General features: G+C 48.5%; 1 protein-coding gene across 1 annotated transcript; it reads left to right on the forward strand.

The window, feature by feature from the left end:
* Window positions 1-39062: 39062 nt before the first annotated feature.
* On the forward strand, window positions 39063-483299 carry calcr (calcitonin receptor). Its single transcript, XM_038797577.1, is given in 17 exon segments — window positions 39063-39752; window positions 196329-196418; window positions 248981-249140; window positions 250472-250582; window positions 261826-261938; window positions 263697-263856; window positions 273569-273679; window positions 296360-296472; window positions 297764-297855; window positions 348761-348801; window positions 348804-348886; window positions 409586-409739; window positions 428082-428142; window positions 445622-445688; window positions 467903-468121; window positions 469136-469177; window positions 482944-483299. Coding segments are annotated over 16 exon segments (1800 nt in total). The 5' UTR covers window positions 39063-39752; window positions 196329-196367; the 3' UTR covers window positions 483166-483299.
* Window positions 483300-576716: the final 93417 nt, after the last annotated feature.

The raw sequence follows: 576716 nt of genomic DNA on the forward strand, positions 1-576716 counted from the left end.
AGATAAAAATATCTTACTTGTCGTCGAAAGGGTAACCAGATCAGAACACAATTCAGAAAATTCATTCTGAAAATGTCTGGGTACCTTAGCTCCATCCAGCAATGGCCTCATCTTCCCAAGCTTAAAGCAAATTAACTCCCTTGGCTGAAAACACATTAACTCCTCAGGGACTCCCCCTAGTTGAAACACCGTGCATTAGCCCAGTGTTTTTACTCTGGTCAATTTCACCTCCAGCTCCTAAAAGCTTCTGGTCTTGCAAAACAAGATTCTTTAAAAACATGACTACTGCACTCAAACACACTCTAACCCAGGTTTTTCACCCTTAAATTGCTAAATGTTAATAATTCAATGTGTCTAAAATACTGCATTCATCACAATTAAGCACATTAGAACTGTGCCTTACGACTCAGCATCAAACAATCTTGCCAAGACAACCATCCAAACTTTTAAATCTTGCCTGAAGAAATTGTCAGGAGAAACTTTGGAGACCAAAATCTCTCAACTCCTCCTTACCTACCGTACACTCCACACGCAACAACAGGAGGTTTCACCATTAGAACCGCTTCTGAAATGTTGTCTCAGAACAAGACTGAGCCTCATGTTTCCAAATTTGCCAGGAAGGTTTGAAGCCAGCCAAAGTAATCAGAAAGCAAATCATGATTCACATATTACAGCATGGTCATTTAAGATACGTGAGAAACTTTGGTAGTGGATCAAATTGGCTCCCCAGAATTAATGTCTCTAAGACCAGACCCCTTTCATACCAAGTGGACGTGGAGGGACAAAACATTTGTAAATGCATGGACACATGAGAAGTCGAGGGATTTTCCAGCAATCAGTGTGGCCATCAAGAAATGTTTTTGAACCAGTAAGCAACAAACTAGCTGATTGACTGTTATCAGCATAACAGATGTCTCCATGGAAGCAAATAGTGATGAACTGTCTGTGCCAGGAGGTACTTGTTATTGCACTTCCTGTTAAAGTTGATTCTGTGGAAGCATCTCAGATGACATGACTTACGCTGCTCTACAAGGAACAGAAAATCCCCTCAAAGACTCGATTAATAATTGTCCAACTCATATACATAATGTTTAGTTAATATTTAGGACTGAGTGAATTAGTTAATGACGATTGTATGAAGGACTTAGAGGGAGGGATGTGGTGATTGTCCCTTTAAGGGCAACACAGCAGAGTGAGGGTACTTAACCTGTGTGACCAATTGGGACTCAGGATGTGGAATCGCCCCATGGTGAGAGAGGGGCTCATAGCATAGACATTTTGGGATAAAGCTATAGCCATGAGGCTGCTGTACAATTCTTATTAATAAGTACCTTTTATGTACACGAATGAACCGCCTCTAGTTGTTTCCCACTCCTTTGCATTTACCACTTTCTTCCACAAACAACAGAAACACAGCTCTGTGAGTAGATCAGGTATTCCCCTAATGGATGTAGTACATTTGCCGAGGGTAAATGATGCATCACATTGCATAAATGCTTGGGTGAGTGGCAAAGGTGGATGGATAAATGAGGAGACGATTAATTGGATTGAAAGTGTAACTGGGGACTGAGGGAATGTGAGGAGTAATGTGACGGAGAATATTAACAATACAGAGAGGAATGAGGAAGAGCCATAATGTACAGGACATAGCTGATTCAACAAATGTACTCACTTTTCCTGACCTGGTTAGGTCATTAAATTGCTTCTTCTACTGCATCCAATTTTTAGGGAACAATGCTTAAGGTGCCCATCTGCTCAGATCCCTCCAACTATAATGTGGGAGGAAACCGGAGCACCCGAAGGAAACCCACGCACACACGGGGAGGACGTGCAGACTCCGCACAGACAGTGAACCAGCCGGGAATCGAACCTGGGACCCTGGAGCTGTGAAGCATTTATGCTAACCACCATGCTACCGTGCTGCCCTCTGAAATGTTGTCTCAGAACAAGACTGAGCCTCATGTTTCCAAATTTGCCAGGAAAGTTTGAAGCCAGCCAAAGTAATCAGAAAGCAAATCATGATTCACATATTACAGCATGGTCATTTACGTCACGTGAGAAACTTTGGTAGTGGATCAAATTGTCTCCCCAGAATTGATGTCTCTAAGACCAGACCCCTTTCATACCAAGTGGACGTGCACGTGCGGAGTCTGCACGTCCTCCCCGTGTGTGCGTGGATTTCCTCCGGGTGCTCCGGTTTCCTCCCACAGTCCAAAGATGTGCGGGTTAGGTGGATTGGCTATGCTAAATTGCCCTTAGTGTCCTAAAAAATAAGGTTAATGGGGGGGGGGGTTGTTGGGTTACTAGTATAGGGTGGATACGTTGACTTGAGTAGGGTGATCATTGCTCGGCACAACATCGAGGGCCGAAGGGCCTGTTCTGTGCTGTACTGTTCTATATCTATATCTATAACTTGCAGTTAAGAGCTGCAGCTTCCTTGCTCCTATTGTGGAAGAAAAGCATATTTCTCCTCTTGACTGAACCCAGCAGTGATTCCAGTAGAGCATCAATGAAGCTGGATGCTGCCCTGACTCTATGTGCTCCATCCATAAGAGAATCTCTAAATTCTATCTGCATTGTCAATTTAAATTCAGCCGAGAGTGCATCATGCAGGCACCATGTTGTCCAAAGCGCAGTTTGGAGGTGCATAATCCACAGGTCAAAACTGACTGGTCTAACTGAGATGCAATTGCAGTGTCCGACCAGCTAAATTGAATTCCGGGTATGAGGATCGCTTTCGCCGTTAGGGCAGCACGGTAGCATTGTGGATACCACAATGGCTTCACAGCTCCAGGGTCCCAGGTTCGATTCCGGCTTGAGTCACTGTCTGTGCGGAGTCTGCACATCCTCCCCGTGTGTGCGTGGGTTTCCTCCGGGTGCTCCGGTTTCCTCCCACAGTCCAAAGATGTGCAGGTTAGGTGGATTGGCCATGATAAATTGCCCTTAGTGTCCAAAATTGCCCTTAGTGTTGGGTGGGGTTACTGGGTTATTGGGATAGGGGTGGTGTTGATCTTGGGTAGGGTGCTCTTTCCAAGAGCCGGTGCAGACTCGATGGGCCGAATAGCCTCCTTCTGCACTGTAAATTCTATGATTATCTATGATAAGCCATCCTACCCAGGACCAATGGGCCAAAGGATTTGGGAAGAAGTATTTTAAAGTGCAGGCTACTTTCAAACTTTGGCAGGGAAGAAAATCTGGCAGAAAGAGATTGTCTGCCCACTATACAACCTATCCAAATCCCCTTTCCACTAACTTCAATGGGTGTAAATCCAATACCGTCAGTTTTCCATCACTGCCAACTCCCCACCTGTCTCCCAGTACCATTTGCCCACATATCATTTGCCCGATGGTTCAACTGTTAGCAAAATTCCTTTTCCCCATTTTTAAAACAATGTTATTAAATAAAGCCACAATGTAAAAGAACATTAATGCTATCATCCTAGTCTGGTAAATAAATGGGATCAGACAGCCAATATATTTACATTTGAATTCTGCTGTTGTGAATGCCTGCAGTTTGACCAGATGCTAACTGAGGTGGGCTAACATTCAACATGCATAGCAAATGGTTTAAAAAGATTTGCACAATTCATGAGTAAATCCCTTTTTGACAAAATCTGTTAGCTATTGTGAAACTCGGGGTCATAAATATAAGGTAACCACTTTATAAAGCAATAAAGGATTTGGAAGACATTGGGCGAAAATTTCTGGGCCTGTTTGTCGCAGGCGCAAATCCTGTTATGGCCGCTAACTTCTCGTGATACTGCAGCGAGATCACACTTAGAGATGTTATAAAATAGAGTAAAATCCCTACAGTGCAGAAGGAGGCCATTTGGTCCATCGGGTCTGCACTGACCCTCTGGAAGAGCTCCCTACCTAGGCCTACTCCCTACTCCTATCCCCTCAACCCTAGTTAACCTGCACATCTTTGGTCACTAAGGGGCAATTTTGGCATGGCCAATCCACCTAACCTGCACATCTTTGGTCACTAAGGGGCAATTTTGGCATGGCCAATCCACCTAACCTGTCCATCTTTGGACTGAGGGTGGAAACCAGAGCACCCAAAAGAAAGCCATGCAGACGCGGGGAGAATGTATAAACTCCACATAGTTACCCAAGGCCAGACGCAAACGCGGGTCCCTGGCGCGGTGTGCCAGCAGTGATAACTGTGCCATCATGCAGCTGCTTCACCCACTCCCTCGCTGGTGACTTAATCAGGTTCACACCCAGCAAGAGCGTGAACCTGATCACCATAAATTTAAATGTATTTAATATTTATAAAATTCTGCCAAAAATGGAAACCATTCAGAATGACCGCATTGGGGCTTGGAGGTGAGTATATCGCCTGGTTGGTGAGGGACAAGGCCAGTCAGTGCCCTGGCACAGGCCCCTGGCACCCTAGCACTGCAAGATTGGAAATGCCGAGGGGGGGGTGGGGGGGCAGAGGCAGGAAGTGGGGGTCACAGGCGGAGTCTTTTGGGAATCCCATAGGGGCAGTACACATTATGTGGGCGTGGTGGAGGGGGCGGGGTGATGGTGGAGTGGGGGGTGGTATTATGCCTTTATAGCGTTGGGTTTGGTGGTGGTAGACACTCAAAAAGTGCCTTGTGTCGCCGAGAATGAGGGGAGAGGGTCGGGTCAACTTGATGCGTGCATGTTGTTGGTGGGAGGGGGGATTGATGTGATCATTGAGTGGTGGGGCGGGGAATTGGCCCTCTGTGTTGGAGGTTACAGGTCTTCCCGTTGTCTGCCGGGTGGGGAGGTGTCTTAACTTCCCTTTGTGATCTGGGCACCCTGAATCTCAGCTTTGCTAGTGAGTTTATCCACGCTCCCCCCCCCCCCCCCCCCCCCCCCCCCGCCTCCCCCGACTCGAGCTGGCTGCGTGATCCTCATCAGCAACTTTAAAATTACACAGAATGCCGTTTGACCTGGCTAGAAAAGGTGGGCGGGATTCTCCCTTCTGACGGTAGAGTGTTGACGGCGTCAGTGGTGGACTGGCCAGGGTGTCATCTTGCCCAATGGCAAGTGGGCCCCTGATGAAGTGGGCCCCCTATATCAAATGAAAATGCAATAATGAAACAAACACAGACAACTGTTTTAGTAATAAAAATGAATAAGAAAAAAAGAGAACAGGACACAATAAGCAGTGCATGAAAAGGAACGAAGCAGGGGAGGTAGTGGAAGGATGTGGAATAGGCGGGCCCGGGTCGGGCATTATTAAGGAAATTCCATGTTTTCAGCAAGAGTGTGTGAATTTAAAGATAAAGTTACAATTCGTGATTTGAGATGGTCGGCAACTTCAAAGGATATCAAGCAGTAGTCTTGGTTCAGCCGGTACATCGGTCCGGGGCCCGGAGAAACAAGAAGGGGCCCGTGAATCTCTGAAGGGCCCTTAAAAATTATAATTAATTAGATAAATAAATCTCCAACTTCTTTCCTGAGATTTGTATTCTAACTTAATAAAATATAATTGTTTTTAAAAAGAGCAATACCAAATAAAAATGCAATAAAGAAACAAACAAATAATCACTCAGTGTATGAAGGAACGAAGCAGTGTTAAACGGATGTGAAAAGGAGAGGAGGAGGGGGGGGGGGTGGGGAGGGGCTGGTTCACCCGGGTCGGACATAGTTGGAAATCCACGTTTTCAGCAGGAGTGTGTGAATTTAAAGATAAAGTTACAGTTCGTGATTTGAGATGGTCGGCAACTTGAAAGGATATCAAGCAGTACATATGGTTGTGAGGTCACCGAAAAGGAGAAGCGGTACCTTTGACCGTGAATCATGAGGTCAAAGATATTGAAGTGATAAGCCATGATCGGTAAACTCAAAGGGTTGCAACTTGTAACAGTACACTGGTATCAAACTGGACATGTTAACTTTGGTCGTGGGGCCATTCTTAATGTCTTACTATAGTCGGACCAAACTTCTAAGTTTCAACAGTTGTCTCAGTTGCTTGCTGGTGTGAACACTGGACAGTGGATTGTCTCCTCTTCTGAAGCTGTATAGGCCACAGTAGTATTGACTAATGAACATAGCCTATTGAAGTGTAAGTAAGTTATTTTATATTTTTTTTATCAAGTAGGGGTTTATCTGGCGTTCCTTCAAGTTATTCTTGCAATCATCAATATTAATTTTTCCCAATGTGGGCTATTTTTAATTAAGTTTTTATTTCAGGAATATTACCCCTACCAGCATGGAAAAGACAAAGCATAAATCTGGGTCACTAAATCGCAAAGAGCAAAAAGAAGCAGAAAGGAAGGAATCAGTCAAGTGATGCAGGCCTATTACAGAGTTTATAATATCACAAGCACAATCCACATCAATATCCAGTTCTGCAACAAATAATCAAGAAGCAAGAAACAATGCTCATGGTGATGATGCAATGACATGCGAGTTACAAGAACAGAGAAGAGCTACTTTGAATGTAGAGACAAATACAAGTGCATCCATTACTAATCAACCCAGGCCCAATATTTCTTCTGGCTTCCTTGTTCCGGTATCTGTACTGCCTGTAGTTGCAACATCTGAACACATAGCTTCAACTAGTGACAGGGAATCAGATATTCCTTCAAGCATAAATGACTTGGTTTCTGAAGCACATTCTGTAAATGAACCTATGCAAGAAAATGAAAGATCAATTACTGGAATCTTCCAATATCCATCACAAGCAAAGCTAAAACAGTTTTTTGCTGAACATTCACTTCAGCCACTTGATGCTCGTTTGTATGAGAGGAAAATTATGAATGACTCAGTCCCAAGAAAATGGCTAACATATAACAAAGAAAATAGATGCTTATATTGTTCATACTGCTTAGCCTTTGAGTTTCCCAACACTTGTAATCCATCACCCTTTGTACGTGGCTTTAGTGACTACAGGCGTATTAGCCAGAGCTTGACTTTACATGAATCGACAACAACACATGTCAGAAATGCTCAGCAATATATCAGTGTGGTTAATGATGGTACCTTAGATAATTTTTTGCAGCATCACTAATTAAAAGGAAAGAAGAAGTATTGAAGCAGAGAAGTATTGTCATGACGATTATGGACATCATAAAGATGTTAGGCAAACAAGCACTTCCTTTTTGAGGTCACAGAAATGAATGAGCCTACACTCTAGATAATGAGGTTCTGAATCATGGCAATTTTTTAGCTACAGTGCAGTTGATGGAAAAATATGACCCCATTATGGCAGCTTTCTGCAGTGCAAAACAAGTCTAAACAAAGAATCGAACGATTAGAGCAACAAGGAAAGGCTCAAAGTAAAGGCCGTGGTGGACTTGTTACATACCTGAGTAAAACAACTATAAACATGTTAATCAAAATTATGAAGAATATGATACAAGAAAGAATTAGTCATGACGTTTCTCAAGCAAAATATTATTCTATTCAGGTTGATTCAACACAAGATAATTCATCCATCGATCAGTTTAGCATTATTATTCGGTATGTGCTTAAAGGTATTATCTGTGAGCAACTACTTTCAGTCGTGCCAAGTAATGATGGTACAGGACAGGGACTTTTTGATCTATTAATTGAAACATTATAGCATCTTAAAATTGACCCCCAAAAATGTTAATCTGATAGCACAGATGGCGCTGCAAGCTACCACGGCCAGTATAATGGTTTACAAAGTAAAATTGCTGATGAGGCTGATCAACATGTTCATATATGGTGCTATGCCCATGTCTTGAATTTGGTGATAACTGAAACAACAAAATGTTGTGTGCCTGCAGTTTCTTTTTTCAATTTGCTCCAGAATATAGCAACTTTTGTGAAAGCATCATACAAGAGAATGACTGTATGGATAGAAGTTGTTGGAAAACATCTAGGACAAGAAAAAATGAAACGATTAAAGCTAATTGGTGAGACCAGATGGTCAGGAAAATCCAATGCAGCAACAACTATATTTGGATGTTTTGATGATGCCGCTGCCAGTACTTTCGTAAATCTATTGACATGCTTATCAATGATACAAGATTCAGAAAAGTTTGATGCAAAAACAAAACATCAAGCAAATGTTTTACTTCAAAGTCTTCTAAAGCTTGAAACCATATTGACAGCATTTACTTACTTGTATATATTTGAAACTACAACCCCGTTATCAAGTTATCTACAGACAAGTGGTTTAGATATGTTTACTGCATGGAGTTTGGTAGAATCAGCTACAACAAAGTTGAAGGAACAGACAAGAACATTTGATAACGTTCACAGCAAGGCTTAGGAATTTGTAAATAAATGCAATGACAGAATATGGATGAAAATCAAACATTGGAAATTGATGCATTGGAAACAGCATTGCCAGTTAAGAGGCAGAGGAAGAAGAATAGAATGGCAGATGAGCTTATTGATGATGAAAGAAATTCCTCAGATTCTCTAGCTGATTTTCGAGTGTTTAACCTAATAATGGATCGCATTGTCCAGTCACTAGAATCACGCTTTGTACAACACAAACAGTTGTATAAAGATGTGTCCTGCTTGGACCCAGCAAAGTTTAAAACTATTGCAGAGAAGGGCCTTGAAGATGAAGCATTGGAAGGTATTATTAAGCTGTTTCCACAAATCAGCAAAGATTAAGTAATATTGGAATTGTTTTCTTTTGCTTCAAACTTTGATGTATTAAAGCTATTGCTTAATGATGGTGAGAATATGGATTCCAGTTGCAACAATTGTAAAATTTGCAGCACTTGCCCATCGTGTGTACTAAAAATTCTGGCATCCAACAGACTTCATGACAAGGCATATGATAACCTTTATGAACTTTATAAAGTCATCTGCACACTATCAGTTACTCAAGTCCAATGTGAGGACATTTTCAAAGCTAAAGATCATAAAGACAAGGTTAAGAAATTTGTTGTCTGAGGAGAATTTGGAATCATACATATTGCTATCCATTGAAAATGAATTGTTAGATGAATTGGATGCAGAAGCAATTATTGGCAGATTCGCACAATCATCTAGCGAACACAAACGATTGCTCTTAATATAGTGGACTGCATGCAATGCTCTATTGTGCTTTTGAACTATCTGTTAATGTGTAAATTGTGCAGTAAGCAATTTAAAAATATCAACCAATTACCTAAAATTTAAAAAAATAAATAAAAAATGCAATTATAACATTCTGTATTTACATTTGGTATCTACTGCCAGTAATATGTACAGTACATGTACACTGTAATTACTAAGAAATACACATTTTTTCCACAAAAATTTTAATTGTACCCTTTTTTCCATGTGTATTTTTTGAAAATTTTATTTATTCGTTATGAAAATTAAATGATAGCATTGTAGTTGTGGGTGGGCCCCCTTTGTCTCCTGGCAACCAATATTTTTAGACCCAGTCCGCTACTGGACGGCGTCATAAAAACCGGAGAGTTTAACGACGGCGTCATCGGGCCGCTAAGTGTAGCGATCCTCTGCCCTACAGGGGCCAGCACAGCATTGGAAAGACTCACGCCACTCCAGCTGCCGATACCGGCGTCAAACGTGCACCGTGGGTCTGCGCATGCACGCTGTGACCAGCGTGAATGCGCGCATGCGCGGTAGCTTCCTTTTCCGCGCCGGCCCTGATGCAACATGACGTAGGGCTACAGGGGACAGCGCAGAGTAAAAGAGGCCCCCACCAGGAGAGGTAGGCCCTGATCGTGGGCCAGGCCACGGTGGAGGCCCCCCCCCGGAGTCGGATCCCCCCTACCCTCCCCATCAGGCATGATGGACGCCGAGATCCCGCCGGGTAAGACCACATGTGAACGGCGCCGGTGGGACTCGGGCTTTTGTGGCGGCCACTTGACCCATCCAGGGTGGAGAATCGGCGGGGACGCGGCCCCCGACCGCGCCGGCAACTATAGCGCCAAGTCTCCGGTGACCGGAGAATCGGCGGACCAGCGTCAGGGTGGCGTCGTGCGAATCGCGCCCAGCCCGGCAATCCTCCGACCCGGCCCCAGGGTGAGAGAATCCCGCCCGGCATCTATGAATCCAACGAGTTTCACACTGCTTTTCTCACCTCCAGCACTCTGCAATATTTGGAAAATTCCGCCCATTGTTTTTAACCCTAAGGGATTAGAATGTAGAACTTGATAACATAGTGAGTAGTTGAGTCATGGCAGACTCAGCAGAGAAGGACAGAAGAAACACTTCAAGGACAGGCTGAAAGCCAGCAGGACGAATTGCAGCAAGGACACCGTGAAAATTCAGCAGGTTTACCGGCATCTATTCAAAGAGAAAAAGAGTTTACGTTTTGAGCCCTTTGACTCTTCGTCACAACACCAAAAATACAAAATTGACATTGACTTCTGAGAGCCTTGGACCGTACCAGATGGTGGCAGAGTCCGTGGGAAAGATCCCAGTATTGTGAGACCCGACAACACCAAAATGAAGTGGAAAATGAAAGTGGTGAAAAGAACACACTGTGGTAGTCACCACTAACTGTATTAGATGTTTATTAGATGTAGTACGGAAAACATAGAACATAGAACAGTACAGCACAGAACAGGCCCTTCGGCCCTCGATGTTGTGCCGAGCAATGATCACCCTAATCAAACCCACATATCCACCCTATACCCGTAACCCAACAACCCCCCCCCCTTAACCTTACTTTTTTGGACACTACGGGCAATTTAGCATGGCCAATCCACCTAACCCGCACATCTTTGGACTGTGGGAGGAAACCGGAGCACCCGGAGGAAACCCACGCACACACGGGGAGGACGTGCAGACTCCGCACAGACAGTGACCCAGCCGGGAACCGAAACTGGGACCCTGGAGCTGTGAAGCATTTATGCTAACCACCATGCTACCGTGCTGCCCCTGTAGACTGCCCCTGAAAGACTCCTGTATTAGAGGTACCTGGGTAAATCCCTGCCTGCTGGCTCTGCCCAGTGTGTGGCGTATAAATGTGTGTGCTCGCCGGGGCTGCTCCCATTCTGGTAGCAGCTACAGGAGGCCACACATCTTTGCTCAATAAAGCCTCGATTATTCACTACTCTCGTCTTTGTGGTAATTGATAGTGCATCAATTTATTGTGCAAAGATTTTAAAATGATGGAACTTTGCATCAAGCCTGATCGCCGGCAGCTGAGCCCTCAAGCAACCAAACGTAATGTCCGCTTTTGACCACTGGCTAGCCTGCTTCGAAAGCTACCTCCGAACATCTGCTGAGGAGCCCTCAGACGCACAGAAGCTCCAGGTCCTTTATTCACGCGTGAGCCCTGATATTTTCCCTCTCATCTGGGATATGCCCACTTACTCTGAAGCAATGAAGCTCCTAAAAGGACATAACGTTCAGCCAGTCAACAAACTATATGCCAGGCACCTCCTGTCCACGAGACAGCAACTCCCCGGTGACTCCCTAGATGATTTTGGGCGTGCCCTGCATGTCCTGGTGAGAAACTGTGACTGCCAGGCAGTTTCGGCAGTCCAGCATACAGAACTTAAGGACCACTGCTAGTCGGGAAGCTCGTCTGGCTGCTCATCGCCTGCCACCACCGCTGACCAGCCCGGGGCTTCCCAGCATCAGCCGCAGATCGCCTCAATCATCCTCGACCAGTCCCGGCCTCACAACCTCGCACCCACAACGACAACGGTTAAAATTGATGGGTACAAGAAGTCCTGCCTGTTTGACTCCAGGAGCATGGAGAGCTTCATCCACCCCGCTACGGTAAGGCGCTGCTCCATCCCCGAACACCCCGTTTCCCAGAAAATCTCCCTGGCCTCTGGATCCCATTCTGTGGAAATACGGGGGTACTGCGCCGCGTCCCTCACCAACTTCCGGCTCTACATCTCCCCACAACTGGGGAGAAACACAGGATGGTCATTGACTACAGTCAGACCATCAATCGGTACATAAAGCTCGCCGCATACCCCCTTCCACGCATATCTGATATGGCTAATCAGATTGTACAGTACCGGGTCTTTTCCACAGTGGACCTGAAGTCCGCCTACCACCAGCTCCCCATTCGCAAGGAGGACCACCAATACACTGCGTTCCAACAGATGGCCGCCTCTATCACTTCCTTAGGGTTCCCTTCGGCGTCACTAACAGGGTCTCGGTCATCCAACGTGAGATGGACTGAATGGTTGACCGATGTTATGTTACTGGAAAGAATGCTAGAAGTCGTCCAGTAGTTGAAGGAAGGTTTATTGTGCTACACAACTTAAATGATTGCATGAGCTCTTACTTACAGAACTGCACTTGTAAAGGTTATACTTCTCTAAGCTCTGCAACTAGGCCTGACCACACTAGCAGCCCTGAGCTCACTTCCGTCCCTGTTATCCTCACCGTCTGTTCAGCCAAAGTGAGGGGGAGGGCCTTCGGCATCACTCTTATATGTGCCCGTGCTGCCCCCTGGTGGTATTTCCATTTCCCATCAGCCCCTTCTGTACACACTCAAGTGAGGATCACTACAACCGGTACGGACTGCGGGCCACCTTCCCATACCTAAACAACGTCACCATCTGCGGCCACGATCGGCAGGACCAAAACGCCAAACTTCGCAAATTTCTCCACAACGCCAAACTCCTTAATCTCACGTACAATAAGGAGAAGTGCGTGTTCCGCACCAACCGCTTAGCCATCTTTGGCTATGTTGTGGAAAATGGAGTTCTAGGGCCCGACCACGACTGCATGCACCCCCTCATGGAACTCCTCCTCCCCCACTGCCCCAAGGCCCTGAAACGATGCCTGGGGTTCTTCTTCTATTATGCCCAGTGGGCCCCTAACTATGCAGACAAGGTCCGCCCACTCAATCAGTCCACAGTTTTTCCCCTGACGGCTGAGGCCCGACAGGCCTTTAACCACATCAAGGCAGACATCGCCAAGGCCACGATGCACGCGGTCGATCAGTCCCTCCATTTTCAAGTCGAGAGCGATGCATCGGACGTAGCTCTGGCCACCACCCTCAACCAGGCAGCTCCTGGACCCGTCCTTCGCAAACACGTGTGGACCCATAAGTCGGACCCGTTGGTCGAAAGGGTCCAACTACTGCACACAAACCTGCAATTCGCCTACATGGCGCACCCTGATGGGCGCCAGAACACAGTTCCCTCTGGGACCTGGCACCTGCTGGATCCCCACCCATGGCCCACCACCCGACACCCCCCCTACAGTTGCCCCAGCGCACTACACCACAGCCCCCGCCCCAGGAGGATCCGTCCTCCCACTGGTTCCACCCGGGGGCGATGAAGACGAGAACAACTCCCGGAGTCACAGGTGACGAAGTCCGCGCCCGCATCACCACCGGGACCGAGGCGATGACAGCGGAGGATCAAGACCCCCAACAGACTGAACTTGTAAATTTTTCCACCACCCCCGCCGGACTCTTTTTTAACAGGGGATGAATGTGGTCGTCACCACTAACTGTATTAGATGTATATTAAATGTAGTACAGTAAGACTCCTGTATTAGAGGTACATGGGTAAATCCCTGCCTGCTGGCTCCACCCAGTAGGCAGCGTATAAATGTGTGCGCTTGCCAGGGCTGCTCCCATTCTGTTAGCAGCTACAGGAGGCTATCTTTGCTCAATAAAGCCTCGATTATTCACTACTCTCGTCTTAGTAGCAAGTAATAGTGCATCACACACCATTACCCAAGCTCATAGGACACGATCAGAAATTCAGCACGGTAGCATAGTGGTTAGCACAATTGCTTCACAGCTCCAGGATCCCAAGTTCGATATCTGGCTTGCGTCACTGTCTGTGTGGAGTCTGCACGTTCTCCCCGTGTCTGCGTGGGTTTCCTCCAGGTGCTCCGGTTTCCTCCCACAGTCCAAAGATGTGCAGCCTAGGTGGATTGGCCATGCTAAGTTGCCCTTAGTGTCCAAAATTGCTCTTAGTGTTGGATGGGGTTACTGAGTTATGGGGATAGGGTGGAGATGTGGGCCTGGGTAGAGTGCTCTTTTCAAGACCCGATGCAGACTCGATGGGCTGAATGGCCTCCTTCTGCACTGTAAATTCTATGACCTATGAAACATTCCTCATGACAACAAATACCCAAAGTGCCATAAAGTCTGCAGATCCCGAAAAGGCCTCAGTTGTCATCTATGGACACACAGAAAACAATCATCCTCCATAGCAAGGGATAGCCAGCAACAACAATAATAACAGATACAGTTCAGAAAAAGGTACATAAACATACTATGAAGAAAGGAATAAAATAGGTCAATGATGCCAGATGAAGAATGGTGGGAGGAGACTCTTGTGGTTCATAAACTCCAGATTCAATCTGTGAGGCTAAAATTTCTGGTTCTGTGCTTTAAATACTTAGGGCGTGATTCTCCGCCCCCCACGACGGGTCGGAGAATAGCGGGAGGGCCTTCCAGACCTCCCGCTATTCTCCCCCCCCACGGCCGCCCCACGACACGAATCACTGCTTGCCGTTTTTTTACGGCGAACAGCGATTCTCCCCTATCCGATGGGCCGAGTTCCCAGGCCTTTACGGCCGTTTTCACGAACGCAAACACACCTGCTCTCACCGTTCGTGAAAACGGCCACAAAGTGCCGTCCCGGACAACCATGGCACCGATTGGCACGGCCACACCACGGCCGTGCCAAGGGTGGCATGGGCCCGCGATCGGTGGGCACCAATCGCGGGCAGCGGGTCCGAAACCCGCGCACTCTTTGTTCCTCCGCCGCCCCGCAGGATCAGTCTGCGGGGCGGCTGAGGAGCATGACGGCCCGCGCATGCGCGGGTTTGACGCAGATGACGGTCGCTAAGCCTGCGATGCCGTGGTTCACGGGGCCCCACTGCTTGCCCCGACCGGGTAGGAGAATCGGGTCCCGGGAGGGGGCGCGGAGGCTGCCGTGAAACACGGCCAGTTTCACGGCAGCCTTTACGACTCTCCGCATTTGAGGAGAATCGCGCCCTTAGTATTCTTCCAAATCTATTCAGATAGAAGCTACAAGCGGCTGGTTTGAAAATTCCCAATTAGCTATTCACAACGATACACATTGATGTTCCAAGTGCTCTGCGTCAGTCAAATACAAGTATCAGCTGTAAATACAGCTAGGAACGGTAAAACCAGTTTCAGCAGGATCACACCATAAAAGAGGCAGTTCCCCATAGGTCTCACAATACTTCTGGAGATAGAAACAATAGGAACATTTCAGATTGATGACCTTTAATTAACACTGGAACACTTTCAAGATCTAACAGGATTTTAGAGGCAAGGAATGTGGAGATTGTTGTTGAGAAGAAAAGGAACTAGAAAATGGAAGACATTAAATGACAAAAGGGATCATGGTGTGAGGCAATGGGTCACAGTAACAGAACAGAAGTAACAAAAAGTGGGCGTAGAGGAGGTGTAAATGGAAAGGCTGGATCATCAACAGCTGCTATCCAAAATCAACAGCAAAAAATGACGCCAGAAGCTATGAGTTGACATTTCTGAACTCTATATTGGGTCTGAAAGCTGTTAAAGTGCCCAGCCAAAAAGTGACCCCAAACTTACTTTGAGCTTCAGTGGAACAGAGTAGGAGGCTGAGGGCAGGAGGGCCGGATTAGCAGTCAGATGGACAATTAAAATGACAGGCAGCTCGGGATTGCATTTGCAGACTGAATGGAGGTGTTCAGCAACACTGCATTCAATCTGCAAGTGTGATCTTGTGCTTGGGTGGCACAGTATCAAAGTAAGTTTGGGGTCACGTATTGGCTGGGCACTTTAACAGCTTTCAGACCCAATATAGAGTTCAGAAATTTCAACTCATAGCTTCTGGCGTCATTTTTTGCTGTTGGTTTTGTTGGTATCACTGCCTGTTGCACGTCGGCACTGTTCCTTCACAACGCCAGGGTCCCAGGTTTGATACCCGGCTTGGGTCACTGTTTGTGTGGAGTCTGCACGTTCTTCCTGTGTCCGCCGTTTCCTCCAGGTGCTCCGGTTTCCTCACACAAGTCCCGAAAGACGAGCTGTTAGGTCATTTGGATAATCTGAATTTTCCCTCTGTGTACCCGAACAGGCACCAGAATGTGGCGACTAGGGGCTTTGCACAGTAACGTCATTGCTGTGTTAATGTAAGCCTACTTGTGGACTAATAAAAGATTATTATTATAAAGAACAGGAAGCGGGGGGGCAGAGTAAAGTGCTGCTGTGTTCCAGCACCTCCCCTGCGTGAGTCACCAGCACAGACCCCATCATCTTCTCCTCCCTCGGGGTGCCCCATGGCCGCTAGGCAACTCCATGGGATGGAGATATGAGAGGAGCTGTCCCTTGAGGCTTCCTCTCCACCTGGTGCTGCTAGTCCTAGAGGCCCTCTCTGGTCTCGACCAGGGTCTGCACACTCGCAGCCATGGAGCACAAGGAGTGGACCATCTCTGTCTGGGACTGCGCCACATCATCCATTGACTGTGCCACCACCTTCTGGCTTTATGTCACATCAGCCATTGACTGCACCAACTCCCTCTGGGACTGGGCCACTTCCCTCTGCCTGTTGTGCATCGGCCAGCGCCTGGGCAATGTCACCGACGTTCCGAGCCATAGCCTGTTGTGACTGGGCCATGCTTAAGTGCCGCTGTGAATTCCAGATTGCTCTGGCACATGGTTGCCTATGAGGCAGCAACCCTGTCCTGGGCCTCGGCCAGCGTCTGTACAGAATACCCCAGGCCTTGGACATGCTGATCAATAGCCAAAATCTTCGCCCCCAATACCTCCACCATAGATGGCATTAGTGCGGTGTTGGCCTAGGAGGCACGCATCGTTGGCATCCACGGGCGGGATGCATGCTGACAGGAAAAGTGAATCACAACGACCGGAGAATTCTGGCGGTTGTTTCAACACGGTTTGAACTATGTTTTCATTAATAATAATCTTTCTTAGTGTCACAAGTAAATTTACATTAACACCACAGTGAACTTACTGTGACAAGCCCCTAGTAGCCAGATGGACCCGCCCCATTTTTAGCAGGTCCTGTAAGACAAAAGACAAGGCGCATGACGATACCGTGAGGTGGTGGAGGTATGTGTGGGTGTGTGTGTGTGTGTGTGGGGGGGGGGGGGGGGGGGGGGGTGAGGGTGGGTGTGGTGTAGGGTGAGGATGGTGTGGGGGTGAGGATGGTGTGGGGATGGTGTTGATGGGGCGTGTCACAGGGAACCGCAATTAAGCACGGTCTCACTTCCTCGCCCATGGCCGATGTCCACCTTGGTGACAACCCTTTCCTCTGGGCGCCGACCACGTCCAGGGCCCTCGTCTCAGCCACAGTGAGGGGCCGCAGGTCCAGTGGTCCCCCTCCCGGTCCCGGTGGTTTGCGTGGCCTTCTCCTGCGGGGAGGGGGGGGAATAGAAAACACAGTTTTAGACAATCCGATGCATGCAGCGCAGTGGGTGGGTAGCTGGTGGCCTCAGTGGCCAGGGCACCCGGCCATAGTGGCCGGTACGGTTGCTGATATGTGGTGCAGGGTGGGGGCTTGCTGGGGGTAGGCGGAGGGTTATAGGTGTGTGCAATGGGGGTTGGCGCCAGGACACAGTGCTGCCTACTCACCCTGGCTTCCCCGAGGAGGTCGTGCAGTTTTTTATGGCACTGCTGGCCAGTTGGGACGACATTGCCCACGGCGCTGGCCACCTCTCTCACCGACGTCCAGGCACGGCGAACGGTGGTTGCTAGCATACTCCTTCCCGGGCCACAGTAAAGGGACATCCTCCACTCCTCCACGTCATCCAAAAGGGTATCGAGCTCTGCATCCGCAAACCTTGGGGGTGCTCTCCAGGAGGGTCTCCAGCTTGGCGCCTGTGAAGCTTGGATCTGCTCTCCTTGCTGCCATCTTGTTGGCTGAGATGGTGTGTGTGGAGAGTGAAGTGTGTATATGAGGCTGCAGCTTGTCAGCCTCCTGAGTGTCAATCGTGAAACCGGCGAATCCCGCACTGCTTCTCATGAGAATCAATAGCGTTCCAAGTTGCGTTGGTGCTAGCCCCTTAACAGTAGCAGAATCAGTCCAGGTTCGGCGCCAGTTTTGCTGTCATCGAAGTCCTTGAATTCTACATTGGCGTCAACACTTAGTTTCAGAATTGGAGAATTCTGCCCCTTTCATTCTCTCCCATTCTGCTTTTTTTTTTGCACTTGCTTAAAACTGGTTATGTCTCATGTCTTCTAATTCTGATGAAAGATCATCATCCTTGAATATTGGCTTCTTTACTCTCTCCATAGATGCCGCCAGCCCTACTGAGTACTTCCCTCATTTTCTGTTTTTATTTCAGGTTTCCAGCATTGGCATTATTTTGCTTTTGTAGCCCTGTCATGGTCAGGGATGGGTATATCAGTACTATGGGGTTGGAGAGTTTCCCACCAGCGTGCATTGAGCACGTTACAGTAACTAAAATGCTTATCAGTTGCACAGTGAGTCCCCTGCGATCTTTTGCAGCACAATTCATCATTCCCCGAGTACCCATATGAAACTGGTAGTGAAAAGGGGCCACTTTATCTTTGCTTGTTTGGTTTGCAATAGGTGGATGCTTATTGTGACATTGAATTTTGTACATTAGCGCTTATGCACTTTTCCCCAGTGTCTGCTGCTACATTTAGTAAAACTGGAGCAGAAAAGCAAGTTCTGGCGGAGGATGTTTAGTGTGTCTGTATCTACGGCATTTTGTGCCTACCAAAAAAATAGCTGAGGAATGAAGTTAACCTAATTCGATAAACAACTTCAGGATGGTCTAAGAGACTGTCATTCACTGTCCACACATGTACAGAGACTGAGTTATTACTCTGACTGAAGCTCGACCTGCTGACTCGATTCAGTGTAGGGATACCCCTGACCATTAGTATGGAAGTCACTGAACTGTTCTGTCACCTGGTCTTTTCAAGGTGTAACCAGTGTCATTTACCAGACGTTGACCCATTGCTGCATCAGAAAAGTGATCAAAATCTTTCTTGTCAGGTGCAACACGCATGTTTTGTCCCACGAGAAGGAACCAGTGACTTGATTCTCTTCCCACCATTCCCCAGCTGCTGACTGTTCCCTGTAAATACGCAGGGATGCGTCCATTAGTCCCACCGGATTGTCTGGAAAATTGATCCCCAGGAATGTATTGATTTATTTACTTTTATCAAATCATGACAGCAATAAATTTAAATACAATAAAATTCTGGAAGCCTATTGATTAGAGTAGAGACCTCACATGTTGATGAGGAGGGAGATGTTGGGTGGGATTCTCCGGTTCCCCAGCCGCATGTTTCGCGGCAGCGTGCCGTTCGCTGGTGGTGGGATTCTGTCTTCCCATGACTTGCCAATGGGATTTCCTATTATAACCATCCCATTCTGCGGGGGACCCCGTGGGTGGGGGTGTGCTGCCGACGGGAAAAGTGAATCACAACGACCGGAGAATTCTGGCTGTTGTTTCAACACGGTTTGAACTATGCTCTTAATAATAATAATCTTTCTTCGTGTCACAAGTAGGCTTACATTAACACCGCAATGAAGTTACTGTGAAAAGCCCCGAGTTGCTACACTCCGGCGCCAGTTGGGCTGCACTGAGGGAGAATTCAGATTGTCCAATTCACCCAACAAGCACGTCTTTCGGGACTTGTGGGAAGAAACCGAAGCACCCGGAGGAAACCCACGCAGACGCAGGGAGAACAGGCAGACTCCACACAGACAGTGACCCAAGCCGAGAATCAAACCTGGGATCCTGGCGCTGTGAAGCAACTGTGCTAACTACTGTGCTTCCGTGCCGCCCATTTTGGCTGGTGATAATATTCACAAATCTGTTAGATATCAAATCTGCCAGGTCACTTTCCATTAAAATAATAACAATTTTTCGTGACAAAGGACAAAATATGACAGTTCTTTGTCAAGTGATTGATCCTCTACAAATCTCAGGTGGTCAGCATGATTTGAGAAGGTGGCAATGTCATCTGCAACCATGTAAATCGCTTCGCTCAGCAAGCGATTCAAGATTAGGAAGGAGCTCCCTCTTGTGTCCAGTTATAAGAAAGACATCCAGCTCAAATACTGAGTGAAAATGCCTGGTCATGAAATTTGACAATCCCGAAAATGAGTGCAGGGGGCATTGCAATTTACAGTCAGTCTGCACCTCTTAAAGGGAAGGTGCATTATGGCAGAAGTAGGTGCCTGAGGCCAATAGATAACTGTTTCTGAGCTGGGAAAGATACAAGAATGGCATACTATGTGAGGCAGTGGGCTCCAATATTTTCAAACACTGCACTGGAGACCTTGATCAAAAAGGTGCAGAGGAGATTTGAGGTGTTTTATCCGCAGGGAGTCAGAAAGCTCTCCAAATAAACTCTCAGAAAGTAATGGGAGCAGATTACTGATTCAGTCAATGCAAGAAGACGCAAAAACATGGAGGCAGTGTCACAAAAAGTTCAATGATCTCACATGAATGGTAAAGATCAGTGATTAAATTTTCAAATGCCATGTCCCAACGATGTACAACTGAGCACTGTTCAATGATTCAAAAACCAAGCCTCCCCCCACTTCTCACTTACCTGTCAACAATTTCTATCAATCAAGATTCACATCTCATATTCATAGCTTCACCTTGCCCTCACACACACAGCTTTGTCTCAAATCTAATACCCACAACTCACAACTTGCACACACTGCCAGCTTTTCAACCATGACAGCGACACCACCCAAACAGATTGCACCATATTCAATAAAATAAAAGCAAATTACTGCGGTTGCTGGAATCTGAAACGAAAAAGAAAATGTCAGAAAATCTCAGCAGGTTTGGCAGCATCTGAAGGGAGAGAAAAAAGCTAATGTTTCGAGTCCAATGACTCTGTCAAAACTAAGAGACAGAGAAAGTCTGCACCATATTCAATGTTTCACCATACTCTTTCTTGCACAACAAGGTAGCAACTGCATTGTGTGTACTTTAGAAGACGGGTTAGAGATGGGATGTGCACATAAGATGAATGGCCTGCGCCCAGGATAAAGGGCAAGGGGGCAGTAGGTCACACATAGGACTGGTTCTGCTGCCCAGGACACCAATGAGCAATTTATTTGACAGTACCTTCCAAATCTGTGACCTCACCCACCTAGAGAACAAGGCAGACACAAATTCCCTCCAAACCACACAGCATCCTGACTTCACTCATTCACTGTCACTGGGTCAAAATCGTGGAAGCCACTTCCTAACAACACTGTGTGTGTACATACGCCACATGGACTGCAGCGTTTCAAGACGGCGACTTACCACCACCTTTTCAAGTCGAATTAGTGATGGAAAATAAACACTGCCATTGCCAGCTATGCCCAAATAAATCATTTTCAAAAATTCATTGGTGGTCCTGCCAGAAAGATACCATCTCGGAGCCGACCTCTGAAGTACACAGAGTGCAGTTGCTACCTTGTTCTGCAAGAGAGAGTATGGTGAGTCATTGAATATGGTGCAATGTTAGGGATCATGAAGGAGACCAGCTCCAGCTTTGCAAAGAGATGTGCATAGAGCTTGGAGACCATCCTTTCCAGCGATGAAATGACAGCTAACTCCGTTAGCACACTTGTAGATCCAATTATGATGCAGCATATGATGACCGATATATTAGCTCCCATTGCAGCATTAGTAGAAGCCAGCTAATCAATAGATTGATGGTGGAGAGGAAGTTCAATCACGCAAGGTCAGCTTTCTGCCTGGCAAATCAGATTGCTACCATCACGCTTGTGGATACCAATGTCCAAAAAGGCTTGCAGGGTGTTACTGCAATCCAGCAATCTTTCATCCACCAGATCATGAGGATTGGTGAGTTGACAACGGGGATTGGCAGTCATTCTATGCAACATGAACCTGCAGTTTTCTGTCAGGAAGGCAGCATTTGTTCTTTCACTCTTGCCACTGCACCAGTGCCCTTCCTGTTGTCCATTAGCCAGAATTCCCAGCCTGCTGCCATAGATAATAAGGTGGTGCAGTCCAAAACCAGGCCTTCTAAGGGCCAGAACTGCCCAAGGTCATCATGCAAGACCCCTCCACTGACTGTGAGCAACATATCAACAACAGTGTTGCAGCTACTGAGGTATCACTGTTGTAAAAACACATCAATAGCACAAGAGAGACGAGAACTAAAGGAATGCACAAAGGCAATTCAGTGATATTTGTGTGCATTATGGCATGATTTAATTTGTAAATTTGGTTAAACATGTTTATTTTGTACTGACTTTTTTTTAGCATTGTGGCCATGTTACACTATGATGCTCAGTAATGGGAGGAAAAGACGGTACAACACTATTGCTGAATAGGAAATTGGGGTTTCATTTACTGCTATAACATTCAACTGAGTTGTTAAATGACAGGCCAGCCAGAAAGGTGCTGTCTAGGTTGTCCCCTCCCTCCTCCTCCTCAGTTGGTTGGTGCAAGGGCTATGCTGTTATGATGCTTGAGGTTGTTCAGCATGCGGCAGATCACCACCAAGATCAACCAGATCAGCCGCATGCCAGCTGGATACTAAGGGACTGGAATCTTTTTAGGTTCCGGTGTAGGACAGGGTTGGCTAGCAGTGGCAGCACTGAGCGTGCAGTCAATGGCATTTGCACCCCGAGGAAGTCAGAATCCCTTGCTAAGCTCCATGTTTGATTGTCTGCTGCTCTCTGGCAAGAGAGAGTGAAATGTAATTGACGCTCATTGAGTTCAGAGCCTTAGTGACCTCCCTAACTGAATAGTTGAGTCCTGACTGCGAGTTGCAAATATCTCCAGTTCCATGCAACAGAATTTCATGGCCAGTCACCCTGACAACCACTGACAATACAGTCCGCGTGTGTCATGCTCTGACATTGCAGTTGTGAACGCAGCACGTGACAGATTTGTGAGCACATTCTTACTGAAGCAAAGGCCGATGTCACATTGTTCCTTGTTGAGGTTCACGCAGCAGAATTTCTCCCTCATCAACAGGAATCAGCAGAACACATTAGGCTGAATTGCAGAAATAATTCTGGGACCATGTGTTTTTAAGCATTGTAAAAGATATGTGCTTAAGAGCTGCTCCTGAGTTTGATTGTTGGACTAAGGTTGTTCAGTTGTGAGGAGAATAACATTTGAGCAGGAATTGGACTTTCCACATCGACGATCTGGCCAGCATTACCAACGTCAGCGACAGACAGTTAAAGATGTAATTAAAGTTTTCAACAATACAAACATCTGAAGACTAAACCATTATACTAATTACCAGCCATTTATCATTAACAGTAATTGGGTCAGATAGGTCCACAGAAAGGACACAATTGTGTGGAATAGAGTGGATAAACAACAGGCTGCAATGCTCAAAATTAGATATTGGCCTGAACTTTCTCTCAGCAGTGAAGGAACAGTGCTCACCATTCACTTTGTTGACAACTTGCCACAGATTTTACAGGAGTTTGTCAGATGGGGCATCCATTAATCTGAAGACTATTTCAATACAGCACCCTCCACAGGGCATTTGTGGACACTGCAAGCAACAACGGGCTCTTCAACCAGTCAGACCATAGCACGGCGAGAAACCAATCATCGCCGCTTAAACCCCATCTCCATACAATCAATGAGAGAGACCCCATATCCAATGGCCTCCTGCCATTCCAAGAGCAACCCTTGTCCCTGCCTGTCTGCCCCACCCATCTCCCATCACCTCACCGGCTGCTGAGGTCTCTGGCAGCACGGCTGAAGGCTAACGCTAATAGGGAATTGGCAATCGTGGATAAGTGAGCACTTCACGTATGCCAGGTGGATTCCTGTGTGTGGACGGACCATGTAGCATGTGGGAGTCATTGCCTCACACCTTGATGCCTGGACGCTGCGGGAGGCAATACCACACACGCAGCAGACAACATCCAAAACACCCAGGGGGTGGGACACAGCTCCAGGGACATGTCCACGGCCGGAAGCTAGGTGTGCGCCAAGGGGTGGCAGGTGTGGGGTGGGGGGGGGGGGGGGGGGGGGGGGGAGGGGGGGGAAGAATTGTGGAAATAAGTGACAGAGGCATCATAATGGTTGAGTAAAAGTTGTTTAATGTGCTGTACAATATCCCACTCCCGATAGTGCCACCCCCACACCCTACAATGCCTCCCCACCCCCTACCTACCCCACCCTCTACATACCCCACTCCACCTACCTCAATGCCCTCAGTGATCCTCAATGTGCATGGTCCTCCTAGTTCTACCACTACGTCTTGGTGTTTCCACAGGATGCATATCAGAGGTGGAGGCAGCCAGCTGCTTACCTCGTCCCATGGCCCTCGATGCCCCTGGCAGGGCCCTGGCTCACTTGTCGGCAGCACAGGCACAGTTGTGCCGCCCTGTCCCGTGTGTTGCCTGCGAAACGCGGCCTCATCAGAGGAGGAGCTGGTGGCCACAATCCCCACTCCATGGGGCGGGTCCGGGTTGGCACTCAGCACTCCTCCCGATTGGTATCCAAATGGCCCCAGGGCTCACCTTGGGACGAAGGAGAAGCTGGTTCGAGTCCCGGCCAGCCCTGGCAGTTCCACATGGTCCGCATCATTGTGTCGAAGCCCTCAGCAATGCTCCTCAGTGACTGGGACATGCTCTGCAGTGCCTCAGCCAGACCCATCTGAGAGTGGGACATGTCCCATAGAACCTCTTCAAGGTAAGCCAGGAACTGGGCGACACCTTGAACACCTTCACTCATGGTGCTGAATCTGTGCACCAGGCTCTCCACTGCGGTTGCCACCCTCGCAGTGTTGGCCTAGGTGCCACTCAGTGCCGGCGCCATCTACTGTGCCCGTATCCTCTGGCACTCCTCCAAGCGGCTATGGATATGCTGGAGTGATGCTGACAATTCTCCCTGAATGTCCCAGCCGCTCCCTGTCGTCTCCATCAGCACTGGGTAACCCACTTCCAGAGGCTATGCATCAGGCTGGGACCCAGCTGTGTCCTGGGATCAAGCAGATCTCCAACTGCTGCCTCGCCTGGGGGTTCCTGCCTCTATCTGACATGCATCAGCAGCTGTGTGCTGCTCCCCGGATTGTGCCACAGGAACCTGACCATGAACATGTCCCACCGAGATGTGTGTTTCCGCACTGGTGGGGGGTGGGGATGACAGCTGTGCCGCGGCCACATTGGCATCCTCAGAGCTCTCCTCCGAGGTGTTCTCCTCGCAGCCAGGAGAGGGAGCCGCCCGGAATGAGCCGGTGCAATCGGCTGGAGGACATGCAGGAGAATAGACATGTGGTCATTGGAAGGGTTGGGTCAGTCAGTAAGGCAATAACTCACTTTTGATAGGTCCTCCAGGTGGAGCCGGGTGGTTCCTCACCTTTGCGGCGTCCGCCAGCCTCTGTGTTGGTGACCAATGTGTCCTTGACCACCCCAGTCACCTCCGGGGCTCGCTCCTCGAAGGAGGTGAGGATTCTTATGTCCCGTACCCCTCCGCCAGTCTGAGCCCTCCCCGCCGATTGTGGGAAAGTTTTTCCTGAGGAGACACGGAGTGGGCATCATTAGCCACACATGTGGTTCAGTGGTGGGAGAGGGGGTTGGGTGACAAGGTGGAGGGAGGGCTGGTGGTCACTTGGAGAGTTGGGGGATGAATGTTCCCTTGGGGGGGGAAGGGCTGGGGGTGTTGATGTCCACTCACTCGTGCTGCCCAGTGTAGGTCGTTGCCCAGTCCTCTTGGTCATCCTGCTGGAACTAACAGCTGCCGCCACCTCGTCCCAGGCAGCACTGTGTGTGAGGATACACACATCTCGATGGGGCATGTTCATGGTCAGGCTCCTGTGGCACAATCCGGCTGCCTTGTGGCTCACCCTATGGGATCCTCAGGGGAACAGAACATCCCTCCTTGCCTCCAATGCGGCCAGGAGACTCCCCAGGTCAGCATTCCCGAATCTTGGGGCCGGTCTCCTCGGTGCTATTATTGCGAGATTGCTGGGGTTGGCTGAGCAAGTGCAGTTTAAGTGCTGTTCGACCTTGTTAGTGGGGGGCTGGCGAACGTGGTGCCGGCGAATCGGCTGGGGCGGCATTCTTTGTCGCGAGAAGCTCATGAGGCCTCGTTAAGTGGACCAATTAACGTTGAATTGCATTGCTGGTTTCACTGGGCCGAACGCCAGGAAATTTGCGGCAATTCCTGCTCGCGACAACGCTTGAAAATTTTCCAGGGAATCGCGCCGACTGTCTCTTAAGCTTGTGGAGCTGAGCAAACATTCAGCAACAAAAAGGACCCCCCACCAGTGTTAGTTAAAGTGATCATCAGCCACTTTCAGCTTGCTTGCTGCTGAGTTTGCAGAAGCATTTGGTGTTTTTTAATGTTGGTGAAGTCTATAAGGAGTGATGTGTCATGTGTTGAAGGCCTTGGTTTTCATATCAAGGATTCTGCTTTAACAACTGGCACTCAGTTGTGGTGGAGGTTTCAAACCTCCTTGCTCTGTAACAAAGACTAAAGCAGAAGGCACCTCACTGTTCACCATTCACTATTGTATAATGGAGGTAACTGATGCACTGTATGTAAACAGAGGGGAATACATTCTCTACAGTCTTTTGAGAGAAGTAGGTGAAACGAACACGTGTCTGAGCCACGGGCTTCCTCATGTAGGGGGGTATCATTGACTGGACACAGGTTGCTTTGCAGTGCTGCACCTAAATTCAAGGATATACCGTAAACAAATTGGGTTCCACTCTCTCAATGTCCCTCTGGTATGCAACCATATTCAATGCATCACCTTGTTCAGTACTTGGCGTCCTGACAACAGGTATGATTACATTATTCTGCACCAGTCCACTGTAACATCAACGTGTGAACCAGAGGGTGGCGACAGAGGGTGACATGAACAATCCACTGATCACATGGCTTACATCTCCAGTATACAACACAAAAACAGGTGGACAGTATGTATTTAATGAGAGTCATGTTGCCACAAGAAATTTTGTTTTCGTGGTGGTCTAGTGGTTAGGATTCGGCGCTCTCAATGCTGTGGCTCAGGTTCGATCTCTGGTCAGGAAATGACAATTTATCGTGGGCAGCACGGTAGCATGGTGGTTACCACAATTGCTTCACATCTCCAGAATCCCAGGTTCGATTCCCGGCTTGGGCCACTGTCTGTGCGGAATCTGCACGTTCTCCCCGTGTCTGCGTGGGTTTCCTCCGGATGCTCCGGTTTCCTCCCACAGTCCAAATATGTGCAGGTTAGGTGGATTGGCCATGATAAATTGCCCTTAGTGTGGGGTTACTGAGTTATAGGAATAGGGTGGGGGTGTGGGCTTGGGTAGGGTGCTCTTTCCAAGAGCTGATGCAGACTCGATGGGCCGAATGGCCTCCTTCTGCACTGTAAATTCTATGAAATGTCATCAAGCAGACCATTGGGGTGCTTAAACAATACTTCCACTGCCTCAACTACTCTGGAAACATTCTGTGTGGCCTCCTGTCCGTGATCAGTTCATCCCACTGTGGTTCCAGTGAAGGCAACACCTCATTCAACAACAGTCCCAAAACTTACCCTACCTCCATTATCAACTATCACAGTCTCTTCTTGGCCTCAATGCTTGAATAAAAACAGCAAACAAATAGTCCCAAACAACTTATGAGACAAAACAGCCAACATTGCACTTGAAAGTAAAATAATCATCCTATTTCATTCTCTTAGTATCTGTCTTCCCTTTTCCTTTCCCTGGTCTTCTGCTCCTATGAAATTCTACCCCAGTGACTGCAGCACGACTGTGTGGAGGGCTGCTGACTTTCAATGAGGGAGATCACAGAGGGTCTTGCAGGTCAACCTCGAGTGGTTTTATCCTTAGAAGACCCAGATTTGGATACATCATCTGAGCGTGGGCAGTAGCAACCTTGGCTGGCAGGTTGTCAGGCAACAGGAGGTGCACTGGGGGAATTGAATTTGTGGTGGAATGAATCCCAGCATCCTGAGAGAGGACAGTAGGTTGTGACCCATGGATTTATTGCTGCTCCCTTGAGAGAATACCTTGGCAATCATGGCAACCTACTGGAGCACAGATTGCTGGACTGATGTGGGACTGAATGCTGGTATCCGCTGACATAATGGACTTCCCCATGTTCCCTCACAGTGACCACAGGCTTTCTGGCAGATCTGCCAGTACAGCAAGCATCTCTATCTGGATGCCCATCAGTCATCTTCTGGAAGCCAGTATATCAAAGTCCTCACTTGAGTTTTCTGCAGCAGAACCTGTGTGCGACCTCACCCTTCCTGGTGAGCTGGGTTGCATGCAACTGTCAATTAAATTAGCAATTTGAATTTGTCTGCTGTCTGCAGTGGGAGGAATGCCCATGTCTCTCTTTCAGCATTACTTGGATTTGCCATTATAGATCCAAACCAAGTATGGCCAGGATATATGAATTAGGTTTCATTCATGCACAGAAAGTGAAATAAAGAAAGGGAAATACAAATGGGATTAAGAGAGACAGATAGAAGAAACAGATTGGCAAATTATAAAGGAAAATCATTTCAAATTTTTATTTTTGTTTGAAATCTCCAACACAAGTTTCTTCTCAAGGAACAAATTTCCATACTTGTAAACCTAATTTTTCAGTGTCAGGAAGGTTGTGTCAGCAGTAATGATCATTTATCATGTTGTTAAAACTCAGCCTTTATGTTTGAGGCCATTGCCATGCAGGAAAGGAGCACAAGCTCAGATGCTCATAGAATCATAGAATTTACAGTGCAGAAGGGGGCCATTCAGCCCACCGAGTCTGCAACGGCCCTTGGAAATAGCACCCAACTTAAGCCCACACCTCCACCTTAACCCCGTAACCCCACCTTGGGACACTAAGGGCAATTTAGCATGGCCAATCCACCTAAATTACACATCTTTGGACTGTGGGAGGAAACCGGGGCACCCGGAGGAAACCTACGCACACACGAGAAGAACGTGTGGACAGTAACCCAAGCTGGGAATTGAACCTGGGACCCTGGAGCTGTGAAGAAACAGTGCTGACCACTGTGCTACCGTGCCGCATCTGTTTTAATGCCGAGTCTGTCATTGAGAACTCCTACAGTGAACCTCATGGAGTTACAGGGTACCTCTGACAACAAATTCCGAATTTCAATGTTTAACTGCACATGTACTAACTCCAGTAGTTCCTGTCAGATTTTGTCCACTATAAGGATGAACACTGATTGGCTCTCCATTAATCGCATTGCAAATTATTTTTTTACTATTTTCCTCTGTAGTTAAAATTTCAAGAGGCTGATGTGCCAGTGAAGTTGTTGGGTGATGCATTTTCTTATAGGTTATTTGCAATTGTGAATGTTCAAATAATTTGATGGGTTCTTGAGTTACACAATTATTCGGTATAAAATTCCTGGTGTGTAGCTCAGCCATACAGACTACCAGGGTGCCATGTTCAATCTGTGGTCTTTGTCGAGTTAAACTGGTAGAATGGGATTGGGTTTTACAAATGACTGTAGCATTTCTGGGCTAGCAAATGGTTAAATCATCCAGTTTTTTCAATAGGTATCTAAAATCAGGCATGGATTTGATCCTACCTCCACAGCTGAATAGCTGTCAAGGTAACATAAGTAGGTGCAGGAGAAAGATTCCTGGAACATTTGGTGCGGTTTTGTGCCCAGAGATACCTGTTAAATAAGAGTTTGCATTTGAACAAAGTTGAGACTAATGTACTTATGGCCATGTTAATCACTGCAACGGTTTAAACACATTTGGCAGTGGATATTAAGGAACAAGATTCACAGTGGACGGGAGAGACAACATGAGGAACAATACAGAAATAGATGGGAATCATAGAAAATACAAACAAGAACAAGACAGAACGGCACTTGGGGGGGTCTCCCAGGCGATCTGAGACCCCCAGGATGGTTGGAACTTGGGCAGGGTGGCACCCTGACACTGCTGATGCCACCAGGGCATGTTGGCAGTTCCACCTGGGTTCCACCCTAAAACTGCCAGCGTGCCTAGGTAGCACTGCCAGGGTGCCAGGCTGGTAGTGCCAAAGTTCCATTCGGCCCATGCTGGGGATCAGGCCTGGTGTTGCCCTGCCCATAAGAGGTTGGGCGCGGGAGGGGCTCGGCCACTCCCCAAGAGGTGAGCTGGGACATTGGGAGGGGGGTCCAGGGTGCACGTGGGGGAGGGCAGGAGAGAGATCAGGGCGCCACGTGGAAATGCAATTGAGTGCGGCCTCAATGGGGCATTCTCTGCTGAGGCTTTAAAAAAATAACAGAGTGCCGTTTGACAGCGTACTTGTTCCCAAGGCTACAAGTACCGGAATGAACCTCGTTAATCCAGCCCATAACGGGACTCTTTTCTTTTCATTACATGGCCATTGTTCCATATTAGGATGGTGTGTGGCTTGGAAGAGAACTTACAGGTGGGGGTGTTCCCAAATGCGAGCTGTCCTTGTCATCCAGATGGTAGACGTGACATGTTTGCAGGGCAGCACGGTGGCACAGTGGTTAGCACAGCTGCCTCATGGCATTGAGGTCCCAGGTTCGATCCCGGCTCTGGGTCACTGTCCGCGTGAAGTTTGCAAAGTCTCCCTGTGTCTGCGTGGGTTTCGCCCCCCACAATTCAAAGAAGTGCAGGGTAGGTGGATTGACCGTACTAAATTGCCCCTTAATTGGAAGAAATTAATTGGGTACTCTAAATTTATTATTTTTTAAAAAGAGCATCTTGTATATAATACACACAGCTGCTACAATGTGAGTGAATGCTGAAGATGGTGGATGGGGTGAGATCAGGCAGGTTGTTTTATCTTAAATGGTGCTAAGCTGCTTGAGTGTTGTTGGAGCTGCACGTATCCAGGCAAGTGGACCATAGTCCATCATTCTCCTGACCTATGCCTTGTAGATGGTGGACAGGCTTTGGGGGGAGTCAGCAGGTGAGTTAGTCATCCCAGAATTCCCAGTCTCTGACCTGTTCTTGTTGCCACAGTATTTATATGGCTGGTCCAATTTTCTGGATGGTAATCCCCAGGATGTTGATAGTGGGGGAATTCAGCGATGACAATGCTGTTGAATGTCAAGGTGAGAAAATTGAAGGCTAATAGGGTTTAAAGTAAGTAATGAGAAATTGTTTTTCATGGGTGAAGGGTCGATAATCAGAGGGCATAGATTTACAGTGATTGCCAAAAGAACGAGTGGCAAGAGTGGGAAAAACATTTTTATGCAATGTATGCTTAGAATTTGGAATTTGGTATCTAATTGCATGGCAGATATTGATTCAATAGTTAGCTTCAAAAGGGAATTGGGCAAATATTTAAAAAGAAACAATATTGCAGGTTATGAGGAAAGAGCTGGAGAATGCCACTAACTGGATTGCTCTTTGAAAAAGCTACTATACACTTGATGGGCTGAATGTCCTCTTGCTGCACTATTATATGATTCTATGAAGAATTAATTTGGGTGAATCCAACCCAGGATATGAGAAAGCCCACAGGATTGGAGAAAAGCAAAAGAGAGCAAAGAATTCCTCTTTGCTCTCGTGACTTATTGCTCACAACTGTGGAACCTTCATGAGTATTATTGGCTGAAAAATAGGATAGAAAGTGGAACAATTAGAGGACTTTGACAATTAAAAAAGATGAAAAATCTGAGAAGATTATAGGGGCTAAGCTTGAACTTAAATGTGGCAGACAGAAGATTAAACAGTTGCAGTAGAAATACCTGAGATTCTTCTGTTTCTCATGAGCTGATTAGAAGCAGCCAATATACCTGAGTAACTGCACTAACTCCTTCCTTCACAAATACCTTTATGGTCCAGGGAACCCTGCAGCTATTAAAATTGTACCATTCAAATCAAATTTTAATTAATAACATGGACACTGAATACATTCCAGTTATTAGGAATCATTTCAAAGGTTTAAAGACATGCGGGAACCATGGAAATGAGGCTGTTTGTTAACAGAGTTCTGCTATCACTTGTGAACCTGGCATCTGCCAACATGTGTTGAATTATTTTAAACCACAGGAGCCACCACTCCATCAATGTGCAAGTGATGTGTGAGCATGCACAAACCATTGTATCAGTGAATGCCTCTATCCTTGCAGCAGCTTCAATGCCCACATTCTGAGGCAGTCTGCTTTTCCTGACGTGTCAGGCCTCCAAGAAGAAGCAAAGGTTGGCTGGGCGGAGACCAGTGATTCATCCATTACATCTGTTTCTCCCTTCCTCCGTCACCCAATTACCCAAGGACAACAGGCATATGATGTAAACCATGCAGCCACGAGACATAATATGGAACAGAACACCTCAAGCAACTGTTCTGCTGCCTGGACAACTCAAGGCAGCCCTGCAGTACTCGCTGGAGCATATCTCCATATTCATATCCATATTGTGAGGAAGGGCTGGAACATCTGAATACTAGGCCTGAATCCTGATTGTCAGGTACTGCTAACGGATGAGTGATGTGAGTGTGGGGCACTGAGAAGTGTGAGGGGTTGATACTGTGGTGGGTAAGGGAAGACATGTGAAGATTCATATTCTGACCTTGAGGTAATTGAACCTTTGACAGCGCTGCTGGCAAACCCTCAAGGCCCCTTGCATTGGCCGCCCGGGCTACCTTCTCCTATTTACTCAGAGGATGTTTGTTGATGGCTTCCTGACCCACCCTGCCCCACATATGAAAATGTAGCCTCGCTTCCCCTGCCGACCTCCTTCACCAATGCCTCAAATGCTACATCTGTGAACCTGGGAGTTTTCTCGCTTCCCTGGTGCTCCATTTTCAGACAATTACAGTGCTATCAGTCACTTGCAACTTACATTCAGTTAGTGCCGCTCACCGTTAAGAGGGGCAGGTTGGAGACCAGCTGGAATGTGCGAGGCTCATCTGTTGTTAGGTCACATGTTGAACAAGCAGCCAGCCAGCAGCGCTGGTCATGCTTGGCTGCATGCTGCAGTAAGACAAATGAGAAGGCAAGACAAATTCTGCATGCTGTCTGTTTCAATAGGACTAGACTGAATCATGACCCTTGCATCCGAAAACAGCTGCAAGTGATTTATTTTTAGTAATTTTTCCTTGTCCGTTATATCACATTTTTTAATTACCTTACCTTTAATACCTCTTATTCGGCTAGCAATCCATCTCCTCTTTTATAGACAGAAGAGCCTCAGCCTGCTCAATCTTTCCTGGTACGTATCACCTCTCAATTCTGGTATCACCTTGCTAAATCTTTTTTTAACCCTCTTCAGTGTTTTAATTTTACAATATGGAGACCAAAACTGGCCACAGCACTCCCAGATGTGTTTGAAATAAAGTTCTGTACAACTTGAAGATAACTTCTCCAATTACAACTCTATTTTTCTAGAAGTGACCTTGGTGCTTTATTTACTTTTTATAGTCTTAACCTGTATTGGTACTTTTAGTGCCACTACCCCACAGAGAGTCTTATTTCCAAGCTTTATGTTGCCTCCTTATAAGAGTATAAGAATATAAGAGATAGGTGCAGGAATAGGCCTTTCAGCCTGCCCCACCATTCAATTAAATCAGCACTGACATTCAATTTTCTAACTTATCTCTATATCCTGTGATTCCCTTAACCTTCAAATATCCCCATCAGCTGAGAATTCACAGCGCTCTGCAGAAAAGAATTGCAAAGGTTCACAGCCCATCTGAGTGAATACAGTTCTCATCTCAGTTTCAAATGGTTGACTGCTTATCCTGAGACACTGCTCATTAAATGAAAATCGCTTATTGTCACAAGTAGGCTTCAAATGAAGTTACTGTGAAAAGCCCCTAGTCACCACATTCCGGCGCCTGTTCGGGGAGGCTGGTACAGGAATTGAACCGAGCTGCTGGCCTGCCTTGGTCTGCTTTCAAAGCCAGTGATTTAACCCTGTGCCAGACTCCAGCCAGAGGAAAAAGTCTCTCAACAGTTACCCTCTCACAATTCTGCATGTTTCAATAAGATCACTTCCCATTCTTCTAAACGCCTGAAAATATAAACATATTCTACTCAATCACTCCTCAATTGATCCCCTTTCATTCAAGGAATCAATCCAATCAACTTTTGCCGCAACCACTCCAAGCCAAGTATATGCTTCCTTAGGTGTGATTTTATGAAAATATATAATTACAATATGACTTCCTGACTCTTATATTCTAAATTTATTTACCTTCCTAATTACTTATGCATGAACTTTCTTCCTACCAAATGCCCATTTTGCAAAGTGTATTTCATTGTAGTCCTCTTCTGGTTTAACTATAATATCCAATTTAGTGTCATTGCAAATATTGAAATTGTACTTCTGATTCATGAGTCCAAATCATTTATATTGATGGTGAATAGCAGTCCCAGCATGGATCTTTGTGGAACATAATGTCCTATACTCTTTGCCAAGCCGAGTAGCTAACTTTAACTCTTTGTTTTCTGTTTTGTAGTCAGCTTGTTATTCATTCTGCTCCTTATCGCCAGACTTGCATGTTTAGTTTAGTACATTATTAGCCAACACCATTTTAGCCACCTGCACAAATTTTGGTAGGAAGGGCCACACTACATGGATATTTACACCTCTATTCAGTGTGAAACTTTGTAGTCTCTCTTTTCCACCAAATTTAGATTCTGGCATGAATTAATCGTATCTTGGTGAGGGTTCTACGTTTTGTCCTTGAACTGTGACTTCTACTTCACCAGTGTAATTTCTGAGAACATTGTCTCACACAATGAGCTGTGCCAGGCTTCCCTTTATTTTCCATCCAGCCTGTGGTTGGATGTTGCTTGCCCTTTGCCATGAGGCATTTTTTTTTCCTGCTGCTTGTGATTGGATGCCTTTGCCTTCATTCTGTGGAAGGCTCCCCTGTCCATGCAAGATTGCTGGTGTTTCCATGGTGCTGATGTTCTGCAATTTTACCCAGATTACACACCATTAGCAGATAATCAATAAACAGTAACCTAGGAAGAAGAGCAAACACCAAGATTAGAAAGCATTGGCATAGTCTGTCTTTCGTTTTATTACTTTGTCAACAACACACAAAAAGGATTAACGTCAACATGCATAGCCTGCCCAACCGTGAAGACTGAGAATATATGTCCAAGAACAGTATCTATTACTCAGTTTTATTTACAAATCAAAGATGTAATTAATCACTCTGAATTCCTATTTACCTTATCTGCTAAGTGACAGTGTATTGGACAACACCGGTTTAGGAAAAGTACATTTACACTGGTCTTTACAGATAGGTGATGCTTTGAGGAGGGTGGTTCTGGTTGGTGACTTAGGCCAATTCACAAGTCACTGTGCCAATTCTTAGCAAATCAAATACATCACCCTAAATATTAATTACAGAAAAGCCGAGCTGTTGTTTTGTGGCACCGTAGAGTGTAACTACTGTGCTTCGTGTATGGCTCTTACTTATTGCAAGATTGCCTGCTCCCAACAATCATAAATAAACAAACAGGTCACTTAGTTTAATCAGATCTCCCCCCCCCCCCCTCATTGCAGTACATTACTGGGATGCTTGCCTTGTGGTTTACTGCTGACCTGACTGTGTTGCCTTTCAGTGCTATTTGAACTCAAGTAATCTGAAACAAAAGTCCGAGCAAATATCATGTTGCCGTTATTTTTTGTTTTATTTGTGTTATTTAGTACCATTTTCTGCCATGAATCATAAATCAATTTGGAATATTTTGCATTCCAAAAGAACCATTTGACTCTACCTTTAAACGCGTGGATAAAGTGATTTAAAAAAGACACACCCCTGGGAAAAGATTCTGCTCCAACTGCGGGTCTAAACCAGTTTCAATATGTTTGCCTGGTCATGAAATCCGAAAACTGCTGTCTTCTTGGGGCTCTGAACGTGCTGTGAAAATTTGTGCAGTTACTCCGGGCGTTGGTGCAGTCGTATCACTGCTTGTGCATTACTGCAGCGGGAAGAAATGGGCCTACTTCACACAGACCTTCCTCATAGATTTTCTTCTTCAACACCACAATGTGCAATTATTCCTCATGTAATTATTTATTGATGGGTGTGCATACACCTAAATCTAGAATTCAGTTGTTCCAAATTCTAGCAGAATGGGTGTACTGACTCACCCAAATAAATCCTTTTGACTTGATTTGCGTCCTGATATATAATAAATACTGGGTATGTGTATTCATAAACCTAAAGGTGTAGAAATCAGATAAAGATCTCACAGCGAGTAAAGCTGTCAAAATTTTAGATCTTATAACATACACTGTATATTTTGAAAGTATTTCAGAAATCAAGTAACTGTCGAAGTGGACGTAAGTTGCAATAAGATTTAGAATCTGAGTTGGAAGGGTCAGTATGTTTTCCTCATTCCAATATTCTTCAAAACAAAATGGTGGTGGGAGAGTTACTGAAAACCTAGAAAGATGGATTTGAAAAATGAGTGCGCTTTTAACAAACATTCCATTTTGAACGGATCCAGGACAGTCAGAAAAGTCCAACTCCATCATAAACATTGGCTGTTATTAAATAGCGAGGGGGCGAGGAATAGTCGTAACAGCAATTCTAACTCTTCCTGAGGCAGTCCCTCAGAATCCAGGATGACTGGCTTCCACTCCAATCCCATAGGTTCTGAGATGGCTGATCAGTCCAATGCATCACCTGCACACTCTGCCATACGTGGCACAGGAAGTGTTTGAAAGGATTGGACAGATGGGTTATTTGGAAGTTTGTGTACTCTCTCTGTCACCTGACCTTCCCCTCTGCACATTCCCAACCAACTCTCTTGATGTTCTGGGTGTCTTGCTGAATAAATCTTCTTCATTTTTAGTTGGTCAAACTAGGGCTCCCATGAATCATCAGGGATGCTTGACCTCTTCAAGGATGCTTTGTAGACATTCCAAAAGAGTTTCCACTATCTTGGGAACCTCCAGCCATGACTGAGTTCTGAATAGAGGAATTGTTTCAGGTGTCTAGAATCAGGCATGTGAATGACATATACCACTAGCAGAGCTGGTTTTGAGTGATTAGCACTTAGATGCAGGGCAAGTTGATTTTGGAGAGGACGCTGTTATTGGTCCATCTTTCTTGCCACTGGATTTGGGGGATCTCATGCGGGAACCACTGGGACATTTTCTTCAATTCTTTGAGGTTGTTCAAGTCTTGGAAGCATATCAGAGCATGGGGATCACTGTTGCCTGGCAAATCATGACCCTACTCTCAGGTTTGAGATCCTGATCCTCAGCTACCCTTTTCCTTAGTTGATTGAAGGCTGATCTTGTCATCAATGTCTGTCTATGTGAAGAGGCTCTCGGGATACAGAAAGTGGTCCGCACCCATATTTTTCTTGGAAATGACCGTTGATCTGAATTGATGGAGTGAGTTGTTTGCTGTGGGGGCTGATTGGAAGAGGAACCTTAGTGTTCTGGTTATTTATGGAAGACCAATTTTCTTCTATGTTTCAGAGAAGGAGTTGACAATTATCTGGAACCTGGTTTCTGAGTGAGTGCACACACATAAACATCATCTGCATATTGAATTTCTATGACTGAGGTTCGGGTATTTTTGGTTTTGGTTTGAAGATCGTATAGGTTGACTTGTCCTGTATATTATCTTCATGTCTGTGGGTAATTTTCTGGAGGTGATGTGTAGTATTGCAGAAAGGGAAATGGAAAAGAGACTTGGTGCAATGTTAGTGCATTGTTTGACCCCAGTTTTCACTGAGATAGGGATTGTGGCAGTTCTGTTGGTGAGGATCACGAGTTTCATGTCATCATGGAGTAGGCAGAGAGTGGCAACATGTTTCTGAGGGAAGCCAAATTTGAGGAGGAGAATCAATAAGGCCTCACAATTGAGTCAAAGGCTAAAGTGAGGGAAAATAAGGCCATTTACAATGGCTGGTTTTGTTCCTCGCAATGCTTGGATTTGTCACAGAGTGAAAATCATGTCTGTGCTCCCTCTCAATGGCTGAAAACCACATTGCAACTCTGGAGATCCTTGGCTGCTGGGGAGGTGGTTGAGGAGAATTCATGCAATGGTTCCCTGTGACAGGCCGCAGGAAGATTCCTCTGTAGTTACTGCAGTTGAACTTGCCTCCCTTCTTGAATTTAGTGATGATCACAGTGCCCCTGGAATACCTCAGCTTGCTGTCTTCTTCCCAGAGGTATATTAGGTTGTGTAGCTGTGCCAGGCATGTTCCTCTGCCATGTTTCAGAATTTGAGTTGGGATTCCATCTGGGTGAGCTTCCCTCCATGCTTGGCTGTCATTGGGGTGGGTTCTCGAGTGCTTGGGCTATTGATTGTTGTGATAGCACCAGAGAAACTGCTCTCTTGCAAGTTGTTGCATCTCGTGCACTTTCTCCATTCACCATAATCCCAACAAACCAAAGCTGCCATCTGATTATCGGGCCAGTAGCTGACCTGCATCTGAGAACCCACGGCGCAAGTAAAAGTGAAACACAAAGGCAGCTCTCCTCTTATATAGAATTTACAGAGGAGGCCATTCGGCCCATCGAGTCTGCGCCAGCTCTTGGAAAGAGCACCCTACCCAAGGTCAACACTTCCCCCTATCCCAATAACACAGTAACCCCACCCAACACTAAAGGCAATCTTGGACACTAAGGGCAATTTATCATAGCCAATCTACCTAACCTGCACATCCTTGGACTGTGGGAGGAAACCGGAGCACCCGGAGGAAACCCACGCACACATGGGGAGGATGTGCAGACTCCGCACAGACAGTGACCCAAGCCAGAATCGAACCTGGGACCCTGGAGCTGTGAAGCCATTGTGCTATCCACAATGCACATCTTGCACATCACCTGTGGAAAAGTAGGGGAAAAAATTCCTTCGAAATATCATCCAAATAGTGTTTTAGACAGTGTGAAGAATTGTGCTTTGATAGTAGACTTGGAGAGCTTGCCAGTTGTTCAGGTGTCAGTGAGGTACAGGAATTTAATTTGTTCAATGTAAGTCTGTGAAACATCCAGGGGGAATGGTGCCACGTTTAAATATCGCCAGGAACAAAATTAGGGCAGGATTGAAATATGTCTGGCCCTGATTTATACTGAATACACTTGTTTAAAATATGGCTTATATATTCACTAAAAACACATGTTTGGGTCCTGGTACTGATCGCTCCATTGAAGTCGAACTTTCTGAAACATACAACACTTGGTAACCATTGGAGTCTGCGACATCCATGAAGGGAGAGGATTTGCAGCGCACTCTTCCAGATAATCTATAAAGGCTCGATTAAGTTCTTCAAACTGCCCTAAGCTTCTCAATTGCACCGAATCTAAACCCGTGTCCCGAATAGCTAAACACCGACGCGATTCTTCGCCATCCTTTGAAAGTATTCGTGTAATTGGGTTCACATTTACAGATCAGCACGATTGTATTATGCGGATCCCAGCACTTGCAGCTCAGGAATGAAAATCTATATATTGGGCTCCAGTTTCCTTTCGAACAGCTCTGCATCGTTACTGGCTTAGCGGCCATTGCCAGAAAGCGGGAATTTCTCCAGGAGCAGTACTGGAGCCGGGCAGCAGCTGATGACAAGAGGAACCCCCCCCCCCCCCCATGTGAATGTAAAAGTGTTCCAGTTCTGGCTGGCGGGCTGGTGGGTGAGCGGATTGCAGTCAGACTGGGGAGAGGATCAGCCACATTCTGCAAGGAGCCGGGGGAAGCTCCAGTCACAGATCAGCCTCTTCACAGAGCGGGGCACCCAATTGGATGGAAGGTGGCGACCCTGAAACGAGAGGAAAGAGCATGAGGGGGAAGTAGCTAATATCGCTAATGCGATTGGAATTACAGGAATCACGGAACACCGACTTGCAGCCACCCCTTCTTATTCATTCCGCGAGGGAACATTCACATCATTTGGGATTTCTACCTCTGTGGGGAGAAGAAGGAGCGAGAGAAAGATGCAATCTCAATCATATAGCTTTCATTCCATTTGAAGAGCTGTCACAACTCGGAGCATCTTCACAGCAAGGATCCAATAGGTATTGAATCTCCGTTTCTTAAAAGTTTCTTCTTGTAATGATGTAAAGTGTTAATCAGTTGGGGGGGGGGGGGGGCAGGCACAGGCACAGAGGGAGATTCTGCTCAGTCCCGGTGAGATCGCGGTGCTTTCTGAGGTTTCTTTTCTCGAATGGGGCAGTGAGAGTGAAGCTGGAGTGGATTCGGGCCACACTGGTCGCTACAGCAGAGGATTGCCACGGGTTTTCTATACACTGGGGGGGAAACTCGGACCAGATCAGAAAACGAGTAAAAAGAAATAGCTGCTGTCTTTCAGGCAGGACAGGCAGAAATATAGCAGCGAGCAATGAAACTCGGGCAGTTACTGAAAGAGGTCAGTCAGTATCTGAGCGCACTGTGTACACTGCTGTCCTGCTCAAACCCGCAGATTCCCAACTCCTCCTGACCCAATACAAGCGGCTATTGAATTCGTTCACACCACATCTGAAGTGGGAGCCCTGTGCGTTTTGCCTGTGTGCAGGATGTCTGAACACTTTATCATCGGGAAGCAAATATGTACAATCACGGGGAGCAATGTGTGCCAGAAGTTTTCCTCCAGAAAAACAGAATGTCTGAACTGCATTTTTCTCCCAATAATACTTGTTACGATAACGAAATGTCCCCATTCATTGGCAGCCTGTGCCCCCCTTTAGATAGCATGCTCTTTATAAAGTCAGCTTTTTTCCAAGGATGTGGTCGAAATGCCGGGGAAGAATAAAAATAAATCTGATGGCGAGGGGACCGAATATTGAAGCCCGCGTTCAAATTGGAAACTTTGTCCATCGCAAAATAGGTTGGAAGTTAAACATGTATTTGCACCTTCCTTTATCTCGTCAAAGTCTGATCTCAGAGTTACACGGTTTGCATTGTAGGTGGGGTGGCAATGGTTTGTGTCTAGTCTGTGAGGACCTTTAGATTGAAAATGGACTCCAAGTGTGGACACTATTTCTACCCGGCAATGAGCTGATATTTGCCCTCTTGGTTTATTTGTCCGACTGATTCTGGATTCAGCGGTAAATCACAACCAAGCATCTGACAGGTTTCCAAACTTGTCCATGAACTTCCGCTGGTGCATATTGGGGAGGGGACGTGATTCCATATTGTAGAGCAAAGTGATTTATTTCCATTTAACCAGGTTGCAAAAACGCAGCAAGAAGCTTTATTTTTAAATCCACCCCAGGTAATTCCGAGTTGTTATAGCGCATGGAGGAAGTAAACTTATATTATTGCTGATATCTGGAGCAGTTCCGCGGACGAACCTTTCCACAGCCTGCCTATCAGGATAATAAGGTTAATTACTGATGCATCAAATTCTGGACGAATAACAAGACAGCTCTGGAAATGCAAACTGCAGATAAGGGGAGCGCTCACAGTGCAGATGGGGGTTTTGTTAACACATATTTCATGATATTGAAGTATGCAAACCACACCTATATTGCATATTAAGAGGCGATGTCTAACTCAACTAAAATTGCAACAGCTCTCGATGATTTCCCCAACATTAATGCAAAGAGAACGTTTGTAAATTAACTGATGCTATTTGCTGAAACTATGCTGCGCGGCCACCTATCTGGGTGCACAATGCCAATCTGAGATGATTAGATTTGCTATAAAGCCAGACGCCCATGCCGGAGGGAAATGAATCGAAGGCCTTCAGCAGTACCAAGCTCTGGGGAAACTGGGCTTTTTAGGTATTTCATGGCTGAATGCAAATATATTTACAAATGTTCACGTTTTATATGCAAAAAACAAACAAACCATGGTCCAAACTAGCGCCGTTCTGGGACTTCATAAAGTCTCAGCAAAGTCAGCCACACTGTTTGTGGCATAAGTTGTTTAATACATTGGAATTCCCCACGATTGTTCGTTTATCTTCATTCACCAGTTTAAAGCTGTGAATTTGATTTTATTGGGTTAATTATCACAGTTCCCGTTATTCTGATTTGGAGCATTGTCCATTTTCGTGATAACTCCTTCCAGAAGTCCACACATACTATGTAAACAATTATATCCTAACATCGAATCTATGTTGGAGATGACCATTGCCTTGTGTGACATGTACACTATTTGTCAGAGGAATTGTGAATGGTACTGTGATTATCAGCAAACATCCCCACTCCTGACCGTCATTTGGAGGGAAGCCCATTGATGGAACAATTGAAGATGGTCAGGCCTAGGCCACTAGCCTGTGGGGCCTCTGCAGTGATGTCCTCGGACTGAGATCATTGACTTCAAACAACCACAACATTTGTCCTTTTGTGCTAGGTTTGCTATTCTAAAGTTTTCTCCGGATTCCCATTGATTCCAGCTTTGCTAGGGCTCCTTGATGCCACTCTCGGTCAAATGCTATCTTGGTGTCAAGGGCAGTCACTCTTATTTCAGCTCTTGTCACATTTTTAGACCAATGCTGTAATGAGGTCAAGAGCTGTGTGATCTTCCTGGAATCCAAACTGAGCGTCAGAGAGTAAGCAAAATTGTTCTGAACGAGTGCCGCTTGATAACATTGTCCATGACACCGGCCAATGCTTTGCTGATGATTGAGACTGATGGAGTGGTAACCGGCTGGGTTGGGTTTGCGCTACTTTTTGTGAAAAGGACATACCTTGGAAATTTTCCACATGGTCAAGTAGATACCAGCATTGTAGCTGCAGCACCAATTCTGGAGTGCAGGTCTACAGTATTCCAGCCAAGATGTTTGTCAGGGCTGGTAGCACTATCGGTATCCAATGCCTTCAGCCATTGCTTGCTATCACATGGAGTGAATCAAATTGGCTGACACTGGTGAGAACTTGTGACTGTTGTACTTTGAAAGAAAGATAAGTTTGGGTTTAAGTTAGGGTTCTGTGATAGATTCAGCAATCGAACCAAGCAGGTCTGAAGTTTCGAAGGAATAGATTGTTAAATTTAGCTGTTTTGGGGATGCCTTCCAATTATTAACATATTCTCAGATGTCCTGTCCTAACATCCAACATATTGGGCTGAATTCTCCAATTTTGAGGCAATGTCTCCACGCTGACGTGGGAACGGTGGCGTTTTACAACCGGACATTTGGTGTAAAACGCCCACCGATCCTCCTTTTGGCTGGGGGCTAGCAGCTGAGCAGCATGGAGCACCCGACTCCAGCTGCCGATATGGCCCGGAGAATTGCTTGGTCCATGGCCGCGCATGCGCACGGTGCTGGCCTGCAGCGGCCGTGCCATGCAATATGGCGCCAGCTGATCGCGGACCCGGCCTGCAAAATAGTACCACCCCCCCCCCTTCGGCTGGATCGTGAGCACCGGACCACCCCCCAACCGTACCCCCAGCCCCTAACAAAGTCCCCCATGCCCACGGATTGGACCTCTCCCAACTGGTGGCGCTGGACTGAGTCCGCAACTGCCATGCCGAATTCCCGACGGATGATAACACACTCGACTGATGCTGTGGGGAACTCATCCGGTCAGGGGTGGAGCATTGGGGGGGCTCAGGCAATGTCCTGAGGCCGTCGGTATGGCGCGCGTTTGGAGGGGGCAGAGCTCTGCAAAAGCGGCGGCGCCCCCGATTTGGTCGGAAACGGGTATTCCGCGGCCAATGGCCGAACGCAGTTGCAGTGTCGGTGACCGGAGAATCCGGCCCGTTGTGTTAGCTAAATGAAGGAATATGATGCTGTCAGGCTGAAAATAACGTTTCATAGTGAGTGATACCAGAAATAACTGAAGAAAATCAACAAATCAGAAAAAATATTGGAATAGCATGACAGGTGGATAGAAATCTGTTGACTTGATGACTTTCAGACCCATATCCTCACTAAAGATGTTTCTTGTGCACTGTCTTCTGAATCTTTTATGTTTCATCTTATTTCTGTGACTGCTTGATCTAGAACCCTTAATGATTGGAAACAGTTTGCAGTGTTTTAGGCTCACCCCTTCTTTGTTTTTGAAAAACTTTTATTACAGGCTAGTTTGCCCTTCAGCCCCACACTCCTGCCTGATTTACGGGCACCCAGTGAGGAGGGGGAGGACAGGGAGGGAAGAGGACCTTCCTATGAACCTGTTCCTAGGCCTGGCCAAACTTGTCATCAGCATGCTCATACAGCGAAAGACGAAGGCAATCATCCGACCTGACTGTCTGCCCCTTTTCTGTGGCTACATTCGCGGCTGGGTGCCCCTGGAGAAAGAGAATTCAGTGTCCACTGGCACCATCGAGGCCTTTCATACCCGGTTGGTGCCGCAGGGTCTGGGGTACTTCAGTGACTCTTTTAATCACATTTTAGTTTGATATTTTAAGTTTCATTTGATCTTTGTTTTGTTTAAGGCCGTATCCCTTTAACGGGCTATTCCTTTTAATTTGTCCCTCAGTTTGTTTAATTTAGTTTAATTGTTTTCCATTAAAAAAGTTGGAAACCGTTAGCTCCTATTTCCCATTTTCCATCCTTTCATAATTTTTAACAATGGTATCATATCACCCTGCAATTAGCATTGTGTTAACAACAATAGCTCAATTTTCAAGTCTTCCTTTGTAATTCTATTTCTTCATCCCACATACTCCAGTGAATCTGCATTCTACTCTCTCGAGCCTCAATATCCTTCCTCATGCGCTGTGACCATTACTGCCCCAAGTACTCTAACTGAGATCTTATTATTCTATGCCTCTTGTGATCGAACCTGGGAAACCATCAGCTTGTATTTAGAGGCCATTAACCTGATTTGCTGCCTTTAATGTTCTGTGAACCTGTACCCCAAAATCTCTCAGTCCTTTTCTAGCGTGGAGTATATTTCCATTCTGAGTATAATAATTGCTGCTCTTATTTTGTCAAATACATCATTTTACATTGCTTTCCATTTGCCATTTAATAGCCGGTACCCCCAATTTATCATTTACCTTTGCAGTTTCTAAAGACTTAATTTTTTTTATTGCAACCATCCAAAAAATTCAACACCAGTCCCTCTATTACAGGCCTGCTGAAGCTTTTTGCGAGGTGGGGGGCTTTAATTTTTTCTCACCCATGGCGCTGATGAGCAGCTTCAGAAAGACGAGGCTTCACACATTAAACATTCAGTATTTTTAAATAGCTGACATATGAAAAGAAACAACTTGCTGAGCTAAGAAAATGTCAAAACAATAAATTGATAATTCAAAAAGGAGTAATAAATAAAGATGATCATTCTTGTGTAGAAGGGTGAAAGTGTGTGTGTCCAGCTCACTCCCAGTCTCGGTACTCATTCACTCACCATCACCAACTGTGTAAATGGGCGATAGTGTGTGGGAGTGAGGGTGAATGCAAACCCTGAGACTGAGAGTGAGCCAGACACACTCACATGTCCCTGCCTCTCAGCCCGCACACACTCACACCTCCCCAACTCACCCCCCCACTCACACACTCACCCTCCCACTCACACACACTCACCCCTCCCACTTACAAACTCACCACTCCCACTTACAAACTCACCTCTCCCACACACACTCACCCTCCCATGCAGCCACTCACCCTCCCATGCACACACTCACCCTCCCACGCACATACTCACCCTCCCACGCACATACTCACCCTCCCACGCACATACTCACCCCTCCCATTCACACACTTAACCTCCCATTCACACACTCACCCCCTCACACACACACACTCGCCCTTCACACACATGTACAAACTCACCTCTCTCTTACACATGCACACATACACACACTCACCCCTCAAACATCACACTCATCCTCCTCTATCTCACACACTCATCCCTCTCACACACAAACTCACCCTCTGTCACACATGCATTCTCACCCCTTTCACACACATACCACACACACTCACCCCTTCAGCCCATTCTCCCACACACACTCACACCTATCTTACACACTCACGTGCTCATTCCTCTGACACATGCAAACACAACTCTCTGTCTCTCACACACAGATACACACTTACCCCTCTCTTTCACACACACACATACACAGCCCTTTTTCCCTCGCACACACACTTACCCCTCTCTCATGCACACACGCACTCATCCCCTCTCCCACACACATAATCTTACCCCTCTCACACACTCCACCTCACACATACACACATTCACCCCTCTCACACACACATACATTCATCCCTTACACACACACGCTCATCCATCTCAAACACACACACATGCACCCTTCTCAGACACACATGCACACACTCAACCCTCACACACTCATCCACGTCTCTCACACATGTACACAAATACATTCTCACCCTTCTCTCTCACACACACACTCATCTCACACACACACACTCAACCCTCACGCACACTCATTCCTCTCACACACACATACACTTACATCTCTCTCACACATGTACACACATTCTCAACCCCCCCTCTCACACACAAACACTCATCTCACACACACACACTTTCTCACACACACACGTTCTCACACACACACACACTCAACCCTCACACCCACTCATCCCTCACACCCTCACACACACTTACATTTACATTCACATCTCTCACACACATGTACACACATACATTCTCATGCCTCTCTCACACACACACGCACACATACAGACTCATCTCTCACACACTCTCTCACACACACACACATATTCACTCGCTCACACATACACTCACCTCTTGTACACACACACATACATTCACCCTTCACACACTCACATACACACTCAGTCCTCACATACGCTCATCCCTCTCTCATACATACTCACCCCTAGAGGGCGGTACGGTGACACAATGGTTAGCACTGTTGCTTACGGCGGTGAGGAGCCGGTTCAAACCTGGCCTCGGGTCACTGCCCGTCTGGAGTTTGCAAATTCTCCTCGTGTCTGCATGGGTTTCACCCCCACAACCCAAAGATGTGCAGGTTGGGTGAATTGGCTAAGCTAAATTGCCTCTTAATTGGAAAAAATAATTGGGTACTCTAAATTTTTTAATAAACCACATACTCACCCCTCTCATGCACACACATACACTCAATCCTCTTGCACACATGCAGGTGCTCTCACCCCACTCATATTCATCCCTCACACACTCACCCCCAAGCAGACACACTCTCTCACACATGCAAACTCACCCCTCACACTCACTCACACTCTCATCCTTCTCTCTTTCCCCCCCTCACAGAGACACACACACTCACCTTTCTTACACACATTCACCCCTCTCTCTTTCTCCTTCATACATACACCTCTCACACACACTCACCTTCACTCTCTCACATGCACTCACTCACCCCTCACACACACACACTCCCATGTCTTACACACACATTCCCCCTCTCTCACACATTCACCTCCCTCTCACACACATTCACCTCTCTCTCTCTCTCACACACACTCACCTTTCTCTCTCACACACACACACATCACCTCTCTCTCACACACAAACATCACTTCCCTCTCACACACACTCACCTCACTCTCACACATGTACACTCACCTCTGTCTCTCACACTTTAAAAAAAATTTAGACTACCCAATTATTTTTTTCCAATTAAGGGGCAATTTAGTGTGGGCAATCCACCTACCTGGCACATTTTTGTGTTGTGGGGGCGAAACCCACGCAAACACGGGGAGAATGTGCAAACTCCACACGGACAGTGGCCCAGAGCCGGTATCGAACCTGGGACCTCGGCGCCTTGAGGCAGCAGGGCTTACAGTGCTGCCCTCTCTCTCTCTCACACACACACATCACCTCCCTCTTGACCACATTCACCTCTCTCTCACACACACATACATTCCCCTCTCTCTCATACACACTCAGCTCTCTCTCATCCACACTCACCCATCTCAAATACAGAAACTCAGGTCTCTCTCTCTATCTCAGATGCACGCTCACCCCTCTCACACACTCCCTCATCTCTCTCACACGCAGACAAACACACTCACCTTTCTCTCACATACACACAAACTCACCTCTCTCTCTCTATCTCACATGCACACTCACCTCTCTCTCTCTCACCCTCTCACACATATACTCACCTTTCTCTCATAAGCACACAGGCCTCTTTCTCACACACAGACTCATGTCTCTCACACGCACCCACTCACCTTCTCTCTCTCACACACATTCACTCACCTTCTCTCTCTCACACACCCACTCACCTTCTCTCTCTCTCACACCCACTCATCTCTCACATGTGCGCACACACTCACCCCCTCACATGCATGCTCACATTTCTCTCTCTCACTCATACACACACACTCACCCCTCTCTCACACAGACTCACATCTCTCTCACACACACTCACCTCTCTCACACACACACACTCATCCCATCACAAACATACTCACCTCTGTCTCTCTCTCTCTCGCAAAACACACACACACACATTCATCCCTCTCAGACAGATTTACAGTTCGCATTACAAGAAAGGCCAGTCCTGTGTTTGGATGGGTAATAACCATAGACATTAGGTCAGACAAGTATCTGATTTGGACGTTCACAGTGAAACTGATGTCAATTATCCATATGGATGGGTGTTCAATGTTCCAGTTCTACAAAGACAAACTGGATCATGATTCAGCAGGTGAAAATCAACCTTTTGCATGGTTCAAGGATACTGGGCTGGATTCTCCATTATTGGGACTATGTCCCCACGCCAGCGTCAAAACGGTAGAGTTTTACTCCTGAAAAACCTGGATCAAAGGAACACGAATTCCCAGCCCTGCAGGGTGCTAGCAGGGACCCAGAGTAAATCTCGTAGCTTTTTCTGCAGATATGGACCCCCGCACTTCCGGCTCTGAGGCTGCGCATGCGCAGGGCAACGGCCTCCAGCGACCGCGCCGTGCCATTGGCTGACTCGGACCGCAGAGCTAGACCCACAAAAGAGACACCCCGATCGGCCGCGCGCCCGACCCTCAATGCCTGTACAGGCATTCCCTGGCCGCCTATAAGGCACCCCCTGGCCTCTAATCCATCCACCCCCGACCAGGGCAGCCGCCACGCGAGTATCCCGGCCAGCTGGAGCACATTAGTTCCACGCCATTGCGACTTCGGCCAGTCGGGGGCAGGAATGTCTGAGCGGGCCTCTGGCAATGGCCCCAGGCAGGTTCCAGGCAGCGCAGCGTATTCCCCGAGTACGCTGCTTTTCGGGGCCCACAGAATCGGTGAACTGGCACCGATCCTGATTTCTTGCATCATGGATTCTCCACCCCTGCGCCGGCCGCGATTTCGGCGTGAAGGTGTAGAGAATCCAGCCTACACACCCACCCTCGCTTACCCACCCACAGCAACAGCCACACCAATACTCACACTCACCGATTCACCCTCACTCACAAAATCAGTGGGGAAGGAGGTGTGAGGCAAGGGGAAGGGAGACCTGGAGCAAGGTTTGAGGCCTGGTATTTGTCCACAGTTGGGTGCACTGCAAGGGTGTGGGAAAGCAATGGGAGTTGGGGAAATGCGGTGTGTTCCAGGGAAGCAGGGAGAGAGCATGGGAAAGTAGCACCAGCTCGAGGAAAAGGGAGAAAGCAGGGGAAATGTGGGGGGAGCTAGGGGATGTGCAGAGAGCCCGGAGAAAGGAGGGAGAAAGCCCAGGGGTAGCGGGTAAAAAGCCCAGCGAAAGTGGGGTGGGAGAGAGAGCTCAGGGGATAAATGAGGAGACAGCTCTGGGGATAAATAGGGAGAGAGCCCAAGGGGGAATCAGGGAGAGAGTCCACGGGGAAGTGGGGAGAGAGCCCAGGGTAGGGGAGGGGGAGAGCCCGGGGAGGGTGGGATGCGGGGAGAGAGAGTACGGAGGGGGGGGGGGGGGATGCAGGGAGAGAGCCCGGGGAGGGTGGGATGTGGGGAGAGAGAGTCTGGGGGAGAGCTCAGGGAGGGTGGGATGTGGGGAGAGAGAGTCCGGGGGAGAGCCCGGGGAGGGTGGGATGTGGGGAGAGAGCGTCCGGGGGAGAGCCCGGGGAGGGTGGGATGTGGGGAGAGAGCGTCCGGGGGAGAGCCCGGGGAGGGTGGGATGTGGGGATAGAGAGTCCGGGGGAGAGCCCGGGGAGGGTGGGATGCGGGGAGAGAATCTGGGAGAGGACAGGGGGAGAGCCCAGGTGAAAACGGGGTGAGCACAGGGGGGATGCAGGGAAAGAGCCCGGGGGGAGCCGGGAGAAACTCGGGGGGTGAGTGGGAGAGCCTGGTTTGAAGCAGAGAGGGAGCCCAGGAGGGAATGTGGGAAGAAATCCCATGGGAAATGGGGAGACAGCCCAGTGGGGAGGGGGGTGGGGGGGGGGGAAGTGGGACAGAGCAGGCCGTGGCACCCCATACCCCACAGTTTTCCTTTCTATCTCCACAAATACACAGCTGCTGGTGTTCTCTGATCCTCAATGATAGCCTGATCCTGCCCTGTGTTTGCTGCTGATAGGCTCACTACTCATCTACAGGCCCCAATCTGAATTTCACAGTGTTTGCTATGCAGAAGAATGAACTCAATTTGTTTTTGGCTTTTGCAATGATTCCATACCCATTTGGGATAAAAGAGTGAAAAGTGAATCGGGGAATTTCACATTTCTTTTCTTGGTAACATGAACTTTAATTTGGGGTTCTGAAGTATTGGAGAGTGCATTTGTATTACGATCTATGATCTTCAGTTTGAGTTTGAAATCTCTGTGTCAGATTGGATAACTAGATTTACCAGCTGCTCTTTACCCTGTTTACACACCCATCTTTAATGTCACTGGGAATTGGAGATTGATGTGAATGCAAAGCATTGCCATTCCAATACTACATTTTTGAAAAAGGTCACCTTTCCACAGCAGCTGCCTGTCCTGCTGCATATTTCCAGTATTTTGTGTTTTAATTGCAGATTTCCAAATACAAAATGTTTGCATTAGGGTGAGAGGAGGCTTGTGTGGAGGATACACATTGATCATAGACCAGTTTGTGCAAATATAATTTTCAGCACGGAAACAAGTTATGAGGTTAAAAATACATTTTCAAAAATATCCGTAAATTCTATATCATGAAAAATTGGGGAACTGAAATTAGGTTTTGTGTATTTGTTTCCAAGGCAAAATCTAAAGCAAGGTGCGAATAGAATTCATGAACAAAAGATCATACTTGAATTAAAATTCTTTTGAAGGCTATAAATAAAGTAGGATTAGAATTTGAGTCTGTGCTTAAATTAACATTATTTCCAGGATTAAAACAATGGCTGATACGCTTAACAGTTTTAGTGGGGTAACTTTCTGGCCAATTCCGGCTTGCACATAAACTCTTTAAGCTTACACAAGTCTGTACAGAGAGAGGGGCTGCATGCTCAGGCAAATGGAAATATGACTTGGGGACTTTGCTTTGATGAAAGGTTTGCACTACCAAAGATTAATATATTTGTTCTCTCCACAGTCGCTGTGTTGAGTGTTTCCACCATTTTGTTTTTGTTTCAGGTTTTCAGTGTCCATGTTTTACTTTTTGTCTCCACTGAGGCATTCCTCATTAGTTTGGTTTGGAGAGACGGAGGGAGGAAATGTTTGTCTGCCCACCGTCTCATTTAGCTTGAAAAACAGGTTGGTAAGCAGCCAAACATCTAAAAATAAATCTACTGCCTACTGGCTGCCTCAGCCAACGTGAATTGATTTTCCTCTAAATTGGTGACTAACACTAAAACCCAAAACAGGCAGGAACCTAGTCAAAATAGGAACCCAACTCAATTATCAGCTGGCAAAGTGCAGAGTGTGAGCCAAGGGCACTCTAATTGGTGGTATTTGATGTGGAGCAGCCTGATCCTCGAATGGTCACTCTGGGTTACTGCAAATATGACATTGCTTGTGGAGGAGGAGAAGTCTGAATCTTCTCGGCCACTGGCAGCCACTCCTTAACATTTGACTTCCTGCTCAACTCTGCAGAGGGCCGATCAGATATTCCATCCTTACCCTGGATGGACAAGTTGTCTGTAAGCATCATTGAGGACTGGCAGCCTGCGCAGCCAATGAAAATCAGCCACAGTCACTAACATTTATCAGGCCTCTAACTATTGCCAATAGGGAGGTGATGATTTTGCTTCATCACTGCCTGCCTGATGTGTGCTACATATTTATATAGCAGACTCGATGGGCTAAGTGGCCTACTTCAACTCCTATGCCTTATGGTTTTACCCTGATGCCAACGCACCTAATTAAAGACAATATATTACAACCCCAATAAGGCAGCTTGTGGAATTTAAATTAAATTAATAAACCTGGAATAAAAAGCTAGTCTCAGTAATGGGGACTATGAGCTGCCACCCATTGTTGTAAAAACCCATCTAGCTCACTGATGTTCTTTCGAGAAGAAAATCCACAATCCTTATTCAGTCTGGCTGACATATGGCTCCAGACCCACATCTTAAGTGCCCCCTGAAATGGCTGAGCAAGCCACTCAGTTCAAAGGCAATGAGGGATGGGCAACAAAAGCTGGGTTTGCCAATGACACCCAGATCCCATGAAAGACTAAATCGAAGTGGTGATTCTCATGCTGTGAATTTTACAATCGCTCCATTTCTTATAGTTTTGTCAAATTATTGCCACTGCACTACATGGACAAACAGCAATTATGCATTTTGAGTGAAAGAATATTGTAAAACTGAAAAGTGATATGGTGTTTTGCACCAATTAATGTATAATGATTATATGTAGCCCAGTTAATGTGGAGTAATTTAACATCTCAATATTCGTTTGCAAGGTGACAATCAGGGCTGGATTTATTGTGTCCCTTTTAAAAATAAATGGGTTTGTACTTGATTTGAAACTGACAAAATGATGCAGATACATTAAAGACTAGTTCTTGGTGAACCATCCATCTTCAATGATGCCACACATAAATGATGGTAAAAGTGCTCTGCACTGATATGGTACAAGGCCTGAAATGGTTCCAGAAAATGCGCTGGTTAAAGTCCGTACTTTTTCTTTTCAAAAAAAAAGAGAAAAATATATCGTTCCGACCGACGCATTTCTCTTTCGTTGGGTATCACAATGGAAGGTTCAGGAGGAGATGAGGTAAAAACAAAGCAGCAACAGCAATGCCAATCCACTCTTAAGAGCAAAGTTGAAGCTTTGAGAAAAGCAGGAGTGGCGATTGCCATTGAGATGGAACTCGAGCTGGACACCACGGTGGACCAAAAAGGGGCGGTGTACCACGGTGGACCAAAAGGGGGCGGTGTGGGCTTGTTCTCGCTGACTGTTCCCAGTGAGCTGTTTCCAGAGGGTGCAATTGATCAGATCTGCCTGATCGTCCAGCTCTTTCACTGCGACGTTTGTGCAGCAAATTTCAGGAACTGCCACGAGTCCGGCAGTTACAGCACTCTGGCTAACTCCAACCATGTACGTATGGGACGTTCATTTGGCGATTCTCCTACTGCAGGGACGCGGGGTGGCGAAGTTTCAATAATATTACCCAGGAAGGTTGTTGGCTTTTAACTGTCGATCTTGCACTCGAATTGGTCACAAAGATAGGAGTAGGAATTAATAAAACATATTGCATTATTTTGCTTTAGCCCAGACTTTGTGCGGTTGGCTTCCACTTGAACCTTGACCCAGTTTCACCGACTGTGATGTTACATTCTTGACTTTTTATTGCCTTTCTAAATTTGGGCTGCCCAGTACCAAATTGCCAATTCCCACTTGCCTTGAGAGTCCTCAAGTGCTTGACTCAGCCATACTGCAGGATCGGTGATATGTTCAGCAATACAATTAGAAAATGCTGTAGGCAGTAGGTCTGCCAGCATCTGTGGAGAGAGAAACAGAATTGACTTTTCCAATCGGTATGACTCTTCTACTGAAATGATCCAGTCAGGGTGGTGTGTAACTTGGAGGGAAACTTGGTGCTGATGGCTTGTCTTTCCAGGTGTTGGAGATTGCAGTTCTGGGAGTTTTGCCCAAGAAGCCTTGACAGCTTGCTGCATTGTATCTAAAATGTAGATAGATAGTGTAGCCATGGGACGCCAAGGAGGGGGGACGAGGAACTGATCAAGTGAATTGCTCTGTTCAGAAAGTTTATTTTGTTGCAGATGCCCCTATCCAGGTATATGGAGAATATCAAACCACACTCCTGACTTCTGCCTTTTATGTGGCAGAAAGGCCTCTTACTTGCTCTCGTAGCTGCAGCATTTATCTAGTTGGGCCATGTTGAGTTTCTGGTCAAATGTGACCCAAGGATGTAGGTGGTGGTGACTTCATGGTGGCAATGCCATTTAATGTAATAGGAGGTGGTTAGGCTGTCACGTAGTAGAGATGGTCATTGCCTAAAACGTGTCTGATGCAAATATTTTATCTGCCACTGAACCATTCAATTAGAACTCACGCTGAGTAATGAGTATCAAACTGCATAAAAATGACAAGTGAGTCCTGGAAAAATGAACTGTGTATGTCACTATGCATTAGGAGATTAACAATAATAACTTTCATATTAGATTAATTGAGTGGAAAGAGCGTTGCCTGCACTGATTTAGACATTCACTTTTAATTATGGGGAAGGAGGAATGTAGCATTAAAATTCATTCAAAACTAAAAATGTAACATGCTTATTTGTACAACATGGACTATTTATTCTGGTTTAGCTATTCCTAAGGTCTGCAGGACCAATACTAATGTCAAAAACCTATGGTATTCTCTGGAAATGCTGTATAGCCTTGACTCCAATCTCAGAGTAACAATCTTCTTTTGAAATTATTTTCACTGGGTGATGTTTAACATTGTATTTCAAATAGGGTTGTGTTGATGAGACAGGAATATGCTGTGATCCTTTGCTCAATGACAATTGCACTAACAGTTCAATTCAGTTTACATTTGACCTTCCATAGTTATGGTGAGAATTGTCAATCTGAATGTTGTGACTATAAATGTGGTTTGGAGTCACTTGGAGAATAATTGCTGTCGCAAAAATAACCTGCAAAATGTATTTTGTGCAAGTGCTCTCTTGGAGATACATGTCATTGATTTTTTTGTCCATCCATCATTCATTCCTCTCCAAAAGACAATTTCTGACTTAGGTATGCTGCTCAGGGCATTGTTTGCCCTTTGTTGACCTATCCAAGCAGTTATTCTGCATGGGGAAACCAAAATGTTGTGTAACAGTTACACCATGTCAAATGTGCTTTTGAAAATTGACATTTTTACCTTTTAAAAAAAGCTCTTTAAAGAACTGGTAAAGCCTCAACATTTCCGGCAATTTACTTTACCCATCGCCTGGAGGAATGACTGAAACTGATGAAAGAGTTGTTATATAGAGTGGAGGATGGGAATGTGAGCAGAATCTTACTGCTAATTGGTTGACTGTGTAGAATGGATGGTAATGAGCTTCTTAACTAAGGGTGGCCAGATGTCACAGATGCCTTGGGAGTTGCTGTGTTGGTGGATCCCACTGACACATCTTGTATGCCAGTGCACAATGGATGGGTGGATGGAGTAATTCTAGAGTTGAACCATGGATTTGGCAGTTATTAAGTTGAGGGTGTTTGATGAGAACTGACTAGTCCCATTCATTTGTATTTGAAACAGATTTGATGTTTCTTGGATTGGATTGGATTTGTTTATTGTCACGTGTACTGAGGTACAGTGAAAAGTATTTTTCTGTGAGCAGCTCAACAAATCTTTAAGTATATGGAATGTACAGGAAATAAAAGAAAATACATAATAGGGGAACAGAAGGTACACAATGTAACTACATAGGCACCGGCATTGGATGAAGCATACAGGGTGTAGTGTTAATGAGGTCAGTCCATAAGAGAGTCATTTAGGAGTCTGGTAACTGCAGGGAAGAAGCTGTTTTTGAGTCTGTTCGTGCGTGTTCTCAGACTTCTGTATCCCCAGCCCGATGGAAGAAGTTGGAAGAGTGAATAAGGCAGGTGTGAGGGGTCTTTGATTCTGCTGCCCGCTTTTCCCAGGCAGCGGGAGGTGTAGATGGAATCAATGGATGGGAGGCAGGTTCTTGTGATGGACTGGGCTGTGTTCATGACTCTCAAGTTTCTTGCGGTCCTGGGCCGAGCAGTTGCCATACCAGGCTGTGATGCAGCCCAATAAGATCCTTTCTATGGTGCATCTGTAAAAGTTGGTAAGAGTTAATGTGTACATACCGAATTTCCTTAGTTTCCTGAGGAAGTATAGGCGCTGTTGTGCTTTCTTGGTGGTAGCGTCGACGCTGGTGGACCAGGACAGATTTTGGTGATGTGCACCCCGAGGAGTTTGAAACTACTAACCATCTGCACCTCGGCCCCGTTGATGCTGACAGGAGTGTGTACAGTACTTTGCTTCCTGAAGTCAATGACCAGCTCTTTAGTTTTGCTGGCATTGAGGGAGAGATTGTTGTCACTGCACCACTCCACTAGGTTCTCTATCTCCCTCCTGTATTCTGACTCGGCGTTATTTGAGATCCGGCCACTATGGGCGTATCGTCAGCAAACTTGTAGATGGAGTTGGAACCACGTTTTGCCACGCAGTCGCGTGCGTATAGGGGGCTAAGTACGCAGCCTTGTGGGGCCCCGGTATTGAGGACTGTTGTGGAGGAGGTGGTTGTTGTTTATTCGTACTGATTATGGTCTGTGGGTCAGAAAGTCGAGGATCCTGTTGCAGAGTGAGGAGCCAAGTCCAAGCTTTAATGTGAGCTTGGCTGGGATTATAGTATTAAAGGCGGAGCTGTAGTCAATAAATAGGAATCTAATGTAGGCGTCCTTGTTGTCGAGATGCTCTGGGGATGAGTGTAGGGCCAGGCAAATGTCGTCTGCTGTGGACCGGTTGCGGCGGTATGTGAAGCGTAGTGGAGCAAGGCGTTCTGGGAGTATGGAGGTGATGTGCTTCATGACCAATCTCTCGAAGCACTTCATTACGACTGAAGTCAGGGCCACTGCACGGTAGTCATTGAGGCACGTTGCCTGGATCATCTTTGGTCTTCTTGAAGCAGGTGGGGACCTTGGAGTGGAGTAGGGACAGGTTAAAGATGTCCGCGAACACCTCTGCCAGCTGGTCTGCGCAGGCTCTGAGTGCATGATCGGGGATCCCGTCCAGGCCCGTCGCCTTCCGAGGGTTCACTTTCAGGAAGGCCGATCTGACTTCAGAACCTGTGACGGTGGGTATGGGTGAGTTATGGGCTGCTGGGGCACACGACAGCGGATTGTTGGTTTCCTGCTCGAACCGAGCATAGAATGCATTGAGTTCATCGGGGAGGGGTGCGCTGCTGCCGGAGATACTGCTCGGCTTCGCTTTGTAGCCCGTTATGTTGTTTAGTCCTTGTCACAACCGCCTAGAGTCTGTCTGTGACTCTAGCTTGGTTTGATATTCTCACGTGGCATCTCGGATGGTTTTGCGGAGGTCGTACCTGGATTTCTTATATAGGTCAGGGACGTCTGACTTGGATGCCTCAGACCTGTCCTTCAGTAAGGAGTCAATCTTGCGATTGAGCCATGGTTTCCGGTTGGGAAACATAAGTACTGCTTCTTTGGCACGCACTCGTCCACACGTTTGCTGATGAAGTCTGTGACGGTGATGGCATACTCATTTAAGTTGGTCGCCAAAAATCGAGAATGTTGACTGCAGTCTGTTTCTTCAATGTAGACAATCTACAATCACATGCTATGCTGTAAATTCCTGGTTTATTGTGAGATGGATTCTTGTCTTTGTGGCTATGAAGGCTGGAGTGGAGCTCCTTGTATCAGGCTTCTATATCTGCTGCAGTCTGTGAGGTGCAACTGGAGTATGGGAAGCTGACTCTGTTTAATTGGAAGTAATTGCAATGGAAAAAGTAGGTGCGTAATAATCTTTATTATTGTTACAAGTAGGCTTACATTAACACTGCAATGAAGTTACTGTGAAAAGCCCCTAGTCGCCACATTCTGGCGCCCATTCGGATACACAGAGGGAGAAATCAGAATGTCAAATTCACCTAACCTGCACATTTTTGGGACTTGCGGGAGGAAACTGGAGCAGCCGGAGGAAACCCACGCAGACACGGGGAGAACACACAGACTCTGCACAGACAGTGACCCAAGGAGGATTTGAACTTGAACTCTGGTGCTGTGAAGCAACAGTGGTAACCACTGTGCTACCGTGCCACCCTACTGTGCTATAATCTTTTGTGAAGGGAACTGATTGAGTTGAAGTGTAGACTTAGTTGTATTATTTAGTGATGCTATTATAGTATTTTGGTCAATAGTATAGTTTGAATATTAATTTTACTATAAAGATGGAACAACTTTCCATATTATATCCTAATGGGCTGATCGCTAAGTCTCATAATGATGCACCATTAGATCAGGTTTAGCGCAAATCCACTCACACTAAAGAACTGCTGATCTTTCCATCACTCCTCCACTTCAAATCTGATTCCAACACCCTCATTAGAAGAGTCTATTCCATCAGTGACAAGAAACATCTACAGCAGGAACTTTGCCATATTAAATATGTTACTGCTCTCTCCATGAAACCCTTCAAACAATATTTGTTGGAAGGGCAATTTACCCTGGTTTGCATCACAGCTGATTAAACCTGCACGAACCCAATGCCAATGTACATACATTAATTTTCAAATAAGGGGTCAAGAGTGAGAACTGCTGCATCTTTGACCTTGCCTAGCCCAGGAACATGGAAGTCAATGACAATTCCCCCATTGATAAGATGGCTCAGATCTGCTGAATAAGCACAGTTTGAGGATGTGATATAAAATTTTCTGATTTTAATAGCTTCGAACCAAACCAATTGCATTACCAAATATTGTTTGGTAAATTTACCAACTGAGTTACTGGAAGAACCAATGAACTTATATGTGGTCTGCATTATATTTCATTAGATTACAGTAGTTTATGCAGATGAATCTTGGGGAACCCACATCAAATCCCATTCACCCATCACGCTCCTGTGCCTGCTGACTTACATAGGCTCCGGGCGAAGCAATGGCTCAGTTATTCTCACTTCTTCCCTTCCTCCTATAATACATTCTATAAAACGTATCCTTGATCAAGCTTTTGATCATCAGCTTTAACATCTCTTTATTCGGCTCAGTGTTAACTGATGCATGGCAATGTTCTTGTGAACATCTTCGTATCTTTAATGTATTAAAAAAAAGATATTATGTAAATGCAAGTTGTTGTTGTAGTTGAAGGCACATTCCACTTTCTGTATAATTAACAAAAGTACATTTACACTGCAGCACAAACCTCTTGCAGGAGGTGGCCTCATGGCTTAGCTCAGTTGAGTACCAAGGTGTATTTATATACAGATTTAATGTCGGTATGAAGCAATTTTACTTGATACAAAATCTAAGCTTGCATTCTGCATTTGTAGTGTTAAGTATAGAAATGACTCTGGATCAAAGTGAAGAAGAGTGAGATTCCTTCCTCCGGGAAGTCTCATTCTATTTTGTTCTGATATCAACCATGGCCCTGATTTCAGATTTAGGCTGCTATTTAAATTATAGCTGCAGTGTTACTATTAAATGGAATCACTTTTCAATGTTTTGTAAAACAGTATGAAGAATACAGCCAGTTTACGGCTCTATTAGCCATGAGTATATGTGGTAGTGAGTTTGAATGCACCACCTGTATAAAATAATAGATATAGCTACAATATTATAGTTTATAATTAATGATTTATTGAGGGTAGATCATGATTGACTTTAGCATATTTAATTATATAAATATTTTGCTTCATTTATTCATATTTACCAGGAGGTTTGTCTGCAGCAGAAATAAAGCATGAGCTATTATATCAATTGCCCACTCGCCAATTTCCTTTTACAATCCTGCCAAAGTTGAAGGTTGTATCCTTATCCTTTATTTTTGGTGCTTTGTTTTGTAATACACATAATAGGTATTGTACAAATGTTCAATGGGGAACTGGATCTCTGGCTTTATTTCAATTGTAAAATTATCCTTCATAACTATGTCATCTACCAGGTATCCCTTACCCTGGACTAATATTCTAATTCTACAATTTACCATTCTCTCACTTGTATGGTAAGCTATTAGGAATTTGGGTTTGATGTCGGATGTGTCCGTGGGTTCAACAGCAGCGACCGCTTTGTTAAGTGATTTGAAGGCCTTACCTTGAAGGAAATTGACTTCCACTGTCCTATATCTGCCTGTATAAAGTGTGGCCCAGGGGACTGTAACAATGGAACTCCCTTGTTATAGAAGTATTTTTGCATATGTATTTCTTCAATTTCTCCAAAGGCAGACCAAACAAATGCTTGATTTGAAAGGTTTATTTTTAATTGAACATATCTACAGAACAATAGAACATAGAACAGTACAGCACAGAACAGGCCCTTCGGCCCTCGATGTTGTGCCGAGCAATGATCACCCTACCTACTCAAACCCATGTATCCACCCTATACCCATGACCCAACCACACCCCCCCCCCCCCCCAACCTTACTTTTGAGGACACTATGGGCAAATTTAGCATGGCCAATCCACCTAACCCGCACATTCTGGGAGGAAACCGGAGCACCCGGAGGAAACCCACGCACACACGGGGAGGACGTGCAGACTCCGCAGTTTATGATTGAATTCATTCATTTCCATCAATACAACACAGCTTTGAATAATAACATAAAAATAATTCATACACTATGCTACTCTACTTTGGCGGATTGTCTAGCTTGACTTGAAGCTGATTTCCCAAATCTCCTCAATTTTATTCTATCTTTCTCACAGCTTATGCTGCGCCCCCCCCAAACCAGTCTTGGTTTTTCTAAATATCTGCCTTGCAATGACCGCTGCTGGGTTCAAATCAATCACTTTGCAGCAGCACTTGGTGTCAATAATCACTTGAGTGCCAAACTATTTTGCATTTGTGGCAATATGTTGGTTCAGGCACAATATCTAAAATTTAATAAAAAAATTTTAGCCCAGCTGTCTAATGAAGTTGTCCTTGAGAGCTAATTTTAGTTGGGCAGCATGGTAGCACAGTGGTTTCACAGCTCCAGCATCCCAGGTTCGATTCACGGCTTGGGCCACTCTGAGTGGAGTCTGCACGTTCTCCCTGTGTCTGCGTTGGCTTCCTTCGCGTGCTCAGGTTTCCTCCCACAGTCCAAAGATGTGCAGGATAGGTGGATTGGCTGTGCTAAATTGCCCTTAGTGTCCAAAAAACGGTTAGGTGGGGTTACGGGGTGGAGGTATGGGCTTAAGTAGGGTGCTCTTTCCAAGGGCCTGTGCAGACTTCATGGGCTGAATGGCCTCCTTCTGTACTGTAAATTCTATAATTCTATGATTCTAGTTCAAAAAGAGCATTTACAATATATATTAAATCAAACCTCCTCCATAGTGGAATGGTTTGAAATCTTCCAAGAGCATATTTTTGAAATTGGGTGAGCCAATTTAATCTGCAGTTTAACATTGAAATTTAAACTGCATATATACTTGCTGAATATCTTGTGCTATAAAGAATGTCTTATTGACACACGATGCGCTCTTCCGGTGACGGCGGGTGGGAGGCAGCCACATGCTCGGGAATAGGAATTTTGGAGGTTTAACACCCGGTGCCGGGGGCAACGAAGGCTGAAAAGGCTGCAAGAAGGCACAGGGAGGAGAAATGTTCAAGTTTGGGAGAAAAACGGCTGTGAAAAAGGGGGTTAATGGATGTCCGCCAGGGAGTGAAGAAGTCAGCGCAGGAACTGTAAGGAAAGCAGAGGCTGGAGCACCAGGGGAAGCCGCATCGCTCACAGCAGAAGAAATGACCAAGGTGATGGCTGTGGAACTTGAAAAACAGTTCACAAAACACATGGAAGCGATGAAGAAGGAGATGAGGGTGGTATTGAAAGTGCTGGTGGAGGAGGCGACTGCCCCGATGAGGGCGTCGGTATCAAGCGCAGCGGCGGAGGTGTGGGAGCAGGGTGAGCACTGAAGGAAGTGGAAGAGGCATTATCGCAGCACAATGATCAACTCACCTCGATGGGGAAGGAATTGCAGAGGGTGATCGAGACCAACAAGGGTCTGCGAGCCAAAATGGAAGACCTGAAAAACAGATCCAGGTGACAGAATCTGAGGATTGTGGGTCTGAAGGGGTGGAAGGCCCGAGACTGACAGAGTATTTTGCCACAATGTTGGCAAAGCTATTGGGGAGGGGGATGATCCCTCCCGTTATGAACTGGATCGGGCTCATCGGTCGTGGAGGTCTATACCAAAGGCAAGTGAGCCGCCAAGAGCAGTAACTCTGTGCCTCCGTAGGTATAGCGTGAAGGAGAAAGTCCTGTGCTGGGCAAAGCAGAAGCGGGTGGGTTAGTGGGCTGGAACTGGTATACGCATATACCGGGACTTTACGATGGAGGTGGCGAGGAGGCGGTCTGCCTTCAGCTGGGTGAAGAAGGCACTGTACATCAGTAAGGTGGAGTGCGGCATAGTATATCCAGCTAAGTTGAGGGTGACCTACAAATCCAAGGACTTTTATTTTATTTTGGGACGGCGGAAGCAGCGGAGGAGTTTGCGAAGGCAGAAGGACTGTGGCTGAATTGAGAAATGGTCGTGTACCGATGTAGCCTCATGTAACTTTACTTTTTTCACTGCGTGTTGATGTATGTACTAAATGTGTCGACGCTGTATATATTTGGGCAAGGGAAGAGATGGGACTTTCATTTGCAATGATAGTTCTTTGGGGCTTGGGTGTGCATGCAGGGGTTGTGTGCTAAAGGAGATTTCTTGGTTTTCCTGGGACCGGGCAAGGGGAAGGAGACCTGGGTGGGGGCCTCCACGCTGGCTGATTTAAGCCGCCAGTGAACGGGAGTCAGGCGGGAGGAGGGGCTGCGGCCATCGGAGCCTGGTAGGACAGATTTTGGTGAGTCTAGCCAGGGTGAAATGTTGGGGGAAGGAACCGAGGTTCGGGGGAGGAATTTACAAGAGGAAGTGCAGAGGAGGAGTCTGGGAGGGGTGTCTACAATTCATGGGTGTCATTCACAGTACTCTTTTTGGGATTGGATGACATCGAATATTAGGGGGAGTGGGGGTTGGGGGTGGACTGTATATGTTAATGGTGACCATAGGCGATTCCTGATTCCTTTTTCCTTTTTTTTTCCACCTTGGGTGGGTTTGTTTTATTTGATGCTTATATTGTCAGGTGGGTCGTTGTTTGGGGGGTGGTGGGAGGATGGGATCGTTGTTGTTGATAAGGGGATTGACATTGTATTCGTTACTGTTTACTGTTTGTTGGTGGGGTGTAAATTCTGAAGAAAATGTGAAAATTGAGAATAAAAATATTTATATAAAAAAAATTGACACACGATGCGCAGCAAAATGGCAGCCTTTGAATTTCTAAGATGGTGTGAAGAAAATGGTACAGCACTGTTGGTGCTGCACATTTGTGATGCTAGAAGAATTGTAACTGGTGTAAAGCCAAGATTTTTAATTAATGTTTATAAAGAATTCAGGCAGTTTTCCAAACTACTTTCAAGTGTCTAATAAGAAAGAGCTGTGACTTCAAACAGGTCTGTCTACCACTATACGTTTCACAGGCAATGAAAGGGAAAAGAAACTTGGGTATACTGTAAATTAGTCTGCCGATTCACTATTGTCCATTTTGCCCCATCATTGAAGACTAGTTATACTCTACATGACTCCAATTGCTGGTTTTGAAAGCAGACCAAGGCAGGCCAGCAGCACGGTTCAATTCCCGTACCAGCCTCCCTGAACATCGCTGCAATGTGGCGACCTAGGGGCTTTTCACAGTAACTTCATTTGAAGCCTACTTGTGACAGTAAGCGATTTTCATTTCATTTCAAAAGCTCACTCAAAAAAGTAATTGTATGTCCATTAGGAAAACAGAAATGCCACACCGTTGCAGTTGCAGATGGGAGCACCATTTGCCAGGTGCAGAGGACATTTTGTTTTGCATTTAACTTGTATCAAGATGCTCTAAGAACTGCTTGATACGGATACTGTACACCAAAAGGACTTGGTTCCTTCCAACGTCATTGATGCACATCAACTTAATGAACAGAAAATTCACAAAAATAACAGAAAAATTCATTCTGAATATAAATTAAACCTAACACCTACTGCACCAAATGTATAAACTACTGAATTTTCTCTGCTGTCCATTTCGAGCTTAAATTCACATTATGTACATTATTTTTTCATTTTATCTTTTCCCTCACCTATATTTAGGTGCTCCAATCTCCAACTTATATTTTATTTCAACAACCCATGGGTTGCAGATATTTATTGAAAACATATTTTTATTCAACTTTTTTTTCACATTTTTTCATTCAGATTTACACCCACCAATAAGCAATTAATGGTAACAAATACAATGTCAGTCCCCTGGCCAACAATTCCTTCCTCCCACCAACCCTCAACATTTTAAATATAAACATCAAACCCTCCCCAACCCCAACCCCCACCCCCCCCCCCCCCCCCCCCCCCCACTAATGTTCGATGTCATCCAATTCTTGAAAGTGCATAATAAACAAAGTCCATGAATTATAGAACCCTTCCACCCTTCCTAACAGATCTCCCGCCACGCCAGGGCATAGGATGGAGAAGCTGACCTCCACCCCAACATGACACTCCTTCGGGCAGTCAATGAGGTGAAGGTTAAAGCATCTGTCTCCGCACCTGTACACACCACCTTCAACTGTATCAGCCCCAACCTCGCACACTAAGCATTCACCCTCCGGAGCACCTCACACCACAACCCCTCCTCCATGCCCTCTCCCAACTCTTCCTCCCATTTTGTCTTAACCCCCTCCGGTGGTGTTGATCTTCTCCCAGAATAGCCCCATAAATCGCCGACATCAGCCTCATCTCCACTCACCCTGTCGTAAGCACCTTCTCCAATAGTGTGGGGCCGGCTCCACCGGGAAGCTCTGTGTCTCCTTAGTGAAATCTTGGACCTGCATACCTAACCATTTCCCCTTGCCCCAACCCATATTTTGCCCCCAGCTCCTCCAGTCCCGCAAACCGGCCATGGTTTGCAGACATGGGACGGGATTCTCCGATCCTGCGGCCAAGTTCTGATGCCGGCGTCAAAAGCGGAGCGAGCCACTCCGGCATCAACGGGCCTCCAGGCCTAGTTATGTACCCCTTCCCAAGGGTCTAGTATGGCACCAGAGTGGTGTCCGCTGCTCCAGCCAGCATGCCACGGCCGGCATGGGTCCACGCATGCGCGCCCCGGTCTGCACGAGTTCACTCATGCACGTGGTTTCCCGTCTCCTCGCCGGCCCCCGGGCAATATGGCGGAGCCCTACAGGGGCACGGTGTGGAGGAACATACGCCCCTCACGGAAATAGCCTGCCCGCCGATCAGTAGGCCCCGATCGTGGGGCAGGCCACCGTGGATACCCCCGCCCCCCCACTAGGACGGCCCTGCAGCTAGAACTCCGAGGTCCCACCGGGTAGGACCATGCGTGACCTACGCCGGCGGGGCTCGGCTGAACTTGGCGGGCACACGCAGACTGGCGCGACGGCCATCCTGCAGGCACCCGGGAATCGGCGCCGGAGAATCGAAGGGCTGGCTCGGAGCGGCGTGGCGAGATTCTCGCGTCTCCCCGGCAATTCTCCGACCCGGCGGGGGATCGGAGGATCCCGGCCATGATTGCATTTATAACTGATTTTGTCAGAATCTGAGTTTAGAATTTCTAGCTGTATTCCAAGTTTTTAAAAAAAATACATTTTACACTTGGTTTTTAAGAACCACTTAAAGTTGGATTGATTTTGAATAGAGATCCTTTGGATATTTATAAAAGGAGTAGCAATTAGGAAAATAAAGAGTATGTCAGTAAGAGCTTTCAAATCAAATTACCCGATAATGCAAAAGGCTAATGGATTAATTTCTTGAATCATATAAGGGTTCCATTCTGTAAAATTCTATATATTGAATTTCTATCATAGTTCTGGATAGTGGTGAGGGGAAAGAAGAGGGTTCCAAAGAATCAAAAGCAAAATAACTTAAAGTACAAAGGTGCCCTGAAGTTACGTAAGGCTTCTCCCAATGTCCAAGTGTAACATTGGCGGGAGACTGGAGGAATGGCTGTTTTCACCCCAAATTATGGTGGCGGCTGAGAAGAACCCTTGACAGAATTTCAGGACTTGAGCTTTTAATTAATAAGAATGATAAGGTCTCAGTCTGGGCAGGATTTGGGATATTTAAAATTATTTAGAAGCTTTCCATGCCAGGGAGGAGAAAGTGTCAGCTAGGCTTCTTGGTTTTGATTGCAATCCAGTGGTTGTGCTGGAATATATATATCAGTTGAAGACATTGAGGTAAACATTCAGCTAGAAATTTCCCAATTATCCATAATAATATCAGCAGAAGATTTCTAGAAATCCTGGAGAGACAACATTAACAACCTTTTTAAAAAATCTTCCAGGGTTTCTCCTGATCTTCTGCTGAAGTTAGGGTAGAAGTTCGCGAGATGCCTCATGGAATTCCGGGCAAAGATCCGGTGATATCCTGTGTTGTTAAATAGCCTTCTGCTATTTATTGAGGACTGCTGGGCCCCATGGAGACTCTCCCAGCAAAATAAGATGAGTTCAAGGGAGAAGATAAATTTGGGAGAACTTTTTGAGGGGAATAAAATACATAGTAAAGAACAAGCAAGATAAGGAGTACAGAAAGAAAAAGAAATTGTCAGGGAAGAATAAATAAGAAAGCAACTTCTAATTACCTAATTTAAAAAGTATGCATAAACAGATTGCTTATCAGGTAAATCATGGGATTTGCAAAAGATTGGCACTTGGTTTAATACTTAGAAATATAACAAAACCTGAGTGGTAAAGCTTTCCCCTGTTATAAACTCTCTTATTAATTAATGTTTAATGAGATATAAATTACTTTGACAATCTGATTTACTTCAAAGAACAAACACTTCACAAATAGATTAAATTAGTAGCGGATGCATGGGTCCATGGGACCAGATCGTCCACATGACATGATTGTTCTTGCTTAATTATTTAAAGGAAGATCTTACTTTACTTTTAATAAAGTGTTCAGTTAACTCCATTTGAGAATTCTTCTATTTCTTCTTTCCAAAAAGATTTATCGTGACACACTACATATAAGGTTGGTTGAGATTTATTCATGTATTAATTTTTGAGTTAAATATATATGAGGAAAACTTAAGATCAACAAGGTAATTGAATATAAAGTGGGGAACACCAATTTATAATCATGTGATTAATTTGGATGAAGGGTTTTTCATCCAATCATCTCATCTTCCTATACCGTACTTTGTTCTTTATTAAATAAGTTCACAGTTGCTTCCCTTAAGCATCCTGAGAACTGCATCAACTTGCAATCTGCCCTTGAATTTTATGTTTTTACAAAATTAGTAAGGAGGATTTATTGTCCTCTTGTGCTTGAGTGAATAATTGAGTATTCACATTTATGTTTTTGATTTGACAAGGTGGTACACCAGTCTCAACATTTAGCAACCCCAGTTCAGTGTTACACAACTAAATTCAGAATGAAGCTTTCTTCACTTTGGCCTGAAAAGGCATGCTGTATCCCACATTCAACAGGAATATCGGTCTGTAGGACCCACACAGCTCCGGGTTCTTGTCCCGCTTCAGGATCAGCAAAATCATGGCTTGTGACATCATCGGGGGGAGCACCCCTCTGTCCCTTGCCTCATTGAATGTCCTCATCAACAATGGCCCCAATATCCCAGATAACTTTTTGTAGAACTCCACTGGGTACCTGTCTGGCCCCAGGGTTTTACCCAACTGCATGGCCCTCAGACCCTCCGCTATTTCTTCCATCCCGATCGGGGCCCCCAGCCCTTCCACCAGCTCTCCGTCCACATTCGGGAATTTCAGCCCCCCTAGGAAGTGCCTCATCCCCTCCGGCCCAGCTGGGGGTTCCGACCCATACAGCCTACTGTAGAAATCCTTAAATGCCTTATTCACTCCTGCTGAGTCTCCAACCAGGTTCCCATCTCCATCCTTTACTTTCCCTATCTCCCTGGCTGCCTCCCTCTTTCTAAGCTGCTGTGCAAGCATTCTGCTGGCCTTCTTTCCATACTCATAGATCGCCCCCCTCGCTTTTCTCAGCTGCTCCACCACCCTCCCTGTGGATAATAAACCAACCCCCTCCTGTAGCCTTCGTCGTTCCCTTAAAAGCCCTGCCTCTGGGGTCTCCACATACCTCCTATCGATCTGTAGTATCTCCTTAACCAGTCGGTCCGTCTCTGCCTGTCTACTTTCTCCCTATGGGCCCATATCGAGATTGGCGTCCCTCTAACAACCGCCTTCAATGCTTCCTAGACCACTGCTGCCGAAATTTCCCCGTGTTGTTGACTTCCAGGTAGTTCTGAATACATTTCCTCAGCCGCTCGCACACCCCTTCATCAGCCAAAGTCCACATCTAACCTCCAGTGCGGGCGCTGGTTACTGTCTTTACTAACCTGCAGGTCAACCCAGTGCGGAGCATGGTCTGAGATTGTGATCACCGAGTACCCAGTGCCCACCACGCCCGTCAGTAAGGCCCTGCTCAGAATAAAGAAATCGATCCGGGAGTACACTTTAGGCATGTGTGAGTAGAAGAAGAACTCCTTCATCCTCGGCTGCCCAAATCTCCATGGAGCCACCCCCCCATCTGCTTCATGAACCCTTTTTGTTCCTTTGCCATTGCTGGCACCCTGCCCGTTTTTGAGCTTGACCTGTCTAAACCAGGGTCAATAACTGTGTTGAAGTCCCCTCCCATGACCAATTTATGCAAATCCAGGTCTGGTATCTTCCCCAGCATCCTCTTTATAAACTCCACATCGTCCCAGTTTGGCGTATACACATTTACTAGGATCAGCTGCACCCTTCCAATTTCCCACTGACCATAATGTACCGGCCTCCCACATCCGAAACTATTCTTCCCGCCTCAGATACCACCCGCTTGTTGATCAGAATCGCAACCCCTCTAGTTTTCGAGTCTAGTCCCGAGTGAAAAATCTGTCCGACCCATCCTTTCCTTAATCTAATCTGGTCAGCTACTCTAATGTGCGTCTTCTGCACATCCGCCTTCAAGCCTCTCAAATGTGCGAACATGCGTGCCCTCTTGACCGACCCATTTAGCCCTCGTACATTCCAGGTAATCAGCCTAGTTGGGGGGCTCATCACCCCCCACCCCCACCTTTGCCGATCAGCCTTCACCGTTCTTGGCCCAGTCTCCTGCCCGCGCCCCACGCCTTCACCAGCCCGCCCCCAGGCAGCCTCCGCCCCCGACCTCCTTTCTGACCCTCAGCAACAGTCCCTCCCTTGTCAGCAGAACATTCCCCCCCCCCCCCCAGTAACAGCACAATGTAAATCGACCCCTTTGATAAGCCTAACATCTGCTCACCCCCCACTACGCTTCCGTGAGCTAGCCCGCCCAGCTACCTTGGTATTCCCTATCCCTGGCGTCAGACATTCTCCCACCTATTGTTCCCTCCCTACCTCCCCACCCCCCGCTCATACACACATGTTCAAATGATAAACAATCCCAACACAATTGCCCGACTGAAAAAAAAATGCTAAACAAAGAAAAGATCAAGCAAGAGATCCAGCATCGGAACAAATATACCTCCATCCCCCAACGGTGCAAATGTAAACTTTTACTCATTCAGCTCTGCAACTGGCCCCAAATCAATACAGAAGGCATTATAATTAGCGTCCACAAATGAAAAAAACGCACTGGTAATGTCCTCACAAAATTCCACTAAATTAGTTAGGCACGACCTGCCCTTTATGAACCCATGCTACGTCTGTCCAATGGGACAATTTCCATCCAGATGCCTCGCTATTTCTTCCTTGATAGATTCCAGCATCTTCCCTACTACCGAGGTTCAGCTAACTTGCCTATAATTACCTCCTTTTTTAAACACTGGTGTCACGTTTCCTAATTTCCAATCTGCCGTGACCACCCCAGAGTCTAGTGAATTTTGGTAAATTATCACTAGTGCATCTGCAATTTTCCTCGCCATCTCTTTTAGCACCCTGTGATGCATTCCATCAGGGCCAGGAGACTTGTCTACCTTTAGCCCCATTAGCTTGCCCATCACTACCTCTTTAGTCATAGCAATTATCTCAAGGCCCTCACCTGTCATAGTCTCATTTCTATCAGTCACTGGCATGTTATTTGTGTCTTCCACTGTGAAGACCGACCCAAAAAGCCTGTTCAGTTCCTCAGCCATTTCCTCATCTCCCATTATTAAATCTCCCTTCTCAACTTCTAAAGGACTAGTGCTAACCACCTTGCCACTGTGCTGCCCCTTCCCCTTTTAATTAATCCCTTGGTCTGCCTTTGCTGAATTTTAAACTGTTCTGAATCTTCAGGTATATTGTCTTTTCCAGCTAATTTGTATACCTCCTCTTTGAATCTTATATTATCCCTAATTTCCCTTGTAAGCCATGGTTTGGTCACAGTTCCCTTTCTACTCTTGCGCCAAATAGGATGAAACAACTTTTGAAGTTCACCTATTTGTTTCTTGAATGCCTGCCATTGCCTGTCCACTCTCCTTCCTTTCAGTAATGTTCCCCAGTCCGTCTTAGCCAGATCGTGCCTTATACCATTATCGTTACCTTTAGAACCCTGGCTAGGAATCAACTCCCTCACTATTCATCTTCAGAAAGAATTTTAACATATTATGCTCACTCTATTATGGTCACTCATCAAGAACAAAGAACAAAGAAAAGTACAGCACAGGAACAGGCCCTTCAGCCCTCCAAGCCCGTGCCGACCATGCTGCCCGACTAAACTACAATCTTCAACACTTCCTGGGTCCAGATCCCTTTATTCCCATCCTATTCATGTATTTAGCAAGATCCCCTTAAATGTCACTATCGTTCCTGTTTTCTCATAACTAGATTACCAACTAATCCTTTCTCATTGCACAACAACCAGTCCAACAATGGCCTGTTCCCTTGTTGGTTCCTCAACATATTGGTCCAGAACACCATCCCATTTACTCTCCAGAAATTCCTTCTCTATTGTGCTGTGACTAATTTGAGTCACCCAATCTATATGCAGATTAAAATCACCCATAAGCACAAATGTTCCTTTATCATTTGCATCTCTGATATCCTGTTTAATGGTATTCCCAACATTACCACTGCAGTGTGGTCTGAATATCACTCCTACTAATGCTTTTTGCCCCTTGATGTTTCTCACCTTGACCCAGACAGATTCCACATCACCTGTACTAATATCTTTCCTCAATCTTGTTTCAATACCTTATTTAATTAACAATGCAAGTCCACCACCTCTTCCTTTCTATCTGTCCTTTCTAAAAACTGAATAGCCCTCAATGTTTACTTCCCATCCATGGTCACCTTGGAGCCGTGTCTCCGTAATCCCAACTAAATCATATCCTTTTATATCTGTCTGTGCAACAAATTCATCCATTTTATTTTGAATGCTCCGCGCATTCAGGTACAAAACCATAAGGCTAGTCCTTCTTCCATTCTTTGTCCCGTTCCTACCATTTCTAACATTATCTGATGCAGGCCATTGATTTCTCTGCCTATCACTTTTCTTATTTTCCTTTCCACCTTTTTCTCTTCATCTTGATTTCCCCCGGCTCTGAATTCTTACATAGATTCCCATCCCCCTGCCATATTAGTTCCTCCCTGCGGCATGTTTCTCAGAAGCGGTAGGTTGCTGTCTGTTGACCGGCAACAGGTTCATTTGGTCCCGTCACTGTCAATGGGATTTCCCATTGATTGCCCCCCATGCCGCCGGGAAACCCTGCGGTGATGGGTGCGCCATTGGCATGAACAGCCGGAAGATCTCATCCCATGTGTAACAGGGTTTCTTTTACTCTACTACAAACAGGCTGCTATTGGGTGTCACAGATAACTGCGGGTGTCTCCGTCCTGCAGGTATTGAAACCACAACCTGGAAGTGTTGCACTGGGACAGCTTCACAAGAGAGAGGGAACAAGTCTCACTGTTTATACCTAAGCAGTGGGATTGTCCTTATGTCACACCAGTTACCCTGACTGCCACCTACGCCTGTGTGAGTCTCTCTCCTGTTGATGGTGAAATGTCACCCGGAAGCGCCCCACTAGTGCAACTTCACAAGAGAGAGAAAGAGGGACCACTGTTTATTCCTGACCAGTAGCCTCTGTTGAGTGAGCGTGTTCGAAGCGCTCAGATTCCTTTTGGGTCCTCGACTATGGAATTAGGTCCCGGCAATTATTGTTACTCAATCAGTGCAGACAGTGAAAGAAAAAAAGTGAGATCACAACAATGGTAGATTTAAAATTAAATAATTTATTCAAGAAAATGAGACCTTCCCCAACTCAAACTATCACACACAAACACCGGTTATAAAAGTACTATACTATAAAAACAAGAGACTGAACGGCATAACAAAAGTTCTTACTTTTACACAAATTTACTTCATCCTCAAACGTAAACATATATATTCACTCACCCACACCAAAAATCTCTACACTCTAAACTAATTGGGAGTTTCTGTAGGCTGAGAGAGCTTGCTCACCGTCCCCTGGGAGAAAAGTCCAGCTAATACCAATTGCTGTTCCCTGCTGCCACCTACAGGCAGCTTTCAGAAGTTTCACCTCTTTATCTGTTAGGAGTGCCTTTATCTGTGCCTTCACCTGAGGAAGGAGCTGCGCTCCGAAAGCTCATGTTTGAATCAAACCTGTTGGACTTTAACCTGGTGTTGTAAGACTTCTTACTTTATCTGTTAGGAGTGCCTCTCTCTGCTGCCAGCTACAGGCAGCATTCAGAAATGTTATCTTTATCTCCATTAGGAGTGTCGCTCACAGGTCCTTCTCTAGTTGGACAGTGTCCTCCAGCAGTTTGATTTCCTTCCCTGGTTGTTACAACCGTTTGCTGGAGATTTTTAGCTCTTCCCGGTTTCTTTGGTGTTAGTTGAATTAACTTTTGAATGTACTTTGCAGATTAATCAGTAAGGCATGCAAGATGCTCAATATGGTTGATGGACCATCAATAATAGACGAAGCGAGTTCTAGAACTAAATTGTGGCTCTAATACACTGAGATGTGTGCCTGATTGCTGCTGATCCCTCACTGGGGCAGGGCCACAGATCGGCCAACTATATACAAAACCCGAGGGGCGGAGCCACAGGCGGAGCCAACAGAAGCAACAACAACAACAGTACGTAACAATGGAACAAACAACAACAGTGACTATACAGCAGTGAGTAACAGTGGAACGTGGTTCATCACAATGGTGGTGCAAAATTCCTTTGATGCAAATACATTTTGACATCCTGCTTTAACTTGAAATACATTAGCACAAGGTTCCATTCTTGCAGCTGCTGGGGATGTTCTAGTGCATGACCGAGTAGCCATTATGATATGGGAATGGCGTTTAGTGTACAGGATGTTCCTGACTTATTTGCGGAAGGGTTTGTCGTTTACAGCAGTTTATTTCTGGCTGTTGAGGTTTCTTTGCAAGCTCTGGTTTTATGAGTTTGCTGCAACTTACACATGTTCAACTAACTGGGTTGAATTTTTGAAGAGGTAACAGAGAGAGCACTGTGGTGTATGTGGTCTTCCAAAACGCTTTTCATTAAATGCCAGGTAATAGACTTGTTAGTAAAATTAAATGGAATAAAAAGAATGGATATGAATAGGAAACAGAGTATTGTTGAATGGTTGTTTTCAGCCTGATGGAAGTTTATAATGGTGTTCTCGGGGTCACTGTTTATACCACTGCTTTTCTTAATATATATTAATGCCCTCAAATTGTGAATACAGGGCATAATTTCAAAATTGACAGTTGATAGAAAACTTGCAAGTATCATAAAACGTGAGGAAAATAGTGATAAATTGCGAGAGGACATGAACACATGTCAAATTAAATTCCTTGGAAAAAAATGAGAATTGATCTATTTTGGTAGGAAGAACAAGGAGAGACAATGGGTGCAATTCTCCCAAAGGGAGACAAACAGCAGACGCCGGAGTGAAACCCGGAGTGTTTCACTCTGGCGTTGGAGGCCATTCCTCGCCCCCTATTCCCCCCCCCCCCCCTTCCCGGGGGGCTAGGAGCGGCGGTGCATGAATTCCGCGCGCCGGGCCTTGACGCTTGCGTCAAAGCAGCGCGCCGGGAATGACGCGGCCGGCGGTGCGGAAGTGACGTCAGCCGCGCATGCGAGGTTGGCCGGCGCCAACCCGCGCATGCGCGGTTGCCGTCTTCCCCTCCGCTGCCCCGCAAGACATGGCGTCTTGATCTTGCGGGCAGCAGAGGGAAAAGAGTGCGTCTTTTAGAGACGCCGGCCCGACGATCGGTGGGCACCGATCACGGGCCAGACATCTGCTGAGCACGCCCGTGGTGCTCAATCCTCCCTCCGCCCCCCACAGGCCCCACACTCACCGGACGCACGCTGTTCACGGCGGCAGCGACCAGGTGTGGTTGGCGCCGGCGTGAACCGGTCGGGTTCGGCAGGCCGCTCGGCCCATCCAGGCCGGAGAATCGCCGGTCACAGTGCGAAACGGCAAACGGCGATTCTCCGAGCGGCCTGTCGCAAAACGCGACACACCATTTTGGGGGCAGTGGGCGAAATTGTGAGGGGTGCCAGGGCAGTGTGGCGTGATTCGCCCAGCCCTCCCGCGATTCTCCCACCCGGCGTGGGGGTCGGAGAATCGCGCATAATATAAAATAAAGGGTACAATTCAAAAGTGGATGCAGGAGCATAGAGACCTGGGCATATGTCCACAAATCATTGAAGGTGGCAGAACAGTTTGAGGGAGTGGTTAAAAAGCATACGAGATCCTGGGTTTTATATTGGGGCGTAGACTACAAAAGCACAGAAGATACAATGAATCTGTATGAAACATTGGTTCAATTTCAACTGGAATTGTGTGCCTAATTCTGGGCACCACAATTTGGGACAAAAGTGTGGTCAGTAGGGAGGGTGTAAAGGGGATCCACAAAAATTGTTCCAGGGATAAGGAACTTCTGTTACATAGATTGATTGGAGAAGCTGGGGGTGTTCACTTTGGAGATGAGAAAATAAAGAGGAGATTTTTTAGAGGTGTTCAAAATCGTGAGGAGTCTGGGCAGAGTAGAGAGGGAGAAACCCAATGGCGGAAGGGTTGAGAATAGGGGACACTTGAGCTAAGATGATATGACAAATAGCTTTCCCATACCGTGAGTGGTTAGCTTCTGGAATGCACTGCCTAAGAGTGTGGCAGAGGCAGGCTCAATTGATACTTCTAAAAGAAAATTGGATTATTATGTGAAGAGAGGCTTTTTTAGGGCTACAGGGGAGAGCGACTAGATGGGTTCGAGGGCTGCCGTCCGAGCTGTTGCCATCTTCACTGCTCGGCACTATGGCACTGGCTCTGTCTCTGGCTGTGGCACTGGCTGGGAACGGCGGACGCCAGATGGACCAGCCCCATCACCAGCCCCGGTGACTTCCCTTTCCTCTGGGCCGCTGACCATGTCCAGTGCCTCTGATCAGCCACAGTCACAGGCCGCAGTCCAGCGGTCCCTGTCCAGTTTTCTCCTGCTCCTGGCGGTTACAGGCGGCCTTCTCCTGGGGGTGGGGGGGGGGGGGGGGGGGTTAAACAGAAAACGAGTGTTAGACAGTCCGATGCATGCACCCAGGGGGTGGGTAGCTGGTTGCCTCAGTGGCCAGGGCACCCAGCCATGGCAGCCTGTATGGGTACTGGCATGTGGTGCAGGGTTGGGATTCGACCGCCCTCCGGATGGAGAGGGGGGGTGTTGAGTTACGGGAGTGGTGGTTGGAGTTAGTGCTGCCTACTCACCGTGGCCGCCCTGAGGAGATCGTGCAGTTTCTTCCAGCACTGCAGGTCAGTCTGGATGGTGTTGCTGGTGGCTCTGACTGCCTCTACCACCTGCACCCAGGCACGGTGAATGGGATGGCTGACAGTCTCCTTATCGGGCTAGGTCCAGAGCGGCCTGCCTCTCCTCCACTACGTCCCAGAGTGGTTCCAGCTCAGTGTCCGTGAAATGGAGTGCCGCTCTCCTTGCTGCCATCTTCTTGCCTGAGATGGTGTGTGTGGGGAGTGAAGTGTGTATATAAGGCTGCATCTTGTCAGCCTCTTGAATGTCAATTGTGATTCTGGCGAATCCCGCACTGTTTCTCATTGGAATTGATTATGTTCCACAAGGTGCCAGTGCTAACCTCTTGACAATTTCTGGATCAGTCCAGGTGCGGCGCCAGTTTTCCTGACTTTGAACTCCAGGAATCCTGCCCCGGCGTCAACACTTAGTCTCAGAAACGGAGATTCCCGCCCAGTATCTTTGAGAGTTCAGTGTGTGGAAAGATGGTACTTTATTTATATAGACTATTATGAAGTCTATGGTATTATTTAGTAGGAGGCTGCAGTTCATTCAAAAATGCCTACGCCATTAGTAACAGGAAACAAAGTATAATGGTCGATGGCTGTCCTTGCAATTGGAAAGTTGTTTCAAGTGGTGTTTCACAGGGATCAGTGTTGGGACCCTTACTGTTTGTGCAATATATTAACGATTTGGGCATGAATATGGGGAGCCCATTTGGGAAATTTCCAGACGACACAAAGATTGGCCGAGTGGTGGACAGTTTAAAGGATAGTTGTAAGCTCCAAAATAACAGAGATGAGTTGGTGGAGTGGGCGATAAATGGCAGATGGAATTTAACACGGAGAAATGTGAGGTTATGCATTTAGGGAGGTCAAATATTTATAGGGAGTACACAATAAATGGGAATATACAAAGAGGGATAGATGCAGTGAGAGATCTTGGTGTATAAGTCCACAGGTACCTAAAGACAGCAGTTCAAGTAGATAATGTTGTTCAGAAAGCATCTGGAATGCTCTCCTTATTTGGCAGAGGTATAGAATATAAAAGTAAGTATATAATCTTGGAATTGTATAAAATACTGGTGAGGCCACAACTGGAGTATTGTGTGCAGTTATGATCACCACATTACAGGAAGGACGTTATTGCTCTGGAGAGACTGCAGAGGAGGTTTACAAGAATGTTGCCAGGGCTGGAAAAGTGTAGCTACGAGGAGAGGCTGGATAGGTTGGGGTTATTTCCCTTGGAACAAAGAAGGCTGAGGGGTGACTTAATTGAGGTGTACAAAATTAGGAGGTGAAGAGATAGAGTCGACAGGATGACATTGTTTCCCTTGGTGGAGAATTCTACAACCAGGGGACATAGATACAAGAAAAGTGGCAAAAGGTGTAGAGGGGACATGAGGAAGACCTTTTTTGCGCAGAGGGTAGTGGGAGTCTGGAATTCGCTGCCTGAGTTGGTGGTGGAGGCAAAGACCCTGAACTCTTTTTTAAAAAAGTACTTGGATCCGCACATTAAGTGCTCGAAGCTACAGGGGTATGGATTGGGTGCAGGAAGATGGGATTAGAAAGGGCACCTGGGTGTCCTCGGGCTGGAATGAAAAAGACGGCCCAATGGTTTCCTGTGCTGTACATTTTCTTTGATTCTATTAGTGGAATTACTGTTTGTAAGTCAATAGTGTTCACAAATTATGCCGATCAACTCCCATAAACCAATGACCATGTCATATATTTTTGCAAGTAGCAGGCAGTTGCAACATTTTTGATCATATTTGGCAATTAGATTTGATTACTATATTTGAGAAGATATGGTTGTTTATTAACTTTTTATATTGACTCAGGTGGTTCTGCCAGTGTTACCCTGATGGTTATTCTAAAAGAGTTAGAAGGAACAAAAAACTTCTGACTCCATTGTTACTATTTAAGCACCCAGACTGTCACAAATCTGCTCAGCGACAGCAGTAAACGAATCATAATAGGATGCGAAATATCCAGCATCAGGTAGAAATCTGCCAAGAGACAGCAATAGACAGTATTCAAAAGGCCTCATTGATATACGACTCTCCCAATAACAAGATTAGAATGCCGCTTAGATAATAATCAGGTTTTGGTCCCCTTGCCGAAAGAAAGATATACTGGCACTGGAGGTAGTCCAGAGAAGGTTCACTAGGTTGATCCCAGGTATGGAGGGATTTTCGCATGAGGAGAGGTTGAGTAGATTGAAGTTTGTGACCTCATTGAGACACATAGGTTTGTTGAGGGGTTTGCCATGGTAGATGCTGAGAGGATGGACGGGATTCTCTGGTGCGGCACACCGACGGAATTCTCCGTTTCGCCAGCTGGTTAATGGGGTTTCCCATTGTGGGGCAGCCCCACGCCGTCGGGAAACCCCCGTGCTGCCGGCAAAATGGAGCATTCCGACGGCGGAGAATTCAGCCCGATGTTCTTCTTGTGGGAGAGTCTAGGATCAAAGGGATTGATCTCAGAGTAAGGGATCACCCACTTAAGACAGAGATGAGGAGGAATTTCTTCCCGAGGGAAGTGAATCAGTGGAATTCTTTACCGCAGAGCGCTGTAAAGGCTGGGTTGTTATGATGTTCAAGGCTGAGATAGACAGATTTTGAATCAGTGAGGGAATCACACAGAGAACATAATCAAAGAGGATCAAAGATAGAATTGACCAGTCTCTGAGCAGCAAGGGAGGCAGTTAACACGTAGCAGTCTCAGAAAGCAAACACGCCAGTTTACACCCACCAAGCCTAATGGCCAAAGTTTTTCAGCCAGCAGCCGAGAGGTCAAGTTTACCTGAAGCAAGCCTCTTAAGTCTCAGAGCCAAGGCAGTGCAGTAAATCGTTTAAACGGCAGTTTAAGTATCTTCACTGGACCAGGAAAAGATGTTTCCCAGACTTAATTATCGTCCCTGTATTGTGGTAACTATAAGCTGATTATTTAATTTGGATGTTTGGGTAAACTGGGAAGTCTTACGGAATTCCCATCCCCATCGGAGACCCCATCCCCATCGGAGAACCAATCCCCATCGGAGACCCAATCCCCATCAGAGACCCCATCCCCATCAGAGACCCCATCCCCATCAGAGACCCCATCCCCATCAGAGACCCCACCCCATCGGAGACCCCACCCCCATCGGAGACCCCATCCCCATCGGAGACCCAATCCCCATCAGAGACCCCAGCCCCATCAGAGATCCCATCCCCATCGGAGATCCCATCCCCATCGGAGACCCCATCCCCATCGGAGACCCCATCCCCATCGGAGACCCAATCCCCATCAGAGTCCGAATCCCCATCGGAGACCCAATCTCCATCAGAGACCCCAGCCCCATCAGAGATCCCATCCCCATCGGAGACCCCATCCCCATCAGAGACCCCATCCCCATCGGAGACCCCATCCCCATCGGAGACCCAATCCCCATCGGAGACCCAATCCCCATCGGAGACCCAATCCCCATCGGAGACCCAATCCCCATGAGAGACCCCATCCCCATTAGAGACCCCATCCCCATTAGAGACCCCATCCCCATTAGAGACCCCCATCCCCATTAGAGACCCCCATCCCCATCGGAGACCCTATCCCCATCAAAGATCCTATCCCCATCAGAGACCAGGGCCGGGATTTTCCCCTACCCGGCGGGGCGGGGGTCCCGGCATGTCGGAGTGGCGTGAACCACTCCGGCGTCGGGTCTCCCCAAAGGTGCAGAATTCTCCGCACCTTTAGGGGCCAAGCCCTCACATTGAAAGCTGAAAAAACACTGCATTGTTGCTCACCTTTCCCTAACATCTTTGACTCGGACAAAATGTTTAAAACAGCAACTTTTAAAAGTGTCAGAGGCTTCTTTGAAAGCTATGAACACTTTAAAGGACTTCAAATCCCTTGACAGCTTTTGAAATGCAAATCTTCCATTTAATTTCACACAGCAGTACATTGCATTAGCCAGTGATTGACAATTTGTTTTTAATCCAGATGCCAGTACTTGATGGATATTTCATCTACATTTCTCTTCACACTTGAATGCATCTCAAGTATCCTGCTTTGATGCTAACCATAATGTTTATAAACACTTGCTCTGATTGACAGTTCCTCAAAAGCAGCTAAGTGCTTGCACTTCTTTTTCACAGCAGATAGCATTTGGCTGACTAGCAGCCATAATTGGCTGGAGGAGCACTTAGGGCTAGATTCTCCGATTGCCGACGCCCTTTTGGCGGAGAATCTGTTTTTATGCTGAAATCGGGTGCGGTGCTGTTTTTCGGATGCCCCGCTCCCTCAAAAACGGCATCATCACTGAATACGCCGCATTCCATTGGGACGGCCTCAGGACATAATCTGAGGCCCTCCCCCCATGCTCCACCCTCGATGGACCGACTTCCTGACAGCATGGGGCGCTTGTGCTCATAGTTTTTTGGGACCTCGAGTGGCGGCTGCGGATTGTGTCCAGCGGCGCCTCAGTCGGGGTGAGGGGGGGGGGGGGGGGGGGGGAGGGTGGAGCCGTTCAGCTGGCACGGGGAACTTTGGCGGGGGCTGAGAGCTCTGGTAGGGGGTGGTCAGGCATGGCGAGGGGGTGTAACAGGGAGGGCACTTGCAGGCGGGGTCCGCGCAGCCGGCGCTATGTTGTGCGGTCGACCGCTGCAGGTCACGGCTGTGCGCATGCGCGGTCACGGACCCGCCAATTCTCCGTCCGTATCTGCAGGATGGTTTTACATGGCTCAGCTGCTAGCCCCCCACCGGGAGGAGTATCAGTGCGGGGACGGCTCCGGCTTTTTGGTCGTAAAACTGGACACAAATCTGGATCCACCAATGAATTGTGGGCAGCACGGTCGCACAAGTGATTCGCACTGTGGCTTCACACCGCCAGGGTCCCAGATTCGATTCCCCGCTGGGTCACTATCTGTGCGGAGTCTGCACGTTCTCCCCGTGTGTGCATGGGTTTCCTCCGGGCGCTCCGGTTTCCTCCCACAGTCCAAAGACATGCAGGTTGGGTGGATTGGCCATGATAAATTGCTTTTAGCGACCAAAAAGGTTGGGAGGGGTTATTCGGTTACGGGGATAGGGGGGAAGTGAGGGCTTAAGTGGGTTGGTGCAGACTCGATGGGCTGAATGGCCTCCTTCTGCACTGTATGTTCTATATACATGCTCCAGACATAGCCCCAAAATTGGTGAATCCAGCCCTTAATCTCCAGAATGGAGAATCCAACACTATAACTTGGATTTGCTGCTGGGTGGGATTCTCTGACCTCCCAGCCACGTGTTTCCCTGCGGCGAGAGGCAGCGAGCTGTTCGCTGACGGCGGGATTCTCTGCACCCGCTGCTGTCAATGGGAATTCACATTGAAGCAACCTCACACCGCCAGGAAACCCACAGGCGCAGACGTGCTGTCGGCAGGAACACAGAATCCTGCCGCCAGCCAACTGCAGGAGAATTTTTATGAAACTTTTTAAACTTCATAATGAAGCAGCTGATGTTTCATTTCCAGTTTTCATACCTCTGAACAAATAAATGAATAATTTGCCTAACTGAATTTAAGAAGTCAGCTTCAAAACAAAAGGGAAAATCCAAAGGCTGAAAATTCAAAAATGAAACCAGAAAAAGCTGTAAATACCGAGCAGCCCAATCGGTAGCAAAGAAATGGGACATGTCACGAGTATATTATAACTTACTTTTACTATTTACTGGCTGACCTGCTTTCTATTTCTGGCTTTCATTGGTTATACTTTCAAAGTCAATATTATTTGAGGCAACTGCAGTTTATACTTAAATGCCTTTCAGTAAAATGTATTTGAAGGTGATGATGCTTATAATAGTTATTACAGATGTGTAATCCTTGGAAGGAATCACTTTAAAAAGTACTTAAAAGGATACATTACAATTAATGTGGAGGAGGTCAATAAGCCAGCTGCCAGAAGCAAAGCAGATGAAAACTATTCGTGCTGTAACTACCCCAGCCATATAAATATATATTTTAAAACCATAAAATGTGTTAGATTGCCAGATGTTCTAAGAAAGTATTAAAGTGAGAAAACAAATTTGGGTCCACCAAGAATGGTAAGATAACCCTGAGCCATAAGACATAAGAGCAGAATTAGGCCATTCGGCCCTTCACAGCTGAAATGTTTCTTATCCCCATTCTCCTGCCCTCTCCCCATAACCCTTGATCCCCATATTAATCAAGGACATATCTGTCTCTGTCTTAAAGACACTCAAGATCGTTCCTTCAGTCTGAGACTGTGCCCTCGGGTTCTAGTTTCTCCTACTAGTGGAAACATCCTCTCCACGTTCACTCTATCTAGACCTCTCAGTATTCTGTAAGTTTCAATGAGACCCCCCCTCACCCTTCTAACCTTCATCAATACAGACTCAAGTGCTCCTTATATGACAGGTCCTTCATTCTGGAGATCATTCTTGTGAACCCCCTCTGGATCCTTTCCAAGGCCAGCACATCCTTCCTTTGATATGCGGCCCAAAACTGCTCACAATATTCCAAATGGGATCTGACAAGAGCCTTATACAGCCTCAACAATACATCCCTGTTCTTATATTCCAGCCCTCTCGACATGAATGCTAACATTGCATTTGCCTTCCTAACTGCCAACTGGACCTGCATCTTAACCTTAAGGGGATCCTGAACTAGATATCCTAAGTCCCTTTGTGCTCCTGATTTCCGAAGCCTTTTCCCATTTAGAAAATAGAATATCCTTCTATTCTTCCTACCGAAGTGCACGGCCTCACACTTTTCTACATTGTGTTCCATCTGCCACTTCGTTCCCCACTATCTGAGCCTGCTCAGGTCCTTCTACAGCCTCTCTGATTCCTGAACAGGATGTGATGAGCCATTTGTCAAGACGCCCCTTAAAAGTCACTATCGTATCTTCTTCTGGTACCCCCCCCGACAGCGAGTTCCATGCTCCAACCACCCACTGTGTAAAAAACCTTGTACATCTCTTTTAAGATTTGTCCCTTGCACCTTAAACCTATGCCCCCTCGTAATTGACTCTTCTACCCTGGGAAAAAGCTTCTGACTATCCACTCTGTCCATGTCCCTCATAATCTTGTAGACTACTATCAACTCGCCCCTCAACCTGCATTGGTCCAGTGAGAACAAACCAAGTTTCTCCCACTTCTCCTCATAGCTAATGCCCTCCATTCCAGGAAACATCTGAGTAACTCTTTTCTGTACCCTCTCCAAAGCTTCCATATCCTTCTGGTAGGGTGGCGATCAGAATTGAACACTATATTTCAAGTGCGGCGTAACTAAGTTTCTATAAAGCTGTAACATGGCTTGCTAATTTTTAAACTTTATTCCTGGGCCAATTAAGGCAAGCATGGGGTATGCCTTCTTGACTACTTTCTCCACCTGCGTTGCCACCTTCAGTGACCTGTGTACCTGCATGCCCAGATCTCTCTGCTTATCAATATTCTTCAGGGTTCTGCCATTTACAGTATATTTCCCATCTGTATTGGACCTTCCAAAATGCATTATGTCACATTTGTCCGGATTAAACTCCATCTGCCATCTCTCCGTCCACATCTCCAACCGATCTATATCCTACTTCTAATAGGTGCTCACTGTGCATTCATTAACACCTTTGCTAAATGGTCTCCAGTGCAACCCACAGCAGAACTCTGTGCAAGTTTGCAAATGAGATTTTGGATCTTGGAGGCCATTTTTAGTGCCCAGAAAGCGGACACTGTGGGCTAGACTTTTGTCTCCCAATGGAGGTATAAGTCAGGTCACAAAATGCTGGACTTCGATTTTTGTTTGTTTAAAAAATGATTTTTCTCTGCCATCCTGGCCCCTCATCATTTTTGCATGGCTTTCTGGAAGGTGGGGAAGGCCTTGGGTACACTCACGCAAACACCTCTTCCGAGATCTGGGTCCCATTATAAGGAGCACAAAAAATTGTATTTCCTCCCTCGCATATTTTTGTGTGTTGGTGTGGATTTTTGTAGCTCTAAAAAAATGGAACTATTTGGAGAGTTCATGACCACTGGGGGAAACCTGCTGAGGAGTTGGGAACATTCTGAAATGTAGGTGTAAAATGTTTTGACAACTTAAAATCTATCTATTGGATGCTGCATTGTAATGTAGATGTGTCTTTAATGCTGTGACTCATAGGAATCTGTCCTGCAAAGGTATGTTGATTATTACCAGTACTGTGTAATTTGTGTTATGCATTGAAGTACTTTTCAATTGTCAAAATTCCATAATGTATTAAATTGCTTTTTCAGAAGTCTTGTCAGCCTCTACTTGCCCTGTCTTGTGCTGTGATATAAATCAACAGACAGCTCTGTCTGTAAAAATAAAACCTGCTGGTAAAAGTGGACAAAATCTCTGTAACTGTTCCCCATCAATGATTGACAGACACTCTGCTTGGAATTGGAAATAGCACACCATTCTGTTCTGTCAGTTTCCGGTAATGTAACTGGAAGCTTTTGTTATGACCGACGTATATTTTATAAATGCTTGCCTGGATTTCAAAAACTAATAATTGTGTTGTTCCTCGTGTCTTAATAAAGCTCGCAGTCTCAAATGTGGAGAAGATGCTTTATTGTGAGTTCGTTCATTCTTCAGAGCTATACGTACGGCTACCTTCAGTGCTATCCTAGCTGCTGTGTGTCCAGCTATTAGCTCTGCCTGCTGTGTACTGATTCTCACTTCCTGTCCTGATCTATTTATATGGCTCTCCCGTGCTCCCTCTAGTGGTCGCTCAGTTGTGTTGCATCTGGTTAACTTGTGATCACCACATCCCCCTTTTTCTCTTAACATATTTTCTGAACATCGTTAAAGAAAATTGTACATCCTGTCCCAGTGTATTTATAGCTCTCCCGCTCGTGTTTGCTCTGTTGTTTTTGTATCTGGTCAATCTACGATCACCACATCCCCCTCTTTCTCATTACATAGTTTCTGTACGTCATTAAGGAAAATTATACAAAACAGTAACTTATGATATGCGTATCTATACAAGTGATGATGCTATTGCCTTAGTTAACAAAGCCAATGTATTTATATGTCCAAACTTAATAAACACATTTATGAGTCCAAACTTGATGAATTTGTTCAGAGTTTTTTTTTCTTTTTGTTGTTGATGACGTGGTGATATTGATATTGCAAGTCCGCTGTGAATGTTGTTGGTGTTCCTTGTTATCTTAAGTACCCAATGCGTCATCCCGAGGTGTTTGCATGGTCACATCACTGATGTTGACTGGCATGGACTTTTTTCTGTGCTTGTGGTGTTGATTTATTGTCTCATCCGCCTTGGATGCTGGTGTGCTTGCTTGTTCTGGAGCAGACGTGTGTTTATGCGATTCGTCGTCATCCCATGACATGTTTGTAGTCTTGTCATCGTTTTGCCATGCGCTGTGGCATTGTCCGTCATGTGCCAAGTAGTTCCATTGTGTACAAGTCGTTGTTTCATTGCTGTTGTTTCTGTCGTTCTTGTTTTTGTTGTTTTCGTTGCCGTACTTGTCGCTGTTTTTGTCGTTTCCGTCTTTGGTGTTGGCACTGTCGTTGTTCCTGACTTTGTTGTTCTCGTTGCCGGTCTTGGTGCTGTTTTTGTCGTTTCTATCTTTGGTGTTGTCGCTATCTTTGTTCCTGACTTTGTTGTGTTTGTTGCCATTCTTGTTGTTTCTGTCCCTGTCGTTGTCGCTATCTTTGTTGTTTTTGTTCTTGCTGTGTTTCTTTTGACTTTTGTTTTTCTTGTTATACTCTATGAGTGTCCCGAGTGGATAATTTGAGTCATTGAGCATTCCGTCTCGCGAGTGGTGCGAATGATCTGATGTTGCATCGGTGCAGGTGACATCAATCAGTTGTGGAGAATTGGATTCCGCATCTTTGCTTTCTTGGTGCTCGTCTTCTCGCGAGTGGTGCGAATGATCTGATGTTGCATCGGTGCAGGTGACATCAATCAGTTGTGGAGAATTGGATTCCGCATCTTTGCTTTCTTGGTGCTCGTCTTCCGGAGTCAAAGTCTTCTTGATTACATTTGACGCGGTGTCTGTGGACTCTCGGCGCTCCTCTTCTGGAGTCCAAATCTGCATGATTTCAGTTGACGTGGTTTCTCTAGACTCTTGGTGCTCCGCTTCTGGAGTTAAAATCTTCATGATTTCTGTTGATGTTATCTCACTGGACTCCAGGTGCTCCTCTTCTGGAGTCAAAATTTGCATGGTTTCTTTTTGTTTGATGTCTCTGGACTCCAGGTGCTCCTCTTCTGGAGTCAGAATCTGCATGGTTTCTTTCGGCATTGTCTCTGTGGACTCCAGGTGCTCCTCTTCTGGAGTCAAAATCTGCATGTTTTCTTTTGGCGTTGTCTCTCTGGGCTCCAGGTGCTCCTCTTCTGGAGTCAAAATCTGCATGTTTTCTTTCGGCATCGTCTCTCTGGACTGTTGGGTGGCCCGACTCTGTGCTTCTGTACAGACAAGCTGAGAACTGTCAGTCTCACTGTGATCCTGTACGTCGAGTGCGAGCACCTTGTCACTGTTTTCGCTCTGTGCTTCGGTACAGACAAGCTGAGAACTGTCAGTCTCACTGTGATCCTGTACGTCGAGTGCGAGCACCTTGTCACTGTCTTCGCATGCAGTGGGCAGAGGTGCATTGTTTTCTTCTTGTTCCTGTGAGCGTGTTGGACTTTCATAGTCCGCTCTTTCTTCTTCTTCCTGTGAGCGTGTTGGACTTTCATAGTCTGCTCTTTCTTCTTGTTCCTGTGAGCGTGTTGGACTTTCATAGTCTGTTTTTCTTCTTGTTCCTGTGAGCGTGTTGGACTTTCATAGTCCGCTCTTTCTTCTTGTTCCTGTGAGCTTGGTAGACTTTCATAGTCTGCTTGCGGTTGCTCAGGTACAGCGGGTTTACCTTCATGGTCTTGTTCATGCTTGGTGTCCGCCCGGGAGTGTTTGCTTGCATCCCTGTTGGCGTCTTTCATCACTCGCACTGTGGAGCCTGTCATCGCTCGCTCCGTGGAGTCTTCCTGTGCTCTCTGTGTGGCGTCGTCTTCGTCTTGGGTATTGCTGTCATCCAATGTATCGACGAGCTGCCATGGCACCATGGTGTTGGATTCATCTACCATGAGTAGATTCGTGTTGAGCTTTGCAACGGTGTCGCTGATGCTGTGATCAGCATGTCCAAATAACTCCTCCATGTCTGAGTAGTATTCTTTGAAAGCCATTTCATCTTGGTTGGCTTCTTCTACCACGAGTTGGTTCGTGTTGAACTTTGCGACCGTGTCGCCGATGCTGTGATTAGCATATCCGACTGACTCAGCTATGTCTGAGTAGTATTCTTCGAAAACCAAAGCATTTTGGTTGGATTCATCTACCACGAGTTGGTTCGTGTTGTACTTTGCGACCGTGTCGCTGATGCTGTGATAAGCATATCCGACTGACCCAGTCAGGTCTGAGAGGTAATCGTCGAAAAACAAATCATCTTTTGTTGTTTCGGAATTCTTTTTGTTCGCTTCACTGTGTGTGGTGAAGGCAGCTTTTTCCAAGGTTTTGTGCAAGTTGTTTTTCACTGTTGGTTTAAGTTCAGGCGTTTTTCTGTGTTCTGAGGCAAGAAAATTTGGTTTTACCACTTTAAGTGTCTTGTTTTCAATTTTCGGGCATTTCCCTTTTAAGTGGGCGTGGTCAGGATTCTCAGACGTCATGACGTCACGCGTAGGAACGACTTGCACATGCGCAAATCGGCTTTCTTTCCTTGTGCGGTTTGGTGTCCATTGCGCATGCGCGGCTTGCGCATGCGCATGACGGTCCGCGACGAAGACTTTTTTTTGACTGCGCATGCGCGGCTTGTGCATGCGCATAACGATCGGCACCGCGATCTTTTGTAAACTGCGCATGCGCGACTTCCGGTTCCGGCGCATGCGCAGACGCGATTTGTAGTTCTTTGCTTACCATAGACTGCAAAATGTGCTCCGACGCCATTTTATCGCGGATTTCAGCGTTTTTTCTTTCTAAAAGTTGTAAGTTACCTTTTCTTTCCGATCTGGACTGGATTTCAGCGTTTTGGCTTTGTGAAAAATTCATGTTTTTTCTTCTTTTTGATCTGTACTGTGCATTCGCGATTTCCTGATCTTTTTGTGATTTTTTAAGTCTTGCATCACTCAGTCTCTGTGCAGGTTGGACTGTGAGCATGCCTTGCTGTTCAAATTTCTCACAGTACTCTTCAAATTTGTTTAGTAACGTTTGTAAGCTGTTCCTGTCTTCACCTTTTGAGTATTTAAATCCATTATACACTTTCCTATTGACAGGCCCTTCGATGAGAATTGCTATTTTAATTTTGTCTGAGGCTTCTGCTACATCATTAGCTATGAGATAAAAATCGAACATTTGTTTAAACCTTTTCCAGACATTTCTTACATTACCAGTCGTGTCCAGCTGAGGTGGGTATCCATGCCACATCCTCGAATTAGCGATGTCTTCCCCAGTCAAATGTCCAGTAGGAGATTTCCATGCCATTTTGTGCTTTCTGTATCTGCAGCTGAGTTGTCCTGTAGTAAGCGTCTGAAATCACTGCTGGTACCATGTGTTGTTCCTCGTGTCTTAATAAAGCTCGCAGTCTCAAATGTGGAGAAGATGCTTTATTGTGAGTTCGTTCATTCTTCAGAGCTATACGTACGGCTACCTTCAGTGCTATCCTAGCTGCTGTGTGTCCAGCTATTAGCTCTGCCTGCTGTGTACTGATTCTCACTTCCTGTCCTGATCTATTTATATGGCTCTCCCGTGCTCCCTCTAGTGGTCGCTCAGTTGTGTTGCATCTGGTTAACTTGTGATCACCACAATAATGGCTTCAGTTTAGCAGGTCGTCCATTGATCCAAGAACAATTGAGACTGTTAAGAGGCTCTAATAACAGAGTTTACCTTTGATGTGTTTTTTTGTTTGTTGCCAAACCCAATTGTACTTAGAAATGGTGTAGTTTCACAGAATCCCTACAGTGCAGAACAAAGAACAATACAGCACTAGATTCGACCCTTCAGCCATCTAAGCCTGCACCGGTTATGATACCAACGTTTGCCAAAACCCTCAGCACTTCCTTGTGTCGTATCCCTCTCTACCCATCCTATCCGTGTATTTGTCAAGATGCCTTTTTCATGTCATTAATGTATCTGCTTCCACGATCGCCCCAGGCAAGCCGTTCCAGGCACTCACCACCCTTGGAGTAAAAAACCTGCCTCGCACATCTCTAAACCTTGCCCCACTGAACTTAATGCATTCTATGCTCGGTTCGAGCAGGTAACCAACAATCCGCTGTCGAGTGCCCCAGCAGCGCATAATTCACCCATACCCACCATCACAGCTTCCGAAGTCAGATCAGCCTTCCTGAACCCGCGGAAGGCGACGGGCCCGGACGGGATCCCTGGTCGTGCACTCAGAGCCTGCCCAGACCAGCTGGCAGAGGTATTCACAGACATCTTTAACCTGTCCCTACTCCACTCCGAGGTCCCCACCTGCTTCAAGAAGACCACCATCATATCGGTACCAAAGAAGAATCAGGCAACGTGCCTCAATGACTACCGCCCAGTGGCCCTGACGTCAGTTGTAATGAAGTGCTTCGAGAGGCTGATCATGAAGTGCATCACCTTCATACCTCCGGAACGCCTTGACCCACTGCAATTCGCATACCGTCGCAACCGGTCCACATCAGACGCCATTTCCCTGGCTCTACACTCATCCCTAGAGCATCTCGAAAACAAGGACTCCTACATCAGACTCCTATTTATTGACTACAGCTCCGCCTTCAACACCATAATCCCAGCCAAGCACAGATCAAAGCTCCAAAACCTAGGACTTGGCTCTCCACTCTGCAACTGGATCCTCGATTTTCTGACCAACAGACCACAATCAGTAAGAGTGAACACCAACACCTCCTCCACAATAGTCCTCAAAACTGGTGCCCCGCAAGGCTGCGTACTTAGCCCCCTACTCTACTCCCTGTACACACACGACTGCGTGGCAAAACTTGGTTCCAACTCCATCTACAAGTTTGCTGACGATATGACCATAGTGGGTCGGATCTTGAATAACGACGAGTCAGAATACAGGAGGGAGATAGAGAACCTGGTGGAGTGGTGTAATGACAACAATCTCTTCCTCAATGTCAGCAAAACTAAAGAGCTAGTCATTGACTTCAGGAAGCAAAGTACTGTACACACTCCTGTCAGCATCAACGGGGCCGAGGTGGAGATGGTTAGCAGTTTCAAATTCGTAGGGGGTGAAATCTGTCCTGGTCCACTCACGTCGATGCTATCACCAAGAAAGCACAACAGCGTCTATACTTCCTCAGGAAACTAAGGAAATTTGGCATGTCCACATTAACCCTTACCAACTTTTACAGATGCACCATAGAAAGCATCCTATCGGGCTGCATCACAGCCTGGTATGGCAACTGCTCGGCCCAGGACCGCAACGAACTTCAGAGAGTCGTGAATACAGCCCAGTCCATCACACGAACTTGCCTCCCATCCATGGATTCCATCTACACCTCCCGCTGTCTGGGGAAAGCAGGCAGCATAATCAAGGATCCCTCCCACCCGGTTTACTCACTTTTCAAACTTCTTCCATCGGGCAGGAGATACAGAAGTCTGAGAACACGCACGAACAGACTCAAAAACAGCTTCTTTCCGACTGTCACCAGACTCCTAAATGACCCTCTTATTGACTGACCTCATTAACACTACACCCTGTATGCTTCATCCGATCCCAATGCTTATGTAGTTACATTGTATACTATTATGTATTTTCTTGAATTTTGTTTAATTCCCTTTTCTTCCCATGTACTGAATGATCTGTTGAGCTGCTTGCAGAAAAATACTTTTCACTGTACCTCGGTACACGTGTCAATAAACAAATCCAATCCAATCCAATACAATTAAACCTATGCCCCCTGGTGACTGACCCCTGCACCCTGCCTGCCCACCAACTCTATCCATGCCCCTCATAATCTTGTGGACCTCTATCTGGTCACCCCTCAACCTCCGTCTTTCTAATGAAAACAGTCCAAGCCTATCTGGCCTCTACACATAGCTACACCCTCCAGACCAGGCAACATCCTGGTAAACCTCCTCTGCAACTGTACCCTCTCCCAAGCATCCACATCCTTCTGGTAGTGTGGCGACCAGATTGTGCGCAATATTCCAAGTGCGGCTTTACCAAGGTTCGACACAACTGTCGCATGATTTGCCAGTTTTTATACTCTATGCCCGGCCAATGAAGGCAAGCATTCCGTGTGCTTTCTTGACTACGTTGTCCACTAGGGTTGCCAGCATCAATGATCTGTGGACATGCACGCTCAGATCTCTCTGACTTTCCAAAGTATTTTGCCATTTTCGGTTTATTTCCCCTCTTACGTTCGACATACCAAAATGCATTAGCTGAAGGAAGACAGCTATTCGGCCCATTGAGTCTGCACCAACCTTCTGAAAGAGTGCTTCACCCAAGCCCCCTCCCTCACCCTATCCCAGTGACCCTTAACCTAACCGACACAACTTTGGATACTAAGGCACTATTTGACATGGCGAATCCACCTAACAAAGAACACATCTAACCTGCACATCTTTGGACTGTGGGAGGAATCGGGAGTACATGGAGGAAACCCACGCATAGGAAGAATGTGGAAACTGCACACAGACAGTCGCCCAAGGCTGGAATCAAACCTGGGTCCCTGGCTCTGTGAGGCAACAGTGGTAACCACTGTGCAATTGTGCCACCCTTTCATTGTTTTTCCAGTATTCATGAAAGTAAGTTTGAATTCAGGGTTTTATTTCATTGTTATGGGTAAAATCCCCCCCCCCCCCGCGCCAATAATTTTAAAATAATTCCCATCTGCTATTGTTTGACAGGTAAGGACTGAACATAATGCATGCTGGGTGAGTGGCTATAGAGAGGATGCATGGTGGTCATGGAGGTGGCATGCTGTGGCATTGGGAATGTGAGGGGGCATGTGTGAGTGGGGTGACCGAAGGGGCATAGAGCTGTTATGGGCAATCTGAAGAACATAGGGTGGCTTGGGCAATTTGAGGAGGCATGGTGTGACATTAGGAGTGGACGTGAGGTCAGGGGTGAGGTTTAGGGAGTCACTGAACTTAGCTGCTCTGTTGGAACTTTAAAGATGGGTCTTCTAAATGGGCTGAAGTAAAAACAGAAAATACTGGACCATTGCAGCTGCTATGACAGCGTCTGTGGAGTGAGAAGGGAGTTAACGTTTCAAGCCTGGATGACTCTTTGTCAAAGCTAGAGAAAACTGGCAATCGGGTCAGATTTATACATTATGAGGGGGCATGGAGCAATAGGGTTGGATAGGGGATCAGGATCATTGTGAAGCAGACTGTGAGGATATAAAGCTGATCAGGATCACAGTATAGTAGACCAAGAGGAGTGTGAAGCAGGTCAGGATCACTGTGAAGCAGATGGATGTAGTGATCTGTATATCTGCTGGTATGTAAAGGGTTAACAACTGCATCATAGTGTTCGACAACCACTAGATGGCAGCACTAGAGGTATGTACATCAATTGAACCTGGAGGATCTCCCCTCTCTTCGAACCAGGAGTGGCTAGACAGCAGAGTTTAGAGAGGTATAGCTAGTTGGCAGTTGTAGTTAAACATAGTTAATACTTCTGATTTACTTTATATCAATTATAGTTCTATTTAGTGAACAAACTCATTAATATTTATATTCATTATTCATGAAATGTTATTTGTTTTAAATTGAAGACTGATAGTTTCATTGAAATATAACCATCAGACCATTCTGTGAGTAAAGCAAAGAGTAACGACATATTACAATCAGGTAATATAACATAGTACCAGGTTTTGGCTTCAGAAAACTAGCTAGAGGGATTTAGTTAGATCAGAAACGGAAGAAAACCGGCACAGCTATTCACTGGAGAAACATCGCAGCAAATCAATCCTTCGAAGAAAACCACCTCGAAGGACCACACACAAGCTCCACATCACCTCAAGATTACTGGTAATTTGAATATAAATTGGAAACTGTTTAAACAACAATTTAAAATATATTTGGAAGCTACAGATTTCACTACCGCGACTGATGCTTGTAAAATTGCATTGCTCTTGACAATGGCAGGACAGCAGCAATCGAAATATATAACTCCTTTCAGTATTTAAAAAAGAAAAATCTTTTTATTGGCATTCCTCATATTTATAAACAATTGTGTACATATACATCACATTGTTCTTACCCATGTTAATTTACTTATTGGAAGCAAGGTATATTTTGTCTTTCTTTTAATTGACCATATATACATTTCTCTCTCCGCCCTCTGGATCGGTCTATGGTCCCTCTCCCATCCCGAGCCCCCACCCCACCCTGCCTTGGCTACAGCTGTGCTTTGCCTTTTATTTTTTAGGGGGGATTACACCCCTCCTTCCTCTTCTCTTTTAAGGTGGTTTCTCCACCTTCCTTCCGTCTCCCCCCCCCCCCCCCCCCCCCACATCCCTCCCAACTTCCTTCTCGTTGCTGCCTCAAAAAGGTTTTGGAACAGGCCGACAAACTGCCCCCAAGTATTTAGGAAACCTTCCTCTGATCCTCGGATGGCAGGTGGAGAAATTCTGAAAGGTCAGCAAGTCAGTCTGCAGGTGTTGGCGGTGCTGCTGATCGCCAGCCGAGCAGGATTCCCCGGCGTGCGATTAGGGAAGCAAAAGCGAGGCTGTTGGCCCCCTTCCCGTTGTGTAGTTCTGGCTGCCCCGATACCCCGAAGATTGCCACTATCGGGCATGGCTTCACCCTCAATCCCACAACCTTGGGCATTGCCTCAGAGAAGGTTGTCCAGAACCCAGCAAGTTTGGGACAAGCCCAGAATATGTGGGTGTGGTTGGCCAGGCCCCTCTGGCACCGTTCACATTTAACTTCCACCTCTGGGAAGAACCTGCTCATTCGGGTTGTGGTCAGGTGCGCTCTGTGCACAACCTTTGAGCTCCATTGCCCCCAAAACATGGGGAGGCTCCCAGGATCCCCCCTCAGTTTCCCTCTACCTGGGCAAAGTTGGCAGTGCCAAGGTGCACAGATGCCAGAAGGAGAGCTAGGGTGCCACTCTGCCCTGCCCTGTCCCCAACCACCCTAGCTCTTCAATGGCCTGGGAGACCTCCCCTGCTGCTGTTACATTTGGATGGACCAGTACTAAAGGGCACCCTGGCGAGGTGTCCCAGATGCAGCCGCCGAGTCCCGGGCGCCGGGTGAATCCAGCCAACGTATATTTAAATAAGTCGTGCGGTTCACTTATATATGCTGATCTGAGTCATGCCCAATGAGGCCTCTCGCGAGATTCACCGACCTCGCTCCTACACTAATTCGGGCACAACATGGCCGCTGAATCACGCCCATAGCCTCCCAAAAGGAGAATTCTGCCCGAGGTTTAATTAGTTCTCCGAGTAGAGTATGGAGTATGGAATAGCATCGAAATTACATCTGAAAGAAATTTGCATTCCCTGAATGAATAACTTGTCCAAAATCTACTTTGACTTTGTCATTTGTTGCTGGGAATTGTCACAAATAACTGTCACATTATATTCGAAAACATCATTAATATATATTTATTTTGATAAGTTAATATAACCAAATACTTGGGAATTTTAATGAAATAACATTGCTAGTACATCATTGTTATTTCTCATTAAAATGCAATAATTTGGGAGGCTTGATTTGCTGGTTGCTGGCAATAATGTTTGAGCTGCACTGATCAGTGTATTCTGGGAATACATATTGAGAAGCTTTTGGATTGAAGTGGTCCAATATGAATAATTCATCTATGCATAATAAAGGATTTTTTCTCAATACCAGGTGGTCTCGCTTTTGTCAATATGGTTTTCTTATATAAAACACAAACTTGGCACACCTTGTCAATGCAAGGTAGGCATGGAGGCAATTTTAACTGCCGATTATGTTGTAAAGTGGACAATACTGAACTGGTTGCCCATTGTACACCTTGCCACTGGTTTCTTTCATTGACTTGTTCAGATAAAGTCATGGCTAACTACACATATGTGTTGGATTTCTCCACATATGTAGCAAACCTTGTAATATTCTTGGCCTGAGTACCAATGATTGTAAATGATATTGCTCTGTTGGTGGCAAGAATTTAGAATTTCACTGCTTATCAGCTCAGAGTGGAAATGAACTCTCTTTCCAGTCAATTGGTTCTGCTCCAACTCCTTCCCACTGCTCTATGCTTCTCCTGGTATATTCAGCTCATACTACATCCATGTGGTGGGTATACCTTTTGCTTGATATGGATAGAACAAGTGATATTAAGTATTATGGAGTGTTGACTTCAGGGCTGGACTCGGCCAATAACTTCTGCGATACCTAGATAACAGATTTAGGTAAAAAATGAAATAAGGTGCTAGCCACAGCAAATTTGCAAGTCTGTTAAAATTACAGAAGGGAGTGGTATTCAAAAGCAAAATTATGTGATATAGATCCATCTTAAACTACTGTGGAGTAAGATCTCTACTGTCCAAACAAAAATACCATGGATGAGCAAAGAGCTAAAAGAAAGCCGAAACTAAAGAAGAAGAAATACAAAAATGCAAAAAGAAAAACATCCTGGCAAACTCCTGACCAGATAAGAATGATAAAAACATGGGGTGGGATTCTCTGGGCCCCAGTGCCGAAATCGCGCTTGGCGCGGGGGCAGAGAATGGGGACTCAGACCTGCGATCAGGTCCAATGTGGGATGCGATTCTCCGGCGACCGGAGAATCGGCGCCAGTCGTGCGCACAGTCAGGGGCCGTTGAAAGAGGCCCCCACAACGATTCTCCGCGATCGACCGGCCGAGTTCCGCCGGCGTGGTTCCAGTATGGTTTCACCCTGCGGGAGCTCTGACTCATGGCCGTCCGGATGGGGGGGCAGGGGGGCGGAAATCAGACTCCGGGGGGGGGGGGGGGGGGGGGGTGCCTCCATGATGGCCAGGCCCGCGATCGGGGGCTACCGGTCGGCGGGCGCGTGCATTCCGGAGGTGGGGCCTATCTTCTTCCGCGCTGATCCACTTTGTAGCTCCGCCATGTTGCGCGGGAGCCGGCGCAAAAACAGCCGACGGACGCATGCACAGACCTGCAGCCGACCGGAAGTGCAGGTCCCCGTATCGGCAGCAGGAGCTGTGTGGTGCATGCCGGGGCCCTGCTGTCCCTCTTGACATCGGAGAATCACTCCGGACTTTTTGAAAAAAGTGGAGTGATTCTCTCCCGTTTTCCAGCGGGCGTGGGGACGTAGCCCCATTTTCGGAGAATCCCAGGCAAGTACTGTGAACTACAGAAAGGGAGTGTGAAAAGAGAATTACAACTGTTATCAAAATCAATGCAAAAAGTGTTTCACAGATAAATTAAAGTAAGAGGGTGATCAAGAATAATATGGGCCCCTTGAAAACGAAAAACTGTAAAATTGTCAATGCAAGTAAGAAATTGGTGGACATGTTGAATTTTGGGTATATGGAGAGGCGATGGTGTAGTGGTATTGTCACTGGACTAGTAATCCAGAGACCCAGGGTAATGCTCCCAGGCTCCCAGGTTCAAATCCCACCATTGCAGATGGTGAAATTTGAATTCAATAAAAATTGGTATTAAAAGTCTTATGATGACCATGAAACCATTGTCGATTGTCATAAAAGCCCATCTGGTTCACTCATGTCCTTCAGGGAAGGAAATCAGCCATCCTCACCCAGTTTGGTCTATATGTGACTCCAGACTCACACAGCAATGTAGTTGTCTCTTAACTGTCCCCCACTGAAATGGGTAAGCAAGCCACTCGGTTCAAGAGCAATTGGGGTTGGGCAACCAGTGCTGGCCCAGCCATCGACGTCCACAAAGACAAGAACAAATAAAAATAAACTTTACAGTAGAGGAAAATATTGAATTCCAAAAGGTTGAATCAAGAAAAGGGCCTGGACTTTCACCATGGCAGAGAGTCTTGTTGTCAGGGGTTGTTTAGCACAGGGCTAAATCGCTGGCTTTGAAAGCAGACCAAGGCAAGGTTCGATTCCCGTAACAGCCTCCCCGAACAGGCGCCGGAATGTGGCGACTAGTGGCTTTTCACAGTAACTTAATTTGAAGCCTACTCGTGACAATAAGCGATTTTCATTTTTCATTACATTGTGAAAATTCCAGAAATGGCTGAAAATCCTAAGTCCCACATCGTAACCTGGCATTTCCCACCCTTGTGGGATTGGAGTCAGGCCAGGGTTTGCACATGTGCAAATTTTCAGGAAGTAGTTGAGAACATTGCACAAGTCCTAACTACTATTGCAAAATTCTCTCACTTTGGGAACCATTACTTTAGGTTGGAAAATCGTGCATGTCGCTATAATTCAAGAAAAGTGAGAGAGGGTATTTGGGAAACTACAGATCCTTTAGTCTAACATCTGTTATGAAATTACTATAATTAAGGACAGAGTGACTGAACACATTGAAAATTTTCAGCTGATCAGAGGAACCAGCATGGATTTGTAACAGGTCGGTCATGCCTGACTGGAACAGCTGACTAAAGTACCACAGATATTGGCGTATAAGTCGACCTTTGAAAGCTCGAAAAATCCCTCAAAAATGGGGGTGGAGTTATTAACTGACAACAAAAGTGAAACACTGGCGTGGGTGGTCACCATTTTGAAATGTAGATTTGTTTATTGTCCCGTGTACCGAGGTACAGTGAAAAGGATTTTTCTGGAAGCCGCTCAAACAGATCATTTAGTACATGAAAAGAAAATAAAAGACAAAGAAAATACATAATAGGGCAACACAAGGTACACAATGTAAATACATAGATACCAGCATCGGGTGAAGTATACAGGAGTGTGGTATTAATCGGGTCAGTCCATAAGAGGGTCGCTTAGGAATCTGGTAACAGCCACTATTATCCGCATCTGACACAAAGAATAGGTGTGCCTTAAGGTTCTGTGCATCTTCGCAACAACACGGCCCTGCTTAATCCCTTGCCTTGAATTATATTGAATGCATGTTTTATGTGAATAAAGCATGCATTCATGAGGTGAAAAATTGAGATTGACTACTAATGTGAATATAGCATGCCATTGCTGGAAGGAGGTGTCAATTTATATGCCAGCATATAAAAAGGCATTTTGCGGGATTCTCCATTGGTGGGATCCTCTATTTCGCCAGCAGCTCACCCATGCCTGCGGGTTTCCTGACACCGTGGGAGTGGCCACAATGGGAACGGAGAATCCTGCTGCTGGAAGGGCATGCCATGCCAGAAAACAGGGCTGGCGGGACGGAGAATCCCATCCATTATTTTTGGGGCTGGAATTATTTGGTCGTCTTGTGTACTGGGGTGACTTAGGTGCCACTATTTATGTTCATAGTCTGGAGAATGTCTACGGATGTAATTTATATGGACTTCCAAAGGATATTTAGCTAAATTGGCTGAAGTTGAAACTCATGGAATTGAAGGTAAATTATTGCCCTGGTTAGAAAATTGGCTAAATGGAAGTAGATAGGGATCATCAGCAGGTTCTGTAATGGGCATATATGACTTGTAGCACCCAACAAGGAGCACTATTGGGGTCTCAACTATTCACCACATTGTTCAATTACTTAGATGATGATATAGAAAACCAAATGATGTCACAAAGATAGTAAGCAGTGTAGGTAGAAGCATAAACATATAAATAAATATTAATAGCAAGTGCATGTGCAAAACTGCGGCAAATAAATTTCAATGTGAGGTCATGAACTTTATATTCTAAGAAAGGTATGTTTGTCAGTGTTGTTTTCCCCAATATATATATCAAAATAAACAGGTTGCCTTATGAGATGGGAAATTAAAACAACCAATTTGATTCATGTGGCATATTTTCCATGAGGTTATAGATGGTAAAAGTTATATTTCAGACCTTTCCTGAGGAAAGCTATATTCAGTTGGCCTCTGTTACATATAACATTTATGTGGAGCTGTACTCTGAAGTTATATTGCAGTGTTCGTGTCTGTACAAAATTAACTGGGGAGGTAAAAAAGTGCAACTGTGGAGTGGGGCCTCAATCTGACCCCTGGAGTGACCTCTGGTACAACACCCTGAGCTACAGTGTGGTCAATTCCAGCCCTACAGGCCCCCAGTCCCAACATAAGTGAATTAACCAATAATCCGTATAAAGTATCTGAGATCTTTGGCCCTTGACTGCTCCAATGACTTACAGGCACAATATTCAAAGTGAAACTTAACAACTGTTTATTTATAACAAAAATATAGAGATAAGACATTCAATAATTATAATAGAACAATGGCCAGCTAATCCACTACTCCTCTCCCCCCCTCCGCCCTTTTACCATCCCACCTTCTACCCCAACACATACAAGACAGACACACGCAGAGGGAGAGGACGGAGTAAAAATATTAAGGGGATTTATATGAAATGGAAGAGGAGTGTCCTTACTTCAGATACTGAAGTTGCAGCAGCAGGCTATCCTCGCAGGATGCAGAGTAAATGGAAGCACCAGTTGGATCGCTAACAAGGATCTCCTGGCAGTTGCATTCAGTCGGAAATCCAGCTGTAGGATTCCCTCACAGTCTCAGGCCTGTGCAATTCTTATTTGCTGGCAACTCCACCAGAATGACCATTAACCTTTCTGAGACAAGAACAGAGTTCCCACACGAGATTTTAAAAGGGTCTTTAAACTACTGACCCTGCTTTCAGCTGGTGACGTCTCTAGATTTCATTAAGATTTTCTCTGTCACCCCTCAAAACTACGAGAGCTGTCTCAGCCTGGGTTTTACTCTTATTTGGTTTCCAGTCTCACTGGAATGTTTTCCAGCAGTGCTGAGGAGAAACAGAGCTTCCAATCAGGTGTCTGAGAGAGATTTATCTTTTCGGGGGAGAGTGAAACTCAAAGGGCCTCCCTCAGCTCTGAGTTCAAAATGAAACTAAAAAATATAAACACTGTCTCACAGAGGAAGGAACGTTCCAGAATGATCACCACCAATCAGCATAGTTTATGAGCTCAGCTCCTGCAATTTGAAACCGCAGCGGATTGGCTGCCAGCCAAGTCCATCAAGATGTGTCACCACTGATGTCAAACCAAATAGCATATCCTGCTGGAGGTTCTTTTTTTAAATTAAAGGTGAAGTTCATCTTAATGGCTTAGGTCCCATTCAGTGTCCAAGTACAAAATATGAATTAGCAGAATAACAGAAATTAAAATGAAAAAAAACAAGGGACTGACAGGGATTAACAGGAGGATCCTTACACCTCCAATGGGAGGCAGTTTTACATCAGTCTGTTGGGCCTCTTGGACACCATATTAACTTAATGCTGATTATTTTCACGTGATGCTGCTGAGCTAAAATTACATCAGGATTTTAAATTTAGACTGGCATTGTGATTATTCTGGAAAATATATCAATTCAGCGGAAATATTCTGCATTCTTTGTGCCCACTTCATAGCTCGCTACAATTTACTGCATTTTATCCTGTTCCCATTTGGAAGACAAACTAATGGTTTTCATATTAAAGACGGGACTTACATAACCATTACTGATGCAAACTGGAAGAGGAGATTTGTTTTTATTGACAAGCTTATTTCATTAGAGTTGAATTTGAAGTCTGATCAATGAAATTTCTTTACAATATCGCGTCCACTAAAATTGAAAATATATTTGTGGTCAGGGAACAGGCATCAGAAATCTGCATATGTTTAGAAATTTAAATCAGCTAGTGGCTCACGTTTGGTTGTCGAGAGTTATAATGACATATTTCACAAAATAATATTAAATGTTCCATAGCTAGTTTTTGCACTTAATAGGAAAAGGATTAAATAAAAGTTCTCAGCTTCCCAGTCAGCTACAGAGTGTGATTTAACAACAGTAATGCACCTGGCATGGGTCTGGGTGCCGTTTAAATAATGAGACAGTCCAGATTCTGGACAGGCACGAATCAGTTTGATGTCTAACAGCTCGCTCCTGATGGCGAGTTCTGGATCTGCCCAACTACGGCGAGCATATCATTCACCCTCATTTGCATTAATTTTCAACTCATTAGCGAGATTGAAGTGTAATGCAGCGGCCTCCCGGGAATTAAGTGGCTCCCCAGCAGAAATCATGCGGGCATCATTTAGTATTCCTTTTTAAAACCATGAAGCTGGTGCAATGGCTGCTATGGGGAACATAAGAACTAGGAGCAGGAGTAGGCCATCTGGCCCCTCGAGCCTGCTCCGCCATTCAATGAGATCATGGCTGATCTTTTGTGGACTCAGCTCCACTTTCCGGCCCGAACACCATAACCCTTAATCCCTTTTTTCTTCAAAAAACTATCTATCTTTACCTTAAAAACATTTAATGAAGGAGCCTCAACTGCTTCACTGGGCAAGGAATTCCATAGATTCACAACCATTTGGGTGAAGACGTTCCTCCTAAACTCAGTCCTAAATCTACTTCCCCTTATTTTGAGGCTATGCCCCCTAGTTCTGCTTTCACCTGCCAGTGGAAACAACCTGCCCACATCTATCCTATCTATTCCCTTCATAATTTTATATGTTTCTATAAGATCCCCTATCATCCTTCTAAATTCCAACGAGTACAGTCCCAGTCTACTCAACCTCTCCTCGTAATCCAATCCCTTCAGCTCTGGGATTAACCTAATGAATCTCCTCTGCACACCCTCCAGTGCCAGTACGTCCTTTCTCAAGTAAGGAGACCAAAACTGAACACAATACTCCAGGTGTGGCCTCACTAACACCTTATACAATTGCAGCATAACCTCCCTCGTCTTAAACTCCATCCCTCTAGCAATGAAGGACAAAATTCCATTTGCCTTCTTAATCACCTGTTGCACCTGTAAACCAACTTTCTGTGACTCATGCACTAGCACACCCAGGTCTCTGCACAGCAGCATGCTTTAATATTTTATTGTTTAAATAATAATCCTGTTTGCTATTATTCCTACCAAAATGGATAACCTCACATTTGTCAACATTGTATTCCATCTGCCAGACCCCAGCCCATTCACTTAATCTATCCAAATCCCTCTGCAGACTTCCAGTATCCTCTGCACTTTCCGCTTTACCACTCATCTTAGTGTCATCTGCAAACTTGGACACATTGCCCTTGGTCCCCAACTCCAAATCATCTATGCAAATTGTGAACAATTGTGGGCCCAACACTGATCCTTGAGGGACACCACTAGCTACTGATTGCCAACCAGAGAAACGCCCACTCTTTGCTTTCTATTAATTAACCAATCCTCTATCCGTGCTACTACTTTACCCTTAATGCCATGCATCTTTATCTTATGCAGCAACCTTTTGTGTGGCACCTTGTCAAAGGCTTTCTGGAAATCCAGATATACCACATCCATTGGCTCCCCATTATCTACTGCATTGGTAATGTCCTCACTAAATTATACTAAATTAGTTAGGCATGACCTGCCCTTTACGAACCCATGCTGCGTCTGCCCAATGGAACAATTTCTATCCAGATGCCTCGCAATTTCTTCCTTGATGATAGATTCCAGCATCTTCCCTACTACCGAAGTTAAGCTCACTGGCCTATAACTTCCCGCTCTCTGCCTACCTCCTTTTTTAAACAGTGGTGTCACGTTTGCTAATTTCTAATCCACCAAGATGAGTAGCCATTTCCATTTTCGGGCATGCAGCTCAAAGGCACTGTAGCTGCTGCTCCAGTGCTCGGGATGGGGGTGGATGGAGACCACACAGGGGGGTTGGGCCTGGTCGGGGACAGGCTAAACCATTTCAGGTTGGGATTGCCCTTGGGCCAGGGAGGAGAAAGGGGCAGGGAGAGGGTTTTTTCGTCTATGAGGACTTCAAGCTATCTTTAAGTATTGTTGATACACGTAATAGGGACATCTACAGCTGCTACCTGTTTGTCCGACCAAAAACTTTTAGGACAGAGACCTGTTCTTGGTTATATACAGAAGATCGCTTTAAATCCCTCTGACTGTGAGCAGCTTCAAACTTCACAATGAAGGTAATTGCTGAAGAGGAATTGGGATTGTTAGTTGTTACAGCACTTCACAGCGGCAGGTTGTGTTTGCAACTTGCTCCACTGGTGGCTGCAAATGTCTGGAGGCTGCTGTTGCTGTTTCCTGCATTTTCTGGAGCCGGAAAGAAGGACCGTTTTTTCTAAGGTTCCTGGGTCCTGGATCACCAGACTCAGGGGGACCTATAAGTCCAGAAGGCAATCCGGTTCAAAGCAAGAAGACGTTGCGGGACCTGGTGTGCAACATTGATCCAAATGGGCCACCTGATGAGGCCGTTGAAATAATGCTTTCCCAGATTACTTTTGTCGCTGGTGTGGTGAGTGCTGCATGTAGCCGGCATGTCACCTTGGGATAAACATGCTGGATGTCGAGGATGTTCAACTGCACCTTGAGCACCAGTGGAATATGTGGATTCCAGGATTTGGTCCCGGTGAGATTGGGCCGTGTTGGAGGTCCTGAACAGTTGCAGCTCCTGTACAGAGAACGGCAATGATACGTGGAACAAGTAGCAAATTGATGGACAGATCATTTCTACGACAAAGTTCTGGACATGATAAACATTCTCAGGCTTATCCTCCCGTTTCTGTTGAGCAACCTGTGAGGAGCGATACCATGTGTTTTTTGGTGAACGTGAACTGATATAGCTTTGTATTGGTACTAATATGGAATGGTGTTTTCTTGTTGTTCAATGGTTGGTGTGATATGTGGAAAGTTACGTAGTTTATTTTCACATCTATGTTACTATTGACCATTTAATAAACAAAATATTCTCAAGTGGGTTCTCATGGGTACACTTGCCATGTCTCAGACAATAATTGTAGCATTGCATTTAAATCAAACATTGAAGCCTGAACAGTTTTTCTGAACTCTTGAAATGTCAGCCCCATTAGAGGCAGCAGTCAACCATCAAACATCCTGGGTTTCAGCACTGGGGATATCCTCGTGACCATAGGATAGGTGTGTGGACCAGGGGAGGGCACCTGAGCACAGTCTCCCGAAGGTTCCCGGGAGGATTCTGGGAGCTTGGGGATCCTGCTGTGGCCAGGGATGAGTAGGCAGAGTGAGGTTTTCCAGCACAACCGGCTGGGTGGATGGCTGTCTTGGAGAAGGCGGGAGCTGTAAGGGCGGGGGAGGTTTGCAGGATTTGTGGGTCCTGGGATAGAAGCCCCAACTGATTGCCAGTCTCTCTCCTTCTCCAATTTCTTATAGATATACAAAATATGGCTGGCTGTGTTGGTCCTTCGCGCCATGATGGCAGCCAGACTCAAGAGAAGGCAGCAGTGCCGACACAGGCTGGGGTTGGCACTTCATGTTCAGGGGCCCACCGCACCCTTAAGACATAAGAACATAAGAACTAGGAGCAGGAGTAGGCCATCTGGCCCCTCGAGCCTGCTCCGCCATTCAATGAGATCATGGCTGATCTTTTGTGGACTCAGCTCCACTTTCCGGCCCGAACACCATAACCCGTATCCCTTTTTTCTTCAAAATACTATCTATCTTTACCTTAAAAACATTTAATGAAGGAGCCTCAACTGCTTCACTGGGCAAGGAATTCCATAGATTCATAACATTTGGTTGAAGAAGTTCCTCCTAAACTCAGTCCTAAATCTACTTTCCCTTATTTTGAGGCTATGCCTCCTAGTTCTGCTTTCACCCGCCAGTGGAAATAACCTGCCTGCATCTATCCTATCTACTCCCTTCATAATTTTAAATGTTTCGATAAGATCCCCCCTCATCCTTCTAAATTCCAACGAGTACAGTACCAGTCTACTCAACCTCTCGCGTAATCCAACCCCTTCAGCTCTGGGATTAACCTCGTGAATCTCCTCTACACACCCTCCAGCGCCAGTACGTCCTTTCTCAAGTAGGACTCAAGTAAGACACAGCCATCCATCAGACCGAAGAGGAATCCCGAGGCGAGGTGTGCCAGTGACAGCCCAATGTGTCCAGGCATCGTTGGGCTTTCAAGGCGATGTGCCATAGGAGACTCCGTCTCAACAAAGAGATGGCGGGACCTGTGCCATGTCCTCACGGACCTGGCACCCCATGGTGGAGGAATGTACCCGTTCCCGATGGTCGTGAAGGTCACTGCAGCCTTGAACCTTTTTGCCACTGGTTCATTCCAGAGCTCGAGTGGGGACTTTTGCGACTGGTCCCAAGCTGCAGTCTACAAGTGTATCCGTGAAGCTCACTAAGATGCCCGGGCAGCAGGATTCTCCACCTTCGCCAGGATGCTCCAGGCCCAGGGGGCAATAGATGACACACATGTCACCCACCTAGCATCGGTGGGCATCAGGGAATGCCCTTTATTATAGTAAGGGTTCCACTCCCTAAATGTTCAACTCCTGTTCGACCACAGCCTCATGCGTGTGTGTACCTGCTTCCCTGGGAGTGTGCATTAGAGCTACGTCCTGGGACACTCCGAGATCTCCACATCTTCGCAGACCACCCCTGGATGATGGGTTGGCTCTTGGGGCATAAGGAGTGCCCACTTAGGTCCTTGCCGATGATGGAAGTGCAGAGGCCAGAGACTGATGCGGAGACCTGATATAATGAGGCCTATGTTGGCACTCATGCTGTCATTGAGCAGTGATGGCTCAAAATGTAGTTCCGATTCCTGGACCACTGTAGTGGTGCACTGCAGTACACCTCCCAGACAGTCTCCCACTTTGCGGAGTCTGCTGTGCCCTGCGACTTGTTGGAAGAGGAGGAGGGACATGCGGCCTCTTCTGAGGAGGAGCTGGACCAGGAGGGGCTGGAGGACGAGCCCAGGAAGGAGCCACGGGAGGTGCCAAAGAATGGAGGGCTTGCAGCGGCCAGCATCCGGCATGCCCGGAGGACCAGGGAGGCCCTCATCATCGCCCAATTCTCATAGGAGGAGGCGTTGTCTGTCGGCTCACCCCCCCCCCCCCCCCCGCACCTCTGATGACCCTGTTTCACCCACCAAGGGTCTGTGCAACATCACCCCAGGGTGATGGGCCTGTGTTGGGAGTGTCAGCAGACTGATGATAACTCGCTGTGAGGAAAGCTCTCGTGGCCCTCAGTTTATGCCAAAGTCTGACTCCTTTCTTTCTGCTGACAGCACACTGACACTCATCCTCTGAACGGAGCCTGCATCGGGGGGCATTTGATCTCGGATTACCAGGAGTGGTAAGGGGAAAAGAGGGCAAGAGGAGATGCGGGTATAGGTGGGCCTGCTGTGATGATGAACGTGACAGCGGCTTCATATGTATCAGGTGTAACATGTTTTAATTGTGAACATTTGACATTTTCATTCGTCCTAGCTACAGATAGTGCCCCCCAACAACTAGTGCTCATTCAGCAATCCTCAATTCTTGATCTTTTGTGTCTAGTGCTGCATCTAAGTGTGTCCCCAAGATGCACATCAGAGGTGGAGGCAGCCTGCTATTTTCTGTGCCCTGTGGCCTTTGATGCCCTGGGCAGACATTCTTTAGAGGGTCTGGAGCTGGAGGGCCCCAGCTGACTTCCCGGTGTCACTGGCATTGCCCAGTCACCCTGTTCTGCCCGCTGCCCTTGAATTGTGTCCGTGTCAAGAGGGGGGATTCAGAAGAACTGGAGATCACCATCATCTCCTTGGTAGCAGGCCCCAGGTTGGTCTCCAGTGCTTCCTCGTTCCTTTTTAAAAAAATTTAGAGTGCCCATTAATTTTTTCCAATTAGGGGGCAATTTAGCATGGCCAATCCACCTACCCTGCACATCTTTGGGTTGTGGGGCAAAACCCATGCAGAAACGGGGAGAATGTGCAAACTCAACACGGACAGTGACCCAGAGCCGGGATCAAACCTGGGACCTCGGCGCCGTGAGGCAACAAGGCTAACCCACTGCGCCACCATGCTGCCCTCGTTTCCTCCTTCCTGAGGATGCCCGCACGGCCATGGGGACCTCCATGGGATGGAGGGGCAGCTGGAATGAGCCACGCACTAGCACTATGTGCGGTGAATCACAGTAGCGTAATTCACACTGTATTACATATGTTGTACTATTTCTCTGTAAGCTCGGCACACGAGCAGTTGCGCTGCTCTGCCACTAGGGGGAGATGCCACTGGGAGTGTACGGGAGTTTGTACTGGGCTCCACCCTTGGCTCCACCCACGGTTCCTCCTCCTAACCGGGAAGTATAAAGGTTGATGCTGAGAGCCTGGCCTGCCAATTCATCTGGAGTTCATCTTGTCACAGGCAGGCTCTGTTGTAAGACGATAAAACCATTGTTCACTTCTAATCACGTGTCGCGTGATTGATGGTCTCATCAATTTAATCGTCTAAGAAATAGTAAGGAATGACCATGGAATCAGCCCTCAAGCCTAATCGACTGGAACTCGACCCGCAGGATGCAGAGTGCGAAATAAATCTTTTCGCATTGGCTCCGATGTTTTAAGCCTACCTGGCTGAAGCAAGCACCCCAGAAACGATGGAGGGAGCAGAAAACTCAGCCTCCTGCACGCAAGGGTGAGCCATCGTATATCTTACTCAGCTAAACTGTACCGGCTCATATACAGAGGCCCTAGCCCTACTCGATAGAATGTACATGAGGCCTATCAATGAGGTCTACGCGCGCCACGTTTTTACTACTCGCCGCCAGCGCCCTACAGAATCGCTAGGAAGAATTCCTCAGAGACTTAAAAGCCTTATCCGGGACTGTAATTATCAGCTGTAAACTGCTGCAGAACTAGAGAACTTGCTGTCCGCGATGTCTTTGTTGCAGACCTTAGATCGAATTATGTGCGCCAGCGACTGCTGGAGAGGGGGGCCCTAAATTTAGAAGATACTGTTGAACTCGCTACAACTATGGAGGTCTCATTTGTAGCCTCACCTCATTTCCTGCCGACTGCGCGACCCCGTCATGGGCCCCCGACCAGCGACTCCCCCAGACCTGCGCCGCGCGGCCACCCAGCCACCATGCTGCCCCAGCCTGCCACTTTTGTAGCCAGCCCCAGCACTCGCGGCAGCACTGCTCGGCCTGCAATGCGACCTGCAGCAGCTGCGGGTGAAAAGGCCACTACGCCAAAGTGTGCCTGGCAAGGAAGGCCCCAGCCCCTAAACCTCCAGCAGCACAAAGTAATCGCCCCCCGCACTCGCAGGCCCGCAGGACCCGGAACGCAGCAGCCTATGCCCCGACTCCGCCCCCACCCTCCACGTGCGATCCATGGGGGCCGCCATCTTGGCGGACCCCCACCACGCTGTCTACCATGGGCGACTCATGGGAGCCGCCATCTTGGACGCCATCTTCCTCGCCGCCCGCCACGTGCGATCCACGGGCCGGCCATCTTGGGCCCCATCATCTCCACACTCAGAAAACTCGATTGAAGACTGCGACCTCAGCGGGCACTCATCGGGGCCATCCCAGCGCAGCCGACCGAGCCGCCGATTACCCGCAACTCAACGCAGTCACACTGGACCAATCGTGCCCAAAGCATCTCCACAACTTGATGACGACGGTCCAAATCAACAGGTACAGTACACCGTGCTTTTTCGACTCCGGGAGCACTGAGAGCTTCATACACCCAGATCTGGTAAGACGCTGTTCACTCCCCGTCTTCCCTGCACGGCAAACTATCTCCCTCGCTTCAGGTTCCCACTCTGTCCATATCCAAGGGCGCACCGTCGCAACTCTAACAATCCAAGGCGCTAGCTACTCTAATTTCCAACTATACATCCTGCCCGAACTCTGCGCCCCACTCTTATTGGGACCCGACTTTCAATGCAATCTCAAGAGTCTCACCCTCAGGTTCGGCGGACCCCTACCCCCACTCACTATCTGCAGCCTAGCCACGCTGCGAATCTCCCCCCCCTCCTCTCTTTGCCAACCTCACTCTGGACTGTAAACCCATAGCCACTCGCAGCAGGCGGTACAGCCTACAGGACAGGGTGTTCATTCGATCCGAGTTCTGGAGGCTCTTATGTGAGAGGATCATAGAGGCCAGTAACAGTCCCTGGAGAGCTCATGTGGTGGTCGTCAAGACCAGGGAAAAATTCCGCATGGTCATAGACTATAGTCAGACTATTAATCGGTTTATGCTCCTCGATGCGTACCCCCTCCCCAGGATTGCAGATATGGTGAATCAGATCGGCAAGTATCGGATTTTTTCCACGGTGGATCTGAAGTCTGCAAACCACCAACTCCCAGTCCGCCCGGAGGACCGCCACTTCACGGCATTTGAGGCCGATGGCCGCCTCTTCCACTTCCTCTGGGTCCCCTTTGGCATTACGAATGGGGTTTCGGTGTTCCAACGAGCAATGGACCGAATGGTGGACCAGTACGGGCTGCGGGCCACGTTTCCGTACTTAGATAACGTCACCATCTGCGGCTATGACCAGCAGGACCACAACGCCAACCTCAACCGATTTCTCCAGACGGCCCAGAAGCTTAACCTCACATACAACAAGGAGAAATGCATTTTCCGCACAACCAGACTAGCTATCCTCGGCTATGTCGTGGAAAACGAAGTCCTGGGTCCCGACCCGGACCGTATGCTTAGAACTCCCTCTCCCTCATTGTCCCAAGGCCCTCAAACGGTGCTTGGGATTCTTTTCGTATTATGCCCAGTGGGTCCCTCAATATGCAGACAAAGCCCGCCCACTCTTTAAGGCCACACATTTTCCCCTGTCAGCTGAGGCTTCCCAGGCCTTCAACTGCATCAAGGAGGACATCGCCAGGCTGCCATGCAGGCGGTGGATGAATCCGTCCCTTTCCAGGTTGAAAGCGATGCCTCAGAGGTCGCTCTCGCAGCCACACTAAATCAGGCAGGGAGACCAGTCGCATTTTTCTCCCGAACCCTATCCGCTTCGGAACTTCGACACTCCTCAGTCGAAAAGGAAGCACAAGCCATTGTGGAGGCTATTTGTCACTGGAGGCACTACCTCGCAGGTAGAAGGTTCACCCTCATCACCGACCAAAGATCAGTTGCCTTCATGTTTGACAACTCGCAAAGGGGCAAAATTAAAAATGACAAAATTCTGAGGTGGAGGAGCGAACTCTCCACCTACAAATACGATATTATGTATCGACCGGGGAAGCCCCCAATGAGCCCCCAGATGCCCTGTCCCGCGGGACGTGTGCCAGCTCACAGAGTGACCGCTTAAAAGCCATCCACAATGACCTCTGCCACCCGGGGGTCACCCGGCTCGCCCACTACATTAAAGCCCGAAATCTGCCTTTCTCCACCGAGGAGGTAAAAGCCATCACCAGGGATTGCCCAATCTGCGCGGAGTGCAAACCGCACTTCTATACACCAGACAGGGTCCACCTGGTAAAGTCTTCTAGGCCCTTTGAACACCTCGCTATCAATTTCAAAGGGCCACTCCCCTCGACTAACAGGAATGTGTACTTCCTGAACGTCATAGACGAGTTCTCCCATTTTCCCTTTGCTATCCCGTGCCCCGATATGACCTCCCACACAGTCATTAGGGCCCTGCATAGTATCTTCACCCTGTTTGGTTTCCCCAGCTATGTACACAGCGACCGGGGTTCGTCCTTTATGAGCGACGAGCTGCATCAGTACCTGCTCGGCAAGGGCATCGCCTCGAGCGGGACTACCAGCTATAACCCCAGGGGGAACAGGCAGGTGGAGAGGGAGAACGCGACAGTCTGGAAGACCGTCCTACTGACCCACCGGTCCAGGAATCACCCGATCTCCTATTGGCAAGAAGTCTTCCCCGACGCGCTCCACGCTATTAGGTCCCTCTTATGTACCGCTACCAACCAGACGAGCAGCTCTTTATTTTCTCCAGGGGCACTACCACGGGGGTTTCGCTCCCGGCATGGTTGAAGACGCCGGGCCGAGTACTCCTCCGGAAGTACGTCAGGGCGCACAAAACAGACCCATTCGTAGAGAAAGTGCTCCTACTGCATTCGAACCCCCAATACGCCTTCGTAGAGTTCCCTGATGGCCGTCAGGACACTGTGGGCGCGATTCTCCGCTGCCCACGACGGGTCAGAGAATAGCGGGAGGGCGTCCCCGACATTTTTCACGCCCTCCCGCTATTCACCCCCCCCCACCACGGCCACCCCACGACACAAATCGCTGCTCGCCGTTTTTTACGGCGAACAGCGATTCTCCCCAGGCCGATGGGCCGGGTTCCCAGGCCTTTACGGCCATTTTTACGTAAACGACCGCAACATGCCCATTCTGAGCATCCAGGGCCCCGATTGGCACGGCAGTACCACGGCCGTGCCAAGAGGGGCATGGGCCCGCGATCGGTGGGGGCCCGCTGCTAGCCCCGCCCGGGGGGAGAATCGGGTCCCGGGAGGGGGCGCGGAGGCTGCCGTGAAACACGGCCAGTTTCACGGCAGCCTTTATGACTCGCCGCATTTGCGGAGAATCGCGCCCATCATCCCTCCGGGACCGAGCACCTGCTGGATCCAACCCCCCCACTACCACCGCCGAGGTACCCCTCACACTACATCCCGCCCCCCACGCCCCCGCACCTACCAGTTCGCTACATTTTTTTGCGCGCCCGCACCAGCTAGCTCCCAGCGGCCCCAGTCCCCAGTCGAACCAGACGGGTACGAAGTTCGGGTGTAATCGCCCCCAGAGTCCGCCATCGTACCCCAACCGACGTTGCTCATCCAGCCAGCAGAAGGGGCTGCAACGCCGGTGCTCCGCTGATCACAGTGGACAACACGGCCACCGGACAGACTCAATCTGTAAGCCACCACCCCCGCCGGACTTGATTTTTTTACAGGGGGTGAATGTGGTGAATCACAGTAGCGTAATTCACACTGTATTACACATGTTGTACTTTGTCTCTGTAAGCTCGACACACGAGCAGTTGCGCTGCTCTGCCACTAGGGGGAGATGCACTGGGAGTGTACGGGAGTTTGTACTGGGCTCCACCCTTGGCTCCACCCACGGCTCCTCCCCCTAACTGGAAGTATAAAGGTTGATGCTGAGAGCCTGCCTGGAGTTCATCTTGTCACAGGCAGGCTCTGTTGTAAGACGATTAAAGCCACTGTTCACTTCTAACCACGTGTCGCGTGAATTGATGGTCTCATCACTATGCACCTATGCACCAGCTAGAATGTCACTGATATGCCCTCATAGACTTATAGAATTTACAGTGCAGAAGGCGGCCATTTGGCCATTGAGTCTGCACCAGCCATTGGAAATAGCACCCCACTAAGCCCATGCATCTCTATCCCCGTAATCTAGTAACCTCACCTCACCTTTTTGGATACTACAAAGAAGCTGGTTTAGCTCAGTGGGCTAGACAGCTGGTTTGTGTTGCAGAACAAGGCCAGCAGCACGGGTTCAATTCCCGTACCAGCTTATCCGAACAGGCGCTGGAATGTGGCAGCTAGGGCCTTTTCACAGTAACTTCATACTTATGACAATAAACGATTATTATTATCAAGGGCAATTTGTCATGTCCAATCTACCTAACCTGCACATCTTTGGACTGTGGGAGGAAACCAGAAAACCTGGAGGAAACCCATGCGGACATGGGGAGAGCGTACAGACTCCGCACAGACAGTGACCCAAGCGGTAATCGAACCTGGGACCCTGGAGCTATGAAGCAACTTGCTAACCACTATGCCACTGTGCTGTCCCTCATGAATCTCACAGCAATATCCTATCGTCCAGATCAGATCTGGGATATTCTTGGCCAGAGGCATGACACCTGACTACAACTCAGCAACGTCCTGGGATCCAGCAGATCTCCGACTGCTGACTCCCTTGGATGTTCCGCTTCCTTCTGATCTGCATCAGCAACCGTGTGCTGCTTACCAGATTGTGCCCCAGAGCCTGTCCACTATGTCACCCACTAAGATGCGCATCTCTGCACTGGTGGGAGGTGGGTATGATAGCTATGGACGGGTTGTTGGTGGTCTCTTTGGAGATCTCCTTCAAGGTGGTCTCTTGGATGGCGGGGGCAAGGGGTTGGGGAGGGGGATGACTTTTCCTGGCCCCATCAGGTGGAGATCTGTGCGACAATGCAACGTGGTCACTGAGAGGGGAGGATCATTTTGTCTGACCATGAACAACTCACTGGAGACAGGTCAACTGGGTGAAGAGCCGTGGATCCTCACCTCTGCGGTACAGGCTATCCTTGCTGTCGTACACTGCTCTCTCCTTGGAACAACCCCGCAATTTAGAGGGCCCATTCTGAATCTCTGGTACTCCAGTGCCCTTTCCCACTTATTATGGGACTGCCGTCTGCTGTGGGGACAAAGACGAGAGCATTGCGAGGGTTGCTTGAGGAGTCTGGTGTACTAATCAGGTGGCATGTGTGGGCACCATACTTGGACATCAAGGGATTGTGCCGGTGGGTTCCAGTGGATTCTGAGGAGCAAGCACGAAGATCAGATGTGAGGAGGGTAAGAAGTGTCAGCCAGTGATTTGCAGGGGGTGTGGGGTGGGAAGTTGAGGGGTGGCAGGCAGAACTGATGCCAGGAGAGATGTGGTAACTTACATTTGCAGCTTGGTGGAGGTCATTGATCTTCTTCCTACATTGGACGGCAGCCCACCAGGTTATGCTTCCCGCACTGACAGCCACTGCCACTGCTTCCCTGGCGGCATTAATGACCCTGCTGCTGGTCCTCCGACCCCCCTACGGGCGAAACAGGATTTCCTGTCTCACATCCACAGCATCGAGAAACCTGGCCAGGTAGGCATCCCTAAAGCTTGGAGCAGTACTGCACTGCCATGCTTGTGTGTTGACTGGGAGTGTGTGCTGAGGGAGTGTTAACAGTGTGGACACTGAGGCAGCATGGTAGCACAGTGGTTAGCACAGTTGCTTCACAGCTGCAGGTCTCAGATTCCATTCCCGTCTTGGGTCGCTGTCTGTGCGGAGTCGGCACGTTCTCCACTGTCTGCGTGGGTTTCTTCCGGGTGTTCCGGTTTCCTCCCACAATCCAAGGTGCACAGGTTAGGTGGATTGGCCATGATAAAATTGTCCCTTAGTCTCCAAAAGATTAGGTGGGGTTACGGGGATAGGGGGGAGTGCTTAAGTTGGGTGCTTTTTCCAAGAGCTGGCGCAAACTCGATGGGCCGAATGGCCTCCTTCTGCACTGTAAATTCTATGATCCATGATAAGTCTGGCAAATCAGACGGTGAGACAGCCAGTAATGTCGAGAAGCTCTCGGGGATCATTTCCGGCATTAAGGGCCGTCAAAAACAGGCCACATTCTTGCCGAACGCGGCTGCCGAGAAACACCCATCAATCACGTCCCAAAATGACACATAGAAGTATTTCCGTTGATAGCACCCATAGAATACTCAGGAACAAAAATATCTTTGAAATATTGTGCAGTAGGCATATGACCAGGGGCAGTAACAGTGACAGTCAACAGATGTTGTTCTATCAGTTGCCAGCTGCTGCATTTTAAATTGCCAGTGGAGGCGGGAATGGGTGTGGAGTGGGATTTTGAAAATTGGGTTCCCAGGGCAGTATTTACATCCCATTCGCCTCTGTGGTAGTTTCAGATTTTTAAAGGGCCTGTGGGAGGAATGAGGATAAACCCACGCACCACAAATGAACCTCCTATTGTTCCTTAAGGAACATGTTCAGCAACGTGTCTGGAACAGAATGAAATTTTCAATCTTTATTCTGGACAAAGTTGAGGGGTTACTGATATCTATTTCCCCTTATTTTTTTGATTATCCATTTGCAGGGTGTGGGCATCCCTGGCTGGACCAGCATTTATTGCCCATCCCTATTTGCCCTTGCGATAGGTGGTGGTGAACCGCCTTCTTCAACTGTTGCTGTCTCTGAGGTGTCGGTACTCCAACAGTGCTGTGCAGGAGGGAATTCCAGGATTTGGACTCAGCAACTGTGAAGGAACGGCAGTATATTTCCAAGTCAGAATGGTGAGTGACTTGCAGGGGAACCTCCAGGTGGTGAGGTTCCCAAGTGTCTGCTGCTCTTGTCCATCTAAATGGTAGTGATCATGGGTTTGGAAGGTGCTGTCTGAGGAACCATGGGAGGTCCATCTTGAAGCTGGAACAAATGGCTGCCACTGTTTGTCAGTGTGGAGGATTAACTGTTTGTGGAAGGAGGAGCAATTAAGTGGCCTACTTTGTGTGGATGGTGTCGAGCTCCTTGAGTGTTGTTGGAACCGCATACATCCAGGCAAGTGGAGAGTATTCCATTTCACTCCTGACTTGTGCATTTGGGTGTGTGTGTGGGGGGGAGTCCGGAGGCGACTTACTCACCGCAGGATTTGACCTGCTGTGGTATCCATAGAATTTATATGGCTAAGGTCCAGTTCAGCTTCTGGTCAATAGTGATAGTCTGACCTTCTGATTGGAAGGAAGGTCATTGATGAAGCAGTTGAAGATGCTTGAGCCAAGGACACTACCTGAGGAACCCCTACAATTATGTCCTGGAGCTGAGATAATTGACTGCAACCCCCTCAACCATTTTCCTTTGTGCCAAGAATGACTCCAACCAGAGGAGAGTTCCCCCCGATTCCCATTGACGTCAGTTTTGTTCGGGCTCCTTGATGCCACACTCGGTCAAATGCTGCCTTTGATGTCAAGAGCTGTTATTCTCACTTCATCTCTGGCATCCAGCTCTTTTTTCATGGTTGAACCAAGGTTGTAATGAGATCAGGAGTTGAGAGACCGTGGCAGAACCCAAATTGGATGTCCATGAGCGGGTTATTGCTGAGTAAGTGCCGCTGGATAGCACTGTTGATGACCCTTTCCATCACTTTGCTGATGATCGAGAGGAGACTGATGGGATAATAAATTGGTCAGGTTGGATTTGTCACGTTTCTGTGTACAGTACATACCTGGGCAATGTTCCACATTACTGGGTAGATGTCAGTGTTGTAGTTGTATTGGAACAGCTTGGCTAGGGGTGCAGAACGTTCTGGAGCATAGTCTTCGGGACTATTGCCGGGGCGCATGGCCTTTGCAGTATCCAATGTCTTCAACAGTTTCTGATATCACGTATATTTTTGATATCGAATTTGGCATCTGTGATGCTGGGGATCTCTGGAGGAGACTGAAATAGATCGTCCACTGAGCATTTCTGGCTGAAGATTGTTGCGAATGCTTCAGCCTTAACTTTTACACGGATGTAGTGGGTTCCTCCATCATTGAGGATGGGGATAATTGTGGAGCCTCCTCCTCCAGTGAGTTGTTTAATTGTCCACCACCATTCACAGCTGGATGTGACATCTACATGCCTCAAACACTGGAAACAATCTTTTTCTAACTGCATTGTCCTATCCCTTCCTAGTTTTAAACACCTGTGCCAAATCATCCCTTATTATCCTCTGTTGTAACAAAAAGCACCAGTTGTTCTAAGTCTTTCTTTGTATTATTCCCTCCATCTAAGCAGCATCCTGGTAATTGTGCATTGTGCTCTATATTGGCTACATTGTGGAACTTGGAACTGGACACAGCTATGCAATTATGAAGTTTCTTTGTGTTTGCATAGATTTAACATGATCGCAAATTTTACAATTTTTACTTCTTGCAGCAAAACTTGGGCCCGATCTAACCAAATGGGTGCCATAGCGAGGTGCGTTTAACCCGTGATTCCCAGTGCTTGCAGAGCTGAGAAACACAGAGCTATCTCGCGCGACTCCTGTTAGACATGGAGCCTCTTCTGAAAATGCTGGCCAGAGGCCGCACTTAGGTTCGGTTTCCTGCCACTCAGGAGCATCACTCGCCGGAACTCCTCAGTGCAGGGTGATGGCATCCCGATTACTCGACTACCCAACGTGACCCCCAAACCCTCCCAAAGATCCAACTCGTCTGTAAGGGGGTCCTCAGGAACCCCGCAACCCACCTCACGTGCACATGGCACCCCTGGGCCTGATCCCTGTCAGTGCAAAAAAATGCCAGCTTGGCACTTTGATAGTGGCAGCCTGACACGTTAACAGTGACCCTGCCAGCTGGCAGTGCCACCTGGGAACCTTGGCATTGCCAGGCTGGCCCTAGGTGGCACTTCCAGGGTGCCAGGCTAGCACCGGCAGTACCAGGGTACCACTCTGTCCAGAGATCAAGCACCTGGGGGCCTCCAATTCCCTTGGTGACCCCCATGGGTACTGTTCTTCATCGTCCCCATTTGTGGGGACAAGTACTGAATGACTTCGCCCGAAGCCTCTGAGGGTAATGTGACATTTTTCATGGGAGTCCCCCCTTTAAGAAAGGTTTTGTCTTATCACATGGCTTCAGTGATGTCATTTTGAGGGTGGAGCTGATGTGGCTGTGAGGTTTGTTTTACATTCGCTTTCAGTTTTGACTGCTGTGGACTACAGACAGAGAAAATAAGTGTTTTGGCCTGTCTTTCTATTTTTATTTTAAATATCTGTTCCAGTAAAGAAGACATTGATTATAGCTACCTGCTTTGATAACTTAAAATATATAGTTTGCTTTCCGGAAGGGTTTAAACCTGCTGGTGAGATGGGGTCAGAATCTCAGGAACAGCCAGTCTTCTTGAAGTGAGAATGCAGAGTGCTGGGCCACGCCCGTGAAAAGGGTTTTTTGGTTTTGGGGAATTTGTTTTTGAATTGGAACAGTTAAGGAGGAATTAATTAAGTGTTATACATAGATTACTGTAGCTGTATGTGTCCTTATGTTTGTAATTGATTAAAATTCTTGCTGTTTGTTTATATCTATGTTAACTGAGTTCTTAGAATACATCTTATTTGTATTTAAGTGTCGACGAAGACTGTTGAATCACACCTGAAGGGAAGGCTCTTGTGCTCATCCTCGCCAAATTAAACATAAAGGCTGTAGGTCAGGAGGACTTCATAACATATTTTGGAGTTTCTAAGCTCTGGACTATTACACATTCTCATAAATGTAAAGAACTGCAAGGGTTAATGTAATGTCTAAACCAACCACTAGATGGAGGTACATGTACTATATAAGGCATTGATGCTAAGCCTTGTGGGGGAGAGGCTGAGGAGAAAGCAAGAGTACAGACTGAAGGAAAGATAGTGTGAGTGAGAGTAGATCATAGTTAATATAATAATGTAGAGATTAGTAGTAAATGAGTGTAGATTTTATGTTTATCAACTGTATTATATAGGAGTAAGTGTCAAATCCAATTAAGTAGTGTTAATAAATTTATAGCTTTGTTCAATTTAAAGCTATTTGTGGTCTTTGTGATCACTACGCCAACCAACCTGAATTTAGCAACACAATGAACACCACAGTGAAGGGGATAGATCCCAACACCTCAGTTACCTCAGGGAACTACATATTAGCGTGAGACTAGCTGTCTCAGTCTAATATTCAGATTTTCCAAAAAGTGGGCGGGATTCACATTGCGACGTCTACCGACATTTACTTGTCACGTTGCGCCGTGGCACGCTGACTTTCAGGCGCAACATGTCGGTAGATTGCACCTTCGATATTCCATCTATCATCTTTCTGGCAAGACCTACTTGAGGTGCTGTTTTCAATGTCTTGTGAAACTGAAATCAATCAAAACCTCTTAAGGTCTTCCACCTCAACCATCCATCCCCATTAAAAGTACAATATTACTCTTGTAATTGTCCTCCTCCGACAGTTAAAATCACCCAACCATGAGATTGAAAAAAACTTATAGAATTTTTAATTTTAGGATAGTGTGTCAATTTGTCTTATTTGAGGATTATCACATCAGATCAGTCATGATCCCATTGAATGGTGGTGCAGACCCGATGATTCGAATGGCCCACTTCTGACCCTATGCCTTGTGGTCTAAATCAAGGTCTGATTTTGCTGTGAGTTTGATACATTGCTCTGCTTCAGCGTAATGATAAATTCTCAAAAATAGATACAACTGCCTGCTTTAGCCTGCTAAATTAGTCTCTCTGCTATTTTCAGCATGGGCAGGAGTGCATATTAACACTTCAAATAAATCTCTGATGTTGAGCACTATGCTTGTTTTATTTTCTGGTACAGTAATCTAGATATGATTTTTATTACAATCTGGTTATCAAAACTGCTTTTTGTCCTGAACTTGAGCAAAGGATGTTGAGAGAAATGGTAGCAAACTTCAGCCAATGAAGGTGCTTCACTTAACAGATTCTGATTTGTGATTCATATGGTTTCTATTTTATACAACATTGGAGCTAATCAGCATACTTCATGTTTTATGGATATTTCCCATATCCTGGAGACATTAATCACAAACAATGGGCAGTTTTTCACATTGTGAATGGATGCAAAATGTGGTTTATAAGGATGAATTACACGTTTGATATAAACATTTTGTACTGTATAGATTTCTTTTCTGGCATTATGCGACCCAGATTGCCTCTATGATGGCTCCGGGGTAAAATAAACCTTTGTCAAGAGCTTTCTGCTCAGTGGGATAAAATTAAGACAAATGAATTTAATTACTTTGATGTGCTATTTGCAGTTGTTAAGGTTCTAGCATAAATATTCAGCTGTGTCATTGTCAGAAGCATTAATCTACTTACTTGAAATGTCAATTCTGCATTAAAATAGAAGCTTAAGCAAACTATTGATGTGCTCTCAAAATAGCACTGAAGGAGATAAACCCACAGGTAGATGAACTGGTTATTTTAAATATTTTGCGGAGCTGAATGATGCATACTGTGATGACAGCTGGTGAAAATGTCTACAGGGACCAGCCACATTATAAGTCAAGAGCACTGAAGCATAATAGATATGAAAGTACAATGCACTTGTCTGAATAATGCACACTGCAGCATAAATTGAAATGCAATGCTCACACCACTTCCGAAGTACCTGAATGATGCCACAATGCTGACAACGTCAAAACCGTTATTGCTTTGTTTTCTGTCATTGTATAAAACAATCTGCAATCTGAAACTCCTGCATTGCAGCTTTTCCATTATAATGTGGTGAGATGACTCAAGATTCAATCGATCTGACTGGAGTCAGGGTCTGCTTGATGGATTGCTGGCACTGTTTCTTGGAATTTCAAGAGATAAGCAATTAAAAGAACTGGGTTGAGACAAAAATCTGTGGAAGTTGGTCATAAAGCACTAAAATACAATTGTGATGGTATTTCTTTTTGCCCGCCTACTTCACAGTTTGTGCCTGAGGTGTAATAGAGGAAATAAAAGTAGGTTCTGCATTGATAAGTGGATGATTGTATTTGCAGCTGTGGAATTCCATTTATGATTTTGCAATATCATTTCGCATGCATGTACATTGCAAATTCAGAGCCAGTGGAAGATGATTTCGGCTTTGCACCAATACTGGGCTTGCAGTATTAATCCAAAATGAAGGCTTGGTGGTATGGCTCCACAGGAAGGCAGGCTTGGTGGTATGACTGCATAGGAAGGCTGGCTTGGTGGTATGACTGCATAGGAAGGCTGGCTTGGTGGTATGACTGCACAGGAAGGCAGGCTTGGTGGTATGACTGCACAGGAAGACAGGCTTGGTGATATGACTGCATAGGAAAGAAGGCTTGGTGGTATGACTGCACAGGAAGGAAGGCTTGGTGGTATGGCTGCACAGGAAGACAGGCTTGGTGATATGACTGCATAGGAAGGCTGGCTTGGTGGTATGACTGCATAGGAAGGCTGGCTTGGTGGTATGACTGCACAGGAAGGCAGGCTTGGTGGTATGACTGCACAGGAAGACAGGCTTGGTGATATGACTGCATAGGAAAGAAGGCTTGGTGGTATGGCTGCATAGGAAGGAAGGCTTGGTGGTATGGCTGCACAGGAAGACAGGCTTGGTGATATGACTGCATAGGAAGGCTGGCTTGGTGGTATGGCTGCATAGGAAGGCTGGCTTGGTGGTATGACTGCACAGGAAGACAGGCTTGGTGGTATGGCTGCACAAGAAAGCAGGCTTGGTGGTATGACTGCACAGGAAGGCAGGCTTGGTGGTATGACTGCACAGGAAAGCAGGCTTGGTGATATGACTGCATAGGAAGGCTGGCTTGGTGGTATGGCTGCATAGGAAGGCTGGCTTGGTGGTATGGCTGCACAAGAAAGCAGGCTTGGTGGTATGACTGCACAGGAAGACAGGCTTGGTGGTATGGCTGCACAAGAAAGCAGGCTTGGTGGTATGACTGCACAGGAAGACAGGCTTGGTGGTATGACTGCACAGGAAGACAGGCTTGGTGGTATGGCTGCACAGGAAGACAGGCTTAGTGGTATGGCTGCACAGGAAGACAGGCTTGGTGGTATGACTGCACAGGAAGGCAGGCTTGGTGGTATGACTGCACAGGAAGACAGGCTTAGTGGTATGGCTGCACAGGAAGACAGGCTTGGTGGTATGACTGCACAGGAAGGCAGGCTTGGTGGTATGACTGCACAGGAAGACAGGCTTGGTGATATGACTGCATAGGAAGGAAGGCTTGGTGGTATGACTGCATAGGAAGGAAGGCTTGGTGGTATGGCTGCATAGGAAGGAAGGCTTGGTGGTATGGCTGCACAGGAAAGCAGGCTTGGTGGCATGACTGCACAGGAAAGCAGGCTTGGTGGTATGGCTGCACAGGAAGGAAGGCTTGGTGGTATGACTGCACAGTAAAGCAGGCTTGGTGGTATGGCTGCACAGGAAGACAGGCTTGGTGGTATGACTGCACAGGAAGACAGGCTTGGTGGTATGGCTGCACAGGAAGGAAGGCTTGGTGGTATGACTGCACAGTAAAGCAGGCTTGGTGGTATGGCTGCACAGGAAAGCAGGACGAGTGACTCTGCCGGCAGTTATCGCGCGTGAATTTGGAATAACATTGAATGGAGTGTAAATTCAGTTTCAATTTTTCTGGGTACTTTTAAACTAGCCTAACCTTCAAGGGGCATTCAGTTTCTGGGAGTATTCTTCCATGTATCTACAGAATTCTGTCTCAGCATGTTGGAATTTGATCCAGATGTCAAACAACTAACCTGAAGATGGGGGTGAATGTTACAGCCCCATGCTGGGCATCAGGAGGCGTGGCGGGGGGGGGGGGGGGGGCGGTGTGTGGTTTGGAGGCGGTGGTTGGGATGGTTGCCCGTGGGCGCCGCCATCTTGCTGGACTCGCAATGCGTGCGGCCCGTGGGCGCCGCCATCTTGTTACCCCCAGGACCAATGGGCGCTGCCATCTTGTTTTTCCCACGACATATACGGACAGTGGGCGTCACCATTGACCCGACCTAGGACCCATGCCCCCCGAGCACCTCACCCAGCCGCTCGTCGCCTGCAACCGCCGATGACCAGCCGCGTCTCACCTCCATCACGATTGACCAGTCTCGTCTGCGCAACCTTGCAACTGCTTCAACCAAAGTGAAGGTCGATGGGCACGTGATCTCCTGCCTGCTGGACTCCAGGATCACCGAGAGCTTTATTCACCCTGATACGGTAAGGCGCTGCTCCCTCGTGGTACACCCCGCTAACCAGAGAATCTCCCTGGCCTCCGGATCCAACTCCGTGGCAATCCGGGGGTATTGCATCGCCACCCTCACTGTCCAAGGCGTGGTGTTCAGCGGCTTCTGCCTCCTCGTCCTTCTCAACCTCTGCGCTGCTCTGCTACTCGGCCTGGACTTCCAGTGCAACCTCCAGAGCCTAACACTGAAATTCGGCAGGCCCCTTCCACCCCTTACTGTGTGCGGCCTTGCGACCCTAAAGGTCGACCCACCTTCCTTGTTTGCAAACCTCACCCCGGATTGCAAATCCGTCGCCACCAGGAGCAGATGGTACAGCGCCCAGGACAGGGCCTTCATCAGGTTCGAAGTCCAGCAACTGCTTCGGGAAGACATCATCGAGGCTAGCAACAGTCCGAGGAGAGCCCGAGTGGTAGTTGTGAAAACTGGGGAGAAACACAGGATGGTCGTTGACTACAGTCAGATCATCAATCGGTACAGGCAGCTTGACGCGTACCCTCTCCCACGCATATGTGATATGGTCAATCAGATAGCATAGTACCGGGTCTTCTCAACTGTGGATCTGTAATCTGCCTACCACCAGATCCCCATCTGCAAGGCGGACCGCCCATACACTGCCTTCGAGGCAGATGGACACCTTTACCACTTTCTTAGGGTTCCCTTTGGCGTCACCAACGGGGTCTCGGTCTTCCAACGGGAGATGGACCGAATGATTGACCGGTACGGACTGCGGGCCACTCTCCCGTACCTGGACAATGTCACCATCTGCGGCCACGATCAGCAGGACCATGACGCCAATCTTGCCAAATTTCTCCACATCGCCACTCTCCTCAACCTGACCTACAACAAGAAGTGCGTGTTCAGCACGAACCGCTTAGCCATCCTCGGCTATGTGGTACAGAACGGAATTCTGGGGCCCGATCCCGACCGCATGCGCCCCCTCATGGAACCCCCTCTTCCCCACAGCTCCAAGGCCCTCAAACGATGCTTGGGGTTCGTTTCTTATTACGCACAGTGGGCCCCAAACTACGCGGACAAGGCCCGCCCACTCATTCAATCCACTTCTTTTCCCTAGACGGCCGAGGCTCACCAGGCCTTCAAACATATCAAGGCCAACATCTCCAAGGCTGCGATGCACGCGGTCGATGAGAAGTTACCATTCCAGGTGGAGAGCGATGAAGAGGATTTTGAAACGCTCACGGAGTCACCGAAGACCAAACCGACACCGGAATCGCCGCCAGAACTGGGGCGCTCTTAACGACAGATCAAGGCTTTGGACCGCCTGAATTTGTAATATTATCTGTACTTTAAAACACATCTTTCTGTATATAGTTCTCCACCAGACCCTGCCGGACTCAATTTTTTAACAGGGGGTGAATGTGGTCGTCACCACTGATGTATATATTGTATATAGAGGATGTCAATGTAGGTGCTTTATGGTAATGCCCTGTACTACAGGTACGGGGGTAATTCCCTGCCTTCTGGCTCCGCCCAGTAGACGGAGTATAAATATGTGTGCTCCCCGTATAGCAGCCATTTCGCCAGCTGCTGTAGGAGGCCACACATCTTAGTGTAATAAAGCCTCGATTACATCCAACTTTTGTCTTTGTGTAATTAATCGTGCAGTATTGACAGATACATACTTATCAAGGACATGAAGTAGCTGTTCCTTGAACGAGCTCCACGTTTCAATTGTGCCCATTCCCTGCAGTTTCCTTCCCCATCCTATGCATCCTAAGTCTTGCCTTATCGCATCATAATTGCCTTTCCCCCAGCTATAACTCTTGCCCTGCGGTATATACCTATCCTTTTCCATTGCTAAAGTAAATGTAACTGAATTGTGGTCACTGTCATCAAAGTGCTCACCTACGTCCAAATCTAGCACCTGTCCTGGTTCATTACCCAGTACCAAATCCAATGTGGCCTCGCCTCTTGTTGGCCTATCTACTGTGTCAGGAAACCCTCCTGCACACATTGGACAAAAACGGACCCATCTAAAGTACTCGATCTATAGCGTTTCCAGTCAACATTTGGAAAGTTAAAGTCCCCCATAACAACTACCCTGTTAGTTTCGCTCCTATCCAGAATCATCTTTGCAATCCTTTCCTCTACATCTCTGGAACTTTTCGGAGGCCTATAGAAAACTCCCAACAGGGTGACCTCTCCTTTCCTGTTTGTAACCTCAGCCCATAATACCTCAGTAGATGAGTCCTCATCAAACATCCTTTCTGCCACCGCAATACTGTCCTTGACTAACAATGCCACCCCTCCCCCTCTTTTACCACCTTCCCTGAGCTTACTGAAATATCTAAACCCCGCTCCATGTCTCCAAAATGGCCACAACATCGAAGTCCCAGGTACCAACCCATGTTGCAAGTTTACCCACCTTATGCTCATGGCGTTGAAGTAGACACACTTTAAACCACCTTCCTGCCTGCCAGTACACTCCTGCAACCTTGAAACCTTACTCATGACCTCACTACTCTCAACCTCCTGTATACTGGAGCTATAATTCAGGTTCCCAATCCCCTGCTGAACTAGTTTAAACCCTCCCGAGGAGCATGAGCAAATTTTCCCCTCAGGATATTGGTACCCCTCTGGTCCAGGTGTAGACCACCCCATTTGTAGAGGTCCCACCTACCCCAGAATGAGCCCCAATTATCCAGGTATCTGAAACCCTCCCTCCTGCACCATCCCTGTAGCCACATGTTCAACTGCTCTCTCTTCCTATTCCCCATCTCGCTAGCACGTGGCATGGGTAACACCCCAAAGGTAATAACTCTGTTCTAGCTCTAAGTTTCCACCCCAGCTCCCTGAATTCCTGCTTTACATCCCTATCCCTTTTCCTACCTATGTCGTTGGTGCCTATGTGGACCACGACTTGGGGCTGCTCTCTTTCCCCCTTATGTATCCCGAAAATAGGATCCGAGACATCACGGACCCTGGCACCTGGGAGGCAACACACCAACCGCAAGTCTCTCTCGTTCCCACAAAATTTCCTGTCTGTCCCCCTAACTTTGGAGTCTCCAATGACTAATGCTCGACTCCTCGCCCCCTTCCCTTCTGAGCAACAGGGACAGACTCTGTGTCAGAGACCTGTACCCCATGGCTTACCCCTGGTAAGTACCCCCCACCAGTATCCAAAGCGGTATACTTGTTACTAAGGGGAACAACCACAGGGGATCCCTGTACTGACTGCTTCCTTCCAGCCCCTCTCACCATCACCCATCTATCTTCATAGTCTATCGTCTTCCCACTCACACCTGACTTGGTCCCATTATACAGGGGTAGACTGGCTTGCCTGCCTCGAGGCACATTGGGGCCCTAAAGTGGCCAGTTATTGCTCACTTAATCCTTCTTTGATGCCATGATACGCAGGGTAGTGGTCACAAAGGATACCAGAAAAGAGAGTTAAAATGAAAGGTTTATTGCCAAAGTAAAGTATATAGAAGTAATGGTCCCAGTCCCAGCTGGGACTGCAGCTTGGCTTCTAACTGGGCCGATTTTTGAGGTCCTGAGTTAACTATCCCAATGATGGGCCTCTGCCCCTCAGCAGGGGAGCTCATACTCCAAGAGACTCACAGGGAGGTTAATTGGTTCTGTCATAACATATGTATGTAATGGAGTGCAGACAGGCAGTGATTGACACACAGGATGACCAGTAAGCACACAGATCAGAGCAGCCAATCACCAGACAGGACACGACCACTATAAAGCCAGAGGGCACTAGTTTTCCCGCTCTCTTGGGATCCAGCCTCTGAGACATTCAGAGCTCGTAAGCTAGCCAGTGCACACACCATGTGGTAGCTAGTAAGTCTGGTCAGGCAAGCATCAGGTCTCCAGTCAAGTCAGCATAGTGTCAACCCACAGTTGAACATGTATAATAGTTAGATATTAAATAAAATCGTGTTGCAACTCATCAAGTGTTGGAAGTCTGTCTCTCGCTACACTGCATCAAGCGCAGTCCACATTGGCCCAGCCTTCCCAACACATCAGGTTCATCCCCGTGGATCTCCTGGGGATTATAACAGAAGTGGAAGGTGGAATAAGAATGGGACGGCTGTTTGTCCATCCAAGTCAGTGAAAGGTGGAAAGAGCGTGAGGTACATCCTTTGGTTGTGCCCTGCATGCTGTATGCAGGAGGAGCACCCCCCCCCCCCCCCCCCCCCCCCCCCCGCCCTTAGTGCCTCCAGCTTGGCCTCCAAAATCTGCATCTCCCACACTCCTCACCGTTATCCCTCCCACCCATAAGGCTTGGCATCTGCCTGACTCTAGTGTCCATAGTACTTTTTGTGGGCCTCTTTTCAGTCCCAACAGTTCCCTTTACTGTGATTTGGTGCTGCTGGGACTACAGGGGCTTCTGACCAATCAGCTCCCGAGGGCAGTTCCCGAGGGCAGGATTTCTTAACACTGAGGGATGGAATTCTGACTGTGGGTTTGTTGACATATTATCCGGCCGAGCAGCTTTTCTAAAGTCAGTCAGTTTCCAACCGAGTTTTCTTCCTGCGGAGCCCTCCACCCTGCCCAGCTTCGGAGCATGTCGCAAATGTAAAATTCAGACCATAGTTTGCAAAAGAGTCACAATATTGTCATGCCATTACTGGTGTGATGCAATAATGTGAGCTGCCACAATCTGCTGTCTCTTTCAATCAGCACTGTGTTTAAGATAATTGTCTGCATTGCTCCTGACGCACATGTTCATTTCTGTTCAAAATTGCTCCTCAGAGATGAACATTGCTTCTTGTAGATAATTATTTTGTTTTGTAAATGCTGCCACATTTTGAAATGTCTTCGGAGTGAGCTGCCCTTGTCAATTTGCCAGTCTATTCTGGGCCCCTTAATAATGTGAAATAATTTTCATATCTTCAAATAGTTCTGGAATTTCCTGGTATTTGGTGAATACCTGGAGTCAGGCAGGTTTAAGCCTGATATCGAACAAAGATTTGACCTGACGATTAGTTTAGCAAATGGCTTTCATGATTTAATATCATGTAGTGTTTGTTTATTACATGACCTTGAAATTCCATGAGCTTTCAGCCAGACTTATAAACGGAGACTGGTAGACAGTTTAAAAAAATAAAGCTTCCCCTTGACTATTCAGCCTTTAAAGATAATGTCAACATTTGGCAACAACAACCTCACACACAGTGATCCATCCCAACCATGAGGAGCCTGGTCCCCCAAACTCGGTTTGTTGAGAGTGTGCTTACCATCACAGATATAAACAAAGAGCAGACTGACTCTTCCTATAATTTAGTGCAGCCAAGTTCAGACATTTTGGAGGGAGGTTTAATCCACAAAACAGGTGGGTTGTTTTTGGCAGCGGAGTGAGGTTGGTGGGGGGGGGGGGGGGCAGGGGATGTTAAGGTAAAGAATCCCCAAGGAGGCAGGCTGGCTGTTTAAATATTACAGTGTGTGCCTCATGTTAAAGCTGCATTATAAAGTGCATTCTCTGCCCAACAGGCAGCCAAGTTGTTAATCACATTGGCTTCTGAAATCTCTTGGAAAAAAAAAAGAGATGAATGGTGTGACATTCAAACTGCACAGGGCCCAGCCAAAACACTTCCACACTCTGCCTGCAGAATTCACCCCAGTAAATATCGGGTACTTTGGAAATGTTGGGAGCAGTATTGCCTCTGAGTCAGGAGGTGGTGTGTTCAAGCGCCACTCCCGAGGCGGGAGTGTAAATAGGCTGGCGCTATAGTTCATCAGAACTCGGAGCAGGAGTAGGCCATCTGGCCCCTCGAGCCTGTTCCGCCATTCAATGAGATCATGGCTGAACTTTTGTGGACTCAGCTCCACTTTCTCGCCCAAGCACCATAACCCTTAATCCCTTTATTCTTCAAAAAACTGTCTATCTTTATCTCAAAAACATTTAATGAAGGAGCCTCAACTGCTTCATTGGGCAAGGAATTCCATAGATTCACAACCATTTGGGTGAAGAAGTTCCTCCTAAACTCAGTCCTAAATCTACTTCCCCTTATTTTGAGGCTTTCACCCGCCAGTGGAAACAAAGTGCATCTATCCTATCTATTCCCTTCATAATTTTATATGTTTCTATAAGATCCCCCCTCATCCTTCTAAATACCAATGAGTACAGTCCCAGTCTACTCAACCGCTCCTCGTAATCCAACCCCTTCAGCTCTGGGATTAACCTAGTGAATCTCCTCTGCACACCCTCCAACGCCAGTACGTACTTTCTCAGTTAAGGAGACCAAAACTGAACACAATGCTCCAGGTGTGGCCTCACTAACACCTTATACAATTGCAGCATAACCTCCCTAGTCTTAAACTCCATCCCTCTAGCAATAAAGGACAAAATTCCATTTGCCTTCTTAATCACCTGTTGCACCTGTAAACCAACTTTTTGCGACTCATGCACTAGCACACCCAGGTCTCTGCACAGCAGCATGTTTTAATATTTTATCATTTAAATAATAATCCCTTTTGCTGTTATTCCTACCAAAATGGATAACCTCACATTTGTCAACATTGTATTCCATTTGCCAGACCCTAGCCCATTCACTTAACCTATCCAAATCCCTCTGCAGACTTCCGGTATCCTCTGCACATTTTGCTTTACCACTCATCTTAGTGTTATCTGCAAACTTGGACACATTGCCCTTGGTCCCCAACTCCAAATCATCTATGTAAATTGTGAACAATTGTGGGCCCAACACTGATCCCTGAGGGACACCATTAGCTACTGATTGCCAACCAGAGAAACACCCATTTATCCCCACTCTTTGCTTTCTATTAATTAACCAATCCTCTATCCGTGCTACTATTTTACCCTTAATACCATGCATCTTTATCTTATGGAGCAACCTTTTGTGTGGCACCTTGTCAACGGCTTTCCGGAAATCCAGATATACCACATCCATTGGCTCCCCGTTATCTACCGCACTGGTAATGCCCTCAAAAAATTCCATGAAATTAGTTAGGCACGACCTGCCCTTTATGAACCCATGCTGCGTCTGCCCAATGGGACAATTTCCATCCAGATGCCTCGCTATTTCTTCCTTAGTGATAGATTCCAGCATCTTCCCTACTACCGAGGTTAAGCTCACTGGCCTATAATTACCCGCTTTCTGCCTACCTCCTTTTTTAAACACTGGTGTCACGTTTGCTAATTTCCAATTCGCCAGGACCACCCCAGAGTCTAGTGAATTTTGGTAAATTATCACTAGTGCATTTGCAATTTCCCTAGCCATCTCTTTTAGCACTCTGGGATGCATTCCATCAGGGCCAGGAGACTTGTCTACCTTTAGCCCCATTAGCTTGCCCATCACTACCTCCTTAGTGATAACAATCATCTCAAGGTCCTCACCTATCATAGTCTCATTTCTATCAGTCACTGGCATGGTATTTGTGGCTTCCACTGTGAAGACCGACCCAAAAAACCTGTTCAGTTCCTCAGCCATTTCCTCATCTCCCATTATCAAATCTCCCTTCTCATCCTCTAAAGGACCAATATTTAACTTAGCCACTCTTTTTTATTTTATATATTTGTAGAAACTTTTACTATCTGTTTTTATATTCTGAGCAAGTTTACTCTGATAATCTATCTTACTCTTCTTTATAGCTTTTTTAGTAGCTTTGTGTTGCCCCCTAAAGATTTCCCAGTCCTCTGGTCTCCCACTAATCTTTGTCACTTTGTATGCTTTTTCCTTCAATTTGATATTCTCCCTTATTTCCTTAGATATCCACGGTCGGTTTTCCCTCTTTCTACCGTCCTTCCTTTTTGTTGGTATAAACCTTTGCTGAACACTGTGAAAAATTGCTTGAAAGGTTCTCCACTGTTCCTCAACTGTTTCACCATAAAATTCACTATTAAGCGAGTGCTGAAATGCTGGAGGTACTGGGCGGTATTCTCTGCTCCCGGGACTAAGTGCTCACGCCATCATGAACGCCGTTGCCTTTTTATGATGGCACGAACAAGTCTCGGGCACGACCTATTCTGGCCCCCACAGGGGGCCAGCACGGTGCTGGAGTGGTTCACGCCACTCCAGCGTCCCTATGCGGCACCAAATGGGCGCCGCGCCAACCCGCTCATGCGCAGTTGGGGGAGCTCTTTCCTGCGCATGCGCAGTTGGGCCGTGCCATCCTGCGCATGCGCGGGGAACTTCTTAGGCGCGCCGGCCCCACACCAACATGAGTTGCCGGTGTTCTGGTGTTCTGGGGTCGGCCGCGGAAAGAAGTAGGCGGCGCCCCGGCGATTCTCCCACCCGGCGTGGGGGGGGGGGGGGAGAATACCGCCCACTGTCTTTTGGAAGAGATGGTTTAATCAGTACTCCATTGGCCCAGCCCAGTTGAATTGTAAAATGCCAAGGCACTATTTTGAAGAAAAGCAGGGTAGTTCTCCACTGGGTGCTGACCCATACTTATCTGCCAACCAACATCACAACTCTTCAAAAATATTTAATTTGCTGGAAAGGGCTTTGGGATATCCCATACTCATGAAAAGTGGCATATCTATGTAAGTTCTTTCTTCCTTTCTATTCCCTCCTCCACACCAATAACAGTGGTACAGTATCACAGTGGTTAGCACTGTTGCTTCACAGCTCCAGGGTCCCAGGTGTGGTGATATGCATCACTGTAGATACACAATGGGTTAATGTAAGTACACGTAGACTAGCTAGACACTTGAGGGAGCTCCAGAGATATGACACACAGACACTCAACCAATAGGTTAGTAAGATAGGACACGACCAATAGTCATTCACGATACACACAGAGGTGACACTACCACAGGGGGGCATTACACCAACCCATATATAAAGGACACAGCACACATGAACTTCCTCTTTCCAGTGGGTACCCTCAGTGAGTACAGACACAGGGTTGATTCAACATCACACCCGCCACGTGGATTGTAGCAGACTGGTTCGTCAGTCTGAGTAGCTATAGAAGGATTAAAAGTAGTGGCGAATCAGAGTAGGAGAATGGTAAATAGTTTAATAAACATGTTGAAGTTATCGCCATGTCTGAACCTTCCTTTGTCAGAGTGTACACCAAGGAAGCAGCTTATGCTACACCAAGGGCATAACACCAGGTTTGATTTGCGGCTTGGGTCCCTGTCTGTGTGGAGTCTGCTCGTTCTCCCTGTGTCTGCGTGGGCTTCCTTAAGGTGCTCCGGTTTCCTCCCACAAGTCCCGAAAGGCATGCTGTTAGGTGAATTGGACATTCTTAATTCTCCCTCTGTGTACCCGAACAGGTGCCGGAATGTGGCAACCAGGGGCTTTTCACAGTAACCTCATTGCAATGTTAATATAAGCCTACTTGTGACAATAAAGATTATAAAGGAAGTTTTCACAGAAGCTGTTTGAACATGTTATAATAGAAGGCATAAAAACAAAAAGTACTGGAAAACTCAGCAGGTCTGGCAGCATCTGTGGAGAGACAAACAAAGGCCCGAATCTTCCCAAAAATGCAGAGAGACTCAGGTGCGAAAACTAATGTGAAGCTCGTAGGCTGCGCAGCCAGCTTTTCCTGGTGTATTGAACAGCACTCTGCGATTTCAAAGGCGAAGCGAGATTCACACAGTTTGCTGGAGCAGGGGGATGTAAGAAAACCAATAATGGCAGGAATCCCAAGATAGCTCGCCCCCAACTCACGAACCCAAAAACCCCCCTTGTATACAGGGAATCTCCTCCTGCCACGGAGGGCACGCCCACTTTCCCTGCGGTAAGGGTTCTTCTCCTTCACACCAGCCCCCACCCATGGATAAGGGGAATCCCCACAATGGAGGTTGCCAGAGGGCTCTCTGGCAGTAACCTCTGGGAGTACTTACCTGTGCCCCCGGCATCATAGTCTCGATTGGTTTTTGTTTTTGCACACCAGTGTGTCGTCGGTTACTGTCTGTGTGGAGTTTGCACATTCTCCCCGTGTCTGCGTGGGTTTCACCCCCACAACCCAAAGATGCGCAGGCTAGGTGGATTGGCCATGCTAAATTGCCCCTTAATTGGGAAAAATTAATTGGGTACTCTAACTTTTGAAAAAACTATTTAATGAGTACACATGAATAATGGGCTGGATACTTCGCCGGCGGGACGCTCCGAATATCCTGCAGCCTGTGGGTTTCCTGACGGCGTGGGACTGTCCCACAATGGGAAACCCCATTGACCAGCCGGCGTAATGGAGCATCCCACCAGCGGGATGTAACAGAAATGTGGCGTGGTGGGACGGAGAATCCAGCCCAATATCTTGGTGTAAATGTTTCAAAGATAAGCTGCTTTTTCGCTTTTCGGGTGCTGGTGGACCTGCATTGTATTTGCAGCATTTTCTGTTTCTGTTTCAGATTTTCAGCATTTACATTCTTCCGTGTTATTCATGATATTTAATTCACATCTAGTTTAAAAACTCATTTGTGCAAAGCCATCTTCAGAGAAAATGTGGGAACATGCCGAGTTCGATTCCTGGCTTGGGTCATTGTCTGTGTGGAGTCTGCACGTTTTCCCTATGTCTGCGTGGGTTTCCTCCGTGTGCTCTGGTTTCTTCCCACAAGTCCCGAAAGACGTGGGGCGGGATTCTTTGCGAACCAGCAGGGCGGGCCACTCCGGTGACAAGGAGTGTTTGACGCCCCGCCAGCCGGCACGGAAGGGCTTGGTGCCACGCCAACCGGCACTGAAGGGTCTCCACTGGCCGACGCGAGTTGGCGCATACGCGGGAGCGCCAGCGTGTGCTTGCGTCATCCCAGCGCATGCGCAAGGGGGTTCTTCTCCGCACCGGCCATGGCAGAGGTTGACAGCGGCCGGTGCGGAGGGAAAACGTGTCCCAAGTCACAGGCCTGCCCGCGGATCGGTGGGCCCAGATCGCGGGCTAGGCCACCGTAGGGGCACCCCCCCGGGGACAGATCCCCCCACGCTCTCCTGAGGACTCTGCAGGCCGCCCATGGAGTCAGGTCCCACCGGTAAGGACCTGTTGTGATTTACGCCGACGGGACCCGCTGAAAACAGGCGGCCACTCGGTCCACCGCGGGCATGAGAATCGCCGGGGGGGGGGGTGGGGTGGCACTGCCAGCAGCCGCCGACTGGCGCGCCGCGATTCCCGCACCCGCCAAAACCCCGGTGCCGGAGAATTCAGCAGCTGGTGGAGGGGGGAATTCACGCCGCCCCCCGGCGATTCTCTGACCTGCCGGGGGGTCGGAGAATCCCGCCCATGCTGTTAGGTAATTTGGGCATTCTTAATTCTCTCTGTGTACCCGAACAGGCGGCGTAATGTGGAGACTGGGGACTTTTCACAGTAACTTCATTGCAGTGTAAGCCTACTTGTGACAAGAAAGATTATTATACTTGGTAACTTGAATTTGGAAATTTGGGGCATGATTTTGGTTTTGGTTGGAAACCCAACATTGAGGTCAAAAGGGTGTCACAACTTCACACTCTATGGAAAACAGTCATCCAGCAGTGATTTTCCCCGAATTGGTCAACTAGTGGTTGATGCACGATCAATCACTACTGAAGCGAGATTGTGGTCCAATTGAAGGCTTTAATGAACAAGTAGTTACCCCAGCAGCTCCGGTACAGAATGACTGCTGTGGGTGAAAGACAGACGCTTTTTCTCCGCCTGCTGGGCAGAACCAGCAGGCAGGTTCTACCACTCATACTACAGTATAAGGTACATCCTACCTAAGTACTGTGATACCCCTAATATAGCCTACCACACTGGTTACCATCTCGGTAAGGATCTTTAATCTGGACTGACAACAGAAGGACCTCCAGCTCTTCAGAAGCAAAATGTTACCATTTCGGGTAAGAGTGAGGGAGAAAATGAAATGAAAAAATGAAATGAAAATCGCTTATTGTCACGTGTAGGCTTCAATGAAGTTACTGTGAAAAGCCCCTGGTCGCCACATTCCGGCGCCTGTCCGGGGAGGCTGGTACGGGAATCGAACCGTGCTGCTGGCCTGCTTGGTCTGCTTTAAAAGCCAGCGATTTAGCCCAGTGAGCTAAACCAGCCCCTCGGTAAAGGTATTCTCTCTTGAACTGTTCCAAATTTCCAATTTAAATGAAAAAAAATGCTTTCAGTAGCTGAGACATCGTTATTAAGGGGTAGTCGGAGGTGACCCTTGATATGGTCGCCTGAGGTTACGGTAGAAGCCAGGCACACAGGAAGGCCACAAAAGCCTTCCTAAAGTAGTGACCACCAGGTCTGCTGCAGGAAGGCTGCCCCTAGCCCCTGATACATAGGGGGGAGGGGAGGGTTCCCCCAGTTGCCCCCGACAGTATTGTTAAGTGGTCGTTTACTCAGCTTATTTGACTAGTCGCCGTTTGTGGTTGGATAGCCCTGCTTCTCACTTCTCGGAAGATGGCCAGGGAGGGATGATGGCGGCAAATTGGCGCACTGGCCTGCAGTACAAATATTTCTGCATCCCTCTGTGCTCAACCCCATGAGCAGCTAAAACCCGTGCTCATGAATTCAATTGGGAAAATAAAAGAAGAAACATGCTAATTTACACTTTTTTTTTGCTTTAATTGATTGATTTGGTTTTTCGTTATTTATTCTTTTTGGAGTGGATAAAATTGTCTTTTAATGGAAGTTGGTGAATACCTGCTTTCCTGAGATTAATAATCTATTAAAAAAATCGTGGGAAGCGTAGCTTTGGAACAAGCATTTTCTGTCAATGTGAATATTGTAAGTGGGTTGTTAATTATGGAAGAAAACAAGCAGCCTCTTGTATATTGTTAAGAGAAAATTACACCCCCCCCCCCCTTGGTTTGCCCCTTTCTTCTTCCACTTTATCACTGTTTTATTTTTCCTCTCCTGCCAAGATCAGAAATGTCTTTCTGTGCCTAATTGCAGTAATCTTCTTGCAGCAGCATCCCAACCTTATTAATATTTTGTCCTGCTGTGCTCTGGTTCTATTTTTCTCCCAGTCTGCTCCTCTTCTGAGGTTATTTTTACCTCTGGAATCCCACAGTTTTCTCTCAGTCAATTAATTATTTTGCTCAGAAATTTCAGAAGAATGACAATTTAAGGTTTACCGTCATCCACCGCGAACACTACTTCAATATCTGCCGTAAGAATTTTTTTGAGTAGCATGGATCTTGCACTTTTGTAAGTCTTTCAAATGGAATTATTATTTTTTATTAGTCCGTGGCCAGTATTGATTTGATTTCCCGCCACTATAATTGCCCTGGAGCAGATGCTGACGAACCGCTTTTAGGAACTACTGAAGTGCATGCGTGTTGGTACTGATGTGTTATGTACTCTGGGATAACACAGGCTGCAACTGGATGCAGCTTTAACCAAAAGATACTCCGGACCTTGAAGTTAGTTCAATCTGATTTATTGAACCAGTAGCACAGTTCTCTGAGTTCGACTCTCTGCTAACCTAAGTGTGGTTACTCTGGCTAACTGAACCAGACTAGCTCTTAGCCAGGTGCCGGAGGTGTGATACTGTACATACACCCTGACTCACTCTGTAGATGTTCATCAGTGGAAAGAGGCAGAGTGTGAGTGCCTCGTGCCTTTTATAGTGAGATACCACCACTGAGTGTCCTGTCTGCTCATTGGTCATGTCCTGTTCTCTGTGTTCATTGGCTGTCTGTCTGTGCCTGTCTGTATGTCATTATCTGCATGTCTGCATATCATGACATCTGCCCTTTTTTTATGTTTTGTTGGCACATGGGAACGTACTTACATGTGGTGGCATATATTAACATATTTACAAGCGGTGGCATATGTGAACGTATTTACATGTGAAGATAGCTGTCTAATGTGAGAAATCAGAACATAGCAAACAAAACAAATGTTCATATGTCCAGTCTCTGGGGCTTGCGTCTCATCCTTGTCGACCGCCGGAGAGGTTGGTGAGGATGACGGCGCCTTGACAGGCGGATGGAAGCCTGACTGGTGGCCTCGTAGTTCAAGGTAAATGTCGGAAGCAGAATCCGCGGCCTTGCAGATGAGCTGTTTCACAATGCGCACCCTGTTTTCAACCTTCCCATTGGACTGCAGATAGCTGGGCTGGAAGTGACACGTTTGAAATGGTATGACTTGGCAAACATAGACCACTCGTGGCTGTTGAAGCACGGGCCATTGTCACTCATGCCAGTGAGTGCAATACCACGCCTGGAGAACGTCTCCTTACAGGCCTTGATGACGGTCCGAAATGTGAGGTCTGAGAGCTTCACGACTTCAGGGTAATTGGAGAAATAGTCAATAATCCACACGTAGTCACGACCATTCGCATGAAAGAGGTCGATGCCAACCTTGGACCACGGGGAGGTCTCGATTTCATGCTGCTGGAGCGTCTCCTTGCTCTGCGCTGGCTGGAAGCATTGACAGGTCGCACAGTTGAGGACCATGTTCAAGATGTCCTTGCTAATACCGGCCAGTAGACAGCCTGCCTGGCTCTGCACGTCTCGCGCCCAGGTGTCCCTCATGGACTTGGCAGAGCACCGAGCTCTGGAGACTGAGTGGAATGACAATCCGGTCCAGCTTGAGGAGGATACCATCAATCACCGTCAGGTCGTCCTTTACATTGTAAAATTGAGGGCACTGCCCTTTCTGCCAGCCATTGGCACGGTGGTGCATGACACGCTGCAAAAGGGGTCGTTGGCTGTCTCCTTGCGGATACGAACCACCTTCTCATCATACGCTAAGTGGGTTCTAGCACACAGCTGCACCTGTAATTCAATCTGCCGGATGATTTCCAGCGGTTCACTAGGCAATGTGATGGAGTGGGACAATGCATCAGCGATGATGAGCTCCTTGCCAGGCGTGTACACTAAGTCAAATTCATACCTTCTGAGTTTGAGGAGGATGCGCTTCAACCGTGGCGTCATGTCGTTCAGGTCCTTGTGGATAATGTGGACCAGAGGCCTATGATCCGTCTCAACAGTGAATGTCGGCAGGCCGTAGACATAGTCGTGAAACTTGAGAATGCCAGTGAGAAGACCCAAGCATTCCTTCTCTATTTGCGCATACCTTGTTTCGGTGGGCATCATGGCCCTCGATGCATAGACTAACGGTGCCCAGGATGAAGTGTCATCACGTTGAAGCAGCACCGCACTGATGCCAACCTGGCTCGCATCTGTCGTGATCTTCGTCTCCCTGTCTGGGTCGAAAAATGCCAAGACGGGTACTGGTGAGCTTAGCTTTCAGTTCCAACCACACTGCCTGATGTGCTGCCTTCCACTCAAAGGCAGTAGACTTTTTCACCAGGTTCCGTAGGGCCTTGGTGTGTGATGCCAGGTTTGGGATGAATTTGCCCACAAAATTGACCATGCCCAGGAAGCCCAACACCGCCTTCTTGTCTTCAGGGATCTTCATGGCTTCGATGGCCTTGACCTTGTCTGTGTCCGGGCGCACGCCCTGCTGAGAAATCTGGTCACTAGGAACTTGAGTGTCGACATGCCAAAGCATTATTTGGACCTGTTCAGCTTCAGGCCATTGGCATGGACATGGCGGAATACCTGCTGGAGACGGGAAACATGCTCCGGGGTCGCGGACCGTATGATGATGTCGCCCACGTACACACGAACTCCTTCAATGCCCTCCATCATCTGCTCCTGATGCGATGGAAGATCTCCGATGCTGAGACAATGCCAAACGGCATGCGAACGGTGTGTTTAAGGTGCAGAGCTTTCTGCTGCCCTCATCCAGCTGGATTTGCCAAAATCCATGTGATGCATCTAACTTGGTGAAAAAACATGCGTGTGCCGTCTCACTGGTGTGTTCCTCCTGCTTCGGGATGGGGTAGTGTTCACGCATTATATTCTTATTGAGATCCTTGAGATCAATGCAGTTGCGCAGGTCTCCCGAAGGATTTCTAACACAGCTGACCCAGTCAGTCGGTTCGGTTACTTTGAAAATGATGCCTTGTTGCTAAAGATCCTTGAGCTGTGCCTTCAGGCGCTCCCTCAGCAGAGCCGGGACCCGGCGTGGTGCGTGGACCACTGGCTTGGCATCAGGTCGGAGCAGAATCTTGTATTGACATTGCAGCGTACCCATCCCGTCGAACACATCCGGATACTGAGTGAGGATGTCGTCAATGCCGGCCTGAAGATCCACATTGGAGGATGTTATTGTGTAAACCTACTGCACGAGGTTCAGCTGATTGCAGGCATGCGCGCCAAGTAGGGATGCCTTGTCTGTCTTGACAATTTCAAAACGTAGCTGTGCATGGTTGCTCCGGTTGGAGACGAGTAGATGGCAGGATCCCAGTGCCGTGATGGCATTTCCGTAGTCCAGGAGCCTGCAGGTTGCTGGAAGGACCTTGGGTGGCTTCTTGATGCTTTTGAAATCTACCTGTGAGAGGACATTGGCGGAAGCACCTGTGTCCAGCTTAAACTGGATGGAGCAGTGGTTGACCTGCATCACTGCACGCCATTCGTCCGCAGAATCCACAGCGAGGATGGATTGAATTTGTGATGAGTTGGATGTGGCATATTCACATTTAGTAATGATGCCCACACAGTAGGCAGAGTCCAGGGATTCTTTCTCTGAATCCGTTGTGCTGCCAGGATCAGAATCCTGTAATCGTTGTTGCACACTCCCTCCGAGCCGTCATCGGAATTGGGAGCGCTGGCCCCTGACTGGTGGTGCAGACCTGCACAAGGCTGCATAGTGTCCAGGCTTCCCGCAGTTTAAACTTCGCCTGCCTCTTGCAGGGCAGTGTTTCTTTAAGTGGGCGTTGCCGCAGTTCGAGCGGACGTCGGCGTCCTGACGCTCAGCACGTCGTCGCACATGCACAGTGCGGGTGTCAGCCTCTTTGTTATCCCGTTCACAACGTGCATGCGTGGGCCCCGGGAAAAGCGCACAAAATAGCCGGTTTATCAATGCTGAGGCGCTGCCTTCGGGAGATGGCCTGCACACTCACTGCCTCGTGGGAAGCAAGTTTCTCATTTTCAGCCGATTTGTACTGGGCATAGTGATTTTTGGTGTGCTCATGCACTGTGCATGTTTCAATCATGACTGGCAAGGTCATATGCTTGATTTTCAGTAACTGTTCTCTCAGAGGATCAGAGTGAACTCCAAAAATGATTTGGTCTCTGATCATGGAGTCAGCAATATCACCAAAGTTACAGGACAACGCTAGCAAACGGAGGTTAATTAAGAAGGAGTTGAAAGATTCATCTTTACCTTGTCGACGCTGTTTGAATATGTAGCGCTCGAAGATTTCATTGGTGTCCACTTCACAGTGACTGTCAATCTTTTCCAGGATGGTCTGAAACTTTGACTTGTCCTGGCCTTCGGTGAAGTGAAAAGTGATGAAGAATTCAATGGCTTGATCACCCGCTGTTGAGAGGAGAAGCGCAATCTTCCTTGCATCAGACCCACCCACGAGGTCTGAAGCTTCAATGTACAGCAGAAACATTTGCTTGAATGTCCGCCAGTTGGCACTGAGATTGCCGGCTGTCCTGAGCTGATGAGGAGCCTGAATCTTCTCCATGGTACCGAGATACATTCGCTGGTCATCACGGAACGGACTGAGGTAAACCACCTAGATTAAGCAGTCTCCTGGTAGGATGATGTGTTATGTACTCTGGGATAACACGGGCTGCAACTGGATGCAGCTTTAACCGAAAGATACTCCAGACCTTGAATTTAGTTCAATCTGATTTATTGAACCAGTAGCACAGTTAGCACAGTTCTCTATGCGTTCGACTCTCTGCTAACCTAAGTGTAGTTGCTCAGTCTTTCTGAACCAGACTAGCTCTTAGCCACGTGCAGGAGGTGTGATACTGTACATACAGCCTGACTCACTCTGTAGATGTACATCAGTGGAAAGAGGCGAAGTGTGAGTGCCTCGTGCCTTTTATAGTCAGATACCACCCCTTAGTGTCCTGCCTGCTCATTGGTCATGTCCTGTTCTCTGTGTTCATTAGCTGCCTGTCTATGCCTGTCTGCATACCATGACATGTACACCCACAGTGCTGTTTAGAAGAGCTTTCAAGGATTTTAATACAATGATAATGAAGGAACAGTGATATATTTCAAAGTTAGGATGCTGTGTTATTGGAGCATAAGTAGGCCATTCTGCCCATCGAGTCTGCTCCGTCATTCAATGAGATCACAACTGATCTGATATGATAATCCTCAACACCACTTTCCCACCTTTTCTCCATAACCCATGATTCCCAGACTGATTTTTAAAAATTGTCGATCTCAGCCTTGAACAAACTCACCGCCCTCTGAGAGAAGAAATTCTTCCTCATCTCTGTCTTAAGTGTGGAAACCCTTACTCTAAAATTATGGCATAGACTCTCCCACAAGGGGAAACAACTTCTTAGTATCTACCATGTGAGGCCCTGAGAATCCTATGTGTCTCAATAAGGTCACCTCTCATTCTTCTAAGAGAAAATGCTGGAACATCTCAGCAGGTCTGGCAGTATCTGTCGGGAGAGAAAAGAGCTAATGTCTTGAGTCCAGATGACCCTTTTTCAAAGCTTTCTCACCCAGATGCTGCCAGACCTGGTGAGATTTTCCAGCATTTTCTCTCAGAAGAATTCCAGCATCCGAAGTAATTTGCTTTTATCCCATTCTTCGAAACTCCAATGAGTGCAGATCTAGCCTACTCTACTACCCCTTACAAGAAAATCCCTCCAAATCTGGGATCAACCCGGTGAACCTTCTCTGGATTACCTCCAAAGCCTATACATCTTTCCTTAGATAAGGGCAGCACGGTAGCATGGTGGTTAGCATTAATGCTTCACAGCTCCAGGGTCCCAGGTTCGGTTCCCGGCTGGGTCACTGTCTGTGCGGAGTCTGCACGTCCTCCCCGTGTGTGCGTGGGTTTCCTCCGGGCGCTCCGGTTTCCTCCCACAGTCCAAAGATGTGTGGGTTAGGTGGATTGGCCATGCTAAATTGCCCGTAGTGTCCTTAAAAGTAAGGTTAAAGGTGGGGGGGGGGGGGTTGTTGGGTTACGGGTATAGGGTGGATACGTGGGTTTGAGTAGGGTGATCATTGCTCGGCACAACATCGAGGGCCGAAGGGCCTGTTCTGTGCTGTACTGTTCTATGTAAGGGGACCAAAACTGTTCACTATATTTCATGTGTGGACTAACTAGAGCCTGTATAGCTTCATCAGAACTTCTCTATTTTATTACTCCATTCCCTTTGAAATAAAAGCCAATATTGCATTTGTCTTCCCAATTACTTGCTGAATTTGCATGCTAGTTTTTTGTAATTTATGCATGAGAATCTCAAATCACCCTATGCTGCAGCTTTTTGCAGTTAGCTCCTTCATTCTTCCTTTACATTGCATAGCTTTACATTTTCCTACATTATATTCCATCCATCAAATTTTTGCTTGTTCACCTAACCTGTCTACATCCCTCTGTAGACTTGATCGAATGGCCTTGTCACGCTCGACTCGGTGACATGGTTATTAAATCTCTCAAGATTTGCGACGCTTGGAATGCCTCACTAAACCTATCAAGATGTCGCGATCTGAATGTTGCCCTCACTGGTTGAGATCCAGATTTACATATTTAAGTGAGTCATTAGGCTCATTTAAATATGTCACCGCCCGATTCTCCCGAGGCCCAGGAATGAACACCCATGCCTGGGAGACTTCACCATGGCACAATTTAGCACTGGTCCATGCAAATGTGGACTAGGCGTAACGGTATCTAGGGCTCTCCGAGGTCATTGGAGGCTCCTGTGTGGTAAGGCCCTGGTACCCAGACACCCCTGCCACCTGAGCACCCTGCCAGTGTCACCCTGGCACTACCAGGGTACCCAGGTGACACTGCTCGACAGGCAGTGCCACTGTCAGGGTACCAGACTGGCAATGCCAGGTGGACTGTGCCAAGAATTAGGCCCAGGGGCACCCTTCCCTTAAGAGCTGTGGTGAGGGGGCTGCTCGAGGACCCTCTAAGAGATAAATTGGGGCATTGGTGAATCTGCATGCCACGGTGGGGAGTCCGAGGGGAGGAAGTGAGGTCAGTGCGGCCTAGGCGGGACGTTACCGACGGAGGTCAAAAGTTCCATTTGATAGCGGGGTTGTTCTCGGTGCTTCGGGTGCCCAGAAACACCCCGGTACACACGCCCAAAACGAGACTCTGTTTTTGGACGTTAAATCGTGTCATTTGTGTCATCCTCACCACTTCCCTTCCCACCCATTTTTGTGTCATCCAAAAACTTGGAATTCATTTCCCTTATCCAAGTCATTAATATATATTGTAAATAATTGTGGCCCCTGTTTGATTATGTTATGTACTTCTAAATGTTCCACATTCTTTACAATGGACTCTTACATTTTCCCAATGACCTATGTTAAGCTAACTCACCTATAGTTACCTGTTTTCTGTCTCCCTCCCTTTTTGACTAAGAGTGTTACATTGGCAGTTTCCCAATCCTCTAGGTCTTTTCCAGAATTTAAGGATTCTTGGAAGATTACTACCAGTGCATCCACTATCTCTGTAGCTTCTTCCTTTAATATCCGAAGATACAGTCCATCAGGTCCAGGGAATGTATTGCCCTTTAGCCCCATTATTTTCCCATGTACTTTTTCTCCAGTGATATTTATTGTATTTATTCCCCCTCCCCCCAACACACACTCCTTTGCCCTTTGATTATTTAATCTTTTGAGAATTTTATTCGTGTCTTCCACTGTGAAGATTGTGCAAAGTATTTATTTAACTCCTCTCATCATGAACTTAAGTGCGTGAAGAGGTTGCTCAAACCTCCCATTACATTGGCATCATTTTTGTTCTGAATTAGGGTTTTAGAGGAACCATTCATGTGCTGTTTGCAAATCGCATTGAAATGTACATGGTGATTCGTAATACAAACCTGAACACCAGGTTGCAGACTGGTTTAAATAAGCTGTAGAAATAATTGTGGCAGACGGCTTTTAACGTAGCCAAGTGTGGTGTAATGCCTTTTGAGGTTTATCATTCCATGCTTGTTAACACCACTAAACATGACCTGTTTTAATACACGAAGAAGCAAACCTGGTAGGCATAGGAGATAACTAACTAAAAAAAGTGCAAAAACAGTGGGAGTTGGACATAGAAAAGATAATCAAGGGTTTAAACTGTCTGGCAAGGACCATAGGACAGAAAAGTTAAAAACAAATTTTGAAAACTTACGTTTTTGGACTTCTGGGGCGGGATTCTCCCATACCCACGGGGCGGGGGTCCCGGCGCCGGAGTAGTTTGCGCCCTGCCGGCTGACGTGGAAGGCCTTTGGCACCATGCCAGCCGGGGCCGAAGGGACTCCGCCGGCCGCCGCGGCTCCGCGCATGCGCGGGAGCGTCAGCGGCTGCTGACGTCATCCCCCCGACATGTAGGAAAAGAGTGCCTCCACAGCACAGGCCCGCCCACGGATCGGGCCCCGATTGCGGGCCAGGCCACCGTGGGGGCACCCCCTGGGGCCAGATCACCCTGCGCGCCCCCCCCCCCCTCCCCCCAGGACCCTGGAGCCCACCCACGCCACCATGTCCCACCGGTAAGGGACCTAGTCTGATCTATGCCGGCGGGAGTGGCAAAGAACCAGCGGGACTTCGGCCCATTGCGGGCCGGTGAATCGCCAGGGGGGCCGCTGTGAGCGGCCGCCGACCGATGCGGCGCGATTCCCGCCCCCGCCGAATCTCCAGTGCCGGCGAATTTGGCGGGGGCGGGATTCACGCCACCCCCCGGCGATTCGCCGGCCCGGCGGGGTGTCGGAGAATCTCGCCCCATGTCTTGATCATCTTGATGCTGTGTTGGTCTGGCAGGAAACTCACTGACACTTGCTGCTCAGGCAGCTGGAATTAAATTACAGCTAAATCCTGAAGGTGCCATCTGAACCCAATATAGATATCTTCAAAATGACCCCACTAGCTTTGTGTGCGGGTCTTTGACACCAGCTCTTTGGAGCAAGTTAAAATCTCAACCAGTCAGATCCAAGACCGGTAATTAATATGGACAAGTTTAACTGTCAACTCATCAAGTTTCAATCTAATGCCTGATGTCAATTACAATGAATGAAAATAATCAAATTGTATGTTTTTTTACCAAGTTCATTGTGATTAGAGTTAGTGGAGAAAAGTTCATCAAAAAGGCAGTGAGGTGTTGCAAAATAACGTTACTCAATCTCATAACAAGCTTAACCGTACATCATAGATAATCTGCAGCTTCTACTGATTCCTGAGCAACACCACTGAAAAGCTAATTGGGCCATCCTTTAGTGAGAGTACAAGTATCTTCACTGGCTACAGGAGAGAAAGATACAAACATAACAAAGAAGAGATGAGGATTTACTGTAATAATTTCACTTTTGACAGAAGATCCATTAGAGTGAATGTTGTGTCTCCCGGGGCTATGAGAACTCCGTAGAAGTCATAGAAAATCATTATACAATGTTGATTAGTTTATCGATTTTAGATGGGAATTCCTCTTTAAAACTACACATCATTAAACAAAGCTAACAGGAACAATGTTAAATACAAAGTTAGCTGTAAATCTACAGAATACAGAGTGTGCAAAGAGCCTTTGGTAACCAGGGGGGTGGTATAATTGTTCCACTTACAATTGATCTTTTTCCAGCACATTTAGAGACATGGTGCCAGATTTTTATCAAGTGAATGGCTACCTTGAGTGGAGTTTTCTGCAACTCTGCCACATTGCTTCCATCCTGTAGGAGTTTGCGTGCCCTAGTTTCATGTTGGGGAGGCAGACATGGGCTGGACGATGTCCCACTGCCATTATAAGTAGGCCCGAGGCGACAATGGATGATGAGGCCAGCAAGCTAGAAACCCACCTCCATTTACTAGGATATCAGTCTAATTGTATCCAGTACTATTTAGGCTCTCTAGCCATCTGGAAAAATAGGGGCGGGATTCTCAGAGCCTCCGTGGCAAACCCGCGATTGGCGTGCGGCAGAGAATGGGCGTCGACGCCGAAATCCGGCGCGTCGCCGCTCCTGTGATTCTCCGGTCCCCGGAGAATTGCCACGAATCCCGTGCGTGCAACCTATGCGCTGCGGGTAGGGGGCCATTGACAGAGGCCCCCGCGGCGATTCTCCAAGTGTAACTGGCCGAGTTCCCAACGGCATGGGTCTCTCATGGTCCCACCCATTGGGAACTTGGCATGGCAGCTGCTGACTCATTCCGCAGCCACCCTGGTGGGAGGCGGGGTTCCTTCACTGGGGGGGGGGGGGCCTCACAGACAGTCAGGCTATCAATCGGGGGCCACCAATCCGCAAGTGGGTGCGATCTCGGGGGGTGGAAAATTTAGAGTGATTCACTGCGTTTTCACGCTGGAGTGGGGACATAGCCCCATTATTGGAGAATCCCACAGCAGATCTCTGGCCATCTGCTCAACTTGCTTTGTTGCCAGAATGTTTCAGTGTAAATGCTTGCTGAGCTCCAAGAGTGGCAAAAAGATTTAACTCAGCAGGGATCTGTTTACACGGCATGAACGGATATGCTAGCTTTGTATGATTGACATTTTTATTACCTTGTAATAACCTGACCTTTCTTTGAAGAGTTTTTTCATTACCTGTGTGTTTATTTGGACATGATTAAGAGGATTGAAGGTTTCCTCAATTAAATTTTCACTGCCTATGATTAATATATGAAAAGGTAAGAAGGGCAATGCTTTTCAAAGAGAATGTTAAATGCCTTTTGTTTTAGTTCTGGGCTCAAAGATCAGGATTCAACTATGGTTCCTGACTCCTCTGAGGTGCCATATCCCGAGAACCACATTTCCTATAAAAATGGGCCCACCTCCATCAAACATGTGGGGGTTTTTAAATGCCGACTTCCTAATGAAGCTGGCAAAGATGGGAAACTATGTATGGACGGGCTACCTGCACCCTTATCCCATGCGAGCAAAAATTGCTGGAAATGTGAATGGGGTTAGGAATACTAGAATCCGGTCCTGCCCACCATTTTTAAAGCCCGGCAACTCAGCAAAATTCCATAAAAATCCAAACCATTGAATGGTTGAAGATATCTGTAGGAAGATCGGAGCAGCATTCTAGGGCAGCAATCTGGCTTGAAGAGACTGCTAGTAAAATAGCACACTATTTAAAATGCCTCATGCACTGTGATTGACATTGTCACCCAAGGCCAGAATTGAATTCGGGTCCCTGACACTGTGAGGCAGCAGTGCTAATCACTGTGTCACCATGCCCACCAGACCTGACTGAGGTCAAGTAAAATGCTGCATAAATGTAAGACCCTGGTGAGATTACACTTACTGAATCCTGCGTGGTGCAACCTTATTTGCAAAAATATTGGGGCCATGAGAAAAGCCCAATATTACGATAACACTGCAATATGATGTATATTTATGATGAAAGACTTGAAGAAAAGGACTGTATTTGCTGGAGCACAGAAGGTTAAGGAAGGTTTCAATCAAGTGTTTGAAGCTTTAAAAAGATTTGAGAGGCCGTGAAAGATTATCACCACTGATTGATGAATTGGTGACAGAGTAACATCAATTTAGGATTTATACTAAAGGTGTGTTTCGGTGGCAGTGTTGGTGGGGTGATTGTGGGAGGGAATGCGTCTATTCATGCGGCTATAAGAATATGGAAAGCTTTACCACAAGTAACCATTGCAGTCAGTAATCAATTTCAGAAGTTAGATAAACTTGCAGAAAAATATAATACAAGATGTAGTGAAATGGCAAAAAGATGGGGCAGCAGCAAACTACTGGTACGGAGCTAGCAGTGATGCAGCTTTCCAGCCAGTATCACCTCCTTCAGTACTTGAATATATGACTTGATGAACACATTAGGCATGTATGGCAGTTTATACAGCCTGGGTTTCAACCAAAAAAAAGTAGGAATTTAGGGTTAGAGCGGAAAAAAGGGAGGAAATATGTTGATCCAAGGAGAGATAATAATTTACTCCAAACCACCCAGGATAAATGGATAGAGGGGGTTCATTCCCCCTTCACCCTTGCTTTTATCTTTGTGATACTTCAGTCGGAAGCAGTAGCTTCTGCCATCCTGTGGGACTAAATTGACAACGGAGTAAAGGCAAGAATCTTTCACTCTGTAGAAAGATAAATTTGACACGTTTAATTAAGTTACTATTTCAAATTTTTAATAATAAGTCATAATCGAATTTAGTCCGATACATAATAAAAATAAAGTGACTATCTTATAGAATTAAGAAAATGATGATGACATTTCACAAAATATGAAAAATTTATGTATTTCAAGTTTAAGTGAAGATTGGTGAGAATGGAACATCATTATTGTGTAATGTATCAATTTGCATCTAGAATAATAACCTTTCAACATCACAGTCATACAGAACATCATATTATGGAAATATTGATTACAGTTTAGCACTATGAAAGTGAGATAATACTAGTCACAATTCCAGGATAAGTAGGGCATTACATGTACCTAGACAAAGCACTGGTTGGCAGGCAGGAAAAAAGAATAAGAATAAATGGCAGACAGTCTGGTGGGCTGCCGCAGGGATCAATGCTAGGATTCCAGCTATTCACAAAATATGTTAAGGATTTGGATGAGGAAATTAAATGCAATAATATCTCCAAATTTGCAGAAAACACAAAGCTGGGTGGGAGGGTGAACTGTGAGGAGGATTTAGAGATTCAGCACAGTGGTTAGCACTGTTGCTTCTCAGCGCCAGGGGCCCGGGTTCGATTCCCGGCTTGGGTCACTGTTCTCCCTGTGTCTGCGTGGGTTTCCTCCGGGTGCTCCGGTTTCCTCCCACAAGTCCCGAAAGACGTGCTGTTAGGTAATTTGGACATTCAGAATTCTCCCTCCGTGTACCCGAACAGGCGCCAGAATGTGGCGAAGAGAAGCTTTTCACAGTAACTTCATTGCAGTAATGTAACCCTACTTGTGACAATAAAGATTATTATTAATGTGATTTGGACAAGCTGAGTGAGCGGGAAAATGAATGGCGGATGCAGTATAATGTGAACAAATGTGAGGCTATCCACTTTGGGAATGCAGATTATTATCTGAATGGCTACAGATTGAGAGAGGGGAATATACAACTAGACCTGGGTGTCCTTGTACACCAGCCGCTCAAAGTAAGCATGCAGGTACAGCAGGCGGTAAAGAAGGCAAATGTTATGTTGGCCTTCATAGCAAGACGATTTAAGTACAGGAGCAGGGATGCCTTGCTGCAATTATACAGGACCATGGTAAGGTCACACCTAGAATATTGTGCAGTTTAGGTCTCTTTATCTGATGAAGGAAATTCTTGCTAGAGGGGGAGTTCAATGATGATTTACCAGACTGATTCCTGTGTTGGCAGGACTGACTTGATGGGGCCTTAACGTGGCATAATGTAGGGGGAAGACATGCACGAGGTGGCTCCCGCTAGAGTACTGTACGTTTTGCCCCTTTTTCTTAGTATCAGGCGGTGTTTTATTTTGAAATCCCACATAGTTAATGGAATAAGGATCTTGTATGACTGAAATGCCCAGTAAAGGCAGGGGAAAGAAGGTGGACAGCAGACATTCTGCAACAGAGTTGGAGGCCTCTCCGAGTTTGTCGGCAGGTAAAATGGCGGAGCCAGTCTCTGAGGCTCCGGCCACTCAACTAACAGCCGAGGTGCTTTGTAGTACCTTGGCCAAGGAAGTTGAAAATCACCAACAGATTGTGTCAGAGGACCACTGGAAAGCAATGAAAGAGGCCTTCGTCCCCATCTGAGCAGCTCTGGAGAAAACCAACAAAAACGTGGTAGCACGTGGAGCCATAATAAAAGATGTATGGAAATGGCTCTTTTGAGACATGAAGGTTCAAGGATAGATCTTTGGCGGACTCCGAAGGTAACTTTGTGGGGATGACATTGGTTATCTTTCAGTGAATATTTTCAGGCTGTGATCCGATATAGTGGCAATTGACAGTCAATTTGAATTCAGGGGCTTTACAGTCAAGATTGCTTTTTGTCCTCACCCAATACTTACAAACATGTGTTCTCATTATGGGTCACTAGAGAGCAGTCAAAGGCAGAAGCCTGGGTTGCCTTTTCCACTACGCCTGGAAGCACTTCAGGCAGTTACTGCTCCTTTTTGACTTCCCAAGCTGAGCTCAGCTAACTCAACACAGCCCTGAGGCCACCCACACTTATTTTCCTTGGTGGAACACCAAACAGCCCATTGCGGACTTCTCTGTCATCATAACCTTTATTCAAAATATCAGCTGATTTTCACTTCTGCTGGGTGGGAATGAGATCAGAAGTGTTTTGAAAACTGTGATCTTGAACTTACTGCCTAGTTCAACCTCCGGACTTGCCTGCAGACAGTTTCAACGTGACTTGGCATCGGGCTGTCAGAATTGTTTTCTGTTTAAAGCGGGTGCCTTTTTTAATGACAGAATTCCAATTTATTTTTATTAAGAAATGCACTGGCGTCTTAAACACCACACATTAGTGGCAGTGAGATGTTGAGCGATGCAACAGATGTATGCAGGAAATACTGTCGAGCACAACTTGGGAGGAAAGTCATATATGATCCCATTCTCAGTTTAGGAAGTGTTAAACTTGAAGAAGTGTTTTTTAAGAGCATTGCCCACATCCCTGGGCATTGTGTGCTGCACTAACGATGTGCCAGTAAGTTCACAATCTTTGATATGGTGTATTTTCTTGCTCCGATCTTCATTAACCTTACACAGCCTGACGTAATATTTCAAACAATGGTGCTAGCTCTTTCTCCAAACTGACAATCAACCCCATGTTGACACTGCTGTTGGCTATGAAGCAAACTACCAAAGACAACTGATTAAACTGCACAAGGTGGTACATACTGTTATAGCAAATGATGCTTTTGTTCTTTGAAAGTCCCAGCTTGTTTTCTTGATCTGTTGCTCGTACAAAGACAGAGGAATCCAGGCCTCAGTGCATGTTTTGTGCATTATCATTAGCAAGTTTAGTCACAGGCACTCCATCTCTGTCAAACTACAATAGCATGAAGTCTCTCGGCACTAGGCAACAGTTTGTTAAGGTATCTCTTCAAGTCATTTGCCATTTTCCTTTCAAATTTCACACCAGACAAAAAACAATTCTCAAGGGGAATCCGGTCTCCTCATTAAGGCATGCAAATTAATGCTACATAATGGATTCTACAGCAGCCTTCAAGTACCAATTGATGGAGAACACACCCCACATTTTTACTGGGCTGAGTTCCTCCTGTGGCCCAATGGCATTGGTCACTGAGCTGGTAAACCACAAACCTGGGGCAATGTTCTGAGGTTCCAGGCTAGAATCCCACCATGGTAGATGGTAAAATCATCCCGTGGCAGGCATGGGTGAACTGAAAGAATTTTTGTTCCTTGGTTTATTTGATTTATTTTAAGTGGTTATTTGATTCAGCTAAAATAGCTTAGTGAGTTCAGAGTAGCCTAATCAGTAATCTTTCATGGGACCAGTGCAGACTGCACTGAAAATCTCTCTTCCTTTCCCAATCAGCCGGTTGCCTGCTACTGCTGGTTACCGCTTGTAACAAATAAAGCCTAACTAGCAAAATGGATGTCGGCCTCCTAGCTGAGGACATATGGCATCTACCACCACTTGGTAATAATGAAAATTAGTCCTCAAAAATAAGTGGCTTTGTCTAATTTAATCTTTGAAGTAAAGCTCATCATTAGTAAAGTCCTGTTTCACGGCATCTGGCACTTCCTGATGATTAACAACAGAACTCAATTTCCACCCCATTATTCCTGATAATGAAGTGAGCAGCCATTCAATAGGTGGGCTCAATACACTTACAATTGAAAATCAATACTAATCCATGCTACGAACATGTTGTTGAAGGAATCGCAAGAAACACAAGCCCCCAAGTCCATTTCTCACCCGAATAGAAAATATATTTTGTACCAGTTACCTGACTTAATAAGATCTTGTGAAAATGTAACAAATCGCAATACAGACGTCCTTGAGCCAGTATATTGACAGGCGCACACGCAAAGAGAGACGTTTGCCAACATAATATCAGCCGTCGATCATTTGAAAAAAGCTCATTGTGTAGTATTCTCTGAAAAATGTGAGTATTATGATTGACCATTGATGTCAGGTCTATGGCGATGTAGCTACATTGCAAAGCCACTCTTTGAAATACATTCCTGTTCCAAAGGTATATAGCTCCACAGTGTCTATAGAACCACAATAAAAGAAATAAAAAATCCAATGCATAATAAAGCTGGGGCCAATGCAGCCTCTGCCATGGTGAGATTCATTCTTGTTGCGTGAAATAAAACAGAACTATTAACCAAATGGATTGTCAAGTTCACAGAATCACAGAATAATACAGGGCAGAAGAGGCCCTTTGGACCATAGAGTCTGCACTGATGCATGGAAGATACCTGATCTGCCGCCCCAATACCATTTGCCAGCACTTGGCCCATACCCTTGAAGGTTATTTTTTTTGTTTGTTTAAAATTTAGAGTACCCAATTATTTTTTTCCAATTAAGGGGCAACTTAGTGTGGCCTTTCCACCTATCCTGCACATCTTTAGGTTGTGGGGGTGAAACCCACGCAGACACGGGGAGAATGTGCAAACTCCACACCGACAATGATCCAGCGCTGGGATTCGACCCGGGTCCTCAGCACTGTAGGCTACAGTGCTAACCACTGTGCGACATGCTGCCTTTAGCCTTGAATGTTATGACATGCCAAATGCTCATCCAGGTCCCTTTTAAAGGATGTGAAGCAACCTGCCTCCACCACCCTCTCAAGTAGTTTCCAGACCGTAACCACCCTCTGGGTAAAAACGCTTTTCCTCAAATCCACAGAAAACCTCCTGCCCTCACCTTGAACTTGTGCCCTCTTGTAACTGACCCTTCAACTAAGGAGAACAGCTGCTCCCTCTCCACCCTGTCCATGCCCCTTATAATCTTGTACACCTCAATCAGGTCACCTCTCAGTCTTCTCTGCTCCAGTAAAAACAACTCAAGCCTCTCCAACCTCTCTTCATAACTTAGTAGTTCCATCCCAGGCAACATCCTCTGCACCCCCTACAGTGCCATCACATCCCTCCTATAATGTGGCGACTAGAATTACACACACTGCTCCTGCTGTGGCCTCATCAAAGTTCTATACAACTCCCGCTGGCACCCCGAGCACCTTGGTACTGCCAGCCTTGCACCCTGGCAATGCCACCCAGGCACTCTGGCAATGTGGCAAGGGCACTTCCAGGGTGCCAGACTGACAGTGCACAGGTGTCATGTTGGTCCCACTAGGGATCGTGCCAGGCCGGACCGGGCGGGGGAGCTTACTAGGTAGAGAAGGGGTTGAGGGGGATTTCCCAAGGGCCTCCCGAAGGTTGTAGGGATGAGGGTGTGTCAGAAATGTGGGGAGAGTTCCTGAAAAAGGCGGGTAAAGATTGGGACAGCCTTCCAAGATGGTGCCCTAATCTTCGAGGAGCCTTTCAGCTCGCCAGCAGGAAATCCCTCTAAGTGCGTCCTCAGCAGAGAGAATCTCACCGAGGCCAAAAAACACGACAAAGTGCCGTTGAATAGTGAGATGTTTCTTGGCGTTGCAGGCTCCAAGAAACACCCCGCTAAATGCCCTGCAAACTTTAACTCAAGACCACGGAATCGCACCCTTAATCTGCCTTGAACAAGGAGCGGGTATGACAAGGACAAAAAGAGGTCTGTGAGAGAGTGAAAGACAAGAGAGATTAAATGGCAGAAGGGAATGGTGATGGGGCAAGAAAAGAAACAGAGGTCAGAATTTTCTGCTATTTTTTTCTAAGTGTCGATCTCAGCGAGAAAATCAGAGAGAATCCAGCTGGCAGCAACGGTGAGAAAAAACGCCGTGCATTCAGCCACTTTCAAGATTTATTTTTCACGAGTTTCATGCTGTGCTCATGGCAGCTGGCCTCTGGTTTGCTCGCCGCTGTAAAACTTAATCTATGCACTCAGTGGGATGCTCCTTTTAAACTCCTCCCCGGCTCAGTTCCAAGTCTAGTCGGGGATGGCAGCACTACATTTCATGGAGGGAGCCCTCCTGAATCTTCTAGATTGGGTCAGCAGAGCCGTGACGTCCTCTACCCGTGATTGGGCAGATTTCCAGTAAGCAGGGTCACCAACCCCGGAATCCACCCAGATGTACTGGAATTGTGTGGAAGGCAAAGAAATAGTCACATAGCGTCACGGGTGCACTTCGGTACTAGTAGATATAAGTCACGAGTTTAGAACCATCCAATGTAAAAAAAATTGCATTAATCACCCACAAGTGCCTCTCCACTTTCATGTTATTGCCTTGGCAATCCCTGTGCAATGATGGTGCATCCTCCATCTGCCCTGACAGGATGGAAGCTCAGTAGTTCTCCCTCCTCCCACTGTGACAATGCTATAATGCCGAGCTGGTACTGGCAAAGGAAAACAAACCCTCAACAGCAAAAGGAGGGCAACCAAGAAAAGGTGCCCACAAACAGGAGCTCGAGACGGCAGAAGTGGTGGAAAGAGCCACGACCAGCAGGCAGACGAGACGGTGGACCCACGAGGCGAAGGGGCCCCAGCCACCCAAGAAAGAGGATGGCCAACGACCCGAGCATCAGGGAACACCCCCCCCCCCCCCCCCCCCCCCCCCCCCGACGACAAAATATCCGGATCGTGGGCCTGTCGGAAGGTATTGAGGTCAAAGACCCGACGGACTACATCGCCCAAATGCTGGGCAACCTAGTCAGGAGAGACAGTTTCCCCAAACCCCCAGAGCTCGACAGAGCACACAGGTCACTCAGATCGAAAGCTAAGGCCGGGGAGCAGCTGAGGATATTTATCGCAAAGCTCCACCGATATCAGAACTTTGAGAGGATCCTGTGGTGGGCGCGGCAGACGAGAGCGAGCACCTGGGAAGGTCACAAAATCAGAGTCTACCAGGACATTGGGGCAGATCTTGCAAAATGCAGGGCCGAGTTTAATCAGGCGAAATCGGCCCTGTACAAGAATGGGGTACGCTTCGGTATGCTGTTCCCAGCCAGGATCTGAGTCATGTGCCAAAAAAAGGAACATTATTTTAACTCTCTGTGGGAAGCAAATGAATTTGTTAGAACCAATGGTGGGGCAAGAGACAGGAATGGCAACGATGAGAGTTGTACAGGGAAAGACTCAGAAAGACAAAAAGACTCACGGGACAGTGAGCATGTTTGCATGGGACTGCGCTACCTCGTTCCTATTATAAAGGGAAGACTGGGTCATAGAAGCGAGGACAGGGGAAGGCAGGTGAAGGTTTAAACAGGAGAAACGGGCAGTCAAAGGGCACGATGGCACAGTGGTTAGCACTACTGCCTCATAGCTCCAGGGTCCCACGTTCAATTCCAGCCTCGAGTCACTGTCTGTGTGGAGTTTGCACTTTCCCGTGTCTGTGTGGATTTCCTCCAGGTATTCTGGTTTTATCCCACTATCCAAAGAAGTGCAGGTTAGGTGGATTGGCCATGCTAAACTTCCCTGAGTGTCCAAAAGGTTAGGTGGGGTTACGAGGATAGGGTGGAGGTGTAGGCTTAAGTAGGGTGCTCTTTTCAAGGGCCGGTGCAGACTCGATAGGCCGAATGGCCCCCTTCTGCACTGTAAATTCTATGATTTTAAGATAAGGAAGAGGCTAGACAAAGTTGCGAGGGAGGCCACACACTAGCAGAAATAGCAAGTGTGATGAATAGTATCGGTAACTGCTGTAACTGTACCTTGCCTTTAATACATTGGTCCCTTTAAGACCGGGCTTGGAACCCTGGGGGACTCCGCCTCTGGCTCCGCCCCCAGGAAACGGTATACAAGTTGATGCTCACTGGGCAGCATGCTGTGAGCACGCTTCTCGGCAGCTGTCCGGTTCTCTGGTAATTAAAACCTTTGAATTACCAATCTTCTCTCCTGTTTCGTAATTCAGGGTATCTCAGCTAACACGGGAAGACAGAAAGCAAAGGGGAACCACGGTGCACCTCCTGACAGAGAGGGAACGCCTGGTCGGGGGGGTGTTGAGGGCACAGGAATGGGGAAGGGGAAAGCACGGGGGATACAGGGAAAGGGCAATGCAGGGAAGGGGCTGAGATGGGGGACTGCGGGGGAAAGGAAGACAAAAGACAAAAGGAACAGAGCAGGAAAAATTAGTTGGGTTTCGTATGGGCTTCGGTAAGTGAGGAACAGGCTGAAGAAACAAGATGGCGTCGCAAGCAGACACTTTGGAGGGTCCCTGAACATGGGGAGACCCAGAGTGAAGGGGCATACCCATGTAGCCTACACACAGTTGCCGGCCATGTCGGGTGCCCCCTGGACAAAGGGAAACCCCCGAGCGCAGGGGCCTGGCCTCATGTTGAGAACGGCGACTGTGGCCATTTTGGACGACCCCCTAACAAAGGGAAACCCTGGAGTGCTGGGGCGTGTCCACCAGGTAAGTATGGTTGATCCCACATGAGCGGGGGGACAAAAGCCCCCCACCCTGATTATCACCTGGAATGTCAGGAGACTTAACAGCCCGGTGAAAAGATCTAGAGTCTTCACCCACCTAAGATGCCTGAAAGCTGGCATAGTCTTCCTGCAGGAAACATACCTGAGGGAGATGGATCGACTGGGTAACAAAGGAGAACCATTCATGCTGCGGGACGAGGGCTGGGAGAGCAGCCATATTAGAACATAGAACATAGAACAGTACAGCACAGAACAGGCCCTTCGGCCCTCAATGTTGTGCCGAGCCATGATCACCCTACTCAACCCACGTATCCACCCTATACCCGTAACCCAACAACCCCCCCCTTAACCTTACTTTTATTAGGACACCACGGGCAATTTAGCATGGCCAATCCACCTAACCCGCACATCTTTGGACTGTGGGAGGAAACCGGAGCACCCGGAGGAAACCCACGCACACAGGGGGAGGACGTGCAGACTCCACACAGACAGTGACCCAGCCGGGAATCGAACCTGGGACCCTGGAGCTGTGAAGCATTTATGCTAACCACCATGCTACCCTGCTGCCCCATATTGATTAGTAAGATTATATTGTGCATTGTGCGTATTGCCTGGTTGCACACAATCTGCATATTGTGGGAGTGGAATCCCTTACAGTTAATAGGGCCCCATGTCGCCATCGTGAGCATAGAGCAACGCGCGTGTATCTATAACACCCTGCACTTGGGGCAAGTCAACCATATGGGCAAAACTCATGGCTCTGGTGTCCTGGCTCACCTGGTCTGGATCAAAGTTGATGTACATGTGGACCCTTGCAAAAATCACATTGGCCACCTCCCTTATGCACTTGTGTTCGGCAGACTGGAGATTCTGCAAAGGTCACCCGTGCTGCCCTGAAATGAGCCGCTGGTGTAAAGGCTCAGTGCAGCTGTAACATTGAGGACAAGAGGTGACCTTCCAGTCCACGTGCCAACTCCTGTATCACCTGGCATAGGTGGCCCATCATTCCCCGCGTCAGGCACAATCATCTTCGGCACTGGAACTCTGACATCTGGAGGTATGATTCTGTCATCCAGTAGACCCATGGCCGGTAGTGTCTCATCCAAACCACCTTCATGTGTGGTCCTGCCCCCGGTTGATCAGCGAGCCTGCCACTCCTTCCTCTACATTGATGCCATTGCTGTTGCTCTACAATGATGAATAGCGCTGCCAGCTCGACTGGCTCCATCATCCCCTCAATCCAAAATCTGAAAGGAAACAATCCGAAAGGGGAGCAATGAGGAGTCCTGAGGCAACATTTGTGTCATCTGAATTTACATTCTAAGCATCAGAGTTTTATTCACGAGGAACACATATCAAGAATTTTGGAGGAGAGGTATTGGGCCCCATCAGTCTTCAGACCTCTGAATTCAAATTCCCATTATGCACTCTCTGCGGGTGAGGTTCTGTGCCAGAAGTAAAATCTGATCTAATAAACACCAATTGTCCAAACAAACCCAAATGTGTCTGAAGAACATTGCCTTCTCTGACATCCAAATATAACTTGTTATGTCTGCTTTAAGTATTTTGTTCAAACCACATGCTGGGAAAGTTGTTCTGATTAAAATCATATTTCTACATCCTAGTTCTACACTTAAATGTAAATCTACCCACAACATGGAAAGTAATGATTCAACCAACCACTGCACACAATGCTTCAGGATCTGTTACATTCAAATATAAGTACAACAACTCACCCTGGTCACCGTAGATGTTTTATGTCATGGATACCATGGGTCCAGTGATCACAGGCTCACTGGCATGCAGGGGGTCAAACACTGGTTACCACCCACAGCGTGAATGATTTGATCACTGGTGGACGGCACGGTGGTGTAGTGGTTAGCACTGCAACCTCATGGTACCGAGGACCCGGGTTTGATCCCAGCCCTGGGTCACTGTCCATGTGGAGTTTGCATATTCTCCCCATGTCTGCCACCCCCACAACTCAAAGATGTGCAGGGTAGGTGGATTGGCCACGCTTAATGGCTCTTAATTGGGAAAAAAAATTGGGTATTCTAAATTTATTTTGAAAAAAGTGATTAACTTGATCACAAAGGAAACAAAACACAAGGACCCTTCAGTAGTCGACCTACCATCTCTGTACATGGAGTGACTCAAAAGGATTGAAGGTTTCAAGAATGATGCACTATTGCATTTCCTAGCAGATGGTACACCATCCATCGATCCACTGTGTAAATGCAGCATTTACATCCAGACCAAGATGCAAGCTAGACTGGATAGAATGGGGAGAGATGGCATATTCCAGGAAGTCCTTCACCACACAGATTGGTGTAGCTCCATCATGAGTGTCATTATGAAAGATGGTTATCCGTATTTCTTCAAACCTAAGCCATCTGATTCAAGCTCTAAAACCATGTCCTCATAAAAATCCCATACTTGAGGTGCTGAACCCCAAGATGGCAAATGTCAAATGATTCTACAAACGCAATGCTAATATTGGCTATTGGTCGGTGCACTTGGAATAGGCATCACTTGAGCTAATTACATCCTGCACTTCTTTTGGAAGTTGCTGTTTCCAAAGGTTACTGTTTTGGATTTCTATATGCAAAGGTACTTTCTAACATATGGACAGGATCATGTGTAAAATTCCAGGATGTGTCTGCTTAGCAGATGACATTGCCATTGTTCGCACAACAAAATAGAAGCAAAGTTGAAATTTGCACCTCCTGATGGAAGCCATCATCTCCTGAGACTCTGGCTCCCCTTCTTGGAACCCCCTCAGCCACCCCCCCCCCCCCCCCCCAGATGTTCTCTACCCTCCCCTCCCTGGGATCCTTGTCTGTCCTCTGGGCCCCAGAACTTTGTTCCAGGCACCTCGCTGCAGTGCCTCTTCCAACCACTCAAACACTGTGCCTGGAGGGACTTGAAAGCTGTCGGCCAATAGCCAAGGTGGGATCTCCTCCTGAGGTGGGGTACAGGGGGGTGTGTTGGTCCTGTCTTCTGCCAATTAATACTCGTTGGAACGTTATATGGCATCAGGGTTTCTGAAGTCGGCAAGGATATGTTCCTCACTGTCTCTTTAGACGGTGGCTGTCAAGCTCTCGTAATCCTAAAAATTCATGCTGCTGTTATTTTGTGGTCATATAAATAGTTTGATTCTTTAAGGGTAAACTTCTAGTTTAGAAAAATGGGAAATATTGTTTTCTGATGTACTTGTACCTTTAAGGATGCATTTTTTAACCTGATGTCAGTGATTACCACCTGGACACAGGATGTGACATATTAGACCCGTGACTGTACCCAGCATACAGCAGCTGCAAAAGTGTCTCCTAGCCACCATGTGTATCTTGTCTTATTTTTCAATGAAATGCCCACATTATTGTTATTCCAATCCTTGTATGATTGGTATGTTTATGTCAAATAGAAGAACGTAAGACAGGGTGTGCAACATGCCGCCAAAGAATAACTCAGGCCCTCTCCCCTTCTCCACAGAAATTAACAATTGTCCTCCGTTTCCTTAAGTGGTAAGGAAACACGGTAACTAAACATGGGAAAAATGGTATGTTGAATGAAACAGTTCTATCCCGGTGGATGGGATATTCTGCAAAATAGCAGGGTTTTAACACAATTCTGAAAAGCACTCTGTTAAATTAGATTGTAAACCACTTCTACATTCTTCTGCAAAGGGAGCAGAATTCCGACCTTTGCAGTATTTTGCAAAGACGCAGGTTGACAAAAGACCATTTGGCATTTTGAAGTAAGTCTCAAGGTTAGTTTCTGTAGTCAGTTGTTTGGAACGCTGCCTCATGTGAAACCAAATTAAAGTAACACGATACTGCTATCTTTTCACATCTTTTAAATGAATGTTCTGGCAGGTGTATTGTGAGGCTAGTCATCTTTCATTCCTTTCCAATTCAGTATGGTGAGAGAATGATCAATACCTATATCAAAACTGAATAATTGGTTAAACAATGCAGGTCACTTTGTATAACTGTCTGAAGTTTATTTTATCCTTAATCTAAGGCATGTATCTCAGTGACACTCTGAAATATTTCTGAAGCTAAATGATACTATTGGTTGAAAATAAATAGCCCTAGAAATAGATGTTGGACACGAGACAATGGAAATATTTCAGTGTTATTTTGGGCGTGTTTGGCAGGGTGGTACTCGATGGCTGTGTTGGACAGACTGTCGCCCGTTTTCGACGCCACTTAGTGCAAAAATGAGCCCCCACGTGAATCTCGCAATTACTGGCTTCCTGAACATCCGACTCACCTGACCCACACCTCAGCTTCTCACCGATAACAAGGGAGAACTGCTTTTAAAGCTCCCTCGCTACACAAGCATGGCAGCATGTAGACCTGCTCCTCGCTTTGGGAATTCCCACCCAGGCTTCTCGACACTGGATGCGAGGCGGGCTACGCTGTTCACCTGAGGGTGAATGAAAAATGAATGAAAATGAAAATTGCTTATTGTCACAAGTAGGCTTCAAATGAAGTTATTGTGAAAAGCCCCTAGTCGCCACATTCCGGCGCCTGTTTGGGGAGGCTGGTACCCTCCCTTCGGGGAGGGTGTCGGGGGATTAGCGGCAGGATCAGCAATGCCACCTGGGAAGCAGTGGCAGTAGCTGTCAGTTCAGGCAGCATGACCAGGAGTTCAGATGTCCAATGTCTGAACAAGACCAACAAGCTCCACCGAACTGCAAGGATAAGTTACCAACTCTCTCCTGGAACCAGTTCCCCTGCCACTCCTCAAATTCCCAAACACTCCCACCACATAAATCAATGGCTGACATCTCACACCCTCCCCACATCTGATCTTCAAAATTGTTCCTCAAAACCTCTAGGCACCCACCAGCACAACTCCTTCATGTCCAGGTGCAATGCCCACAAATGTCACTTGCTATAGACCCCCCCTGACCCATCAAGTGTCCGACTCACAATGTCCTCTCTTTGTCCCCACAGAAGTTAGCCCATAATAAGCAGGAAAGTGCCAAGACGGGGAGGTGCAATACCAGATATCACAGTCCTCATCTCCTATGAGGAACAGGCCCTGGAAAATGTGGGGTTATCCAAGGAGAGAGCAGTCACCGATAACAAGGTAGGCCTGCACCACAGAGGTGAGGATCCACTGCCCCTTCACACAGATGACCTGTCTCAAGTGAGCTCATGTCAGACAAAAGAATCCTTCCATCTCACTGACCACATGTCCACTGTCTTGCAAAATCTCCATCTAATGTGGCCGAGGCATCTGGAGTTGCTCTCCGTCTCCGCCCCTGGATCCCAGGGCTCATCTGGGTCCCAATCAGATGTCGGGCCTCTGGACAAGATGCTCCCAGAGCTGCTGCAGATGATTGGCCAGAGCCATGACATTCAGGAGGGGGTCTCAGCAACATTCCAGTAATTGAAAAGATAATTGGAGGAGTCCGAAAGGCTTCAGATACAAGAGATATTGCCAACCAAGTATGGCACTGAGGCCAACATTACTAGGGTGGAGACCACAGTGGAAAGCCTGGAGCACGATGTCCGCACCTTCAGAGGTGGTGCCCAAGGCATGGCTCAGTCTGTGATACCTATGGCTGAGGGCGTCGACATCATGCCCGAGTCAATGAGGGACATGTCACTTACGCATGTGGACATTGCCGAGGCACTGCAGAGAAAGACCAAGTCACTGAGGAGCATCGCTGAGGGCGTCGACACCACGGTGCAGACAATGGGAAGCCTCCAGGACTGGCAGCGCCAGATGACTCGGAGACCTTGGTAGCTCACTCTAGCTGCCCCTCCATCACATGGAGACCCCCAGGGCCAAATGGGGACTTCAGGGAGGAAGAAGCACTGGAGCCCAACCCAGGGCCTGCCACAAAGGGGATTACTGCCGTCTTCAGTTCTTCTGAATCCCCCCTCCCAACATCGGTGCATCTGAAGAGCAGCGGGTAGATCATTGTGCCACGGCGATGCCTATGACACAGATAAGTTGTCCGGAGTCCTCCAGCTCCAGGTGCTCCAGAGGAGGTCCGCAAAGGACATCAAAGGCCATTGGCCCAAAAACAGCAGGCTGCCTTCGCCTCTGATGTGCATTCTGGGGATACACCTCGATGTAGCAGTAGACCACGAAAGGTAAAGGAGAGTGAGGAGCATTGAGTGGGCACTGGTGAGCTCACGATCTGGAAATCTGTCACATTAAAATGTTCACTATTAAAACATGTCACACCAGATACATGGGAAGCCTCTGTCATCTTAATCTTCACAGAGAACCTGCCTGCACCCACACTCCTTTTTGCCCGATTCTCCTCCCCACCGCCCCGCCCCTGCACAGTGGCACAAGATCAAAAGCTCCTGATTTAGACACCATCATGAGGATGGGTTTGAGAGCGTTCCCAGCAGAAAGACAGGAGTCAGACTTACCAGACTTATTCAGATCCCAAGGAGCACCAGAGCTTCCCTCACACTGCGTGGTAATCACTCCCCTGTCTTGTATCGGGACCCTGCTGACAGTGCCAACCTGGAGTGATGTTATACAGTCCCTTGGAGAGGGAACAGGGTGGTTGGGACAGGGGCAGTGTGATGGGGGGAGAAGGAGGGATGGGGTGAGGGGTTTGAGCTGATGGACACAGCCTCATCCCAGGAGAATCTGGTGATAATGAGGGCCTCCCTGGTCTTCCTGGTTTGTCGGATCCTCGCCACAGCTTGTCCTTCATCCTCCGGCTCCTCCCCGGCGTTTTTCTCCAGCCTCTCCTGATCCAGCTCCTCCTCCTCAGAAGAGACCTCATGTCCCTCCACTTCTTCCTCCTCCAGGATGTCGCTCAGTTTCTGCACTGTGGTGTGGAGAGCAGGAGACTCTCGGGGGCGGCACAGCCAGAGCGGTCCAGGTATTGGAGCTGGATGGAGCGGCCGATGGACCACTCAATGACAGCATGGGTGGCAACATGGGCCTCATTATATTGGGTCTCTGTCCGGTCTCAGGCCTCTGTACTGGTGTCATCAACCATATCCTCTGCAGGTATCCTTTGTCCCACACGAGCCAACCCATCATCCTGGGGTGGTCCTCGAAGATACCGGATGTAATGATATATATATTGACTGGGATATAATGAGTTAACAAGTTAATGATAATGCTTCCTACCATTAGACGGAACCACAGAACAGTCATATATATATATATATCATGTGACTTTCGGGATTCTGGGAGTTAGAAGTTAGTAGAAGATGGTGAGGCATAGGAGCAGTTGTATACTTGGGATTTCTGTGGTTAGAGATTGCATATTTTAATATAGTAACCTTCTACTTTAGGAATGTGGACGAATCATAGTTAGTAGTGCATTAAATTTATGTTTGTTAACAAAGCTTGGTGTTCTTCATTCAACACTATGCATTCAAGTCATCCAGGTAAAGCAAAGTAGAGAACGGAATATTGGGGATTTCCATGTAGCCCAGAATGTAGCTGTCATGATTCTTCCCAGGGTAGCGAGTACACACGTGCATGAGTCTGAAGCAGTGGTCGCACATGATCTGAACATTCAGGGAGTGGAACCTCTTCATATTCATGTAGGGCACTTCCTGATGTCCCGGTGCTTGCAGAACGACATAAATGCACTAAACCTGGGGCACCCGCCAATGACAACAACTCCCGCAGCGTGGACATCTTGGTGGGCCTGACCCAGGTCGAAGGTGATGTAGTCTGATGCCCAGAAACACAGAGCATCTGTCACTTCCTGGTTGCATCCCGTGGGTAGATGACTGCAAGATGCCACACAGGTCCCTGCTCAAACTCTGAAGGACCCAGTGTCACAGAAGTTTAGGGCAGCAGTGAACCTCACACCACCAGGGGCGGCTATCCTCCTCCTCCAAATGTTGATATGTCCGCGAGGAATGGCACAGGTGCTGCACTGTCTTTCTGTTGAGACGCAGTCTTCTGCAGCATATGTTGTCTGTTAACTCATGGGAAGACCAATGATGCCTATACACCATGGGCATCGCTGGCCCCCCTTTCTGGCCTCTTCCTCAGCCTGATGGGTCACTGGGTCTTCAGGGTGTGTGGCGGCCCCCTGCGTATGTGGTTCCACCTCCAGCCTGAGTTGTCATGGCTGTCATCTATGCCATCTGCCCATCTCAGTTGCCTCAGTAACAGCAAGGGCAGCTTCCATGGGATCCACACCAGCTAGCATTTCTCTATCTGGAAGGAATTGGAGAAAGAGAGAGACCAACAATCAGCTAGGGCTTCCATCCCAGGATCCTCAATTCCCCAAGCTTCCCACACCCTTACCATGACTGTCCGCCTTCTCTCAGAATGCCATCCAGTGAGCCAGTTGTGCTGGCAAACCTTGCTCTGCACCCTCATCCCTGGCTACATCAGGCCTCTGCCAGGTACATTAGGGAGACCACACTCTTCTGTCCTCCGCTCATCCACATACTGACCCTTTGGTCGCGAGAGGATCCCCAATGCTGAAGTCTTGCTTTTTAGTGTTTGATTGTTGGCAGCTGCCTCTATGGTGCTGATGCTCCTAGAGTTCAGGCACAGTGTTCAGGCTTCAAAGTTTATTGAACATGCAGTGCACTAATCATCCTTTGAGAATGGCACCTGTACCTTTGAGGAGGCACTTGAGAGTTGAGAATATTTTGTTTATTATACGGTCAACATTATCAAAGATTTGAAAATTAACTGCGTAACATTCCACATGTTACACTAACCATTAAACAACAAGGAAACGTCACTGTTCCGCATTAGCACTTCCACTTTCACAAAAAATAAACACATGGGCCGCGATTCTCCGCTCCCCAGGCCGGGTGGGAGACTCGCAGGAGGGCCGCTCTGGCACCCCCCGCGATTCTCCCACCCTCCCCAAAATGGCGTGTCGCGTTTTGCGACATGCCACTCAGAGAATCGCGGGTTTCCGTTCTTTACAGCGACCCGCGATTCTCCGGCCCGGATGGTCCGAGCGGCCTGACGTTCCCGACCTGTTCACGCCGGCGGCAACCACACCTGGTCGCTGCCGGTATGAACATTGCGCGAAAGGTAAGTTTGGGGCCTGTGGGGGGCGGAGAGGAGATCAAGCACCACGGCTGTGCTCGGGAGGGGACTGGCCCGCGATCGGTGCCCACCGATCGTCGGGCCAGCGTCTCTATGAGACGCACTCTTTCCCCTCCACTGCCCCGCAAGATCAAGCCGCCACATATTCCGGGGCAGCGGAGGGGAAGATGGCAACCGCGCATGCACGGGTTGGCGCCGGCCAACCTGCGCATGCGCGGCTGACGTCACTTAGGCGCGCCAGCCGCGTCATTATCGGCGCGCCGCCTTGACGCCAGCATCAAGGCCCGGCGGCCGAGTTCCCCGCAACGCCGCTCCTAGCCCCCTGGGGGGGAAGAATAGGGGGCGAGAAGCGGCCTCCGACGCCGCCTGAAACACTCCGGGTTTCACGCCAGCGTCGGCCGTTGCAGTGAATCGTGCCCATGGTATAACCCCTCGCAGGTTCCTGCTCAAACTTTGAAGGACCCAGTGGCATAGAAGTTTAGGGCAGCGGAGGATAAGCCTGAGAATGTGTTATCATGTCCAGAACTTTTTCGTAGAAATTATCTATTCATCAATGCGTGACCTGTTCCTCGTATCAGTGCCATTGTCTGTCGAGGAGCCACAGCTATGCAGGCATTCCTATATAGCCTAATTTCATCGGAACTAAAGCTTGATGTCCACATATTTACAGGTGTTCAAGGTTCAACAAAAGCACAGCAATTCTGCAACGCATATCTTTAATGTCATCGTCAAGTGGCTCATTTGGAACAATGTCGCACACCAGGTCCCACAGCGGCTTCTTGCTACAAACCAGATTTCTTTCTGGAACCATATATCCTCCTCAGCCCAGTGTTCCAGGACCCAGGTATCTTAGAAAAAATGTTCCTTCTTTCCAGCTACAGAAAAGAAAGGAAACAACAACAGCAGCCTCCAGGCATCTGCAACCACCAGCAGGACCAAGTAGCAAACACAACCTGCAGCTGTTAAGTGCTCTCACAACTAACAAGGCTAACTCTTTATTTGAAATAGCCTTTAGCTGTGAAGCTTGAAGCTGCTCACAGACAAAGGGAGTGAAATTGAATTTCATGGGAAAAGCCGTAGATAGCTCTGCCCTGAAAGAATTTGGTAGGACGGACAGGCTGCAGCTGTGGTTTCCTCTGTTATGGGTCCCCACAATATTTAAAGATGGCTTGAATACTTCACAGGCGCAAAGCCCCTCACCCCACCATCCCAGGGGTGACCCCCGACCTGAAACGCTCCAGCCCCCGAACAACCCTAACCACCTGAAGCTCCGGTACCTTGAGCTGCATGCAGGAAAGTGGAAATGGCTACTCACCTCCTCAGTTCCCCTCAGAAGCAATTGCATCAGCTTCACAATTTTCTAAAGGAGCCTGTATGACTTCCCATTGGAGAATTGGGAAATTCACGGGAGGCCGCCGCATTCAATTTCAATCTTGCTAATATTATTGAAATGAGTGCAAATTAAGATGAATGATATTTTTCTGGGCGCGGTCCAGAGCTCACCATTGGGAGCGGACTGGGTGAATCACAAAATGGTTCGCACCTGGAATGAATCTCAATTTTACCCACTCGCGCTAATCACCTGGTGTGCCTGAATCCACAGCAGGCACAACGTGGTCACTGAATCCTGCCCTTTTTGTACTATTGCCAGTTTAAAAGGCAGAAAGGCAACAAACGGAAATTGCATCGATTATCAAAGAATGTTGTTGAGATCTTGTCAAGTGCTAATTAATGGTCTTTTAAAATTGGAATGAAAAGAATAGCTCACAAAATTTCTCAACGTCGAATACAAAATAACATGCTTTTCTGAACATTCACTGTATTTTGCTTTCCTTTTCTTTTCTGAAATTTTTGTGATTCAGTTAAGTGAAGTAGCAATTTCTGGACATCAAAGGAAGTAAAATAGTTCTGTGACTTTATTATCTGTAAGTGGGGCTCCTTGCAAGACTGTATTTCAATGAAGGACAACATGCTTTCCTCAACGTACATTGGCATTGTCTATGTATGAGGGCTATTAACTATACTTCTCTTTGTGGTGATATGCATCACTGTAAATACACAAGGGGTTAATATAAATACACGTAGACTAGCTAGACACTAGAGGGAGCACCAAAGACATGACACACAGACATTCAACCAATAGGCCAGTAAGATAGGACACGACCAATGGGCATTCACGACACACACAGAGGTGACACTACCACAGGAGGGCATTACACCAACCCATATAAAAGGACACAGCACACATGATCTTCCTCTTTCCAGTGGAGACACTCAATGACTACACAGGGTTAATTTGAAACACATCACACCCACCAGGTGGATTGTAGCAGACTGGTTCGTCAGTCTGAGTAGCTATCGCAGGATTAACAGGAGAGTCGAATCCAAGTAGGAGAATCGTTCACAGTTTAATAAATGTATTAAAGCTATCTCCAAGTCTGAACCTTCTTTTGTCAGAGTGCACATCAAGGAAGCAGCTTATGCTACGTCAAGAGCATAACAAAACACTCTTCATTTTCTGTTTTCTTCAAATATTGTTGTGTATTAATTCAGGGTCGTTTTAGTCACATTCATTGCTTCCTGTATTAGCTTCTTTTTGTTATCATAGTGTGTGTAATGGAAGGAACATGATTATCCTCCTCAAGTCCTTGGAATCTATTTTGGATTTCCTTCTGAGACTTTAGAGTTGATTTTCCGTGTCCAGCTGCCCATTTCTCACCTAAAAACAGATGGGCAGCAATTGAAATTTGGGCGGCACGGTGGCATAGTGGTTAGCATTACTGCCTCACAGTGCCAGAGACCTGAAATCAAATCCGGCCTTGGGTGACTGTCTCTGTCACGTTTGCACGTTCTCTCCATGAGTGCGTGGGTTTCCTCCGGTTTCCTCCTACAGTCCAAAGATGTGCAGGTTAGGTGGACTGGCCATGCTAAATTACCCCTTGGTGTCCAGGGATCTGCAGGTTAGGCTATGAGTTTACAGATCTCGGGCAGGATGGAAAAGGGAGTTAAGTGGGTAGCTCATTCAGAGCGTCAGTGGAGAGATCGAAGAGAAAATCAATTGGGGCAGAATTAAGGAACAAGAGATAAGCTGTTATGGTAACAGATGTATGCTGTGGGCCACTGGACAGTGGGAAGGAGAGAGAGGAGGAAATGTGTAGATAATTTACAGCAAGATGTAAAGACTATTGAGTAGTAATAATGCGGCACTTCAATTATCCCTGTACAGGTTGGGACAACGCAAAGGGAAAGGAGAGAGAAATTCTTGAGATGTGAAACAGAGAGAACTTTCTTGATCAGTGTGTTTCCAACCCAATAAGGAAGGAAGTAGTTCTGGATTTAATTTGGGGAAATGGTACATATTTCAATTGAGTGGAGTGACTCTAATACCAGGTTTAAAATAATTATGAAAAAAGTTAAGGGATATTCACACATAAAAGTATTTAATTGGAGAAAGGCTACTTTCAAAGAGTTGAAAAGAGATAGGCCCCCCTCTCCAAGGGACAGCGCAGTGGTGCAGTGGTTAGCACTGCTGCCTCATGGTGCCAACATTCCAGGTTTGATTTCGGCTCTGGGTCACTGTTCGTGTGGAGCTTGCACATTCTTCCTGTGTTTGTGGGTTTCGCCCCCACAACCCAAAGATGTAGTTGGATTGGCGACGCTAAATTGTCCCTTAATTGGAAAAAAATGAATTGGGTACTCTAAAAATATTTAAAAAGAAAAAAAGAGATCAGGCCCAGGTTGATTAAGGTAGCCTAGTCATTAAACAATGCAGAACATTCTAAGTGTCGATGCTTTGAGTACAAATTATTAACGAGAGAAGGGCTCTGGATGTTGTCTACATGGACTTTAGTAAGGCATTTGACACGGTTCCTCATGGCAGGCTGGTGCAAAAGATTAAATCACACGGGGTCAGGGGTGAATTAGCTGGATGGATTCAGAACTGGCTTGGCCATAGAGGACAGAGGGTAGCATTTTTACGAATGGAGGTCTGTAACTAGTGGTGTTCCGCAGGGATCAGTACTGGGACCGTTGCTGTTTGTAATATATACAAGAAAACAGAGCTGGTTGGATTTGTAGGTTTGCGGATGATACTAAGATTGCTGGAGTTGCGGATAATAATAATCTTTATTGTCACAAGTAGGCTTACATTAACACTGCAATGAAGTTACTGTGAATAGGTGGCGAAGATTGTGAGGGAATACAGCAGGATATAGATTGGCTGCAAAATTGGGCGGAGAAATGGCAGATGGAATTTAATCCGGACAAATATGAGGCGATGCATTTTGATAGATCCAATTCAGGTGGGACTTATAAAATAAATGGCAGAACCATCAGGAGCATAGAGACACTGAGAGATCTGGGCGTACTGGTCCACAGATCCTTAAAAGTGGCAGCAGAGGTGGAAATGGTGGTGAAGAAAGCATGTAGCATGCTTACCTTCATTGGATGGGGTATCGAGTATAAAAGTTTTCAAATTTTGTTCTCTAGAACTTTGGTTAGGTATTTGCAATACTGTGTTCAATTCTGGTCACCACACTACCAGAAGGACGTGGAGACTTTGGAGCGAGTACAGAAAAGGTTTACCAGGATGTTGCCTGGTATGGAGGATATGAGGAGAGATTGGATAAATTGAGATTGTTCTCCCTATAAAGATGGAGGCTGAGGGGTGACCTGATTGAAGTTTATAAAATTATGAGGGTATTGGGTGAACAGTTGGAGGCTTTTTCTCAGGGCGGAAATGACAATTACAAGGGGCACAAGTTCAAGGTGAGGGGGGATAGATTCAGTGGAGATGTGCGTGGGGAGTTTTTTTACACAGAGGGTGGTGGCGACTTGGAATGCACTGCCAAATGAGGTGTTTGAGGCAGATATGTTAGTGATCTTTAAGACTTAACTGAATAGACACATGAACAGGCGGGGGATAGAAGGAAATAGGCAGTTGGTCTAGATAGGACACGTGATCGGCGCAGACTTGGAGAGCTGAAGGGCCTGTTCCCATGCTGTACTGTTCTTTGTACAATGTAGATACTATGACATGAAATAAAAATCGCTTATTGTCGCAAGTAGGCTTCAAATGACGTTACTGTCAAAAGCTCCTAGTCGCCACATTCTGGCGCCTGTTTGGGGAGGCTGATACGGGAATTGAACCGTGCTGCTGGCCTGCCTTGGTCTGCTTTAAAAGCCAGCTCTTATGCCCTGTGCTATACCAGCCACCCCACTCCCCCACCAAAGCTGAGACAGTTTTCCCACTGCTGGGAAATGGATGCGGAGACTCGCGTACATCAGCGCACTTTGCTGGGCTCCGTTTAAATTTAATCCAATTGCTCAGATTTTGTGGTGGCCTTGAGAGTGCAACTTTCTGCTTGCACTACCATTACTCCACTGAAGCTGACAGCAACTTTGAGAATCTGCACATGCAGAGACTAATGTGGAAACATAGAAGCTGGTGTCAGTGGTTTTGTAATTCCCCAGAGGGTGCATCATTGAGACACCCCATCAAAAGCAATTAATGGGAAATCATTGTATTGAGAAGAATTTCTACTCTTATTCTGTTCATCTCGCTGTCAAAACATTTGAAAACAATCCTTGTTGAATGAGGTGCAATTGGATTTTTAGCCTTGTACTAACTTCATAGTTACTTATAAACACCTTCCAGGCTCGGAAAAACCTTAATTTTATATTTGTGGTCCTTCAAATTCTGAAATTCTTATTTCAAAAATCCACTTTAAAAAAAACTTGTTTGTCTATATTTTAGCTTCGATTGTATTCCAATTAGAAATTAATTATGTCACACCGGCAGGGTTTACAACAGGTTTGGTCAGATGGAAGCAGTTGCTGGGGCCCCTCCGAGGGTGAAGACTTAATTATAGCTCCTGGGGAGAAGAGGGACATGCCTGGGCAGTGCCCTAGCATTGTCTGCTGGCACATATTGCCACTGCCAGATTAGAAAAATAAATAAAATCACAGCAGTAATTTCTAGGCCGATGTCTTTTATTAGTTTATAAGGATATGCTTTAATCCTTTTATTTAGGAAAGACTTTGCACTTCCAACGAATCATGTAAAATATTTTTTATTAAATCTAAAGTTCAGAATAATATCAAGACTTTGAAGATAATTTTCTGAAATAAAAAATATCAACATGGTACCAATAATATTAGCAGCTACAGCAGAACTGTTGATTTGGGGGTTGATTCTCCCCCGTGTTGCACATAGTGCACCTCCCGGTATTCCCGGATAATAGTGGGTGAACCCGTAAATGGGGTGGACACCAAATTGAGTGCGATGCTCCCAGCCTGCGGTAACGGATACAATCTGGTTCATGCCCAGAGCATATATTTCAATGAGTCTTTAAACTAATTTAAAAATGCACTCCTGAGTTTTAGCTCGAGTCTCCCAGCTCCCGGGATTCATCGCCTTCACTGGCATAGCGTGAGACTGGCGGGAATCACTACTGGTCTCCATCAATGGAGAGTAGGTGTGATGACCATGCTAGGAGCCTCACAGGTCACTGGAACCCCCAGGTGGTTGGGGACAGGATAGGGTAGTGCTCTGGCGCTTCCCCCGGCACCCTGAAAGTTCTCCCCTGGTAGTGCCAGGCCCCAGGTTGGTACTTTCAAAGTGCTGAGGGCACTGCCAGTGTGCCAGGAGGTACTGCCAGCATGCTAAGGGACACTGCCAAGGGGCAGGGCCTTAGACAGAGCCATGAAACAGGGGTGTTGAAGGGGGCTATGGAGGGTATGAAGAGGCAGCATGAAGTGGGGGGATCTGAAAGGGGGACATGGAGGGGGGAGCCTGATAGCAAGGGGCCTTCGATGACCCCATGGTGCGGTGTCATTCCTTTAGGGGGGGACAGCTGATACCAACGATGGAGGAGGGCCTGATATCTGCCAGTGCAGAGGGGTCTCCCAGATGAGTAGGAGAGGGAGGGGGAAGTGTTGTCGGGTTGTCTGGAGATCGGGGAACCTTTTAAAAAATGTTTCCCAATTCCCGAGGAACCGGCCTGGCTCATGTCTTTAGGTGCTGCACATTTCTTTCCAAGCGGGTATCTACCCAAGCCCCCAAAACATGACTAAGTGTGGAAGAATTGCGACAGGCATTACGCCGGGATAAGCAGTGGATTTTCCTGCCCAAAATGACACTTTGCCTTGGATTTTCTGGGGCCACCCCCCAGTGGAGAGCATACTGATGGCCCGCTGAATTGGAAATCGGGCCAAAAACTGGTTTATTTGAAGTGGTTTTTTCATAGTCAAACTTTTCAACACTTGGAAGCTCTCAACAACAAAGAGACAACCTTTGAAAAGCAACTACAGTTAGAAATCCAACTGTTCCTCTGAGTTAATGGATCCTTGCCGAGCTATATAAATAAACAACTTTAATCCTCCTTTTGAAACTGCCTGACCTGTCAATCAAAAAGCTCGTAAAAGGCAATAGTTCATGAAATTGATTGTAAACAATACAGTTCAAAGATTTTAGGTTTCTAGCTTGCAGAGAGGCTTCAATACGTCAAAGGGCAGTAGAGTTGATTGTGAAAATACCACTTCAAAGGTTTCCACCGCATTAAAGGGAATACTTTTACCTTCATCTCACAGATCTTTGAACTTGGCATGTCGACAGATTGTTTAAAGAATGTAGGGATACAGATGGGAAGTCCTTCACTTTATTATCACAGAATTGGGCTTTTGAGATACTGACAGACTGTTCAAAGGCGTTAAAGGTTGCTGATGGGAAGAGAAGCCACACAACCCCCATGTCAAGAAAGACCCTCAACCTGAGCCCCATCAGGCAAGCATGTCACATCCGGGTCGCTCCTAGAGCCAAAGGGAATCACTCCAGTTTTCCGGTTGATTGGAGCACTTAGTCAGCTTTCGGGAAAATCGCGCCTTTAATTATTTTCGGGAGAATTCTGCTGCTGGAGTATGTGTTACTGTGTAGATATCCATGAATTTCTTCCTTGCCACAGTGGAAATCTATCTGTTTCAGATAATCTGCCCCATCTCACACAGGATTCAAGCCTGGATCTTCAGAGATACAGATTTCTGCAGCTGAAACTGTGCCTTGCAATGGGCGGAATTCTCTGCAAGGCCCGACGCCGTCGTGAAACCCGGAGAGGTTCACAACGGCGTTGGAGGCCTCTCCTGGCCCCCTATTCTCCCCCCCCCCCGGGGGGGCTAGGAGGGCCGTGCCGTAAATCTCGGCTGTCGGGCCATGTCACTGGCGTCAAGGCCCGGCGCACCGAGAATGACGCGGCCGGCGCGCCTAATGACGTCAGCCACGCATGCACATGTTGGCCGGCGCCAACCCGCACATGCGTGGTTGCCATCTTCCCCTCCGCTGCCCCGCAAGACGTGGCGGCTTGATCTTGCGGGCAGGCAGAGAGGAAAGAGTGCGTCCCTTTGAGACACCGGCCCGACGATCAGTGGGCACCGATTGCGGGCCAGTCCCCTCCCGAGCACGGTCGTGGTACTCATTCCCCTCTCCGCCCCCCACAAGCCACAAACCAGGTATTGGCGCCATGTTCACACCGGCAGCGATCAGGTGTGGTTGCCGCCGGCGTGAACCCGTCGGGAACGGCAGGCCGCTCGACCCATCCGGGTTGGAGAATCGCGGGTCGCCGTGAAAAACGGCGGCCCGCGATTCTCCGAGTGGCGTGTCCCAAAACGCAACACGCCATTTTTGGGGGGTTGGGAAAATCGCAGGGGTTGCCGGAGCGGCCCTCCCATGATTCTCCCACCCGGCGTGGGAGCGGAGAATCGCGCCCAATATTTATTACAAAACTTTTAATACTTTCAAAATTTCAGTATTTACTCTTTTAGCAAATGACTTAAGGGGTTGGCAAATAGTTGCAATATAAGAATCATTTCTGCATATATTAGCAGTGGTTGAAGACATTATCTGCAGCTGCAAAAAAAATCAAACGTGGCTATCACAGCTACTTTGGATTCACACTACTGAATTACATGAGATTGTTTTGAGTATGAATAACCTTTTCTGTGATACATTAAGTTTTTGTTTGCTCAGTTAAAAATGGCTATCAGGAACACAAGCGTTAAAATGCATTATTCTGTTAACGTGCTGACATCAACATACACCTCGCACAGACAGCTTCACATAGAAAGTTGGGCATTTGGAACAAAGAGAGAAACTTTAACCCACCCGGTGGATGGGCGAATTGGGGAAAGGTGGGAAAGTAATTTTTTTTTAAATTCTCCACCTTGACCTCAACCTGCTTTCAACCCACCTATTGCCAATTTTAACAGAGGTTAGCCGGGCAGGTACCAATCTAGTCTCGAGGCTGGACCACAAAAACCATTTAAGGAGGCTGCAAGCTTGTATTTTAACTGAATTTTTATTTTTTTTTTATTTTTAATAGAATTTCTTTCGGATTCCAGGTCTCACAAATGAATCCCCCACAAGTTAAAGGAGGCTAGAAGGGCTGGATTCATATGATTAATGCCTTTGTCGCATTGCTTGTGGGTTAGGAGGAGCAGCCGCCTTTAGCCCAACAGATTTCCCTTCACACGATCAGTCCTTTGCAATTGGCTTACTTCATTTCTTGTGGGCGCGATTCTCCGCTACCCATGCCGGGTGGGAGAAGAGAATTGCAGGAGGGCCCCCCAACTAATTTCACGACCCCCTGGCGCCTCCCGCGAATCTCCCACCCCCGCTCGGAAGAATCGCCGCTCGCCGTTTTTCACACCTGGTCGCTGCCGTCGTGAAATCGCCGTGAGATGCCCGTTTTGGGGCTTGTAGGGGGCCTGGTGGGGAATGAGCACCACGACTGTGCTCGGGAGGGGACAGGCCAGCGATCGGTGCCCACCGTCGTTGGGCCAGCAGCTCAATCGGACGCACTATTTCCCCTCCGCGGCCCCGCAAGATCAAGCCGCCATGTCTTGCGGGGCGGCTGTGGGGAAAGACGGCCACCGTGCATGCGCGGGTTCGAGCTGTCAGCCGTCGTGACATCAGCCGCGCATGCGCGGGTTGGAGCCGGCCAACCTGCGCATGCGAGGCTGACGTCACAAAGGCGCCGCCGTCGCGTCACTCTCGGCGTGCCGCCCGGCGGCCCGCCGGGAGGGGAGAATAGGGGGCGAGGAGCGGCCTCCGAGGCCGTTGGGAAACTCGGCCGAGTTCTCAAAGGCCCTCCCGATTTTTCCCAGGAGCGGAGAATTCCGCCCTGTGAATGTGACTCCCCCCATGATCTCTGATTCACTCCTGTGATGTTTAACTCATCCTATCATAAATAAATAAATAAATAATCTTTATTGTCACAAGTAGGCTTACATTAACACTGCAAATCATGATGTCTGTCCCCCATCCACTTAGTGACTGATTTCCTCCCTATCCATGGAAAGTCCAGATCACCTCCACCCCCTCTATTCACCCATCAATGTTCAGTTTTATCTCTCGCAAAGTTATGTTGGCCTGACATCTGCTCGATCCACAGCTGCTTTCCTGTCCAATAGGCAGTCTGCCTGTTAATTTGGCTGATAGTTCGGCAGAAAACACATAGAAAATATTTTAAAAGTCATCCTGCAGTTAATTTTTACTGTGTTTCCAGTCTGAAAACCCTCTCCATCACTCCCTTCCTAGCCTCAAGTACATTTCAGGGCCAGAGAGCATTTCCGCTTGTTTGATCGGCACAATTACACAAAAAAGGCTAATTATCTTCTATCCCTCAGGAATTCTTCATGAAGTAAAAATATCTTGGCATAGATTTGTGCTGTTTTGGAATTCGGACATATTCCTGATATGACTGACTTCTGCTCATAGCACAGATACACTCCCTCACTGGGATTTTCCGCCTTGGGTCTAATTCTGGTGCCAGGAGGAGGAAGTCAAATCATGCACTATTAACCTAATTAATTATGTAGTCAGGAGGATTAGTTCACATCACGCCGCGGGGCCATCAGCTCCAGCCTCTGAGACCACTAAAGGTACATGTGCCTCCCAGACCCAAAGAGGCTTCCAGGCGTCGGTGCACCAGAACACACTCAACAAAAACACTAGAGGCTAGAGGGCATAGTAGCCAGGCAGAGTGCCTCCACCTCTGCTGAAGATGTCATGAAAACACCAAGGTGTAGTGATGGTACGAAGTGTTAAGTTTTCACTGGTGCATGGTTGACAATCAGTGTAAATCGCCATTGCAGCTTTTAAAATATATTAATCATTGCACGTCATGGTGATCCCCTGGGTTTTCTTACTGCTGCTGGTGTATTACCTGTTCACACTCCCCGCACCCGTTCTTCCAGTGGGGCTCAAGGCTGATCTCGTCCGTGGATTGTGACTACATATGGTTCATCGCTCTTTGCAAAGGTCCTTGCGAGCCATGTGCAAGAGGCCTTCCAATCACACACAGTCCCTCCACTGCTCTAGACAGAGGGCATAGTCTTGTCAGGGTGAATTTCATCAGGGTTCTCATTCAATTGTCCAGTAGTGTTGGACTTCAACTCCGCCCACCCGATGGTCCTTTCACCCAGCATTTTATTTTCTGTCAGACATTGAGCATGTTGACACGCTGAAAGGACTGAAATGACACATGGATCATCTCCGGAGTTGGGTGGGACAGGTACCCAAGGATGAACACGGATCCCGAGCCTGGTGGTGCCCCACCCTCCGAAGCACTAGCCAGTGGTACGCAACAAGACAACCGGACCTTGTGACTCTGAAATGCGGTAGATTGACCAGTCTGACCAGGAGTCAGACATGGGATTTTTTGCCCACGGACATTGATGCAGGCCCAGGGGTGTCCGCTGAACAAAAGGCTGAGGAACCACCCAGGCATTCGACCAGGAAGCTACACTCCCCTGTCCATTACACCCCCAGGCCCAGAGTGGTGAGTGCAGGATAATCAGCCGTTGGCAAAGAGGATAGGATTTCCCCTCTTCCGTCGAAATGGACAACCTATTGGACTTTGGGGGAGGGGGGATGTAGAGGGGTGTTATAACCCTAAGTCGGTCCAGGGATCTGCAACATCAGAGTTCCTGTGGCCTCACCTGAATATGATCTATCCAGATGTGGAGGTGGGGCTAACCCCCCTTTTCCTAGGGTTGCTGGGATATAAATACCCTGGCCTGGGTGTGGGTCAGGGTGGGAGACCGGTCGGGGAGAAGGAGGATTAAAAAAAAAAGTTTCTACAGACATCGCTTCCTAGTAGTTGCCTGCCTAAGACTTTACATGAAGGGAGATTTACCAAAATACGGCAGCTAGTGCTGAAAAAAGGAGAAAGGTGTAACTCCCACACGTTACCAACCCCCCCCCGCCCCCACCGCGCCCTCCACCCCACCCCCGCAACCAACGATGATTCTGCCCTACAAATGAGGTCTGAAAGTACAAGTACACCCTGCATTTATTGGCCACTTAAAGGCCACTTCCCATGCAGCCTCATCTTTGACATTTGCAGAAGGAGTTCAGGTGCGGTGAGGGAAGCCCTGCAGGTCACCATGCTCAGGCCTTGGGTGGGAAATGCCTTCGTCAAGGGCCTGCTTTGCCATGGGTAGTCCCAGCAAAGGTCCGCCTCCTGCCTGTACTCCCTCCTTAGGATCTGGGTATTGTTTATAGTTCCCATGGCCACTGTCACCACTGGTGCTGCTGGAACTACAGACATGGCAGCTAATCAGATTGGCTCATGGCTCTCTGAGGCGGGACTTCCACCAGAGTGAAGGATGGAAGTCCCAACTCTAGACATTTAATACTCATTCGAGCAATAAATGGCTGCGGGGCTGCAGCAATTGGTGGAAATGTGTTCCCTCACAACTCTTCTGGTGACTGGGTGGGAAAACGCGCAATCCAAAAAATGCTGACCATTGTTTTTTATAACAGCCAAAGAACATGACCCGATCAGTTAAGCAGGTACACCATTGTTTTGAGGGGGAGAAATGTGTTCTAACTAAACTGATGTAGCTGTGCTAAACCAGTGAAATGGTGAGGCTGAGGCATTTTGAAAGCTTTTTAATTTATTTTGTTATACGTTCTCTTCCATTCATAATAATTAAGTTTGATCACTCAATTGTTTGTCTATGTTAGCCTCATGGTTGTGATGAGTGAGGGTTAAAATAGTTCAATAAAAATGAAGCAAAAAAGATTTGTATGCAATTATCGAATCTCATTCAGCCCTGAGTTGCATGGAATTTGTACATTTATGATTATTTTACAACTCATGGGTGTTGCTGGCTTAGCCAGCATTTGTTGCCCACCTTTATTTGCATTTTACAAAGTGGTGGGTACTTATTTAAGTAAAATAATAAAAGAAAGAAGTACATTGATACATTATCCTACAAATCCCTCAGAAATAAGTATACGTGAGTCATCTTGTACGAAGATCTATCCCACAATCCGATGGATCTGTATTGTTTTGATGGCATATTAAACTAGACACTTGGAGAACTCTGATTTTCTTTAGACAGGATTGTTATAATGTAACTAAAATGGCCTTCAATAATGCAGTGTTGCCACTACTATGTCACGGTGTCAGGCTACGTTTTGTGAGCTAGAGTGCAGCTTGAACTCCTGAGTCAGAGGCAACTGTGTCAAGCTGAGACACATCTGTTGAAAGTCCCATAATTTTTTATCTCTCCTGTCAGCTCTTCTCATTCTGTGACAAAGCAACAACAACAGGTTACATTAATATAGCTCCGTTAACACGGTAAAATGTCCCATGCCTCTTTCAAAGAACGTCATAAAATAACTAAGCTAATAAGGAGATATTTGGGCAAATAACCGAAACCGTGGATAAACCGTTAGGGTTTAAGGAGTATTTTAAAGGACGAGAGTGAGGTGGAGATATTTTGGGGAGGGAATTCAAGGGGCTGGACCCCATGCAGCCAGTGGTGGAGTGATTAAAATAAGGGATGCACAAGAATCCAGAATTGGAGAAGCAGATGAATCTTGTTAGGGTTAAATGGCTGCTATTTTACCTGTTTTCAGATTCCGGGTCATGTAGAGCTGGAATTGACCGTGCACTAACTCAGGATGTGGCAATGGTTTGATAAATCTAGCACACTTGGAATGATACTGAGGTCGCTTTTCCAGGATGTGAAGCAGATGACAGGAGTCACACAGTGCAATCCATTGCCTTCATATGTGGCTACATCAGGGAAACATTTTCTTCATTGCAGACGTTAATGGAGTCTGCAGACAGCTTCGCTACAGTCTGGTCTGTGACCCAGCCCCCTTTCCCCTTTGGAAAATGGATGCATTGATTATTTTCAAAAGCACAGACAGAAGCACTTGAGGCCCTCCTGAAGCATTGATATAATGCCTTTAATATGATATGTTTACTTGTGTTAAATTTAACAAAGCAGGTAATAGTAATTATAATTAAATAGGCAAAAAAATACAACTGACTATCCATTACCTGATTACTACCCCCCCCCCCCCTCTTTCTAACTACCCACCTCCCTCTATATATACACACACACACACACACACACACACACAGACAACACAGAAGGGAAAGGGGGATGGAAGGGGAAGAGAAATATTAATAAAATAAAAGAATAAGGATCTTTGATTCAGGTGGATGTCTTCTAGTTAGTTTCTTTCTCAAGGCCTTCAGTTGGGCATTTTCCTTTCCTTCAGCTTGTATATCTTCACTCACAGAGACAGCAGGCAACCGGCAGCAGAGAGGAGAATAAACAGCTCGTCTTCCCTTGAGGGTGTAGTGGCTTCTGACAGGTTCTCTCTGAAAAATCCACCTGGCAGGAATCAATCACTGACTGTTGTTAGGTAGAACACTGTCCCTGGCCAACCCACAGTTTGCCAGTTAGCCCATGTAACCAACTTCCTCCAAAGCTGGTCACTAAGATACACTCGGCGCTGATGAGCCTAGTTTCTCCTTCCCAAAATACAAAACCTAGGAACACTCTCACAGAATCACAGAATAATACAGTGCAGAAGAGGCTCTTCGGCCTATTGAGTCTGCACCGACACATGAAACGTGCCAAGTATTCATTCAGGTACTTTTTAAAAGGATATGAGGCAACCCGCCTCTACTATCTTCGCAGTGAGTGCATTCCAGACTGCCACCACCCTCTGGGTTAAATGTTTTTCCTCAAACCCCCCCTAAAGCTCCTTCCCCTCACCTTGAACTCATAACTGAACCTTCAACTAAGGGGAACAGCTGCTCCCTATTTACTCTGTCCATGCCTCTCATAATCTTGTACACCTCGATCAGGTTGCCCATCAATCTTCCCTGCTCCAGCGAAAACAATCCAAGCCAATCCAAACTCTCTTCAGAACTTATATATGTTCCATCCTCGGCAACATCCTGGTAAATCGCCCATGCACCCCCTCCAGTGAAATTACATCCTTCTTATAATATGGCGACCAGAATTGCATATAATACTCCAGCTGTGGCCTCACCAAAGTTCTATACAGCTCCATCATGACTTCCCTGCTTTTGTAACCTATGCCTCAATTGATAATGGCAAGTGTCCCAAATGCCTTTTCACCACCCTATTAACCTGCCATTCTGACTTCAGCGATCTATGGACAAACACGCCAAGGTTCCTTGGAACTTCCCAATATCAGGCCATTCAATGAATGCTTCCTCGTCACATTACTCCTTCCAAAGTGTATCACCTCACACCTTTCGGGGTGAAATTCCATTTGCCACTTTTCTGCCCATTTGACCACCCCGTCTATATCTTCCTGTAACCCAAGACACTCCACCTCATTGTTAACTAGCCGGCCAATCTTTGTGTCATCTGCAAACTTACTGACCCTACTCCCCACATAGTCATCTAAGTAATTTATAAATGTCCTGGCAGGCACTCTTCTGCTTCAAAATATATTCCAATTCTGGAAATTATTTTCCATGGACCAAAAATAATAAAATAAAAACAATGGGAACAAAAGAAGTAAACAGCAAGGACTCTTGCGAAATTCTCTTCTGTCCACAGCAGGGCCCATGAAATCTAGCTCCGCTCTCAGAGATGCCTCGATAGAGTGGATGTGGAGAGGATGTTTCCTCTAGTAGGAGTGACTAGAACCCAAGACAGCCTCAGACTGAAGGGGCGATCCTTTGAAACAGAGATGAGGAGGAATTTCTTCAGCCACGGGTGGTGAATCTGTGGAACTCTTTGCTGCAGAAGTGTGTGGAGGCCAAGTCACTGAGCGTCTTTAAGATAGAGATGTACAGGTTCTTGATTAATAAGGGGATCAGAGGTCATGGGAAGGCAGGAGAATGGGGATGAGAAACATAACAGCCATGATTGAGTGACGGAGCAGACCCGATGGGCTGAATGGCCTAATTCTGCTCCTATATCTTATGGGGGCGGCACAATTGCACAGTGGTTAGCACTGATGCCTCACAGCTCCAGGGTCCCAGGTTCAATTCTGGCTTCGGGTGACTGTGTCGGGTTTGCACTTTCTCCTCATGTCTGCAGGGGGTTTCCTCCGGGTGCTCCGGTTTCCTCTCACAGTCCAAAGATATGCAGGTTAGGTGGATTGGCCATGCTAATTGCCCCTTGGTGTCCAAAGGGTTAGGTTGGGTGACAGAGTTACGGGGATAGGGTGGAGGCGTGGGCATAGGTAGGGTGCTCTTTCCAAGGGTCAACTCGATGGGCCGAATGGCCTCCTTCCGCATTGTAAATTCTATGATAATATGGTGTTATATAAACACCCCGGTCCACACCCAGCTGCTAGGAAAAATGAGGTTGTTTCGCGCCCCTCATCTGGGTAAGTCGTACTCGGGGATGGGGGGGCACAGGGACTCAGAGGCTGCAGATTCCTCGGCCTCTTGGAAGGTTATAACACCTGACAAACTGTCACATTATTGTAAAGGTTAAATCAATTTGTTCAGCCTTAACAGATAAGCAAGGACATATACTTACTTTGCAGTCTTCAAACTACATGATGTATTTCTGTTTCTTTCTATATCTTCACATCTTGTAGTTTCGAGGTGTAGGCAACAGCTCATTCACACGTTCGTTGTATTTCAATCTGTAAGAAAATAGATTTCAATTAAATTGACCTGAAATTGAAGTTTTAACTGAACATATTTGCTCTAAAATTGAAGTTCTTCAAATAAATGAACTCATTTAGAAAATCTTTGCACTTTCAAACAGCGGTCGCAGCTGCAGCAGTAACTGATGCTGTTCGCTGCTGATTGTGCAATATTCCAGGCTCACAGGCGTCAAAACCTGGACAACAGACACGCTCAGACTGAATAGCCAGTAACATTCAGACCACACAAGTACAGCAACCATCATCTCCATGGCTCCGTTTTTGTCCAATGTGTGCAGGAGAGTTTCCTGACACAGTATGTAGATAGGATTTGGTACTGGGTAATGAACCAGGACAGGTGCTAGATTTGGAGGTAGGTGAGCACTTTGGTGATAGTGATCACAATTCAGTTACGTTTACTTTAATGATGGAAAGGGATAGGTATATACCGCAGGGCAAGAGTAATAGCTGGTGGAAAGGCAATTATGATGTTATGAGGCAAGACTTAGGACGCATTGGATGGGGAAGGAAACTGCAGGGGATGGGCACAATGGAAATGTGGAGCTTGTTCAAGGAACAGCTACTGCGTGTCCTTGTTAAGTATGTACCTATCAGGCAGGGAGGAAGTGGTCGAGCGAGGGAACCGTGGTTTACTAAAGCAGTTGAAACACTTGTCAAGAGGAAGAAGTACGCTTATGTAAAGATGAGACGTGAAGGTTCAGTTAGGGCTCTCGAGAGTTACAAGTTAGCGAGGAAGGACCTAAAGAAAGAGCTAAGAAGAGCCAGGAGGGGACATGAGAAGTCTTTGGCAGGTAGGATCAAGGATAACGCTAAAGCTTTCTATAGGTATGTCAGAAATAAAAGAATGACTAGGGTAAGAATAGGGACAGTCAAGGACAGTAGTGGGAAGTTGTGCGTGGAGTCCGAGGAGATAGGAGAGGTGATAAATTAATATTTTTGTCAGTATTCACGCAGGAAAAAGACAATGTTGTCGAGGAGACTACTGAGATACAGGCTACTAGACTAGAAGGGCTAGAGGTTCATAAGGAGGAGGTGGTAGCAATTATGGAAAGTGTGAAAATAGGTAAGTCCCCTGGGCTGGATGGTATTTATCCTAGGATTCTCTAGGAAGCTAGGGAGGAGATTCCTGAGCCTTTGGCTTTGATCTTTATGTCGTCGTTGTGTACAGGAATAGTGCCAGAAGACTGGAGGATAGCAAATGATGTCCCCTTGTTCAAGAAGGGGAGTAGAGACAACCCCGGTAGCTATAGACCAGTGAGCCTTACTTCTGTTGTGGGCAACGTCTTGGAAAGGTTTATAAGAGATAGGAATAATTTGATTAGGGATAGTCAACACAGTTTTGTGAAGGGTAGGTCGCGCCTCAAAAACCTTATTGATTTCTTTGAGAAGGTGACCAAACAGGTGGACGAGGGCAAAACAGTTGATGTGGTGTATATGGATTTCAGTAAAACGTTTGACAAGGTTCCCCATGGTAAGGGATTGCAGAAAATATGGAGGCATGGGATTCAGGGTGATTTATCATTTTGGATCAGAAATTGGCTCGCTGTAAGAAGACAAAGGGTGGTGGTTGATGGGAAATGTTCAGCCTGGAGTTCAGTTACTAGTGGTGTACCACAAGGATCTGTTTTGGGGCCACTGCTGTTTGTCATTTTTATAAATGACCTGGAGGAGGGCGTAGATGGATGGGTGAGTAAATTTGCAGATGACACTAAAGTCGGTGGAGTTGTGGACAGCGCGGAAGTATGTTGCAGGTTACAGAGGGACATAGATATGCTGCAGAGCTGGGCTGAGAGGTGGAAAATGGAGTTTAATGCAGAAAAGTGTGACGTGAGTGACAGGAAGACAGAGTACTGGGCTAATGGTAAGATTCTTGGTAGTGTGGATGAGCAGAGAGATTTTGGTGTCCGTGTACATAGATCCCTGAAAGTTGACACCAAGGTTGATAGGGTTGTTAAGAAGGCGTACGGTGTGTTAGCTTTCATTGGTAGAGGGATTGAGTTTTGGAGCCATGAGGTCATGTTGCAGCTTTACAAAACTCTGGTGCGGCCGCATTTGGAGTTTTGCGTGCAGTTCTGGTTGCCACATTATAGGAAGGATGTGGAAGCATTGGAAAGGGTGCAGAGGAGATTTACCAGAATGTTGCCTGGTATGGAGGGAAGATCTTATGAGGAAAGGCTGAGGGACTTGAGGCTGTTTTCATTAGCGAGAAGAAGGTTAAGAGGTGACTTAATTGAGGCACACAAGATGATCAGAGGATTAGATAGGGTGGACATAGCTTTAAATTGAGGGGAGATAGATATAGGACAGAAGTCAGAGGTAGGTTCATTACTCAGAGAGTAGTAAGGGCGTGGATTGCCCTGCCTGCAACAGTAGTGGACTCGCCAACATTAAGGGCATTTAAATGGTCATTAGATAAACATAGGGATGATAATGGAATAGTGTAGATCAGTGTCCTTCAAACTTTTTTTCCGGGGACCCATTTTTACCAACCGGCCAACCTTCGGGACCCAACCCGGCTGACCTTCGTGATCCACGCTGGCTGACCTGTGCGACCCACCATTTTCTCTTACCTTGTTTGCTGCTGACAAAAATAGAGGAAATGGTTTTGGGTCCCTTTGGCCCTCGTACACGCTCCTCCAATGGAGCCTGTTGAATGAAGGTGAAGCCTTCCGGTGTCGTAAAGTATGGAGTCTCCATCTGTCCAAAGTTCTGAATTTTTCCTCTAACATTTTATCAAATATCACAACCCCCCCCCCCCCGAACTTGTAAAAAAAATAAAATGCATTTAAAAAAATGGAAAAAAATTTAATGAATTAAATAAATGAATAAAAACCACTGCAGAACTTGCAAAACAAAAAGCTGCAACTGTTTAAGAAAATAACGGCCGCACTGAGCATCCGTGCCCGATTACGGCGCGCATGCGCAATGTGGCCGAAATTTTTAACATGTTCGAAGAATGCGCATGCGCACCAATCATCGTGTGCACATGCGCATTCCGTGAACATGTTAAAAAATATTCGTCCGCATTGCGCATGCGTGCATGATGATTGTGCGTATGCGCAATGTGGACAAATTTTTTTTTAACATGTTTGCGGCCGCTTGTAGCCGGCGTTATGAAAAGCCGGCTGCAGCGCGGGGATTTGCGCGTTTGGGAGCGCCGCAGACAACGGCTCCGCTACCCTCCCGACACCCGCCCACGACCCACCCGCAGGTCGCACCCCTGACTTTGAAGAACACTGGTGTAGATGGGCTTTAGAGACGTTTCACAGGTCGGCGCAACATCGAGGGCCGAAGGGCCTGTACTGCACTGTAATGATCGATGTTCCATGTTCTCCAACAAGAGAGAGCCTAACCATTTTTCCTTGCCACTGGCATTAGCATCAATGAGACCCCAAAAGTATTGTTACTGTTTTAATGTAAGGAGTATAGTGGCCAATTAAACATGAGGCACTTCACATGAGCACTGTAAAACACTAGGCCACGGAAGGAGATATTAGATCATACAACCTAATGCTTGGGCAAAGAGGTAGGTTTTCAGCAATATCTGAAAGGAGGAAAACAAGGTAGGGAAGTAGACAGTGTAGGGTGGGTATTCCAGAACTTGGAACCAAAGAAACTAAAGGCATGGCTACATTCCCCATCCCTCATAATCCCTCCCCCCGTCATTGCACCCAACCGCCCCCATACCCTCAGTTCCCCTCCTCCCCCTGCTGCTCAGTAATCCTTGACCTGCTTAGCCTTCCGTGCTCTACCTCTGCGTCTAGGTATGTCCCCAAGATGCACATTAGAGGTGGAGTCAGCCTGCTGCCTATTATCTCCTGTGGCCTTCGATACTTCTTGCCGGCATCCTCTGGGTGCCCTGAGGCTGAAGGGCCCTGGCCCACTTGCCGGCAGCACATGCCTTGCCCGTGCCACCCTGGTGCTTTCACCAAGATGCACCATTGCCAGAGATGTGGGTCTCGGGAGAACTGGTGGCTGCCATCACCATTCATCAGGGTGACTCCGGCTTGGCACCCAGCGTTCTTTCCTCCTGGTCGGTGACCATAGGGCCCTGGGGTTCACGTCAGGACGGAGCGACAGCTGGATTGAGCTCTGGCTGCCTTGTGTCATCTGGCTCTGCCAGGCCTGGAGACTCCCCAATGTCTGCAGCATGGTGTTGACGCCCTCTGCGATGTTCCTCAGTGACTGGGACTCGCTCTGGAGCGCCAAGGCAATGCCCATCTGAGACTGTGACATGTCCCGCAGTACATCAACAAGGTCAGCCTGGTACTGGGTCATGTCCCCCAGCGAGGCAGACAGCCTGCCGAATTTCTCAGCCATGGCCATCACTGACTGAGCCACGCCTTGGACACCTCCACTCATGCTGCAGATGTCGTGCAGTTGCCAGCCTCGCTGTGTTGGTATATGTGCTACACGTTGCTGGCGCCATCTCCTGCACACATTGCCTCTGGGACTCCTCTAATTAGCTATGGACCTGTTGGAGTGTTGCTGACAGCCCCCTCTGAATCTCACAGTTGCACCCGATCGACTGCATCAGCTCCGGGTATCCTGGTCCAAAGGCTCAGCAGCTGACTGGGTCCTGGAATCCAGCAGACCTCCGACTGCTGTCTCACTTGGGCATTCCTGCCTCCAGCTGATGTGTATTGGCAACTGTACGGTGCTCACCAGAATGTGCCCCAGAAGCCTATCAACTACTGTCGCCCACCGAGGTGTGTCTCTCTGTAGAGGGTGGAGATGATAGCAGCACTGCAAATATGGTGGTTTCCTTGGAGCTCCCCTCCGAGGGGTTCTCATGGGAGGCGGGGGGTGGGGGGGGGGGAACCACGCCAGATGGTCCGACACTGTCGGATGAGGATCCTGCGGGAGAATGGACATGTGGTCAGTGGGTGGGATTGGTCATTCTGTAAGACATGAACTATTCACATGTGACAGGTCATCTGGGAGCAGGTGGAATCTCATCTCTCCACCGTACCCCAATCTACATCGGTGTCAGATCTGTCATCTACCACCCCCATGACCTCCAGGGCCCATTCCTTGTAGGGGTGAAGACTCTTGTGTCCGGCAGCCTGCTGCCCATCTGGGCCCTCCCCCTTCTGTTGAGGGCAAACTTCTCCTGTGGGGACACAGAGAGGACATTGTGAGCTGCACATGTCGTTCATCACTGGTCTTGGAGGGGGTTTTGTTGGGGGGAAGATGTGGCGTATGGGAGAGATGGGGATTATGGGGGCGGAGGGGGTGTATGGGCAGGGGGGATGAGGAGTATTGAGTGGGGGGGGGGGTGGCTTGGGCTGCATTGCTGGACCTGGGTAGGCTGGGTCACGGAATGGTGCTGGGCGGGGGCAGTGGCAGGCGCATGCATGTGGAACGGGGTCGAGGATGGCCTGGGCAGTGCGAGTGGGCCAGTGCAAACCCACCCATGTGGAGATCATTGACCTTCTTACAGCACTGGGTCCAGTCCTCCTGATGACGATCCCCGAGCAGACGGCTGCTGCCACTTCTTCCCAGGCAGCATTGACCGCCCTGTGGCTGACCATCCGAGACCCTCGGGGAAACAGGACACCAAATCTGATTTTGACCGTGTCCAATAGTCTGCCCAGGTTGGCATTCCCAAATCATGAGACTGGTCTGCTCAATGCCATGTGGGGTGGGCTATGCAGGATCGGTCTAAGTGCTGCTCTCCCTTGTTAGCCGGGGAGAAGGGGGGTTGCTGGCGAGCACGGTCCCACGAATAAACTGGCGGGACAGTCATATGTGATGTGAAGCCCATTGGGCCTCGTTATCTGGTCCAATTAAAGTTTTATAGCGATGGCGGCCTCGCTGGGAGCTTATGGCAGTTTCCGTTCACAATCACATTTCAAAATGTTTCCATTAAATCACACCCTTAGTCACTGTTTTGGGTCCTGGGTCATTTCTCACTGGTTTAACCCATACTTGGAATAATTTTAATCACTGAGGATTGGACTAACAGATTGGGCTGCTATTTTAAAAGAGTGCCCCAATCTCTAAGTGAACTCATGTGTCCCCCACACCCCACATCCCCACCCATGGGCAATGCCGCCACCCACACACATGGGCTTTACCCCACTCTCCCTCCAAGGTGAGGACACCCCGCTACGGAGTCCCTGGGAGCCCCCTCTACAGGTCCCCCCATGCCCTCTTATAGGCCTCCCCTTCCAGGACCCCCAACCATCACCCTACCCAATCCCCCAAAGGCCCCTACTCACCTGCCCTGCACTCCCCCACCCTTTATACACCCCTCCATCTTCCTTTCATGGGCATGGCCCCGCTCAGGCCCTGACTCTTGGCAGTGCCACCCCAGCACCTGGGTACCCTTGCACTGGTACCCTGGCAGTGCTCCTGCCAGCTTGGCAGTGTCAAGATGTCAGCTGGGCAGTGCCAAGGTGCCCACTTTCCAGAGGGGCAGGGGACCACCGTGCATGATCCCTGACCACCGAGGGACCTCTGATGGCCTGGGAGGTGCCCCAGATACCGTTCCCATTGGTCTTCATTTGTGTGGACCAGTACTGAACGACACCTGGCTGCGGCATTCCTGGGGAGGCAGGTAAATCTCGGCAAGCTGGTAGATACAAGGTAAACCCATCTAAGTATGGTTAAAACCTACTCAGGTAAAAAAAAAACTACTCAGGTGCGCACTGTTTGGTCACACCTATTTTGGGCAGGAATCTGATTCCAATTCCTTGCGAGATCTGCGTAGTTCTTGTGAGGCATAAAGGCTGCCAAGAAGCCTGTGGGAGGCCTCTACCAGGATCTACCGGCAGTGCTGCTCTCTCGCTCGAGTGCAACATGGCCTGTAGATCATGGAATTATTAGTTTTATTGGAGAATTGTACCAAATAGACAATAATTTTGCCTTATTAAAAATTATGCTAGTTGATGTGTTGTCTCCTTGATGAGATGCAGATATTTGAATGCCAATCACTCAGGAACACCTTGCCCATGTGACCATTATTCATGTGTGAGCTTGGCAGTTAGTGCCAGTGGTTACCTTCCCTTCAACATCTACACAGATGTCAGGAGCAGGAAAACCAGTTGTTTTGTTTGCCTCCCTTCCTCACAGGCATTGTTGCTACTTGCACCATCCTTCTGCTGAGATGACCCACAGACTAGGAATCAAACCAGGCACCTTCATAGAACATAGAACAATATAGCACAGTACAGGCCCTTCGGCCTACCATGTTGTGCCGATCACTTATCCTAATCTAAGATCAGCCTAACCTACACCCCTTCAATTTACTGTTTTCCATGTGCCTGTCCAAGAGTCGCTTAAATGTCCCTATTGACTCTGACTCCACCACCTCCGCTGGCAGGGCATTCCACACACCCACCACTCTCTGTGTAAAGAACTGTTTGGATTAAAACTAGCATCGAAATTTGGTGGCGGTGTGTTACAGTTCACTCGGAGTCCCAGGTTGCTGTGACAACATGCACTTTTACATGCGTGCTGCAGTCTGGAACTAGTCATGGACAGCGATGGTAGACGATCCCACTTTCTTACCATCTTCCCAGGAATCTCTCTCATTCCCAATGCCGTGTGTTGAAAGGGTTTACAGGTTGACAATCAACCTCCTGTTTGACTATGTTATGAAGGCGTTACTTACATAGACTTACATAGAATTTACAGTGCAGAAGGAGGCCATTTGGCCCATCGAGTCTGCACCGGCTCTTGGAAAGAGCACCCTACCCCCTATCCAAGGTCAACACCTCCACCCTATCCCCATTACCCAGTAACCCCACCCAACACTAAGGGCAATTTTGGATACTAAGGGCAATTTATCATGGCCAATCCACCTAACCCGCACATCTTTGGACTGTGGGAGGAAACCGGAGCACCCGGAGGAAACCCATGCACACACGGGGAGGATGTGCAGACTCCGCACAGACAGTGACCCAAGCCGGAATCGAACCTGGGACCCTGGAGCTATGAAGCGATTGTGCTATCCACAAGGCTACCGTGCTGCTGTTACCTTGGCCATCAAGTCCTGGGGTGGGACTCTAACTCAGTGCTTCAGGTTCAGAGGCAGGGACACAACGCACTGTGCCACAAGACCTCCCCACATCAATATTTAGGTGAAGACTAATCAATTGAGTGATCAGCAAAGCTACCACAATCAATATACATAAAATTATATTGAATTTTCAGCAGAGAAACAGGCCATTCAACCTAAATGATTCGTGCCGGTGCACAGGTTACACACAAGTCCCCTCACATTCTATTAGCATAATCGCCTATTCCTTTCTTGTGTCTTTTCAGCTACCCATTAAATACATCGAGCTGTACACGTCAACTACCTCTTACATTAGTGACTTCCACGTTCTAATCACTTTCGGAGTAAAGGGGTTTCTGCTAAATTCCTCATGGGTATTATTCATGGTTTTATTACATTAATGATCCATAGTGAACCTTCTCTAACAAGTGAAACATCTTCTCTAACTATGTCTATCTCATCAAACCACTTCATTACTTTAAAGATCTCTTATTGATTCAGCCCTCAAACCTTTGTTTTATGGAGTAAAGTGTTCCAACCTGTTGAATCTTTCCTGATGGTTATAACCTCTCAATTGTGGTATCATCCTTGTAAATCTTTACATTTGTATCTTTTTCGCTACCTCTGTATCCTTCTTATAATTTGGAGACCAGCTGTATGTCTAGTGCTCAAAGGAAGGGAAGTCACCCCTGAAACAAATGTAAGGTGTAGAATGTAGAATGGGAATGTAGAAAATTAATTAATTTTCTGGATCAAACAGTACTGCTGCAGCTTGCGCAAGAGTCATATTATCTGGAGCCACTGCTTCAGAAAGAGTTTTTTAACATTGTTTTCAACTGTGAGATAAATGTTTCATTTTGTTCCCATTTGAAGAAGTGGAACTGGGCAGGGGATGTATTCATGTTTGAACAAAAACTGGAAGACAAAGCATGTTGGTAGATTCAAATTATATCAGATATGGGTCAAAACATAATCGCCTATTCATACATATGGATACATTGATACACATGGGCTAAACTTCACAAATAAACATTTAGTAGTACAATTGCATCTGTTTTACCACCATTCTTTACATGTATTTGCCCATTCCGTTAGTAAGCAAATCCAATCTGGATTGGCAGTCAGAGGCCAATCTGGCTTCAGGCTTCAGGCAGAAGTTACCTGGAGCAGGGAGTCTTGCTCCATTTAATTCTGGAATCCATTCAGGCCCCGGCACTCAACCAGATTTAGAATCGGAGCAAAGCTAAAACAACTTTGACTCAACACTAATCTTTCAGGTGGAAATGTGCCTAAAAAAAAATCTCAACACGAGAACAAGGAAATGCATTGTGAAGGCAAGGTATTTTGAAACATGTGTAATGCTGCAATGACAAGTCATTGGCCACATAACAGGTCTGCATACCTGGAACTCAACAGCTACAAGGCTGCAAAGGAAAATCTGCACCCTTAAGAACAAGTTTGTAAGATTAAACAAAAAACTTTTTAAAAAATCCACAAAGCCCATCATCTACAAAATTGGAAACATATGCTCTATTTAGACCCGCTCCTCTTTATCTGCACTTCGACCCCATACTAATGTCACTGACTCCTATCCAAGTGACTCTGCTAGACAATTGGCCCAGAATGTTTCCAAACATTAAATCTACATTTAACAAGGGGGAGACCCTTTCATCTCTCTCTCCCTCCCAGAGTTCTGCAAGCTCAACAGGGATCCACCAATAAGAAAATCAAGTCATCACAACAAGAAAATCAAGTCTTTAGCTCCTTTTGTATGAACTTTTACTCACTGGAGTGCACTCTGGAAGATGATGGATCCAGCGACTTGAGCATATAATTTCCACTGACACTTCTGTGCACTACTAATAGTCTGCTGCACTCTCGGAGGTGCCTTTTCTAGTACACCATTAAACCAAGGCTCTGTCAACCTTGTCAGTTGGGACCCAGACGATTTCCCACAGTGTCCCAGCCAACGTTCATCCCTCAATCAACACCCAAAACTGATTATCTGGCGACTTATCACATTGCTGTTATTGGACCTGGTTATCGTCTTTTTCTACATTACAAAAGTACGCTTCAAATGTATGTCATTGAATGTAATAGCTGATCTACTTGAAGGGTAAATCGTTGCTGTTTGTCATTTTTATAAATGACCTAGAGGAGGGCGCAGAAGGATGGGTGAGTAAATTTGCAGACGACACTAAAGTCGGTGGAGTTGTAGACAGTGCGGAAGGATGTTGCAGGTTACAGAGGGACATAGATAAGCTGCAGAGCTGGGCTGAGAGGTGGCAAATGGAGTTTAATGTGGAGAAGTGTGAGGTAGAACATAGAACATAGAACAGTACAGCACAGAACAGGCCCTTCAGCCCTCGATGTTGTGCCGAACAATGATCACCCTACTTAAACCCACGTAACCCGTATACCCATAACCCAACAATTAACCTTACACTACGGGCAATTTAGCATGGCCAATCCACCTAACCCGCACATCTTTGGACTGTGGGAGGAAACCGGAGCACCCGGAGGAAACCCACGCACACACGGGGAGGACGTGCAGACTCCACACAGACAGTGACCCAGCCGGGAATCGAACCTGGGACCCTGGAGCTGTGAAGCATTGATGCTAACCACCATGCTACCGTGAGGCCCCCTGAGGTGATTCGCTTTGGAAAGAATAACAGGAATGCGGAATATTTGGCTAATGGTAAAATTCTTGGTAGTGTGGATGAGCAGAAGGATCTCGGTGTCCATGTACATAGATCCCTGAAAGTTGCCACCCAGGTTGATAGGGTTGTGAAGAAGGCCTATGGTGTGTTGGCCTTTATTGGTAGAGGGATTGAGTTCCGGAGCCATGAGGTCATGTTGCAGTTGTACAAAACTCTAGTACGGCCGCATTTGGAGTATTGCGTACAGTTCTGGTCGCCTCATTATAGGAAGGACGTGGAAGCTTTGGAACGGGTGCAGAGGAGATTTACCAGGATGTTGCCTGGTATGGAGGGAAAATCTTATGAGGAAAGGCTGATGGACTTGAGGTTGTTTTCGTTAGAGAGAAGAAGGTTACGAGGTGACTTAATAGAGGCATACAAAATGATCAGAGGGTTAGATAGGGTGGACAGCGAGAGCCTTCTCCCGCGGATGGGGGTGGCTAGCACGAGTGGACATAGCCTTAAATTGAGGGGTAATAGATATAGGACAGAGGTCAGAGGTGGGTTTTTTATGCAAAGAGTGGTGAGGCCGTGGAATGCCCTACCTGCAACAGTAGTGAACTCGCCAACATTGAGGGCATTTAAAAGTTTATTGGATAAGCATATGGATGATAAGGGCATAGTGTAGGTTAGATGGCCTTTAGTTTTTTTCCATGTCGGTGCAACATCGAGGGCCGAAGGGCCTGTACTGCGCTGTATCGTTCTATGTTCTATGTTCTAAACTCACTGAGCAATCAGGCAGCTTAGCCTTTATCATTGATACATACCCTGCAGCTGGCATGTAAATCCATGTTCCTATTCATTTACATCCATCTCAAATATCTGATGCCAACGGATTTTCATGTTCTATTAAAGCATTTATCAACAAATTGGACTCTAGTACTATAACTAGGATTGCATTTCGCAAAACTTCAACAGCTATGAAAAATTTGAAAATAGGATTGATATTCTTGGGATTTGACAGCCAGATTGCCAGGACTTGGGGGCAGAAGGTTGAAAACCTCTGTGTAACCGCCATGGTATAATGAATATCTGGTCCAGAAACCAGTTGAGGCCAGATAATGCCATAAACCATTCTGTATTCTGTGGGGATGGAGAATGTTTTATCTGTGTAAGTAAATTGTAAATCTGTAAAGAATGAAATCTTCCACCTTGCTCCCATTTCTACAATGTGCTAAAATTTTCTTTATTGAAGCTGTTGCGGTCCCAGTTGATAACCGGACTGAAAGATCCGAGAATGGAACTTTGGATCACAAAACCATAACTTTTACTTTTCTTTAATCAAAGGTGGAAGAACAGAGTCACCGAACCGCTAATTAGTTTTACAGTCAAGGGAAATACATTTATTAAACCTGAAAAAAATGTCGTATAATGCAGTTTTCTTTTCATCTCCTCTTAGCTTAACCAATACAGTCGGGTTTTAAGATTACTACGGATGACAAAGTACATTTAAAGCTACAATGGTCCCATTAACAAAAATAGTCCCTTTGTCGCATGCAAGGTCCTATGGTCAGATATGCACTCCATCCTGTAATGCCAAGTGAAAGTCTTTGGTTGCCTCCTCAGAATCCCCCAGAAGATGATCACATAAGAGTTTCCAAACTCTAATCCCCAAAACATACTTTAAAATCTTCTGTCATGATCATGCTTTCCATTTATGGTTTGCATTCCGAAATCCAGTCCAAGTTTTCCAAAAGACTTTTATTGTTGGCTGTGGGAAGAGCTTCCACTCCACGTTTACCAGTGAATCCACGCCAGGATTTTACACCAACCTTTTTCAGGATTCCTTTGTCTCGACTGACTTCGCCTGTTACACATACCCGGATATCCAGTCAAAATTGCCTTTCCAATTACTTAAAAATTTGTTTCACAGACTGTGTTAAAACATTCCAAACTTTAGGATTACTTTAGAAACCATTAGAAACCTAGTTTGTCTACATTAAATTCCTTCTCAACTTTGTCTGTGGTGCCTTGAACACCATTCTGTTCTATTTCCAGGTTTCTAGAACCAACTGTCCTTTAATTTCTCTGGAGCTTGCTTCCTTGCACATTATTCCAGTGTACAACTTTTCTTGCTTCGAGCAGAGCTATGGAGTTTTCCTCTTCAGCTGTGTATCTGCAACAGCTCTGACATTTTAGTTAAAAAAACAAAGGAAAGTTTTCCCCTCTGGAAATAGGCCTTCTGTTGCTAAGCAATACATCCTGATTATGTTCTTTTTATTTATTTTTCACAGTTTAGCCCTCTCCAACAACAACAGCAACCCAGTTGGAATTGAAACCAACCTGCACACATACAAATACCTTTGTCCAGTATAAATCTAGCTAAAGATCCCTTCCAGGTGCAGAGACATTAAATTAATAATAATAATAATCCTTATTAGTGTCACAAGTAGGCTTACATTACACTGCAATGAAGTTACTGTGAAAAACCCCTAGTTGCCACACTATGGTGCCTGTTCGGACACACTGAGGGAGACTTCAGAATGTCCAATTCACCTAACAAGCACATCTTTGGGACTTGTGGGAGGAAACCGGAGCACCCAGATGAAACGCACGCAGACAAGGATCAAACTTGAACTAGAACCTTGAACTTGAACGTTAAATGTTTAAAAAGCAGTTAGACAGGTACATGGGCAGGGTGGGTATAGAGGGATATGGGCCAAATGCGGGCAAGTGGGACTACCTTCGTGATAGAAACTGGGTGACATGGACAAGCTGAGCCGAAGGGCCTGTTTCCATGCTGTAAAAATCTATGACTCTATAACGTGCAAACTCCTCACAGACAGTGACCCAAGCCGGGAATCAAACCCGGGTCCCTGGCACTGTGAAGCAACAGTGCTAACCACTGTGCTACTAACCCACCTAAAACTATACCTTTTTTTAAATGTTTACCCACAAACATATAAATCCCTTACAAGGACTTTTGGTTTCCTAATAAAGTGATGGAGATTTTTAAAGAAAGTGGTTTGTCTTTTCTTGAAAGTTTGCAGAATGATGGTGTAAATAATAAATTTTTATAATAATATATTAACTCAATCAGATCAATAATATGGAATGGTCAGAATATGTGGAGCTGGACAAGTCGCAGAATGGACAACTAGCAGCTATTGAATAGAATATAGAAAGTAAGGATTAAGGGGCGCTACTGAGACTAGCAAACTGTGAGAAGGATGTTTTGTAAGCATTGGTGCCGGCTCCAGTGTTGTTCACCATTTACATAAAGGATTTGGACTCAAGAATCAGAAATCCAATTGCAAAATTTGTGGACACAACTAAATTGGTGTGTGCAGTTAATACTGAGGACTGCAACAAAATACGAGAAATAAACTTGTAATACGGGCACGTAGTTGGTAAATGAATGTCAATAGAGATAAGCATAAGGTGGTACATTTTATTAGGAAGAATTAGGAAGCCACATGCTCCTTGAAAAATAAGAGCCTTAATAGGCTGCATAATCAAAGGAATCCAGGGTACAGATGCACAAACCACTAAAGGTAGTGGTTTAATAAGGCCAGAACAAAGGCAAACACATCATTGGGATTTATTTCTGGAAGATAGAAGTTAAACTTGCATTGAACTTTATTTAGATCACACATAAAGTACTGTGTATGGTTCTGGTTTCCATATCACATAAAGGATAAAAAGCAACTGGAGAAGATCCAAAGAAAGGATTTAGCAGGATGACACCAGAACCAAGAGGGCATACATATCAGGAAAAACTAAACAACAATATTTAAGTTCTATACTACAGAGGGAAATAAGTGCATGTGCTTATATCAAAACGGGTGGAATTAAAAGACAGAGAAGTTATACTGAACATTGAACCTTAATTAGACCACTATGTGCAGTTAGGTCAGCATATTATTAAAATACATAGCCACACTGAAGAGGATGCTAAAAAGGTTCATAACGATGGTATCAAAACTGCACAGTTATATCTATAGATGAACAGCCTGGATCGCGTTTCCTTTGATATCAAATATTGAGAGGTGAATTAGTAGCAGTCGTATGAAAGATTATTTGTCAGTAAACACAAATAGTCCACTTGTGGGGAAGAGAAAAACTACTTCTTCAGCTGTGTTCATCCAGGGAAGTATATAGCTCCCCTCATGCCTTTTTCACAAGGGATTTCTGTCATACACCGAGAAGACATGGGGCTGGATCCCACAATGGGAAATCCCATTGGCCAGCTGGTGGGATGGAGAAACCCGCTGCCAGCAGGGGCGCTCCGTACCAGAAATCTCGCCCATGTTGTCACCAATGACTGATCTGGAATCCCTTTTACTCTTACTGCCTGACATGGTCAAATTGGGACAAATTCATTACCAACCTGCTTGGTTATGTCATGAATGCTCTTTCCATGGCCAACAAGTACTGGAGTGCAACTTGAACCTAGAGCTCATGTCTCACAGGCAGAGGCACTACACATTAGCCACAAAACCTCCTCAGAGACTATCAATATAAGGTCATGACCAAGAAATCAAACAGGGAATTTAGCTGAATCGTCTTTACCCAGGAAGTGGTGAGAGTATGGAACTCATTATTACAGGATTATGAAACAAATATCATAGGTACATACAAGGAAAGTTTGATAAGGGAATAGAGGGTTATGCTGATACATTAGTTAAAATGGGGAGAGGCCGTAGTGGAGTGCAAACGCCAGCATGAACCACATCAGCCAAATGACCCCTTTCTGTGCTGTATATCCCATGTAATTCTGTATGTTCATCTTTTACTTAATCATATTTGCAGGTTTTCCCACTGATCAACGCAAAATCTGGCGAATCGACTATGACAAAACTACTTTTGCGCAGCTTCATGTTATCGGTGGCATTTACTTTGGTAAGTCAAGCAATGCTTATCTATAAAGGTACCTTGTTATCAAAAGCACAGCATGTTTACACGGGAACATTATCATCCAAAGCAGAAGAGTTGTTTATCTTTGTTCATCTTTGCTTTGCATTTTTGTATCAAATCCTTACTACTTGTTGTGTTTCATAGATATGCACCTCAAGCCCATTCTCACTTGAAGTGGCAAACAAACCAAGCAAATAATAGTTTAGTATCCCATTGAAAATAATTAAAATCTCAGCGTTATCGATTATTCCATTTTATGGATATTAAAAAAGCCAGAGTTTGGCCCAGATCATCCAGCCGCAGTATGTTGTACACTGGAGGTACCCCGATGGTGCGCTGGGAGACTTTTTGGAAGTCCCCATGCACAAGCCACACAAGAGTTGACTGAGATGTTTTGACTTCCGTTGGGCAATTATCTGCATCCAGGAGGCAAATGCAATCGGACGGTCATGGCCGTACCCATTCTATATGACTGGACAGCCACTATGCCATATGGCGAGGTGTCACATGTCATGTTACAAGAGAATTGTTGAGTTGAAATGAGTCAGCACCCCGAAGAGGATAGTCGTCATTTTACCATCTTAAGGGCTGTCAACTGAGACAGACGCCAAACCCAGTGCTGGTGCTTCTTCAAAGGCAAATAGAGGTGGGCCAGGATGGTAGCCAGGTTCTGAATGAACCGCCCATCGTAATTTATCAGCCCCAAAAAGGAACGGAGATTCCGTGGCATCGCGTGGGACAGAGGTCATCTTTATCACCTACACCTTATATGCTACCTAGTGTAGCCCCTCCTGATTCAGCCCAAATACATGACCTCCTTCACAGGAAGACATATTTCTTCCTGCGCAGGTAGACTCCATATTCGACAAACCTTTGCTGCACCACCTCAAGGTTCCGCAGATACTCCTCCTCCATGGCCCCATGATAAGAACATCATCTAAATAACCAACAACGCATGACAAGCCAGGCAAGGTGGGCAGCATGGTAGCATTGTGGGCAGCATGGTAGCATTGTGGATAGCACAATTGCTTCACAGCTCCAGGGTCCCAGGTTCGATTCCGGCTTGGGCCACTGTCTGTGCGGAGTCTGCACATCATCCCCGTGTGTGCGTGGGTTTCCTCTGGGTGCTCCGGTTTCCTCCCACAGTCCAAAGATGTGCAGATTAGGTGAATTGGCCATGATAAATTGCCCTTAGTGTCCAAAATTGCCCTTTGTGTTGGGTGGGGTTACTGGGTTATGGGGATAGGGTGAAGGTGTTGACCTTGGGTAGGGTGCTCTTTCCAAGAGCCAGTGCAGATTCGATGGGCCGAATGGCCTCCTTCTGCACTGTAAATTCTATGATAAGATGCCTTCCGTCATGCACTGAAACACTGCACACACTGAGGAAACACCATACAGAAGCCAGGCGTACTTGTACATACCCTTGTGCATGTTGATATATATTTTAATGAGGCCTTATCCAAACGAAGCTGCAAATAAGCATTGTTCATGTCTAGCTTACTGAACTTATACCCAACAGCCAGGTTTTCTGTCCAGATCGTCTGACACTGTTGAAGGAAATCAGGAGGTGCAGTTTCTGCTGTCACCCTGGTGGGAGGGTGTCTTATAGAGCCAGCAAGCCAGGATACACAGAGACTGGGACCTCATCTTTAAAGGGAGCTCCAATATGTGAGAAAAACCAACTCTCTCCTGTTATGTTCTGTGTTGTGGCTGTAGTATAGATACACAAAGAACATCTAGCTCTTTGACGAGTAAGATAATTTATCAACAAGATTAACACATGGGAAGATAACTAACAAATTGTGATACAGACAGTAATGAATAAATGAATTCAGTGAATTCTCCTGCAGCTACTTCTAATGCGACTATCCTCGTGTATGTCTTACAACCAACTGCAAATGGCGGGTGTCTCAAGTCACATGTTAGATCTCTATCGCCACCAGATGGTTGGAGGTTGTATCGCGAACCACATACAGAACTGTGCAGAGGTGTACCACCACACTTCCCAACCCCAAGGCTACGGAGGATCCCCCCCTACATACTTCAGGGTTTTCCCCACCCATAGAAGTATCAGGGGGCGCTCTCCATCCCCCTTCCTTGCCCCCCCACAGGTTCGCTGTCGCACAGCCCTCTTCTCCCTCACCACACATAAGGGGAAGCCCCTTCACCCATTGAACTCTCTTTCAGTGCAAAGAACTGTGAGGGGGCAATTCAGCGGCTGCAGCAAATCCTGCCAATTCGAGAGAATTACCGGAAACCCCCGAAACGGGATGTGCACCGGGCGCAATAACAGTTGCCCATTCTTCCAGCCCATCCCACAAAGGGCAAGAGACTGATCACTTTTTAAAAATTAATTTTTGCAGGATGTGAGTGTTGCTGGTTAGGCCAGCATTTGTTGCCCATCCCTAATTGCCCTTGAGGAGGTGGTGGTGACCTGCCTTCTTGAAACTTCTGCAGTCCATGATGCAGGTACACCCACAGTGCTGTTAGGGAAGGAGTTCCAGGATTTTGACCCAGTAACAGTGAAGGAATGGCGATATATTTCCAAGTTAGGATGGTGAGTGACTTGGAGGGGAATCGCCAGGTGGTGGGGGTCCCAGATATCTGCTGCTCTTGTCTTTCTAGATGGTAGTAGTTGTGGGTTTTGGAAGGTGCTGTCGAAGGAACCTTGGTGAGTTCCTGCAGGTGCATCTTGTAGATGGTACACACGGCTGCCACTGTGTGTAAGTGGTGGAGAGTTTGATTGTTTGTGCAAGGAGGAGCAGTCTAGCGGGCTGCTTTGTCCTAGATGGTGTTGAGCTTCTTGAGTGTTGTTGGAGTGGCACTAATCCAGACAAGTGGAGAGTATTCCATTCCACTCCTGATTTGTACCTTGTAGGTGGTGGACAGACTTTGGGGAGTCAGTTACCCACCACAGCATTCCTTGCCTCTGACCTGCTCTTGTAGCCACAGTGTATATACGGCTCATCCATTCAGTTTCTGGTCAATGGTAACCTCCAGGATGTTAATACTGGGAGATTCAATGATAGTAATGTCATTGAATGTTGAGGGGAGATGGTATGATTCTCCCGTATTGGAGAGGTCATTGCCTGGCACTTGTGTGGTGCGAATGTAACTTGCCAATTGTCAGCCCAAGCCTGGATATTGGTCTTGCTGCATTTGCATGTGGGCTGCTTCAGTGCCTGAAGAGTTGTGAATGGCATTGAACATTGTGCAATCCTCAGCGAACATCCCCCCATCTGACCTTACGTTGGAAGGAAGGTCATTGATGAAGCAGTTGAAAATGGTTGGGCTGAGAACACCACCCTGAGGAACTTCTGCGCTGATGTTTCAGTACTGATGTGACTGAAATCCAACAACCACAACCACTTTCCTATGATTCCAACCATTAGAGAGCTTTCCCTCTGCTTCCCATTGACTCCAGTTTTGCTACTGTTCTTTGATGCCACTCGACCAAATGCTACCGTGTTGTCAAGGGCAGTTACCTCCCACCTCTGAAGTTTAGTTCTTTTTTCCATGTTTGAACCAAGACTATAATGAGGTCAGGAGCTGAGTGACCCTGGTGGAACCTACAACGAACATCAGTGAACAGGTTATTGATGAGTAAGTGCCGCTTGATAACACTATTGATTACCCCTTACATCACTTTGCTGATGATGGAGAGCAGACTGATAGGGCGGTAATTGGCTGGGTTGGATTTGTCCTGTTTCTTGTGTACAGGATATACCTGACATTGCTGGGTTCATGACAGTGTTATAACTGTACTGGAACAGCTTGCCTAGGTGCGTAGCTCATTTACAATCACTTTAGGTCATGGACCCGAAGGGTGAGCAAGGATATGAGTCACTCTCCCCACCTCCAAGGAGCGCAAGGGCAAAGCAGCCGCTGACCAGGTGCCGTGAGGGGGGGTCCATCAAGAGGGTTGGAGAGCTTGGGCTGGGCTGGAGGGAGCCAGGTAGGGTCTCTCCCCAAGATGAGGGTCACTTTGGGTCTGTGAAACCTTGAAACCTGCTTTCTTTCATGTTGAATACCTCATAACAGGGACTGCTCTGCTACAGCCTGTCTGTCCTCAAATCCTCTCATCGGACAAAGCCATTCTGCAGCTTGTTTCTTGGAGAAGTAGTTCACTTCCCTTGAAGTTTCAATAGGCTCTGTGGTTTCAATGCTGGATTATGCCTTCATTTAAATTGAACGAGCCATTGCAGTTTCACTGTTGATATATGCCTGCTTTTATCCCCTTGTACTTGTTTGTTAACATTGAATTTCACAACTCATTGACATCTACAAGCCTCTTGATTGGTAGCTGAAAGCTATCTCAGAGGAATTATTAGTTTTGTTTGTTTTAATAGCACTTCACATTAACCATGGAATGCTGCCTAGAAATAGCAGGTGCTCGAAGTGCTTCTTTTTCATCGTGAGTTTCTTTTGACTCTGAAGTGCTTCCGAGAAAGAGCAGGTGTACAATTTGATCGCATTTTATTTGAACTGAATCTTTTTCAACCTCTGATGCTTGAACAACATGCCTGCACTGGAGGACATTTTCTTCCATAATAGCAGCTGGCACCACTCAAACATTGAACTGCAAGTATTCCTCAATGAGGACCTTCTCACATCCACTGGTGAATTCTTTGGATAGATGTGGCGATCACACCAGGGATCTCAGAAGCTTTTGTAACATTCGGGTGATCCTGGACATGACTGGACAGCGTCCTAGCACTACCTCCTGGCTCGCTGGCAATGACAACCCGGCAGTGCCAGTTTGACACTGCCAGGGTGGTAGGAGGAAGGTTGTCAGTGCCAAGGGGCGGGTCTGAAGGGGGAACCGAAAAGGTGGCTCTGAAGGAGGGTGTCTTTGGTGAACTCATTGAGGGGTGTTGCTCACTTGTGGGGGCCTGATGCAAGCGAGGGGGGAGCTTTTCCAGCGATGGGTGTGAGGGGGACGTTGCTGGCGAGGATGCAGGAGTGCCGCTGTATGGTTATTCTGAGATTGGGGCACCGATCTCTGAGGATCTAGTCAGGTCGGCCTCTTTGGGTCCCATGGCACAAATCAGCCTGGCTCCAGGTGGATTGTGTTCTGGATATCGCCGATCCACCTGGCGGGAATTGCACCTCGTTTCCCACCAGAAATTCTTTGGGAGAATTCACATCTGAAAGTCTGTCTGTGGCAAACTCAACAGCTCTTGCCTTCCTTTTCAAGTTCCATGTTGCACTTTGCGCTCAGTAAGTCTAAATCTGGGCTCCCGGTCTCCATGGTAACAAAGCCATATAGACTTGTCGTCGGCAGAGTTCATAGCAAATTACATGACCGTCTTCATTACTCCATTTTACCTTAAAGCAAAGAGATAGCTTAAAACATAAATCTCATAAATCTTATAAAACCTTATATTGGTGGCGTGTTTCTCAGAGGGCAGTGCTCAATGTGGTAACACAGCATTGCCTATTTACCACAGACAGAGCTCCAAATCACAACTGTGCTTTGGTCAAGCATTTTCCTACAACAATGGAAAATTGGAAGGACAGATGTGAAGCCTGCTTTTCTCGAAATGTCTGCAAGGATTCTTCCAAAAAGAGCAAAATGTGAAGCAATGGGGATGCTATGAAGCAAAAATGAAGAAAATGAAATGCATTCTCCCTTACCCTGGACAAAGCATTGATATGGGAACACAGATATTTTTCTTATTGCTAACTTCCGATTTATTGTCATTATCTGCTTCTCACGCTTTCACTTGAAGGTACCAAAATTAATTCCCAAAGGGCCTGTGTGTGAATCAGCAATGTATACAATAAGTGTCCTTATTAGTTAACGTCTGGTATTGTCAGTTCTCTTCCTTCCAAGGTGAATAAAGTATACAATCCAATGAGATAGTGGGTTAAAGGTCACTATCAATGTGCTACCCGAGGAGAAATAAAATATTCAGCCTGAATATTCTGCTGCTCATTAACTTTAATATTGTGATTTTCGTTCGAAGATTAAAAGCTAAAGAAATGCACACCTGAGGATCAGCAATGAAGTAGCAGAAATAATAGTCTGAAAAGCAATGATTATCATCAAAAAGGCAGCATTCAAAACCATTATCTGCAGGAGGAAGAGTAAACCTGGGATTCAATCAGTGATACAGTTATTAATTGCATGCAGCTCAAGCACACAAGAGTCATTTTGCCAATTAGTTGTTCGAATTATTGATCCAGGAGAAAAGGACAAAGTGGCTTTACTGAACGGAGCCAACAGGCTCCTTTCGCAGCAATGTCCTCAGAGTGGGTTTAAGAAGTAGCGAAAGGGGTAAATTTAGATTCCAGAACTTGGCAGATCCATACGGCCATGATGAAGATGGCCAGATTTTTTTTAAAGACTTCAGATAAGGATGAAGTCACTTTAAATGAATAACCACATGCTATGCATACTATTCATCTGCATTTAATTTTAGACTGAACCTTTATAATTAATAGAAACCGATCCTATGTCATGAATGCTTATCATGAATGATTGTTCTGCAGTATGGGAGAAATATGGGGAGGCGGTGGCAAAGTGGTATTATCACTGGATTATGATGTTGTACGAAGTAAATAATGGCATGATGGGAAAACTGGTCAACTACTGGGTACAATGTAAGAAAAGCTGACTTCGCATGACCTAAAGCCTGAAAACATCAGAGAAGGTCAAGCTGATCCGAAATGCCTGAGCTCCGTAAATTCTGATAAGACTAACTCGTCATAACCCAAAGCAGTCTAAATACGACAAGATAAGGTCAGGAAGAAACAAATCTCCTCCGACTCTTAAACAGAGTCCTGAAAGGTCAGCAAGGTGACGCCTGTTTTATGATATTGCTCAAGTTTGTACTTCTGATCGAATTCCTGAGCAAGCTGTAGTCACGTAATCCTAATTTTCTGTGAAAGCGCAGACTTGAGTAGGAATCAGCAGTGACACTCCCTGCTCTCAAAACTGCATGCAGTCTGTTTGAAAATATAGTCTTGTTATGTTTTCTTAACGAGCATTGTTGAATCTTTCTACCACAGTCCAGAAGCGGGAAAAATATTGGCTTCTACAGGATGAGTGAACCAGAAACCCAGAGTAATACGTCATCAGCCATGACCGCAGCCGATGACCCCTGTCGCCCAGTAGCCAGCCAACCAGCCAGGTATCGGGCGCAGGCGTGTATGATGTGCAGCTGATGGTCACATATGAGCTGCACGTTCATCGAGTGGAACCCCTTTTAGTTTGTATAGAGTGGCCTGTTATCTGGAGGTGCTCGTAGGGCCACATGCATTCCGTCGATCATTCGCTAGACGTCCATGACCCCCTGTCATGGATGGTTGCGAGCTCCGCTGCCCCAGTGTCCTGGTTGGCTCGGTCCACATTGAATGGATGTATTGCGCTGACCAGGCAAATAGTGCCTCCACGACGGTATGGATGCATCTGTGCACCGAGCGTCTGCCTAAATACCATCCTGCATCTCACCCCCCCCCCCCCCCCCCCCCCCCCCCCCCCCCCCGGGCTCCTCTACCCATGTAAGCTTCAGGTCCTCAGTCTGTGTATCTTCTGCTCCCATTAGTTCTTTGTAAATATCTGAGACTCTACCCTCACCTATCTGTCCCCTAGAAACTACCCTGTCCTGCCTCCCCTTTGGCAGAAGGCGTGGTAAGGACGGCACCAGTCTGTGCACGAAATCCCGCACCTGAAAGTATCTAAAGTCATTCCCTCCCGCCAGCCCAAACGTCTCCTCCAACGCCCTCATACTCGGGAAGCTCCCTTCCAGCAACAGTCATCCACCCTCACAATCCCCGCCCTCCGCCACAGTCGATACCCACCGTCCATGTTCCCCGTGGCAAATCGGGGATTGCTGCAGATCAGTGTCTGCACTGATGCTCTCACTTCCCCTATATGCCTCCTCCACTGGCCCCAGATACGCAGAGCCACCACCACTATAGGGCTGGTGGAATACCGCGCTGGCGGGAGTGGCAGAGGCGCCATAACCAGGGCTGCCAAATTGGTGCCCCTGCATGAGGCAGCCTCCACCCCCTCCCAAACCGACCTCGTGCCACCATCCATTTCCTTATCATCGCTATGTTGGCCGCCCAGTAGTACTTGCTAAAGTTCGGCAACGCCAGACCCCCCTCCCCTCTGCTCCTTTCGAGCATCACCTTCCTCACCCACGGGGCTTCCCCGCCTAGACAAATCCCAGGATAATTTTATTCAGCCTCTTAAAGAAGGACATTGGGATGAAAATGGGGAGACACTGAAATATGAACAAGAATCTCGGGAGAATCGTCATCTTAACAGTCTGCACCCTCCCCACTAGTGAAAGCGGGAGGGCATCCCAGCTCCGAACCTCCTCCCTCACTCGTTCCACCAATCTGGGCAGGTTGAGCTTATGCAGCCTGCCCCATACCCGTGCCACCTGTATCCCCAAGTCTATAAAGTTTTCTCCTACCAGCCTGAACGGCAACCCCTTCAGACTACTCTCCTGTCCCCTCGCCTGAATTACGAACATGGTAATGTTCAATTTATATCCTGAAAACCGGCCAAATTCCCTCAGGATTTCCATGATGCTGTCCATCCCCGCCATTGGGTCCGCTACGTATAACAACAGGTCATCCGCGTATAACAAGACTTTATGTTCCACTCCCCCCCGGACCAGCCCTTTCCAGTCCTTTGAAGCTCTCAGAGCAATTGCCAGCGGCACTATGGCCAGCACGAACAGCAGTGGGGAGAGAGGGCAACTGTAATGAACTCCAATTGGCTTTATTGGTTGACCAATTGGAGTATGAGCTCCCTCAAGGATAGCTCATTGAGGGGGCCCATATAAGCACCTGTGTAGGCTTTGTGAGGGAGTCTTAAGTTGACTGGACTGCTAGCAGCACTATTTGTAGCTGCTCCTGTAATATCGTTATTGTAAATAAATATTGGTGTGGTGACAGAACTCCTGCCTCCCGTGGATTACTACAGTGGCGACGAGGTAAACTAAGAATTTTGCGGAGACCAGCTGCCACACTCGGAGGGTAAGCCTTGCCATTTATAAAAATGCCGTTTTTTGGGAGGTTAGAGGCATTCGACCCGGCTATTGAGGACTGGTCCCAGTATGTGGAGAGAATGTGTTACTTCTTCCGGGCAAATGATATTCTGATGGACGAAAGGCTTATCCTGCTGTCGGCGTGCGGACCCTCAGCTTTTGCCATTATACGTAGTCTGACTTATCCCGATGCGCCGGACACAAAAACTTTCCAAGAATTAACGGAATTGGTGAAAGAGCACTACGACCCAAAACCACCCCTCATTTTGCGTAGGTATAGATTCTACACAGCGAAGCGGGAAGACAGGGAGTCAGTCACAAATTTCTTGACCCGCCTGAGAAGGCTGGCAGAAAAATGTGAGTTCGGCCCGACGCTAAATGAAATGCTTCGGGACCGGTTAGTGTGTGGTATAAACGACCTCAATACAGAAACGCCTGTTGGCAGAAATGGAGCTAGACTGCAGGCAGGCGTTACAGCTCGCACTGTCCCTAGAAAAGGCAGCAAGTGGGGCGCAGGAACTACAGGGCACGCCAATGGAGGTAGATACGTGTGAGAGGGACTACCACAATGGGTCCAGCTACCAGATAGTCACTCTCAGGAAAAGCCTGAGGAATAGAGGGAAAAAGGAAAACGCCAGAACTGCCACCAAATCTGCCAGGACTAACTGGAGACAGAGGGAAGTACTGGCTGAGGCTCCCCCAACAAAGAAGGACCGTTTCTGGCACCAGACAGAGTGGGGTAACAGCGACAGAAACCCTAGAAGGAGGTGGCAAAAGAGGAATATCCGGTGGGGACGCAGGGAAGTACAAAACCTAGACGCCACATCCTCCTCCAAAGGGGAACAATTATATAATATTGCAACGAAGAAAGCAGAACCCATTAAGATTACCCCACGGGTGAACGGGCGACCTTAAATAATGGAAATAGACACGGGTGCGGCCTTATCAGTAATGGGAGTGGCAGCATTTAGAAAAATCAAAGCTGGACTCCAGCCACTAACCCTAACAAAAACATCGACGAAACCTGGAAGTTCTAGGCACGACTCATGTACCCGTGGGATATGAGAAACAATTGCTCAGATTACCGTTGACTATAGTAGAGGGCTCCGGACCGAGCTTAATTGGACGAAACTGGCTGAAAGACCTAAAATTAGATTGGATGAAAATTTTCCTGAGTGGAAGCGGGCAGTTGAGTGGAGTACTCCAAAAATACCCGGAGGTCTTCCAGGAAGGTTTGGGGGAAATCATAGGCGCCAAAGCAACTTTGCACGTGGACCCAGAAGCCCTTCCGAAATTTTGTAAGGCCAGGCCAGTACCTTTTGCATTAAGGAAGAAAGTAGATGACGAAATAGAAAGGTTACGGCGCGACGGCATTATCAGTCCAGTACAATTCTCGGAATGGGCAGCGCCGGTGGTACCAATTTTGAAGCCAGACGGCTCGAAACGTCTCTGTGGAGATTTCAAACAGACGATAAACAAATACGCACTGCTGGACAAATACCCGATCCCGAAAATAGACGACCTATATGCCAAATTGACAGGTGGGCTTTTGTTCATGAAACTGGACATGAGCCACGCCTACCTGCAGTTAAAACTGGACAAGGACTCCCAGAAGTTCGCTACGATCAACACCCTGAAGGGCCTTTTTCGGTATACTAGGCTACCTTTCGGAGTGTCATCAGCCTGCGCTATATTCCAGCGTACGATGGAAAATATTCTGCAGGGACTACCGCAGGTGGCGATTTATTTGGACGATATCTTAATCACGGGTAGGACAAACAGGGAACACTTAAGGAACCTGGAGGAAGTGCTCACGCATTTCACAAAGGCAGGCGTACGGCTAAAAAGGGAAAAATGTGTTTTTCTGGCCCCACAAGTGACGTACCTGGGATATAAAGTAGACGAGTCAGGCTTACACCCATTGGAAGACAGAGTAAGGGCAATAAAAGAAGCCCCAGCTCCCACCACGGTCCAGGAGTTACTATCATTTCTAGGGTTGGTAACCTATTATGGAAAATTTATTGAAAATAGGGCGTCCATCCTAGAACCCCTCCACCAGCTACTAAAAAAGGGGCAAGAATAGAAATGGTCCGCCCGCCAAAACCGAGCATTTAGGGACATTAAGGAACAGCTGTCATCCAAAAATGTCCTAGAGCATTATGACCCAAGGAAGGAGTTGGTGGTCACTTGTGATGCATCCCCCTACGGGGTAGGAGCCGTCTTAGCCCATAGAGGAAGGAATGGGGAAGAACGGCCAATAGTCTATGCTTCGAGGACCTTGGTGATGGCTGAGAGGAAGTACGCCCAAATCGAGAAGGAAGGACTGGCGGTGATATTCGCAGTAAAAATATTTCACCAGTATCTGTACGGGCGGAAATTCACCATAGTGACGGACCATAAGCCGTTATTAGGGTTATTAAAAGAAGACAAGTCAATACCCCCGATTGCATCAGCTAGAATCCAACGCTGGGCGTTGCTACTGGCGGCATATAGATACGTTCTGGAGCACAGACCGGGAACGCGAGTAGCAAATGCAGATGCTTTGAGCAGACTTCCCCTCCCGGACACTCCGCCGCAAATACCAAAAGTAGAGGAGACAGTAATGACTCTAAATTTTTTGGACACCCTACCAGTAGACGCATAACAAATTCGGTTGTGGACGCAAAAAGACCCAGTTTTAGCCAAGATGAAGCATTTACTGCTAACAGGGGAACTGGAAAGACCAGTGGAGCCCCAGATGCACCCATACTGGAGCAGAAGGGACCAAATGACCGTAGAAGACGGTATCCTATTATGGGGAGCCCGGGTAATAGTCCCAGCTCAGGGCCGTCAGGCAATCTTAACTGAGTTAAGAATTATGGGAATGGACCAACGTGGGTCAAAGGCACGGTAGAGTCCCAAACAGGGCCCGTATCCTATGAAGTTTCGATAGGAGGTAAGGTGCTGAAGAAACACCTAGACCAAATAAGGGCAGCGGAACCACACCTGGAGGCAGGCGAAGCAGGACCGCCTCAAGCTGGGATAGCCCAGACGGAAAGGATACCCACACCCCAGCCCCGAGCAATTTCTCCAGACCCCGTCATCCAGTCGTCAGAGTCGGAGATGGACACGTTCGACGAGGCCGCCGCGACACCTCTCCCCAAGGAGGAGGAAGAACAACTTCCAAAGAGGTCGTCAAGGAAAAGACGGGCACCTATAAGGTACACCCCGTCCACTTCGGAGAACGATCCGGCGGACGACACAGAGGTGACAGACCCAGACATGAGGAACAGGAAGAAGCTCAGAAGAATGCCAGCTGGCAGGAATTCCTCGGACCTTGGGGGGGTGGGGTGTAATGAACTCCAATTGGCTTTATTGGTTGGCCAATTGGAGTATGAGCTGCCTCAATGATAGCTCATTGAGGGGGCCCATATAAGCACCTGTGTAGGCTTTGTGATGGAGTCTTAAGTTGACTGGACTGCTGGCAGCACTGTTTGTAGCTGCTCCTGTTCCTGTAATATCGTTATTGTAAATAAATATTGGTGTGGTGATGGAACTCCTGCCTCCCGTGGATTACTGCAGCAACCCAGTCTTTTCCCGCGGTGTAGTCTGAAGTAATCTGATGTTCATCCTCACACTAGCCTCTGGGGCCTGGTATAACAGCCTAACCCAGTCAATGAACCCCTCCCCGAACCCAAACCTTCCCAGCACCTCCCACAGATAGTCCCACTCGACCCGGTCGAAAGCCTTTTCCGCATTCATAGCTATCACTATCTCTGCCTCCCTGCTCTCCAGAGGCATCATGATCACATTAAGCAGCCTTCTTAGATTGGCCGCCAGTTGCCTACCCTTTACGAACCCAGTTTGGTCCTCCGCAATTACGTCCGGTACACAGTCCTCAATTCTAGTCGCCAACATCTTGGCCAGTAACTTAGCATTTGTGTTGATCAAAGAGATCGGCCTACAAGACCAAAAGGCCTCCGGGTCTTTATCCCATTTCAGAATAAGCGAAATAGTGGCCTGCAACATCGTTGGGGGTAGAACCCCTCTGTCTCTTGCCTTGTTGAAATCCTGACCAGCACCGGCCTCACTATCTCAGCAAACGTTTTGTAAAACTCCACCGGATACCCATCCGGCCTCGGGGCTTCACCCGACTGCATGACCTTCAGGCCCCCCAGTACCTCTTCAATCCCAACCAGGGTCCCCAGTCCGTCTACCAACCCCCGCCCACTCTTGGAAAGGTCAGTCGGTCCAGGAATCGTGTCATCCCCTCCGGTCCCCTGGGGGATTCCAAAGTGTACAGCTTACTGTAAAAGTCCCTAAACACCTTGTTCAGCCCTGCCGGGTCCCCCGCCAGATTTCCTTCCCCATCCACTATCCTTCCTATCTCCCTAGCCGCTTCTCTCTTCCTTAATTGTTGCACGAGCATTCTGCTGGCCTTCTCTCCATGCTCATATATAACGCCTTTTGCCTTTCTAAGCTGCCCTACAGCCTTGCCTGTGGTCAGCACCCTGAACTCGGCCTACAGCCTCTGTCGTTTCCTGAGTAACTCTGGCTTCGGGGACTCCGCGTAACTCCTGTCCGTCTATAATATTTCCTGAACCAGTTGGTCCATTTCTGACCTGTCTGTCCTGTCCCAATGGGCCCGGATTGAGATAAGCTCCCCTCTCACCACTGCCTTCAGTGCCTCTCAGAGCACTGCTGCTGTGTCTTCTCCAGTATCATTTACGTGCAGGTAATTCTGCATGCATTTCCTGAGTCTCTCACACACCACCTCGTCCGCAAGCAATCCAACTTCCAACCTCCATTGTGGGCGTTGGAGGCTATCCTTACAAATCCGTAGATTCACCCAGTGCGGAGCATGGTCCTATATGGTAATTGCCGAATATTCTGCCCCAACCATCCCGGCCAGCAAGTCCCTACTTATGACAAAGAAATCAATTCGGGAATACACCTTATGGACGTGGGAGTAGAACGAAAACTCCCTCGCCGATGGCCGGCTAAATCTCCATGGATCAGCTTCCCCCGTTTTCTCCATGAATCCGCTCAGTTCCTTTGCTATCGCTGGCAACCTTCCCCTTTTTGAAGACGACCGATCCAGGCTCGAGTCCAGGACTGTGTTAAAGTCCCCACCCATGATCAGTTTGCGTGAGTCCAAGTCGGGGATCTTCCCTAGCAACCTCTTGATAAAATCCACATCGTTCCATTTAGGGGCGTACACACTGACCAAGACAACTCTCACCCCTTTGAGCTTACCCCGTACCATAACAAGTCTGCTGCCCCCGTCCGCAACCGTACCCTCCGCCTCAAATTGAACCCTTTTATTAATCAGGATCGCAACCCCCCCCCCAGTCTTAGTGTCGAGCTCCGAATGAAAGACCTGACTAACCCAGCTCTTCCTGAACCTAACCTGGTCAGCCACTTTCAGGTGCATCTCCTGCAGCATGACTATGTCCGCCTTCAGAACCCGCAAATGTGCGAACACACGCGACCTCTTCACTGGCCCATTTAGCCCTCTAACATTCCAGGTGATCAGCCTGGTTGGGGGGCACTTCACCCCCCTCCCCCCCCTTTGCCGATCAGCCATCCCCTTTCCTTGGCCAGTCCCTCAGCCATGTGTTGCACTTTCTCTGGCCCGCCTTCTGGCCGGCTCCACCCATGACCTCCTCACTATTGCCATGTTCAGTTTCCATCCTCGTCAGCAGATCAACTCCCCCCCCCCCCCATTAACACCATCCTACCACCTAACCCCAGCTCTAGCCTAACTATATGAATCCCTCCCACCTGGCTTCCATTGACTAGCCCACCCAGCTAGCCTGGTGGCTCCCCGCTTCGGCGCCAGCGCGTCTCTCACACATTGTTCCCTGGCTCCCCTCCCCCCAGCCCATCCATACCACTTCCCCAAACCAGCCCTGCTTAAACACACACTCTATACAAGTCAGAAACATCCCCAACAATAGTGCAATTTAAATCAAACAAATGGAGATAAGAAGTACCAGGCATTTTCAGCCCTTCCCTCCACACACAGAAAAAGATTGCAAAAACTTCCCCCGAAGCCCCCATCATAACCACACCTTTTTAACTACTTTCTTTATTATTTTCCCCCTGCCAATCCTTCACCCAAACAAGAAGCCCAAAAGGGAAACATTTAGGGAAACCACGAAAAAGAACAAGAGAAACACATCGCAACCAAAATACGTCAACCTAAAAAGGTCGAAAAAACGAAAAGAACGGACCCAAGCATGCAGGCGTCTCTTCAAACCAAGAGAGAAACCAAATAGACTTAAAAGTTCTACCATGAGTCCAAGATCCTCAGCTCCGAGCCAGCCCTTGCTTCTTAACAAAGTCCATCGCCTCCTCGGGTTGCTCGAAATAGTGGTGTTGACTCTCATACGTAACCAACAGTCGCGCCGGAAAAAGCAGCCCGAATTTCACCTTGTTGCAGTTTCACAACTTTTAAAAGCACAAATGAACCTCGCCGTCGGGAATTCAGCCCATTGGATGCGTTGAATCGTGGAGGCTCCAGAGAATACTGGGTCGGGCCCGCTAATGATATGGCAACGGTGTCTACTGTACGAGCATTCTAAAAAGTGTTACGCTGCTGTCAAGGCGATAGAGAATTGCAATTTGGTGTGAAATCGGCACCAGCCATATTTCAGAGTCGGAACCGATTCTCCACCCAATCCTGTTTCCCGATTCCAACATTGGCCGACGGAGAATTCCGCCCATTGAGTAAATTTACAAATCAAACTGTAACAATTTTGCACAAGAAATCCTAATATGACAAAGCTCGTAATTATATGTTGCATATTCATTTGGTGTTGGACTGTAAGGACTATTGTGGGACCAGTTGTACGGTTGTTATATCTAAACTGCAAAATCTCAAGACTGTTTATATGTCTGTAGAAAAAAGAGGAGCATAATAGAATTGAAGGGGGTCACATGTACCCAAACCCTTGATTCCTTACAAGAAGATCACTTCCTTTGGACGTTACAGTGAATGAGTCAAGGAAAAGGGTCCAGGGCAGCATGGTGGCGCAGTGGTTAGCATTGCTGCATCACGGCGCCAAGGTCCCAAGTTCGATCCTGGCACTGGGTCACTGTCCGTATGGAGTTTGCATAATCTCCCAGTGTCTGCGTGGGTTTCAGCCCCACAACCCAAAAACGTGCTGGTTCGGTGGATTGGCCATGCTAAAATTGCTCCTTAATTGGAAAAAGAAAAGTAATTGGCTACTCTAAATTTTAAAAAAAGAAAAGAAAAGAAAAGGGTCCAAAGGTGGTTCACAAGAATGATCCCTGCAATGAGGAGCTTGTCCTATGAGGGACGGTTGAGGACTATGGGTCTGTACTCATTAGAGTTTAGAAGGGTGAGGGGGAATCTCATTGAAATTTACCGGATATTGCGAGGCCTGGATAGAGCGAATATGGAGTGGAGAAACTAGAACTGAGGGCACAGCCTCAGACTCAAGGGATGATCCTTTAAAACTGAGATGATGTGAATTTCTTCAGGTAGAGGGTCGTGAATCTGTGGAACTCTTTGCTGCAAAGATGTGGAGGCCAAATCACTGAATGTCTTTAAGACAGAGATCGATAGGTTCTTGATTAATAAGGGGATCAGGGATTATAGGGAGAAGGCAGGAGAATGGGGATTAGAAACATATCAGCCATGATTGAATGGCGGAGCAGACCCGGTGGGCTGAATGGTCTGATTCTGCTCCTAAGTCTTATGGTCTTAAAATATGGGACTGTGGAACCGCATAAATATTTCGGTTTGGTGGATCGTATTCTTGTTCTTTCTTGCACCACCCAGTCACTAACTATAGGCATACTTCAATAAAATCACTTATATTGCATCACAAGGTTTGAAAGGGATTCTTCAATGCAACATTTTGATATATGTTCCTCTTGTTGACCTGGAAGAGTAGAGTGACGCTATAGCCCATATCACCAAACAAGCCGGTGCCCTTGTCACTTTATACCACCTTTTTCATCCACAAGCACAGTCCTCACACAACACTAGCTGTAGTCAGTGAGTTTGATGAGATAACATCAAGGTCAGGGATAGTGCATGTTGCTCGAGAGCAGACATCTGCCATCTGGAGTGCCAGCACAGTACCTGCCTCATAAGGATTCTGAGTTCACAAGTCCTGCTTTGAGGAAAAAAGAACTTGCATTCATGCAGAAACTTTCAACTATTCAGGGCATTCATAAAACACTTTGCAGCCCATAAATCACTTTTGAAGAGTAGTCACTGTTGTTTGAGATCAATGCGGCAGCCAGTGCATGCACAGTAATGGCCCAGAGACAGAAATGATCAAATCCTGTTCTACAGATGGTGTTGATTGTGTGATGAATGTTAACTTTGGCACTCCGAGAACTCCATGCTGTTTTTTTTTTTCCATAATGCCATGGGTTCCTGAATATTGAACTCAGCAGGAAGATGAAGCTTTGGTTCAATGTCTCATCCAAAAGACTCCAATCTCAATATAAAAAGAGCTGTTTGCCTGAATAGAATCACTCATGTGAGGCAGTTAAGTTAAACATCCTGTAAGAACTAAGCCTTGTTCACTGATGAGTCAGTGATCGTCTGCACTTGTTGCATCTTCACACCCATATGCTGTGCTTTTTACTCTTCTTTGGAGAATAGTGGGGGAAGGATTTTTGAGCTGATTATCAGCCTCTTGAACTGCATTGAATGCTCCTTCCATGACCAACAAATCCTAGCAACAGGTATGCTACCACTGTGCCACAGAGCCTCCTATTGTCTGCAGTTCACTCTGCTGTTGAGCATATGGCAACTCCCGAGGCATCTGCAGAGGAGGAGAAATCCTCAGCACCACAGTTTCAGCATATTAGGAATATCCCTCAAGAATGCACAGACCACGGGGCTCAAATCTAGCAGAGGCTTTCTGATCTGGTTTTAATAGTCTCAAGTGGTAGACTCTGTGGTGATATGCATCACTGTAAATACATAAGGGGTTAATGTACATACACTACACCTAGCTAGACACTCGATGGAGCACCAGAGACATCATGACACACAGACATTCAACCAATAGGTCAATAAGATAGGACACGACAAGCAGTTAGCACCGCCCTAGAAGATGATATGTTTTGTGCAGACAAGGACTCAGATGAAGATTTCATCTTGGGAGATGGCTGCCCCAGTACCAAATGCAAACCGCAAGTAGAAGTGTTGCCCATTGAAGACCCCGATGACGAGTTCTTCGGATTGGGGAATCCTCAGCCCAGTATATATGACATCCCGACTTGTGAGTGCAGGATTATGCTGCGGCCAGATGCCAAGAGACAGGGAGTGGTACAAGCCCACAGAGAGTGGCCTGCTGCTACACAGAGAGCGATTCACGCACCGCGAAGAGTCCCCGACTCCACACACAGTGGTCCACGCACCGCGAAGAGTCCCCGACTCCACACACAGTGGTCCACGCACTGCGAAGAGTCCCCGACTCTTCACAGCGAGTGGTCCACGCACCAGGAAGGGTCCCAGCCTCCAGACAGAAAGCGATGAAAGACTCCACAGCAAGACAACTGCATGATTCCACACAGGGAACGCTGCAAGACTCCACAGAGGGAGTGACACAACCCTCCATAGCGAGCTCGTGGACAGCCTCCACGATAGAAGCAATGCAAGACTCCAGTGCACAGTCCGTGCATGAACAAGAAGTGATGACAGTCTCCACAGCGAGACCAATGTACGATTTCACACAGGGAACGCTGCAAGACTCCACAGAGGGAGTGACACAAGCCTCCACAGCGAGCTCGTGGACAAACTCCACGATGGAAGGAACGCAAGACTCCAGAGCGCAGTACTTGCATGAACAAGACCATGAGGGTCTAGCAACCTCCTCTGAGCAACCAGCAGCAGACGATGCAGGTCTGCCATGCTCAAGTGAACAACAGAAAAACTATGACAGTCTGCCATGCTCAAGTGCACAGCACGAAGACTATGACAGTCTGCCATGTTCCAGTGAATGACATGAAGACACTGAGGCTCTACCCACTGTATGTGCGGCAAGTGACAACGCCATCCCACTTCCCATACAAGATGTGTAACATGACAGACCTCTGCTGGTGTGTACAGAGGCACTCGACAATCACAGTGAGACTACTGGTGACTCCGGTGACACCACGTTAATTCACACCTCATCCGTTCGAGTCTCTCCACAAGCAAATGCATTTCTGAATATTTTGACTCTAGACGTGGAGCATCAAGAAACCTCAGAGGATGCAAGTGAACCTGCAATAACTCCGGACGGGGAGCGGCAAGAAGCCAAAACCGACTCAGGTGAAACAGACCAGACTCCAGATGGGGAGCATCGATAAGCCAAAGCGGATTCAAATAAGCCGGACATGACTCCAGACGGGGAGCGCTGCGAACTCAGTGACGGCACGCTCAAGGAAACAGAAGATGCCTCAAAGGACGCTGACACGAGTAACTGTGTGAAGGACTCATATTATCCAAAGAGTGTGGTCCTTGAGCGCAGCAAACACAGTAACAAAACCAACCAACACAACAACAACATCAAAGACAATAACAAGAAGTGTACCAGCGGCAACAATGTCGACAACAAGCACAACAAAAACAACAACAATGGAACTACAACTGGTACGACATGGTACAACTCTGCAAATGCGGGACACTGTTACTACTCAGCTCAGTACAATGAGATACCATGGCAGGTCGACAGAGATTGCATACATCGCCACCACAAGCATCGAAAGAAAACAGGAGTCCAAATCAGACAACAAAGTGACTTGACCACTTCTTGGTTCCTTACGCACAGGGACACTGACGGCGTTCACAAGGACATGCCACCATCAACATCACCAACTCACCAACCAAACAAGAAAGCCACTCTACCATAATGATTAATTAATTTTGGACTCATACATATGATTTGGACTTATTGTTTCATAATCACCGTCGTCATGATTTGTTCATGTCATCGTTTATCTACCTATTTTGTTCAATTTTCTTTAACACCGTACAGAAAATATGTAACACGAAAAAAGGGGGGATGTGGTGAAATGCATCACTGTAAATACACAAGGGGTTAATGTACATACACTACACCTAGCTAGACACTAGAGGGAGCACCAGAGACATCATGACACACAGATATTCAACCAATAGGTTAGTAAAATAGGACACGGCCAATGGGCAGTCAAGACACACACAGAGGTGACACTCCCACAAGGGGCTACCCATATATAAGGACACAGCACACATGATCTTCCTCTTTCCAGTGGAGACACTTAGTGAGTACAGACAGGGTTCACTGAAACACATCACACCCACCACGTGGATTGTAGAAGACTGATTAGTTAGTCTGAGTAGCTATAGCAGGATTAACAGGGGCGTCGAATCCAGGTAGGAGAATTGTTAATAGTTTAATAAATGTGTTAAAGACATCTCCAAGTCTGAAACTTCCTTTGTCAGAGTGTACATCAAGGAAGCAGCTTATGCTTACGTCAAGAGCATAACAAAACAGACTCCATGAGTAGACACCAAACACCAACTGGGGAAACACCATGGTAACACATCTGGAAATCACTCGCATAACATAAAAATAGAAAGTTAATTGATTGCGCTCGATTTGTGTTCTATGCTGAAAATGACCGATTGTATGGATTAACTGAGCAGCAAATTGTGGATAATAATGTTAGGGAGTAAAGAGGACAGTTTCACAGAATGTAAATTTGGATGATTGGTAATATGGATGGGAGTGTTCCTCAGCACCAACTGAAATGAACCTTTAATAAGTAGCTGTTTGCCGCATTCTATTGGAACTTTGCTCCATCCAAAGACCCGTCACACTGGGCTAGATTTTGAAGCACATGGGTTTTGATCAGGATTGGGGGATGGTTCATGAAGCCAAGGTCGCAGGTTCGATCCCGGCTCTGGGTCGTTGTTCGTGTGGAGTTTGCACATTCTCCCTGTGTTTGCGTGGGTTACGCCCCCACAATCCAAAGATGTGTAGGATAGGCTAGGTGACTAGGCCACACTAAATTGCCCTTAATTGGAAAACAAAATAATTGGGTACTCTAAATTTAAAAGAAAATGGATTGGGGGATTTTTTTTTTGGAGTAATTTCATAGAATCTACAGTGCAGAAGGAGGCCATTCGGCCCATCGAGTCTGCACCGGCTCCTGGAAAGAGCACCCTACCCAAGGTTAACACCTCCACCCTATCCCCATAACCCAGTAACCCCACCCAACACTAAGGGCAATTTTGGACACTAAGGGCAATTTATCATGTCCAATCCACCTAACTTGCACATCTTTGGACTGTGGGAGGAAACCGGAGCACCCGGAGGAAACCCACGCACACACGGAGAGGAAGTGCAGACTCCGCACAGACAGTGACCCAAGCCGGAATCGAACCTGGGACCCTGGAGCTGTGAAGCGTTTGTGCTATCCACAATGCTACCGTGCTGCCAAATGCCCCAGGAAGCCTCCTCCAACTTGTCAATATCCAAGTTTTACCACAGCTTGGAAAAGGCAGATTGTCACTCAGCATCTGTTAATCACTCACTTGGAGTGATATTGACATGAGTTTGTAACTTTCACTGTAATTCCACTGGTTTCCTGGGCTTCCTGGAACCCAGCTGTGAAGAGAAGCACACAGCAGCAATTCAGGGGCTGAAACTTACCTACTTGTGGCAATGCATTTGTTCACAAAACCTGTGCTGAGAGATTACTCTGCCTGTGTTGGAGGTTTCTTCAATAATCTTCAGGTATCGGCCTTACATTGGAAGGTCAGAGTGCTAATCTTCACTTTGGGTTGCTGATCTATCAGGTCAGCATGGAGGCTGTTACGCTGTGCCACCTTGGCCTCTGATGAGGATCAGGTTAGCCACCAAGAGCATTGTGACTGGAAGAGCAGGAATCAGCAGAGAGGCACAGTTTGGAGGAAACCATATCCAGCATAAGGGGTATACAGGCAGAGGATAAACTTCCTGAACATACCTGGACACCAGGGTTGCAGGTGGCTCCGGGTTGCTAGGTGGTTGTTTGCTGGAAGAAGATCTGCTGGCAACTGAAACCGGTGGTCATGCTGTCAACGTCACGTACCAGCAGTTGGAGCTGGGTGAAGACTCAAGACCGTATACAATGATAAATATTCACAAGGGTTTGTGCCAGTATACCTGGTTGCCCTTTGGCATTAGCCTGTGCCATTTTCCAACAAACCATGGAGAGTTTTCTGCAAGGTATGCCCATGATATTGGTGTACCTGGATGTTGTGCTGGTCACAGGGGTGACTCCGAGAAACAATTGGCTAAGCACGAGGAGATACTAAAGAGATATAAGGATGCAGAAGTAAGGCTCAAATAAGAGAAGTATGAATTTCAGGCCTCCAATGTCACATATCTGGATTCTAAAGTCGCTGCTCAAGGATTGCGCCCATTAGCGGAGAAGGTCAAGGCTATCAAAGAGGCATCAGTGCCTTGCAACGTATCCGAGCTGAAGTCTTTCTTGGGCTTGGTAAATTATTCAGGGAGTTTTATACCCAACTTTTTAGCACTACTACATTGGCTGCTGAAATAAATATCAACAATGGTACTGGAATAAGCCGCGAGAGTGGCCTTTGAAAGAGTCACAATTGCCCTGCAATCTTCAGACTTGGGTGAACCTCAGCCGAACAAAAGTAATTGTGTTAACGTGTGGTATGTCACTGTATGGCATAGGGGCAGTGCTGTTACACAAGATATGAGATGAAACAGAGTGGCCATGGCTTTCGCCTTCAGGACCTTGGCAGTTGCAGAGAGAGGCTTCTCTAAGATTGAAAAAGAAGGTTTGGAAGGCTGGTGTACACGGTAAACAAAAATTCACCAATACAAAATGGGCAGGATTACATGTTGGTACGAACCACGAACCATGAATGGGCCATTCCTCCCATTGCTTCAGCCAGAGTTTGAATTGGATGTTGCTGTTAGCAGGCTATGAGTACTCATTCCAGCTTCGGCCGAGTACTCACATTACGAACGCAGATGCTTTAAGTCGCCTACTCTTGCCGCAGAGTGATTCACCACGGGCAGTGCCGCTCAGCAAATCAGGACAAGGACACAGAGAGACCCAGTACTGGTGAAGGTAAAAAGAATGGTCCTTAGCGGCTGGAATACTGACAAACCTGAACAGAAAAGAGGAGTTGAACGGAGAGGACAGGGTGTTGTTGTGGGGAGCGAGAGTGGTTCTCCGCACCCAAGCCTGGGAAGTGCAGCTACAGGAGTTACACGCAGCCCACCCTGGCATGACCAAGACAAAGATGCTGGCACACAGCTATGTCTGGTGGTGAGGTCTAGACAAGAACATTGAGAGTGTGGTCAAGCAATGTGACTAATGCCAGCTGCAGCAGCAGCTATCCCCGTCAGCCCAATTACCCTTGGGAGTAGCCTGCTCAGCTGTGGACTCGGATCCATATCGACTTAACAGAAACCTTTCTAGACGCCAAGTTCCTTATCATCGTCAGTGCCCATTCAAAGTGGATGGATGTGCATGTGATGAGAGCCACAGCCTCGATGGCAACGATGGGAAGTTGCAGCAGATGTTTGCCAACCAGGGGATGCTGGAGACCCTGGTGATAGATCATGATTTGACTTTCACCAGTGAGGAGTTCCTTTATTTTTTACAATCAAATGTGGTTAGGCATGTCAGAACAACACTTTATCATCTGGCTTCCAATAGGTTGGCAGAGAAAGCAATCCAGACTTTTGATGATGATAAAGCAGCCTTTCTTGCTTTTCCACTGGCCCGAGGAATCAGTCTCAGGCATATTGAAGCACTTCCACTTCTGTTCACTGAAGCTCTTGTTGCTGCAGGGGCTACAGAACATCTGGCTTATCTGATCGGCCGGCAACTCTTTAAGACAGGACTTCCTCCCAAGTGAGGAGCAGCACGGTAGCACAGTGGTTAGCACTGTTGCTTCACAGCTCCAGGGTCCCAGGTTTGATTCCCGCCTTAGGTTAATGTCTGTGCGGAGTCTGCATGTTCTCCCCGTGTCTGCCTGGTTTCCTCCGGGTGCTCCGGTTTCCTCCCACAGTCCAAAGATGTGCAGGTTAGGTGGATTGACCACGCTAAATTGCCGTAAGTGTGCAAAAAGGATAGGTGGGGTTACTGGATTACGGGGATAGGGTTGTACAGGCTTGATGGGCCGAATGGCCTCCTTCTGCACTGTAAATTCTATGATTCTATGAAGACCAGCCTGCAGTTAAGTGTGAGATACCTGCAGGCCAGTCAGAGATGGCAGGAAGGGGAACCCCGCCATTCTGAATATTCAGGCCCCGGAAACATGGTGATCAGGGTTAAGAAATAAATATTCCAGTGTACAAAATATTTCGGAAAGACAGTCAAAATGGTACAAGAGGTGGGGTAGACCTTACAGGAAAACATGACACAAGGACATTAGTGAGAAAGGATTTGGCCTTTGAAGATCATGAAGTAAAATCAGCATGGGGGAAAATTAGGAATAACAAAAGTCAGGAAACACTGGTGGGAGCAGTATATAGGAACATAGGAACAGTGGTATTAGGAGCAGGAGTTGGCAATTCAGCCCTTCGAGCCTGCTCCATCATTCAATCAGATCATGGCAGATCTCTTCCCGATCTGAAATCCACCTCATCACCTTTTCCCCATATCTCTTTAATCCATTTTTTTTATCAGCCCCCCTAACAGTTGTTATTCTGTTAAACAATAAATTATTGGAACTTGTCATGAAGAAAGTGTAATAATTGTGGAGGACTTTAATTTTTGTACAGACTTGAACTATGAAATTAAGTCGAGAAGTTTAGTTTGTAGAACATTTTCATGACAATTTCTTGGAGTAACACATTGTGGAACCAACTAGGGATAAAGCTATCTTTAATCTAGTATTATGTCATGAAGCAGGAGTAATTAATAATGTCATTGTAAAACATCCACTGGAAAATAGAGACAATAATACCATTCAATTCCATGTTAAGTTTGAAAGCCAGTTACATCGGTAAAAGGGGGGAACAAGCTGAGGTAAATGGGTAAATAGACTAAAAGGGAAGGTGGTAAATGTACAGTGGGAAATATTTAAAGAAACAATTCAAATTGTTCAACAAAAATACTTTCCATTGAAAAACAAAAACTTAGCAACACGACCCAAAACAATAACCAAGTGCGGGTGAATACCTGTGTGGATCTCACCCAAATCTCCGACGCTGAAATCGCGTTCGCCGATCGGCCGGAGAATCCACGTTGGTGTCGAAATCAGGGGGTGGGGGCACGTTTGTGATGCTCCACCATCTCCAAAACAGCGTGCTCTAGGAGTACACCGCGTGCCGTATGTATGGCTTCAGGACATTACCTGATGCCCCCCCCTGATGCTCCGCCCCCGATGGACCGAGTTCCCGATGGCGTGGGTTTCTCATGCTATTTTTTGTCGGGAACCGATCAGGGGAGAACCGATCTGCATGAAAGGGGGTCTTTGGCAGCGGCTGGGGGCACTGGTGCGGGGTGGGCCAGGGGTTGTGAGCCTGACCAAAGGGGGTCACTATTTGGCAGGCCGGGTCCGCGCACGGCCACGCCATGTTGCACGGAGTGGCCGCTGCAGGCACATGCGTGGCCATGGAACCGGCACGTCTCCGGCCATATCGGCAGCTAGAGCCGGATGCTGTACGCTGCATGCCTGCGAGCCCCCCACCAGACAGGGGATCAGTGGCCGTTTAATCTATTTTTTCGGTCGTAAAAGGCCACTGTTCCCACGCCGGCATCGGCACTTAGTCTCAGAATCTGAGAATCCAGCCCCCCCCCCCCCCCCCCGTGGGATTCTCTATCGCCGGGATCCTCCACTTCGCTGGCAGCGCATCCATGTCCGCAGCTTTCCCAACGGCGTGCGATAGCCACAATGGGAAATCCCATCGGATGTTTGCCAGATCCAACTGTCGGTGGGGGGCATACCACACCGGAAAGTGGGGCTGTCTAGACGGACAATCCCACCCCTTGCCTAACTCACCAAAAATGACACTTGGGTTGGGGGGGGGGGATTCTCTAGCCATGCCCATATGTACCTCCCCCCAAGTCTTTATCCAGCATTTATCCAAGTTCACATGTATTTACATCCTTTCTGTTGTCCCATTTCCCCATCCAGCCTTTGAATTTACAGGTGCAGGTGGTCTGGAAGCCTTATAAGCCTTCCATAACTTGTTTTCACTACTGTCAAAGGAGTGGTAGGCTCTGAGGCTGCTGGTGAACTTTGTTGAATCAGAGGTTGTTTAGTCACCTGGATGTCTTTTCATCCTCTTTTTCCATTCTTTAGAACAGCTCTTTGTCGATTCCACACTTCTATTGGTAGATGGCAGCTGGTTTATCCTTCTCTTTGTGGGCGCACAATGTCGAGCCTCATCTCCATCGCGTCTTTTTCTCTTCTTCCTCTGTGCGGCCAACCATGACACACAGCGGGATGGAAGGTGGCTCTTCCTAATGTGAGGTTTGGCTATGTGTTGTGATGTCTTCAATGGATAGCTGCTACTTGGTTCCTCTTCATTTGCTGGTTCTTCTCTTGACTGTCATCTACTTGAGGTGTTGTGGTGACCATCAGACTGCTTGGATGGTCTGAGGGGCTTCTGGAACCTGTAACAAAAGTGGACACACCTGCTCTGCAATATGAAGTTAATTCAGATCTGAAGGCTTCGCCAAGAGAATCTTTCTTGTTGAGTCCTTGGCAACTTGCAGTTCTGTATCTGTTGTGACAGTGGTTGTCTTGACATCTTCTGCCATTTGAGGATATTCAGGGCCACACAGACATCTCTACTCAAGAGAGAAAAAGACTGATGATGGATGTACATCAGCTGGAAGATCTGTTTGCTGCCATACCTCAATGGTTGCAGAATCATGCCAATGACCAGAAGTTGGATTTCTCTGAGCCCATAAAATGCTGTGTCAAGCTAAGGGATATGAGAATAGTCATTTAGTACAGCTCAAAATGTATGAAATGTTGCAGTTCACAGGAAAAGAGTGATGGCAATTTATTTATTTATTTATTTTCTTTTTTTTAAATAAATTTAGAGTACCCAATTAATTTTTTCCAATTAAGGGGTAATTTAGCGTGGCCAATCCACCTAGCCTGCACATCTTTGAGTTGTGGGGGCGAAACCCAGGCAAACACGGGGAGAATGTGCAAACTCCACACAGACAGTGACCCAGAGCCAGGATCGAACCTGGGACCTTGGCGCCGTGAGGCTGCAGGGCTAACCCACTGCGCCACCCTGCTGCCCACTGATGGCAATTTATTAATCCAAAACAACCAATGTATCTCCAAGCCTAGCTGTTGTACCTGTACGGGATGAATTGGTAAAAGGGTATTACTTTGTTGAACTGAAATGAGAATGAAGTATTCTTATGAAGCTAACAATTGCAAGAACTGTAATCTCTTTTGAGCAATACGAGAACAATGTTGTGGTGACACATGGGTTTTATGAATGACACAAATAGTCAGTGGCAGCTTCAGACCGAGTAGTGGAATCATATAAAATTCAATTTTTAGTGAAACTGATCTCCTGTATTAGATTACATTTTCAATCAAATACAATGAACTCGTCCATTCAATGCACCCATTCATTCGGTTGGAAGCTGTTTCTGACAATCTTTCAGGGGGAAGATTACATGCTTTCTGGTTAATTAATAAACATGGAACAGGAAATTGAGATGGGTTCCATTTTATCATAATGCCAACTATAATTACAAATTCTGGTTGAAAAGCTGCTGTTTTTTGTTTGTTGAATTCTTTGTTAAATCCTTTGAAAGTGAATGATGCTTCCTTCAATTGCTGTGGCAGTACTACAGAATGCAATTTCTGCAAAATTCTTCAGTTCCAATTTCATACTGTTTAAAATCTAGAGAGCGTGATAGACCATAAGACCATGAGACATAGGAGCAGAATTAGGCCACTCGGCCCATCGAGTCTGCTCCACCATTCTCATCCCCATCCTTCTGCCTTCTCCCCATAACCCTTGATCCCCTTTTTAATCAAGAACCTATTTATCTCTGTCTTAAAGACACTCAGTGATTTGGCCTCCACAGCCTTTTGCAGCAAAGAATTCCACAGATTCATGACCCTCTGGCTGAAGAAATTCCTCCTCATCTCTGTTTTAAAGGATCGTCTCTTCAGTCTGAGATGGTGTCTTCTGGTTCTAGTTTTTCCTACAAGTAGAAACATCCTCTCCACATCCACTCTATCCAGGCCTCGCAGTATCCTGTAAGTTTCAATAAGATCACCCCTCATTCTTCTAAACTTCAATGAGTACAGACCCAGAGTCTTCAACCATTCCTCATACGACAAGCTCTTCATTCCAGGGATCTCCTCTGGACCCTTTCCAAGGCCAGCACATCCTTCCTTAGATAACGGTCTGACCAGAGCCTTTCTACAGCCTCAGAAGTACATCCCTGTTCTTGTATTCCAGCCCTTTTGACATGAATGCTAACGTTGCATTTGCCTTCTTAACTGCTGACTGAACCTGCACATTAACCTTAAGAGAATCGTGAACAAGGACTCCCAAGTCCATTTGTGTTTCTGATTTCCTAAGCACTCCCCATTTAGAAAATAGTCTATGCCGAAACTCCTCCTTCCAAAGAGCATAACCTCACACTTTTCCACATTCTATTTCATTTGCGACTTCATTACTCACTCTCCTAGCTTGTCCAAATCCTGCTGCAGCCCCCTTGCTTCCTCAATACTACCTGCCCCTCTACAGATCTTTGTATCATCTGCAAACTTAGCAACAGTGCCTTCAGTTCCTTCTTCCAGATCATTAATGTATATTGTGAAAAGTTGTGGTCCCAGCACAGACGTCTAAGGCACACCACTAGCCACTGGCTGCCATCCTGAAAAGGACCCCTTTAAATGAAAATCGCTTATTGTCACGAGTAGGCTTCAATGAAGTTACTGTGAAAAGCCCCTAGTCGCCACATTCTGGCGCCTGTCCGGGGAGGCTGGTACGGGAATCGAACCGTGCTGCTGGCCTGCTTGGTTTGCTTTAAAAGCCAGCGATTTAGCCGAGTGAGCTAAACCAGCCCCTTTATCACCACTCTCTGCCTTCTGCCAGTTAGCCAATCCTCTATCCATGCCAGGATCTTACCCTTAGCATGGGCTTTAAACTTATTTACCAGTCTCCTATGCGGCACCTTGTCAAACACCTTCTGGAAATCTAAATAAATCACGTCCACTGGTTCTCCTTTGTCTAACTTCCTTGTTACCTCCTCAAAGAACCCTAACAGATTTGTCAGACACGACCTCCCTTTGACAAAGCCTTGCAGATTCAGTCCTATTTTATCATTGATGCCCTATCAATTACGATGAGACAAGAGTAGAGAGTAATCGAGGCTTTATTAAGCAGAGATGTGGAGCCTCCCGCAGCTGCTGCCAAAATGGCTGCAGCTCGGAGAGCCCACACATTTATACTCCCCCTACTGGGCGGAGCCAGCAGGCAGTCATCTACCCCCGTACCTTTAGTACAGGGGCCTTACCGTAATATCCTTGCATGCAGCATACACAATACAACAGTGGTGACTACCACATTCAACCCCTGTTAAAATAGAGTCAGGCGGGGGTGGTGGACACTACTTACATACAGGTTGTTAGAAAATATACAGGTTGTTTAAAAATTAAGAAAGAGACAACAAATTTAGATGGTCGGGCGCCTTGATCCGTCGTTGTGAGTGCTGCAGTTGTGGTGTTGATTCAGGCGTCGGTTCGGTCGTCGGTGACTCCAGGAGCGTGTAGGTCTCATCTTCATTCATGGGTGGGACCAAGGGGAGGGTGGATCGACCTGGAGTGGGAGTTGTGGTGGGATGCACCAGGGGAGGGAGGGTGGTTCTGGGGCAGAGGGGAGGAGGGGGGGGGGGGGGGGGGGGGGGACCCAGCTGGTGCCAGGTCCCGGAGGGAGATTGTTTCTTGGCGGCCATCGGGGTACGCTACATAGGCGTACTGCTGGTTCGCGTGGAGTAGCTGTACCCTCTCAATCAACAGGTCCGCCTTGTGTAGCCGCACATGCTTACGAAGGAGAATGTGTCCTGGAGCTGCCAGCCATGTTGGGAGCGAAACCCCAGAGGTGAGACGTTCATGGGGAGTTTTGTTAGTCGCAGTGCACAGGAGCGACCGAATAGAGTGAAGGGCGTCGGGGAGGATCTCCTGCCAGGGAGAGGCCGGGAGATTTCTGGACCGGAGGGCCGTCTGGACAGCCTTCCAGACCATCCCATTCTCCCGCTCCACCGGCCCGTTTCCCCTGGGATTGTAGCTGGTCGTCCTGTTCAAGGCAATGCCCCTGTTGAGCAGGTACTGGCGCAGCTCATTGTTCATAAATGAGGATTCCCGGTCGCTGTGGATATAGGCGGGGAAACCAAACAGAGCAAAGATGGTGTTGAGGGCTTTGATGACGGTGGCAGACATCATGTCGGTGCATGGGATGGCGAAGGGGAATCTGGAATACTTGTCGACCACACGTGTTGCGGTCGGTAGAGGGGAGGGGCCCTTTGTAGTCCACGCTGAGGCGTTCAAAGGGGCGGGAGGCCTTCACGAGGCACGCACGGTCTGGCGGGTAATAGAAGTGAGGTTTACACTCCGCGCAGACCTGGCTGTCTCTGGTGATAGCCCTGACTTCCTCGATGGAATAGGGCAGATTGTGGGCCTTTATGAAGTGATAAAAGCGGGTGACCCCTGGGTGACAGAGATTGTCGTACAGGGTGCGAGGTCGGTCCATTTGTGCGCTGGCACATGTACCTCGGGATTGGGCATCGGGGGGCTCGTGGGCTTACCGGGGCGATACAAAATCTCGTAATTGTAGGTGGAGAGCTCGAGCCTCCACCTCAACATTTTATCATTTTTTATCTTACCCTGCTACGTGTTGTTAAACATGAAGGCAACCGACCGTTGGTCAGTGAGGAGAGTGAATCTCCTGCCGGCTAGGTAATGCCTCCAATGCCGCACATCTTCTACGATGGCTTGGGCCTCCTTTTCGACAGAGTAGTGCCAAATTTTGGAGGCATGGAGGATGTGGGAAAAGAATGCCACGGGCTTGCCTACCTGGTTGAGGGTGGCGGCTGTGGTGATATGCATCACTGTAAACACAAGGGGTTAATGTAAGTACATGTAGACTAGGTAGACATTAGAGGGAGCACCAGAGACATGACACACAGACATTCAACCAATAGGTCAGTAAGATATCAGTAAGATAGGACATGACCAATGGGCATTCACAACACACACAAAGGTGACATACCAACCCATATAAAAGGACACAGCACACATGATCTTCCTCTTTCCAGTGGAGACACTCAGTGTGTACTCAGGGTTGATTTGAAACACATCACACCCACCACGTGGATTGTTGAAGACTGGTTAGGTAGTCTGAGTAGCTATAGCAGGATTAACAGGAGAGTCAAATCCAAGTAGGAGAATTGTTAACAGTTTAATAAATGTGTTAAAGCTATCTCCAAGTCTGAACCTTCCTTTGTCAGAGTGCACAACAAGGGAGCAGCTTATGCTACGTCAAGACCATAACAATACAGTGGCCAGAGCGACGTCTGATGCATCAATCTCGACTTGGAAGGTTAGCGCCTCGTTGACTGCGTGCATCGCGGCCTTGGCGATGTCGGCGTTGATACAGTTGAAGGCCTGGTGAACCTGGGCCTTTGATACAGTTGAAGGCCTGGTGAACCTCGGCCGTCAGTGGGAAAACAGTGGCGTAAATGAGTGGGCGGGCCTTGTCCGCATAGTTAGGGACCCACTGGGTGCAGTACGAGAAGAACCCCAGGCATCGTTTGAGGGCCTTGGGGCAATGGGGGAGGGGTCACATGTAAATCAGTGTTGGGCCCTAGAACTCTATTCTGGACCACATAACCGAGGATGGCTAATGGGTCCGTGCTAAACGCACACTTCTCCTTGTTGGAGGTTCGGTTAAGGAGTTTGGCGGTGTGGAGGAATTTGGAAAAGTTAGCGTCGTGGTCCTGCTGGTCGTGGCCGCAGATGGTGACATTGTCCATGTCCGGGAAAGTGGCCACCAGCCCGTACCGGTCAACCATTCGGTCCATCCCTGTTTGGAAAACCGAGACCCCGTTGGTGACGCCGAAGAGAACCCTAAGGAAATGGTAACGGCGGCCGTCCGCTTCAAATGCGGCGGACTGGCGGTCCGCCTTGTGAATAGGGAGCTGGTGGTAGGCAGATTTCAGGTCCACTGTCGAGAAGACCCGGAACTGTGCAATCTGATTGACCATATCAGATATGCGAGGGAGTGGGTACGCGTCGAGCTGCGTGTACCGATTGATAGTCTGACTGTAGTCAACGACCATTCTGTTTTTCTCCCCAGTTTTCATCACTACCACTTGGGTTCTCCAGGGGCTGTTGCTGGCCTCGATAATACCTTCCCGTAGCAGCCGCTGGACCTCAGACCTGATGAAGGTCTGATCCTGGGCGCTGTACCATCTGCTCCTGGTGGCGACGGGTTTGCAATCCGGGATATGGTTCGCAAACAGGGAAGGTGGGTCGACCTTAAGGGTCATGAGGCCGCATACAGTAAGGGGTAGTAGGGGCCCGCCAAATTTCAAGGTTAGGCTCTGGAGGTTGCACTGGATGTCCAAGCCGAGTAGCAAGGCAGCGGAGAGGTTGGGAAGGACGTAGAGACGGAAGCCGCTGAACTCTGTGCCCTGGATGGTGAGGGTGTCGGTGCAGTACCCCCAGATCGCCACGGAGTGGGATCCGGAGGCTAGGGAGATTCTCTGGTTGGTGGGTTGGACCGTGAGGGAGCAGCGCCTTACCGTATCGGGGTGGATGTAGCTCTCAGTGCTCCCGGAGTCCAGAAGGCAGGAAACCTTGTACCCGTCGACCTTCGCTGTTGTCGATGCGGTCGCAAGGTTGTGTGGTCGTGTCTGGTTGATCGTGACGGAGGCCAGACGTGGCTGGTCAGCGGCAGTTGCAGGTGATGAGCAGCCCAATGAAGTGTCCGATGAGCAGGGATCCTGAGGCGGGGAAGATGGCGGCACCCACGGGCCGCACATGTCCTAAGGCGTGCAAGATGGCGGCGCCCACGGGCAGCACGTGTGAGGCAAATAAGATGGCGAGTAAGATGGCGGCACCCACGGGCCGCACAATGTCCAGGAGGGGTGGGCCACGCGGTCGGGGGCATACGCCTGTATATTGCGTGATGTGACTGTGAGCGAGAGCGCTAGTTCCTTAGTCGCTGCGAGGTCGACGGTAGCCCCTTCTAAGAGTCGCTGGCGGATGTAGGCCGACTCAATGCCTGTAACATACGCGTCCCGATGTCGCAGGTCCGAATGTTCAGCGGCCAAAACGGCCTGGCAATGGCAGTCTCTCACTAGGAGTTGCAGGCCACGCCAGAAATTTCCACAGACTCACCAGGGAGTTGATGCTGCGTGGAGAGGAGCAGCCTGGCGTAGATTTTGTTGGTCTGCTGCGTGTAGTTCTCCTTCAGCAGCGCCATGGCCTCAGCGTATGTCGGCGCATCCCGGATGAGGGGGGAAGATGTCTGAGCTCAGCCACGCGTAGAGGATCTGGAGCTTCTGTGCCTCTGAGGGTGGTTCAGTCGCAGATCCTATGTATGCCTCGAAGCAAGCTAGCCAATGTGCGAAGGCTGACTTGGCGTCGTCTTCTTGATGGGGCAGCTGCAGGTGATCAGGCTTGATGCGGAATTCAATCGTTTTAAAATCTCTGCGTAATAAATTGAGGCTCTATCAATTACGATGAGATGAGTGTAGAGAGTAATCGAGGCTTTATTACGCAGAGATGTGGAGCCTCCCGCAGCTGCTGCCAAAATGGCTGCAGCTCGGAGAGCCCACACATTTATACTCCGCTTGCTGGGCAGAGCCAGCAGGCAGGGATTTACCCCGTACCTGTAGTACAGGGGCATTACCGTAATACAGTATTCAGTATACACAATACAACAGTGGTGCCTCCCACAACCATGCAGTTCCAAGTACTTCACAATCTCATCTTTAGTAACAGACTCAAAAACCTTACCAATTACTGAAGTCAGGCTAACCGGCCTATATTTTCCCGTCTTTTGCCTCCCTCCCTTCTTAAACAGTGGTGTTACATCAGCCACTTTCCAGTCTTTATGGGACCCTTCCTGCCTCCAGTGATTCCTGAAAGATCACCACTAATGCCTCCACAATTTCCTCAGCTAACTCTTTTAGAACCCTGGGGTGTAGTCCATCTGGTCCAGGTGACTTATCCACCTTCAGACCTTTCCGTTTCCACAGAACCTTCTCCTTAGTAATGGTCACTGCACTCACCTCTGCTCCCTGGTTCTCCTGGAGCTCTGGCATCCCACTGGTGTTTTGCACCTTAAAGACTGATGCAAAGTAACTATTCAGTTCATCTGCCATTTCTTTGTTTCCTATTATTACTTCTCCAGCCACATTTTCCCATGGTCCAATGTCTATTTTGCCTCTCTCTTACCTTTAATATATTGAAAAAGACTCTTCCTATCTTCCTTTATATTACTAACTAGCTTGCACTCATATTTCATCTTCTCCCCCCTTATTGTTTTTTTAGTTGTCCTCTGTTTGCTTTTAAAGGCTTCCCAATCCTTTGGCTTCCCACTAATCCTCGCCACTTTGTATGCTTTTTCTTTAGCTTTTATGCTGTCCTCTACCTCCCACATCAGCCATGGGTGCCTTGTCCTCCCCTTAGCATGTTTCCTCCTCCTTGGGATGAATTTCTGTTGTGCCTCCCTAATAACCCCCAAAATCCCCTGCCATTGCTGTTCCACTGTCTTCCTTGCTAGGCTCCTTTTCCAATCAACTCTGGCCAGCTCCTCCCTCATGTCTTTGTAGTTACCCTTATTTAATTGTAATACCATTACATCTGATTGCAGCTTCTCCCTCTCAAACTGCAGGGTGAATTCTATCATATTGCGGTCACTGCTCCCTAAGGGTTCCTTCACCTTGAGTTCCCTAATCAAGTCTGCCTCATTACACATCACCAACTTATACAACTACAATGCCAAAAAACAAATGAAAAACAAACAAAAAATAGACAATGAAAAGAAAAACTATTTACCAGTCACCACTACTTACCAGCAGGTTCTCTCTTGGCCAATCTAATCAGAGCCCTCCTGTGACGTCCCTCATTAGGTTTCTCCTCAGTCTAACCCTCAGATTCACGTTTACCCGCTTACCTTCCCAAGATGCTGTCTGTCCAACCGTTCATCTCCGCTCCACTCCTTAACAATATTAAATCTAGCTTGCTATCCTCAAGTAACTGTGAGGAGAAAAAAAAGAAAAAATCTCTTACCTTCTAAAATTTAGCAGGGTACCTACTCTGATGAGCACAGACGTGAAGGGGTTAAGGACACGAGTCACCTGATTTACTGTGAGCCAATCAGGAGCGCTCTCTGTTTTGAAAGTGTGATGTCACCCCGCACTCAGTTTTAACACCGATAAGACACTGCTCCCGCGATTCCCGGACACTGCTCCCATGATTCCTGGACACTGCTCCCATGATTCCTGGACACTGCTCCTGCCATTCCCAGCTGCTCGTAGGGTCCCTGTGGTGGTAAGTTTCTGAGAGACACTCTAATGGAGAGGTTTCTAAAGGTGCTTTTTGGGAGCCACGTGGCTGGTAGATGCTGGGAGATCCCTCTTCAGGGATCAATCTGGCTCGCCAAGCCTCGCGAGATCTAATACGATCTCGCAAAACTAAGTGATGTCAATCTTGCCCACTGTGGGCGGGATCACTTTTTAGCAAATCTGCATATTAGAGGGAGACCACTAGTTTCACTGTAATATGCACTTCGACAACCTACCAAAGACATGGGATCTAATCCCTTCACCTTTTGCGAGTGCCGTTCAGTGCTGATCTCCACAAATGGGGACAAGATAGAACGACACTTGTGGGAGTCTCCCAGGGTTTGGAGGCCCTCAGGGTCTTGCCCTCTGGGCAGGGTGGCATTCTGGCACTGCTGGTGCCACCCTGGCACTGGCACCCTGACATGCCACCTGGATGCCCGCCTGGCACTGCCAAGTTGCCCATGTGGCACTGGTAGGGGCACTTCCAGGGTGCCAGCTTGACAGTGCCTGGGGTGCCATACATGGGTGCAGAGGGGTCTGGGGGTGCCTGAGGACCCCTTACGGGAGCGTTGGGGCATTGGGGGGGCTTCATGGGTCACATTGGAGAGTCAGCAGATCTTCTTTTGCACTGAAGAGCTCTTTGCATCATTTCACGCTGAGGCACCGTTTCTATCTGAATACTCTGAGCGCTGGGAAACACCTGGCTGTATGGACTCGCTATGGGACTCAGTTCCCGTTCAGCAAGATCGCACCCATAGTATCATTTGTGGTGGGTTTTACTGGGAGGTTCCCGCCAGATTTGTCGACAAGTTCGCCATCACTATCTAACCACACTATTTTTGGCCCTGGGGAGTTTCTCCCTGGTCCAGCCCACACTTCGAATTATTTTCATCACTGGGGAGCTGAACATGCCAGCCAGACCAGCTTCTCAGATATTGGGACATCATTTTGAAAAGGTTCCTGATCTCTAAGTGGACTTGTCGGTCCCCCCACCCATGGACAATGTCACCCACACACACATGCGCATTACCGCGCACCCACCCCCAAGTAGTGACACCCCACAATGAGGTTGCTGACCCTCCCTTTTCAGTCCTTCCCACTGCCCCTTTTGGGCCCCTCCATTCCAGGATTCCCAGCACGCAACCCCCTACCCTTCCAGAAGCCTTTTCATACCTGCCCTTCATACCCCCTCCACTCTCCTCTCATGGGCAAGCTCCTGACTCTTGGCAGTGCCACTCTGGCACCCAGGCACACTGACACTGCCACCCAGGCACCTTGGCAGTGCTCCTGTCAACTTTGCAATGCCACCTGGGCACCTTGGTAGTGCTAGTGCTAGGATGGAAGTGCCAAGATACTCATATTCCAGGGGGAGGGCCAGGGTGTTAACCTGCCAAAAATTGTTTCATCACCCTCCCCGGCCGGTTAACCAGCTCCTCAAGGGTTTTATGGGCTGTTAATTGGAGGGGAGTGATTTCCCCATTCCCCAAATCCAACCTGTCTTTTGAAAATTCGAGCACGTCCCACAGGATCCAGCGGCACTTTTTGGGAATATAATTTTCAGTTTACACATGCACCCATTCCCAACACTGTTGGCTATTGAAATTCCAGCCTGGGGAAACTTTATCCTAAATAAGCTTGCATTGATTGGGTTTAAAACACAAATAGCCCTCATTTTTAATATTTTTTGTTTCCAGAAAGTTATGTCCTTCTCATTTACATGTTCTTTTCAGTGAACATGAAGATTATTTCCCTGTGATTTATTTTTTTGAATTTTACGCTCATCAAGGTGAAGGATATTTCTGTTCGGAATGGAGCACAATTCATTTCAGCTACCATTATCAGCATCAGGTACTGTGTAATGTGTACGTTCCCTTGGCCGCAGAAAAATACTTTTCACTGTACTTTGGTACATGTGACAATAAATCAAATCAAATCAGGTTCTCCTGTGTCAGGTATAGAATGGTTACATGTAAAGTACAGTTCTCTTTACTGTTATGGGCCAGGGGTTAGAGAATCCCAAAATGCATCATGGAGTTCACCTGACCCACAACATTTAATAGATTGTGGTATGGGGAGCACACGGCTCACTCTACAGGTGTGGTACAGCAGAAATGGATGAGCATTTTTTAAAACAAAACAATGTCCCTATAACTAAATTGTGCCCTGCACCCGTGCCAACTTAACTGGTGTCCAACCTTCTGGCCTTACAGGCCCTAATGTACATCTAAGTGGTTCCCCAGTGGCTCCACAGCAGGAGTGGAGGCGGCCTGCTGTGACTGCTGCCCTGCAACCTGGGTCCCTGTTGACGGCCGTCTTCTGGGGTAACTGGGCGTGGATGGGCCTGCCTGCTGCTTGGGTGTCCAGGGTGGCGAGTTACTGCCCTGTTCTACGGTATTCTGGCACATCCCCTGCAGAAGTCACCAGCACGGGCCCCTTCATCTCCTCCTCATTCGGGGTGTCCGATGGCCCCCAGGCTATGCCGACAGTCCTGGAGGCCCGCTCTGGTCTCGACCAGGGTCCGCATGCTCGCAGCTATGGAGTACAGGTAGTGTACCACCTCCATTTGGGATCAAGTCACATCACCCATTGATTGTACCACATCTTATGGGTTTGTATCATACCAGCACTGCACCATCTCCCTCTGGGACTGGGCCACCTCCCTTTCTGTTTGCGCCATATCGGCCAGCGCCTGGGCAATGCCACCAACGATCCCATCCATGACCTGCTGCGACTGGGCCATGCTCAGGAGCACCGCTTCGATGTCTAGATGACTTGGACATGGTTGCCTGTGAGATGGCATTGGCAGGTGCCTGCACAGAATGCCTCAGGCCTTGAACATGCTAATCCATAGCCAAAATCGGCACCCCCAATGCTTCGATGTGGACGTCACCTGTGCATTGTTGGCCTGGGAGGCACGCGTGGTCGGCACCACTTCCTGCTGGTTGAACTCCTCCAACTGCACCTGCAGGAACTGGATGCTTGCCGACAACTCCTCGGGTAGTCCCTGGCTCTGTGACTGCATCTCCACCATAGATGGGACTCTCCATTCCAGAGGTCCTAGACCCGTCTGGGTGGAAGTTTGTTCCTGGGGACGGCCTGCCCCCCGACCATCCGCCCCTTTGGTACTCCTATCTCCATCTGCTGTGTGGTGAGAACCAGATAATGTCCCAGGAGCTTTTTCACCAACATGCCCAACTGAGATGATGTCTCTGGGATGGTGGAGGGTGTTGGAGACAGCTGTGACGGAAAATCATTGTCACCCTACAACCCGAGCTCTGTGGTGTCCTGAGGCTCGGGCGTCGGGCTGGTGGCCGAGCTGCTCTCATCGCTGCTCGGCTCACGGGGGCGGGGGGCCCCAGCTGTGGCACTGGCTGGGGACGGGGGACACCAGATAGACCCGCGCCATCACCAGCACATCCTGTAAGGCACAAAACCAGACGCATGTTGAGACTGCAGGCCGGGGGGTGGTGGGGGTTGGGAATGCCAGATGGACCCGCCCCATCTCCAGCAAGTCGTTCAAGACACAAGACAAGATGCATGATTAAGACTGTGGGCCGTATAGGTGAGGGGTGGTGGGTGGGAATGGCGTGGGGGGTAGTGTCGCCACATGAGATGGGGACCTGCAACTAAGCGGTGTCTTGCTTCCTCACCCACGGCTGAACTCCACCTTGGTGACCTCCCTTTCCTCCGGTCCGCCGACCATGTCCAGGGCCCTCTGCTCTGCCACAGTGAGGGGTCACAGGTCCGGTGGTCCCCCTTCTGTCTTCTCCTGCTCCTGGCGGTTGCGCATGGCCTTCTCCTGATGTGGTTGGGGTGGGGAGGGGGGGGGGGGGGGGGGGGCGGCAAGCAGAAAACAACAGTGTTAGGCAGTCTGCCACTTACAGCCCAGGTGTGGGTAACTGGTGGCCTCAGTGGCCAGGGCACCCAGCCATGGCAGCTGGTATGGGTGCCAGCATGTGGTGCAGGGTGGGGGTTTGGACACCCTGAGGCGGGGAAGGGGGTCGGGGTCAGGTTACGGGGATTAGTGCCAGGGCACAGTGTTGCCTCCTCATCCTGGCCACCCTGAGGGAGGTCGTGCAGTTTTTTCCGGAGCTGCTGGCCGGTCCAGACGGTGTTGCCCACTGCGCTGACGGCCTCTGCCACATGCACCCAGGGAATGTGAACTGCAGCGGGGGTCATCCGCCCCTCCTCCACCGTGTAAAGTGGATCTTCAGCCGGGCTTTTCTCCTCGATGCCTTTTGGTTGGCTGGGGTGGTGTGTGTGGGGAATGAATTGTGTATATGCAGCTGGAGCTTGTCAGCCCCCTGAATGTCAAGCGTGGAACCGACGAATCCGGCACCATTTTTCATTGGAATCGATTGTGTTCCACATGGTACCGGTACTAGCCCCTCCGCTGTCGCAGAATCGGTATAGGTGCAGCAGTTTCTCTGTTGTGAAAATCCACGGATTCTGCGTTAGCGTCAACAGTCTCAGAAATAGATAATCCCAACCAATGTCAGCAATCTTAGATAGTGTAACATCGAGAGCAATGATGCATTACTTAAATTTACAGTTAGCTGTTGTGAAAATGGCTTATCAGCAACTTTGACTTGACTGGTTTCTTTCTGATATGTTTAAAAAACAATTTCATGAATAATCCAATTTTCTAAAACCATTGCTGGAACTGTTGATCTTGATATATTCCTTCGTAGAACTCATTAAGATAAAAGGCTAAATTCAAAAAGAGAACCCATGAATTATGGATAAATGCCATTCCATTTTTGTTACTATCAATTTTGCAACATTGAGTTATATTAATCATTTCAAAGTGAATCCTAGTCATTAAAATTACCACATAAAATTACAATCATTAACCTTTAACCCCCATTTAAATTAACCATGAAAGTGGAGAAAATCGTCCCTTCTTTTCAAAAATAATGTTTTGATTGAATTGAAGAAAATAAGAAATAGGAGCAGGAGTGGGCCATTCAGCCCCTTGAGCTGACTCGCTATTCAATAGATTATGGCTGATCTTCTCCCTCAATTCCACTTTCCTGCACAATTCGCTTATCCTGTCATTCCATAGTACCCAACAGTGTACAAATCTCTGCCGTGAATATATTCAACAACTATGGCCCGAATCTCTCGTGGTGCAGCAGTCACTGAGAGTATTCTGCTCCACACCTACTTGTCTGTGCCATGCTGGAGCGCCGCATTTCTGGCAGACTGTACCTCCAATCTAACTACTCCCTTGTAGTGCTAGGTCATCAGGGAAGACAAGCCATGACACTTCTTATGTTACCAGCTGCCATATTGTGGCAAGTGTTCACTACCGCATTGGAAAGCTGGAAGATTTAAACAGCTTTTCAGCATTTTCATGAAGGACTGTCTGAGTGAATGAATGGATGAATATGTATTTGGGTAAGTGGGCTGCAGTGGGTTTGATAAGTGGGTAAGGGAGTTGGGTGTATGGGTGGCAGGTAAGTAAGGTGGTTGATAGGTAAGGTGGTGGGTAGATAGGGTGGTAGAGTGGCAGATGGGTAAGGTGGCGAGATTGGGTCAGGAAGTTGGGGGGGAATTGGGTGCTTGAGGGGAGTGAGTCTGGGCTCAGGAAGGGGAATCAGGTGGTGGGGTCAGGTTAGGCTGGGATTCGTGGGGTGGTCAGTGAGGGTGTGGGGTGGTGAAGGCAGGTGGAGATGTTGGGTGCAATCTAATTGAATTAATTCTAAGTGTGGTAGAAAGCAGGTGTTTCCGACGGCCAACCCGTCAAGGCCGTTACAGGTATCTAGGGCACGATTCTCCGCTCCCACGCGGCATCGGGAAGGCCGTTGTGAACTCGGCCGAGTTTCATGACGGCGCGAAACGGCCCCGTTCCCGATCGATTCTGGCCCCGGAAATGGGCTAGGAGCAGGGCCGCGGGGAAGCACGTGGGGGATGATGGCAAAAGCCCGCGACGCCCGAATGACGCCGCTCCGCGTCGTAAAAGGGTGCGAGCGATGACAACAAGTGAGGGGGTGAAAATTACAGAGCCACGGAGGGCCGTCCCGAGGTTCGGTGAGACTAACCTCGAGGCCCTCCTCGATGAGGTGGAGCAACGGAGGGGCATCATCTGGCCTGGAAGAGGGCATCGACACCCTGCCAGCGTTGTGCGACGGGCCTGGCGTGAGGTGGGCACGGCAGTGAGTGCTGTGGGGCAGACCCTTCGGTCTGGGGAGCAGTGTTGGAAGAAGTTCCACGACCTCACCAGGGCTGTCAGGGTAAGTGCCACGAGGGTGCCCCCAGGTCACAACAATTCCCCCCCCCCCACCATGTCCCTCATCACCCACCTCCCCCCCGGGCACGAGGGGGAGGGGGGGCGAGAGTGAGTGTAGGGTGGTTAACAAAGTTGTCACAGACCCAAATGCGACCCCCTGGAGGGATGCCATGGTTTAGCTGCAACTTTCACCCCAACCTGTGCCAATACCTGAATGCCCTGATGATATCTGCCGAATTGTCATGATCTATCTATGCCCCCCCCCCCCCACCCCCAAACAGGACAAGACTGCTCACAACAGCCGGGAGCGCAACAGGACCGGAGGGGGTTCACCCATCTGCACCCCCTGACCATGTTCGAGCAGAGGGCACTGGACCTTGCTGGGGATCTGCCACCCGGAGGTCGCGCAATGCGAAGTTGGAGGTTTAGAGCCAAGTGAGACAACCCTCCATGACAACCCCCCACCCAGCCCATCCTCTGTGCCCTCACACTCTGCCCACTGGACCCCCCATCCTCTCTCCCCTCACACTCTGCCCACTGGACCCCCCATCCTCTCTCCCCTCACACTCTGCCCACTGGACCCCCCATCCTCTCTCCCCTCACACTCTGCCCACTGGACCCCATCCTCTCTCCCCTCACACTCTGCCCACTGGACCCCCCATCCTCTCTCCCCTCACACTCTGCCCACTGGACCCCCATCCTCTCTCCCCTCACACTCTACCCACTGGACCCCCCATCCTCTCTCCCCTCACACTTTGCCCACTGGACCCTCATCCTCTCTCCCCTCACACTCTGCCCACTGGACCCTCATCCTCTCTCCCCTCACACTCTGCCCACTGGACCCCCCATCCTCTCTCCCCTCACACTCTGCCCACTGGACTCCCCATCTCTCCCCTCACACTCTGCCCTCTCGCCCCCCCATCCTCTGTGCCCTCACACTCTGCCCACTGGACACCCCATCTTCTCTCCCCTCACACTCTGCCCTCTCGCCCCCCCATCCTCTCTCCCCTCACACTCTGCCCACTGGACCCCCCATCCTCTCTCCCCTCACACTCTGCCCACTGGACTCCCCCATCTCTCCCCTCACACTCTGCCCTTTCGCCCCCCCATCCTCTGTGCCCTCACACTCTGCCCACTGGACCCCCCCATCTTCTCTCCCCTCACACTCTGCCCTCTCGCCCCCCATCCTCTGTGCCCTCACACTCTGCCCACTGGACGCCCCATCCTCTCTCCCCTCTCACACTGCCCACTGGACCATCCAACGCCCGGCCGAGCGTGTCTAAATAACCCCGTCTTATTCTGTTCCCTAGGGTGTGCTGACGAACATCCAGGGCCGTCTGCTGCCACACACAGCCGAACATCCGCCACCACCACCGCACCCAGGGCCGCACGCCAGAGGGTGGCAGGAGGTCAGCCAGGAGTGCCATCCTCCAAATCGGGGACTCAAGAGCAGGACGCACACATGACGGCGACACAGTCAACAGACTCACATGAGGGAGAACCAGACATGGCCGCGTGCGCCCTGCGGCCGGATATGACTGGGACGACGACACTGCTGATTTTATGATGGACGAGGACCTAGAGCTTGCGGCACTGCTGTCTCCCACACCATCCACCATCCCAGAGACACTCACCTCGGTTGAGCAATTAAGTGATGAGGCTCCTGGGTCACGGTCTGGTGTGAACCACACAGCCGAGCCGGTACAGCAGGTAGAGGTCGGAGCAGCCGAGGGGCTGGACGGTCAGAGGGCAGCCCAGGCCCAGCATTCAGCTGGCTCCCAGACGTTTCCCGGGTTCTTGGATTTACTTGACCCACCCGCACAGCCGATGCATTTTGAAAACCAGGGACACAATGATGGGATGAGGGCCGTCTTCCAGCAGCTGCAAACGCAGTTAGAGGGGTCAAACCGCGTCCAGGAGCAGGGAGTGGTGCCGCTCATGGCAGCCACCCAGGCCGATACCGCACGGGTGGCATCCGCGGTCGAGGCAATGGGTCAGGTTCTGCAAGGCGTTGGGCTTAATGTGCATGCGTCATCCATGCCCCTGGAGAGGGTTGCCCTCTCACAGGCAGCAATGCGCCAGAGCCAACATGACATTGCCAGCGCACTACGGGACCTGGCCAAGTCTCAGAAGGTCATGGCCTAGTCCCAGCACGCCATGGCACAGTCCCAACAGTCAGTCGCGGAGAGCATCAACCGCCTGACGCACGTGCTGGATGGCGTCGCGCACTCACAGGTTGAGGTCGCACAGTCCCTGGCGGGAATGTCTCACTCCCTGGACTCCATCTCAGCGAACCTTCGGATCCTGGTGGATACCGTTGCAGGCCTCCAGGACTGGCAACGCCAGGTGTCGGTGGGGCGAGGGGGCACCTCCCCGCTCGCACCTACGTCCCACAGTGAGGCCTGGGGGCCACCGGGCTCCCCGAGGGAGGAGGAGGTTTTGGGGCCCGTCCCATTAACTCCATCACGGGACGTCCCTGAACGCTCGGCCTCCCCCCGTCCCATTCCTGGTGCATCGGGTGGGCAGCGGGCAGAGCAGGGTGGCGCAACGTCATCCGAAATGCCCGCGGAGCAGCCTGGCCCATCAAGGCCGGGTCGCCCCAGGAAACGAGTGCCGACGGGCAGACATGTCGCAGGGCGTGATTCTCAGCAGTCCGCCGCCACTCCTGCTGTACCATCTGGGGATTCACTTAGACGTAGTGGTAGGGCCCATAAGGCAACAAAGAGGGACACTTAGTAAGTTTGCATTGGTGAAGGGCACAGATTAGTTGTAGGGGCTAGGGCATCTGTACATAATATTAATCATTAAACTCTCCGTTGCACATAACTTGTAAGACCGTGTGATTTTTCCGTTGCCACTGGGATCGTGATGGTGACCGAGTGTCGCTGGGGGTGATGGGTGGTGAAACTTCGGTGCCGGGTGTGCAGTCCCTTCCCCCCCTACCCCCTCCCATAGCTAGCCCACGCGGGCACGTGATGGAGTGTCCGTGACAAACTCAGCGGCCACCAAGGTGGATGGTTCAGCTATTGCCATGGGTCAGACTCTCTCTAATGATTCTGAGCTCACAGCTCATCGCAGAGCGGGCTGTCATCATTCCACATGGCACTGATCACACCCGCTGACACAGCCATCAATGTTGTGCCATTCCGTTTGGCCGCAGTGGTAAGGGTGATTTAGAACTGGAGCAGTGTACACAGCGGGGGTGCTGGGGCGGGGGCGCCGGGGCGGGGGGCTGGTGGTGGTGGGAGTTGTGTGCTGACTGTCTGCGTGACTGCCGATGCAGGTGGTAGTGTTGGTGTTCACCGGTGCCGTCGCGCGCGGGGCGTGAATCGTGCTGCCACCAAGGCGTCGCGTGCCTGCTGTCCTCACCGGTGCTGTCATGCCACCTCCTGGACATTACCAGCACCCAGGTCGTGTCTGCATGCTGTGCCCGACACACCACCAACCTCCTCCACCTCCTCATCCTCCTCCTCCGTGTTGGCACCACTGCCAGTGGCTTCTCCCTCTGACTCCTCCACCAGGGCATCTCCCCTCTGCATCGTGATGTTGTGCAGCGCACAGCAAACCACGACAATGCGAGTGACCCTCTCAGGCTGGTACTGCAGGGCCCCTCCGGAGCGGTCCAGGCACCTGAATCGCATTTTCAGGGGACCAAAGCAGTGCTCCACCACATCCCTGGTTGCTGCATGACCCTCATTGTAAAGGGTCTCCGCATTGGTCTGAGGCCTGCGTATTGGCGTCATCAGCCAATACCTCAGCGGATAACCCCTGTCACCCAGCAACCAGCCCCTCAGCCAGGGGGGCCATCCCTCAAATAGAGCAGTGATGAATGACTGCGTAAGAATGTATGAATCATGCACACTTCCAGGGAACCTAGCGAACATGTGCATGATCTTCATTGGGGGTCGCATACCACCTGGATGTTCATGGAGTATGTCCCCCTCCTGTTTGTGAACACTTCCCTGTTGCCTGCAGGCGGGCGCATGGGGACGTGAACACAATCAATGACTCCCAGGACCATCGGTATCCCGGCCACGTTGGCAAATCCAAGAGTTTGTGATTCTTGATTTGCTCTGTCCTCGGGAAAGGTGATGTAGCGCTCAGCGATGGCATAGAGGGCGTTGGTCACATCCCGGATGCACCTGTGCACCGATGCCTGGGAAATCCCGGATAGGTCCCCGCTCGGAGACTGGAAGGAGCCGGTTGCATAAAAGTTAAGTGCGACCGTCACCTTGACGGCAACCGGGATCGCATGTCCTACCCCCGTTCCACGTGGGGCGAGGTGCGCCACGAGGTGACAGGTATGTGTCACCGTCTCTCTGCTCAACCGGAGTCTCCTCCTGCAGGTGATGTCCGGCATTGTCTGGAAAGAGATCCGGGCATGGTACACCCTAGGCCTCGGTCGTCACCTCTGGCTCCCTGGATCCACCATCAATGTCTCCTCCTCCTCCTCCTCCTCCCCCCCATGCTGCTCAATGACGGGCCACTCCACGGCCATTCCCTCTGCTCCTGAAGCTGCCCCTGCATCCACTGCGGGTTGTGGCTGTGGACGCTGATGGATCTGCAACTGCAGTGCAGCGGCCCCAACCACTGCGCTGAACATAGCCGTTCGGTTTGAATACATTATCGTCACCTGCAGAAAGGTGGTGGGGGGCAGTGAAACAACATGTTAGACGGAGGTTGTTCGACACCTCGGTAGCCGCCTGCCACGGGATACCTGTGTGTCCCGGTGGCCTGGTCACGGTGCTGACACGCGGGCAGCCTAACCTCTGATCACTTTCAACATCCAACGGGCAGTTAACAACAAATCCTCCTCACCGGTGCGTCAGTGGGCTGTGGCCATAAGCCACAGGGCAACCAGCGGCCGTGTCCTCGTCACCGTCCTGCCATGGCTGGGTAGCTGAGATGTTGCATCCGGGGGTGGACGACCCACTCCACTCACTCCCTCTCTCCCCCCCCCCACTACTCGCTCTCTCTCCCCCCTCCTGCTTCTCCCTCTCTCCCCGCCCTCCCACTACTCCCTCTCCCCCCCTCCCTCTACTCCCCCTCCCACTACTCCCTCTCCCCCCCACTTCTCCCTCTCCCCCCTCCCACTTCTCCCTCTCTCCCCCCCCACTTCTCCCTCTCTCCCCCTCCCACTTCTCCCTCTCTCCCCCCCCCACTTCTCCCTCTCTCTCCCCCCCACTTCTCCCTCTCCCCCCTCCCACTTCTCCCTCTCTCCCCCCCTCCCACTTCTCCCTCTCTCCCCCTCCCACTTCTCCCTCTCTCCACCCCCTCCCACTTCTCCCTCTCGCCCCCTCCCACTTCTCCCTCTCTCCCCCCTCTCCCACTTCTCGCTCTCTCCCCCCTCCCACATCTCCCTCTCTCCCCCTCCCACTACTCGCCTCCCCCTCCCACTACTCGCTCTCCCCCCTCCCACTTCTCCCTCTCTCCCCCCTCCCACTTCTCCTCTCTCCCCCCCCTTCTCCCCTCTCCCCCCCACTTCTCCTCCCTCTCCCCTCCCACTTCTCCCTCTCTCCCCTCCCCACTTCTCCTCTCTCCCCCCACTTCTCGCTCTCTCCACCCCCTCCCACTTCTCCATCTCTCCCCCCCACTTCTCGCTCTCTCCACCCCCTCCCACTTCTCCCTCTCTCCCCCCTCCCACTTCTCCTCTCTCCCCCCCACTTCTCCCTCTCTCCACCCCCTCCCACTTCTCCCTCTCTCCACCCCCTCCCACTTCTCCCTCTCTCCCCCCTCCCACTTCTCCCTCTCTCCCCCCCACTTCTCCCTCTCCCCCCTCCCACTTCTCCCTCTCTCCCCTCCCCACTTCTCCCTCTCTCCCCCCCACTTCTCCCTCTCCCCCCTCCCACTTCTCCCTCTCTCCCCCCTCCCACTTCTCCATCTCTCCCCCCCACTTCTCGCTCTCTCCACCCCCTCCCACTTCTCCCTCTCTCCCCCCTCCCACTTCTCCCTCTCTCCCCCCCCACTTCTCCCTCTCTCCACCCCCTCCCACTTCTCCCTCTCTCCACCCCCTCCCACTTCTCCCTCTCTCCCCCCCTCCCACTTCTCCCCTCTCCCCCCCCCTCCCTCTCCTCTCCCTCTCCCCCCTCCCACTTCTCCCTCTCTCCCCGCCCCACTTCTCCTCTCTCCTCCCCCCACTTCTCGCTACTCTCCACCCCCTCCACTTCTCCCTCTCTCCACCCCATCCCACTTCTCCATCTCTCCCCCCACTTCTTCCGCTCCTCATCCAACCCCCCTCCACTTCTCCCTCTCCCCCTCCCACTACTCCCTCTCTCTCCCCCCACGTCTCGTCTCAATCTCTCCCCCCCACTTCTTCCCTCTCTCCACCCCCCCCACCACGTCTCCCTCTCTCCCCCTCCCACTTCTCTCTCCTACAGTCCCCCCCCCCCACTTCCTCCCTCTCTCTGCCCCATCCCACTTCTCCCTCTCCCCCTCCCTCCCACTTCCTCCCTCTCTCCCCCCCCTCCCCCTCCCCCACTTTTCCCTCTCTCCCGCCCCCCACTGGCTGCTGCGTTCTCGGGGAAGCCTTCCCCAGTTTGCCGAGACTCCGGGACGGTCCGCTCACCTCCTCACTCCTCGTCAGCCAGCACGACTGGCTGACGACTTTAAAAACCACGTGTGGACGGCTATGGCGTGACCTGGCGTCACGACGTCGGAACTTCGGCCCATCAGGGTGCGGAGAATCGCCATTTTGGCTGTATCGGGCGATTCTCCGTGACACAAATTTGGCCGGTTGGGAGAATAGCGGGAGCGCGTCAGACCGGCGTCGCGTGAAAATCTGGCGCGGCCCGCTATTCTCCCAACCGGCGTGACAGCGGAGAATCGCGCCCCTAATGTTAATTAGAGTGCATAATGATGCTCCAAGGGCTTCTGCCACATAAGACCAGGTCCACGATTCAGAGATACTGACCTGGCCAGGCTCATGGATGTGGTCAAGTCCAGGAGGGACATCCTGTTCCACAGAAGGGGTCAAAGCATAAGCCACAGGTCAGCCAGTGTTGTGGCAGCAGCCGTTAGCTCGGGGAGTCTGACCAGGAGGACCACCACCCTGAGCCGTAAGGAGATCAACAACCTCCACTGGGTTGCATGAGTGAGTTGGCATCAGCGCCCTGCCACCCTCAGATGCCTTCCCTCAATGACCCTGCACCTGGCACCGACCCCCCAGCACAATGCTGCACCGTGCCCCAGCACACTGCCACGCCTGTGCCTCAGCACAGTCTCACTCCCTATGACGAACAAGCCCTGGAGTTCACAGGGGTGGCCAAGGACAGATCAGTCATTGACGTCGAGCTTTGCCTGGGCTGCAGAGGTAAATATCCACCAGCCCCACCCAGATGACTTGTCACATGTGAGTTGTTCATGCAAGGTGGATGATCTTTCCCTCTCGCTGACCAGAGATCTGAGGATGCCACCATGTCCCTGAAGTAGGCGGACATTTCCGGGAGGCTGCGGAGCATGTCCCATTCTCAGGTGGGAATTGCCTAGGCACTGCAGAGCATGTCCCAGACATGGTGGGACACGTCCCAGTCTCTGGTGGACCTTGCAGAGGTGCTCCAGAGCACGTCCTGCTACTGAGGACATTCCAGATGCAGATAGACATTGGCAAGATGCTGCAGAGGATTGCCTACTCACAGAGGGCATCATCGAGGGTACTAACACCATTGTGCAGACATTGGGGGAGTCGTCAGCGCTGGCAGAGCCAGATGATGCAGGGACATCCAAAGCTTAATCCCGCTGTCTCCCCATCCCAAGGTCAAACCCAGGGCCCTACGGGCACTGATCAGGAAGAGGGAGCACTGAAAGCCAACCTGGGAACTCTTACAGGGATACGATGGAGGTCACCAGCTCTCCTGAATGCAGCAACCTGACAACGGCGCATCTCGGGGTCATCATGCGGATTAGGATAGCATGACAAGGCATGTGCCAGTGGCAAGTCGACAGGGGACCTCCAATCCCAGGCCCACCGGAGGACACCTGCCAGGAGCATGAAAGGCTACAGGACGCGGTAAGCAGCAGGCTGCTTCCACATCTCATTTTATCCTGGAGACACATCTAGACGTATTGGTAGAGCACAGAGGGCGGCTTCAGCGCATTTACAATCACTAAGAGGGCACTGGTGGGGTGGGGGGAGAGAGGAGGGGTGGGGGGGCACCATCAGAAGCTAGGGGCAGTTGGGGTCAATATTGTACTATGCCCAAGTGATGAGACCATCAATTCACGCGACACGTGGTTAGAAGTGAACATTGGTTTTAATCGTCTTCCAACAGAGCCTGCCTGTGACGAGATGAACTCTAGATGAACTGGCAGGCAGGCTCACAACAGCAATCTTTATACTTCCAGTTAGGGGGCGGAGCCAAGGGTGGAGCCCAGTACAAGCTCCTTATCTCCCCCTATGGGTAGAGCCATGCAACTACACATGATCTAGTACAAGGTACAGGCTCAACACATGTTGTACAATACAGTGTGGATTATTATAATTCACCACACCAAAACATGTGATGCCTCTGTCGCATTGCAGGCCGGCCTGCATCCCCCATCCTCCAGTTGCCCTCTGCCCTCCCCAGATTCAAGCCCCTCAGGCTCCCTTCTACTAGACCTGAGCAGCCGCCGCTGAGGCACACCACATGCAGGTGATGGGTGTAATTGCGGGTTATCATCACCCTCCTGCCTTATACATTGGTCCGCTGACAGTGCTGACACAGGACCATCATCCTGTAGTGATGGAACACAGACCCTGGGAGGGTGGAACAGGGTGATATGGGGGTGGGGGGGATGTAATGGGAGTTGTGGGGAGAAGGTGGGTAGGATGGGGAGAGGGAGTGCAATGATCGATGAAGTCACATCCTATGAGAAGCGGGCAGGGATGAGATCCTCCCTGGTCCTCAAGGCATGCCAGACCCTCGCCGCCATGGCCTGCCGTCAATCCTCCATCTGCTCCCGTGGGTTCCTCCTGGGCTCGTCCTCCAATCCTTCCCGGTCTGGCAATCCTTGTTCTCCTCCTCCTTGGTGGCCGCAGGTTCCTCCACCACCACCATCTCCAGAACGCTGTTGTGCTGCTGTGCCAGGTTATGGACGGCACAGCAGACCACCACAAAGCAGGCAACCCTCCGGGGAGGTGTACTGCTGTAGAAGTCAATATTCTTCCTGCTTCTGGACTGTGGTAGAAAGACTCAACAAAGTTAGTTTCAACAAAATAAGTAGTCTTTATTTACGAAAAGACTGCATGCAGTATTGGCTGCAACTTAGGTTCAGAGAGCAGTTGGTACCCACTGCTTATTCCTCCTCAAGTCCGCGCTTACACAGAAAATCAGTTCAGTATTTATACATTATCATTATCAGAATTGCATGACTATGGCTTAGTCAGGAATTCGATCAGAGGTAGAAACATAAGCAATGTCCTAAAACATGGCACAACCTGCTGACGTCCTAGGACTCTGTATCATCACTCATACCATTATCTTGTCCTTTAATAGAACATTAAAAGGTTGGTTACTCCTTCTTCCCTGACCTTATCTTGTCTTACTCATACAGCCCTGGGTCATGATGAGTTAACCTTATCAGAATTTACAGAGGTCAGGCATTTTGGAATAGCTTGACCTTCTCTCATCTTATTCATGCTTTAAGTTATGCGGAGTCAGCCTTTCTTGCATTGTACCAAGTAGTTGATCGATTTTCCCATCATGCCATTACTTAATTTGTGCAACACCACACAGCAATGGACCACCAGAGCAGTTGAGGCATTGGAACCGTATTTTAAGCCCCATCAGTTGGTCCGTGCAGGATCTGAATGCACAGCCAGGAACTCCATCTGGATCCATTCGTTCCCGTGGGTTCACTTTCAAGAATGCCGATCTGACTCTGCACCTCCCGCTGCCTTGGGAAAGAGGGCGGCATAATCAAAGACCCCTCCCACACAGGTTATTCACTCTTCCAACCTCTTCCACTGGGCAGGAGATACAAAGGACTGAGAATATGCACTAACAGATTCAAAAACAGCTTCTTCCCCACTCTTACCCTGAATGACCCTCTTATGGACTGAACTGACCTCTCCACACATGTTCTCCACTGAGTAGTACTACACTCTGTATGCTTCATCCAATGCATGTGTCTATGTCTTTACATTGTCCATCTATCAGATGTCCTATGTTTTTTTTTTAACGTATGGAACAATCTGTCTGGACTGCATGCAGAACAATACCTTTCACTTTACCTCGGTACACGTGACAATAAATCCAAATCCATATCCAAATGTTTGCCTTTTTCAAATGCCCTGGCTGTTGTGTACTTATAGTGTTTTCAGTAATTCCTGATCTGCAAATTTGCAGCTGAACAGGGGGACTTTAAGAGAATGTTTGTGTATCAGCCGAGTGACTGAGCAGTGTAACATCGTAGCCTCACATCTCCTGAATAAAGCTCTTAATTCTGTTGAACCTCCACGGCCAACTAAAGTCAACCCTGCAAACATCACACTGGTGCTCTGTTCAAAGTGAATGGGTTGACACCAGCACACAGAGGAAGTCAGTACAACTGCAGTAAATCATTCAGTAAAGCTGGTTGGAGATGCATTCCACAATGCCAGACAATGTTATGATTGAAGTATTAACAGAGTCATTGAAGCTGACATTGAATAGAAAATTCACTTTGACCATCAATTTTCACAGTTCTTAATGAGATTTAATTCAGTGACTAATCTGAGGAATTAGCAGGCAATGATTTTTTTGGCAGTTAAATTAAAACACCATGCACCTTCTCTTCTCTCACAGAGAACTATGTCAAGTTTTGCATCGACTGAAAATTATGATGAAATGACAACTGAACCATCATCTGTTGAGACTGCAGAAAATCTAATAAGGCAAAAGATAATGAATGCTCAGTTTAAGTGTTCTGAAAAAATGGTCAGAAATGCTTCATATAATAAACCAGGTAAGAGACAAGTTGGTTGCGCTTGCATTCTTTAATAACATGATTGATTAAATTGCAGTTTCCCTTCCATCTTAGCCGATATTGTTAATTTTTTTCAGGTACTTCCCACTTCTTCATTTCTGTCATCATCATCTTCTCCTCAAAAAAAGACTTCTGACCCCATCGTCCGTGTAAAATACTGTCCCATCTCAAAACTCCCTTTCTTTTCCAAATTCCTTTGGAGGGATTTTGACCCTCAGCGCACTAAGTGAGGCGGCGGGTGTGAAAAACTGTGGGCGCGATTCTCCGCCCCCCCCATGCCGGGTGGGAGAATAGCGGGAGGGCCTCCCGACATTTTTCACGCCCTCCCGCTAGTCTCACCCACGCCCGACCCACGGCACGAATCGCCGCTCGCCGTTTGTCACCGCCGTGACACACGGGGCTGCGCTCCTAGCCCCGCCCGGGTGGGAGAATCGGCCCCGGAAGTGGGCGTGAAGGCTGCCGTGGGTCACGGCCTGTCACTGCATTTGCGGAGAATCTCGCCCACAATTATCCCGCTGGCCGCAATGGTGAGTTTTTGTGCCGTATAATTCACTTCCCATTCATTATGTTTGCGCAGGAAACACTCGCTAGATTGCATGAAAGTGCAAATTCCTTACTTCTAGTATTCCCCAAAGATCTATCCTTGACCCCACTCCTATTTTTCATCCGAGATTCTGACCACATAGCCGTAGCATCGCTAAGGCCACCAGCTTCAACATCCATGACACAGCCTGACTCTGATCCTGTTTCAGCTCATCCACTGCTGAAACCCTCACCCATTTCTTTGTCCATTTTTATCACTCCAACAGTCTCCCACATTCTGCCCTCTGCAAACTTGAGGTCATCCAAATTGCTGCTATTTATGTCCTTACTCTCACCAAGTTCCTTTCACACATCATCCCTTAGCTCACTGACCAACATTGGCTCCTGCTTAAACAGCATCTCAATTTTAATATTCCCATTCTTGTTCACAGATGCCACCATAACTCACCCCCCCGCTATCTCTGTAAACCTGCCCAGACTCACAACCCTCTGACATATCTGTGCTTTTTTACTTTTAGTCTCTTGAACATTCACAATTTTAATTGCTTCACCATGTGTGTCTGTGTCTTCAGCTGCCAAAGAAATAAGTCCTGGAATTCTATTTTGCTCTTCTGTCCCAATATTTCCTTATGTGGCTGTGTCAAATTTACTCTGTAACTCTCCAGTGATGCAGCTTGGGATGATTTATTTCATTAAAGGTACTTTATAAATACAAATTGTTGTTATGAATAACACTAGATATTGGCCTTTTGTTTCTGACATTCCAGGTCTATACTGTAACAGAACCTGGGATGGATGGTTATGCTGGGACGATACACCAGCTGGAACACTAACCTTCCAGAGCTGCCCAAACCACTTTAATGACTTTGATGAAACTGGTAAGAAAGTTACATCTTTGTCCTCCGATTATAATTCCTGAGGATGCTACGGCTGTTCTATTCCCACAAAGCAATGAAATATTTATGAAAGGAGGTGATTTTGAGCCCATGTTGGCTGTGGGCGGGATCGTCGACACGGGAAGAAAATCTGAGGGAATCGGAAAACGCGAACCTCACCAGTGAGATGGCGAATTCCGATTTTCAATCACCTTTTTTGGCGGAGCAACATGGAAAACGCCGTTGGAGTAACACTCCGGGAACTCCCCCCCCCCCCCCCCCCCCCCCCCCCCCCGCCCCCGCCCCCGCACTGAATATTCAGTGGGTGCAGGCAGTGGTCAGTGCCATCTACAGCAGCTTTCTAAAACAGTGAACCTGGGAGCTCACCCCGAAAGGGATATCGAAGATGAACACTCAGGTCACGCTCACTTTCTTGGTGCCAGTCCCAAAAGGGCAATGGGGAGAGGATGAAAGGAACCCTGAAAAGTTCAACTTGGAGCCGTGAGGGTAGGGATTTCAGTATCACCATTTCTGGAAAGGGTCGCTTGCAGACCTTACCTTCCCTTTATGTTGCGGTGCCTCTTAGTTTTGAAGAGGTCTGGCAGCTGGCATGTAGCCAGCACTTCACGTAGTCTCCTGCTGGGCTTGTGTCAATATTACTTCTGAGGGAGTGCCCTTTGAGAGTGGGAGCTGGAAAGTGGTTGGGAGGAAGTGATTACAGAAGTGCCACCACCTTCTGGGTTTGTGTCACATCAGCCTGTGACTGCGGACTGGGACTGGGCCACCTCCCTCTATGTCTGCACCACGTCGGCCAGTGCCTGAGCAATGCCGCCAATGTTCCCAGCCATGACCTGCTGTGACTGGGCCTCACTCAGGAATGCTGTTGCGATTTCCAGGTGGCTCTCGCCTATGGCTGCCTGTGAGGCTGCAACCCTGTCCTGGGCCTCGGCCAGCGCCTGCACAGAATGCCCCAGGCCTTGGACATGCTGATCCATAGCCAAACCCGTCGCCACCAATGCCTTCACTGCAGACACCACCCATGCGGTGTTGGCCTAGGTGGCACGCATTGACGGCACCACCTCCTGTTGCTGCACACAGTTGGACTCCTTCAACTGCACCTGCAGGTGCTGGAAGCTCGACGACAACCCCTCATGTAGTCCCTGGACTGCATCTCACCAATGATGGGACTGTCCATTCAAGAAGCCTGAAACCCGTCTGGACGGTAGCTATTTCCTCGGGTCGTCCTGCGCTCCGACCGTCCGTCCCCTCGGGAGTTCCTACCTCCACCTGCTGTACCAGATCAGGTGTGTCGTGCGTAGCAGAGAGTGTCCCAGGAGCCTCTTCACTAAAGTGCCCAACCGAGGTGAGTGTCTATGGGATGGTGCCTGGTGTTAGAGATAGCTGTGACGGGAAGTCAGTGTCATCCTCAGTCCCAAGTTCCAGGGTGTCCTGTATCTCGGGTGGAGGGCTGGTGTCCAAGTTGCTTTCCCCGTCGCTTCTCGATTCACGGCGGGGCTCCGGCTTTGGCACTGGCTGGGGCGGGGTCACAAGATGGGCTTGCCCCATCTCCAGCAGGTCCTGCAAGACACAAGACAAGATGCATGATTAGAGCACGGGCTGGCAGGGAGTGGGGGTGGGGGTGAGGGGATGGTGGTGGTGTTGTAGGGTGAGGATGGTGTGGGATGGGGTGGTGTGGGGTGAGGGGGTGAGGTTGATGGGGGGGTGAGGTTGGTGGATAGGTGGTGTTGACGGGAAGGTTGACACACGTGTCACTGGGAACCGCAACTAAGCATGGTCTCACTTCCTCGCCCATGGCTGAACTCCATTCCGGCGACCTCCCTTTGCTCCAGGCCGCCTACCATGTCCAGGGCCCTCTGCTCTGCCATGGTGAGGGGCCGCAGGTCCGGCAGTCACCCTCCTGTCTCTTCCCACTCCCGGCAGTTGGGGCGGCCTTTCCCTGGGTAGGAGGCAAACACAAAACAACAGTATTAGACAGTCCAAAGCATGCAATCCAGAGATGGATAGCTGGTAGCCTCTGTGACCAGGACATCCAGCCATGCGGCTGGTATGGGGACCGGCATGAGGGGCAGGGTGGGAGTTCGGCTGCCTTCCGGGTTGGGGGGTGGTAAGGTTATGGTTGTGTGGGACAGCTGTTGGTGCCAGGGGCACACTGCTGCCTACTCACCCTGGACCCCCTGAGGAGGTTGTGCAGTTTTGTCCGGCACTGCTGGCCGGTCCGGACGCTGTTTCCCACAGCGATGACCGCCTCTGCCACTTGCGCCCAGGCACAGTGAATGGCGCAGGCTGGCAGCCTCCTTCCTGGGCCGGGATACAGGGTCACCCTCCTCTCCTCCACCACGTCCAAGAGGCTCTCCAGCTCAGCATCCGTGAATTGTGGGGCCGCATACCTTGCTGCCACCTCATTGGCTGGTATGGTGTGCATGGGGAGTGAAGTGTGTATATGCAGCTTGTCAGCTTCCTGAGTGTTAATTGTGAAACCGGCAAATTGGACAACATTTCTCATTGGAATTGATTGTGTTCTATGTGATGCCGATGCTAGTCCCTCAAAAGTAGCAGAATCGGTCCAGGTGCGACGGCAGTTTTGTTGTCGTGGAACTCCACGAATTCCGCGATGGTATCAACACTTAGTCTCAGGTGGAAAATCCAGCAGAGTCCTATTGCTACAAAATTGAAGCTGTGCTGAATGCCATCTTGATGTGTGTGTAGATGTGTAGGGTATGCACTGGATGTATGCAGAATAGATGATCATGGTGCAACACTGATGTTGCCATTTTCACCCTCACTGCTCCAGCTCTCATCTCATCATGTTACACAGTTCATCAGATGTTCAGCAGCAGAGGGGACCCCTTCCACCAGGGCTTTTTAAAATTCTCATCAACAAATTGAGTTTGGTTACGGGCAGCACGGTGGTTAGCACTGTTGCTTCACAGCACAAGGTCCCATGTTCGATTCACGGCTTGGCTCACTGTCTGTGCGGAATCTGCACCGGTTTCCTCCCACAAGTCCCGGAAGTCGTGCTTGTTACGTAATTTGGAAATTCTGAATTCTCCCTCAGTGAACCCAAACAGGTGCCGGAATATGGCGACTAGGGGCTTTTCACAGTAACTTCATTGCAGCGTTAATGTAAGCCTACTTGTGACAATAAAGATTATTATTAGCATTGAATCAGATTACCTTTCTGCTCCCGAATATACCCTTCACTTTCCTGAGTTATCCTTTTGCTCTTCTTGTGTTCATAAAATATCTTCTGTTTTTCCTTGATTTTACTTACCACTATATTTTAATGATGTGGAGATGCCAGCGTTGGACTGGGGTGAGCACAGTAAGAAGTCTTACAACACCAGGTTAAAGTCCAACAGGTTTGTTTCAAACACTAGCTTTCAGAGCGCAGCTCCTTCCTCAGGTGCCTGAGGAACCACCTGAGGAAGGAGCAGTGCTCCGTAAGCTCGTGTTTGAAACAAACCTGTTGGACTTTAACCTGGTGTTGTAAGACTTCTTACTGTGCTATATTTTAATGCCCTCTCTTAATTTACCTAGTTTCCTTTTAATTCAACCCCTATGCTTGCTATACTTGTGATGTCTCAGAGAATACATCCCTGCTAGTAAAATGTCACGTGATGAGTAGTGATGTCAGCAGAGTGTTTGCATGGCCTTTACAACTCTCCATCTTCCAAGGTTCCGAGTAGCCAAGTTCCAGAACGCCGAATTCAACACAAACAAAATAGACGTCCATCTGAGAGACGTCGTACTGAATTGTATAAAAATGCATAAAGCTGCTCTTCATTCCATTCCCCTTGCAATAAATTGCCTTCCTAATCACTTGTTGTACCTGCATACTAACATTTGTGATTCATGTACCAGGACAGCCAAATCCTTCTACAGCACTATGTCCTGCAATTTCTCTTTATTTATATTTTACACTACTTTTCTGTTCTTCCTGCCAATGTGAGCAAGTTCATATTTTCCCACACTATATTCCATCTGGCAAATTTATGCCCACTGACTTAACTTGTCTATATCCATTTGTAGACTCTTTGCCTCCTTTTGACAACTTACTTATCGTTGTGTCAACAGTAAATTTTGCCAGCCCACATTCAGTTCCTCGATCTCAGTCATTGTTATAGATTGTAAATAATTGAGGCCCCAGCGCTGATCTCTGCAGCACTCTGCTGTTTGCAGCTTTCCAGCCCAAAAGGACCCAGGGCGTGACTTTCCGAGCCCCGTCCGGAACGGAGAATCACCGCAACCGCGCGACGACGCCCCGAAGCCGGCGCCCGATTCTCTGACGTGCGGAGAATCGGCGGCATTTGCGCCAGCGCGTTTGACGCGGCACTGGCCGCGGGCTGCTGGAATCGGCGGGGTCGCCAATTCTCCTGACCTGAGTGGCCGAGCGGATACGGCAGAGTCCCGCCGGTGCCATTCACCCCTGGTCGCTGCCGGCAGGAACTCTGCCGCGAAGGGTCTGGGGCGGCCTGTGGGGCGGGGAATAGTGCTCCTTCACCGGGGGAGGGGGGGGGTGGGGGGGGCTCCTATGGGGTCTGGCCCGCGATCAGGGACCATTGTCCCAAGGACTCGTCAGCCTTTAGGTCTAATCGTTTCTCCAACACCTTTTCCTGGTGATTGTTTTAATTTCCTCCCTCTCTTTAACCTTTCAATTTTCAAGTATCTTTGAAATTGAATGCCTCTCCTTTTTTGACGGAATATATTTGTTCTGAACACTTCACATCTTGTCCTTGAGTGCCTCCCACTGCTCTGATACTCATTCACCTTCAAGTAGCTGCTTCCAGTCTACTTTTGTTAAAGCGCATCTCAGCTTCGTAAAGCCTTTCACCATTTGAGAACATTTACTCTTGATCCACTTTCAACCATTCCATAACAACGTTAAATGTAACTAAATGACGATCACAGTCACAAAAGTGCTCTCCCACTGATCCACCTTCCACTTACCCAGCTTCTTTCCCTAAAACAAATTTCAGCACTGTCCCTACCCTTTTTGAGCTTGCCATATACTGACTAAAAGTATTCTCCTGAATGCATTTTAAGAATCCTGTGCTCTCAGTACCTATTGCTTTGATTCTATCACAGTTATGATTAGGGTAGTTAAAATCCTCTCCTATAGTTTATGCACTTCTCAAAACATTTTCAACATATTTCCTGTTCTATCTCCACCTGAGATTTTGGAGTTTTATTGTACACCCCTGTGTGATTGCCCCATTTTGTTCCTAATATCAACACAAATGGTCTCACTTGATGATCCTGGTACCATATTGTTCCAACTCACAGCTATAATTGTTTCTTTAATCAAAGTTGTAATTCATCCCCTCCTTTTTTATCCACCTCGCTATCTTGTCTGAATACACTAACCAGGAATGCTGAGCTGTCACTCTTACCCTTCTTTAAGCCATGTTTAATATTTCTTTAATAATCTTTATTGTCACAAGTAGGTTTACATTAACACTGCAATTAAATTACCGTGAAAAGCCCCTAGTCGCCACATTCTGGCTCCGTTCGGGTACACACAGGGAGAATTGAGAATGTCCAAATTACCTAACAAGCACATCTTTCGGGATTTGTGGGAGGAAACCGGAAACCTGGGACCTTGGCGCTGTGAAGCAACGGTGATAACCACTGTGCTACCATGCCACATATTAGCTCTGATATCAGGACCGAGATTCTCCCCGACCCGGCGGTGCGGGTGATCCCGGCGTGTTGGAGTGGCGTGAATCACTCCGGCGTCGGGCCGCCCCAAAGGTGCGGACGTCTCCGCGCCTTTAGGGGCCAAGCCCTCACATTGAGGGGCTAGGCCCGCACCGGAGTGGTTCCCGCTCTGACGGCTGTTGTGAACAGCCTTTGGTGCCAGCCGGAGCCGAAAGGACTTCGCCGCCGGCGTAAGTCCGCGCATGCGCCGGAGAGTCAGCGACTGCTGACGTCATCCCGGTGCATGCGCAGGGTGGGGGGTCTCTTCCACCTCCGCCATAGTGAAGACCATGGCGAAGGCGGAAGAAAAAGAGTGCCCCCATGGCACAGGCCACCGTGGGGGCACCCCACGGGGTCAGATCGCCCTGCGCCCGCCCACCCAGCGCCCGCCCGCGCCTCCAATCCCGCCAGTAAGATAGGTGGTTTAATCCACGCCGGCAGGAGAGACTTGTCAGCGGCGGGACTTCGGCCCATCGCGAGCCAGAGAATCGCCACGGTAGGCCTGCCGACCAGCGCGGCGCGATTCCCACCCCCGCCGAATCTCGGGTGGCGGAAATTTGGGACACGGCGGGGGCGGGATTGACGCCGGCCCCTCGCGATTCTGCGGTGGCGGTTCGGATAATCCCACCCCATATTTCCAACTATCCATCTATGTCTTCAGCTCATCTGTCTTATTCACTAAGCTTCTTACAGGGAAGCATTTCCAGTAAGCACTGCTAAATTCATTTTACTGTCTATTTTCTAATCTTCCATTTCAAGCTTTATTTATTTCCTTTCTGTATTGGAAACAAGGAATAGGAGTTTAGCAGCTCAAGTCTGTTCTGTCACTCAATGAATCCTGGCTGACCTTTGACCTAACTCCATCATACCTTTACCTGTAGATAATAGCAGCATTCCATGAGCCTGTTTGATGATTTTCTGTATCTGGAATGCTAAGCGTTTCTTTGCGCTTCCACTGTTGTAGTATTTTGCCGTTACGAACATACCCTGTTCTATCCTTTTTAGTACCAAAGTGGATAGACTCACATTTGCCAACATTGAAATTCATTTGCCACAATTTTGTCCATTCACTTAATCTATCAATGGAAGGTACGATTGGAGGACAAGGGGGCTGATGGTGATAGAACTGCAGGAATTTTGAGCCTCGAAGTCCGAAGACGTGCAGGTTAGATGGATTGGCCATGATAAATTGCCCTTAGTGACCATAAAGGTTAGATGGGGTCATTGTGTTACGGGATAGGGTGGAAGTGAGGGCTTAAGTGGGTTGGTGCAGACTCGATGGGTCGAATGGCCTCCTTCCGCACTGAATGTTCTATGTTCGGCGAATCTGGAGTCGCTGAGGTTCACCCTGGTGCGCCAGCTTTGTATAACCCTAGCCGCAGCTTGTCGGGCCTGCTAACGGGATCCTTCTGAATGGCCTCTTCATCTGATGATGGCTCATGTTCGTCCTCCTCTTCCAACATGTCGCGGCACACAGCAGGCCAGCACAAAGTGCGAGGCCCTCTGGGGGCTATTGTAAAACTCCAGGGGCAGCACGGTAGCATGGTGGTTAGCATAAATGCTTCACAGCTCCAGGGTCCCAGGTTCGATTCCCGGCTGGGTCACTGTCTGTGCGGAGTCTGCACGTCCTCCCCGTGTGTGCGTAGGTTTCCTCCGGGTGCTCCGGTTTCCTCCCATAGTCTAAAGATGTGCGGGTTAGGTGGATTGGCCATGCTAAATTGCCTGTAGTGTCCTAAAAAGTAAGGTTAAGGGGGGGGGTTGTTGGGTTACGGGTATAGGGTGGATACGTGGGTTTGAGTGGGGTGATCATTGCTCGGCACAACATCGAGGGCCGAAGGGCCTGTTCTGTGCTGTACTGTTCTATTCTATTCTATTCCACCAGAGTCGCCCAGACAGCAGAACCACATCTTGGGCAGCCCGATGCATCACTCAATGATGCTCCTGGTTGCTGAGTGGACTTCATTGTAACGGTTCTCCGCTTCAGTCCAAGGCCTTTGCACAGACATCATGGCCGGCGGGGCGGGCCGGGAGATTGGCAATGGGTTTGACGCCTGGTGCGAATCCCATTTTTGGCCCAAGGCCCCATTCAGCTGGGAGAGGCCCTGAAGAATCTTGACCAATATCTCTTTGTATTCTTCTGCTTACATTGTTTAAAATATCAACTGTCACCCGTCAACAACAAATTTGTGCATGTGCCATTTTATTCCATTGTCTTAGTCGTGAATAAAATGGTGTATGTTTGAGGCTCCAATGCATATTCTGCAGGGCACCACTAATCACATCCTGCAAGTTCGAGTACCGGTGTATTACCCAGAGCACCTGTCTCCTGCCACTCAGCCAATTTTCCAACCAGGCTGATAATTTCCCTTCACTCCTATGAAATGTAGCTTTAGCTAATCGTCTTTTGTGAGGGATTTTTCTCAAATGCCTTCTGGAAATAAGGCATTTCTCTGCCCAATACTTTAACCTTCTCTTCAAAATGTCAGGCATAACCTACTCCATTTTGGTTCTCTCTGATCATCTGAAAATTTTCAAGGTGTTTTATCACCCTATCCTTAATTTATGTTCCAGAGATTTCTGACAACAATTGTGTTGCTAACTATCCTTAATGTTCACATCCCCTGCCAAACTAGTTTAAACTTTCCCAAAAGATGAGGTTCAGGTGCCTGGGCCACTCTGGAGTGGCCCTCCAGTATTGCGCTGAGAGGGCCGCCACATAGTCCTCCACAACATTGTGCAGCAGAGGAGTAATGTGCTGGAGGAGAATATTGAACATCAGTTCTCATCCAATGAGGAGGATGGGCAGGACATGGGGCCCGGCAGGCACAGGAGGCCATGCAACGTGTGTGCCTAGGCCAAAGCGCAGGGGGCACTCTAATTGCCTCCAAGTTCACTGACTAGGGGGGGTGACCAACCAGGGGAACGGATACCGTGTCCCAGCTCCACACATCCCCACCCACCCCCACCCCTGGCTGTCATAATGGTGTAGACACACACTGACTGACACACTGCAAGACCACTCAACACACACAACACAGCAGCCAATCACCAGTTAGGGCATGCTCGCTATAAAGCCAGAGGGCACTAGTTTTCCCGCTCATTCGGGATGCAGCCTCTCAGAAGGACAGAGCTTGAAGCTTGTAGCACAGATCTTTACCATGTGCTAGTAATATAGACTGGTTAGGATAGGTATAGGTCTTCAGTTAATCTAACATAGTGTCGACCCACAGTGGAAGTATGTGCAGCACGGTAGCATGGTGGTTAGCATAAATGCTTCACAGCTCCAGGTTCGGTTCCCGGCTGGGTCACTGTCTGTGCGGAGTCTGCACGTCCTCCCCGTGTGTGTGTGGGTTTCCTCCGGGTGCTCCGGTTTCCTCCCACAGTCCAAAGATGTGCGGGTTAGGTGGATTGGCCATGCTAAATTGCCCGTAGTGTCCTAAAAAGTAAGGTTAAGGGGGGGTTGTTTGGGTTACGGGTATAGGGTGGATACGTGGGTTTGAGTAGGGTGATCATTGCTCGGCACAACATCGAGGGCCGAAGGGCCTGTTCTGTGCTGTACTGTTCTATATGTTCAACAGTTCCTAGCTTAATAAAATAGTGTTGTATTATTACAAGTATTAGTAGCCTGTCTATGTCGCTGCTAAGGTAAACGCAGTCTCCACAGGTCCAGAGTACCCAACACATCACTGGCAACCCCCTCTGTGATTCCCACCTAATAATAATAATCTTTATTAGTGTCACAAGTAGGCTTACATAAACACTACAATGAAGTTACTGTGAAAAGTCCCTAGTCGCCACACTCCGGCGCTTGTTCGGGTACACGGAGGGAGAATTCAGACTGTCCAAATTACCTAACAGCGCGTCTTTCAGGACTTGTGGGAGGAAACCGGAGGACACCCAAGCAGACATGGGGAGAATGTGCAGACTGCGCGCAGACAGTGACCCAAGCCGGGAATTGAACCTGGGTATGGGAGCGGGTAGAGGCGGCATGTTGTAAGGGCACGAGTTTGAAGGCTTTGTTCATAGCACCTCTGCCGTTGGCTCAGTACTCCACAAGCCTGGTGGTAGTGGCAGCCCTGAGGGTGTGGGTGCAGTGGAAGCAGCACATGGGACTGGAGCGGGCATCAGTATGGTCACCGATCAGTGACAACCACAATTCACTCCGCGGTGGTGTTGGCGGGGGGGGGGGGGGGGGCTGGACTAAGGCTTTCTGAGAGATTTAGAGGTTTTCTTATTAAGGAGGGTTTCCCGAGTTTGGAGGAGCTAGAGGAAGAGTTTGAGTTGCCATGTGGGAATGGGTTCTGGTACTTGCAAGTGCGGGATTTTGTTCGGAGGCAGGTCCCGGACTTCCCTCGCCTCCCACTAAGGGGGTTACAGGATAAGGAAATATATAAGGAACTGATAGAGTGGGAAGTGCTTCCAATAAGGGAGGTGAAGAGGACGTGGGAGGAAGAGTTGGGAGGGGAACTGGAGCTTGGGTTATGGGAGGATGCTCTGCGGAGAGTGAATGCGTCCTTGTTGTGTGCCAGGCTAAGCCTCATCCAATTCAAGGTGATCCACAGGGCTCATATGACTGTGGCCTGGAAGAATAGGTTTTTTGAGGAGGTGGAAGATAGATGTGGGCGGTGTGGGGGGAAAGCCTGTGACCATTGTGCATATATTCTGGGGATGTCCGAGGCTGAAGGGATTTCGGCAGGGATTCGCGGATGCCTTGTCAGAGGTCCTGGAAGGGAAGGTGACTCCGAGTCCCGAGGTGGCAATATTTGGAGTATCAGAAGATCCGGGAGGGGAGAGACGCCGACGTTTTGGCCTTTGCCTTCCTGATGGCCCGGAGACTGTTGGGGCGGATGGACCCGGAGCCTCCAAAGTCGGGGGTTTGCGTCAGCAATATGGCGGAGTTTCTCAGCTTGTAGAAAATCAAATTCGCCTTAAGGAATTCCTTACAGGGGTTCACTCGGAGGTGGCAGCCTTTTATCGACTTCATCAAGGAAAATTAGGCCATCAGCGGGGACGGGGATGGGGAGGGTGAAAGGGGGGAAAGTGGGGAGGCATGGAAGTGACAAATAAGGGTAGGAAAACCAATGAAGGGAGAACCGTGAGAAAGAGTAGTTACATGTACCATGATAGTTCGGGTTTATGCTTGGCGACAGATGGTTATGTTGTTGTGGGGTTTTTTGTGTTTGTTGGATATCTATGTTTAAAAATGTTAAAATTATAAATGCCTTAATAAAATATTTTCTATAAAAACATCTGGTCCTATTTGTAAAGCAGCAAGAAAATGCAAATGCAGCCTACTTTCCTTAATTAAGCTTTGCTTCGTTTAATTGTCCTAATAATTCAAGTTTTACCACCAGCTTCCCAACGTGTAATATTTACATTGTCACATAATTGGCCAATTCATTTTTCTTTTAAATAAAAATCAACTTTGGATTATTAGGACTAAACTGTGCTTTCCAGTTTGTCTGAGCTTCTATTCATTTGTAAAGTGGAATAATTGCTGAAATCACATGTTTCTATTCTCTTTCCAGAAAAAGCTACAAAATACTGTGATGAAACCGGGAACTGGTTTAAGCATCCAGTAACCAATCAAACTTGGTCCAACTATACATTTTGCAATACATTTACAAATTATAAAATAAAGGTAGGTCTCACCCATCTTTAACTCAGCCCTGGTGGGTAGAATTTAAGGCCCCCACCACACTTGGCACTTCCCCGGAAGTGAGTTCAGAGGCGGCGGAGTGCTGAATGACCAATTGGGAGGTGTTGGATGCTGATCCAGCTGCTTTCCACCCTCCCCCTGATTAAGTCCAGGTGGGTAAGCTTGCAGGGTGGGACACCTTCCATCCTGGAGACCAAAGGAGGCCCTGAAGAGGCCACTTAAGAACCATTTAAGGGCCTCATCCCACAGCTGCTGGTATAAAAGCAGCATTGGGGATGGGATTCACTGTGTAGGGAGACCACCAAGAAAACTGGGGGGGGGGGGTCTCTTGTTCAAAGGCATTTTGTGCCCTTTCTAGGGTCCCAGCATTGAGGGGCGGGGCGGGGGGGGGGGGGGTGCAGTGAGGCCTACAGGAACCCTCTGCTGTCAAACTCCCTCTGCTCTCCTGACCGACACGCCCCTTCCTGCTAGTGGGATCCCGCTCAGTTGCCTGTCTCCCGAGGATCCATTGGCATTTGTTTCTGCAAGGCCGTGGCCACTTTTCCAGCTCTGATTGGCTGGCAATTCTTGTGGAGCAGGTTATCCACCTTGCAATTGCCGGTCCCACAATTTACTGACCCTGGAGGATCCAGAAACCCTGGCCCATGAGGAACTTTGTTCCGTCCACTTCCCGGGATCCGGTCGGCAGGGTGTCGGGGTGGGTAGGGGGTATCAAATTTCATTGCGGATGATGAACCCTCACTGCCCACATTTAATTCCTCGCCACATGTCTGAAATGTTTGGTGCTTGGCACTTTGGCTATTCATGAAGGCCCCTCTTGCCCCTTGCCTGAGATGTGCTGATCCTCAGGTTAAATCACCACCAGCCAGCTCTCCCCCTCAAAAGGGAAAGCAGCCTTTGGACATCTGGGACTATGGCAAACCATTTAAGGGCCTCGAAGAAGGTTGTCCAGTACCCAACAAGCCTGGGGCAGGACCAGAACTTGTGGGCATGGTTCTCCGGGCCTCCTTTGTCCAGAACCTGCTCATTCGGGTTCTGGTCAAGTGGGCTCTATGTACCATTTTTAGTTGTGATAGGTTGAGCCTTGCGCATGTGGAGGTAGAGTTGACCCTGTGCAGTGCTTCGCCCCAGAATCCCCACCCTATTTTGAATCCCATGTCGTCCTCCCATTTCCTCCTTCTTGTGTCCAGATCGGTGTCGGCCCTCTCCAGCAGTCATTCGTACATGTCGCTACAGTTCCCTCTGCCCAGGATGTCTGTGCAACAGTTTATAGTTGCTATATCCAACCGCGCAAGAAATACAATTCCAACAAACATGAAGTTATTACACTTTCCCAAGATTATCACCGGCTTCCCCCCAATGAAACTTTTTTTAATAGCATTAATAAAGGTAAATTTCCAAACAGCTCTCTTCCCATATGAACTTTTAAGATACTTTTCAAATGCCCTGGTGCTCTGTTCAAAGTGAATGGGTTGACACCAGCACACAGAGGAAGTCAGTACAACTGCAGTTAATCATTCAGTAAAGCTGGTTGGAGATGCATTCCACAATGCCAGACAATGTTATGATTGAAGTATTAACAGAGTCATTGAAGCCGACATTGAATAGAAAATTCACTTTGACCAGCAATTTTCACAGTTCTTAATGAGATTTGATTCAGTGACTAATCTGAGGAATTAGCAGGCAATGATTTTTTTGGCAGTTAAATTAAAACACCATGCACCTTCTCTTCTCTCACAGAGAACTATGTCAAGTTTTGCATCGACTGAAAATTATGATGAAATTACAACTGAACCATCATTGGTTGAGACTGCAGAAAATCTAATAAGGCAAAAGATAATGAATGCTCAGTTTAAGTGTTATGAAAAAATGATCAGGGATGCTTCATATAATAAACCAGGTAAGAGACAAGTTGGTCGCACTTGCATTCTTTAATAACATGATTGATTAAATTACAGCTTCCCTTCCACCTTAGCCGATATTGTTAATTTTTCTATTTCTTCAGGTACTTCCCACTTCTTCTTTTCTGTCATCATGATCTTCTCCTCAAAAAAAGACTTTTGACCCCATCGTCCATGCAAATCACTGTCCCATCTCAAAACTCCCTTTCTTTTCAAAATTCCTTTGGAGGGATTTTGCCACTCAGCGCAGTAAGCGAGGTGGCAGGTGTGAAAAACTGTTTACCCCGCTGGCTGCAATCGTGAATTTTCATGCCATATCATCCACTTCCCATTGCCATTCATTATATTTGCACAGGAACAAGTTGGATCACATGCGAGTGGTTTCTGATTTGCCTATCCCGCTGTGAGCTCATTGATTCTTCACTCTGGGCACCATATTTAAACACCACCTGTGCACAACTTTGTCAGTGTCTGCAGGGGAGACAGTGGTGTCGTTGTATTGTCATTCCACTAGTGATCCAGAGAGCCAGAGTCATTATCTGGGGACCTGAGTTCGAATCCCGCATGGCAGATGGTGCAATTTGAATTCAATTTAAAAATCTGGAATCAACAATCTAAATTGTGACCATGAAACCATTGTCGATTGTCGGAATAACCCATCTGGTTCACTAATGTCCTTTCGGGAAGGAAATCTGTTGTCCTTACCTAGTCTGGCCTACATGTGACTCCAGGTTCACAGCAATATTGTTGAGTGGTAAATGCCCGCAGGGATGGACAATAAATGCTGGCACAGCCTGCGACGCCCACATCACATGAACAAATAAAAAAAAAAGCACAAGACTGTTCAACGGAAGTCACGGCACTGAATAGAATTCATGCCGTTCAAAAATCCACTGACTCCTTACTGGATGCAGTCAAGACCTACCATGGATGTCCTCTGCCCCCGTTATTGCCGAAGGAGGTCCACCAACCTCACCACTCCGCTTGGCAGGTGGTGGTAGATGGTGGTAGTGATGGTCAATGCCAAAGCAGTACAGAAGAGGCGAGCCAACCAGTGCAGAAAGAGGTTACCTGTGCCACCAGGGTAAGTCAAACATCTCATCGCACTCATAAGCCCATCAGGCATTCACTGGCATCTTACTCACTGCCAGCTCAAGAGACATAACCGCTTACTCTCTCACAAATTCCCACATCTCCATCTGCGCGCATCTCCATGGAGAGCTTGTGCCCCCATTCCGTGCCTGGCTCCACTCAGCACTCAAACATGTCAGGCATCTTTATGATCTGTCCTGCCGTGTGGTCTGCTCACATGCTCCATCTGACTTTATACTGGACAGACTCACGCACAATCACAGGGAGAGGTTCAGATTGGGGTTGGACTGCCGGAACACAAGGTCCGCACTAACTTCGAGAACCGAGGCATCAAACTGGTCGGAGAGGTTGCTGACTATCCCTGTGGCGAACGTGAGGTTAGTGGCACACAGCCATGTGAGGATCTCACATAAGTTCATCCCTCAGAAAATCATTCTGTGAGTGCATTGTTCTGTTTTAGAGTCACCTGCTGTGCACTAATTATCTCTACTTTCTTTCAGAGGCACCTCTGTCAAGCAGCTGATGGCCTCAACCAGCCAGGCTCTTGATTCAAGACCTTACAACACCACAGATAAGTAATCAGAGGACAGCACCACTGAAGACTCATCACAGCGCTCACCCACACCCTCCAGTAGTGCAGAGACACACACCTTGGTGGGGCTTAGTTCTAGAGCAGGCTTGACACAATAATCTTGTCTGGACAGCATACAATCTGGGCCACAGCAGGCAGAGGCAGGGACATCCGAGATGGCTTGCACTTCAAGGACTGCTGGAGGCCAGGAATCGTCTGAGTCAGATGAGGAGCCTCTGATCTTGGTCTTAAACCAGCTGCTAGAGCTGCAGCAACAACTAGAGGAATAGTAGTAAGGGGTGACAGGCTGGACCAATTAGAGGGGCACCAGAAGGGCCATCAGACCTGGGCCTAAAGCGCAATGGGGCCTCAAATTTAGACAGTAAGTTTTGCTGTTCCATATTATACATCAGGCAGCATTTGCGCAGCCTGTCCTACTGGTGTGTGAAGGAGGGTGTAAGTACATGCATGTGTTAAGGCAGCATGGCACATGGTTGATGTTGTCATACTATTCATTCACAGTAACTCTATATAATGGATAGTTTTTAAGTATAAAGCACGAATAGCCTCCTTCTGCACTGTAAATTCTATGATAAATTCTATGATCTTCTATGAATGAAAGCACTCTTCTCTGGATTGCAAGCCTAAGGAATTGCTTTGAGAAATATTTGAGCTTGGTCTCTCTGGAGTGTTTCCTAATATCACAATTGCATTGCGTATTTTTGTCAGTTTGCCTGCATTAGTGGCTTCAGGTGAGCGTATTTTCAATGTGTTGAAACAGGTAAAGAACTGTCACTGTTCAACTATGGGACAAGTGTGGACAGCATGGTGGCGCAGTGGATAGCATTGCTGTCTCACGGCGCTGAGGTCCCAGGTTCCATTCTGGGTCACTGACCGTGTGGAGTTTGCACAACCTCCCCGTGTTTGCGTGGGTTTCGCCCCCACAACCCAAAGATGTGCAGGGTAGGTGGATTGGCCATGCTAAATTGCCGCTTAATTGGAAAATAATGAATTGGACACTCTCAATTAATTTAAAAAAAACTATGGGACAAGAGTATTTAAATGGTCCCGCCATGCTTAATATCAACTGTGATATAGATGACTAAAAATAGATTTTTCATCAATAATTAGTGCATTTCAATAGAAAAAGGCTAGAAATGCATTTGTTAATTTTTTTTAAATTCAATTTAATGGGCACAATCTAATGCCCTCGTCACACCCGACTCGGGTGGCAGTGCATCCTGGGCACTCTGGCAGTGCCACTTGTGTGCCATGTCAACAATGTCAGGGTGCTCAGACAGCACTGACAGGCTGGAGAGGAAAGTGCCAGGCTGGCAGTACTCAGCTGCCCAGGTGGCACCTTGCCCATGCCGGGATCAGGCTGCCAACATTTCCACTACAGATAGCATGGATGCACCCTGATGTAGCGTAGGGTTGGAACAGTTTAAAAAATTTAGGAGCACAACGATGGCACAGGTGTTCACAACATGTATGCAAGATAACTAGAATCACACCAATTTCCCGCCTCCTCTTGTGTATGCCTCCTCTTTATGATGAGCTGTGTTGTTGTCAATCAGGTGTGATATCATTGTCCCTTCCCCCACTTATCTCAGATGTCGCTGCCATGGGGCTTTCTATGCCGTGTGTGTCAATATATCACAGTATAGGCCCATTTGTAGGTCATTCTTGACATCAGTGATGCCTTGACATGAATTAGTGTGTTTGTGGAAGGGACCTTGTTCACATGCTTTCCAGGGTCATGTGATGTTTATTCTTGTCTGTAAGATTGAAGCAGAGGTGTTCTATCCCGTTTACATTCATAAAAGTGTAGTGTACAAGGAGAGATATGTTTAAGCATGAAGAAGTAATTCCATATGCTGTCTGTCTCTTAGCAAGGTTTTCATGCTATGAACCCATACCCCGAGTTGTGCACACTCCTACCTGCCAACTACACTTCTAACACTACGAGTGTAAATCGGCATTTCCTATTTCATATTTACATACTGCTCCTGGGTGACATTTTCCGAAAGTAGTGTTAGCTTTCACAAAAACATTGGTAACTCCTTGCTTCACCTTGCAACCACATTTCTCAACTCTTCCACAGGCCTTAAACTATCAGACTGCCTATCTGACATCCAGTGTAAACCAGCAGAATCTTTCTCAAAGAAACTATTGGAAAGACGGTGTCACAATATACATCCATGTATATAATGGAGTGCAGACAGGCAGTGATTGACACACAGGATGACCAGTAAGCACACAGAACACAGCAGCCAATCACCAGACAGGACACGACCACTATAAAGCCAGAGGGCACCAGTTTTCCTGCGCTCTCGGGATCCAGCCTCTGAGACAGTCAGAGCTCGTTAGCATAGCCAGTGCAAACACCATGTGGTAGCCAGTAAGTCTGGTCAGGTTAGCCTCAGGTCTCCAGTCAAGTCAGCATAGTGTCAACCCACAGTTGAACATGTAAAATAGTTAGATGTTAAATAAAATCATGTTGCATCTCATCAAGTGTTGGAAGTCTGTGTCTCACTACACTGCATCAAACGTAGTCCACATAAACCCAGCCTGCCCAACACATCATGTTACCAGGTAGTGATGCTGAAAATTGACGGACCTACCTTAAGTGAATCAGTGTTGACCAGCAAACAGCCATCTGGTGACATGGCAACGTCCGCCCTCCTCCGCAGCTCCGCATCGTCGGCAACCTCGGTGCAAATTGAAAGATCTTCAAACAGAAGTTCCAACTCTATCTCGAAGCCATAGACCTCGAGGCCGCATCGGACGCCAGGAAGATCGCACACTTCCTCTCCACAGCCGGGGACCACACCATCCACATCTACAACTCCCTGACATTCGCTGATGGCAAAGACAAGACAAAATTTTAAAAAGTCCTGCTGAAGTTCGACAGCCACTGCGACATTGAGGTGAATGAGAGCTTTGAACGGTTTGTTTTCCAGCAGAGGCTTCAGTGTGAGGATGAACCTTTTCAATCCTTTTTGGCCCATCTCCGCATCCTCGCGCAGTCATGTAATTATGACTCGGCAACTGATTCCATGACACGGAATCAGATTGTTTTCGGGGTCCACTCCGATTCCCTTCGCCAGCAGCTCCTGAAAGTCAAGCAGCTCACCCTCACCATCGCCATCGAAACGTGCGTTCTCCACGACCATGCTAACAACTGGTACTCCCACATCACGGTGGCAGAAACGGCAAAGCTAACCCCCCACGAGGCAGAACGGGTGCAGGCCATTGCACAAATGCAGGGCCTGAGTCTTGATGAGAGTGGCCATTTCGCGCGCTTTTCCCGGGCTACAGTCCAAGCGCGCCATGACCGAGGGAACGGCGAGACCGACGATCAGCCTGTGCAGGTGCGTACGTCATCCGACCGCACTGCGCATGCGCATTGGCACACGGAATGCGCTGAAATTGGCGCCGTGACGTGTCCGAATTGTGGCTCCGCCCATTTAAAGCGGCAATGTCCGGCAAAATCATGACGATGTCTACAGTGTGTCAAGCTTGGCCACTACACAGCCCTTTGCAGATCTGCTCCACTGCCCAGCATCCAGAGATCCCAGCCATGGCGCAGAAGCATCCGTTCAATACAGCAGGCCATGCCAGACTCCGACCCCGACAGCCCAATAGATCCTGACACCGAGTGCCTCAAATCCCCATTCCGGGTGAGCATCATTACTAAGCATGCGCTGCCTTTCTCAAAGATGGTGAAACACCTCCCAATCCTAAGCGTGGATCCCGACGACGAGTGGTGGGCTGTCCTCACAGTTAACAAGACTCGCATCCGTTTCAAGCTGGACACCGGCGCATCAGAGAACCTCATTTCGAAATCCGATCTCGACACCATCCGCGTCAGACAAAGCATTCTTCCAACGGCCTGCCAGCTCCTTGACTACAATGGCAATGCCATTGCTGCCAGTGGCTCATGCCAACTCGGAGTTTCCAATAGGTCACTTAAAGTGACGCTGTGATTTGAGATCGTAGGACCTGACAGAGCGTCCCTGCTCGGTGCTCGGGCCTGCAAACTCCTGAACCTGGTTCAGCGAGTCCACACCATGTCATCCTCACAGGCGACGGCCTCACCTGATGAAAATTTCCCGGCTCAAATTGATGACATCATAGCGCAGTACCATAGCGTGTTCGAAGGTATGGGCACACTCCCATACCGATACAAAATCCTGCTGAAACTAAACACCACCCCTGTGGTTCACGCACCGCGTCGGGTGCCGGCACCCCTCAACGACCGCCTCAAGCAGCAGTTGCAGGATCTCCAGGACCAGGGCGTCATATCAAAGGTGACAGAGCCCACGGACTGGTTCAGCTCCATGGTCTACGTCACAATGCCGTCAGGGGAGCTTCGAATCTGCATCGACCCCAAAGATTTAAACCGCAACATCATGAGGGAACATTACCAGATACCAAAATGAGAAGAGTTAACCAGCGAGGTGGCTCATGGCAAATTCTTTGCGAAGCTGGACGCCTCCAAGGGGTTCTGGCAAATACAGCTGGACGCATCTAGCCGCAAGCTGTGCACATTCAATACCCCGTTCGGTCGCTACTGCTACAACCGAATGCCCTTTGGCATCATCTCTGCTTCAGAGGTATTTCACCGCATAATGGAACAGATGATGGAGGGCATCGAGGGGGTGCGAGTGTACATCGACGATGTCATCATCTGATCCACAACACCTCAAGAACACATCAATCGCCTCAAGCGGGTTTTCTACAGGATCTATGAGCATGGCCCCCGACTTAACAGGGCCAAATGCTCATTCGGTCAATCGGAAATCAAATTCCTTGGCGACCACATCTCGCAGCAAGGAGTGTGGCCAAATGCTGACAAGGTTTCGGCGATCAACGCCATGAAGACCCCAGAGGACAAGAAGGTGGCCCACCGCTTTCTAGGGATGGTCAACTTCCTTGGGAAGTTCATTCCCAACATGGCGTCCCACACCACAGCCCTCCGCCATCTCAGTCAGAAAGTCGACGGAATTCCAGTGAATTCAAAGAATCGCATGAGCTGAGAGCAAAACTCACCAAAGCCCCGGTGCTGGCGTTTTTTGACCCCGCCAAGGAGACAAAAATATCCACTAATGCGAGCCAGGACGGTATTGGGGCGGTGCTACTCCAACGGGATGACTCCTCCCCCTGGGCCCCAGTTGCATATGCCTCAGGAGCCATGATGCCCACTGAGCAACGATACGCTCAGACTGAGAAGGAATGCCTGGGCCTCCTAACGGGAATCGACAAGTTCCACGACTATGTATATGGCCTCCCTAAATTCATGGTTGAGATGGACCACAGGCCATTGGTCCACATCATCCAAAAAGACCTCAATGACGTGACGCCACGGTTACAATGCATCCTTCTCAAGCAACGCCGCTACGATTTTGAACTGGTCTACACCCCAGGCAAAGAACTCATTGTTGCAGATTCCCTTTCCAGGTCTATCACCACACCGTGTGAACAAACTGACATTGTCTGTTAAATTGACGCACAGGTGCAATTCTGTGCCTCCAACTTCCCGGCCTCTGATGAGAGGGTCATTCAAATTCATGAGGAAATGGCCAGGGATCCTCTGCTCCAGCGGGTGATGCAGCACCTTGCGAATGGCTGGCAGAAGGGACAGTGTCCCCAGTTTTACAACGTCAAGGATGATCTGACGGTGGTAGACGGCATCCTCATGAAGCTTGACAGAATCGTGATTCCGCAGAGCATGCGAGCTATGGTGCTCAGCCAAATCCACAAAGGTCACCTGTGGGTCGAGAAATGTCAACGCAGAGCTCGGGAGGCAGTCTACTGGCCGGGCATCAGCCAGGACATTGCCAACGCGGTCCTCAATTGCCTTAGATGTCAAAAATTTCAGCCAGCTTACCCTAAAGAAACTCTGCAGCAACATGAGATAGTGACCTCCCCATGGTCCAAAGTCGGTGTCGACCTGTTCCACGCCAAGGGGCGTGACTATGTCCTCCTGGTCGACTACTTTTCCAATTACCCAGAAGTGGTGAGAATTGTCCGACCTCACGTCGGCGGCGGTGATTAAGGCATGTAAAGAAACATTTGCCAGACATGGGATACCACTCACGGTGATGAGTGACAACGGCCCCTGTTTTTACATCCAGGAGTGGACTGATTTTGCCCGGCTATACAACTTTCGTCACGTCACATCCTGCCCCCATTACCCTCAGTCAAACGAGAAGGCCGAAAAAGGGGTCCACATCGTCAAAAGATTACTATGTAAGGCTGCAGACTCAGGCTCCGATTTCAACCTGGCGCTGTTGGCATACAGAGCAACCCCGCTGTCCACTGGGTTGTCTGCAGCGCAGATGCTCATGAATCGCACTCTGCGAACAACGGTTCCAGCCATCTACATTCCAGACCTTGACAACTTCCCGGTCATACAGAAGATGCAGCAGTCTCGAGACCAACAGAAATCAGCATACGACGCTCATGCCACGCATCTCCCCGAGCTGGTCCCAACTGATCGTGTTCATGTACAGCTGCCTGACGACGGCTGGTCAGCCACAGCTGTGGTGGTCAAGCAAATGGCCCCGAGAACGTTCCTCGTTCGCATGGCTGATGGCTCTTTCCTACGACGCAACAGGCGGGCGCTGCGCAGACTTCCACGCCCGCCACCCAACCGTGATGTCCCACCTCACACACTGCTTCCTCTGGACGCGCCCTGCCACAAGGCCACCGATCTACCAGCAATCCTGCCGACCTCTGCGATCACCGCATTGGAGGCAGTCCTGCCTATCCAAGTGCAGGCGGCCCCTGATCCACCCTTGAGGCGGTCAACCAGAATTTGTCGCCCGCTACAGAGACTAAACTTACAGACTGAATGTTTGCACAACTTTGTTACCTCATCGTTTTGACATCTGTAAATATCGTTTTTTTTACCATTTCATCTGTCCTATATCTGCACTAGCGACACCTTCCTATGTATATAAGTCCATTTTAGCATATTCTGTATATAGTCACGTACATATACACATCTTCACGCACATGCACCTTAATATTTATTATCTGAACACAAACTTCAAATAAATAAACAGGGGGGGAGATGTCATAATATACATCCATGTATATAATGGAGTGCAGAAGGCAGTGATTGACACACAGGATAACCAGTAAGCACACAGAACACAGCAGCCAATCACCAGACAGGACACGACCACTATAAAGTCAGAGGGCACCAGTTTTCCCGCTCTCTCGGGATCCAGCCTCTGAGACAGTTGGAGCTCGTGAGCATAGCCAGTGCAAACACCATGTGGTAGTCAGTTAGTCTGGTCAGGCTAGCCTCAGGTCTCCAGTCAAGTCAGCATAGTGTCAACCCACAGATGTTAAATAAAATTGTGTTGCATCTCATCAAGTGTTGGAAGTCTGTCTCTCGCTACACTGCATCAAACGCAGTTCACAGAGACCCAGCCTGCCCAACACATCAGACGGAAGCGAATGTCATTGGTCCCTGTTGCAAAAATCTGGCTGTCAACTCCATCCATTTTCCTGATAACTGTATGAGGCTCAACCAGGCTGTTTGCAACCTTGGTAAACATGAGGTCATTCAAATTGCTGCTATTTATGTCCTTACTCTCACCAAGTTTATTTCACACATCATCCCTTAGCTCACTGACCAACATTGGCTCCTGCTTAAACAGCATCTCAATTTTAATATTCCCATTCTTGTTTACAGATCCCATCATAACTCACTCCCCCCTCTATCTCTGTAAACCTCCCCAGACTCACAACCCTCTGACATATCTGTGCTTCTCTAATTTTAGTCTCTTGAACATTCACAATTTTAATTGCTTCACCATGTTTGTTTGTCTCTTCAGCTGCCAAAGAAATAAGTCCTGGAATTCTATTTTGCTCTTCTGTCCCAATATTTCCTTATGTGGCTGTGTCAAATTTACTCTGTAACTCTCCAGTGATGCAGCTTGGGATGATTTATTTCATTAAAGGTACTTTCTAAATACAAATTGTTGTTATGAATAACACTAGATATTGGCCTTTTGTTTCTGACATTCCAGGTCTATACTGTAACAGAACCTGGGATGGATGGTTATGCTGGGACGATACACCAGCTGGAACACTAACCTTCCAGAGCTGCCCAAACCACTTTAATGACTTTGATGAAACTGGTAAGAAAGTTACATCTTTGTCCTCCGATTATAATTCCTGAGGATGCTACGGCTGTTCTATTCCCATGAAATATTTATTATGATAGAAATTCTGGACAAAATACTAATCTCATTGCTGCCCATTGAATCCATGCTGAATGTCATCTTCAGCCGGGCGCAGACGTGCAGGATCCGCATCTGGTGATCACAGACTACCTGAACGTCCATGGAGTGGTACCCCTTCCGGTTGGTGAACAGCACCCTGTTATCCGCCGGTGCCCGCAGGGCCACATGCACCCCATCGATTATCCACTGGACCCAGGGCAACCCGGCAACAGCAGCGAACCCCACTGCCCGGGCATCCTGGTGGGCGTGGTCTACTGGGTACTGGATGTACCAGTCCACCAAGCATACAGGGCGTCCATCACGGCACGGATGCACCTGTGCGCCGATGTCTGGGAGATGTCGGACAGATCTCCACAGGGCGACTGGAACAATCCTGTAGCATAGAAGCTGAGGGCCACCGTCACCTTGACAGCCGCCGGTAGTGGGCGTCGTCCCCCAATTCCCATGCGGTGCCAGGCGTGCCATCATCTGGCAGATGTGTCGCACAGTCTCACTACTCATCTGCAGTCTCCTGCCTGCCTGCCCGGTCCGGGAGGTCCTCGTAGGTTGTGGTATACGCGTGGCCTCATCTGGCGCCTCCTTGGCACCACTTCCTCATCCTCCTCCTCGGCCCGTCGGGGCCTCCAGCCTGAGCGGCTGGCACTTGCCCCTCTGCAACCTGCTCCTCTGCTGCAGTCTCCGCCTCCTCACTGAGCAGCCCCTGCTCACGCTGCCACAGGGCCTCATGTAGGGCAGGCCAACATTGCTGGTTGCTGACCAAACATGATTAACTGCAGGGGCTGAGGGGAAAACATGTTATCATGGTGTGTACACCTGTGCACAACCAGGTACCATGTGCTACATGGTGGCCCCGGTTGTCACCGTGCGCCCTGTAATGATATGGATATAAGTACTAACCGGCATACTGAAGTTCCATGACTACGTCTATGGATTACCCACTTCCACTGTAGAGACGGATCACAGACCATCGGTGCATATTATTTAGAAGGATCTCAGCAACATGACTCCAAAGAATTCTGATGAAGCTCCAAAGATATGGGGCGCGATTCTCCTCACCCGTGGAAAATCGCGAAGTCGGCCGTGGAAATCCGTGAAAACGGCCAGCTTTTGCGACGGCCCGACACGGCCCCGTTCCCGACGTATTCACGTCCGGGAAATGGGCTAGGAACGGGGCCGCGTCAATCACATGCGCGATGACGCCGGAACGCGACGACGACATGAACACGCCCACGTGAGGCCGGCCGACGCCGTAAAAAGGCACGGGCGAGCACAGAAACTGTAGACCAGGATGTCGGAGCAAAGGAGAGCAGCCCCGCGATTCTTGGAGGCTGATGTAGAGACGCTGCTCGAATCAATCAAGCAGAGGAGGGGCATCATCTGCCCGCGTAGAGGGCATCACCACCTTGCCAGCGCGGTGCGCCAGGCCTGGCGTGAGGTGGCTGCTGCCGTTAGTGCTGTGGGGCAGACCCCTCGCTCTGCAGAGCAATGTCGGAAGACGATGCACGACCTCACCAGGGCTGCCAGGGTAAGTGCCAAGAGGGTGCCCCCGGGTCACAACCATCCCTCCCCCCTTTACTTAATCACACACCTCCCCCCCCGGCACGGGGGGGGGGGGGGGGGGGGGGACTGGAGCAGAGTGAGTTGAGGGTGGTTCACAAAGTAATCACAGACCCAGCGCTCTGGCCCCCGTGGAGAGATGCAATGGTCTTATTACAACTTGACCCCCAAACTGTGCCAGTATCTGAATGGCCTGCTGATACCTGCCGTATTGTAATGATCTACCTATGCCGCCTCCCCCAACAGGACAAGACCGCTCACAACATTCGTGAGCGGAACAAAACTGGAGGGGGTTCGCCCGTCCTGCACCCCCTCACCACGTTTGAGCAGAGGGCACTGGACCTTGTTGGGGGATCTGCCACCCGGGAGATCGCGCAATGCGAGGTTGGCGGAACTGCAACAAGTGAGACAACCCTGCATGACAAACACCCCCCCTCCCCCATCCTCTGTCCCTTCACACACCCTGCCCACTGGAACACCTCCCCCATCCTCTGTCCCTTCACACACCCTGCCCACTTGGACACCTCCCCCATCCTCTGTCTCTTCACACCCTGCCCACTGGAACACCTCCCCCATCCTCTGTCCCTTCACACAGCCTGCCCACTTGGACACCTCCCCCATCCTCTGTCCCTTCACACACCCTGCCCACTTGGACACATCCCCCATCCTCTGTCCCTTCACACACCCTGCCCACTTGGACACCTCCCCATCCTCTGTCCCTTCACACCTTGCCCACTGGAACACCTCCCCATCCTCTGTTCCTTCACACCCTGTCCACTGGAACACCTCCCCCATCCTCTGTCCCTTCATACCCTGCCCACTGGAACACCTCCCCCATCCTCTGTCCCTTCACACCCTGCCCACTTGGACACCTCCCCCATCCTCTGTCCCTTCACACCCTGCCCACTGGGACCGTCCAGCGCCCGGCCGAGCGTCTCAAAATAACCCGTTTCATTCTCTTCCCTAGGACGTGATGCCGAACGACCAGGGCCGTCTGCCTCCAGGCAGACACAGGCATCTGCCCCCACATCACCCAGGGCCGGACGACAGAGGGTGCCCGATCAGCGGGGCGTCCCATCCTCCCCAACTGAATCTGTGGAGCAGGACGCCCAGAGGGCGGCGAGAGAGGAAGAGAAAGAAATGGTCCGCGAACGCCCTACGGCCTCTCAGCAGGCCGATGACATAGAGGAGGCATCCACCCAAGACGACCTTGAGCTTGCGGCACTGCTATCTCCCACACCATCCACCATCCCAGAGACACTCACCCCGGTTGGGCTTTTTAGTGATGAGGCTCCTGGGTCACAGTCTGGGTCGCACATCACAGCTGAGCAGGTACAGCAGGTGGAGGTCGGAGCAGCCGAGGGCCCGGATTGGCGGAGGGCAGGCCAGGCCCAGCATCCAGCTGGCACCCAGACGTTTTCCGAGTTCCTGGAGTTTCTCAACCCACCCACACAGCCGATGCATCAAGAAACCCAGGGACACAATGACGGGATGAGGGCTGTCTTCCAGACTCTGCAGACGCTGTTAGAGGAGTCGAACCACGTCCACGAGCAGGGAGTGGTGCCGCTCATGGCAGCAACCCAGGCCGACACCGCACGGGTGGTATCCGCGGTGGTGGCAATGGGTCAGGTTATGCAAGGCGTTGGGGTTAATGTGCACGCGTCATCCTCGGCCCTGGACAGGGTTGCCCTCTCACAGGCAGCAATGCGCCATTGCCGGCGCGCTGCGGGCCTTGGCCGAGTCTCAGCAGGTCAAGGCCCAGTCGCAGCACGCCATGGCACAGTCACAGCAGTCAGTGGCACAGTCCCAGCAGTCAGTCGCGGAGAGCATCAACCGCCTGACACACGTGCTGGATGGCGTCGTGCACTCACAGGTTGAGATCGCACAGTCCCTGGCGGGAATGTCTAACTCCCTGGACTCCGTCTCTGCAAACCTTCGGATCCAGGTGTTGGTGGCGTGACGGGGCACCTCCCCGCTCGCACCTCTGTCCCAAAGTGAGGCTCAGGGGCCACCGGGCTCCCCGAGGGAGGAGGAGGTTTCGGGGCCCGCCCCATTAACTCCATCACAGGACGTCCCGGAATTCTCGGCCTCCCCCGTCCCATCCCTGGTGCATCGGGTGGGCAGCAGGCAGAGCAGGGTGGCACAACGTCACCGGAGACGCCCGCAGAGCAGCCTGGCCCATCAAGGCCGGGTCGCCCCAGGAAACGCTTGCCGAAGGAGAAACGAGTCGAAGGGGGCGATTCGCAGCAGTCCTCCTCCACTCCTGCTGTATCATCTGGGGAATCACTTAGACGTAGTGGTAGGGCCCGTAAGGCAACTAAGATAAACACTGAGTAAGTTGGCACGGGTGAAGGGCACAGTTTAGTTATAGGGGCTAGGGCACCTGTAAATTATTGTTAACATTAAACGCACTGTTCCACCTTACTTGTAATACCGTGTGATTGTTCCACAGCCACAGGAATCGTGATGGTGACCGAGTGTCGCTGGGGTTGACGAGCGGTGAAACTTCGGTGCCGGGTGTGCAGTCCCTTCCCCCCCACCCCCTCCCACAGCTAGCCCACGCGGGCACGTGATGAAGTGTCCGTGACGAACTCAGCGGCCACCAAGGTGGATGGTTCAGCTATTGCCATGGGTCAGACTCTCTCTAACGATTCTGAGCTCACAGCTCATCGCAGAGCGGGCTGTCATCATTCCACATGGCACTGATCACACCCACTGACACAGCCATCAATGTTGTGCCATACCGTCTGGACCCAGTGGTAAGGGTGATGTTGAAGTGGAGCAGTGTACACTGAGAGGGGGTGGGGGGGGGGGGGGGGGGGGGCGGGGTTGTGGTGGTGCCAGTTGTGTGTTGACCCTCTGCACGACTAGCGATGCAGGTGGTGGTCTGGTGCTCAGCGGGGACGTTGCATGCGACGCATGAACCGTGCTGCCACCAAGGCGTCGCGTGCCCGCCGTCCTCGCCGGGTCCGTCATGCCGCCTCCTCGACATCACCAGCACCTGGGTCGTGTCTGCGTGCTGCGCCCGCTTCTCTGCCAGCCTCCTACTCCTCCTCCTCCTCCCTCTCCTCCTCCTCCTCCTCTGTACTGGCACCACTGCCACTAGCTTCTCCCTCCGCCTCCTGCAGCAGGTCATCTCCCCTCTGCATCGCGATGTTGTGCAGCGCACAGCAGACCACAACAATGCGAGCGACCCTGTCGGGTTGGTATTGCAGGGCCCCTCCAGAGCGGTCCAGGCACCTGAATCTCATCTTCAGGAGGCCAAGGCAGCACTCCACCACATCCCTGGTTGCTGCATGGGCCTCGTTGTATCGGGTTTCCGCATTGGTCTGAGGCCTGCGTATTGGCGTCATCAGCCAAGACCTCAGCGGATAACCCCTGTCGCCTAGCAACCAGCCCCTCAGCCGGGGGGGACGTCCCTCAAACATCGCAGGGATGTATGACTGCGCCAGTATGTAGGAGTCATGCACACTCCCTGGGAACCTTGCACAGACGTTCATGAACGTCATGTGGGGGTCGCATACCACCTGGATATTCATGGAGTATGTCCTCCTCCTGTTTGTGAACACCTCCCTGTCCCCTGCAGGCGGGCGCATGGGGACGTGAACACAATCGATTGCCCCCTGCACCATCGGTATCCCGGCCACGCTGGTAAATCCACGAGCTCGTGAGTCTTGAGTTGCTCGGTCCTCGGGAAAGGTGATGTAGCGGTCCGCGATGGCATAGAGAGCGTCGGTCACATCCCGGATGCACCTGTGGACCGATGACTGGGAGATCCCGGAGAGGTCCCCGCTCGGAGACGGGAAGGAGCCGGTCGCATAGAAGTTAAGAGCGACCGTCACCTTGATGGCAACCGGGATCGCGTGTCCTTCCCCCGTTCCACGTGGGGCGAGGTGCGCCACGAGGTGACAGATATGTATCACCGTCCGCCTACTCAGCCGGAGTCTCCTCCTGCAGGTGATGACCGTCATTGTTAGGAAAGAGATCTGGACACGGTACACCCTCGGCCTTGGTCGTCGCCTCTGGCGCCGTGGCTGCACCCTCACTCTCTCCTCCTCCCCCCCATGCTGCTCGACGACTGGCAACTCCTCGGCCCTTCCCTCTGCTGCTGCAGCTGGCCCTGCATCCACTGCGGGTTGAGGCTGTGGATGCTGCTCCATCTCCAAATGCAGTGCAGCGGCCCCAACCACTGCGCAGAACATAGCCGTTCTGTTCGCAGACATCGTGCTAACCTACAGAAGGGTGGTGGGGGGCAGAGAAACGGGACATGTTAGATGGAGGTTAGTCGACACCTCGGCAGCCGCCTGCCACGGGATACCTGTGTGTCCTGGTGGCCTGGTCGCGCTGCTGACACGCGGGCAGCCTAACCCCTGGTCACTTTCTGCATCCAACGGGCAGTTAACTATGTCCTCTTCACCGGTGCATCGGTGGCCTGTGGCCATAAGCCACAGGGCAACCAGCGGCCGTGTCCTCATGACCGGCACGCCATGGCATGGTGGCAGACATTTTGTAACCGGGGTTGGACGAGTCACTCGCTCCCTCTCTCCCAACACCCCCCCACTTCCCCCTCCGTCTCCCCCACTCCCCCCTCAGTCTCCCCCACTCCCCGCTCCCACTCCCCCCTCAGTCTCCCCCACTCCCCCCTCCGTCTCCCCACCCCCCTCCATCTCCCCACTCCCCCCTCAGTCTCCCCCACTCCCCCCTCCGTCTCCCCGGAGAATAGCGGGGGGCCAATAAGTCGGGATTCTGGTCGTATCGGGGGATCTTTTGAGTCCTTTGCCGGGAATGCCGACGTGTAGTTTGTGCGGGGTTCGGAGAATAGCGGGAGGGCGTCGGACCGGCGTCGCCGTGAAATTATGCGCAGCCCGCTATTCTCCGAACCGGCGTGAGAGCGGAGAATCGTGCCCATGATTTTGATCTCATCTACGCACTTGGAAAATATCTGATCACAGCAGATGCACTATCTCGTTCCCACACTTTGCAAAGAGGACCACTTGTAAGAGAACCATCTGTAATAAAAGCAAGCAAAGAAACCTTTTACCGACATGGAATACCAACCACTGTCATGACAGACAGACTGCATTTCGACAGCAACAACTGGGCCCAGTTTGCAAGCTTCTGTAATTTTAAACACATAACATCAAGTCCACATTACCCACAGCCGAACAGGAAGGTAGAAAAAGGAGTACACAACATGAAACATCTCATTAATAAGGCTCTGGATTCGGCACCAGACATCCATCTTGCGCTGTTATCCTATCGAGCAACTCCTTTATTAACAGATCTGTCACCGGCACAGATGCTCATGAATCGGGATCTGAGAACAACGATACAGCTTCCAAATCCAGATCATCTGCCAGTGATACAGAGAACTCAACAGCTACTTAATCGTCAAAGATTATACTATGACATGCAGACAACCACTCTGGACTCATTATCTCCAGATCAAGATACCTAATGCATTAGGATCAAGATACCTGATGCAGGTTGGCGTGCTCCTGCCAGAATCATAAGACAAGAAGCACCAAGATCATATATAATCAAGACAGCTGAAGGTAATATCTTATGTAGAAATTGTAGAGCGCTTCAAAAAATATAACCACAGAAATGTTTTCCAGACCTGCAACACAACGAAACTATCTTTCAAGATACGCTCACTAACAACAATAGTACCAATGACATGCAAAGAACTTTCAAGACATCAGTATCACCACCTCATCCACTAAGATCATTGAGACGATGAAAGAAACCTAACAGACTGAACTTGTAAATACTTAACAGTCAATTTGTGTAATGGTTACTCATTTTGCTCTGTACAAAGTTATACATTTTATGCTTTTGTTTTAATATTGTTATACATTTTCCCTTTGCTAAAACAAGAAAGAAATGTAAAAACAAAAGGGGGGATATAATGTTATGTATTAATGTAGATAACTAAAGGGTTAATTATAACATCTAACTGTAACACTACCACTAGAGGGAACCACTCAATCCCACTATAAGGGGGCAATTCTTCCAAATGGAGCCCAAGTGTTCGCGTGTCATGAACGCCGCCGCATTTCACGACGGCGTGAAACGGGCACGCGGATGACCGATTCTGTCCCCCACAGGGGGCCATCATGGCGCTAGAGCGGTTAACACCACTCCAGCCTCCCTTCCCGGTGCCAAATGGGCACCGCGCCAACCCGTGCATGCGCAGTTGGGCTGCGCCAACCTGCGCATGCACAGGGGACTTCTTACGCGCGCCGGCCCCAACTCAACATGGTGTTGGTGTTCAGGAGCCGGACGCACAGGAAAGTAGGCACGAGGAGAGGAGGCCAGCCCACCGATTGGTGGGCCCGATTGTGGGCCAGACCCCACCGGAGGCCCCCCCACCCCATTGAAGGATCGCTTTTTCCAGCCCCACAGGCCACTCCTTGACCCTACGTGCAGAGTTCCCGCCTGCAGCGACCAGGGGTGAATGGCACCGGCGGGACTCTGTCGTATCTGCATGGCCGCTCAACGCATCCGGGCCGGAGAATCGGCGGCCCTGCCAATTCTAGCGGCCGGCGCTGCATCAAATGCGCCGGCGCAAATGGCACCGATTCTTCGCACCTCGGAGAATCGCATGCTGGCATCGTGGCGTGGTTGCGGCGATTATATGGCCCATGGGGCAGCACGGTAGCATTGTGGTTAGCACAATCGCTTCACAGCTCCAGGGTCCCAGGTTCGATTCCGGCTTGGGTCACTCTGTGCGGAGTCTGCACATCCTCCCCGTGTGTGCGTGGGTTTCGTCCGGGTGCTCCGGTTTCCTCCCACAGTCCAAAGATGTGCCGGTTAGGTGGATTGGCCGTGATAAATTGCCCTTAGTGTTCCAAATTGCCCTTAGTGTTGGGTGGGGTTACTGGGTTATGGGGATAGAGTGGAGTTGTTAACCTTGGGTAGGGTGCTCTTTCCAGGAGCCGGTGCAGACTCGATGGGCCGAATGGCCTCCTTCTGCACCGTAAATTCTATGTAATCTATGTATGGCCCGCCCTGGGGCTCAGAGGATCGCCCCCCCCCCCCCCCCCACCCCAGTATCAGTTCCTAGAGGACCTTGGTCTCTTTCCAACCAGAAGCAACTAGACAGCAGTAGTGGAGGAGAGATAGATCACAGCATAGTTAGCACGTGTAGTTTTGAATCAGTTAATAGATTAATATTAAATTACTTGATGACAAGTGATAGTTCTGTGGAGTGTCAAACTCAATTATAATTAGTCGTTACTTAATAAATTAGTTTGCTTTAAGTTGAAAACTTATGGTTTCTTCAGGCAGTGGAATGACTATCCTGTTGAGTCTCACACCATCAGACCTTCTGGATAAACAGCAACTAGTGACAAAATATATTGCTAAACCAGTAATATAACACGCTCCGGCCATCCATGCCCCCCCACTCCCGCACCCCAGCCCTGTCAGTGCCCCCGGTCCTGGCGCCCTGCTGCCAGGTCCACCATTTGATGGCAATGCCCTCACTGGGGGCTGCCACCGGTGGGGACCTGGGTGGTCCCCCGGTGGGTGTCGTCGGTTGAGTGGGGTGGCCGGGCAGGAGGAGGGCACCCATCCATACGGCCGTTCTCTCGGGGGCTCGCCGGCTGCTTGGCCTCCCCCCTTCCTCGCCCCTCCGTCGCCGCTCGACCAGCCCTGGCAGGACCCCCCACCCCCTTCCCCTCAGAAAGCACGACTGCTGTCCGATACATGAGCCCTCAGTCCTCCCACGCTACCTCCTACCTCCTCTCGCAGCCTCCTCAGCCAGATTCACGATTTTTTTAAGATGTTAGAAACACGCCGTCGGGAAATCGGCAAATTCGAGGCGCAAAATCGCTGAGGCTGTGGAGAATTGGTTGTCGGGGCAGATAATGAGATGCATACTGTAATTCTGGGCTGCGCGGAGCGTGCCACGATTTTGTCGAGCTGGGAGGTTGGGAGAATGCTGATTCGGCGTGGAACCGGCGTCAACCCAATTTTGGCATTGGAGCCGATTATCCAGCCCCCTTTCTTTCCTCCAAATTCTCCATTGAAGAGGACCCGGTATTATTCCAAGTTCAAAGCTGTTTGTTTTCAAATTCCAATATATTGTATTTAATTTTAAAAGTGGAGAAGCTTTGAGTTTTGCAAGAACAATCAAGTGCTCCTGAGTCTCCATACCCATTGGGTGGGATTCGCCGACCCCCTGCCGGGTCGGAGAATCCCCAGTGGGAGGCACAAATCCATATTCTCTTGCGCCTTTTTTCGGGCAGGGCCGGGATCGCCGCCAAGCCGGTCAGGGGCCGTTGACAGCGCCCCCTCTCCCCCCCCCCCCACCCCCGGCGATTCTCCACGCCCCGATGGACCGAGCGGCCATCCATTTTTGGTCAGTCCCACTGCCGTGAATCACTCAACTCATGCACCGGTGAGACCTGACAGGTGAATATGCGTGGCCGGTCCTCGAGGGGGGGCTTGGGGGGTCCACCATATGCGGAATCACGCCGGCCGTTCCGCGCATGCGCATACTTGCGCTGTCCCTTCGGCGCTGGCTGGAATGGCGCCAACCCCTCCGGCGTCAACCTAGCCCCTTAGAAAGGTGAGAATTCCTGACCTTGGGGGGCCATTGACACCGGAGTCGTTGCCGCCGGTTTTCCCGCCGGTGTGGGAACTTAGTCCCCAGAAGGGAGGATCCCGGACATTATCTCCCTAAAGTATCCCACTCTCTCTTTCTTTCTCTTGCCAGAACAAAGTAATTGCATTAACAACTTAAAGATCCATCCATTCTCCTTCACTTATGCTAACTTAATTCTCACTTAAACCAAATTAGAATACAACTTTAACAACCAACAACTTTAAAACAAAGTGCAGGATCAGACTACAGAGGGTTTACCAATTTATTTCAGCAACACAGACACGAGGGGCGGGATTCTCTGACCCACTGCCGGGCCGGAGAATCTCTGGTGGGTGGTGTGAATCCCTCCCCACTGCCCCTACGCCGGGTGCTGGATTCTCTGGCGCCGGTTTTTTGTCGGGGGCAGGAATCGCGCCGCGCCGGTTGGGGGCCGTTGGCAGTGGCCCCCTGGTGATCCTTCGCTCTGCGATGGGCCGAGTGGCCACCCGTTTTCGGCCAGTCCCGCCGGCGTTAATCAAACAAGGTTCTTACCGGCGGGACCTGGCTCTGCGGGTGGTCTGTGGAGTCCGTGTGGGGGGGTGGGGGGATCTGACCCTGGGGGGGCTCCAACGGTGGCCTGGCCCGCGATCGGGGCCCACGAATCTGCGGGAGGGCCTGTGTTGTGGGGGCACTCTCTCCCTCTGCGCTGGCCCAGGTAACGGTCCGCCATGGCCGACGCGCAAAAGAACGCGCATGCGCTGGGATCACGCCAGAACATGCTGACGCTCCCGCGCATGCGCCAACCCACGCCGGCCGACAGAGGCCCTTCGGCGCTGGTTGGTGCGGCGCCAATCCCACCATTTTAGCCCCTGAAAGTGTGGAGGATTCCGCACCTTCCGGGCGGCCCGACGCCGGAGTGGTTCATGCCACTCCTCGGCGCCGGAACGGCCCGTCCCGCCGGATAGCGGAGAATCCCGGTCACGACATTGGCTTGCAGAAACACGAGGAAAATCGAATGGGACATTTCAATAAAGTACAGAAACGTGTTTTCCTTTTCACACAGCAATTTAGCTTTCCAGTGAGTCGCACAACCTTCTTTTTCCTAAACACTTTCTTCATCCCCAAACTTCCTTTTGCCTCTTTCACCTTCTCCTTGGACACAAAAAATAACTACAGCTGCATTACTGATCAGTTCAAATGCTCACTCGACCTTCAACTCTTTTTGCTCTCCTTTGCCCTGAGTGAATGTCAAATAGTCCTCGAGAACTCACACCTCGGAGTCTGGACAGATAGTACATACACTCAACAATGCCATTGCACAGCCTGCATAGCTTTTATTGCAAGGTTAAAAAACCCTAAGGGTGGGATTTTCCAAAAATAGCAGACAGTGCTGGATCAGGCAAGAAAAGCAGTGTGAAATTCACCAGTTTCACAGATGCCTTTTCCAGCCAGATAAACTTCACGCTACAATTTCAAAGTGCTGGTTATGATTACACAGGCAGCGGTGGGGATTCCTGCCGGTAAAGTCAGGATTCTGAGATCAGGGTGTTAGTTTTGAAGGGCGACTCAATCGCAAAGTGAAGCAGAAGGCCTCCCTCGGAATCGGGACCCTTGACAGACAAGGGGAACACCCTCAACTTTCCAACTCAGAGGGTCAACCACCCTTGTGGTTGGATCACCTCCCCACCTCCCAAACACCATGCAGACATCAGGGTACCTTTCTCCCCCATCCTCACCAGCATCAGGGCACTCCACCATTTTAAGTCTCCACACTGACATTGCTATACAGGTCCCTCCCCCATAATCGCCGACCCCTCCACCCCCCACCTCACAACATAATGGGAACCCCGCTGATGGGGTTCCTTAGAGCCTTGCCCCCGGCCCCTCCTCTGGTACCACCCCTGGAACGTCCAACCTTACAGTGCCAACCTGCTGGTTGTTAGTACTGCCTCTGACGACTCTGAAAACAACAGCATTAAGCCATTTTTGAATATTAAAATGCATTTCAATTCATGGTAATCAGGTTCACACCCTTACCCCAATACTTTGCTGGCCGGGTTGGGGAGATCTCAAACTGAGATCTCACTGCCTCAAATCTCATTATGGTCCTCCCTTGTGAATTAACGGCCATAACGGGATTTTCAACCATGGCGAACAGGTCCAGAATATTGAGGCCTAAATTTTTCCTCTTTTCTCTGATATTAGTCCGACATTTCTGACCCAAATCTTGCCTCATATTTTAAATGACATCTTATTCACTGGCCTGGTGGCTCTATGACCAGCTCTCCTCTTACGGGTTCTCTTCTATGAATCTAAAAAGCTGATCAGACTAATTAGATGAAGCTTCTCCTCAATTTCACAAATAATCATTCAGTTGTAGTATTTAAGAACATGAAATGAAATGAAATGATAATTGCTTACAAATAGGCTTCAAATGAAGTGACTGTGAAAAGCCCCTAGTCGGCACATTTCGGCACCTGTTCTGGGAGGCTGGTAAGTTTTATCCATAACAGATGTTCTGCCCGACAGACATGGTTAATCATTAAAGCCTAATACTACATGGCTTTGTTTAAAAATACTTTTTTACATTCTTCGGGACCACAAGCCCAGATGGTATTCCCAAAGACCCATTGAATTGGGCATGAGTGCCAAAATGGGAGTCTTGCTGGGCGTCAAATCCATTGCGCGTGTCCCGGCCAGTGCTACCTGGCCCGATCCGGTTCTCGGCCAGAGCGGAAAATAACCGCTGATCTACAGGCATTTAAATAGAATTACTGGGTTTAAGGCTGGATTCTCTGCCCTCTCAGTATGCACCCACCCTCCCAGCTGGAAGTCTCACAAGTGCCAATCTCGTCTGGTCCTGACAAATGGGGGCCAGGCACTGTGTACTCGGAGGTGTGTGGGAAAGGAACACCCTCCAGAGTGTTGAAGGGGGTCCTTCAGGGTAGGTGGCAGGGTTTGTGGGGGGCTCAGGCTGGGCTGGAGGGGCTCTGGCCGGAGGTCTTTCCCGGAATGTAGACCATGTGAATGGTCTTCACTCTGTATCTTTGAAAATCATTAAACTGTCTTTCAGCATGTGAATTTCAACCATCTGTCAGATGGTTTCCTTTGATGCCGTTCATTTGATGTGATGGAAACCTTTGAAGTGCTTTCTTCAGTCAATTTAATTTCCCTTTAACATTTCAAGCCTCCTGGCATGCTGAGAAGCATAAAAGCTTTACAATGCATTGTTTACATTCAACTTCATGCCCCATTACCTTTGACAAGCCCTTTGATTGACAGGTACATGCTATTTCAAAGCAGGGTTTAGCTTGGATTGTTTTAATAGCTCTTTGTTGACCATTAATTCTGGAATGCTGTTTCTTTGTTCTGATGATTTTCCTCGAAAGACCAGGTCGGGAGGTAGCACTCAGACAGAGCCCCTGGTCTTTTCGGGAAGCTCTTCAAGACTAAATGAACAGTATCTTTAAAATAAAACTGCTATTAGAAACAACACCTGCACAAAAGGGGAAGCACTTCAGAGTTAGTAGATCATGAACCAATATAAATAAAACAAAGTTAATTGCTCCTTTGAAATACCCTGGACCTATGAATAAAGAGGCTTGTAAACGGCAATGGATTGTGAAATTGAATGTAAACAATGCAGTTCAAAGCTTTCCAGCATCTCAGCTAGTCCAGAGACCTGAGAAAGTTAAAGTGGAATTAAATTGAGTGTGGAAAAAGAACATCAAAGGTTTCCAATGCATCAAAAGGGAGACTTTCACCTTTGTCTGACAGATCATTGATATTGACATGCTGGGAGAGACATCAACGGATTCCAACATGTCAGTGAGATTATAGTTAAAACTTGACAAGCAGAAAGACAGTGTAATGATTTTCAAAGCTACAGAAAGAACATTTGCCACACAGCCCCCATCCCGGAAAAGACCCTGACCCAAGCCCCTTCAGTCTAGTCCAGCCCCTTCAGCCGAGCCCAGCCTAAGTCCCCCAGACCCCCATCACCCCTGAAGGACGCCCATTTACACCCTGGAGGTAAGTATAGAGTGGGGACTGATGCCCTTGGACCCCCTCGGAGTCCATGGTTGGCACTGCCAAGGGGTGAGGATTGGGGGGGGGGGGGTGGCCTGAAGGGAAGGCTAAGGGTGAGGCTGCTGAGTGGGGGAGGGGCCTTAAGGGGAGGTGAATTTGGTGAGCTCATATAGGATATCGCTCACTTGGAGGGAGGGCCTTGCCAGTGATTTGAGGAGGGGGGGGGGGGGGGAGAGGTACTGTCGTGTTATTCTTTTTTTTATTTAAGAGTACCCAATTCATTTTTTCCAATTAAGGGGCAATGTAGCGTGGCCAATCCACCTACCCTGCACATCTTTGGGTTGTGGGGACGAAACCCACGCAAACATGGGGAGAATGTGCAAACTCCACACGGACAGTGACCCAGAGCCGGAATCGAACCTGGGACCTCGGCGCCTTGAGGCATCAGGGCTAACCCACTGCGCCACCGTGCTGCCCTGTCATGTTATTCTGAGACTGTGGTGCCATTTGAGGAGCAGAACCGTTTTACCTCTGGCCCTACATCGATTAAGTTTAGAAGAATGAGAGGTGATATAAGATCTTGAGTGGACTTGACAGGGTGGATACTTAAACAATGTTTCCCCCTTGTGGGAGAGACTAGAACTAGGGGGTACAGTTTAAAAATAAGGATCGCTCATTTAAGATGGAGAGAAGAAGGAAGTTTTTCTCTGAGGGTCGTCAATCTTTGGAACTCTTTTCCCTGGCGTGGGATGGCGGCAGGGTCATTGAATACCTTTAAGACAGTAGTAGTGGTGTGTGGATGTGGTGAGGCCACAATCAGATCAGCCATGATCTTCCTAAATGGCAAAGCAGGCTTAAGGGGCCAAATGGTCTACTCCTGCTCCTAGTTCTTATGTTCATACAAGGCACAAGTTGCAGGCGCCCCTCCATAATTTTGGTTTGAAATCAGCAGAAGGGCCACAAATTATGGCTTGACCTGGATGCATTGGCCCAGATACGTATGGGGAGGCAGGGATATAGGTATTCTGGATGGAAAGGCCAGAAGTACAGGCTTCCCAGTCAAATGATGGATTTTCATTATTTTCATCGTCTCCCACCCAACAGCCCACCTGATTCAATGATTTCTTGTCTGTTTTACTTGATAAACTATCTAATAAGGCAGCAGAGCACATTGAGAGAGGTAGGAAGAAATTGTGGTGGGGATGGAGGATGATCATGACGAAGGGCAGAGAGATTGTGGGTGGAGGGTGATACTAGTGGTAGATCATAGGGCGGAGCATAGGGTGATTTCAGGAAGCGTGAGCCATTATGGATGGTGTGTTGGGGTATCATGTGGAGGGAAGCAGCTATCTTTGTTGAGCTTGATTTGAAGAAAACGCTCCTCTTGGCCCATAAACAGTTCCGTAAATGCACTTACATTGTGTAACAAGTTCTTCTCGCAATCTTTTATCTCCCCAGTTTCCCAAGGCCCAGAAAACCCAGATAAAAATAAAAAGCATGTAAAAATGGACACGGTATAATGTTTTACTGACTGACTGACCTCAGTTAAAAACAAAAGGATCGAAGTAGTTTTGGGCCAGGTTTGAAATCTTTATAATTTTAACTTCTCACCCAACACAAATCCATGCACTATAGGGGTTAAAATATCCTGATTGCGTTCCATTCTAAGGTGAGAATTCCTTCTTGGCTTTGTGCAGGTGGAGCACATAGCTGCCCAGCAAGGTACGTGATGGTGGGGGCGCCCTTAACGTAATTAGATTTTTGATTATGGCATATAACGGGTAATACTGATTTAGTCGCGCATTAATACACTTCCCTTTTGAACTTCTCTGTGACCTGAAGGGAGATTTAAAAGTGTTGGTGGTCAGCGGGGGGTGATTGTGTAATCTGGGGGTGATAGAGTTGCAGACTGTCTCTGCCAAGTGGGGGCTCAAAGGATCAAGCCCCCTCTAAGCTGAGGGGGGCAAGTACAGTACCTCTGTGAATGTGAAGATGTGGCAGGGATGAGTCTGTCTGTCAGCAGTGTGATGGACCATGTGTTTTCAGTGAAATATCTATATTTTATCTTGGGGTGATGGCCCTTTATGAGCTGGATTTCCATAAAAGAAGTGTTCTTATGAAATTATGTTGGGGTCCAGTAAATGATTATGTGACCAAAGTGCCTGAGAGGAAAATAGGAAAAGAATGAACTAGACTTTTATTGTTAGGGTGAGTGGGGTCCTAGGTATGGCTCTATGTTCAAGCAGTTCATCTTTGTTTTGAGAACAATCTCGCTGCAGAGCAAGCAGAATTGAATCAAAATTCTATGTGTGCTGGTTGAAAGGGTTTTATAAATTACATTGATAACGTCGGGGGGGGGGGGGGTGCAGGCGGGGAGCTCTACTGGAATAGCCATGCTGAGAAGAGAGAGACAGAGAGAGCTTTATGTGCAACATTCTAGAGTTAAAGAATATTCGAACCAGGAAAGTTCTGAGCAGGTTACATTTAATTGTTGAATGGGAAGAGTACAGCTATGGGACAATTAGAGTAGATTTGAAGATAAAGCATTGTTAAAAATAAGTGGTAGGCCCAAATGATCACAGAATACAAATCGTTGACCCAGTTCTCAAACCGAGTGGCAGCACAGTAGCATAGTGGTTAGCATAATTGCTTCACAGCTCCAGGGTCCCTGGTTCGATTCCCGGCTTGGGTAGCTGTCTGCGTGGAGTCTGCACGTTCTTCCCGTGTATGCATGGGTTTCCTCCGGGTGCTCCGGTTTCCTCCCACAGTCCAAAGATGTGCAGGTTAGGTGGATTGGCCATGGTAAATGGCCCTTAGTGTCCAAAATCGCCCTTAGTGTTGGGTGGGGTTACTGGGTTATGGGGTAGGGTGGAGGTGTGGGCTTGGGTAGGGTGCTCTTTCCAAGAGCTGGTGCAGACTCGATGGGCCAAATGGCCTCTTTCTGCACTGTAAATTCTATGAGTGGTTAATCTTCCATTTTCTGATAAGTACCTGACTAGAGTTTTGGAGATGCAAGTCAAATGAATGTAGAAGGAAAGTTGAGTTTGGAAGTTTGTTTTAAAGTAAAGTTAACTGGTTATTAGTATGCATATTCTTACATTTTTTGTAGTAGAATTATTTTGTTTTAAACCATGAACCTTGTAGTTTTATTGTTTTAGTAAAGACATGGGTTTGCAGATTGTAAAAAAAATGTTACTAGTCTCTAGTGAGATCATGGGCTGGATTCTCTGTTCTGGAAACGAAATGCTCTGCCAGCAGAGACTCGCTCCTGGTCTCTACTGGTGCTTGGAACAGTGCCCAGGTGCAATTCCCTCTCCTTTTCCATGGAAAGTTATGCATGGAGAAGATCTCATGGGAATGTGTCAGAATTCTGGTTTCAGGCTGCTATTCTTGCTATGATTGACAGCCCCGCACAACATCAAAAGCAGGCAAGTGCTTTCTGAAAAAGGGGGAAATCAAAACACTAAGCAGCTTTTAATGTGGTGAGGAGCTGTCCTCATAGCAAGTGTTTATAAACATTGTGATTCGCATCAAAACAGGGTAATACAGATGCATTCAAGCATGAAGGGAAAAATAGATTAACAATCTACCAAGCGCCTGTCATTGGAATAATACAAATGTCAATCATTGGCTAATGCAAAATTGAATGGAACATTTGTATTTCAAAGGCTGTCAAGGGATTTCAAGCCCTTTGCAGTATACGCAGCTTTTGATGAACCCTCTGACACTTGTAACAGCTGCTGCTTTAAACACTTTTGTCTGAAGCGGCAGATGGTAGGAAAGGATACGTGGAAATACAATGATTTTTCACTGGACTCCCTGGACTACTCTTCAGCTCACAGGCAGAGATCTATGTTGGGGTCTCTGTTAAGGATCTTATGGAAGGATCTGATGGGGGGGCCGGGGGGGGGGGGGGGGGGGGGGGGGGGGGGGGGGAGCAGGGGGAAAGTTTGGTCGTAGGTGGCAGGATTTCAATTGTGAGGGGAAGGACTTTAGGGGGCACTTCTGTTATGCACTGACCCTCTTGACCCACCATGACAGCGCCATGCTTGAAAATGAAATGAAATGAAATGAAAACCGCTTATTGTCACGAATAGGCTTCAATGAAGTTACTGTGAAAAGCCCCTAGTCGCCACATTCCCGGCGCCTGTCCGGGGAGGCTGGTACGGGAATCGAACCGTGCTGCTGGCCTGCTTGGCCTGCTTTAAAAGCCAGCGATTTAGCCGAGTGAGCTAAACCAGCCCCTGCACCAGAAAACCTGCACCCTGCACCAAAAGACCGGCACCAATTCACATCTGCTGAAATCCCAGCTAAGAAGGCAGGAGCATCATGGCGGGCTGGAGATTCGGGCTTCAAGCCTGTTAATTGGATGCAAATGGATGCAAGTGACCCATCGGAATGGGCGCCGATCCCATTTTTAGGCCAAAGCTCAATTCCCTGATGGATCGAGAAACACACTACTGGCGGCGGACAGTGGAGAATCCATCCCCATCACAGCAGCTAGAAATTTAAATTACCACTACTAGAGCAGCCTCACTGCCCCTCAGGTTCACTCAGCTATCACTCTTGTGTTTCCTGATGTACTCTGGCTCCTGGTCTACCAAGGCCTCAAACTCAAACTTCTCAATCTTGTGTCCAAGCCCCTGTATGGCCTCCCCTCTCACTACCCCATAACAGCCTCCACCCTTACACCAATTTGTGATTGTCTGACCTATTGTACATTCCCCATTCATTTTACCTATCACTGACAGTTATGGCCTCAGCTGTCTTGATCCCACACTTCAGAGTTTCCTTCCTAAACATCATTGCCTCTCCTCATCCATCTCCTTCTTTATGACCTTCCTTAAAATCCATTTCTTTAACCAACCTGTTCGAAGCCCTTCCTAATATTACCTTCCTTGACATGATTTTGATTATTGTCTGAATACACTCCTCTAAAGCACCTCTGACCTGTTTTCTGTGTTAAACATGCTGCATAAATGTAATTTGTTCTTGAAGATTTGCTGATGTAAACAGAAAGACCCCCTCTAATTCCAGTGTGAGATATCCAGTGCTCATAACTGTAGTGATCGGTCTGAGCTCTTTAGATGGTTGAGTCAGTTCCTTCTGTATCAAATCTCTAACTTTTTCTTGACTGAATGTACGGTTCAAATAGCAATGGAGTACATTGACTCGAGCTGAACTACGGCAAAAAGCTAGTATTGCATAATAATCCAATTAGCTCTTCATGACTGAGTACATAAATAATTCACACTTTCTGAAAGAGTCTATTATAAATATGTTTACGAGGTCAATGAAGTATCTCTATCTTAGCTGGTCTGCTGTGCATGATGTTGCAGTTAATGTTCTTGGCTCCCTTTTCTACTGCTGCAGAGTTGCTGATAAAGTTGTATCAGTATCTATTACTTCATTTATCAAAGCAAATATCATCTCAATTGCTTTGAAAATGCCGATAATTTAATTCTTGTTTATTTCTTTACAATTAGAAATATAGGAAATGTAGAAAATCTGAGATCAATAAAACCCATTATTTTGGTGAGACTCTCGGGAGCATGTGTCCCATTTTCCAGCATCTACCATTCCATTTTATAAAGTCAGATTTATTTGATTTCTTGATGCTATAATAGCTGCCATTCTCCAACAGCGAATTAGTTATGGTGAATTTGTGGAGCTATTTTTTTAACCATATTTTTCTTTGTTCTGTTGTAACTGCTCTTCAAGGAAGGTTTGAGCAGAGAGGACAGAATACTTTCAGTTGTAAATGGCCGATTTAAAGAGGGGTGGACCCAATTATGGACCATTCTTGTGGAGGTAGAGGGCACAGCTAAGTTAGCACTTTGCATGTCTTTGCTAGAAAAGATGACGCTGCCAATGTAGCAATAAAGGAAAGGCAACAACAATAATCGGTGAGATAATGATGATAAAAGGGTCATACAGTCCAGATGGGATGCAATCTAGGTTACTGAGGGAAGTTGACATTCTGGCCGCAATCTCTAATGTTCGTTAAATATTGAGAGGGTTGTGAGACAGTGCTTGTGGGGCAGTGGATGCCAGGGAACTGGCAATTGCAATGGTTATGACACGATTCACTGACCCCGTTGCACCTGGCATAGATCTGTGCGCAATGGGTGAATCACGCGAGAATCTCAAATCCGGTTCCGCACCGGATCGATCACAAGTCAACTGACTCGTTCTGCCCGGCACGATCTGAATCTCGTCCTTATTGGGCAAGATCCAGATCTGCATATTTAAATGAGGCATTAGGCTCCCAATAGCCAGGCTGTTATTCAGTACTCTGTCACACAAACGTCAACCAGTCGTGACGGTATCTTTATGGGTTTCACCAGCCATTAGAGACCTACAAGTGGTCGGGGACAGGGCAGGGTGGTATTACAGCCAATTGAGGCCAATTCAGGGCAATCTCCATCTCATTAGCGGGATGGAAGCCCAATTTGATGGCCTCTCGGGAACTAACCGGCTTCCCAGCGAGAGGTCACGCGGGAGTCATTTATCACACTTTTAAAAACGGAAATGTAGCGCAATGGATGTTGAAGGGATTGGTGGAGGTGAGCAGCCATTTGCGTTTTCTGAAATGCAGCCCAGGGGCACTGAAGCTGCTCTTCCAGTGCTGGGAAGGTGGGGTAAGTCCCGGGGGGTGGAGGGAGCCGCTGGTGGAGGTGGGACGAGTCGTGGGGCCATCGGTCGAGGGTTGCCCCTTGGCTAGGGGTGGTGAAGGGCTCAGCGTCCACAGGTCCTAAAGGCCAACCCCCAAATTGTGTAGACTTATAATGGGGGCAACTATAGCTGCAGCCTGTCTGTCCCATCAAACACGTTGAGGACAGAGTCATGTTCCTGACTATATGCTGACGGTCACTTTAACTCCCTTTGGTTGTGAGTAGCCTCTGGTTGCACAGATGAAGACTATTGATAATAAGGAATTGGCATTGTTAGTTATGTGTGAAAACATCGCAGATCTCAAGTGCATTCCTGTGGGTACACATGCCATGTCCTAGACGGGTGTCATTGCCAAGCATTCCAATCAAACTGTGAAGCCTGGGCACATTGCCTGAACCCTGGGGCGTCAACACCACATAGGCAGCAGTCAACAACCAACACCCAAGAGCTGGGCATCAGCAAAAGGGATATTGCCGCAATAGCGGGTGAGTGTGTGGAACAGAGGAAGGTACCTGAACACACTCCCCCGGGTGTTTCCGACAGGAGCCAGGGGGTGAGGGGCTCTTGATGTGACTGGGCATGAATGTGCAGGGTAGAATCCTCCAGCACAACTAGCTCAGAATCATCCCCTGTGCCCGTAGCCTTTGGGACTTCTGCAATCAGCTCTGCACTCGCCAGAGTATCACTGACATCTCCTCCTTACTCACACCCTAGTGTCTGCATCAGCTCAGGGATAACGTTGCCCAGGGGCTTGGCATCAGACTGGGACTCAGCTGAGTCCTTGGATCCAGCAGACCTCTGACTGCTGATTCCCCTGGGTGTTCCTGCCTCCACCTGATGGGCATAAGCAACTGTGTGGTGTAGACCAGATTTTGCCCCTGACATTTATCCACTATTGTTGCCCACCAGGGTGTGTGTCTGCGCTGATGGAGGGTGGGGATGCCAACTGTGATACCTCACCAGTGGCATTCTTGGAGCTCCCATCTGAGTTGTTCTCTTGGGTGGCAGGGGGCGGGGACCCCAAATTTCCCGGCCTCATTAGATGGAGATGCTACAAGAGAATAGACATGTGGTCAGTGAGAGAGAAGGGCCATTCTTGCTGTCATTAATGACTCACTGGAGACAGGTCACCTGGGTGAAGGGGCAGTGGATCCTCACCTCTGCGGTACAGATTGCTCTATCCTCGGACATCCCCGCGATCTCCAGGGCCTGTTCCTCATAGTGGGTGAGTACTCTGATGTCTGGAACCCCGCCGCCTCTCTGGGCCCTTTCCCGTCGGGGAACTGGCGGTTGGGGTCCAGGTGAATCAGCTGGTAGGACAGTCAGTTCCCTGTGAAGCTCGTGGGGGACCATTTCCGGCACTAAGTGCCGTTAAATACTGGCCACGGTCTCGCCGGCTCGGCTGACGGGAAGCACCAGGGAAATCACGCCCGATACAGCATTTCAAACTTTTTCCATTAAATTGCACCCAACACCTCTATTTAAAAAGAGCAGATGGATAAACCTTTGATCGTAGGCTAGTCAGCTTAAGATCAGTGATGGGGAAACTTTTAGCATCAAACTTATTGTAACATCTACATTGCTAAATTCAAATAATTTGGATAATTCCATTTTTTTCACTTAAAAACAATTTTGGATTATCAAGAGTAGACGCGTGCTCTAGTTTGTTCACTTCCACTTGTTGGAACAGTTGCTGAAATTTTGTTTCAATTTTTTTCCAGAAAAAGTGACAAAATACTGTGATGAAACTGGGAACTGGTTTAAGCATCCAGAAACCAATCGAACTTGGTCCAACTATACATTCTGTAACAAGTTCACAGATTATAAAATAAAGGTAGGTTTCACCAGCCTTTAAATCAGCATCCATTGGTGGAATGTAATGCTCCACCGGAGGAGAGTTCAGGGGTGGGAGGGCATGGGAGCGGTGTGTGATTGGGTGGGAAGGTACTGGCAACCCCGCCACTTTCCCACCTCCCCCGATTACGTCTGGGGCTTGGCGGGCGGCACTGTGGCGCAGTGGTTAGCACTTCTGCCTCACAGCGCCAAGGACCCGGGTTTGATCCCCACCCCCGGGTCACTGTCAAGAGTTAGCACATTCACCTCATGTCTGCATGAATCTCACCCCCACAACCCAAAAATAATGAGCATGGTAGGCAGATTGGCCACGCTAAATTGCCCCTTAATTGGAAAAATTTAAAGAAATGAAAAAGTGTCGGGGTTGGGAGCTAGACTTTCAGGAGGCCTTTCCACCTGGAGACTAATTGAGGCCCTTAAGTCATCCCAGGCTACATTTGCCCAGAACAATGAAATCAGGCACAGAGAGACATTAGAGAAAGTGGAACCTCTGGTGCGCTGCACCAATTTAGTGTTTGAGCCAGGGGGGGACGGGCGTGGCACCCAGGAGTGGGGGAGGGTGCGCGGGGGCGGGAATAAAAGGGTGACAGAAAATGGCACTAATAATCTATCCTTTGTTTATTCATGAAATGGTGGTCACTCACCTTTTGGTAAATGCCTACTCAGCAAATTTCTTTTGATTCCTCTTTTTTCATGTCTTTAATGCTTTATTTCCTCAATCACATAGGGGCTAATGTTAATCAGCCCCATTAATATCTCAGATTTTTTAGTTGGCATCCTTCCATCAATTAGCACCGACAAATTTGTTCTGTTCCATGAAAAGCAAGCTGCAGTAAAAAGGTTATGTTTCCTTTCACGTGATTCATTATTAGAACTGAAGTAAAGTTGGCTCTTTAACAAAATTCAAATATAGCCTCGAGCAGAATGGATTAACTTGAACAAATGCTCGTAAGTGATGCATGCCACAAGAAACATTTAAACATGTTATAATATTTTATGTGAGCAAACATTTTGACACAATCGCTTGAATAATATTGAATGTCTACAAAGGGGTTAGGAAATCTAAAGGTTTTTTTGAAAATTATCACACCAATGCAATTAAGCCTTTTTATAATCATTTCACTTGCCTATTTGTAAACTTCAAATTACCAACTAAATTCCAGAATAATACTTGAAGAATCAATAATAAATACTTGTAAAAATGATATTTATTCTGCAGTTACATGGTCTTTCCATTCATTGTAAGTGATATTATCTTTTGCTCTTACCAGATGGCACGAATCCTTTACTATATGGCTGTTGTGGGTCACACACTGTCAATTATATCACTATTGATTTCCCTGGCTATTTTCTTTTATTTCAAGTAAGTAGATCAACTTTCAGCTAGTCCTTTCTAATCCAAACATGAAGACATGTATAATTAATTTATGTTGATATACTTTAGATGAAAGGTAAAAGGTTGTAAATTAGTTATGGATTATGTATGGCACATATCTAATATGCCATAGACACAGACCTTTGAAGGGGGGGGGGGGGAACGGCAGAGGATCCTCATGAATTGGGCCGAATTTCAATCATGCAGGTCCTTGTATATCAACAAATGTAGCTTTTAGCAAGCATAAGTGAGCTACGTTGTGAGCCCAAATGATCATCTTAAGTTGGTTGTTAGTGGAATTCTTAGCACACTTGGGATTCTTCAATAAGTGCCGCCCTATCACATCTAATGTTGGACATAACGTTCTAACTGTTGCAAGCATGGGTTGGTTGAATACAGTCAGTACCCTGCCCATTGTGAATAGCCGAAGGGATGAGCAGTTTGATAGGAGCCAGGATTCCCCGACCCCGCGCCGGCGGGGGAGGGTGCACGAGATTTGCGCCACGCAGCCCCAACGCCGGCTTGCAGATTCTCCGCCGCTGATTTTCGGGCGCCTGCGGGATTGCCGCCGTGCCTGTTGGGGGCTGTTGAAAGCCCCCCCCCCCGAGTGCCCGCCGAGTTCAACCAAGTCTTGCCGGCGTGGGTTATGTATGGTCCCAACCGGCGAGACCTCGGAGCTCTAACTGTGGGGGCCGTCTTGGGGGGGGGGGGTGATCCGTCCCAGAGGGGGGGCCTCCACGGTGGCCTGACCCGCGATCGGAGCCTACCGATTGGCAGGTGGGCTAGTTCCGTGGGGGCCTATGTTCCTCTACACTGGGCCCCTGTAGGGCTCCGCCATATTGCCCAGGGCCCGGTGCGGAGACGGGAACCCACGCATATGCGCAGACTCGCGCCGGCCGTGGCACGCTCACACAGATTTGCGCCGGCGGTGGCCTGCCGGCTCTCGGGCGCCGGAGTTGCGGACACCACTCAGGCTAGCCCCTTAGGAAGGTGTGGATATCTGCCAGTTGAGGCCCATTGATGCCAGAGTGGCTCGCGCCACTTTTCATGCCGGCGTCAGAACTTGGCCGCAGAATTGGAGAATCCCGGCCATGATCCGTCAGTCATTGGGATATATGGCTATGTACCTAACAGTGCAGCAGCACTGAAATTTATATATGGACACAGTGCACTATATCCGGGAAGCTCTTGACTGGATGTGTACCAGATTTGGGGATTTTACGGATTTTGGCTCTTAAACCTAGCATGTACGTTTAATACATAAAACAATTCTGGAAACATTAAGAATGAAATGGCTTTCTTCAAATTTGTACCCAGGGTGTCAGGTTCAAATGTAGCCTGCTTTCAGGTCCTTCTGGATTTTCGGACACTGGATAAGGATCTATAACACATTATCTATTTGTGTATTAGGCAGAACATTGTTTTGGCCGATGGCAGATTCCTGTTAGTGAAACGCACCACTCGTATTATCACTGCATTGTAGAAGCGTGGAACAGCCAACCTCACCTGTTGCTCAAATTCTTGACATACTTTACCTTTCCATGGCAATCTGAGATAGACTGGGATCATTTCAGGTCTGAAAGTCATGGCCTGACCATTCATGAGTAAGCACTATACACAGATGTGTAAGACTTGGACAGGCTAGCCATAATCACACAGGGTAGCTTTGATGTGAACACTATAGTGCTAAACTTGCATGGTGAGCAAATGGTTTGAGCCTGATTTACAAGATTGCCAATCAGGCCAATCTTGTTGTGAGTGGATCTGTAGAAATTACATGCATATATTGGAGTAGTAGAGAACCCATTAATAGATTTCTCAACAAGTACATCAGGGAAAGGGAGCTCAGGAGATTTCTCCATTTCAAAAGTCAATTTGAGCACGGGATGGAATATATTACGGTGTGTAAGGAAATTCTAAGATGCATTCAGAAATAACAAATGCACCATCTACATTTTGGAAATATGCGCCGGTAGGAAGTTGGGGTTATTCCATCAAAGACACCTTTCTCCTGTAAACTGACAAAGATGTTAGCGAGAGCTAGTCTGATGGGTAACCCTGGCAACACCATCTATTGAAGCATACATGGTGTCACTAAAGCTGAATTCAAGTAGTGCCTGAAACCAGTCCTGATCTGAATCACAGTCAGACAGACATATCTGATGAGGTGGCAAATTCATTTGAAAATCAAGAGCAAAATAAGTCTTTGTTGGAGAAAACTTCTCCTCAGACTCTGACGAAAATGAGTCAACATCCTTCCTAATCTCAGGAAATCTGGGTCAAAAAAGGGGATCTATTGGATGAGTAAAATGTTATAATTTCAGCTGATGTTAATACTGGACAAATCAGATCCCAGAGTGAAACCTGACTTATTAGATCCTGGGTGGGATTCTCCATTAGCCAACGCCGAAATCGGGGCGTGCGATCAGGCGGAGAATAGCTTCCAATGCCAAAATCGCGGCAGGCGCCGGTTTGACGTCGAATCACGATTTTCCGTCACCTCAAAAACGGCGTCAATGCGATGCATGCCACGCATACTTTAATCACCGTTTGCCTATCATTAGAGGGCCGACTCGTGATTCTCCGCGTCCGATAGGCCGAGTTCACAACAGCGCGGTCCATAAGTGCTCTCAAAAATGGTGAATCTGGCGTGGTGGCTGCTGAGGGAGAGAGAACGGGTACAAACTGTATCCAGCACCATAGTCGTGCCGCTGGCCTTGAGACCATAAGACCATAAGGCATAGGAGTAAAATTAGGCCATCGAGTCTGCCCTGCCATTCAATCATGGCTGATATTTTTCTCATCCCCATTCTCCTGCTTTCTCCCCATAACCCCTGATCCCCTTATTAATCAAGAACCCATCTATCTCTGTTTTAAAGACACTCAGTGATTTGGCCTCCACAACCTTCTGTAGCAAAGAGTTCCACAGATTCACCACCCTCTGGCTGAAGAAATTCCTCCTCATCTCTGTTTAAATGGATTGTTTCTTTAGTCTGAGATTCTGTCCTCTGCTTCTAGTTTTTCCCACAAGTGGAAACATCTTCTTTAGGTCCATTCTATCCAGGCCACTCAGTATCCTGTAAGTTTCAGTAAGATCTCCCCTCCATTTCTCCTTCAAGTGTATAACCTCACACCTTTCCATATTGTATTCCATCTGCCACTTCTTTGCCCACTCTCCAAGTCTGTCCAAGTCCATCTGCAGCCCGCCTGCTTCCTCAATACTACCTGCCCCTCTACAGATCTTTGTATCATCTGCAAACTTTACAACAGTACCTCAGTTCCTTACTCCAGATCATTAATGTATATTGTGAAAAGTTGTGATCCCAGCACAGACCCCTGATGTACACAACTAGTCACCGGCTGCTATCCTGAAAAAGACCTCTTTATCCCCACTCTCTGCCTTCTGCCAGCCAGCCAATCCTCTATCCATGCCAGGATGTTACCCTTCACACCATGGGCTCTTAACTTATTTAACAGTCTCCTATGTGCCACCTTGTCAAAGGCCTTCTGGAAATCTAAATAAATCACGTCCACTGCTTCTCCTTTGTCTAACTTCCTTGTTGTTTCCTCAAAGAACTCTAACAGATTTGTCAGACATGACCTCCCCTTGACGAAGCCTTGCTGACTCAGTCCTATTTTATCATGCACTTCCAAGTACTCCGCGATCTCATCTTTAATAATGGACTCTAAATTCTTACCAATGACTGAAGTCAGGCTAACCCGCCTATAATTTCCCATCTTCTGCCTCCCTCCCTTCTTAAACAGTGGTATTAAATTCGCCGTTTTCCAGTCCTATGGGGCCTCTCCTGCCTCAGTGGTTCCTGAAAGATCATCACCAATGCCTCCACAATCTCTTTTAGAACCCTGGGGTGTAATCCATCCGGTCCAGGTGATTTTTCCACCTTCAGACCTTTCAGTTTCCCGAGAACCTTCTCCTTAGTAATGGTCACTGCACTCACCTTGCCCCCTGGTTCTCTTGGAGCTCTGCTATCCCACTGGTGTCTTCCACCATGAAGACTGATGCAAAGTAACTTTTCAGTTCGTCTGCCATTTCTTTGTTTCCTATTATTTCTTCTCCAGCCACATTTTCCAATGGTCCAATGTCTATTTTTGCCTCTCTCTTTCCTTTTACATATTGAAAAAAACTCTTCCTATCTTCCTTTATATTACTGGGTAGCGTGCACTCATACTTCACCTTCTCCCCCCTTATTGCCGGGGGGCTTCTTCCAGTGCCGAGGGAAGTAGTGGCGTATGGCCACAAGGTGGGCTGTGGGGTCGGGGTGGGCGGGTACGCAACACCATTACCGCAGCCAGCAAGGTAACCATGCGGCTGCGCATGCTGCTAACAGCCCACTTTAAATCTGGTGCCCCCAGGTCGTATAGGTGACCCCCCTGAGACACCCCCATGGGTGCCCTCTGTCTCCAGTTGACCCATCAGCTTTATGGATGCTCCAATACAACCTGCCCCATCTTTTTGACTTCGATAAGTATGTGTGTGTGTGTGTGGAGTGTGTGTTTTTGCGCAGCTGCAGCTTGTCAGCGCTTCGAGTGTCCATCACGGACCTGGCAAATCCTGCACCATTTTTCATGGGAATCAATGGTGTTCCACTTAGTCACAGAATCGGAGAATCCAGAACCTTATTTTTGTTTTTTGTTTGGAAACCAAGAAGGGAAGGTACTGTACAAATTCACAGGAGTCTGCTGATGAACTTTAGCACAAAGAATAAAACATCTATTAAACAAGAAAAATGAACTATATTACACCAGACAAAAAGATTGAAAAGATCTTAATACCAACACAAGGAATTAAATCAAATCACACTATGTCTCTACCTGCAATATCTTTACAGGCAGGTAAACCATTTACAATTACTACCCCATACTCCAATATTCAGGGCAAGTATGCGGTAAATATGAGTTAACAGACAAACTATGGTCAGACACACCACATTCCAACTTGAATGACAGATGCGACAAATGTAGATTCCATGGATTTTTCAACAACCCCCATGACGTTTGCCACATTGTGAGCCAACCAGTCTCATTGACATGTTGTCTTTCTCACAAACGTTTCAGATCACCACACTTGAAGATTTTGTCTTGGAATTCACTCCAAATGTCACTCGCTTAGTCGACTGCAACAATGATTCACCTCCAGGGTTTCAGTCTCACCTTCCATGATTCCTTTCCCCTGGATTTCAGATACATGTTCAGTTCACCTTATAATCAGAATTACGGATCTTCAGCCATGCCAAGCAGAACACCACTGCCCCAAAATCCCACAGTGAGGAATTACCAACTTTCGGCTGCCTGCCCGGATCTTCAGGGCTTCTCTCAAGCCCACTTCACTTAAAGTCTGATCCTTGCAGCTCTCTTTTTAACACAGAGCCTATTGCTCTGCTCCTTCCTTGTAATTTAACTTCTTTGGACCTATTTTTAATTCCTGTCACTGTCCCTTACTTGGGACCTCTTTCTGAGATCTCTTTCCAACCGCTGTGTGTGGACCTGACTGGGAGTTTCTTCTGGACCCTGTCCCTAGACACCTCTGGAATGATGCTCCCATTCCTGTCATGCGACATGTAGTTTCACACCATTTCACTTATTTTCTTCTGTGCAAATGCACAGGGCCAGTTTCCAACCTGAAGACTGTAAAAGACACCAACTGTGAATGTGGTGCAATTTCCCTGCTAGCACATGCGCAGAAGGTCCATGGCTGGCCGTCCCAATCTCCCTCATGAGATTAAGGTCAATTGTTTCATCACAAAATAAGAAGACAGGAAATGTATATAAGTTGAATGGAATTTGTGTAACTTGTTCGTTAAGGAGAGATGAATGTAATAGCACCTCTTGCCTATGTATGTATGAACCAAAACAAGAATAAACTATTGGGTATCTGCACTTAATGTGGCACACTATCTTTTTTTATCCTGCTGAGATAGTCCAGGTGTAAGTGTCTTCAGAGGCAAGTTCATTGCCTGTGTAGACTAAGATTCACCAAGAAAGTGACCACTGATCCAGAAACCCACCCGGGACGCACAAACAAACCCAACCATGAATCCATTGACATTGTCTATATATGTTTCTGGAAACCACCTCTTCACTCACCTGAGCAGTGCTCCAAAAGCTAGTGATTTGAAACAAACCTGGTGGACTTTAACCTGGCGTTGTAAGACTTCTTACCATGTCAGTTTGAGCATTGGTATCTGCAAGCATGATGGAAGCAGCCGGAGCATGCAGGTACTAGGCATGAATTCCATGTTCTCAGTCCGAACTTCTACGCCCAATAGTGAGAAGTGTCATCCACTTGTGTTGCAGTAGAAGCTGTGACAGGCGGCGGGACACTCCGTCCCGCCACATTTCTGCCTCACCCCACCAGCGGGATGCTCCGTTAAGCCGGCGGGTCAATGGTGTTTCTCATTGTGTGGCAGTCCCATGCCGTCGGGAAACCCCCGGCTGCCGGCAAAACGGAGCATCCGCCGGCGCAAAATCCCGTCCAAGGGCTACAAGATGCTGCATCAAAGTTGCAACTGCTGCCATGGACTTGACCATTAGGGTGGACTTGAAGCTCTGAACAAAGTCCTCTGCTAAGTTAGAAGGGGCCTCCTCCATGCTCCACACCAATGACAACAGGTTTGCTAATGCATCAAACATTGCAATGGTGATGAGCAGACAGCACAAGGTGTGTGCACAGTCTGCCTTGACTCGATTGGGTGCAGGATACTGGTATGCCGTGAACCAGATGTCTACTAATGGGACTTATGTAACCTTTAGTTCCGTGTGTAATCAGGCAATGTATGCAAAAGAGGAATTCAAAAAAATTCTTAACATAATAATCTAGACTTTTGTTCAGCCTGCCTTAGTGTAAATCATTCGATTAACTTGACTTGGCACAAGAATTATTTCTGCAGGCTGAGACTTCAATCCACAGCAACGCCAATTTGTATCTCCACATGATTCGTCAGCACATATTTTTGATTTTCACATAGTGTCAACTGTCTTGCTTTTAACTTTTGATCAAATAAAACAGAGAACATTGCCAAGATAATCTAACCGTCTCACTTTGAGCAGAGTGATATAACTAAATACATCAAGGTTACTGATGGTTTCTCTGTGCATTTGTCCAAAAAACACTGCACATTTGGCCAACAAAATGAACAGAACTTCTGAAGTGAAAATATAAACCCTGTAGATATATGGGAAGATGCAAAAGAGAATTTATACAACTGAACAAATATGTACTGTTTCATGCTGGGAATCTTTGTTGAAGATTCAAAGTGCATGTTACTATTTGCTAGGTGTTTAGTGTTCCACGGCAGGCAGTCCTCAAACTTTCAAACACAACATGACCTTTTCGCAATGCTTTGGTTACTTGATCACTTCAATCACTTTTGAAAAGAATTATGTTCAAAGATATTTCCATTCAATTTAAATGCACAAAAAGCTGCCACTGTAGAATAAAGAACTGCTACTTATCTTCCAAATTCCAAATAAGACGTTTTCCTCCAGGAGTAAAGATAATCTGCAGATTCAGCTAGCCCAGAGGAATACTCTCACAATCAAAAGGACAGACACAAAGACGTTTCCACACACCAGCTCTTATAGGTTTTACCACTGACTGGGCTGGATCACTCCAAAGATGATTGCTGAAGAGGGCTGAGACACTCCAGTACAATGAAAGAAAGTCAATCGAAAATAATCGGTCCAATGGATCCGATGATGCAAATCGTATCATTAAATAGATGAGATCAGTAGTTAGTTCTTTTAGAAACTCAATGAAGACAGTGGCCAATTATTTTTGCTGGTATCACCCTAATTCTGCCAAACCAACATCAAAGATTGAGGAATTTTATACGCAAGTTCCATTGAGCTTCTGTGTTTCTGTGGTCTGGAACCCAAGTTGAATAAATTGCATGCCAAGATGGTCCTTCCCACAGCATTGGCCACAGCCCCAGATTGAATTAATAAGCATGGTGACCTTCCACTGATTCTGCCTGTTGCAATCTTTTTTGTGATAAACACATTGAGGCTCTATTAATATCACTTCAGGTGACCTCTCTTAAATAAACAAAGGAATATTTTTAATGTAAAATGAACAATAAATAATTACATTTTATTACATTTATAGGTTGCATTGGTTCAGGGAAAATTTACAATTTTGCTCATGCAAATATGATTAGGAAACAGGGACATGATGGGCTGGGTTCTCCAATTTTGAGGCGATGTCCGGAGCATGTGACTACTTTTACGATGAAAATATCGCCGGCCGCACCGATGCCTTGCCCGGTGGGGGGCTAGCAGCCATGCCACCTAAACCCCCCAGCTTTGCCTGCAGATATGGACGGAGAATTGCCTGGTCCGTGGCTGAGCATAGCACGTCAACGACCTGAATCGGTCGCGCTGTACAACATGGCGCCGGCCATGTGCAGACCCGGCCTGCGAGATAGTGCCCCCCCTCTCCATCCCCGGACCATCCCCCACCAGTCCTTCTAGCCCTGGCCTAAGCCCCCCCCCCCCCACCCCGGCCAGCGGTACGTATCCCCCCCCCTGATTGTAGCGGCATTGCACACAGTCTGCAGTGGCCACGTGAGGTTGACGAAACCTCAGACCCCAAGTGATCCACGCCATCGGGGAGTCAGCCCATCAAGGGCAGAGCATCGGGGGCGGGCCTTCAGGTGATATCCTGAGGCTGCCCCAACGGCAGGCAGCGTACTCACCGATGATGCCCTTTTGGAGGGGCGGAGCATCTGAAAAACGGCACCGCATCCGGTTTTGGCGGCAAAAGGGATTCTCTGGCAAATCACCGAACACGATTTCGGCGTCTGCAATTGCCGAATCCAGCCCGCTGTCACTTCAGGAAATTAGTGTAATTTCAAGCACAATTTGCACTCTTTTTGCCAATAGCCCCAAAGCACTACCCCAATATATGAGGAATGAGGATAGAAAGTAAAGTCGCTACAGTCCCAGATGATCATAGGGTGCTTTCCCCTTTGAGGGGAGAGCTGGTTGGTGGTGATTTAACCTGAGGATCACCACGCCTCAGGTGAGGGATGGGATTGAGAAGGAGGGGCTTTCATGACTAACCTCAGCTGGTACAGGAATTGAATGCTCACTATTGGCCTTACTCCACATCACAAACTAGCCGTCCAGCTAACTGAGCTAAACCAGCCCATTGACTAAAAAACAGGTGAGGCATGAATTGGGGAATTTCAGAGCTACTAGTTTGAGCCCGTCATGGAAAAATAATTGGGAGCAATTTATAGATTATGCTTTAAGTGGTAGTTTGTCAATTTAGCAGAAATAGACCAATGTTCATAGATCTATCAGAGTTGTTTGTGGCGACAAAATGGTGAACAATAGTGTCTCGGCTGAGCTGGAAGTTTAATAAGTTATTTGGATCCTAAAATAATATTCAATAAAGGGCAGCACGGTGGGTTAGCCCTGCTGCCTCACGGCGCAGAGGTCCCAGGTTCGATCCCAGCTCTGGGTCACTGTCCGTGTCGAGTTTGCACATTCTCCCCATGTTTGCAAGGGTTTCGCCCCCACAACCCAAAGATGTGCAAGGTAGGTGGATTGAACACGCTAAATTTCCCCTTAATTAGAAAAAAATGAATTGGGTACATTAAATTTATAAGAAAAAAATAGAATAATATTCAATAAACCTTTGCAGATCATGGGCATGATTCTCTGGCCTTGTTGCACTCTCGCTCAAGCGAAATGCGGCTGCTGAATAGTGGGAGAGGCCAAAAACAAGAACGACCACAGGCACAAACAATTTGCAATGCAACTGGCCCACACCCTTAGGCAAAATCGGGATCTCCGTAGCGTGGCAAGAAACCAATTATCACCACCTAAGCCCAATTTCCATAAAATTAACGAAAGCCACCCCATAGCCAACGACCTCCTGTCATTCAGCGGCCTCCTTAGCAAGTGTTCACGCTGGCCCAATTAGTACTCCTTTTGAAAAACTTGGACCTGGTGGAAAGACTTCTGTTGGGAGCAGAGGAGATAAGTAGCCATCTTTGTTTACAGGCAAAGAGCCCGGGGGTGCTGGGATTTCCATCCCCGTGCTTGGCGGGGGATGGGGGACCATCGGCTGGGGTGGGCCGCCATAGACGGGTGGGGGGGGATGCTAGGGGGAAGATGCTGGGGGGGCAACTGGGGGGCATCTGCTAACGGCACCGCCATACCAACCCCTGGATCGTGTTCACACATTCCAGAGGCAACCCTTGTCCCTGCCCATCTACCCCACCCACGACGACCGAGGCCTCTAGCCGTGCGGTGAAGGCTATTGCTAATAGGGAATTGGCAATCATGGTTAAGTGAGCACTTCACACCTCTCAAGTGGATTCATGTGGGTGGGCAGGCCACGTAGCATGTGGGAGGCATTGCCTAGCATTCCAATTGCTCCTTGATGTCTGGACACTATGCCTGAACACTGTGGGAGTTCCCCCCCCCCCCCCCCCCCCCCCCGGGGATTCCACCTCTACCCCCTCCCCAGTGCCCTCAGTGAATACTAAACGGACACATAAAATAACAAGACTTACTCATTGAGCCTGACTTTTCCCCCTCCCCCCCCCCGTGGCATGTTTCGCAGCAGCAGAGACTGGATGCCAGGGGCTGGCAATGGAATCTTCCAGTCCCGCCACTGTGAATGGGATTTCCCATTGTATGCACCCCCGGCCGCTCGGAAACCTGCGGCGGGTTTAGTTGTCAACAGGACCTGCCGGTAATGGCCAGAAATTCCAGTCTATGTTTAAATTTCTCTCAGTACGGTGATGGGCTCAAGATGGCTATTTTAATTTCATTTTCCTCCATGTTCTGCCAAACGCCTTTTCATATCTGGCATCAATTCCCCTACCTTATCCAAACATGGGAGGGTTTTTCCTGTCATATGGATATGCAGAACGGGGCACAAATGGTGTGCCATTCTAATGCCCCTATGTGGATGTGTTCAAACCCTGTGTTGATCAGAAATCAGTTTCTCCCTGCATAGTCAACTCTGTGAATGATCAAAAGCAATGTCTCCCCTCATGGGCAGAGTCCCTGTAAAATATAAAGGCACTGTGGCACAGTGGTTAGCACTACTCCCTCACAGTGCCAGTGACTCTGGTTCAATTACGATCATGGGTGACTGTGTGGAGTTTGCATCTTCTCCCCATGCCCGTGTGGGTTTCCTCCGGGTACTCCAGTTTCCTCCACAGTCCAAAGATATGCGGGTTATGTAGATTGGCCACGCTAAATTGCCCCTTAGTGGCCAAGGATATGCAGGTGAGGTTACGGGGTTATGGGGAATGGGCAGAATGGACGGGGAAGTGGACCAGTGTAGAGTGCCCTTTCGGAGGGTCAGTGCAAACTCAATGGGCTGAATGACCTCCTTTTGCACTGTAGGCACTATATGATTCTATGAAAATAAATAGTTTGGCTGCTACAAGACACCCAAACAGCCCATCTGTCTGCTAAGCGTAATACAAGTGTATCTTCACTTGTTAAAGCTTCTCACCCCTCTGACCAGAATGATGACCCATGAACTCAGGGCTGGGTTTCTCCAATCTGCTCCCACTAGCTGAGAATCGCTCTTGATCTCCACTGCCACCAGGAGGGGGGGCCCGGAATGCAAATCTCTCCCCATGACCACGCTAATTTATGGATCGGGAGGGGGGAGGTCTCGCCAAATTCTGTCGGATTCCCGGTATTGGGCCGCCATTTGATCGGAGGGGTGAATCGGGCTTCCAGCCCATTAATCAAAGTGGAAAGGAAGCAAATCGGTGATTTGCAGGGTGGCTGGCACGCTGAGGCCACCGGCGGGAGGTCAGAGGGCCAAACACCTTTTTCGGGGGCCTCTGATCGCAGCAGCAGGGAATGGAGAATCCCAGCCCAGAAGTTTCAAGCTTTCCTTAATGATGTCCTTCCTGTAAATGCCTTGGTAACAATTGGTATTCATTCCATTGAAATGTTTCCTGATCCCTTATAATTAGAGCATCCTAGATATGTCATTGCCGATATCTTGCTTGTATGAATGCAGCACACAAAGCATTTCATACTGATTTGCTGTTAAGTGCTTGCTTCACAGGTCAATTAAACTTCACTACTTTTTCCTTTAAAACATATGTTCCCACAAAGATCAAACTAGAAAATCCAATTGTTGCCAATTTGATTTAATCCCATTGTGTCTCATGTACATTTTCACAACACAGCATCATTGTAATCATGAAACTGATCAATTGCACCATCATTTCAATCTTACTTAAATAAGAGATCAAAATGGGCATAGGTGTGACCTCACCAATGTAGTTTTAAAATAAATAAATAATCTCTATTATCACAAGTAGGCTTACATTAACACTGCAATGAAGTTACTGTGAAAAGCCCCCAGTCGCCACATTCTGGCACCTGTTCGGGTACAAGGAGGGAGAATTCAGAATGTGCAAATTACTAATAGCACGTCTTTCGGGAGAAAACCAGAGCACCCGGAGAAAACTCAGGCAGAGTCAGGGAGAACGTGTAGACTTTGTACAGATAGTGACCCAAGCCGGGAATCAAACCTGGGACCCTGGTGCTGTGAAGCCATAGTGCTAACCACTATGCTACCATGGAGGAAGATATCCCGGTTGTGACAAGCGCAAGTGCTGAAATGAATGGGAGATTTTTGTCAGCCAAACTGTATGGCCGAAATTCATCAGCCGTTCATGACAGTGGGATTCTCTCGTCCCGCCTGCAGCATAACTGCAGTATGTTTCCCGGTGACGTGGGGTGGCTTCAGTGGTAATTCCAATTGACAGTGGCAGAACTTGGATGGTTAAAGCACAATGTTACATTCATTCATCTCACATATATTATCACAGGCACAAAGATTAGGGACTGATGAAACTAAAATAATGCAGTTAAAACTTATAGTTTTCTTATTTTCTTTCTTGGCAGGCCTATACTTTCTGAGATGAAGCTAATACTTCATATGAAATGAAGACCTTGTAAAGCAGAGGAGTTACACTAAGCTTTGAGGCTTCTTGGGTGGGGTTCTTCTCTAACCGGCAGGGCGGGCCGTACCGGCGCCGAGGAGTGGTGAACCACTCCGGCGTTGGGCCACCCGGGTGAATTCTCCGCACCTTCAGGGGCTAGGCCGGCGCCGGTGGGATTGCCGCCGCACCAGCCGGCACGGAAGGGCCTCCTCCGGCCGCCATGAGTTGGCACATGCGTGGAAGCGCCAGCGTGTGTGGCCGTCATTCCAACGCTTGCGCAAGGGGGTTCTCCGCGCTGGCCATGGCGGAGGTTGACAGCAGCCGACGCGGAGGGAAAGCGTGCCCCCATGGCACAGGCCCACCCGCGTATTGGTGGGCCCCGCTCGCGGGCCAGGCCATCATGGGGGCACCCCCAGGGGCCATATCCCCCCACGCCCCCCAGAGGACGCGGCATGCCGCCCATAGAGCCAGGTCCTGCCGGTACAGAACTGGTTTGATTTACGCCGGTGGGACCGGCCGAAAACGGGCGGCCGCTTGGCCCATCGTGGGGCGGAGCATCGCCGGGGGGCAGCTGCCAACGGCCGCCGACCGTCACGACGTGATTCCCGCCCCGCTAAAACCCCGGCAACGGAGAATTCAGCAGTTGGCGTTGGGGTGGCAGGGTGAGATTCATGCCGCCCCCCCCAACTCCCCGGGGGGGGGGGGGGGGGGGGAGAGAATCCCACCCCGTGTATTTGAATTTCTGGGAGGTTGGTTCTCAGCAGAATTTGAAGTTGGAACAGGTTGGGTGGAGTCCTTCTTGCAGTTTCAAGCTATTGTTGTTTATTACCTTGACTGCTTGGATGACTTGCAATGGATTTGATGTTTTTCGTAGAACTCTGGGCGCGATTCTCCACTCCCCACGCTGGGTGGGAGAATCGTGCGAGGGCCCCACCGACTAATTTCACGGATTCCTGGCGCCCCCGCGATTCTCCCACCCCCCGCCCGGAAGAATCGCTGCTCGCCGTTTTTCATGGTGAGCGGCGATTCTCCCACCGGATGGGCCGAGCGGCCTGCCGTTTGCGACTGTTTCACGACGTCGGCAACCACAGCTGGTCGCTGCCGTCGTGAAATTGCCGTGAGATGCTCGTTTTGGGGCTTATAGGGGGCCTGGTGGGGAATGAACACCACGACTGTGCTCAGGAGGGGATAGGCCCGCGATCGGTACCCACCGATCGTCGGGCCAGCGTCTCAATCGGACGCACTATTTCCCCTCCTCCCCCCCCCGCAGGATCAAGCCGCAACGTCTTGCGGGGCGGCTGAGGGGAAAGACGGCTACCGTGCATGCGCAGATTCGAGCTGTCAGCCGTCCTGACATCAGCCGCGCATGCGCGGGTTGGAGCCGGCCAACCTGCACATGCGCGGCTGACGTCACATAGGCGGCGCCATTACGCCATTCTCAGCGCGCCACCTTGACGCAAGCGTCAAGGCCCGGCAGCCGAGAATAACGGAACGCCGCTCCTAGCCCCCCGGGTGGGGGTGAATTCGGTGAGAGGAGCGGGCTCCGAGGCCGTCGTGAAACTCGGCCGAGTTCACGACGGCCTTCACGATTTTTCCCGGGAGCGGAGAATCGCGCCCTCTGTGTCTGCAAGCACCTTGGGCCGATGTGAGGCTGACAGAAAATATGGCTGACTCATCAAGTACCCTCTTATAAGCCCAAAGTCGTTTTCCAAATTAGGTGGGTGGTTTGGTTGATTATACAATTTTGCCAGGACTTTCCGGTCCCAGCAAGGGGGGACCCACACAGGGAATGCAGTGGCCCAGCCAAAAGGTCAATGTGTTTCGGCTGGACCAGACAATTTTCGTGGCAGGCAGACCCAAAAGGTCCCACCCCTGTGTTGTGGACACACCTTGAGAGTTCAAGACAGCCAGTGTCTTCGTATTTGAAAGAACCATTCCGTTGGTTATACTGTTCTGAAATAGTCTCAGGGAAAGGGTATTGAATCAACATCAGTCTGGAGGGTTCCTTTTGTTCCTTCTTGACAGGGAACAGGTTCCAATCCACAAGAAAAGTCAGGTGACCCTTAGCTAGCCATATTTTGCAACCTTTTGGTATCAGTTTTAAAATATAAAAATAGTTTGAAGTTCAGAATATACTGGGTCATGCCATGCCTCTATCACATGGAAACAATGGAAGCTTTAATGTGTTTTTAATGTGTCCTTCCTGCAAATCAAAAGAAAAATGTGCACATTCATGTGTTCATGCATTTGAATATTGATACAAAATAATCTGGAACTGTCACAGTCGCATTCCTGTTTTCTTAAAATTTCAAATTACGTGGTATCACATCTTCTCTACCGAGTAGTACTACACTCCTGTATGCTTCACCCGATGCCTGGGTCTATGTATTTACATTGTGTATTTTATGTTTGCCCTATTATGTATTTTCTTTTCATGTACGGAATGGTCTGTCTGAGCTGGACGCAGAACTGTACCTCAGTACACGGAACAATCAACAAATTCAGTCCAATCCAAGACTGGTACAGAAGCTTTCAGGATGTAACTTTAACACGCATATGATTCTCAATGCTGTTAGCAGTGGATGGAAGGTCAAACTCCATGCTTGGTCCAAGGAAATAATTAGGTTTCACAAGGCTGGATTATGTTTTAAAGTTTGGAATATGTTAATTACTATATTTTGTTAGATTGTCTGTAAAACTTTTAAACCTTTCATAACTGCGTCTGATAATTGTGGTTCTGACCAATTGATTATTCTCATTCCTAGGGCGATACTGGTGGGTACAATGTTTTTAGACCCTTGTGAGGTGCCTGGGTTCTGTCACTGCACCTTATCACTAGTTGTCTTAGAAATTGAACTTCAGGGTTCAGGGGGATGTAAGTTTGAACCGGGTTCATTTAATGGATAATTCTATGTTAGTTGCACCTTGTAATGCCCTTATGGCTTTCACAAGTCTAGTTCATCTTAAGCGATATTGTCTTCTCCGTTCTGTTACTTTGGGGATGGCTTGGTCACCAATCTGCCCTATGTTCTTTTGGAACATATAAACATAAAATACTGGTAAAACTCAACAGATCTTGCAGCATCTGTGGAAAGAGAAAAGAGAGTTGATGTTTTGAGTCCATTTCGCTCTTCAAAGCTAAAGAGAGGGAGAAATGTGATGGATTTTACACTGTGGATGAGGGGCTGAAACAGCTGGAGAATAGTGTAGTGATCTCGATATGTGCATGTACACAAGGGGTTAATATGTAATCAGTAGCACCACATGATCACTCGAGGGCCAGAACAACAGGGGTCTAAAAGGCAACCACATTGCGTCTCTGGCTCTTTCGGGAGTGCACTGTGACCAGGGCAATAGCAGAGTAGTTCAGATGGCTAGTGGAGTAACGCATAGTTACTGTAGTTAGATCTTGTTAACCTGATCACTTGTATCAAAGTTGAAGTTAAGAATTCATGTAATTATTGTTATAGTTACTCAATAAACCTTTTGTTATGACTGGATGAGTTTCAGTCTCCTTCATCGAGATTCAGAAGACTTCTTCATTAGCCAAGGATTGAGTAGCACATGTTACCTACCACACAGGTAACAAAACATGGTACCAGGCGTGGTGGCTTTAACAGAACTAGTTAGATTAGGTTAGACAAAAAGAGAAGAAAATTCAGACCGGATATTCGACTGTGGAAGACTTCGCAGCAAATGGATCCTCAACGACTAACTATGGGACTCATTGGACCTCCAGGGCAGCTGGAAACAACCGGTAATTTAAATTAGAACTGGAAAAGATTTGGACAGATATTCCAAATATTTATCGTAGCTAATGATTTAAGCACGGTCTCTGACGCAACAAAAATAGCACAACTACCCACAATAGGGGGGCATGAAACTAGAGAAATCTAGAATAGCTTTAATTACGTAGAAGGTGAAGACAACACCAAATTAGAATTAATATTCAAAAAATTTGATGAACACTGTAAGAGTCTATGTGGAGGGATGCTGGAAAGATTTAACTCTTGTCATAAATGCCAGAGAAATGGAGAGCCCATCACTGATTTTATCACAAATCTCAAGTTAATACCACAGGGCTGTGATTATGCTGATTTCAGAGACACGATGATAGTGGATCAATTAATTTCTGGACTATCTGACAAAAATTTGAAGGAAGAACTTTTACGCGATAAGTATCTAACTCTAGAAACTGCTACACAAAAATGCCTTGCTTATGAACAAAAACAAAATCAATACTGTGAGTCTTTACAAATACAGAATCAGTATCTAGAAAACAAAATCGGTAAAATGGCACGAACACTGACCACGAGGCAGAGGCAGGATCTCACTCAATGGAACAGCGCTTTTTGATTGGCAGCCATCTTGAGCGAGAGTGTTCCAGCCAGTATGCCCATGCGCACTTCTCAAACAGAAGGAAAACGGCAAAATCCACTCGAGAAACTGCGCATGCGCAGTTGTGAAATGAGCGCACAGTAAAGGAAACTCGAATTGCGCATTCACAATCGATTCCTACGCATGACGTCACAAGCGTCATGACGTCACGAGCTTCATGATGTCAGAGGATCCGGGCCACGCCCACTTAAAAGGGAAATGCACGAAAATGAACAAAAAGACATTTAAAGCTGCAAAACCAAATTTTCTTCCATCAAAAGACAGAACAATTCCCGAACTTACACCAGCAGTTAAAAATCACCTCCACAGCACCCTGGCACAAGCAGTTTGCACCACCCAAAGAGAAGAGCACAGTGATTTGTTCATTTAAGAATACTACTCAGAAGATGATTTCTTCATTGGACATAGAAAGAACAATGAGAAATCTGAAACAAAAAGAGATGATTTATTCATTGAAGACTACTGCTCAGACATGGATGAGTTATTTGGAATTGATGATCATTGCATCAGCAACACGGTTGAAATGCTCAACACGACTCTTCTCATGGTAGATGAATCCAATACCATGATGTCATGGCAGATCATTGATACATTGGATGACAGCAATACCCAAGAAGAAGACGATGCCACACAGACAGCACAAATCGACTCTACAGCGAGAACACTGCATGAGTCCACAGAGAGAGCAATGAAAGACTCCACAGAGAGAGCGATGAAGGACTCCACAGAGCGAGTGATGAAAGACTCCACAGAGAGCACGATGACAGACTCCACAGAGAGAGTGATGAAAGACTCCACAGAGAGCACGATGACAAACTCCACAGAGAGAGCGATGAAAAACTCCACTAAGAGAGCGGTGAAGGACTCCACAGAGCGAGTGATGAAAGACTCCACAGAGAGCACGATGACAGACTCCACAGAGAGAGTGATGAAAGACTCCACAGAGAGAGCGATGAAGCACTCCACAGAGAGAATGATGAAAGACTCCACAGAGAGAGCAATGAAAGACTCCACAGTGAGAACGATGAAATTCTCCTCAGAGAGAGAAACACAAGCCTCCACAAAGAGAACAACGCAAGCCTCCAGAGACAGTTCGGTGACAGACTCAAAAATGGAAGCAAGCAAATACTCCATAGCGAACGCCATGCATGAACAAGACTATGAAGGTCTATCCATCTTATCTGCGCAACCAGCAGCAGACTATGAAAGTCTACCAAGCTCACGTGAACACAAAAAAGACTATAACAGTCTACCCAGCTTATTTGAGCCACCAGAACCCAGCTCATTTAACCAACAAGAAGGCAGTCTACCCAGCTTTTTGAGCCACCAGAACAAGACTATGAAAGTCTACCCAGCTCATTTAACCAACAAGAAGACACTGCACTGAATGTCTACCCACTGTATGTGAGACAAGTGACGAAGAAATCACAATTCCCATACAGGATGTGCAGGATCACAGCGAGACTGACAGATCTCAGCTTGTTTTCACAGAAGCACTCAACAATCAGAGGAGGGCTACTCATGAGTCCAGAGAGACCACGTCAATTGAAATGTTGAAGATTTTGACTCCAGAGAGGAGCATCAAGAGTCTAGAGAGACCATGTCAATAGAAATCTTGAAGATTTTGACTTCAGAAGAAGAGCACCTCGACCCACAACAAAATGAAATCATGAAGATTTTGACTCCAGAAGAGGAGCACCAAGACCCACAAGAGAATGAAATTGTGAAGATTTTGACTCCAGAAGAGGAGCACCAAGAGTCCAGAGAGACCACGTCAATAGAAATCTTGAAGATTTTGACTTCAGAAGAGGAGCACCACGACCCACAACAAAATGAAATCGTGAAGATTTTGACTCCAGAAGAGGAGCACCAAGACCCACAAGAGAATGAAATTGTGAAGATTTTGACTCCAGAAGAGGAGCACCAAGAAACCAATGATGATTCAAGTGAACCAGAAATGAATCCAGAAGAGGAGTACCAAGGAAGCAAAGAAGAGGAATCAAGCTCACCACAAATGGCTGATGTCACCAACATCAATGCAACATCAGATCATTTTCACAATTCTCAAGAAGAAATGCTCAATGTAACAGATACCACACCGGACACTGACACCAATATCTGTGACAATGACTCAAATCATCCAGACGGAACACTCATTGAGTGCAACAAGAACAACAAACACCGCAAGACGCATAGCAGAAACAAGAACAACAACAGCAAAAATAAAAACAACATGCAGCGCAACAAGAACAACAAAGACAACAAGAAGCATAACAGAAACAACAAGCATGACAAAAACAATAACAACAAGAACGACAACGAAAAGAACAAACACAGAAACGATAGAAACAACAACAATGGAACAACGACCTGTACAACATGCTACAACTCTGCATATGAAGGACAATGCCACAGCACACTGCAAAACAATGACAAGACTACAAACATGCTAAGGCATGACAAAGAATCTCACAAATTCACATTTGCTCCAGAACAAGCAAGCACGCCAGCTTTCAAGGCAGATGACACTAGATCAATACCGCAAGCACAGGAAAAAGTCCAGGTCAGACGACTAAGATGACATATAGAATCAATACGGCAAGCACAGAAAAAAGTCCGGCTCAGACAATGGTGTAACACAGAATCGCTACCCCAAGTATAGAAACAAAAAAGAAAGTCTAAATCAGACAACAAAGTGATTTGACCATTCGAACACCTCATGATGACTTGATAGTCACTTAAGTACAAGTACACTGACGACGTTCACAAAGAAATAACAACATCAACATCACCACTTCAACAACAGAAGACAAAAGCTACTCAACGAACAAATTTATAAAGTTTGGACTCACAGATTTTTTTATTAAGATTGGACTCATAAATATGAATTGGCTTTGTATAATCATCAAGATCATCACAACTTGTACATAACAACATTTGTCTACCTATCTCACGCAAGCGAAAAAACCTTAGAGACTAAATGTATTCACATTTGACGGACTAACTCATTGATTTTATGTAATATATTTGCAAACTGCATCCATTATGTTTGTTCAATTTTCTTTACAACATACAGAAAATATGTAACACAAAAAAGGGGGATGTAGTGATCTCTATATGTGCATGTTCACAAGGGGTTAACGTGTAATCAGTAGCACCACATGATCACTAGAGGGCCGGACCAAAGGGGTATAAAAGGCAACCACATTGGGTCTCTGGCTCTCTCAGGGGTGCACTGTGACCAGGGCAATAGCAGAGTAGTTCAGATGGTTGGTGGAGTTACGTATAGTTACTATGGTTGGATCTTGTTACCTTATCATTGGTATCAAAGTTAAAGTAAATAACTCATGCAATTATTGTTATAGTTACTCAATAAACCTTTGGTTACTACTGGATGAGTTTTGAGATTCAGAAGACCTCTTCATTAGCCAAGGATTGAGTAGCACATGTTACCTATCACTACAGGTAACAAAACACAGAGTAGGTCATTGTTTGGTGGGATCTAGAAGAGATTGCAACAAAGATGTATAGGTCACGAGATAGAGGAAGCATTAATGGCAGGAGTAGGTATAAAGATCCGATATCAGAATGTGTAAACGGGAGAATAAAAGTCAGTATTCAGTGAAAGTGAAACTTAAGAACAGATAGTCCAACGGGGCGGGGTGGTGGTGTTGGGTAGGAGGGTGGGTTTGTATTGGGACCAAAAATAAAGCGGCCAGAAAAAAAGGGTGAAGCTGGAGAAGAAAGGGCACAGTATAAAGTTGTTGAACTGAATATTGAATGCTGAGGGATGTAAAATGCCGAACCTGAGGATGATCTGCTGCTCCTCCAGTTTGCATTGGGCTCAGTGGATGCTGAAGTTAATGGAAAAGGCCCTGGCTGAACGCCAGTAACTACTGTAGAACAGCAGCTGTTTGTTGAAATCCTCTATATTTCATAAATGAGATGGAGGAGGATGTGTGGTTTTTAATTACTCAGATATACTGCTGACACCAAACTGTGTGGCAGGATGATAAATATTAAGGAGATAAACAGTGTTTCAACAAATAAAGAACATTGAAGTCGGCAGACAAAGATATTGTGCATGAGTTTAACTCACATCAATGCTTTCAGACTCGGCTTTACCCTCCGTTCCCCATAATATGTTTGGAACCACCCCTTGCCTCCATATTGATACCTTTGTACCCAGTAAAACCCTTAGTGCCTAGAGGAAGTCCTCTTCCAAGCAGTGAAACAGTCAGAGTGTTATTTACCTGCATTAGGAGATAAATACAAGTTGCAAAACCTTATCCAACATAAAAAAGAAAGAAAAATAAAATACTCGGATTTCAACAGTGGCTCTCATGACCTCAGGGTGTCCCAGAGCACTTTATGGCCAATTAAGTACTTTCTGAAGTGAAGCCATTGTGTTAATGTTAGAAGAACTGTAGCCAATGTGTGTGTAGCAAGTTCCCACAAACATCAGTGAGATTATGACCAGATGATCAATTGCACTGATGTTGGGTAAGGGCTGAATTTTGGTCAGAACATTGGGGAGAACTCTGCTGCTGTTCTTCGAAAAATACCATGGATTACTTATGCCAACTTGAGAAGTCATATGGGAAGTTAAGGCTTTACATCTCATTTAAAGGACGAGAATAGTCTAGTTTGGTATAAGATAAGTATACAAACCCAGGGAACGCTATATTCATTTTGAAATTATTGACAAAAGGTCACAATATTCCAAACAACCTCACTGTGTTTAAGGACAAGGTTACAGCAATGGCCCTGCGGTATGGTTTCAGAATGGTATCAGAAACAAAGATACCAAACACAATTTATTGAAAGTATAAATCAACTGTCACAATCGTGTTATCTTGTTTATCTTTGCTTATGTTGTCAGAATAATCACATTTTGACTTCCGGTTGCGGCTATGACCAGCTAAGTCGCACGTTTGGCTGCTCCTGCTACAAAGGTGTTTTCGGGCCGATTGGAGGGCCCCAACGGCGCTGTAAGGACAAATCCCGGTGGGGGAAGGCTCCCTGAAGAGAACCAGACCAACTTTATGGTCGGTACCCGGAGTGGGGTGGTAAAGAAAGCAACAGCAGCTCCCAAAAAAAAGCGGGGGAAGAAGACCAAAATGGCGGCCGGTGGAGCACCCGAGGAATGGAGGAAATGGGCGGAGGAGCAGCAGGCCGCTCTCCTGCGCTTCTTTACGGAGCTGAAAATGGAGCTCTTGGAGTCAATGAATGCGACGACCACCAGGCTGATGGGAGCCCAGGCGACCCAAGAGGCGTCGATTCGGGAGCTGCAACAGGAGATGACTGTGAGGGAGGAGGAGGCCACGGTCCTCGTGGGAAAGGTAGAGGTGCACGAGGCACTCCACCTGAAATGGCAGAGCCGTTTTGAGGAGCTGGATACCCGAATGAGGCGGAAGAACCTGAGGATCTTGGGCCTGGCAGAAGGCCTGGAGGGGTCAGACCTCCCGGGATATGTAGCAGAAATGCTGAGCTCCCTGATGGGGGCAGGGGCCGTCCCTTCGCCCCTGGAGCTGGAAGAGGCCTACAGGGTCATGGCTAGGAGGCCAAGAGCAAATGAGCCCCCGAGGGCGGTGCTGGTGCGGTTCCAGCGACTCAGCGACCGTGAGAGAGTGCTGGAGTGGGCCAAGAGGGAAAGGAGCAGCAAGTGGGAGAATTCGACGGTGAGGGTCTACCAGGACTGGAGTGCGGAGGTGGCAAAGCGGCGGGCCCGGTACAACCGGACGAAGGCGGTGCTACATGCAAAACGGATCAGGTTCGGAATGCTGCAGCCAGCGCGCTTGTGGGTCACCTACAGGAACCAACACCACTATTTTGAGTCCCCAGAGGAGGCGTGGGCCTTTGTACAGGAAGAGAAACTGGACTCGAATTAGACCCAGGGGATACTTGGCGGCCGTAGCCGCTCGGGTACTTTCAGCTGAATTCTTTGTTTGGATTTTGAACTCTTGCTGTGGTTTTTCTTCTGATGTTTTTTCCCCCTTTGCCAACTTCCCTTAGTTATTGATATTGTGGTTATTCATGGTTATTTATGGTTATTTATGCTGTTTGGTAGAGGGCGACTGTTAAGTACATTGTTATTTGTTATTTATCTGTTATTTATAATGTTAAGTTGGGGAGGTGGGACGGGGGGGAGAGCAGATCGGGGATATGGGCTCCTAGGGGGGGGTTCTTTTACAGGCATGGACGGGGACGGGGGTGGAACTGAAGATGGCGGGGTGGGGTGTGGCAGGGCGAAAGCGCGGGCTTTCCTCTGTTTTCCCGCGCGCGGGGCAGAGGAGGGGGGAGGGGAGGAGTGCGGGGCGTGGCTAGCAATGGCGACCTTTCCCGCGCTGGAGCGGGGCCAGGGAGGAGTGGCAAGGGGGGGGGGAGGCCCCTCCCCGAGCCGGGGGGAGTCGGAGTGGGGCAGGAGCAGCCGGGTCAGCGTGAACCAGCTGACTTACGGGAGTACGATGGAGGGTACATCGCGGCTAGGAGGGGTCCTAGCCTGGGGGGGGGGGGGAGGGGGGTTAGGGAGGGACACCGGGTTGCTGCTGAAAAGACCAGAAACGGGAAGTGGAGGACTGGAGAGGTGGGGGGAGGGGGACATCGCCATGGGGAGCGGGTCAGAAGGGGAGGGTCGACCCGGGGCGAGCAGGGAACAGGACATGGCTAATCGGCAGGGGAGGGGGGCGGGTCGTCCCGCGACCCGGCTGATCACTTGGAACGTGAGGGGGTTGAATGGGCCGGTCAAGAGATCAAGGGTATTCTCACACCTGAAGGGACTGAAGGCTGATGTAGCAATGTTACAGGAGACCCATTTGAAGGTAGTGGACCAGGTTCGCCTGAGAAGGGGGTGGGTGGGACAGGTGTTCCACTCTGGATTGGACGCAAAGAACCGGGGGGTGGCGATTCTGGTGGGAAAGAGGGTGTCGTTCGTGGCGGAGGAGGTGGTGGCGGATAAGGAGGGTAGGTATGTGATGGTGAAGGGTAAGCTGCAGGGGGAGAAAGTGGTGATGGTCAACGTATATGCCCCGAACTGGGATGACGCGGGTTTTATGAGGCGCCTATTGGGCCTCATTCCGGGACTGGAGGCAGGGGGCTTGATCATGGGGGGGGACTTTAACACAGTGCTGGACCCCGGGCTAGACAGATCGAGCGCAAGGACCAATAGGAGGCCGGCAGCGGCAGAAGTGCTGAGGGGGTACATGGAGCAGATGGGAGGAGTAGACCCATGGAGGTTTGGTAGGCCGAGGGCGAGGGAGTATTCCTTTTTCTCCCACGTCCATAGAGTGTACTCCAGAATCGATTTCTTCGTGTTGAGCAGGGGGCTGATCCCGAGGGTACGGGAAGCTGAGTACTCGGCCATTGCGATCTCTGATCATGCACCGCATTGGGTGGATGTGGAAATGGGGGAGGCGCGGGACCAGCGCCCGCTGTGGCGGCTGGATGTGGGGCTGTTAGCGGACGACGAGGTGTGTAAAAGGGTCCGGAAGAGCATTGAGAGCTATCTGGACTTGAATGACACGGGGGAGGTGCAGGTGGGGATGGTCTGGGAGGCCCTGAAGGCAGTGATCAGGGGAGAGCTGATCTCCATAAGGGCGCATAGAGAAAGAAAGGAGAGGCAGGAGAGGGAGAGGCTGGTGGGGGAGCTATTGGAAGTGGATAGGAGATATGCGGAGGCACCAGAGGAGGGGCTGCTGGAAGAACGGCGCAGCCTGCAGGTCAAGTTCGACCTGCTGACCACCAGGAAGGCAGAGACGCAGTGGAGAAGGGCACAGGGCGCGGTCTATGAGTATGGGGAAAAGGCGAGCAGGATGCTGGCACACCAGCTTCGCAAACGAGATGCGGCTAGGGAGATTGGGGGAGTGAAGGAGAGGGGCGGGAAGGTAGTGCAGAAGGGGCAAGAAGTGAACGGGGTCTTCAGGGATTTTTACAAGGAGTTGTATCGGTCTGAGCCGCCGACAAGGAGAGGGGGAATGGAGGACTTCCTAAACAAATTGAGGTTCCCAAGGGTCCAGGAGGGGCTGGTAGAAGGGCTGGGGGCGCCAATAGGGCTAGAGGAGCTAGTCAAGGGAATAGGTCAGATGCAAGCGGGGAAGGCGCCGGGGCCAGATGGGTTCCCGGTGGAATTCTATAAGAAAAATGTGGACTTGGTGGGACCGGTACTGGTACGAGCCTTTAATGAGGCGCGAGAGGGGGGGGTTCTGCCCCCGACAATGTCGCAGGCTCTGATCTCCCTGATATTGAAGCGGGATAAAGACCCCGTGCAGTGCGGGTCCTACAGGCCTATCTCGCTTCTGAACGTGGATGCCAAGTTGCTGGCAAAGATCCTGGCAGCTAGAATAGAGGATTGTGTGCCAGGGGTAATCCATGAGGACCAGACGGGGTTCGTGAAGGGGCGGCAGCTCAACACGAACGTGCGGAGATTGCTGAATGTAATTATGATGCCGGCAGTGGAGGGGGAGGCTGAGATAGTGGTAGCGCTGGACGCGGAGAAGGCATTCGATAGGGTGGAGTGGGAGTACCTGTGGGAGACGTTGAAACGGTTTGGGTTTGGGGAAGGGTTTATTAAGTGGGTGAAGTTGCTCTACTCGGCCCCGACGGCGAGTGTAGTGACAAACGGGAGGAGGTCGGAGTATTTCGGGCTCCACCGAGGGACCAGGCAGGGATGTCCCCTATCCCCCCTACTTTTCGCACTGGCGATTGAACCGTTGGCGATGGCACTGAGGGGTTCAGGGGGGTGGAGAGGACTGACTAGGGGAGGGGAGGAACATCGAGTATCGCTGTATGCGGATGATCTACTGCTGTACGTGGCAGACCCAGAAGGGGGAATGCCGGAGATAATGGAACTATTAGCAGAGTTTGGGGACTTTTCGGGGTACAAATTAAATTTGGGCAAAAGCGAGGTTTTTGTGATACACCCGGGGGACCAGGGAGAGGGTATTGGGAGACTCCCCTTCAAGCGAGCAGGAAAGAGCTTTAGGTACTTAGGGGTGCAGGTGGCAAGGAACTGGGGGACCCTCCACAAGTTGAACTTTTCCAGGCTGGTGGAACAGATGGAGGAGGAGTTTAAGAGGTGGGACATGGTACCGTTGTCGCTGGCGGGGAGGGTGCAGTCAATCAAAATGACGGTCCTCCCAAGGTTCTTGTTTTTATTTCAGTGCTTGCCCATCTTCCTCCCTAGGGCCTTCTTCAAAAAGGTGACGAGTAGCATCATGAGCTACGTGTGGGCGCATGGCACCCCAAGGGTGAGGAGGGTCTTTTTGGAGCGGAGTAGGGACAGTGGAGGGCTGGCACTGCCCAATCTCTCGGGGTACTACTGGGCGGCAAATGTGTCAATGGTGCGCAAGTGGATGATGGAAGGGGAGGGGGCAGCTTGGAAACGAATGGAGAGGGCGTCCTGTGGCAACACAAGCCTGGGGGCCCTAGTAACGGCACCATGGCCGCTCCCCCCCACGAGGTACACCACGAGCCCGGTGGTGGCGGCCACCCTCAAGATATGGGGGCAGTGGAGGCGACATAGGGGTGAAATGGGAGGTCTGTTGGCGGCGCCAATAAGAGGGAACCATAGATTCATCCCGGGGAACATCGACGGGGGATTTCAGAGCTGGTACAGGGTGGGCATACGGCAGCTGAAGGACCTGTTTATAGAGGGGAGGTTTGCGAGCCTGGGAGGGCTGGAGGAGAAGTTTGAGCTCCCCCCGGGAAACATGTTCAGATATTTACAAGTGAAGGCATTTGCTAGGCGGCAGGTGGAGGGGTTTCCCCTGCTCCCCAGTAAGGGGGCGAGTGATAGGGTGCTCTCGGGGGTCTGGGTCGGAGGGGGGAAGATATCAGACATCTACAAGATAATGCAGGAGGCGGAAGCAGCATCGGGGGAGGAGCTGAAAGCCAAGTGGGAAGGGGAGCTGGGAGAGCAGATAGAAGACGGGACGTGGGCGGATGCACTGGAGAAGGTCAACTCTTCCTCCTCGTGTGCGAGACTGAGCCTCATTCAATTTAAGGTGCTGCATAGAGCTCACATGACGGGGACAAGGATGAGCCGGTTCTTTGGGGGTGAGGACAGGTGTGTCAGATGTCTGGGAAGCCCAGCGAACCATGTGCATATGTTCTGGGCATGTCCGGTGCTGGAAGGGTTCTGGAAGGGGGTGGCAAGGACGGTGTCGAAGGTGGTGGGGTCCAGGGTCAAACCAGGATGGGGGCTTGCGATCTTTGGGGTCGGGGTAGAACCGGGGGTACAGGAGGCTAGGGAGGCCGGAATACTGGCCTTTGCGTCCCTAGTGGCTCGACGAAGGATATTAATTCAATGGAAGGACGCGAGGCCTCCAAGCGTTGAAACTTGGATTAACGATATGGCTAGCTATATTCAGCTAGAAAGGATCAAATTTGCCCTGAGAGGGTCGGTACAGGGATTCGCCAGGCGGTGGCAACCTTTCCTTGACTTTTTAGATCAGAGGTAGACGTTCGGGGTCGTGGCAGCAGCAACCCGGGGGGGGGGGGGGGGGGGGGGGGGGGGAGAGGGGGGGGGGGGGAGGGGGAGGGGGGGAGAGGGGGGGGGGGGGAGGGGAGGGGGGGGGCAGCAAGGGTCGTGGGGGGACACGCACGACTGTAACGCGGGCAAGCCTGCTCGCTGCTCATGTCTGAAACTGTAGGCTGCCTTGGTTGTTAAGGTTGCCTGGGGGGGGGGGGGGGGGGAGAGGACTGGTGCGCGCGAGAGGGCGGGCGAGGGAGGGACATTTGCCTAGAGGGATTGTGTTGTAAATAATTTAAAAATTAGTAGGGGTAAATGTCTGTATGGAAAAACTCTTTCAATAAAAATTATTTAAAAAAAAAAAAAAAAAGAATAATCACATTTTCTTGAATTGCTGTTATGATTTTCAGTAAAATATTTCTGCCAGTTTGACTATTAATAATCTTTATTCGTGCCACAAGTAGGCCTATATTAACACTGCAATGAAGTTACTGTGAAAATCCCCTCGTCGCCACTCTCCGGCACCTGTTCGGGTACACTGCGGGAGAATTCAGCATGTCCAATTTGCCTCACAAGCACATCATTCAGGACTTGTGGGAGGAAACCGGAGCGCCCGGAGGAAACCCACGCAGACACGGGGAAACGTGCAGACTCCGCACAGACAGTGACCCAAGCTGGGAATCGAACCTGGGACCCTGGTGCTGTGAAGCAACAGTACTAACCACTGTTCTACAGTGCCGCCCACAAAGAAACTGAAGCACCTAACATGAGGCATTTGTGGCTAGCTTTAAAATGCGTATTGTAATGATGCAACATTCTCCCCGTTCTCGCTGTGTCTGCATGGGTTTTTCCCGGGTACTCCGGTTTCTTCCCACAATCCAAAGATGTGCAGGTTAGGTGGATTGGCCATGCTAAATTGCCCCTTAGTGTCCAAAGATGTGCAGGTTAGGTGGATTGGCCATGCTAAATTGCCCCTTAGTGTCCAAAGATGTGCAGGTTAGGTGGATTGGCCATGCTAAATTGCCCCTTATTGTCCAAAGATGAGTGGGTTAGGTGGGCTATGGTGATAGAGCGAGGGATTGGGCCTGGGTTGGATGCTCTTTCAGAGGGTAGGTGCAGACTTGATGGGCTGAATGGCATCCTTCTGCACTGTTGGGATTCTATGCAACAGATCATGGGCTGAATTCTCTGTTCCTGAGACCAAGTGTTGACGCCGAATGAAAACGGTAGAATTTCACGACGGCGTCATTGAGTCCCCAGCTGCCGTGATTCAACTGCTTCCAAGGGACTGGCACGGGCGGATCGTGAAATTCATCACAATGTTAGCAGACCGGCGTCGGATTTGGCGATTCCGTGATTGACGCGATGCTGCGGCTGCACATAATTAATTCACCCCTTCACATACATAAGCATCATAGCCAAGATGGCCGCAAGGAATGCAGCGGCGCGATTCCCGGGACGCCGAACTGAAGACCCACCCGAACTCTGTGGAGGAGAGGGGTCGGGACGGAGGTCAGCAGGCACAATAGTTCGCCGTGCCTGGGCAGAGGTGGCAGCCGCCGTCAGTGCCGTTGGGCCCGGACTGCAGACCAGTGCAGGAAGAAACTGCACGACCTCCTCAGGGCAGCCAGGGTGTACCAGCAACCCCGTATCCCACACACACACACATGTGACCCCCTCCCAGGGGGATGGTCAGACCACCACCTTGACCCACATGGCTGCACCCACTCATGCCAGCCTCAATGGCCGTGTGCCTGGCCACTGATGCCATCAGAGGCCCAACCCCTGGGCTGCATGCGTCGGGCCGTCTAACACTGTTGCTGTTTGTGTTTGCCCCACCCAAGGACAAGGCTGCGCAAAACTGTCGGGAGCAGGAGAAGACCGTAGTTGGACCCACAGACCTGCGTCCCCTCATCGTGCCCGAGCAGAGGGCACTAGACATTGTCAGCGGGTCGGAGGAGAGGGAGGTCGCCGACGCGGAGGTCGGTGGCACGCTACAGAGTGAGAACCCCCTACCTGAGTGCGGGTCCTCACGACAAATGTGTGCCCACCCCAACCCCCCACACCCCTCGCCCCTCATCCCAACCCCCCCACACCCCAGCCCTCACCACCTCATGCCTCACCCCCGACCGGCTGTCTAACCATACATGCTGTCTTGTGTCTTTCAGGACCAGTGGGAGGTGGTCCCGGCTCATCCGGGGCCCCCCGCCCCCAGCGATGGTGCCCCCAAGAAATGGAGCACCAACGAGGAGAGCAGCTGTAACACGAGCCCTCTGCTCAAGACGATCCAGGACATCACGACCCCAGGACAGCACGGCCCAGGGCACCATGACACAGGACACCATGACCCAGGACACCACGACCCAGGGCACCACGACCCAGGACACCACAACATAGGACACCACGACACAGGACACCACGGCATAGGACTCCACGACCCAGGACACCACGACACAGGACACCACAACACAGGACACCACGACACAGGACACCACGACACAGGGCACCACGACCCAGGGCACCACGACCCAGAAAACCACGGCCCAGGACACCACAACCCAGAACACCACGACCCAGGACACCACGACCCAGGGCACCACGACCCAGAAAACCACGGCCCAGGACACCACAACCCAGAACACCACAACACAGGACACCACGACATAGGACTCCACGACCCAGGACACCACGACACAGGGCACCACGACCCAGGGCACCACGACCCAGGGCACCACGACACAGGGCACCACGACCCAGGGCACCACGACCCAGGGCACCACGACCCAGAAAACCACGGCCCAGGACACCACAACCCAGAACACCACGACCCAGGACACCACGACCCAGGGCACCACGACCCAGGGCACCACGGCCCAGGACACCACAACCCAGAACACCACGACCCAGGACACCACGACCCAGGGCACCACGACCCAGGACACCACAACCCAGAACACCACGACCCAGGACACCACGGCCCAGGACACCACGACCCAGAACACCACGACCCAGGACACCACGACCCAGGGCACCACGACCCAGGACACCACGACCCAGAAAACTACGACCGAGGACACCACGACCCAGAACACCACGACCCAGGACACCACGACCCAGGACACCAAGACCGAGGGCACCACGACCCAGGACACCACGACCCAGGGCACCACGACCCTGGGAACCCCGGCCCAGGCCACCCCGGCCCAGGCCATCATGACCCAGCACACCACGACCCGGGAAACCATGACCCAAGACATTAATATTCAGAAGACCCCGGAGTTCAGGTCAGATGAGGCCGCTGACTTCCCGTCACAGCTTTCTCCATTACCCGCCACCATCTCAGAGAATTTCCCCTCGGTTGGGCAAATTAGTGAAGAGGCTTATGGGACACTCACTGGTGCGCACCACACAGTCGGTCTGGTACAGCAGGTGGAGGTGGGAGCAGCCGTGGGGGCCGGACGGTCGGTGGGCAGGTCGGCCACAGCAACCAGCTGCTGCCAGATGGGTCCCGTGCTCCTGGAACATCCAGTCCCATGCATAGTACAGGTGCAGGTAGAGACCCAGGGTCTTGTGGACGGGGGTGACGGCTGGCTTCCAGAACCTGCAGACGCAGGTGGAGGAGTCCATCCGCCTGCAGGAGCAGGGGGTGGTGCCGGTCATGCGAGCCACCCAGGCCAAAACCGCATGGGTGGCATCCGCGGTGGAGTCATTGGGGGTGACGGTGTCAGACATGGGTCAGAGTGTGCAAGGTCTGGGGCATTCTGTGCAGGCAGGGGCCGTGGCCCAGGACAGGGTTGCCCACTCACATGCAACCATGTGCCAGAGCCATTGGAGATTGCGGCGGCGCTCCTCAGCATGGCCCAGTCTCAGCAGGCCATTGCTGAGAGCATCGGCGGCATTGCCCAGGTGCTGGCCGGCGTCGCACAGACACAGAGGGAGGTGGCCCAATTCCAGAGGGAGGTGGCTCAGTCCCAGACGGAGATGGACCACTTCCTGTGCTCCATGGCTGCTAACTTTCAGACCATTGTCAATACCAGAGTGGGCATCCAGGACTGGCAGCGCCAGGTGTCAGGAGGGCTCGGGGGAATGACTCCGTTCGCACCTCAGTCACATGGAGAAGCCCAGAGGCCATCAGGCACCCTGTGGGAGGAGGTGCCGGGCCCCTGCCGGTAACCCCCACAGGGGAGGTCCCGGAACATTGCAGCACCTCAGACCCCCACCCCCCTCTCCTGTCCCTGGTAAATCTGGTGGGCAGCGGACAGAACAGGGTGGCATCATGCATCCTGGGATGCCCGAGCAGTAGCCGGGCCCATCCAGGGCAGGACACCCCAGCGGCATGCGCCAACGGGGACCCTCATCGCAGGGCGGGAGTCACAGCAGTCCCCCTCCGCTCCCGTTGTACCACCTGGGGAACCATATAGGCATAGTGTTAAGCCCGTAAGGCCAGAAAGTTAGACATAAGTTAAGTTGGCTCGGGTGCAGGGTACAATTTAGTTATAGGGGCTGGGGCACAGACTGTATATATTTCTCCACAAAAAACACCTGTTCACACCATTGAAACCTACCTCTGTGCTCTGTCTGATGTGTGTGGGGGTGGGGCGGTCAGTGATGGCCGCTGGAAGGGAGGGGTGATGGACGAGTGAGGCCCAGTGGGTGGACCATGCAACCCCCCCTTCCCCCAACCGTCCCCATCACCCCATCCCCAGCGACTCGATAGGACCGTGTGATGGACTGGCCAGCTCGCATGCAGTGATCACCCAGGTGGAAGGTGCTACTGTGGGCATGAGTCCGACATTGTCTAATGATGTGGAGCACGGAGCTAATCGCATAGCGGGCTGTCATAATCCTTCATCCCATGGACAAGACCCGCAGCCACTGGCAACGCGGTGCCCCAGCTCGTAGGGCCGCAGGTATGTGTATGGAGGGGAGTGTGCATGCGGGTGGTTTGGTGGTGTGAGCACATCGCCCCTCTGTTGGGCTATATTGTGGAGGTCGCAGCAGATCACAGCGATGCGGGCGACCCTCCTTGCCTCATACTGGAGGGCCCCTCCAGAGCGGTCCAGGCACCTGAAACGCATCATCAGGGCCCCGAAGCACCTCTCCACCACACCCGTGGTCGCACAATGGGCAACATTGTAGTGGGTGTCCGCGACGGTCTGTGACCTCCATATAGGCGTCAATGGGTAACCCCTGTCGCCCAGCAACCATCCCCGCAGCCGGGGGGGGGGGATCACAGATTGTGCCAACACGATCAAGTCATGCACACTGCCTGGGAATCGGGCGCAGACGTGCAGGATCCTCATCTGGTGGTCACAGACCACCTGGGCGTTCATGGAGTGGTCCCCCTTACTGTTCGTCAACAGTGGCCTGTTATCTGCCGGTGGCCTCAGAGTTACATGCACCCCATCGATTATCCCCTGGACCCAGGGCATCCTGGTGACGGCAGCGAAGCCCACTGCCCGGGCATCCTTGTTGATGCATTCCACAGGGTATTGTTTGTAGCGGTCCGCAAGAGCATACAGGGCGGCGGTGATGGTACGGATGCACCTGTGCAGCGATGTCTGGGAGATGCCAAACAGATCCCCACTCGGCGACTGGAACGACCATCACCTTGACGGCCACCAGTAGCGGGTGTCTTCCCCCATTCCCCTGGGGTGCCAGGTGTGCCATCACATGGCAGATGTGTCGGACAGTCTCCCGGATCATCGCAGTCTCTCCTGCACGCCCGGTCCAGGAGTTCCTCAAAGGACTTGCGGTCGCGGTCGATGTGTGGCCTCATCAGGCGCCTCCTTGGCACCACCTCCTCCTCCTCGTCCTGTTCATCCTCTTCCTCATCCTGTTGGGCGGCCAGCCCTCCAGCCTGAGCGGTTGGCACTTGCCCCTCTGCAACCCGCTCCTCTGCTGCAACCTCTGCCTCCTATCTGAGTCACCCCTGCCCATGCTGCCACAGGGCTGCATGCAGGGAAGCGGCCATCACCACGGTGGCCAAGATTGTTGCTTGGGGACCAAACATAATTATCTGCAGAGGGTGAGGGGAAAACATGTCATCATGGCACATATGCCCGTACACAACCAAGCACCATGGGCTATATGGTGGCCCCGGTTGTCACCGCGCGCCTCAACCACGCGTGTCCACCACCCACGCACCCCGGCCCCGTCAGTGCCCCCGGTCCTGATGATCGTCCCTGGTGCCAGGACCACCGTTTGATGGCACTGCCCTCACTGAGGGCTGCATTGGTGTGGCCCTGGGTGGTCCCCCGGTGGGTGTCGCCGGTTGAGTGGGGTGGCCAGGAAGGGACGGAGGGGGGGGGCGCACCCACCCATATGGCCATTTTCTTGGAGCCAACCCAGGGGCCGGGGTGTGTGGCCAGCAAGATGGCCACCGTAAGGGACCCGGTGTGTGTGCACTGCCCTGTCATATCTGGGGCTCCCCGGCTGCTCAGCCTGTCCCCTCCCCCAGCCCTGTCCCCCCTCTCTCATGGCCTTGGCAGGGCCCCCCCATTCCCCGCAGAAAAAAGCACGGCCGGTGTCCGATACAGGAGCCTGCAATCCCCCCCAAGCCAACTCCTACCTTCTCTCGCATCCTCCTCAGCCAGTACGCCGACTTCACGATTTTTAAAAGTGTCAGGAAGTCGGCCATCCCGGGCGCAGAATCGCTGAGGTCCCGGAGACTCGGTCATCAGGGCAGATAATGAGATGCGTACTCTAATTCCAGACCGGGCGGCAGGTGCCGCGATTTTGTCGAGTTTGGGGGTCCAGAGAATTTCGATTCGCCGCAAAACTGCCGTCAAGCCCGATTTCGGTGTCGGAGCTGATTCTCCGGCTGATCTCGTTTCGCGATTTCGGCGTGAGGTCACAGAGAATTCAGTCCCATATACTTGTAAAGTTCTCAGTATTTCTGAAACAATGCTGGCACAGATGGATTGGGGAGGCAGTAACGTCATGGTATTATTGCTGGACTAGTAATCCAGAGACCCAAAGTCATGCTCAAGGGATGCGAGCTCGAATCCTGCCATGGCCTGGCCTACATGTTACTCCAGACCCACAGCAATGTGGTTGAAATACCCTCAGGGATTAAATGCTGGCCTAGCCTGTGATGCCCATATCCCATGGATGAATAAAAAAAAATCTATTTTGCAATACATTCTAGTTCTACAAGACATTATTTTGGCCACCTTTGGACTGCTTAAGAACTATGGAAATGCGTGAAATGCAGGATTACAGTGAACTTTTGTTTTCGTTCATGGCTGGCACAGCATCTATTCCCCATCCCTAATTTCCCTTGAGGGGGCAGTTAAGGGTCTGGAGTCACATGTAGGCCAGACCAGGTAAGGAGATGAACCAGGTGGGTCTTTATAACAAATCAACAATGGTTCTGTGGTCATCATTCGACTTTTAATTCCAGATTTCACTTCAAATTTCACCACCTGCAGTGTCAGGATTCGAATCCAGGACCCCAGAGCATTACTCTGGGTTTCTGGTTTACTTGTCCAGTGACAATAATGGCCTCCCCAGCAAAAAGCAGAGGATTTTTACGACAATCAACAATGGTTTCTTGACCACCATTACTGAGGCTAGTTTTCAATTCCAGACGTAAATAATTTAATTCAAATTTCACCAGCTGCCATGGTGGGATTTGATCCTTTGTCCCAAGACCATGAACTAGGGCCACTGAATTACTAGTTCAGTGACATTACCACTACTCTGCCGTCCTTCCCAAATTAAGGGGCTGTGGTAGATTTTCCCAAAACTCTGAAAGGTTTTGAGATTAGGATTTCTGCAGGATTGTTTCCACCAATTGGAAAATTAGTAGCAGATGGTCATAAATTCAGAATGATCACTTGGTCGACAAATAAGGGAGTTAGAAGAATGCTTGTTGCACACAAGATTATTAGTTTTCCCACCACAGAAATCAAAGAAAATTGTGTGGGGTGGCTCACTGCCAAATGGCAACACTTACCACTGCAAGCATAAGTTTTCTTGTCTCCTCTGAGGAAGAATAGGCAGCCAACCTTTGCTGCACCTCAGCATGTGAGTGTCAATGTGAGGGGGGGTCTTGGAACTGTTGCCAACTCAATCAGGAGTGTAATGCCTGTAGAGTCTGGGACAACAGCAGAAGGACCAATATTCTGTTGGTTTGGAGTAAGGCATTAGAGTATTGGCCAGCTCTTCGAACAGCTACCGAAGAGACTTTTTGTTAAGACCTTGAATTGGTCAGTGAGGTGCTGACCACGGGGTTTACACACCAGCTCATGTCACCATTGGGAGATGCTCTGATTTTAGATACAAGTGAACTTGGTACACGGCCGTAAACATAGATGAATATTATTTCCATGAAAGAAGCGATTTAAGGCATAACTTCACTTGATAGACTATCGTAAGCACATATCATTATCTCAGCGTCCTTCTCTCATGGGAAATTTATCACCCAAATAAACCTCCAATAAAGCTTCAGGTCAGGAAGAGACAGAATAACAAGCCACTCGACTTTGTTATGTATTTCTCCATGGGGGAGACAACATCACAAATTGCTGAATTCTCATGAAATCCAAGATTGAGGACAACAATGTCATGATAGTCACCAACCCAGAGGAGGAAGAGCGTTGAAAAGGCAAAGATAGGAGGTCACGCAATTGAGGTATCAATAACTGAGGAGAGAGAGTGGCAGCTAAATGAGGACAACAGCTAAACCACTGCATAATTGGATTCTAAAGAAAGATGCCATTGGGGATACTGATGATCCAAATACCAGACAGGAGATTTGTTACTTTTTTTAAACTGCTAGAAACAACAGGGATAGGGTGAAGAGTATAGCTTGGGGGGAACAAAGTGAGACCAATTAATTCTTTTATGGAGTTCCTATTTTTATGTAATTAACAATTGTTGAAGGGTCTAACATGGCATACAGTTCCACTCGAGAAATGTACCACACTCTTTTTTTTTGGTTAGGGTGTTCTGTCGTTATTGAGTATCCTCAGGTTTAATTAACTTTGTCCCAAAGCCTATTTAAATGACAGCTCTAATGCCTGTTACAGGTTCCCATCTATAATTGATTCACAAGTGATTGCAGCTTGTCATGCAGCAGAGCGGCATGGTGGCGCAGTGGTTAGCACTGCTGCCTCACAGCGCCAGAACCTGGATTCAATTATAGCTTTGGGTGATTGTGTGTGTGGAGTTTATACGCTCTCCCCGTGTCTGCGTGGATTTCCTCTGGATGTTCTGGTTTCCTCCCATAGTCCCAAAGATGTGCAGGTCAGGTGGATTGGCCATGCAAAATTGCCCATAGTATCCAAAGATGTAATGGTTAGGGGGAGCACGGTGGCGCAGTGGTTAGCAAAATACATTTTTTAAAAAGGCGTGTAGGTTAAGTGGTTATTGGGATAGGGCGCGGCAGTGGGATTGGGTGGAGTGCTCTTTCAAAGGGTCAGTGCAGACTTGATGGGCCGAATGGGAGATTGTGGGGGATTCAGCGATGGTAATGCCATTGAACGACATGGGGCGGTGGTTAGATCCTCTTTTGGAGTTGGTCATTGCCTGGCACTTTTGTGGCGCGAACATAACTTGTCACTTGTCAGACCAAGCTTGAATGTTGGGCAGGTTTTGCTGCATTTGGACATGGGCTGCTTCATTATCTGAGGAGTCGTGAATGGTGCTTAACTTTGTGCAGTCATCTGCCAACATCCCCAATTCTGACATTATGATGGAAGGGAGGTCATTAACGAAGCAGGTAAAGATGGTTGGGCCTACGACACTACCCTGAGGAACTCCAGCAATCATGTCCTGGAGCTGAGATGATTGACCTTCAACCACCATGACCATCTTCCTTTGTGCCAGGCATGACTCCAACCAGCGGAGACTATTCCCCCTGATTCCCATTGACTGCAGTTTTGCTGGGTTCCTTGACGCCATACTCAGTCAAATGCTGCCTTGATGCCAAGGGCAGTCACTCTCACCTCGCCACACTCACTCTCACCTCACAGAAAGAAAGTTGAAATAGTAATTCTAACAGAATAAAGCCCAGCCAATCTACTATTCCCCCTTTAACCATCCCACTCTCTACCTAAATGCATACAAGACAGACACACAGAGAAGGGGGAAGAGTGAAAATAAGAAGAGGATTTAAGATGAAAAGAAAGTCAGTACATCCAGACTGTAGGATTTCCTCTGGGGAGTCACTTCAGCGTTTATTAACCTGGACCTTCACGCAAAGAATCCACTTCAGACCTGTTTCATCCTTAAGAGTTTCTTTGTCTCCCCTCAAACCCAGTCCTCAGCCTGAGTTTTAATGTAACTTTGTTTCAGTCTCACCAGAATGCACTGCAGTTTCACTGAGGAGAAAACTAAGTCTCACACCAATTGTTTCAGGGAGATTTAAAACATCAGAGAGTGACTCAGAGAAACAGCTCCTGGCTCTGATCTCAGAAACAACTAAAACTGGAAACCCAGTCTCGCAGAGGAAGGAAAATTCCAGAAAAAGCCCCGACCAATCAGCAGAGGCCACTGACAAAACCATATAATTCGAAACAGTCCATTGGCTGACGGTCAAGTCCATCAGGGTGTGTCAGCACTGATTGCCCTGGAATCTGCTGACCTGAAACGGTACCAGCTTGCAACCTGCCTTGCCTTAGGTCAGAGGTCAATCCTCAGTTCACCAGCCTTTCAAGTTAAAGGTCAAGTCCAACAAAAAGGCATAGGCACATTCGTTGTCCATGTACAAAAATTGAAATGGCAAAATAACAGACATCAAAAGGAAAAAACAGGGATTAACAGGCAGATCCTTACATTTTGCATACCTCCATCAGTTCACTGAGGCTCAAGCAGTTAAACCAATGGTCTCTAAATTGACCAAGAGAAACAGTCTCATTAAGTTAAATGAAAAATGAATCTCATGTAACCTGGAAGATACATGTTCTTGTGATAGACTGTTTTCCAAGCTCAGCCTCCAGTATTGGGTTTTATTGCATTATCACTATACTAGTAATATGGGAAACCACTGTTACACCTTTATTAGGTGATGTATGGTACGACCTGTACTACAGGTTCGCCGGTAGTCCCTGCCTGCTGGCTCCGCCCAGCATGCGGAGTATAAATAAAGTGTGTCCTCCATGCAGCAGCCATTTCACCAGCTGCTGTGGGAGGCCACACATCTTAGAGCAATAAAGCCTCAGTTGTCTTCAACTCTAGTCTTTGTCCAATTGATCGTGCATCAATTTATTGCTCTAAGATTTTCAAAAGATAGACCTCCATATCAAACCGGATTGCCTGCAGCTGGATCCTCATTCAAGCGACGCCAAAAAGGACTTTAATCACTGGCTAGCTTGTTTCGAGGCGTATATCAACTCGGCGCCAAGCGCTGTCTCGGAGGCTCAGAAGATACAGATCCTGTACTCTAGGTTGAGCTCCAACGTTTTTCCGCTGATCCAGGATGCACCGACCTAAGCCGAATCCATGACGCTTCTCAAAGAAAATTAGTCGCAGAAGACGAACACACTCTTTGCCTGGCACGTCCTCGCCACTCGCTCTCAACCCCCTGGTGAGTCCATCGAAGACTTCTGGTGGGCCCTAATCCCACTCGTCCGGGACTGTGACTGTCAGGCCGTTACGGCCACTGGACATTCAAATCTACTTATGCGGGACGCATTCGTTATGGGGATTGGGTCGGACCTCATACGCCAAAGACTGTTAGAGGGGGCCTCACCTCAGTGACAATCGACCAGTCTCGTCCGCACCGACCAGCGTGAAAATCAACGGCCACGTGACCTCTTGCCTGCTGGACTCGGGGAGCACTGAAAGCTTCATTCACCCGCATACGGTAAGGTGCTGCTCCCTCGCGGTACACCCTGCCAACCAAAGAATCTCCCTGGCCTCCGGATCCCATTCCGTGGCGATCCGGGGGTACTCTACGGTCACACTCACGGTCCAGGGCGTAGAATTCAATGGCTTCCGCCTCGATGTCCTCCCTAACCTCTGCGCTGCCCTACTACTAGAACTGGACTTCCAGTGCAACCTCCAGAGCCTAACCCTCAAATTCGGCGGGCCCCTCCCACCCCTCACTGTGTGCGGCCTCGCGACCCTAAAGGTTGATCCGCCTTCCCTCTTCGCGAACCTAACCCCGGATTGCAAACCCATCGCCACCAGGAGCAGACGGTACAGCACCCAGGACAGGATCTTCATCAGGTCCGAGGTCCAGCGGCTGCTTCGGGAAGGCATCATCGAGACCAGCAACAGTCCCTGGAGAGCCAAAGTGGTAGTCGTTAAAACTGGGGAGAAACACAGAATGGTCGTGGACTACAGCCAGACCATCAATCGGTACACACAGCTCGACGCGTACCCCCTCCCACGCATATCTGATATGGTCAATCAAATTGCACAGTACCGGGTCTTCTCTACTATTGACCTGAAACCCGCCTACCACCAGCTCCCCATTCGTAAATCGGACTGTCTATACACTGCCTTCGAGGCGGACGGTCGTCATCACTTCCTCAGGGTTCCCTTCGGCGTCACCAACGGGGTCTTGGTCTTCCAAAGGGAGATGGACCGAATGGTCGACCGGTACGGTTTGTGGACCACCTTCCTGTACCTAGACAACGTCACCATCTGCGGCAATGACCAGCAGGACCACGATGCCAATCTTGCCAAATTTCTTCACACTGCCACTATCCTAAACCTCACCTACAACAAGGAGAAGTGCGTGTTTAGCATGACCCGCTTAGCCATCCTCGGCTATGTGGTCCAGAACAGAGTTCTGGGACCCGATCTCGACCGCATGCGCCCCCTCATGGAGCTCCCCCTTCCCCACTGCCCCAAAGCCCTCAAACGCTGCCTGGGGTTCTTCTCATACTACGCCCAGTGGTTCCCAAACTATGCGGAAAAGGCCCGCCCACTCATTCAGTCCACCCACTTTCCCCTGATGGCCGAGGCACAACAGCCCTTCGACTGTATCAGAGCTGATATAGCCAAGGCCAGGATGCACGCAGCCTTTCAAGACACTGCCCTTTCAAGTATTGAGCGACGCATCAGACACCTAGCCACCACCCTCAATCAGGCAGGCAGACCGGTGACATTCTTCTCCTGCACCCTTCATGCCTCAGAAATTCGGCACTCATCCGTCGTAAAAGAGGCCCAAGCTATTGTTGAAGCTGTGCGGCATTGGAGGCATTAACTGGCCAGCAGGAGATTCACTCTCCTCACTGACCAACGGTCGGTCGCCTTAATGTTTAATAACACACAGCGGTGCTAGATCAAGAACGATAAGATCTTGAGGTGGACGATCGAGCTCTCCACCTATAATTACGAGATTTTGTATCGCCCCGGGAAGCTCAATGAGCCCCCAGATGCCCTATCCCGAGGTACATGTGCCAGTGCACAAGTAGACCGACTCCGGGCCCTGCACGACAGCCTTTGTCACCCGGGAGCCACACGGTTGTACCATTTTATCAAGGCCCGCAATCTGCCCTACTCTGTCGAGGAAGTATGGACAATCACTAGGAACTGCCAGGTCTGTGCGGAGTGCAAACCGCACTTCTACCGGCTGGACCGGGTGCACCTGGTGAAGGCCTCCCGCCCCTTTGAACGCCTCAGCGTGGATTTCAAAGGGCCCCTCCCCTCCACCAACCGTAACACATATTTTCTCAGTGTGGTCGATGAGTACTCCAGATTCCCCTTCGCCATCCCATGCCCCGACATGACGTCTGCCACCATCATCAAAGCCCTCAGCACAATCTTCGCTCTGTTCGGTTTCCCCACCTACATCCACAGTTGACAGGGGATCCTCATTCATGAGTGATGAGCGGCGTCAGTTCCTGCTCAGCAGGGGTATCGCCTCCAGCAGGACGACAAGCTATAACCCCTGGGGAAACGGACAGGTAGAGAGGGAGAACGGGACGGTATGGAGGGCATTCCAACTGGCCCTACGGTCCAGGAACCTCCCAGCCACTCACTGGCAGGAGGTCCTCCCTGATGCACGACAGTCCATTCGGTCACTACTGTGCACCGCCACTAACAACACACCCCATGAACGTCTCTTTGCCTTCCCCAGGAAGTCCACATCCGGGGTGTTGCACCCGACTTGGCTCGCAGCTCCAGGACCAGTCCTGTTCCATAGGCACGTCCGACTCCACAAGGAGGACCCATTGGTGGAGAGGGTGCAGTTGCTCCATGCAAACCCCCAGTATGCCGACATGGCATATCCCGATGGCTGCCAGGACACTGTCTCCCTCAGGGACCTGGCACCAGCTGGTTCCGCACATACATACCCCTCCAGCCCCGCGCCACCCTCCCCTCCCCCGGCGCTCCCAGCATCAACCCCACCAGGACCATCCATCCTTCCCCTGCCCACGCCCAAGGATGAAGAGGAATTTGGCACGCTCCTGGAGTCACCGAACGTCAGGCCAGCATTGACATCGCTGCTACCACTACGTCGCTCCCCGCGGAACATTAAGGCCCCGGACCAGTTCAACATATAACTGGTCCACTGGATTTCAAAATAAATTTTTGTTTGCTCTCAAATATTGTAAATATAAATTCATTGCTGGATATTGTTCTCCACCACCTCCGCCGGACTCCATTTTAACAGGGGGTGAATGTGGTAAACCACTGTTACACCTTTATTAGGTGATGCATGGTAGGACCTGTAATACAGGTTCGCCGGTAGTCCCTGCCTACTGGCTCAGCCCAGTAGGCAGAGTATAAATATATGTGTCCTCCATGCAGCAGCCATTTCGCCAGCTGCTGTGGGAGGCCACACATCTTAGAGCAATAAAGCCTCAGTTGTCTCCAACTCTAGTCTTTGTCCAATTGATCGTGCATCAATTTATTGCTCTAAGATTTTCAAAAGATAGACCTCCATATCAAACCGGATTGCCTGCAGCTGGATCCTCATTCAAGCGATGCCAAAAAGGACTTTAATCACTGGCTAGCTTGTTTCGAGGCGTATATCAACTCGGCGCCCAGCGCTGTCTCGGAGGCTCAGAAGATACAGATCCTGTACTCTAGGTTGAGCTCCAACGTTTTTCCGCTGATCCAGGATGCACCGACCTAAGCCGAATCCATGACGCTTCTCAAAGAAAATTAGTCGCAGAAGACGAACACACTCTTTGCCTGGCACGTCCTCGCCACTCGCTCTCAACCCCCTGGTGAGTCCATCGAAGACTTCTGGTGGGCCCTAATCCCACTCGTCCGGGACTGTGACTGTCAGGCCGTTACGGCCACTGGACATTCAAATCTACTTATGCGGGACGCATTCGTTATGGGGATTGGGTCGGACCTCATACGCCAAAGACTGTTAGAGGGGGCCTCACCTCAGTGACAATCGACCAGTCTCGTCCGCACCGACCAGCGTGAAAATCAACGGCCACGTGACCTCTTGCCTGCTGGACTCGGGGAGCACTGAAAGCTTCATTCACCCGCATACGGTAAGGTGCTGCTCCCTCGCGGTACACCCTGCCAACCAAAGAATCTCCCTGGCCTCCGGATCCCATTCCGTGGCGATCCGGGGGTACTCTACGGTCACACTCACGGTCCAGGGCGTAGAATTCAATGGCTTCCGCCTCGATGTCCTCCCTAACCTCTGCGCTGCCCTACTACTAGAACTGGACTTCCAGTGCAACCTCCAGAGCCTAACCCTCAAATTCGGCGGGCCCCTCCCACCCCTCACTGTGTGCGGCCTCGCGACCCTAAAGGTTGATCCGCCTTCCCTCTTCGCGAACCTAACCCCGGATTGCAAACCCATCGCCACCAGGAGCAGACGGTACAGCACCCAGGACAGGATCTTCATCAGGTCCGAGGTCCAGCGGCTGCTTCGGGAAGGCATCATCGAGACCAGCAACAGTCCCTGGAGAGCCAAAGTGGTAGTCGTTAAAACTGGGGAGAAACACAGAATGGTCGTGGACTACAGCCAGACCATCAATCGGTACACACAGCTCGACGCGTACCCCCTCCCACGCATATCTGATATGGTCAATCAAATTGCACAGTACCGGGTCTTCTCTACTATTGACCTGAAACCCGCCTACCACCAGCTCCCCATTCGTAAATCGGACTGTCTATACACTGCCTTCGAGGCGGACGGTCGTCATCACTTCCTCAGGGTTCCCTTCGGCGTCACCAACGGGGTCTTGGTCTTCCAAAGGGAGATGGACCGAATGGTCGACCGGTACGGTTTGTGGACCACCTTCCTGTACCTAGACAACGTCACCATCTGCGGCAATGACCAGCAGGACCACGATGCCAATCTTGCCAAATTTCTTCACACTGCCACTATCCTAAACCTCACCTACAACAAGGAGAAGTGCGTGTTTAGCATGACCCGCTTAGCCATCCTCGGCTATGTGGTCCAGAACAGAGTTCTGGGACCCGATCTCGACCGCATGCGCCCCCTCATGGAGCTCCCCCTTCCCCACTGCCCCAAAGCCCTCAAACGCTGCCTGGGGTTCTTCTCATACTACGCCCAGTGGTTCCCAAACTATGCGGAAAAGGCCCGCCCACTCATTCAGTCCACCCACTTTCCCCTGATGGCCGAGGCACAACAGCCCTTCGACTGTATCAGAGCTGATATAGCCAAGGCCAGGATGCACGCAGCCTTTCAAGACACTGCCCTTTCAAGTATTGAGCGACGCATCAGACACCTAGCCACCACCCTCAATCAGGCAGGCAGACCGGTGACATTCTTCTCCTGCACCCTTCATGCCTCAGAAATTCGGCACTCATCCGTCGTAAAAGAGGCCCAAGCTATTGTTGAAGCTGTGCGGCATTGGAGGCATTAACTGGCCAGCAGGAGATTCACTCTCCTCACTGACCAACGGTCGGTCGCCTTAATGTTTAATAACACACAGCGGTGCTAGATCAAGAACGATAAGATCTTGAGGTGGAGGATCGAGCTCTCCACCTATAATTACGAGATTTTGTATCGCCCCGGTAAGCTCAACGAGCTCCCCGATGCCCTATCCCGAGGTACATGTGCCAGTGCACAAGTAGACCGACTCCGGGCCCTGCACGACAGCCTTTGTCACCCGGGAGTCACACGGTTGTACCATTTTATCAAGGCCCGCAACCTGCCCTACTCCGACGAGGAAGTAAGGACAATCACCAGGAACTGCCAGGTCTGTGCGGAGTGCAAACCGCACTTCTACCGGCTGGACCGGGTGCACCTGGTGAAGGCCTCCCGCCCCTTTGAACGCCTCAGCGTGGATTTCAAAGGGCCCCTCCCCTCCACCAACCGTAACACATATTTTCTCAGTGTGGTCGATGAGTACTCCAGATTCCCCTTCGCCATCCCATGCCCCGACATGACGTCTGCCACCATCATCAAAGCCCTCAGCACAATCTTCGCTCTGTTCGGTTTCCCCACCTACATCCACAGTTGACAGGGGATCCTCATTCATGAGTGATGAGCGGCGTCAGTTCCTGCTCAGCAGGGGTATCGCCTCCAGCAGGACGACAAGCTATAACCCCTGGGGAAACGGACAGGTAGAGAGGGAGAACGGGACGGTATGGAGGGCATTCCAACTGGCCCTACGGTCCAGGAACCTCCCAGCCACTCACTGGCAGGAGGTCCTCCCTGATGCACGACAGTCCATTCGGTCACTACTGTGCACCGCCACTAACAACACACCCCATGAACGTCTCTTTGCCTTCCCCAGGAAGTCCACATCCGGGGTGTTGCACCCGACTTGGCTCGCAGCTCCAGGACCAGTCCTGTTCCATAGGCACGTCCGACTCCACAAGGAGGACCCATTGGTGGAGAGGGTGCAGTTGCTCCATGCAAACCCCCAGTATGCCGACATGGCATATCCCGATGGCTGCCAGGACACTGTCTCCCTCAGGGACCTGGCACCAGCTGGTTCCGCACATACATACCCCTCCAGCCCCGCGCCACCCTCCCCTCCCCCGGCGCTCCCAGCATCAACCCCACCAGGACCATCCATCCTTCCCCTGCCCACGCCCAAGGATGAAGAGGAATTTGGCACGCTCCTGGAGTCACCGAACGTCAGGCCAGCATTGACATCGCTGCTACCACTACGTCGCTCCCCGCGGAACATTAAGGCCCCGGACCAGTTCAACATATAACTGGTCCACTGGATTTCAAAATAAATTTTTGTTTGCTCTCAAATATTGTAAATATAAATTCATTGCTGGATATTGTTCTCCACCACCTCCGCCGGACTCCATTTTAACAGGGGGTGAATGTGGTAAACCACTGTTACACCTTTATTAGGTGATGCATGGTAGGACCTGTAATACAGGTTCGCCGGTAGTCCCTGCCTACTGGCTCAGCCCAGTAGGCAGAGTATAAATATATGTGTCCTCCATGCAGCAGCCATTTCGCCAGCTGCTGTGGGAGGCCACACATCTTAGAGCAATAAAGCCTCAGTTGTCTCCAACTCTAGTCTTTGTCCAATTGATCGTGCATCAAGTAAACAATTATGTAAATAACAGAGAACATACAGTGCAGAAGGAAGCCATTTGGCCCATCGAGTCTGCACCGACCCACTTAAGCCCTCACTTCCACCGCATCCCCACAACCCAATAACCCCTCCTAACCTTTTTGGTTGGTCACTAAGTGATGTGCTATCAATCAATACGACGATTCGTGAACGAAACTGGGGCTTTAATAAGCTAAAATGAAAGCCTCCTGGCCTCTGATCCCGAACTGGGACAAGGCTGGAGGTCGGCCACCTTTATACCGAGCCCAAGGGGGGGGCGGAGCCATCAGGCAGTGGTTTACCTCATTACACGTAATATAGTAGCAGGTTACCACAATACGTATAATATACTAACAGTGGTTTACCACATTCACCACCTGTTAAAAAAGAGTCCAGCAGGGGTGAAGTGGGCTTAAAGGTCGAGTCTGTCGGGGGCTTTGACCTTCCGCCGTGATCGCCTCAGTTCCGGCTGTGGTGTGGGCACTGGTGTCGAGACCTGCGCAACCGGGAGCACGTTGTCCTCTTCTTCACCCAGTAGTTGAATCGGAGAGGGGTAGGGGCGGGGGTGGTGGTGATGATCGCCTGCAGGTGCCAAATCTTGAAGTAGCTGGGTAGTGGTGGAGGATTACGGTGTAGGGTCGGGGGTGGTGGTGATGGTCGCTGGGGAACCTTGAGGTGCCAAATCCGGGAGGGAGACTGTGTCCTGCTGCCCGTCATGATGCACTACGTAGGCATATTGTGGGTTGGGAGCAGGACCTTCTTGACGAGGGGATCTGATTTATGACTCCACGCATGCTCCCAGAGGGGGACGGGCCCTGGGACTGTCAGCCAGGACGGGAGCGAGACCCCTGAGGTGGACTTGCTAAGGAAGGCAAACATCCGTTTGTGAGGGGTCTCATTGGTGGCGGTACACAGGAGCAGCCGGATGGAGTGGAAGGATCGGGAAGGACCTCCTGCCAGCGGGAGACTGGGAGACCTCTCAACTGTAGGGCCAGGAGGAAGGCCTTTCAGACTGTTGCGTTCTCCCTCTCTACCTATCCATTTCCCCGGGGGCTGTCGCTGGTAGTCGTGCTTGAGGCAATGCCCTTGCTAAGCAGGAACTGACGCAATTCGTCGCTCATGAAGGAGGAACCCCGATCGCTATGGTGTAGGTGGGGAAACCGAACAAAGTGCAGAGACTGTGTAGGGCCTTGATGACGGTGACAGTGGTCATGTCAGGGAACGGGATTGCAAAGGAGAATCGTGAACACTCGTCAACAACGTTGAGGAAGTACACGTTATAGTCAGTGGAGGGGAGGGGCCCTCTGAAGTCGATGCTGACGCACTCAAATGGGCGGGAGGCCTTTACCAGGTGCGCTCTGTCGGGCCGATAGAAGTGCAGTTTGCACTCTGCGCAGACCTGGCAGTCCCTGGTCGCGGTCCTGACCTCCTCGATGGAGTAATGCAAATTGCGAGCCTTGATTCAAATGAAAAAAACGGGTGACTCCTGGGTAACAGAGATCATTGTGGAAGGCCCGAAGTCGATCTACTTGTGCGCTGGCACATGTACCGTGGCATAAGGCATCTGGGGGCTCATTGAGTTTCCCAGGTCGGTACAAGATCTCATAGTTGTAGGTGGAGAGTTTGAGTGGGCGGGCCTTGCCCGCATAATTAGGGATCCACTGTGCATAATACGAGAAGAATCCCAGGCATCTCTTCAGGGCCTTGGGACAGTGGGGGAGGGGAAGTTCCAGGAGAGGGCGCAAGCGGTCGGGGTCGGGCCCTAGGACTGCGTTTTCCACAACGTAGCCGAGAATGGCTCGGTGGGTTGCGCGGAAAATGCATTTCTCCTCATTGTACGCGAGGTTAAGGAGCTTGGCGGTGTCGAGGAATTTTTGGAGGTTGGCGTCATAGTCCTGCTGGTCATGGCCGCAGATGGTGACATTGTTTAGGTACGGGAATGTGGCCGCAGCCCGTACTGGTCAGCCATTCGGTCCATTTCTCGCTGGAAGACCAAGACCCCATTGGTGACGCCGAAGGGAGCCCTGAGGAAGTGATAGAGGCGACTATCTGCCTCGAAGGCAGTGTATTGGCGGTGCTCCGGGCGGATAGGGAGCTGGTGGCATGCAGACTTCAAGTCGACTGTGGAGAAGACTCGATACTGCGCAATCTGATTGACCATTTCGGTTATGCGGGGGAGGGGTTGATCGTCTGACTGTAGTCGATGACTATTCGGTGCTTCTCCCCAGTCTTGGAGTCGGGCACTCCAAGGGCTGGTACCAGCCTCAATGATCCCCTCTTGTAGGAGTTGCTGGACCTCCGACCTGATAAAGGCCCTGTCCCGGGCACTGTTTCATCTGCTCCTCATGGCGACGGGCTTACAGTCCGGGGTGAGGTTAGTGAAGAGCGAGGGTGGGGCGACCTTAAGGATCGCGAGGCTACAGACGGTGACAGGGCCAGGGGTCCACCGAACTTTAAGGCAAGGCTTTGGAGGTGGCACTGGAAGTCGAGCCCCAGTAATAGGGCAGCGCAGAGATGGAGGAGGACACAGAGCTTAAAGTTAGTGTACTCTACACCTTGTATGAAAGGATCGCGACACAGTACCCCCAGGTTGCTACGGAATGCGATCCGGACACCAGGGAGATTTTCTGGGTCACGGGTAAAATTGGGAGGGAGCAGCGCCTTACCATATCTAGGTGGATAAAGCTATCTGTGCTCCCGGAGTCGAAGAGGCAGGCCGTTTCATGCCCATTGATCTCGTGAGTTGATGGGATCGAGACTGGTTGAGTGTGATGGAGGCGAGCTTCGGAAGGTGGTGGGTGGGCCGATCGGAGGTAGCGGTGGCCAGCGTACGACCGGGTGAGCAGGAGTCCCGGGAGGCAGCGGAGCGGTCCCAAGATGGCGGCCCCATTGGTCGCATGTGGCAGGTGGCATCGGAGGTGGCGTCAAAGATGGCGGCCCCCATGGGTTGCGCGTGGTGGATGGAGTACATGATGGCGGCGGAGATGGCGGCCCCCAAGCGTCGTACATGGCGAATGGCAGCGAAGATGGCGGCCCCCACGGGTCGCACGTGGCGGGTGGCAGCGATGATGGCGGCGCACACGAGTCGCACATGGCGGGTGGCACAGTAGATGGGGGAGGTCCCGACGAACAGCAGGCAGCACTGCTAGGCCGAGGAATTTTAGGGACCAGTCGGGCCTGGCAGACTTTGGTGAAGTGGCCCTTCCTCCCAAACCGGTTGCAAGTCGAGTTCTGTGCAGGGCAGCGTTGTCTGGTGTGCTTACCCTGGCTGCAAAAGTAGCATTTGGGGCTTCCGGCGTTGGCGGGCTTCTGGGAGGCACAGGCTTGCGCTGCACTCGAGTCGGGTGATGGCGGCGCCCATGACGTCCATGAGGGTGCCGCGTGGTCGGAGATGTAGGCCTCCATGTTCTGGAAAGCCTCTTCCAGGGAGTTTGAGAACTTCACTGTCTCTGGTAGGCCAAGCGTACCCCCTTCTAGCAAGCGCTGACGGATGTAGATGGACTTAATACCCACGACATAGGCGACCCTGATCAGCAGCTCTGTGTGATCGGCAGGCGATGCCACCTGGCAAGCACAGTTCCAGCCGAGTACCCTCAAGGCATGCAGGAATTCAGCTTATGATTCTCCAGGGCGTTGTTGCCTCATGGCAAGGAGGTGCCTAGCATACACCTCATTTACTGTCTTAATGTATTGTCCCTTCAGCAGCATTATTGCCTCCGAATACGAGGCGACGTCCCTGATAAGAAGAAAAACTTGCGGGCTCACCCATGCGTTGAGTATTTGCTGCTTCTGGAGGTCGGGACGTCTCGGTGGAGGATCCGAGGTACGCTTTGAAGCAGCTAAGCCAGTGCTCGAATGTTGCAGTGGCGTCGGCTACTTGTGTGTCCAGCTCCAGGCGATCAGGCTTGAGCGATGAATTCATCTTAAAAGTTTAGCTTAAAAAATTGATTGCCATCAATCAACACAGGACGAGTAGTGAATGAAACTGAGGCTTTAATAAGCTAAACAGAAAGCCTCCTGGCCTCTGATCCCGAATTGGGACAAGGCTGGAGGTCGGCCACCTTTATACCGAGCCCAAGGGGAGGCGGAGCCATCGGGCAGTGGTTTACCACATTACACGTAATACAGTAGCAGGTTACCACAATACATATAATATACTAACAGTGGTTTACCACACTAAGGACAATTTATCATGGCCAATCCACCTAACCTGCACGTCTTTGGACTGTTAAGTTGCGAAACTGACCCAGCCCAGCGTGCAGTCATACAGTAGTCAGCTTGAAAGCATCTTGCAGATAAGGCTTGCATCTGTACTACTTTGGGCATTAATTACTGGGAGGAAATTGCACTGGAGGAAATGTCTGTGCTTCATTAAGTTATCAAAGACAAAAGTCATAAGCAATACACAACATGCTTCATCATTCCCTTGGTGGCAACATAACAAACCTATTCTATGGCAAAAGTTAAAAGGGTTGTTCTGGGGCTGTAAAGGTTAAGGGTTTAATTGTGAGCATTATTGTACACCATGAATAACAAAGAGTACGTGTTTGTAATATTTTGTAAAGCAGTAGTCACTTTTTGAATAGCTGAAGTCTTTTCACAGGACACTGACTGACTAATCCCAAATTTCTGCTTTCATTTCTTTCTAGAAGCCTCAGCTGTCAGAGGATAACACTCCATAAGAATTTATTTTCTCCTACGTGTTTAACTCAGTCTTTACGCTTATCCAGCTCATAGTGGTGGCGAATGACAAGGAAGTAGTTTCCCAAAATCCAGTAAGTATTGATAAAATCTGAGAGTATTGCCTAGAACCAAAAGAATAATGTGACCTATGTTTCAACTTAACGTTTAACTCCGAAAGGTTCAGATAGGGATCAATTCAAAAGCGAAAGACTATGGATACTGGAAAATAAAACACAAAAGATGTTGGAAATATTCAGCTGGTCAAACAGCATCTGTGGAGGGAGACAGAAATGAAGTTTCAGGTTAAGATAACCTTCAGCATTAACTGCCTTAAGTTAGTGATTGGTTTTATAACCCTTCAACATACTGGTTCCTGAATGAGGACGTTGGTAGGGTGTTGAACGAATGTTTCACATCTGTCTTCACCCACGAGTCTGAGGAGGTAGTTATGGAACTCAGGGAAAGAGATTATGAGGTTTTTGAGCAAATTGTCATAAGGGAGTGACCAGGGTTGGAGGTATTGGAGGACTTAAAAGTGGACACATCTCCAGGTCCGAATGAATTGTGTCTCAGGATGCTATGGGAGGCGCGGGACGAGATTGCTGGGGCTCTGACCCAAATTTTTAATTCCTCGCTGGCCACGGGGGAGGTGCCAGAGGACTGGAGAACAGCTAATGTGATCCCATTATTTAAGGAAGGTTGTAGACACAAACCAGGGAGCTACAGACCAGTGAGTCTCACATCAGTGGTCGTGAAATTAATGGAGAAGATTCTGAAGATGAGAATTTATCACCACTTGGAGAGGTAAGATTTGATCAGTGTTAGCTAGCATGGCTTTGTCAGAGGGAGGTCATGCCTCACAAATTTGATTAAATATTTTGAGCATGTAACCAAGTGTCTGGATGAGGGTAGTGCAGTTGATGTTGTTTACATGGACTTCAGAAAAGCCTTTGACAAGTTCCCACATGGGAGACTTATTAAGAAGACAAATGCACATGGATACAGGATGATTTGATGAGGTGGATTCATAATTGACTTAGTGGGAGGAGACAGACGGTGAGGATAGACGCTGCTTTAGTGTCTGGAAGCCAGTGACCAGTGGTGTACCACAGGAGTTCGTGCTGGGCCCTCTATTGTCTATCATTTATATAGATGACTATGTGGGGGGTAGGATCAGTAAATTTGTGGATGACTCAAAGAGTGGCCACGTGGTTAATAGTGAGGTTGAGTGTTTTGCGTTACAGAAAAATATAGACGGGATAGTCAAATGGGTGGATAAATGGCAGATGGAATTTAACCCTGAAAAGTGTGAGGTGATAAACTTTGGAAGGAGTAATTTGACAAGGAAGTATCAAAGGTCTGACACGGGATGTTCAGAAGAACAAAGGGACCTTGGCATGTTTGTCCATAGATCTCTGAAGGCAGAAGGGTAGGTTAATAGGGTGGTTAAAAAAAGTATATGGGACACCCGCTTTTATCAATCATGGCATAGATTACAAAAGGAGGGAAGTCATGTTAGAGTTGTATAGAATTTTGGTGAGGCCACAGTTGGAGTACTGTGTGCAATTCTGGTCACCACATTATAGGAAGGATGTAATGGCACTGGAGGGGGTGCAGACAAGATTCACCAGAATGTTGCCTGGGATGGAACATTTAAGTTATAAAGAGAGGTTGTATAGGCTTGGGTTGTTTTCTCTGGAGCAGAGAGGACTGGGGTGGGGGGGGGGGGGGGGGTGGATGTCTCATATCCTTTAAAAAGTACTTGGATTTACATGGGCAACCCAAAGGTGTGCATGGTAGGTGGATTGACCACGCTAAATTGTCCTTTAATTGGAAAAATGAATTGGCTACACTAAATTTTTTTTTTAAAAGTACCTGGATGAGTGCTTGGCACACCGTTACATTCAAGGCTATGGGTCAAGTGCAGGCAAGTGGGATTAGGTGGGCAGGTCAGGGCCTTTCATGCATTGGTGCAGACTTGATGGGCCAGAAGGCCTCTTCTGCACTGTAGTATTCTGTGATTCTGTGAACATTGGGATTTACACTGAAATAAATCCAAATTTTGCGAGGCTTTGTGTAAATACGAATAATTAAATAATATCAATGTAAATGCTGTATTCAAAAGTCAGCCCTCACATAAAATAAACTAGTGACTTGGAATACTAAATATGTTCCACAGAGCAACAGCACCTCTGTGCCATAAAATGTATTTCTATCATGTTCGTGAGAAATTTTGCTAGCCACTTTGTTTTATGGAACTCGAAATGGAGTGTCTTTTTAAAAATAAATTTAGAGTATCTGACTATTTCTTTCCAATTAAGGGGCAATTTAGCGTGGCCAATCCACCTAGCCTGCACATCTTTGGGTTGTGGGGGTGAGACACACGCAGACACGGGGAGAATGTGCAAACCCCACACAGACTGTAACTCAGGGCCGGGACCGAACCTGGGTCCTTGGCTCCGTGAGGCAGCAGTGTTAACTGTTAAGTAATGGGTTAAGAGACATTGCAATTAGTTGTCTCATTTATGTTAAGTGTTCAATGATTGTCTCATTTATGTTAAGTGTTCAATGATTGACACTGATATGTAAAGGGGCTTCAGATGGCCTCTGGATCTGGTGATGTGTAGAGTTCTGTGCAGAGTCAGTTGCAACAAATAAAAGTGTGTTGGTGAAAAAGGAGCAGAACTTTTGCCTCTTCATATCACAGCATTTAATACGTCTAACAATTGGTAGCAGAGAATGGTTGCTGTGTAAATGTGAAGGGTTAAATGATGCTGGGCGCGATTCTCCGCTCCCCACACGGCGTGGGAGAATCGCGGGAGGGCCCCCCGACAAAATTCACCGCCCCCCCCCCCCCCCCCCCCCCCCCCCCCCCCCCCCCCCCCCAGCTCGGAACAATCGGCGCTCGCCTTTCTCACGGCGAACGACGATTCGACCCGGATGGGCCGAGCGGCCTGTCGTTCGCGGCCGTTTCACGATGGCGGCAAACACACCTGGTCGCTGCCATCGTGAAACGGGAGTGAGAAGCCCGTTTGGGGCTTCTAGGTGGCCTAGAAAGGAAAGAGCACCACGACTGTGCTCGGGAGGGGACAGGCCCGCGATTGGTGCCCACCAATCGTCGGGCCGGCGTCCAAATCGGACGCACTATTTGCCCTCCGCCGGCCCGCAAGATCCAAGCCGCCCACGGTCTTGCGGGGTTGGCTGAGGGGAAAGACGGCCACCGCGCCTGCGCGGGTTCGTGCTTGTCAGGGTCATGACATAGCCGCGCATGCGAGGGTTGGAACCGGCCAACCTGCGCATACGCGACTGACGTCATTAGGTGCGCCGGCCACGGCATTCTCGGTGCGACGTCCCCGCGGCCGAGATATACGGAGCGCCGCTCCTAGCCCCGCCAGGAGGGGAGAATAGGGGACGAGGAGCGGTCTCCAAGGCCGTCGTGAAACTCGGCCGAGTTCACGACGGCCCTCCCGATTTTTTTCCGGGAGCGGAGAATTCCGCCCACGCTTTTTCCAGATTAAACCAAAGAATGAAAAAAAACAAAAAGGGGAGATATGGCTGAACCCAGGATGAAGATGGCTGGATATGACTATCCTCCCTTATTTTCTGAAAGGGAATCATACGACCAATGGAGAAGTGCGGTAGTTATGTGGACTAAGGTGACTGCTTTAGGAAAGAGAAAACAAGGTATGGCATTGGCTCTTTCTTTACCATATGGCAGTAAAATCCGAAACAAAGTGCTTTCTGAGCTGGAGTTGGAAGAGTTAGACTCAGTAGAAGGTCTGGCGACTTTATTACTTTATATGGATAAGATTTATAAGAAAGATGACTTGTTAAGTGCGTATGAAGCATGGTCGGATTTTGATAAGTTCCAGAAAATGGAGGATTTATCTATGGAAGACTATATAATGGAATTTGGCAGACTATATAAAAGGCTGCAGAAACACAGGCTGGAATTTCCACAGTCTGTGTTGGCCTTTAAATTACTTGACTGTGCTAGAGTGAGAAACATGGATAGGCTCCTGGTTTTGACAGGAGTTCAGTTTACGGATAACGATACCTTATTCGAACAGATGACAACAGCTTTAAAAACATTTCTGGGGAAACATTCGATTCCAATGGCTCTGATGACCCAAATAGGTCAGCCTGCAATAAGGCAGTAAGGAAGATACACTACTAACAGGATGGCGAAATCGTATGGCTACGAACAGGCTTCAAGACTATAAAAGGAGACCGTGACAAGGAAATTATGAAATTATGAAGACAGAAACCCAGCTAGAACCAACAATAGGAGGATGAACCCCAGAAATGCACGGGGCATGATAAATCGATGTTTTCGAAGTGACTCTCAATACCATTATGCTTTCAACTGTCCAAATCGTTATGATAGAGTATTTGAAGTGACACATGACACGGAAGAGTCAGAAGAGGAAAAAGTGACCAGAAAGAAGGCATTATCCTATTAACAAGCTGTCTTACGCCGGTAATGAGGGTGTTGGTTGCAGAATCTTTCAACTGTGCTGTATTGGATAGTGGCTGCACATCTACTGTGTGTGGGATTGACTGGTTAAAATGTTATCTGGACTCTTTGGATGATGAAAATCGTTACAAGCTTAAGGATTTTAAAAGTTCCACAAGTTTCAGGTTTGAGGATGATAATACTCTGAAGTTGCTGAAAAGAGTGGTGATCCCTTGCAATATTGCTGGAGTGAATCATTTCATTAGCACGGATGTTGTATCAAGTGAGATACCTTTGCTTCTGAGCAGACCGTCGATGAAGAAAGCACACATGATGCTGGATATGGAACAGGATAAGGCAACAGGTTTTGGAAAGACGGTAGACTTACAATTTACACAGTCGGGACACTATTGTATTCCATTATTGACAAATAATATTTTAAGTAGCGTGGTTAAGGATGTCAAATGGCAGTTGACAATGTGACTTTAGCTGATAAAAAGCTTGTTGTAGTAAAACTGCATAGGCAATTTGCATATCCGTCTCCTCGGAGGCTGAAACATTTATTAAAGGATGCAGGGGTAAGGGACGATGACTATTCTAAGCTGACAGAACAGGTTAGTGATCGCTGTGAAGTTTGCAGGAAGTACAGAAGGACACCAGCACGACCGATAGTAACCCTGCCTTTGGCCAGGGATTTTAATGACATTGTGGCCATGGACCTTAAGATCTGGGATAAAGCAAATAATATATTTATTTTGCATTTTGTAGATTTAGCAACCAGATTTAGTCAATCAACGATTGTACGAAGTAAAGAAAAGAGAGTAAGTTTGGATCAAATTGTGGAAAAATGGATCGGGACAGGAATGGGTCCACCAGCAAAATTCTTTACGGACAATGGGGGAGAATTTGCTAATGATGAGTTTAGGGATATGTGCGAAAACATGAATATCAGAGTTATGAACACGGCTGCAGAAAACCCATTTAGTAATGGTGTCTGCGAAGGAAATCATGCTGTTATCGATGACATGCTTCGGAAAATTTTGGGAGATCGACCAAACTGCATGCTAAATTCAGCTTAGCATGGGCGGTACATGCAAAGAATTCATTGCAGATGGTTGGGGGCTATAGTCCTTATCAGTTAGTGTTTGGTAGAAATCCTAAAATTCCCTCCATTTTGGATGAACAGCCCCCCAGCTTGGGTAGGGACTACAATTAGCTCAGGTTTTGCTGAACGTTTAAACTTGTTACATAGCAGTAGAAAAGCTTTTTTGGAAGCAGAAGTCTCTGAAAGAATTCGCAGAGCTTTAAGACATAATGTACGGCCATCAGATGCTGTTTTTCAGCAAGGAGACATGGTATACTGTAAGAGAAACATTTCTAATGAATGGAAAGGCCCAGGGAAGATCATAGGCATAGATGGCAAAACATTTATTTTGCAACATGGTAATCAATCTGTTAGGGTACATTCATCAAGGATAATGGGTACCGATTACAAATTTTCAAATTTAGACAGAGCAGACAGACATGACGAGGAGCCAGAGTCATCTGGTACTCATGTGTTACAGAACTATGAGGACCAGTTAACTGATAAAGATAGGGTTTCTGTAGAGGAACACAACACTTCTGATAAATTAGATCAGGCTATTTTTCCAAAAGGGCAACTGCCAAAGGTTGGTACAAAAGTGACATACTTGCCTGAAGGGTCTAGTCAATGGAAGGATGCAACTGTTATTAGTAGAGCAGGGAAGGCCACTGGAAAGTATAAACATTGGTTGAATGTACAGCATTCAGGGGAGGAAGTTAAGACAATGGATTGGGGAAACGAAGTTCAAAAATGGAGGGCACAGAAACGCAATGCCAGTTCAGATAGTACATCAGATAGTGAACAGGTTCACAGGAAAAGGTCTAGAATTATTGAGAGGACATCCCGCTACAGAAGAGAAAGATCAAGCAGTAGCAGTACAGAACGAGATACCAGGCAGGAGAGGGGACGTAGTTTATCAAGATCTCGGAACAGGAGTAAGACTACGAATACTAATAGAAGTAAAGCCCACATGCACGTGAGATTTTGGTGGCTTCAAATAAATTAGATGAAAAAGTTATCAGAGATGCTAAACAGCAAGAATTGCATAGTTGGAGTGAATTTGGGGTATACACATAAGTACCGGATAGGGGACAAAAAGCTCTATCCCACAGATGGATTTGTACAGAAAAGATTCTTCCCGGCTTGTGGCAGGGGGGTTTGAAGAAAACTTAGAAGATCAAGACTTAAGGGTAGATTCACCTACAGCAGGAAAGGTTATTTTAAAGATATTCTTGGCTCTATTAGCCACAAAGGCATGGGAATGCAAATCTATAGATATAAAAGCTGCCTTTTTGCAGGGGCATCAGCTAAAGAGAGACATTTTTCTCCGTCCTCCTAAAGAAGCAGCTAACACAGAAGGGGTACTCTGGAAGTTGAACAAATGTGTATATGGATTAAATGATGCATCTAGAGTGTGGTACTTTTTTGTAAGGTCAGTCTTGTTAAAGTTAGACTGTTGCCAGTTGAAAGCAGATCCTGCAATGTTTTACTGGCACTATAAAGGAAATCTTGCTGGCATCTTCATGATGCATGTCGATGATGTTTTGTGGAGTGGGACTAGTGATTTTGAAGCTATTGTAATCTCTGGTTTGAGAAAAGGATTCAGGGTTGGAAGTCAGGCTTCCGGTGTATTTAAATACATTGGACTGGAAATCGGACAGACTAAGTTAGGGGTAACTTTATGTCAGCAATCCTATTTGGAAAGCATCAGCCCAATAGCAATTAGTTGTGGCCGGGTTTCACAAAAAGACGCAATGGTTTCGAAGATAGAAAAAGAGCAACTGCGGAGTTTAATTGGGCAACTTAACTGGTTAGGTAGACAGACTAGACCGGACGTGAGTTTTGATGTCTTAGAGTTGAGTACAAAAATGAATGATCCCAAAGTGGAAGACATGATAAGAACAATAAGTGTTGGCCAAAACTAAAAATGCAGGAGTGTGTTTTGAAGTTCCCGGTTTTAAGTGATCTTAGGCATTTGAAACTCATAGTTATAATGATGCGTCTATGCAAATTTATGTGATGGAGTTTCAAGCGCAGGAGGTTTTATAATTTTCCTTTTGGGGAACAATGGTAAATGTTGCCCTCTTGTGTGGGAAACAAAGAAAATAAGGCGAGTGGTCAAAAGCACTTTGGCTACTGAGACGTTAAGCTTAGTGGAAGCGGTGGATATGGCTTTTTATATAAGTCAGATATTGACAGAAATTTTGGGATTAGGGGATTTGGGTAATATACCTATTGACTGTCACATTGACAATAAGTCCCTGTGGGAAAATGTGCACTCTACAAAAAGTGTCAATGAAAAGAGGTTACGGATAGACATCGCAAGTTTGAAGCAGATGTTGGACAGAGGGGAAATAACAAAAATTAAATGGGTTGACAGTAGCTATCAACTGTCAGACTGTTTTACGAAAAGAGGGGCTAGTTCACAGAAACGTTTGGATATTGTGAATGAAGGACGCCTGTTTCTGTGAATGTTGTTTTTCTTCTACTCAAAAAAAAGGGGGGAATCAGGTGTGTGTTTTAGTTTCTTGAAAGTTTAGTTGAAATTTTGTTTTCACCTAATTGTTTTTTTCTCCAAGGAAGGGGAGACTGTTAGGTAATGGGTTAAGAGACATTGCAATTAGTTGTCTCATTTATGTTAAGTGTTCAATGATTGTCTCATTTATGTTAAGTGTTCAATGATTGACACTGATATGTAAAGGGGCTTTAGGTGGCCTCTGGATCTGGTGATGTGTGGAGTTCTGTGCAGAGTCAGTTGCAACAAATAAAAGTGTGTTGGTGAAAAAGGAGCAGAACTTTTGACTCTTCATACCACAGCATTTAATACGTCTAACATTAACCACTGCGCCACCGTGCCGCTCCCTAAATGGAGTGTCCTAAAGAATCCAAAAATGTTTGGACAGCCTAAAACTTTCTGTTTGTTGCTTAGAGTGGAGACAAAGTCCAGACACGCCTGTGTCACATTGACCATTCACAAGTGTTGATGTACTTTACTGTAATTAATATCACTGTGTTGCATTTTTGAACAATTGGGTTAATGATATTCCTACTTCTGTTCGCAGCAATGAAAGAAAGAATAAGTTGCATTTTGTACACCACAGGCACAAATTATTGGAAACATTTCTAAGTGTAATTTTTGGGCGCGAATGGCGGGGTGTTTCACGACAATCAGGTTGGCGAGATTGCGGCCCGTATTCAATGTCAATCAGTGCCAAATATTAGCCCCATGAGCATCTCACCATTACTAGCTGTCTCGCCATCTGATTCGCCAGACTCGAACCTCAGCACCTCGCAGTTAACGACGGGGAGCTGCTTTTAAATGTTCACTCACCGCTCATTCCCAGTCAACACATGAGCATGACAACACACAGACCTGCTCCTCGCTTTGGTGATGCAGATCTGGCCAGGCTTCTCGATACTGTGGATGTGAAATGGGGCATCATGTTCCCCCAAAAGGCTCTGAGAACCAACAACGGGGTCCACTAATACCTCCTGCAAGGAGCTGTCATTGTGGGCAGCATGACCAGAGGGACCAGTGTTCAATGGCAGAAGAAGACCAACGACTTCCACCGAGCTGCAAGAGTAAGTCACCACCTCTCTCCTGGCATCAGTTCTGCCTATCAGCCCTCAAATTCCCAAACTCCCCACCCAGTAATAACTGGTTGACGCCATGCACCCTCCCCTCATCGATCTTCATACTTGTTTCTCAGCACCTCCTGATACCCACCAGCGCAACCCGTTCATGTCCATTTGCGGTGCCCAAACATGCCACTGCTATAGATTGTCAGTCAGTACACACACTTTGCTCTGTGTGGGGTGTTTTAAACTCTTCCACCTTAAACCTTCACGACATGATGGCTCATATCTTATGTGTAAGGTTTAGGGTTTTGAGATATGAAACCCTTCTAATTTAATAACTTGGTTTGAATTCTTAATTTTTAACACTAAGGTTCTCAGTTGTGCTTGACCTACAAGGTAAGAAAAACTAGTACATTTGAATCAAGTAAAATTTAATAAGCAAGATTTTACATATACTTAAAAAACAGTGAAGACGACATAGATGTTTCTCATCTCAAGATCCGAGGTGCACCTGAGGTATTCTTTGAAGGAACTCAAGTATGAGGACTCTTGGTATGAGCAACCTCTCATTGTAGATTAATACGTTGTCCACAATACTGAGTGGTTTGAGTGGCTTGAAGTACTGTTTCAGGTTGAGTTCATTTGAAACATATTCAGGCTATCCATTAGCTATGAGGAGAGGTTGGGATCAACTCGGTTTGTTCTCACTGGAATGGTGCAGGTTGAAGGATGATCTCATAGAAGTCTACAAGATTATGAGGACATAGACAGAGTGGATAGTCAGAAGCTTTTTCCCAGAGTGAAAAAGTCAATTACTGGGGGGGGACATAGGTTTAAGGTGCGAGGGGCAAAGTTTAGAGGAGATGTGTGAGGCAAGTTTTTCCACAGAGGGTGGTGGGAGCCTGGAACTCGCTGCCGGGGGAGGTGGTGGGAGCATGTACGATAGCGACATTTAAGAGGATCTTGACAAATATATGAATAGGGTGGGAATAGAGGGATACGGACCCTGGAAATGCAGAAGGTTTGAGTTTAGACAGGCATCATGACCGGCATCGGTTTGGAGGGCTGAAGGGCCTGGTCCTGTGCTGTACTTTTCTTTGTTCTTTGCAGCATTCTGTAATTTTAACACGTTCATCATTTGTTTTCTGTGCTTGTCATATTTTGTTCAGTCTCTGTGAAGGCATTTTGCGATCAGTGAGCTATATGACTCTATATCCTCAACAAGATTTAGTCTTCATGTTCAGACTTCCCAGCAGGAATTTGAGACACTGCATCAGCTGTTGTTTGTTATTTGCCTTGCACACATTTGTCTGGCTCTTTCTTTTGCTGTCCCACGGAAATTGTCTGTCTGGTTTCCTTAACCATTTCCAATTTAACTCCTTTAAAGATGAGTTGTAGATCTGAGCAAGCCTCCTGGCTTAACAGTGAACATTCTTGATTGTGGATCACATACAAAATTTCTGTGACTCCTCTTCCTTTATGCTGGAGTTTAGCAGACCCATGACTTTCAGCTGCATGCCTCCTGGACCATGGAGTCCTATGGTTGATGGCTGGGAATGTCAGGTTTTAACTACTTTTCTGTATCTGAAAGATTTGATACTCCAAGCCAGTGTCTAACTTGAAGTTTGTGTTCTGTTCATTGGCCGTAAAATCCTCACTCCAATAGTTCACAATTGATCCTGTAATTTGACACAAGAACATTACTTCTGGTTCTTTTTTCTTCTTCTGTTTCGTGAGTGTCTTCCACTTCTCGAATGGCACTTGATCTTCTTGGCTGTTTCTCCATTTATTGTTTTGCTGAGAGCTGCTTGCTGCAGCAAAATAATATAAAATGACCATATACAGTGAATGGTAGAACCCTCAAGAGTATTGACAGTCAAAGAGATCTAGGTGTACAGGTCCACAGGTCACTGAAAGGGGCAACACAGATGGAGAAGATAGTCAAGAAGGCATACGGCATGCTTGCCTTCATTGGCCGGGGCATTGAGTACAAAAATTGGCAAGTCATGTTGAACCTTAGTTAGGCCACACTTGGAGTATAGTGTTCAATTCTGGTCGCCACACTACCAAAAGGATGTGGAGGCTTTAGAGAGGGTGCAGAAGAGATTACCAGGATGTTGCCTGGTATGGAGGGCATTAGCTATGAGGAGCGGTTGAATAAACTCGGTTTGTTCTCACTGGAATGAGGGAGGTTGAGGGGCGACCTGATAGACGCCTACAAAATTATGAGGGGCATAGACAGAGTAGATAGTCAGAGGCTTTTCCTCAGGGTAGAGGGGTCAATACTAGGAGGCATAGGTTTAAGGTGCGAGGGGCAAGGGGCAAGGTTTAGAGGAAATGTACGAGGCAAGTTTTTTGCACAGAGCAGAGGGTAGTGGGTGCATGGAACTCGCTGCCGGAGGAGGTGGTGGAAGCAGGGACGATAGTGACGTTTAAGGGGCATCTTGATAAATACATGAATAGGACCTGGGAAGTGCAGAAGATTTTAGTTTAGACGGGAAGCATGGTCAGCACAGGCTTAGAGGGCCAAAGGGCCTGTTCTTGTGCTGTACTTTTCTTTGTTCTTTGTTCTTTGTTCTCTCTTCTGGCAATAATGGCACTCTCCACCTATTTCATGTTGATGCAACCTTTTCCCGCCACAATGAGAACACAGAACAATGGCGGCTACCATTCCCTCTTCTTGTTTTCTCTGTTTGGGGATAGGTACACAGCAATTTCTATGTGTTATAAAATGGACTGTCATCCCATGTGGTCAAAACACTCTGGGAAAAGTTGGATATTTTCCATGTCTCCCTTTTATTGTTGCCTTCTTGAGCTCCATAGCCTGCCACTGTGAAGCTGCCTCCAGGAACTTGGCGAGTTTTATCTGCACCATGGGATTCACTGCTGTTGTTAAAATCCTGATGACATACAAAATCTGATTCCAGTTGCCAGTTAATTGGCATTAATTGGCTACTTGCCACATTTGGGCATGTAACCAGTTCCATTGCTTATCTGCCTCTGGGAAGAGCGCCAGATCCAACGCACATTTTTAAAAAATTCCATCTCACCTATCAACTCGTAGCTGGGAAGATTCTGTCCATTGTGTCAAAGTTAAAGAAAATTGAAAAATACTTGCTCTCTTCTCTTTAATCTGCTTACAAAGATATGGATAAACTTTGAGTTTGTGCGGTTATGTAAAACTGGTGGTAAGAAATGGACAATCTGACCTACAGCAAAAAGATTTCAGGGATGAAAATGTTGTCCAGTGGGGAAAGATTAAGCAGGTTGGGCATCTTTGGAGTTTAGAGGAATGAAAGGTGATCTTATTGAAGAGAGAAACGAGAGAGAAAATTCAAGCCAGCAAAGAAAGATGAAACAAAATGGGGGAAGAGGTTATGATCTAAATTATTGAGCTCAATGTGCAATCCGAGAAGGCATTAAATGCCCAATCAAAAGATGAAGTGTCATTGTCCTTATATCTCTTTGGCTTCCTTCACTTTGTGTATGGACAACAACTATCTTGTCGTGCTCACCTTCTCTGGGCACATTTTCCATTTTTTTATTTGCCTCATTACTATTCCCTTTGATCTGCAACATGAAACACTTTTGTCATTTAATCACTCCAGCCCTCCATTTGATCACACACCTTTCCTTTTGTTTCTCATCCTAACCTTCCCTGTTCACCAGCTCAAAATATGTCTAACTTTTCTCAGTTCTGATGAAAGGTCACAGAACTGAAACGTTAACCCTGCTTCTCTTTCCAAAGTTAGTGCCTGATATTTTTTGTTTTCAGTTTAGATTTCCAGCAACTGGAGTATTTTGCTTTTCGATTACTTTTTTAAAATTATATTCCAACCATACCTATCCCCGGGGTAGCCACTTTACTTTCTCCTCACAAAGAATTGAAGAGTTAGGATTCACCGCATCACTATGTATCAATAAAATATATTTGATAAAATCCTAAATAGTATCATTGAATTTACAGTGCAGAAGGAGGCCATTCGGCCCATCAAGTCTGCACCGGCCCTTACAAAGAGCACCCTACTCAAGCCCACGTGTCTACCCTATCCCTGTAACCCAGTAACTCCCACTTAACCTTTTTTGGACACTAAGGGCAATTTTTGCTTGGCTAGTCCACCTAACCCGCACATCTTTGGACTGTGGGAGGAAACCAGAGTACCCGGAGGAAACCCACGCACACACAGGGAGAACGGGCAGACTCCACACAGACAGTGACCCCAAGCCAGGAATCGAACCTGGGACCCTGGAGCTGTGAAGCAACTGTGTTAACCACTATGCGACCATGCTGCTGGTAAAAAAAAATGAGATAGCTCTGAAATTATCACTACTGCTCTCTCAGTTGACATTCTTCTTCTCTAACGCCTTTCTCAAATTTTATTTCTACTGTTTTGTAACACTTCTCATCTAGTTCGTAATTACTGCTTGTTTCTCCCCAGAACAAAACTTCTCTTTTGAGTAGAAACCACCTTATCCAACTTCTATCTTTGATTAAAATTAATTTGTACAGGCACCATCGATTTCTCTTATTACTGTATTTACTATGAACTAAATGCGTTAAAAAAGCAAACAAATATTTAAAATGAATACATTAACTGTTATATTCCTTGGAGTAATATATGTTACTCATTTGTTTGTGCCGAGTTGAACTTAACTTTGAAGATGAATACTCAAAGTCGTCCAGTGACAACAAATAATTTATTGAGTAACTAATCAATTTACTTGTGAGTTCGATTCTTCAATACTTTCACTAGTAGTCAAATTAAACAAGATAGAATTAGATTAACTATGAATGATTACATTTATCAAGACATCAGTTTTATATTTGGTTATATCTGTTAATCCTGATCTTGTAAAATGGATGACAAGATCACCTTGAATTTCCTGGAAACTTACATCATTGGCATGCGGCATTATACTGGCAGTGAGGTTTCTGGAAATTACAGTGCAAGTGAGTTAGGCTGGTTCATGTCTCAAGCCAAATTTTCTGAGCTTTTTATGCTGATCTGCCAAGATCCATGCCATTAAATGTTAATGTTCATTATAATAGCCTGTCCCCGTACGAAACTGCTGCAGTGACTGACTTCCTGGATTCTCATTAGTTTGTTGCTTGCTTGCAACTCTACTGATCAAGGCTTTGGTGCTTCTTGGTAATCTTTACTTCTTGCTGTTGTGATGTTTTTATAAAGGTTTAAACAAGAATTCAATTCCCTATTAGAGATTAAATTGAGCTAATAAGATCAATTATCTCTCCGTTGGGCAATCAAAGCCTTACGAACTGCGTTTTTTCACAAGTATTGCACAGATAAAACTCAAACTCGTTCACATTTTTAAAATATTTATTCATGGGATAGGAGTTATCCTCCTGATTCCCATTGACTTCAGTTTTGTTACGGCTCCATGATGCCATACTCAGTCAAATGGGCAGCACGGTAGCACAGTGGTTAGCATTGTTGCTTCACAGCTCCAGGGTCCCAGGTTCAATTCCTGGCTTGGGTCACTGTCTGTGCGGAGTCTGCACGTTCTCCCTGTGTCAGTGTGGGTTTCCTCCGGGTGCTCCGGTTTCCTCCCACAAGTCCTGCAAGACGTGCTTGTTAGGTGAATTGGACATTCTGAATTCTCTCTCTGTACCTGAACAGGCGCTGGAATGTGGCGACGAGGGGATTTTCACAGTAACTTCATTGCAGTGTTAATGTACAGTAAGAAGTCTTACAACACTAGGTTAAAGTCCAACAGGTTTGTTTCAAACACGAGCTTTCGAAGCACTGCTCCTTCCTCAGGTGATGTCAAGAGCAGTCACTCTCACCTCACCTCTGGCATTCAGCTCTTTTGTCCATGTTTGAACAAAGGCTTTAATGAGGGTAGGAGCTGAGTGGCCCTGGCGGAACCCAAACTGATTGTCAGTGGGCAGGTGATTTCTGAGCAAGTGCCGCTTGATAGCACTGTCGATGGCACTTTTAATCATTTTGCTGATGATTAAGAACCGATTAATGAGGTGTTAAGTGGCTGAGTTGGATTTGTCCTGCTTTTTGTGGACAGGACATACCTGGCCAATTTTCCACATTGTCGGGTAGATGCCAATATTGTAGCTCTACTGGAACAGCTTGGCTAGGGCTTCCGGCTAGTCCTGGAGGATAGATCTTATAGAACATAGAACATTACAGCGCAGTACGGGCCCTTCGGCCCTCGATGTTGCGCCGACCCGTGAAACTATCTGAAGCCTATCTGACCTACACTATCTTCATACATTTGTCAAAATGTTGTCCGGGTCCAGTACCTTCAACCATTTCTTGATATCACGTGGGGTAAATCAAATTGGTGGAAAACTGGCATCTGTAATGCAGAGGGCCTCAAGAGGAGGCTGAGCTGATTCTTCACATTTTAATGTTTAACACTATAATATTGAGGATGCATGGATAACACTGGAATAAATAAACAGAATTGTATCTCTCCCACAGACAGCAGCTGAATCAGATTATTGGTGCAAATTGGTCTGAGTATTGAACTTTCTCAGGGTCCAAACTGAACACCACAGGTGGAATTTTGCAGCACATAATTTCACATTGGAAGTGTGGGCATTTGAGGGCATCTCTGGTGCTGCCTGATTCAAATGTTGGCATTATTAAAATGTGTAATAAGAGTTCTGATCTTAATACCTAATAAATTCTATTGGTGGATTTTAAATACCGAGTAGATTACAGATCTTGGCTACTAATTAGTTAATTATACTCAGATGTGTATATAAAGAAGTGTTGGACATTACTGAGGGAGAGTTTTTGAGAGTAAGCTGTCTGGCAAGTAATAAACAGTCTCTCCAAAGCATCCTAGTTCCAGTGACTTAGTCTCAGCCTGGTTTGGGAATTTTATTGATATCAGGACATTTTTTTCAATCGTTGGCCATGAAGCCTCAAACGTCACTGCCTCAAGCTGTCCAGAAAACCATAGCAAGAATAGTTGGCAATCAATTTTCACAGGCAGTATTGAAAGGGATCCTCACCTCGACCAAGGTTCATCATTTTAGACGTCTAGTGAAGTTTGCTATTTTGGAAACTGTTTGACACGTGCTTACCTTTGCAGCAAGAACTGGAGCCCTACACCAGGGCATGGACTGTGGCAGTAAAGATCGCAGTGGCTCTAAATGTTTACACCTCTGACTCTTTCCAAATACTTCTGCTGACATCAGTTTCTATATTCAGGTTTGAATAGGATAAATAATGACACTGGAAAAGGTATGTGTTTGTAAAGTTCTTGAACTAATTTTATTGAAATAGGTTTCAAAATTGCAAGGATACAAATAGCATACTGTGTACAGACAAATAGCATCAGCGGGACGCATCCATGAAAAACATAGCTTACAAACTGATTTATTTCAATTCAGATGTGTCCTCATTTTATAATTCCCACAGAAACTGAATCCTCCCAATGAAATTCATATTTTAACTTTTTGAACTACAGGACAACTCATCGCTTTCATCCACCTCCCTGTCTTACTTTAAAATATGAGATTAAACATCTAGTTGTCTGGATGATGCCCACAAAAGTGAATCTTTCAGACAGTCCCCAGTCTTGCCCCTTAATCACTTTGGGCGCGATGTAATGGCCACACTGCTTGAGCGAGAGCGTGACGCTGTCGTTAGATTGCGGGAGATGCAAAAATCGAAACTGTACCAGTCACCGATTGGTTCGCAATCTAACTGGCCACTTCCATTGGCCTTGGCGTTGTATGAAACCAATTATTACCACCTAAGGCCAATCTCCACACAATTAATGGGAGAGACCTCCTATCTAACAGCCTCCTGAGATCTAACCACCTCCCCTGCAAGTGGTCACGTGGGCGCCCATTAGTGCATCTTTTTAAAAATGTGAAGCTGGCTGCTGTGCTGATCCAAAGAGGTAAGTAGCCATCTTCGCTCGCAGGCAATGAGCCCGGGGGCACTGGGATTGCTGAACCAGTGCTGGGGGGTTGGGGGGAGCACCGGGGAGGGGGGCAGCTTCGGTCGGGGTGGGCAATCATCTGTGGGGGAAGATCGACCCTGTGCTGGGGAGGGGGCAGGGTGTCACAGCGCCCATGGGTCCGCCATGCCACACCCTGGATCATCTGTACCCATTACTAGGGAAACCCTACCCTCTGTCTATCTGACACCAACCACCCATAACTCCCACTGACAGAGGAAGCCTCTGGTCTTGTGGCTGAAGGCAATTGCTAATTGGGAATTGGCAATCATAGCTAAGTGGCCACTTCACAGAATCTCCATGGGTAGGCATGCCACGTGGGGGCTATTGCCTCGCATCCCAAACAGACCTTGATACCTGGACACTGTGCCTGACCACTATAGGAAGCAACACCATCTATAACCTGCCACAGCAGCGGGACGATGTGCTGGAGGGGAAGGAACATGAGGCCACCTCCGAGGAGCAGGACAAGGATGAGGAGGCGCCGCACCAGGAGGGGCTGCAGGATTCGCCCGGGGAGGAGCTGCTGGCCAGAGGATAGAGGATTGGTGGGAGCGACGAGGGACCGGCAAAGCCTGGAGGGCAAGGAACACCCTCACCTTGCCCGCTTCATGTAGGATGTGGCCTCGTCCATCATTGCATCCCCTTCCTCTCCCTTCCCCCTCCCCTTCCCCAAGCCCCCTCCCCTTCCCCAAGCCCCCTCCCTTCCCCATTCCATTCTCCCTGCCCCTTCAGCCACTGGGACCATCGTTTGCAGCGTGAAGCCCATCGGGCCTCGTTAAATGGACCAATTAGTGTTTGATACCGGTGATGGCCTCACCAGGTCGAGTGTCGGGAGGCTCGCGGCAGTTCCCACTCGCTACCACACATAGAAACCTTTCCATTATCTTCTCCCTTCAACCCACCGAAAAACTACCTGTCCTTCTGTTCAGGCCTTCTGTCTTTAACTGAACCTGGAGACTGAAGACTACACATTCCCTGAACAATACTCACAATACCCTAGTCACTGTTAATATCTGGAGCGCTGATCAGACATCAGGGGAGAAATATACATTGTGAAATGTTGGCCTACATACGGTTGTACAGCAAAAGACAGGAAAGGTAAACCTTTCTTATCATCTTCTGTGCATGTATTCAAAACCTGTGGTGATCAGATATTAGTTACTCCCCGCAGCGTCAGCTCTGTGAGGCAATGGCAATGTCACCCGTCATGGACAGACACAATTTCAAACGTCATTTCTGACTGCTACAGACCCCCAAACATTGCATATGTTCAATGAACATTACCAGATGCATATTCACACTCTTCTCACTCCCCTAACCGCTGATGACCCCATGAAATCAGATAACGTTTTGGGCGTGATATAACCGAATGGGAGCAGAGTTTTGTAACAAGTGCATTTAGTCGGGTATTTCCGGGTGCTCGCAGGGCTAAGAAACACCATGCTATCTACGGGGACGGTTATATTCAGGGCCACAGCAGGGAACACCCTGACCAGGCCACACTTAGTCCCGTTTCCTACATGGAGGAGCTCTGCCCGCCGGAACTCCTCAGGATAGCGATCCGATCTCACAACCCCCAACATGATACCCAAATCCCCCCAAAGCCCCAACTCACCTATAAGGGGGTCCTTGGGCCTTCCTGTACCCCCACATACCCATGCAGGACACCTCCTGGCCCGATCACCAGCAGGAAAAATGACAGCCTGCCACCACCAGCTGGCAGTACCACCTGGGCAGTACCAAGCTGGCACTCTGGTGGCATCAGCAGCACCAGGGTTCCATCCTGCCCAGACAGAAAGCACCTGGAAGCCTCTGGTCCCTTGGGAGACCCCCACAAGTACCATTCTGTCCGGTCCCTGTTGTGGAGACCAGCACTGAACGGTGCTCATCCGAGGTCTCTGAGGCAGGGGGGTTAGATCCCACTCCTCGGGTAGATCATGGGAAACCATATTGGAGTGAGAATAGCTGTCACACTCTAATATGCAGATTTGCAAAATAGTGATCCCACCCACAATCGGCGGATTTCGGATCGCAACGTCTCGCCGGATTGCGTTAGATCTCTGGAGGTGTGGCGAGCCACGTAAATCCCGGAAGAGGGATCTCCCAGCATCTACCGGCCACACCACACTGCCTTTAGGGTGGAACACGGCCAGTAGATCGCGCCCGATATTTCAATATTTCCTTAATTATGTCCTTTGTCTTCGTGTTTTGATAATCACAGGTAGAAAAACTAACCTATACCTGATCTTATTATTGCTCGCTCATGTAATGGCCTTTATCCTGGCTGACAAATATGCTTCTCTTTAAGTGCTTGCTCCACTGGTGAATTGACCGTTACTATTTTTTCACTCCTTTCTGTGGCCACAAGGATCAAGCTGGCAAATGTAATAGTAGTTAATGTGACTTAATTTGATTGTGTCTTATGTACAGTCTCACAGCATAATATGCATAATTATAGTCCTAATATGCAGCCAAACATTAATCAGTTCAATCGTCAATTCAGACATTTTGTTTAAGCACGGTGGTGCAGTGGATGAGCCCTGCTGCTGCTGCCTCACGGCGCTGAGGTCCCAGGTTTGATCCCGGCTCTGGGTCACTGTCCGTGTGGACTTTGCACATTCTCCCCGTGTTTGCGTGGGTCTTGCCCCCACAACCGAAAGATGTGCAGGCTAGGTGGATTGGCCACGCTAAATTGCCCCTTAATTCGAAAAAATGAATTGGGTACTCTAAATTTATATATTTATTTAATTCAGGCATTTCGGTTAATATTACACTCTGGAAGTTAACAAGCAGAACAAGACAATACTTGGAATTGCTATTTAAGACGGAAATAGATTTCTAGACTCTAAAGGTGTCAAGGAGCATGGGGAGAGTGCAGGAGTATGGCGTTGAGTTGGAGAGGATCAACCAAAATCATATTGACTGGTGGAGCTGCTTCAAAGGGCCAAATGGCCTACTCCTGCTCTTTATAGAATCCTGACAGTCCAGAAGGAGGCCATTTGGCCCATCGAGTCTGCACCAAACCTTCCAAAGAGCAGTCTACCCATGAGGACTGCCTCATCCACCCCGACCTATCCCCGTTACCCCATAACATAATCTGCACATCCCTAGACACTAAAGGGCAATTCATCATGGCCAATCCACGTAACCTGCACATCGTTGGGCTGTGGGAGGAAACTAGAGCATCCGGAAGAAACCCACGCAGACACGGGGAGAACCTACAAACTCCACACAGTGACCCAAGACCGGAATTGGACTTGGGTCCCTGATGCTGTGAGGCAACAGTGCTCACCACTGTGCCACTGTACTTCCCTCATTTCTATGCCATCCTATTTTCTATGTTTCAATGCCTGCATTATTTCTGCGGATACAATATGCTCCATGCTTCCAGCTCTGTGTGTTTCCATCTGGAACCAGTGCTGTTTAGTGCTCACCAGGAAGAGATTCAATTCATTCAATATTCAACTCATTTGTGACTGCAGACAACCTGTTATACAGGTCTATTCCTCATTGCGTGTCAGTAAGTATGATGCTTTCATATTGTAGTAGTCCTCAATATTCCCTTTACTGCACGTGGACCATTGGTAGGTTGGCTGCTGGACGACAAGAGGCATCCTCAACAACTAGTTCATAACTTGTTACTAAAAATATGAAAAACAGCAGCTGAATATCTGCAGTTCAACAGAGATCACTTGAGATGACCACGGTGGGCAAATTCGAAGAACTCTTGCCTCTCAGCATAGGTAGAAGTTGGAAGATAAAGCACCCTCAGCTGCTCCCATGCAATATTGAAGGCTGACAGCAGGAAAATGCAACTGAAAGTGAATGAAGTACAAGACATGTGACATGCCTTAAAAATTGCCCTTAGTGTCCTAAAAAATAAGGTTAATGGGGGCGGGGGTTGTTGGGTTCCTGGTATAGGGTGGATACATTGACTTGAGTAGGGTGATCATTGCTCGGCACAACATCGAGGGCCAAAGGGCCTGTTCTGTGCTGTACTGTTCTATGTTCTATGTTGGCAATAACTAAGAGAATACTCTTCGAGAGGAAGTGCACATCAATATCTCGATGGCTATGGCTGGAGATCTTCAGCTTCCGAATAAAAGCCATCCCAGCTTATCAGTTTCTGGGTGGAAGCGCATCCCATATGCACTTTCCTTGGCCGGTTGCTGACAGGTTGGGAAATAGGTTTCTTGGTTGGGAAATCTCAGATCCAGGTTAAAACTGTGCATAATTGGCTTCATAACAACTTCAACCACTTCTTAATAACTTAACTGACAGGCCTTCGGGGACTTCTGGCTCTCCTTCAATTCCACCTTGAGGAAAGCTGGGAGAGGAAAGGATCCCAACCCGATGCCAATTTCCCGTATGTTTCCACCTTGCATGCAGCAGACCACACCTTACAGACCTAGGAAAATTTTGCCTGCTGTCTGTACAGTTAACGCTGATGGGCAATTCTTCCTCTGCTCCTTGAGGGCTGTTTTGAGCCTCTGGTCCTGAAGTGTGAGAAAGGGGCAGGATTCATGTTATAATGGCCTGACCCTATTGGCTGGGGATAATTGGTTACCCCATGTTGTATTTTTGGGCTCAATCAACTAAATAGAAGAACAGAAATTAACTGAGGGATAAATTAAAGGGCCGCTCCTAAAAGACATACAGAGCACAGCCCAAAAAGAACAAAGAGGAATGGAAACTTAAAAACATCAAATTAAAATGTGAAAACTGGGGTCGACGAAACAGTCCAACCCCTGCAGTGCCCACCGAGCACAGAAGGCCTTAAGTGTGCCCGTGGACACTGCATGCTCCCTCTCCAGGGACATCCGGCCGCAAATGAAGCCATGGAAGAGGGGCAGACAGCGCGGTCGGATGGTCCCCTCGGTTACCCGCTGCCTGGACCTGTTAATCGCAAGCCTCGCCAGGCCCAGGAGCATGTTCACCAGGAGGTCCTCCGCCTTCCCTTCCCCCCTCCACACCGGATGCCCGGGGACCAGGGGCTGGATTCACCACAGCCTCGCGCCAAAATCGCAAAATCCAATTTAACGGCGAAATCGGGCTTGGTGCCTGTCCAGCAATTCTCCGGGACCAGAGAATCGGCGTGATCGCGGAGTACGCCGTGCAGCTGGGGGTCCATTGATAGAGGCCAGCCCAGCAATCCTTCGCTACCAATCGGCCGACTTCCCGACGATGTGGAACTAACCTGGTATTGCCAGTCGGGGAGCTGGCATGGCGGCTGCGGACTCAGTCGGCGTCCGTCCTGGTGGGGGGAGGGGGGATTGGGCACCGAGGGGGCCTTAAAGGCGGCCGGGAGTTAGATCCACGCGGTCAGATGCTCGGGTGCGCAGCCGATCGGGGGGATCTAATTTTGATGTCTGCCTCTGCGGTCCGAGTCCGCCTTGGAGTTCGGCACAGCCACTGGTGGTGCTTCTGACACTGGTGATGCTTCTGACACTGACCCATTCTGCTACCTTTGCCCACACATGCTTGACAGTTTACCATAATATTATCCTGCCAATACCTGAAGGATATAAATGCATCTCATCCACCAACGTTTCCACTGCGCATTAGCATGAACAGCATCTCTCAAGCTCTCCCGCACCTGTCAACAACCTTCAATGACCATTTCTGCAGAAAAATACAATGAACGTTTAAGAGGTGCCAGCTATCTTTGAATAGCAATGCATGACAGTGATACTCCATTGGGTGAGCTTCAAAATAAACAACATAAGCAGTGATAGCAGCCCAACCCATATAGGACCAATTGACATCCTTAGCTGTGGCCACATGTTCAGGCTCCCTTTTTAAAAAAAAATATATTTATTACAAACATGGTATCAAAACAGGTTACAGTGAACAAACACCCCCGGAAGCATGCTTCCCGACAATCAACTATACAGTCTGTACAGATTTTTTCCCTCTTCTCTCTCTCCCCCCCCCCCCCCCCCCCCCACCCGGCCCGCCCCCCTTCCCCTGCGATCAGGATCTTTCTTCGAGTATAATGCCTATTCTGCACCTAAAAATAGTCATAAATTATTTTTATTCCAGATTTTTGCATCAAGAATAGTATTGAGCTCTTAACAGATTTGTTACCTTTCAAAATATTTGGAAGAACATTCTCTGAGCCAAAGACACAGCAAAGACAGATGTTTCAGCAGAACGCCTCAAGTAGTGAGATTGCTCTGAGTAATAAATAATGTCCATAAAACACCAGGGAGTTAATTCACTAACTGGTGTATGTTTTTTACTAGCCCTTCTACAGTTCAAACTGCAACAACCATCAGAGAACCTCATCTACAATCTAGCCATTCTGTAAAAACTTCCTCCTTCTCTTCAAAAATTGAGATTTCAATAGACAACAAGGTCAAATGGATTTGATGTAATGAAATATGAGCAAATCTTACCTTTGGACTTGTATATTTTTTTCTAAAATGGTAAAAACGTGAAGCAGCTTATTAAAAATTACAATTCAAAATAGCTATTTTAAAACAAATTTTAAACTATATATTATATAGCTTTTGCTGCAAAGGGATTTGAGTATTAAGACAGAAGTTCCCAAACCATGGGTCCTGTTTGGGATCACAATGTCTGAGAGTGTAATGGCAGCCATGGAGTAGCCTCGTGGAGCTCTTGCAGTGGCCACTTTGACATACAACTCCCCGACATGCTCTGTGAAAAGAGGCTGGTTAGTTATAGCGAGATCTGTTAGAGTTGGCCTCCATCATGCTGTCCTGAGTTTGAGCCAGTGGTATTCCCTACACTGCTCCCAGACCTGCATCCTGTGTGCAACCTCACTCCTGCTCACCACCTGTACTGCTTCCTATCATCCAGGAATCACTCTCTTGAGTTGTTACTTAGAGTGAAGGGTTGGGGGAGGGAAACAGGGGGTTGCGAAGGACGGAAGGGAGGATGCAAGTGGTGAACAGTCGGGAGATGTTAACTAAAGGGCTTGCAAACTGAGAAAAGTAACGAGTTTTGATATAATGGGGAATGCAGCAGAATTCGCTCTCAGTTGTTGCGAACCAACTAGGCAAAGTTCAGAGTTGAAAACATTATTGTAACTCCCTTCCCCTCCTCTTCTTCATTCTCAGACCAACTGCCGTCCCCCATTCCCTGGCTTTCACTCTGAGGTCATGTCAATTTAGAATCATTAAAATCGGGTCAGAGTGGGAAGAAGTGAATAAGAGTAAAGAAGTCTAATTTAATTGCACAGGGCTCAACAAGACCACACCTAGGGTAATGTTTACACTTTTGGTTTCCACATCTAAGGAAAGATATACAATCCTTGGAGCATGTGCAGCAAAGATTCACTGGATTGATTCTTGGGATGAGAGGATTGTCTGTAAGAGGGATTGGATGAACTGGGACTATATTCTTGAAACTTGGAAGAATGAAACTTGCCTCTGCCCTCTTCCTGCACCTGAAATAATTGCAGGCTAAAAGCAAATTTCCGAGGATGTTGGAATCTGAAACAAAACAGAAAATACTGGACAATCTCAGCAGGTATGAGCATCTGTGGAAATATTGAAATAATAGCGTTGGAGTTGTGGGCAGGTGACAAGAAAGGCCCAATTTTATGCAGATACAGAAAGTGATTAGGATGGCAATAGATGTTGTTGCACAATGCAAGGGGAATGAAACATAAAACGAATGAAATTTTTCTGCAATTGTACGGGGCATTGGTGGGACCATGGATGGAATTTTTCCCATATTCTTTCAGAGGGTCAAGCTCTGACTGAAACCCTACGTAGCTCTCCCGCTGCACAGCCCAGTTTTAGTTCAGATTTTGAGCCTCTCGAAACCCTCAGAATCCCTATAGTGCAGAAGGAGGGTAATTCGGCCCATCGGGCCTGCACTAACCCTCTGAAAGAGCACCCCACCTAGGCCCATTACTTCCCTGCTCGATCTCCGTAACCACATAACCCAACTTGCCTGCACATCTTTAGACACAAAGGGGCAATTTAGCATGGCCAATCCTGCTAACCTACTCTAATTCATATGTTTGTATGCAGTTGGGGAATTTCTTTTTTCTACAGTCATAAGAGAAGCAGCTGGTGTGGAAATAGTATACCAATTCACCATCATCCATTTTATGCAGCTGTCAAAGACCAACTTCATCCACATAGAATTAGATCACTATGAAAAAGGTCATAATTTGCATTTTAGAGAGGGAGATCAATTAGCATAATTTTCATCATAACGGGCCTCATCTCACCAAATGAAACAGAGTCTGTTCTGGATGGGATTAGTGGGGTCGTACTGGCACTTGTAGCATTTAGCAGCGGGAACGACCCTGCTATCTAATGGCACTCTGTCTTGTTTTCATGCCATGTTTGGGAATTCCCAGCGAAGCCACACTTAGTACCATTTCCTGCTCTGAGGAGCTCTGATAAGTGGAGCTACTCAGAACAGGAATAGATTGGGAGGCTATTTTTAAATGGTGCCCCCGATCTCTTGATGCCCCCCTCCCTCCCGACGCAATCCCTGGACCCTCTCATTGTCACAGCTCACCTGTTGGGGTGGGTCCTCGGGGCCCTCAAGCACTTCACCTCATATGGGCAGGGTACCACTGGGCCCGATCCCTGGTGTCACCACAATGCCAGCATGGAAACTTGGTGCTGCCAGTCTGGCACCCTGTCAGTGCCTCTGCCAGCCTGACAGTGCCATATGGGCAAGGGTGCCATGGGCCCGCGATCGGTGCCCACACGATCGCGGGCAGCGGGTACTTACCCCGCGCACTCTTTCTCCCTCCGCCGCCCCGATGGATCCATCCGCGGGGCTTCTGCGGGGAATAACGGGCCGCGCTTGCGCGAGTTTCACGCACAAGCGCGATGACATCATCCGCACATCCGCGGGTTGGAGTCGTCCAATCCGCGCATGCGCAGCTGACGTCATCTGACGCGTCAGCCGTCGCTAACTCTGGCTAGCGGGCTTAATGAAAATCGTTAAGCCCGCGATGCCGGAGTTCACGGCCGTGCGATGCTAGCCCCTACCGGGGAGCTGAATCGGTTCCCTGGTCGGGGGGGGGTGGAGGCTGGCGTCAAACGCGCCCGTTTTTGACGCCAGCTTCCCGAGTTTTCGTGACTCGGGAGAATCGCGCCCATTGAGTTTTCCCTCTCTCACTGACACACGGGGAAGTGTATACAAGAACTGTAGGCGTCCGCTGATTATGGTGTGCATAGTTTGGGCCGCCCTCCCTTTCGGACTCCATATCAGTCACAGCACAGTGTGGATCTGTCCAGAATTGCTCCGACGGAGCAGCCCTCCAACGGAGGCACGTTCGTGGCAGAGTTTGGGTTTCGGGCACTGCCACAGTCCGGTCGGATACTCCACCGACAGTGGAGGATGACAGTGAGAGCCGGCCGCTGTGTTGACATTGTGGCCGAGAGTCTTCTGAGGGTCAGGGTATCCTGGTCCTTCGCAGGCCATGCCATCCACGCCAATCGCCGATGTCACCCAGATCAAAGCCTTCCATGTGAACACCCCGGACGATGACAACTGTTTGATGCAATTGAATTGTGTCTCGGTTCTGAGGGTCGCGCCGATCATATTGCTTTGCAGGTTAATGGACACTCAGTACCAATGGAGTTGGACACTGGGGCTACAGCCTGCAATGTAGGCCTCTGCACAATTCAACGGCTTTGTACGGGGATCATGCCACTGACATTGCACGATACCTAGGCAAGGTTGACCACCTATATGGGGAACTGTTGAAAATCGTGGGGAACACCGTGACGCGAGTGACGCATGGACAGCAGTCGGTCCGTCTTCCCTTGGTGGTAATACATGGTTCTGGTCCCAACTTACTAGGAAGAGACGTTGAGAGTTCTTTGATTAATTGGCAACAGGTCTTCTGAATGTGCTCTGGAAATCTTTCCGAGGTGCTGAATAAATATCCTGGAGGGTTCCATGAGGGTCTGGGCAGGATAAAGGGTGCCAGAGCCCATATCTATGTGCATCCTGCTGCTCAGCCCCGGCATTTCAGGGCAAGGCCTGTCCCCATGCTCTGCTTCCAAAAGTGGACGCAGAACTGTGATGCCAATGTGATCTGTTGGTACAGTTTGTAGAATGCGTATGCCTGTGGTGCCAGTGATGAAGCCTGATGAAACTGTCCGGCTGTGAGGGGACTTTAAGCTTACCATCAACAGGGATGTGCGACAGGACCACTACCCAATGCCCTGGGTTGAGGATTTATATGCTCGATTGGCTGGGAGCTGTTCTTTTACAAAGCTGGACATGAGTCACGCGTACTTGCAGGTGGAGTTTGACCCGGAGTCTAGGAAATTTGCCACGGTTAACACTCATTGGGGTTTGTTTGAATAGTCCGTCTTCCCTTTGGGGTTTCATCAGCAAAGCATCTTGCAGGGCCTGCGGAAAGTGGCCGTCTATTTGGACAATGTTCTTATCACCAATTCCATGGTGCAGAAACAGTTGGCGAACCTCCAGGAAATACTCCTCCATTTTGTCCAGGTGAGCAGCAGACTGATGAGCAATATGTGTGTTTGCCAGGCCAAAGCAGTGACCTACCTCAGTTACCAGGTGGACAGTGATGGGTTGCACCCAGTTGAGAATAAAGTTTGCGCTATTAAGGGGACCCCCACCCCACAGAACGACACGAGGCTCCGGTCATTTTTGGGCCTAGCTTATTATTATGGCAAGTTTATCACCAACCTGACCTCTCTATTGGCTCCGCTGTGTGTGTTTTTGCGAATGGACCAGGAGTGGTGCTGGGGCACTTCTCAGGACGATGCATTAGCAGCCAGGAAGAAGCATCTATCATCAAAACTGATGCACTGTGACCCGACTAGGCCTGATTTTGACATGTGATGCTTTTCCTTACAGCATCAAAGTGGTTCTGGCCCATGTATGGGATGATGTCACGGAATACCTCATTTCATTCACCTCGAGGACCCTGGCAGACGCAGAGTGCCGTTATGCACAGGTTGAGAAGGAAGATTTGGCTGTGATATTTGGAATTAAGAAATTCCATCAGCGCATGTACGTACAGTATTTTGTTACCATGATGGACTACAAGCTGTTGCTCGGCCTCTTCCAGAAGGCCAAGAGCAACCCGCCAATTGCATTTGCCAGGATCCAGCACTGGGCGTTCCTGTTTGCTGCTTACGAATACACTGTTCAACATCGCCCGCGGAACCAAGATTGGCCATGCAAATGCCCTCAGAAATCTGCCTTTGCCCACAAGCCCTGTCCCCCCTGTTGCAGATGAGATGATTGTGACATTGAATGTTACAGATACCTTACTGATGACGGCTGCTCGGGTACGTGCGTGGACACAGCGGGATGTTAGCCTGAAGTCACACGGGATCAGAGGTGAGCTGGCAAGATGGATACAGAACTGGCTAGGTCATAGAAGGCAGAGAGTAGCAATGGAAGGATGCTTTTCTGATTGGAGGGCTGTGACTAGTGATGATCCGCAGGGATCAGTGCTGGGACCTTTGCTGTTCATAGTATATATAAGTTATTTGGAGGAAAATGTAACTGGTCTGATTAGTAAGTTTGCGGATGACACAAAGGTTGGTGGAATTGCAGATAGCGATGAGGACTGTCAGAGGATACAGCAGGATTTAGATCGTTTGGAGACTTGCACGGAGAGATGGCAGTTGGAGTTTAATCCAGACAAATGTGAGATAATGCATTTTGGAAGGTCTAATACAGGTAGGGAATATACAGTGAATGGTAGAACCTTCAAGAGTATTGACAGTCAGAGAGATCCAGGTGTACAGGTCCACCGGTCACTGAAAGGGGCAACACAGGTGGAGAAGATGGTCAAGAAAGCATACGGCATGCTTGCCTTCAGTGGCCGGGGTATTGAGTTTAAAAATTGGCAAGTTCATGTTGCCGCTGTATAGAACCTTAGTTAGGCCACCCTTGGAGTATAGTGTTCAATTCTGGTTGCCACACTACCAGAAGGATGTGGAAGCTTAAGAGAGGGTGTAGAAGAGATTTACCAGGATGTTGCCTGGTATGGAGGGCATTAGCTATGAGGAGAGGTTGAATAAACTCGGTTTGTTCTCACTGGAATGACAGAGGTTGAGGGGCGACCTGATAGAGGTCTACAAAATTATGAGGGGCATAGACTGAGTGGATGGTCAGAGACTTTTTCCCAGGGTAGAGGGGTCAATTACTAGGGGGCAAAGGTTTAAGGTGCGATGGGCAAGGTTTGGAGGAGATGTAAGGGGCAAGTTTTTTACACAGAGGATAGTGGGTGCCTGGAACTCGCTGCTGCAGGAGGTGGTGGAAGCAGGGACGTTGGTGACATTTAAGGGCCACCTTGACAAATACATGAATAGAATAGAGGAATACCGTCCCCAGAAGTGTAGAAGATTTTAGTTTCGACATGCAGCATGGTCGGCGCAGGCCTGGATGGCCTAAGGGCCTGTTCCAGTGCTGTACTTTTCTTTGTTCTTTGTTAGCTTCGGCAAAGCTTTGCCGTATACTGCTCGATGATGCTAAAAAGGAAACCCTTTCAGTGACTCTTTGTCCGTTTGCTCAAGATTCTCCAAGCTAGTTTGGAGGATGGCGTGATATTGTGGGGTACTTGAGTGGTCATTCCCCCACAGGATCAGGCCGGCCTATTACATGACTTGCATGTTGGCCATCCAGGGGCATCGAAGATGGAAATGTTCGTCCGGAGCCTACGTTTGGTGGCCATGTATCAATGGAGACATCAATAGAATTGTAGAAAATTGCCTGGCGTTCTGGGAATTCAGAAATTTCCATCAGGATCTCCTCTCCACCATTGGGAATGGGCGGGTTACCCATGGATTCACACCTCCACATGGATTTTGTGGGACCATTCAAGAGATCCACGGTCCCAGTAATCGTGAACAACCACTCCAAGTTGGCTGGAGGTGTGCAGGATGACGTCTACAACATCCAGGGCCAAAAATCGAGAAACTCAGGGGATCTTTCTGCACCCATGGATCCCAGAAGTACTGGTGACGGACAATGGTACTCCTTTCACCAGTGAGGACTTTGTCGTGTTTATGCAGCGGAATGGCGTTCGGCACATCCACACCATAGCATCCTTCCTCAAATGGACGAAAGGGGCGGGCAGTCCAGACTTTTAGAAGGGGATTGAAGAAGCAGTCAACGGAGTCTGTGAACACGCTGTTGTCGTGCTTCCTATTCAATTATTGTATGATGCCGCAAGTGACCACCGGATCGCACCGCAGAGCCTTTGATGGGTCGGCGGCTCAGGAGTTGACCGAGTCTGACTTTCCCCAACCTCAGTGCCAGGAGTCGTAGAAGCCTCACCATGGTTTGAGGGCGCCGGAGTAGGCATTTCATGGCGCGGGAGCATGGGGACACCATTTACGCATGGAATTTTGGCATGGTGCATTGTGACTTCCAGGAGTGGTACTGAATCAGACTGGCCCAGTCCCGTATAATATTCAAGCCCAAGGAAAGACCCTTAAAAGTATTTGACCACTTAACCAGGCGTGAGGCCACCTGGTCGAGACGCCCAATCGGAGCTCATACCATTGTCGTCACAGGAGGAACCATCCTCGGGTTGAAGGCCCGTCCATCCAGGTTTCTCTGCCTGGTCCAAGAAGGGTGCTATGACTCAGTTATCGACATGGACATGGAGGTGTCCGCACCGGCAGACGACAGTGTGTCTGGCACAGAGGTCCCAATGATTCCTTTTCGGTGGTCAGCTATAAAATGATATTCGCTGACCTGTTACACTCCACTCAACACAGAGCCACCACAAGTGGATGCACAGCGGTGGGCAAAGAGGTGGAAGAGGCCCCCTCCATTAGCAGCTCAAGGGGAATAACCCTCACAAGCACCAGGCAGAAACAGTCATTGATCTTCTTGTGAGACCTATGGAGATGGAGCTCCCCAGGTAGGGGGTGGAGGCCAACAAGCTGAGGCTCGTGAAAAGCAAAATTTATAAGCGGCCCAACTCGGGGCCTGGTGTAACAAATCCTCTCAGCTAGGAGTGCAGTGGGAGTGAGATGCGACATTACACAGCCTATCGTATATATGTAAATAAATCCATCTTCATTCACGACAGCTTGCCCCTGAGTTATATGATACTTTTGTAACTTTGCAGCATTGTTTAATTTAAATTGCATCTTCTTTATGTAAAGGATGCCATTTCATCATATGATTTTTGACAGATAAAAAAAATTGCTATGTCATTTCAACGTTAAAAATACCCTTCCAGGGCAGCATGGTGGCGCAGTGGGTTAGCCCTGCTGCCTTACGGTGCCGAGGTCCCAGGTTCGATCCCGGCTCTGGGTCACTGTCCGTGTGGAGCTTGCACATTCTCCCCGTGTTTGCGTGGGTTTCACCCCGTGATGTGACCACAGGCTGTTTAGCACAGGGCTAAATCGTTGGCTTTGAAAGCAGGCCAGCAGCACGGTTCGATTCCCGTAACAGCCTCCCCGAACAGGCGCCGGAATGTGGTGACTAGGGGCTTTTCACAGTAACTTCATTGAAGCCTACTCGTGACAATAAGCGATTTTCATTTTCATTTCATTCACAAGACACGTGGTTGGAAGTGAGCAGTGGTTTTATTAGTCTTACAACAGAGCCTGCCAGCGCGAGATGAACTGGCAGGCAGGCTCACGACTGCAAAGCTTTATACTTCCGGTTAGTGGGAGGAGCCATGGGTGGAACCATGGGTGGAGCCAAGGGTGGAGCCCAGTACAAACTCCTCATCTCCCGCTATGGGCAGAGCCGCGCAACTTCCGAGCTTACAGGAACACAACACATACAATATAACAGTGTTAATTACTAGATTGTAATTCACCACATTCACCCCTGTAAAAAAATCAAGTCCAGCGGGGGTGATGGGTCTACAAATTGAGTCGGTCCGGCGGTCAAGTCGTCCTCAGAGATCTGCAGAGTACCGGGGTAGCAGCCTCTTCTGGTGGCTGGGTTGTGACGGTCGGCGAGGGTACCATGGCGGACTCCGGGGGTGATCCGGTCCGAGCTTCTTACCCGACTGGTTCGACTGGTGACGGGGAGTGCCGGAAAACCATAGGCACGGGGACGCGGACGGGCAGTGAACCTGCAGGCGTGGGTTGCCAGGCGCGGGGGGTTGGGTGGGGTGTAGTGTGAGGGGTACCTTGGCGGTAGTAGTTTCGGAGTTGGATCCTGCATGCGCCAGGTCCCGGAGGGAAACAGTGTCCTGACGGCCGTCAGGGAATTCTATGAACGCAAACTGAGGGTTCGAGTGGAGTAGGAGCACTCTCTCCACGAGTGGGTCAGTTTTGTGTGCCCGGACGTGCTTCCGGAGGAGAACCGGGCCCGGTGTCTTCAACCATGCTGGGAGCAAAACCCCCATGGTAGTGCCCCTGGAAAAAACAAATAGCCGCTCGTGAGGGGTCTGGTTGGTGGCTGTGCATAGGAGGGACCTAATTGCATGGAGTGCGTCGGGGAGCACCTCCTGCCAATGGGAGGTCGGGAGCTTCCTGGACCGGAGGGTCAGTAGGACGGTCTTCCAGACCGTCGCGTTCTCCCTCTCCACCTGCCTGTTCCTCCTGGGGTTATAGCTGGTAGTCCTGCTCGAGGTGATGCCCTTGTCAAGCAGGTACTGACGCAGCTCGTCGCTCATAAAGGACAAACCCCTGTCGCTGTGTACATAACTGGTGAAACCAAACAGGGTGAAGATGCTGTGCGGGGTCTTAATGACTGTGTGGGAGGTCATATCGGGGCACGGGATAGCAAAGGGGAAGCGGGAGAATTAGTCTATTACGTTTAGAAAGTACACATTCCGATTGGTTGAGGGGAGTTGCCCTTTGAAATCGATTGCGAGGCGTTCAAAGGGCCGGGAGGCATTTACCAGGTGGGCCCTGTCTGGTCAATAGAAGTGCAGTTTGCACTCTGCACAGATCGGGCAATTCCTGGTGATGGCTTTTACCTCCTCGGTGGAGAAAGGCAGATTTCGGGCCTTGACGTAGTGGGCGAGCCGGGTGACCCCCGGATGGCAGAGGTCATTGTGGATAGCTTTTAGGCGGTCGTCTTGCGCGCTGGCGCACGTGCCGCGGGACAGGGCATCTGGGGGCTCGTTGAGCTTCCCCGGTCGGTACATGATATCGTACTTGTAGGTGGAGAGTTCGATCGTCCACCGTAGGATCTTACCGTTTTTAATTTTGCCCCCTTTGTGAGTTGTCAAACATAAAGGCAACCGATCTTTGGTCGGTGATGAGGGTGAACCTCCTACCTGCGAGGTAGTGACTCCAGTGACGTATAGCTTCCACGGTGGCTTGTGCTTCCTTTTTGACCGAGGAGTGTCGAAGTTCCGAAGCGGAGAGGGTTCGGGAGAAAAAGGCGACTGGTCTCCCTGCCTGATTTAGTGTGGCTGCGAGAGCGACCTCTGAGGCGTCGCTCTCCACCTGAAAAGGGACGGATTCATCCACCGCCTGCATGGCCGCTTTGGCGATGTCCTCCTTGATGCAGGTGAAGGCCTGGCGTGCCTCATCTGACAGAGGAAAGAGTGTGGCCTTAAATAGTGGGCGGGCTTTGTCCACATGCTGAGGTACCCACTGGGCATAATATGAGAAAAACCCCAGGCACCTTTTGAGGACCCTGGGACAATGAGGGAGAGGGAGTTGCGTCCGGGTCGGGGCCCAGGACTCTGTTTTCCACGACATAGCCGAGGATGGCTAGCCTGGTCGTGCGGAAAACGCATTTCTCCGTGTTGTACGTGTGGTTGAGTTTCTGGGCCGTCTGGAGATATTGATGGAGGTTAGCGTCGTGGTCCTGCTTATCATGGCCGCAGATGGTGACGTTATCCAGGTACGGAAACGTGGCCCGCAGACCGTACTGGTCCACCATTCGGTCCATTGCTCGTTGGAACACTGAGACCCCATTCGTGATGCCAAAGGGAACCCAGAGGAAGTGGAAGAGGCAGCCGTCGGCCTCGAATGCTGTGTAGTGCCGGTCCTCCGGGCGGATTGGGAGTTGGTGGTATGCAGACTTCAGATCCACCGTGGAGAAGACTTTATAATGGGCGATCTGATTCACCATGTCTGCAAACCTGGGGAGGGGGTACGCATCGAGGAACGTGAACCGATTATTGGTTTGGCTATAGTCCACAACCATTCGGAAATTTCCCCGGTCTTGACGACCATCACCTGAGCTCTCAAGGGGCTATTACTGGTCTCTATGATCCCCTCACGTAGAAGCCTATGGATCTCGTCTGTATCGCTTGCTGCGAGTGGCTACGGGTTTGCAGTCCGGCGTGAGATTGGCAAAGAGTGGAGGGGGGTCGATTTTTAGCGTAGCGAGGCTGCAGATAGTGAGTGGGGGCAAGGGCCCGCTGAAGCTGAGAGTGAGGCTTTTGAGGTTACACTGGAAGTCAAGTCCCAGTAAAAGTGGGGCGCAGAGTTCAGGGAGCACGTACAGCTGGAAGTTAGCGTAGCTAGTGCCCTGGACCATTAGGGTCGCGGCAGTGCGCCCTTGGAGATGAACGGAGTGTGAGCCCGAAGCGAGGGAGATAGTTTGCCATGCAGGGAAAATAGGGAGCGAACAGCGTCTTACCAGATCTGGGTGTACGAAGCTCTCGGTGCTCCTGGAGTCAAAGAGGCACGATGTCCTGTACCCTTGATTTCAACGGTCATCATGGAGTTGCGGAGATGCTTTGGATGCGACTGGTCCAACGTGACCGCGCTGAGTTGCGGGTAGTCGGTGGCTCGATCAGCTGTGCTGGAGTGGCCCCATGATGACTGCCCTCTGAGTTCGTAGTCGTCGAGGTGAGTTCCTGAGTTCGAAGGGGATGGATCCCAAGATGGCCGCCCCGTGGATCGCACGTGGCGGGCGGTGAGGAAGATGGCGCCCAAGATGGTGGCCCCTGTGAGTCGCACGTGGCCGGCTTGCGTGGAGGGGGGTTGCCAAGAGGCGGCCCCCATGAGTCGCACGTGTCGGGTGGGGACGGAGTCGGAGTACAGGCTGCAGCATTTCGGGGCCTGCGGGCCTATGAGTTCTGGAAACGAGTGCTCCGGGTTGCGGGAGGGTTAGGAGAGGGGGATTTTTTTCGCCAGGCAGACCCGGGCATAGTGTCCTTTGCGACCGCAGCTGCTGCTGGTCACGTTGCGGGCCGAGCAGTACTGCCGTGGGTGCTGGGGCTGTCCGCAAAAATGGCACACTGGGGTGGGTGGGTCGCCGTGCAGCACAGGCCTGGGGCAGTCGCTGGTCGGGGGCCCAGGATGAGGTCGCTTGGTCTGCGGGGAACGAGGTGAGGCTGCGGAACGAGACCTCCATGGTGGTAGCCAATTCTACCGCGTCCTCTAAATTCTGGGCCCCTTTTCCAAATAACCGCTGGCGTACATAGTTTGACCTGAGCCCTGCCACGTACACGTCCCTGATGGTGAGCTCCATATGCTGTTCGGCTGATACAGCTTGGTAATTACAGTCCCGAGCTAAAGTCTTTAATTCCTGCAAGAATTCATCCAGTGACTCCGCGGGGCACTGACCGCGGGTCGTAAAAATGTGGCACATCAAAATGTGCATTGATGGGCCGCACGCACATTCGATCGAGCATGGCTAGGGCCCCTTATACGAGGTAGTACTGTTAAGTTGAGTAGATATATGGTGGCTCACCCTTGCGTGCAGTAGACTGAGTTTCTGCTCCTCTGTAGTTTCTGATGTGCTTGATTCAGCCAGGTAGGCCTTGAAACATCGGAGCCAGTGTTGAAAAATTTCTTCCGCCTCTGCAGCCTGCGGGTCGCGTTCTAGTCGATCAAGTTTGAGTGCTGATTCCATAGTCGTTTTCTTCAAGTTTCCTAAAACTATTAAATTGATGTGACCATCAATTCACAAGACACGTGGTTGGAAGTGAACAGTGGTTTTAATAGTCTTACAACAGAGCCTGCCTGCGACGAGATGAACTGGCAGGCAGGCTCACGACTGCAAAGCTTTATACTTCCGGTTAGTGGGAGGAGCCATGGGCGGAACCATGGGTGGAGCCCAGTACAAACTCCTCATCTCCCCCTATGGACAGAGCCGCGCAACTGCTCGTATACCAAGTTTACAACAACACAACACATACAATATAACACAGTGTGAATTGCTAGATTGTGATTCACCACACCCCACAACCCAAAGATGTGCAGAGTAGGTGGATTGGCCACGCTAAAATTGCCCCTTAATTGGAAAAATTGAATTGGGCACTCTAAATTTAAAAAAAATAAAAATACCCTTCCAAGAAATGGGTTGTATTTTGGCCTGCATAAAGCAAATCATATTTTTAAGTTCATATGAACGCACATATGAACATATGAATTAGGAGCAGAAGTAGGCCATTCAGCCCATTCATGCCTGCTCCACTAAATAAGACTCACGACACTCTGATGGAAAAAGTTTTCCTCATCTCTGTCTTAAATGGGCGACCATTTATTTTTAAACAGTGATCCCTAATTCTATTCTTTCCCACAAGGGAAACATCCTTTCAGCATCCACCCTGTCCAAGTCCCCCCAGGATCTTATATGTTTCAATAAGATGTTCTTATATCAGCGGAGCCAATACTGTCCCCACATGGGAACTTTTAGTCTTATGTTAATATATACATCAATGCATATTTGAATTCAAAAACATATTCACTGCACTCTGGAATGTAACAGCACATGAATGCACTCTGTCTTGAGCTTGTTAGACTGTAAACATTAGTGACTACCATCAAATGTCAGATGCATTTCCAATGGTGGGAAAGGCAGGGCTACGGATGGGCGAGCCAGACATTTTGACAGTCTGTCTGAAGCAGTGGTGCACCAGATGCCTTCTTTATTAATGAGCCAAATGCCCATCAGAATGAAAGAACTGGACTTCAGGGTCCTCTTCAGGGAAATATTCTGTAAAGATTCATAGAGGATGAATTTTTAAAAAGGTTTTACGAACTACCATTAATTTAACTTAGCATAGCTTCTGGATCACACGAACCTCGACCTCCTTATGCAAATACAATGGGCAGAATTCTCCCATCCCGCCAGTGGTGGGTTTCATTGCAGGCAGGAGCAGAAAATCTCGCAGGAGCAAAAAAGTTGGAAACTCGCCAGCGTAAAGTCACTGTTGTAATTCTCCCAATGGCGGGTGAATGGTGGGTCAGCCTTCCTGTGGCGGGTGGCGTGATGCCACTTGCATTTGTTTTCATCCCATGAATGCTCATTAAATAGCTGCCCACCAGCATCCCGTCAGGCCTTCCAATCTTTCATCATACCAGCGTGAAATTACGTCACTCTTAAACCCAATCTCTAAAGAGTTGCTAAGGCGGTCCTCAGTTCTCAAGCAACATTGAGATGAGTGTAATAGAGCCTTTAAGCCATAGTGCTGCACTGCTCCTGATGCACTGAACAACACTGTACCAGGACAGACCAGTTCCTGCCTCCATCTCCATACTGTGCTGGTCGTCATGGACAGCACCTTGCTGTTGGACATATGAACTGCTCTATGTCACCAAGTCAGATCAGTACAACCACCTGGGATTGGAAATGAAGGGGTCCCCTTCCCCTTTGTGCCACACCAGTGTCCATCTGGACAGCATTGTGCAGTCTTATGCAGCCACAACACAAAGGTTCATATTTTGACTGTGGTGGAGTGCAAGGTGAGGCCAGGAGCTAGGGCTGTTGCCTGCTGAATACAAGTGGGGCAACACAGCAGAAGGAGCAAAGTACTACCAGTGGCTGTGAGGATCACGGTGCCCCTCAGTTGTTAAGCCAGCAAATCCTTCCAAGCAGGCGGAGGCAACATGTCACAGTTGGCTGTGAAGTGCTGCACCAGGGGAGTGGCAGTCCTTTGTATTTCAGGTAAAGGGAATTCAGTCTTCTCTTTTGCCAGAGACAAGCAAGAGGAGCGACCATGTGGCTTTACTAAACTATTGGGATGACCAGGATTCTCAATGATACAGGGAGCCACCAAATACATGCACATGGCTGTGCATGCATTTCATTAACAATGAAATGTATTACGACTGCAAGGGATAGTTTGCCCTGAATACGCAATTAGACCATGATCATCCATAAAGAATCCTTTCAGTGAATTGCCCACTTGCCTGGCAGCAGCCATCATGCTTTCATCCTGCTACAGTCAACCGCACTCACAGACATGAGCCATCATGGTTTCCTTTCTGCCCAGGGCTCCTCACTCTATATTTAGCTCATGCTTCCCCTCCACCACTTCTGGACTCTGCATACTCCAAGAATATGGGGGTCATACTGCCACAAAGAATATCATTGTTATTTTGAATCAACAGTTCTATTGCTTGGACCAATTATTGGGGGCCTGTGAAGCACTGCCCTGTGAGGATCTCCAGGTTTGTGGTATTCTGCTGTATCCTCCACAATCTCATTTTCATGAGGGCACAGCCCTCCTGATCAGTCCTTCAGCTGGCACCTCAGGAGGAGGAACGGGAGAAGGGGATGAAGAATGGAAGGAGAGGAAAGGAGGGAATGAATGAGGAGAAGGAGGAAATGAGCAGGATGATGAGGAAGAAAATGAAATGAAATGAAAATTGCTTATTGTCACGAGTAGGCTTCAATGAAGTTACTGTGAAAAGCCCCTAGTCGTCACATTCCGATGCCTGTCCGGGGAGGCTGGTACGGGAATTGAACCGTGCTGCTGGCCTGCCTTCGTCTGCTTTAAAAGCCAGCGATTTAGCCCAGTGAGCTAATCAGCTCCGGGCGAGCCGGTTGTGGACAACCATTCAGTATCTGGTTGCCCTAAATCTCATTCTCACGACAGTACTGTTCAACTGTCCCCTACCTTTCCAACTGACTGCCACAAACCACAACAGGTATTTGTTTGGAAAAATCCTGAAATGAGACACCAGGACAAAAACATTCCATCACAACTTTATCCAACAACTCTTCCGATAATACATACTAAAATGAGCTATTCACCCCGTGCATTCACTTAGTACCTGAGTTGTAGGTTATTTTGGCTGTCCACGTGTTCCTATTCCAGTGGGTTGTAAAGAGAAAGATGGGTAAATGTACGTTGACTAACCTTGACCAGATTGCACGACTGCTTTTCAACTCCGGTGTGTTACACAGTCAGGTACTTCACTGAACATTTTATCAAGGAAAAACAATGGGCTGAACTCTCCAATTTTGCAATAATGTGCTTACGGCGGGGTGGGAACTGTGGCGTTCTACGACGCCAAAATTGGTGCCAAACCCTCACCGATTCCAGGACCGGTGAGGGGCCAGCAGCGGCACAGATTAAAACTCCCGGCAGGAGAATGGCCGGGTCCATGGCCGCACATGCGCACGGCGATGACCTGCAATGATCGTTCCGTACAACATGGTGTCAGCCCCGCACAGACCTGACCTGCCAGATAATGCCCCCCCGGGCCAGCCCCCACCAGTCCCCCAGCCCTCTTAAAAGCCCCCCCCCCCCCCCCCCCCCCCCCCCCCCCCCCCCCCCCCCCCACACGAGGTTGATGAAAACCGAGAGCACAAGTGAACCGCACCGTCGTAACCTCGGCCCATCGGGGCGGAGCATCAGGGGAGGGCCTTCAGGTAACGTCCTGAGGCCACCCCCAACGCCGTGCTGTGCGCGCCACGATGACGCCATTCGGAGCCATACGCATACAAAACCTGCGTCAAACAGGCGCCGCCCATGATTTCGGTATCAAAAGGGATTCTCCGTCCGATCGGCAACTACAAAATTGCCATCGGCAAGCGGAGAATCCCACCCAAGATTTTTCAGACTCAACTATTGTACTTCAATTAAACTCTATCAAACTCTATCAATCTTAAATTCTTAAATCTCTAAGTAAACAGTCTCAAATCTGCACTGATTTATGACACGCACTTCCGAGGATTTCCTACATCCTATCCACAGGTCCCTATCATTGGGCGCGATTCTCCACAAATGCGGCGAGTCGTAAAGGCTGCCGTGAAACTGGCCGTGTTTCACGGCAGCCTCCGCGCCCCCTCCCGGGACCCAATTCTCCCCCCGGGTGGGGCTAGCAGCGCGGCCCCGTGAAGCACGGCATCGCGGGCTTAGCGACCATCGCTAAGTCCGTGCGTCAAGCGTCATGGCGGCTGACGCGCACGATGACGTCTGCCGCGTATGCGCGTGTTGGACGGCTCCAACCCGCGCATGCGCGGATGACGTCATCACGCAGATGCGTCAAACCCGCGCATGCGCGGGCTGTCATGCCCCTCATCCGTCCCGCGGACTGATCCTGCGGGGCGGCAGAGGAACAAATAGTGCGCGGGTATCGGACCCGCTGCCCGTGATCGGTGCCCACCGATCGCAGGCCCATGCCACCCTTGGCATGCCCATGGTGCGGCCGTGCCAATCGGTGCCATGGTTGTCTGGGTGAGAGCAGGTGTGATTGCGTTCGTGGAAAACGGCCGTAAAGGCCTGGGAACTTGGCCCATCGGCCTGGGGAGAATCGCTGTTCGCCGTAAAAAACGGCGAGCAGCGATTCGTGTCGTGGGGGGGGGGAGAATAGCGGGAGGGCAGGAAAAATGTCGGGAAGGCCCTCCCGTTATTCCCCGACCCGTCGTGGGCAGCGGAGAATCGCGCCCATTGTATTTGAACTGTTTGTCTGAAAAGATGGTAAAACCCTCTCAATAAGGTTGCTACAGACTGTTCCTCGATCTTTGAGGGTTGGCTGAAGATTCAGGATCTGAGTCGTCGATTTGAGCCTCCCTACTTGTCTTGGGCTGTTTCTACTCTTCGGGTCATATTATTGGAGTGATCTTCTTGGTCTGGTAAGCCTAATGACACTTTCCATGAGGCACAAGGAGTTGGAGATGTTGTGCTGCCCGGCTGCCAGTTGAAGGTGCTCTCTGGAGACGCAGTTGAAGAAGGTGCAAGAAGTAGAGAGTGCTGGAGTTCCAAGTTGCTTATTTTATGCCCCTCTTCACACTGTCATGCCCTTTTCGAAGATTCTGTGATCTGTGTTCAATACTGGCATTGGGCAGGGTCAGGAAGATCCAATAAGGTGACTACTTTCGATATTTGGAGGTTGCAGAACGTGGTTTGAACCTTTAACTGTGAAGTGTTGTCTTTGTCAGCTATGCCCCTGGCCTCCTACTGAGCTGGGTGTCACCAAGCCGACGTAGCATTCTTCAGACATACAGGTTCACTGGTGGTGCAAACAATAGTTTGTTCTGAAACAATGTGACTGTTGGCACCTGGCCAGGCAGTTCCAGGCCTGTCTGATTTTGACGGGAAGTTGATGATCCAAGGCCTGAAGTGCATGAGTACTGTCTCCGCAATTTACAAATTGCAGAGGTCAGCTACGTTTAACACTCAGGCTGCCACATTTTGAGTTGTTATCAAGGCTCATGAAAATGAAATGAAAAAATAAAAATCACTTATCGTCACAAGTAGGCTTCAAATTAAGTTACTGTGAGAAGCACATAGTCGCCACATTCCGGTGCCTGTTCGGGGAGGCTGGGACGGGACTTGAACCGTGCTGCTGGCCTGCCTTGGTCTGCTTTCAAAGCCAGTGATTAGCCCTGTGCTAAACCAGCCCTTATCAATATTTATGTAACAATCTTGGAGGCCATAGGTCACCTGACCACAAGCAGCTGCAGAATGTTGGGAAGACTGCAGATGACCTTTCAGGATACCCACGGACAGAGCTGACTCTAGAAAGCCTGATTTTGGAATGCACTACCTTTGCATGGGTGGCAGCAGTCTGGGCTGGATGTCTGATAAGCGACAACAATGGCACTGGTGGAGTGACAATGGTAGGAGTACAAATCCTGAGAGACAACAGCTACCTTAAAGCTGCCACCATTCTTCTGGGACGGCACCTCTGCATTCCTAGTTAGCTGTTGAAAGAACAAAATGCTGGATTGTGAGACCCCGACAGCCCTTTTGAGCACAAACATCCACAGCCATGATAGTAACAGTCTCAGTCACCATGGTAGCATAGTGGTTAGCACTGTTGCTTCACAGCACCAGGGTCCCAGGTTCAATTCCGGCTTGAGTCACTGTCTGTGTGGAATCTGCATGTTCTCCCCGTGTCTGTGTGGGTTTTCTTCGGATGCTCTGGTCTCCTCCCACAAGCCCCAAAAGCGTGCTTGTTCAGCGAATTGGACATTCCGAATTCTCCCTCTGTGTACCCGAACAGGCGCCGGAATGTGGCAACTCGGGGATTTTCACAGTAACTTCATTGCAGTGTTAATGTAAGCCTACTTGTGAGAATAATAAAGCTTATTATTAGTATAAGGCTTACTTGACAATAAGCATAGATCTCATAACCTCAAGCTGAGCTTCAGAGAATGATTTCTGGCATCCTCCAGACCACTGCATTCTTCTGTTTATAAGAAATGTACCAAATATACAACAAGGATTGATAATACAATAATGTATGGTCTTTATTTGAAGATAAGACTATCTGCAGACAATGGTAACTGGAGGAGGCAACTAGTAGACATGCCTGATGTATAGGACTGCTGCTGTTTTCTGTCTACAAATTATACATCATATCTTGTCTCATGGTGGATACAGATAGTCAGCAGTTTAATGTCCGCTCCTCAAATGTATACATACATCACATCATGACAAGATCAGAACTTCAGCTTTTAAAGCCTGTGAGGGCAGGCAGGGGGTGGGGGACACGCTTCCTTCCATTAGCTAAATGGATTGAGCCTCTATTCAGGTTGCTAAGCAGAGGGGAGGCTAGACAATTGACTACGTTTCAGGAAGTCATGGATATAGCTTGGTGCTGGTTGCCTTGTGCACAGAGTGCATTGCTGGAACTCAGACAGTGAGCCATGGAGTAATTTACAGCACAGAATGAGCCCCTTTGGCCATCAAGTCTGCACTGGCTCTCTGTGGTCAGTCTCATTCTCCACTTGATCCCCATAACCCTGTAATTTCAAGTGCCCATCAAATTTCCTTTTGAAATCATTGAATGTTTCCATTTCCACCACCTTTATAGGCAGTGCGTTTTCGGTTGTTACCACTTGCTGTGTAAAAAAAGATCTTCCTCACATTCCCCTGCATGTCTTGCCCAAACTATAATCAGTTGTCCTCTGTCCTTGTATTAGTTGAAAATAGAAAGAGCTTTTCCACATCTACCTTATCCAGCCTATCATAATCTGTATTCATCTATTATATCTCCCCTTAATCTCCTTTTCTCCAAGGAGAACAAGTCCAGCTTCTCCAATTGAATCTTGTACCTAAATTCCCTCATCCCTGGAACCATTTTGATAAAACACCTATGAACTCTCAAAGACACTCATATCCTTCTAAAGTTATGATTGACCAGAACTGGATTAAAATGTTATTGTGGACTAGTCTGAGCTTTAAAGAGACCCAGCAAAACCTTCCTGTTTTTGTACTCAATGCCTCTATTTATGAAGCCCAAGATCCCATATGCTTTGCTAACCACTCTTTCAATTTGCCCTGCCTCCATCAATGGTCTAAACACATGTACTTTCAGGACCCTTGGTTACTGTACACTCTTTATAACAGTGACATTGAGTTTATATTGCCTCTCCCTAACCTTCCTGCCAAAAGGCATCACCTCACACCTCTCTCTGTTAAATTCCATCTCCACTTGTCTGCCAATTCTGCTGGCCTATCGATGTCCTTATTCAGTCAATTCGTATCATCCTCACTGTTTATCACTGAGTTTGGCCAATTTTGAAATTTTATTCTATATTACAGTACACAAAGCTTCAATACATATCAAAAAAGGTAGTGGGCCTAGCAGTGACCCTTGGAGAACATCACTATCCTCCTGTCTGAAAAATAGCCATCTACCACGACTTGCCGATTCCTGTCTTTAAGCCAATTTTTTTTAAATTTCAAGTTGGCACTAACCCTCCTATTCCATGAGCCACAGTTTTGTTCACCCGCCTTTAATGCGGATCTGTACAGATTTAGGGCTGATTGCCAGGAGTACTATCCAGAACTTTTATGTGATATGAAAACCAGAGAGCTAAATTTATGATGTGGATAAATATTGCTTTAGCTCAATTCATATCACTTCAGATGTCTTTTCTCTGTGGGTATGTGTCCCCTATCTGGGACTGCAATAACAAGGGTATTTGTTGTTGTAAAATGTATTGGCAAGCATTGCAGGGAAGATGGGGGGCTAAGATCTAATGGAGGTATCCAGTTCCTGACAGTCTAGTTGGAGTTTGATTTGTGGCAGTCAGAACGTTGTTGGGCTTGCGCCAGTCAAGAAAGAGCTTCTAAGTCATTGCTGGCGGAAAGCAAATTTATGTATCTTATGGACGTATTATTTTTTATATTTGGTGGTTTTATGAAGAAATCTGTTTTGGAAGTTGAACGGCGAGCACATATGCATATTTCTTGATAGTTTAGTGGATGTGGAAGGGTGGGGATGGGAAGGCAATGGGGCAGAGGCTACCTATGTGCCTGGCAACAAAAAAAGTCTGATTCCTCAGGTCAATTTTATTTTTAGATTTTACTCAGAGAGTCGTGTTAAGGTCTCTGAAAACGTTTCCTCAATAAAAACTGTACATCCATTGGTTCTATTTTATGAACTTTTCAGCCTTTATGTCCTTTAATAAAGTAGTTTTAAGTTTGATGATAGATAGTAGTGTTGTGCTGGAGCTGGACTGCTGCAGACCTCTCAGCCAGCTGGACATCAGCCCTAATTCCAAGCACAGACTCTTTCCAGGGCTTCGGCCTCAGCTATTGGAATGTTAGAGCTAATCCAATGTGCAAACTTATAAACACAGGTGGGTTCAGGTCAGGACAGGCACAAACACTTCTCCTGTCGAGTACCCATCTCGGCTGCAATGATTAAATGGTTATGGTAATATACTAGAACTCGGAGGTGAGGAGATGCATTTTCCCTGAGGTGGGCAGGGAGGGGGAATAGAACCATGCCCCATCCTCCACCCAAGCTAAAACTCCATTGGCACTTCACTCACTTTAATTTGCTTTCCCCCAGCGACAATACGGTGGGAGCACCCTTAATCACGTCTGCCCCTAAGGGACACAAAGCCCCACCCTTGGGAGCTACCAGCTAATCTAATTGCTAGACAGCTCTGCAGTCATAGCAGCATGAAGCTTGCCACTGTTAGAACTGCAAGAGATCTCCAAGATGGAAGAAGATGTCTCCCAAACTGAAAAGTAAATCCAGGCATATTGGGTGGGCAGGGATTAGAGGCCTCATCGAGGCGGGGTGGCAGATAACGTGGAGTGGGTTTTAGAGGTCATGGTGCGGAAGCATGAAGGGGGTAACCATATTGGATGGGGAATACCCAATGGGCACAGGGAACTCCCCCCTGACCCCATGGAGGTAAGTGTTCTTTCTTCCCGTCAGCAACCAATGGAGTCAGAGCTGCCAGCTTGAGCGCCATGCTTCAGCCTTCCCCAACCAATCCAAAATATTGTGGCAGAGACAGAATGAGGCCCTTAGGTGGCAGATAATTGTCAACTTAAGGGCCTCAATCAGCCCAAAGGTGGGCGGGCTGCCTGGCGCTTTACCTGCTCCCTGTAACAGGGAGGAACAGATTGTGGAGGAACAGGAGAGCCATAGGCTGGCTCCCCACACCTTCAAACACACCAGCGGGAGGGAGTAAAATTCACCTCCGTTCGTTCAAATCCCATCCTTACAAACTGTGAAATTGTATTCAGTAGTAACTGCTGCTGCTGGACAGGAAAAGGAAGTGGCTTCCATCCATCATGCATGGATACTCCAGCAGTTTATGTCCCTACTGTGGATTCGCTGCACACCATCCGCTTCCCTGAGATCTCCCCCTCTCAGCTCTTTATTGCTTGCTACCGCTGGCTGCCACTTGTGCCTTCCCACCACTCACTCCCTCCTACCATCACCCTGCTGTTTCAAGACTGCAGTGAAGTGGGCAGCAAAGGGGGGCAGCAATTGGGTGGGGGGGGAAATGGTGAGGATAGCTGAGTAGTCAACCTCAGCATGATCATGTGATCTGGGGGCTTTGGATGGTCAAAGGAAGCATCACCTTGCTGACAGTTTATGCCCTACCCCCACACGGGAACTTGGAACTCAGCCTGCCATGTTAGCTATCTACTTGGCCACTGCTGCTGTAACACATGCAATGGAGAGAGCGCCAGGGTCAGCCCAGGAAGGCTATGCATGACAGCAGTCTGCCCCAGAACAGCCAGGGTTGCCTGTGAGGCTCACGTCTTGGCCGACCACCAGGGCGAGGTGAACGTACGAAGGTAACACCACATCAAGCCACGTTTCTATCATGGGCGCCCGTCCTTCGGGAAGCTGCTGGACCGCATGTGCTGCCGTCAACTCCGCCTCACCAAGGAGATATTGAGCCACCTGCACTGCGAGGGATAGGAGAAGGACACCCCCTCCCGGTGGCTCCCCTCAACCTTTATGCATATGGCTCGTTCCAAGGCCAAGGCAGGACCTGTGCGGGATTTCACAATTGTCTGGGCACAGGTGCGTCCAAGATTTCACGGATGCCCAGACTTCTATTTACATTCACGTTATTTATTTATTTATTTTTATACATTTAAAGTACCCAATGACTTTTTTCCAATTAAGGGGTAATTTAGCGTGGCCAATCCACCTTTGGGTTGTGCGGGCGAAACCCACTCAAACACAGGGAGAAAGTGCAAGCTCCACATGGTCAGTGACCCAGAGCCGGGAGTGAACATTGGACCTCGGCGCATGAGGCATCAGTGCTAACCATTGCGTCACCATGCTGCCCATCTACCCTCCACTTTCAACAAGACCAGTCCCACCAAGATGGCCTGGGCCTGCTGGGGATCCCTGGGCTGCTGGATTGAAGCCAATGATGGTCCTGCCCCAGGCCCAGGAGCTTATTGATAACACATAGGTCGCCTTCAGGGCACCAGCTCGTCAGGGAAGCCCTTCATAAACAGAAGTGCTTCCACTCCACTGAACATTGCATTTGGCGTGCGAATCAACAGTACACATTGTGCACGTCTGTGCATGATACCCAGGAATCATACATGCTTGCACACTCAGAGGTTCCCGGCGTTCTTGAGGCTCTCCCTCAGGTGAGGAGTTGGTCATAGCTGATGACACCTGTGCAGAGGCCACAGATCGGGGTGGAGGGGTGTTACAATGACGTCACGCAGCAACCATGAGCATCGTCGAATATGAGTTGGGCTCCTGAAGGTGCGCTTCCGCTACCTGGACCACTCAGGTGGGGCCCTCAAATACAGCCTCACATGCACTCTGGTGGCCTGCTGCACCCTAGGACATAGGAAGTAGGAGCAATTCAGCCCCTCGAGCCTGCTCTACCGTTCAATCAGATCATGGCTGATATCTGCCTGGTCTCAAATCCACCTCCCTGCCTGTTCCCCATATCCCTTTAACCAATTTTTTATCAGAATCTATCTGTCTCCTTCTTGAAACCATTTAATGACTCAGATTCCACCACACTATGGGGCAGCGGGTTCCAGAAATTCACCACCCTCTGCGAGAAGTAGTACCTCCTCATCTCAGTTCTAATCTACCGCCTCTCAACCTATATCTGTGACCTCTGGTTCTAGATCACTCACAAGAGGGAAAATTTGGTCTACATTTACTTTATCAATCCGTTTTAGTATCTTATTTACCTCAATCAGATCCCCTTTTATCTTTCTAACTCTAGCAAGTATAAGCCAAACTGTTTAATCTCTCCTCATACATCAACCCTTTCATCTCCGGAAACAATCTGGTGAATCCTCTGAACTGCCTCCAATGCCACCACATCCTTCCTCAAATAAGGAGACCAAAACTGGACACAATACTCCAGATGTGGTCTCACCAACACCCTATACAATTGCAACACTTCTTTACTTTAGACTCCAGTCCTTTTACAAGTTGCCTTTTTAACTACATGCTTTACCTGCATAACATCACACAGCAGCATGTGACATGCTGGAGGAAAGGGAAAAACAAGGGCAGTGTCCAACATGAGCCAGACGAGGACCTGGAGCTGGCTCGACAGGCCGCAATATGGCTCTTTCAGGGCCATTGAATCAGAGAAAACCTGATAAGCTCCCAATTCAATAATTAGGAAGCTAAAAGACTGGCAGCTCCATCGTCAACCCTGCCACCTTTCCCCTCAGCCCCCCACCCCCGTACCATAGCCCTCCCTTCCCCCATCCCCCCATCTTCATCTTCGCCTTTCACCTCAACTTCCCCTTAGCATTTCACACGACTTGAACTCTAGCTTTTCACTCTTTCCACAATCACAGCTCCCATTCTCCCCCTCTAAGGGTCATCTCAGCATCACAACAGGGTGTTGGTCCTTGACTCTTGACTTTTAGATAACTTATCACTGTCTGGTCCCGATGATCCCTGGTTGTGCGATGGGGCTCCTTCTCATGGATCACATTATTTTGGGGCAGGGGGTACAGGGCGAGATGGCAGCAAGCTTTGGGGTCATAGACTGGGGATGGTGGCATATGAGGCTGTCTCGCCACTGCTGCTCCCATGGCTGTCACCTCTTGGTGAGGGTGGATGACTGTGGCACGTCCATGGGTCTGATGTGACCTGAACACCCCCCCCATCCACCTCTCCCCTCTCCCTCCGCCCCACCGTCATAGCCCAAGACCCAGCCCCAGCCCAACCTTCACACCCATGGGACAACAGTGAGAGGCAAATTAGACTGGTGATGGAAAATTGTTTAATGGTGTATTTTTACAGATTCAATATGTTCAATTACGTTGTGCCAACTTATGTGTTGTCTATCTTTCCGTGGCCTCCCGCTCCTTCTAGGTGTTACCGCATCATAAGTGGGGGTGGACCAGGCTGCTTGGCTCTCCCTCTGCCCTGTGATGCCCTTGGTAGCGTCCTCTGGAGGGTATGGAGCTAGATGGGCCCGGCCAACTTTCGGAAGTCACAGTGATGACATGTCACTCTGTTCTGCCCGCTGCACAGCAAATGTACCAGTGTCAGGAGTGGGGGGATTCATAAGGACTGGAGTTTTCCATAGGCTCCCTTGGGGTAGATCCTGGGAAGAGCTCATGGTGCCCACTGGCCCCCCAGGCTACTCCGTGAGATGGAGGGGTAGCTGGATGTGAGCTCCAGAGGCCCCAACGTCACCTGGAGCTGGCAGCCCTGGAGATCCACCCTCATCTGAACCATGGTGTCGATACCCTCAGATATGGTGCTCTGGTGACTGGGACATATCCCTCAGTGAGTGAGCATGCCCCTCATTGCCTTGGTTGTGTCCCCTCTGTGACTGTGTCATGCCCTCTGTGATGGTTAAGGTCAGTCAGCACCCAGCCAATGCTTTTGATGCCCTCAGCCATGACTCTTTGTGAGTGGGCCAAGCTCTGGAGTGTTGCAGCAATGTCTATTTGCGCCTGGGGCATGTCCACCTGTGGCTGAGCCTTCATGTCCTGTGCCTCAGCTATGCACAGCACTGTATGATCCATGCCTTGGGTGACCTGACACATGGCTCTGACATCTTGCCCCAGATCTTCAACCACAGATGCTACCCCTTCAGTGTTGGCCTGGGTGCCATGTCGGCACCATCTCCTGTGCCTGAAGGCAGTTGGACTCCTCCTGTTGTACTTATAGGTGCTGGAATGTTGCTGACAGCCTCTCCTGTAGATTCTTTTGCTCTGAACTACATCTGCACCAGTGCTGGGAGCATCTTTCCAAAAGATGCAACATCTGTCTTGGAGCAGCTGTTCCCTGGGAACGGGTATGGGTACCCTCAGAAGTCCCTACCGTCACTTGATGTGCTGCAGCATATGCATGGTGCTCACCAGAGAGTGACCCAGGAGCCTGATTCTAATATGTCCATCGAGGTGATCGTCTCTTTGCTGGTGGATGGTGCTGATGAAAGCAGTGCCAATAAGTCAGTGTCTTCCCCAGAGGTCTGCTCCAGGGTGCACTGAGGGTCTGGAGGGGTGCTGCGAGCCTGGGTGGTATGGCCTCACCTGCTGGGAATTCTGGAAGACAAATGACTATGGTCAGCTCTTGGTAAGGACCAGGCCATGGGAGATGAACGGCTCACTAGAGATGGGACATCTGGATAAGTTGCATTGAACCTTCACTTCTTCAGCACATGCCAAACTCCATGTCAGCTACTGCTTGTTCCCCCAGCCTCTCCCATGAGTTCCATGGTCCTTTTTTGAAAGGGGGCGGGTGTTGATCCATTTTTTGAGCATGCCCCCAGCCGAATTCTAACGCTCTCCTTTGATTATGGCTCATATAATCCTTGAGGACAATAAAAGGACATAGTGAGACACTGGCACGGCCAGTTTAAGTGGGGGTTTCTAACTGGTAGCATATGTAGGCAAAGAAGGCGGAGCTTGTGTTGGGAGTTCCTGAAGGATGGGTTCTGATGGACATTTTACTAGTATATAATGGCTGATGTCAGGGGTCAAGTACGGGAGTGATACCAGTGTCACACAGGTGGTGACTCACCCAAGTTGCTCAAAGGAAGTCCTTTGTTTTCTCCCTGCATTGCATGCCAGTCCTCTTGGTGAGGCTGCCAGCCTTCAATGCATCTTCCCCCACATCCCAGGCTTGATTCATTGCAACTGGCTGATGTCTCCCTGGGAAAGAGAGTGCTTCTCCTCTCCTCACAACATCCAACATCCTGCAGATGTCCACATCAAGGAAGTGTGTTGCAGGCCTTTCAGCAGCCATCTTCTTTGCTGGAATGAGAGTCAAGAATGAGTGGAACGCGTAAAAGCTGCTCCAGCCTGTCAGGCTCACAATGGGAATCCAGACCCCAGCGAATCACTCGCCGAGAGGATCGGAACTCAGGTGGCATGCAGGTGGGCAGCATGCTGGGCTATTTGCATGGATGGAATCGCGCCTAGCAGCAATTCAAAAATATTTCCATTCTCCACTGGCGGGAGCACTCAATATCTGAACCAGACAAACGTGCCCATAGTGTCTAAGCTCATTGGAAAAAGGAAAGCGAAAGAGTTAACTGACAATTCTGGGAAAATCGCGACTATTCAGTTTAGTAAAGCAAGCCAAAGCCTGGATTTGATGAATTTGTGACTTTAAAGATATACGCCCAGCAAGAGAACTCTGTAGGCAGCTGTTCCAGGCAGCCATTGTTGAGATTTCTTTCAACCTGAGCATGATTGCCATTCTAACATTGGTTCTGAAAGACCATGTTTCACCTGTACCATTGCCCCCATTTTAACAGCCATTTCTTTTTCAGGCACTTCCTCCCAGTGAGGCTGAGATCCAGATCATGCCAGGCAGAGCGAGTCGAGTGACTCTCAATCAGCCCGATGCCCAGGGTGGAGCCGATTTGGAGCCCGATTCACCCGTTGTGCCCGGATCTGTGCTGGGCACAACGGGATCACTAAATTGTGCCCCCTGGTTTAAAAGAACATAAGCCAGGGAAAGTAATAATCAAACAGGCCAGCAGAGAGTCCATGCCATGTTGTGGAGAAAAGCACCCCCTCAAATGAGATAATGTATGGTGAGTTCAGCTCAATGCTTGCAATGCAACAGGATTGGGCCCGATAACAAACTGTGTGCGGTGAAAACTCTGAAATGTACAGAAGATTAACCACAGGATCGAGACTGAAAGCCTGGAAGACACACCAACATACTTCTGGGGTGAGGTCCCAGATGCCATTACGTGGAAATCAGTGTGAAACGGCGCCATGCGAGGTCTCCCAGGAGAGGCTGCTAGTTCCCGTGCCCTGGGAAAATATGACGCAGACCGATCGTGATGTCTAGCAGCATTCAACAGCTTCATCACACCACCAAGTAGGGCATGACGAGGCCATTAAATCACATCCATAGTCAAAAGGGGAAGCTGAAAGAGAGGTCCGTACAGGAAAAGCCCTCCTAAAAACGAATGAGGACTTCCCCACAGCACTGCACACATGCAGATCCACCCTTTGCAATGCAGCCTATCCACATCTGAACACCTGATGGGCAGGGAACTCTGCACTCAACTCCCAATCCTGCCGGACAAATCTCAATCCTTGGGTTGGTAACCATGGATTACCTGAATATCCACGCAAGGGAGCAGTCTTACAGGCAGAAACAGACTCGCACTGACAACAGAAGGTACCACAACAGACGCTTATCACAATAACAGAAAGGTTACAAGGCTGGGATTAAAGTCTTGGAGAGAGAAGCTTTCACTGAAGTGTGCACTGAAAACAATCATTGCTGCACTATCCAATTGGTTCTTGATTTACTGTTGAATTGTTGATGTTAGTGTGAGACTATCCTCTGGTAGTCAAAACTTTGATCAACAATGGTGTTAATGATTTGGGATTTTCCTGCTATATCTTTCACAATAAATTCCTTCCAATAAATTAGATTTTATTGGAAGGAAGATATATTTCTAATGATAACTGACCAAGTTGTTTTAATTAATCTGGGCGTATGAAGTGAATAATTATCTTTGTTCTTTAGGAACAAAAACCTTTAATGAAAGGCAAAATTGGCAGCTGCAACCCTGAACGATAAAAGCTGATTTTATGCAGAGCGGTGTGAACTTTGCTGCATCAAATAAATGATGAAAGAACATGCTCTTTTACAATATGCTTGGTTCAGTGTCACATTTTTATTTATTATAAGTCATTTTTTTAAATTGTAATTATTGCCAGCACTTCGACATAATTATTTGCCCTGTGCTATATAACTATCAATACAGGTTTGAAAAATATTAAGTACTTGTTAATGATACAATCCCTCCAATTCCAAAGCAATTATAAGTTTCTGAATCATTTATCTGCAAATATATACCAGGACAGAGGAAAGGTGCAAACTAAACATGACAGAGGAAGAGAATTATTTGTGTTTAAGTGACAAGTCCGAAAGCAGGATGGTAATCGTTGGGGACAACATGACAGCATGGCCAACTTCCAATTATTCCACCCATTCTCTGTTCCCAGTTGTATTCTTAATTTTCTTTTATAATACATCAAACTGGCTGCCAGCTAAAATACTGGAAATATTTCTGAGTGTCGGCTTCATATGATATAGTGATGTTTTAGGAAGACAGTGTACAGTCCTACCAGACGGTAGATTACCTTATCCCCTATCCTACAGCTGCTATTGTATAGCAAAATACAGCAAGTTCCAATTGTGGGGAAGACTGAATGAAATGATCAAAACATCTAGCATGTTGAATGGCATTATTACATGGTGAACCTGAAGGAATCCACATGTGATTAAAGTTTCCACTTTTATCTTGAGTATTATTACATTTGGCAACACCTTTGGATTTTATTTTGATTGGATTTTCGTTCATATTTACAAGTTGAAGATAATTATAGCAGGGAAGGGAAATATCAACAACATGGCTCTTGGCTGTAGAACACAATCGAGGAGAGGGACGTCGTGGGATTGGTGGAAAACTAATGAAGTCATCTGCAGCAGCAATTTGAAAACCGACTTGTTTTCTATGCATCCGGAGGAATGCAGCACAAATCTAGAAGGTGATAATGATTATTTACAGGCCACTGGCCACAGCTGGAATGTGCACAGTTTTGATTGTTATACAACAGCAAGGAAATCTGGGCATTGGCAGCAGTAGAAACAATGGTAAGCCTCAAGGATGTTGATAGTTGAAACTTGTACCAAACCTAAGACTTTTGGGCTATACTGACTGGTTGAAGAGCCCGGCTGAGTTTACCTGCTGAAAATGACTCGGGAGATACTAGGCAGAATTTTGCTGGCTCCCATGAGGCGGGAAGGAGGCAGAGGGCATGTAAAATCCTGGGGAGCCATGTCTGATTGTCTCCATGACCACACCATTAGGGAATTTTACTGACTGCGGGAATGGGTTCAGAAAGGCTGTACTCTTCAAGACGGCAGCAGCTAATTTAAAGATGTAACAGTCCTATCATGGGCCATTTTACCAAACCTTCAGCATTTTGCCGACAGTGGACCAACCCCACGTGACAGGAGACTGCCAGCTAATTTGTTTGAAATTGACATCTACTAGTTTATGGGACAGACCAAAATTGGAATGTGGAGTCTTTCCAATGCTATACTTTCCTATTTTCTTGTTAAAACTTAGTAGAGGGAATATTTATTTTGCAATTTTCTGAAGCCTGGAACTGACCTCAAAGCACTTTATGCTGAATTAGGTTTCTCAAAATGGAAAATTTCAATGTGAGTAAAAAGCACCAGAAAATAACACGCAATAATGAGAAAACATTCCCTGCAGATTTAAGGGAGGAAAAATGGAAACATGTACTGGAGCTCCTTTACCTAGTATATCACATGATGCCTTGCTGTACTCAGATGTGGTATCTAAGCTACTGAACAGAGACCAGGTGCTCCAAAATAACAATGGACTGCAAATTGGCATTGGGATAATGAGGATAAATTATACATTCCTTAAAAGTTTTGCAGTGAAGTCTATTTCATTCAACAAGTAATCCTCTTAGAGTTACAGGTCATGCTGTTCTCTGTACACCTTTACAAATTAGAATTGCCATCTACAGCAGTGGTTTTGATGTTTTCTGACAGTGTTCTAACTTGAAGCAAAGAAAAATTGAGTACTTTGTTCCATAACAGGTGTCTCCTGTTGGCTGATCATGAAGCAGCTTGGAATAGGCCACATGTCAGACAAGCCTGTTGGCAGCTTCTCAAACTAAATAGGTGGATGAAGGACAACAGTAAATCGAGGTGGGAGAGCAGGAATTTGGGGAAAATACAATATAAGTGACTCTTCCAGAAATCCTTTTTAAAAAACATTTACTTAAGGAGCAAATTAGACTTACGTTGGCAGGATGGGCACAATGCTGTATGAGGAATGAATACTTAATGGATTATATTGCTTATCACCATTTCAATCTGCCAGTGTTAACATTTTGGATTGATAATTTAAAACACAATATCGATCTGACAACTTGGAGTAGGTAACTCCAATTTCATAATTCACAATGTCACTGTAAGATTAGAAAATTAAACAATGGGAATAAATTATTCACAACTGAAATAATGGTGGTCCCAAAAACTATGTGCATTGAAAATTGGTGACACATTTCTGAACTCTGACTGCAAGCTATATTAACACTGGAAAAAAATATACTAATCTCTGTCTTGCTGTTGATGATAAAAGGACATTCACAGCATAGTTATCTGTCAGCTCAATTGAAATCATTTGTCTTAAATGTCAACTACTAATTAAATCCAGCCCAAGACTAACCTGGCAGTCAAACTCCGATCTGGAACTAAGACAATTTTTTTCAGATCATGACATTTCACCAGCTACAAATGGAAATGTTTGTGTTTTTGATTCTAAGCAGTCTAACGAAAAAGTCCTCTCTGCTGTAATGAAACAACATTTGAGTAAAATTAGGCTTATTGCCTTTGCATGATGAAAGTTGCAAGTGCCTATCAAATAGTTAACTGTGAAAAGGAACGTATATTTTAAGAAATGTCTATATTGGATTTGGAAACTAACATATTTGATTTACATGAGATGACCTATCCCTGAAATATTTGGTTTGGGATGTAGACTGGCAGAAAACTGCCAGAGGCTATATCACTTCAAATTGGATGTATTCCTCCACCACAGCACACACACATACACACAATTGGTTAGGGTCCAATGCACAACTACCATTACACTCACCAGAAAACAATTACATCCCCTTGAAACATACGGTACTAATACAATCCGACACACAATGCTTCTGGAATATAACGGAAAGTTGATGCAAGCCAAGGGGAAACCGAATTAAACTATTTTGAGAAGACACACACCATTAATCTAGTTTAAAATGTAATACAGAGTAAAATATAACTTTAGTTTACTCAGCCTTACAGTCTACCGTGACCCATGGAAGGTGCTGGAAGAGTCTGGCAGTTGAAAAGAGAAAGGAAAGATTAATATTTCAGATTTAGGTTTTTCGTTGAAGTTGGGAAAATACAAAGTTACAAAAAAGGGAGAGACAGCAGTGATAATGTATAGGATGGAGGGTACAAATGAAAATCTCAATGATGTTGTCATTTTTTTCTAGTAATATAAAGGTACTAATCACTCATAAGTGATTGGGTAAACGTGATGTGAGTTTACTTATTGAGGTTAAGGACATGGAAATATATATTAAAAGATGTAATGTTTAAAGTCGTCCTGTATTCTTTGCTTAAAAGTGAAACAAAATTAAACTAGATTACATGACACACTTCCCTTCTCGTAATGTGATGCTTCCATCCATCAACAGCATATTACATCCCCCTTTCGTTTTAAAGCTATTTCCCCTTCCAAAGATGCATAACTATTTACAATATATGTCCATGCTTAGTTACCATCACACAAGTATATAGGGCCAGTGAATCTATGAGTCTCTAAAGCATAATGGGAATCTGCTGGTACACCCAGATCTTGCAATGGTAATCTTGCCTGGAAGTTTAGTTAATTTCTCACAGTGATCTGTTGCATTGTCATTCTTGGATATTATTCCCAGTTGCATTTGGGATCTTGTTGGTGAAGTATGACTGGATGGTGGTTGAGGATTGATTGATATTTATTGTCACATGTATCGAAGTACAGTGAAAAGTATTTTTCTGCGGCCAAAGGAACGTACACAGTGCATACATAGTAGACAAAAGAATTATTAACAGAGCACATTGACAGTGGTGCATCAACAACTAGTGATTGGTTACAGTGCGGAACTAGCCAAACAAGAGCAGAATAGGGTGTCGTGAATAGTGTTCTTACAGGGAACAGATCAGTCCAAGGGAGAGTCGTTGAGAAGTCTAGTAACTGGGGGGAAGAAGCTGTTCCTATGTCTGGATGTGCAGGTCTTCAGACTTCTGTATCTTCTGCCTCATGGAAGGGTTTGGAAGAGGGCAAAGCCTGGGTGTGAGGGGCCTCTGACAATGCTGTCTGCCTACCTGAGGCAGCGGGAGGTGTTTACAGAATCAATGGGAGGATGGCACGCTTGTGTGATGCGTTGGGCTGAGTTCACCACACTGCAGTTTCTTGCAATTTTGGGCCGGGAATTGCCATACCAAGTTGTGATGCAGCCGGATAGGATGCTCTCTATGGTACATCTGTAGAAGTTTGTGAGAGTCGATGCAGACAGGCCAAATTTCTTTAGCTTCTGTAGGAAGTAGAGACGTTGTTGGGCTTTCTTGACTGTTGCATCAATGTGAGTGGACCACGACAGACTGTTGGTGATGGTGACCCCCAGGAACTTAAAGCTATCGACCATCTCTACTTCGGAGCCATTGATGTAATCGAGGGTGAGTGTCGTGCTACGCTTCCTGAAGTCGATGATCAGTTCCTTGGTCTTTCCAATATTTAGAGAGAGGGTGTTTTTGGTACACCGTGCAACCAAGTGATCTATGTCCCTTCTGTAGTCTGATTCGTCATTGTTTGAGATACAACCCACCACAGTCGTATCATCTGCAAACTTATAGGTTGAGCTGGAATGTCTGCTTGGGTTTCCTCCAGGTGCTCCGGGTTCCTCCCACAGTCCGAAGATGTACAGGTTAGGTGGATTGGCCATGGTAAATTTCCCTTTAGTGCCTAAAAAGGTGAGGCAGGGTTATTGGGTTCAGGGATGGGGTGGGGGCATGGGCCTAGGTAGGGTGCTCTTCCAGAAATCAGTGAAGACTCGATGGGCTAAATGGCCTCCTTCTGCACTGTAGGGATTCTATGATTTCTATGACTCTTAAGACTGTTCACCATTTCATACCTGTACTAAATCTTGCTGCCAGGCTGAACACCATGTCGTTTAAAAGGAATCACTGCTCTACACCATGCGTGTGTCATCATGATATAATGGTGTGACATTATCATAAATGTAAAGAACTGCAAGTGTTGATGTAATGTCTAAATCAACCACGAGAGGGGGCTAGATGTACAACTATATAAGACATTGATGCTAAGCCTTGTGGGGGAGAGGTTGAGGAGAAAGCTAGAGAACAGACTGAAGGAAAGATAGTGTGAGTGAGAGCAGATCATAGTTAATGCAGTAGAGATTAGTTGTAGATGAGTGTAGATTATATATTTATTATCAACTTTGTATTATATAGGAGTAAGTGTCGAATCCAATTAAGTAGTGTTAATAAATTTATAGCTTTGTTCAATTTTAAGCTGTTTTGTGGTCTTTGCGATCACTACGCCAACCATCCTAAATTTAGCAACACAATGAACACCACAAATGGTACCAATCACTCATAAGGGATTGATTGGGTAAACATGTTGTGGGTTCAGTAATTGAGAGGAGGCACATGGCAACATATATACAAAGGTATAGAACTTGAAGACACCAGTAAAGCTGTGTGCTCTGTGCTCTACTTAAAAACAAAAGAGAACCTAAACTGTATTGCATGGCACATTTCCTTTCTGGTGGCATCATGTTCCTCTCCGTTAAAGTCATATTACAACAATGAGAAAAGCAGAACTCCTTCAAGTTGATGTTACCAGAAGCAAAATGGCATTGAGTAAAAGTGCACAAATAAAAAGAAAAAGCTGCAAATTCGGCAAATGTACGTTGTAAATAGACAATGCTGGACATTCATCATTAGGGGTGTAAATAAAGAACAGATTAATATCCCAGGTAAGCATCCTTCATCAGAACCAGATGAAAAGTTACTACAAATCCATTGAAGAATCAATTCAAACTACAAAGCTCAGAAATGCAAAGCTGCTCCTTCCTCACCAGTTCAACAATCTTTAGTACTCCAAACATTCACTCACTGAGGGGGTGGATTCTCTTTTGTATTATTGGTGTCTATTCTCTGCTGGAAGACAAGGATTATCTGTCTCAGGAACAAATCGTCTATCTTACAATGAGCTATGTCACTGATGTAGTTTTTCAGTGAGTTTGTACCTTCTGTTTCTTCGATACAATTGGGCCACCGGATGGGATGGTAGCACAGTGGTTAGCAGAGGGACATCCTGGCACTGAGGACCTGGGTTCGGTCCCGGCCCTGGGTAACTGTCCGTGTGGAGTTTGCACATTCTCCCCGTGTCTGTGTGGGTCTCAACCCCACAACCCAAAGGTGTGCAGGAAAGGTGGATTGGCAATGTAAATTGCCCCTTAATTGGAAAAAAGAGAATTGGGTACTCTAAATTTATATAAATAAAACAATTGGACCACCCAGCCCATCTGCTCTGGCTACAACTAAAACAAATCACCAATACCTACCTGTTCAATTCTGTATGTCATCAAGCCTGATCATTGCTCAATACTCAGATTTTTGGAAAACAAATCTCTTTTCCTTCTTCTTTGCACAAGTTTCTCGTGATTTGACTTTGATGAGGCTTTAACATAACTGGCTGAAACTTTCTGGCCCTTCCCGCCGAGGGGTATTCCGGCGACCCCCTCGCGGTGTTCCCCCTAATGGCGGAGGGTGCGAGCCACAGAAAAAGCCATTAACATCAGCAGGATGGGAAGATCCCACCGCCAGCCAATGGTAGGCCACCTCCACAGCCGCAAATCATACTGCGGGTCTCGTCCTATCCTTTTTCTTTTGCTAATTTCAAGTACTCTATTTTCAGTGAAACAATATTCAGAGCAGCAGTGAACCTGGTGGAATAGTTTACCTGCTGTTTTCCCGGTGTTGGGCCTATTGTTGTGTGGAAATTAAGAAATTAAATATGGCCCAGAGTTATTAGCATATTTTCAATTAATTGTTGGTAAATTTCATGCCCGCAGACAATGGGCAGAATGTTGTGCTCTCCACAGTGGCACGATTGCTGGCATGGGGTGCAGTGAATCAGGCGGGAGGATGGCAGGTGGGGCTCCTGCCACCTTCATGCCTTCTTGAGTAAGTCCCTGGTGGGAAGATCTGTTTCTAGCCCTTATGTCTGCTGCCAATAGAGGCCCTTAAGTGAGGAAGTAATCATTGCTTAACGGACTCATCTTGCTACAGCAGGTATCAGTCTCGTACTGGGCGAAGGGGATGGGGAGCTTATCATGTGGAACATGGCAAGCAAATGTTAGCGTGCTTGCTTTAAGGGTCCCAGATCTTAAATGGGGATGAGGCTGCAGTCAACAAACACATATCTGGTCACTTTTTATTTACACCTCAAGCTCTGGCTCTGCTATGTAACATGAGTAAAATTATCAACATCTGTGCCACATTCTTTGAACTCTAATCTATTCTTTTTCTTAAAAAAAGGAAAACAGGCTTTAATACTGCTATGTTGAACAGAATGATTTGTTCCATTCTCAGATTGCAGTTAAGCTTTGTTTTGTTGAGTTCATAATACAAGTTGAGAAGCAATAATTCAAATGATTTCAAGCAGATGTGAATGTTTTGGTGAACTGTTACAACTGCTGTGTGCACCAGACAGAAGGATCCACCTGTGAGCTGATTTGACTGGGCCCTGATGTGGACCTTTTTAACTAATGTTTTCAATATGAAATGAAGATATATCAACCTATCTGTTCTACATAAACACATAGCGGGAGTGAATGGTGTTGCGGTATTGTCACTGGACCACAACCCAGGCTAATGTTCAGAGCTCCAGGTTCAAATCCCATCATGGATGTTGAAATTTGAGTTCAATAAAAATGTGGAAATGGAAGTATAATAATGACCATGAAACCATTGCTGACCTGGTTCACTAATGGCCTTTAGGGAAAGAAATGTGTCACCCTCTTTCAAAAGATTGTCTGAAATAGCCCAGTAAGCCACTCAGTTCAAGAGCACAAAGGGCCAATAAATTCCCTTTGCTGGCTTAAAATTAGGCAAGTCTTCCCTTACAACAAATTCTGACATTATGAAAACTAAAAGCCTTTTTATTCTATTCGTTGGAGAGAACTGCGCTATAGATTGCGTTCAAAGGTTAATCCTTCACCTTCTCTGTACTCTGAATTGAAAATGCTGTTTGAATGGGCTCGTGTTAAAGACAACGTTGTGGTTGTCTCCACAGGTGGGGTGTAAAGTGCTGCATTTGTTCCTCCAATACATGCTGGGCTGCAATTACTTTTGGATGCTCTGTGAAGGGATCTACCTGCACACACTCATCGTGGTGGCGGTATTTGCCGAGGAGCAGCATCTGCACTGGTATTACCTTCTGGGCTGGGGTATGTATTACATCAGTCAAACAAGAATATAGTTAACTTTTCCTTATGTTTGAGATCAAAGAGATTGATGAACTGTTGTTGGCAAGATTACACTATTAGGAATTTGCTTGCAAAAAAATGTTGATGTGCCTTATGTCATATATGCATGTAAGTATGAAGAGTGTTGCACCAAAATTGGCTCCACAGCGCACAAAAATGTGCCAAACAGCGTCTTGGTGAGGATGTCACCATCATGACTACGCCAAAAGTATGCAGAGTATGCAAACCTTGACATCGGTAATGTGCAGTACTGATTTATTTTTTGTTTATTGAGATTTTACATTTTATAAAATAGCGCAACAAAGTTACAAAATAATACATCACCAGAAGCGAGAAATGGAAAAGAAAACAGATGTGGCACAACCAATATGAGCATGGCATGGAACAGGATAACATCATCACAACTGGCTTAATTAAAATCATTAGACAGAACTAGATACTCATATCACCCCACCAGAGACCAAGGGAGAAACAGAATAGGATAATGAAAACATGACAAAATGCTGCACACCCTCCCACACTGCACAGTCCCGTAATCATCACGGGAAATCAAGATAAACTTCCCACGTCAGGAGCAGGTGTGCACCAGTGTACATCCCCCTCAACTCCAGCAGCGCCAAGGGTCGCAGAGGCCCAACACAGCCTTATTTTTCTAGATTCCAGATCATCTGTCCCCCAAATAGGAGCGAATTCGTCATACCCACCATCACAAAAAGTACGCGGGAACCCCAGATCTACGGGGAGTTACATACATACCACGCTACGCCACTAAACCCCCAAAACAGGCCCAGGACAGAACCACAATTATGAAGAGAGGAGAGGAATGGCAACAATGTTCAGGCTATGGTGAACCTTCGGGTCTTCCAAGGTGGAAAAGAGGAGTGAGAAAAAAAAACGACCAAAGCTATGCCACCAGGTGACAATACTCACAAGTAAAGAGCAGAACAGGCCACTTGTCAAGGTTCTCAAGGGGAGTAACAGGAAATCCATCAAGGCACAGAACTTGACCCATCCCCAGGCCCCCGTGTACCAGAGAGAAGGAAACAAAACCCAGCCTCGCAGGAAGTCCGTCCTAATACTCTCAGAGAGGGAGATCCCGAGCCACAGCACCGAGCCTGGCCTGCCCCAACACCAATTGCCACACCAGAAACGATACCCCACAGGGCCTCCAATGCACCCCAAAAACATGCACACCCATCAAGCCTGTACCTTTCCAGCCCCATCCAGGGCAACAGACCACAAGAGACCAGCCAGGGGAGGGGTGGGGGGGCTGCTCCCCCCCAAGAAAAAGAACTGTAAAGTTCCTCAACAATAAGATTCCCTCAGAGTGAGTGCCGATTCCCTCCTCACCGGCGCAAACACAGAAATCATCCCCAAAACCACTGGGACAGATCAGAACAACTAGCATAATGCTCACCCAGATGAGGAGAACCCCAGAGAGGGGACATCTCGCCTAACTCAAAATGACCACCATTGCAGACAGAGTAACCTCTCTCCTCAACAACCCAATCACCACGACAGCCCAGGAGAGGAACACTGAAGAGACCCAAACAACGGAAAGTAGAAACTGCTCCTCAAGGAGGAGACAGAGAGGAGAGGCCAAAAACAAGAACTGAACCTGGCGCCGATCTGTTTGCGATCTAAATAGTCCGCTCCTGTTGGCGAAATCAGGATCCGCCATAGTGTGGCTAGAAAAAAATTATCACCACTAAAGCCCGATCGCTACACAATTAACAGGACCGACCCCGTATTGGATAGGTACATGGATTAGGTAGAATGATGGGGTGTAGATTAATTTGTTCTTAATCTGGGACAAAAGTTCGGCACAACATCGTGGGCCGAAGGGCCTGTTCTATGCTGTATTTTTCTATGTTCTATGTTCTATGTGGCATGTGAAAGTTATTGTCTAGCAATAGGGATGGGTCAATCTGTATGGCATTAACAACTCATGTTTGCCAGGTCATCTAGGTGGTGGCCGGTGGATCCTCACCTCTGCGCCATGCGCTGACGTTTACGGCGGTCACTGCGCGGTCCTTGGTCACTCCCTTGACCTCCAGGGCCTGGTCTTTATACAGGGTAAGGACTCTGGTGTCTAGCACATGACCCTCCCCCCACCCCACCATTGGTTGTGGGCCAAATTCTCCTGCGGGCCACAGAGGGGGCATCATTAGCCACACACGTGGTTATTCGCAAGGGGGGTGATGCTTGGGAGTTGGAGGAGGGGACTTGGAAGATAGGCCAAATGGGTGGGGTGGGGCGTATTGGGGGGATGGAGAGTATGGAGGGGATGGGAGTATGGGGAGAATGGGCAGTATGCGGGGGTTGAGGAATATTGCGGGGAGTATGCGATGGGGGAGGGCGTCGATCTGGAGCAAACCCCAAGCGGCCATGGTGGAGGTCATTGACTTTGCTGTGGCACTGGATGCCAGTCCTCCTAGTCACGCTCCCCGTGTTCACTGCCACTGCCGTTTCCTCCCAAGCGGCAGTGGCTGCCCTATGGCTGACCCTCGGGGGAACTAAGCAACCAGTACGGCCTCTAATATTTCCAGTAGTCTGCCTAAGTTGGAATCGTGGGGCTCGTTGTCTCGGTGACATGGCTGTGGGCTGTGTGGGGTTGCCTGTGTCGGATTGGTTTAACTGCTTGTTAACCGGGGACTGGCGAGCGCGGTCCCAGTGAATCAGCCAGTGGAATCATAATTTGTGGCGAGAAGCCCATGGGGCCTCTTTAAGTGGACCAATTAATATTTTATAGCGGTAACGGCCTCGCCGGGCGGAGCATCGAAAAGCTCGCTACCACATTTGGAAAACGTTTGGTTAAATCGCGCCCACCAAAATCAAAAGGAGTAAAACTGAGCACAAATCACATATCCCATAATTGACTCAAAATCATCTTGCTACCACGGCATAACTTAATAAGGATAATCAATGACACAGGCCATCACGCTCAATTTTGCACTCCCCTACAGGGAAAAGGACAGCAACCAAAGTCAACAACTTGATCAACAGAGAATAACATGCAGGATTATCCAAGAACCGCAGGGTAAATTGCAGGATAAAGACAACTTTCTTGTTGCACGAGAAGGCAAAGGATAAGGCAGGATCAAGCAGCAGTCTCCAGGATCTCGCAAGGATTCCATTGATCGAAGCATGATACAGGAACATTTTCACCATGCTGTGTCTCCGAAGCCTAGGCGGTCCACAGCCTAAGCCCCGGCCGGGGGGCAATTACTCAACCTGCTCGGCCAACCTCCAACTACTCACTGTGGGCATCAAGAATACAATAGGACCAGTGATCAGTGGGGCTTACCGACCCCTGGTTCTAAGACAGGATATAATCTGCTCCATTGAATCTGATGTACCCATTGAATCTGATGTACCCATTGAATCTGATGTATCAAGACTACCAAAGCATGGCAGCCTATTCTCAAACACATCTCCCATCTCTCACCAAGGACCAGGCTCAGGCCTCCATAACCCAAAATCCTCAGGATAAATGACACACCATGCAGCAGGAATTTGACAACACAAAGGTGACCCCTAACCAGAGAAAGCGCCCTTTCTCAGTCAAGGCAACATCTTCGATGGTGGCCATCATCCGATGCACACAGCACCGTCAAGATGAGAGCCCACTCAGCAGCAAGCTGCCACTCCCAGCTGGGCCCCACTTTAGCCCACTCTGATCACCACAAACGAACAAAGATTTTAGCATTTTATCTCAGCTCTTTCTCGCAAAAAGACCAATCAGGAACTTCGAGGGACATGACGCCATCCATGGAGCCCAAGAAAAAGCAAGTGTGAAATGTGCACAAGGATGAATTCCAGATTAAATAACGAGCAGAGCTGGAGCTCATAAAAACACTACCACACTCGTGCTCACATCACGTGATCACCCTTGGAGTACTGATTTGATTGACAGCACTGTAATTTTCAACATTGTCCCTTGAACTCTCAAATGCATACAGTTGAATACATGTTCAGCCGATGGAAGGACAATTGAAAGGAATCAGTAATAACTTGCAGGTTAGATGCTGATTAATTTCTACTGGCTTTTGGTTTGTGTTGCTGATGTGCTGGGTGATTTCAAGAGTTGGTTAAAGTTGGTGAAGTTCAGAGAGGGAAGAGTTGAACATAGAGAAGGTTCTCACTTCAAGGATTCTGCTCAGACCACTTGTTCCCAGTCATGGGTGCTGTAGTTACCATTGACCCTGAGGCTGTAACATGAGAAGCAGATGGAAAAGAAGCATAAAGCAAGAACAAGAACAAACAACAAAGAGAATTACAGCACAGGAACAGGCCCTTCGGCCCTCCCAGCCTGCGCCGATCCAGATCCTTTATCTAAACCTGTTGCCTATTTTCCAAGGATCTACTTCCCTCTGTTCCCCGCCCGTTCATATATCTGTCTAGATGCATCTTAAATGATGCCAACGTGCCCACCTCTACCACCTCCGCTGGCAAAGCGTTCCAGGCACCCACCACCCTCTGCGTAAAAAACGTTCCACGCACATCTCCCTTAAACTTTCCCCCTCTAACCTTGAAATCGTGACCCCTTGTAATTGACACCCCAACTCTTGGAAAAAGCTTGTTGCTATCCACCCTGTCCATACTTCTCATAATTTTGTAGACCTCAATCAGGTCTCCCCTCAACCTCTGTCTTTCCAACGAAAACAATCCTAATCTACTCAACCTTTCTTCATAGCTAGCACCCTCCATACCAGGCAACATCCTGGGGAACCTCCTCTGCACCCTCTCTAAAGCATCCACATCATTCTGGTAATGTGGTGACCAGAACTGCACACAGTATTCCAAATGTGGCCCAACCAAAGTCCTATACAACTGTAACATGACCTGCCGACTCTTGGACTCAATACCCCGTCCGATTAAGGCAATCATGTTGTATGCCTTCTTGACCACTCTATCAACCTGCGTTGCCACCTTCAGGGTACAATGGACCTGAACTCCCAGATCTCTCTGTACATCAATTTTCCCCAGGACTCTTCCATTGACCATATAGTCTGCTCTTGAATTAGATCTTCCAAAATGCATCACCTCACTTTGCCTGAATTGAACTCCATCTGCCATTTCTCTGCCCAACTCTCCAATCTATCTATATTTTTCTGTATTCTCTGACAGTCCTCCTCGCTATCTGCAACTCCACCAATCTTAGTATCACCTGCAAACTTGCTAATCAGACCACCTATACCTTCGTCCAGATCATTTATGTATATCACAAACAACAGTGGTCCGAGCACGGATCCCTGTGGAACACCACGAGTCACCTTTCTCCATTTTGAGACACTCCCTTCCACCACTACTCTCTGTCTCCTGTTGTCCAGCCAGTTCTTTATCCATCTAGCTAGTACACCCTGAACCCCATACAACTTCACTTTTTCCATCAACCTGCCATGGGAAACTTTATCAAACGCCTTACTTAAGTCCATGTATATGACATCTACAGCCCTTCCCTCATCAATTAACTTTGTCAAAGAATTCTATCAGGTTTGTAAGACATGACCTTCCCTGCACAAAACCATGCTGCCTATCACTGATAAGACTATTTTCTTCCAAATGTGAATAGATCCTATCCCTCAGTATCTTCTCCAACAGTTTGCCTACCACTGACGTCAAGCTCACAGGTCTATAATTCCCTGGATTATCCCTGCTACCCTTCTTAAACAAAGGGACAACATTAGCAATTCTCCAGTCCTCCGGGACCTCGCCCGTGCTCAAGGATGCTGCAAAGATCGGGCAGCACGGTGGCGCAGTGGTTAGCATTGCTGCCTCACTGCGCTGAGGTCCCAGGTTCGATCCCGGCTCTGGGTCACTGTCCGTGTCGAGTTTGCACATTCTCCCCATGTTTGCGTGGGTTTCGCCCCCACCACCTAAAGATGTGCAGAGTAGGTGGATTGGCCATGCTAAATTGCCCCTTAATTGGAAAAAAATTAATTGGATATTCTAAATTTATTTTAAAAAAATTTTTTTAAATGATGCTGCAAAGATATCTGTTAAGGCCCCAACTATTTCGTCCCTCGCTTCCCTCAGTAACCTGGGATAGATCCCATCCGGTCCTGGGGACTTGTCTACCTTAATGCCTTTTAGAATACACAAAACTTCCCCCTTCCTTATGACGACTTGACCTAGAGTATTTAAACATCCATCCCTAGCCTCAACATCCGTCATGTGCCTCTCCTTGGTGAATACCCATGCAAAGTACTCATTAAGAATCTCACCCATTTCCTCTGACTCCACGCATAAATTCCCTCTTTTGTCTTTGAGTGGGCCAATCCTTTCTCTAGTTACCCTCTTGCTCCTTATATACGAATAAAAGGCTTTGGGATTTTCCTTAACCCTGTTAGCCAAAGATATTTCATGACCCCTTTTAGCCCTCTTTATTGCGCGTTTGAGATTCATCCTACTTTCCCGATATTCCTCCAAAGCTTCATCAGTTTTGAGTCGCCTCGATCTTATGTATGCTTCCTTTTTCATCTTAGCTAGTCTCACAATTCCACCCGTCATCCATGGTTCCCTAATCTTGCCATTTCTATCCCTCATTTTCATAGGGACATGTCTGTCCTGCACTCTAATCAACCTTTCCTTAAAAGACTCCCACATTTCAAATGTGGATTTACCCTTAAACAGCTGCTCCCAATCCACATTCCCTGGCTCCTGCCGAATTTTGTTATACTCGGCCTTTCCCGAATTCAGCACTCTTCCTTTAGGACCACTCTCGTCTTTGTCCATGAGTATTCTAAAACTTACGGAATTGTGATCGCTCTTCCCAAAGTAATCACCGACTGAAACTTCAACCACCTGGCCGGGATCATTCCCCAATACCAGGTCCAGTATGGCCCCTTCCCGAGTTGGACTATTTACATACTGCTCTAAAAATCTCTCCTGGATGCTCCTTACAAACTCTGCTCCATCTACGCCCCCAACACTACACAAGTCCCATTCAATGTTGGGGAAGTTAAAATCTCCCATCACAACTACCCTATTGCTCCTACATTTTTCTATAATCTGTCTGCATATTTGTACCTCTACTTCATGCTCACTTTTGGGAGGCCTGTAGTAAAGTCTCAACAATGTTACTGCACCCTTCCTATTTCTTAGCTCTTCCCATATTGTCTCAGTGCTCGAAACCTCCATCGTGCCCTCCTTAATCACAGCTGTGATATCATCTCTGACTAGTAATGCAACTCCTCAACCCCTTCTACCTCCCTCTCTGTCCCTTCTGAAGCATCTATACCCTGGGATATTCAGTTGCCAGTCCTGCCCTTCCCTCAACCAAGTCTCAGTAATACCAATAACATCATATTCCTTGGTACTAATCCAAGCCCTAAATTCATCTGCCTTACCTGCTACACTTCTCGCATTAAAACAAATGCACCTCAGACCGCCTGTCCCTTTGCGTTCATCATCTGTTCCCTGTCTACCCTTCCCCTTAGTCACATTGAGTTTATTATCTGGAACCTTACTGGCTCTTTACTGACCTCTAACTTCCTAATCTGGTTCCCATTCCCCTATAAGAAGACAAGCTTATACTCACAGAGGGAGGAGCAGAGGGAGAAAGGCTCTCAGGAGGAAGCCTTATCCACCCAAGGTCTTCCGGAGGCATTTCCCCTATCTCCACCTAAGCAAGAGCAGTGTGTGTGTCATTTGTGCTTTACGAAGGAGGTGCTCACAGAACTCTTGCATCTCTTGCAACCACACCTGAAGGCCCAGAGCAAGATGCTTCCAGGAATTCAGTGGCTCTGAATTTCTTAGAATTTACAGTGCAGAAGGAGGCCATTCGGCCCATCGTGTCTGCACCGGCTCTTGGAAAGAGCACCCTACACAAGCTCACACCTCCACCCTATCCCCACAACCCAGTTACCCCACCCAACACTAAGGGCAATGTTGGACACTAAGGGCAATTTAGCATGGCCAATCCACCTAACCTGCACATCTTTGGACTCTGGGAGGAAACCAGAGCACCCGGAGGAAACCGATGCACACACGGGGAGAATGTGCAGACTCCGCACAGACAGTGACCAAAGCCAAGAATCGAACCTGAGACCCTGGAGCTGTGAAGCAACTGTGCTATCCACAATGCTACCGTGCTGCCCATATGTCTTCATGTCAGGATCTTTCCAGATTGGAGCTGGTGGCATCTGTAACAATTCCCAATTTCCCCATCCACTGTTGCCTTTGAAAGGTGACAGACTTCCTTTGAGGAGAGCTCACTGTGCACTCTCTGAACAGAGTGAAGCAGGAGCAATGTGCTTGTGGATTTGCAAGAAGAGTGGGCTTTTCCATGGTTCAGGAAACTACCAGCTGCACACCTGAGGCTGTTTGGGTGCCACATCTCAATGGTGAACTGCTCCACAACCGCAAAGGTTAGGCCTCACTCAGCATGCAGTCGGTGTGTGACCACACTCAGAATATCATGCTGGTGAATGCCGGCTATCCTAGCAGCTGTCACGGTGAGGTTATTTTGCATCAGTCAGCTGTACCTTCAATATTTGAGCCAACACTTCGAAGCAGAGAGTCGACTCAGCAAATCAGCAACATGCTGGGAGCCATACTGCCGCATGAAACATCAGGGAGAAGACCAGTGGAACCTTGAAGCAATGGCTCTGCTTCCTCGACTGCTCTTAAGGAACTCCTCAGTACTTGCAGGATGTGTCCTGATTTGAGGTGATCTGCTGTATCTTCCACAACCTGGCCATCAAGAGGGGACATCCCTTACTACCCGGGATACAGCCAGCAGTTTAGGAACAGAAAAGAACCAGGGGGTGAAAAAGGATGAGGAAGAGAAGGAGCAGAAAGAAGGGAGGGGGCTGATGTGTTATCTGTGTTGGTCTAACATCGACTGCAACTGGATGCAGTAAAACGAGAAACAGGCTTCCAACACAGGAGATGGTCCAACACTGTTTTATTGAACCTGTTGATTGCTGTACATAATCTGCTGTGGGTTGACACTCTATTAACCTAACTGATGACCTCCTACTGGCTTGATCAGACTAGCTCTCTACCACATGGAGATGATGTTCATTGGCTTGTGCACTGCGACTATCTCCCTAGCTGTGTCCTGTGAGAGAGGGAGAGCCTTAATGCCCTGTGGGCTTTATAGTGGTGGTGTCCTGTCTGGTGATTGGTTGTACTGTGTCGTGTGTGTTCATTGGTTATCCTGTGTGTCAATCACTGCCTGTCTGCACCTCATGATATACATGAGTGGACATTATGACAGGGGCAATCAGCACATCCCCTTTCTGGTTGGGCTGTGCATGAACACCTCATTTAACTGAGGTTTCACAGAATGGAGCAGTGTGTGAGGCGAGGTAAGCACATGAGCTGCGCATTTGCATTCACTGACCTTGACTACTTGTGTGAGCCCATTTAACTCTTTGTGATACTTCATCCAGATCTGCAGAGCTGGTCTGCATCAACTATGGTGGCTATCTTCGCCCAATGTCTTTGAAGTATTTGTTTGGAGGGCTCCCTGACCCATGAGAGAAGAGGACCATCCTTTTCCTGTCCATCTCCTTGGGTCTCTGGTTTGTTGCACTATTTCCATTCCTCAGCATCCATTGCAGCTGGAGTGCACCTTGCCTTTGAGAGGAATAGGCTGGCTTGAAGTAGTGCAGGCTAGCTTTAAATGTTGTCCATAGTGTTCCAGTAGTCAACTGTCTCATGTTTGATTATTTGATTATGTATGCTTGGTATCTATTCACTCTGTATGATTAGTTAAGCCTGGGTGTGGTGGCTGAGACACAAAACAGTTGGCAAGCAACTGGTAAGTATGTGAGAGCAGATATTTTAAAAAATATCGAATAGAAACTCCTATGGAACACATAGAACCTGGTCATATCTTCAAGACAAGAAGCACAACAATGCTAGTCCTGCAAGAACTTAGGGTTCCTGCTGAGACGAGAAGCCAATCAGCAGTGTGCTTAAATGTTGTTTTTTATGCTGCTGTCATTTAAATCAGTAGGCAGCACTGCGTTTGCAAGCTGTCTGCAGTGCTATGAGGAGACTTAAGAGTTAATCATCCATTGCAAACCCTGTGCTTTTTTTCTGACCTTCTCTAAATTTTACCCAACTCTTTAAATCTGTTATTAATTATAACTTGAGGATTTATTGCAGAGATAATGAGATACCCCCTAGTTTGTAAAACAAAAAAAGGTGGAAATTATAAGGGTCCCACATTTTATGGTCAAGGTTCAGGGTGGAATTTTCCATTCTGGAGAATAAGTGTGGTAGATGGTGGAAGAGTCGCTATGATTCCCATTGCGGGAGGGCGGGTTTCGTGCCAGGTCATCTGCTTATCAACTCATTATTTATGCATCAACAAGCAGTTTGTCAAATCTCGTGGCAAGGCAGGCTGGGATTCATCTGCCCCGCTGTTACCACATTGGGTTCAAAGGTCCAGCCACCATAATTAAACGGCACCCACACATACTGTGCAGCCCAAGACTTTTTATGGAAAAGCCAATAATGGCCCCAAGATGTAACAAGCTCTCTGCACCCAGGTTCAGTGACGGATCCCTGGAGAGATCCTCCAGGCATGTCCAGAACTGGTGCGAGGTCCTCTATCCAAGAGATCACAGTAGGAGCTCCACAAACCTCAACGTGCCGGCTTGAAGGAGGTCTCTGGGGCGGTCAGTGCATGTGGACCCCAGAAGAGGGCTGCTGTCCGGTGCTGAAAAAGGATAAATGATCTATCTGCTCTGCCAGGGTAAGTTAATGTTCTCCTTACTCCCAACTCATTTTTATCATGCCATTATGCATTCACCAGGTTACAGTCCACAGAATTCTTATGCTGCAACAGCAGAAAGGACTTCACCACTGATTATCTTACACACACTTTAACATCATCATCTCCTGTGACATCTTGGCCAAGTCATGTCTTCAACCCTGACCCAGGACATTCAGCACACACCGAGAATGCATGCTTATGACCTGCTTTTGCATCTGTAATGCTCGCAGTCTGTCCATCTGTCTTTATACAGAACAATTTGTGTGGAGTCTGCACATTCTCCCCGTGTCTGCGTGGTTTTCCTCCAGGTGCTCCGGTTTTCTCCCACAAGTCCCGAACGATGTGCTTGTTAGGTGAATTGGACATTCTGAGTTCTTTCTCTGTACCCGAACAGGCGCCGGAGTGTGGGATTTTCACAATAACTTCATTGCAGTGTTAATGTAAGCCTACTTGTGACACTAATAAAGATTATTATTATTATTATTAAGATCACTCACAACAACAGGGAGTGACCCCAGAGCAGAGGGGAGATGCTGGATTGAAGCCACTCACTCCCTTCGAGAACCAGGTGGTAGAGCTGGCTGCTGAGTACAGGGACTGTTCCTCCCCCAAAGGTCAAGGCGGTGTCTGGCAATAATCCAGTGCGGGTCCATGCAGTTGGCATCATCCACCCACTACCACTGAGTGCTCTTTAATGTACGTGAACTGTCTCGCTAGCCACTCATTATCTCTTTATATTGCAGCCACCCAACAGAGAAGGCAAAGAATCATCGCCAGCCAGCCCATCAGCCCCACCACCCAGAGCACCTCAGATGAGAATCCTGAAGAAGCATCAGAGGAAGTCCCATCACTGCATCCACCCACACACTTCACCAGTGCAGAGACACACACCTCAGTGGGACCTATTTCTAGAGCAAGCTCAGGGTTTCTATCAGGTCGGGTCCACAGCAGGTGGAGGCAGTGAAAACCACGGTCTCCGACATTTAGAGGATAAATAAATAATAATAATAATCTTTATTGCCACAAGTAGGTTTACATTAGCACTGCAATGAAGTTACTGTGGAAAGCCCCTAGTCGCCAAACTCTGGCGTCTGTTCGGATGCTGGTTTCCACGGCCTGCCTGAGTCCTGCCTGATGAACCTCTGGAATTGGCCCTCAGAGAGATGTTGGAGCTCCAAAGCAAGCAGGGAAGCAGAAAGCAGGGCAGCACGGTGGCACAGTGGATAACATTGCTACCTCACGGTGCCGAGGACCCAGGTTTGATCCCGTCACTGTACGTGAGGAGTTTGTACATTCTCCCCGTGTCTGCGTGGGTCTCACCACCACAACCCAAAGATGTGCAGGATTGGCCATGCCAAATTTCCCCTTAATTGGAAAAAAAATGAATTGTGTACTTAAATTGTTTTTAAAAGGGGAGCAGCAATTGGGGTTTCAGAGGCCAAACCAGAGTAGAACAAAGGATGGGGGAGGCTATCCATGAACAGTGTGATATCATGTCTCCAAAATATGAGCGTATCAAGGTCACAATTTGGAGGTTGTCCAAGGTCACAATTCGGAGGTTCTCCACCATAGAGTGTTGTTTTGAAAATGCAATCTTACTAAGTGTACTTCATAGCTTGCCATTGTCATGTGCCTCTGCCATGTGGAAAACATTGTAAGCTGCCATTTCTATTCAGTTCAGTAAAGCCTCTCACAGAGACAGACACTGAAGAAGACTGCTGTCTGCACTGTTCTGTGCTGTACTGTAATATGTTCTATACATGAAACAGTCCCTGATCCATCAGTTTGTGTCAGATATGCGATTGGGCCTGCTGTAGTCAGGAATGGGAAATGTCAGTGGATAGATGAGAGGGGTCGGGGTACCTTGACCTGACTCTAGGTGACCCTTCTCTTCAACGAGTCAGGCCCTCGACCACAGGGAGGAGGTGCATAGGCCGAACACAAAGGGGCCTCCACACAGGACAGTCCTAGGGTGTTGAGCTGCTCCAGACCCCCTCTGTCCGTGACCCCATCAACTCCAGCTGCTCAGGCCAAAGAGGATGCACCTGTCCCACAGCAGGAGACACTTAGCAGGCTGAGGCATTCCAGGCCTCCAGAGGACAGACACCAAAGTCCTCTCAAAGACCAGGATGACAGGATATAGCAGTCAGCAGGATGGCTCCACTTCTGCTGTAGCTGTAAGGGATACATGGAGGTGTAGCAATAGAGTTAGAAAAATTAAGAGGTACCGAATGCACAACCCACAATGGGGTCATTACAACCCAGTGCATTTTTCAATGTCTTGTCAGGTTTGAATGTGAGTTACAGTTTTAGCAATTATCAGGGGCAGCGTTACGTTGTGACCTTATTTACAGCTAAATATTCACCCAATAATTTGTTCCCATTAACATTTGAGAAATATCTGCTAGATAGCCATGACTATGCAATGTTATAGATGTGTGTCTGGTCTCATGATGCTGGCCTATTCCATGTGAGGATGCTGAGAATCTGAATGTCTGGCTAGTGTGACTTAGCAAAATCCCGGTGCTGGCTCTCAGAAGTGCAATCAATATGGTTCTGTGATCGTGATATTACCATCAACATCCTAGGATTCCCTGTGCATATCTTAACCTGCGAGAATGAAAATGTGGAGGAGACCTGTGTGAAGTTCCAGTACATCTGCTGTCTCGTCGTTAAATGAAGCTACCAAGTAATCTTTAAATGCTGTGTCAAGACTGTCTGGGCCACATCATTCCCAGAGGCCTTGGCAGTACTGGACGTGAATTTGGGAAGCTCCTGTTGAAGGCCGGGTCATGCATTGTCAATTATTGAATGATAGTGCTGCTGAAGCTCTCTCTGTGCATACAAAAGTAACCTGACTCGCATGATTAAGAGTGACAGATCACAGTGTCCTAAAAACAGATCTCATGCTGAGGACTCAGCTTGAGGAATATGCCAGAACATCATTCTTGTATGAGATATAGCCTGTGGGGAGATGGCGCCGATCAGATTCAGATCAGTCCTCAGACAGTCAAGCAAAAAACAGTGATTGATGATTATCCTCCTTGAGGCACATTGCAACTCTCCAGGCATACTCCCATGGCTATATTGAGGTTTGCAGTGCTGCCCCTGTCCCTTGAAGGCTGCCATAGGCACTGATATGTTGGTTTGAGGCTTGGAAGGACTGAGCCATGTCTATTGGGCATTGGTGCTGTTCTCATCCCATTACAGAGTGATCACATGCTCCAGAGGCTGCCCACCTTCCAAGGATGAGGTCAAGGTTGTGACTATTCATTCTGAGATTGATGTTGAGCATAACAAAGAAGATGTTGATGTCTACATTGCATTGAAGTGAAAGCTGAAATGGAGTTATATGAGCTGGTCACCTTTATCGTCCTGAAACTTTATCACTATAAAGATTTCTAGGGCACATCATCATCGCCCTCTTCGATGTCATTCCTTACAGCATCCTCTTCATTGGAGGAGACATGCAGCTTTTGTTTTGATAAACCTTAGTGGTTGCTGCCAGGGAGCTCATAAGGCCACATGTGTGCAGTCGATGTCGCTCTACACTTGTGGAAAGCTAGAGATTACTGTAAATTCCACAGTCCCGGCAGCCTGGCTGGATTCATCCAGGGAGAACTGGATGTAAAATAAAAGAAAAGTACCACAGACGCTGGACTCTGAAACAAAAACAGAAAATGCTGAAAAATCTCAGCAGGTCTGATTGCATCTGTGGAGAAAGAAGGGAGGTAACGTTTCGAATCTGGATGACTCTTTATCAAAGCTAGAGAGAAGTGGAAATAGGATGAGATGAGATTTATACTGTTGTGGGGGAGGCTGCGTGGAGCACTTTGGCCGGACAGAGGGCCAGCGATAGATGGAGATTGACAAAGATGTCATGGACAAAAAGACAAAGGAATGTAAATGGTGATAATGACTAAGAAGAGTGCTTATAGTGGCACATTAGGATGTCAAAATGTGTTAATGGCATAACAGAGGTAAGCAGTGTGTCAAAGGACAACCAGAAACAGGGAACAAATGACCCCAGTGGGGTGGCATGGAGGAGGAGAAGGGACGATGGTGAGGGGAAAATGGATCAATGGAAGAAATTAAAATAAATTGATAGATATAAAAATGGAGTGAAGGTGTAGGAGAGAGTTCACAGTCTGAAGTTGTTGAACTTTATGTTCAGTCCAGAAGGCTGTAACCTAAATATTTGGAAGATGAGGTGCTATTCCCCCAGTTTGCATTGGACTTCACTCGAATATTGCAGCAGGACAAGGATGGAAATGTGGGCATGAGAGCAGGATGGTGATTTGAAATGGCGAGCGACAGGAAGATATGGGTCCTACTTGTGGACAGACCAAAGATGTTCGGCAAAACAGTCACCCAGTCTGCATTTAGTCTCTCCAATGTAGAGTAGGCAGCATTGTGAGCTGCTAGTACAACAGACCAGATTGAAGGAGGTGCACGTGAAGCACTGCCTCGCCTGAAAATATTGTTTATCCCCTTGGATGGTGAGCAGGAAGGAGGTAAAAGGGCAGGTCTTGCATTGGATGTAATTGTGTGCCTTACTGAAAAGAGCATCAGTGACCTCCTTTCTGAATTTATGAGTGTTGAATGAGGATTGTGATATTTCATGGAGGTCCCCAGTGGAACCCTGGAAGGAGCCACTTACAATAAAGTTTGATTGTGGCGGTCACCTTTCGAGCCACTGGCATCAGAGCTACGACATCTCTTGACAATTTAAGGCATCTTGAGCACTGTCTCTTGCTCATCTGTAAGTATGAGAGGCATCTTCAGTACACCTGGGACATACTAAACATCTCTGTTCAATTGGTCTCACCTCCTCGGCTACTGGGTCTTCATGGAACCCCATTGGCCTTTGACCCTCAAGGCAAGGTTCTTCTCTTAGCTCTGCCTGATGGCAAAGGGCCCTTGTTCTCCTCCTCAGTTGCATAAAAGCAATGAAGAAGACAGCATTGCCTGCTGCCTGCATTCCACATTACTCCTTGTGTCCTTGGAAAAATAGATGAGCGACTTGATTGTACCTTAGCCTGCAATGATCACCTTCCATCAGCAAGCTAGGGAGTCATTGTGAAGCCCATGGGCTGCCTCACTACAGCCCTTTCAATGGCAGGTCCTCCCTGGATGCTGAAACACCCACCCTGAATGATCACAGTTACCTGAACTCCCTCTACCAGCCACCCCCACCTCCCCCGCCCACCCCCCAAACCACCCCAGGCATGACAGCACATTCATAAGGGGTATTGGAGCTGGATGAGTACAGCCATATGCCGTCAACCTCAGTCTGGGAACTATTAGGCTGCCTTCTTTTGAGTAGAACCTTGCACTAATCGTTAAGCCACGTATGCTCTGAACCTCTGAACTGCCATGTGTATGGTTGACTCGGCCGTGTAGCATATATACTGTAACCAGTATTTGGATCCTTCTGACTTTTTTGCATTCCTCTGTGGGGGAAAAAAGTCAAATCTGCATTTGGCCCCAATCTCGAATGGATTCTCACAAGAATGCACAGCAGGTGTTAAACTGAACAAATCCTTCAGTTTGAGTCTTCCTTACTTCTCACACTTGAGCCTTGCTCTCTATATCCTGAACCAGTAATTATTATAGTGCCTCTTCAATCAGACCAAAAACAACTCCTCCCACTTTCCCTCAGGCGATATGTTTTTCACTTGCATCGTTCCATCAGGCTGTCGAGATGGTTCTGCTCCAATTCTATGTTGGGTCCAGCTTCCAAACATCCCCCCCCACCTCTCACCACCCTGGTTTCACTGAACATCCCTGAATAAAATCATGTGCAAGTTTCCCTTCATCCTCCCGCTCTCCTGCCTCCCCATTAAACCCTGGAGCCCATTGTCATTGTGATCAATATCTCCAACGCCCTGTGTCAACCTCACCTTCTCCATCTTGAGGTCCTATGCAGATTGGCCTACCAGGACACAACTGCGCCCCCCCCCCCCCCCCCCCAAAAGCCGAGACCATGTTCCTCTTAATTCCCAGTTCCCCATTTACAGGCAGCAGATGCTTCCCCCGACTGTGACAATGCTATCTGCTGCCCAGTACCAAGCCACCAATTCTCAGGATCCAAATGTATGAGGCACACCATGCATGACGAACACTGCACAGACAGGCCCTCCCCTTCCCTGACCTGGGCCAAGGTATAGCCCTGTAGAATGGAGTGCACTGCTCCAGGATTGCCTTCAAATTCTGGCCCTGATACTACCTCAAGACTATCTCACACTTCTCCCTCCTCTTCCTTTAACCCTAACCCACTTGTCCTCAGTGTTCAAGCAGTGAGTACCTACAGAGAGGTGCAGGGGCATCCTGAAATTTGATGTGGAATCTTACTTACTTATTCGGGGAAGGAGGCGTGCCACCTCCACAGGCTCACCGGCCCAGGAGAAAAATGAATCCCAAGTTTCTAATAGCTGCCCTCTGTGTTTTGGGGAGGATAGTTGGATCATGCTGTATTTCATTCTGTATCTGATTTGACTTTAATTCACCCTCCTTTTCTATCCTGTGTTTCTTTCTTAATCCTTAAATATTATGGGGTAAGGAGATATGTTTTTGATCCCACTGTCCTGAAGGTCTCAATGTGCAACGTTTGGTGATGACCAGTTTGGATGAGAACAGTAATAGCTACCATACTGGCACTGTCATTCTTTATGGCACACAGATATAGACGATAAGGCAAACAGTGGGTTTGGGGGTTACTGTACTAAATTTTTTGTTCTGCTGTTAATGATGGAAAGGTAACATTCTATAAGTTATCCAGCACTACTGCAGAAAAAAGGGAAGGTTACAGGACAGTGAGAAAGAAAGAGGAAAGTAACAGAGAGAACAGAAAAAAAAGTGAAAGAAAATGCTGCAGAGAGAAAACAGGCGTAATGCAGAAGGGGAAAGCAGTTAAAATGCAGCGTAACACCAGCCTAGGCACCAAGGAAAGAAAAACAAGACAAATAAATTCAATTAAACAAAACTAACACAAAAAGGAATCAACACTCCACGGAACAGTGACAAGCAACACGTTCAATTATTCAAGTGGTTGTTTTCATGAATTTGGCATGTTTTTCAAGCGGGATTGGTAGCCCCCATACCCGGATGAATTTCAAGTCCTGACTCCATGCCTCAGCTACGTCATTCTCGTGATGGAAATTTTAAATTCAGACAGCCAAATTGGATCAAAATTTTCCTAACATTTAATCTCTTTTTATATTCTTTTCGTAATAAATCATATTTGATTTTGGCATGCTGAAAAATTTGTTCTTAGTGTGTTAATGTTTTGTAGTTATTATGATCCACTGTGATGTTTGCTGATAAATAGTCCGTTCCAATTCATTTGCTTAGAAAGTGAGGTTCTGCTAAATTGTAACTTGGAGCGTTACAATCTGAATTTTCCCAATATAGGCTGATGGAAAGAACACATCTGTGCTATTCCAATGTGCATTGGTGGGGGTGGGTGGATGTGACAAAGTGTATTACTTGATGATGTATTCTTTATAAATTAAAACTCCTGAAGTGCAAGGTGTGCAAACTCTAACATCCAGCAACTTCTCTTTCAGGATTTCCTTTAATACCAGCCACCATTCATGCAGTGGCCAGAATGAAATACTTTAATGACAAGTAAGTTCTTTTTAAAATCTCTTCTTCCAATTTTCTCTCTCCTCTATTTTAAGCTGGTGTTGCGGGGGGGGGGGGGGGGGGGGGGGGGGGGGGGGTTGACACGTATCGTGGGGAACCGCAACTAATTGGGGTCTCACTTCCTCGCCCGTGGACCGAACTCCTACTCGGCGACCTCCCATTCCTCCAGTCCGCCGTCCACGTCCAGTACCTATGGTGTTCTTTGTGTTCTTGTTTCAGGATGGTTGGCGTAGCGTTCACAAAGACTACGGAAAAGCTTTTAACTTAAACAAAGCTATGATTTTATTTACACTGCTAAACTGGGATTCGACACTTAGTCCTTAAGAGTACACAACTGATCAATAACACTAACTACACTTCTCTACTGACAATCTCACCACTGGTATAAACTATAATCTAACCTTCTTCACAGTATCTGCTCTTATGACCTTCACTAGCTAGCTCCTGCAAACACTCCTCCACTATGGTTCAGCATCACTGCCTTATATAGTTGTATCTGCAGCTTCCTCTAGTGGCTACTCTTGACACTACATTAATCCTTGCAATGCTGATAGTTATGATAATACCACAGGACCCTCTGGCACAGTGAGGGGCCGCAGGTCTGGAGGTCCCCCTTCTGTCTTCTCACACTCCTGCAGTTATGCGTGCCCTTCTCCAGTGGGGGTGGAGAGGGGGCAAACAAAACACCAGCTTTAGACAGTCCAACGCATGCAGTCCAAGGGGTGGTTAGCTGGTGGCCTCAGTGGCCAGGGCACTGGGCATGTGATTCAGTGTAGGGGTTCAGCCACCTTCGGGTGGGGGTTGGGTCAGGTTATGGGGGTTAATGCCAGGGGCACAGAGCTGCCTACTCACCCTGGCTACCCTGGGGAGGTCGTGCAGTTTTTTACGTCACAACTGGCCGGTCCGGACAGTGTTGCCCACTGTGCTGACGGCCTCTGTCATCAGCGCCTAGGCACGGTGAACAGTGGCGGCTGGCAGCCTCCTTTCCAGGCCGGGTCCAGTGTCATCCGCCTCTCCTGCATGGCATCCAAGATGGTCTGCAGCTCGGCGTTGGTAAATGTCGGAGGCTGATCTCCTCGCTGCAACCTTGTTGGCTGGGATGGTGTGTGTGAGGTGTGCAATGTGTATATGCATCTGCAGCTTGTCAGCCTCCTAACGGTCAATTGCAAACCTGGCGAATCCCGCACCGTTTGTCATTGGAATCAATTGTGTTCCACTGGCGGGGGTGCTGCCCCTTAACAGTAGCAGAATCGGTCCAGGCGCGGCGCCAGTTTTTCTGTCGTGAATATCCATGAATTCTGCATTGACATCAACACTTTAGTCTCAGAAATGGAGAATCCCACCCGAGATGTCCCAGTGATTCTTGTAATCCCCTCAATTGTATTTGTTCTTGTGTAACATACTGGCATTTGTGTTATTCATAAAATTAATTTTGAAAAATACTTCAAGAAGAGTTTCATAGTGTCTTTGAAACATTTTCTTTGTTCTCCTCTGAAACATTGACCTTTTAAATGTTGAGGAATCAGAACCTGGTCGAGGAGATATGTTTTGACCATCTGGACAGTGTCCAGAGTTGATTTTTGCATGCGTTTTGACTGAATGTTTGGGGAGCTGGCTATAAAAAGGACACTAGCATTTTTTAAATAGTCCTCACATTGAATTTGGTGGATGTGGTGGATACGTTGCTCATAGAATTTCTCGACTGCACTTATGTGCCGCTGGTGCACAGGCCATGTATTATTGCAGTATAGGGGTGTGGTGACAATAATTGCACTGTACATGAGGAATCTTGCTAACTTGCGGAGGTCTTTGTTATCAAACACTCGTTGCCCTAGTTTGTCGAAGGCTGAGCTGGGGCAGCTGATCAGGTATTGGATCTCCTCATCAATGGTGACCTTTGGAGAGAGGTAGCTACCAAGGTATGAGGTGTGCTCAACATATTCCAGAATGTCTTCATCAACCTATATGGGAGGTGGGATATTTGGCTGACCGGTCTGGGCTATCAGTTTTGTTTTGCTAACATTCTTGTGTGCAGAAATGAAGAGATTGAGAGTTGCTTGAAAATATGGTGCCAAGTGGGCAATGATGCTGCAATTATCTACAAACCGTAGATACTGCAAGAAGTGATTTGGCAATATTGAATTGAATTGAGCAAATAATAGATAAGCCTATGCAAATTAATTACAGATAGCAAGTTGTTCAGTGCAGATTTAACCTCTCTTCCACTTGGATGTAAAGAATTGTCTGTGTGGAGCTCAGGGAGATAAATCCAGGAGGAGGATTCCAAGTCTCTCATGGACACCATATAATTTTAGAACCTTGAACTGAAACAGCCAGAAAATCAGGAGTCAACTCTTCATGCTCATTTGTTTTTTATGGGTTTCACACCAGCAATCACTTTCATTCTGGTTGGAGAGAGGAAATGCTCCATTCATGTCTCAGTTGAATTTGTCAATTGTGGAGCTCCAAGCTGTTGTGAATGCTAAACAATTCACCATGTGTCCAGCTATGAGTAATGTCCTCTTTATTTCTTTCATGGACAAAGTGTTTTGACTGAATTACATTGCAAAAATCAATCATAATTTGAATGAAAGCAAATAGTATTTGCTAAAATTGTTGAATAATGTAAATAGAAAATATATTTGCTACTGTATTCTTTGGATAACTGTCAACATTTAAAATCCAATAACAGTAATCTTCATAGCTCTGAATGGATGAAACACAAAGAGAGATGGAATTCAGCTGGGTTTAAGAATCACCCACATAGTATGCATCTTCTGAGCTGCTGCCTCTGGCATCAGCTACATTATATGTGTGATGTGTGTCCAGCAAAGTAATGACATGGAACCGGAAGATCAGCATACTGAAAGGAGCCATTGTTAAATGTTCTGCAACTACAGTTGTCCTTCACTATACTGCATTCTAAAACATTGCGAATTACAATATAATACACCTTTTATATGTTAACATCAGCAAAAGAATATAAAGCATCCTTTTCACAAAATACCCTCACCACGGAGTGCCTTTGGTATGAATCTTCCAGACAGCAATGGTTGATAACACAAAGCATTCAGGAGAATCTTCTTATCATGAAAATGTGGAGAATGTAGAACTCGATATCACAGGTGAGGTTGAGGTGAATGACACAGAATAATTTAAAAGGGATTTTAGATACACATGGAAGAGAAGAATAGGAGACTATGATGGTCGGGTTGATGAAGTAGAATGAGAGAAGACTAATGTGGATCATAAACATTAGAAAGGATTGATTGAGCTAATTGACTGTTTCTGTACTGTACAAATGAACAGGGATCAGGAGTAAGACATTCACCCCCCCCCCCCCCCAACCCCCACCCCCCACCCCCATGTCTGCTCTGCTATTTAGTAAGATATGGCTGATCTAATAGTAACCTCAAATCCGCACCCCACGTAACCGCAGTAACTCATCACCCCCAGAAAAATATTCAAAATTCTGCTTCCACCACCTTTTCAGAAAGAGATCCAAAGACTCAAGACTCTTTTAAAAGAAATAACTTGCCACATCTCTGTTTTAATGGACAAACCCTTTGTTTTGAAACATTGGTCCCTAGTTCTAGATTCTCCCACAAGAGGAAACATCCTCTCCACATCCACCCTGTTAAGACCGCTCAGCATCGTTATGTTTCAATCAAGTCATCTCTTACTCTTCTAAACTCCAGCAAATACAAGCCTAGCCCTCCATCACATTTGCATCCTTCTTTAATAATAACTTCTAACATTTTCCCTCCAACAGATGTTAAGCTAACTGGCCTGTAGTTTCCTGCTCTCTGTTTCGCTCCATTTTTGAATAATTGAGTTACATTTGCTACCTTCCAATTTAATATTACCTTCCCTGACTTTAGCGACTTTTGGAAAATTAAAACCAGTGCACCAACTATCTCATTATACCTGAGAAGATATAATATATATTGGAAGACCTGAAGATGAAGCCCATCAGGACCTGTACTCTTGTCAGCCCGCAGTTATTAGGGTTAGGGTTAGGGTTACATCCCTTGTAAGCCCATGATTGGCCACAGTTCCCTTTCTAGTCTTGTGCCAAATGAATAACAACTTTTGCAGTTCATCGATTCGTCCTTTGAATGCCTGCCATTGCCTGTCCACTCTCCTTCCTTCAGAAATGTTTTTCCAGTCTGTCATAGCCAACTCATGCCTCAGATCATCATAGTTACCTTTATAGAGATTCAGGACCCTTGTCTCAGGATCAACTACCTCTCTATTCACCTTGACTACCATATTATGGTCACTCATCCCCAATGGTTCTTTCACAACTAGATTGCTAACTATCTTCTCATTTTGCAATACATGGCCATATGACCTGTTCCCTTGTTGGTTCCTCACCATTGGTCCAGAAACCATCCACATACCAGTGTTTTTTCAAACTTGTTTTTTCCCGGGACCCACTTGTATCAACTGACAACCTTCTGGTCCCATGCTGGCTGATTTTGCACCTAAATCACGGACATTAAGGGCAATGACATTAGTGTAGGTTCAGCATCATGACTTGCTCTCTGCACCCGCTTCTGGCGGGAAGACTCCATTGTTTATATTTAAAGGCCTGTTGCGGCAGCATTCTCAAGCTGATCACAGCCATTGGATGGTCTTCTCCCGCGATCAGGAATGCCATGACTGATCGCTTCACGACCCTCCGAACACCCACCCATGACACCCGCAGGTCGCAACCCTGAGTTTGAAAAACCCTGCACTATACACTCCAATAATTCCTCCTCTATTGTACTGTGACTAATTAGACTCACACAATCTATATGCAGATTGAAGTCACCCATAATCACAGATATTCCTTTATCACATGCATCTCTGATTTTCTGTCTAATGCTATATCCAACTTTACCACTACTATTTGGTGGTCTGTATACCACCCCTATGAATGTTTTTTGCCCCGTGGTGTTTCTTAACTCAACCCATGTAGATTGCACATCATCTGTGCTAATATCTTTCTTCAATATTTTATCACTATCTTCTTTAATCAACAATGCAAGTCCACCACCAACTTTTCTTTTCTGTCTGTCCTTCCTAAAAACAGTATAGCATTCAATGTTTAGTTCCCATCCTTGGTCATTTTGGAGCCATGTCTCTATGATCCCAATTATATCACATCTCCGCTAACAATGGGGAACTGCTTTTAAATTCTCTCTCCAAACTCACTCCCAGCCTGCGCACAAACATGGCACCACGCAGACCTGCTCCACGCTTTGGGGATGCCGACCAGGTCAAGCTTCTGGATTATGTGGCGGCGAGACAGGAGATCCTGGCCGGAAGACCAGCAGCAGGGACGCCAATGCCACCTGGGAGGCAGTGGCAGCGGCTGTCAGCTCGGGCAGTGTGACCAGGAGGAACGGCGTCCAATGCAGGAAGAAGACAACAGCCTCCACCGGGCCACATGGGTAGATTAATGCTGGCACCCTGGCATCAGTTCCGCCTGCCATCCCCATAATCTTGCCTCCCCCTCCAAAAATGTCAGCGGCTGGCAACTCACACCCTCCCCATATGCTTGTGCCCCAGCACACCCTGGCATCCACCAGCACAACCCCTCTATGTCCCGGTGCGATGCCCACGCATGCCACCTGTCATAGACACCCACTGATGCACCAAGAGCATGGCACACAATGCCCCCTCTGTGTCTCCGCAGAAGTTAATAGACCATAATAGACCTGAAAGGACCCAGAAGGGCAGCGGAGTTCCAGACATCTGAGAGTGGTCACTGACAGCGAAGTTGACCTGTGCCACAGAGGTGAGGATCCACTGTCCCTTCACCCAAATGACCTGTCTCAAGTGAGTTGTTTATGTCAGACAAAATGATCCTTCCATCCCACTGACCACATGTCTCTTCTCCCGCAAAATCTCCACCTGATGGGGCAAGCCCATCCACGGTAACACCCTCTCGCTACCCAAGAGAACACCTTGGAGGATAGCTCCGAGGATACCGCCATCGAGGTGTCACAGCCATCATCCCTGCCCTCCACCAGCGCAGAGACACACCTCGGTGGGAGACACCAGTGAACAGGCTTCTGAGGCACAATCTGGTGAGCACCACATTGTTGCTGATGCAGATCAGTTGGATGCCAGACCATCCAAGGGAGTCAGCCCTTGGAGTCCGTTGAATCCCAGGACTCAGCTGAGCCTCAGTCAGATGCCAAGCCTCTGGGAAAGGATATCCCAGAGCTGGTGGAGACTCAAGGATATGGCCATGAGATTCAGGAGGGGATGCCAGCGACACTCCGGCGAATGCATAGTCGATTGGAGGAGTCCCAAAGGCTAAGGGCCCAGGAGGTGGCATCGGCAATGCTTGGCACTGAGGTCAATCCTGCTAGGGTGATGACCGCCGTGAAAACCCGGGGCGGGATTCTCCGAGCCTCCGCGCCAAAATCGCGATCGGCATGGATGCAGAGAATGGGTGTCAACGCCAAAATCCAGCGCGAATCTGTTCCCGCAATGCTCCTGTCCCCGGAAAATCGCCGTGTATTGCATGCGATCTACGCGGCGCAGGTAAGGGGCCATTGACAGAGGCCCCCCCGCAGCGATTCTCCGACGAAAGCGCCTTCCTGATGGTGTGGGTCTCTCATGGTCCCACCCGTCAGGAACTCAGCGTGACAGCTGTGGACTCAGTCCGCGGCTGCCTTGGTGGAGGACAGGGGGGGGTTCCTTTACGGGGGGGCCCTCACTGATGACCAGGCTATCGATCGGGGGCCACCGATCGGCGGGCGCGCACGATCTTGGGGGGGCCTATCTTTTTTGTGCCGGTGTGGGACCGCCATGCCGCTAGAGGCGGCCGGCGCTGGCCGCCGCCGTGCGCATGCACGGACCCCCGACCAGAAGTGCAGGGCCCCATATCAGCAGCCGGAGCTGCGAGGACTACCCCGGGGCCCTGATAGCCCCCTCCAGGTAAGAGAATCACTCTGGACTTTCTTCAGGAAAGTCCAGAGTGATTCGCCCACGTTTGCATGCTGGAGTGGGGACATAGCCCCATTATTGAAGAATCCCGCCCCTGGAGAACGATGTCAGCACCTTGAGTGGGGGTGTCCAAGACATGGCCCAGTCTGTGATGACCATGGCTGAGGGTCTCAACATCATGTTCCAGTCACTGACGGGAATGTCCCAAACACAGGTGTACATTGCCGAGGCACTATAGAGCATGTCCCAGTCACTGAGGAGCATCACTGAGGCTGTTAACAACACGGTGCTGACAATGCGGAGGCGCCAGATGACGCAGAGGCCTCTGGAGCTTACTCTAGCTGCCCCTCCATCCTATGAGCACCCCCAGGGCCCTACAGACACTGTCAGGGAGTAAGGAACACTGGAGTCGGACCCAGTGCCTGCCATCAAGAAGACGACAGTGGTCTCCATCTCACCCAGATCTCCCCTCCTTACACCGGTGCGTCTCAAGGTCAGTGGGTAGAATAGGTTGGCACGGAGATGTCAGTGACATCAGTACGTCGGCTGGAGCCAATCGGCTCCAGGCACTGCAGAGGACTTCCGTTGCGGGCATCAAAGGCCGCAGGGCGCGAGATGCAGCGGACTGCCTCCACCTCTGGGGACACACCTAAACATAGCAGCAGTGAGCGGAAGATCAAGATGATTGAGGATCACTGTTTGGGCACTGGGGGACAGGGGGAGGGATGGGGGCATTCTCTGTAGCTAGGGACATGGAAATTTAAATGTTCAGCATTAAACATCTAACAGCTGTTACATGTGCAGCCTCTGTCACATTATTCTGCACAGTGGGTCTGGCTGCATCCCCACCCTGTGATACGCTCCATTCCTCCCGCTACCTTACCCCCATCCCCGGCACAGTGGTCCTATATCAGGATCCTCTGATGCAGACCCCATTGAGGTGATGGGTATCAGTGTGCTGTCAGCAGAAAGACAGGAGTCAGACTTTGGCATAAACTGAGGAGCAGCAGAGCGTTCCTCACAGAGAGTTATCATCGCTCTCCTCACTCTCCTGCCTTGCATATTGACCCGCTGACAGTGCCAACACAGGCTCATCACTCTGGACTAATGTTGCACAGACCCTGGGGGTTGGAACAGGGTAATCTGGGAGGGGGTTGGGGGGGGGTGTGGGAGGGGTTGAGGAATGGGGGGCAGGGAAGGAGGGAAATGGGTGGGAAGGAGGGGAACAAGGGTGGGGGTGGTCAATTGGGGGGGAGGAGGTGAATAGGGGCGGGGAGTCAGGTAAGGGGGAAAGGATGCGCAAATGGACAAAGCCTCATCTTATGAGAAGTGGGTGCCTCCCTGGCATGCCGGACCCTCCTTGCCACCTGTCTTCCATCCTCCTGCTTCTTCCCAGGGTCCTCCCCAGCATCGTCTAGCAGCCCCTCCTGACCTCACCCTCCTCATCCTCGTCAGATGAGGTCACATGTCACACCTGCTCCTATTGCAGCACATTGCCCTGCTGCTGCATAAGGTTGTGGAGGGCACAGCAGACCACCACAAAGCGGGGGCTGTACTGCAGTGCACCACCAGAGCGGTCCAGGCATGGAACAGCATTTTGACCAGTCCGATGCGCTGATCGAGTAGCATCATGGGCCTCATTATATCAGGTCTCTACTTGGGTCTCGGTCTCCACACTGGTGTCATCAGCCAGGACCTCAGCGAGTACACCTTGACCCCAAGAGCCAACCCATCATTCTGGGGTGGTCCTCAAAGATGCCAGGGATCTCCAGTATCCCAGGATAAAGCTGTCATGCACTCTCTCTGGGAAGTATGCACAGCCGTGCATGATCCAGAGATAGTGGTCACACATGAGTTGAACATTCAGAGTGAGCCCCTTTCTGTTAATGAAGGGCACTCCTGATGCCGCGGTGTGCGTAAGGCTGGCATGGATGTCATATTACCCCCTGGACCTGGGGCCATACCAGGAATGGCAGAGAATCCTGCTGCCCAGGCATCTTGATGAGCTTGGTCCAGCTCAAATTTGATATAGTCAACAGCCCGGCCATAGATGGGCCTTCATGATTTTGATGTACCTGTGGGCTGTAGCTTGTGAAATGCTGCACACATCCCCGCTTGAGCTCTGGAATGATCCTGTGGCTTAAAGATTCAGGGTTACCGTGGCCTTCACGGCCAACGGTAGCGGGCGTCCTCCTCCTTCACGGGGTGAGATGGAGCCTCCTGCGGAGCATCATCTCCGTCTATCCTTGCACCACCAACAATGGCAGTACACCTTGGGCTGTCGTGGGTGCAGCGCAGCTGTGAAATCGTGCCCAATATCTTAACAATTATAAGCAATAGTTAGTAGTAAGTACCTACACAAATTTATTCACCCAAACAGCAGTTTAGATTCCTGAGGAGATGGGAAACCACGCACTACGCCCTTTCTTACAGTCTTTTAACACCTGGTTCTGCTCTTGGATTCACTTTTTCTTTACTCATTTGTCCTCCCAGCTTTGTTCCCTAACTGTTATCTTATTTAGTTATTTAAGTTTCAGCTATTTAAAGACGGGCCTTATTACCAGTTACTCACCAACCAATCAGCTTACCACTTTCCTGGGAGATAACTCTTGGATTTTTCACAACTCAGCATGCTGTCTAAACTAGTCTGTTGCTCTCCACTGCCCGAAGGTGAGTGGGGCCCGAGCCTCGCACTCCCTTTAAACTTCCGCTCCCAGAAGAGTGTCTCTCGCATGTCCAGTGCTCTCTGCTGCCCGAAGATGAGTGAGGGCCCCAAGCCTTGCACTAGCTGTCTTGTTAATCACACTGAGATAACACGGGCTGCAACTGAATGCAGCTTAACTGAAGATACTCCAGACCTTGAAGTTAGTTCAATCTGATTTATTGAACCTGTCACACAGTTAGCACTGTGAATTCGACTCTCTGCTAACCTAAGAGTGATTACTCTGTCTGACTGAACTAGACTAGCTCTTGATGTGTTATCTGAGCTGGTCTAACATTGACTGCAACTGGATGCAGTAAAACGAGAAACAGGCTTCCAACACAGGAGATGGTCCAACACAGCTTTATTGAACCTGTTGATTGCTGTACATAATCTGCTGTGGGTTGACACTCTATTAACCTAACTGAATACCTCCTACTGGCTTGACCAGACTAGTTCTCTACCACATGGGATGTTCATTGGCCTGTGCACTGACTATCTCCATAGCCGTGGTCCTGTGAGAGAGAGAGAGCCTTAATGCCCTGTGGGCTTTATAGTGGTGGTGTCCTGTCTGGTAATTGGTTGTTCTGTGTCGTGTGTGTTCATTGGTTATCCTGTGTGTCAATCACTGCCTGTCTGCATCTCATGACATACATGAGCGGATATTATGCAAGCTCTTAGCACGTGCAGGAGGTGTTATGTGATATATACACCCTGACTCACTCTGTAGATGTCCCCAGTGGAAAGAGCCGGAGTGTGAGTGCCTCGTGCCTTTTATAGTGGGAAACCACCCCCAAGTGTTCTGCCTGCTGATTGGTTATGTCCTGTTCACCGTGTTCATTAGCTGCCTGTCTGTATCTCATTATGTGCATGTCTGCATATCATGACACTCCCTTTATCCTCCGCTCCAGAAGAGCGCTTCTTGCCATGTCTGGTGCTCCCCGCGCCTGATGGTGTGTGAGGGCCCCAAGCCTTGCACTCCCTTTCCCCTCCACTCCCAGAGAGTGTCCTTCCCTTTGTACCTCTGGTGGCAGATTAGGTCCTTTCTCATGAATGCACTTTACAGTTGCAACATCATGAATAATTGGGACTATACTTGCTGATATTTCTATAACATTTTTTATAAATATTTTTTAACAAATGAGCTCACAACGAAGCGTTAAGTGCTAGTTACAGTATTGTGTTGTTGCTAATTATAACCGGTTCCCTGGCCCAAATTTCCTGCCGCATTTAATTAAGCATGCAGTTTCCCCTGACCTGATAAATGCATAACCTAAGTGGAAAGCACATTCTGTTACCAGTAATGGTCTGTACTGAAATATACTGACCAAAATATCTACCTGTTTAGAATTCCAATGAGGCACAGAATTAGAAATTGAATGAGCACTGACCAAATTATTAAAAGATAGTAACTTGGTGATGAAGGGACTGTTATGAAAGCAGTCCATGTAGTTAAAATTTATGTAAATACTCATTGAAGTGTGAATAAATGTTAATTAATTCCATCCTTATGATTTAGAACCCTGTACTGTACATTTTAATTACTGTGTAGTGCTCACAAGGGAGTTTGCCTGATTTCTAATCTGGTACAGTCGAGAGCAGTAAAAATACATCAACAATTTAAGATGCTTTATCGCAACCCACGGCTTTATTATGGGCACTTCCTAAACAGATATCATACAAGACTGAGTTACCGTATCACTGCACTTGTAAATACAGGTGTATAAAATTTTCAGGTTGTCATTGCACTTGTTGAAGGACGTGCTATTCAGCCCACTGCTTTGGCTTGTCCAAATCCCAGTGTCAGGCTCATTTCAATAAATAAGATGGTGGTGGTGGAATTCAGACTGGGGGAAGAGAGGATATCTGGAGCCTAGATTGGGCTAAAGATGATTGAATTCTTTTCCATTTGCCTTCAGGTAACATAAAGACTAATGAGAAATAGAAATGTTCCTCCTTGGCTGGTTTAACTCACTGGGCCTAAATCGCTCGCTTTTAAAGCAGACCAAGCAGGCCAGCGGCACGGTTCGATTCCCGTACCAGCCTCCCCGGACAGGCGCCGGAATGTGGCGACTAGGGCTTTTCACAGTAACTTTATTTGAAGCCTACTCGTGACAATAAGCGATTTTCATTTCATTTTTTCATTCATTTTACCATTCACCATTGGATCATCAGATCCCATTGTGGGACTTACACCCATTCTCTTTTATTGAATTTATTCATGAGATGTGGGCTTCACTGGCTACGTCAGCATTCATTTCCCATCCCTAATTGCCCTTGAGAAGGTAGCGGTGAGCTGCCTTTGTGAACTGCTGCAGTCCATGTGACATAGGTACATCCAGGGTGCTGTTAGAGAGGGGGGAGGTTTCAGGATTTTGACCCAGCAACAGTGAAGGAACGGCGATATATTTCCAAGTCAGGGTGGTGAGTGGCTTGAAGGGGAACCTCCAGATGGTGGGGTTCCCATGTATCTGCTGCGCTTGTCCTTCTAGATGGTAGCGGTGTGGGTTTGGAAGGTTCTGCCTAAGGAGCCTTGGTGAGTTCCTGCTGTGAATCTCATAGATGGTACATACTGCTGCTACTGTGCATTGGTGGTGGAGGGAGTGAATGTTTATGGAATGTATGACAATCAAGGGGTTGCTTTGTCCTGGATAGTATGCCTTTCTTGAGTGTTGTTGGAGCTATAGTCTTCCTGAAAGTGGAGAGTATTTCAATATGCTCTGAATTGTGCCTTGTAGATAACCTGGTGTTGTAAAACTTATTATTGTAGATTATGGACAGGCGTTAGGGGGGTCAGGAGGTGAATTACTCACTGCAGGAGTCCCAGCCTCCAACCTGCTCTTGTAGCCATAGTATTTATATGGCTAGTGCACTTCAGTAATCCCAAGATGTTGATAGTGGGGAATTCAAAGAAAAGAAGCAGCTACCCCTTGGAATGTAATATCTTTGGGTTTACCCAATAAGGCAGGAACAGGTAACCGGGGTTTTTGTCCGAATTATGCTCCCCGCCCACCTTCATCAAATTATTCTCCTGGCACCCCAGCAATTTCGATCTGAGCAATTCTTTTGAAAAATGTTCATTTGTTCACACACAACTTATTAAATAACAACAGCTTTTAACTAAGCCTTATAAAACTATTCAACTAATTGACTTTGTTCCCTCGTCAATCATTACTAATTCATCATAATATGTACAACAGCAACAATTTATATTTATAAAGTACCATTGACATAATAAATTGTCCCAAGACCCTTCAGATTATTATAAAGCAAAATGTGACACAGAAGGCATGTGAAGCTCGATGACCAAAAGAATGTCAAAAAGGAAAGGTTGCAACAAGTGTCTTGAGGAGGAAAGCGAAGGTAGAGGGGCAGAGAACAATAAGGAGGGTGTTCCACAGCTTTGAGCGTAGGCAGCTGAAGGCACAGCAAACCAATGGATTGGATTGGATTGGATTGGATTTGTTTATTGTCACGTGGTACCGAGGTACAGTGAAAAGGTATTTTTCTGCAAGCAGCTCAAACAGATCATTCAGTACATGGAAGAAAGGAAATTAAACAAATTCAAGAAAATACATGAGAATACATAATAGGGCAACACAAGATATACAATGTTAACTACATACGCATTGGCATCGGTTGAGCATACAGGGTGTAGTGTTAATGAGGTCAGTCAATAAGAGGGTCATTAGGAGTCTGGTGACAGTGGGAAGAAGCTGTTTTTTAGTCTGTTCGTGCGTGTTCTCAGACTTCTGTATCTCCTGCCCGATGGAAGAAGTTGGAAAAGTGAGTAAGCCGGGTGGGAGGGATCCTTGATTATGCTGCCCGCTTTCCCCAGACAGCGGAGTGTAGATGGAATCAATGGGTGGGAGGCAGGTTCGTGTGATGGACTGGGCGGTATTCACGGACTCTTCTGAGTTCCTTGCGGTCCTGGGCCGAGCAGTTGCCATACCAGGCTGTGATGCAGCCCAATAGGATGCTTTCTGTAGTGCATCTGTAAAAGTTGGTAAGGGTTAATGTGGACATGCCGCATTTCCTTAGTTTCCTGAGGAAGTATAGGCGCTGTTGTGCTTCTTGGTGATAGCGTCGACGTGGAGTGGACCAGGATAGATTTTTGGTGATGTGCACCCCTAGGAATTTGAAACTGCTAACCATCTCCACCTCGGCTCCGTTGATGCTGACAGGGGTGTGTACAGTACTTCCTGAAGTCGGATGACCAGCTCTTTGTTTTGCTGGCATTGAGGGAGAGATTGTTGTCGTTACACCACTCCACTAGGTTGGAGTGATTAAATTGGGGATGCAAAGAGCCAGAATTAGATAAGAACAGTAGTGGTTGTGGGACTGGGGGAGATTAAAGAGATAGGGACGAGAAAGAACGTGGAGGGATTTTAAAACAAGAATATGAAATTTAACATCAGGATGGCATGGTGGCACAGTGGTTAGCACTGCTGCCTCACAGCACCAGGGTCCTGGGTTGAATTCCAGCTTGAGTGACTGTGTGGAGTTTGGACTTTCTGTGTCTGCCTGGGTTTCCTATGGATTGCTCCGGTTTCCTCCCACAGTCCAAAAATGTGCAGTTAGGTGGATTGGTCATGCTAAAAAATTGCCCTTAGTGTCCAAAAGGTTAGGTGAGGTTACGAGGATAGGGTGGGGTATGGGCCGAGGTAGGGTGCTTTTTTCAGAGGATCGGTGCAGACTCGGTGGGCTGAATGGCCTCCTTCTGCATTGTAGGGGTTTCTATGGATCCTATGTTGTATGACCGGGAGACATGTAGGTCAACAATTTCTGGGATGAACGGGAGTGGGTGTACGTTCCAGATATGGAACTCATAGATTATCATAGAATTTACAGTGCAGAGGAGGCCATTTGGCCCATCGAGTCTGCATCGGCTCTTGGAAAGAGCACCCTACCCAAGGTCAACACCTCCACCCTATACCCATAACCCAGTAACCCCACCCAACACTAAGGCCAATTTTGGACACTAAGGGCAATTTATCATGGCCAATCCACCTAACCACATCTTTTGGACTGTGGGAGGAAACCGGAGCACCCGGAGGAAACCCACGCACACACGGAGAGGATGTGCAGACTCCGCACAGACAGTGACCCAAGCCGGAGGAAATTGCTGTTCATCGAGTACTGGATGATAGATAAGGGGCTGGATTCTCTGCAGTTGGGATGCTCCATTTTTCCGGCAGCCAGGGGGTTTCCCGACGGCATGGGGCTGCCCCACAGTGGGAAACCCCATTGACCAGCCGGCAAAATGGAGCATCCCGCCGGCGTGCTGAACCAGAAATCTGATGCGGCGTGATGGAGAAACCCACCCAAGAAGTATGATAATTTAGCAAATGTAAGTATTGAGCGAGTTGGTGGTGCATTGGAGCTAGGTGTCAAGTACTGTTTTCATTGTTTTCTTCTTTAAAAATTTAGAGTACCCAATTATTTTTCCAATTAAGGGGCAATTTAGCGTGGCCAATCCACCTATCCTGCACATCTTTGGGTTTGTGGGGGTGAAACCCACACAGGCACGGGGAGAAGGTGCAAACCCCACACAGACAGTGACCCAGGGCCGGGATCGAACCTGGGACCCCCAGCGCCGTAGGCAGCAATGCTCACGTTGTGCCACATGCCGCCCTAAATACTGTTTTTCTGAATTATGTCACCAAGGCACAGCAGATAGATGAGAAAGAGAAGTCCAAAATAGATCTTTTGGGGACACCATACTCATGTTGCAGGAGTAGGATGAGAAGGCATTACAATGTTATTTTGGCTACAGCTGGATTGATAAGAATGGGACCAGGTGCGTTCAGTACCATCTAACTGGATAATAATGGATAGGCAGTGGAGGATGATTGGTGTTGCCAACCACATCAAAGGTCAAGATAGATGAGGGAGGATAACTTACCTTTGTCCCAGTCACATAAGAAATCATTTGCAACTTTGATAATGGCGCTTGTGGTATTGTGGTAGGGGCAGAAACCTCATTAAAGCATGTGGGGCAGGATGTTCCTTTAGGCTTCTACGCCCCATTAGCAGGGTCAGAAGTCTGTGTGATGTGGGAAACAGCTGTTCAGGTGTGATTTTCCTCTAATAGTGGCCCCAAGGGCAAACCCATCATCCAATTAAGGACGGCAGACAGGTTTTCAAAGCTGGAGGATTAGTAGGAGGCTGTCCAGCTACAGTAGATAAATGAGGAGAGGGCACCCCAAAATGGAGGCACCCTTTCTCCAACGTTTTAAATGTGAAGTAAAAAAAATGCCTTTGCCGCCAGACCACCATTCCAAGGAAGGTAGGGGGGGAGGTGGGTTGCAACTTCGGGGGGAAACTCTCCACAGGGCATCTTGTGGTTACTGCTGAACACAGGCTTGGCCTACTTCAGTTAGCATCAATAATGCCTTTAGTTTCTTCATCTGGCAATCCGCTGCTTGTGAGTGGATCACCCTGCTGCTCCACCATCCCCTGCCTCCAGGAATATGGCCTGGAGGCGGGATAGTGCTGCTGAAGTAGGTCAGGTCAAAGGCACAAATTTCACACCTCCCCACTTCCTTTTCTGCCTCCAGTAGGAGCTAACATTCCGGCCCTCGGAAGTTGCAGAAAAGATGGAGATGGATTGGGACTGGGCAATAGCAAGTCCAATGACTTTAGAGGAGAAACAGAGTTTGGAGACAGGACACTGCTCCTCGAGAAATAACTTACAGACTCTGGAATGTGACAGGAACATCCCCCTGGGATGACAATTCACAAGCCTGTTATGACAAACCTTTTTAATTACAGTAGTTATGTTACATGCTTTTGTACACAGTTGGAAACACATTATCATATGAGAAACAAGAGCTGCTACAACTGTGGAAACTCATTAACAGAATTAACCCTAAATTGCAGAGCGCTGATGCTATTTAGCTGTACATTAGTAAATTGGCATATTTTCACTCCTTTTCATGGATGATATTCCACTCCCACTTGGCAACAGTGTCATTAACTTTGGTTTGTTTTTTCTGCAGGTTTTTCAATAGACGTGTTGGGAATGCATGAAACTTTCACTGCTCAATGGCACAAGTCTCATTATCATATACATTTGGGAGCATGTCCTTGTGCCTTAGAAATTGCAATGTCACATTGTTTCAAGGTGCACATCTAGTGAGAGTTCACAGCAAAAACAATTTTCACCATTTTGGCATTGATTTATAGTTTGTTCTGTGGGTTTGCAACCTGAAAAATTTTCCTTTTTGTTTGGTTGAATTTTTTTTCCAACTTAAGTTTTTTGCTCCTACCATTAGATCCACATTGTATGCCATTAAGACACGGACTATTGTTTTGGTGGTGATGGGGCAACAGCAACATTGAACAATTGAATTATTGGAAATGAAATAGGGCAGCATGTATAGGGCAGCTTTGACAAAGGGTCATCTGGACTCGAACGTTAGCTCTTTCTCTCCTTACAGATGCTTCCAGACCTGCTGAGATTTTTCCAGCATTTTCTCTTTTGGTTTCAGCATGTATAATGGGTGGCTGATGGCTTTACATTCCTGCAAAATTGCAATTTACAAGTGAATATGTGCAAGTCCTGGAACGGGATTTGATCCCACAATTTTTTGACAGTAAGACAAAAGCACGGAGGCAAGCTCTGGTTGCTGCATGAAATCAAAATGAGGATTAATACATTAATGTGTTGCATTGGTAATGTCACAAAGGATCACTTAAATCAGAATTTTGAAGAAGTATGTTATTTTTACCTTCACTCAGTGTTTAGATATGAATGTAATTCTGTAACTGTTGTTGTGTGTTTCTTATTTGTATTTACATTTCTTGCAGTTGCTGGATAAGTGTTGAAACACATCTGCTTTACATAGTGCACGCTCCGATTGTTGCAGCGCTCTTGGTAAGGACTTCAGCTGAACAGCTACTAATACAATTGTGTGACCACTAGTACCCATATTTTACTGAGATACTATTATGAACAGTTTCCAAGAAGCACTTCATCTTTTAACACATTAATAACCTACAATTTGTAGTTTACAATGGTGGAGAAACTGTCAGCACACTCCATCATTACTGAGTAAAATTGACAGCAACCTCTGGTGTTCACACACAAGTTGTTGTCAGGGATATCCATGTTCCTCTGCAGGATGTGCAGTTGCAATCTTTGCTTCTGTAAATCAACCCAGAATCAGTAATTTGACACAAATTACAACTTCTCGAATGTTTCTTGAACTGTAAAAACCATTGAAATTGGCAAGCTTTGTTGAATGAGATTTCCCCAAGCTTTTAACAACATTCTGCCATAATTACATTTGAATGATCCCTCTGGCCCTGAAAAACTAACTAAACTAAAAAGTGTGGAGTGGCATTCGCTCAGAAGAACATTTAAAACTTCCATAATTTTAAACATATCAGGCACGATTCACCCAAAAGATGACTAAGGGCATGATTCAGTGGTCTCGTTGCGCTCAAGCCAGAGCGTGACGAGGCCGGTGAATAGCAGGAGATGCCAAAGATGTGAACCGTGCTGAGTGCCAAACTGTTTGCGATGCAACTGGCCCTCTCCCACAGGCGAAATCAGGATCGCCAGAGTGTGGCGAGAAACCAATAATCAACACTTAAGACAGATTTCCATACAATTAATGGGAACCACCCCAAATCCAGTGGCCTCAAGTCTTCCAACTGCCTCCCAGCAAATTGCCACGCTGGCAGTGATTAGTATCTCTTTTGAAAAACATGATCCTGGCAGAAGGGCTGCTGTGATGACCTGAGCAGGTCAGTAGCAATCTTTGCTCAGAGGCGATGAGCCCTGGGGCAGTGGGGTTGTTGCTCTGGTGCTCGGGTAGAGGAGAGGCAACTGGGGGCGGGGGGGGGGGGGGGGGGGGGCAACCAGGGCTACAGGTGGGCTACAATGGGGGTTTGGGAGTATTGGATCTTGGGGGGGGGGGGCGGGAATCGGATTGGGGTACTCTGCTGTGGGGGAAGGCAACCATGTGTGTGTGGGTCCTCCATGCCAACCCCTGGATCATGTGTACCCATTCTGGGGGCAACCCTAGTCCCTGCCTGTCTGCCCCACCAACTACCCATAACTTCCACCAACCGCAGTGGCCTCTGGCCGTGCGACTGAAGGCTATTGCTAACAGGGAATTGGTAATCGTGGTTAAGCACTTCACACATCCCAAGTGGATACCCGTACGTAGGTGTGCCATGTAGCATATAGGGCTTATTACCTTGCATCCCAAAGGCTGTGAGCAACGATATCTACTCACCTACTTGGCTCCCCCAGAAGCCCTTCCGCCAGGTTCACATTTTGAAAAAGGAGTTCTAATCGGCGCCAGCGTGACCACTTGCTGGGGAGGCCGATGAATGACGGGAGGCCATTGGATAAGGGGTGGCTCCCATTAAATGTATGGGAATAGGGCTTAAGTGGTGATAATTGGTTTCTTGTCACCCCTACAGCGAGATCCCGATTTCACCTACAGGAGTGGGCCAGCCAGTTGCATCGCAAACAGCCTGGCACCGTTTCGTTTTCGACCTCTCCCGCTATTCACCAGCCTCGTTATGACTGAGCGAGAGCATAACGAGGCCGGAGAATTGCGCCCTGAGAAATTCTTTCAGTTGTGGGGAGCTGAACTTGCTGGGAGACCAGCTTCTCGGAGATCGGGGAGCCATTTTCAAGGGTGACCCAATTTCTAAGTGAGCTTGAGGGTCCCCCACAGCTCCCACCCATGGCAGTGCCACTCCTGCAGATATGGGCATGGGTAACCCCCCACCCCCTCAGATTGAGGGCGGACACAACACAGTGGAAGAATCGCGGCTAATAATTTAAGTGTATTTATGATATTTCAGCCTCCACGATAATTCGATGTGGTATGCTTCACATTTTGTTTCATTTTCTGCAAAATGTCCTTAAATATGTATCATAATCCTGAATTGTTACTTCCTGCTTTGCAATGATAAGAATTCTTTACTCGGCCTGTCTGATCAGCCTGCTTGCACCTGCATTGGGGTTGGTGTCCTTGCTACGCACACCCACCCACTCCCACCCAACACCACCACCTCCGGCATAAATGTTCAGACCAGCCCACCCTCACTTGACCAGATCACTCACGGGCATTTAACACTGAAAGGTTTTTAATTGGAGTGAGGTGGGTCTTCTGCACCCACAATCTTGGAGGAAGCCAAACTTCCAAGAGCTGCTGGCCAATAAAGTGACTGGGAGCTCTCTGGTCTCAGCTGGTCCTCTAGACCAGTGGTCACTTCTGGAACTGCTACAGTTCCACAAGGAGATATGCACCTATTGAGCCCGGCCAACACTGCTCGGGTGGTGACCACAGTGGAAAGCCTGGAGCATGTAGTCAGAGTCTTGAGTGGTGGTGTCCAAGGCAAAGCCCAGTCTGTGACTACCATGGCTGAGGGCTTCAACATCATGTCCCAATCGCTGAGGGATTTTTCCCATACGTAGGTGGGCATTGACAAGCCACTGTGCACTATGATCCAGTCACTGAAGGGCGTGTCCCAGAAGCAGCTGGATATTGCCAAGTCACTGCAGAGCATGGCCCAGTCACTGAGGACCGTCGCTACAGCCAATGGAGAGGCGCCAGGAGTGGCAGGGCCAGATGACGCAAAAGCCTCTGGAGCTCAATCCAGCTGGCCCTCCATCCCATGAGGACACCCAGCGCTGTACGGGCACCGTCAAGGAGGAGGAAGTGCTGGAGGCCAAGTTGAGGCCTGCCACCAAGGAGATGACGGCAGTCTCCAGTTCTTCAGAAACCCCCCTCTCCTGACACCGAGTGCATCACAAATGCAGTGGGCAGAACCGGGTGGCACGGTGAAGTCAGTGACACCGGTAAGTTGGCCAGGGCCCTCGACTTCAGGCTCTCCAGAGGACATCTGCCAAAGGCCTCTAAAGGCCACAGGGTGCAGAAAGCAGGTACTGCCTCCACCTGTCATGTGCATCTTGGGAACATACCTGGACATAGCATAGCATATGATCAAGAAAAGTGAGGATCACTAATTGGAGATGGGAGAAAGGTGGGTGTGGGGCACTAACTATAGCTCGGTGGAATAAAAATGTCAATTGCTCACTATTAAAACATGTTACACTTGATACACGTGAAGCCTCTGTCATGTTAATCTTCACAGTAGGCCTGCCTGCCCCTCACTCCCTAATGTCCTCCGCTCCCGCCACCCACCATGGGCACAGTGATCCAAGATCAAAAACCCCTGAAATAGACCCCGTTCAGAGGATGGGTGTGAGCACACTGTCAGCAGAAATACAGGAGGCAGACTTTGCTGTAAATAGAGCTTTCCTCACAGCGAGTTATCATCACTCTCCTGCCTTGTATATTGACCCAGTGACAGTGCTGACACAGGCCCATCACCCTGGAGTGATGTTGGACAGAACCTGGGAGTGTGGAACAGGGTGTCGGGTGGGGGGGGGGGGGGGGGGGGGGGGGGGGGAAGGAGGGGAATGGGAGGGGAAGGTGGGAAGGGGGGGGGGAGGGGGTGAGCTGACGGACAAAGCCTTGTCGTATGAGAATTGGGTGAGGATGGGGCCTCCCTAGTCCTCCAGGCATGATGTACCCTCGCCGCCTCCTGTCCTCCATCCTCCGGCTCCTCCTGCAGCTCCTCCCTGGGCTCGTCCCCCATCTCCTCCTCCTCCTCCTACAGCATGTCTCCCCATTGCTGTGCCAGATTGCCACAAAGTGGGTGACCCTCTCGGGTGTGTACTGCACCACCAGAGCAGTCCAGGCATCAGAAGCGCATTTTGAGCAGTCCAGTGCACCGCTCAATGATAGTGCGGATGACAATATACTCGCTATATCGAATCCCCGCATCAGCCCTCTGCACTGACACCATCAGCTAGGACCTTAGTGGGTACCCCTTATCCCCCAGGAGCCAACCCAACACCTGGGGTGGTCCTTGAAGATGCGAGAAATCTCAGAGTGTTCCAGGATGTAGCTGTCATGCACACTCCCTCGGCATGTGCACACACACGCCTGATCTGGATTTGGTGGTTGGCCACAAATTGAACATTCAGGAAGTAGAATCCCTTGCTGTTAATGAAAGGCAATCCCTGATCCCTGGTGCATGCAAGGCGACATGCGTGCTATCAATTACCACCCTGGACCTGGGGCATCCCGGTGATGGCAAAGAATCCTTTAGGCCCGGGCACCTTGGAGGGCTTGGTCCAGTCATATTTGATATAGTCAGCTACCCGAAGCATAAAGGGCATCCATGACCTTCGGGGTATTACCTTTGGGCTCTAGCTGTGATATGCCACACAAGTCCCTGCTTGAGTCCTGGAATAAGCAGGTGGCATAGAAGTTCAGGGCTGTGATGACCTGCACGGCCATCGGGAACGAGTGCCAAGTCCATGAAGATATGGCACAGGTGCCGCACTGTCTCTTTGTTGAGACGGAGTCTTCTGCAGCATCTCCTCGAAAGATCAATGATGCCTGTACCCTTGGGGCCATTGCTGCCGTTCCTCTGGGTTCCTCCTCGACCTGATGTGTGGCCAAGTTTTCAGGGTGTGCGGTGGCCACCTCCAGCCTGCATCGACGCTGCCTGGCCACCTGGCAGATGTTAAACAGTCAACCATACTATAAGCCACCAGCAGTCTGCAAAAGCATTTCTTCAATACCTTCATCAAGTTGCTCATTCAGATCAATCTGCCTTTCTGTCCACCTCCCACAACTCCCAGCAGTAGACTCTCAACAATGGAAAGTCACACTGGAAAGTCACACCAATGCAGAGAATGCCAGAAGAGAGAAAGAGCACCCCTTCCGCTCCTCTAGCACTGGCAGCAGTAATCTTACATCCTCCCTTTCTAGTCCAGGCCACAGAGGCAGAAGAGCCAGCAGCAAACAAAGTCACCCCCTTTAGGCATTTGCAGCTACCAGCAGGAGCAATCAACAAGCACCACTTGAGAATATGTTCTTGATTAACGATCAACAGTAACAAAGGTATGAAAATCAACTATGTAACATTCCTCATATCACACTAACCATTAAACAACAAGGAAATATCACTTTTCCATATCGGTGCCAATACAAAGATACCTCAGCTCATTTTCACAAAAAAAAACAAAATATCACCCCTCGCAAGTTCCTCAACAGAAATGGAGGATAAGCCTGAGAATGTGTTATCATGTCCAGAACCTTGTCATAGAAATGGGGCGGCATTCTTCGGAACCCAGCGGGGCAACTCCAGCGTGAAGGAGTGGCATGCACCACTCCGGTGTCGGGCCAACCCGAAGGTGCGGAATCCTCTGCACCTCAGTGGCTAGGCCGGCGCCGGAGTGGTTCGCGCCGTTGCCAGCCGGGGCGGAAGGGCTTGGCGCCATGCCAACCGGCGCCAAAGGGTGAGTTGGCACATGCCGCGGGAGTGCCAGTGTGTACTGGCATCTTCCCAGCGTATGTGCAGAGGGGGGGTTCATCTCCGTGCCAGCCATTGCGGACCGTTACACCAGCGGCGAGGAGGAATAGAGTGCCCCATGGCACAGGCCCGCCCTTGGATGCGTGGGCTCTGATCGCGGGCCAGGCCACCATGGGGCACCCCCCGGGGCCAGATCCCCCCCCCCCCCCCCCCCCCCCCCCCCCGAGGATCCCAGAGGCCGCCCATGGAGCAGGTCCCGCCGGTAATTACCTGTCTGAACATACGCCAGCGGGACCTGCCGAAACAAGCGGCCACTCGGCCCATCGTGGGCCGCAAAATAGCCGGGGGAGGGCGCTGGCTGACCGGCGGTGTGCATTCCCACCCCGCCAAACCCCGGCGCCGGAGAATTTGGCAGCCGGCGGGGGCGGGATTCACGCTGCCCCCTGACGATTCTCCGACCCGGCGGGGGGTCGGAGAATCCCGCCCATGATCTGTCCATCAATGTGTTACTTGTTCCACGTATCAGTGCCGTTCTCTGTCTGGGACGCCGCAGCTATGCAGGCCCTCTGACACAGCCCAATCTCACCGGAACAAATCCTGGAATCCACATATTCCACTGGCGCTCAAGGTGCAGTTGAACATCCTTGACTTCCAGCGTGTTTAACCCCACGGTGATGTGCAGTACATGCAGCACTCACCACACCAGCACAAAAGCATCAGCAATCTGCGAAAGCATTTCTCAGCAGCATCATCGGGTAACCCATTTTGATCAATGTCGAACAGCATCTTCTTGCTTCAAACCGGATTGCCTTCTGGACACAGAGCCCGTTTTCCAGAACACAGGCATCTTAGAAAAAATTGTCCTTCGTTCTGGATACAGAATCATAATATTTCAGTGCAGAAGGAGGCCATTTCGCCATCGAGTTTGCACCGGCCCTTGGAAAAGCACCTTACCAACCCACATTCTAACCCCACAACCCAGTAACACCAAGCAACCTTTTTTTTTTTGGACACTAAGGGCAATTTAGCACGGCCAATCCACCTAACCTGCACATCTTTGGACTGTGGGAGGAAACCGGAGCACACGGAAGAAACTCATGGAGACACAGGGAAAACATGCAGACAGTGACCCAACCCGGGAATCGAACCTGGGACCCTGGAGCTGTGAAGCAACATTACTAGCCACTGTGCTACCGTGCACAGGAAGGAAACAACAACAGCAGCCTCCAGGCATCTGTAACCACAAGCAGAAGCAAGCAGCAAAAACAGCATGGAGCTGTGAAGTGCTCTCAAACTAATACCGTCAATTCCGTATTAGCAATAGCCTTTAGGTGTGAAGCTAGAGGTGGCTCACAGTCAAAGAGAGTGAAGTGACCTTCAGCATATGAGCAAGAACAGGGCTCTGTCTGGAAGTGTTTGGTAGGACAAACAGGCAGCAGCTGTAGTTGCTATGGGTCTCCACAATATTTAATTATACTTGAAGGCCTCACACACAGAAAAAGCCCCTCACATTCTCATCCCACGCCCGGCGCAGGCGCAACCCACAGACACAGCCCCCCAACCAAGCCCCCCCCCGGCAACACTGGGGCAGCAGCTCCAGTGCCCTTGAGCAGCATGCCCAAAAATGGACTCGGTTCCCCTCAGCAGCCATTGCACCAGCTTCACGTTTTTAAAAAGGATTACTAAACGTCAACCACGTGATTTCTAGCTGGGGAGCAGGTTTATTCCCGGGAAGTCATTACATTTCACTTTAATCTAGCTAATAAGATTGAAATTAATGCTCGCCATATTTGGGCGTGATTTGGAACTCGTCATCCGGAGAGGGCCGGCTAGATGTCAATTTGACTTGCTCCCAGCGCGAATCTCGATTTTGGCCTGTCCCGCTATTTAACCGGTGTACCCAGATTAGTGCCGGGGGCAACATGGTGATGAAATTGCGGCTATGATTTTAATGGAATTTGCGGTGCTTAATATTTCCCACTACAAGTATATATATTTTTTAAACCTCTATGACTTCCACCATAAATGTTGCAGCATATTTAGGAGTGCATCATATTAGTGTACCAAGGATCATTTACAGGTCGTGTTGCTGGCATGAATCCTTACCGGCAGCATATGTCAGAAATGCAGGCATTTGTTTCTGTCTTTACATGGAAAATGATGAGCATTGTGCACTTGAATTACCCGATGTGAGTTGGCAGCAGGTGAAACTCCTTGCCAGAAACTCAGACTCGACTCATTTACCCCTTTGAAATCTGTGTTGGAATTCAACCAGAACTTAAAAGGGCCTTCTGTGTTGACTACGACGATTGTGTGTGAAATGAACTTGGATGGTCTCAACTAATTTTTAAGTGGATAGCATGAATATTTTAAAAACACAGTGGACATTTTAGAACCTGTACCTCAGAGGCAGCATTAGACAGAGGATTCTGAAATAATGAGCTGTGAAATAATCTGTCCATCAGTGCATTTGACCTTGTGCACATTCTCTAAATCCCATTAGACCACCGGAGATAGTCTGCTAGATTCAATTTGAATGATAGCATGGTTATAGCACAGAAAAGGCCATTTCTCCCAAGTGTCTGTGCTGGCCCTCTGAAGCACTGATTCACCACTTCCCTGCCTTTTCCCATTAACCCTGAAACATTTTCCTTTGCAGATAATCCAATTGCCCTATTGAAAGCCTCAATTGAGCCTACCTTCCCCCACACTCTCAGGAGTACATTTCAGATCCTAACCCTTCGCTGCATGGAAAGGTTTTCCTCACGTCGTCATTGCTTTATTTGGCAATTACCTTAAATCTTGCCCTCGCATTCTTGATCCTTCCGGGCCTGGGAACAGTTTTCCCCAACTACTCAATCCAGACCCTCATGATTTTGAATACCTCAGTCAAATGTTGTCTTAAATTTCTCTGACCTTCCCGGTAACTGAAGTTCCTCATCCCTGGAATCATACTTGTGATCCCTCCTGCACCCCCTTTAATGTCTTCACATCCTCCCGAGGAAAAGTGTTGTGCACAACACAAAACTGGGCACAATACTCCAGTTGAAGCAAAACCAGTGTTTTATACAGGATTAATATAACTTTCTTCCTTTTGTACTCTGGCCCTTATTGATAAAGCCCAGGATACCCAATTGCTATATTAAACATGCTGTCAATTTGTCTGTCACCATCAATGATTTATACACACATACACCCACTCTACTTCTGCACCACTTTTATAATTCATAGAATAGAATGTTCATAGAATTCCAGCAGTGCAGAAAGAGGCCATTCAGCCCATCAAGTCTACACTGACTCTGCAAAGGAGCACCCGACCTCGGCCCACACACCCACCCTATCCCTGTAACCCCAACTAATTGGGGCAATTTAGCGTGGCTAATCAACCTAACCTGCACATCTTTACATTGTGGCAGGAAACCGGAGCACCCGGAGAAAACCAATGCAATCCCGGGGAGGACGTGCAGACTCCACACAGACAAGCTCAGAATTGAACCCGGGTCACTGGCACTGTGAAGCAGCAGTGCTAACCACTATGTCACTGTGCCGCCATATTGCACCATATACTTTTAATTGACTCTCTGTGTTCTTTCTACAAATATGAATCACCTCACACTTCTCTGCAGTAAGTTTCATCTGTCACTTGTTCACGCATTCTATCAACCTGGCTGTGACCTTTTGGAGTTCACGCTATGAAAATAAAATGAAAATCGCTTATTGTCACAAGTAGGCTTCAAATGAAGTTACCGTGAAAAGCCCCTAGTCACCACATTCCGGCACCTGTTCGGGGAGGCTGGTATGGGAATTGAACCGTGCTGCTGGCCTGCCTTGGTCTGCTTTCAAAGCCAGCGATTTAGCCCTGTGCTAAACCAGCCCCTATCCTCCTCAAAGCAAATATTTGTGCCTTGTATACCAAGGTTCAGGTCATTAATGCATATCAGGAAAAGGAGGGGTCTGAACGTCCATCCATGGGGATCACCACTTCACTATAAACATTCCTTCAGTCCAAAAAGCAACTGTTCATCACCACTTTGTTTTTTGTCACTCAGCCAATTTCCTGTTTAACTTTGTGTGGAATTTTATCAACTGCCTTTTGGAAATCCACGTGTACCACATCAACAGCATTACCCTCATCAATCCAATCTGTTACCTCATCAAAAAACTCAAGCAAGTTAGTTGAACACAATTTTCCATTTACAAGTCCATGCTGGCATTCCTTAATTAATCTATATTTCCTGAAGTGATGAGTAAATTTAAAGGCAATCAATTGTGTGAGTTGTAATTTTGCCAGCTAATTTGTTTATAGCAATTTACTTTGGCTATTCTTATCCATTCTTACTCCATTGAAGTTGGCATTCCCCCAGCAAATTCAATTGCTCTGGATTCTTCTTGTCCATTTCCACAGACAAACTAAAACCTTGTGATACAATGATCAGCACCTCCTAAACGTTGCCCTACTGATATTTGATCCACTTGGCCCACCTCATTCCCAAGAACCAGGGACAGGATTCTCCGCTAACAGATGCCAAAATTGGGAAAGGTGATTAGGTGGAGAATAGTTTCTGACGCCAAAATATGGCGTGCACCGATTTGACGCCAAATCATGATTCTCCTTCTCCTCGGCAGCGGCGCCAATGCGCTCCAGAAAGCACGCGCAGTAAATATCGTTTGCACATCATTAGCGGGCCCGACCAGGTATTCTCCGGGGCCTCCGCGATTCTCCGCCTTCGATAGGCTGAGTTCCCGATGGCGCGGTTAACTTGTGCATTTTAAAATCGTGAAACCGCCGTCGTGACTGCTGAGGGAGAGAGAGAGAGAGAGGAGGGTAGGAAACGGCGATGAGACACTGCAGGCTGCTGAGCCGGACACTGGCCGTGCTAGCTGGGGTGGGGGGGCTCTGCCAGGGCCGGGGGAGGGGGGGATGGGGAACAGGCCGAGTGGCTGGGGTGACCCACCACGGGTCTGGGGTGGCATCCAGGCATGGACCACCATTACCGCAGCCTGCATGGCAGTCATCTTGCTGAGCACCCTACTAACCAACCACCCTGGCCCCTGGTTCTGCAGAGTGACACCGTCCATATGGGTGACCCCATCCACCCCCCCTCCCCCCCACCCCACCTGGCCACCATTCTCTGTCAGCCCACTCAGGGCAACACACACAGAAGCTCCTATGGGGGCCGCGGTGCCTACCCCTGCTGGGGGCAGTGCCAGCCAATGGTACCTCTGGCATCAGGGATGGCCATGTACCCCTCTGGACCTGGTTGGGCACTGGGATACACACCATGCCAACATGTTGGCCTTTCACCCCCTGTAGACAATGGATATTGGAATTCAACCAGCAATGGTGGTCTTCCGGCTAGTCACTGCAGCCCTGGGGATGCCCTGAAGCTGTACGAGCTGGAGCTAATCGAGGAAGATGAGGAAGCTGCAGCAGCGGAGCACGCAGCAGAGGGGCAGGTGGCAGCGAGGTCGAATAGCCAGCTGTTCCAGAGGCCGAGGAGGAGGAGGAGGTGCCAAGGAGGCGCCGCATGAGGCCTCGTGTTTAACGGCACCACCTGTCATTCGAAGACAGCCGGACCAGGCATGCCGTCGAAGACACCAGCTGGGCAGACAGACTGTGCAACATATTTGCCAGATGATGGAATCCTTCCAGGCACCTTCCAGACCTCAGTGCACAGGTGCATTTGTGCCATCACAGAGGCCCTATATGTCTAGGCGCCTCAATACATCCATTTGAATGTGGACTGAGTCCACCAGGATGCCTGCGTAGCGGGGTTCGCCGCTATCGACGGGTTACCCTGGGTCCAGGGGGTGATCGAAAAGATGTACATTCCCCTGCAGGCACTTATGAATAACAGGCCACTCCACACATACTGAAAGGGATTCCATTCGATGTACGTGCAGCTGATATGTGACCATCAGATGCGCATCATACATGCTTGTGCCTGATACCGGGACAGTGTGCACAACACCTTCATCCTGGCACACTCGACAAGTCCTTACATGTTCAAGGTGCAGCCCCCAGCTGGGTGATTGACTCCTGGGTGACAGGGGTTATCCACTACGCTTGTGGCTGATGACGCCTGTCCAGAGGCCATAAACCGCACGCAGACCCACTACAACGAAGTCCATGCAGCAAGCAGGAGCGTGATCGAGCAGTGCTTTGGCCTCCTGAAAATGCATTTCAGGTGCCTAGACCACTCTGGAGGGGCCCTCCCGTATAATGCTGAGAGAGCTGTCTGCATTGTGGCAGCTGTTGCACCCTCCACAGCATCGCACAGCAGAGGGACAATGTGTTGGAGGAGGAGGAGTAACGGCAGGTCTTGTCCAATGAGGAGGATGCAGGGGAGGGTGAGGGTAGGCAGGACATGGAACCCAGGCAGGGATGGGAGGGAGAACGTCGTGTGCGCCAGGGCCAACCCGCACGGGACGCTCTGATTGCCTCCAGGTTCACTGACTTAGGTGGGGGGGACTGGCCAGAGGCACAGACACTGCATCCCAACCCTACTCTCCCTCACTAACCCCTCCACCTCCAGCCACTCCCAGATTATGCAGATTATTAAAGTCCCTGACTATAATTAGAGTATACCTCTTGCAGTTCTCTGTAATTTACTTGCAAAAAAGTTCCTCTACAACTTTGATTTGTTAGTTAACAAAAGGTAAGTAAAGCATTTCTATTAACCTCCTTATATTTAATGACTATAGAAGAAGATAAATTATTAGCTGGTGAGCCTTTACTTTTTTAAATAATAAGTTTTATTATCTAATAGAATGGGAGGACAGCTCTGTCTGTAGAGGGCACAAATAACTCAATGCAGGAACTCCAGGCAATTCTCTTTGACCTCAATAACCATACATGCTGGAAGTATCATCAACTGTAGGAACTTGAGGCTGCATTCTCCGATTTTGAGGGTATATCCGAAGGATGCATCTGGTTTTGCGACCAAAAGGTCGGTGCAGCCCCCGCACCAATGCTTCACCCAGTTGGGGGGGGGGGGGCTAGCAGCCATGCCACAAAGTTCCCGGCTTTACTTGCAGATACGGACGCAGAATAGCCGGGTCCATGGGCGCGCATGCACATGGCAGAGGCTGCGCCGTACAACATGCCCCCCTGTAATGCTCCTGGTCACTCCTGGACCACCCCCCACCAGTCCCCCCAGCCCTCGCCGAAGCCCCCACTGCCAGCGGAATGACCCCCCTCCCCACCCCCCCACCCCCACGACTGTGGCAGCGCTGGACACAATTGAGAAGAAACGCGACCGATGCTGTCGGGAAGTCGGCTCATCAGGGGTGGAGCATCGGGTGAAGGCCTCAGGTGACGTCCTGAGGCCGCCCCAACGACATGCAGGGTACGCCATTTTTGAAGGGGCATCTGCCCCCAATTTCGGCATAAAACGGATTCTCCAGTCAATCGCCAAATGTGATCGGAGAATCCTGCCCCTGAGCTCTGGGTTTTGGAGCTGGAGTAGCAGCTGGCCCCACTGTGCTGCACCCACAGAATTGAGTGCTTTATAGATTGCATGTTTATATATATGGTCATCCATGTGAGCTTTAGAGTATGCAGGAAAAGAAAGAATGGGTGACCAACAGGCAGTTAGAAAGAAATAGTCAGGTCGTGCAGGAAGCCCTGAGCACATTCATCCAAAATGAAATATCTGCCTTGTTCTCTCCTAACAGGCCAGTATGTTCCTCTGCTTAAACAATGCAAAGACCTCTACCTCAACTACACCTGTGACAAAACATACCATACTCCAACAGCTCCTTCCATGTCTCCTTTCCTTCCCCACTGTCTTACTATGAACATAAGGACCTGCAAGTTTCCTGATTGTTCTGCTGCTTGCTCTCATTGGATGGCAAAATGTACAGCATGGACCAGACAGTGATTCTTGAAAGTGATGATTCAATTGCCGAGTAACATCTTGCTGGAATCGGCTAAAGAATAGAACTGTTGCCTCAGCATCCATAGTGTAATAACTGGTATGGGCAAATTGTATTTTTGTTTGATTGTTGTTTTTTGAAAATCAAACTATTGAGCAATGACCAAATGGTTTCCACACAGCGCCCAGGCCGGGTTCAATTCAGGCCTTGGGTGATGTCTGTGTGGAGTTTACATGTTCTTCCTGTCTCTGCATGGGTTTCCACTGGGTGCTCCGGTTCTCTCCCACAATCCAAAGATGTGCAAATAAGTTGGATTGGCCATGCTAAATTGCTCCTTAGTGTCCAAAGATGCACAGGTTAACTGAGGTTTCAGGGATAGGGCGGGTGGTCTTAGATAGGGTTTCCTTCAGAGGGTCAGTGCAGACTCAATGGGCCGAATGTCCTCCTTCTGCAGTGTGGGAATTCTATAATTCTATGAAAACAGTTGGCTCTGACTTTCCAACTAGCATTTATTCAATTTGTCAGCACTCTTAAATGACACAGCCATAACATAGGCTGCTAACTGGATAATAAGCATTAGAGTGCCAGATCACATTTCTATGGTCATCAACAAGCTGTGTATTTATGTTGTGGTAACATTTCTATTTATTTAAGCATTCAAGTTGATGTTGGTTGTCCATTGGCCACATGGGTTCAATCAATGGATTTTTTTTAATGGTGTCTGGGAAAGTGAGGAAGATGTTTCCCCAGGCACATGTCATTTGATTTATAAAATTCTGAATTGCAAGCTACCTTTATCCAGCAGATGTTCCATCAAAGGGTCTTGTGGCATTGATGTTCAATAGCAACACAAATAAGACAACCTCAGAACAGTATCCTAGGCCCTCGCGTTGATGACAATCCCTGTGCAACAGACCCAATTACTTGCAGCATAGTGTAGACATCAAACACACATGTCCTCTGAGATATTGGAGAAAGGCATTGTCTGTGAACAGGAATTTTCATAATTGATATACCTTACTGAAATTTTACTGAGGTTGAACATGTTGTCCCCTTACAAATTGTTGGCCTTTTATTTTCTTTTTCTTTTATTTTCTTTTCATGTTCTAAGTGATCTGTTTGTGCTGCTCGCAGAAAAATACTATTCACTGTACCTCGGTACACATGACAATAAACAAACAAACACATCCAATTATATTCATGCAGCACTTGGGAAAAGTGAAAGAGATTTCCCAATTTTTCTAGCTGCGGCTTTCTTTGCTGCATTATTTGCCCAGAGATCAGGGACAGGAATCTCTGGTCCCCCAGCCATGTGTTTCTGGGCAAGCCATTCGCTGGTGGTGGGATTCTGTCTTCCCGCCGCTTCTCAGTAGGATTTCCCATTGAAGCGACCCTGTGCCGCCAGGAACCCCGTGGGCGCAGGTGTGCTGCCGATGGAAACAGGGGGCTGGATTCTCCATTTGGGAGACTAAGTCCGCACACCGGCGTGAAAACGGTGGTGTTTTACACCAGGAAAACTGGTGCAAAACGGCCACCAATTCCCTGCTTCGGGGGTTCTCGCAGCCAGGCAGTATAGAGCGCCCAGCTCTAGCTGACGATACGGCCCGGAGCATTGCCGGGTCCGTGGCCGCACATGCGCACAGCAGCTCATGCGCTCGGCAGAGCCTTCAGCGGCCACGCTGTGCTTCATGGCTGATGCAGACCGCTGACCCGGCCCGCAAAAATAGTCCACCCTCTTCGGCTGGCTCACGTGCCTCAGACCGCCCTCACAATTCCCCCAGCCCCGAATAATGCCCTCCCGTCCGCCGATCAGCCCACCCCCAACTGTGGTAGCACTGGACTGAGTCCACAGCCGCCAAGCTGAGTACCCGACGAATACGAGTAAGACTACGTGTTACACGTGTGATTTTCAGGGGGCGGAGCACTGCGAAAGCAGCGCCGCCTCCGATTTCATCGTCATCGGGGATTCTCCGCCCCATTGCCGGACATGATTTCAGCGTCAGGGATTGGAGAATCCACCCAGGGTATCCCAACAGCCAGAGAATCCCGGCCCAGAAAAATCACAAATGACATCCTCTGTGACTGGAGATGTCACTAACCCTCCTCATTCTTCTCAACTCACTTTACTCTTTGACATAGCCACATTATCCTACTCAAATGATTCCAATTTCCAGATTAGTAAGACTGTTCACTCTGTCCACTCATACCTATCCAACTATAGCCAGATCATCTTCAGCAATGTCTTCTCTTCCTACTTCCGCACCCCTAAATTCTCCCAGAGAGCTATCTTTGGCCCATTCACCTTTCCCATCTTTTCTTTTCCACCACAATAGAGATAAGGTCAAGTTCCACATGGACACTAATGAAACCCAACTGAGCCACTTGTCCACCTTTCTTTATCCCTCTTATTTTTCTGTGTTGTCAGCCTGCTTGACCCAACATCTAATCTTAGATTACTTTTTATTCATACATGGGATATGTCAAGCATTTACTGTACAATCCTTATCCTTAGCAAATTCGGAGTGAGCTGTCTTTTTGTACCATTGAAGTGATCAATGAAGTCAAAGTACTCCTACAGTGTTTATGGTCGGGAGTTCCAGGATTTTGACCCAATGGTGATGAAGTCAGGATGGTGAGTGACTTGGAGGGGAACTTGGGTAGGGGGTTCCTATGTATCCGTTACCCTTGTCCTCCTTGGTGGTAGAGCTTACAGGTTTGAAATGTCTTGACAACTCACTCAGTGCATCTGATAGATGGGCCGGGATCCTCCCCTACCCGACGGGGTGGGGGGGTCCCGGCGGGACGGAGTGGCATGAACCACTCCGGCGTCAGGCCTCCCCAAAGGTGCGGAATTCTTCGCCGGCCGGCGCAAACGGCCTTTGCCGTTCCGCCAACCGGGGTCGAAAGACCTTCGCCGGCCGGCGGATGCGCCGGTGCGTCAGCGGCTGCTGACGTTATACCGGCGCAGCAGAGGGGGTTCTCTTCCGCCCCCGCCATGGTGAAGGCGGTGGGCCCAATCGCGGGCCAGGCCACCGTGGGGGCACTTCCCGGGGCCTGATCGCCCCCGCGACCCCTACAGGACCCCGGCGCCTGCCCACGCCGCCATTCCTGCCGGCACCAGATGTGCTTTGATTCCCGCCGGTGGGAACGGCCTGTCAGCGGCGGGACTTCGGCCCATCGCAGGCTGGAGAATCGCCCCAGGTGGCCCACTGACCGGCGCAGCGCGATTCCCGCCCCCGCCGATTCTTGGCTGGTGGAGAATTCGGGCCACGGAGGGGGCGGGATGACGCCGGCCCCGGGCGATTCTCTGACCCCCTGGGTCATAGGTACATAGGCTAATAAGACTAACATAAAGTGCGAGCTGCCCTTTGAGATGCTACTCAGACATTCTTGCTGTCAGTGATATCGTTGTGACAAAGCTTCTTTTCCACATACTCAGTGGACACTTATTAGAGTTAACCTTTTATTCTACGGTACACACTTTAGTGACAGTACAATGGTGGTGGAGGGATTTAATGTTTAAGTGAGTCGGGTTTATCCAGCATTTTCTGCTTGTTCTGGATGGTATCCAGCAAAGATGTTGGAGCTGCACTCATCCAGGTAAGTGGAGAGTATTCCATTGTAAATAGTATATGGTGGGCAGGCGTTAGGAAGATGAGTTGGAGATGAGTTGCTTGCTGCTATATTCCAATAACTTGATCTGTCGTCATAGCTACAGTATTTATCTGGCTGGTCAACTTAATTTACGATAAATGGTAACCCCCAGAATATTGATGTTGGGTAATTCTGTGATGATAAGACCCTGCTAATCCTTTTACCAATCTCTTTGAATCAATGTCCCCAGTTATTGATCTCTCTGGAAATATGTTCTTCTCTATCCTCTCTATCATGACCTCTTAAAATTTTATAAACCTCAATTAAATCTCCCCCCCAGCCTTCTCTGCTCAAAGTAAATAACTTCAGTCTATCCAATCTTTCCTCACAGCTAAAATTCTCTGTTCCTGGCAACACATACGTAAATCTCTTCTGTATCCCCTCTAGCGCAATCATTTGCTTCCTGCAATACGGTGACTTATCTTTATATTTTAATTAGGCAAAGGCTAAAATTACTTTTCTGTTGAAAATAGGCTGTGTTTTTCCCACTACTAATGACTCACCATTGAAATAAGATTATTAGAAATTGCATGCTTCCAAGCTACATATTACTGGAGTTTAATTACATATTATTGCTGTTCTCACATTTTCAGTGAAAGGAATTTTTGCCCTTTATCTTTCTCATTTCTGATGCTTTTTGATTTTCAAATGTCAGCATACATATCTCAGTTCAGATTCTACTGTGGGTGAGCTAGAATTTTCCTCAATTACCCTATAATGGAATTAAATCAAAATTATTGGACAAAAAAAAGAATGCTCGTAATGTGTTCAGAAGGAAGATTTAGTTCAGGATTCTACTAACTCATTCTATTTCTATATCAAACAATTAATCCAGAGTAAAATTTCACTTTTGTGCTATTTTAATCCTAATTCTGTGGACTGTTGAACAAGTCTGTACAAATATTTGAAAAGAGGATCTGTTGCCAGATACAATTTTGTAAAAGGCCATCAATATAATTCACCAGATTCAACCTGTTGCATCCTTTCGATTCTAATAGCCTGATTGTGATTAGTGGCGAATTGACAACAAATTGTCGTGTTGCTTTCATCGAGCTTCATCCACCTCACTGCGAGCTGTGCTACTTTATCTCAATCGAGTAGTTTGGATTTTTTCTACCATATTCTTGCACTTCCATGTTAGTCCGGAATAACTAGTGGAAGATATAGGGGGGATGTCAGAGGTAGGTTTTTTACGCAGAGAGTAGTGGGGGCATGGAATGCACTGCCTGTGGAAGTAGTTGAGTCGGAAACGTTAGGGACCTTCAAGCGGCTATTGGATAGGTACATGGATTATGGTAGAATAATGGAGTGTAGATTAATTTGTTCAGGACAGCACGGTAGCATTGTGGATAGCACAATTGCTTCACAGCTCCAGGGTCCCAGGTTCGATTTTGGCTTGGGTCACTGTCTGTGTGGAGTCTGCACATCCTCCCCGTGTGTGCGTGGGATTCCTCCGGGTGCTCCGGTTTCCTCCCACAGTCCAAAGATGTGCAGGATGGGTGGATTGCCATTAGTGTCCAAAATTTTATATGATTAACCTAGAACAAAAGTTTGGCACAACATCGTGGGCCGAAGGGCCTGTTCTGTGCTGTATTTCTCTATGTCTATGTCTATGTTATCTATACTCCTTTATAGTTTCCTTGTGTTCCTGCACTACTAACTTTCATACTTATCTTTGTCATCAACAAATTTGGCAACCATCCCTTCAATTCGTTCGTGCAAGTAATCATGTCAATTATGAACGGTTGAAGGCCCAACACTGATTTCTGTGGCACACCACTTGTTGCATCATGCCAATCAGAAAATTATCCATTTATGCCTACTCTGTTTCTTGTTAGCTAACCAATTTTCTATCCCTGCCAATATGTTACCCCCCACATCATCAGCTTTTATTTTTGCAATAAACTTTGATGTGGCAGCTTGTCAAATGCCTTCTGCAAATCTAAGTCTTGTGCATCCTCTGGTTTCCCCTTTATCACATGTTACTTCTTCAAAGAACCCTAACAAATTGTTTAAACATGATTTCCCTTTCACAAAATCATGTTAGTTTGCTTAATTAACTTGATTTCTTTCTCAGTGCCCTACTATATTTTTAATAATGTCTCCCTTTATTTTCCCTGACAGATGTAAAGCTAAATTGCCTGTAGTTTCCTGCCTTCTGTCTCCCTCCCTTTTTGAATAAATTCACTGTTTTCCAATCTAATGGAACCTTCCCTGAATTAAAATTTACGCATTAAGCAAAACATAAGCCACTTATTTTAAAACCCTCGGATGAAGTCCATCCAGACTTGGGGACTTGTCCTCCCGCAGCTCCCACAGTTTGCTCAGCACCATTTCCCAGGTGACTGTAATTTTCCAAAATTCTTCCCTCCCTTCCAGTTCCTGGTTTACAGCTTTTTTTGGGAAGTTACTTGAACCCTCATCTGCCATCTCCTTGTTTTCAATTATTAGTTCCCCATAATTAAGTAAGTGGATCAGAACAGCAGACCACTCCGCTGAACACGTCAAACAAGCAGCTGTGATGACCCATGTGTGCCGAAGGTGATTTCTTCATTCATTGGTGTGTGCTGCCCCAGAGTGCTCCCCAATTGCTGTCAGATGTGCTGGAGTCAGGTTACTGACTTTGTGTCCCATTGGCAAGTGCCCTCTTATCACCTGAGGCCATGAGAGTCTCAGCATTGTGAGACAGTCCTGCCCTCTTCTGCATCCTCAGGCACTGGTGTCGATGGCAGATAGGTGGAAAAGTCGCTGCCATCGTCAGGAGTACCCTGGGAGCAAGCCCCAAAGGCAGATAGCTGTTGCTCATGGGCCACCATGATGTCCAATTGATCTTCCTTGCTCACCTGAGAAGTACAAGGACCTGGTGGAGTCTCCAGATTCTTTGTGCTTAGCACTCTCGCTTGGCACTGGCTGATTGATATAATTTGTCCCATTGAGCTCTGGTATGCAAATGATACATATGTGTATGTGTATTCAGGAACTGAGCTTCAGTATCAACTCCTTTTCCAAAGCGTATGAAAAAATTGGCCTTTCACTTAACACCTAGGAACCTAAGATCCTCTTCCAACCAGCTACGTTAGCATCAACACTTCCCCCTATTGATTAGGATCAATGGAGAGATCCTGAAAAATATGGACCATTTTCCATGTCTTGGGAGCATCCTCTTGATGAAGGCAGACAAAGATAACAAAAATTCATCATCAATGTGAAAGGAGGAAATGACAAATACAGATGAGAGGGAGATTGCAGCACTCATGGCCTCGATGGACTCTTCCACTGTCCTTGCCAGAACGCAGACACTCTGGAATCTCCACTAGATCTGCATGCACCTACATTTGGACATCCAACATCTGCCGCCTTACATATGACTCCAGCATATTCTTGGACACTCACACTCCTCTGAGTGCCGGAGACCTGGAGTGTCACAGCTTCCAACAGCTCAAACCAATTGGGGTGACTGTATTGACTGATGTGTACATACCCACTGAGGTGCAAGTGTCCGAGCTAGTGGAAGATATGGAGCGGGGATGGGACAGTACACCCTCTAAAATTTCCTCCTTTTCTCAGAGATCAACACCAGTCCCTCAGGACTGGTGGCCGTTTGGCTAGTGATTGACCTGTTGAAGAGAGCAAAAGGATGGAGAGAGCAATCAACACCGCAGATGAAGAGTGAGAAAATATTGCAGCATTTCAGACAGAGAAGTTCTACCATTGGTGCTTGTCACAGAGGTTTTCATCTCCAGCCATTGCTATACACATACCCATCCCTTCTCCCATCCCAAACACACTCCACCTTTGGCACAAACTCCATCCCCTCCTCATCCAACTGATCTGCCCCAATTTTATTGGCCCGATCTAGGAGGTCCTACTCCATCATTGTCAACACTGCCAGCTTTGGCATTCCCCCACCGGTACTCATCCTCTCACACTTGTTGCTTGCCCTCTTCTACTGTGAAGGCAATGGAACAATGATTAGTTCCATTTCTTGAGGGACCAATGCTCTAGTGTTTCTCTCCTCCATGGCATGTCACACATCCCTTGCCATGTTAGCTTCACATACCCCCTCGCATCTCCCCCCCCCCCCCCCCCCCCCCCAATGCCACTCCCCTAAAAGCCTGCTTGGTTGTCGATGCTGCAGGAATGTCAGTGCAGTGGCACTTGTCCACTCTGCTGACTATCACCTCGCATGCACAACATGCAGACCCTCCCATGTTGGTCACCCAAATTGAAATGGCATAGCCCTGCTCTGGAACCATAGAATCGCCACAGTGCAGAAGGAGGCCATTTGGCCCATCAAGTCAGTCTGCACCAACCCTTCAAAAGAACGCTTTACCTCGGCCCAACTTGGCAGGCACTCCTGTGTAGTGCTAAAGGAGTGCTGCATGGTTAGATGTACCAGCTGCCTTTCAGGAGACAAGTTAAACTTTGATTGTGTCTCTCTCAAGTGAATGTTAAAAAAAAGATTCCAAGCCCTAATTTTGAAGTCTTATCCCTTATGACCTGGCCAACATTTATTCCTCAATTAGCAACACTAAAACAGTCTGATCTATTAGCTGTCCATGGGAGCTTGCAATTCACAAATTGGGTACTGTGTTTATGCCGTATTGTGCTGTGTATCACAAGGCCGGTTACATTTAAGAAGTATTTCATTGGTTATAAACTGCTTTGAAATGCCATGAGACATGACAGGTGCTATATAAAATCAGACCTTTCTTGACTGTAATTGTCACAGTAAAGGTTTAATTCTTGTTATGCCACCCTGGTCTAGTGAACAGTAAATTACAGCCCCATTGAACTGGAGTCACAGCAAAGAGGAAATTAACTCTTCATTTTCAAAATACCTGAAGTCTTTGGCCTTTGGCTACCCAATAACTACAGTCACCAGGTTTCTAAATTTAAACACAATTAAGTTTTATTAATAAAAATAATTAAATAGGCAACAAATACAACTGGTTAACTACTATCTAATTTCATCATATTATTTTACTAGCATTAATATACATTTGCTTCACACAATTGCATTTTTACCAATATGTTCTATATTACTGAGCCAAATGCTTCTGTAGAATCTCTGACTATCAGAAACTAATCTGTTTGCTTCTTGCAAACAATAAAACAATTTCAGTCAAACTCTAAACCTGCACTCGGGTTTTGTCTCACCATTGTCTTACTGATAGAGAATTGTTTCTGGGTCATTCGCAGGTGAACCTTTTCTTCTTGCTCAACATAGTGCGTGTCCTGGTTACGAAATTGAGAGATACACACCGCACAGAAACCAATATGTACATGAAGGCTGTCAGAGCAACTTTAATACTTGTGCCATTGCTGGGAATTCAGTTTGTCATTATTCCTTGGAGACCAGAAAACCGACTTGCTGGAGAAATTTATGACTATATTATGCACATATTTGTGCATTACCAGGTATGCCACTGGGTTTTTTTCTAAATGTATGTTTTTCAGTTTGTTGTATGCAATTTAGATACTGATAGTAATGTAATTTATGTTAAATTAATCCTAATTACAATCCCACAGTCTACTTGGGTGACACTAGTACTCTTGTCTTGACATATATTCACAATGTACACTCTCGCCCACCCCTGCTTTGCCTCTTCTTGATTCCCATTCCAGTTCACAACCAGCAATTTGCCCCTCACTGCTCTAGGCTGCCACGATGCGGGTGCATGTTGTAAATGGAAAATCCTGATTTGGCAAAACTATCACAAGAATTCTTTCCTGCAATCTGCAGTAAGATTTCACTCCAAGACTAGCAGTAGGAATGGGGAGGAGCAAGGAAAGGGGGAACTGCAAGCAATGCTAAGGAGTTAGTTAAAGAGATTAGCATGGATCATTTTAATGATGTAAGGGCTGTGGTGTTTTTTCACGGATTCTTTGACAAAATGTGGCCATGATTTTCCAGTGACCTCACATATGGTTTTGGCCCTGAATAGAGGTCAACTTTATTTTCGAACAAGTCTTTCCTATTGAGAAACAAAACATCTCAAACGTTCCGCTGGGTAGACAATAAATTATTGGCAGTGCTATACTTGTCCAGTAACATCTGGGTTTATTTTCACTGCAGGTAATGAATACCAGATTAACATATTGAGTGTCTTATTGGCAGCCATTAGGTTGGAAACATGGTTCCCAAGTTCCTCTAATCTTTTCGCCAAAAGACACCAAACGTATTAAAGGCACCAGGAAATATGTTCGCTCTATGATAAATTATAACTTTTCTGAGTGATTGCAATGAGCACAGTTGGAAAATGATGGGCTCTTTGCATGTCATCCATGGGCAGTATTCGGGCAGTAAGCCCCTTGGGTTGATTCATTATGTTAGAGGTGCTACATCAATTCACAATGTTATTTTAATTTCCTTTGCTTTACCATAATGTATTTTTAGATATAATAATTTATACAAGTTTTGTTTTCCCACAGGGCTTGTTAGTGGCTACCATATTTTGCTACTTTAATGGAGAGGTATGTACAATAAGAGGTACTGAAGACTACGTATCAGGGACCACATCCACTATAGTGTGAAAATGCAATTGTTTTGTGTTTCATTTATAATAATGCCTTCCTGCAATAAATTGGAGAAATGTATGCTGATGTAACGATACTGGGCAGAAATTGCCATGCTGCTCCGACGCCTTGACACGATTTGATAGCGACTGTAGAATCGGTGCTAATTGCGCCTGCGTGGTCACCGTGGCGCCGGTCGAGGACCGCTGAAATAGGCCGCTGCAGTGATTCTCCGCAGGCGACGGGCCAAACTCCTGCCGAATCACGCCGGCGTGGCTCCAACCTGGTACCACCCGGCGGGAGGTTGGACCCGCGACTCCGGTGGACGTCCTGGTGGGGGGTGGGCTGGGGGATCTGACTCCAGGGAGGGGGGGTCCAGCCTGCGATCGGGGGCTTCCGATCGGCGGGCAGCTGTGATCTGGAGGAGGCCTACCACCTTCCGCGCGGTTGTAAGGTCCCTGACATGTTGCTGCGCGCCAGCGCAGAAATGGCAACCACTCGCATGCGCCGGCATGGAGATGGCTGTCGTGCGCATGCACAGACCCATGCCACCTGTGCTGGGCCACCTTTTGGCGCCGGAGCTAGCCCCCTGAAGATCAATGAATTGCTGGGCCAGGAGGCCCTTTGACATGGTCGTACACCACTCCGGTGTTTACACCAGCATCAACACTTAGCCGGCCACAGTATTCAGTAGCAACTGAATATTTTATACTGCCTGTCAAATGTACCATAGAACCCTGCAGCATGTTATGCCACGTGTTAACCTTCTGGTCATGGTGGCCTGGAAATGGAACACAAAACAATAAAACATAATTAAAATATAGTACAATAAAAATACCCAAACAATTAGTTACATTTACATAGCTCTCCGTGCATACAGGATGACATCTCAGAGTACTTTTAATAAAGAAGAAAAGAATATCGTGGACACCAAACCTAGGAGTGGCAAAACAAAGGTACAATTGAAGAGGAAGGTTTCTAAAGCAGTGAAAGAGGTGTCAGGAAAAAGGAGGATGAGTAGAGAATTCCAAAGGTCTGGAACGACTGAATTAGCAGCTGCCAATAATGGACTACGGGAACAGGGGAAAAGTAGATGCCTGGAGTTGAAGGGGCAAATATGTATGTGGGCAGTTCACAGACAAAAATAGAGAGATTAGAAACAAAGACAAGAATCTTGATATTAACACACCAGGACCTGGGGTGACAGTGGCTTTACAAAAGAAAAATCACGTTTGATAAAGTTATTAGAGTTTTTTGAGGATGTAACAGATATGCCAGATAAAGGGGAACCAGTGGAAGTGGTAGGCTGGATTTCCAAAAAGGCAATCAATAAGGTGCCACACAAAATATAAATACATAAGATAAGGACTCATGGAGTTCACGGTCATTTATTAATATTGATGAAAATTGTCTTACAGACAGAAAGCACAAAGACATTTTCAAGTTGGCAGGCAGTGAATAGTGGATTGCTGCAAGGGTTAGTTCTGGAGCCTCAGCTATTTAAAATCTATATTAATGACTTGGATGAAAAGACCAATGGTATTGAATATAGGTTTTCTGTTAATACAAGGTTATAAAATGTAAGCTATGAGGAGAACACAAGGGCGGCATGGTAGCACTGTGGTCAGCACTGTTGCTTCACAGGGTCCCAGGTTCGATTCCTGGGTCACTGTCTGTGCGGAGTCTGCATGTTCTCCCTGTGTCTGCGTGGTTTTCCATCAGGTGCTCTGGTTTCCTCCCACAAGTCCTGAAAGATGTGCTTGTTAGGTAATTTGGACATTCTGAATTCTCCCTCTGTGTACCCGAATAGGCGCCGGAATGTGGCGACTTGGGGCTTTTCACAGTAACTTCATTGCGGTGTTAATGTGACAATAAAGATTATTATTATTAAGAGGCTACAGAAGGATCTAGACAGGTTGGGTGGGATTTTCAGCACCCCCCCCCCCCCCCCCCCCAGGCATGTCTCGTGGTGGCGGAGGCAGCCCACCATTAGTCAAAAGATCCCACTGCTGTCAATGGAGTTCCCCATTTTATGTACCCCCTGACGCTGGGAAATCCACGGCGGGGGTTCGCCATCGACAGGACCCGAATATCCTGCCAGTGAAGATGGCTAAATAATTGGACAGCAACGTGACAGATGGAGTATAGAACATAGAACATAGAACAGTACAGCACAGAACAGGCCCTTCGGCCCTCGATGTTGTGCCGAGCCATGATCACCCTACTCAAACCCACGTATCCACCCTATACCCTTAACCCAACAACCCCCCCTTAACCTTACTTTTATTTGGACACTACGGGCAATTTAGCATGGCCAATCCACCTAACCCGCACATCTTTGGACTGTGGGAGGAAACCGGAGCACCCGGAGGAAACCCACGCACACAGGGGGAGGACGTGCAGACTCCACACAGATAGTGACCCAGCCGGGAATCGAACCTGGGACCCTGGAGCTGTGACATGGTTAAAGTGGAAGGTTAATCACTTTGTTGGTCAGAATAGAAAAGTAGAGTATGTTTGGAAAGGTCTGAAACTAATAAATGCTGATGTTCAGACAGATTTGGGTGTAGTCATAACCAGGAGAACAAAGGGGACAGCAAGCAATAAGATAATTAGGTAGGCAAATGACATGTTAGTCTTCATTTCAAGGGATGTGACGGACAAGAATAAGGAAGTCTTGCAACAATTGTACAGAGCTTTGTTGGGATCACACCTGAAGTTCTGTGCACAGTTTTGGGCTCCATGCCTCAGGAAGGATATACTTACCTTGGAGGCAGTACAGGAAAGGTTTGATAAATCGGTTCCTAGGGTGAGAGGGTTATCCAACGATGAAACGCTGAGTAAATTGGGCCTATACTCTCTGGAGTTGAGAGAACTGAGTACTTAGGAAAGCAAGTGGTGAGGAGGACACAGAGGGTGCGATTCTCCGACCCCCACGCCGGGTGGGAGAATCGTGGGAGTGCCAGGCGAATCACGCCACGCTACCCCAACACGATTCTCCCACCCCCCCAAAATGGCGTGTCCCGTTTTGCGACAGGCCGCTCGGAGAATCGCCGGTTGCCGTTAGAAACGGCCCGGATGGGCCGAGCGGCCTGCCGAACCCGACCGGTTCACGCCGGCGCCAACCACACCTGGTCACTGCCGGCGTGAACATCGCACGACCGCTGCATGTGGGGCCTGTGGGGGGCGGAGGGAGGATCAAGCACCACGGGCATGCTCAGGAGGTGTCTGGCCCGCGATCGGTGCCCACCGATCATCGGGCCGGCGTCTCTAAAAGACGCACTCTTTTCCCTCCGCCGCCCCGCAAGATCAAGCTGCCATGTCTTGCGGGGCAGTGGAGGGGAAGACGGCAACCGCACATGCGCGGGTTGGCGCCGGCCAACCTGCGCATACGCGGGTGACGTCACTTAGGCGCCGCCGGCCGCGTCATTCTGGGCGCGCCGCTTTGACGCAAGCATCAAGGCCTGGCGCGCGAAAGTCACACGCCGCCGCTCCTAGCCCACCGGGGGGGAGGGGGAGAATAGGGGGCGAGGAGCAGCCTCCGACGCCGGAGTGAAACACTCCGGGTTTCACTCCGGCGTCGGCTGTTTGTCTCCCTTTGGGAGAATTGCGCCCAGAGTCAGCAAAGGGATATGGATAGTTTAAATCAGTGGACACAAATTTGGAATTTGAAATATAATTTGACAAAATGAGAGTTTGTCCACTTTGTTGGGAACAGTAAGAAAACAGGATTTAATTTGAATTAAAGATACTGCAGAATGCTGTGGTACAGAGTGATCTGGGTACGTGAATCACAATATGTTAACCTGCATGTACAACAAATAATTAGGAAGGCAATAGAACGTTGTCCTTTATTGCAAAGGGAAGGTGACTAAAAGGAGGGGAAACTTTGCACAACTGCATGTTTTGTTATGCTCTTGACGTAGCATAAGCTGCTTCCTTGATGTACACTCTGACAAACGAAGGTTCAGACTTGGAGATAGCTTTAACACATTTATTAAACTATTAACAATTCTCCGACTTGGATTCGACTCTCCTGTTAATCCTGCTATAGCTACTCAGACTACCTAACCAGTCTGCTACAATCCATGTGGTGATGTGTTTCAATCAACCCTATCTGTACTCACTGAGTGTCTCCACTGTGATGCACTATCAATTACACAAAGATGAGAATAGGATGTAATCGAGGCTTTATTACACCGAGATGTGTGGCCTCCTACAGCAGCTAACGAAATGGCTACTGTACGGGGAGCACACATATTTATACTCCGCCGACTGGGCAGAGCCAGCAGGCAGGGAACTACCCCCGTACCTGTAGTACAGGGGCCTTACCGTAAAGCACCTATAACAACATCCTCTATATCCAATATATACATCAATGATGACTACCACATTCACCCCTGTTAAAAATGAGTCCGGCGGGGGTGGTAGAGAACTATGTACAGGAAATTGTGCTTTAAAAGTACAATATACGGTGCCTTAATCTGTCGTAGAGAGTGCCGTAGTGTTGGTGGCGACTCCGGCGGCGGTTTGGTCTTCAGTGACTCCGGGAGCGTGTCAAAATCCTGTTCATCCCCGGGTGTGGGCATGGGGAGGGCGGAGTGTCCCAGAGCGGGGGCTGCGGTGGGGTGCGCTGGGGGAAGGGAGGGTGGCACCGGGTCAGAGGGGGGTGTGTGGGGAACCAGCTGGTGCCAGGTCCCTGAGGGAGACTGTGTCTTGGCAGCCGTCGGGGTACGCTACGTAAGCGTACTGCGGGTTGGCGTGAAGTAGCTGTACCCTCTCAACCAACGGGTCTGCCTTGTAGAGTCAAATGTGTCTACATAGGAGAACGGGTCCTGGAGCTACCAGCCACATTGGGAGCGATAACCCGGAGGTGGACTTCCTAGAGAAGGCAAAGAGATGGTCATGGGGGGTTTCATTAGTTGCAGTGCACAGGAGCGACTGAATGGAGTGAAGTGCATCAGGGAGGACATCCTGCCAGCGGGAGGTCGGGAGATTTCTGGGACTGTGGGGCCAGCCGGACGGCCCTCCAGACCGTCCCATTCTCCCGCTCCACCTGCCCGTTTCCCTTGGGGTTGTAGCTGGTCGTCCTGCTCAAGGCAATGCCCCTGTTGAGCAGGTTCTGGCGCAGCTCATCGCTCATGAATGAGGATCCCCGGTCGCTGTGGACATAGGCGGGGAAGCCGAACAGAGCAAAGATGGTGTTGAGGGCTTTGATGACGGTGGCAGACGTCATGTCGGGTCATTGGATGGTGAAGGGGAATCAGGAATATTCGTCGACCACACTGGGAAAGTACGTGTTGCGGTCGGTGGATGGGAGGGGCCCTTTGAAGTCCACGCTGAGGCATTCAAAGGGACAGGAGGCCTTCACCAGGCAAACATAGTCTGGCCGGTAGAAGTGCGGTTTACACTCCGCGCAGACCTGGCAGTCTCTGGTGATAGCCCTGACTTCCTCGATGGAGCAGGGCAGATTGCGGGCCTTGATGAAATGGTAAAACGGGTGACCACTGGGTGACAGAGATTGTCGTGCAGGGCCGGGAGTCGGTCCACCTGTGCGCTGGCACATGTACCTCGGGATAGGGCATTGGGGTGCTCGTTGAGCTTACCGGGGCGATAAACAATCTCATAGATGTTGGTGGAGAGCTCGATCCTCCACCTCAAGATTTTAGCATTTTTGATCTTACCCCGCTGTGTGTTGTTAAACATGAAGGCAATCGACCGTTGGTCAGTGAGGAGAGTGAATCTCCTGCCGGCTAGGTAATGCCTCCATTGCCGGACAGTATCAATAATAGCTTGGGCCTCTTTCTCGACGGAGGAGTGCCGAATGTCAGAGACATGGAGGATGCGGGAAAAGAATGCCACGGGCCTGCCTGCCTGGTTGAGGGTGGCGGCCAGAGCGACGTCTGATGCATAGCTCTGCACTTGGGATGGTAACGTCTTGTCGACCGCATGCATCGCGGCCTTGGCAATGTCGGCCTTGATACGGTTGAAGACCTGGTGAGCTTCGGCCGTCAGTGGGAAAACGGTGGATTGGATGAGTGGGCGGGCCTTGTCCGCATAGTTTCGGACCCACTGGATGTAATACGAAAAGAACCCCAGGCATCGTTTGAGGGCCTTGGGGCAGTGGGGGAGGGGGAGTTCCATGAGGGGGCGCATGCGATCGGGGTCGGGCCCCAGAACTCTGTTCTGGACCACATAGCCGAGGATGGCAAAGCGGTTCATGCTGAACACGCACTTCTCCTTGTTATACTTGAGGTTGAGGAGAGTGGCGGGGTGTGGAGAAATTTGGCACGTTTGGCGTCATGGTCCTGCTGGTCGTGGCCGCAGATGGTGACATTGTCCAGGTATGGGAAGGTGGCCCGCAGTCCGTACCGGTCAACCATTCGGTCCATCTCCCGTTGGAAGACCGAGACCCTGTTGGTGACGCCGAAGGGAACACTAAGAAAGGGGTAAAAGCGGCCGTCTGCTTAGAACACAGTGTATGGGCGGTCCGCCTTACGGATGGGGAGCTGATGGTGGGCAGATTTCAGGTCCACTGTCGAGAAGACACGGTACTGTGCAATCTGATTGACCATATCAGGTATGCGTGGGAGGGGGTACGCGTCGAGCTGCGCGTACCGATTGATGGTCTGACTGTAGTCAACAACCATCCTATTTTTCTACGCAGTTTTGACCACTACCACTTGGGCTCTCCAGGGGCTGTTGCCGGCTTTGATGATGCCTTCCCGAAGCAGCCGCTGGATTTCAGACCTGATGAAGATCCTGTCCTGGGCGCTGTACTGTCTGCTCCTGGTGGCAACGGGTTTGCAATCCGGGGTCAGTAAGGGGTGGTAGGGGCCCTGCCGAATTTCAGGGTTAGGCCCTGGAGGTTGCACTGGAAGTCCAGGCCGAGTAGCAAGGCAGCGCAGAGATTGGGAGGACATAGAAGCGGAAGCCGCTGAACTCCACGCCCTGGACAGTGAGAGTGGCGATGCAGTACCCCCGCATCGCCATGGAGTGGGATCCGGAGGCCAGGGAGATTCTCTGTTTGGCAGGGTGTACCGTGAGGGAGCAGCGTCTTACCGTATTGGGGTGAATGAAGTTCTCAGTGGTCCCAGAGTCCAGCAGGCAGGAGATCTCATGTCCGTTGACCTTCACTTTAGTTGAAGCAGTCGCAAGGTTGTGTGATCGAGACTGGTCAATCGTGACCGAGGCGAGACGCTGCTGGTCGTCGGTGGTTGCAGGTGATGAGCGGCCTGATGAGGTGCCCGACGGGCAGGGCTCCTGAGTCAGTCAAGATGGTGATGCATATCACTACACTGCACAGGTCATTAGTGAGATAACGAGTAGGACTGGATTCTCTGTCCGATCACGGCAGTGGGATTTTCCGGTCGCGCTGCAGCAATTAGGATATTTGACTGAGCACCAAATTCTCCATCCTCGCTAGCAGCGGTAGCGGGACTGGCTCACAGCAGAGAATCCCGCGGGGCCTGCACTTAGCGTACTGTGCACAGTTTTGGTCTTCCATATAAGACGGAATGAAAAGGACTATCTTCTCTCAGGGTGTCGTTAGCCTTTGGAATTCTTTCCACAGAGAGCTTTGTCAGCCAGACTTTTGGTCTACAAGATAATCAAGAGTTATGGGCAGCAGGCAGGAAAGTTGAGTTAAGGCCACTTCAGATCAGCCATATACCTACTAAATGGTGGAGCAAGCCTGAGGGCCGAACGGCCTTCTCCTGCTCCTTTGTTACTGTGCTGAGGTGTGATTTGGTAACAGTGAATTAGAAACCGACACTTGAAAGTAAATAATTGTGAGATATTCGAGGAGGAGAGAGAAAGGATTCAGGTCAAATGTGTTCCCACAAAGAAATAGTTAGGACTCCCAAATCTGGGTTCCCTTAAAGAGGTAAGAAAGTTGGTTAGTGAGAGTAACATGTTTCATGTTGTCTATGTGGATTTTAGCAAAGCAAGTTTTAGACAAGTTCCCACATGATAGGCGGGTCAGAAAACTATAAGGCATGGGATTAAAGGAAAAGTAACAAATTGAATGCAAGATTTGCTGAGTCGCAAGAAGCAAGGGATGTGGACGTGTGTATTTGGAAGGCTGTTTGCAGTCGGGTCCCGTGGCCTCAGGACTTGCTGTTAATGATACATATCAATGATCTAATCTTAAGGATAGAGGGAATAATTAAAATGTTTGCAGATGATGTGAGAATTGACCATTTGATTGATAGGATAGCACAGCATAGAATGAGGCCATTTGGCCCACTGAATATGTTTCAGTTCTTTTGAGGAACAATCCAGGTAGCCCTTACCCCCCACCTCCACCACCTTTACCTGATTGCCCTGCAATATTCCTCTTTCAAGTATTTATCCTTATTGAAGGCTCCCATTGTAAGCTGTATCCAATACCCTCTCAGCCAGTGCATTAGAAATACTAATCATTCATTGCATAAAGAAGTTTTTCCTCAGATTGCCACTGGTCCTTTGCACTTTGGTATTCACCTTTAAGGAACTGCAACGGTACCTCTTTTTTTCACTCTGTCTAAATCCATCATGAGCTTAAACACCTTTGTTAAATATTTCTTTGCTCCAGGTAGAACCACAGCTTTGCCAATCCATCATTGCCAGGGTGGCCTGCCAGGGTACCAGACTGGCAGTGTCATGGTGCCCAGGTTCCAGGATGGCATTGCCAGGGGTTGGGCCCAGAGGAGGGGGACTGGGGAGAGTCCTTGCGGGGGGAGATTAGGGCTCTTGGACAAAATGGTGCCCCGATCTATGAGGAGCCTTTGAAGTTCACCAGCCGGAAATCCCTCGAAGTGCGGCCTTGGCGGAGAGAATCTCCCCAAGGCCAAAATCAAAGCTAGGTGCCATTGGATAGCGGGATGTTTCTCGGCGCTGTAGCTGCCTAGAAACACCCCACTAAACGCACGCTGTTCAGCAGCATTGAACTTCAATCTGCACAATCTATGGCCCCTGGTTATTGACCTTTTGCTAAAGGAACTAGGTTGTTCCTCTCAACTATATCTAAGACGTTAATAATTTTCTCTGCCTCAACTAAATCTCTCCTTAATATACTCTATTCCAAAACAAAACACCTCCAGCCTATCCAATCTTCCTCATAATTAAATTTCTCCATTCCTGGCAACAATCTTATAAATCTTCCCTGTAACCTCTCCAGTGCTCCAATCTTCTTTCCCTCACTTGGCTGGCCAAGAGTCTGTCCTGCTCTTACCGCTGCCTTTGGCACAATTTCGTGTGATTTAAAGGTTGATACTCAACCCGTTTGGTCATGATAGATAGATAGAGAAATACAGCACAGAACAGGCCCTTCGGCCCACGATGTTGCGCCGAACTTTTGTTCTATCTTTTGTCATGTTATGAATGCCTCTTCCTTGGTCATCAGGTCTTGGAGTAAGACTTGAACATGAGCTCAGATGTAGGGGCGCTGCCCATTGTGCCGCAAGACGTCCTGATTAAACTATCCTTTCACCCAGAAGTGGCCGACACCTTCCGGCCGATCTTGCTGGCAGGATCTGCCAGGAAACCCGTGGCAAGTGGGTGTATGGAACGGGAAACCCCGTTGACAGCGGCGGGATCTTTTTATCCCACCACCAGCCAGCGGTGGACTACCACCGCCACTGCGAAACACGACGCGGGTAGTGTAAAAAATCCCGCTCGTAGATTCTCCGTGGTTGACATCTATTTTTTTATCCAATTATGGGGCGGCACGGTGGCACAGTGGTTAGTCTCACGGCGTCAGAGACCTGAGTTTGGTTTCAACGTCAGCTGACTATCTGTGTGGAGTTTGCACATTCTTCCCTTGTCTGCGTTGGTTTCTTCCAGCTGCTCCGGTTTTCTCCCACAGTCCAAAGATGTGCAGGTTTGGTTGATTGGCTATGCTAAATTGCCCCTAGGTGGGGTTGCGGGGATAGGGTGGCAGATTGGGCCTCGGTAGGGCGCTCTTTCAGAGGGTCAGTGCAGACCCGATGGGTCAAATGGCCTCCATCTGCACTGTACGGATTCTAAATATATAGTTAATATATCTAAATCCTTATGTAGGCTGTTACTTTAAAACTAGACACAATTAAATGTCTTGTGCATCATCATGGAATCAATTGCTTGAAGGACAAAGGTGTTTTGACTATTCACATGTAAAATTATTTATTTTCTTACACCAAATAATTCTCCAAAAATCCAGCCAGCATGAAACTGTATGCATGTTCAACATGGCATTGTTGGCAATTGATCTCAAGATGTATTACTCATGTAGTTTGCAGAGAATCATCATGGACCTGCTTAGAGAATGAACGAGCAGCATTTGAAAAATAGATAAGGAAATAAGCTTGAAGAATAGATGAAGAAAAATTAGAAAATATATAACAAAAACCAAGGCATGCAGTGTTGCTCATTCTGGGTGAATGTGCTTAACACTCAATTGGCTCTGTTTTATTCCTAAGCTCTAGAGTCGCCAGGTACCTTTATGATACCGCCACGAGGCTCAAGTTCAAGTTCAGATCAATGACTCAATACACCAGTTAGTAAGTTCAAACAAGACACGTTTATTATTACACAGTTATTTGCTACTCATGCATATAAAACAAAGACTAAACTGTTCCTACCACTACTAGGCCAATACTTATCTGAAATAAGGGAACTGCCAGATCAGGGAACAATGGCCTCTTGCTTTGTCCTGGATCCGCAGGTTTCCAGTTGGTGTGGGCTAAAGGGGTCAGGAGTGTCTACTCTCGTAGCGGGCGTTGTATGACACTTACTTGTCGGTGTAGCAATTGGCCAGGCCTCTCCTTCTCATGTTCACGTTCCTGGAGAGCTGCTGCTAAGAGAGAGAGGCTGGCTAAGAGAGAGAGGCTGGCTAAGAGAGAGAGGCTGGCTAAGAGAGAGAGGCTGGCTAAGAGAGAGGCTGGCTAAGAGAGAGAGGCTGGCTAAGAGATTGAATTGCTCTCGGGGTCTATCTTTTATAGGTCACAGGGGCTTCGCGCCCTTCGGGGCGGCTCTGTACCTGCTGGCAATCGATTGGGTCGCATCCCAATCGATTGATACGAATCCCCCCAATACTGAGGCTGTCCCTCAATCATGGGGCGGTTCATTCTACTTTGTTTGTGTCCTTTTGTTTCAGACTCCACTGGCGCCGGGATGTCTGACCTGCTATAGAATGTTTCAATCTCTTCTCATTCTTGTGTCCATTATGCCCGGGAATCACCGGGAATCGCTCAATTAGTATGCAAGCTGCTAGTTTCTGTATAGTCTGGTTTTTTCACAGACAGAATCCACAGAGAGGTTCTGCAACCTGCTTGCCTCTCTGTCATTGTCCAATTTTCCCTGCATGCAACTCAGTGTTCCATTTTATGTCGGGAAGTGGTCAGCTTCGGTGGCTACAGCATTAATAAACATTTGGAAAATATGAGTGTTTGAGGAATGAATGAGCTGCATTTGGAAATGAATGAGAAGTACTTAACGATTGAGAGGAAAGTGTACTTGGGTGTAAAGAGCATTGTGGTTATAGTCCAAGACTAATAAGATAGAAAGATGTGAGTATAAATCCCACCACACTAGTTTGTGAGAACTGACTTCAGCAAATCTGCTAACCTGCTAACAACTGACTACGAAAGCTGCAGAATTATCATTAAATCCTAATGGTTCATTAACGGGTGTCTGCCACCCCTGCATTTGACTCCAGTCTCACAATATATGATTAATTGTTAATGCTTTCTGCAATGGCTTAGTTGCAAAAGAGAAAATTAGAAACAGATGGAAAAACCAAACAGAAACATTTTGGTAATGAACAAGGAGCACTTGGGGAATGAATAAATGACAAATGTTATGTTCATCAAGCTGGAGAGTGTCATTGGTAGAGAATGGAACACTTTGGCAGTCAGCATCAAGCATTCCCTTCTCTGTTGTGGCACAATAGATTTCACAGTGTTAATGTAAGCCTACTTGTGACACTAATAAAGATTATTATTATGTTTGCAGGCTGTGGCTTTCTCTTCTATATGCCAGTTATGGGGTTGAACTTCCCCCTATTGAAAATTTTAACCGAAAACAGTGGGATCGAATTTGGTTTCCTCCTAACTTATTTATGATAGTTCCCTTACGTATACCTAACCTTAGATGGACAATCTTTCTGCACCAGTTTATTAATTTCATCTTGCTCATAACACAAGCAAGTAAAAAAAGTGGACCAAAATGTCTGACTTTGCAAACATCTACTTTTTCAGTAAAATTAGTGAAAATAGCAATTTGAGGCTCCATACCACATTAACAGAAAATTAAACTCCACCTTCTTCCAGAAACTATGGACAGTCTACCTCACCATGAATCCTCCCTTCCCTTTTAATTTCCTGAGGGAATTTCATTACAGAGATGTTCCCAGGTTTTCAGGCAAAAGTCAAAAATATTAATTCACCTCCTCCCCTATTCAGCTCTGATCTGCTACACTCCACAGAGAAACTCTTTCTCCACACTAGAACCTAGCACTAAATCAACCACCATATCCCATGGATTATCTAATGCTTCCAGACTACTATGTCTCAAACTTAATCCCCTGTTTTCAGTCAGATACTTATTGAACTCGTTTTGAAAGTAGTTAACAGAATCAAACTCAGAGCAAAACAATTCTCTTCATCTCTAGTCTCGCTTTACTTTTGAACCCATTTACTCTAAATCTGTAGATACAGTCAAAGTCAGCCAGCAACAGGGCAGCACCATGCTGCAGTGGTTAGCACTACTGTCTCACGGTGCCGAGGTCCCAGGTTTGATCCCAACTCTGGGTCACTGTCCATGTGGAGTTTTCACATTCTCCCCGTGTTTGAGTGGGTTTGGCCCCCGCAACCCAAAGATGTGCAAGTTAGGTGGATTGGCCACACTAAATTTCCCCTTAATTGGAAAAAGTTAAATGGATACTCTAAATTTATTTAAAAAAAGGTCAGCCAGCAATTAAAATACTCCCAATCTTTTATCAAATGATAATAAATTCTGTAACTCTGCTCATATGTTATAACTCAAAATCGCAGTATTCTTGGTTACATTTCTCTGAACTTTTTTGAAGGTAAATAATCCAGTTTTTTACAGGCCGGAGGGAAATCTTCCAAATGCAAGAAAATGCGATTCAGCAAGAATTGGAAATATTGTAAAACAGTTTAACAATGTAGCAAATGTGGAGAAAAAGAACAAAACTAAAGTATGTATTAGTTAACAGCTTATGGCTTTCTCCATCCACTTTCCCTCCAACGCCAAAGTTTGGGTCCACTGACTGTACCTAAAAAGCATAAGTCAGGTGTCCTTGAACCTTACTGCTGCAATGTACTAATCTAAAGGGATAGCCCTGTAACCTGTAACACTCATTTTCTCTGAGACTATGCTGGGTTAGCCGCACCAAAATCCAAGAAAACAATAAAAACCACATTACTGGTGGCATACCTGGGCCCTTGTACCAAATCCAAATGCTGCTGCCACATTTCATGGTGTGAGTTTCCTGTCTGTGCCAGAGATTCCCCAGGAAATGGTTGTCAAACAAACAAGCGCTGGGTGGGGCAGACATCTGGCATCATGAGCTTCCACTGCCATCTCATCTGTCTGAGGTGTTAGGGCGGGATATTTTTGAAACAGCGCCAAAGGACTTGAAAGCTACATACTTCCAATACTGCTTCCATTAACCTACATAAAACCCAGAGTTTATAATGTCAAACCTGTGATGAATTTTCATGGTTCATGTCAACCCTTAGATGCAGGCAGCGCTGAAGAGACAGTGGATGCAATATAAGATGCAGCTGGGCCAGCGACGTCGTGAACACTGCTCCATGCGTTCAACCTCGTATACAGCGACATCCATCACAGAGGTTCCTGTTTACCTGTATCACCCGGACAGCAATAGTGAACATTTAAATGGAAAATATGTGGAGGACTCCGAAATTACTGTCCTGAAATCAAAAGAGACGCACGCTTGACTAGGCTGAAAATAAACAACAACAAAATAAAACAAGCGATTTGCATTTTACCCATTAAAACATAGACTCCAGTATCAACCGTTGGTCTCCAAAATAAGCAACTGAGCATAACAGGGTTGGGGGGGGGGGGGGGGGGGGGGGGGGGGAAGAGGAGAGTAAACACTTCTCTGGTAGCTGCAGTCGAGTGGGGGGCCAGGCGAGACAGATGTTGCAATATTTAATACAGTCCAACTTTCAGAAATCTGACTGGAAAATGGAGCTGTTGGTTGGCGCGTATGGCATTTCCATGGCTGAGAGTCATTTTTTTAAAAAGGCCCACCACAGTAGTGTGGCTGAGAAGAATTCAAAGAGCTTGCACCAGGATCAGATGCGATAAACAAATGTCAAGCCGGTGTGCAACTTAACACGCTGGGGAAGTGTGTAGTAAATCTGAGCCAAGCACGTTGCTGATTCCAAGCAATTGATTTATAGCTTTGAATTTTATTTGTTGGCTTTGTTTTTCACCCCAAAGCCATTTCTTGCATTACTATTAGTTTGAAATTGTTATTACTTCACAGACTTACAGGTGTTCCTCATTCACAAGATATATTTCTTTGTATTGTGGCTCTTTACTGGAAAACAAACTGCATGCACAAAGGCACACTTGCCACAAGGTGGAAAGTGGCTGATGACCCCACCCAGTCATGTGGCGGGACCTTGGGTGCCATTTTATCTGTGATAACCAAACAAAGAGGCCACACTGAGACCCCTGTCCTGACCATCTTCCAGAGCTGCCAGTCAGGGGGCCAGCAGCTCAGCAACCTTGGCAGCACCTCGAATAAAGAGAGTGGCTGCTGAGGCTGCAAGAAGAAAAGGACAACTCCATTCTGAGGTGCCCTCAAAAGCAAAACAGTATTTTTTATTTATCATGCCGGGGCCAGGGTGGCAGATCAGCAATCAGGGTGGTGGTGCAGAATCCAATGACAGTGCCATAGCCATGGAGGCAACCATTGCCTCCAGGGGTGTGTCCGTGGGCCATGGAGCAGGCATAAAAGAGGGCTCCCCCTTCTGGGAACCTGTTCTGGTGGTCTCCCCACATGGCTGGCGCCCTTTCCAACACCAAATGAGGGTCAAGATGGAAGTAACCCTTAATTAGCCACTTAATTGATTTAATTTGCAACCCGCCTCCAGTTGGCAGGTGGCTTGTTGCTGAGGTTCCCTGCAGCTGCTTGTAGCTACTCCTACCAGGTGATCTGCTGTCATGGTATGTCACGCTCGCCTGCCTTGTGCCTTCCTCAATCTTCCAGTGTAGCGCATCTGCAACCACTCTGTGATGCCCATCATCTAACCATGCCTAGGCCGAACCCTCTTTCTGCTACCCTCCACTTTGCCCTGCAGAAGAGATCTCCTTAGCTTTTCAGCTCATATCAAATTACTGACATTTTGTCTTCTGGATGTGTATTTTAGAGTTTGGTCTTTTCAATTTCCAGCACCTCTTCATTGGTCTCATGATCTCAATTTTTAACATATGTCTTAGCATCCACATTTCACCGGCCTGTATTTTCATCCACAGATCTTTATTTCTTAGCCAGGTGTCTGGGATATACAGGAAAGTGGTAGAATGTAGCATCTTCTGAGTTTTTCCCTTTAAAATAGCTTTCGTGTTGTTCACAGTCTTCATCTTCACAAAGATATTTTTGCCTATCTGTGCCCTTCTCATTTTGATATCACATCTACTACCATCTGTTATCATTTGTCCTAAATAGACAACCCTTCTAGCTTCCATTATCTTTTGTCTTGTTGGTGTTCATTTCGATCCATATTCTAAACTTCTAGATTTTATTTACACTATGTAAACTGCTGGAAACGCTGTGCCATCAGCGTACCACAAATTTATTATGTTCTTGCCTCAAAGTTTTACCTGAGTTTCCCTCCTCTGAGAAATACATGGGCCTCCCCTCCCGATGTCTTGGCAGCATTTTACCACCTCTCAGCCCACATCGAAAGGGCTGCTAAAATCCAGCCCTCGATCTCTTATGGTCATATTTGTGAAATGAAACATGGCCAACCTAAAAGGATTATCAAAATGTATCACACAATACTCTGTCATCAAGTATCCAACAACTTGGATACTTTAGACTGTGACCTTTCCCCTCCACCTTGATCTTTTTTAAATAGCCAATAGCCATTTTTTTGTCCCAGAGTAAACCCCCTGCTCCGTCACCTACCCCTCCACTGTCCATTCCCCTCCCCCACCGGCACGAAGTTTTGTTTTCACTGAGCATAAGACTATAAGACATAGGAGCAGAATTAGGCCACTCTGCTCATCGAGACTGCTCTGCCATTCAGTCAGCGCTGATATTTTTCTCATCCCCATTCTCCTGCCTTCTCCCCATAACCCCTGATCCCCTTATTGATCAAAACCTTATCGATCTCTGTCTTAAAGACACTCAGTGATTTGGCTTCTGAAGCTGTCTGCGGCAAAGAGTTCCACAGATTCACCACCCTCTGGCTGAAGAAATTCCTCCTCATCTCTGTTTTAAAGGATCGCCCTTTTAGTCTGAGGTTGTATCCTCTGCTTCTAGTTTTTCCTACAAGTGGAAACATCCTCTCCACGTCCCCTCTACCCAGGCCACACATTATCCTGTAAGTTTCAATAAGATCCCCCCTCATCCTTCTAAACTCCAACGGGTACAGACCCAGAGTCATCAACCGTTCCTCATACGACAAGCTGTTCACTCCAGGGATCATTCTTGTGAACCTCCTCTGGATCCTTTCCAAGGCCAGCACATCCTTCCTTAGATACGGGGCCCAAAACTGCTCACAATACTCCAAATGGGGTCTGACAGAGCCTTATACAGCCTCAGGCATACATCCCTGGTCTTGTATTCTAGCCCTCTCAACATGAATGCTAACATTGCATTTCCCTTCCTAACTGCTGACTGAACCTGCACGTTAACCTTAAGAGAATCATGAACAAGGACTCCCAAGTCCCTTTGTGCTTCTGTTTTCCTAAGCACTCCCCATTTAGAAAATAGTCTATGCTTCTATTTCTCCTTCCAAAGTGCATAACCTCACACTTTTCCACATTTCATTCCATCTGCCACTTCTTTGCCCACTCTCCTAGCCTGTCCAAGCCCTTCGGCAGCCCGCCTGCTTCCTCAATACTACCTGCCCCTCGACAGATCTTTGTATCATCTGCAAACTTAGCAACAGTGCCTTCAATTCCTTCTTCCAGATCATTAATGAATATTGTGAAAATTTGTGGTCCCTGAGGTACACCACTAGTCGCCGGCTGCCACCCTGAAAAAGTCCCCTTTATCCCCACTATCTTCCATCTGCCAGTCAGCCAATCCTCTATCCATGCCAGGATCTTACCCTTAACACCATGGGCTCTTAACTTATTTAACAGTCTCCTATGTGCCACCTTGTCAAAGGCCTTCTGGAAATCTAAATAAATCATGTCCATTGGTTTTCCTTTGTCTAACTTCCTTGTTGCTTCCTCAAAAAACTTTAGCAGATTTGTCAGACATGACCTCCCCTTGACGAAGCCGTGCTGACTCAGTCCTATTTTATCATGCACTTCCAAGTACTCCGCGATCTCATCTGTAATAATGGACTCTAAAATCTTCCCAATGACCGAAGTCAGGCTAACCGGCCTATAATTTCCCATATTCTGCCTCCATTCCTTCTTAGCAGCGGTGTTGCATTAACCATTTTCCAGTCCTCTGGGACCCTTGCTACCTCCAGTGATTCCTGAAAGATCACCGCCTTGTCCTCCCCTTAGCATGTTTCCTCCTCCTTGGGATGAATTTCTATTGTGCCTCCCGAATAACCCCCCAAACCTCCTGCCATTGCTGTTCCACTGTTGTCCCTGCTAGGCTCCTTTTCCAATCAACTCTGGCCAGCTCCTCCCTCATGTCTTTGCCGTTACCCTTATTTAATTGTAATACTATTACATCTGATTGCAGCTTCTCCCTATCAAACAGCAGGGTAAATTCTATCATATTGTGGCCACTGCTCCCTCAGGGTTCTTTCACCTTCAGTTGCCTAATCAAGTCTGCCTCATTACACATCACCAAATCCAGAATTGCCTGTTCCTTAGTAGGCTTTGTCAGAAGCTGCCCCAAAAAACCATCTTAGATATTCCACAAATTCCTTTTCTTGGGATCCACTACCAACCTGATTTTCCCAGTCCATCTGCATATTGAAGTCCCCATGATTATTGTAATATTGCCTTTCTTACATGCCTTTTCTATCTCCTGATTTATTTTCTGCTCCGCATCCTGACTACTGCTCGGGGGCCTGTACATAACTCCCATCAGGGTCTTTTTACCTTTGCAATTCCTCAACTCTACCCACAGAGATTCTGTGCCTTCTGATCCTATATCGTTCCTTGCTATCGATTTAACTTCATTCCTTACTAACAATGCAACCCCTCCCCATTTGCCCATCTGCCTGTCCTTTCGATAGGACACATATCCTTAGATATTTATATCCCAGCTTTGATCCCCTTGCAGCCACGTCTCTGTGATGCCCACAACATTGTACCGGCCAATTTCAATGCCGCAACAAGCTAATTTACCTAGTTCCGTATACTGCACGCATTTAGTTATTTAGGCATTTAGAAGTGGCAACACCCTCAATCCTGCATTGACCACCTCCCTTTTCACACTTGTCACTTTTTTTGCTCCGCCTGAGGGTGATGTTGTTCTTTTATTTTGGTTCTCAATTTCCCCTTCAGTTATTACACCTTCTAAACTCACATTCTGGTTCCCACCCCCCTGCCATACCAGGGGGAGCACTGACCTTTTATTCTCCCAATAACACATTCTGATATCTTGCCTCTATGCAACTACTAGCATTTTCTCTGACCATTAACGTATACGTCTTTGTTGCAATCTTCCCCTAGCTCCCAGCAATTATTGACCTTCTACTCTGCTCCAACTGCTCCACCCTCTTCTTTACAGTATAAAAATCATCATATTTCTTCTTCATTTTAGCGCTGAAGAAGCGTCATACAGATTTGAAATGTTAACTCTATTTTCTCTCTCCGTAGATGCCAGACCTGCTGAGTTTTTCCAGCATTTTCTGTTTGTTCTTTCACTCTCAACCATGGCTTGCTGGGTCATGAACAATTAACAGCAGTTTCTCTGAGCTATGACTCAATTGGTAATACCCTTACCTCTGAGTCAGCAGGTTACAGGCTAAGCCCCTCTGCAGGATTCGAACACAAAAGGCAAGGCTGACACTTCAAAGCAGCACGGAGAGTGCACTTCACTGCCAGAGATGCCATCTTTTGGATGAGATGTTAAACCTTGTCTGCTCTTTGAGGTGGCCATAGAAGTTGCCTTGGCCCAAATTTGAAGAAGAGCAGGGGAGTTATCCAGAGTGTCTTGACCACTATTTGTCAATCAATGTCACAAAAACAGGTTATCTGGTCATTTTCAAAGCTGTTTGTGGACATTTGCTGAGTGCAAATAATCTCCTGTTCCCTACAACAGTGATGACACTTCAGAGGTACTTCACTGGTTTGAAAGTGTTAAGGCACTTTTTATAAGTGCAAGTTATTGTCTTTAATAGACATGTGAATGACTTAATTGTTGCTGCTGTTTTTGAGCCCAGCAAGGTAACAAACAGCATCACTTTTGCAGTTATCTTAGTGCAGTGAACTGTAGCAAGAAGCAGTACCTCTGCATTGCAGGGTGAAGAACCAAACCAGGCAAACAGGTAAGGTGGAGAAACCCCTTGTAAGTTAGCCTTTTTGCAAAGGATTCTGGAGGTGATCTGCCTTTGCTATGCATATACTCATTGCAATTCAGCACAGAACAGACCATATTTACTAATGCTTCTGGTTTGCATTATCTTGAAACTGATGGGTTACTTAGAATTTCTACAGTGTACAAGGAGGCCATTTGGCCCATCGTGCCTGTACCGACCCTCTGAAAGTGCACCCTACCCAGGCCCACACACCCATCCTCTCATAACCCCACCTAACCTGCACATCTTTGGACACTAGGGGGCAATTTAGAAGGCCAATCCGCCTAACCTGTAAATCTTCGGATTGTGGGGGGAAACTGGAGCACCCGGGGGAAACCCATAGAGACACGGGAGAAAGTGCAAATTCCACACCGACAATTACCCAAGGCCAGAATTAGACCCGGGTCCTTGGCGCTGTGAGGCAGCAGTGCTAATCACTGTGCCACCGTGCTGCCCCACAGTGACTTGCTCATATTGACAGTCACAGCTTTCTTCAGACCCTGAATTTAGGTTTAACTTAATTAGGATTATCTTTGTATATATAACCTGCAAAGCACAAGAGAAAGACCATTGTAGAAGGTGCCTTCCCATATTATGATGCCAAATGGCCTGTTTAGTAAGGTACTGTGAATGAGATACTGATTCCGCAAAAGTAGTTTGGAATGTAAAAAAATAATTTTGGTGTACATATCATCAAGTTATTTAAAATCCTGTATTTTCTAATTATTATTTTTAAATATAATCCTCTAACGCTGATTTAAAGATAATGGCAAACTTCTCCATGCTAAATCACTGGTAAAGTAGAAAACATGTGTTAAAATTTCCTCTGGTGCATAAGTATAATCAAACCATTGGTACACCTGTGAAGATTTCTCCTGTTCTGTTTTTCGACTGAGGTTGTAAATATCTTCTCGTAGAATGTTTCTACAGTCTGTCTAGAAATGTTGGACAAAGAAGATCTTTTATGCACATATTTATGATATGGTTGCATATAACCATCAGAGGAATTCTTCCACCTAAAATTCTTACTTAGCAGGAATTTAAGGATTATCCAGGGTACTGGACTAGGCACAGGTAAGTGAAAATGTCAGTCGACCACTGGTTTATTCAGAATCATGACAAATTCAGTGAGCCCTGAGTATCTTGTTTAAGCTAATAGCTCAAAACGTTGTCCATGGTTTTCACTGAAAAGACATAACCGTGTACTTCACTAGCCTTGCAAGAAGAATCAATCCTCCCCAATTAGAATTGTGTTAACCGACTTCCTGGTGAAAAAAAAAGCTGAGAATTACAACAAACATGATGCATTCCTAGACTTCAGACCTATGTGTTAAAATGTTTTGAGCTCTCTTTTAATTGGTCTCCCAGGGGCCTCAGCTCAGTTGGCTGGACAGCACGGGTTCAATTCCCATACCAGTCGAGGTTATTCATGAAGGCCGAGTCTTCTCAGACTTCTCAACCTTGCATTTCACCTGAGGTGTGGTGATCGTCAGGTTAAATCAAGTTAAATCGCCACCAGTCAGATCTTCCCTCCTCAAAGGGGAAAGCAACCTATGGTCATCTGGGACTATGGCATCTGTACTACTTACTTTATAACAGGACAGATCATGGATGGATCACTCTCCACCCGTTTGTACCTCAAAATTGCGACTGGAGCCTGGTGTATGCCATAACACCCTGGTTTGCATGTTAAAATGGTCTCCCACCTGAAACAGCAGGCACTCTCGTCAACCAACTAAAATGGCAGTGGCTACAATGGCCGCGTAAAAAAAGGACCTAAATGAGCTGATAGCATTTCCAGACCACTACTGCTATTTGGATGCAGATGGCCACAGTTAAAATTAACCTCACCAATTCTATGTGCAGCACTATCAAATTGCATTTCCATTGTTGCAAACAGTTGCATAATATTTAACCACCAGCTCCAGATTAATGAATGGATTCAATGCTAGCCACTCCTGGAGAATAAGGAAGTAGTTTAATATAAAATAACTTTCCTCCCTATAGAAAGGGATGAGCTACTAATATTTGAAAATTGTTAACAGCTGAACACAGTTTAAACTTACTGCAAAAATATGGGCTTGATTTTAACTCCTCCTCCCAGCTCTTTGCTGGAAGTTAGGTGGGGGCAGTTACATGGAGCGGTGGACTTACCCATTTCTTTCATCCCACAATCTAAACACAAATAAATTTAGATTGCAGATGGCTAAAGTCTCTGCCCAAATACAGCAGGCTCTTCCTTAAATATGCAGATTTAATTAATTGGGCCTGAGTTGCCACTTTAACTTCAGGTGAGAGCAGGGCAAGGAGTAGCGGTGTCACTGGAACAGACTATTCCTTACCCCTCCATCTCTCAGCTGCTTAACATTTAACCATCCAAAAGCTCCAAAATAGTTCATTATGGGCAGGTTGAGTTGCTTCCTGAAGTTTACAGCTGAAGAAGTAGCTAATTTTGATAATAATAAGCAAAAACCAACAAAGGCAACCAAATCCTTCATGAAAATGAGTATATTCTTATATTCCATTCATCTCTATCTGTGTCTTTTTGTACTTCGAAAGCTGTTTAACACTTTTATATATAAGGAATTAATGTGGAGTCTATTGCTTCATGTAATATGTAGTATTATGTTACATTGTGCAGATAGTATTACAAATAACTTGCTGTAAAATTTTACCAATGAGACACTCTGTAAACTTGTCCTCTAATCCATGGATTTGTTTTTGATGTTTAATTTTTACTTAAATCACTTTATCTGTGTTTTTCTCCAATACAATTCATGTTTGACAAGTTATTCATATGACACAACATGTTCCGGCTTTGTATTAAGCACATAACTAATTGAAAAAAAACGTTCTGGCTTTTGAAATAACTGTAATTTAAAATGTATGTAAATAAATTGCACCAATAAAGCTGAATTGAAAATATTATTGTTACTTTGAATTCATGAAAGTGTTAGAAGATGGCATGTTGACACTCTGGAGTGAAATTATCTGCTGTGCCATTGAATATGAGGACACAGGTTGGATCTCTGCACTTTGTGTGCAGTGTTGATCCTCACATGAGGGAGGGAAAACCATTCCAAATTGTTGTGACATTATTCCTATTAAGATTGACTCAAGGGCAGTATACTTTCTAAGGTAACTAATGAAGTGTGGCTCCACACCCTGGAGGATAGTGAAGGAGTCTAATAGGAAATTATTTCCCCTCACTAGAGGAAGAATTATGTTGCCATTATTTGCCTATGGTAGTTTGACGTTTGATTCATCTTTAAAGGTTAGAACACCAAAGGTATCGCCAAGCCATTCCTCAATTCATGTAATATCACGGCAGGCAAACAGTTGAACAATGTGTGGCCTGACAATGCCATTTCACGAAGTCATTTTCACAAGATAGAATTATCAGATTGCATTCTAATTCTAATGGGGTGTCGTACGGGTCAGTCCTCGGTCCTCAATTGTTTTCAATCTATATAAATGATCTGCAAGCAGAGACAGAGTGCAACATAGTAACATTTGTGGATGATACTAAAATAGGTGGGAAAGCAGGCAGTGAAGAAGAGATAAAGAGTTTTCAGATGGATATTGATAGGCTCGGAGATTGGGCCAAAATGTGGCAGATGGAGTTTAATGTAGCTAAGGGTGGGGTTATCCATTTTGGCTGAAAAAATAGAAAAGCAAATTATTATCTAAATGGAAAGCAGATTCAAAATGTGACTAGGCAGAGGGATCTGGGTGTCTTTGTTCATGAATCACAGAAAGTTGGTATGTAGGTACAGAATGTAATAAGAAAAGTAAATGGAATGTTGATAATAATTATCACTTATTGTCACAAGTAGGCTTCAATGAATTTACTGCGAAAAGCCGCTAGTCGGCACATTCTGGCGCCTTTTCGGGGAGGCCGGTACGGGAATTGAACCAGTGCTGCTGGCATTGTTCTGCATTACAAGCCAGCTGTTTAGACCACTGTGCTAAACCAGAATGTTAGTGTCTATTGCAAAAGGACTGGAGTATAATAGTAGAGAAGTGTTGTTGCAATTGTATAGGGTATCCAGTTTTGGTCTCCTTAGGCGGGATTCTCCCCTACCCGGCGGGGCGGGGGGCACCAACCACTCCGGCGTCGGGCCTCCCCAAAGGTGCGGAATTCTCCGCACCTTTAGGGGCCAAGCCCTCACATTGAGGGGCTAGGCCTGCGCCGGAGTGGTTGGCACCACACCGACTGGCGCCCAAACCGGCTCCAGCGGCCTTTGACACCTGGGGCTGGCCGAAAGGCCTTCGTCGGTTCGCGCATGCGCCGGTGCGTCACCTGCCGCTGACGTCACCACCGGCGCATGCGCGCTGGGGGATTCTCGTCTGCCTCCGCCATGGTGGAGGCCGTGGCGGCGGTGGAAGAAAAAGAGTGCCCCCACAGCACTGGCCCGCCTGCCGATCGGTGGGCCCCGATCGCGGGCCTGGCCACCGTGGGGGCACCCCCCCGGGTTCCGATCGCCCCACGCCCCCCCCGGGGGCCCGCTTGCGCTGCCGATCCCGCCGCCACCACAGGTGGTTCAAACCACGGCGGCGGGATTGGCCTCTCAGCGGTGGGACTTCGGCCCATCGCAGGCTGGAGAATCGGCGCAGGGGGCTCGCCGATCAGCGCGGAGGGCACGCCAATCGGTGGGGCATGATTCCCGCCCCCGCCAATTCCCGGGTGGTGGAGAATTTCTGCCACGGCGGGGGTGGGATTTTCGGCGGCCCCGGGCGATTCTCCGACCCTGCGGGGGTCGGAGAATTTTGCCCCTTATCTGAGGAAGGATGTGGTAGTATTAGAGGCAGCTCAGAGGAGGTTCACCAGATTCATTTTGAATATGAGGAGAGATTAAGCAATCTGGGTTTATACTCGCTGGAGTTTAGAAGGATGAGAGGGGATCTGATCGAGGTATATAAAATACTAAATGGGATTAATAAAGTAAACAAAGACCAAATGTTCCTCCTTGTGGGGAAAACTAGAACGAGAGGTCACGGATATAGGTTGAGAAGTGGTAGATTTACTGAAATAAGGAGGAACTACTTCTCGCAGAGGGTGGTGAATCTGTGGAACTCGCTGCCCATAGTGCGGTGGAATCTGAGTCATTACATTTTTTCAAGAAGGAGATAGATATATTTTTGATTAAAAAGCAGGGTAAAGATATATGGGGAACAGGCAGGAAGATGTATTTGCTACCAGGAAGAGATCAGCCATGATCTGATTGAAAGGCGGAGCAAGCTTGAAGGGCTGAATTACAAACTTCTGCTCCTAATGCTTATGTGCCTATGTAATTACTGGTTCCCTTGGGTGGTGTGGTATTATCATAAATGTTTATGACAACTGCAAGGGTTAATGAAATTTCAAGCATAGACACTAGAGGGAGCTACAGATACAAGTATATAAGGATTTGTTGCTAAGCCTTGTGGGAGAGTGTGTGCAGGGTTAGCTAGAGAGAGTTTGAAGTAGAGATAGTATGAGTAAGAGCAGATCATAGATTATATCAGTATAAAGACTAGCTGTAGATGAGTGCAGTTTAAATGTTAATAATCAACTGTGTATTTAGGAATGCGTGTCAAATCCAAATTAGTAGTGTTAATAAATTTATACCTTTGTTAGAGTTCAAGCTATTTTGTGGTCTTTGTGAACATTATGCCAACGATCCTGAATTTAGCAACACAAAGAAGACCACATGTGCCGGGGGAGGGGGGCCATAACTCGGGATGGCCCGGTCTCATCAGATGGGGATCCTGCAAGACAATGGACATGTGGTCAGTGAGAGGGAAGGATAATTTTGTGGGACATCAACAACTAACTTGAGACAAGTCACCTGGATGAAGGGACAATGAATCCTCACCTCTCTGACGCAGGCCAACCTCGCTGTAGGTCACTGTTCTCTCCTCTGGAAACACTACAATCTCCAAGCACCATTCCTTATAGGGGCTGAGAACTTGGATCTCTGGCATCCCACCCCCTATCTTTACCCTTTTGCTCTTATTATGGACTATCTTCCCCTGCAGGGACAAAGAGAGGACATTGTGAACTGCACGCTTGATGGGTCAGTGGGGTGTATAGCGGATGGCATGTATGGGCACCACACCTAGACATGAAGGGGTGGCATGGTGGCGCAGTGGTTAGCACAGTTGCTTCACTACTCCAGGTTCAATTCCCGGCTTGGGTCACTCTGTGCGAAGTCGGCACATTGTCTTCATGTGTGCGTGGGTTCCTCCGGTGCTCCGGTTTCTACCCACAGTCCAAAGATGTGCAGATTAGGTGGATTGGCCATGCTAAATTGCCCTTAGTGGCTAGGTGGGGGTTACTGGGTTACAGGGGCATGTGGAGGTGTGGGCTTAAGTAGGGTGCTCTTTCCAAGGGCTGGTGCAGACTCGATGGGCTGAATGGCTTCCTTCTGCACTGTAAATTCTATGAACAGCTTGTTGGAGGGCGTTCATTTTCTTCCTACATTGGACACCATTCCTCCTGGTCAGTCTGCCCAGACTCACTGCAGCTGCCACTGTCTCCCGGGCGGCAGTGCTGACCCTGTTGCTGATTCTCTGACCACCCTCGGGGAAACAGGGTGCCCCACTTCTTATCTGCGCCATCAAGAAGCTTGGCCATGTCGCATCCACAAAACGAGGAGCACGTCTGTGCGTCTCCAAGCTTGTGGGTTGACTGGGAGTGGTGAGGGAACGTTTAAAAGCAGCTCACCCTTGTTAGCGACGAGCAGCTGAGGTATGGGTCGGACAAATCAGATGGTGAGGGAGCCAGGACTGTTGAGATTCACGTGGGGCTTATTTTTGGAACCAAATGTGGGTGAATACAGGTCACAATCTCGTCAATGCAGCCGACATGAAAAACCTTGGGTGGAATTAACTTAGTCCGGGGCCGGGCCGGAGAATCCCGGCGCAAATCGCGTCATGCCTCCATGACGCTGGGACGCGATTCTCCGCAGAGGGGAGAATTGGCGCCATTGGCGCCGGCATGGTTGGCGTGGTGTCGGTCGCGGCCCCACCGCCGATTCTCAGCCCGGGATAGAACATAGAACATAGAACAGTACAGCACAGAACAGGCCCTTCGGCCCTCGATGTTGTGCCGAGCCATGATCACCCTACTTAAACCCACGTAACCCGTAACCCAACAATCCCCCCATTAACCTTACACTACGGGCAATTTAGCATGGCCAATCCACCTAACCCGATGGAGGTCGTTCATTTTCTTCCTACATTGGACACCATTCCTCCTGGTCAGTCTGCCCAGACTCACTGCAGCTGCCACTGTCTCCCGGGCGGCAGTGCTGACCCTGTTGCTGATGTGGGTGAATACAGGTCATCGACCCGATGGGCCGAGCGGCCATTGTAAAAAACCCGAGTCCCGTCGGCGCCATCCACAGCCTGATCTCAGCCAGCGGCACCTCGCCAGTGAAGGGTCCGGGGGCGGCCTGTGGGGGAGGGGGGGGGGGTGGTCCGACTCCGGAGGGGACCTCCGATGTGGCCTGGCCCGCGATCGGGGCCCACCAATTGGCAGGCCGGCCTTTTTGGCTGGGGGCCTTTTTCCTTCCCCGCCGGCCCCTGTAGCCCTGCGCCATGTTGCGTCAGGGCCGGCGCGTTGAAGAATGCCACTGCGCATGCGCGCGTCCCCTCTAGGGACCAGAATTGATGATCCTGAGGCTGCGTTGGCGCCGTTGAGAAACGTGACGGCGTTTCCGACGGCATCAACACTTAGCCTCAGGATCACAGAATTCTGCCCCTTGGCAAACTCGCCCAAAATGACACTTTGACATTTTTTGCCTAAATCGCGACCAGAGTGCCATGGCAAGGACGGAAACATGGAGTTTTCGCCCTGCGGAGACTGACGAGTAAGCACACTATGGACGCAATTCTTTGGAAAGATTTCAAAGTGTGGTAGTTAGCGGGCACTGCCGCAAGCTTCCCGGTGCTTCACCAGCGAGGTCGGCAACGCTGTTCAACATTAATTGGTACACTTAACGAGGCCGTACAGGTTACTCCCTGCAAATGAAGGCTCGCCAGCCAATTAACCGGCATCGCTCTCGCCAGCGCCCCCCCCCCCCCCCAACAACGTTGAACAGCATTTGAGCTGCACTTGCTCAGCCAGCTCGCAGCAATGGCGTCCAGGTGACCAGCCCCAAGATTCGGGGATGCAGATTTGGCCAGGCTTCTAGACACAGTGGAGGCCAGTGGGGATAGCCTATTCCCCCGAGGGTCCCGGAAGGTCAGCCATAGGGCAGCCAGTGTTGCCAGGGTTGGGGTGGCAGCGGCTGTAGATGCTGGGTGTGTGACCAGGAGGACTGGCCTCCAGTGGCAGAAAAAGGTGAACAACCTTCACCGGGCAGCATGAATAAGTAAACACCAACACCCACCTCACCCCCTCCGAAACCTACTTTCCCACGCGAGCATCCACCTCTGCTCCACCCTCCACTCCGCATTGGTGACCGCTCTATCCTCAGTCACCCCAGTGACCTCCAAGGCCCGCTCCGCAAAGGTGGGAAGGATTCTTATGTCCACCACCCCACCGCCAGTCTGGGCTCTCTCCCGGTGATTATGGTAGAACTTTTCCTGAGGAGGCACAGAAAGGGCCTCCGTGCGGGCCCCAACTCTCCCTCCACTCCCCTCTCCCTTCAACACCCCCCAATCCTTCCTTCACAACCCCCCTCCCACCACTGTGAATCACGCATGTGGCTAATGCTGTCCCTTCTTATTCATTTTTGGTCATCTGTAATCTCAGGCTGACAATTATCTTTTGTAACATTATAAGCTTTTTAAAAAATTGAACTATGATTCCTAACTTCTTTAATTAGCCATGGATGTATCATTTTCCATCTCCAAATGGAGATTTGTTTCTCAAATGAATGTAAGTGAATGTATTTTCATTGGGAATTCAGAATGATTTAATTAAATGTTTGTCACTGCTTATCTACCATATCTTTTCATTTATTTTCCCATTCACCCTTAGCCAACTCACCCATCATATATATGTCATTGGCTTTATTTAAATTTAAGATTCCTATTTCAGATTTAAATTTGTGACTTGCAATGTAAAATTCTACCACGTCAGTCATTCTTTCCCATAGAAACTGTTACTATGAAATTACTAATTAGCCTTGTCTCATTACACAATACACAATCTAAAATAGCCTTATCCCTGATTGAATGCATTCCATGAACTCTCCCTACAGACTATCGACAATTTGACTGTCGAATCTATGTGAAGATTAAAATCCCCCACAAATAATTGTTTTATGTTTTTTACAAATCCCTATTATTTCCTGATTGACACCCCACCTCGGAGATTAGCTACTGTGAAGGGGACTGTAAATTAGCGCCATCAGTGTTTTCTGCTCCTTGTTGTTCCTTAAAAATAATAATCGCTTATTGTCACAAGTAGGCTTCACTGAAGTTACTGTGAAAAGCCCCTAGTTGCCACATTACGGCGCCTGTTTGGGGAGGCTAGTACAAGAATTGAACCCGCACTGCTGGCTGTGTTCTGCATTACAAGCCAGCTCCTTAGCCCACTGTGCAAAACCAGTCCCTGAACTCTGCCCATACAGATTCTACTTCTTGATCACCCAAGGCTTTCTCACTATTGCCCTCAAGTCATTCGATTTGATAACATTGTGTATTTTATGTTTGCCCTATTATGTATTTTCTTTTCATTTTGGAATCTTTCTGAGCTGCATACAGAACGCTACTTTTCACTGTAGCTCGGTACATGTGACAATAAACAAATCCAAATCCTTTATTATCCTGATTTTATACACACCTTTCCTCTTTCCCCATTCTGCTTGTCTTTTAAAATGTGAAGTACTCAGGAATAATTTAGTGACTGACCTTGGTCACCGTGCAAGTATATCTGTAATGAGATTATACTAAATCCACTTACTCCATGCCACTAATTCATCCATCTTGTTGCAAATGTTTTCTGCATTCACCAGCAGTGGCCACCATTTCCAATAGCATTTTGGTGATGTTTGATTTCAATTTGTTTCCATTATTCCTGCTTTGACCTTGTCTGCTGATGTCATCTTCTTCTTCTTATCACTCATTAACGATTCTGATTGCCCAGCTAAGCAACTCTCTGTTACTGGTCGTGTTCTGTGAGCCCTTGAGTGGCTAATGAGCCCGGTACTGGAGCCATATCTTCGACCAGCAGATTTTTTCCAGGAGGTGGGATCAATCCTTGAACTCTAGATCACTGGTTTTCCTTTCATAGAATTTACAGTGCAGAAGGAGGCCATTCGGACCATCGAATCTGCACTGGCTCTTGGAAAGAGCACCCTACTTAAGCGCACACCTCCACGCTATCCCCGTAACCCAGCAACCCCATCTAAACTAAGGGCAATTTAGCATGGCCAATCCACCTAACCTGCACATCTTTGGACTGTGGGAGGAAACTGGAGCACCCGGAGGAAACCCACGCAGACACGGGGAGAACGTGCAGACTCCACACAGACAGTGATCCAAGCAGGAATCGAACCTGGGACCCTGGGGCTGTGAAGCCATAGTGCTAACCACTATGCTACTGTGCTGCCCAAAGGAGCTTTCACAGGCTCCTTGACTCTTAAGCACCATATAACGTCAGGTCACACTCTACGCTATTACTTTGGTTTGTCTCTAAAGATTTCTAAATTTCTCCTTGCCCAACATCTTCCCCACCCCATTTTTAATTTAAAACCCTATCTACAGACTTAGTTCTTTGAATTACCAGGATGCTGATATCAGCCCATTTAAGTGGAGTCCATTTGATACCATCTGCTACTTCTTTCTCCAGCTTTGGGGAATTCAATGTCAGGAATCTTCACCAAGTGAAACCCCTACCTTCCACCCCACTCGTTGATATTTAACTCTCTGATCTGCTTCAACCTATGGCAATTTGTGCACACAATAATAATAATCTTTATGGTCACAAGTAGGCTTACATTAACACTGCAATGAAGTTACTGTGAAAATCCCCTCATCGCCACATTCCGGCGCCTGTTCGGGTTCACAGAGGGAGAATTCAGAATATCCAATTCACCTAACAGCACGTTTTTCGGGACTATTGTTCAGGTCGTGATCCAGAACCCTTGAGGTTCTGCTCAAGCCCCCTCCACACAACCTCGTTCTAGGTTCCATTTGGTTGTGCACAGTCCAAGCCAACTTGGTCTTCCCACTCCCAAACCAAGGTGGTCTCCAGTCACAATGAGATATCCGCAGCCCAGGCACAGGGCAGGCAATACAATTTTCAGAACTCTTCGTAACAGCTACGGATAATGGTATCTATTCACCTATCGAAGCTGTACCTCCCTACCACACCCTTTTTCACTGCCCCTCCTAGATGGCCCCAGTACTGTGGTGTTATGAGCAATTTGCCTATACTCTCTGTTGTCCTTGTTCTCATCCACATATGTAGCAAGTACCTCATTCCAGTAAAACGTCACAGGCTGAGCTTTCTCCATCACTACACCCTAAATCCAGTTAGCTGTCTAACTCGCAGTCACACCTTGTCCCCAACCATTGACAAACTCTAAAGTGCAACTTTATTTAAGTGGTGTGGCTGCCTCCTGCAACAAAAATGTCAGGTAACTATCGCTCCCTGCAACCGCCCCCCTCCCCCCCCCCCCCCCACCCCCTCTATGCCACAATCCCACACCATCTGCAGCTCAGGCCCCAGCTCGAGTTTGTATGAGTTAATTACAGAAATTTCAATGTGGATGTGATTACTCGACGTCTGTCTTCCAGGCAAGTGAAGAATGAAACAGTTGGCTTCCATGTAGAATGGAATAAATAAAAGTGCAGGATTTTATTGGGAAATTAAGTAGAATGACCTCCATTGGGAAATTAAATCAGTAATGAATGGGCTTTCCACTTATCCTTACCAGCAGTGCTGCTGTTGAACTCACGTGGCTCAAAGGCTTAGATTGCTCCACAGTGACATTCATTGGCCATACTCTGCAATTGCACGCAGGATCAACCATTTTATTTTTCTAAAAATATTTTTATTCAGTTTTTCCAATATTGTGCAAGCTTAGGAGATGCCCAGAACATATGTACATGATTGTCCTGGTCCCTTCTACACCACTCACACTCATCATCCACTCCCACAAACAACCTGCTCATCCTGGATTTGGTCCAATGGGCCCTATGCACCACCTTCAACTGGATCGCCCTTCGCAGAATCTTGCACCATACCCCATCCTCCAGTTCGGACCCCAGCTCCTCATCCCATTTGGATGTGAACCTAACCAAGGATGACATATCCTCTGCTATAAGCCTCCCATAAACCCCTGACGTAGGGTGGCTTGGTAGCACCGTGGTTAGCACTGTTGCTTCACAGCACCAGGATTCCAGGTTCATTTCCTGCTTGGGTCACTGTCTGTGCAGAGTCTGCGTGTTCTACTTGTGTCCCTGTGGGTTTCCCCCGGGTGCTCCGGTTTCCTCCCACAAGTCCTGAAAGACATGCTGTTAGGTAATTTGGACATTCTGAATTTTCCCTCAGTGTACCCGAACAGGCGCTGAAGTGTGGTGACTCGGAGATTTTCACAGTAACTTCATTGCAGTGCTAATGTAAGCCTACTTGTGACAATAATAAAGATTATTATTATTACGTGCTCCCCTCATTCATCCCTGCTAACGACAGAACTTTCTCCAACAATGATGAAGGGGGCATCATCGGAAAAGATGGAAAATTCTTCTTTGGAAGCTGCACCTGTAAATATCAGAATGTGCCGTTTGCGAAAGCCCAAATTTCATTACCAACTCCTCAAAGCTCGCAAATCGGCCTTCCACAAACAAATCTTTCATCACAGCGACCCCCTTCTCTTCCCATCACCGGAATCTACCAACGAGCCTCGGCAACTCGAATATATGGTCCGCACACACCGGCACCAGCTCCCACACTGCCCCCAGTTTAAAGTGTTGCTGAAACTGTCTCGATATCGTCAATGTGGAGGCTTGCACCGGATTCCCAGAATCCTTCCCCAGAGCAAAGGTTAAGGTAGCTGTCACCAGTGCCCGCTACATGAGCCTGACTCCATCTGCACCCGCACCTCCTCCAAATCCCCACACCATCCCAGCACCTTCTCAGCATTCGCTGCCTAATAATAGTACAACAGATTCAGTAGGGCCAGGCACTCAGACTCTCGGTCCTTCTGAAGCACCATTTTCCAGATTCTGGCTACTTTTCCCTCCCAAGTAAACGTCAAAATCGGTTTCTCCACTCCCTGAAAATAGGATTTGGGTAAAAACACAGGCAAGCACTGAAATAGAAACAGAAAACGTAGCAGGATATTCATTTTCTCCAATTGGATTCTACCAGCCAAGGAGGTTGTCCCACCTCTGCAAATCTGCTTTGACCCTGTTTAGCAGACTCCAGAAATTCAATTGGTGAAGCTGACCCCAATCCCTGGCCATCTGAATACCTAAGTACCAAAAATAGGAACTCGTCAGACAAAATGGCAGAACCCTTCGGATGACCCTCTCCCTGGCTGGGTAACCGGGAAACACTCACTTTCCTCCCAATTTAATTTATACCCTGAAAACACCCCAAAGTGCTTCAGCAGTGCCATGATATCGCTCATTGTGGGGATTGGGCCCATTACATATAAAAGAGGATCATCAGTGTACAGGGATACCCTATGTTCTACTCCGCAACCCCCCCATTACTATCCCCCTCACCTACCCAATGATCTCAGAGCAATGGCCAATAGTCAATGTACCAAATTGCTGAAATTAGAGTCCACCCCCGATGGCTGTGTGCTCCACCCCATGAGCGGATCAGCTTCCTGCTACCTGTCACTGTCAGCACTCTATGCCCACCCTTCCCAAAAAAAACCATCCATAGAACAGTGACCTCAGACCTCAAATCACCTCCCCCCACCATTCACATCTTCTAGGCTCCATGAAACCAGCATGCACAGGCTTCTCAAGCTGCAGGCCCTCCCCTCAATTTGCTCCCATTAACTAGCCATTTTCAAAAAGCTAGCAAGGTAGCTCCCCTCCCCATCCGAATAAACAAACAAAAAATAAAGCCAGGTCCATAATCAAAACCAAAAGTCCCTCCCCCACCATTCTCCACCTTCCAGAAACTACTCGGTCCTTCGCCAGTGGCGTCAATATGTTCCAGAATGCACGTATAGTAGCACGGCAACACGGTAGCACAGTGGGTAGCACTGTTGCTTCACAACTGTAGTGTCCCAGGTTCGATTCCCGGCTTGGGTCACTGTCTGTGCGGTGTCTGCACATTCTCCCTATGTCAGCGTGGGTTTCCTCCGGGTACTCCGGTTTCCTCCCACAAGTCCCAAAAGACGTGCTGTTAGATGAATTGGACATTCTGAATTCTCCCTCTGTGTACCTGAGCAGTCGCCAGAATGTGGCAACTAGGGGCTTTTCACAGTAACTTGTGGCAATAAAAATTATTATTATTATACAGTAAACACCATCTGCATATCATTAGCGGGCCTGACCCAGTATTCTCTGGGGCCTCCATGAATCTCCACCTCCGATGCGCCGAAGTCCCAACGGTGCAGTTCACTTGTGCTTTTGAAAATTGCGAGACTGGCATGGTGGCTGCTGAGAGAGTGAGAGGAAGTAGGACACAGAGAGGCACGAGTGTGGGCTGCCAGCCGCACACTGGCCGATCCGGCTCTGCCAGGGCCGGGGGGGGGGGGGGGGGGGTGGACACGGGGTGAGGATAATGGGGGAATTGGCCGAGTGGCTAGGGGGCCATATGGGTGCTCGCACCCCCCCCCCAGCCCTGCATCTCAGCACCCACCCCCGCACCTCACTCTCCTCCATACCACCAACCCACTCAGCCACCACCTGTCGGCGGGGCATCACGTGGCCCATTCAAGGGCAACGGCCACTGTGGCAAGGGCAGCACCAGCCGATGGTACCCCGGCATCATGGACAGGCGCCAGGGCCGAGACCCCACGGTGCCGGGAACCGAAGGGTTCAGGGGTGTGTGGATGGGGGGGACATGTGGGGGCAGGGCCCACAGTGCCAACCAGATCGACCATGTAGCCCGGTTGAGCTGGTTTTGCATGAGGGTACGCACCATGTTAACATGTTGGCCTTTCACCCCTGCAGACAATGGATATTGGAATTCAACCAGCAATGTTGGCCTACCTTCCAGTTGCCGCAGCCCTGGGGAAATGCCCTGCTCGTGGAGGGGGCAGCCGCCCAGGATGGAGAGCCAGCCGCACAACAGGCCAAGTAGGTGGAGGTACAAAGGAGGTGCTGCATGAGGCCTTGTGTGTACCGGCAGCGCCTGTCATTCAAGAACCTGCCGGACCAGGCATGCCGTTGAAGACTCCGGCTGAGCAGGGTGACAGTTCGATATGGCGAGGGCATGCGGAAAGGACACCCACTCCCTGTGGCTGTCAAGGTGACGGATGGCCTGAACTTATATGCCATGGGGTCCTTCCAGACGTCGAGTGGGGACCTGTCCGGGATCTCACAGACTTCAGTGCACAAGTGCATCCACGCTGTCACGGAGGCCCTGTATGCCCAGTCGGCACAACACATCCACTTCAATGTGGACCAAGTCCACCAGAATGGTAGTGGGGTTCGCCACCATAACTGACATGCCCGGGTTCAAGGGGTGGTCAACGGAATGCATGTCACCCTATGAGCACCTGCAGATGACAACTGCTCTACACAAACCGAAAGGGGTTTCACTCAACGAACGTGCAGCTGATATGTGACCATCATTCACATGTGCACCCATGTGCACACGGGCAGTATTCATGACGCCTTCACCCTGGCACACTCGACGGTTCCTGACATGTTCAACACCCCCCCCCCCCCCCCCCCCCCCGGTCCCCCCCCCCCCCCCCCCCCCCCCCCCCCCCGCCCCCGGCTGGGTGGTTGGCTCCTGGGCACAGGAGTTATCCACTGCGGTCATGGCTAATGACATCAATCCAGAGGCTACAGACTGACGTGGAGACCCACTAAAATGATGCTCATACAGCGACCAGGAGCATGATCGGACGGTGCTTTGGCATCCTGAAGATGTGGTTCAGGTGCCTGGACCGTTCTGGAGGGAACTCCAGTATGATGGTGAGAGGCCTGCTGCGTCCTCCACAACATCGCACAGCAGTGGGGCAACGTGCTGGAGGGGGAGGATGAAGCCCAGGCCTCCTCCGACGAGGAAGATGTGGGGGAGCAGGGGGATGGGCAGGACATGGGAGCAGGGGAATGGGCAGGACATGGAAGCAGGGGGATGGGCAGGACATGGGAGCAGGGGGATGGGCAGGACATGGGGCCCAGGGAGGCATGGGAGGTCGCACAACATGCGCGTCAGGGCCAATACGCACGGGGCGCTCTGATCACCTCCGGGTTTACTGACTGTGGGGGGGGAGACCTGGCCGGGGCACGGACACCGCATCCCACCACCACACACACCCCCTCCTCTGCCAGCCATCCCCTCGCCTGCAACCCTCTCCATGATTCGTACTTGCCGCACTACAGGGTGCGCCCCCCAGGTTGGAAGTAACAGCGGGTTTGGTCCACGGGATGGAAGATGATGACAACCCACTCTACGTTGAGCTCTGGTGCTCTACATCGTTTAACAATGTCGGATTCCTGCGCACGGTAGCACTTTCCACGGTCCACCTGGGTGACCCCTGCATGTGAGATGGCCATTCCATCACTCAATGGCATCAGGTCCGTGGGGTGGCAGTGGAGGGGGTGGGGGGGGGGGGGGAGAGCGGGGGAGGGAGTGGAGGGGGGGTGCCCAGGCCACCCGCAACATCTATCCATTGTCCCCCCCCCTTCCGCTCTTTCTGGCCAGCCCACACCAGCCTGAATGCTACATCTAGATCGATCCCTTGTCAGTACATCCTACTGTGATTCCCACCCTGCGACCTGGGTGCCCTTTGGCAGGCGTCTTCTGGGGTGACTGGGCCTGGATGGGCCCAACTGTTGCTCGGGTGTCCCAGGTGGCACGGTGCTGCCCTGTTCTGCCTGCTGCCCACCAGATGCGCCAGGGACAGGAGGGGGGACTCCGAGGTTCTGCTTGTTCTGTCACCTCCCCCATGGGAGCCACAAGCACAGGCCCCATCACCTCCTCCTCCATCGGCGTGCCCAATGGCCCCTAGGCTATTCCATGGGACGGGGGTGCGAGCGGAGCCATCCCCTGAGGCTCCCCCTCCCCCTGGCGCTGCCAGTCCTGGAGGCCCGCTCTTGTCTCGACCAGAGTATGCACGCTCGCAGCCATGGAGCACGGGGAGTGGACCATCTCCATCTGGGGCTGCGCCACATCACCCATTGAATGTGCCACCACCTTCTGGATCTGTGTCACATCAGCCAGTGACTGCACCAACTCCCTCTAGGACTGGGTCACTTCCCTCTGTCTCTATGCCATGTTGGCCAGCGCCTGGGCAATGCCGCCAATGTTCTCAACCATGGCATGCTGTGATTGGGCCACGCTCAGAAGCGTTCAGGTGGCTCTAGCACATGGCTGTCTGTGAGGCGGCAACCCAGTCCTGGGTCTCGACTAGCATCTGCACAGAATACCCCAGGCTTTAGACATGCTGATCCATAGTCACGGCCATCGCCTGCAATGCTTCCACTGTGGACACCACCCGTGTGGTGTTGGCCTGGGCAGCACACATGGCCGGCACCACCTCATGCTTTTGCGTGTGGTTGGGACTGCTCCACCTGCACCTGCAGGTACTGGATGCTCGCCGACAACCCCTCATGTAATCCCTGGCTCTGCGACTGCATCTCCACAATCGATGGGACTGTCCGTTCCAGAAGCCCAAAACCTGTCTGTACGGCAGCTACTTCCTGGTGCCAGCCTGGCCTCCGACCATCTTCCCCCTCGGGTATTCCTACCTCCACCTGCTGTACAGGAGCAGCGGTGTGGTGAGCACCAGAGAGGTGGAGGGTGTTGGAGGCAGCTGTGACGGGAAATCCGCGTCATCCTCGGACCCAAGCTCCGAGGTCTCCTGTTCGAATTCTGCCATCCGGACTGTTCTCCTCCTCACTGCTCGCCTCACAGGGGGCTCCGACTGTGGAACTAGCTGAGGGCCAGGGACACCATCACCAGCCGATCCTGCAAGACACAAAACGGGGATGGTGGGGGTGGTGGGAGTGAGTGTGGTGTGGGGTGGAGTGTGGGCGGGGGGAGAGTTGACACACATGTCATGGGGAACATGTACCTTGTAAGTCTTTGTGAACATGTGGAGACTTCACCACCTAATCGCGTTGGAAAGTCACAAAATGGGGATGAGACATCATCGTCAAGCTGGAGGCATGATGTTTCTTCTCGATTGTTCATCCTGCAGATTATTAATGATGTATCACTTTCTGTGTTTTTTTAATATCTTTCTTGGACTGTATGTCTGACCACTCACTTGCATTCCTGTACGCAGCTGATGGCCATTCTGCTTTGTTTGAACAGATCCCAGTAAATGCTAATGCTTTATGGACTGCTATATTTCCCACCTGTTACCTTCTGTTTCCCGTGTGGTGGGTGCTTGTTTCATATCACATTACCGATGCCTCAGGCTGATGATATTGGGTGTCTTCTTTTAAATTTTCCAATTTAGGTGCAATTTAGGTTGGCCAATCCACCTACCCTGAATATCTTTGGGTTGTGGGGGTGAGATCCACACAGACACCGGGAAATTGTGCAAACTCCAACGGACAGTGACCCAGAGCCAGGGTCCTCGACGGCGTGACACAGCTGTGCTACCATTGCACCACCGCCACCCAGATATTGGTTGTCTTTGAAGTCAGAAGCCCTTTGCTGTCTTACCTGTGTTTTCCCAGCTCAGTTTAAATGTCTCAGTGATTATGCAGTGTCTCTTGTAACTTGGCCACATTTCCCATCATGCTTCAGTGTTCTCTTAACTTGGCCATATTTCCCATTATGACATGACGTGAAGTCAGCACAAAGTTAAAGTGGAAATAAGGCAAATTTGAGTCAATGAGGAACAGGAAGAAAAGATAGTGAGAGGTAAATGAAAACTGGATTAAGAGAGAGAGAAAAGAGAAAAAGCGAGAGCGTGATCAACTCCAGCCGCACTTGACCCAGAGTCACAACAATTGAATTAACCAATGATTCTTAGAAAATCACCTGAGGCGGTATTCTCCATTGGCCAACACCAATGGATTAGGCGGAGAATTGGTTCTGACGCCAAAAACACTGCAGGCGCCAATTTGACACCAAATCGCAATTCTCCATCATCGACAACATCGTCAATGCATTCTGGAACGCACGTACAGTAAACACCGTTTGCATATCATTAGCGGGTCGACCCTGTATTCTCCAGGGATGCACCATTCTCCGCCTCCGATGGGCTGAGTTCCTAATAGCGTGGTTCACTTGTGGGTTTAAAAATCATTCAACCAGCGTTGTGGCTCATGAGGAAGAGAGAGGAGGTAGAACAGAGAGGCGCGACCGTGGGCTGTCGGGCCGGACACTGGCCGCGCTGGCTGGGTTGGGGGTAGGGGGGGCCCTGCCAGGGACGGAGGTGAGGGGGTTGAGCAGGTAGCATGGCCAGGGTGACCCATCATCGGGACTGTGGCAGTGTCCAGGCACGGACCGCCATTGCCACGGCCTGCAAGGCAGCCATCCTGCTGCAAACCCCACTGACCAACCACCTTGCCCTCTTGTTCTGCAGAGTGACACCGGCTGTATGCGTGCCCCCACCCACCCTCACCCCCCCACCCCAATCTCTGCCATACCCCCCCCCCACCTGGCCGCCACCAGCTGGCAGGGCATCATGTGGTCCACTCAAGGGCGACGGCAACTGTAGCCCCTACGGGGATGCCGGGCATGGACTGTGGAGAATACCCCTGGCAAGGGCAGTGCCAGTCGACGGTATCCCTGGCATCAGCAACAGGCATCAGGGGCGGGGCCATGGGTATGGAGACTGGGAGGGATGCACATGCTTGGGCAGAGCCTGCAGTGTCAGCAGCGCCACCATGTAGTCCGTTGGACCTAGTTGGGTACGGGAGTACGCACCATGCTATCATTTTGGCCTTTCACCCTCTACAGACAACGGATATTGGAATTCAACCAGCAATGGTGTCCTGCCTCCTAGTCGCGCAGCCCTGGGGGATGCCCTGCAGCTGTACGAGTGTGCGAAGCTCGAGGAGGAGGATGAAGATGGATCAGTGGAACCTGCCCCAGAGGAACAGGAGACAGCTGCTCAGGATGGAGATCCAGCTGCCCAACAATCCGAGGTGAAGGAGGTGCAAAGGAGGCGCCGCATGAGGCCACACATGTACTGGTAGTGTCTGTCATTCAAGGACCTACCGGACCTGCTGAGCAGGAAGACAGTGGGACATATCTGCCAGATCGTTGCACACCTGGCACCACAGGGGTAGTGGGGAGGACACCTGCTCCTGGTGGCTGTCAAGGTGACAGCCATCCTAACCTTTAAAGCAATGGAATCCTTCCAGGCGCCAAGTGGGGCCCTGTCCGAGATATCATAGACTTTGGTGCACAGGTGCATCTGCGCTGTAACAGAGGCCCTCTCTGCCTAGTCAGCACAATACATCCACTTCAATGTGGTCTGAGCCCATAAGGATGCCGGAGCAGCAGGATTCACTGCCATCGTCGAGATGCCCCGAGTCCAGGGGGGTGATTGACGGGATGCATATCGCCCTACGAACACCTGCAGATGACAGGCACTCGACACCAACCAAAAGGGGTACCACTCGATGACCGTGCAGCTGGTGTGTGACCATCAGTAGCGCCTCGTATACCCAGGGAGTGTGCATGATGCCTTCATCCTGGCACACTCGATGATTCCCAGCCTACTCGATGGCCCCTCAGCTGGGAGGTTGGCTCCTGGGCGACAAGGGTTATCCACTGTGGTCGTGGCTGATGACACCTATCCGAAGGCCACAGACCAACATGGTGACCCGCTACAACGATGCCCATGTTGCGTCCAGTAACGTGATTGAGCGGAGTTTCGGCCTCCTGAAGATGCGGTTCAGGTGTCTGGACTGTTCTGGAGGGGTCCTCCAGTATGACGTTGAGAGGGTCATCCGCATCATGGTGGCCTGCTGCATCCTCCACAACATCGTGCAGCAGAGGAGTGATGGGCTGGAGGAGGAGAAGGAAGAGCAGGCCTCAACCGACGAGGAAGATGCAGGGGAGGGAGAGGGGAGGCAGGACATGAGGTCCAGGCAGGTACAGGAGGTCCCACGATGTGTGCACTGGGCCAACGCACATGGGGCACCCTGATCACCTCCAGGTTCACCAATCCCCTCCCCATGTGCAACTCCCTCCGTGATACATACCTGCCGCATTATGGGGCTGGGGCCGTGGGTTAGCAGGAACACTGGGTCTGGTCCACAGGATGGAGGATGCTGACAGCCCGCTCTGGTTATCTAGTCATTTGGAAAACATCTGACTCTTGACCATGGTAGTACTTTCCACCATCCATCATGGTGATCCTTGCATGCGAGCGAGCTGGCCATTCCATCACACGGTCCCACCGAACTCTTCGGGTGGCGGTGGTGGGGAACGTGTGATGTTGGGGGGGGGGGGGGGGGGGGGGGGGGGGGGGGGTGAAGAGTAAGGTATAGGGTGGAGAGGGATGGGGTTGGGGAACCAGAGAGGTGAGTGCTGGCTGGACTGGGGTCCCTGGCCCAAGCCCACGCCCGCAACGTCCACCCATGTCACCCCTGCTCCCAGTGCTCCCTCTGTAACCAGCCCAGCCCAACGCATCCCTCACACCTGTCCTGCAGAGCACCGAGGCAGGTTAAAATGGTGTGAACAGGTGATTATTGTGAAATGGTTAACATGTATATACAGGCTTGTGTCCTAGCCCCTAATGGTATACTGTGTGCTGCACCTCTGCCAACTTAAATGGTGTCTACCTTTCTGGCATTAAGGGCCCTAACACTATGTCTAGGTGGACCCCCAGGTGGTACATCAGGAGTGGAGACGGCCTGCTGCGGTTCCCGCCCTGTGACAGGGTCCCTTTTGGTGGCCATCTTCTGGGGCAACTGGGCCTGGATTGGCCGGTTGCTACTTGGGTGTCCCAGGTGACATGGTGCCTTTTCTGCACTGTAGAGATTCTATGATTCTATGATTCACTTGTCCAGACCACTATGACCCCAAGCCATGAGTCATTGTCCAAAGGTCCGGTTCAATATGTCTGAGAGAACCCCAGGAAAGTGAGTTTCAGAGTTTTTAGCATGCCTACGCAAGCTGGCTGACCACTGCCATTACGGGCCATTCCTATCGGAGATGCTGAGCGACAGCCTTGTAAGTGGAGTCAACAACATGGCTATCGAGTGGACATTGCTGGCTGAACCATCTTTGGATCTAAAAAATCTAAATATCTCTCTCAGGTGAAAGCACAGAAAAGGGAGTTCAGGAACCCCAGGGCTTGTTAGAGGTGGAAGTGAACAGCATTGACACCCACCCCACCCATTCCGGCAAACGGCACCCCCTAAAAACTGAGCCTATGGGACCCAGCCATTGACATAGCAACGTTGGGGCCAGACCCATTAGCCGAGGGTACCTACAGCCCAGTGACATGTCTCTCCTGAACCCCAGGAGGAGGACTCACAGAGGAGCTGCGCCTATGGTCAGAGGAACTGCAGGGAGCAGGAACACCAAATCAACCAACAAATGCACCCCCTGGTCCGGGGACATGCCCACCTTGAGCCAGGGCTTTCTACCTGATGCAGCACCATGAGAACAAGTGTATGCAGTTGAACTGCATCGCCGCACCAAGAATAGCCCCATCAAAGTCATTGTCCAGGTTAATGGCCACCCACTGGCAATGGCACCTAACACTGGAGCTGCGGTAATAGGAGAGCAAACATTCCAGAAATTCAGGACAGGAATTCAACATCCAGACCTGAGGGACACTGAGGCACATTTATCGATGTACACAGGAGAACCATTGGCTATTGTGGGCACGCCAATGACTCCAGTTGTCTACGGGAAACAGTCTATCCGATTGCCATTGAAAGAGGTACGGAGGCCCAGACCCAGTCTGTTGGACCATGACTGACTGTAGAGGCTCCACCTGGATTGGCAGCAGATTTTCAGGATGGTCACTGAGGAATTGTACAAGGCCCTCGGGAAGTACCCGGAAGATTCCAGGATGGCCTGGGAAAAATAAATTGTACCGTGGCCAAAATCTAGGTAGACCCTGAAGCCCAACTGAGGTATTTTGGTACCCACCCAGTTCCTTATGCCTTGTTGAGAAGGTAGATGATGAGCTCAATCGGTCAGAAAGCCCGGGAGTCATTCAGCCTGTACAATTCACGCCGTGGGTGTCGTCCCGGTGATGAAACTGGATAAAACTGTCCGCTTATGTGATGGTTACAAGTTAACAGTGAACAAGGCCTTTTGCTTGGACAGGTACCGATGCCTCTGCCATGGAGGACCTGCTCTAGGAAAGCAGGCTGCTGGACACTTCAAAACTTGACATGAGTCACACATACTTCCAATTGGAGCAAGAAGAGGAATTCAGAAGGTTTGGGAACCATTAATATCCATAGGGGTCTCTACGAATATACAATGTATATCCAGGGCATCATTGGCTTGTGAAATTTTTCAGAGAGTCATGGAAAGCATCGTCCAAGGGCTTCCCAGGGTGGCAGTTTACTTGGATGATGTTCTGATCACCGGAGCCATCGGAAAAGAGCACCTGACCAACTTCATCGGTTTTCTGAGGCAGGCGTCTGCCTTAAAAGGGGCAAGTGCATTGTTCATGCAAAAGAGGTCATGTACCTAGGGTACTGGGCCAGCAGTATGGCTTGTACCCAATGGAGAAGAAGGTACTGGCCTCCCACAGTCCAAAGATGTGCAGGTTAATTGGATTGGTCATCCTAAATTGCCCCTTAGTGTCCAAAAAGGTTAGTTGGGGTTACCGGGTTACAAGAATCGGCTGGAGATGTGGAATTAAGTAGGGTGCTCTTTCCCAGGGCTGCTGCAGACTCGATGGGCCAAATGGCCTCCTTCTATACTGTAAATTCCATGATCAAACAAGCCCCCAAGCCTGAGAACACAACTGAGCTGCGGTCATTCTTAGGGCTTGTAAATCATTGCGGGAAATTCACCCTGAACTTGGCAACCATCATAGCACCGTTGCACTACTAAAGAAACACCAGAACTGGGCCTGGAGGGCACCATAAGAAGAGGCGTTTGCCAAGGTTAAGTAGAAACTGGCATCTTCAGGCCTGCTGACACACTACAACCATTCAAGACCTCTCGTGATCACGTGATGCCTTGCCATATGGAATAGGAGGGGTGTTAACACAGCAGATGGACGGTGGGACGGGGAAGCCAATAGCCTACGCATCGAGGACATGGACTGATGGAGAGCATAAATACACTCAGATCGAGAAGAAAGGGCTGCCCACCGTATTTGCAGTGAAGAAATTCCAACAATACATTTATGGGCGACATTTTCCGAACATAACGGACTACAAGCCATTGCTTGGGTTGTTCAACGAGGACGAGCAAATCCACCCATAGCATCAGCCCAGATATAGCATTGGGCACCAGTATAGGCGACATATGAGATCACACACGTGGATGCTTTGAGCCAACTCTGATGCTAACACGCCCTTCTCCCCCCCCCCCCCCCCCCCCCTCCACCCCCCCCCTCCCCCCCCACCATCCCCCAACCCGCCAGTGACTGACAAAATCATATCGGCCATGAATTTTATGGATGCCCACAGGTCACTGCCACACAGATTTGCAAATGGACACAGAAGGGCCAGACCTTAGCACAGTTAGCCCATATCGTCCTGCACGGGCGTCGGCAGGGAAAACTGCGTCCGGAGCTGCGGGTTTTCAAGGCTAAGCAGCAAGAGCTTTGCATGGATCATAGAATCCCGACCGTGCAGAAGGAGACCATTTGGCCCATCGTGTCTGCGACAGCCATTGAACAGAGCACCCTACTTTAAAACACGTCTCCACCCTATCCCCATAACCCAGTAACCCCACCTAACCTTTGGACACTAAGGGGCAATTTAGCATGGCCAATCCACCTAACCTGTACATCCTTGAACTTTGGGAGGATGGCATCCTGCTGTGGGGCGCTCGCGATCTGATTCCGAGCCAAGGCAGAATGTCTATACTACAGGACCTGCACAATGGACACGCGGGAGTGTCAAAAATGATGCTCGCCAGGGGCTATGTATGGTGGTAAATTATGGGTGGCGATATTGTGCAGTTGACACAGCAATGCACCATATGTCAGGAAAATCAAATGCTCCCACCAGAGTTCCCCTTCACCCATGGGAGTGGCTGGGCCGACCTTGGGTATACTTGCATGCTGACTTAGTCAGACCTTTTCAAGGCTTGATGTTCTTACTAATAGTGGATGACCATTCCAAATGGTTAGATGTCTATCGAATACCTTCCATCACTTTGAGGGCTATCATCGAGAAGATGTGGCTTTCATTCAGTACCCATGATATCCCGGAAGTACTGGTCACGGACAACTGCACCCCTTTTATTAGCAAGGAGTTTATGAAGTCAAACAGGGTAAAGCAAGATTGCTGCATACCACCCCTGTTCAAATGGCCTGGCAGAGCAGGTGGTGCAGACATTCAAGAGGGGAATGAGGAAGCAGACCACGGTGTCCGTGTAGACAAGGTGACGCGGTTCCTACTCAGCTACTGTACCACACCATATTTAACAACCAGAGTGGCACTGGCAGGGGCAGCACGGTAGCATTGTGGGGCAGCACAGTAGCATTGTGGATAGCACAATCGCTTCACAGCTCCAGGGTCCCAGGTTCGATTCCAGCTTGGGTCACTGTCTGTGCGGAGTCTGCACATCCTCCCCCTGTGTGCGTGGGTTTCCTCCGGGTGCTCCGGTTTCCTCCCACAGTCACAAAGATGTGCGGGTTAGGTGGATTGGCCATGATAAATTGCCCTTAGTGTCCAAAATTTCCCTTAATGTTGGGGTTGGGGGGGGGGGGGTGGGTGTTATGGGGATAGGGTGGAGGTGTTGACTTTGGGTAGGGTGCTCTTTACAAGAGCCGGTGCAGACTCGATGGGCCGAATGGCCTCCTTCTGCACTGTAAATTCTATGAAAAAAAAACAACTAGTGATGGGCCGAAGGCAGAGGACCTACCTTAGCCTGACATTCACCAATATTAGCGGGAAAGTAGAGAGGAGGAGGGATCTCCAGAGACAGTACTGCAGCAGACGGACGCAGGACAAACATTTTCGGCCAGGGGGCACAATATACGTCTGGATCTTCGGAGACGTGGTGGATACCTGGGAAAGGACTGGTGTCATACATGGTGAAAACTTGGGAGTGGAAAGTGGTTTACACCACCTGAGAAGCAGAGAACCAGCGTCAGGACCGGCCCTGCCGGATAAGTGAGTCCTTCATACCTCCCACCAGTCACCCAAGGGGCAACACACCCTAGGGGCCCAGGCACAGAGATGCAGGAGGTCTGAGGGTCCGACATGGAGCCACAAATATCCATGGACGGCAGTCTCAGCAGGGAGTGGTCATCAATGGCACCTGCCAGGCGATCAGCGCGGAAACAATGCTTCCCAATGCGTTACAACCCCCCCCCCCCCCGACCCAGCCCCGCAACAGCCAGAGGCAGAACTGTGGGCAAAGCGAAGGAAGTGACCTCCTCCACCCCCTATAACTGAGGGGCTTGCGGACTTCAGCGGGGAGGGATGCTGTAATCCCCACGAGACCCACAGGGACGACCCGATTGATCTCACCTCGTGGCTTGTGGAATGCAAGCTCCCCTGCTGAGAGGCGGAGGCACAACAGCGGGGATTGTTAATTTCTCTGGACAAAAAAGGGCCCAGATGGGAACCAGCATCTTCGGTTGGTCCCGGCTGGGACATGTTGTACTCCCCGCCACTTTGCAGTTTTACTTTCCTGTATAATCTTTATTGTCACAAGTGGGCTTACAATGAAGTTACTGTGAAAAGTCCCGAGTCACCATATTCCGGCGCCTGTTCGGGTACACAGAGGGAGAATTCAGAATGAACAAATTATTTTATAGCACGTCTTTCGGGACTTGTGGGATGAAACCGGAGCAACCGGAGGAAACATACGCAGACACGGGAAGAATGTGCAGACTCCGCACAGACAGTGACCCAAGCTGGGAATCAAACCTGGGACCCTGGCGCTGTGAAGTCATAGTGCTAACCACTGTGCTACCGTGCTGCCCTGGAAAAGGAAAAAAATCTTTTGGGGACTCCTCGTGATTACAATATGCAGTAACTGAACTTCTTTTTTCCTTTTCGGACCAGTAGTTACTACAGTTCTAGAGCAAAACAATAAAATCCCTGGAATCATTAGGAAGGAAAACATTTCAGTCAAAAGTTGAAAAATAGCTTTCTCTATAAGCAGAGTTTCCTCACTTCAACTAAAAAGGCAATATAAAAGTCAGGAGCGATCAAGGTGCTTTAAAAATTACTGGAACAACATGGTTTGTGAGATTTAGCTCATGAGCTATGTAAGGTATGAATGTTTTCTGGCCTACACACACATTGTGGAGTGGAGACCTGAATGGCTTCCGATTGTATATGCAGCCAGGTGGAAATGCCATTGTCAAGCTGTCTCAAGCATCTGATCTCCCCATGCAGCTCTGCAACTGAATTTAATTGTTTCAGACAAGGTAACAAAAGCCTGTCCCTTCTCTCGCGCTGATGGATGGTCTCGAAAAGCTTCGCAAAGCAGGGTACACACTGCCCTTCATGCAGCAAATGACTGCCATATTCTGAGAATTTTTCTTAAAAGACACTGCATATAATAAAAGCAAAGCAGGGTCGCAAGGAAAGAATAATGGGTGAAATTCTCCGCCCCCCACGACGGGTGGGAGAATAGCGGGAGGGCCTTCCCGACATTTTTGCCGCCCTCCCGCTATTCTCCCCCCCCCCCCCCGCCGAAGTCCCGACCCGAATCGCTGCCGCCGTTTTTTTACGGCCGGCAGCGATTCTCAGCTGTTAGATGGGCCGAAGTCCCAGCCCTTTCCGCCGTTTTTACGAACGGCAAACACACCTGGTCTTGCCGTTCGTAAAAACGCCGTCACAAACTCGCTATTAATAACCATGGCACCGATTGGCACGGCCGTACCACGGCCGTGCCAAGGGTGCCATGGGCCCACGATCGGTGGGCACCGATCGCGGGCAGCGGGCCCGATGCCCGCGCACTACTTGTCCTTCCGCCGCCCCGCAGTATCCATTCACGGGGCGGCTGAGGGGCAACCCGGCCCGCGCATGCGCGGGTTTCGCGCAAAAACGCGATGACGTCACCCGCGCATGCGCGGGTTGGAGTCTTCCAAACTGCGCATGCGCGGCTGACGTCATATGACGCGTCAGCCGGCGCTAACTCCGGCAAGCGGGCTTAACGATTTTCGTTAAGCCCGTCTTGCCGGAGCGTACGGCGTCGGGCTGCTAGCCCCGACCGGGGACCAGAATCGGTCCCCGGTCGGGAAGGGGCGCGCTGCCGTAAAACCCGCCCGGGTTTTACGCCAGCTTTACGATTTCTCCCGTTTTGGGAGAATCGCGCCCAACATTTCTATTCCACTTTGCTAAGAATTATATCAAACGTGGAACTGTTCACTTGTGGTAAACCATATTATTGCATTATATGTATTGTATTGTGCATGCTTGTGCATGCCTGGGCTTGTCCAGGCTGTGTCCGCCTGTGGCTCGTCCCCTTGGGCTTATGTATAAAGGTGGCAAGTCTCCGCCTCCGACCCAGTTCGGGTCCAGAGGCAGGAGGCTTGCTATTTAGTGTATTAAAGCCTCAGTTACGTTCATCACTCGTCGTGTGTTATTGATGGTGTATCAATTTAATACACTAAACTCCTAAAGATGAACTCATCACTCAAGTCTGATTGCTTGGAGCTGGACCCACAGGCAGCCAACGCTACAGAAACATTTGAACACTGGCTAAGCTGCTTCGAGGCTTACCTCACATCCTTCAACGAAGACCTCACAGAGCTCCAGAAGAAGCAGGTCCTCCATGCACACGTGAGCCCAAGAGTCTTTCCCCTCATCAGGGATACCCTTTGTACACGGAAGAAGTAACGCTGCTAAAAGGACAATACGTGAAATCCGTTAACCAGGTATAGGCTAGGCACCTCCTCGTCACGAGACGGCAACGCCCTGGGGAATCACTCGCAGAATTCCTGTGTACCTTGCGCATCCTCTGCCGGAACTGTGACTGCTGGGCGATATCGGCTACCCAGCACGCGGAGCTGCTAATCAGGGACGCTTATGTTGCGGGTGTGAACTCTAACTATATCCACCAGCGATTACTAGAAGGAGGGACACTCAGCCTCCCAGAGGCAGTACAACTCTCCAACTCGCTGGAACATGGGGGCCTACACTTCCGACCATGCGGCACTCTCATGACTCGGGGGCAACACAAGCCTGCATCGCGCAGCGGCCCGCCAACAGGATAATCACCCCAGACAATGCTGTCCGGCACGCAACACAACTTGTAACGGCCTGTGGAAAGAAGTGCCACTTCACAAAAGCCTGCCAGGCCCGATCCCCCCCTAAATCGTCTAGGCCCAGCAGCGCTGCCTGCTGCCTGTCTGGCCCACCCCAGCCCCTTTGAGCGCCTCAGCATGACCTCCCCTCCACTGACCGTAATGTGTACTTCCTCAACATCATTGATGAATACTCAAGATTCCCCTTCGCCATCCCCTGCTCTGACATGACCTCTGCCTCCATCATCAAGGCCCTGCACTGTCTTTTCTCCCTGTTCGGGTTCCCCGCCTACATCCACAGTGATCGGGAATCTTCCTTTATGAGTGACGAGTTGCGTCAGCTCCTGCTCAGCAAAGGCATCGCCTCTAGCAGGACGACCAGCTATAACCCCCGGGGAAACGGACAGATGGAGAGGGAGAACGCAACGGTCTGGAAGGCTGTCCTTCTGGCCCTATGGTCCGAAGGTCTCCCAGTCTCCTGCTGACAGGAGGTCCTCCCCGATGCGCTACACTCCATCCAGTTGCTGCTATGTACAGCCACTAACGAGACTCCTCATGAACGTATGCTTGTCTTCCCCAAGAAATCCACCTCCGGGGTCTCGCTTCCATCCTGGCTGACAGTCCCGGGGCTCGTCCTTCTCCGGAAGCATGCGAGGAGCCATAAAACCGACCCCCTCGTCGAGAAGGTCCTGCTCCTCCATGCAAACCCCCAATATGCCTATGTGGCTGTGGTGAACACCGCTGGTAACACATTGCATGTATTACAGTACAGCCACTGTATTACAGGAACCACAGTAAATCCCAGCCTGCTGGTTCCTCCCAGTAGGCGACGTATAAAAGTGTAAACTCTCCTGCGCTGCTCCCATTCTGGTTCCAGCTGCAGGAGGCACAACATCTTGTGCAATAAAGCCCCGATTTTTTCACCATTCTTGTCTCGTGGTAATTGACGGTACATCAGTGGCACACCAGGATGGGTGGCAGGACATGGTCTCCCTTCAGGATTTAGCACCTGCAGGTTCCCTAGCGACCATCACCACCACCACCCCCCCCCCCCCCACCCTACACCGTCTTCCACCACCCCTGCCCACCTCCCTCATGAGCTGACACCCACAGGCCCACCAGCAACAAGCACCACCACCTCCGCCCCTACACCGCTCCCCCCTTCGCCGACTCAACATCTGGGTGAAGAAGAAGACAACACGCTCCCGGACGCGCAGGTCTCAATGCCAGCGCCCACACCACAGCCGGGACTGAGGCGATCACGGCAGAAGGTTAAGGCCCCAGACAGACTTGACCTTTAAGACCACTTCACCCCCGCCTTACTCTTTTTTTAAAACAGGGAGTGAATGTGGTAAACCACGTTATTGCATTATATGTATTGTACTGTATTGTGCATGCTTGTGCATCCCTGGGCTTGTCCAAGCTGGCTCTGCCTGTGGCTCCTACCCTCGGCCTTATGTACTAAGGTGGTAAGTCTCCGCCTCCAACCCAGTTTGGGTCCAGAGGCAGGAGGCTTGCTGTTTAATGTATTAAAGCGTCTGTTACGTTCATCACTCATCGTGTGTTATTGATGGTGTGTCATCACTCTTACTTGATAATTGAACAAAATGTCAATAGATCCCTTCTGTTCACAAGAGCACAATTTCACCTGCTCAAACCTCTACTGACGTTTAAGACCTAGAGCTAAAGTGGCCGATTAACAGCAATCCACAAAGCAGTTTATCGAGAATATTTCGCTGAAGGACATTTCTAACATATGGTTGCCTTGTTCTTGTGGAGGAGCTGATAAGTTAATACTTAATTCAGATGATCGTAACTATTTTATATGGTGACTTTAATTATTAAGATAAGTATGCACTGATACCTGACCTAAGCTTCAACAACAAACCACTCTAGTTCTCATCTGTATCATTGCTACGGAGCCAGTTAAAACCTTTTGCACACATCGGTGGAACCTGTGCTATCCTGAATTTTAATTGGGACGGTGAATTGCCAGGTGCCAAACAGGTAATGCAGCTTTGACCACATGGCTGTTGGCTGGCTGGGTTGGTCCTGAGCAGTGGGGTGCAGTTGAGGCCCAGGTGCTGACTGAAGGAGACATGCATTTTTTTTATCTGAGGGCTGCACATATCTTTTAAGGATCTCTTTGGCTCTATTGGACATGAAGCTGATCTGGACTCCCAGTAAAGCTACCAATCTCATTTTGTGTCCATTATCACCCGAACAACCCCAAACTTGGGGAAATAAAATTAATCCGGTAGTCTTTAAAAAGAAACGTATTTAATTTATGAATCTGAATGACCTACTAGTCATGAACAGCTGAGTATAAATTATTTACAACAGTTCTTTGCTCATGTTAGAGAACATTCGCAATACATCATCTGCAGTTCAATGATCTGTTTCTTCTATGAGCATTTAGTGAAACATATCCTGGAACACAGGCCATTCGGCAAAGCCTAACTGCAGTCTGTTAACAGCCCGTAACAGCCTCCCCGAACAGGCGCCGGAATGTGGCGACTAGGGGCTTTTCACAGTAACTTCATTTGAAGCCTACTCGTGACAATAAGCGATTTTCATTTCATTTCATTTGCATTTATCACATATTTTGTCTGTTAATATGTGCCCGTGCCATGAAAATATCATTGACTACGACAATAAAAGCTCAGGAGGCCCGAGAAGGTGAATGGAAATGGTGGTTTATTTCCAATCTGGCGTACAGCACTTAGGCCACAACCGGGACTACCGAACATGCCAGTCCCAAAGGGTTGCTAAGAGCCTCAGCTGATGGGTCTCTGCCCCCTAATGGGAAAGGTCTTATGCCATGAGCCCCACAGGAGATCAATTGAGTCGACCCGGTGGGTCTCGTGAGGGTTATTACAAAGACAAAATGAACCTTAATAAATATCCACAGTTAACAAAATTGAACTGTCATTTTATTCTATGTTTGATGAATATTGTAGTGATTGAGTGATTCACTGAATTTTTGGATTAATCAATTAGGTTCTCTTTGAAATAGTGTTTAATCATGAAAAAAAACCGAAGCCAGGTCAGTTCGGGTACAAGCAGTTTATTGTGGAATGTTTCAGTGTCTAGCAGCTTTGAAACATTAAGCATTTGAACTTTAGAATTGATTTATGTGTTAATAATAAAACACAAGAGTATGATTGCAAAATTCCCAGATGTTCACAAGAATCTGCAGTTGTCACCTTTTTATTGTTAATTCTAATTTTATATGAAAATGAAACCCTGCAATCAGTGCGATCATTGCATAACAAGGTAGAAATTACCATCAGTGCCATTACTGTATGAATGCTTAACAGATCCATGGCCAGGCCCTCCTCTGTTCAGCTACTTAAATAAACAAGCCTGCTAAAATTACCAGAAGGAGGAATTTGTTAAGGTTTGGACTGTGAGATGACATGGATGTCACATCCTGGGTTAACTACCAAAAGGTGTTGACTGTGCTGCTGACCCCAATAAGATTCCAGGTTCAGGGAGGTGGCACAGTGGTTAGCAATGCTGCCTCACAACGCCAGGTCCCCGGGTTTGATTACAATCTCGGGTGACTGTCATTGTGGAGTTTTCCCATTCCCACGTGTCTGCATGGTTTCCTCCGGGTGCTCCGGTTTCCCCCCCACAGTCCAAAAATGTGCAGGTTAGTGGATTGGCCATGATAAATTGCCCCTTAGTGTCCAAAAGGCTGGATGGGGTTACTGGGTTATGGGGATAGGGCGAGGGAATGGGCCTATGTAGGATCTGTCAGAGAGTCGGTGTAGACTCGATGGGCTGAATGGCTCCGTCTGCACTGTCGGGATTCTATGATCAGAATGCACATAACCCTCAACTCAACCAAGAAGACAGAAATTTCAGAGAAGGTTTTGACGCGTGCACCTCAGCACCTCACTGCTAACAAAGGGGAGCTGGTTTTAAATGCTCCCTCACTCCCAGTCAACACACAAGCCTGGCAGGACACAGACAAGGCCAGGCTTCTTCTCGCTGTGGATGGGAGACTGGACATGCTGTACCCCCGAGGGGGTCGGAGGACCAGCAGTAGGGTTACCAATACCACTTGGGAGACAGTGGCAATGGCTATCACTGTGACAGCATGACCAGGAGGACCACCATCCAATGTAGGGAGACCAACGACCTTCACCGAGCTGCAAGGGTAAGTTACCACCTCTCACCTGGCATCAGTTCTCCCTGCCACCACTAAAATTCCCAACGCCCCCAAATCACTGGCTGACACTGTACACCCTTCCCACATCAGGGGCGAAATTCACCGCAGACCTACGTGACGCCCATTTTCGGCGGGCAAAAGCGGCGCCGGTGACTCCGACGTCGGGGCCTGCTTTTAGGCCCTAAATCTCCGTTTCCAAAAGGGCCAGCAGCGGACTGACGCGATACGCGTCAGTTTCACCCGCTGCGGAAGTGGCGCGTCCCGGCGTTTGTGTGGGGGGGGGGAGAGAGTACCGGCGTTTGTGTGTGTGTGGGGGGGGGGAGCGAGTACTGGCGTTTGTGGGGTGGTGGTGGTGGGGGGGGGAGAGAGTACCGCCGTTTGTGGGGTGGTGGTGGGGGGGGGGAGAGAGTACCGGCGTTTGTGGGGTGGTGGTGGGGGGGGGAGAGAGTACCGGCGTTTGTGGGGGGGGGGAGAGAGTACCGGCGTTTGTGGGGTGGTGGTGGGGGGGGGGGGGGAGAGAGAGTACCGGCGTTTGTGGGGTGGTGGTGGTGGGGGGGGAGAGAGTACCGGCGTTTGTTGGGTGGTGGTGGGGGGGGGGGTGGGGGGGGTGGGGGGAGTAGGGGTGGGGGGGGTGGGGGGGAGAGGGGTGGGGGTGTGGGGGGGGGTAGGGGTGGGGAGGTGTGGGGGGGTTGGGGTAGGGATGGGTGGTAGGGGTGTGGTGGGGGGGTCGGGGGATAGGGGTAGGGGTGGGTGGGGGGGGTGGGGGGGTAGGGGTGGGTGGTAGGGGTGGGTCAGGGGGTGGGGGGGTAGGGATGGGTGAGGGGTAGGGGTGGGGGGAGGGGTGGGGGGTAGGGGGGGTGGTAGGGGTGGGTGGGGGGTAGGGGTGGCGGGGGTAGGGGTGGGGTGTAGGGGTGGGGGAGGGGATCGGGGTAGGGGGCAGCGGCGTGCAGAGAGGGGAGGGGGGGGGGCGACGGTGCGTTGGCCCCGGGCATCCATTGGATGGGGGCATCAGCAGATCTTCCTCAAGGCTCCCCTTCCTCCCAGCTGCCTTTTCTTTGTTTGAGAGAGAGAGCGAGAGAGAGGGAGATTGTGGGGACAGACACAGAGAGAGAGGCAGAGGGAGGGAGTCCCGTCCATCCTCTGGCTGAGAGCAGGGCTTTGGTGAGTATATTGCAATCTGCCTAAACCCAGGAATATTGCCTGGTTAGAATGCAGAGGGAAATGCTGGGATCCCGGGGTGGGAGATGTGTCTGGATTTGTCTATTTCAGCTTCAGCCTCTGCGATTTCAGGTCAGTTTCACAACAACAGGAAAACGTGCGGAGAGAGAGGGAAAAACTTTTGGCAACGTTTCTGGGTTCTGCCTTTAAAATTCACAGCGCAGAAAGGGTTCTCTCTCTCTCAAACAAAGACAAGGCAGCTGGGAGGAAGGGGAGCCTTGAGGAAGATCTGCTGATGCCCCCATCCAATGGATGCCCGGGGCCAACGCACCGTCGCCCCCCGCCCTGCACGCCGCTGCCCCCTACCCCATCCCCTACGCCCCCACCCCTACCCCCTACCCCTACCCACCCCCCCACCCCTACCCCCCCCACCCACCCCTACCCCCCACACCCCCCACACCCCCCCACCCACCCCTACCCCCCCACACCCCGCCACCCCCCCCCACCCCTCCACTTCCCCCCCACCCCCCCCCCCCACACCCCCACCCCTACCCCTACCCCCCCCCCCACCACCCCACAACGGCCGGTCTCTCCCCCCATCACCACCCAACAAACGCCGGTACTCTCTCCCCCCCCCCCCCCCCCCCCCCACAAACGCCGGTACTCTCTCCCCCCCCCCCACAAATGCCGGTACTCTCTCCCCCCCCCCCCCCCACCACCACGCCACAAACTCTGGTACTCTCTCCCCCCCCCACCACCCCACAAACGCCGGTACTCTCTCCCCCCCCCCACCACCACCCACAAACGCCGGTACTCTCTCCCCCCCCCACCACCACCCCACAAACGCCGGTACTCTCTTCCCCCCCACCACCCCACAAACACCGGTACTCTCTCCCCCCCACCACCCCACAAACGCCGGTACTCTCTCCTCCCCCCACCCCACAAACGCCGGTACACTCATCCCCCCCCACCCCCCCCCCCCCCCCCCCCCCCCCCCCCCCCCCCCCCCCCCCCCCCCCCCCCCCCCCCCCCCCCCCCCCGCACTCGATGTAGGTAACTGAACGGCGTCAACCCTCATTAATGGTTGACGCCGTTATAAACGTGGCCACGCCGGCGGGACTTCGGCCCTTCCGGGCCGGAGATTTGTTGACAGTAAAAATTAAATGACATCCCGCCAGCGCCAGCTGTTCTCAGAGGCTGCCGGCGGGATTTGCACAACGCCGGTTTTTGGCCGCTCGGAAAATTCAAAACCCGGCGGGAGCGGGAATAACGCCGCCGCCGGCCGATTCTCCGACCCTGCGTGGGGTCGGAGAATTTTGCCCCAGATCTTTGTGCTTGCTCCTCACAACCCACTGGCACTCCAGCACAACCCCTTCATGTCCAGGTGCAGTGACCACATTTGCAACTACTATAGACTACCCCCCGGTCCATCAAGTGTGTGGTTCACAATGCCCTCCCTTTGTCCCCGAGGAGAAGATAGCCCATAATAAGCAAGAAAGGGCCAAGATCAAGGAGGAGTACCAGTGATTCGTGTCCTCACCCACGATGAGGAATGGGCCCTGGAAATTGTGGTGTTGTCTGAGGAAATAGTAGTCACTGACAGCGAGGTTGACCTGTACCAGAGAAGTGAGGATCCACTGCCCCTTCACCCAGATGACTTCTATCTCAAGTGAGTTGTTGATGTCAGAAGAAATGATCCTTCCCTCTCATTGGATCTCCATCTGTTGGGGCCAGGCCACTTGGAGCCATTCCAAACCCCCACCCAAGAGACAACTTTGGAGGAGAGCTCCGAGAAGAGCACCATCAAGATGTCGCAGCTATTATCACAACCGTCCACCAGCACAGAGACACACACCTCGGTGGGGAACATGAGTGGACAGGGTTCTGGAGCACAATCTGGTGAGCACCACACAGTTGCTGATAGACAGCAGGCAGCGGTAGGAAGGAACAACCAAGGTAGTCAGGAGTCAGTGGTCTGCTGCATCCCAGAACACAGCTGGGACCCTTCACATGCCGAGCCTCTGGACAAGGTTATCCTAGAGCTGAAGCAGATGATAGGCCAGAGCAGTGACATTCAGGAGGGGATGTTGGTTACATTGAAGCTAGTGCATAGCCGATTGGAGGAGTCCCAAAGGCCACGTGTGCAAGAGACAGAACATAGAACATAGAAAAGTACAGCACAGAGCAGGCCCTTCGGCCCTCGATGTTGTGCCGAGCATTGTCCGAAACCAAGATCAAGCTATCCCACTCCCTGTCATTCTGGTGTGCTCCATGTGCTTATCCAATAACCGTTTGAAAGTTCCTAAAGTGTCCGACTCCACTATCACAGCAGGCAGTCCATTCCACACCCTAACCACTCTCTGAGTAAATAACCTACCTCGGACAACCCTCCTATATCTCCCACCCTGAACTTTATAGTTATTCCCCCTTCTAACAGCTACATCCACCCGAGGAAATAGTCTCTGAACGTCCACTCTATCTATCCCCCTCATCATCTTATAAACCTCTATTAAGTCGCCTATCATCGTTTTCCGCCCCAAAGAGAAAAGCCCTAGCTCCCTCAACCTTTACTCATAAGACCTATCCTGCAAACCAGGCAGCATCCTGGTAATTCTCCTTTGCACCCTTTCCAATCCTTCCTACAGTGAGGTGACCAGAACTGCACACAATACTCCAAATGTGGTTTTACCAGGGTCATGTACAGCTGAGCATAACCCCACGGCTCTTAAATTCAAGCCCCCTGTTAATAAACGCTAACACACTATAGGCCTTCTTCATGGCTCTATCCAAGTGGCAACCTTCAGAGATCTGTGGACATGAACCCCAAGGTCTCTCTGTTCCTCCACATTCCTCAGAACCCTGCCGTGGGGACTCTGTAATCCGCATTCAAATTATTTCTACCAAAATGAATCACCTCGCACTTATCAGCGTTGAACTCCATCTGCCATTTTTCGGCCCAGCTATGCATCCTATCAATGTCTTTTTGCAGCCTACAACATCCCTCCACCTAATCCACTACTCCACCAATCTTGGTGTATGTGGTGATCCACTGTGTTAACTGTGTGCACCTGTATTAGGGGATGTACAGTAGTACCTATACTACAGGTTTGCCGGTAACCCCTGCCGGCTAGCTCCGCCCACAAGGCGCCGTATAAATATGCATGACTCCTCCTGATCAGCCATTCTGCCAGCTGCAGTAGGAGGCCACGCATCTGACTGTAATAAAGCCTCTGTTGTACCAATCCGAGTCTTTAGTACAATTGATAGTGCATCAATTTATTACAGTCAGATTTTCTGCATTATGGACATCAGGATCAAAACAGATCGCCTGCAGCTGGATCCGCACTCGCCAAATGCCAGAAAGGACTTTAATCACTGGCTGGCTTGCTTCGAGGCCTCCATCAACTCAGCGACTCCCGCGCCGACGGAAGCTCAGAAGATCCAAGTTCTGTACTCCAGGTTGAGCTCCAGTGTGTTCCCACTAATCCAGGATGCCCTGACTTACGCGGATGCCATGGACGTCCTTACAGAGAACTAAGTTCAGAAGACGAACACTCTCTTCTCAAGGCACATACTCGCCACTCGCGTACAACTACCTGGTGAGTCGATCGAAGACTTCTGGCGGGTTCTTATCCCACTCGTACGGGACTGTGACTGTCAGGCCATCACGGCCACTAAACATTCCAATGTCCTCATGTGTGACGCATTCGTGATGGGGATTGCGTCGGACCCCATCCGACAACAACTGCTGGAGGGGGCCACGCTCGACCTAGCGGAGTCAAAGCTTTAGCGCTCCCCATGATGGTCACATCTCGCAATGTCCAGTCCTACCCCGCTCGCCACGCGGCCCACCCCTCCTACCCCTCGTGGACCCCGCAAATGACCCCCCCGACTGGGGCCACCCCTGCACAATATGCCTGCGCTGCCCGCCACACCACGCACTCTGGGGGTCCCCGCTGCTACTTCAGCGGCCAACAGAAGCACCACCGCCAGCGCTGCCCAGCCTGCGCTGCCACCTGCAAATCCTGCAGGAAGAAGGGCCACTTTGCAGCAGTGTGCCAGGCCCGCGCAGTCGCCGCTATCGCACCTGAATTCGCTACCTTCCCCCAGCCGATCGCACAATGGGCGCCGCCATCCTCTGCTCCCGGGGCCGCGTGCGACCAGTGGGCGCCGCCATCTTCTCCCCCCCAGGTCCACGTGCGGCCCATGGGCGGCGCCATCTTGCCCCGCCCCACAACGTGCGCACCATGGGCGCCGCCATCTTGCCCCGCGCCCACAACGTGCACTCCATGGATGCCGCCATCTTGCCCCGCCCCTACAATGTGCGCTGCATAGGCGCCGCCATCTTCTCCCCCACAGGTCCTCCGGATGTCGCCATCTCCGCCATTTTGTCTCCCCCTCGGGACTGGAATGCTGGACCCGGGTCACCGCGTTCCCTATCTGACTCCTTGGACGACCACCTGCTGTTTGCCTCTATGACGCTGGACCAGTCCCGTCCTCACAACCTGGCCACCGCTTCGACGACAGTGCTAATCAACGGCCACGTGACCTCTTGCCTACTGGACTCCGGGAGCACCGACAGCTTCATCCACCCAGACACAATAAGGCGCTGCTCCCTCGCGCTCCACCCCGCTAACCAACGGATCTCCCTAGCCTCCGGATCCCACTCTGTCCCGACCCGAGGTTTCTGTGTGGTCAATCTCACTGTCCAAGGCATAGACTTCAGCGGTTTCCGCCTATACGTTCTACCCAATCTCTGTGCTGCATTATTGCTGGGTCTGGATTTTCAATGTAACCTCCAGAGTCTCACCCTCAAATTCGGCAGGCCCCTACCCCCACTTACCGTTTGCGGCTTCACGCCCCTCAAGGTTGACCCTCCCTCCCTCTTTGCCAATCTAACTGTGGATTGCAAGCCCGTCGCCACCAGGAACAGACGGTACAGCGCCCAGGACAAGGCCTTCATCAGGTCTGAAGTCCAGCGGCTGCTTCGGGAGGGTATTATCGAGGCCAGCAACAGTCTCTGGAGAGCCCAAGTGATGGTGGTCAAAACTGGGGAGAAACACAGGGTGGTCGTGGACTGCAGCCAGACCATCAACCGGTACACGCAGCTCGGCGCGTACCCCCTCCCTCGCATATCTGATATGGTCAATCAGATTGCACAGTACCGGGTCTTCTCAACGATTGACCTTAAATCCACCTACCACCAGCTCCCCATCCGTAAATCGGACCGTCCATACACTGCCTTCGAGGCGGACGGTCGCCTCTATCAATTTCTTAGGGTTCCCTTCGGTGTCACTAACAGGGTCTCGGTATTCCAAAGTGAAATGGACCGAATGGTTGACCGGTACGGACTGCGGGCCACGTTTCCAAACCTGGACAATGTCACCATCTGCGGCCATGACCAGCAGGACCACGACGCCAACCTTGCCAAATTTCTCCACACCGCATCTCTCCTCAACCTCACCTACAACAAGGAGAAGTGCGTGTTCAGCACCAACCGCCTAGCCATCCTCGGCTACGTAGTCCAAAACGGACTCTTGGGGCCCGATCCTGACTGCATGCAGCCCCTCATGGAGCTTCCCCTCCCCCACTGGCCCAAGGCCCTCAAACGCTGCCTTGGGTTCTTCTCCTACTACGCCCAGTGGGTCCCAAACTACGCGGACAAGGCCCGCCCACTCATACAGTCCACTCAATTTCCCCTCACGGCCTAGGCACAACATGCCTTCGCCCGTATTAGAGCAGACATAGCCAAGGCCAGGCAGTAGGTGAGACACTTCAGATGTCGCCCTTGCCGCCACTCTAAACCAGGCAGGCAGACCCGTGGCATTCTTTTCCCGCACCCTCCATGCCTCCGAAATTAGACATTCGTCTGTTGAAAAGGAGGCCCAGGCAATCGTTGAAGCGGTGCGGCATTGGAGGCATTACCTGGCCGGCAGGAGATTCACTCTCCTCACTGACCAACGGTCGGTAGCCTTCATGTTCAACAACACGCAGCGGGGCAAGATCAAAAATGATAAAATCTTGCGGTGGAGAATCGAGCTCTCCATCTACAATTATGAGAGCTTGTATCGCCCCGGCAAGCTAAATGAGCCCCCAGATGCCCTCTCTCGCGGTACATGTGCCAGCGCACAAGTAGACCAGCTCCGTGCCCTGCACGACAGCCTTTGTCACCCGGGGGTCACTCGGTTGTATCACCTCGTCAAGGCCCGCAATCTGCCCTACTCCGTCGAGGAAGTACGGACAGTCACCAGAGACTGCCAGGTCTGTGCGGAGTGCAAGCTGCACTTCTACCAGCCAGACAGCGAGCGCCTGGTGAAAGCGTCCCGCCCCTTTGAACGCCTCAGTGTGGATTTCAAAGGGCCCCTCCCCTCCACCGACCGCAGCACACATATCCTCAGTGTGGTCGATGAATACTCCAGATTCCCCTTCGCCATCCCATGCCCGGATATGATTTCTGGCACCGTCATCAAGGCCCTCAACTCCATCTTCGCTCTGTTCGGTTTCCACGACTACATCCACAGAAACAGGGGATCCTCATTCATGAGCGATGAGCTGCGTCAGTTCCTGCTCAGCAGGGGTATCGCCTCCAGAAAGACGACCAGCTACAACCCCCGGGGAAACGTAGAGAGGGAGAATGGGACGGTATGGAGGGCCGTCCAGCTGGCCCTACGGTCCAGAGACCTCCCAGCTGCTCGCTGGCAGCAGGTCCGCCCTGATGCACTGCACTCCATCCGGTCTCTACTGTGCATTGCCACAAATAACACACCCCATAAACGTGTTTTTACCTTCCCTCAGAAGTCCACATCCGGGGTGTCGCTCCCGACTTCGCTCGCAGCTTCAGGGCCGGTTCTACTACATAGGCATGTCCGACTCCACAAGGTGGACCCCTTGGTGGACAGGGTACGCCTGCTCCACGCCAACCCTCAGTATGCCTACGTGGAGTTCCCCGATGGCCGCCAGGATACGGTCTCACTCAGGGACCTGGTTCCCTCGGGTTCCACTCCCACACACTTCCCCACCCACGCGCCACCCTCTCCTCCCCCGGCGCTCCCAGCATCAGCCCCACCAGGTCCATCCCTTCTTCCCCTGCCCACGCTAGAGGACGAGGAAGATTGCGGCACGCTCCCGGAGTCATCCAGCTACTGGCCAGCACCAACACCGCCAGCACCGATGTCGTCGACGCCGACACCGCCAGTACCGACATCGCTACCACAGCCACGTCGCTCCCAGCGAACCGTCAAACCACCGGACTACAAGATGGACATATATTTTTTTTTTCCCCCTCCCCTCTGTAAATAATTCACAATTCTGCATATAGTTCCACGCCACCCCTGCCGGACTTATTTTTAACAGGGGGTGAATGTGGTGATCCACTGTGTTAACTGTGTGTACCTGTATTAGGGCATGTACAGTAGTACCTATACTACAGGTTCGTCGGTAGCCCCTGCCGGCTAGCTCCGCCCACAAGGCATGACCCTCCTGATCAGCCATTCTGCCAGCTGCAGTAGGAGGCTACGCATCTGACTGTAATAAAGCCTCTGTTGTACCAATCCGAGTCTTTAGTATAATTGATAGTGCATCAGTGTCATCAGCAAATTTACTGACCCCACCCTTCAGCCCCCTCCTCCAAGTCATTGATAAAAATCACAAATAGCAGAGGACCCAGCACTGATCCCTATGGTACACCGCTGGTAACTGGTCTCCAGTCTGAAAATTTTCCATCCACCACCACCCTCTGTATTCTATGTCTTAGCCAGTTACTTATCCAATTGGCCAAATTTCCCTCCTTACTTTCTTCATAAGCCGACCATGGGGAACCTTATCAAACATCTTACTAAATTCCATGTATATGACATCAACTGCTCTACCTTCATCTGCACACTTAGTTACCTCCTGAAAGAATTCAATCAAATTTGTGAGGCAAGACTTACCCTTCATGAATCCGTGTTGACTATCCCGGATTAAGCTGCATCTTTCCAAATGGTCATAAATCCTATCCTTCATGACCTTTTCCATTAACTTACCGACCACCGAAGTAAGACTAACCGGCCTATAATTACCAGGGTCATTCCTATTCCCTTTCTTGAACAGAGGAACAACATTCGCCACTCTCCAGTCCTCTGGCACTATCCCCGTGGACAATGAGGACCCAAAGTTCAAAGTCAAAGGCTCTGCAATCTCATCCCTTGCCTCCCAAAGAATCCTTGGATATATCCCATCTGGCCAGGGGACTTGTCGACCCTAAGGTTTTTCAAAATTGCTAATACATCCTTCCTCAGAACTTCTACCTCCTCCAGCCTATCACACTCTCATCCTCACAAACATGGCCCCTCTCCTTGGTGAACACTGAAGAAAAGTATTCATTCAACGCCTCTCCTATTTCTTCTGACTCCATGCACAAGTTCCCACTACTGTCCTTGACCGGCCCTAACCTCACCCTGGTCATTCTTTTATTTCTCACATAAGAGTAAAAAGTCTTGGGGTTTCCCTTGATCCGACCCACCAAGGACTTCTCATGCCCCTTCCTAGCTCTCTGAAGCCCTTTTTTTTTTAGCTCATTCCTTGCTAACTTGTAACCCTCAAGCGACCCACCTGAACCTTGTTTTCTCATCCTTACATACTCTTCCTTTTTTCTCTTGGCAAGACATTCGACCTCTTTTGTGAACCATGGTTTTCTCACACAGCCATTTCCTCCCTGCCTGGCAGGGACATACCCATCAAGGACACACAGTATTTGTTCCTTGAACAAGCTGCACTTTTCATTTGTGCCTTTCCCTGACAATTTCTCTTCCCATCTTATGCTCCCTAATTCTTGCCTAATTGGATCATAATTTCCCCTCCCCCAATTATAAACCTTGCCCTGCCATATGGCCCTATCCCTCTCCATTGCAATAGTGAAAGACACCGAATTATGGTCACTATCTCCAAAGTGCTCTCCTACAAACAAATCTAACACTTGGCCCGGTTCATTACCCAGTACCAAATCCAATGTGCCCCCCCCCTCTTGTCGGCCTATCCACATATTGTGTCAGGAAACCCTCCTGCACACACTGTACAAAAACTGTCCCATCCGAAATGTTCGACCTATAGAGGTTCCAATCAATATTTGGAAAGTTAAAGTCACCCATGACAACTACCCTGAGACCTCCACACCTATCCATAATCTGTTTTGCAATTTCTTCCTCCACATCTCTATTACTATTTGGGGGCCTATAGAAAACTCCTAACAATGTGCCCGCTCCTTTCCTATTTCTTACTTCTGCCCATATTACCTCAGTAGGCAGATCCCCTTCGAACTGCCTTTCTGCAGCCGTTAAACTATCCTTGATTAACAATGCTAATCCTCCACCTCTTTTACCACCTTCCCTATTCTTACTGAAACATCTATACCCCGGAACTTCCAATAGCCATTCCTGTCCCTGTTCTAACCATGTCTCCGTAATGGCCACAACATCATACTCCCAAGTACCAATCCACGCTCCAAGTTCACCTACCTTATTCCGGATGCTCCTTGCATTGAAGTAGACACACTTAAACCCACCTTTCTGTCTGCCGGTACACGGCTGCAACCTTGATACCCTCCTCAGTACCTCACTACTCTCAACACTGGCTTCTGGACAACAGCTCGTTTTCCCATCCCCCTGACAAATAAGTTTAAACCACCCCCCTCCCCGAAGAGCCGTAGCAAATTTTCCTCCCAGGATATTGGTGCCCCTCTGGTTCAGGTGCAAAACCGTCCTGTCTGTACAGGTCCTACCTTCCCCAGAATGTGCTCCGATTATCCACGTAACTGAAACCCTCCCTCCTACACCGTCCCTGCAGCCACGTGTTTATCTGCACTCTCTCCCTGTTCCTCACCTCGCTAGTATGTGGCACCAGCAATAAACCAGAGATGACAACATGTTTTATCCTGAGATATAATAATAATATTTATTGTCACAAGTAGGCTTACATTAACACTGCAATGAAGTTACTGTGAAAATCCCCTAGTCGCCGCATTCCAGCGCCTCTTCGGGTACTCAGAGGGAGAATTCCGAATGTCCAAATTACCTAATAGCATGTCTTTCCAGACATGGAAGGAATGTGGGACATGTGGGAGGAAACCAGAGCTCCCGGAGGAAACCCATGCAGACACAGGGAGAACGTGCAGACTCCACACAGACAGTGACCCTAGCTGGGAATCGAACCTGGGATCCTGGAGCTGTGAAGCAACAGTGCTACTCACTGTGCTACCGTGCTGTCCCGTTGATGAGTCGTGAGCTCATTGTAAACCTAGGCATGGCATCCATATCTTGAGTGGGGGTGCACAAGGCACAGTTCAGTTTGTGAAGACCATGGCTTAGAGCTTCGATATCACGTCCCAGTCACAGAGGGACGAGTTCCAGACACAGGTGGGCATTGCCGAAGCACTGCAGACCATGGCCCAGACACTGAGGACCATTGCTGAGGGCATCGACACCATGGTGCAGGCAATGGGGAGCCACTAGGTCTGGCAGAGCCAGTTGGTGCAGAGACCTATGGAGCTCACTTCAGCTGCCCCTCAATCCCTGCAGTCCCCCAGGGCCCATGGACATGTCAGGCACTGGAGGCCAACCTGGGGCCTGCCACCAAGGAGACGACGGTGGTCTTCAGTTCTTCCAAACTCCCCCACCCCCCCTCCCCCACCCCACCCCCTCATGACATGGTGCATTTCAAAGTGAGTGGGGCGAACAGGGCGGCATGGCAACGCCAGTGATACCCGTAAGTTATCCAGGGCCCACCGGCTCAAGGCCCTCTAGAGCAGTGCTTCTCAAAGTGTGGTACGCGTACCGGTGCCGGTACACGAGCCATCGTCTGCCGGTACTTGGAGTGTTTCCAGAAAAGAAAGAGACAGTAATCCTGGATTGGCTTGTTTCGCTCACCGGTCCCTGGCACATTGGAAAAAAAAACTGCCGGTACGCCACATCAGATAGTTTGAGTTGCACTGCGCTAGACGACGTCTGCCAAAAGCATCAAAGGCCACAGGGTGCGGAAAGCAGCAGGCTGCCTCCACCTGTGATGTCCATCCTGGGAACACACCTAGATGTAGCAGTAGACCGCTAAATATCAAGAATATTGAGGAGCACCAAGTGGGCACTGGCGGGTCACTATCTGTAGCTGGGTGGAATGGAAATATCAAATACTAATACATGTTACACCTGATACATGTGAAGCTTCTGTCACGTTAATCTTCACAGTGGGCCTGCCCGCACCCCCACCCTCTGTTGCCCTCCGCTCACCCCGACTCTGAGCACAGTGGTCCAAGATCAAACGCCCCATGTAGAACCCATTCAAACTCATTAGTGAAGGTGTAGAAGACTGTGTGCCAAAGAAGCAAATCCGCGTGTTTCCCAACTGCAAACCCTGGATGAACAAGGATATCCACTGCTTGCTGATGTCTAGGTCTGAGGCATTTAAGTCAGGCGACCCTGACCTATACAAGAAAGCCAGATATGATCTAAGGAAATCCATCAAAGACGCCAAAAGACGGACTTCCGGTTGCGGCTATGACCAGCTAAGTCGCACATTTGGCAGCTCCTGCGACAAAGGTGTTTAAGGGCCGATTGGAGGGCCCCGACGGTACTGTAAAGACGAATCCCGGTGGGGGAAGGCTCCCTGAGGAGAGTGAGACCAACTTTATGGTCGGTACTCGGAGAGGGGCGACAAAAAAAGCGGCAGCAGCTCCCCAAAAAAAGCGGGGGAAGAGGACCAAATGGCGGCCGGTGGTGCACTAGAAGATTGGAGAAAATGGGCGGAGGAGCAGCAGGCCGCTCTCCTCCGGTGTTTTACGGAGCTGAAAGTGGAACTCTTAGAGTCCATGCACGCGACGACCACAAGGCTGATGGGGGCCCAGGCGACCCAAGAGGCGTCGATAAGAGAGCTGCAGCAGGAGATGGCGGTGAGGGAGGAGGAAGCCACGGTCCTCGTGGGAAAGGTGGAGGTGCACGAGGCACTCCACCTGAAATGGCAGAGCCGCTTTGAGGAGCTGGACACGCGAATGAGGCGGAAGAACTTGAGGATCCTGGGCCTAGCGGAAGGCCTGGAGGGGCCTGATCTCCCGAAATATGTAGCGGAGATGTTGAGCTCCCTGATGGGAGAGGGGGCCGGTCCATCGCCCCTGGAGCTGGAAGAAGCATATCGGGTCATGGCTAGGCGGCCTAGGGCAAGCGAGCCCCCGAGGGCGGTGCTGGTGCGGTTCCAGCGTCTCTGCGATCGGGAGAAAGTGCTGAGGTGGGCCAAGAGGGAGAAAAGCAGCAAATGGGAGAATTCGACGGTGCGGATATATCAGGACTGGAGTGCGGAGGTGGCAAAGCGGCGGGCCCGGTTTTACCGAACGAAGGCGGTGCTGCACACAAAAAGGATCAAGTTTGGAATGCTGCAGCCAGCGCGCTTGTGGGTCACCTACAAGGACCAGCACCATTACTTTGAGACCCCAGAGGAGGCATGGACTTTTGTTCGGGAGGAAAAGCTGGACCTGAACTAGAACTTGGGAACGCCGGCGGTTGAGGCCGCCCGAGTACCCTTGACTGATCAAGTGGCCCATGTCTTTCTTAGGCCAGGTCGGAACTTGGTTAAAGTTGATGGATCGTTTGGTTTCTTTGAAACTTGTGTTATGGGGGGTTTCTTTGTTCCTTTTTGTGTGTCTCTTCCCGTTGCCAACTTCCCTTAATTATTGTTGTTGTAGGGGGGGCTTTTTTACTGTTTTTTGATCTGTTCTTTAAGGGTTATGGTTACTGTTGGTTAAGTACGTTATTATTGGGTAGTTATTTAGTTATGCAGGCATAGTTATGTATTTATGTATTTATTTGCGATTTGTTATTTATATTGTTATATTGTTAAGTTGGGGAGGCGGGACGGGGGGGGAGCAAGTGGGTTATGCGTGTTTTCTTTTTCTCTTTTTTCTTCCTCTCGTTTTAAGGGGGCTTTGTTATCGGTGTGGATGGGGACGGGGGTGGAATTGAAGATGGCGGGGTAGGGTGTGGCCGGGCGAAAGCGCGGGCTCTCCCCTGTTTCCCGCGCGCGGGACGGAGGAAGGGGGAGGAGAGAAGAGTGGGGTGTGGCCAGCAATGGCGGCTTTTCCCGCGCTGAAGCGGAGTCAGAGAGGGATGGCAAGGGGGGGGGGAGGCCCCTCCCCCCCCACATCGGGAGGAGTCGGAGTGTGGCAGGGGCAGCCGGGTCAGCGAAAACCAGCTGACTCTCGGGAGTACGATGGTGGATACACTGCGGCTAGGAGGGGTCCTAGCCAGGGGGAGGGGGGGGGGGGGGGGGGGGGAAGGGGGGTTAGGGGGGGATACCGGGTTGCTGCTGGAAAGGCTGAGGACGGGAAGGGAAGAACGGGAGGAGAGAGGGGGGGGGGCCATCGCCATGGGGAACGGGTCAGGAGGGGAGGGTCGACCCGGGGCGAACAGGGGACAGAACATGGCTAATAGACAGGGGAAAGGGACGGGTCGCTCCGCGACCCGGTTGATTACTTGGAATGTGAGGGGGCTGAACGGACCGGTCAAGAGATCAAGGGTTTTTTCACACCTAAAGGGACTGCAGGCGGATGTGGCAATGTTGCAGGAGACTCATTTGAGAGTAGTAGACCAGGTGCGCCTGAGAAGGGGGTGGGTGGGACAGGTGTTCCACTCAGGCTTGGACGCAAAGAACCGGGGGGTGGCGATTTTGGTGGGAAAGAGGGTGTCGTTCGTGGCGGCGCAGGTGGTAGCAGATAAGGAGGGTAGGTACGTGATGGTGAAGGGTAGGCTGCAGGGAGAGAATGTGGTGCTGGTAAATGTATATGCCCCGAATTGGGATGACGCGGGTTTTATGAGGCGCCTGTTGGGCCTCATTCCGGGTCTGGAGGCAGGAGGCCTGATCATGGGGGGGGACTTCAACACAGTGCTCGACCCTGGGCTGGACAGATCGAGTTCCAGGACGAATAGGAGGCCGGCAGCGGCGGAGGTGCTAAGGGGGTTCATGGAGCAGATGGGGGGGGTAGACCCTTGGAGATTTGGCAGGCCAAGGGCGAGGGAGTATTCTTTTTTTCTCCCACGTCCACAGGGTGTACTCCAGAATAGACTTTTTTTGTACTGAGCAGGGGGCTGATTTCGAGAGTGCAGGACACGGAGTACTCGGCCATTGCGATTTCGGACCATGCACCACACTGGGTAGAGGTAGAACTGGGGGAAGCACGGGACCAGCGCCCGCTGTGGCGCCTGGATGTGGGGCTGCTGGCGGACGATGAGGTGTGCGGAAGGGTCCGGAAGGGCATTGAGAGATATCTGGGCACGAACGACACGGGCGAGGTGAAGGTGGGGGTAGTATGGGAGGCCCTAAAAGCAGTGATCAGAGGAGAGCTGATCTCCATAAGGGCACACAGAGAAAGGAAGGAGAGGCAGGAGAGGGGAGAGACTGGTGGGGGAACTTATAGAAGTGGACAGGAGATATGCGGAGACACCAGAGGAGGGGCTGTTGAGGGAGCGGCGCAGTTTACAGGCCCAGTTTGACCTACTGACCACTAGGAAGGCGGAGACGCAATGGAGAAGGGCACAGGGTGCGGTCTATGAGTACGGGGAAAAGGCGAGCAGGATGCTAGCACACCAGCTGCGCAAGCGAGATGCAGCCAGAGAGATTGGGGGAGTGAGAGAGAAGGGAGGGAACGTAGTGCAGAAGGGGCAAGAGGTGAACGGGGTCTTCAGGGATTTCTACAGGGAATTGTACCGGTCTGAGCCGCCCAGGAGGAGGGGGGGAATGGAGAACTTCCTCGATAGATTGAGGTTCCCAAAGGTCCAGGAGGAACGGGTGGAGGGGCTGGGGGCGCCGATAGAGCTGCAGGAACTAGTTAAAGGGATAGGCCAGATGCAGGCGGGGAAGGCGCCGGGGCCGGATGGGTTCCCGGTGGAATTTTATAAGAAGTATGTGGACTTGGTGGGTCCAGTGCTGGTGCGAGCCTTCAATGAGGCGCGAGAGGGGGGGGCTCTGCCCCCGACAATGTCACAGGCCCTGATCTCCTTGATCCTGAAGCGGGACAAAGACCCTGTACAGTGCGGGTCCTATAGGCCTATCTCCCTCTTGAATGTAGATGCCAAACTGTTGGCAAAGGTCCTGGCAACCAGAATAGAGGATTGTGTGCCAGGGGTAATCCATGAGGACCAGACGGGTTTCATAAAGGGACGACAACTTAATACAAATGTCCGGAGGCTGTTGAATGTAATTATGATGCCAGCAGTGGAGGGGGAGGCTGAGATAGTGGTAGCACTGGATGCGGAGAAGGCATTCGATAGGGTGGAGTGGGAATACCTGTGGGAGACGCTGGAACGGTTTGGGTTTGGGGAGGGATTTATCAAGTGGGTGAAGCTGCTGTATTCGGCCCCGATGGCGAGTGTGGTTACAAACGGGAGGAGGTCGGAGTATTTTGGGCTCCATCGAGGTACCAGGCAGGGATGCCCCCTATCCCCCTTACTATTTGCATTAGCGATCGAACCGTTGGCGATGGCACTGAGGGGTTCAGGGGGTTGGAGAGGACTGACAAGGGGAGGGGAGGAGCATCGGGTATCACTCTATGCGGATGATTTGTTGTTGTATGTGGCGGATCCGGAAGGGGGAATGCCGGAGGTAATGGAAATACTAGCGGAGTTTGGGGACTTTTCGGGATATAAATTAAATGTGGGTAAAAGTGAGGTCTTTGTGATACACCCGGGAGATCAGGGGGAGGGAATTGGGCGGCTCCCCTTTAGGAGAGCAGTAAAGAGCTTCAGGTACTTGGGGGTGCAGGTGGCAAGGAACTGGGGGACCCTCCACAAGCTGAACTTTTCAAGGCTGGTGGAGCAGATGGAGGAGGAGTTCAAGAGGTGGGACATGGTACCGCTGTCGCTAGCAGGGAGGGTGCAGTCAGTCAAAATGACGGTCCTCCCGAGGTTCTTGTTTCTGTTCCAGTGCTTGCCCATCTTCCTCCCCAGGGCCTTCTTCAAGAAGGTAACTAGCAGCATTATGGGCTATGTGTGGGCGCATGGCACCCCTAGAGTGAGAAGGATTTTCTTGGAACGGAGTAGGGACAGTGGAGGATTAGCGCTACCCAATCTTTCCGGATACTACTGGGCGGCGAACGCATCGATGGTGCGCAAGTGGGTGATGGAGGGGGAGGGGGCAGCTTGGAAACGTATGGAGAGGGCGTCCTGCGGCAATACAAGCCTGGGGGCGCTAGTAACGGCACCATGGCCGCTCCCCCCCACAAGGTATACCACGAGTCCGGTAGTGGCGGCCACCCTTAAAATCTGGGGGCAGTGGAGGCGACACAGGGGGGAAGTGGGGGGTCTGATGGCGGCGCCACTGAGAGGGAACCACAGATTTGTCCCGGGGAACACTGGCGGGGGATTCCAGAGCTGGCACAGGGCGGGCATCAGGCAACTGAGGGACATGTTCATAGAGGGGAGGTTTGCGAGCCTGGGAGAGCTGGAGGAGAAATTTGAGCTCCCCCCGGGGAACACGTTTAGATACCTGCAGGTGAAAGCATTTGCCAGACGACAGGTGGAAGGATTCCCCTTGCTTCCCGATGGAGGGGCGAGTGATAGGGTGCTGTCAGGGGCCTGGGTCGGAGAAGGGAAGGTCTCGGACATCTACAAAATAATGCAGGAGGTGGAGGAGGTGCCGATAGAGGAGCTGAAAGACAAGTGGGAAGCGGAGCTGGGAGAGCAGATAGAAGATGGGACATGGGCGGATGCCCTAGAGAGGGTCAATTCGTCGTCGTCGTGCGCAAGGTTGGGCTTCATCCAATTTAAGGTGCTGCACAGAGCCCATATGACGGGGACTAGGATGAGTCGGTTCTTCGGGGGGGAGGACAGGTGTGTTAGGTGTTCGGGAAGCCCTGCGAACCATGTACATATGTTCTGGATGTGTCCGGCACTGGAAGAGTTCTGGGAGGGGGTGGCGGGGACGGTATCGAGAGTGGTGGGAACCAGGGTCAAACCAGGGTGGGGGCTAGCGATTTTTGGGGTTGGGGTGGAGCCAGGAGTACAGGAGGCAAGGGAGGCCGGAATATTGGCCTTTGCGTCCTTGGTAGCTCGGAGAAGGATCTTGATTCAGTGGAGGGACACAAGGCCACCAAGCGTTAACACCTGTTTAAACGACATGGCAAGCTTCATCCAATTGGAAAGAATCAAATTCGCCCTGAGAGGGTCGGTACAGGGGTTCTTCCGGCGGTGGCAGCCCTTCCTTGACTTTCTGGATCAGAGATAGGAACCGGAGGCCGAAACAGCAGCAACCCGGGGAGAAGAGGGGGGGGGGGGGGGGAAGGGAGGGGGGGGGGGGGGATAGCAACGAAGGGAGCACGTCAGGGGGGGGGCCGCGGGCAAGGACTGCCCGAGGCCATCGGCAGAAGGGGAAAAACGGTTTGGTTGCTAGACTGATAGCGCGGAGGGGGGGGGGGGGGGGAGGGAGGGTGGGGGGGTGCGCGCGGGGGAGGGCGTGGGGAGGTTTTTCCAGGGGGGACTTGTGGTGTTATAATTTAAAATGTAATAGGGGTAAATGTTTGTATCGAAAAATTTCAATAAAAATTATTTAAAAAAAAAAGACGCCAAAAGACAGTACCGGACCAAGCTTGAGGCCCAGGCTAGCCACACAGACCCCCGCCAACTATGGCAAGGTCTGCAAGACATAACGGGCTACAAGATGAAGGCATGTAAAATCGCCGGCTCCAACGCACCCCTCCCTGATGAGCTCAACGCATTCTATGCACGTTTTGAGCAAGAGGTCAGCGAGAGCGAGCCCTCCACCCTGGAAGCCTCGGATGAACCTGTATCCGAGGTCACCATTGCAGATGTCAGAGCAGCCTTCCCGAAGGTCAACCCATGGAAAGCCGCTGGTCCGGATGGGGTATCCGGAGGAGCACTCAGGTCTTGCGCGGATCAGCTGGCGGGGGTATTAGCAGACATCTTCAACCTCTCTTTACAAGAATCTGAGGTCCCTAACTGCTTCAAGAAGACGACCATCATCCCTGTTCCAAAGAAAAGCCAGGCAACATGCCTTAATGACTATGGTCCAGTGGCTCTGACATCCATCATCATGAAGTGCTTCGAAAGGTTAGTCATGGCACAAATCCACTCCAGCCTCCCAATTGCCTTGATCCACTACAGTTCGCCTACCACTGCAACAGGTCCACAGAAGGCGCCATTCACCTGGCCCTGCACTCAACACTGGAACACCGAGATAACAAAGACACCTATGTCAGACTCCTATTTATTGACTACAGCTCAGCCTTCAACACTATTATTCTGACTAAACTCATCTCCAAACTCCATGGCCTGGGCCTCGGCTCCTCCCTCTGTGACTGGATCCTGAACTTCCTAACCCACAGACCACAATCAGTAAGGATAGGCAACAACACCTCCTCCACGATCATCCTCAACACCGGTGCCCCTCAAGGCTGTGTCCTCAGCCCCCTACGGTACTCCTATATATCTATCATAGTGTGGCTAAATTCCCCTCCAACTCAATTCTCAAATTTGCTGATGACACCACCGTTGTGGGTCGGATTTCAAACAATAACGAGACAGAGTACAGGAATGAGATAGAGAATCTGGTGAACTGGTGAGACGACAATAATCTCTCCCTCAATGTCAACAAAACAAAGGAGATTGTCATTGACTTCAGGAAGCGTAGTGGAGAACATGCCCCTGTCTACATCAATGGGAATGAAGTAGAAAGGGTCGAGAGCTTCAAGCTTTTAGGTGTCCAGATTACCCACAACCTGTCTTGGTCTCCCCATGCCGACAATATAGTTAAGAAAGCCAACCAACGACTCTACTTTCTCAGAAGACTAAGGAAATTTGGCATGTCAGCTACGACTCTCACCAACTTTTACAGCTGCACCATAGAAAGCATTCTTTCTGGTTGTATCACAGCTTGGTATGGATCGTGCTCTGCCCAAGACCACAGGAAACTGCAAAAGATTGTGAATGTAGCCCAGTCCATCACGCAAACCAACCTCCCATCCATTGACTCTATCTACAATTCCCGCTGCCTCGGAAAGGCAACCAGTATAATTAAGGACCCCACGCACCCCAGACATACTCTCTTCCACCTTCTTCCATCATGAAAAAGATACAAAAGTTTGAGGTCACGTGCCAACCAACTCAGGAACAACTTCTTCGCTGCTGCCATCAGACCTTAGAATGGACCTACCTCGTATTAAGTTGATCTTTTCCCTACATCCCAGTTATGACTGTAACATTACATTCTGTAGTCTCTCCTTCCTTCCCTATGTACGGTATGTGTTGTCTATATAGCATGCAAAAAACTACACTTTTCACTGTATACTAATACAGCACAGGCAGCACGGTAGCATAAGTGGATAGCACTGTGGCTTCACAGCGCCAGGGTCCCACGTTCGATTCCCCGCTGGGTCACTGTCTGTGTGGAGTCTGCACATTCTCCCCGTGCCTGCGTGGGTTTCCTCCGGGTGCTCCGGTTTCCTCCCACCATCCAAAGACACGCAGGTTAGGTGGATTGCCCATGATAAATTGCCCTTAGTGACTAAAAACATTAGGAGGGGTTATTGGGTTACAGGGATAGGGTGGAAGTGAGGACTTAAGTGGGCCTCATTATAACAGGTCTCCATCTCAGTTTCTGACCTCAGCACCGGTGTCATCAGCCAGGACCTCAGCGAGTATTCTTTGTCCCCCAAGAGTCAACCCATCACCCTCGGGTAGTCCTCAAAGATGGCGGGTTCTCCAAATGTCCCAGGATATAGTTGTCATGAACGCTCCCTGGGTAGCGGGCACACACGTGCATGATATGGTGGTGGTTCACACAATCTGACCATTCAGGGAGTGGAACCCCTTCCTGTTAATAAAGGGAACTCCCTGATACCCCAGTCCACGCAGGGTGACATGCATGCCATCCATTGTCCCCTGGACCTGAGGCAATCCAAAGAAGGCAGAGAATCCTGCAGCACGGACATCTCGTTGGGCCTGGTCCAGGCTGAAGGTGATAAAGTCTGATGCGATGTCCGGGCATACAAAACATCCGTTATCACATGGATGCACCTGTGGGCTGTTGAATGTGAAATGCCGCACAGTTCACCACTTGAGCACTGGAAAGAACCAGCGGCATAAAGGTTGAGGGTTGCAGTGACCTCATGGCAACTGGGAGCGGGTGTCCTCCTCCTCCACGAGGTGTCAATTCCATGGGAACATGACACAGGTGCCGCACTGTCTCACTCCCAAGACAAAGTCTCCTTTGGCACATACTGACCATCATGGCACCATGGTGGCACAGTGGTTAGCACTGCCGCCTCACAGCACCAGGGACCCGCGTTCAATTCTGACTTCGGCTCACTGTCTGTGTGGAATTTGCACTTTTTCCATGTGTTTGCGTGGGTTTCCTCCGGGTGTTCTGGTTTCCTCCCACAATCCAAAGATGTACGATTAGGTGGATTGGCCATGATAAATAGCCCTTTCGTGTTCAGGGATATGCAGGTTAGGCGTGGTTATCAGGTTGCAGGGATAGGATGGGAGCTTAGTAATGGCCCTCTTTCAAAGGGTTGGTGCAGACCCGATGGGCCAAATGCCCTCCTTCTGTATTGTAAAGATCCTATGATCTCACTGAAAGGCCAACAACACCTGTACACCTTGGTCTGTCGTTGGCTTCCCCTTCTGCGTTCTTCCTCGGCCTGATGGGTACTCAGGGGGTGCAGCAGCCCCTTGCACATTGGGGTCCACCTGCAGCCTGCGGCTTCACTGCTGCCTTCTCCGGCATCTGGTCAACTGGGCTTTGACAAGCAACGCGAGGGCAGCCGCTGTGGGACCGAGACCACCAACCATTTTGGTATCTGTAACAAATTGGAGACGGAGTGAGACCGACAATCAGTTAAGGCTTCTATCCTGGGACCGTCAAATCCCACAAGCCCCCACTTCCCCCCGCTCACCCTGACAATGACTCTCCACCTTCTCTCAGAGTGCCATTCAGTGAGTCAGTTGTGCTGGTAAACCTTGCTGTGCACACTCACCGCCGGCCAGAACAGGAGCCCCTAGACCCAGAGCCTGCTGGGAACATGAGGGAGACTGTGCACAGATCCCCATATCCACATACTTACCCTTTGGCCACGAGAGGGCCCGCGGTCCTGAAGCTCCAGGATGGGATTCTCCGTCCCGTCGCACCCGTTTTCCGGTGCAGCGCGACCGGCCGGCAGCAGGATCCTTTGACTCGGAAGCTGGCCAATGGGATTTCCCATTGTGGACAATCCCACGGCATCGGGAAATCCGCGGGCATGAGTGCACTGCCGGCGAAGCGGAGGATTCTGCCAACGGAAAATCCAGCCCCTGATCTTCAGTGTTTGATTGTTGGCAGCTGCCTCGATGGTGCTGATGCTCCTAGAGTTCAGGCACAGTGATCAGGCTTCAAAGTTTCCTTGAAATGCTGTGCACTAATCATCCTTTGGGACATGGCACATGTACTCTGGAGGAGTGACTTGAGAATGTTTCATTTATTCAACAGTCAACAATAACAAAGATTTGAAAATCAACGACATAACATTTGACATATCACACTAACCATTAAACAAGGAAACATCACCGTTCCAGATTGGTACCAATACAAAGCTATGTTACTTCATTTCACAAAAAAAATAAAACACACGGTATCAGCCCTCGCAGATTCGTCACCAGAACTGGAGGATAAACTTGAGAATGTGTTATCTCGTCCAGAACTTTGTCACAGAAATGATCCGTCCATCAACGTGTGACTTGTTCCTCGTATCAGTGCCATTCGAGGGCCGAAGGGCCTGTACTGCGCTGTAATGTTCTATGTTCTATGTTCTATGTTCTATTCCCCGTCCAGGAGCCGCAGCTGTGCTGGCCCTCTGACACGGCCCAAGCTCACTGGAACCAAACCCTGGCATCCGCATATTCCACTGGCGCTCAAGGTGCAGTTGAACATTCTTGACTTCCAGCCTGTTTTACTCGCGGTGACTTGCCAGTTACAAGCAGCACTCACCAGCAACAAAAGCATCAGCATTCTGCAAAAGCATTTCTTCAATAACATCATCAGGTGACCCATTTGGAACAATGTCGAGCACCAGGCCCCACAGTGTCTTCTTGTTCCAAACCGGATTGCCTTCTGCACTCATACGTCCCCTGAGCCTGGTGCTCCAGAACCCCAGGGTATCTTAGAAAAAATTGTCCTTCTTCCACGCATGGTAGCATGGTGGGTACTGCTGTTGCTTCGTAGCTCCAGGATCCCAAGTTTGATTCCTGGCTTGGGTCACTGCCTGTGTAGAGTCTGCATGTTCTCCCTGTGTCTTTCCTCTGGGAGCTCCGGTTTCTTCCCACAAGCCCCAAAAGGCATGCTTTCAGGTAATTTGGACATTCTGAATTCTTCCTCTGTGTATCCAAAAAGGTGCCGGAATGTGGCGATTAGGGGCTTTTCACAGTAACATCATTGCTGTGTTAATGTAAGCCTACTTGTAACAATAAAGGTTATTATTGAAAAGAAAGGAAACAGCAACAGCAGCCTCCAGCCATTGGCAGAAACAAGCAGCAAATACAACCTGCAGCTGTGAAGTGCTCTCACAACTAACAAGGCTAATTTGTCATTTGCAACATCTGTCAGCTGTGAAGCTAGAGGCTGCTCACAGTCAAAGGAAGTGAGATTTACTTTCAGCAATGAAGCCACTGCAAAGTTCTGTCCTGGAAGTGTTTAGTAGGACAAACAGGCAGCAGCTGTGGTTGCCCAATTATGGGTCTCCACAATATTTAAAAAGTGGCTTGAAGACCTCACAGATGCCAAGCCCCCATCCCTCCTGAGCCCCACCCCCCATGAGAAGTGTCCTTGAGCTGCATGCTGGAAAATGGAAATAGCTACTCACCTCCTCACTTCCTCTCAGCAGCCATTGTGCCAGCTTTGTGTTTTTATTTTATTTATTTAATACTTTAAAATAAATTTAGAGTACCCAATTCATTTTTTCCAATTAAGGGGCAATTTAGCATGGCCAATCCATCTACCCTTCACATCTTTGGGTTGTGGGGCGAAACCCACGCAGACACGGGGAGAATGGCTTTGTGTTTTTATAATGGAGTACTAAACTACGCCCACGTGGTTTCTCCCTGGAGAGTTGGGTAATTACCAGGAAGCCATGACATTCGACTTCAATCTCGCTAATGAGATTCAAATTAATGTAAATTAGGGTTAATGATATGCTCACCATTTTGGGGTGAAAACTGGAACTCGCTATCGGTGGCGGGCCAGATGAATTGCAAACGGGTTCGCCCACGGCACAAATCTCGCTTTTGTCCTTTTTCTCTATTTACCCAGGCCCAGATCCGCGCCTGGTGCATTGCAGTGATTGAATCGCACCCCCCAATAGACAGGGGCAGGTTTGAAGTTCCTGCTGCCTCATTATGGTGAGCTTCTGCTGCAAAATACATCAATGTCCGAATCACTTTAATGAGTCACGGATTTTGTCAGACGTCCAATTAACCCCTTCCTGTCCAGCCCTGTGCTACTGGCTACAACTTGGTTTTTGCAATTATAGTTCCAGCCAAGCATGTTCCTGGATTTGAACTTTATAGACCATACATTTTCCAGTTGGAGGGGATTCTGATCGTACATCTTGTTCACCTAACTAGTAGGCATATCTGAGCCAACCATATGCTAATGTTTCTACTGAAGTTATGTCAAGAGTCCATCAAAAGAGTTGTGGGTGTCTGGGGACTTAGAGCATTGCTGGTCATAATTTCTGATGCCCTCTACCAATTTAAGTTTCCTGCTTCCTGGCCCTAACTATCTCCCTTTTACCACTGATCCCATTGCATGTCCAGTCCCAACAGCACAATATGAGGGTTTTTCATTTCTCCCTTGAACAGAGGCACAACCAGTATCTATTCACCTCCACTCCTGAACCTCATACTGAACAGTTTCTTTTCCTTTTTTTCATTCATTTACAAGATTTGACGGTCACTGACAAGACCAACATTTATTGCCCATCGCTAATTGCGCTTGAGAAGGTGGTGGTGAGCTGCCTTTTTGGACTGCTGCAGTCCATGTGCTGTAGGTACACACATGGTGCTGTTAAGGAGGAACTTCCAGGATTTTGACCCAGCGACAGTGAAGGAACATTGATATATTTCCAGGTCAGGGTGATGAGTGGCTTTGGGGGTTCCCATGTATCTGCTGCCCTTGTCCATCTAGATGGTAGTGGTCGTGGGTTTGAAACGGTCTGTCTAAAGGACCATGATGTGTTCCTGAAGTGCATCTTATAGATGGTACTAATGGGTGTCACTGTTCATTGGTGATAAAGGGAGTGAATGTTTGTGCAAAGAGTCATAGAGGTCTGCAGCACAGACCCTTCTGCACATCGTGTCTGCACCAGTCAACACCTAACAGGACAGCATGGTAGCGCAGTGAGTTAGCACTGCAGCCTTACGGTGCCGAGGTCCCAGGTTCGATCCCGGCTCTGGGTCACTGTCCGTTTGCACATTCTCCCCGTGTTTGCGTGGGTTTCACCCCCGCAACCCAAAAGATATGCAAGTTAGGTGGATTGGCCACGCTAAATTGCCCCTTAATTGGAAAAAAAATTTATTGGGTACTCTAAATTTATTTTTAAAAAACAACCACCTAACTATTGTAATCCCATTTTCCAAAACTTGGCCCACAGCCTGGTATGCCTTCACATTGCAGATGTACATGACTCTTGCAGTGATGTTGTGGAGCTGAGATGACTGACCTCCAGCTTCTCCTTTAATTCTATTTGCTTCTTCTAAATTAAAGATGGGTGCTATTTATGCTTACCTTTTTGTGGAATATGTGGAACATACCTTGAACCCAATTTTACTCAGGGACCCTCCCTTATCTCTTTAAATTGTACAATGATTACTAAACCTGTGCTGCTTTCTGTTCTCACACCAAATTGGAAAATTTCATCAGCTTTGCCTCCAATTTTCATCCTTCACATGCTTCATCTTTCACTCTTTCCTATCCTGCCTCAAATTCATGCAGTTGGATCCTCCGCTGCCGGATTCTCCGTTGAGCCGGCAGCTCACCCATGCCCACTGGTTTCCCAGTGGCATGGGGTGGCCACAATGGGAAATCCCATTGATAGGTGGTGGGAACGGAGACTCCCGCTGCCAGCGAGGACATGCCGTCCAGGAAAACGCAGCTGGTGCACTGGAGAATCCTGACTTTGCTGGGGATTGGCTGTTAACCAATATTCACTGCAAACCTACTGACTCCCAAGAGCCAATAACCGGCCTACCTCTGCAGGCTCACTCCTCACACTGTCCATCAAGGCTTCCAAAATTCAATTGCACATCCGGCTCATGTGTGAAAAATCAAAATTGACATGTGAAGTCACACATGGGTTGGGTGTGCAGTTTGTGAGCCACAGGAGTGTTCAGGTCATGTTTTCTGGTTCCAGGTGAAGATTTGGCCCCTGGACTCTGTCAAACTAACAGCAAAAGATGCCTGTTGGCGACCTAGATAGGGCCAGCAATCTACACTTTTCATAGTGTCAGCTCAGCATTACCAAATCCATCATCAGAGGATCAGGACTACTGTGGTAATATACTTCCCTTTTCAATATTCTTCCTTAGGCTCTTCACTGTGCATTAGCAAGCACTAACTTGAGAATTGTGTACTTCAGATAGTTTTATAACTGTTACTATACTACCATGCCCATGTTATAATTTAAGTCATTCACTTTGCTACAGTTCACAATGAATTATCTGCTCCAGCAAGATGACAGATGATGTAATTCAACAAATGGATCAGAATGGATGTATCAGTGAATTTCACAGTGGCAGAATGTCTACGTGTTTGGTGATTTTTCTAATCAGCTAACCTTATGCCTTTAGCAAAGATAAAAAAATCCATTCAAAAAATATCCATGATAGGTGAAATGCAGTTCGTTGAAAATCTATTCTGCTAAATATTCATGGTTAAATCACACAAGTGGATTTGCTGGAAGCTTTTGGCATTGAGATCTTCATTCATCAAACATCACTATTTTTAAAATCGATTCAAGTGATGTAGGCTTTACTGACGACACATTTATTACACATCCACCACGTGGTGGTGAGTTGCCTTTTTGAACAGCTGCAGTCCATGTGGTGTAGGTACTCTCACAGTGCTGTTAGGGAGGGAGTTCCATGATTTTGACCCAGCAACAGTGAAGGAGTGATGATGTATTTCCAAGTAAGGATGGTTTGTAACTTGGAGGAGAAACTTCCAGGTGGTGGTGTTCTCATGTATCTGCTGCCCTTGTCCTTCCAGACAATAGTAATTGTGGGTTTGGAAGATGCTTTCAAAGGAACTTTGGTGAGTTCCTGCTGTGCATCTTGTAGATGGTACACACCGATGTGATTGTGCATCAGTGGTGGAGGAAATGAATGTTTGTGGGTGGGATACCAATCAAGCATGCTGTTTTGCCCTGGATGGTGTCAAGCAAGTGGAGAGTTTTCCATCACACTCCTGACTTGTGACTTGTAGATGGTGGACAGACTTTGGGAAGTCAGGAGGGGAGCTACTCACTGCAGGATTCCTAGCCTCTGACCTGCTCTTGTAGCCACAGTATTAATATGACTAGCCCAGTTCAGCTTCTGATCAATGGTAACCCCCAGGATGTTGATTTCAGCAATGGTCACACCATTGAATGTCAAAGGGAGATGGCTGGATTCTCTCTTGTTGGAGATGGTCATTGCCTGGCATTTAGAATATAGAACAGTACATAGAACAGTACAGCACAGAACAGGCCCTTCGGCCCTCAATGTTGTGCCGAGCCATGATCACCCTACTCAAACCCACGTATCCACCCTATACCCGTAACCCAACAACCTCCCCCTTAACCTTACTTTTTTATTAGGACACTACGGGCAATTTAGCATGGCCAATCCACCTAACCCGCACATCTTTGGACTGTGGGAGGAAACCGGAGCACCCGGAGGAAACCCACGCACACAGGGGGAGGATGTGCAGACTCCACACAGACAGACAGTGACCCAGCCGGGAATCGAACCTGGGACCCTGGAGCTGTGAAGCACGAATGTTGTTTGCCATTTGTTGAGATCTTGCTACATGTGGATGTGGGTCTGGTCAGCTTCTGCATATGAAGAGTCATAAATAGTGCTGAACATAGTGCAATCATAACTGAACAACCCCACTTCTGATTTCATGATGGAAAGGTCATTGATGAAGCAGCTGAAGATGGTTGGGCCTGGCACACTATCCTGAGGAACTCCGGCAGTGATGCCCTGGAGCTGAGATGAGTTGTCCTCCACCAACCACAACCATCTGCCTCTCTGCCAGGTATGACTCGGATCAGCAGAGAGTTTTCCCCCTGATTCCCATTGATTTCAGTTTTGCTCGGGTTCTTTGAGGCCACATTTGCTCAAATGCTGCCTTGACGTCAAGGACAGTCAGTCCCACCTCACCCTGGAGTTCAGTTCTTTTATCCATGGTTGGACTAAGGCTGTAATGTGGTCAGGAGCTGAGTGATCCTAAAATCATAAATGCCCTTGAGAAGTAAGTGGTGAGCTGGTTCTTGAAATGTTGCAGTTAATGTGGTGAAAATACATCCACACTGTTAGGGAGGAAGCACTAGAATTTTGAATCAGCCAGATTGAATGAATGGATGTTCCAATTTATGATAGTGTGACTTAGAATTGGAGGTGTTGTTGCTCTCATGTATTTTCTATTCTTATCCACTCAAATGTTAGAGTTTGTAGGTTTGGGAGATTCTGCTTAAGAAACGTTGGTGAGCTGTTGCAATGCTTCTTGTAGCTGTAACAAGTGCAGACATGCAGCACCAGGCTGGCTGGAGTGTTGATCAAGTCGCCTGCTTTGTTCTGGGTGACATTGAGCTGCACTCATCCAGGGAAGTACAGTAAGAAGTCTTACAACACCAGGTTAAAGTCCAACATGTTTGTTTCAAACACTAGCTTTCAGAGCACTGCTCCTTCGTCCAGGGAAGTGGAGGCTATGCCATCACACACCTGGGGCGAAATTCTCCGACCCCACGCAGGGTCGGAGAACCGCCCGGGGCTGCAGAAATTCCCGCCCCCGCCATGGCAGAAATTCTCCGCCACCCGGGAATTGGCGGGGGTGGGAATCACGCCGCGCCAATCGGCGAGCCCCCTGTGGCGATTCTCCGGCCCGCGATGAATCGATGCAATGGGCCGAAGTCCCGCCGCTGGGAGGCCTCTCCCGCCGCCGAGGTTTGAACCACCTCTGGTGGCGGCGGGATCGGCGGCGCGAGCGGGCCCCCGGGGTCCTGGGGAGGGCACGGGGCGATCAGACCCCGGGGGGTGCCCCCACGGTGGTCAGGCCCGCGATCGGGGCCCACCAATCGGCGGGCGGGCCAGTGCCGTGGGGGCACTCTTTTTCTTCCGCAGTCGCCACTGCCTCCACCATGGCGGAGGCGGAAGAGAATCCCCCAGCGTGCATGCGCCGGTGACATCACCACTGGCGCATTGCCGAACCGGCGAAGGCTTTTCGGCCAGCCCCGGCGCCGGGTGTCAAAGGCCGCTGGTGCCGGTTGTGGCGCCAGTCAGCGTGGTGCCAACCGCTCCGGCGCGGGCCTAGCCCCCAAAGGTGCGGAGAATTCCGCACCTTTGGGGAGGCCCGACGCCGGAGTGGTTGGCACCACTCCCCTACGCCAGGACCCCCTGCCCCGCCAGGTAGGGGAGAATCCCGCCCCTGACCTCTGCCTTGCAGATGTTGGAAAGGCTTTGGATAAGTGAGAGGTGAGTCGCTTCAACAAACTTTTCAGCCTCTAATCTAATCTGATAGCCACAGCATTTATCTGGTTGGTCCAGTTATATTTCTGGTCAATTGGGACCCTCAGAATGTTGATGGTGGGACAGTGTGTGGTGGTAATGCCGTACAATGTCAAAGGGAGCATATTATATTCTCTCTTGTTGGAGGTGACCATTGCCTGGCACTCGTGTGGCAGAAATGTTGCTACCACCTGGAACCCCAAGCCTAAATGTTGCCTATGTTTTGCTGCATGTAGGCATGGACTGCTGCATTATCCGAAGAGTTGGAAATGCCTGGCAGATTCGGTGTTGTAGCTGTAGTGGCTGGGGTCTCAGCTAGTTCTGGAGCACAAGTTTTCAAAAAACCCCAGGATGGAATTCTGGGGTGGAGCCCATAGGATGGAATTCTCTCAAGCCCCTGCCGGTGGGTCAATGTAGGGGGAGGGGGAGTGTAGAATTTGGTGGAGGCCCAAAATTCTCTTTCACGCTAACGTGAATTTACAGTGGGATCTTCCATGGTGCCCACCATGGCAGATCAGGGAACCCGTTGGAGGCCAGTGTGAAACTCACTTGCATTCTACTAATGGGATGGAGATGAAGGTCTGACCATCCACGAGGTGCCAGTGGGAAAAAAATGTTTGGGGGTGCAGATGTCAGGACGCACCTGAAAAGTGCCTGGTGGTGTCTCCGGAGTTCAGGATGGAGGCCGACAGCAACCCTGGATCCATGAATGCAACAGCAGTGGTTGGGGGGGAGGTGGAGGCATCTATAGGTGGACCTTTCAGATTTGATATTCTGGAGGGGTTCCATCTTCCAGGCTCAGAATGTCCCGGAAATCCATCCTCCTTCTCAGGAGGTCCACCTTTGAGCATCAGAGTGCTCCTGGAGGCCCATCTTCATTCACAGGAGGTCCAGATTTTTTCTTCGACAGAGGGTCAGTGATGTTGGATGACTTTTCAATATGGCACATGGAGAGGACAGCGGACTATGCGTCATCAGCCTGCCATGCCATGGAATATGGCACACAACACCTGTTTGCATATAATTAATTAGGCCAGGGCGGGAGATTTGACATGTTTTCTTGCCGGCCTCCTCAGTGGGAAAAACTCCACATTCCCGCCCTCCTCACAGGACTTAGTCCACAGATGGGAAAATTCCAGACAAGCAACATGATTTAGTGCCATTCCCCTGCCTTTTCCCCATACCCCTGCACATTGTTTCTATTCAGGTTATCACCCAATGCCTCCTTGAGTGCCTCAATTGAACCACACTTGCAGGCTGGGCATTTCAGACTCAAACTACTTGTGTGAAAAACGTTTTTCTCACATCACAGTTGCTTCTTTTGCAAACCACTTTAAATCTGTGCTCTCTCATTTTTGGCCCCTTTGTAAGTGGGAAGAGGTTCTCTCTATCTACTCTGTCCAGCCCCCTCAGGATTTTGAACATCGTGATCAAATCTTCTCTTAGCCTTCTTCTCTCCAATGAGAACAGTCCCAACCTTTCCAACCTATCCTCCTAACTGAAGTTTCTCATCCCTGGAACCATTCTTGTGACCCTCTTCTGCACTCTGTCCAATGCGTTCACATCCTTCCCATTGTGTGGTGCTCAGAATTATACAAAATATTCCAGCTAGCTCTAATTAGTTTCTTGCATGATTTCAGTATAACCTACTTTCTCTTGTACTTTATGCCAGGCATTGTCAAAATCAGGGACGCGACCCGCGGGTGGATGTTGGGAGGGTCGCGGAGCCGTCCGTCGTGGCATTCCCAATTGCGCAAATCTGCGTGCCACAGCTGCAGAAGCCAGCTGTTAATAACACCGGCTGCAAGCGGCCTTCAAAATGGCCGTGGACATGTAAATAAAATGCGGCCGCATTGCGCATGCGTGCCAGATCATTGGCGCGCATGCGCCACTCTTTTTTTAAAAGGGTGCAGCTTTTTGTTTTACAAGTTAGGGGGAGTTTTATTCATTTTATTCAGTTAATTTTTATTTTTCATTTATTTTATTCATTTTATTTTTATTTTTTTTCCAAGTTCAGGGGGTTTTATTTGATAAAATTTCACAGGAACAAAATGCAGAACTTTGGACAGATGGACACTCAATACTTTCCAACACCAGAAGGAGCGTGTATGAGGGCAAAGGGACCCAAAACCATTTCCTCCATTTTTGTCAGCAGCAAACAAGGTAAGAGGAAATGGTGGGTCGCGCAGGTCGGCCGGCGTCGGTCGCTAATTCGGCCAGCGTGGGTCGCGAAGGTCGGTGGAGTTGTGTCCCGAAGGTTGGCCAGTTGGTAAAAATGGATCCCTGGAAAAAAAGTTTGAAGAACACTGCTCTGTGCCACTATTAATAAAGCCCAGAATACTGTATACTTTATTAATTGCCCTCGCCAGCTGTCCTGCCACCTTTGATGATCTATGCATATTAACACCCAGGTCCCTCTGCTCCTGCATCCCTTTAAGCATTTTACCCTTTATTTTATATTGTCATTCCCTGTTCTTCCTACCAATATGCATCACCTCACATTTCTCCGCATTGAATTTCATCTGCCACCTATCTGTCCACTTCACCGACTTGCCAAAGTCCTTTTGAAGTTGTTCACTGTTCTCTTCACAGTTTACAAAACTTTAAATTTTATGTCGTCCTCAAACTTTGAAATTGTCCCCTGCACACCAAGATCTAGGTCATTTATATATATCAGAAAAAGCCAGGATCCCAATGCCAACACCTGGAGAACACCACGACAAAACCTCCTCCAGCCTGAAAAGTATCCATTGACCATTACTCTCTACTTATTTTTCAGCTAATTTTGTATCCATTTTGCTAATGTCCCTTTTATTCCATGAACTAGAACTTTCTTCACAAATCTGTTGTATAAATCATACAAACTACGACCATTCTGCACTCTGCCAGGTAAGTGGAGAGTATTCCATAACACTCCTAACTTGTGCCTTGTAGATGGTGGACATGCTTTAGGGAATTAGGAGATGAGTTACTTGCCATAAATTCCCAGTCTCTGACCTGCTCTTGTAGTCACAGCATTTATGTAGCTGGTTTAGTTAAGTTTCTGGTCAATGGTAACCCTCCGGGTGTTGATGGTGGGGAATGAGGAGGTGGGTAGTTTCTGTCCTGTTGAAGATGGTTTTTATCTGGCACTTGCGTGACTTGAATGTTACTTGCCACTTCTCAACCAAAACCTGAATGTTGTACTGAATGCATACAGACACAAACTACTTCAATATCTCAGCAGTTGCAAATAATGCCGAACATTATAAGAAAATCCCCAGTTCTGACCATGTGATTGAGGTCTGAAGTTGAGTGGTCCTGGGCAGATCATAAACTGAACATCAGTGAATATGTTATTGGTAAGTAAGGCCACTTGGTAGCTTGGTACCACCTTCCAGAACTGTGCTGATGATTCAAAGTAGACAGATGGATCCATAATTAGCTGGAATGGATTTGTCTTTGTTTTTGTGGATGGGGCATACCTGGCACATTTTCCACTTTGCTAGGTAGATACTAATAATGTAATTGTAGAGGAGCTGTACAGAATTTGCCTTTTAGGTAATGGGTAGGAAGAAATATATATCACTGATCCTAACACTGCACAGGAAAGTCTCTGTTACTTCATCTTTATTTAGCACAAAGCAGCCTTACATCTGATTTGAATTCAATGCATATTCCCATCTCCAGCTCAGGGAGTCAGACCATATTACTGAATTAATTTAAATGGGATATGAGGAATGCACATTCTTAAAGCATTAGACTTTTCAAGTCTGCATTTGTAGTCAGCTCGTAATGGAAATCCACAGACACGCTCCTCTAATTTCTCATTACAAACCATGGGCATGATTTTTTCTGGTCTGTTCACCGTGGCCGCAAATCACGTTATGGACACTAAATCTCGCGAGAGGGCCATGACAAAAGTTTGCACCAGGGAGATCTGGATTTGATATCTTTTCCATCCCACATCAGTGACATGATCAGGTTCACACCCTGTAGTAGTCGGTATTAGAGGTATTATGGTACCCAAGTTGAGGCTGTAAGACCATTGGTGTGGGAGGTAGCTGAGACAGTAAGATCATTAGTGAAGCCTGTCTGGGTTCCGCCCAGTAAGGCGGAGTATAAGAGTCTGTGTCTCCCTAGCTGCTGCACTCTGTACCTGCGCTGCTGGGGGAAACATCTAGTCCAATAAAGCCTTCAATTGTACTCCAATCTCACTTCAAGAGTTATTGATCGTGCATCACACCCACAATAACAAAAAACAGTTGTGATGACCGAGCCGGGGGTGCGGAGGTGCCTAGAGGTCCTGGGGTTGAGGACTGAGCCTGGGCACTGCCTTATTATATTCCCCTGGCACTGCCCTCTGACAGTTCCAGGGGGCAGTGCTGGCGGACGCTAAGGTGGGCTATGAGCTGTAGAGTGCCGGGGGCAGTTCCAGGGGGTTACAATTCTCCATTGGAGGAGGGGGGTCTTCCCCTTATATGTGATGGGGTGTAGAAGGGTGTGTGATGGGATGGGCGAGAGAGGGGGGAAGAGTGCCTGTCCAATACTTCCGTGCGGGGATCTCCCTGAAGCGTATGGTGGGGATCCTTCATGGCCATGGGTGGGGGTGGGAGCGAGTTAACTTTTCTCGCTGATTTTAAAAGGTGGCACCAAGGCTTTGATCACTGTGTAGTCGGGCATGCCACCTCTATCAAGCTCCGCCCTGCCAGAGTGATGGCACAGATCAGGCCTCCTGATCTTTTTTTGACAGAGTGTCAGAAGTCCTGGACAGGAAACCGCTTACTATTCAAGAAGATGTATTTTCATTAAACAAGCTAGAGTTGATCATAATATAAGAGTGGATATTGTCATAGCTTTTGATTGTGTGCTAAATAGTTGCCTATTGACTCCAGAAATTCCCAAGTCTGGCTTGTGTTGTTCATGCACAGTTGACCATCTAGTGGATTGGTCACACTGTCAGCTTTAACAGTCATTCAAAGAGCCTGGAAGTACAGGTCTGGGGCAAAATTCTCCGACCACCAGCAGGGTCGGAGAATCGCCTGGGGCCGCCGAAAATGCCGCCCCCGCCGTGGCAGAGATTCTCCGCCACCCGGGAAGTGGCGGTGGCGGGAATCTCGCCACTCCGATCGGCGAGGCCCCTGCGGTGATTCTCCGGCCCGGATGGGCCAAAGTCCCGCCGCTGGGAGGCCTCTCCCGCCGCCGAGGTTTGAACCACCTCTGGAACGGCGGGATCAGCGGCGCGAGCGGGCCCCGGGGTCCTGGGGGGGGGCGGAGGGCGATCGAACACCGGGGGTGCCCCCACGGTAGCCAGGCCCGCGATCGGGGGCCCCCGCTCAGACTCCAGGCCAGTGCCCTGGGTGCACTATTTTCCTCCACGACCACCACGGCCTTCGCCATGGCGGAAGCAGAAGAGAACCCCACATCGCGCATGCGCCGGCAGTGATGTCAGCGGCCAGCTGCCGCTGACGTCACTGACGGCGCATGCGCCGACCGGTGAAAGCCTTTCGGCCAGCCCCGTTGCCGGGGGCGCCGGTTTTTTGCGCCAGTCTTCTGGTGCAAACCGCTCCGGCGAAGGGCTGGCCCCCAAAGGTGGGGAGAATTCCCCACCTTTGGGGAGGCCTGACCCCTGAGTGGTTGGCGCTACTCCCCTGCGCCGGCACCCTCCGTCACGCCGGGTAGGGGAGAATGCCGCCCCAGATGTGTGGTGCAAATTGTGGCATCTTGTCAGTGCACTAGGATACACTAGAAAGAATAGCCGTGCTGGGAATAGAAAGGTAGCTTTCATAGAAATAACTCACATAGCAAGCCCATCAGGATAAGAGAGGCGCAATGCTGCTGTGTGACCCAGAGGATCGGGATCCAGATCATTTAAAAAGTGTCAGACTTGACAAAAAGCTTCTATGGTAAAGCTATCTATGAGTAGCAATTCTCCGCTTTTCCTGTAGATTATTTACTGTTTTCCTTTGGCGTTTAGAAGAGTGAGAGGGGATATCATAGAAACTTATAAAATTCTAACAGGATTAGACCGAATAGATTTAGAAATCAATTCAGAAAGAATGTTCCTGATGGTGGTGGAGTTCAGAACTAGAGGTTATAGTTTGAGGATAAGGGGTAAACCTTTTAGGACTGAGGTGAAGAGAAACCTCTTCGCCCAGAGAGTGGTGAATCTTTTTTAATTTTAATAATCTTTATTGTCACAAGTAGGTTTACATTAATGCTGCAATGAAGTTACTGTGAAAATACCCTAGACCCCACATTCCGGCGCCTGTTCGGGTACACGGAGGGAGAATTCAGAATGTCCTAGTTACATAACAGCACATCTTTCAGGACTTGTGGGAGGAAACGGGAGCACCGGAGGAAACCCACGCAGACACAGAGAGAAAGTGGAGACTCCACACATACAATGACCCAAGCCGGGTATCGAACCTGGGACTCTGGGCTGTGAAGCAATAGTACTAACCACTGTGCTATCGTGCTGCCCAACTGTGCTACCATGCCGCCGACTTTCCACTGTCCACCTGGGTGATCCCTGCATGTGAGCTGGCCATTCCATTACGTAATCCCATTGAGTTCCTGGGGTGAAGGTGGTGGGATGGTCGGGGGGTGAGTTGGGGGGGGAGGGAGGGAGGTGGAGCCCAGGCCACCCAAAATCTCTGCCCATTCCCACTACCCTTTGTCTGCATATTCCCCACCCCTCCCTTTCTGGCCAGCCCGGACTGTCCACCCCTCACATCCATCTGACAGAGCAGCGAGGCAGGTTGTAACAGTGTGGACAGGTGTTTAATGTTACAATGTATGTACAGATTTTTGCCCTAGCCTCATAACTAAACTGTGCCCTGCACTCGTGCCAACTTAACTGGTGCCTAACTTTCTGGCCCTAACACCCTAATGTGACCTCCATCCCGATTGCAGCTGTCTTCTAGGGTGACCTGGCCTGAATGGGCCTGGCTGCTGCTCAGGCGTCCTGGGTGGCGTGGTGCTGCCCCTGTTCTGCCCAGTGCCCACCAGATGCACCAGGGACAAGAGTTGGGGGGGGGGGGGGGGGGGGGAGTCCGAAGTGCTGTGATGTTCCAGCACCTCCCCTGTGGGTGACATCGGCACGGGCCTCTTCACCTCCTCTCCCCTCATCCCCTCAAGTGCTCAATGGCCTACTGAATTTTCCATGGGACTGGGGCATGAGCGTAGCTATCTGCTGAGACTCCCCGTCACCTGGCGCTGCCAGTCATGGAGGCCCACTGTGGTCTCGACCAGGGTCTGCATCCTTGCGGCCCATCGCCGTCTGGGACTGCACCACATCACCCATTGACTGTGCCTGGATTTATGTCACATCAGCCAGTGACTGCGCCATCTCCCTCTGGGACTGGGCCACAACCCTCTGTGTCAGCGCCATGTCGGCCAGCGTCTGGGCAATGCTGTCGACGTTCTCAACCATGCCCCGCTGTGACTGGGCCATGCTGAGGAGTGCCGCTGCAATGTCCAGACGGCACTGGCATATTGCTGCCCGTGAGAGGGCAGCCCTGCCCTGGGCCGCAGCCACCGCCTGCACAGAATGCCCCAGGTCTTGGACATGCTGATCCACAGCCAAATCCATCGCCCCCTTCCTACCTCCACCTGCTGTACCAGATCAGCTGGTGTAGTGAGTACCAGATATTGTCCCAGGAACCTCTTCACTAAACTGCCCACCTGAGTTGAGGGTCTCTGGAATGGTGCACTCTGTTGGAGACAGCTTTGATCGGAAATCCATGCCTTCCTCAGACTTGAGCTCCAGGGTGCCCTGCAGCTCGGGTGGAGGGCTGGTGCCAAGCTGCTATCCTCATCGATGCTCGGCTCACAGAGGGCATCGGCTGTGGCACTGGCTGGGGGAGGGGGATGTCAGATGGACCCACCCCATCTCCAGCTGCTCCTGGAAGACACAAGACATGATGCATGTTTAGACCGCAGGCCGGGGGGGAGTGGGGGTAATGGGAGTGAGCCTGTGTATGGGTTGAGGGGTCGGTGAGGGTGATGTAGGGTAAGGGTGGGGATGAGGTGTTGGTGTGAGGGTGGTGTGGGGGTGAGAGAAGTGTTGGGGTGCGCAACTCAGCAGGGTCTCACTTCTTCGCAAACGGCCTAGCTCCATCTTGGCGACCTCCCTTTCCTCCGGGCCACCAACCACGTCTAGGGCCCTCTGCTCAGCCACTGACAGGGGCTGAAAGTCTGGTGGTCCCCTTCAGTCTTCTCCCGCTCCCGGCGGTTATAGGCAGCCTTCTCCTGGGGGCGGGGGAACAGAAAACGACAGTGTTAGACAGTCCGACACATGTATCGCAGGGGTAGGTAGCTGGTGGCCTCAGTGACCAGGGCACCCGGCCATGGCGGCTGGTATGTGGTGCAGAGGGGGTTCGGCCACCCTTCGGGTTGTGGGGGGGGGGGTAGAGTTATGTGTGTGTGGGATGGGCCTCATACCTGGACACAGTGCTGCCTACTCACTCTGGCCACCTTGAGGAGGTTGTGCAGTTTTGTCCGGCACCGCTGGGGGGTCCGGATGGTCTTCCCCACGGCGCTGTCCACCTCTGCCATTTGCGCCCAGGCATGACAAATGGCAGCCTCCTCCCTGGGCCGGGGTGTAGGAGCATCCGCCTCTCCTCCACCGCATCAGGGGGGTCTCCAGCTCGGTGTCGGTGAAACATGGAGCTGCTCTCCTTGCTGCCATCTTGTTGGCTGGGATGGTGTGTGTGGGAGTGATGTGTGTATATGCGGCTGCAGCTTTTCAGCCTCCTGAGTGTCAATCACAAAACCGGTGAATCTGGCACCATATCTCATCAGAACCGATTGTGTTCCACGTAGCGGCAGTGCTAGCCCCTCAACAGTAGCAGAATTAGTCGAGGTGCGGCATCAATTCTGCTGTCGTGGAACTCCACGCATTCTGCACCGGTGTCTCAGAAATAGAGGATACAGCCCAGGGTGTCCCACCTCTCCTCTTTGGCATCCAGAAATGTATCTTGCTCTCCATCTGTGAATCTCGAGGCCGCTCTCTGGGGTGGCATCTTCCTCGCTGGAATGAGAGTGTGGGGAATGTAGCCATCTAAGATGGCCACCTGCAAAGGACCATGGAAATTATGGCCAACTCAGGACTCAGACAGATACACAGCCTATGTGTATCTAAAACACAGGCCACCAGACCTGACCGAAACCCCCGCTCGTTTACATTTCAATGGCCCATTTTCCCAGGACAATAGAACTCCAATCAAGCAACCGGTACAGCCACAGACTGATCGGCGCCACTCCCTTTACTCAGAAAGCACAACTGCCAAGGTCAATGACCGCTAAAGACCCGCCCAGCTACCAAGGCACCCACCCCTTTATTGGCCAAATTCGAAGAGAGTGGTCAGAGCCCTGTCAAACTATTGGGTCAAAGGTTAAGGACCGCCCCAAAGAGCACAAAATCCCACGGGGATAAAAGAGAGCACAGCCATGTGTTCTGTCTCTTTTGGATCCGGCCTGTGCCACCCGATTGCAGCAGAAACAACCAGCTAAGTTCAAGACCAACGATCGCGACCTGATGGATGAACCTAGCAGAGACAGAGCCACTTTCTTCGAACCAGCCAAGTGAAATCCAGATAAAGGCCTTTATCCATTTGCCGGTCGCCCTGAAGTTAAGTATAAGTTATTGTAGCTGACAGGTGTAGTTTAACTCGTAGTAGATATTGTGTTTACATGTTGAGATAACGCTTGTGTATGTAAATAAACCATCTTTTGAACTAACTAACTGGCAGTGTGGTCATTTGATCGATATAAGTGAAAGGCTTGTGGTTCACCGAGATAAATAAATAGAGCAACAGGAGTGGAGTACTTATATGCAGCTCCAGCTTGTCAGGCTCTCTAGTGCAAATCCTGACTGCAGTGAATCTAATTCTGGCATCAGTTGGAATCGCACTAGTTCCATGTGGTGCCAGTGCTGGTCCATTAGCATGGCCTGAATGGCCCCAGGACCAGCACTGCCATCAGGACTATGGAACTTCAGTCCCAACATCAGGGGCAGGATTCTCTGACCGCCCCCCCCCCCCCTCCCCCCCCTGCCGGGCCAGAGAATCGCCGGGGGGACGGCGTGAATCCCGCCCCCGCTGGCTACGAATTCTCCGGCGCCGGAGAATTGGCTGGGGCGGGAATCGCACTGGGGCGGGAATCGCACTGAGCCGGTCGGCAGCCGCTCGCAGCGGCCCCCCCCCCCCCAGCGATTCTCCGGCCCACAATGGGCCGAAGTCCCGTTCGTTCTATGCAGGTCCCGCCGGCGTAAATTGGGCCAGGTGGTCCCTTACCGGCGGGAACTGGTGGCGCGGGCGGGCTCCGTATTCCTGGGGGGGGGGAGGGGGGCGATATGGCCTTGGAAGGTGCCCCCATGGTGGCCTGGCCTGTGATCAGTGTCCACTGATCCGCGGGCAGGCCTGTGCCGTGGGGGCACTCTTTTCCTACGCGCCGGCCATGTAAGCCTCCGTGATGGCCGGGCGCCAACCACTCCGCGGCGGGCCTAGCCCTTAAAGGTGCAGAGGATTCCGCACCTCTGGGGCGGCCCGACGCTGGCGTGGTTCATGCCACTCCGTCCCGCCGGGACCCCCCGCCCCCCCAGGTACGGGAGAATCCCGCCCCAGTACTTAGTCTCTCAAACAGAGAATCCCGCCCTTTATTTTTAATCCATTTTACCCTAGTTTCCTTGTCCTCAGAAAACACATCAGGTAAAAGCTGTTGAATACGATTGAATCCATAAGGTAATTACTTTTACAGTTCCGCTTGTGGACTTGGAGGAAAAGGAATGTTCTCTGACGTGAAAAGATTACCTGCTTTCAGCATGCCAATCACTAACTCTTCTCATTTCTCCGCTGCAACCCTGTGACCAACATCTGCTCCCGAAGAGGATTTTGACCACTTTATCCCTTGCGATATTCCCCCCTCCCCCAAGGTTGCACACCCCATTTGCTCTCCCCTGACTAAAAGCTCCCTCTTCTACCCTGAGTGACCATGAGTCCTTTCCCACATAACTTCTTCCTATTTGTCCTCTGCTCATTTGTGACCGGTGCTGTAGGGGCAGCACGGTAGCATTGTGGATAGCACAATTGCTTCACAGCTCCAGGGTCGAAGGTTCGATTCTGGCTTGGGTCACTGTCTGTGCGGAGTCTGCATGTTCTCCCGGTGTGTGCGTGGGTTTCCTCCGGGTGCTCTGGTTTCCTCCCACAGTCCAAAGATGTGCAGGTTAGGTGGATTGGCCATGATAAATTGCCCTTAGTGTCCAAAATTGCCCTTAGTGTTGGGTGGGGTTACTGGGTTATGGGGATAGGGTGGAGGTGTTGACCTCGGGTAGGGTGCTCTTTCCAAGAGCCGGTGCAGACTCGATGGGCCGAGTGGCCTCCTTCTGCACTATAAATTCTATGATAAACTTTCTCAACAGGCAGCCAGGTCATCAATCAGGTTGTCTGTTGGGCAGGAAACCTCAAAAATAAACTATTATAAGATATTCCTGTGGTTAAAAACTGCAGCTGTCTGCAGCTTCCCTTCTTGTTCCAAATGCACGGTTTCATAAATGTCAAAGCCATAGATTTCAGTCACCCGATCCCATGATCTCTCTTGCCTACTCACAGGGGAGAAAAAGGATTTCAGTCTCTGATCATGGTCATCATTTCCAACCAGCAGCATTAGTTTATGTAAAGCAGGTGAAAAGCACGCAGAATTCAAGAAGGTACTGGCTCCATGACACTTTAATCCACTGGCATCAAATATATATGTACATTCTAAAGAAACAAACTCCTTACCATCAAAGATCATTGAGCAATACCACAAATCACAGAATATTAATTGACAACTTAACTCCTGTCAAAAATCAGCAGTTTGTGGACTTATTTGTTACACAATGGGACTGGGCTACCTTGCATACAGCAGGTGCACTGGGGTATGACCCTGAACCTTGTTCTTTTATCCCAGCAAGTCTGGGCTCAGGCTTAAAATTGGAATAAAAGCGCATCAGGGAAACAAAGTTGAGAGCTGGCAAGCTCATAGAACTGCTTTTGCTATTTCCCCAATAGCGTGGTGTGCATTGCAAATTATTACATGGGAAGGGGATGGTGATTAATGAGAATGATGCCCATGCGGACATTCGGAAAAATTATCTGGAAAAATGGGCTCCTGAGTAACTCTTGCAGGTGGCCAAGGACATGGTTTGTGCCTGATAGAAAATAACCTTTTATTATAGGTAAAAAGGTTTAAAGGAAGAAATTATTTAAAGAAATCATATCAACTAAAATTTTAAATCAATATACATTAACCATAACAGTAAGAAATGGCTGACTGCTTATGAACTGATCAGATAGGCAGAATGTGAGGACTTGCAAGGCCAAACTGGCAGAAAGACTCGTTGTGTTAGAGAGCTGGGCTAAGATCCAGTTCCATGTCCATGGCAACAACCAGTCACCCCATCGTAAGAATCTTTGGCGGGAAAGGTTTTCTCCGAGTGGAAAAATACAGAAATCTTTTATCTCTTAATTTGACAGACTTTGGCCGAATTAAATGAATTATAGATTAGTTAAAACCAATCACAGCTGTAAAAAGGACAACACTTTAAAGATAGTAATCTCTTTAAAAGTTCAGGTATCGGGATGGGAAAGCCATTCTGGAATCAATTCAACCTGTCCTCTGAAACCTATTCTATCTGCTTGCTTTGCAAAATCGCTATTTTATTCTATTTAAAACTGTGCAGTCCTTTTGTACTGTGTGTCCTGATTTGAAGAAATTATTTCAAGCTGACATTGTATTTTGAATTCAACAATCTGTATTTGCGAAAGACAATCATTCTGATTAGCTTCCTACAGGTCTAGTCGGAACGTCCTAAATTTTGTACTTGAAAATTGAAGCTTACCAATAGACACAAGGAGCTGACAAAATAAAAGTGGCAAATTGCTTTTAACCCAAGAAGCTAGTCTTGAATCTCTGTTATTTGGTATATGGTAAGGTGTTACAGGTATACGAATAGACACAGAGATCCTACAGTGCCTCCTTTGAGAACATAAGTAATTGGAGCAGGAGCAGATAATTCGGCCCCTCAAGCCTGGTCAGCCATTCAATACGATCACAGCTAATCTTCTACCTTAACTTCACTTTCCTCACCTGTGCTCCAAAGCCATCGCAGTTAAATCCAAAATATAATTTGCCTTCCTAACCTAATTGCTTGTTGTAGCTGTATGCTCCCTATCTATGTTCCTTGTACAAGTACACCCAAGTGTTTCTGAACCTCAACATTTAAAAAACTGACTGTTCAAAAAGCAAAATTCTGCGGGCACTGAAAATCTGAAAGAAAATAGAAGAAATATTCAGCAGGTCAGGACACATCTGTGGAGAAGAAATTAAGTTAATGTTTCCAGTCGGATGACCTTTCATCAGAACTGGGACAAGTTAGAAATGTAATACATTTTGAGCAAAAGGCAGATGTTACAACACGTGTGTTTGCCTTAAAAGGTGCAGCGGAAAGAGGACAGGGTGTGTAGGGGTGATTGAAGAGTGGAGCAGGGTAGATGTGTTTGGTGGTGGAATCATGCAGGACATCACAGAAATGATGGAAAATAATCTGTTGAATATAGAGACCGGTAGGATGGAAGGTGAGGACAAGAAAAATCCTATCGAGGGTCTGAGAGGCAGGGAAATGGGAAACCGCAGATGTGTGGGAAACATTCAAAGGCGCTATCCAGAGGGTGGAGCGGATTCCTCAGTTGAGAAAAACAAGACATATCAGAAATCCAACTGTGGAAGTTTGCATCAACAGAACAAATGCAACAGAGACAGAGGAACTGGGAGAATGGAGTGGAGTCCTTACGGGATGTAGCGAGGAAATGTAGTCAACATTGTGAGGATACCGAACGAGACCCCAACATTTGTTAGAATACCAGACAAGATTCCCAAATTTATATTTTTTTAATTTGTAAAACTGTGAGGAAAGGATATTTCACTCCAGGAGGGTTGACTCTGACCAACAGGTATCTTTTATGTTAAAACAAACTTTAATTAAAAAGAGAATTAAGCACATGAAGATCAAAGAGAATTGTTTCACAGTTAACAGTTAAACAGTTCTTAAACACAAGGCAAAACTTAAATTTACTATCTATACCTTCTACTAACTCCAATTAAGCAGCAGAAGCGCACTTTACGCAGCCTGATTTAGCGCTAATTCACAGACTGTGATAGCACTGTGAGTCTTGTTGTACTGGGCCTCTGCGTTGGTCTCAGGTCTCCGCACTGGTGTCCTCAGCCAAGACCTGGAGCAGCATGGTGGCACAGTGGCATATGCCTTCCTGGGCATGAACCTGATTGCATCATCGGGGAGGACCCAGGAATACCGCGCTCTAAAATCTCGCCAGCACAAATCCCGTTTTTGGCCTCTCGTGATATTTTGCAGCCATTACAGGATTAGCATCCACAGCTAACGGGTCATCAGAATTGCAGCCCATACTTTCAAAAATGAAGGGGCATAACCATGTAACAGTTTGAACTCGGTACTGAGCTCCAAGGGTTATGTTGACCACCCAGGTGAAAATATGATATGTGGGAAATGGGGAAGGACTTCCAGCCCGGGTTCTGCACAACTGCATGAAAATCAGGCACATCATCACAAAATATTTCACACAAAATAAAAACAATTATTTAAACAAATTTACCACCAGAAGATCCCAAAGACAACAGTGAGCTGAATGGCTGATTAATCTATTTCTTTTGCTGCTGGTTGAAGAAGTGTTAGCCAGGATACTAGGATATCTTATTTTTCTTTGAGTAAGTGTGTTGGGAGTTTTAATGTACAGCTAAATAAATCAGACAGGATCTCATTTAAACATCTTACCAGAAGTTGGAACCTCTGACATTGCAATCCTTCCTCCACACTTAGCTGAAATGTCAGCTTATACTTTGTGCTCAAATACTTAAGTGAGCCTTTGTACAGAAATGTACAAAAAGACCTTCCTTTGAATAGGTTTTCAACAGACTTTTTTTTCAGCCAGTCTCCTATTATAACCAGTAAGGAACTTTCTCATAATATTCAAAGAACATAATAATAACAGGCAGCACAGTGGCACAGTGGGTAGCACTGCTGCCTCACAGTGCCAAAATCCCAGGTTCGATCCCGGCTCTGGGCCACTGTCTGTTGGAGTTTGCACATTCTCCCCGTGTTTATGTGGGTTTCGCCCCCCCAACCCAAAGATGTGTAGGGTAGGTGGATTGGCTACGCTAAATTGCCCCTTAATTGGAAAAAAAATTGGGTACTCTAAATTTATTTTAAAAAGAACATAATAATAATGATAATCTTTATTGTCACAAGTAGGCTTACATTAACACTGCAATGAAGTTACTGTGAAAAGCCCCTAGTCACCACATTCTGGCGCCTGTTCGGGTGCACAGAGGGAGAACTTAGAATATCCAATTCACCTAACAGCATATCTTTCGGGACTTGTGGGTGGAAACCGGTGCACCCGGAAGAAACCCACACAGACACGGGGTGAATGTGCAGACTCTGCACAGACAGTGACCCAAGCCAAGAATCGAACCTGGGATCTTGGTGCTGTGAAGCAAGTGCTCCCCACTATACTATCATGCAACCCCAATATGTCTGCTAATCTTGATGACTATATGTATGGTTCTTGTAAGAAGGACTTTTGAAGCACTTCAAAAATATCAATATTACAACACCATGTCATGAATGATTAATCATTGAGTTTAGCTCTGATTGCAAGAAATAATGTAAACCTTATTTGACGTGTTGAACTCTGAGGTCCTGCTGTTTAATCAAATTCCAAGAGTGTCTGTTATTGCTCAGAATTTAAATCAGTTTCCCTGATGATTTCTCTTCATATTAATGGCTTACAAGCCACCTGTTCCAGTGTTAAAAATGTCATGCATGACTGGCGATGGAATTACTCTGCCCTCTTTGTGACTTTCCATTGGTGAATTATGCATGATACCATTCAAGCTTCCTGTGATAGCTGGGAATGAGCTACCAACTGGGATTCACAAAAAAACTATGACATAAAGCTGGTGAGTTGAATTTGAAACATTCTTCAGGAAATTGTGCCAGGTTGAATACAGATGTCATTGCGATGCAATAAATTGGTCAAAAGAGAACAAGATGAAAAATAATGGGAAGGCTAAATGTCTTCAATGAAATAGGCAAAGGTATGGCAAGTAGTGGCAGCTGATTCAGCTATCAATCAGCTGAATTGACTGATGTGAATCAAAAATTAGCTGAGCTGCCCAGTGCTCAAACAGACTAACTAGCTTGTTCACCGTTTTCTCTCTCCCTCTTTTCTTGCAAAGCGGGGTACCATTTGCTAATATCCAATCTGATGGCACTGTTCCCGAATCTGAGGAATTTTGGAAAATTGTAGCTGACACAGCCACTATCTCTACAACAACCTCTTTTTAGCACTAGGGTGTAGGCCATCAAGTCCCAGAAATTTGTTGGATTTTAGTCCCTTAAGTTTCTCCAATGCCGTATTCTGCAAATAATAATTTCCTCACAAAGATCTTGATCTTAATGGAAAATGTTGACCCTCCCCAATTGGCTGGAACTGAAAGGGAAGCAATTAAAATGGGATAAGGCCATTTCCTATTCTTTTCTCACCATTCCCCATTTTAAAACTGCTGACTTTGGCAGCAAGAACCTCATTAATAAATGCAAACTGGTGACCGGTTACTTACATCGGACCCAATAACATTTTAACCCGCTCCTAAGTGGGTGGCCTAGAGCAGCAGCTCCAGCAGGTAAAAGCTGTTGGTAAGTTGGCAAAGCTATTGAAAGCAAACCGAGAAATCTCCCTAAGTGGGACCAGCAGGGATACCTCCAACAGGCCCAGTAGCTGCTTTCTAGCAAAAACAACTGAGCCCCTAACTGCAGGCATTCAAATGCAGTCCAGCAGCTAAAATACGCTGCACCTCCAATTTAACTCAAGATCTCTGTCAGCGGTGCCTCCCATTCCTGCCAGTTTCCTGCAGGGAGTTATTATAAATCGTTGGGTTATGTTCCACCTTACAGAGCAGGCAAAGGACAATTTTTACAGATGCGCCTTAGAAAGCATCCTATCTGGCTGCCTCACAGCCTGTCGTGGCAACTGCTAGTCCCAAGACCGTAAGATACTACAGAGTCATGACCATAGTCCAGTCCATCATACAAACCCGCCTCCCATCCATTGTCTATGTCTGCACCTCCCACTGCCTTGGGAAAGTGGGCAGCATAATCAAAGACCCCTCCCACCCGGGTTATTCTCTCTTCCAACCTCTTCCATCGGGCAGGATATTCAAAAGTCTGAGAACACATACTAACAGATTCAAAAACAGCTTCTCTCTGTAGTACCACAGTCTTATATGCTTCACCCAATGCTTGTGTTTATATATTTACATTGTGTATTTATCATATGTCCTATGTGTCCTATGTTTTTCATGTATGGAACAATCTGCCTGGACTGTACGCAGAACAATATTTTTCACTGTACCTCGGTACACGTGACAATAAATCCAAATCCCTTGAAGGGGCACCCAAGTAATGCCTGGTGCACCTCTGGAAGGAAAGAGCAGAAACATTTGGAAATGACTGGACTGTCCGAACTGCTCTTGTATACCTGAACACGGAGCTCAAACAATACTGGTGCCAATGGTGCTGGCCTTTGACAATTTTGAATGTTTTTTTCCCAATTGTTAGTCCTGTGGCATGCTATCCACTTATTCCATGCAAGACAAATTTATAGGAGACCAGGTTTACTAATGAGTGTTGGGGCGAAGCCCAAATTGGACCATTTCAATGCAATATATCTAAAGAGCACGTCTACTGTTCCATTTCTCACACCACTAATGTTTTAGAGTCGAATAGTGAATCTGTTTCATACATATACCGAGTTAGACTTCTCCAAAACTATACAACTAAGAAAAACAAGGAATATGGTGAATTGCTTTTGTTACTTTGTGACTGTGGTTTTTTTATTTCCTCCTCTTGCGTACCAGGCAGTTATTATTAAATGGCATAGTGCCCAAAGAATCTGTGTGAAAGATTTTGAAAAGCTAAATTTGGAAACTGTCTGATCTTGCGTCTGTGAAACTCAAACTTCTAAATGAGGCTGCACATTGCCAAATATTGTAACCATTAATCTTGCCAAAATTATGCTACATGCACTGACTAATAATGATTTATTATTCTTGAAGCTAGCACTTTGTGACTCCTGTAAAAGTACAAAATGTGTTGCACGCATGTATACACGCAACAATAGCAACCATTATATCCTCTGCCATTAACTATTGGCAGATGTCATTGCGATGCAATATATTGGTCAAAAGAGAACAAGATGAAAAATAATGGGAAAGCTAACTGTCTTCAATCAAATAGGCAAAGGTATGGCAGGTATGGCGGCTGATTCAGCTATCAATCAGCTGAATTGACTGATGTGAATCAAAAATTAGCTGAGCTGCCCAGTGCTCAAACAGACCAACTGGCCTGTTCACCGTTTTCTCTCTCCCTCTTTTCTTGCAAAGCGGGGTACCATTTGGTAATGTCCAATCTGATGGCACTGTTCCCGAATCTAAGGAATTTTGGAAAATTGTAGCTAACACGTCCACTATCTCTACAACAACCTCTTTTTAGCACTAGATACAATGAATTAATGCCTGCTTTAAAGTCACATTCTTGTAGCTTACTGCTGGTCAGGGAAAATAGGATGAAAACCTATTTCTAGGTTTCTAACATGTTCTACTGTTCCACATCAGGTCCAGCAGCCAAGCTGTCTCTGATTGGGCAAACCCTGTTCAGGTGATCTCAAACATGTCAGCTTCTGAGGGGCTTCGACAGGTTAGTCACTGGGAGGTCTTTTCCCCTGGCTGAGAATCCAGCATAGCCTCAGGTTGAGGAGTTGATCAGTGAGGACTAAGATGAGGACAAATTTCTTCACTCAAAGGATTGTGAATCTTTGGAATCCTCTACCCCAGGAGTTTGTGAATGTTCCACCATCACGTATCATCACGTATATTCATTTTTGGTCTCTCAGGGAATCAATGGTTAGGCTGAGCAGCAGGGAGAGTAGAATTGGGGTAGAGACTCAGCCATGGTTGTGCTGAATGGCACAGCAGCCTCGAGAGGGTACAGGGTGTTTTCCTGCACTTATTTCTTTATGCTCTTACATATTTTACACCACTGTCATCTAGCTACATCACATCACATAAATTATGTTTCATGGATGTTTTTCTAATGGAAAATCCTTTTGTTGCTTCTATCTTAAAAGCATCCTACATAAATCAAAGAAAATCACCACCATTTGATCCATATTAAGAACTGGTTTACTGAAATCAGGCCAAAGTTGTTCAATTAATCTTAAAGTCCCAGTCTGAACTTTTTGTGTACATTTATGTGTTGACCTAGATTCCCCATTATTTGGTGGATCTAAAGCAGGCTGGTCATAATCCTTCTGAAGGTTAGGTTCCATTGAGCCCTACATTCTGTTCTGACCCGCATCCATTTGCTCTACCCTGGGTGGTCTATTGTTCTGTATATCTTCACAATAAAGGAGGATGTAATAGAGAACAAGAGGAGGTTTTTAAAAACTGGCAGTACTCAAACAAGATTGAATTCATCCTAGTTTGCTGAGGGAGGCAAGCGTGTTAATTGTGAAAGCAATTATCACTAACTTCCAAATTTCCAAGTAGGCGGCTGTAGGCTCTGTATTCCTCTGGAGCTGCGAACAAATTTACTCAGCACCAATGTACATCATATCTGTTCTGAAGATTTACTAGATTAATACCTTGAAAGGATGGGTTGTTTTATGAGGAAAGGTTGTATCCGCTATAATTTAGAAAAGAGGCAACTTAGTTGACACATACTCCTGAGGGGTCTTGACAGTGTGAATGCGGAAAGAAAGGGAGCTCACTTGGAGATCGGTGCACCCTTTCAAAATGTTGGTCCAATCTCTGAGTTCAGCTTCCCAATGATGAAAAGAATCCTAAACAGGTGCAAAACTCCCCAGGGCCCATAGAAGTGACAAAGTGTCATTGAATAGTGATGGGGAACTCACCGGCAGAGCCGGCAGGAAATTACCTGAAAGACCCGCCACAAATTAACTTTGAATGTTTTTGGGAGAATCGCGGCCATTGTTGGTTGTTGGAGGGCAATCATCTCTGCACCAGGACATCACTGCAGAAGTTCCACTGCAGTAGTGTCCTAGACCAAACCATCTTCAGCTGCTTCGTCATTGATCTTCCTTCCAATATGCGAGTGGGAAGTGAGGATTTTTCTTGATGATTGCACAATGTCAAGTACCATTCGCAACACCTTGGATACTGAAGCAAGACCAGGGCAACATTCAGACTTGAGCTGATAAGTGGCAAGTAACATTCATGCCATGCAAGTATCAGGCACTGACAATCTCCAACATGCTTCGTTCTATAATTTTATGATAAAGTGTTCTTCATAGCAATTTTCATGAAGAGAGAAATGAAATATGTCAGTGTTTCTCCAACTTTTTTTCCGAGGACCCATTTTTACCAACCTGTCAACCTTTGGGACCCACGCCGGCCGACCTTTGGGACCCACGCTGCCCGACCTTCATGAACTACCATTTTTGCTTACCTTTAGTGCAACAAGTGAGCCTGCTTGGCTCACTTGCTTTGTCATTCAATGTTACATTTCTGTATGGGTTGTTCATCAGAGGTCCTGGAGCTCCAGCACTGCTTTGTCCTGTTGTGGACTCTCCTGAACAGTTGTGTTGTACCTGCCCAAACCACAGTGTGTCTTAACCCATATACGGTGGACAAATTACCATTAGACTTAGTTTATAAAACAGAACAATATTTATTCACACGCACACAATGGTTATGGTTATTCAATTACACACTCCCAATGATATATTACACTATACACCAACAGTTCTAAGATCTTAACTTAACTTGGTAGTGTCCGACAAGTGCTAGGCAGATACAGGTCTGTTATCTGTAGTCACAGTCTTGTAGTCTCTGTTAGTTGGTTATCAATCTGGCTGTCTTCTGGCTTTGGTCTTCCTTCAGTTGGTCGGTTGATGGTCTCCTTCATCGGCCGGTGGAAGTCACCGTTGTTGGTTGCTGCTGAAGAGAGAGATTCCAAGGTGGTGCAGCACCTTACAATCTGCTTGAATTTGGTCCCCTTTGGTGGGTGGTCTCTGGGTCATTTGTCAATCATTGGCCAGGGCTCAATCAGACTGATCGATCAAGTCCAATCAGGGGCTGCCACATCAACTTTGTGGTGGGCACTCAGTTGCCATGCGTGCAAGTGTTGGGGGCATGTAGGCCCTTCAAATAAGGAACTTAGGTGCTGCTGTATCTGGTAAACAAGTGTGATTGACAGGACAGTGTAGTGATCCTCGCCTGAGTGTACAGAAGGGGCTGGTGGGAAATGGAAGTACCACCAGGGGGCAGCACGGGGACATATAAGAGTGACGCCGAAGGCCTGCCCTCGCTCACTTTGGCTAGAGAAGCAGGGGAGCAGGGCAGGACAGAAGTTGAGCTCAGGGCTGCACGTGATTAGGCCTAGTTGCAGAGCATAAAAAAGCAGTATCTTTACAAGTGCCATTCTGTAAGTAAAAGCTAACGAAGTAATTTATTGTGGAGCACAATAAACCATCCTTCAACTTCTGAACGACTTCTAGCATTCTTTTAAGAAACATAACATGGTACAGGAGTGGCTTTTTTGAACAGAAAGAACCAACGCTACCAGCAAAAGCAACAGGCCGGCCGCCCGACTGTGGAAGACTTTGCAGCCTCTCGACTCCAGACGACCTTCTGAAGCAATGGATCAGACGCTACGTCCAGGGATGATGAGAACTACAGGTAATTTAAATAGCAACTGGAAAATGATTAAACAGCAGTTTCAGCTATACATGTCAGCCCAGGACTTAAATGCAGCCACTGATGACAGAAAAATTGGACTTTTACTCGCAACGGCAGGCCAGCAGGCGATAGACATTTATAACTCTTTTACGTATGCTGATACTGAAGATAAAACCAAGTATCAAGTGATAGTGGCAAAATTTGATGACCACTGTAAATCACAATCCAATGAAACCATTGAAGGATTCACCCTGCGTAACAGATTCCAAAAAAACAGGGAGACTATCTCCCACTTTGTAACAGATCTGCGCTTGCTAGCACAAGGCTGCAACTATGGTGATTTAACAGACTCACTCATCAGAGATCAATTAATCTATGGTTTTGCCGACGGAAATCTAAAAGAATCATTAACGCTGCAAAATGACTTAACACTGAAAACCACCATAGATAAATGCTTACTACAGGAGCAGAAAAAGCAGCAGTTACTGGAGCTCTTTGACAAACATACCTTGGAAAATACTCACCACGAGGCAGTTGTGAAAATGGTGGTCTCTCCTCACGGGCCCTATCTTCCGGTCTCCGGCCCGTCTGCGCATGCGCGCCATCCCGAAAGACGCGACCCCGGAAGTACTCGGTACGCGCATGCGCACTTCTCGCAATACCGGCCCCGGACTGAAAGTCGCACTGCGCATGCACGAACACAACATACGCATGACGTCATGACGTGTCATTACTGTTGCTCTGCCCATTTAAAAGGGCAATGTCCTGCACAAGGAAAAAGGTGCAGAAAGTGCTCACAAATGAACCATTTTGCCTCCCAATGTCAGTCCACAGCCAAATATTACTCAACAATGCAAAGGCATGGAAACTTTAAAGTACGCACAGTTGATGTAATGGACACTCCGGCACCCAAAGACAATTTCTCCGACCACGAAGAATTCCACTCCTGGGAGAACACGTACGGCATTGGAATTATAAACGCCACAGCGGAACCACAGTAGCTGACAACAAAGCCTCGACACGTGCATGCCATCCGCAAGCGAATGGAGTGCTACGGTGCAAGTCAATGACTTCCCCATCATGTTCAAGCTGGACACTGAAGCATCTGCAAACTTGATGACGAGCAAAGATCTCGCATCCGTCCCAGGGACGCATGAGATGTTACCTGCCGCATGCAAGTTAACTGATTACAATGGAAACCAGATCACCTCAAAGGGATCCTGCCACCTACAAGTTGCCAACAAAACAGTCACAACAGGACTACGATTTGAAATTGTAGATGACAAAAGATCCTCACTGCTCGGTGCTCAAGCCTGCAAGGATTTGCGGCTAATTCAAAAGATCTTCATGCACGCGGCTGACTCATCACGCATTGTCGATGACATACAGCTGCTACTCAGCGAGTACCCTGGCGTCTTCTCTGGCATGTGTACGCTACCCTACAAATACAAAATCCTGCTCAAAAAGGATGCCATACCGGTCATTCATGCCCCACGGAGGGCGCAGGCTCCATTGCGGGACAAGCTAAAAGCTGAGCTTCAACGTCTCCAATCTCAAGGCATTATCTCACGAGTCACACAGCCGACTGACTGGGTCAGCTCGCTGGTGTGTGTTAAGAAGCCGTCTGGTGAACTCAGGATCTGTTTAGATCCCAAAGACTTGAACAAGAACATTCGCAGGGAACACTACCCTATCCCCAAGCGAGAGGCGATAACGAGCGAAATGGCACAAGCTTGCATATTTACCAAACTTGATGCCTCACAGGGCTTCTGGCAAATGCAGCTCGATGAGTCTAGCCATCTGCTGTGCACCTTCAACACGCCGTTTGGAAGGTACTGTTATAATCGGATGCCCTTGGCCTAGTGGTTAGCACAACCGCCTCACGGCGCTGAGGTCCCAGGTTCGATCCCGGCTCTGGGTCACTGTCCGTGTGGAGTTTGCACATTCTCCCCGTGTCTGCGTGGGTTTCGCCCCCACAACCCAAAAATGTGCAGAGTAGGTGGATTGGCCACGCTAAATTGCCCCTTAATAGAAAAAATAATTGGGTAATCTAAATTTAAAAAAAAAAAAAAAAAATAATCGGATGCCCTTCGGCATTATATCTGCATCCGAAATATTTCACAGAATCATGGAGCAGATGATAGAAGTCATTGAAGGCGTCCGTGTCTATGTGGACGACATCATAATATGGTCAACGACAGAGGAAGACCACATTGCAAGGTTGAAGCAAGTCTTCCAAAGGATCCACCACTTTGGACTGAAGCTCAACTGGGCCAAGTGCACCTTTGCACGGTCCTCTCTGACCTTCCTGGGCGACACAATATCAGAGCACGGGGTGAAGCCGGACGCTGAGACGATCGCCGCAATTCAGAGCATGCAGAGACCACATGACAAGAAAGCGGTGCTCAGGTTCCTGGGATTCATCAGCTTCCTCGGCAAATTCATACCGAACCTAGCAGCACGGACGACGGCGTTAAGGAAAGTGAC

Source organism: Scyliorhinus canicula, chromosome 5 (genome assembly GCF_902713615.1).
Source record: "Scyliorhinus canicula chromosome 5, sScyCan1.1, whole genome shotgun sequence".
Lineage (NCBI taxonomy): Eukaryota > Metazoa > Chordata > Chondrichthyes > Carcharhiniformes > Scyliorhinidae > Scyliorhinus > Scyliorhinus canicula.